Source organism: Pleurodeles waltl, chromosome 5, assembly GCF_031143425.1.
Source record: "Pleurodeles waltl isolate 20211129_DDA chromosome 5, aPleWal1.hap1.20221129, whole genome shotgun sequence".
Taxonomy (NCBI): domain Eukaryota; kingdom Metazoa; phylum Chordata; class Amphibia; order Caudata; family Salamandridae; genus Pleurodeles; species Pleurodeles waltl.
In genome coordinates, this window is record NC_090444.1 from 1193166795 (window position 1) to 1193743510 (window position 576716).

Genomic DNA, 576716 nt, shown 5'->3' on the forward strand with positions numbered 1-576716 from the left:
GCTGCCTGCAGGGGTTGGTCACAGGACCTTGATGCAGGCCAGGTCCTGCAACCAACCTCTCGCCACACATGGTCAAGGGCAATGCACAATGTAGGATTGGTTGCCTTTGAGTGGACGGCCAGAGGGTCTCGCCACAGGCCAGACCCTGTGGCCAAACTCTTGTTGCGCACAGCTGAAAGACATGTGCAATGTACCATTGACTGCCTCAAGGGGACTGGCCAAAGGTCCTGTGGCTAACCTCACAGTGCCGGGTTGGCTGGCTGCTGGGGGTAGGAAGAAGGGCCTGGCCACCTGCCAGGCCCTGCAACCAACCTTGGGCCGTGTCCACGGCTGGGTGTTGGCTTTATGTATGGTAGCAAACTATTATTTTATATTAAAAGCAACCCTAGAAATTCACTAAAAAAATAAAGGTTAAAGTAACATTATAATTCAGTGAAATGTTCAGTAACAACGTAACATTTGAAACTAAAAAAAACAGAAATTCATAATTTATAGTTATAGTTATCTCAAGTAACTATAACTTATGCCCTAAGGTAACTATAACCCATAAATCATGTCCTTGCCATGCACTGTTAGTTACCCTCATATTACATCACTCATGGCATCTTCAATGACATAATTGATAATATAACTGCAACATTTGCAATTATGTTCTTGATGAGAAAACTGTGCATGGCCGGGGTGCAGGCTATACCTTAGGGCATGAGTACTTTTATTTGATTTTGCAATTCCACTGGTAGTTGACTCAGGCACGTAGTTCATCAATAGCATTTATAAATTCCAACCGTTGCATGTTTTGAGACTGCATTTCTCTGCTTACAAAATCATATTATTTTTTATGAGCAGAGATATGACTTGCAAGCCCAGTGAAGTTTTACCCAGGTGCCGGATATAGAAACTGTACGCACATAGCTGCACAGCTCAGAGAGGGGGTAAATGTTAGAAAAGAACCCACCCAGTACAGGTAAACAATGCAATGGACTTGAAGGCAAACTTGGTGCTAATTGTAGCAAGTTTCAGCAAGCTACAGGCTGATAGTACATCGTCTGATTACGAAGAGGTGAAAACAGAGCATTGCAAAAAGGCACCAGCCTTCTTCAGTTGCTCATTAGGTTGCATGGCCATAAGCAGTGATGAAGCCTGATTATTTCAGGAGCAGCTATGAAACTTTGTCAGACAGGGATTATGTCTTGAGGAAACACAGCCTAGTATAAAGTCCTCTCAACAGGAGGCAGTGCTCAGAGCCAATTTCAAGGCTTGGGCACTTTCAGATTCTACATAGGGCAGATTCTGTGCCTAAAAAAAAAAGAACAGTAAATGCAGCCACTGAAAAAACTGGTGAGAAGGCTGGGTCCCCTATCACCTGTTGGTGCATTGCACTGGCGGCAAAAATTGTAGCTGTGCTAGCTAACATGGTACCTCAAATCAAATGACGCTATTATTTGAAGTTATGTGACCAAAAGATTCCCAACCGTCCAGATATCTATACATTTTGAACCTTTATTTCTCAAAAAACTAGTAAAAAGATGTACACCAAATCACACAAAGCACATTGAGTCTAGCTTTTTGCCAAATTTGGAGTCATTTTGTTCAGTCGTTTTACTTGATGCCCTTTTCAAAATTCCCTTTGGAATTTGCATGAAGAAACTGCATTTTGGGACCCCCTTTTTCTTCTCCCCTGCTTGACGAATAACCTTGAAATTCTCCAGGAAGGAGCTGAGGTAGATGAACTTTTTTGGAAAGTTCTGTGAAGATTCATCAAAAAGTGTCAAAGGTTATTAGGAAAACAAAAGATCCATTTCATATGGTGTCAAAATATATGTTAATATATCTATAATTTATTTTAAAAACCTGATGGTTACAGGGACGTTATAGTTAGGCTCACATTTCAAAAGTACTAAACAATAGAAATTCAGCAGTTAGAGTTATTTCAAGTAGCTATAACTCGTACTCTAAGCCCTATAACTCATGCCCATGCCATGCACCGTTTTCTCATCAAATTTTACTGTACATATTGCAGTGATATTATCAATGATTCATAGAAGATCTTATGAGTGATGTAATATATGGCGTAGTTGGCAGTGCATGGTGAGGGCTCAAGTTATAGTTAACTTAGAGCATGAGTTATAGTTTCTTGAAATAACTCTAAATATAACTGCTGAATTTCTATGGTTTTGTACATTTTAAATGTGAGCCTAACTTTTTAGTGAATGTCTATGTTTTTTTAATTCTATTCCTAACTATGTCCCTGTAACCTTTGCTTTTTTTCAGTGAATTCCTATGTTTTTTGTAACGTTAAATAATTGTAATTACTTCATGTTAATCTAACCACCCGCCACACATGGCCTTCAACTGCCCACCCAACCCATGACTACCCAACTCTGCACCCCACACACAGCCTTTGTTCATGTACGGCGGGGCTTGCCATCGTCTACCCCCTATAATCACTCAACCCCATACCACGCACAGCCTTGGGTCATGCACAATGGGGGTTGGCTGCAGGGCCTCGCCTGTGGCCATTACCTGCAGCTTGCCCCCTCTAACCACCCAATCTCACCCCACACACGGCCTTTGGCCGTGCATGGCAGGGATTAACCGCAGGGACTGGACTGTGGCCAGGTCCTGCAGCCTACCCCCCAGACCCACCCAACCCCATGCCACTCATGAAGTGCTTCTTTGCTTCTACTACACCACTATTATACATGGTTACCTTACTTGGACAGCAGGACCATACTCTATAGTAACCAGTTTCTGTGGACTGCTGTTGACATTCTGTGAAGGTTCTCATGGGTAAATCACATCTCTTCCTTGAGCTACTTTAACATTGTCATTACTTCACCATTATAGATTGTTTCCACTTTGAATGTTTTTACATCTCTACTACTACACTTTAGAATATTTATGCGAGCATTAGCCTCATAAATTTGTTTCGCTGGCCCTCACAGCAATGTTATCCCACCTTGTGGAGCCTAGCGAGGCTACAGCTTTAAGCCTTGCTCTTGCAGGGGGAGTTTGACTTCCAAAAATCTGAATAGATTCAAAGGCAAACTGGCAAGGCAACAAATCTATTCCACCCACAAAGCAACCTTAATAATAACAAAGTCCAGGTTTGTCCCACTCAGAGATTTTGGTGCCAAAACCAAAGGCTTAAGCTGGAGGTCGGTGATGACATTTGTCACTTTGAGGGACCCTTGCTGGTCACATTCTTGGACCTGGAAGATTTTCAATTCAAAACTACATCAGAAGGTAAACTTTTTTTGTGGGTTTACCTGCTTCATGTATCTGACATCTGCTTCATTTCAGTTGACCTCAAATTGCATCTAGGTCCAAATCAATCACAAACATTAACTTTTGATTGGCACTTTACTTTTTCCTGGTCCTTTTTACCTTCAAACTTTAATAATCCATATCTCCAGTTCCGCTTGTCATCATCATAACCTGATCATATTCCTATGTATCAAAAACGTGTCTCCAAAATGGGCAGGAAAAGGGCTCTGGTGCTCCTTTTAGTAAGCCTCAAGGCTCCTGTGGTCCCAGCCGGCTGCCCACCTCCTGTGGAAGCTGGTATTGCTCCCTCATGAGGGGAGCTGCTGGAAGTGCATCTCCCTGCATGGGGAAGCAATACTTTCATCTCTTTCCCTAACGGCATGTCTGTGGGCAGGGAAAGAGATGAAAACTCAGCTTCCAGCAAGCGGGAGCATTTTGACAGCTCACGCTTGCTGGAAGCAGAGTGCTTGTTTTTGCTTGGTGGGAGCTGTCACAAATCCTGCCAAGAAAAAGCAAACAGCTATATCCCAAGGGTGGGCACCTCGGGAGATAGCAGGAGCCAGTCCTGGGGGGTGGAAGTCTCCCAGGCCGCTAAATGGCTCCAGGAGGCGAGGGGAAGGGAGGGGAGGGGGGCCGTGTGGAGGCCCTCCTTTGTTATGCACAGGCCGGCCCCAGTGGCTGTATATGGCCTGGGAGTGGAGACACATCGACCCCCTACATTATGTTAAATTGTCAATGGCCCCGTGGAGGTAGTGGTCCACAGAGTGTGGGAGGTTAATGTGGCCCCCATGCATTTATTCTGCTTTTTGCCCTGGGAGGTGGTGGTCCCCGGGACTTCATACAACCCCAGGAGAGGGGACTGTGTGGCTCCAGTCCATTTTAATTAAGAAAAAGCCCAGGTGAGGTGGTGGTCCCTAGGGCTTTTAGGAGCACTAGAAAGGGGGACCCCATGTGTCCCTCCTGTCTTTTCACATGTACCATGCCCTGGGACCTGGCCCTTGCGTGGGCCAAATGAGCAACAAGTGCAGGAGACAGCGTTTTTTTTTTTCAGCCCATTCTTCGCAGATATTGCTGAGCATTCAACAAATGATTTTTAGCCTTGGCAGGGTCCCAGGAGGACCCCAGGACCAAGGCAAGGGGGTTAGTGTATCCCTAGCCTGCCCCCTTTTCTTTTTTTTTTACATTTTCTTTTGGACCTCGGCTGAAGCTGAGTCCCAAAACGGCTGCTAACATTTCATGGTTGAAGTGAATCAGATTGCAGCTAATCAGATCTCAGCACAAGATCTCTGGGACCTGTGAATTCTCCATGTCCGTAGATATCTATATTTCTAATTCCTTTATTATCTCTAAAACTATGAATGGATTTACACAAAATCACAGAAAGAACGCTTTCTAGACGATTCAGGCTGTAGTCATGTTCAAAATCCCTATGGGAAAATGCATTTTGGGACCTCCTTTTTCTCAGGCCCCACTCGACGGATCACCCCAAAACTTTCAAGACAGTAGTTGAACGAATTGTTGTATTAGTTTTTAAACTTTTGTGAAGGTTTGTCAAACAGCGCAAAAATTACTGGCAAAATAAAAAATGGTTTTCTTGTGGAAACTAGGTCCTAACCATAACTACCTACTGGCGACCACCAGAAGCAGCAGCTGAACCAACTGTTGTATTCGTTTTGAAAATTTCATGAAGATTTGTAAAACGTTGCCAAAGTTATTGGCAAAACAAAAAACTTTTTTTTTATGGAAACTAGGTCCTTACTATAACTACCCAGTGTGTGTCTCGTTGGGGCCTAGTTCCCATACGCACAGCTGAGTTAAGGGCGCTCGGGCAAAAGGATAACTTTTCAATTAATGCAAGTGCAGTGGATTTGAAATGTGAAATAAAGTGGGTTAGTTGGTTAAAAGAAATGAACGACCCGAGTTTACTGTTTTTGAAGAACTGTTTAAGATATTGTGAAACACATCCATGTGTAATGCACCCTCTGCAATATTAGACACATTTTAACACCACTATGTTAATAAGGTACACCGGAATATCGGGTTTCAAAAAGTGCTACAAAATATTCTGACCAGAACCTAGAAGCAATCAAGGAACGTAAATATGAAGCCAACAAGAATAAGTCAATATGTACCTGTATATATATATATATATATATATATATATTTAGTTTTGTAATATTTTGATAGTTGGCATAATTGATACCATATTTTAGCACAATATTTCTTTTCTTGATATTATGCCATAGAACCCTTGCGGGATAAGATGCCACCAGACCCCCTCAGTATTATTGTACAGCCTCAATGCCTCTTATGTGGGAAGTAAAATGCACCAACCGGTCTTGCTATGAGACTTCATTAAAACAAACAGCACACAAAAGGATTATTGAAGCCGCAAAAGAAATGATAAAACCCCAAAACACGACCCGGTTTACTGAGCTGGTTTGTTCCGCTATAAAATATCACCTTGCGGTCACTTGAGGCTGCTGCGCAAGAAAGCGATGTGTGGTGCACCATTTTGTTCCCTTTTTTGTTTAGTTTTCTGTGGTGCGGGTAACATCTACAAGGACGGTACAAGACTTTACATACAGTATTTGGAAAGTTGTATTTACTTTTTCACTATTAAAAATGGCCAAACAAGGGAAAAGAACACGCATGCGACATTTCGGCAAGTGGATGCAACGGGAAAAATCGGAAGATACGTAGTCCTGGATATAAGTGCAAGTCACTGTGCGTTATATACCCGAGGCAGCAGGTCTTTTCGGATGCTAGTAAAAAGCATCTTCCGCACAGCCGGGTGCCGAGCGAGGTTAAAAAAAACATGCCTTAGCAACCTCCTCAACAGCCACAGCAACCTGCGCCACCTCGCCGCCCCCACCGTGCCGGAGGGGCGGGCCTCACGGACGTCCAAAGCAGAGCTGCCCGCTGCTCGCAGCACACAAAGAGGCGGCCTCCTCGAGGCCCTCCCCAAACTCCCTGCTTCGATGCGTGCCGACAGCGAAGGCCGCACCGTTCTGGTCATAGCCGTGCGGTGGACAATTAATGACCTTACGTGCACAGCACTGCGGCCTCGGAGAACCCGGGAGCTGAGTTCGATACTGCGAATCGAAGCGCTATGTAAATTACCATGCATTACACTACAATGCGCGCAGTGAGACGGGCTGGATTTGAAACGACAGGTCGAATGAGAACATATTGGGCAATGGGCATGTGTATTATATGCCCGAGTGAGAGTGGGCCTATGTTAAAAAGGACATCGCATGGAGCTAGCCCGGCCACTGCGGTAGGTGGGCACAGCAGGTGATCTGGGACTGGAAAGTCGGAGTAGGGTTTCAGTCAGGTTCAAGAGGTAGTCAGGTTGGATGCGTTGCAATACAATACTTGAGCGGCAGTAGGGACACACAGGTATGAACACATGCAGGCAGCAATATATTAGGACAACTACACAGGGCCCTGCATTTTGGGCAGCACATGATGGGGCACCACTGGAGAAGAGAAAGACAGGGTGGGAACTGTAGTATTGTCGCAGCATTACAGGAACCACGTGCGTTACTCATTGCTGCAGCAGAGAAAATGAAAATGACAACAAGGCTTATAGGGTTGAAAGGTCCATTACACCCCAATTCTGTTTTTTTTTAACTACCCATTCTGAGGTGGGGTTTAATACAGGCCCCTGCAGCTTGTTGTGGGGGGGAGGCAAGCCACTCAGAGGGGCCTCATTCTGCCAAAGGCAAATGAATATCTAAGCGATATGGCAGATTCAGGAGCTCCTCGTCACAATCTGCAGGGGGCTCTATCATTTGTGTTACACCACTGACCTGAGAAGGGGGGTCACACTTTCCTTACTTGCTTCAGTACCCATAGCGCACGTGGTTCGCGTTCGCCCCTGCTAGATGACAATGCACGGGACTGAACTAAAGTGGGTTAGCTGCAAAAGGCAGAACACTTAATCATAAGAGCCTGTATGGCAGCACAGTGGTGCCAGAACATTGATGCCAGACGCCTATTGCAGAACATTAGCTGGAGGGCACTGACTTTAGTAAAACAGTCTGGCATACTGGGTACAGGTAAGTGCAGGGTCGCGTAATGAGTTATGTCACCGGAACAATAATTTTCCAGTTTAGGTTTTGGCTTCTAGTACAAATCACGTCTGTATAAGTCTATTTACTTTACTAGAAACGAACTAAGACACCCACAATACCCTGGTTGGCTGAATGAAAGCACAGGATAGACACAGTAGTGACCCTGTGACCTACATAGGCACCTGGCATCCCTTCTGAGGCGGACAGGCTAGTGTACACAGGGTCGGTGGGACACGCTGGGCTGCACATCAGGAGCAGGCACGTCGGCACACTGTGCTGGGCACAGCATGGGAACGAGGGGGAGTGTCGCGTGCAGCCGCGCGTCGAGCTGTCACCGTGAAGCAGTGGGCGGGGTCGTGTTGTTGTCAAAGTCTGGGGGCGGAGCCAGAACGCTCAGCCGAGGGAGGGGCGCCGAGGATTGGAGCCAGCTACGCAGCTCCTGCGCGAGGAGAGACGCCCTCCCATCTTTCGCCTCGGGAGGCGTGGCCTCCCCGCTCCTGCGCCCCGCCCACATGCTCTGGCCCCGCCCCTCCTCCCACCGCTCCGCACCAGGCGCCGCTCTCCAGCACACACGCAGCCGAGCATCTCACGCGAGCACCCGCCGGCCAGCTCCATGCAGACGCGCGCGGGCACAGAAGATGGCTGACTCGTCCGGGCACCGACGCCCTCCCGTGCTCGGCAGCCCGACCGCCCCCTCCCCGCCCGGCAGAGCCCGGGCCGACCTCCAGCCCTGAGGGAGCGCAGCGCCCCTCGTCGCCACCCTCCGCGCCCCCGGCCCCCCTCCGCACCCGCAGTCATTGCCTCCGCGCACGGCAGGCGAAAGATGGCAGAGATGGAGAAGGAAGGGAGACCCCCGGAACACAACAGCAAGAGGAGCAGAAAGCCGGCCCACCCGGTCAAGCGGGAGATCAACGAGGAGATGAAGGTGGGTCCTGGCCCTGGGGTGCTGATGATGGGGCAGCTGCGCCCGGGGGCCACGGGGCATTATTTGTGTTTCCATGCAGTGTGGAAATGCAAATCTCCACGCCCCCTCGCCCACACTCGCGCACAAAAAGAGAAGGAGGCGGCATGTCATTTTTAGGGGGGGATGCAAATGACCACGTCTCAGCTCCTCCCCCCGGCCTGGAGACAGAGGCCGATTCACACACGGGCATCGGGCAGTGGTTAGCCTAGCTTTTTTTGACGTACGTTGTGGGCAGCGACTGCTGTTCCTACAGATCCTTGTATTCAACATTACCATGCGCAGGTCTCACGGGCTTAGAAGTTGAGTTTGTTTTGGGGGTATTCTTGATTTCTCTTTACACCATGTCTTTTGAGTGCCAGTAACCCAGCAGCGAGTGTGTAAGTACACGGTAATAATGAAAACCTTTAGACGTGTTTTTCTGCGGTGTTTTTGTCTTGTGCTCCTTCAGGCGCTGTTTTTGTGCTTTCCTCTGTTTTCCTATTTACTCATCGCCCCGGTTAATAGAAGCAGCGCAGGGGCTGCTGAGGGAGAGCTGTCCAGGAGCTGCCTCTGGCTGGAGGGGTGTGTGTACCCTGCTCCCTGGGAGGTGCGTGCTGTAACTGATCCGGGAAGCTGGGCCCGTCCAGCTGTGCTGAAGGGGTGGGGTGGCTGGCAGGCCTGGAGAGACCTCTGCTCTTGGAGCGGTAGGCTGTAATCCAGTCCTCCTAGTCCATTTGCCATTGGTCCCGAGCAGGGTTCACATACTGCCGCAACAGGGAGCATTTAAGCCCGCAGGTACTTTTTATATTGGGGTATAGGTGTTGGGCTGCATGTGCTTGTGTTGAAGTTTAGGGACTATTGGTTAAAGTTTGCGCCTCATCCTACGCAGTTTCGGTGTGAATATATTGTAATAACTCATATATAGTTTCCAGTATGTACTGCTTCTATACCAAATGATGGATGACTTCCACACACGGTGGTATTGCATTTAAACAGGTGGGCCTTGTGCGAATTTATAGCTCACCTGTTACGCTGTCAAAGTTAATAACAGTACCCACTGGACAAGATCGTGTAACCTGCTTCCCAAGTACCCTGTGATGGTTGTAGTGTATTATGTCTACGTGTCGTACTATGTTTTTATTATATGGTGTGCCATGTGGATGTTGAATGTGTTTCAACCTATTTTGTTCTAGTATATTTTGTGTTGCATTATGTGCACAAAGTGTGTTTTGTGGTGTACTGTAATGAAGTGCGCGTGTTCTGTACTTCATGCGCGTCATGTAAGTGTCCTAGTACGTGCCCGTGGTGTATGCATGTGCATGCCTTGCTATAAATGTACGTAATGTTCTGTGTGCACGTGTATCGAGCACTGAACTTGGGCATGCGTTTTACTATGGCTACGTCGTGTACTTTGCGCTGCACGTCATGCATGTGCTGTAGTGTGAGTGCATGCTGCACTATGCGCTGTGCCACGTGTATTACTGTACTGTGTGGACACGCACTATGTGCTGCACTTAATGTGTGTTTCTACTATGGGCATCTTTACTATGTGCTGCACTTAATGCAAGCGCTCGCTGTACAATATACACGTGTGCAGGTCGGCTTAGAGCGCTTCCAACGTTTCCAACCATACATTTTAATTTGTAATCTTCCGCCTTGTTCTGTGGAGAGGGTCACCTCACGAATGACAAAGGAAGTGACAGCGACCAATGTCGCAAAGTGCCCCCTGTGTGCCACGGGGCCAGGCCTGGTCTGTGTGCGCCACCATGAATGCTTGAACTAGTGCCCGCAGCTGGGTCCGCCCTGGGGGACTTTAACCAGCGGGGACAGACTGTCGCCCCGCTGGGACCCCGAAGCCCCCGAGCCCAGCCAGCCCGGTCGCTAAATCATGGTCCGGTGCGCCCCGTACGGAGAGCTGCCTGGACGCCTCCTAGGCTCTAGGGTTACGAATTAGCTAATTATAATCAAAACACGCGGAATGCTACCCCGGCGCGGTATAAAGGCTGCCTGTGCAGGATCCCGAGGGCCCGGCATGTTGACTTTGGCTGCAGGCGCTCTCGGCGGTTCGGGAGATAGCTGTTCTTCTATAACAGATGTTTGTCTGAACTGGCGCGCAAGAAACAAAAACAACATTGTGTGAGGAGGAAAATTACACAATTTTTTCACTAATGCGTTTTTACGCCGGCTTTTAATATTGGCTCGGTTTTGTTTTTGGAAACTGGAGCACCAACGTTCTAGGAGAAATCTGAGTTCGCTGGGGAGCCTGCCTTGCACTAGGTAGGCCCTCGTATTTTGCCCCGGGATCCGGGCCCTCTGATTGACTTACATTTAGGTCTGTCTTCTTCATTGACTACTTTTACACGTGTGTATTGCCAAGCAAACGTCAAGAATGTAGGGGTGTGTATAGGCGCATTGTTTTATACATGTAAATGGTACCCCGACCGTGCCATTGGTTGAACGATGGCGCATGGTCCATGCATCTCAGAGGTAAAATGTAAACAAAGCAACTTTAAAACAGATGTGTGCATGCCTTTGTTTACGGTACTAACATGACACTAAATTGCACGTTTATCCGTTGTTGTCATAAAGGTATTTACAATTAATTGGAATAGTAACATTACACGTTACAGTTTACATGGCCTTCCCAAGACTACATGGTTACTCGGGTAACATGAACTTCAGGCAGTTGACTGCTCAGACCGTGAGCACAAACCGAGACGTAACTGTAAACATGGCAGAAAGTGCCCAAGTAAATGTCGGGTCAGGGGGTACACGGTGTGCTCTGGCGCATGCCTGCGGTGCCCAAAGGCCCCTGCGTCGAGCCGCTTTCATCTGGAGCCGTGTAAGGCGAGCCGCTGCCAGTAATCACAGCAGAGCGGAGGGGGAGGCCTGTGGGCGGCGGGAGACGGGCCGAGCTGTAAAAACCGTAACCCGAGCCCCGGCCTCGGATCGGGTGTCGGGCCCTTAAAGGTAGGGGAAACGAGAGATACGGGGGAGGAGGGCCGGGCGCGCGCAATGGAAAAGCGAGGAGGGCGACGAGGCCCCCTCCGGGAAATCTGGCGCAGGGATTAGGGAATTTTATCGTGGTGTACGGTGACCTACTCGGGTTTCGGCTCGGCCGGGATCCGGTTGCTCCTCTTTGCAGACAAGAGGGGAAAAAAGACTGACTTGCATGTGATTTTTTGTTCACTTTCCCTTTGGGGTAATGGAAAGGGCATTGCCTTTTGGATAGGTGGCCTGTTTCCAGTGTGACAGACGAAAAATAAAAAGGACCTCATGAATGAGCTGTTCAATTATCTCACAGCACGACATTCCTTTCATACCTTTCTGTTAATTAAGGCATATTTTGTTGGTTCCCTTCGTGCTTCTTACACAACCGTCGCACTTTGAGGTTGCCGTGTTTTTCCTTATTAGGCTGATTTAGATGCTGTTTTGATCTCACCAGAAGTTTCCATTATTTTCACCTCTAATTAAGGCCGGTGTTCGCTTCTTCTAGTTTAAAGCACTCCCACATTTGGCATACGAGGTACTTATATGTCCAGTGCGACAAAGGAATTTTCACAGGGTAACACAGTGTGTGTGGTCAAATGGAGAAGCTGGGAATAGAACCCAGATGTCCTGGTTTCAAGGTCGGTGGCGTAATGCAAGATGATGGGCACCACTCTGTAGCTCACATGCATTCATAGGATTTAGATTAAATGGGTTGGCCCCTGCCAGGGCCCCATCCTCGTCAGAGGCATCAGATTTGTAGCCATGCCATGTTTTCTGCTTCTTGCGCTGGGTGCTGTTTCGAAGAATCTGTAAAACTGCAAACAGGGAAAACTGATGAAATCTGCAAGTACATAATCTGTTTCCGGGTCACACCGGAGAAGCTGCTTCTTTGTTGAACGGTGTGCTAGTAGACACTTGATGGTATGAATCACAGATCAGTCAGTCCTAACTCAGAACAATTCTGTTGAAAATGGTTCTCACTGCCTGTCCTTTGTGGTGACAGTACTGAAAGCTGGCAACTACTGTGCAATTTCCTCCTTTGTCCAAATATTGCCCCACATTGGCATTGCCTCCAAGATCAGTTGACAAATGTATTTTCCTTCCATCTGTGTTCACTGGGACTGGCTATAAGAGAAGCTGTCCCTGCAGGCAAACACCTCTTGGCAGCAAAGATTGTATGTAGCAGCCGCTCTCTGTAGAAGCTGGATGGTCGAGCGTAACTTTTCTAAAAGGCTACCTGTATAAATTATCAAAACAAGCTATGCTTACAAGTGTGTGAATGGGTTTATGTTGGTTGTGATATTCGGAAGGTCCCTGCACAGCTTTCTAAGTACGAATAATCTTATATGCATCTGGGATAGAGGAAATTAGGCCTTTTGTGTGTTTGTGTATTTCCTTAGTCCTCACTTAATGCATGGTTTTAAGCGTTAAACTGGAAAACAATGTGACCATACTTCCATTCAAGATGGCCGCTGCTTATCCATGATGGACTTCCTGCTTGTATGATGCAGAAGGATCCCCTCCCTCCTTGGTTGTGTACAGGGATCTCATTCATATAATTACTAGAAGGTTTTTGCAGTGTGAGCCACATCAACCATAACTTTGAGCACATCACAACTAATGGAGTCAAAAGAGAGTAAATGGATATTTAAACCCTAGTTCAGATGCTTAAATCCGAAGAAAGCCACAGTCTTAAGAAATACTTAAGGAGAAAACCATTGTATGACTATACAATCTGATGGCTGAAAAGAGCACACATCCTTGAAGTCATATGCGCCCTTGGTAATTTTATGACTGGACTTGGAGCAAAGTTCATGAAAGAAGTATGTTAAAAACGAGGCATTAACTCTTGGAGGTTTACTCGTATGCTTGGAACGGGTTTCAGACGTTTATGGGATTCACAAAGAATGACAGGAGGACTCCTGGATATGTACATCAGTCATAGATTTCCAGGAGTACTACATTTTAAGAGATGCACTCATGCATCCTTTCAAGTGGGTAGAATAAATAAATCATACAGAATGGCGCACTAAATTTTTTTTCCAGAGGGAAAATAGTTTTCATCAGGAAGTGCAGTCACTCACGGTTTTCAATCTACTAAACCTATGTGCGTTTTCAGGATGAGTTTACCTTCTAATGGGATGCAAATACATACAAATGTAAAACATAGGGGCTTCTTCCCCTCATTCTGATGGTGGACCTGCCTTGTCATAACATTGCACAAATGTATATAAATGCTGGAAATTATGGAGTGCAGTACAAGCAACTGAGAGTTGTACAAGAGAGGGGAGATACAAGACACAACGCACATAGGGTGGGAAGTACCTCTTCACTTGCAGTCATCTAACTCATGAGAGTAGTTACTTGCAGACCGAGAGAAGGCCTATCTTCTTGTCCTCTAGTTTGTTCTTGGACTTTGTTTTATCTGCCTTGGAGATGTCAGTGCTGGGAGTGTTACAAAGATCTCTGGAGCTATTGAGCTTGAGTGTCAGGTGTGTTTACTACCTTGAATGTGATGCAGAAAACTTTGAAGATGATGTGGGCGTGTTGAGGGATACAGGGAGGTTCATTAAGCACTGGAATGATCTGGTAATACTTTAATTCCCTCAAGAGGACTGAAGTGCTTAATGAATAAAGCTGCTGAGGTCTGTTGCTCAGAGACAGTCCTGAGCTTATGCTTGCTTGCTGTCGCTGGCCAGCAGCACAAGCATGGGGGTTTAGCTTCAAATGTACTTTTGACATACAGACTTGGATGGGGAAGCGTCAGCCCTTTACATAGTGAGAGACCTTTCTGGCCCTGTGCACTATTTGTATTTTGATGGATTTTTACGTTTTTCAGCAAGTAATAATTATAGAGGTTCTGTGCAGAAATTTAAGATCCCTGGAGGTCTGATGGATCATTGATTTACGTCCATGTTCTAATCTGGATGCCTTCATAAGTATGCACAGAGAACAGTTTATCAGGTATGAGGTGAACCTTTCAAAGCAGTGATGTCAAAGGCTGTTTTTGGGATTTGGGTGTTGATCATAGCCTAATAGTTAATAACACTGAAGGTCGAGCAGGGTTAGAAGATGGGGGGTCTTCACTGCTGATCTATAAGGCATCATCAACCACTTGTTAATTTGCAGTGCCCATACTGCGTTGATGACTGAAACCAGATCAGTAGGCCCAAATCAGGGTATTGTGGTTGTTTTTCTCCTGGAGGAGCGTGGCACCATACTTTTAATAAATGTTGGCTGGAGGTGTAATTAGACTTTTTGATGAGACTTTCCAAGTCATGGTCCGCCTTTAGTGGTTGTAAGATATGACCAGTCTCGAGTGTAGTGATGATGTTGTCATAATAGAATGTGGCCTTGAGAATGTCTATAGTTTGTAAGGCCTTCAGTTTTGAGAATTTTGAAGTGTTGGTGTCTATGTGTTGTCGATATGTCTATTAATTTTGTTGATCTTTTCCTTGGAAAGTTGTCAACAGCGGTGCACTTTTCCATGAAACACTGGAAAGGTGGTCCTGGTGTTGGGCTGTATTATGTTCACTCGATTTGTTGAAGGGTCACCTTCTGTTGGTGGCTGCACTGGTGATGTTGCTGTACTATGATGCCTTGGTTTCAGTGATGAACACCTTCAAGATTGAGTGGAGGATCTATAGGGCCTATTCTGCCCGTCACAAGTTCTTTTTAGATCTTACTTACCAGACAGCTTTTAGCTGCCTAGTAGTGAAAGTCCTCTTGTGGACAATATGAAAAACGTGTAGTGGGCTTAGATCCCGCCCACTGCTTACCATTGGTAGACCTTATTGCTACTTTCTTCTGCTTGCTTTTTATTCAATGTCTTGCTTTCCTTTTCCTGTGCTTGTCCGTGCTGTGGAGCATAGCCTTTTTACTCTCTTTATGATTGGCTGACTTGTATCCTTCAATTACTCACATGTAGGGAACAGTTTTTTTTTTTTAAATTTCTAGATTTCTCTTATGTGTGCTGCTTCCAGCCTACAAACACCTGCATGCTCTGTGTTGCTCACTCACCCCTGAACAAGCTTGTCCATTGCTTCCCACAACCCTGCCTGCTTATTTACTTATTTTCTTTCTCAGCCCCAAGGCCTTTGTTGCTCCCTCGCTCCCCATGCCCACTACCCATTGCTTCTATCACCCACTCTTCCATTGATCCTCCTCCCTTCACAGTCTTAAAAATGATTTTTTGTTTTAATTATAAGTGTTTTGGGAAGCCTGGCAGCTGCCATTTGCTGCCAGCCTGCTCTGCATGTGAAAGTGCAATTTTGTATTTTTTTAATTTATTGCTTAAAGTTGTATCTGCCTTCTTGGATCAGTAAGTAAAAAAACAAAAGAAAATGGCACCCACATAAGTCATAAGGTGTGTGCATGTGTGGTGGCACATGCACAATACATGATTATGCATACGCATGCCTATGCTGTCATGTGGGAGCTAGTTGTGGTAACATCATCGGGCCTTTTTTCCTCAGTGCTGCACAGTTTCATTATATATGCGAGACATATTGACTCTGTCAATGCTTGCTCTGTATTTCGTGGCACGCTTGCAGTCAGTGTGGCCCTGTGTGCAATAGAAGAGGACCACTATGAAGATAGTTCTGATATTTTATGTGTTGGTTGTGTCGGTATGACTTTTGTATTATTTACTGCAAGTGAATGTTTGATAGTTATGCATTCTAGTCAGCATTGCGCGTTTTGTATTAGAGGTGACCCCAGGCATGTGGATGATGTTGTTTGCTTGGCTGCTTATCAGTGATGCTATTGGTTGTGGTGTTTGCGAGTTTGGGAAATGATGGAGATGGTATTTGGTGGTGTGAGTGTAATACAAATATTGTTTTACCTGGATAGACTGAAGGCTGGTCCCCAATGTGAATTGTGTGAATACAGTGGTCTGGCCCCAATAGGTCTAAAAAGGAGTTGCCCTTGTTTGTGTATGCTTTAGGCCGAGGATGCCTAGACGATGCACACCTTGAGTTATTAGAAAAGGATATGGATGATGGGAGAATGAGAAGTTGCTGTATCTTGATAGGAGGGGCAGTGGTTGGGTCACATGATCTTAACACTCTGCCTGGTGAGACTTCTGTAACTTTCTGGGGTGGGATTAGCTGCATCAAGTCAAATGGTGTATGGAAAAAATGCAGTTTCCTGTTTGGAGCGGTCACATGAGCTTCATTGCACTTCATGCTCGGGTGCTTTTGACCCCTCCTACATCCGGCTTGGTAAATCCTGATTCTGTAAACCAGAATAAGGAACTGGGCACTTGGATTATAAAACATCTGAAGCAAATTGGATTTGAAACGTTTCCTTTACATCACTGAAGCAGACACAGATAAGTGCGGCTTTGAATGACGTTGACACACAAAGTCCTATGTGAGTACCGAATTATATGATATTCTCGTACCCCATGTGTAAACATTTTTGTTTGGTGAGGACTGGTTTCGGTGGCACATTGCTGGCCATGCATTGCCACTGATAGACTCACTGGTCAATTTGGCCTTCCGTTCAGAAATGGTAGATAGCTCCATGATATACGCCACACCGACCAGGTCATTGCATTATTTTAATCTCAATTAAATGTTTCGTTAACGACTAGCAGACCAATTACAATATTATTCTGAAGATCAAAATTCGAAAAAGAGAGAAACAAGAATACACAAAACCCAAAGATTCACGGCTGTCATACTCAAGTGGGAGGAGTTACTGATATCAAAAGGAGTTGCAAGTGCTTAGACTGAAGTGTTCGTACACTGCTATATCGAACAACAGTATTTCTCTGCAAATGATTACCAGCTCTTATTCAATTGACCTCGTTTTCTTCTGATGGCAGAGGGAGTCTCCGTTGCTTTATAGTGACCAAGACTGTCCAACCAGCTGTCAGTGTTCACATGTTGACTGCCAATTTTTCAAGATCCTATTGGTAGCTACTTATTTTCTCCATGAAAACTTAGCCTCTCTAGCATGCAGGTGTAGGAACATTGACAAGGCACCAACCAGGATCAGGAAGTGGGCAGCGCGGTTTGAGTCTGGGTTGCAAATTCCAACCTGTGGAGGTTTTCTTCCCAATACTCATGCATCATATCAGCGGTTTCTGATTTATTATCCGTGCTTTATAATTACAACATTTTGTGATCACAAATTCTAGTCTTGACCTTCTTATCCGTAGCCATGCTTTATGATCTCGCTAAGCTGTGATCCATTGACAATTCCGAAAGGGACCGGATGATTGTTTTTCAGTTATGTTGTGATATCCCAGTTACCAGCACCTCTTACGAGTTACATTTTATTTAATCATGGGGTGTATTCTAGCAGTGGTGGTTACATTGCTGGTGAAAGTCTTCACCTGCTCTGAACAAAGCTATTGATTGAATAATTATTTGACTGGTTACATGTGCATGCCCTATTAATGCACTCAGTTGTTTCTAAGTGGCTGGTTATTATTTATATTTATCCCTATAAACATGAAATAATAGTAGAGCATTGAAAATACATTTTTTAATAGGGGACCTAAACAGGTACCATGGAGGCTCCTTGTGCATGGACAATTGGAGAACATTCAACAACCTTACAGTCTTCAGTGTGAAACGTGGATTGCCCACAGAGACCAGACGCAATGGTGATGGTACCAACAAGGTTTAGTCCATGGGTCATTATCTTAATGATCAGCTAACTTGTGAGAGGAGGTAGTTCAGCAGGTCTTCTTTTATACTGTTAACACCCTTCTGGATGGGGCCTGGGGAAATTGATTAGGATGGCGGCCCCCAGCTTCCAATAATGACATAGGGCCTGATTATGACTGTGGCTGATGGGATCTTCTGTCACAAACGTGACGGATATCCCCCCCCTGCCGTTTTACAAGTTCCATAGGATATAATGGAACTTATAATACGGCAGACAGGATGTCCGTCATGCTTGTGACGGAGTATCCCATCCGCTAAGGTCGTAATCAGGCCCTCAGTGTGTGTCCCCGGATCACAGTAATGACTCAGTGCGGGTCCACAGAAGTCCAATAGTTAAGAACCACTGGTCTAGAGTCTCCAAGATGGCTGCATCATTGTAACCATAAGATAATGGGGAACCATAATACCAAGCCAAGGTGTGCTAGGGCACCGTTTTGCACTTGCAATTATGTAACATTATTTCCTTATAACATTTCCATGCCCTCTGCACAGTTTCTGTCATAATAGTTTCTGTGAATGTTGGCAGTTTCTGTGACGGCTGTTGCAGGACTAGAAACAACATTCACTAGGGGCACAGGCATCGTCGCCTTGCAGATGTTTAGTAAAGATCATGGTGTAATTTTGATTGGCAGACACAAAGTAGGTGGCTAGACCCATGTCACGTGCAGTGACTTGGCTCCCAAACGGTTGTATGACGTTAAAACGCATGCCTTTGCCACGCATGCCCATACCACACATCATTGACAACACAAGCCTTTACCATGCATGCCTTTACCACAAATCCTTTACCATGCAATACCTTTACAACCCAAAGCCTTTACCCAGTCCGCATGCCTTTACCATGAATTTGCCTTCACCACAAAGGAGACACAGCCTGTACCAGCGTTGTAAAGGCCGTCTCCCTCCCGCCACCAGCAGCTTCCCTTTCACAGCCCAGCTGGAGGCTAATGCTCTCGCCGCTGCCTCACTCCAGCAAATATTAGGTTTCATTTTTGTTATCACTGCTCTAATGTACATGGCAGTTGTAACAATTTTAAATTTGATACAATACATCATTGTGTGCGAAAAGTACATGAGTCTGCATAGTTTTTGTATATTAAGTTTCAAAGAAAACACTTTCAAATAGAAATGTTTGCCTCGCTGTAACCTTCGCAGCCCTCTCCCTCCGCCCCGCCTCCATTCAGTTCACTTTTCAACGTCTCTTTACATTTCATGTTGTCTTTTGGCTCTCTTCTTCCAACCCAAATGTCTATTTCACAGTTTTCTCTTTCCTTTTTTGCCCTCATGTTTCAACGGCTACTTTTCACCCACATAACCCGTTTTTTCCTCACTCTGCCTTGCTTCACTCTTGATCTTTCCCCATCTCAGTGTCTCATTCTGAGTTTTTTCATCTGAATCTCTCTCTCTCTCTCTCTCTCTCTCTCCCTGTGTCTCTCTTTGTCTCTCATTTTTCACTTTCTTCATTACCTAGCCGGTAGTGAGATCGCAGGTTAAACAGCAATGTCCTTTGATCTCACTCTTAGTCGCAATTATTGTTCAGTGGGTCTTTTGCCTGATAGAGTTATTTGATTGGCCTACATGTCACAGCTTCGATTCCTGTCAGTGCCAACTCAGATCATCATCCTTCCGAGTTTGATAAAGACATTTCATTCAGTTGGGTCACAATGACATCTATTGTTCAGATGCCTCAAGGCCATTAATTTTGGAGTGTCTGCTATATAAACTGTACTCATACCTTCCCACCCTTTGCCAGCCACGCTCAAATATCTTTTCTCTCTAATTCCATTCAGTAAGGGCGAGGCGTGAGGTAAAAAGGGAGACCCCAGTGAAATCCATGCTTATATTTTCTCTCCACAACCTGCCCCTCTCAGACCTTCCGCTTCCACTCCATTCGATGTAACAGCTGGAGATGCCAATAGAGTTTGCTGTCTGCAAAATGGAGCAAGCATTGTCAAAACCAGTAGGCCTGAGTTTAACATACTAAAGCTTGGAAAAAGGAGCCATCAAGAATAGAGCAAAAGGCGAGAGAGAGGAAGCCAGCAGGAGCACACAGACAGAGCTGTAGCTGTAAAGAGTCCCTCAGAGTTCAGTGCAAGAACTGAGTTGGAGGGGATACACGTATCAGCCAATAGCAGTAGATGAGATATGAATGCTCCAGTGGACTGAACCAAGTTGTGATTGTGAAAGGCTTAAGCCAATGGATGAAAGAGCTTGGTCGAAGAAAGCCAATGGTTGAAAGTGGTGGATCTAAATTGCATTATGTGTATATTGTTAGCAATTGGTCTGTTGAGAGCTGCATTGTCAAAGCTTAGACCTATAAACATGTTAGTCTAGAACTGCAGCAATTTCATAACTAATAACGAGCACAATCAACCAACTGACAGCTAAAGATGAAAGAGTATTTAAAGTAAGAGAACAAGGATCTGAGTGGATAAATCACGTGCGCTAGAAAGATATGCACAATGGCTACAAGTAGCAGTATAAAATTAACAATTTTAACCTCAAGTGGTTTTATTCAGCAACGTACCGTATGCAGGTATAGTATCTATACATTGCACCCACCCTGTCTGTAAATGGGAGATTCAGGTTCCATTTACGCATACGGAAATATATACGGAAATATATACGTTGTTGAATTTATATAGTGCTAAGCTTGTTGAGGAACACTACATCAATAATATCTATTTTATTTCACAGGGACACTACAGTGTGCATATATCACAGTTTCATATGTGTTACACACAATTTTAAACACAAGAAGTGTTAGTGATTTCTCTAGTTACGCGAGTTAGAGTGAGGTACCAGAGCCTGGATTACACCCCAGCACCCAGATTTCAAGGAAGGCAGTTTAGGCACTAGACTGCATCTTGGGCAGTGGTCTGCGGGTTGGTCATCTCTTCACCTCTGATCTCCCAGCCTTTCTCTCGCTCACAGTTTACTTTCTCGTTTACAATCACCCCCCACCTTTGTTTTATTCACGCATGCCCAGTCCTTCTGATTTCTAAAGTGGCTCATAGCATCTGTTTTGGTGGCGTTCCCTTTTCTTTCAGTGCTCCTTGTGAAGGGTGTGCACTGTATGTCAGACAGCTGCAAGATACGCGTGTCCATGCTGCTAAGAGTGGCGATTCAGGACTCATCCAGTACTTCGTCTGAATAATCAATGTAAAGAACTGCAAAGACGTGATCCTTGGGTTGCTGATAAACATTTGCCCATGCCACCCTGCCAGCAGGCAGTAGCGCAGCCACAGATACCTAGACACTATTTTGAAATGGATATTTCTATTGCTTACGATATTGTTAAGTGGATCACGTTGGTTAGTCGAACTGTTGCTCAGGGTGCTTGTCGGCAGACACGGACGGATCAATTTGTTGACTAATTCAGTGACTGTGTCCATTGTTAATGGCTGAAGCGGAATATGAATCAATGTGCTGTGTAATAAAGGGCGCGCTAGAATTATATGCCCAGGAATATTTGGTAAAATGCCGTATGATGAATATTTGTCTATTATAACACATGAAGGCTCCCTTAGTAAGGATGAAAGGCCTGGTTCACAAAAATTAGGATTCTGATTCACATAGGTTCGGTTTTTTAATGATTAAAAAAATCCACAGAAGTGTATCATGAACTCTATGCTAGTTTATTTATTTCACGCTCTTGATATAGCACGTCACAACAGGCTAGGAGAAGCCCTTTACAGAGACCTGGCATAGAATAACAGTGAAACAAACGAACAAAATGCAGAAAACAGGAAACTCAGGTCTTAAAAAAGATGGTATTATTTTATAAGTGTATGACTTGAAAAGACCAAGGGGCTGATTACGAGTTTTGTGGTCAGAAAAACCCGACTGCCAAACTCCTGATGAGAGAGACCACCATCGGTGCTGGTGGTCTCCCCACCGGCGGCCCCATTACGAGTTTTCCCCTGGGCTGACCGGCGGCATCAATACCAAGAGGATGCGGGGACCTCATGCAGTACAGTCAAGGTTTCTGCTGGTCAGCCCAGTGGAAGACGTGTGGCGGCATTGGACTTGGCTCCACTTTGAGACGAGTCGAATGATGTCGCACAGGGAGGCTCCCTAGCACCCTCAGAATGTTCACTGTCTGCATAGCAGACAGTGCGCTTTCTGATGGTGCTGGGCAGGGGGGGCCCTGCACTGCCTATGCCACAGCATGGGCAGTGCAGGGGCCCACCTGTGCCCCCCAGCACTTGTTCTCCACCAGCCTTTTCATGGCGGTTAAACCGTCATGAAAATTCTGGCAGAGAACATGGTTGTTATCATCACGGTGGCACTAACTTCAGCGCCACCGTGGCTGATTACTACCATGACTGCCGTTATCCTGCAAGATCAAACATCCTGGCGGAGACGGCGGTCTTTTGGCAGTCGGACCGCCAGGGTTGTAATGTGGCAGTCGGACTGCACAGCCGCGGTGACCCGACCGCCACTGTGAGTCTTGCGGTCTTCTGACTGTCAGACTCCTAGTAGGGCCCCTAGTATAATACGTGATTATAGATTTCAAAATGTCTTTAAGGAAATACGGTATGGGGTCGCTTTTAAAAATGGAAATTGATGTGGCATTTCAGATGTGTGTCCACAAAAAATTCCAGATTCTTGGAGTATTTCCAGAAGGTGAAAATGTTTTGAATATGGGGTGTCCCGATTGTGCAGAGTATGGCTTCTTAAATTTCTATTTCCAGCAGAGAGATGGTGCTTTTGAGATAAATATTCTAGTTTATTCAAGTTGCTGATTTCCATGTGTATTTCTTCACCCTATTACATAGTCCTGTAGATTGTACTCAAAGTGGGCAACCCTAGGAACTAATGAAGAAAATCAATGTGGCAGTTGCGCTTTCATGTATTTTTTTATTAAAAGCAACTCCACATCTAAAATGATGTTCCATGTGGAAAACTTCATAACCGGTTGTTTTTATATCCCCTTATTTGCATATTTACTTCTGCTTTATTTGGAACAAATGGTAAGTGTGGAAACGGGGGGTGTAAAACTAATTAGAAGGGTTGAGAATAGCCAGAAAGTAATGAATTTTTGTGAGTTTAACGTAATCCATTGACTTCACTACACTTACTCACTTATCTCCTTCTTATAACTACAGAATATCTGCCTTTCTTCCAGATTTTAAAAACGTGGTAATTTCAATCTCATGTTTTATATGCTCATAGACCCTGGGTCAAGCGGGCAAATTGTATACATTTTTGTGTGCCATGTATAATTTGTGCAAGATCGATGTGTGGTGATAGTGTCATTGCTAATTTTTAAAAACAAAAATAAATTTTTTATTTTTTAATGGTGCACCGCATCAAGAAAAATTGTTTCGCTTTTCCGTAAAAATGCTGTACATTATCGCCAAACGGTATTGGCAAAGCTAACAGGTCCCAGAGCCAAGAACTATTGGGTTTGCCAATTCTTGTTGTAGTTGTTTCACTAAAAAGTTTTTCTAAAAAACTGCTAGTGTCCACCAGCGTAGTCTGTAACACCTATTGTAATGAAGATTGTTGTTAGTATCACTTGAGATGCGGATGTGTGTAAAGAGTATGGCTTGGATTTCTTTAGTACATGTAACTTTTCTATTATTTTTACCAAATTTCTGGATTGCCAATATAATTTGTAATGTTTTTTATTTACTATACAATTAATTATAATTTATTTACTAATTAGACAAGCTACAAATAGTCCAATATTCAGGATCCACACAGTACACTCGTGTAATAAAAATTATGCATGGACCTAGTCAAAGAGAACTTAGTGTGCGTGTAACCAAAACATATGTGCATAAAAATGTAAAGTCTCAAGACCATGAGTATTATTGAACAATTATTTTAGCTCTTACTGCTGTTACTGTTGTATTACAAACACAAATATTCTTAATTAAAAAAAGTCACATCATATTCACTGAAAGGAATTGCTGTCACTTCCCAGCATCACTTTTTCAAAAATCGTTTGGCTGTAGCATCCTTATGACATGGCACCATTTTCTTAAACAGACAGTAGTAAAACGTGTATCACTGTAAATGTTAGTGTGTGCAGTAGGTGGTTTTACCATACGGGCAAACAGTTACTAATACCTTTCTTTTATAAAGCACTTTATAACACAATTCTGCCATTTCTGAGGAGTGTTCTAAATAACACATTTAATTATTGGCCAGTTTATGGTAATCAGATTTTAATCCCCAGAAGGAAGAAGACTGAGATTCCTGTGCTAGGATTCAAACTCGTGGACTTCATATTGCTGCATTTCTCAGTGGCTGTTGTTAATTTCAATTAGCTATCTTAACGGCTACATTTGTAGTTAAAAGTAAAGCTCATAAACGCACTTTAGTTAATCGAGCCATTGGTTCCGACTAGATGTCTTTATGTTAAAACTGCATTTGTAGAAGAATGCTTTGCAGGCTCACTCGACAAAATGATTGTGGAAATGATAATGTAGGACCTGGACCGCAAATACATGTAATTTATGCACATAGTTATTATGGCCTACCAGTCTTTTCAAGACCTTCTTAGGAATGTTATTTTATTCCTTTGACTGACCCTGCTCTGAATTCAGTTTACACTTCATAATAGGCAGTGATTCATGGTCGGCTTGCTTGTATTCATAGCAGTTCACCAGCTGGAGTCATGTCATGTTAGGAAGCCTACACTGTTCACACTGTGCAGTCCAAGGCAAGAGACCCCATTAGGTCTAGCTTTTTAGGGCTTTCCTGGAGAAGAAGCATTGAAGAGAAGCTGGTCCACGTGTTTGTGGCTTTGATCTCAGATTGGATGTAATAGTGGCTTGTGAATCAGGATATTGTATTGGACATTGGAAGGTGGCAGGTTTAGGTTTTGGTTTGTTAAAAGGGCTAGGGTTTGGTTTTTAGGGTAGCTCAGATACCCATGACCCCCCTCATGTACTGAAGTTGATCACAATGTGTCCCAGTGTCACCATCTAGGGTACTTGTCAAATTAGGGCCTGATGTAGATACTGGTGGACCGGTTACTCTGTCACAACGGTGACAGATATCCCATCCTCCACACTATAAATCCCATTATTTCCAGTGCGATTTATATTTCAGCGCATGGGTTATCCATCACCGTTGGGACAGAGTAACCCGTCCACCAGTATCTAAATCAGGCCCTTAGTCTGCTGCATTGAAATGCTGGTTGTGGGAGGGATTACTTTTGTAACCCACTCCGATTCTGACTACGTAAGCCAGATGAGTGTTTCTGTTTACTTCTGAAGGAGGATCTAATGGTAAAGGTTTCTTTTAGAAGATGACATGTGCCATTGAACCTTAACCCTTTGTCATTCTTTGAAAGATACATTGCATTGACTCTGATTTAATTTTCGGAACCCTGCCGAGGGCTCATGTAGAGAGACAATGCCCTTTACTTCATCAAGAAGTGAGCTGAAGTTGTGTGTGATAAGCAGCTTGAGGGGCTTGCATGTTTGTGGCCATGCATTAAAAATCAATCAAGCAAGCTGTAGCCAAAGGTGAAGATGTAGAGCATGTTCTGTGTGCTGCCGGCCACTTGTTAGCCTAGAAACAAGGTCAGTTATTATTATTACTGGCCTTGATTATATATTAATATCTATAATATAATATGATATTTTGCCAGATAATGCCAATGCTTCTTTAGCGTTATTATAAATCATAAGCCAATCTTCTTTATCAGATATGGCACTAATTTCGTTCATTGAGGAGCATTAGGATTAGACCCCATTGGACCCTATGTGGGAATCATTTGTTTGCCCAGGTGTGAATAGTGCTGCCTGCCTTGCTTCTCAGGTTTGATGTTCACTTGGGATGTGAAAGGGAGGGATGATTTCCTAGTAGGTAGACGATGTTGGGCAGACTGTGGCATGAGATAACTGATTGTAAGACAGATACAGAACTGATCTAACTGAACCCATTGTGAAAGTAAACGAGTAGGGCAATACTCCAAGACAATAGATAATGCATTTTATTAATGGTACTGACTCTAGGAATAGTGTCATAGTGCCCTACTTTGAGGTGGGGTAGCATTAGGTTAGGATTCTGGGATCGTTGAGGCAGGTCCTCTCTAAGAGTGGTGCAAGGTCCCTTGATGGAAAGCACGTGGTGCCATTAAAAGTGGCGGAGGGCCATTGCAGGGCATCAGCAGCGTTTTAGGGCCAAAGAGGCATATGAGTATCCCAGGATCCATCAAACTGTGCATAATGTTTCAGTGGTGTAGCTCTTAGGAGAAATTCAGTGAAATCCCCATGGAAGAGCTAGATGAAGAGTGGGGGAGAAGCATGTTATTAGGTGAGTGGATTGTTGTCAGCTTCTATCATATAATTAGCTCAGCACAATAAGGACACTTAGCTGCCCCTGAAGAAACATATAAATGCATTCATGGATGAATGTGCCTATTTATTTATCCAGTTTCATAGAAGTGACCGAAGGAGGGCATTCGCCCGAGTAACAATAAAAGCAGTATAAATTAGGCTTAATTTAGAGCGAGCATAAAGAAAAGTCAGAAAGCAATAAGCTAATGGTAGAATTATAGTTAAATTAAATTAGGCAAAAAGAAATTGCGTAACTGGGAGGTGAAAAAGACCAGTTTAATAAAAAACATACAGAATAATTCCAAAAGCACAAGGTGGTATTTTAATGGTAATAAAGTCACAGCGATCAAGGGAAACAATGAGCTAAAGCGAGTAGTGAAATGTAACCACAAAGTTGGAAGAAATGAGAAGAGGATTTGGTGTTTGTTGGTAACTTTGCCGACTCTTGGCAGTTTGCACTCATCACATGAAGTGGGTGATGGAAATGTTGCACTGGTAAATATAGATGGAAAAATGTATGGTCCCACCAAGTGGATGTTAATGGTGGAACTGGATACTTGTGGCTCCTGAATTAAAAGCAGGTATCAGAATAATGCAAGATATGCTCTCTGGACCTCATAGTACTTCCCTACCTTAGGTCAATTTTATAATATTTAGCCCTTTAATGTTTACTCATGACCCTAAAAAAACAAGAGGATGGGATTGTTGGGACAGGAGGTTTCCCCTCTCCTGAGTGCCCGACTGCATGTGTTGGTATCCTGGTTTTTAATTTTGGCCTTAACCTCACACTTGTGTCCAAAGGTCCTGGAGTGAGGTCCTGGACAAGATCTGGAGGGGTGCGCCAGTGGACTACTGTCCCTGGCATGGGTTCAGCACATAGCATGGTACTGGAGGCATACTTTGTTTGTGACTCCATAGTTGTGACCTGACCTATTTTATCTGGGCCACTGGGGTGGCGGCCTACTGTTCCACTTGCGTAAAGTTCCACTTCCATTCAGCGTTGTGCGGCCCAGGGCTAGAGACTATGAGTGCTGTAAGGAACATCCTTCTGCACAACGGCTGTGCATGGAGAGCAGCCTAAAGAGACCCTTGAAAGGCGAAACAACCCAAACCAGTTCTCTATTTGCAGACAATGGACCCACATTGCTCGTCTGCTTTGACTGTAAAAAAGTGGGACCAATTGGCCCACTTATTGTTCCAGTCCCAAGTTCTATGTGACCAATGAAAGGTAACGTTCCGCAAATAACATAGAGGACTGCTGTGCATCCAGAGCTATTGTCTGCCTGATAGTCCAGTACTAGAGGTGTTGGACATCGGGTAAGTCCATATTTTCGGCAAGAGCTGACTACTTCCCTTGAAGTGCCTAGAAGGCATCCTGCCTGATGGTAAGTAAGGGAACAAGCCTGCATTCATGTAATAGGAGCAACTGTGTATGACTGTTGAGATTGCAGCGTGTCTTGTGCTGCTGCATGCCGAAATGTGAATCTATGACATTTCCCTAGCCTCTGCACCTGCCCGAGTCATTCTTGACCAGAGTTGGTGTGCACCAGAACAGTCGCATGCCTGAAACTATGGCCCACCATTGGGCCTGAGATGCCTGTACGAGGTCTCTAGGTCTCCTTGAGTTCTGTCTGTGTTAGTGTGCACTGATCTAGACCCTGGCAACAACAAGCACCTGCTGGACCGGCCTTGAAAACGATCCAGGTCTCCCATATAGAGCTCTGCCCTCCTGCACCCACATTGCCCAACGTGACTCCTGAATGAATCAGAGGAAGGCTTGCAGGCTTATGCTTAGCTGAGAAGTGGATGAGCAAGTGAGCCTCAGAGGTAGAAGGCAACTGTCAAAGAAGGATCAGCCCCATAATAAACTATGATAGAGTCGAGGGTGAGAAACAACACACATCTGTTTAAGACTGTGCACTTACATTAGCGAACGAAAGTAAGCTGCATCTGAGCTTAATCACATAATGTATCTGACGCAGGGCGGTAGCCACCTGGGCCACAAAGAGTGGAGAAAAGGGCCAGTAGAGTGAGGAGACACTAACTTGCTTTGTGTGCCTGGAAATTAACTTGCATCATGTATAGATCTTTATGGGTAGTAGTACGTTCTGCTGTGCTGTAAAAGTGCTTTACTTCAAAGTCAAGCACCGAGGAGGACAATCAGTTATATAGATGATCTTGAGTGTCCCTATACTACCTCCCTGAGAGGTTTGTGTCCGCTCTTCATCGCTACCACTGAGAGTCAAAAGCTGAAGGGGGTTGAACTTGGCTCATAGTAGGACGGACCCAGGGACATTATAGACGAACCAGAACTACCGAAAGCCTTACAGTTGAGGCCCAGCAGCCTCTGCTCGCACCGTGACTCTGAAACCGGGTCTGGCAGGCATATAATAAAGAATGATGATCTTGGATGCCGCAGTGGAAGATTGAACATTAGCACATGTTGCTTTCCGTAGCAGATTTGCGGGCAGGGCAAATTGATTGAGAATGTATCATACATTTCTTTATAATATTTGGCTGTAATTGCTTTTAACATAGTCACCAATGACCTTATGTTGATTTTAGATATTAGGATACACCAAAGTTGTTAGTGGTGTTAATTTCCTGACCACCTTCACTGAACGCATACCTGTAAAAGCAGTAACATCCACAAAGTTTGCAATCAGCAGAAAATACGCGACACACCTAGCATGTGAGGATGAATGGCACAACCTAAATATGTGATACCGCGAGTGATCCATGGTTCATGAAGTACAAGATGCAAGTTAGTTGTATTTGAATATATCTAGCCCATGCACAACTTTTGTTCATAAACGCTTGATTTTTGAATAAAGCTTTGCCTTAGCTGTGTACGCTACAACCTCGCTGCTGATGGGCATTACATTTTACTCATTCTCCACACTACAAAAATTAGGAGTGACAATTAGGTATTATAATATTTGCAATATTTGCTACTAACCTGTATTAAAACACTAACTATTTATGTACAGAAGGTGGACCAAACCATGACATTTACATCATTCAGATATACATTTCACAAAATGAGAAGCTCATTGAAATACTAATCACAACAACTTATTGAAGCAATTTCATTTACTGTGTGAATGCTTTCATACAGCACCTCTTCCAGATGTCTTTATGTTGGAGATGTTGCACTCCGACCCAAGCCTAGTGGAGGGGCTCACCGCCAGACAGTCATGAATGAAAATCCAAATCCCTAAATTTGTTCATTTGATAATTCAATAGGAAATCTGGTAACATTTCCTGGCAAAAAACTTCTTAAATAATTTTCGTAGATTTAAAAAACTCCCTGACACTGAAAATGTTCAAGTAAATTAGCATTTGAGCAAAGAAAACCTCAAAACAATGAACGAACAGATGGATAATAAGGCTAGTGGTTGAGACAGACTTGAAATGTGGCTAACGTCTGTACTGCACTTAGTGTATGGGAGGCTCAATGGTGGTTAAGAAAGAACCAATTTGACATCCTGTGCAGAGCTTATTCCTGAACTGAGGCCAAGGTTCACGGTCCTGATCAAAAGAATAGGCAATGTATTGTAACTTTTTAATATAAAATGTATACGTGCAAGGGGCCTTAAGAGCAGCATTTCTCTCTCACGGTCAGGTATTTATTGCTGGGTGTATTGTTCCGCTTCCTAGGGAGTACTTCCATTGTTATGAATGTGGTGCATTGTTTACATAGATAACAGTAGCTGATGGGGACTGTTGAATATGGAAGCCATTATAGAAAGAACTGTTCTCAATTAAAGGCAACACATCTTATGTGATTATCAAATGCATACTCAAAGTATGATGTAACTAAGGAGACGAACGCACTATAATATTTATCAGTGTTATTTTTCGAAACACGTATTTGCTTTTGCTGTGAAAACAATTTTCCTACAAAAAAGAAAACATAACATTTTATTTACAAATAAAACCTGGTTATTGTTGTAATGTGTTTATGTATTTAAATGGTTTGTGCTTCTCTCCTTAATAATAGGCACAAAGATCCTGTTTCTGTCCCCTTCTTTTGCAAAGTAGAGGTATTTCGCCACCCCAATGAGTAGCTTGTCACCAAGTTAAACTCTGACTATCAATCTATTCTGCAGCTGACAGTAATAAATTACTCCCATATTTGCTGCCCCTCTGCCCTGTCCATGAAGTCAGACTGCTGTTAGGTACACTTTCCAGCATTCCTGCTAAAGCCAAAGCTAGTGTGCTGTCTATACTGTGCGCTGCTTTGGAGGGCTGCCTGGGTCACATACATTAAGTATCAAGTCAACATGATCCAAAATAATTTCACAGCAAAGCACTGTGCAGTCGGTACGTTCCTACTGTCAAACGTGAACAGCTTTGATGTGCTTGTAATGATACCTGGAGTTTTCCAGGGAAGCTAATGAAGATCCCATTCTAAAATGGCTGCTGATATGGGAGATCTCTATGAGGTTATGCCCTTGGGAGGTGGGCAGCTCACATGCTTACCCGGGGTTGCCATGTTCCTGCTCATTGTGTGAGATGAATAAGCCCTTCTCCACTCTATGCAAAAATTTTAACGTGCAGTCCCTTGTGCGATAAGGGCATTCTTCACTTTTACCCGAACTATGTATTGCTCTGGAAGCTCTGCGGCTATAGTCACTGCTGTATTTTTTACTGAGAGTAAACATTTCCCAGCAGACAAGCCTCATTTCTTCACAGCCCAAAGCCCTCTTTGTTCCCAAGCATCCCTTTGCTCCTCCATTGTCCCCGCCATATCTCTGCCTCTTTTGTTTCTCTAGCGCCGTCCACATCTCGTGCATCATATAGCCCTAGGTGATAGCCGACGTCTGTGCCACCTGCTCGCTCACCAACAGCTATATCCTTCCTCGTGCAGCTGCACCCATCAGCATAGCCGTCCAAGAGGAGTGCGGGCCGGGACACCGATGAAGCCACTCGCATCGCCAGGTACACCCCCCAGCACAGCACTGGACACTGGGGGGGAGCACTGGAGCATGTCCAGTGCAGCACCGCTGTGTACCCGTCACAGAGTTTTTATTTTCTACACTCCTTCGCATCATCTTGAATTCCATATCAGTTTTTTTTATTTCTTTCAATGTATTGTAAGGGGCAATCATATCACCTGTTGGCTACTTCAAAGCATTTTAATCCACACTGTTTTGTGGATGTGGTTAATGTAGTAACTCGTGCTAACACAGGCATTCATAAATTCTTCATGTGTGCCTTATCACATTAACACCAGTCTTGTTGGCTTTGTCAATGATTGGTCACAGCTATCACCTCTATTCAGAAATATCTACCAACTCATAGTCAGGTATCGTGTAATGGAGGCGTCATTGATTTACTTTCAAATTTTCCTTTATTCATGCTAAGTAGTTTCAGTCTGTAGCCCCAAAGCACTGAAGAAGATTCAGAGTCCTCTCACCACACAATCTTCACAGGTTTCATCAAGAACAAAGCCAAACTCCGGACTAATTTAAGCAGATGGTTGGTCCTGAGAGCATCACCTTGGGAACATGATTGCACATCAGGGGAAGGAGATGTTAAAGCTACCGCTAGAACCAAAAATATTTCAACAGCAACTGTCCTTGTCGAACCCAGTGACTGTTTGCCTTAAATTAAAATGTAGCTAAGGCTCCGAAGATTTCCTATCCAGGCATGAGTGATATGATGATGGAAAGGAGTGAAAGGAGGATAGACAATACAAATACTTTTAGAAAGTCATCTTCATTAATGTCTGCTTAGTTTATGGGAGAGAAAATGATATTTCAATAAAACAGGTTGACCAAATTTCTTCTATTCATCAGCTGGTTTTCTGTATTTTGTTACTAGACTATCATTATAATGAATGCTTATTTATGTTAAGCATGATGAAGCTGAGGGCGAAGTGGAAAGTGGTCCTCAAAGACCTAAAAAAGTAGTGCGATCTAAGAGGATAAGTAATGATTACAAGAACTTAAATAGAAGAGGGGAATCTCCACAAGAACAGGACACTAATGGAGGAAGGGATGAAAAGGAAAGATAAGGCAAGATGTGAGATGGTTATAGGGATTGGTATAGCTATGAAAAGCTGGGTGCAGGGATGGGATGTTCAGGCAAAGAGAAACAATTTACAGGGAATCAGCACCCACAGAAATTATATTAACACAAGCCTTCATTAGGAAAATATGACATTAGGCTGAGTCATGAGTCCTTGTAAATCCGGTATTTTCAATAAAAGAGATACTCATTTGAAATGTACCAAAGGTGATGAAGCCTGATGGCTTCTTTGCCAGATTTTTGAGAGACTACGCTCTGTATATATTCATGTATGTATATGTTATTTACCTAGGTGCAGGTCATGAATTCTTTGTAAATCATGAAGCTGGTTTTGAAGATGTGCTAGCTTTCAAGGAGCAAAAATAATGTTCCATCAGGATGAAGGTGAGGTGATCATATTTCTTTAAGACCTGGATGAGACATGCTGTGGCATGTAGGATGCCCCTAATGGGTGCCAGTATGGACTCTGGCATCCCGTAGAGGAGGGACCTACTACCACCCAGATATGGGAGTACGAGTGGTGGAACAGCAGTCCTGAATTTGTGTTGTGTAAGACATGATTTGAGTTTGCTCAGAAGGGAAAGCTGGTACTAGACTGCCTTTGTGTTTTTAGGTTGAGCGCACAATTGCTCTGACCTGTTGTAATCAGTCTGTGGGCTTTTAACCATGCCCACCACATGCCCATCACTACCACTCGTTCATGGGCTTGCCTTTCAAAAATCCTTTTTTATCAGTGGTAAATGCTTTACTTTTGTCCCTCCTTTGGGGGCCGTTTGGTTACCACCTAGGACAACTACCCTATTACATGGATAATTTGTCTGCAAGCGGACTTCTTTTTTTTTTTTGTCTCGCTTCTTTGTGCTCATGCTAATGGCGGCCATGGTGCTTCGAATTGTCTTGCTTGTGTCAACTGTTTTATTTTTCATTTTCAATTTAATTGGCAAGAAAACTCCAGTTAGGAATTTACAACGTTAACAGCTCTAACTCGGGCAAATGTGAGACCCATTCCATTGCAAATACTTGTTTAACTTCTGTCTGGAGATGTTCAGTTATATCCTCTTGTTTTCAGGTGGTAGGGTGCAAACTGTAGTATATTGTTGAAAAAGGGGTAATCTAATTCCTGTGTGTTGAAGGGTGGTAGGGTTTTCCTGCTTCCAGTTAGTTGTTGGCACTGAGTGATCTACCTTGTAATGTGTTAAAATATCACACAACGATTTATGCAACCAAGTTTTTTTCTAGACATCCCAGACAACCCTAGCCACTAGAAAGGTTCCAAACCTAAGTAATCAAGCACTGTTCAAAATGCCCTCATCTTTGCCTTAATTGCTAGGACTGGAGTTTAAATATACATAATCATAAGGAGATACATTAACCATATTACCCAATACGTATGTTATATGTTACTTCTTCATTTTCAGGTAGGTAGCTTGAAAACAGTTTTTTTCAAACAGTGAAATGTTGATTGAACATAGCGAGTGAGCAACTTTCCATCAGTTTTTGGTAAATGTTATTGATGAACAAATAGTATATCTGAAATAAACCCAAAAAGGAAAAAATATAGGCTATTGTCTTGCAACTAATTTTTAGATTTCTACATCTTGGTGGGCATTAACGTTCCAGTAACTAAATATATGATTTTGGTGCTGCCTTCAGACTTGTTTGATTGTGAAATACTGGACGACCCTGTATGGCGATCTGCAGTAAAAGGCGAGAGCTAAACTAAATTACGTACCTAGGGGTGTCAAATTTAAGGAAAAAACATCCTTTATTTTGCTAAGACACATTCTCTCTGTATTGTGGAGAAATTGTCAAGCTGTTCAAGGTACACCTAAGAATCAGCACAGTTTGGAATTAAAATGTTTATGTTTTGTTTACCTTTCAGTAATTATTGAAAAATGGAGAATGGCCGGGGGAGTTATGGGATTCGATTCCATGGCTGTGGTATTTGCCCCATAATTATTGTTTTACCTCACGTGCAACATAATTTAAGGTTCCTGTTCAAATAGATCAAAATGGTACTTCCTGTGAATAAGCCATGTAATGCTGCATAATTTGTTCTTTCTTGCTGCATTATTTAAATAACCTACTACTTAATTTGTTCCTCAACTGATTTGTACTGCCGGTGGCTCTGACAATGTTAAAGCTCTGCAGAGTGGTTTGGAGGGAAGCTTACGTTATGATGATGCACCCCTGTCTATTGCTCAGGTTAATATATACAGACAATATTGCTCTTAGGGACCTCATGAGAGATAGGCTGCCAAGAGGGCTTCATAGGGTCATCCAATATCGGTGAAGTATGTTCTACAAATAAACTATGACAGTACCTAACCCGTGACATTTGCTAACAAGAAAGTGTAGGTAAACTGTTTAAAGATGGCTTCCCCATGAAAGAAGCAAGATACTAAAAATGTCCGTTGGACTATTTTATCTTCACTTGAAGTAGGGTTCTCTATTAGAAGCAACATTAAAATAACCATTTGATTCTGTGATCATCTTGAGAAAGAGATATATAATTAATGCAATTCGCCTAAATTGTCTGTGTATACTTGTCGTAATTAGCCAAGTCTCTTACAGTAATCGATGGTGCACCACTGTTCTTTCGGTTTGATGAGCATATCCTATAAATTGAGCTATTTGTATATGATTTGATTTCTTAGAGGTGATGCTAGATGGCTTTTTCAATAGCTCCGGCACCTTCTAAGTCAGTAGACATGCCTATTTCATAGTGGATGACTATAGTGGGAATGTATTATTCCTGAGTATGTGAGGTATGAGCTTTCTTAGATTTGTGTGTCTATACCGACTAATATTTCCCGGTGCTAGATGTACTGTCCAATGTGTTCTGGTTTATGTTTGTGCATAGCATTGATTGTTTATAGTATAGCTTCCTTAATGGATATCTGGTATCTCGTATGTATTGCAGAAGTTTTGTTGGACGTTTTTTTTTTATGTTTATGCTTTGTGTATCATGGTGTGGCGTCTTGCTAGCAGCAAGGTACTAGCTACGTATATATCATATATCTGGATAATTATGAGTGGAGTTTGTTGGTTTAAAAGTGCTTTTGGAGCTACAGGAAAGCTGCCAAATTGCATAGCTGGGCTCTATTGATTGCATAAGATGTGTTCTGACAAATGTGTTATGTTGAATAGTTATTAAAACCTTCATAAAAAATGGACAGACTTAATATGTGGGAAAAGCCTTAAGATTTTTTTCAGTAACAATGTGTCTTAACAACTTTGTTTTACCACCTGTTAATTTTTAAGGATTTTTCGAGGAGGCAGTGTAAGTGTGATTTGAAAGCATGAAATGTTCTACAGTTTCGTTTAAACCTTTTAATATGTAAAGTAGTTGAATGCAGAATATAATAGAAACGTAGAGATTGTGGAATCTGAATAAAATGAGATTTTCTCTCTCAGTGTCGAAATTGTAATTTTATTGTAAATACATTTATATTGCCTTTACTACCACTGTTAAGGGGTTGAAGTGCTTCATGGCGGGTAGCACTCTACTCCATAACCCAGAGTTAGTAGTTAATCCAGTAGGTATTAACTAGTATTGTAACTTTGTAGGTTATTGGTTTAGTCTGGTGCTCTGAGGAAACTGAAGCATTCCCCCGAGTTTCTAGTGAATAAATACGAGTTAGATGGAATTATTAGAGTGAGTTCATGCAAATTGTAAAAATGGGATAAGAAAATTGGGTGGAAGCGGTTACGTATTGTGAGATTGCCAGGAGTGATTGCACAGAAGGATACATTGCTATTTGTGGGGGTGGGATGAAAAATGTTAGGTAACGCAGAAATGATTACTCAAAAGGAAGTTAATGATTTGTAAGGAGGGGATATGGCGAGTGTACTTATGTATAGCAGAGAGTAAGGTGGCAGGCATGTGCTAGGGTAGGGTGCACGCAGAGGCACTAATGCGGGAAGAAGATGGAGTACAAGAAGAATATCATTTAAATAGAAAAGGCGGAGCAAAAATAATCCCTAACCATCAATCTGGTTAATTTTCATGGAGCGTTGTTTTTAATACTGAGATAGGATGCAGTCTGAAGAGGTAGAAAGAGTAGAAAGGAAAGGTGGAAAGGATTACCTGCGGGCAAGTGATACAAGTTGTCTCTTTAGTTTTTTCGTTTGGCTGTTGATTGTGTTTATTCAGTCTGTCCTTGTTACTTAGATATTGAAACTTTATTGAAATGTTGAAAATGTATTGAAAAAGTTTAACTTTGCACTTGTTTTTTTAAATATACAGTACTAAATAATGAGGTGTAGCCAGATAGTGGTTTGTTTAGGTTTGTCTCTTGCGATTTTGAGCAGCGGACAATCCTCGGAATATGTGAGGTTTTGGCAGAAGATTGTGCATTTTTGCACAATTGCTACCATCTCATATTCTTTCCTTCCACCACCCCCTCCTTTCCTGTGTGCTCCTCTTCATCTCCCTGCTCCACCCTCTTTTCCATGTCCATCTCTTTGCATGTGCTCCTTTTCACCCCGCCACCCTCTAGTGTTCTTCCTTCCCCATCCCTCTTTACCTCTGCCCCTCGTTGTTGACTGCAAGCCACCCTCTTGCATGCCTCCCGACCCCTCCTCTTTATTTTGTAAATGTTTCCTTCTCAATGGATCCTTATTAGAGTCAGCAGGACCTGTTTTTTTACTTTCAGATTTGCTTCCTGGAAACAAAAGGCAGTCTATCCTGAAAGTTCCATTGCTTTCAATTCAGTCCTCTTTTTGTTTCCATGAAAAAGGTGGGCTGACACTGGTGCATTTATTATAGGCGTTTTCCTTTATTGCTATCTCATAGAAACTAAGCAAGAACCATAATGAAGACTACCTTGCTATCTGACATTTATAGTACATAGAAACCAAAATAGGACGTATCAAAGGGGAGGAAACCTCCAATACAGTTCGCCTCTTCATTCCTCTAATGTGCTTATTCTGCATGCAGTTATTGTGCTAACACCTGACCTCTTGGCTTTCCAAACGCTTGTTCTGTTAAGAGGATACTGTTTCCTTATGATTGCTTCACATATATGGTGTAGCTAAGCTGTTAATTAGTGTATGTGAAAGTCTCGGTAATCTCATTGCATCATAAATCGAGACGCCAGTCAGAATTTCATAACCTAAATTATGAGCCCTGAAATGGACCTGACAAGTGATGTGTGACCCATGGGCTTGAGGTCAGTGTGTCAGTCACCTTCAGCGCTGGAAGGGTGAGATTCCCCTCTGCCCACCAGGCCCAAAAGAAGCATTGAGAGTGGCTCACCTTTTTCTTAGAAATACTTACATGATTTGGCTGCTGCAGAGAAAAAAATTCTCCTCAGCACTTGTGCCAGACACTAACATGTGGAATATTTTACGAATTTGTGTCAAATGTGCCTGCAAGATCTGTCATTCACCAGCATATGTTGAAACCATTGTTTAAGATCAGTCATTTAGATTCATGATGCAACACGCTTTGGAGGAGAGGTCCCACTCTTAGGCTCCTCTGTAGGATGGAGATGGTTGGGTTTATTGGTCTCACTTGGTGCCATATAGGGCTAGTGTGGCAACTCTTACCACAGCTGCTTTTAATTCCCTGTCCAGTCTTTTGTGATACTCATTGCCCCTATGGCGCATTGTGAGTCTTAGGTGGAAACACCAACGTTCCAGAATTGTATTTAAAGTTAACCTCAACATTTTGTTAACGTAATGTTTCACGTATTGATGACGTTGAGGTATGTTAACTGATACACGGTTTCTTAATCAAGTTTGCTCTGCCAGTGAATTATGGTAGGCCATCTGCTACTTGTACCGCATACAACTTCCACTAATGTGGCATTGCTTTATTTCCAGTCCAAAGTGGTTATGGGTGGACATTTGTGTTTAGCTGGAGATGTGTGGATGGAGTATGACTTAAGTGTCAAGTGTAAAGGCCTAACGTGTTGCTTCATATTGCGGCACACTTGGCGCTGTTAGTATATGCTTATGTTGTTTGGGTATGAGAGATGTGATAGGCCGAGCTTCATTCAGCTTTATTCAGGCATACCTAAATTGGGGAGCTCTTTCATGGAGGGTGGACTCTCCTGTCCTTTTTATCTCGAGACTCAGTTGTTCAGTGGTTGATGGTGTTCTCTTCACAGTTGATTAGGTTGGATTTTCCAATATAAACGCCTTTACATTTTTCATGGTATTTTGTTAGCAGTTCCATGGCTTAGTGTTTAGCTCAGGAGGCTGGGGTGTTATATGGAATATATGCATACCAAGCTGTGTATCCCAGCTGTATCCTGGGCCAGCTTGGCTGGTCCCCTGGCTGCAGTGGCAGGTCCATGTACGCTACGTCTGGGGGCTGTGCACCAGATGTGAATGATTGTGTCATCCAGGAAGAGCGAAGCTTGTTTGCAGCAGTGGCTGTACCCTCCCAGTGGGGTAGCTGTAAGTATGTGAGGTTGTACGTGGACCGCACTGAGCAGCGCAGCATGCTGGGATTCCACCCTTTCACTCAGCACCATATATGGGCTGCTCTTCTCTGTGACTGGAGAGCTCTTTTGTGTACCTTCATGATACTTTGTGAGGACCACAATAAGGTAAGGGTACGTGGCGTAACAAAACTTGAGGGGGGTGGGTTGCAAAGTACAGGGAGTCCCCAACCTCCCCCTAACCAGGCTGAAGTTCTTAGGCCAAGGGCCCGCCACCTGTGCACAGTGCAGCTCAGGGCCCCCCCTGCACCGCGGGGGATGCAGGGCTATTGTTACACCAGTTGTAAGGGTAAACACTTGTCTATATATATTACCTCACCTTTTTGTGTGACTGCTTTAACTCTGACTTAATATTGTTCATGGCGTATATACAACGTGCATATCATCAGTACTATAAGGCAGGGCACGCGGTTACAGATTTTGCCACACCTCAGTAGTTTGTTGACCCTGTGCTCAACGCCCAGAGACGGTGCTGGATTACTCGTTTTCCTTTTATACGCAAAGGGATTAACCTTAAAGTTTTACATAGTCGTTTTCACTTTGCTTGAGGTGAACAGGCAGCCTAGCAGAGATCATCGTAATGTAATCAACACACGGCTCTGTGATGCATTGCCCTTGTGAAAATCGGTTCTGTTTTATTCTCAGTTACGGCCACTCTGTTTTTAAATGGGCGTGCACTGCCAGGTCCCGAGCACCTGCACTTTTTAAATTTGAAAGGAAAGTACAAGCGCTGGTCAGCAGTGGTGCAACACTTTTAACGGGTGAGCACCAACACTTCTCAGCAGTTGTCCAGTACTGTTAATGGGAGAGTACCAGCACTTCTCAGAAGTGCTGAAATACTTTTATTGGGAGAGTTCTGGCATTTCTCAGCAGTGGTCCAGTACTGCAAATGGAAGAGTACTGGTACTTCTTAGCAATGGTGCAGTACTGTTAATCAGAGTGTACCGGTGCTTCTCAGGTGTGGTCCAATGCTAATAATGGGAGAGTACTGGCACTTCTCAGCAGTGGTGCAATACTGTTAATGGGAGAAAAACGGTGTTTCTCAGCAGTGGTGCAACAATGTCAGTGGGAGAGTACACACAGTAGCTTAACACACTCTGGAATAATGAGTACCTGCATTTATATAGTTTCATTTCACGCACTTCTCCCATCTGGTTCAGAAACAGACAGCAGTGTTTGGTTCAGAGAAAGGGCCCAGGGCAGGCGTGCGTGAAGATTATGATAGTGTGGCACACGGTGGAGATGAACCTGGTCCGCAAAGATGGAAGCCCCCAAGCCATAACTCTGCAGATATACAAGTTAGTGTTTGTTGCATTGAGCTGCAGTGACCCACTGTGCATTATCATGCTGGATGCAACAATATGTCCATCTGCAAAGGTGAATGTAAACCTGCATGCATTGTAAACCAATGTAAAAGTAAGTAATCGAGTATTAGCAACGTTCCACTTCAATAGCAAGATTCTCTTCAAGGTTTAGATAATATTTTAAATTGAAATCTCGTTAGTGTGAATGTAATATTTTTTCACCTGAAAGTAAGTGATTAAAAACTATAGTTCCGCTGTTTTCCCACAGGGCTTCCAATAATACCTCTGGTGAAGTTTATTAATTATTGTGATAGTAAAAGCCGAATAATTATTTGAATGGTGTGTCCTTGGAACATCGTGTCCCCAAAAGTAACTCTACCCAAGAGCTTATTTTATTGCTGGTCTGTCAGACATACATTCTGACGGAAACTAAAGACCAGGACAAAATGAAAGGAGAAAGTGGTTGTAACCTTGTTGTGAAATTAAAATGAGGCTTGGTTGGTTCGGAGCCCCACCTGAACTGGCTACACTGGGGTATACCAGAGCTGGGGCGTCTGTCACTCATTTGTTTGTGGGTCTCTAACTTTTGGTCACTCTTTCCAGAACGCTGGAACAACTACTGTGCTAAGAGAACTCCTCAGAATTGTGAAACAACCCACTGCTCCTCATCTTAGTCAGTGGCTTTTCTGTCTCTCACACTACACTTTTGCGACCTATTTTCTCATTGAAAATAATGTTAATGTAAGAAAAGCCATCAAACAAGAATTCAACTCACTTTCATTCTCCCATCTTGAATGTTTTTCTTATAGGGAGGGGCCTCCCAAGTTAGATGATGTTATTCTTTTTTCTTTCAAGGAAATCTCACTTTGGGGAGGTGCTTCCCAATGCTAAACCGTCTATCTTGTCCCCAGAGCCCTGTTCAGCCCACATTACTAAGCAACTTCCTCCATCATCGACAGCGGAAATAGCAGCCGTCTTCAATCTTTGAGACACGTAAACATCCTAGTGGAATGGAAAGCAGCAATGATCAAATAACGTTAAAAAAATCCTTGTCTCAGACAAACTCAAATAACTTTCAGGCAATTTAATTCCTTTCCCTTTCTATCATTACATTATCATGCACAGATTAAGAAATTTAGGCCACGACTTGTTAACAGTGTAATTGTCTGAATAATTCATTTCCACTCGCTGTGTCACTGGAACCAAGCTATACCTGGCTGATGAGCTTTAGTAATGTTGAAACAGTCCTCAGTTGCTTGTGTTCTGGTTCAGGGAGGACATGGCTTGGCATTCTGGTTGGGCTGTTCACACTGGAGCGGGGTCAAGACTGATTTGCATATGGTTGGGTCCAAACAGCACCTGTGTACCCTCATGGGCGACATGCAGGGCTCAACAAATCCCCTTCACTTGACATTATATGTACATTACAAACAGCTAGCATGGTGGACAAAAGAACAATAATTTGGAATGCTAACCCAAGCACTTGCCAATAGTTAGATTTATTGGAACTTTGTATGATAAGTTTTACACATGTTTGCTCAAAATAGGTGAAATGTAATTCTTCTCTCGTAGGATGTAAAATGTCTTTCCTAGGTGTGTGCGACATAGCAGTGATTAATTAGTATTCTATGGCTGAGAGACATGTAAGGTGCTTTGTAAAGCTGCAGTTTCAAAATTAAAGAAGAGACAATGTTTCCTTGGGCAAATGAAAGAATACAAGTTAGCACTGCTTTTGTCTTCATAGTTTGGTGACCAAGAAAATTATGTTTAAATAAATGTTCACTGTGGCTTCTGCTTATTATTTCATATTATCATATTGTTTTTCTTCTTTTCTTTATAAGTGCGTCTTCTTTTCTCTATTCTTAGTTAAAAACAATAAGTGCCGTATGCACAAGGACAATGCTATGTTGCTTCTTCCCATACTTTGCACACCAACATAAACTGCAAGCCATCATCTTACTTGTAATCTCCAAGCTAGACTATGTCAACAGCTTGTACCATGAGCACCCACATTCATTAAACTCAAAACACAACTCATCCAAAATGCAGTCGCAGTGCTTCTTCTCTGCATTCACTTAAGAGAACGCATGACTCTAGTCCTGCAGTTGCTCCACTACCTATAGCTATAAGGGCAATTTTCAAGGCACTCTGCATTGTCCACAGAGCCTCTGAAGGAAAAGGACTGCTATACCTACATGTTAAGTTCAAGCAGTGCAAACCTCCAAATGGAACACTGCACTCCAGGCTTTCAACACTCATCATACCACCTTACCAGAAGAAACCCATAGGAGGCAGTGCTTTCTTAGTACAAGCCACCAAGCTCCGGAGCTCACTACCAGCCAGCATTAGAAACATTAGCATTAGAAACAGCCAAGAGCATTTACACTTCTAAAGACAGCTGAAAACCAGTTGAAAACATGCCTGTTTCCTAAATAACTGCACCAACCACATCCCAGCAACAGAACCCAAAAAACAGTTGCACCTTCAAGCGCTGTCCTCAGCTTAATACAAACAAAGTGCAAACAACTCAACCAGCAGCCTGCTTTCCTTATACAGGTAAGCTAAGACGGTCCAATCTATGGTTTGCCTTGGCCAATATAGTTATGTGCTTTCATGTAACAGCTACGCCCCAGAATAATACTAAAATTATAACATGCTGCGGTCAGCAACACATTGTAACTTATACCTCTTAAATTCACAAGGCATATCTGCTATGAGGGTTGCCCATCACCAGCACTGTACAGCCCAAAAACAGCCATCACCAAATAAATGGAATAACTAAAGAGATTGGTCACATATTGCTGACAAATTTGTAGGGCTGTAATAAGGTCCACCACTGCAGGTTCTCAGATATCTGTACAATCTAACCCGCTTCATTACATCTCATAAAGTCAGACACAGGATGATAATAAAAATGCCCATCCAAACAGATCTCTCCATTTCTCTCTCCCCCCTCTTCTCTCTCCCTCCAACCATGCCAGCTCAGCACCACACATATACACAGAATCTCAGAATGGACAACACACCGCAGTAACCAGCTAAGCAGACTGTATCATATGAGCTGTTCAAACCTACCAGCATAATGAAAATCATAAAACTGGGTCTAAATGCAATTCATTGACCTTTTTTGAACACTCCCATTTTAAATGTACGAGTTCACCCAACATTCTACTTCACTTTTCTGTCATTAGTTTAGTCACTGGAAACATTTCTTCACCATTAGTTGTCTTGATAACCATTGTATTCACTAATCAAAACAAGAAAGATAACACAACAGACTGTGTATATATCTATATCTATATATATGTGTGTGTGTGTGTGTGTATATATATATATATATATAATTTATTTAGATAGGTATATCTATATCTCTCTCTCTCTCTCTCTATATATATGTATATATATATATATATTTATATATATATATATATATATATATATATATAGAGAGAGAGAGAGTGCGTGAGAGAGAGAGGGAAGAAGAATGTATACAGTTGGCTTCCAGGAGTATGAAAGTATTCTGGAAGCATGCAGAAGCCAGGAGATAGGAGCCCGAGGACCTCTTTATCTCTTGTGGCTGTCACAATTCAACTTTGAGCCTGAATATGGATATGGAGTTTTTCTGTAAACTGCTACTCCATCAGATTTTTTCCCCTATGCAATTTTCACTAGTTAAAATCTGGCAAGAATTGTAGAGGGAAAAATCTTCTTGGTCCAAAGTAGTAGGGGGAAATCTTAAGGTATTGACACATTACCTAGGAATTATTTGATAATACTGCGCCCGGTAAAAACTGAACCCCACGTTTTCGAAATTCTAGGTGCGCTATTACAGCATCATGTTATTACAGAAAAGAGAATGAGTCCCAAAATATTCTGATCTGGAAGGATCCCAAAATGTTATGTTATGTTATAAGATTTGTAGTGCGCATGGCTACCATAAGGCTTCCCAGCGCTAACAAACCAGGACCAGAGCTAATCAGGGGGGCGTCACCAGCATTAGAACAACCAAGTTTTTAGGTTTTAAGGCCTTTCGGAAATTATATGCATTGCCTATCAACCGAAGGCTAGTGGGGAGGGAGTTCCACAGTTTGGCCCCCAAAAATGCCAGAGTGGCACCCCCCACCTAGCTTTTTTTTACTCTGGGCAGGGTAGCCAAGGCTGCTGAGGCCGACCTAAGATCTCTATTTGGCTTATAAAAGGAGGCAAGGGTCTTCAATATCTGGGGACCCCTATTGTGCAATGACCTGTGGAGACAGCACAAAGCCTTGTATTTAATGCGCTGTTGCACAGGCAACCAATGTAGAGAGATTAGCCCTGCCTTTACCGAGAGGCATCTGGGGATGTCTAATAGCAGATGGGCTGCTGCATTTTGAACCCTGTGAATTTTCTTTTTAACATATAAGGGCGAGCCTTGGCCAGATTTACTTTGTACATTATGAAATAGATTTAGACATGTTTAGGTTTGGCGTTAGCTAAGACATTTTGATTTTAGTAGTCTTGTATGCATGTTATACTTATAGTTTAGTCAGTCCTTTTCAGCCATTGGTCTTTTATATTTTCATTCACATTTTCCTCCGCTAACTACAGCATACAACTTGGGGCAGTAGATCAGCCCACTTTAGCCATTAGTTGACTTCACTGTGAAGGACGGCGTTCAGCCCTTTTGCATGGAGCACGTCCCCTATTAAAGTAGTTCCCTTAAGTGCCAGAGATTACTGTGCAGTGAATGCTTTTTGGGTAGAAGAAATATTCTTTGACTTCAATGTTTTTTAGATTTCTGAGGGCCCCGCAGATTCCCCAAAAATTAAGGTGTGCCCAAATCATGACATTACAAAACAAGCATTTACAAAGTCAAAAGGCTGGAATTTGTCAGCTTCATACATTGGTATCTTTCACATATTTCGCCTTTCCCATCACACATAGCAGAAACAATGGCTCAGCGACTTCATCCATTGGCTAATGCCTCTGTAAATGATTGCAGTCTGGTATTTCACAAGGAGAACATCTGCATACAAAGCAGTCCCTATCAGTGTTGTGGACTGCTGTGGCACCGTGTTCCATTCGAGACCCAACAAAAATATTTTTGCTTTCGCAGTTATTTTTTTTTTTTTTTTAGTTGCAAGGACTCAGCAGCTCCTCTAGCAATAACGTTTAACAAAAGCCTTGCAGAAAGCAAGCACTGACAAAGCCAAAAGGCTGACACCCAACTTCAGATCTGTAGGCTTTTCCTGTGCTTATTTTGTGATATGTTTTATTTTTTCTTGTCGTATATAGTAACAAATAGAGCGTTAATATGAAGTTTATCTCCGTCTGTGCTTCAGCGTTAGCAGTCTTAATGGCAAATAACTATTTCGTTTGTGGTTTAATTAGCTATTTAAACGATTACTTGTCTTGCCTGGCTTATAAAGCAAAAGCATCGCACAAAAGCATATTCCTGTCATCTTGAAACATCAGTTTAATTGTCAGCTTCACATTTCACTAGGCTGGTGATGCACATTTCAATGGTTTGGAGACTCCTCTGATTCAGTAACTCAGTTTGCATTTTGATTGTGTGACTGGGGAGTTGAATGAAGGTAGATAGGTGCATGTGGTCAACTTCTGGTTCAGCAAAGTGTTTGGCACTGTTCAAAACAGAGAACAGAGATCCCTCAGTGCGGGTGACAGTGGTCACCTGGGATAGGGCCAGAGAAAGAGAGACCGATGACTAGTCTGCCTCTGGGCATCGGAGGACATTCAAAAGATGGAGAATGAAAGCTGAATGGATGGCAGAATTAGTCTCACTTGGCATGCCCCCTTTCCTTATGACGAAAAAGTGGACTTTTTACTGGCATCTGTTTTAATTGTAGTTCACTTCTAACCATTAGAAGGGGTTGTTAAACATGGCGAGCCCCGTGTCAACGAAAGCATCACTGCTGTGTAATTTTAGAAGTCAAAAGGACTACCTTATGAATTCTCAAAATCTCCCCCTCATGTAACCCTTTGTCATGAATACCCACCCAACAGTTTAGGCACAAGCATGCATTCTGTGAGAAATGTAATTTTTGCTTTATTTTTTGCAAGCAGTAGGTCAGAATTGTCTCATCACCACAGACAATGCTCCTTTAAATCTAGCTTTCTAACTCAAAGACACCACATACAGTTAAGGCATTAACACAAACCTATTGTTATACTGATCTTCAATGTTGAAAGTATGCTTTCTTACTTCAGTACCATCAGGCAGAAGTTCAAATCATAATGATCCAAGGCAGTGACACAATAAATGTGGCTGTGTAAAAGCGTCCTCCAAAGATAATTAATAATCACATATATGTTTTTTGCTACTTAAGTTTTGTCAGCTTGAAGCTGTTTGACACAAATGATAACTGTAATTTGCATTAGAAAAGAAACAATACTTTACAGGGAGTGCAGAATTATTAGGCAAGTTGTATTTTTGAGGATTAATTTTATTATTGAACAACAACCATGTTCTCAATGAACCCAAAAAACTCATTAATATCAAAGCTGAATATTTTTGGAAGTAGTTTTTAGTTTGTTTTTAGTTTTAGCTATGTTAGGGGGATATCTGTGTGTGCAGGTGACTATTACTGTGCATAATTATTAGGCTACTTAACAAAAAAAAATATATACCCATTTCAATTATTTATTATTACCAGTGAAACCAATATAACATCTCAACATTCACAAATATACATTTCTGACATTCAAAAACAAAACAAAAACAAATCAGTGACCATTATAGCCACCTTTCTTTGCAAGGACACTCAAAAGCCTGCCATCCATGAAATTCTGTCAGTGTTTTGATCTGTTCACCATCAACATTGCGTGCAGCAGCAACCACAGCCTCCCAGACACTGTTCAGAGAGGTGTACTGTTTTCCCTCCTTGTAAATCTCACATTTGATGATGGACCACAGGTTCTCAATGGGGTTCAGATCAGGTGAACAAGGAGGCCATGTCATTAGATTTCCTTCTTTTATACCCTTTCTTGCCAGCCACGCTGTGGAGTACTTGGACGCGTGTGATGGAGCATTGCCCTGCATGAAAATCATGTTTTTCTTGAAGGATGCAGACTTCTTCCTGTACCACTGCTTGAAGAAGGTGTCTTCCAGGAACTGGCAGTAGGACTGGGAGTTGAGCTTGACTCCATCCTCAACCCGAAAAGGCCCCACAAGCTCATCTTTGATGATACCAGCCCAAACCAGTACTCCACCTCCACCTTGCTGGCGTCTGAGTCGGACTGGAGCTCTCTGCCCTTTACCAATCCAGCCACGGGCCCATCCATCTGGCCCATCAAGACTCACTCTCATTTCATCAGTCCATAAAACCTTAGAAAAATCAGTCTTGAGATATTTCTTGGCCCAGTCTTGACGTTTCAGCTTGTGTGTCTTGTTCAGTGGTGGTCGTCTTTCAGCCTTTCTTACCTTGGCCATGTCTCTGAGTATTGCACACCTTGTGCTTTTGGGCACTCCAGTGATGTTGCAGCTCTGAAATATGGCCAAACTGGTGGCAAGTGGCATCGTGGCAGCTGCACGCTTGACTTTTCTCAGTTCATGGGCAGTTATTTTGCGCCTTGGTTTTTCCACACGCTTCTTGCGACCCTGTTGACTATTTTGAATGAAACGCTTGATTGTTCGATGATCACGATTCAGAAGCTTTGCAATTTTAGTGCTGCATCCCTCTGCAAGATATCTCACTATTTTTGACTTTTCTGAGCCTGTCAAGTCCTTCTTTTGACCCATTTTGCCAAAGGAAAGGAAGTTGCCTAATAATTATGCACACCTGATATAGGGTGTTGATGTCATTAGACCACACCCCTTCTCATTACAGAGATGCACATCACCTAATATGCTTAATTGGTAGTAGGCTTTCGAGCCTATACAGCTTGGAGTAGGACAACATGCATAAAGAGGATGATGTGGTCAAAATACTCATTTGCGTAATAATTCTGCACTCCCTGTATATATCTTGAGTTTCTGGTGGAAATCGCTTATTCAAGGCAACATGATGAAGTTAAATGTGTTAATTTGTAATGAGTTGCATGGTATTTATAGCCCATACGCAATAAGAAGCATGTTACGCACATTGGATGAATGAATCAGTCTACAGTGAGTGATTGATCTGTTTACAAAAATTCTGCTTTGGCATTGGTCGATGGAAAAAAAACAGGTCGTTTAAAGGTTTCACAGTAAACGTATTTACATCTTTAATACTGTGTCTAGCCAGTTTTCTTCTAACTGTAATTACACGAGATGCCTTTTTCACGCTGCTTTTAAACTCATTGAGTGAAGAGCAGGGTTGTGTCTCAGGTTCAGTGAGTTTCTGTGGTTGGGTCATAATGTAAAGAGATCAGAATCTGGGCGGGACACATGATGGTTCAGCTGTGAAAGGCAAGCTGTGGTTGGCAGATCCTAGGTTTCTCCTCTGCGTGCATCCAGCCAGAATGTTGGCAGGGTGGTAGACATTCTGGCTGGACGCACCAAGAGGAGAAACCTGTAGAGCGTTTTCAGTGCAATTCTGAACTTGTAGCAGGTCCTGTTTTTGACTGTGAGCTACCTTTGCGACAAAAGGAAGTTATTCTGGTACGTTGTTTATGGTTCCAATGACCAACGTAAGCCATCTCTCCACTGGGGGTGAGGAATGTTGAGTTAATGTCACAAGCAGGCTCTTGTACTAATCTAATTTACTAAGTACTAGAGAAATAAGTAGAGCCTTAGCAATGTGGAATGGAGACACAAGCAGATTTTCCTGATGATCATTGCTTGGTGTTGTGCCTCAGTGATGGTAGTAGTAATATGGTTTCATGTTCCTCATGTGTTGGAAAAATACCCATATATTTTTAGTTGAGGAGGAGAATGTCAAGCAGGACAAGTGGCTAGAATTAGATGGGTCTGTGGGCTCACAAGTGGAGGGAATGTGGAAGACCCCCGTTTTGGAATGGATCATAAGTCACAAAAGTTGCAGCGCCGCAGTCATAGATGTGTGATTGGAGGCAGGGTGAAAGTAGGAAAGAAGGAGATTTGGGTGTCATTGGAGTAGTGATGGTAGGAGAAGCCAAAGGAGGAGATGGTATCTGCAAGTGGGTGGTGAGGAGAGAGAGAGAGAGAGAGAGAGGGAGAAAGGAGAGAGAGAGAGAGGCGAGGATGAAGTCCATGCTGTAAGTCGGAGGGGCCAGTGTTTAAAAGAGAGATGTTTGACATGTCTTAAGTTAGTATAAGTTTCAAGGGTTTTCCCCTACGTATATGTAGGTGTGCAGTGAGTGTTAAGTACTAAGTGGACAAAAAGTAGTTTGGACAAGAGTGTTTTCTACAATTGGATGTTGAGGTTTAAATTGAAGCACAGGATGAGGAGGAGAAGGATATAATTAAGTCAATTATGGTATCAAGATCTTCAAAGAAATAACCAGTAGTACGGGTGGATGGTAGAGTGCTAGAATATTTGTTTTTAAGTGGGCAATTGTGGAGGTTGCCAGAAACTGGAAGGATGCAGGGGTTGTAATTGGTGTTGGGGCAAGAATGCAAGGAAGTCTATTGTTGAGCATGATTCCAACTCCACTGCCTTTGTGGTTGTTTCGTAGAGTGTAAGTAAAGGAGGCATAGCTGGTATGCAGGAATGTTGGTGTCACAGATGAGGTTATTTATACTTTGGCAGATGCAGGACTTCTGTTACAATGCCCTGTCCACCATTTTTACAGTGTATAGCTAAGTATACTCTCTTAATAAGGAGGATTGGATATTGGTCAGTTTTGGGGCTACCCTGCATCTGCCAAACTCTCATTAACTGCAAAGTCTTAAGGGTAACACCATTTCTCCGTGATGAAAGTGAAGGACAGTGTGGAACTGTGGGAGTCAAAAAGATCAGTGATTAATGTTTTTTCGCAAACAGACCATACGTCCCATAGTCAGAGGGATGCAGTCAGCTTTTTAGGGTTGAGGTCAAGCTATTCAGAGATCTGGTGGTCAGACTAGGGGAATAGCTAAAGTGAAGTTGTATGGTTTGGAAGGATGTCTACTTTTGTGAGAGGTATTGTGGGGTACACAGGTGAGACAGAGAGGCAACATGCAAGAGTGGGTGGTGCAAATGGCCAAATAGACGTCCAGCTTTAGGGTGAGCAAGGTAAAACAGGATAAAATAATAAAAGCATTTTGGAATGGAATATGGAATACACAATGGTTAACCTGTAGGTATGCTAACTGAGAGTGTACAAGGCAAGCAGTTTGTTATCTTACAGCAGGGAGGACAGTCAAAATAGAGGTCAAAGTAAGCACAGGGTTATAGGGCCTTTGGAGGCTCCAAATAACAGTGTAATGTGACACTGATTACAGTATTGAACACTTCACTTACACGACTTCGGGGAGTGTTTCTGTATTGCCAGATATGACTGTTGGTGACTGTCATTTTGTCTATTCGCCTTAACATTTAAGATGATTGTTATTGGACTGTCTTAGGCTACACTGGGAGAAAGCCAGTGGTAAATATTAACAACATAGGCATGCTCACGCTACTGCTTCGGTTTAGTTCAGTTTAATAGGAGGACATTGTGAAATCATTTGGCCCAATTTATAAACATTTCTATGTAGGCTCCACTTAGGTTCACGAAATCATATTCTGTGAGGAAAAAGTTCCAATATTGATTCATTGAATCAAGAAGGAGTAGTGAATTTTACTTCTGCAAATGGGATTTGTACACATGGAATTTCCATTCCATATCCACAATTTGATTGGTTGGGAATGGTTTGTAGGTCTTGTACAGTGGGTCTGCCTGTAAATCTGATGATGACCCAACATCATAAGTATCATTTCAATAGTCAATTGTTCGTAGCTCCTTGATCGTTAAATAAACTACTTTGGTGAAGGTTACCAGTGAATGGATCCAGAAAGGACATGTGGAGGAACAGTCTCAAAACTGTTGGTGTAGGCAGAGAAGAGGTTTCTGTATGGAAAAAATAGTAACTGATGAAGAGAAAACAGAAAATTGGTTTCAAATTCAGTAACACTTTTTTCACGAACACGGTTTTGTGAATTTCTTCCATTGTTTTGTGGTCATGTATTTTATTTATTTTATGTTTTTTGTATAACAAAAGCAAGATCCTGATGGCATTTAGGAGCACTGCAAGCATACAGAACAACAAAAAAACACAGAAGAATTAGAGTCATTTCATGGCCAGCCAGGGGAATAATGACGGTGTAGTCATATACCTTCTGAGTTTTGGGTAGATTCATAAAAAGTGAAATAAGTAGGCCACAGTGCCCTTCTCGCCTACCCAATTTAGTGATTAACAGGCCGTACCAACCTCCAGATTTACTCTGAGTCTCTACAACATGTTACTCCACCTTAGAAATTGTAGGCATTCTGAAATTCAGTTTCAGTGCTGCGGTCCGCTGTTAGGTATTCTTCATTCAACTTTCTGGATACTTGTCTTCTGCTCCTTAAAAGAGCGAGATCAGATACGAGTTTGGAAAGGTTTACTGGGCCACACTTTGCTCCTTCCAAACGATCCTGAAAGCCCCATTGCAGCAGGCTTAGATTTTCCAGTGGGAAGATGCCCTACTTACCTTCTACAAACTACTCATCTACTTGCTGGACTTCGCGACTTGTGAACATATTTAATCCTTGCTGATGCGAGATGCACTGGAGCGCACTCGCAACCAAGCGTTTCCTAAGCACGGGAACGTAATATTCGGTTTCTTGTAAAACGCTAGGAGGTAAGGACTGTTAAGATGTTACTTTGGACTTTGGGGTCGTGTTAATTAAGGATACTGACTACAAATTTGGTAATCCTATTTATCTTTTAGCCTTGAAATATACAGCTACCAAGTCATGAGCTTTAAGAACCAAGGATTTTGATGTAAGACTCACGCCTTTTTTTTTTTTTTTAATTAATTTGTGGTTTTAATTGGGTTAGTTGGACACGTATAGAATTATATTTGGTGTTATTCATTTAGGCAGGCTTTTCGATGTACTGCACAGTCATAATAAGGACACTGCTTAATTTTGAAGTAACTTGAAAATTGTATGAGAATGTAAGTATATGAGGTAGGATAAAATAAAAATAAAAATTATAAAAATAATATAATAACATATAAATATAAAAAATAATAATAAAATTGGATTTTGGTGTGGTTAACCAGGGAATGGTGATATTTGCATTTGGCTAACTATTTATATTTTTTGGTTCTTACTGGGTGATTGTTAACACTGAGACTATCTATATAGGTTAACTTGATTGATTGCTTATGAGGGTGTGCCTTAGTTGGTGTATTCTTAATTAGGAGTTGCACTATTCCTCTCACATCACTGGGTTCTTTCTGTTTTAATGCCGTTTATAGGGTACTTTTAGTTTTTTGCATTATATATCATTTAGTTTGAGCATTTTGGTTTCTAATACAAATTGTGTATTCACAATTTAGAGCCCTGAAGAAGTCGTTGGGGATCATTGGACTCTCCCCTGACGAAACACGTGTTGGCTCAAAGTGTATCCTCATGAAGCATGCTGATAATCTGAAGATGTGATCCAATAAATCTTGGATATGATGGGACTTTTTAAAAAAACTGGCGTGATATTTAAAATTGCGTTTATTTGAACTTTACTCACTTGAGATTTGACTCATTTATGAGAATAAGGGGGAGACCTCCCATTGTGTTATTCATTGTTAGGTTCCTTGATATGGAATGATATGATTTCACTCGCAAAGATTGACGTGATATTTAAGATTGCGTTTATTTGAACTTTACTCACTTGAGATTTGACTCATTTAATTTACAAATAGAAAAACTTTGGGAAAAAAACATCAAAAAAGGGAAAAAAAGGGAAAGGGGGGGCCTCACATTGTACTAAATACTTGCTGCCACCACCCCACTTCTTCCTTATGATTAGACTTTCCGCAGGACCCCACCCCTTCTTCATCAGCGTATAGTTCATGGTATTTGGCAGAGTTAGATTTGGTAAATGAGAATGCAATGAAAATGCATATGATTACCCTATCTAGGACCATGCCTGCTAAATAATAACTTGTTTATTTTGTGTAGCGCTTCATATGTCACTTCTGTCATTTTAAGCCCTGCCAGATTCACCGCAGGCTACCTGGGTAATTCATTTTAAGCTAGTATTGCACAGCGTTGTGGAATTCCGACTGGCTGACACCCAGGACATATGCCTTGAGGTCAAAGACGCCTGCTGTAGAGCCAAGATAACATAGGTGTAAGATGTTCCGAATGGCATATGTGGTTCATTAATGCAAAGCTTTTAGTGTTGGTGCGATTGCTCTGAGGAAAGATAAGCTTGCATACTGACCGTGGTTGCAACATAAAAATGTGCACATATGTTTGAATAATATAACAATTTGTGGCTATTCACAACGCTTCAGGAATGCTTATTATTTGTAGTGTGAATGGAAGCAAGATTGATGATTTTGTTTTCATAATGAAACATACACCCAAAAATTGAAATTTAGAAAAAATGAATAAAGTTGACGACAGTTTTGCTTAATAATTGTGCCATTAACATTGAAAATAAAGCATACCCCAAAATCATATACAACTTTGAAAAAGGCACACACAGTTTTGGCGAGCTTCGGTCTATTATCTTGCAAGTTTTAAGAGCAACTTTAAATACCACTTCAAAAGCATCATGTAATAAAACATGTTTGATGGCACCACTACAAAAGAGAGAAGCAGTGTAAAGGCGCAACATGTAAAATAATGAATGATGTACCCATTCTTAAGGAACGTCAAAAAAGTACGCCTGCGTGCCTGGGCCGGTTTCCAGATATTCTCCTAGCAAATGTTCATGAATTCTGTTATTGCTTGAGTAAATATACATCCATATATGCTGTGCAGGAGCTCCTCCACTTGTTAAAACTTTTTTCTTCATGGGGGTTATACTTTTCTCCATGGAGAAACCTTCCCTTGCGAATGTTTTACTCTTGCCTTTGTCAGGAGTACATTTTTAACCTTTTCCAGAGCAGAAAGGAGTTGGAGAGAAGTTGGTAAATACCCTTAACCATTTAAGATTATGGGTGTGCAGAAATTATCTGGGCATTCCCGCCTTGAAACTGCAACTTCCCATCTGCTTTCAGCCCCAGAGGAGATTTGCCCATGCATTAAACTTTGGGTGAAAAATCCTTTAAAAAATGCAAAACCAGCGTTTGCTCATGTAAACCAAACTTATAAGCGCAAATAGCTTTCAGAATAGGGCCTACAGCATTTTGACTGTAACAAGATCTTGCTGAGTTCATAAAGTTGTAAAATGTAAATGTATAATGGGCCTGGCAAACAGAGGAACTGGGGTACAATGGGATGACATGATTTGCCCAAGATTTACAAATTGTAGTCAAGTGGAGAAGGTCAGATTGTGAGTGGTCCTGATCCTTAGCTGGCAAGCTAGGTTCTGCACTGCAAGCATAATCAGTTTACTGAGTAATTGAATGAAATCTTCAAATTAAATTTGTCAAAGCAATTGACTAGACCCTTTCTCAGCAATGAAAGACCCAATGCAGATGTATGAATAGAACAAAGATATATCCTGAACTATGCTGTAATCTGAACTCCAGCCTAATGAAAGTGCTGTGAAGTTTAGGAACGTACCAAAGAGATCCCTGGTACATTCAGAGTCCAGTATAATCAGCAAGGTGGTATTATGCTATCCTGGCTAGAATCCAGACCTTGACCCTATAAATGTCCTGGCATAATCAGAGAAGCTTTCATTAAAGCTGTGATATCATGAAAATGCCAACTTAATTTGTTTCCCCACTGCATGATGCCAAATGAGACAAGTGCCTGTTTTTTCAGGCAAGTAGATTTCAGAAACATACAGTCCCTTGGACAAGTGCACATTATCAAAAAATTACACACCCTTGATTTCGTATGTATTTAGGTGTATGTGAGTGTAGAGACTGCTGACCATACAATCATCAACAGGTGGCTTTGTGTTGTTTCAGGTCAGCTGCGTCCTTGTTTCTGTCTTGTAACAACTTAAGGGTGTTATAAATTGACAGTCAACACTTAATAATTTGAAAAAGGAAATTCATTTAGAACTGAACACAGTACATTGCACAGCAGTAGGATAATCTCTAGTTACAGTCGCATAGCAATCCACTAACTGCTATTAAGCACCTTGTCAAAGGCAACTGCTATACAGGCTTGACACTAAAACACTTCCCTTATAGTAGGCCACCTTTCTCCATTGGTGCCAGGATCGAACTGGACTATAGGGCAGTCGGCCAGTGCTCAGTGGGTTGGTCAGTCTGTGTGCCGTTTTTTTTACTACTGTTGGCCTGTTTTATTGTCTGCTGGGCCGGTTTTTACTGTCAGTGTTTCTGGCATTAAAGCAAACATTGCATGAAGGAAGCTGAAATATATATGGTCTTACCCAGCATGTCTGTACAATTTCAAAACCGCCCCAATTCGCCACTTTCTCAGCTATCTTATTCACTAATGAGGACTACATTTATGTTGTTGCCCTGTCCTATTTTCTGTCCCTGTCTGTCCCCGAAATTGGGAGCAGCAACACAAGATGAGAGCATAACTGGTCATGTCGAACATTAAAACATTTCCCACTGAGCCCAGTCCAGAATGCCACTCTCTTCCACAGCCACAGAGTGGTATGCTTGCTTCAGCCCCTCATCGGGGTATGAAGCAATATAGAGAAGTAGTTACTGTGCACCACAATGTAATTCTAAGCATCTGTGGCTGAGCTCCAGTTTATGAACTCTTCACCTTACAGCGTAATAGTCCAATCCTACTTTGTATCCCCACATCAGAGCATGGCTAGTGACAAGATCAAATCCGGGGGTACAGGAAAGGCTGCACCGCTCACCTGGAAAGAAGATGGTTTGACCCTTAGCTTAAATGTTTCTTTTGTTGAAACATTTCAGTCTTTTTAAACAAATCTGCCTCGCTGAGGTGGTTTTTTGATTGCAGTATAGTGAACGCGTCCGTTTGTTAAGTAGAAGCCTAAAGACATCTGGGGACATTTTGAAAGCTTCTCTGGGAATGCATTCCATCCATTGCTTACCATTGGTTTTGTGGTTTGCAACTCACATTTGCTTGCTTTCTGTTTGCTGGCTTTATTTTAGGCTGGCCAGGTTGAGGTGGTCCCTCGAAGGAGCATACCCGGTTTACTATATTCTTCCACAATGCTCGCATTCTGGTGACAGGCCTATAAATCTTGTTCTTATCTTGTTACATACTATGTACATTGAAACACAGAGGTCAGATGTCAGGCTTTATCTTCCAAAGGAGCGTAGTGTTTACTTTTCTTTTTCAGACTTCAGTGCAAGAGGATTTATGTGGCAATCTTGCTGTAAAAGGAATGGCTGTTTTTAGCACACAACAAAATTAAAATGTCTGTATATGAAGTGTGCAGATATTTCAGAATATACCAAAATTAGGAAAGCACCAATGCAGCACATTTTTTGTGATCTTAGATTGTGGTAAAAACAAATATTTTAACACGATCAAAACAAATCAGTACACTTGGTGCTGACATTTCCACACATTATCTTTTGTGCGCTTTATACTTTTATCAATAAAGTTGTATGTCTATGCAACTGTAATGGTAATTTCAGTTGAAGATGTGTTGCCTGTAATGGTAGTACACTACCACACCATGCATACTCCACTTTACACCACTCCACTCTACCCTCCACCACTCCATGCATTGCACTATACTCTGCACCATTCCACGCCACTCCACTGCACGCCACTCTACACAAATATACTCTGCTACACTACACTCTACACTTCACTTCAGACTACATCTCTCTACCCTGCACCACTGTACTCTACACCACTCTTCTCTGCACCACTGTTCTATTTGCCACTGCACTCTACAGCACTCCAGTCTAGGCCACTCCACTCTACTCAGGCCCACTCCACTCTACATCACTGCATTCTAAGCCCTTGCACTCCATGACAATGCACTGTACCCTGTACCACTCCACTTTATGCCAATCCACTCTATTCCACTCTAATCTACACTATTGTACCCCTAAACTCTATACCACTCTATTCTACCCTCCCCCACTCCATACCACTTTACTCTACTCTGAAACAATCTGCTTTATGCCACTGCACTCTGTCACTCTACTCCACTCTGTGCCACTGCACCCTATGCTGAACCCCTCCACTACACTCTACACCACTGTACTGTACATTACTCTACTCATAAACAATGCACTCTATAAAAATCTACTCTGCACCACAGCACTCTTAAGTCACCATACTCTACTCTGCAGCACACCACTCTACGCAACTGCACTCTACTCCATTCTACTCTACACCATTTCATTTCACATTACTGGATTGTATGCCATTCTGTTCTATTCTGCACCACTGTACTCTATGCCACTATTCTCTACGCCACTGCACATTATGCCAATGCACTTTACATCACTCTACTCTACATTAGTGCACTCTACGACACTCTACTCTGCAATACTGCACTCTCTGCCACTGAACTCTATATCACTTGACTCTACAGCACTCACTCTGTCACTGAACTCTACTCTACACCACTCCACACCCCTCTACTGCACTCAACACCACTACACTTTACACTACTGACGTGCATCAATCCACTCTGCTACTGCTCCTCACACCTCTGCTGTCTACACCACTCTACTATACAGCACTCTACTCTGCTCCACTGCACTCTGCTGTATTCTGCATCACTCTACTCTGACACTGCACTATATGCCACACTGCTCTGCACCATTCCACATCACTGCACTCTGCCACTCTAACCTACTCTACACCTCTGCACTCAACTGCATTTTACAATGCTACATTCTATGCTGCTGCACTCTACGCCACTCTACTCTACACCACTCCACTCTACGCCAGTATGCTCTATGCCACTCTAATCTACAACACGGTACACCAATGCACTCTATGCCAGTCCACTCTACTCTATGCCATTCCACTGTACGCCACTCTATGGCACTCCATTCTGTGCCACTATACTAAATGACACTTTGTGCCACTCTACGCCACTTTACGTCACTCCATACAGTGCCACTCTCCTGTACTCCACTCTACTCCATGCCACTCCTATCAATGCCACTCCACTCTAGTCTATTGCACTCTACGCCACACCACTCTACACCTCCCTACTCTACACCACTCTGCAACACTGCACTCAACGCCACTGCTTTCTTTGCCACTGCACTCTATACCATTGCACTCTACACCATTACACTGTATTCCAATGCACTCTACTCTGTACCACTCCCTTCTAGGCCACTGCATTTGATGCTGCTCCATGCCACTCTAATCTACTCAGCACCACTACACCCAGTGCCACTGCACTCTATGCCACTCTACGCCACTGCACTCTCCCTAGTGCCACTGCACTCTCCACCACTGCACTCTATGCCTGTCTGCTCTACACCACTGCTTCTACACCACTCTACTCTGCACAACTTGACTGTACGCTACTGCATTCTGTTCTTCACCACTCCACTCTGCGCCATTCCACTCTACACCACTATAGGCTAGGCCATTATACTCTGCTGTGCACCACTCTACTCTACGCTGCTGCATTTTCTGCAACTGCATTCTACCCTGCTGCATTCTACTCCACTAAACTCTATGCCACTTAACTCTGCACCACTCCACTCTATGCCAATACATTCTGTGCCACTCTGCTCTGCACCACTCTACTCTACGCCACTGCATTGTATGCCAGTTTGCTCCACTGTATGTCACTCGACTCCACTCCATTGTAGGTCATTCTATGTGACTCCACTCCATGCCACTCCATGTCTTTCCTTGCAGTTCCACTCTGCGCCCCTCCACTCCATTTCCTCCATTCCTCCACTCCTCCACTCCTCCACTCCACACCGTGGCACTCTACCCTAGTTCCCTTCATTCCACACAATGCCACTGTGCTCTATGTCACTTAACTCCAACATGCCAATCCACTCCACTCTACGCTACTCAGCCCAACTGTACAGCACTCTTTGCCACTCTACTCTATACCAGTCCACTCTAATTCCCTCCACTGCACTCTACACCACTCCATTCCTCTGTACACCACTCCACTCAGGGGCACTCAATGCCTCTCTACTCTACGCCAGTCCACTCTAATCCACTCTACTCCATGCCACTCCACTGTACGCCACTCTATGCCACTTCACTGTGTACTCCAATCAGTAGCATTCCATTCTATGCTTCTCCACTCTATTACACTTTATTTCACTCTAAGCTACTTCCGCTACTCCACTGTATTCCACCATAGGCACTTCACCCTGTGGCACTCCACTCTACTCCACTCTGCGATCCTTTACTCCGCATGTGGCACTTTACTCCACTCTGTGCTATGCCACGCTACACCCCTCCATGTTACGCCACTCTAGCCTCTCCCCTCTACATCTTTCTACTTGATGACACTCTACTCCACTCTGAGCCACTCTGCTCTACTTCACTCTTTGCCACTCTACAATACTCCACTCCACAATCCACTATGATGCTCCACTCTATCACATACTACACCACTCGACAACTCTACAATGCTCCACTCCCCTATATGCCACTCCACTCTGACACTTCACTGTATGACACTCTATGCCACTCCATGACACTTTATTCCCCTCTATGCCCCTCTAATGTATTCCCCAGCACTCTGTGCTCCACCACCCCCTGCACCTCCTCTCTGCGCTACTCTCTGCCACTCCACTCTACACCAAACCACTCCCCACTAATCAGCAACACTCCACTCTACAACACTCCATGCCACTGTACAACACTCTATGACATCCTACACCACAAAACTCTGCACCACTCTCCTCTACGTCACAAGCATTTAGCAATGCTGAACAGCAGCCACGTTGGTGTACAGTACGGCTAAAACACGTTGGCAAAGCCAATAGCTCTTGAAAAGGCAAGACCTATTGGCATTCCCCAAATGTATTTACTTGCAACAGTGTTACTGTTGTCGAAAAACTCTCTGCTCACGTGCCTTTGGTAGAAGTTAGCTACTACTTTTGTCTATGAATCTCAAACAACATCAGCAGTGGTGACGAGATGATGATGAAAATGGTGATGATGATGATTATTATAATTTCATTTCAGTGCACTACTTGTACAGAGGAATGCATTGTGCATACAAGAATGGTTCTGTGTCTGAATATGTAGTTTGTCTCGTAGAAATATAATCATTTTATCTAGCAGATGGGTATTTATTCAACAGTTTCGAAATAAAGACACTACACATTATTTGCACACGATTAACACATATTGGTGCAGAGAAGAATTAAAGAGAGCATTTATAAGATCAGTAAACATGGAATAGAAGCAAAAGTCTATGACGAGTGTACGCTGAGAGTGAGAATTATGTTGGAACCAGTGGAAATCAAGATGGTGTGTCTGAGAAGACATTGCTAGTTTGAAATTACCACAAAAAAGAAAATTAGCAAAAACAGGGAGGTGCAAATATGGGAGAAGATTAATGTTGGGTCAGATGGTTGGCCTGGTAGGAAGGAAGCTTGGTACTAAAAAGAATACAAATAAGTACCTGTAGTTTAATAGTTCAAGAGTTCAAGATCAAGGTGCCTTTATGTTCTTACTTTTGTAATTTTATATCTATTTGAAGAGTTCAAAAGGTAACTTTGTTGGGAGATAGAAGAGAAATAAGAAATGTTGACAAAAGCAAGTGTGGAGATGGCCTTCAAAAATCAGGGAAATGAACTTCAGATTCCCCGACATTCACGCTGGCATGTAACGTTAAAATACACTGAAGGACAAGTAGGGCGCAAGAGAAGGCCTTCAGAGGCCGTGGATTTCGGATTGGTAGGAGTAAGAAGTGAGAGAAACACAATACTTTGTAAAATATGCAACATTTTTGGGCTTTCAAAACAGAGATCAGAGAGAGCGTGTGTGTTTTTGTCAGTGTGTGCATGCAAAAAATCCAAGGAGAAATCCGACAGACAGACACAACGCCATACCCGACTGAAAGAACCTGTTCCCAACTATTCACCAGAAAATACATTTATTAGGTGGTTGTAACACCCAAACACCTCCTCTGAAGCTACACCCCTGCGTATTTGGACCTACTTTAATAGGATGACACTTGTCTGAAATGCTCAGTGATAAGTTACACTGCGGAAACTGTGACTGAATTCCACAGTTTTTTTTTCTGAAAGTAGCTATAAATTTTGTAGATGGTACGCTGAGGAAGAGCAAACAGATGTAGTGAACCTGAAGGTGGACAAGGGGTAAAACTAAGTATATTTGTTGTACTCTAGAACTCGCGCAGTGGTGAAGGACAAATTATAGTCTGAAGAGGTGGAAAGCAGGAAATATGCTTTTTAAGACCCAATACAGGGACATTAATGAAAACAGAAAACAAATATTTGATTCAGAGGGTTGAACAAGAACCTGATAATATCTTGCGGTCCTTGGAAAATAATCAAAATGTGAGAAATCACTGGAATGACAGTGCGAGCCCAAGTGGCCAGGAAGGTGGACAGCGATTCCCTCAGAGCCACAGGCTGTCACAAGCCGTGGCACAAAGCCAGAAAGTGGCTTGAGTGTGGGGTCTGATGCAGCTGTTGTGAACGGTGCCGTGGTGCATTGATCAGTGAGTCTGTCCTGCAGTTCTACTTTGCAGGTTGGATAGCATGAGGGGAGGAGGACAGACAAGCTAGAGTTGTGGTACCCACTCACTCCTTGGTTGGGCTTTTGTTCCTCTTCTGTTTCCTACCCTGGTAACATTTATCTTGACCCATTACCTCTTCACATTTTGCTGGTTTTGTTTGCTATTGAACATGTGTGCAACCAATTCCCAGTTCTTCTTCCATATTGATAGGGATGCCTGCACTTAGCGGCTGTCAAATGAGTGGAAGTCACATGACTTAAACTACTTGCGTTCAAGAAGAGGGTGCGTTTAATGGGGGCACCTCAGGGTAGAAAATGTTGGCCTGTCCTCATGGAGTGATTGCCCTATCTATGCCTGAATGTTTAGGCCTGGCAGCTATATGCCACTTATCCGAGCTCTTCACAGTTTTTTTTTTAACTGACTTTTCATGTTAGGTTCACACATCTGCGTGTTCTCCTATGAGCCTACCAAGCGTTTGTGACTGCCCTGTGCCTGAATGCATACATGGCCATATGCTCTGACGTGTTCTTGGAGACGAGGGGCACAAACTGTTTTCAGCAGCTTCTGGTTCCTGTAGTTGTTTTGTTCATTACGTATCCGCTTGTGCATAAAGGTGTGCTCACTCTGAAAGGGCTGTCCCTTTTCACCTACGCTACCTGGGTAGAATGAGGTAGGTTGCACTGCCATCGCGGGCTCAGCCTCCATCATGCTTAGTCTGTCATCTTTCATGTGCACTGAAGCTCCAGCATATACAGGTAATTCTGCTGACAGTGTGACTTGAGATTAAAGTGTAATTATAGTACATTCTTCTGTGCTGTGTAGCAGTTACTACATGTATTCCTAACAGCTCTAATACTGAAATGATAAAAAAATATATATAATTATGTTTTCAAGCACCTCTACCCACTTGTCTACTGGCTACTTGATCAGCTGCATTGTCACCAATCGCTACTGCACCCTTAAAAGACTTTAGTGCCATGGTGGCACGTCACAGATCTAACAAGATGAAATCCTCCCAAAATGCTTCCACCAGGAGGTATAGGCTACCTGGTGATGTGCAATGAAATCCAAGAACAAAATATAAAAAAAATCTACGTCCTGTGCCCTAAAATCTGGAACCTTTCCCATGCTTCAAGAAAAGAGCTACTCGCATATACACACAGATATGCACATACACCTACCCACACAAATATAGGTCAAAAAGATCCGATATTGTGTTCCTTTTGTTAGAAGAGTGGCACGCCATCTGACCCTGAGTTGAACCTAAGGCCACTTCTGTGATATAGCCTCATATACCTCACTGTTGTAAGTGCTATACCTGCGAGTATAAGGAAGAAGAGTCTTCTCGTTTTATGACCCAGATCTAAGGCACCCTGACAATAAAATGGAGTACACCTCTATTAATCTCTTCCTAAACCAATCTTATTATCCTCACAGTGCCTTAGGGATCAAACAGGGCTCAGGAGTGGTATGTAGGCCGCTGGCTCCCTCTACATTCATGAATCCATCTGCCTGGCAAGTCCAGTGTTTGTTTCTGATGACCTTTGGACCCCGAGCACACGTTGGTCTCCTGTAGACCAGGGTATCTCTGGCTGGCAGTGTGTTTGGCAGGCAATAGAGATTAGCAGAACCCAACTGGAATTAACTGTGCTTAATTTGACAGCAAGTAATTATAGAACCATCTCGGGGATAGTTAAGTACAGATATGAACAATTATTCAGTTGTTATGAGTAAAGGATTAAAAGTAAATGGTTTCGAGCAGTTTCTTAATATTGCAATCATAGAAGAAGCCCTGCGGTGTTTAAAGACGCTTTCCGCAATTAATAAATATTACTCAGTTCAATAGTAGGGTGATTAGTTATGCTGCTGCCATCACCACCATTTCTTAGCCACCCTGCTTTAATGCTTTAAGTATCATAGGATATTGGTAGTAATCACTCACGCTGTTGACCTCTTGAAAATAAAGGCTATGAAGGAGACCGTATTTTTGTTTGTGTCTTGAATGCACACACTCCCTCACTGACAGCATAAAATTCCTCCAACCACACCTCACCCAACCACTACTCCTCATACTCCATACACTCTTTACTGTTCTGTATGTTAAAATGCTGCAGTTTTGTTAGAATTATTTTACGGCCTTCGCCTCACCTCTGCTGATCGATGGCAGGTCCTTGCATTCACCATCTTTTCCTGTTTGGTTTCTGAAGAGTTCGTTCAGGCTTAGCACATGACAACCCCCACTGAGACCTGGGTGCCCATTTTTCTGTTAGCGCCCTAACATTTCTTAACCTTTGAAGGTGGGGCCTGATGTTTATAAACAGTCTTCCAAGCAATAATCCACCTGTACCATGTTCTTCTGCCGCTCCAGTCTCATCTGTTACTCCCCAAGGCCTTGTCATGTGTGTTGGTCACTTTGCAGTCATCTGATCATATTGCCCCTCAAACCATGGTCCTGATTGGTGTCTTTGAATGCCACACTCCCATCTACTGTCCAGGGTGTAGTCCTCCACCCCACTACTTTTTTGTTGGCTGCACTAAATCACGTTTACATTTGCAGGAGTTAGGTCTTTGTGTATTATAATTGTCTGTAAGCTGATTTAACAGCTTCATTCATTGTTACCACACATTCACAGTCTGTCAGTGTAGGTCTGCTAATTAGAGTGTGCATGATTTGCCGTGCGTGGAGACTATTACGCTGATAAACAACAAACTGGTGCAGTCACAAGAGTGACGGCCTTAAGGAAATCACCTGCATTGTACCACATTGTCAGCGGCATGATTATGATAGTTCTCAAACATGCTACTGTAAAGGAACATTGAAAACCAGAGATCTTTTCTTACCAAATGCACTGCGGTGGGCCTGTGAGGGAGCTGTTATTTATGCTTGGATGCTCTATTAGTCTGCCAGGGGAAGGCTTTGGCTACATCTGAGTTGTAGCCCCTTGATGACTCTGCAAGAATTCCTCAGTTTGTCATGGCGTTTTCTGCCCCCAGTGGGCTCTCACCTCACTGGCTAGTATTGCCTGATTTTACCTTCAGGCAAGGAAGTTGGTAAAATGGCCACTAAAGACATTCAAAAGGCTAGCGGCCTGAGCTATTGCTAGTGGCCACCGCTCGTCACTCTTTTTCGAACATGCTGCTCTATTCGTGGACTGTCTCTTGTGACAGATTGTACCCCTTGAGTGTGAAGCCAAGCTCAGTGTTAGCCGCCCTAAAGATTCTAGTAGGCAGCACCAGGCCTTTCTCTTCATCACATATTCTCATCTCCCATTCTTCTGCGGTGCTGCCTTGACTTGATTGAGACGTGCTCACAGAGCTGGTACAGATAAAAGAGAGGCAGGCACAGATTCAACCCTTGAAGTTTATGGTTAATGAAGATTATCAGGGTGCTACCTAAGCAGTTTGTGCTGCTCTGTTTCTGTGTTTGTTTCGGAACTGTGATTTTTCAATCTTCCTTGGGAATTCAGTGGATTCTGGGGAACAAGACTAAAATCTTTCTGTCTATATTCGCTCACCTGTAAAATTCAGAACACCGGTTCTCTTTTTTTTAATAAAGACATTTTATTGATTTTGCAAAAGGAAAAAAAACGAGAAAAAAAAACCAAATAAAACAGTTATACATATTGATGAATTGGTGCCAACGGGCACTAAACAGTGCTCAATCCCAATGTCCCAGACAACCCCTAAGCGCTTAGATTGTACATCTCTACGATGGTGTATTTCGTAAGTAACTCGTCCCTCATAGGAGAGGGGGAAGGTGGTGTGTGTTCTGGCTCACCCTTTTGGTGTGTCATTCAGTTTGTGGGGGCAGGGTAATCTGTTGTGGCTTTCCACTTTCCCCATATCTTGTTATATTTTTCGGGGGAACCCCTAGCCTCGTATATTAGCTTTTCACATTGAGCACACCAGTCCACCCCCGTCTCCACTTCGCCAGAGCTGGTGCTTTATTGGCCTTCCAGTCCGCCATGATGTCTCTTTTGGCTACTAGGCATGCCAACCCTAGGAAGGTTCGTTCTGGTCTTCTCAGCCCAGAGTCCTCCATGATACCTAGTAGGAATGTCAATGGTGTCAACTCCGTATCTACCTGCAAGACCGTTAAGATCTCTCGCGATATAGCCCCCCAATATGTTTTAATCACTGGGCACACCATATGGAAAAAGTCGGCATCTGGACTCATACACCGGGGGCAGTCATCTGTGGGTCGGAGGCTCGCCTTGTATAATTTGGCGGGTGTAAGGTAAACTGCATGGAGATAGTAGGTCTGTATTAGTCGGAGACGAGTCGTCATCGTTAAGGTATGAGGAGCTGCCAGTGCTTCATTCCAGTCCATCTCCTCCAGAGGTCCCACCCATCCCTCCCATTTCCGACGCAGCCCCTCCAAGGAACATGCAGTGGCAGTAATCAATGTACGATATATCTGGGAGATGCCTCCCTTACCCAAGTTCCCCATCAATGCCCTTCTCTCCATAGGGCTACTCTCGGGAATGCTATCCCCTGTCTGTATCTGCGTCAGTAGGGCGTGACGGACCTGGAGATATTTATGGAATTGTGTCTTGTTTAGCGAATAGGTTGCCTGCAGGCTCTCAAAGGATCGCATGCATGAGCTCTCCCATACATCTCCCAGTGTGGAGATACCTATATTATCCCATTTCTGGAATCCCTCCAGGGCGGCTACCTCTCTTAAGTATGTCCCATGCCACAGTGGAGTCTGTTGGGTAAGTCGCCCCCACCATCCCGACACCTTCTGGGCCGTCCGCCATCCCTGTAGTACCACCCCGGTCACCTCCGGGACCCCTCGCGAAATCGGCCCACCGTACAGGGCATCAAAAATCCTAGTATAACTCAGTGTCTGGAGTTCCAGCCGGTATGCCGGATCTGTCCATCCCCCCCCCATCCAGTCATTAATCACTAACAGCTGCGCAGCCAGGTGGTAGTAGTGAATGTTGGACATTCCCAGACCCCCTTCATAGACATCTCTCTGGCAAGTTTTAAGCGCCAGACGGGGCCGGGCACCACTCCACAGGAACTGGCGAGCTAGCGAGTCCATATCTTTAAACCATTTCATGGGGATACGATGTGGGAAGTTCTGGAGGAGATAGAGGAGCCTGGGAAGGACCATCATTTTATAGAGAGCGATTCTACCAAGTATGTTGAGGGGGAGGTCCCTTCAACGTTGGAGATCGTTTTTGATTTTTTTGGTTAGTGGAGTAATATTGAGCTCCCACGTTAATTCAGGGAGCGTTGAAACATGTACCCCTAGGTATTTGAAGCTATTCCTCCGCACTGGTATGTTTTGCTGCCAGTCCACACAGTCGCGTGACTGATGGAGGGGAACCAGCAGGGATTTATTGGGGTTCTGAGTCAGTCCTGAAGCCTCCGAAAAAAGATTTAGAATTTGCAGAATGCGTGGGCCACTCTTGGCCGGGTTAGAGATGTATAACAGGACATCGTCCGCGTATAGCGCCACTCGGTCCTCTGGGCACATCGGCCACGGCCAGCCCTCTATCAGAGGGTCTTCTCGTAGCAGTTTTGCCAAGGGTTCTATCGTTAGCGCAAAGAGCAAGGGGGATAATGGACAGCCCTGTCTTGTGCCTCGGCTAATAGGGAATGTGTCTGAGACTACTCCATTTACCTGGACATGGGCCGTTGAGTTAGAGTAGAGTAGTCCCACCAGGCCCCGGAATCTGGGTCCAAATCCGTTTTTTTATTAACACTTGTTTAAGGTAGGACCAATCCACTGTATCAAATGCTTTTCCGAAGTCAAGTAAAAGCAACGCCAGTGGGGTGTGTATCAGGGTCCCTCGGTGTGCCAGAGCCAGATGTAACCGTCTAATGCAGTGCCTAGTGCTACGGGCAGGCATGAAGCCGCATTGATCAGGGTGTATCAGGGTGGGCATTGTGTCTTTTAGTCTAGAGGCTAGGATTGAGGCCAGTACTTTGATCTCAATATTAAGGAGTGAAATGGTCCGGTATGCCGAGCAGTTTTGTGACGGAGGTTGGGTTTTAGGGATCACTGCGATTGTCGCTAGGTCAATCCCGGGAGGGAAGTGACCCCTCTGCTCAGCATCCTCATACATCTTAAGTAGGTATGGAGCAAGAATATCGCTACATTTCTTGTATATTTCCACTGGGAATCCATCTGGCCCTGGAGTCTTGCCTGTGGCAAGGCTGGCGATCGCGTTAGTTATTTCTGTAATGCTGATTGCCTCATCCATCCTTGCCTTGGTCTTCTGGGAAACCCTGGTGAGAGTTATGTCATTCAGAAGGGGGGATTCTTTTTCCATAGTGGGCCGAGAGTGTTCTGTGTACAGGTGTGCATAGTAGGAAGCGAAGCTCTGGGCAATCTCAAAAGGTGTCTTAAAGAGGGTACCTGAGTCATCCCTGATTTCGGGAATTGTTCTGTTAACTAGGGTCCGGGTGGCCAGCCAATGGAGGAGCTTCCCATTTTTGTCTCCCCACCCGTATATTCGTGCGGATGATGCCCTCCACATGTGTTTTGCTGACTCTAGTACTAAGTGCTTGATTTCGTCCCGAACTCTGATCAGTTGTCTCATTGTAGAGGCCTCAGATGAGGTTGTTTGTTGGTGCTCCAGCTTTAGTGCTTCAGTTTCCAACTCGGTCACTCGTGAATCGCGAGCGCGCTCACGCGCCCGTATGAGGCATTTAGCTTGCCCTCTCAGGGTAGCCTTACAGGCGGCCCATAACCTGCCCGGGGACTGCACCGTTCCTTCTTTTAGTTCAAAATATTGTGTGAGGTGTTCCCTAATTTCAAGGGTATAATCATTGTCTTGCAAGAACCATGCGTTCAGACGCCACACTGGGCGCCTAGTGGGATCCACTCCGCCCAGCCGGATTCGTACCGGCGCGTGGTCCGACAACCCTCGGGCAGTATCTCTGCACCCGTGACGCCGGTGACGTCAAGGGCCGGCATGAATACCAGATCAATTCTAGAGTGTGCCCGGTGAGCGGCCAATGTGTGTGTATATTGACGTTCTCTGGGGTGCCAGGTTCTCCACACTTCACACAGGCCAAGGTTTTCAGCCCAGTCGTTAAGGTTCGTGGCTCGGGAGGACCTGCCCGCAGTAATGTCTCCGGATACATCTAGTCTGGGGTCTAGGACCACGTTAAAGTCTCCTCCTATCAACGTGGTTCCCTGGGGGAGTCTCGCTATTACCTGGCGGAGTGAGAGTAAAAAGGCGTTGAGTCCTGCTGGGGGGGCATATACGCATACGAGATTTAGGGGTGAGCCGCGAAGCAGCCCCGAGACAACTACAAATCTGCCCTGCGGGTCAGGCAACGTATATGTGATCACCATAGGCAGCGAGCGGTGGAGCAGGATGGCCACACCTCTGGAGCCTCTGGAGAAGCCTGCGTGGTAAACTCGATGGAATCCTCCTCGTGCAAGCATAGGGCATTTGGTTCCCAGAAGGTGGGTTTCTTGCAGTAGGACCACTGAGGGGGAGTACCTACGGAGAGTATTGATTACTGCGGATCTCTTGATCTTATCTAATAGACTGTTCACATTCCAGGAGATGATTTGTGTCAAGGAGGACCCTGCGTGGACTGTGCGGGAGTCTTACGTTGTCGGGTGTATGCCAGCGGACACAGGAATGACCATTCTAACTGTAACAGTGCACTACTAAAGTTGTGAAAACCAGTCAACAAACTGTAGCTATCTATTCCCAACTCAAACTTCTTACCCCCCAACCACCCCCCACCCCATACTCCCTCCCTGGAAGCATCTGTCGCCCTAGTCCCCAACCTGAACAAAACAGCCAATGAGGCTGTCATAGGAGTGGAGTGATGGACCCCTCCATTTAGTCGGATCTCTTACAATTGTTCACAAGAAGTCAGGCCAGATTTGGCAAACCTCAGAGAGGGGAGGAGTCGGATCACCGGAGGAGCCCCTCGAAGGGGGGGCCCCACGGGGCTACCCGGACCCTCTGGTTCTTCCCGGCACTTCCATCGGAGCTTCGCGCGCCATCTCAACCGAGCACCGGAGATAGGCTCAAGCGGTCATCGTCTCCAGCCCGCGCCCGGTCCCGTGACTCCAGGGGCTCGCCGGGTGTTCCTTCCCCTCGGGGGTCGGGCCCCCCAGCCGCTCCTTCTTTCACGGAGGCGTCTAGGTCATTTTTCCTTCCCTTCCGGGATCTAGTACGTTTACGGCTCCTCCGGGGCCCCCCGGTAGGCAGAGGATCGTCGTGGGAGGATACCCGCTCTCGTGTTGTAAGTCTCTTGCGGGCCCCTAATCCCTCCTCAGTGAGCCAGTCCCATGCCTCCTCCGGGGATTCGAAGAAGTGTGCCTTGCCCGCCATGATGACTTTGAGTTTCGCAGGGAATAAGAGCATGTATGAAAGTTGCATGGCTCTAAGTTTTTGTTTAACCTGTTCGCATGAGCGCCGACGGATCTGGACCTCCCGGGTGTAGTCTGGGAATATAAAAATTCTGTGATTTTCCCATTGAAGATCCCCCGAGCGTCTTGCTTCTTTGAGGGTGTTGTCCCGATCTCTGAAGTTGAGGATGCGTGCAATCATCGGGCGCCGGGGGGCGCCCGGTGGGGGACGCGGGGCCAGGGCTCTATGGGCGCGCTCCACCGCAAACCAGGGCGAAAGAGTTTGGTCTGGCATCCAGGTCCTAATCCAATGCTCCAAGAAGTCTGAAGCTTTATCTCCTTCTACTCCCTCAGGAAATCCGACAAGGCGTAGGTTGTTACGTCGCGATCGATTTTCTGCATCCTCCGTGCAGCGGTGTAGCTCGGATGTTCGTGTTTGTAGCTGGGCCACTTTGGTTCGAAGATCAGCTAATTCGTCTTCGGTTTGGGAAACTCGGCTCTCTACTTCAGTGATTCGACTCACCGCATCTCTGAGGTCTTGCCTGATGAGGCCCACATCCTCACGCACTTCCCCAATTTTGGTCTCCACGGCTGACTGCGATGATTGAATGGCTTGGAGAATAGCACTTACTCCATCTAGTGCTGGGCCTCCAGTGGCTGTCTCCCCTTCTCCCTTAGGGCCTGCTGGTGTTGTAAATTGGTCGATCTTTTGCTGCTGGGAGGGAGGGGGTTGTTTGTTCGTTCTGTCTTTCCCCATTTTGTCTCAGGGGGTTGGAGGCGGCCTCTCCGGCTTTTACCGCTGCCTCGTCTAGGTTCTGCACCCTTAGCGCATTCACAGGGGGTAGTCTCGGAGGGAGTTTGCGGGAATGATATTCTTTAGGTCATACGTGTGGTCTTCATCTCAGTTTCCTTCCCGGCTTCCTGCAGTCGTTAGCCCACTAACTCAGAACATGGAGTTTCTCTTAATTCTCCCTATGGTTGCTCCTGTCCCTCATCGGCCTGTCGCTTTGGCCAGGTTGGCTGGTGTATTAACGATAAGCTCAAGTATTCAGAGGAGTAATTCCCCAGCATTTAGCATTGACGTTCATGGGGTCCTTGCTTATTAAAATTTTGTGTGTGGTCTCTTTGACAGAGGGGGGACTGGAATCATCGCCTTGCCTACTGTTCCACCTGGGCCCGTCAATGATTTGTTTTGCTCAGTGGCCTCTCTTCCTGGGGGGGGGAGCTCCCTCAGCGCCGGGTCCCCGGGCCCGCCGGTCCACCGGGGGGGGCGCCGCCCGTTTCACCCCAAGCGCCTGCTCGCCTCCGCCGCAGTTCAAGCGAGGGAATCGCCACTGGAGCGGTGCGCTTCTCTCCCAGGCCCACGCCTACCTGACTCACGGGGCGTGGGGCGCCGGGAGGTTCCCGCTCGCCAGAGGTGTTGTTTTCGAGCCTGGGGGGCTCGGACGTCAGAGCCTGGCCCAGGCAGTCCTCACGGCATTTGTAGCTGCCCGGTTCACGGTGCTCCTCCACGTGGGGGGCTCAGTCCCGGCCCCAGCGCCCTCCGAGCCACACGCAGCGGCTCCGCCCGCGGCGGCCGCGCCGGCAAGCCAGTCCTCAGCCTCGGGCCCGGCAGGGCGCCGCGAGCCGATCCGCCATCTTGGTTTTCACTTTGTCTCTGTCGCTCCGGTCGCGTTCAGCGCCCGCGGCTCGGAGCGCACCGCCGCCGGCCCCAGAGGGTTGCCGAGAGTTCCGGAGCCCGTGGGAGCACCCAGGGTGATTTTTAGGGTGTTGTGGCAGTCGCTTCTTGAGGCGGATGACGGAGGGGTCCAGAGCACTCTCGGAGTGCGACCGCCATCTTGACGCCCAAAGCCACGCCCCCCCAGAACACCGGTTCTCATCTTAAAAAACGGCCTGTAGAATTTGGGGACCACAGTCTACGAATCATGCTCGAATTCTGTTGCATATTAGTTTTGTCTTATTTATTTTGTTATTCACATTGCCGTTTCTTTTTTTTTGTGCCAGGAGCAGCACTTTGCCTCTGCCTTTTATTTTTATTTTCAGTTAAAACGTTTGTCTTTTTCTCCCTTGCCCACATCCGGTACCTACTGCTAAGAGTGGTGGGATTCGTGAACGGATCTGCCACCACATCATAGTAGCAACATACTTGTAGCACTGTAGTATAACCAGTCACAGCTTGCCGGAGGGAGAAGGGGCGGGTGGTGTGAAGGGGGAGGGGCAGTGAAGGGGTTAGGGGTGGGCGGGTTGGGGAAAAGGGCAGAGCATGACCAAAAAACAAAAAACAAAAATACATATTTTTTTAAAGCACCTGTTTTGCCACGCCCCACCACCTCAAAACTGCTCCTCATCTGCAGGGACAGGCTCAGGCTTCCAGCTTGCCCTGCGTCCAGTCCTACCGCTGCTTTCATGCTGCTGGCAGCCTGAAAGCAGTGGTAGAATTGGACAGAGCACCCTGGCTGGGCTCTCTGAGGCAGGGTGGGAGCATCTGCCTGCTCTCTCTAATCCGGCACTGCGTTACCAGGTTTGACAGAGCCTACTGCGCATGTTTATTTGGCCGACCTGAGACGGCCGGCCAAACATACATGCACACTCCCCCTCTGTCCATGTCACACCCGTGACCCTGCTAGTTTATTATGTTTTTACTGTAAAAGTTTTGCAGCTGCTGCTCAGGCGAGGTTGACACTCCTCCACCATAGCGGAGGAGCCACCCCTCAGTAGAAATGTAAATTAATAGCACTAAGGACCCATGTGTACAAGAGCATTTTTCCATTTAGAAATGGCCTGATATGCAGAATTGGGTCATTACTGACTGCAAAAATGCTTTTCTGTAGGTACAGAGAACAAATTGCAATTTGATAACATCACCAAATTGCAATTTGTGTTTAGCAATTCAGTATTTGGAAGGGGCATGTTTTGGGCGTCCCTTCCTAATACCAAATTGCAGTTGTATGTATGAATGTTTCATGACCAAATAACAGTTGCAAAACATACATTTTTACCAACACCTCAAGGGTGGTGGTAATCTTTCGCAAATGTGAAGGGGTCCCCATGGGACCCCTTCGTCTTTGTGAATGTTGAAACAAATATTTTTTAAGAATAGGCAGTCATCCAAGAGCCCACTGCCTGGTCTTTAAAAAAATGAAACTTCAAAGTTAATTGTTTTTCATTTTAAAACTCCCTTTAAAAAAATGTTTATTTTATTAAAAAGCAATCACAGGCATGGTGGTCTGCTGACCCCGTCAGGCCACCATCCCTATGACGGCTATGATTCCTAATGGGTCACAAATTGCGAGCTACCTCATTAATATTAACAAGGTTGGTGGGTTTCATGCATTAGGAATTTCGATTTCCTAGTTGCGATTCACAAAAAACTCACAGTTAGGAAATCGCAGTCCCTAAAATTTGTACATATGGTCTGTAGTTCTCATCTCTAATGCTTACTGTAGACTGCAGCTGCCAACATTTTTCATCTTCAAAGATGCCCATGGAAAGTCTTTTATTTGAGTAGCAAATGATGTCTTAATTCAGACCGTGAATATTACCCTTATGTTTTCACTTGGTTTCTGATTTTCTGTTCAGTTGTATTGTCTTTGGCAGTTAAGTGGAATGTCCTTGAACTGCCCCTGATGGGACATTTGTTCCCAGGCCTCTGCTATCTTTGTTACTTCGGTGTGCTAGGCCAAACGATAGTAAAGGACTCACCCTTTTCTGAACATTATCTTACGATATGTTTGCAGATCATTGCACTCTTTAACAGCAATATTGCATGAAAAATGTACCCTTTCATGACTTGGAAAAAGACTGGCAGTGTGCCTTCCCCTGGCCCACACAAAACAAATCGTTGTGAACAGCTGAGTTGGCTTCCCAGTAAGTTAGAAAGACTGCAAATATGTTTTGTTAACTGGTCATACTTTCTACTAAATCCTGACAAAAGTGGCAACTTCACTGGTCTGCAGTGCAGTAACTTAATTATATACAACTTGCATCAATGACCTTTAAAAAAGTTTGTTTTTTAGGTCTCACCTACTAGACGGTGCATGCTCTGTCTGTTGCAAGCTGTATCGTCAGCGTACAGTGAGCGTAGACCAGCCTTCTCCAACCAGTAGCTCAAGAGCTACTGGTAGTTCTGCAGCTACCTGTAAGTAGCTCTCCTGTGTGTAGCCCAGCCTACTAAATTAGAAGCTTTTGCTTGACTGAATATATGTATACCAAAATTGAAAAATGTGTATCAGTGTCGGAAATGTGTGTATTTTCAGGATGTATAAGCTGGTGTTTGAAATCTATTTAAAGCTGATATTTGATAAAGTGTGTGTTGTTAGGGAAGTTTATTACTGATATTCCTACCTTGGTGCCAGACGCATTTAACCTGTGGCCGTTACGTATTACCTGTGTAAAGGCATTTCAAATTGAAAAAGCCCTTCTTGTTTTTTTACATTACTGCTGGCAGTCCTGTCTGATGCACTCAGGTGATTACTGCAAGTAATTTTACATAGGGTAGCAACTAGCATAATCTTCCCTGATGTGATCACTGTTACAGCACTAATGATGTTAGTAGTTTGGGATGATTTTTATTGAACATAAGTAGCTCCTATTACAGAAAAGTTGGAGACCCCTTGCGTAGAGCCACCTATTCCTTACCATTGGTTGCCTTTATTGTCAGTGTTATTTGCTTACTTCTTATTCATTAGCTTGCGTGGGCTTTATTTCCATTTCTTGTGCTGTTCCACTGCTTGCTTTTTAAGCACCACTTTTTTATTTTTGAATAAGCAGTCCATAGGAGTGCATTTGTTTTCCTTCTTCTCCTTTGGCTAATTCGGTCCCCCCCAAACTCCGTTTTGCCCTTTGTTGCCCACGTGCTTTTCCCCTTCTTCCCTCCATGATGCTCTAGACTGCATGTGCTTCTCCCCCGTTGCTTTCTCATCCTTGGGCCTCTCCCACTTCCAGCTCCACGGTGCTCTTATCTCTTGCCCATTAGCTTTTCTCCCCTCCCTGAGCTCCATGTTACTTTCTCTCCATGTGGATTGCTTCCCACACTTGCATCCTCCATGTTGCTTCCCCATGCGCCCTACATGTTGCTTCCGTTATCCCAGTTTTGCTTCTGTCTCTGTTGTTTCCACCATCCCTCGTTGTTTTCCTCACCATCCACTGTGAAAAAAAATAGGAAACACTTTTGTGCATTTTTTTTATTTATTTGCTAATCCAACTCGAATCGGGGAAGGGAAAAAAGTGCACGTCATTTTGTATGTGTTTTGCACGCATGGTGCATGCTCGTACAGATGTGGTTGGATGCGTCATAGCCATATTTCTTATTATTTAGCAATGCCAAACAGTATCGAGGATGTTGTACAGCATGGCTAAAATCCGTTGACAAAGCCAATAAGTTCCAAAGTCGAGACCTTTTGGCTTTTCCAGTGCTTGTTATTTTTCTGACTCCTCAATATTACATGATACATTTTCGGTATGGCTTGACAGCTAAGCAATTTGTTTGGCCTCGTGTTACCAAGTCTTTAAAATATACACAGAGTGGACTTTGACTCCTCACAAACAATGGTTTCACCTCATGGCACAGGCTGTTTGATGCATCATTTTGCTTCCTACGGCGTGTATGCCTTCCAGTAGATGAGGGGCTATTATATATTTCAAAACTACATAGATTCATCAAGCATTTTCTATCTCTTAGATAAATTGCATACAGAAATTTATTATTTTCGTTTTGTTTTTCACCGAAGCAGGCTTTTTTCAATGTTTTAGTTTGGCCTAATATGCCTGTTAGACCTATTGGCTTTGAGATTGATTGCTTCTGTACTAGGATTGTGTTTCTACTGCGTATTTCAGACTTCAAACTCTCCAGTATACATTGTTGTGGTGGGCCCCGCCTTTCTCAGTGTTGTTCTCATGAACTGATATTTTTATTTAATTGAGGAAATCAAGATACGTTTTTTCTACTGACAAGGCATATATAACAAACAACAGATGTGTGTTTGTTGGCATATCTCTTTGTTAATCAGGTGCTTCCAATCTTCTTGCCCTGTATGTGAGTTTAATGGCAAGTCCTGTTTGCAACGTGTTTGCGACCTGTGATGTCCTCACCAGGGTCTGCTTGGTATCTTGATGACATCACCGACATTAGAATGTATATCTGTTGACTGACCGAAAAGAGGCATGGGTTCTTCTGGTGCCCTCTTCCGTGTATTTTGGGGAAAGAACTCCTTGTTGGGAATTTTCTGTTTTTTAATCAGGGGTGTTCACAACAGTGCCAGTAGGGCTGGATCCAAATAAGATTTTCTGCATATTCACCTAAATACATTTACATTCAGCTAATTGAAATGGAAATCCTGGTTATCTAGAAAACCCGACACAGATCTGGCTCTCTTGCCTTTCTGCTGGATACACATTCGAACAAGCATTGGCAAAGCCAATAGGTCTCGCCTACAACCGAGCTATTAGTTTTGACAGTCAGGTGGGTAATGGGGAGTAGGTGGTTAATGTGACAGTTAAAAAAAATTGTTACGAAGTGCCCAGCGCCATCTGCTTCATAGCATTTACTTCTTTCAGTGGGAGGAAGGAAAGAAACACAGAGAGGAAGGGCTTTTTTAAGGGGGAGAAGCAACAGGGATGTGAGAGTGGGTGGAAGAGGGGAGAAAAAGAAGGATGGGGGTGGGTGGGGAAAGGTAAAAAAAAGTGCTATGATGTGGCTAACTTGGACCATGTCATAACGCTTTTAAAAAAAGAAACAGTACCTGAATCGCAGCGGATGGCCAGCAGAGTAGGGTAACCAGAATTTTGAAGCCAAAACACTGGGACGTTTCACAAAAACAGAAGAAGGACTACAATTTTACTTCAACTGAGTGCACAGAATGACAGCGCTCATCAGTGTAGACTTACAGAAGAGGCACTAAGAACATTGAGAACATAAATAAAATGCAATTTTTTATATCAGTATAATGCCTGTTAATTAAATTGCTTGCTTATAACAGATGCTAACTACACCTGCTTTGGAAAACAAAAAAAAGGACCTTCCGCTGTTTTCAATCGACCTGCTCTAAAAACCGGGAAATTAGCTAAATTTACCAAAATCTGCAAGGACAGCTGGTGAAAACCAGGACTGTCCCGGCAAATCGGGACACCTGGTAACCCTACAGCAGAGGGACACTAATTACATGTAATTAATCTGTACATGGTCCATGTGCCCCCAAAAGCATAGGAAGAGACCCATGGCAACTGCTGCCCAATTAGAAGGCAGCAAAGAAGAGTGACAACACTGCAAACCAATGGTAAGTATTGGGCATGTTCCAAGCCTATTATAGAACAGAAGATTCTCACACGTGAGAGCGCATGCTCACACAGGTAAGACTTAAAAATTTTGCCATGGACATTCTATCCATTCTGCCAAAAGACACAACCAATCTTAAAAGAATGTCTCTCCTCCACCAATACGTAGCATGCTAATTTCACAAACCTTAAATGTTTCTTCCAACTCACTGTTCTAACAAAGCATTTTTTCCTCAAATTGGACGGATGGCCAGGGATGATTGTCTGAGTATTTTTGTGTTTGCTATATTCTTTTGAGATTCAGCTTTTTAATTTCATTTTAAATATGGAAAAAGTAAAACTTTGAATAACAGCAGCAACTGTAAGAGGGCCTTGGTAGTTAGAAATGAAGCGGGTCTTGCTCAGCAGGGAATGTTTATGTATATTTTAATGAATCGGCCTGGTTGAATATAAGCAGACATTTCCTGCTTGTCCAAACCAAAATGAGGGGTTCTGGAGCAATGTGTTTTCCGAGATCTGGGTGGTTCATGTCTATTACAGATTGCAAAATACATATATTTATTTGTTATTTAATTTACAAATAGGCCCGAGGCATCATACTGTCAGCCGTTTTTCTGAAAAAGGGCGGGTGTACTTCTCTTTCCATCCTGCACACTTGGGTCTGGCACGCGCTTGTACTTGGCTGGAAACAGACCTGTACTGAAAAGGCTCATTGACTTCTTTTACTAGGGCGACAGTAATGGAGATCATTTCTCATGTCTTCATTGTCCTCTTATTACAAGCTTTCAGTGGTCTGCCATAATGCCCCCAAGCGACCTAAACGCCATCTATTTTGTCTATGTGACTGGAAAAATAGACTTCTTGTGTTGGGGGGGGGGGGGCAGTGGGGCAGAGTTAATAGCGCATGGTGCAAATGGAATTCAGCGTACATGCTCATCGGTTCACTCCAAACCATTATTGATCACCTAAGTAAGCTGGCAATCCTTCCCTTTCAGAACTTTGCCGAGAGCACCATGAACGAGCTGCTGGGCTGGTATGGCTACGATAAGGTGGAACTGAAGGACGGAGAAGATATCGAAATCAGGAACTACCCAGCCGACGGGGAGAGCAGACAGCATATTTCTGTCCTCAAAGGTAATGGGATTTAACGTTCCTTTGTCTACGCAGAGGCAAAAGTGCACTCTTCAGGAGTTATGGCTGACATGTGGAAAAGGTCTCCTTCAGTGACTTTGTGGAGGGCTTTAAATTAGCATATTTGACAACCAAACGCGTCCCAAGATACACAAAGAGAATCCGTCTTGGGAGGGTTGAAGCTACGTGACCATTCTTGAAACTGAACAGCTTTACTTTCCAGGTCAGGGATTTGCTTGAATAGAGGTGCCTAGAACTGTGCCAGTCACATCACCCATTTTTTTTACTTCAAAAGTGTCCCCTAGTCTCCTCGTCCGTATAGCGCCCTAATTGTGCATGTTATTTAGGCCTTCCCACTACTCTCATATAGAGCACATCTGAATTGTCATGTAGAATAGGGAGATGAGGAAGAATAAATTCTTATGTGAACAGTTCTGATGTCTGTCCACTATTCTGGAAGGCGTGATTTGATATAAAAAACAGTGTGTAATTTCATCAGTGTCCCTCGTGTCTCACTCTGTGAATTTCCCTCCCTGTCCCTCCTTTCCCTGTACACTCCTTGTTGTCTCCACCACTTACAGGTAGCTCCTGCCTGCTTATCTCACTTCATCTGTGTTTATCATTCTCCAAGTCACCATTATCTTTGATCTCTCTACCGACCCTCCCTCCATTGCCTTTACCTCCTCATGTTCCTCCTCTCCTCACCCTCTAGTACTTTGGCTGTCTACTTGTTTCTCCTTACTTGCCCTGCTCTTACATTCCAACTGTTTGCTCCTTCCTTCTCTTTTTCCGGACAGCTTCTTATAAGTGCAGGTGGAAAAGGAATCTCGGCTATCCGGAAGGCTTTCTTGCCTTCAACGTCAAGGCCTCTGGAGATATTCAGTTCTAGGCATTAACAGCTCATCCCATCCCGCCAAGGTGTTTGCATTGCATGCTGAATTCTGTAATAGTGTTCATCCCATTATAAAGCTAGGCCTACAAGTCCCAGAATGCAACGAAAAATCCTGGTCTGGACGAAGTATGAAACTGGTAAAGTAGGGGGCTCTTCTTTTCGTTTCTGTGTTCAGACAAGGCCATATGCAAAGGGGGCCGCCATTATAGTCTTTCTCTGTCATAGAAATGAAAGAAGAACTGCAAAGAAGGATACCTTGTCAACCAACCTTTATTGGAAAAGAAACAGAAAAGAACAGTGTTAAAGGCAAGGGTGCCTTTAATGAAGCCCACATTTACATTCTTGCCTGGCTTTAATTTGCCTACGTTGCTTGCATTAGCATATTAAAAGATACACTGCTGACTTTGCCGTTGCTTGTTTATACATTTCTTGCTGAGTAGAATAGTAGACAGTTCACATATTTTTATAGGAGAGTGGCTTAACTAAATTTCATTGAGCTGAATTGTAATCTTAGCTATCATCTTAACTTCACGAGTTAGCACATTTATCTGTTAACCTATGTGAAAACTTATTTGGAATCTGAAGCCTAGACGGTCCTATTTGGGACGCTTTTGATTAATTAGCAGGATATATTGTATTCTATTCCTAATTTAGTCCTATTTGCCCTGATGCTGGGCAGTTACAAAACTGGCTATCACATGTGCTCTAAGGAAGGACAATTCAGCCTCAAGTTTTTGGAAGGGGGTGGTGGTTGCCATCATCAGGCGGACTGCCTAATGCACATTGAGTGCTATTTTTAGTCAGGCTGGCTTTTTAACAGTACATAAACTGAACTCTAACTTCTTCACTTCTGGATCTTATATACTGTATTTTAGTTAGCCGCTATCCAGGCTTGTCCCATCAATGACTGTATAAAAGGTTAATAAATTAGGAGGCCTCTCCAGCACTGATCTTTCATTTGTGCTACATGGTAATAGTATAGCAAGGTGTGCTCTCCATTTTTTTGCACGTCCTTTGGGTAGTTCTAACCTGTGCTGGTCCCACAGCAAAGATCTACTATAGGCAATGTGGTGATAGTGTCCTGCCATGACTTCTGCCACGGGATACATGTGGGGCTCCCCACAAAACTCTTAAACATGAACTAAAAACTTAACCTTCCACCAATGTTTGATATGTGGCGCACAGACCACATCAGTGCAGCAAGGACAACTCTGTACTGGCTTCTGATCATAGAATGTACAGAATGGATCCCACTCTGCCTGCCCTGCAAGTCATTACACTGTTTCACCACAAGTGTCTCTCCTGAATGCTATCATACCAGCTGACAAGATGCCTAAGTCAGCCGCCACTCAGAATCTCCTGTTCTTCACAAATTAAAGTACAGGCATCAAGGGAGAGGTTATTTGCACATGTTACACTCCATATTCTGAACAGCCCTTGTGCTACTCATCACCTTGAATCCGATCACCCGAAGTTCAAAAGAGTGCCAAAAGTGTACCTGTTTTGCTCTGATGACAAATACATGGTCTCCTGGATGCCTATCTTATGTTTTTCCTGGTTGTCCTCCACCTTTTGCTCCAATTTTGATCATGAATGGCATCCCTTCCAATATCCATATATGACCTGACATTTGTGATTGTACACGAGCTAGATTTGTCTACTCAATGATTATGTACATTAATCATAAAACTCTGAGGTATCCCTGAGATTTTGCTCCATTATTCCAGAACGCTAAAACCGTAAACAACTTACAAATCCACTAGACCAATTAGAACACTTGTGGGTTAGTTTAGACTGAACAAGCTGTCCAACCCCTTTCAAAGTTACCAAAAGGATTCTCCTATGATGACAGGACTGAAAGGATTCTCCTATGATGACAGGACTGAGTAAACAAATATAAATACAATTCAACTACAATAAAAAAATAAGAGACGACATTTATTGACCAATTAAAATAATTTAATAGGGAAAATCAAGCAGCAGTGAAAAATGTATGCCTGTTTTATGAATTAGACAGGAAGTATGGAAGGCTTGTCAAAATATTAAAGAACTTGTAAAAGTTATCAGGTATTCAAATGTGCATAAACCTCAGATGTTCAAAATGTTCTCAAAAGTTCTAGATCATCCAGTGAGATTTTCTTGGTTTCCTGTGCATATGTCTCTGCTGGCTGATCTAGGAAAAGCTAAAACATGAGAGCACTAACATGTGCAATCATTTGCATTAAACTGTCAAATAATCCAGAGTGGAAATGACATTGCATTTTTACTGTTAACACCCAAGCAATTCAAGCGGTTATGTATTTCACCATGTGATCGAAGTCCTACTGCTGAAGCTGCACAGCTAATTCTTCAGGAGGAAGTCTTTGTAGTAGGAATGGAGATACTTGGCTAATCATTGATTGGCTTGATCCTAAAACAAATCCTTCAGATTATTTCTTGTTGTCATGCTTCAGAATCCTCAGAAAATTCTCTTGTGGTGAAAAACAAGCAGAAAATGCTTTGCATTACGTACGTTGAAGTTGTTCCCCGGTAGCAGATGGATGACCTAGAATAGATCTCTGAGCACCTCAAGTCACTGCTGGAATTAACTGTCTTGCGGGCCATGATTTGCCATGTTTCAAGTTATTGTCAGAAATTGGTGCAAAGCCTAGGACCCTAAAGCTGCTGTGGTTCACCTGTTTGGGTGAGTAGCAAGACTCCCTGGATGATTTTTCATGAGAAGCCCAGCTTCGTATTTCTATAATTTGAGCAAGACAATAGCTCAACTTCTTCATTAGACCATCATATGGCAGAAGTCCATCTTCCTTGAATCGGACATCAGTGTTTACAATTTTTTCAAGAATGGTTCCTTAAAAAGCAGAGTTAAGTCTTTTCCTGAGTCCTTGGAGAGACCGTGGTTAATGAACAGAATCTGTGCTGAGTTTAATCATTTACTGAGCCAGAAAGCCTAAGTTGTGTTATCCATTATAGAGTGGCAAGCTCTATATTCAATTGGAAGAAAGCCAAAGGAAGGGGTTGTCAATTGGAGAAAGTCTTTAGTGAAGGGAAAGATTGGTATTGGTAAATCACACAAAAACACACCTCTCATTGATATTCTTTGGACACACTGCCAGCCATCTTCAATTTGCAAGAAACACTGCTATATTGCATAGCTTCAGGTCCCATGGAGGGTCTTAATGCAGTCAACCACACATCCGGAGACTTTACCTAGACCCATTGGAGTTGAGGAGCGTCACCCCACTTAAATGTCCCCCAAAGCCCAGGAGATGAGAAATAAAAGGGTAATTCATTACCCCTTTATTTTTCATCATCCGGTCCTGAACTGAGTGTCAGGATGAGTTGGGGCCTACTGAGTGGCAGCAGGGAGGAAGGAGGAGTTGGGCATAGGGCTCCATGTGTACTGTTTAAAGTACGCATGTCTCTTTGGCCGGCCATCTTGCGCTGGCCAGCCTGACATGCGCACTTTAGGCCTCTCAATCCAGCTGTCAGAAGACAGCTGGGTGGAGAGCAAGTGCAGACCTCCAGTGCTCTGGGGAGTGCATAGAGAGGCCGCTCCCTCAAATCACAGTGCGGCTCACATGCTGGTTTATGGCATGTAAGCAGAGCCAGGATTGGTCAAGGGAGTTTGCTTTGGCCCGCACTCTACACTTCAGTCTCAGCAGAAGACGTCTGGCCGGAGGATGACTTGCGATTTAAGTGTTTTATTTATTTATTTTATTTGCGGGCACGTATCCACCCATTTGACTGCCAGCCCCACTCCTCTGTAGATGCCAGCCGTCACTGTGTGACAGAGGAATCCAAAAGCATACAGTGCCCCTACTGCAACTCTTACAGTGCAACGAGTTAAATTGCATTTTGACATATACCAGATATGGGCATAAGAATGACTTGCCCAGGGTGCAGGGCAGTCATTCTTATGAAGGTCGAAAACCAAATAAAAAGTGAAAAACATAAGGCAGATTCAGTTGTCAAACTATACATTCATGCTTCATATGCATAAACTAAGTATTTTTAGAATATTTTTCTCTGGCCTGTTAGTCCTTAATCTCAGGGTGTTTTGGAAATGGTTCTATAGTTTTCCATTTCTGTATTTTATAAGATGGAGGGTTAGGGTTGTTTTAGGAAATTTGTCTGTATATTCATCCTTTTGAAGTTCTTGTTGGAATGGTCGGATATTGATTTTTCCCGCTGTCATGTAGATTAGCATGCAAATGCATATAGTTTTTAGTAAGGATTATGACTGTTTTGAAAGTCAGTTGTCATTCTAGTTATAGCTAGCAAGACTTTTTAAACTGTAAGCTATTAGGTAAAATGGGAAACTCTACAATTTGTTTTGTTTATTCAACATTGTTTTTTGTGGAATATTGATTACTTGCTTTTTTAGTAGGCAGACGTTTAGTATGTTTCAGACCAGTAGGGTGTTCAGTGCCTCTTTGTACAGCAGTTGAACATTTTACCACTCAGGTTCTTATTAGGACTGGCTCATATATTCAGTTGGAACTAGTAATAGAGAGTTTCTGGGCACAATACAGTTATGATTACAGTGGAACCACTGCTGAAAGTAATTTCACCTGATTTAAGCAGGTATACTAGGGAACAACATGCAGAATTCAACACATTACCTCAAATGTTCTCATGTTATTAAACAAACTGCCAGTGATTACAGGCCATTCGTAATGAGGTCCTTTGTGTAATGTAGAAAACATTTGGTGATTGTAAGTTTTGAATACACCATAAGAATTTATGTTTTGTCATTGTTCAGGCTGAGACATTTTGCCTTTTGATGGTGAGATATGGTAATTCAATATGTTTGAGTTTTATGTTATGCTAGGCATAATCTTGAAATATAGCGGTGTGTACATTGTGTATGTGTTAAAATCCATGCTGATTGTCTGAAAGGTTTTGCACGTGTTAAACAACATGGAGATTCTGGTGGGGCTATGTATGTCTTGATCATAAAGGGGAATAATTCATTATTGTTTTAGTTTCCTGGATATGCTTACCAATATGTAGTTCGTCAGGCCTTTCATATGGAGATACCTTTATATTCCTTCTGTACCCCTAAGGGGCAGAAGTCACCTGAGCAGTGTTCTAAATTCATACCTTTGAAAACTTTAGTTGTTTCCATTGAGTTGGGATATGGGAAGTAATGTCAATATTTAGATTGTCATAGATCGAGGACCAAGAGATGGAATTGTTTACTTTCTGCTAAGGCAAGTGGCAGCTAGGTGGTTTACAACTGGCTAAAGAAGAGGTTGTGTCTTTTGGATTACTTCTAAGTTGGATGCAGTATTGTTTTGGGTTAGTATCCCTTTTGTGTGTTGGGGGCATCATTCACTTGATTAAGGTATATTATTTGTTAAATGATCTACTGAAGACAAGGCAAGTTTTTGGAGCAGTTCCTTCGGGTAAGGAGAGAGGTGGTATGTGGTAGTCTTTAAGTAAACAAATGATCAAGAAAACTGAAGAACTCTACAATTGCCAATGATTACGTTGTGCATGCTAAGTAAGTTTTACATTTCAATTTGAATGACACATATGTTGTAATTCCCATTTTATGAATGAGCCAAAAACCAAGGTAAAAAATCTTTTGCTTTCAAAGGAGTCATAACAGACTGTAAGTTTTATGCAGGAGACACGCTTCAAAATGCTGTTACAAATGTAGTATCAAGGTCTTATTGAATGTGAACAGTAGGTATGTTAGCTCGTTCACTCAATAGGCTTTGGTTTTTAGATTAACAGCTAAGACTCCTCTTTATCAATAGACTGGGCCTGGAGTGAGCATTTTGAATCTGCATGTTGCATATGTCCATGGTGGTCAGTGAGGATTCAGATGCCCAGTATGTGGGGTGGTCAGGGGGGTGTCTGTAATGTATGCTTGTACCACCCTGATACACCCTGTAAGAATCATTTGAGATTTTGTAATATATTATAAGGCCCAGTGATTCTCTTTTAAATGTATTATTCCGAGATTGGGAATATATCTTTATCTGTATAGCATTTCTATTCTTTTGTTATTGTTTTAATAACTACAACAAATAAAGTTTATGTTTTCATTTGTTTACTTGCTGTGGGAGTAGTACTGTCACTCTTACCGCTGGGATTTTGCCCCTGCACTCCATCCTATGTAATGGCTTAGACAACCTGTAAACCTCAGTGCAACATTTCCTCATACCGGAAGTGTTATGGGAGCGCCTGCATCAACGAATTTTAGGGTCAAGTTAACATTACTGACTAAAATAATATAATTGAGTTCCTTCTAACATAAAATATGTATGTCTTACTGTTAGAAATTGGATCTATAGTTGGCAGTAGTTTGCATCCTGTCCAAGTAGGGACCCTTACTCTAGTCAGGTTAAGGGAACCACACAGTTAAAATAATCCTTGCTGACCTCCTTTGTAGATTAGCACAAGCAGTCAGGCTTATCTCAGAGGCAATGTGTGAAGGATTTGTACACACACACACGCACACAGTAACACTGTGAAAACACTACAGAAGTGCTCCAGTTTAGAAAAATAGCCAGTATTTATCTGAGTTAAACAAGACCCAAATGACAAAATGCAACACACACAAGTAAAGATAATTTTTTTTAAAGATTAAATCTTAGTATAGCACTTAGACACCCTGGGGCTGTCACGACTTCTTGGCAGACTCCTTCCCAAGAGGCCAACACAACGCGTGAGGGAGTGCAGGCTGGTCACAGAGTCGCACGGGTCAAAGGTACCAAATCTTAGAAAACGAGTAAATAAAGATATTGCACAGAGTCGGTGAGGGAAGGCGTCGCTGGAGCCTGTACAGTGTCAATTTCTTCTTGCTATAGGGGAGGTGAGGCATTGGTTCCTTATTGCTAGAAAGGGGAGGTGAGGCTTCGGTTCCTTACGTTTGCAGGAGAGGTGATGCAGTGTGGGTGAAGAGGCGTTGGTTCCTTACGTTTCGGCAGGGGTTGATGAATCCAGCAGGCAAGATGTGAAGTGTCGACTTTGTGGTGTCTCGATCACACCACGGGGCCACAGTTGTTATGACAGAGTCGGAATTGGGTGTCACGGATGCCTGTGACATGGCACTCTGGACTCACGCTGTGGCGGGACTTCCGAGGCATTGTGGCAGCATCGGTCGTTGCACTCAGCAGGAGCATTCCTCCAGTGCAGGCAGCAGCATGGAGTCGGACAGCAGTGCTGGTTCCAAAGTCGCTCTGGAGTCGAGGTGCTTGTTTCTTCTTGGTTACACCAGAACTCACTCCCAAGGGCCCAGGAATTGGAGTTGGCACCACATGGCAAGTCAAGACTCTCAGCGAGAGAGCCTGGGTGCTGGCAGATGAAGTCTTTAAAGTCCCTGAAGGCAAGTTCAGGCCAAGCCCTTTGAAAACCTTTGGAAGCAGGATATAGAAAACAAAGTCCAGTCCTTTCACTCCCAGGACAGAAGTAGCAAGCAGCAGGCCAGAATGGTTAGACAAGAAAATGCCCACTTTCTGAAAGTGGCATGTTCATGCTTACAATTCAAAAACCGACTCCATCAAAAGCTGTATTTTTCAATTGTGATATTCAGAGACCCCAAACTCCATACCTCTATCTGCTCCCAAAGGAAAATTACACTTAAAAGATATTACAAGGCAATCCCCATGTTACCCGATGGAAGAGTTAGGTCTTCCAAAAGTGAAAACCGAAATTAGCAGTATTTCATTATTAGGACATGTAAAATACACCAGTACATGTCTTGCCTTTTAAATATCCTGTATCTTGCCCATGGGGCAACCTTGGCATACCCTAGGGGTAATTTACAGGTAATAAATGGGAAGGTTTGGGCCTGGCAATTGGTTGTACTTGCCAAGTGGATGTTAAAATTGCCCGCAGGCATGTTTGCAGAGCTACTCATGCGGGTGGCACAATCAGTACTGCAGGCTCACTAGTAGCATTTGATTTATAGGCCCTGGGCACACCTGGTGAACTATACTAGGGACTTACTAGTTCATCCATTATGCCAATCACGGAAAAAGTAATCAGCAGTATATTTTAGACAGAGAGCATATGTACATTAGCACTTGTTAGCAGTGGTAAAGTGCCCAGAGTCTTAAAGCCAACAAAAACAGGTAAGAAAAAACAGGGGAAGGAGGCAAAACATTTGGGGATAACACTGTAAAAAGGGCCAGGTCCAACACTTAATCTTGTGCGTATTATCAAGTTGCCTGAATATTTCATCTGGCAAGGGGATGCATCCAAAGTAAAAACTTAGAATATTTAATCTGACAAAGGTGTGCTTCCAGTATCCGTATGCATTCAAAGTAGAAACTTTATCTCATAAACATTTAACTTGATGAGACATCTTAAAACACTCTAACATGAGGATCACATGTTAAAATACCAGTGGAGACTCTTTACCTTCTTTATCACTTCATATTTATTTTTATAAACATGAGAGAAAGCTAATGTACATTCAGGGCTCAAGGATCCATTAGTATGACTTTCTAACAGAGTAGCCTGATGTTTTTGTGGTGCCAAAGTCTAATAATATTTTACAGTTGTTGTATCCTACATAAACTTGGCAGATGTTGAAGTGGGGTGATCAGCACATTGTGTTGTTAAATGATCTAGATTAGGTTCTTAACCTTTGGACTTCCGTGGACCCACACTGAATCTTTACTTGAATCTGGGATCCCCGCTGAGTAATTATTGGAAGCTGGAACCTCCATGCCTAAGAAGTTTCTATGATTTGAACCTTAAACCAGTACACAGAAATGCAAAACAAGTTACAACAAAGAGGTGCTTGAATATTGAAATAATTTGTTTAATTCACAATCAGATATAGATTTCACATTTCACTTTTGCTTCTTTATTTGTATATATTTTAATAATTTTAATGTATTAATGTTAATATTATTTAATTTTGTTGAACAGTTCTGGACCCCCTGACTAGGCTTTCCAGCCCCTGTGGTTCATCAGACCAGAAATTAGGAACCACTGATCTAGATTGCCTTTTTTTGCTGTCCCTCTTCTCTGCTTTTAGCTGCTCTTATTTGCCATTCCTTCCTGAATGGATTGTGAAGACCAATTGTTACATTAAATATTCTTCAGAAATTTGAGATGACTAAACATCACTCGCAACTTTTCCAACTTTCAGCTTAGCTTCTTGCTCCCACAAATCCAGACACTTCACTTTCCAATACTATTTCTGCTAATGACCTTTCCTCTTACTCCATTCTAGTGCCTATTTCTGTCTTGACAAACATGTCTAAAATCCTTGAATGGATTGTCCATAATCTTCTGTTGAAATATCCTTCCTTTCACAATTTTCTACCAAACCTGTAGCCTGGCTTTCAACCTGGCTGGTCCACTAAGGCTGATTTTCTTGCTTTGTCTAACTCTGTCCATCACACTCACCATAAATCATTTTCCTTTTTTATCTTGGCACTTTTGAACTGTTCTCCATTCTTCAAATATTCTGAGTCCTCATTCTTTCATGATTCTTTCCTGTCTTTATGGCTGCACCTTCCAATTGTCCTTGAAATGATTTATGACCTCATCTGTTGCACTGACATTTGGTGTATGGGTTGCCTTCTTTTTTCATATGCACTAAGTCTCTTACATCCTCTAAATGTTCTTTTTGTTTTCACACAAACTTCATGCAGATAACCATCAAATCTGTTTTAGTTTCCTACTTTTATTGACATAGCCAAACTAGTCTCTCTCTACTTGTCTGTGTGCTAATGATATTTGGATGGCTTCCAATTTCTTTCCTTCGTCTAAATCTAAGATTGAAATGTTCTTCTTTCTAGCTTCTGAGCTTTTTTCACTCCTTCTTTCATTTCTTTCCCTCTAGCAGATATCACTCCTTCCACTTCCACTAGCATTCTTGATATCTTCTTTGACTCGTTATTAGATTTTCGAAAGCAGATATCCTTGGTTACTTCCGGTTGCTTGCATTGGTTGTTTTCAATTGTATAACATCAAGAAGAGTCACTCCTTTTGCTCCTTATGTGCTTCTAAACTGCATATTTATTCACTTGTTCCATTTTGACTAAACTTCTACTGTTCCTTTTATGTTGGCATTCTCCTTCTATTTCATGCTATTGTTCAGTCTTCTGTTTGCATTTTATTTGGGCTCAACTTTGTCCATATAATTCCTTACCTACCTTGTCTTCTCTATTTGCCTGTTGTGTAGTGATATGAATGTAATTACTAATGTATCATTTTCAAAAGAAGCAATTCAGTTACTCCTCCATATTTTATAGATGTGGTCAGTCAGTCACTTTGTCACCTTCGTTCCTTGAGGAGATCTGAGTGGACCCGCTCCCTCCACATTGCCTTTGTGCATCCTTCAGTTTTCCGTCCCGGTCTCTTCTAGATCCTTATTTACAGAATCGGCTAACTCCTGCTATTTAGCTGTTCCCATGTTTTTTTTTTCTTTTACAAATGAAGAGTCATCTCCTAGTCTTTCATTTCCTTACTGATCCTTTTGTTTTGCATTTGTTCTGGTTTATGCTATCGTTCTTCTAAAACACAGTGTTCTTGGCATGCCCTTATTTTGTACTGAACTATGATGTTTTATAATTAACATTTTATAATCTCAGTAAATAAATAGGATGCCTTTACATATGGTTTGATGGTCTAAAGCTTGAATGAAATCGATAATGAAATAAAACACAGAAATTGCTTCCATTCTTTAGTTCGTGAAATGACCCCTGGACTTCTAGAAAGCTTTTTAATCGTTTGCAGATGTTGTTCGAGTAATTTGTGGTTTTATAGACCTTGTGTTAGTAATTACTGCTTCCGGTAGGTGTATCCACATTCTATTTTAAGGTGTTCATTGAAGAGAAGGGTGCTTTTATTTGTGGTTAAATAGCTGTGCTGCAAAACATTACAGCAGTGTCCTGTAAGTCATCCGTTTGTAATCGCTTTGTACTACACGGTAGCCATTTTCTGTAACGGCAATGCTGAATAATACGATCAGCACGCGAATGAAATTTAATATGGCCATTGCAGCCATTTTCACGTTGAAGGCTGAACAAAACAATACGATCCAACGGCTAATTAAACAACCTGGAAAGTCTTTAATAATCCCATTTATTCATACTTGACCGACACAGAAGAACTGGGACAATTGAGCAGTGTTTGGAGGTTGCTGGCATTAGGATCTAAATTACCACAAAGTTTAAGAGACTTGTTCTAATGAAGAAAACTCTGCCTGCTGAAAGCCTCTTTATCTGTACTGTTACAACGACTAGTACATATGCATACAAACCTTAGTCAGGTGGCAAGGAGAAGGATAGGAAACACTTGCCTTGTGTATCGTACAGTGGAAAAGATAATTTTCGCATTAACGTGTTTCAAAGGATTTCACCCCAGAAACAAAATATGAGCAGAAGCTACGTTTATGTAGTTGGTAATTTTGAGGATCCACTTCTTAGCATCTCTGATTACAAGAAAAAGCTCAAAAGAACATCTTGATTAATAGGCAGTGTGAGATTAAGGGCTGTCCTTATATATACCTTTTGTGGACGGGATACTCCACCAAAACGTGACGAATATCCTGTCCGTCATATTAAAAGTGGTATGGTCTATAATGCAGTTGTAATACAGTGGAAAGAACATCTTGCACGTTTGTGAAGTAGCATCCAGTTTGCAAAACTCGAAATAAGGCCCTTAGGGCCAGATGTAGCAAAGGGTTTTACCCATTCTGTGTCTATGAGAAAATGTGTTTGTACATATGGCCCCTAGTGTGGAAATTCATATATACTCACTTACACACCAACACAGACATACAGAGATAGAGCAAGACAATATGTACGAATTATTGTCAAGAGTAAGACAGATGTATGTTTACAAAGACAAGCAAAGAGAAGAGAATAAATATTCCGATTTATGGATAGGTAAAATAAATATTTGGCCTACACATAATTACATTGAAGTGAAGTCTGCCGAAGGCAGTGGTGTGTTCACCACCGTGCACCTCCCTGTGCTGTCACTTGCACTTCGGCTCCTCCCAGGCCACCCGTGGACCTCCGCCAGCCATTTCATATTACACCTTACACCTTGCCTGATCAAGCAGACCGTTTACATTTGCTAGTAGACAGAATGGCTGCCTTGTATGCCAGCTTGGCGATAGAGGCGACAACAGGAAATGTTCCAATAGCTGACTGATAAATGTATTGTGTCGGACTACTGTCTGTGCTAAGAGTCATTTGGATTGATCCTGATGTCTGTGCCAGTTTTTGATAATGCTCCAATGAATAATGTATTGCATTTGTTGTCGAATCATCATTTTCTTCTCATTTTAAAGGCATTGTGTAAGCTACATATTGTACCAGATGTGTGGTGGGGAGTTTGTAATTAATTTTAAATGAAGTGGTAGCATGAGACGGTGGTGATTTATGTTCTTTGTTCATTTCTATCATGATTTTTGTAGATAATTGTTTTTATATCCTTTTCTGAAATGTATATACAAATAGTCCCATACATGATTCTATTCTTTCATTTCTACCACCAGGTTCCTAGTCAATCTCGTAGAGAAGTGATCCCCAGATTTAGCCTGTTAAGCATTTGCTTGGTCATTGTTCCATATGTTCATTTCATCATTCATCCATTAATCACTTGCATCCTGGTACTCAGATAGACAGCTCATGTTGAGATGGGTTCCCTGGGAAGTCTAGTTGAAGCGTTTTTTCTTAAGCAATCTGGGTAACCACATAAAGGAGCCTCCGACACTGACATTATCTCCATCCCCCAGGCTAGTGTACCTAGCAGCCCTGTCTCCGTTGTTTGTTCTGTATTGCCAATCTAGATAACGTATCCACCAGCAGCACAACTTAGAGTTGATTAATTTGAATGTACAGACACTGGGTGAGAGGGGTTTTAAAGTAAGTAGATGGTGTGAATGCACAAGAACATTGTTTGGTAGAAGATCATATTCTTTGTGTTGAGGATGAATAACCTCCTCTCAAGCTTCAGTTGATGGTCACTGTGTGTTATTCCGTTGTCAAGTCGTCTTCAAGTTTGTTGTAGTGTACATTGACAAACCACACCTCAGTTTCCATTTGTGCATACGTAAGGACCAGTGTGTGTATCCCATTTCTGTTTTGTGGTAGCCCGCTTATGTTCCTTTCATCCACACATGCAATATACTTTTCTTGTGTATTGTGGTAAAATGTGGGTATCAGATAAAAAAGCCCAAGTGGTCTAGAGGTCCACATTGAGAACAGATAACTTCTCGATCTCCACATATCACACCATGTGAATACCTGTTCATTTGCATGCAGTTGTGCTAGCAGAGGCATGGATGCACTTGTTAAATGCTTCTCATCTATTCTAGTGAGGTGGGAGAGATTCATATTGTTCGGATATCCAAAGTTGTTACAGAAAAGTGCTGCACGGTTCAAAGTCGTACATTGTCCTCAATATGATAAGTAACATAAATAAATGATACACAGGCAAGTAAGGCCTAACAAGCCACGAAAATGTTAGAGATGGAATGCGTAAAACAGCACATAACAGCAAAGGGGAGGAGAAACTTAAGTCCACATACCACTTTGCTATTGATCGCATATGCTATTCTGCTGGTGTTTCAAGCATATGGTTTTGTTTTGAGGTCTATCCTGACATACACTGCTTACCTTCGAAATTGACACTTGTACTTTTCACTATAAAACATTGATTGGATTCATATAGGCTTAGCCTAAACTGTTTAATAGTAGATCTGATGCATGGAAGTAATGCCTATGCAAATGTAATGGAATCATCATTCCAAAGTAAAAACTCTAGGCTTGCAAGCTTCCTTGCTGTAGAATACCAAGAAAGGACAGTGGTCAATATAGTGGAAACTTCTATGCTTGGGAAAAGGCTTTTCAACCTTCCCCACACAGTGTGGCATCCTTCATTCTTGGGTGCACTCTTGTGTGGCAAAACAACATCTACTGGAGGTTTCTATACTGTGTGAGAAGAAATGTGGGGATAAGCTCCGGGGGCCATTGCTGCATAAATATTGTTCTGGTGTTCTGGCCTTTTCTTAATATTTCCATGTTAGATGGACTACTATTCCTAGCCACACTCATATTTTTACCTTGGGAATCTCCAAAATAAAATTGTTTCAAGTAGGGTTTTTGAGCTTTAATCTGACCTTCATCATAAATTTAAAACCCAGAGGTCATTAATTATGAACCTTTAACATCTAAATGAGTCAACATGGTACTGCATTTTGTAGTTCTATGAAGGCTCGAGCGCATTCCTCAGCCTGAAATCGAGGTAAAAGGTGATTGTCATCCATGTCTTATGTATAAGACACTTGATACAATGCTGTATCAAAAGGAAACTACTGTGTCTTTGTTCCCTGGCGTGCTTAAGATTAGTAAACAGAATAAGTGGTTTTCTAGTAACACCTGAAGCTATGTGGCTTTGTCCTATTGCCCCCCTTGTTGGGGGCGATCTTTAGAAACTCTACTTGGCTACCTAATAGGAGTATTTCTTATACCTTTATGTCAAGCTGTGGTATTTGTATCTCTGCAGTATGAATGCCAACAAATCCCAGTGACCCAGGCTGTGGTGCACAGTGGACTGTTTTGTGGGATTACTCAAGCACATACTGTCTGGAGCATGTGTAGTGGTAGGGCAATGAGGAAGCTTTTACAGGTCTACTCTTAAAGAACCTGCATAGTGCTTTAAAGCTATTGCAGGTAAGCAAGGTTTAGTCTTGTGTCGGATCCTTTTTCAACACATTTCCGTTGTTTGGTGTTTTACATCCACTCTTCTACTCTCTACATGCATTTTAATGCTACGCAACTTAGGGCACGTTATGCATCCTAGAGTATTCTCTTTCATTCATTCATTCATTCGTTTGTTCGTTCGTTCGTTTACTTACAGTATGTCATGTTGAACCATACCCACCATTTTTGTACCCCCATATTGCTTCCATTGTTCCACTCCATTCAACAACATGATGGGTTTTGAGCTGTAAAGTTCCATTCCCAAGCAACCCCTCAGCCCTGTCAGAATGATGGGCTGGTTGGCTCATTGGCCGAGTGAACCGTGGGAAGTAAGAGACCTGTAGGTCCCGCTCAGTCAGTCGAGAAATCAGTGGTGTAGGAAAGGTACTGAGGGCCCTAAAGCAAGCAAGAAAATGGGTGTACTTACCCCGCCTGTGTAGAAAAAGTCACAAGTGGGGTGCAGTTGGCCCATCACGCCCCTAGCCCCAATGGCTGCATTATTAATAGCTCCACCACTGTAAGGAATCGCCTTAGTCATTGTAAATTTCCAAGGAACAACCACCTTATTCATACCAGTCACATTGGTTGTAAAGTGTCAAGATTGGGGTGGTGGCCAGGCCATTGATAACAAAGACAACATCAATGCATGCTGTGCAAAAAATTCGGCTACTTTTACTACGCTGAATCATACATAGAACAACTATGGCTCACTTGGAGGTGTTAAAGCCTATTACATTTGGGAAAAGTGCTTAATATTTATTGCAGATTCTTGTGATGGAAGTTAATTGTCAAAGCACAAATGTTTAACTAAGAAACACTTTTGCTGTGTTGTATCTCTTTTTTCCAGAAAACTCTTTGCCAAAACCAAAATTACCTGAAGACAGTGTTATTTCGCCATACAATACAAACTTAAGCTATTCAGGTCTTGCCACGGGAAATGGACTTGCAGATTTACCAGCAGGTTCAAAGGAGCATGGGAATATCCCCATTGTTGTTCCCCTAATTCCGCCACCTTTCCTAAAACCGCCAGCAGGTATGATCGCAAACCTTTCTTTTTAAGTTTTGACTGAATATTCATGACTCGAAGGCAGATGTTCGTAGTGCGAATGGGCGAAATTGTGCATCTTCACTTCTTAAAATTCCACATAAATATCGGAAACGTTTTCACATTTCATCAAATGTAATGAAATGTGTGATTTTCGTTTTTAGTTGACCATGGGAGAAAAGTCTCCAAAAGAATGTTTGCAGAAACTTGAGTGTTTGCTGATTTTGTTCGAGCAAAACATCCGTTAATCGTTTTTCACTTGTGCTCCTGAAAAAGACACTTGCATACTGACCTTTTGTAGGTGAATTTTCCTGCAAAAATAGGGAAAAGTAGTCACTAGCGTAAGTGAAAAAAATAAAAAAATTGTTGTTTTATGAAATGTGAAACTTTGCCCAATTATGTCAGTGAATAATGGATTCATACACTCCTAGCTGTTAGGGTACTAATGCCTGGCCTTGATGACTTTTATTCTGTACTATTTCATGTGCTGCTTTCAGCTCCCTGGGACAAGCAGTGTTGACACCTTCTGCCGGAGAGCAAGTTATCACTTGTGATTTCTTGGTACGCCTTTATGCTAATTTGAACGTGCAAATTTTGTCTCATATTGATATCTCAGTAAACGGACTTTAGCATATGTTGTGAGAAAGACAGATTATTAGTAGGCTTGCATCAGATTTTTTATGTACAACCTTGTCTACTCAATACAGTGGAACTGAACAACTGTATATATTTCAGTGGTTTCTCCTGCCTTCTGGGGCTGTACAAACTCTTCCCCTATCCGTAGCCTTGTGATCAGTATGAAATTGTAGCGTGGTGGTCACTACTAGCTGCTTTGCTGATGTTACACATGTACGAGCCTCAGACGTCATCACATATTGCAGTGTGGGATTCACAATTCCTCATACCTTTGGTGTCCTTGGAGTTTTTTCTGAATGACACATATGAGCAGCGAAAGGCACTACTATGTGTTAAATGCTGTGTTCTACCAACATCGAGTTTTAAATATCCTTCTGCCAAAATATTGTTTCCAGAATATCAACCACCACAATATCGTCTACATATATGTACAGTAATCTACACTGCTATTAAATATATGCTTATCTAAATACTTTTCTCCAGTATAATATTGTAGTTGATATTTTGGAGACAGTATTATGACGAGATGATATTTGTCACTCCGCACTGTGATGTATTGAGGCTTGGCCATTTATATAACAAGGATATCTGTGATGGCAGTGCTAGTGATTTTGTTGTCACGGTAATTCCAAGCCAGTGTATTCAGTGTATGGGTCAGAACTCTGCAAGAGTAAAAGAGTCTTGACGTCCTGTGTATTTCGGCTGCATCCCTTGTCATGTTTCATCAATTTGACTTTGTGTCACCTGAGGTTCTCCAAAGCACTTTCAGAGGTGTACATTTTGGGCTAACTGCTCAGTGTCTTTGTGCGCCTCCTTTGGGAAATAGTTAACAATTTGTACTTGTCTGGCTCTATTTTCAAATTGCTATCATTATAGGGTCAGTGGGGCACCGTCTTTAGTAGTTTCATGCAACAAACATTTTTTAGCATCTGTGATAAAGGTATTAGTTTGAAGATGACCTGCATTGAGAAGAGCTTTGATTGCGGTCAGTTGTTGTCAGCCCACTTTCACTGTAAGAGCACCTTATTTCTGAAAATGTGACTGCTGTTTCAAGGCAAAGGACGAGTAGGATGTGTGCTAACTACATCCCTATAGAGATTGGAATATTTGTATAGAAAAAAACTTCTTTCAACCTTCTAAATAAAGAATATCCCCATTGGCTGTCTCAAACTGCAAATGATGTTGGACACATACACACACAGGTATCTGACTCTGAGATCCATACAGGAAGAACTTTCACAGACAGATGTTGTCAGTCGGAGGGCATACACCGGTGATCTACTAAGGAGATACAACCATTCAGCTCAGTCCAGTGTATCCGTGGTCAGAACTCTGGGGCGGAGGCCCGTAGGCTTTTTTGATAAGATTGTGGTTGTGTTCAGGCAGACCTGACTGGAAAAAAATAGTGTAAACTTTTATTTACGGAAGAGACGCTCCTCTGGGAATTTGATAAAGAACTGAAAACACGTGATAATCTCATAGATTTTCCCTTACATAATGTCAATATGAAGGTGGTGTATCCCAACTGGCTGAAAGGATTACCTACAGACCAGATAACTAAAACATTAAGTGTCTCTCTGGCCATTGTTTAGACATTTTCCAGTAGACTATGCACTGCCATTCCCTAAATTGCCAGGGCCTTAGTTGTTATGAAGGACTCAATATTAAGAACATACATTTGAATTAAGTTGTTTCTTATCTGGTTGTTCTGAGATTCATTACTTTCAGGATTCGTTATATACTGATGTCTTTTGTCAAAAAAGCTAAACATTCTTTGGGATCTAAGGTTTAAATTGCCCAGGACAAGCTTTTTCTGAACCTCTTCCCAATGTAGTGGACTGACCATCCACCTGTATCCTCCACTTTTGTCTGTGAGGGTAGGACTTGTGACACTCTACATTTCCAGCTGTCAGCGTAGTAAAAAACACTTATTTTGGATCAAATTTACAACTCACTGATCTGGTAATAAAATAATGTTAAGTAATTCTTGACTGAGTAGCTATCAGCCAATAATATTAGGCATATTGTTGCTGGACCTTTCAATATGACAGTGATGGTAGAGACTACACATCTGTGATTTCTAGGTTTAAACATATTAGCTGCTTTGCTAACTAGTAGGAGCTTTGGACTGCACAATGGATCAGAAAGCACTATATAAGTACAGTTCAACACAGTGCATAGCAAACTCTGTCTTTTGAAGCTGACAAGTGGCCACGTTTGAGAAGTGTCTGCTAAAATGCATGTACGTTTTACCTCATTCATGCTTTTGGGATGGGGAAGTTAAGTGAGTATTAGAATCTGTCTACCTCATCTTCTTAACGTTTGACTACAGACAGCTTACCTGTCGGTTTCGAGTGCACATGTGATCAGCACAAGACCAGAGTGTTTTATGGATTGTTACTCTATCCCATTGACTTTTCATTAAGGTTTGGTGATGTGGAATGTAGTCGTATACAGCAAATGCAGCCAGAGCAGATCTCTCAGCTGAACAGCGTCTTCACTGTAGGCGGGGTTTCACACCGGAGGCTTATTGCGGAACCAGCGGTACTTGCAAAGCCTTCACCTCTGGAAGGTGGTTCTTTCTTGTTAATTCTCTGCAGAGCTTTTCACACACTGCAAGAAGTATTAGCTTTTCCAGTGCTTGTTGTTTTGTAACATAGCCTCTTAATCTGAAATCAGGAGTCAGTGCTCTAGCCAGTGTTTCTTGTAGTTGCCTAGTTAACCGACACAGTGGGAATTACACTTAGAAGATGTAATCAGACTCAACAGCAAAGTTTGTCTTTCCTGAATCTGAAACAGCTACCATTCACTCAATGTACACCTCTGTATTTAAGTTGGCATGATTAAGCGATAAAAGGACCATTTTGCAAACTCTTCATCTGCAGTATTTAACATAGAGAGGTTTTTATTTGTCCAGACCCCCTGCAGTGTGTGCATCAGTCACTTCATCATCTTTATGATGTCAATTAACTAGCCTTTCTTATCCAAATTGGTACCTCTTGAAAGTGTTCTTGGATGATCACCTGATAAAGTTTGAGAAGCAAGTCGTGGAGACAGACTACACAAAAATAATGTTTTGCTTTTGTGAAGGTGTAAACATATGTACAAAACTTATGAAGTACTGTATTGAGAAGTTGTAAACAGTATGAGCTCATAGCAGTGTTTGAGGATTTAGTTGGGAATTACATTTTAGCATATTGCAGTTCACGCTATCAACTGACTGCTACAAATAATGAATGAATGAATGAAACAGATGCTCCCGAGAGTGTCCCCGCACTAAAAGGACCAACCAGTGGTCATTAAGGTTTTAACATGACTTTCATCCAACTTGGGTTGACCAACATTTCTGGCTTCACTGGATAATGGTACCACTGTTAGCCAATAATGACTCTAGGTTAGCTTTCATATCTCCATATGGTTTACAGGCTGATTGTAAATTATCATCATCTAGTGGTGGCACTTAATGGCCTCTGTGAAAACGATTTTGTTATGGTGCAAAGGGGAAAATTGATTTAGAACCATTTTACATGTATATTTTGGAACTTCGAAGTGAATCCAATTTACTAGACTGCTTCTTTATTATGTAGCAAAATTAAAGGTATATTAATTTACCACATTTACAACAGGGTAGGAAAAGGCCAGCCAATCACTGAAAAATCAAAAATCCCCATTAGTAGGCATGTTCAGATAATGAATGTGCCTAAAGCACATAGACTCCAGCAACCTTTCCAGTTCCTCCCTCTGTTTGATATTCAAGAGCTGTGTGTGCTAGTATGTCTGAAGCTGGGGCTCCTAGTAAATTGCACACTAGCTCTGTAGTCAAAATTCTATGACTCAATTTGCAATAGGCCCAAGAAATATTTAAATTTCTTTTATAAAAATGGTTATCCTAAATAAAACACTTTTGATGCAATCTGGAGAAACAGGCCTAAAATGGAAATGTGTCCTCACTCCAATCTTTGTAATCTTATGTAAAAGGGCAACAAAGGAAGCAGCTGAATTTTAGCAGGGAAGATCACACTTTTCTTCTTCCCTAAAAATGGATTGTAAGGTACAGCAGTACTACTCCATTAAATGATCGAGAGGGGGGCAAGGCTAGACAATTCCCCAGTATATGTTTGTACTTGGACATATCTAATAGAAAAAAGTGAGGCATGGCAATCAAACAATTACTCATTGCTACAGACAGAACTTATTTATGACATTTGTGAGTAAATGTATTTTATTGATGTGTGCATGGCTGGAAACAAGAATGTAAAAAAGATTTTGTATGTCTAGAAGTAGATTCCCTGACAGGTAATTAAATGAATACACATACGTAAGATAAGAATGATTAAGTATTGCATAGCTAACAGCAATACACATACAATTACCCCAAGCTGATTAGATTCCATTTTATTTAGAAAACTGTCCCTATCCATGGAATCTCAAAAGCTATAATTCAAAAAGCACATGTCCCTTTTTTTGGTCCCCCTTGCTAGGAACTGATTTTGTAACTGTAGATGTTATAGTTATTGAAACCTTACCTAGACAGTGTGAACTGTTGACAGATATTTGGCCTTCTTATAGAGGATCCAATGTGCACCCACTGAGTCAGGACTAGGAAAGAAGCATTTATCTTAGAAACAATGGAGCTGCAAGATTCTTTCATGAAATACTGTAAAAACCCTTTATATTTCAGAATTTTCAAAATTGCCAGAGGAGTTGGCTCTTTTTTTCAAAATGATGCCTGATTTGCCGCGCTTCCAGAGGAGATCTCAGGACATCCTAGAACAACCCATTTCTAAAGACGAATATAAAAATACTCCTAAACAAAACTATACAGGTAAATTGGTGGATCTGACTGGATGAAATGTGGAGTTTTGTAAATTCTTGTTTAGTCCAGACTGCCAGGTTTGCTATATTATTTTGTGATCCATATTCTTCTCATAGAAGTCTTTGGAGTCTTTTGACGAGAATCGTAACACTTTCCCACAAGGGACAGTCTTAATATGGCCTGCTGTGGATATGTTGTTAAAAGAGATCTTCTTAGTATAACCTTCTGTGGATATATCCACAGATCCTGGAATATTAGTATGGATGATATTTTTATGGTGCACATATGTGGTTAGGTTGGGCAAGTGACAAAGGCAGTTTCAATGAAGTGTAGAGTTCTAAGGCTGGATTGAAAGAGGTTACTGGGTGTGGGAAGGAAGAAATGTAGTGAGGAATTAAAAGAAGGTATTGCAAGATGTTCAAAAAATGAATATGTAAAACTGAATGAACATTTGCAGGTTTGGATGGATCAGCAGTAGATTTCTTAAGTAAGAGTATGACAATGGCTGATTAGAAGCATAAAGCTTAAGTTCTGGAAATGAGAGAATAGTTAAAGCTTGATGTCAGAAAGGATATTGTGCATGATGAGAAGGTTAGATGTTTGATAATTTGGAGAATAAACAAGTGAGTTTGTGTACAAGTAAAAGAGAGGCAGAAAGTCTTAAGAATAGGAATGAGCTGGGCTGTGGATGCTAAGGAGAAGGCAGTTAGTTTTGTAGCATTAATTGGAGTGGGCAGTGGGGATTAAGACTGCAGGGATGGAACTGCTGAGAGTAAGCTGAGAAATGTTTTGATGTCCATGTGGTTGGAGGAGAAATATGCTGTACAATCTGAGTTGAGAGTTGAGACTGAGTGAGTGACCAGAGAGAAGGGTGTTGATGGTGTGAAGAAGTGTCTGTAGGTGAGTGTTGTGGGAGGGTGAGGTATTTAAAATATGTAGATGAAGCAGTGTTTAATTTCAGAAACCACACACTGTTGTTGTCCTTCTCTGTACTGTAACATACTTCTCATGCTTCTTTAGAAGTGCAGAATGTACACAAGTAGAAATCAGTTCGGGAACATGGTGAATGAAGCATCTCACGCCTCTGCCACCACATTGCCTCTCTTCTTTGGTTCTGGCAAGACATTCCACGTAGAATGGATGTGTTGGAAATGCAACTGTGATCCACTACATTTAACTACTCTGTACATTACAATAGTTTTTCTATGACTGAGGCAGTCATTACAAGTGAGGACCTGATAATTGTGGATACAATTATTAACTCCTATTACCTATTGTGATAAAACTGCTTCCATGATAAAGTTTGGTTGGTCAAACCGGCCAGGATAAAAAGGAAGAAAGAGGTCTACAAAATACTGGAACTTGAAAATGTTGATGCAGTCAGAACTAAAATCTACACGTTATGCCCAGTTTTAGGGGAATAAATTGCAATAGGTGATATTAAGAACACATGATACATAACATACCACATGCTATGATTGTTTTTCAGATGCAACAGTAATGAACCTAACATCAGGCCATTCGTAACAAGGGTCTAAAGCTACTCTACCAAACATCACAGTATGAGCGAATATCATGCGCCTCTACTCCTTTTATTATACATTAGATTCTTAGAAAGAGTTTTGATTGCCCTGGAGCTTTTGTTGGTTCAATTAAGCACCAACTTATTTCCCCCTTTTGTGGCCTAATAATGAGCTCCGATTGTTTTTCGTTGACATGTGCGGGGGGCACATTTTTGTAACCCAGTGAGGCAGGATAACCTAATGGCCCAGGTTTCACTTTTTCTGGCAGTGGAGCCGTTTGCTGCCTTGGTATGAAATTGATATGGCCATCTCTACTTTCACCTTCGGGAGATTTGAGCACACTGTTTCATGCTGCACAGATGACATCTTGCTATTTTTAACAGACTATTGAAAAGTAGCTCTAGTTATGAATACTAGGCTGACTGCCTTTCAGCTATGGTTGGATTGTGGAATTCATCTGCAGAAGACGGGGGAAATGTTCCATAATCTACAAGTGAAATGTATTCTGACAGATGAACCCTTCCACCTCCCTTAAAACGGTGCGAAGCCGACCACAAGTTTGGGGTTCCACTCTATTCAAAAGCAGTCAATTTGCACACTGTCCTATTGGCCTGTGGGGGGGGGGGGTAACATTCATTTTAAAGTGAGTGACACAGAGAGCCTCTACCTGTGGAAATATTTACAAAGAGTGTAAGATCCTCACAGGCCCACGAGTCTGTGGCTGTAGCTAGGTCCTGCACAAATTCAGCTCAGCCTTGTGTTGATGTACCTACAACATGGCTAAACACTGATAATTTGTCTCATTGGATTGCACACACTGTCCATGGGTCTACAGAGACCTGTACTCTAGATGTTTATAAACCTCTGTCGTAAATTTGTACAGAACGTGTCACAGCCCTGGAATCTACTTGCTGCCTATAGACCTTCAAAGACGTTGTTTGCATTTTGTGATTGACATGGACAATTGTAGCATTTTGTGATTGACTTGGACTATTGTAGCGTCTCTCCATCCTCATCCTACATAGGCTGAACAAAGACCCTTGACACTTTAGTGCAGGTATAAGTATTATTTGAGCACGTTGGAAAAGTTCTTGGAACTTGAATGTGGATACACTTACCTTCTAATCAATTAAAATATTATGCAAACAAAATCAGTATTGTCTGGTGGTTTACATGAAGAGCAAATTAATTGCTATTCAACAAAGCCCCAAATCCCTGTTGTGTTGACATTAGGCAGAATTATTCAGAGTACTTAGGATATCAGTAAACACAGTGTGCTTAGTTAAAAATGTAATTGATACTATATAGTCTGTTTATTGGAAGATGCTTGTGTTCCGTACATTACAGTACGTACAGACACACGCATGCACTCACAAGCATATACACTGTTTGTACCTGTCAACCATAACTTTATTTTTACAGCCCTGAACCCATTTCTGTCTTAAGTTTAGCCAATTAGTTTCTACTTTCAAAAATGAAAAGTTGAACGTGTTATTTTAACACAGTGCAATAAAACACAAATCTCAGAAACCTGATCTATCATGTCAACCCCTTTCCTGAAAACTGTATGTAAATCCCTATGACCACTTCAAAGAGTTCGTGAGTAGTTCAACTGTAATTGATTTGAACTTTTTACAAGCTTGTGAAAGTAACACAAGTAAAAATCTCCCCTGTAGGATTAGAAAAAAAACAATTCCTTCTTCACCCAAAAAGGCACATGTTAAAAAATTAAATTTTTCACAAGGAGCAGGAAATGTTACCCATCACTAGTTGGTAGCCACTTACTTTCAAATTATGTTCCTTATTTTAGGAGACTGGAGTTTTAGGAGTCGAAAAGTTATTAATTTAATTCCAAAACATAGTAGGAATTTTTGTTCCGCATTTTATTTTTTTAGCAACATTTTATGCACCTCTTCAGGATTTCATGATCCTTATTAAGTATAAATGGTGATCTCTTATGACTTCACATGTTCCTCGTGTACAACCCATGCTGCATACGTTCAGATGCATTTATCCATGTTTAATAGCTTCCTCTTTTGAAAAAGATAATTTCCTGTGTAGCTTTTGAAATTTTAGAAAAATAACAAGTGGGCATGTTTAATCAAAATCCTCAAACAATCATTCTTTGATTCAAACGTGTGGGAATACACACTTTCCTACCTTCTGAGTTACCTCATAACAGTACATATTTATAGAAATTAACATATCTCCAAATGTAAGTTTTCTTAAATTTGCCACAAAGTGATTGCCAGCTACTAGGGCACTTAAGGAAAGTTAATCACAAATCACAGACAGAAGGGCATCGTTGTGGAGGCCAATTCCTAATGCTCAATTCTCTAGTCACATGAGAGAGACATCCCTGTTTCCTCTACCAGATAGATCTTAGCCCTTTTGTGTGGATATCCTTCCGACTTTTGAATCTTTTGGGTGTGTGCTTTGGAACAGAAGGTAATATTCATTAGCAAACATCAAAATAAGATAAGTGGGCTACGCAGTGACTTTCTCTTACTATACGCTATGGCCCATTGAAGGATTTATAGAATGTGCTAACCCAACATTGAACGATTGATCGGAGTTGGAAATGTCTTCTTCTAACCTGAATTGGTTGAATTTCAGTACCATGTGATTTCTTTTTGGTTCAGATTCATATACAGCCAGTAATCCCAACTGCATAATAGTTTCTCTTTCTTCTATGCAACACATATGTAGCTATGCAACAGAGGGAAGGAGAATTTAATGTAATTTGTATTCAAATACAACAGCAGAAGCTAAATAGTTGCCTATATTTCCTCGTCATTCTTTTGCACCCTCGGCCCATTCAGTTAAATGGTAAAGGAATAGATCATTAATGAACCAATTTAAGCATTTTCAGTTAATCAAGCATTTCAAGTCAACAATGTGCTCTGCTGTCATCGAGAGGTGGTGATATTGATGCAAAACACTGGTATTATAATTGGATTATAAAATCATATTATCATGGCATATCTTCATTAAATTAAATAAAGAATAAGTAATGTTTAATCAGTAGAGTTAACACGACATGTGATGATCTTCACATTTCATTTTTTTGTTTTAACACAGAAAACCAATATAATGCATTGTTAATGTATGAAGGTTCTACCAAAAAGGGTTACTCTTCTAAATATTGATCATTGTTGACTGGCGTTGGTGATACTATACTGACGTTCAGTTACTGCTCCCTCCACCCGCAGCGCCTTGAGACCCTAACAGGTGAATAGCCTCGCTTTACAAGTGTTTGATTGATTGATTGATATAAAAATAGTACAAAACATAAGCATTTTCTTTGGACAGTCTTTCAAAGATGATATTCCATATTTGATAAATATTCATTAACCTGGACACTTAAATGATGTATTAATCGATAACACAGGACTTGTCTTATTTCGTAAAGAGGGAGCTGTTTTGCTTAGTTTCAAAATTAATTTGTAAGATATCATTTTTAGTTGAACCTGCAATATCCTAATACAAAACTAACCTACTTGCGTATTTTTTGTGAACAAAAAGCCTTCCCTCCCCATTTCACACTCATCAGTTCCTACTAATAGGACAGATTACAACTAAGGGTCTCAAGTAAAGACCTGCAATAGCGCAGTGCCTCTAGAAGGCCACATAATGCCATCATTTTGCCTCATTACTAGTGGCACATTATCATGGGTAGATAACTGCACCTGGTAAATGATGCAGAAGGGGTAAGGTATTCACCAATTGCAGTAATACCTTCACATTCATTGGTCCCTGCTTTAAAAAGGTTGGTAATTCCTAGTTACTCATGTGGAAATATTAGTTTGCTGTCTGTTCTGAGCCACTTGTGAAAGCTCCATAAATGTAGTTACACCATCAGCAATACATTCTGACACATTTGAATTGAGATTACCAATATATTGCTAATCTGGCCGTGTGAGGTGAATATTTACGAAAGGTGACGTATGTAAATAATGCTGTTAGGTCCTAATTAATTTGGGCAGATTTTCGTCAGTTAAGTTTCGGCAAGTCAAACCTGCTGAAAAGTACTGGGCAAAAAATGGTGTGTAGGTATAGGGATATGCAGATTTTGGTGCAGAAAGCTCCCAAATCTGCATCTTGTGTCCTATGTTTAGGGCAAAGCTCGTATCATGTTATATTTAACTAGCTTGATAAATTTGGGACCTTGTGGTTTAGGATTTTATCGAGTACTATACATATCCTAGCATCCTTTGACTGATCGTAGTTGGGGTCTTAGGGTCTCATTTGAAGTCTTATAATAAAGTTTAAAAAATTGCTGTTTCCAGGACCTCTTACAGCCAAATGAAGTGTTTACCGAACTTGTTACTGCCAGCGAAATGCTTGTCGTAACAAGGTGGGGAGACAAGGTTTACTAAGTTGCAGTAGTTTTTACAGAAGTTTACTCATTTTTCCATTGCTAAACTCTGTTTTCTTCAGATTTAGTTGACGATTCTGAAAGAGCCCTAAAATAAAAGAAGGACATCGGAAGCCGCTGAGCATTCAGCTGTTAGGAGAAATTGTATCAATCCTTTAAGAGAGGCCAGATATGCTCTTTGTGGCAGTACCCAGATTCTAGCATGCCTTCTGCTCTGTCTGCCATACTAATAAGCACATTGAAATGTGAATAATGAGAACTACATATCTGCTGTAAGATGCTTTATGCCTTATATGCAGATGACAGAACACCAAGATGCACCTTGCTTTCGGACACATCCAGAAAAACGTGGTCACTGCTTTCAAATGGGCCCATGCTTTTCAGAATGCCAGCTACAAGCAGTTTGTCTTTGTACCTAAAAAAGCAGTATTTTCTGAATACCGCATATTTGTTAATAAAGAGACAGCAATAATGATTAATTGCCCCACAGAGAAGTTTATGCTGGAAAGAAACTCATTTCACCTTTCAAAGGTGCAGACTGTAGGCAGTGAAGGTTTTCTGAAACAACAAATGACCTATATAAACAGACATATTTTCCTCTGCAATTGATTACCCTCATTACCTTTATTTGCTATCATTTTTGTTATGTTGGCCCCCAAATCATCTGAAAGCTGTACAGCCAATGTTAGATGTGCGTCTGTGGGAGTTAATCACTCTCAATGTGAACGCAGTAATCGTGTCCTTTAGATCCAGTAGGAGCAATGTTCTCATCCTGCTCTCATCACATCCACCATGTATAACTATAGTATGTTGATCAGAAGTAGATTTTGGGAAAGGGGAAACTCAAATAGGATACAAGGGAAAACAGAGACTCTCAGTATCACCACACTGCTGAGAATTGACATCTGCAGGTCGAAGTGGATACCTAAAGATAAGATCAGATATCTTAATATGGGATTAAGATTGTGCATCTAACTTTAACTGTAGAAAGATATACCTTAGAGCATCTCTATAAATCAAAATCTGTGCTGGGATGAATAACTGGTGTTCAAGAAACTGAAGCATTAAGCAGTTTAATTAACTATATAATGACTAAACCTCCTTTTCTATTGATAATTTAACTGCCTTAAACTTTTAAGATACACGGTCTCTGGTTCTGCTCTCCGCTTCTAATAGGATTAGTTTTTTTGGTGTATCAAGCAATTAAGATTCTGCAGTTTTTGTTTGAGAAATAAATCACTTTCCTAAAACTACATTACTTTAAAAGCCTATATATACACACACACATACAAATCACATAATATCAACAGTATTTGATTAGAGGATCCTTCATATTTCCTCACAAGAAAGCTTGAAGCTCATATGGAAACTAATTTCTAAGTGTCAGAAATACTAAAGTCAGTGTTTAAATAGCTCATTTTACCAAATACATTTTAATTTTCAGAATATTTCCTTGAACGGTTCACCAGCAACCTCTCAAGTAAAAGAACAAACTGTTATCCAAACAATTCATGAATCCTAGTAGCAGGGTTCTGGCTGCAGCAACATAATATCATGACTGCCGAACAAGGACACAGTGGATCACGAGGAAAGTAGTACACAGTGATTCCAAATAGCCTCCACAATCTCCAAACATGAGAATTCAAGGATTCATGGGAAATGTAGATTTGTTGGTGCGTGCCTTTGCATAATGCATTCTCCAGAGACATGAAGCCTGTCTCCAGGCAGCACCAGCATTCTTTGGTCATCACCTGGGTTTACTTCCTGGAAATGAGCTTAGTGTGAGTGTGCTGAAGTACTTCACACACACACACACCCACCAACCCTACAATGTGAGCTGTGAATTCTGCAATTGTCTCTGCGGCCTCAAAGATGTTCACCTTGAGAGCCTCCTGGAGTGCCTGATGATTGCTCTCAGATAATGCAATGAGGTTCTGTTTATCGATGATTAGGATACAAAATGTGAGGGGTGATACCTCACAAGTTGAAGGTAACATTTGTAGACTGCAAAGCCTGACTTGATTTGCCACTGCTGACTATTTAATAACCATAGCCCTTCTTTGGTATTGTTCTGAATTCACTCACTGCTGCATTCTCTATTCTTGGAATTATTTTGACCTTTTTAGTTGCTTCTGGTCCTTTCATAGTTTGTATATCATAAGACCAGTTGAATGCTAATGAACAGGACATTACTAACAGACCCCTCTGGGAGCTGGATTCTTTACTATCCCTACTGCTAAGTTCTCATGCACCCTTCCTTTTCAACTCCTTCATACAATTTCCAGATCTCTTTCCTGAACTCTTCTTCTTAGCTCACACTGTTGCAAGCCACAGTGCTAAAAAACAGTCATTTCGCAGCCATTGCATTTTGTACAAACGATTTTCCTTTGTATCAATAAAAAAGTGTCTGGCACATAATCAGCCATTTTGCCACATGACTTTCCTATTTCGATGCTGTCCGAACTAGAATTGTATGTGTATATGTATGCTTGCTTAGTACAAACCTAATTTAAAGGCAACAAATTGCTGTACACAAAGGGGGAGTGAAGCACATGTATTTCCTGTTTGTTGTTTCATTGTACCTTCTCTCAATGAAATCCCTTTCAGACTATAAAGAAGCACCAATATGTTAACCACCGCTGTGGAGGGTCAAAGAGAAAGCTTATAATTTAGTTATAGGTAGTGTATATGGTTTGCTTTTTTGGGTCGAGCTTAACTGGCAGCATGTTTGCTGTCTGTTATGAGACACCCTGTGGCTTACCAAGAACATAGAGGAACTTGAAGCCTGTCCATTGCTTACCATTAGTTGTCTTTTCTGTCACTCTCATTTGCCTGTTTCTTATTCCCCTTCCAACTTGTCAATCCTTTGTTTGTCCCTCCCACAGAGCATAGGCTCTTTTCCATTGCTTTGATTGGCTGGCAGCTCTACTTCCACTGCTTACTTTTCAAGAACTACTGTTTTTTTGTCTTAAACTCTCCATGAAAATGCATGTATTTTCAAGCTGTCTCCCTCATGTACTTCTCTCTCCTTGCACTTAATGTTGCTGTCAGTCACCCATATGCTTTTCCCTTCCCCCTCCCTGCTGTGCCCATCCTTGTGCTTTTCCCCATGGCTTCCCTTCTCCCTCTGCCGCACCTCCAGTTGTGCCCTCTTTCTCGCACCCTATTATTGCTTCCCTCAACCACACCCTCCGTGTTGCTTTCTCAGGCCCGATTTTTGTGTCTGACACCCCTCCTACCCCCTCTGTTTCTTTGGTATATGCCCCCACCCTCCGTCTAATTACTTTGGCATCCTGTGTTGGTTTGGACCCCCTCCATCCTGTTTAAAGCCACGAATTCTTGTTATAAAGCTTTGTTGTGCTTAATTGGTATTTATAAGTGTAATCCTGTCTAACAATATTGTCAGTGTCAGCACCAGGAGTACTTTGTAGTCTGTCTGCAAACCTATTGTTACCGATACTTTAAAATATACCTTGAGCGGCCTTTGACTCTAACCAAAGGAGCATTGCTCTCTCACCTCATGTTGTTGGCTGTTTGGTGTATCATTCCACTTTCTAGGAAGTCATTCATTTGAAATGCATGAGGAACTATTTTATGTCCAAAAAGTACATTCAGCCATCATTCTGTTTACCAAATTCAATTCTTTGTCTCCTTTTCTGTTGTATACAGAAAGCCATCCTTTTTTTGCTATTTGTTACCGAGCTGTGGTAAAGCGAGAAGGGATGGCTTTAATATGATAAGAAAACATTTGTGGTGCAAAGCTCGTAAATAGTACGAGTTTCCAGGAGTTGAAACATTAAAGCCAGACACATTGGCTTTGCCAGTGGTGGTTTGGTGTGGAAGTGCTTAAGAAAAGCCATACATAAAATTCCATGTTGAAGTGATTTGTGTAACCATGCTATAGATGTCTGTCATGGCCTCCCCAGAAGGCCAGTCTGGTGTGGTAGACAAAATGATGGAAGCAGAGATCAGTCCTCTGTTAGGTCCATCCACCAAGGATGTACGTCAGGTAACTGACTAACTTTAAGAGGAGTAACACTGCTTTTGTGAGTTTCCTAAATTTAAGGTAATATGCTAACTCCTGGAGTGGCAGGTTGTTTCAAAGTCTGACTCCCTATCTTACTGGTTTCCCACCATCTATCCCATTAGAATATATTTATGTATTTTTTTTTATCTCTTGAAGGTCCTGTATAAACATATGTAAAATGTTACCCCAGCGAGTGAAGCGTTGTTTTGAAACCAAATTGGCATAAAGGAAAGAAATGCCATCAAAGGACAGGATTCACATGGCTATAAACAAATAATCACAATTAAAAATGATTTGGTAGTGTTTATTTGTTTTTCAAATTTAATTGATAAAAGTGTCAACTTTGCCCTGACAAGCTTCAGAGCAGTGTACAGATCGACGAAGCACCGGCTGGTGTGAGTACAATGTTAAACCTTGGATGCCTTAAGTGATTGCCCTCACTAAATGCCAGGTGTTTGTTGCCCCTCACTGTTAGACCAACCCTTGTATTATTTTTTAAGACTGCCTACCTAAGCCGTTGGACTAATTTCATTGTCACTGTGACACTTCCCTCTGTGCTGGAGAGCACATGCTTCGCAAAGTACCCTCCTGGTTAGCTATATTGGCACTGGTTCTCAACATGGATGTTTCCTGCCTTTTTTTGTTGTTGTTTTTTTTACTGCCAAAAAAGCTGCAGGTACCAGCTTCTCTGAAATTAATCTGCAACTCTAGAGTGAATCTGCAATTCTAGAGTGAATATACAACTCTAGAGTGAATCTGCAGCTCCGAAGAGGCTCTGCAGCCGATCAGATCAGAGAGGGTAGGGACCGAAGGAAAAAGAGTGCACTCCATGCCGTAGTCAAACAGTAGCAATCTAGATGTCTCGCAAATAGAGTTTATGCAAACATCAAATGTACCATATACACTAGTGAATCACTACAATAGAAGTAAGCGCTTTCAATACTGCCTTCTGAGAAGCCAAAGGATACATTTTCTGCTGCCTACATAGGAACGACTGAAGTGAATACGTTTTTTTCCTGCGTCTTCCGCATTCCACCAGCTCCTCATACAGGATTGTACTACACTTGTTTCTAGGCCTGCCCTATATAAATAGTCAACCCACATACTGATAAAAACTAAAAACAAAGCAGCAGGTCAAAGAAGAGAAGACAGCATCACACCGCTGACCGTTAACGTACATAGTGAGAAAGCGGAACGGACAAATGAGCTGGGTGCTCAGAAGGTATTACTGGAACAGGCTATCTTGAATGACAGAAATGAATAAGCCCCAACATGTATTCCCACACAAGTCATTTGAGCGATGGGAGATACCAGCGCTATCTTAATCCGTACTCCTCAACGCTTCATTCCGGCTCCGCTTCAACTCAGAGGCGGAACAAAACTTGAGAGAGCCCCTTGCAACGTATTTCGAGTGCCCCCAGCCCAGTCAGGAGTTCCCAGTCAGAGGCCCACCACCTGTGCACAGTATACTGTGTTGAGGGGGGTGCCCTGGAGCTTGGGCCCCCCTGCGCCATTGGGGCTGCGGGGCTGTTATTTTCCAGTGTTTCATTCTCCAAACCATCAACATCAGTGGATTCACTAACTTCGAAAACCTCCCACTCCCTCGAAAACCTTTCAAGCCTTTGAAAAATTGTTACTCTTCAAACATCTTTCAAGGCCATCGTCTTTTTCCTTGACAAGGGTGGTCCCAGCCAGAAGGCTTTCACTTGTACTCCTTATAATTGTTCAGGGCACAGTTGTGACGTGCGTCCTGGGCCGAACAGGCCTTTTATTATAGTGGTCATTTCGAGGATGAGCTGGAGCACTTGGATGCCGCGTTTGGAAGCCCCTGGAGGCTCCTGGTGCCTCCATCATCCCTGGCAGCAGACACAAGGAGGCTTCAAGAGAAAGAAAGGGAGTGAGGGGAAGGTAGGAAGAAAGTGATCAGAGCGGATAAGGAGAGAAAGAAGCGAGTGAGAGAATTGATGAATCAAAAGAAATTACGCAGAGGGACAAAGCAAGCGAGTCTGGTTTGACCATTCTTGCCAGGGCTACTTCTGTGTCCCCTCTCCAACCGTGCATTCTGCAAAGAAAGGCACAGCCTGCCTCTGAAATCAGAGCTCGAGCAACCATTTAAAGGTTGTGCAAGACTTCAGCCTCATACCGGGAAGACCGAGGTTCTTTTAGTATTACTAGCCAGCTGCACCTGACCCATATTCTATCTACGTGATATCGTCTGCACTTGATACTCAGGGATACATTACATGACCTTTACGGTTAAACAGGGTTTGGATCGAGTGCCATTGCGGTATCTGATTGTGCAAATACCAACATTCTTGCCTCTTTTTGATCACCTTAGAGTGCCTGGAAGCTCTACTTGGGAGCACGCAGGGCTGTTATACCCTTGTCAGAATTCTTGAACAGCCCTACGGTGGGAAAACAGAGTGTGCATGTATCGTTAAGAGTGGAAAAGGGTAACACACTATGTGCTGCATGCAGCACATTTGCTCCCAGATGTCCCCTCATTATGTTGATTCACGTCAGAGGGTGAGAGATCGGAGGTACATCTGATCTTTCCATTTCTCTACGTGTTGTGTAGCACGAGGATAACTTATCTGACCTTCAGCTACTTCTGACTTCCTACAATAACAATAGTTAAAAAACAACTCAGTTTCTCGATGTTGATCACGTATACATATGCCACAATTGATCACTCAATATTCGGGTTTTGTCTGTCTTGTGCCGTTTAATAAAGCACTTCATACCACGCTTCTCCATTTTGAAGCACTGTAAATGGCACTTGTCAATGTCACCCAATTAGGCGGTACTCCATATACTGACCTTTGAACACTGCAAGACTTTGTCTGCGTTGACAAGATTCCAATGTGAGACCTTAAGATCACTTCAGAGCACTAACTTGCTAACCCCCCTTGTCCTGCGTTTCTCACTTGTGTTGTGAAAATTAGGAATCCTAAATGTTATATATAATTTGCTCCAAAAAGCACACGCGACCTGGGTGGCAGAAACAAACATAACATGTGGAGCCTTTGTCCTGGTGCAGCGTGGGTTTTGGGGGAGGGTTCCTGAGTCACCTAAACTGTAACAGCTTACTTTGAACATTGAAGGTCTTCACCCCACTAGATGGCAGTAGTTTACAAAGTATGTGAATCTATAGCACTACAAGCTGCAAACTGTTTGTTACAGGTAGGTAACATTTTACTTTTTTTACATTTCAAATTAATATATCAGGGCTTCAGTGATAACGGAGAATGGAAAAATGGTCCTTTAAAGCAGCCCTGCAGCAGTTAGAATCTGGAGGGTTGTGCGCCACATTGCACCATGTCAGCCTCATGTTAGTAAAAAGAGCCAGGAAATCGTTTCCTCAGCCCACTTCCCTGCCCATCTTGGCACCCCAGAAACAGAAGAGGTTCAAGTTCCTACCTCAAGTGGACATAGCTGAATGGGTTCATTAGGAAAGGTCAACAAAGAGAGAGAGATACACCAAAAGCAGCAAAGTCTACATCTCAAAACCTGGACCGTCCCTCCTTAAGGGGAACAACTGTATGGTTGGGGGGAGCAGTCATTGCCAGGGACGGACTAACCATGGATCTGTTCAGCTGGAATGCTTTTAAACTTTATGGGGTTGCTGCCTGGCTGGTTCTGGACCGCTTCACTGAAGGTGCCCATTTTCCTCTTTATTAACATTTCTCTGAGTAACAAACATTGGAAAAGCCAATATAGCTGGCTTTGCCGTGCCACTCTGTGTAAACACAGGCATTCACAAATGATGTTTATATTGTTACCTGCACACTTGCAATTTATCACATTAAAGAGTGCCCTATTGGCTTTGCCTATTCTGAGAGAAAAAGGCAAAATAGCATTGCCTTCTGTACAGAATGAATATCGTAGATAGAGAATTGAATGTGACAAGCAGCTCAATGATTGAGTGTACTTTTTTGATGTAAAATAGTCCAAATTGCTTTCCAATAGAAACACTTCATAGAAGGCAGAATGATACAAGTGGCCAATAACATGAGGTGAGCGAGTAATAATCTGGGCGGAGCCAAAGCCCACTATGTTTATTTTAAAGAATTGGCAACAATATGCCCTGCAGACAGCTGCGCTGTAAAGCCCAAAGCTGTGTTTAGCACAACACCTGTGTGTGCTATAGTTTCTGCCTCACATATACCTGGTATATAAATGCTGTCAGCCCACAGGTAATGCCACACCACCCATGTATGTTCACGGTGTGCAGGGCTGTCAAAGAGACAGGCAGCCAGGCTGGTCGATGCTTCTCAGTGCGATCATGGTCAATGCTCTCTTTATCGTTGAGTCCTTGTGCAAGCGCATGTTGTTTATGTGCTGGACTGAAACATCCTCTGCAAGGTACTTGCTGCCACAGCATCTAAGGAGCAACATTCTGAAAACCCACAGTTTGGTCTCTCTGGCCTGGTTTCCCTCCTCTCAGGTTTGCTCTGCTTGGTTTGTCCTTTACGTTAACTGTAAACGAGTCCTTTTGAAGCCGCTGCAACATGATTATTTAATAACAAGTGAATCTAAGGTGCTCCTGCTTACCCTCACTCTAGCATCACGTAATTACAGTGCAAAAGAATACCATAAAACAAAAAACAGCACAAGCAGTGATGTATAGGTGCTCGTAACCTGGAAATCTGCAAGGTATAATCTCTCATTCCATATATTTTGTGTAGTAATGAGAAACGATTCCAGTCACATCAAACCACAGTATTGTCTTTCTTTAGCTTTCTGGATTAATTCACCTAAAACCCTCTTTTTTCTTCTCTTCTGAAAGGATTGCCTGCATAATTATTTGTTTTTAGACATTGCCCCAATTAGTTGCGATAAAGTTGGCCTGACATCAATGGTAACCATTCACCATGCTTTCCCGCTAGTTAGGATTCTGTGTGCAGTGCCATGGAAAGCTCATGATTTAAACTTTGTACAGGCCAACAAGGTCAGACATAGGTCTTGACACTTCATGAGATAAAATGGAGATTTATCAATTTTATCCTAATACTATATAGAAATGTGTTAAAAGCCAGTTGCCCTCTAACCACCTACAGCTTCTAAGCACTTCTAGTGTAAAGTCTGGAGGAGGTGAAAGAAGATGAAAGGAGCAGTCAGAATGTTTGGAAAACTAGGTTGCATGATCCCTACGATTACAGACTGCACATCATGTGCCTTGAAAGCACAGACCACGGTTCAAGCCCAACTTACTAGTTACAAGCTGATGGTGCGCCTCCATTACACTAGCTCCCGAACACTGACTAAAACGCCCTGACCAAGAGATTTACCAAGACCATTACTTTGACTTATCACAAGAAGCTCGTTTTCAAACTACTAGGTCGGGACTTTGGCTAGCAATTCTTTATTGGTATTTGTCAGAATTCTATATCACATAACACATCACATAACATGCATAGTTATTCCAAGCATAAGAGAGCTAAACTGTCTGAGCCCTTATTAATTTGCCCGTCTACCAAGCATTGACAAAAAGACAAAAATGAGGTTGTCAATCAAATATATGCTATACATATATAAACGCTATATATCACCATCTAGTACATATTGTAACGGAACATTGTAAATAAACACCCCATCACAGACATTCCCATGGCTCTTATAACCCTGGAACATCTCCCCATATCCCAGTATAGTGTGGTAACTCCCCATGGCCCAGGAGTAATTACAGTGGGAAAGAGAATCGCATATTGTTTATTTTTGTCTCCCCCCCCTACTGAGAATCCCCCAAGAGTCTGAGACTTAAGAACCTCCCAGTTGAACCTCGCTGGGGCAATTCACCTCTGCTTTAGTATGTGTCATTCCCTCCCTCACTCACTAAGGCAAGAGATTGTGGAGGGAGTTTATAAATAAGATGGTAAGATTTCAACCAGTAGAATGTACCGAACCTGTAAACTTTATTTCTCAAACAGTGCCCTTTCATTTTGTCAACTAATACTGCCCTACAACCCCATGCACGCGCAAAGCACCTCAATACGTTCAGTACGGATGCCTCAAAGCAATCACAAGCAAATCAGAAGATTGGATCGTTTTTTTTTCTTACAGTTACTCACGGCCTAGAAAAAAAAATTAATTGCATCAGAGAAAATATTCCTATTCTGTTTTGCGCTTTATTTGATGTCACTGCTAGCATGGAACTATTATTTAACGTTTCTGTGCTTTTAGATTTTAAAAGAACTGCAGCTGGCAAGAGACATTACACTATTAAATGGCATGGTACCACCTTTATTTGTTTATTCAAACCACTTATTTTGTCAGCTATAATTTAGTTTCTCATGTGATATTGCATTCACTAAAATGCAATCTATTTCTGTATTTAATAGTATCTCATATTCACATCTCTTCATAACAAGCGTGTAAAATTTGCTGAAGCCTTTCCAAGTCCTCATAGAATAAAAGTTCTCAGTTCTTGAACAGCAGCCTTTCAGAGCATTCTGTTGGTTGTGCAGATTTTCTACCCCTTCTTTTTAGGGTCAAGCCTGAGTGCATGCGCTTGACCATGCGTCGTATGCGAGATGCTGTTGTAAAAGGCTTGGAGCCCGCCTGTCGCTCACCATATGTTGTTTTGTGTGGCACTCTTCTTTACAGCCTCATCATTTCCATTCCTCTGTGTGGTCAGGCATCAAGCACTAATTTATTTCAACCTAATTAGTGCCCGTCCGCTGCTCCAGACGTGATCGAAGTACTATTTTGTTCTAACTTCCAGTGCCCCGCAAACAGAAGCCTTGTGACTGGCGAAGCGTGCCAGCAGGACAAACAAAATTGCAAAGTTTTATTTTTTGACTCTAACTTTATTTTATTTTGTTAAGTCGTCTTTTCTCAGTCTCCACTCATGTTTTTGTTTGTTTTTGCTCGTGGGCAGTGTTGTCAAAAGATGATAATTAACTTGTTTAACTATGTGATTATCTATTCTTCAATAACATAATGGCCAGTTGTCTCTCGTCATATCCCACCTTTCATTCCGGCCCCCAGTTGGGTCAGTGCTGTATATTTTAACACCCGTCCCATCCTTCCTCCCTTCACGCGTATTTCAGTGATTGGCCCAGAACCTCTAGTTACGTTTCTTCAGTGTGGAGAAGGATTCCTTCTCTCCCCTTCAGTCAACTATTGTTAATTTACATGTTTGGACCTGCTCTGGTATTTGCTAGCGGAATATTGTCCAGTGCTTAGATTTCAACTGCGTCAGTTAAATTCCAAGATGCATCCTACATCTTTATCAATTTATGCAACTGCCTTTGTGGCTGCATCAATCAACAGAGCAATCCCTGCCAATTCATGATGTCTAAATCTCCTACAGAGTCTGGTACCCTTAGAAGACATCCTCTGTCCTCCACTGTTGAGAGACTTCTCAGCATCCACAGTATTCCACAAATATGCAGATTGCATTGGCTGTCGCATATGTTGTCCAACATTTATAACCTCTTAGATTCCATAAGAATCGTTTATCATCTGTTGGCCTTTGTACATTTTTCCTAGCAGAACAGTGAAACAGAATCGGTGTTGATAGTAGGATTAGGAAAAGTCAGGTTTATGGATAAGGACAAATGGTCAAGCTATTTCCACAGGAAAATGAGAAAGTTCCTAGTTACAAAGATGATGGGTTCTAGGAAATTATGCTCACCTGGTGAATTGCTCTTGTAGTAAAGATATTTGTTAGTGTGTAAACCTTGCTCTAATTCGCATCAAACACAAAATTGCCATGAGCTGTATGTCATCCTGAGTGCCATCAACGTTGCAGTAGCGATCCAATGTGATAGGACAATTGATCAGTATGATGAAAAAGGTCACCCTTTACTCAGGCTTTACCGTAAGAAAGCACAAGGACAGGAGCGGATACGGTGTTATGGCCAGAGCTACGACACTGGAGTTGGGGAACCATGTTCGAGTTTCGGCATCGGCTCAACATCCTGTGATTCTGGGCAAATCACTTGATCTCAAGTGACTAAAAAAGCAAAAGAAAAGGAATGTGACTTTGTGTAATGTAACTAGTGCTCAAGTAAAACCTTTGGGTCGAGTTTGCGCTATATACGACTTCAAAACAAAATAAATTTAAAAAAATAAGCCTATAGTAAAACCTGATAGACGTATTGGACTACTAGATAATAACTGCCCTCTTTATATAGATTAGGACTGAATGGATGATACCATAAATGAGAAAGGCATCACAGACGATCCAATACTTGTTTACGCCTGTTTGTTGATATGTCTATGAGTATATAATTTATGAATATGGATAGCTGTAATCTTGTGCATGAAAGACTGTCTTTCGTTCAAACAAGGAAACCTTACCACCTTTGCAGATGATCCCGACTGCACACTAAAGATGTGCATCTATGGTAAAAGTCAGAGAAGTTCAGTGGCAAACCAGAGTGGCTTAATCTCGGTGACATCCACACAAGCACATTCATCTGCACAGCCAAATGTATGTCCAGGATACACTGACCTAGATATTAGCATTGTAATGCTTCCTTTGCACTTGAGCTAGTACTCAATGGCACATTTTGGATGAAAATAAAATCGGAAATACCCCCTCTGATTGTTTGTTTTTTTAGAAGAAACAGTGGTACATTTACAACCTTAATAGTGTTTTAAATAGTGGTAGAACGGTTTTGTACCTCAACGAATCAACCTAGTCAAGTGACAGGATAAACTGTAACTACACATATTATTGCTGTCATGGGACATTTTCCAGCTTGGCTGCACTGTCCCAGTTTGCAGCGGGTGCACTATCATAGATTCCGTGCGATACACTGTCCCTGTTAATGCTGCAGCACACACTTACTATGACACCTGGTGCAGATCGGGGTAGTGCGTCCGATTACTATATTAAGTGCATTGTCTTCAGTGCAAGCACCAACTCTGACAGTTCCTGCCGTGTTTAGGAGAGTGCATTAGTGAAAGACAGGGCTGTGGCTCCTCGGCCACGTCAATCACTAGAGTTGACTTGTCTTCACTTGATAGGGAGCAGGGGTCCCCATCGGTGAGTGTAGTGTGTTACTGCACCCGCCTGTGGTGGGATGCCTAAGGGAACCTTGAGACAATTGTGAAACCCCTCCCACAAGCCACCTTTTTAGGGGTGGGGATGGGGGGGGAGTAAGAGGCACACTGAATGTGTGCCACCTCTATGTGGCACACATCATTGCACCTCCTGAAAGCTTCTTTGCTCCTGTTGCACCTGTGTCTACCATAGGCAGGCTCAAGGGCAAAGAGTTTCCTCATTTGCATGGACCACACCCTCCATATAAATGAGGAACATCCCTTTGCGATAATTCCGGTTCAAGATGTGTGCCTGCAAGATGCATATGATGGAAGGATCTGCACAAGCATCTGTGACTCCTTATATAATTTAAAAAAAAAAGTGCCACTGGGGCACAAAAAATGGACTCAAGCGCCTACTGCACCTCTAGGGATCTTTAGATAATAAGGAATTTTCAGGAAGCTGCAATGTGGGGTTGCACATTGTCAAGAGGGATTCTGGGGGGGAAGGCAGCAGGAGGGGGAAGTAGTAGTACATGTTCATTCGTTAGTGACTGTGAGCCAATTAGTACGATCTCTCAGTAAGAGCCCAGCTATTAGACCTGAGGCGCAGCTTTTTGTCCTTTTACTGTTTGTGTTTTATGAACATGCCTTTTCATTCCTTTTTAGAGGATGATGTGTCAAACGTGCAAATAATGTGTGCCTGGTGCCAGAAAGTGGGACTCAAGCGCTACTCCCTAAGCATGGGAAGTGAAGTGAAGAGCTTCTGCAGTGAAAAGTGCTTCGCGGCCTGTCGGAGAGCGTACTTCAAGCGAAACAAGGTAAGAGTGGGCCTAGAGACATAGACAGCAAGAAAGGTGCAGAAAGGGAGAGGCTTACACAAACTTACAAGGGTGTGCTTTCCATTGGGTCAATAGGGGCAATCTGGAGGTCTTTTGTTGCTTACCCTGCTATACTTGTTTCCTACCCGTGACTTTGGCATAGTACTAGACGTGTGCAAAACACATGCAAACTCCACGTGTTGGTCATTTCTAAGTCTAAATACGGGCTCAACTTGAAGGTAGCCCAAAGGTAAGACTTGCAACCAGGGGCGACATGTGGTTTGCTAGTAGTCTAAGGAATGGACTGAGTCCCCTGAAACGACATTCTCTCTTTAATCGAACATTTTTTTATCCTATCCTTACTTTGGTAAAAGGGTATATGATCAGTATTGCAGTCTACAATATCTGTTCTGTTGATGTATTCATTTGCAAGAGGACAAACTCTTTTGTTTATTAATTTGTTAGCAGCTACATAGCTGAGCATGGTGTGGCACGTCCGTGTGGCATCCACTTTTTCATGTTTTTAAAGTTTGCCTAGAGGAACAAACTTGCATAAGGTTTAAAGCCTGCGTTCTTATGGCTGAGCCTGTTTATTACTGCCAACAGCCACATGGACCAACTTAGCAGTTTTAGCATGACAGGTGCTGCTAAGAAAAATAGTTCTTCATCGAATGTTTTGTGCAGTACAGCCCACAACCTGTTTCACAGACGAACGAGTATAGAATTTGTGCAATTTGCTTTTTTTCAAACCGTTGTCAAAACGTTCTCGTTTTTCATGTGCAATTGCTTTTTGTAAGGGTTGTTTGTCATGAAGTAGATGCAAAAGCCTAAATTGTATGCAAATTATATATAACATATATAATGATAAAATATATTTAAAAGCTATGATTAGTTTAATAGCATATTATTATAAATTAATAAAATATATTTAAAAAGTTACAATTAGGTTATTTTAAAAAAGTGTAACGGTTATTAAATTTATTTTTAGCATTAGTTTATTATAGTCAAATGAACTGTAAAAGGTAAAGGTAAATTAGTGTCATAATATCAGGCTTGAAGTGATGAATAAATTATGCAAATAAGAGTAGGCAACAATGGGTGGTTCCCAGGTTTTAGGTAGAAAGCAACTCCTTTAAATGGAGTACTCTGTAACACTGCAGACACTATATAAATCTGCTCAACACAAACATATGTTTTTCTAGCAGAGCTTTCACACATAGGATTACCACAGTGCCACCCATGACAAGCCACACCTTTTATATTATTATTATATATATATATAGTTTACATTTACAGATAGGGCTAGATTATTTAAAATGATAAGTATAATGTAATGAATTGCTGTTAAAAGTTAGAGTTAGAGGTTTTAATTCATTTAATTATAAATGAATGTATTATATCTAAAGATTAAAAATATTTAAGATAAAAGTTATATTAAAACGTTGATGTAGTCAATAGTGTATGCCTTGAATTGAAGCATTTATATAGTGCTTACTAACCCTATGTGGGGTGCTGAAGAGCTTGCTCATATGGATATCATGCTACAACGTGTAAGGGGTGTAGCTTGAAGGACGTTGTTCTAAGTGAGAAGTGTTTCCATGCTGTGCGTGATGGTGTGGTTATTGTCTTATCGGGCACAGCATGTAGGACTGTGGTGAATGATGAAGGGTAGCTATGAACAGCTCTGCAAGTCTCTTTATATTATTTCATATGATCATAATCCGCCTAGCTGGTTACTACCCTCGGTTGTCCAGTCTGAGATTTTGTATATAGTTGTGATCCTGAGCTGGCCTGGTTGGAGGGAGAGAGAAATGGCTTTGGGATGGACATTGTTATTATCACTCCACACCGGAGTGTCATTGTGAGATGTAGTAGTGGTCAAGGTAGTGGTAAAATGAAAGAAAAACTTGTGTTGATGCTGTGGTGGTAGTAGATGTAGTGACTGAGATATATTCATCCATAGCATAGCGGAGATCAATATAAGATACAGAATTGTCATCATTGAGCTTCCTCCTACAATTTATTGACTACGGCTCTAGAGCACCTTAAATTGTTCTAAGTAAGTTGCCAGAGTTGGAATGTTCTTCCACTCAATACCGGTATTAGTATTAACTACATGTAGGTCCTGTGCCAGCTCCCCCTGCTGCCTGGTGCCTCTGTCAGCCTCTACCCACTCTGCTGATTAGGTGCAGGGTGCTGCAGGGCATTTTTGCTGCTCCCTGCCACTCTTTTTGGCCTCTTTATGGCCTGATCCCCCTGACCCCTGCCATTTTGTTCTGGTGCTTCACGACCTGCTCTCCTCCCATCGCACCCCTCCCACCCCATGAGCTGCTTAATGGGGGTCACACGCAGCGGGCGTGCTGCCGAAATGCCAAAGGCATGCCGAAGGCAAGCCCATCTGCACCTGTCCGCATCTGACTGCATCCAGCACCAGGAACCCTGGCTTTCCCACCATCTGCAGATACTCTGACTCTGAACTTCAGGTCCTGGCCACCTGGAACTTCGCCTGCAACACCGAGACCTTCACCACTCCTGCATCGTTAACCTCCAAGCCCACGAAACAACTCCAATGACTACTGGTCAGTGCATGATCCCTCTGCAAACAAAGCATGGAAATCTGGGACACTGTGTCTACACTCAGACTGGACCTGATGTTCATCACAGAGACCTGGCTCATGCCCTCCTAGGCCCCCAACATCACCTGCGCCACCCTGCAAAGATAAAAACTGATCCACAAAGACCGCCACACCAAGCACGGAGGAGGCATCACAATCATGATTGAAGACAACCTCTTGTGCACCACCTTCGAAGAAGAGGCATTCCACCTCATGGAACACCTAAGCTTCTTAATCCAAACCAACGCCTGAACAATCATCAGGGGAACTTTGGCTTAAAGACCCCCAGGACCCCACCCTGCATTCTGCAAGGCCATCGCTGACCTCATCGCCCCTAGCCATTGACTTGACAGACTACTTATTCCTAGGAGACCTGAATTTCCATCTAGACATCCCCAGCGACTACAATACCACCAATCTCTTGGACAACCTAAGCAACATCGGACTCAAACAACTAGTCACCAGCCACACACACACACACACACCGGGCCCTTCAACACCCTCTCCCCCTTCCCTTCCGCAGATGGGGAAAAGTCACAAGGTCCCAATGGACTACTGCCCTCCAGTCTAGCAAGCCCATCCTCTCCAGCAACCCCGAACTAGATGCCAGCAATCACTCTGAATGGATCCTCAGTGGTGCCAACAAAGTCGCTCGCGCAAGGAGAGTCACCTCCAGAGTCTGTGTGTGTAGTTCACCCCCGAACTACACACACACACAAGAGAGAATGCAGAAGGCTAGAAAGACGGTGGCATTGTAGCAGGGACCCTGCAGACCGCGCTGAACAAATATCATCTCCACCTCAGAGAAGCAAAAAAGGTCGCCCTACTCAGATGCATCAAGGAGAGCACCAGCCACCCGAAGAGACTTTTCAAGATTACCAGAGTTCTCCTGCCCAGCAGCCACTGAAAACACAATCCAACCCACCCAGACCCTCTGCGATTCACTAGCCAACTACTTCCACGACAAAATCAGAGCCATCTACAGAAACTTTCACACCCAACCCACCCCGAATGAACACCTACTGACCTCATCTAAGGACTCCCCCAGCCACCTCATCACGGACTGGAAGCCACTATCCATTCAGGAAACAGCCACCCTCATAACTTCAACTCACTCCGGCTCACCCAATCACCCATGCCCACATTACATCTTCAACCGGGGCCAGAAGGAAATCAGCAGCACCCTCTATCCCATTTTCAACACCTCCATCAGGACTGCCGCCATCTCCGAAGCATGAAGACAAGCAGAGGTCAAGCCACTCCTGAAGAAACCTTCTGCCGACCCCAGTGAACGAAAAAAGTATTGCCCCAACTCTTTGATCCCCTTCCCAGCCAACATCCAACCTACTCGAATCTTCCCAATGTTGTTTCTGCTCCAACCATACCACTGAGTCTGCCCTTGTCACTGTAACGGATTACATCAGGTCCCTCCTTGACCACAGAGAGAGAGAGAAAGTAACTCTGATCCTCCCAGACCTCTCTGCTGCGTTCAACACCATCTCCCACTTCAACCTCACCGACATACTCTGGCGATCTGATCTGATGTAGCGCCCTCAAATGGATCCATGTCTTCATCGCTGGCCACACTCAGAGGGTTCACTTCCCACCATTCCCCTCAGAACCTAAGAGTAATATATGCGGTGTCCCTCAGGGATCCTCTCTCAGTCCCACTCTTTTCAATGTCTGTGTCATGACGTTGTCCGAGATTGTTGGTTCCAATGGACTCAAAATCATCTCCTACACCGACAACACTCAACTCATACTCTTCCTTTCCGAAGACCACGGCACCCCCTGAGACAACTTCAGCAATGCCATGACACTCATCCCCAAATGGATGAAATCCATCTGCTTGAAACTGAATGCGGACAAGACAGAGGTGATCATCTTTGGAAGCAACCCTTCCCCTTGGGAGGACTCCTGGTGGCCCTGCACGCTTGGACAACCTCTGACACGACTGACCACACTCGCAACCTCGGCATCATCAGACAGCAAAATAACCTTCAAACAGCAAATAAACGCAGTGGCCTCCTGCAGCATCCACAACCTCTGCATGCTATGGAAGATATTCAAATGGATCGACATAAAAACCAGAAAGACAATCACCCAAGCCATCATCACCAGTAGACTAGACTACAGAAACACTCTCAACTTCGGAGTCCCCACCCAGCTCCTCCACCACCTCCAGAAGACAGTTGTTAAATTTACCTTCATATTGATTTGAAAATGGCATTTCATATGGTTTGAAGGAACTGGAAAGGAAGTGAGTAACGAGAGTGCATGGGTGTTGCCTTTTTTAAAAATGTAAATAATAAGTCTTGCCTATTTACATTATTGTTAGTATTGTTATTATTATTACATAACAATAATAATATGAATGGTTGTCATACTAATATTGGAAGTAGTGGTATTTACATCAATAGTTCTAGCATCATTATTACTAATATGTTATTGTCAGTTTGACCCTTCTAAAACGAAGAATTAAAACTAGTTTGTGGTTTCCCTTACTTTCAAAGTCACTGACCAAACCTAATTTGGCAGGGTATTTTGATCCGAACTTCATTGTATTTTGAAATTAAGAAGTTATGGGACAGCACAAAGAGCATACAGTAATGAAAAGGTGCCCGTCTTCATGTAAAATGTAAAAAATGTCAGCCGGTGGGAGTGAGAGGCTGATAACTCCACCTGCATATAGTGTTTGAATGCCCTTGTCTTTGGATTAGACAATGGTTTTTTTTGGAAAGAAATCAGTGAGCATTGAATTAATGATTCTCTGTTTGGTGGTTGCATTACTTCCTGTCGAGTGGTGTTTCACTGTTCTCAATTCCAGTTGCTTATTCTTTTGCTGATAACAAGGCAGTGAATTCATTCGAGAAAAAAAACCAGTTGCTACATAATGTTAGCATGACAACTGAATAAACATAATTCCAATTGTGCACCCCTGGTTGTAACTCAAATGTTCATGATTGTTGTGAACAGCAAAGGCAAGAATGCTCTATTAACATATTGCCTCTGTTTAGCACGTACCATAACGTTGTCGTAACTTTAATATTCATTAAAAACATTTGGCTTGATTTCCAAAGCCTTTGGATTGGAGGTCAGAAATCTGTTCTCACAAGGCCAGTCTTATGCTTGTAGTAGATTTACAATGTTTTAGATCACACAGTATCCTAGACCGAGTTCATCAAACTTACGAGTCATACATTTCCTGGGGTAATCTAGTGCATGCACAATCAACATGAGCACAGATTTTTCACTTGGTGGAAAGTTTTGTGTGCAAAATAAGTTTTTTCCAGCTATAAGCACCTGTAACCTTTTTATGTCTTCATGGTAAATATGTTTCCAGCTGAAAAATTCCTTCAACTACTGACCTCTGTGTCACCCACTAGTAAGACATTTACTCCTGCGTTTGACACAACCAGTGCTTCATTATTAGTTTGTAGGATGGAAGAAGTATGTGAAAACCCATAAACAACCCTACAAGCGTCCGGGTGGTGGTCTACCTTTGAACAGTGTTCACATGAAATGCCTACAATGCCAAGACCAAACAATATATTTACGAAGTTGGCAATACCACCATTCTGGAGGGTTTTTTAAATTTGGGGAATGCACCTTCTGAACATAAAATTCGGTGGAATGTACGTTTTGTAAAGTGATGTTTTTGCACACTCCTGTTAGACTTAAATGAGCAAAAGCCTTTGTGAATCAGATCGTGTTTGGTGAAATTCTACTGGATTCTGGTTCACCAAATACTACTAAGCTGAAAAGCAAATTTGTATTAGAAATGGGCCCTAAAATGGTGCACATAAAATGAAGCAGTTGACAGTTGCAAAAAAATCAGCCCAAGATTTGCTATGGAGAAGTGATAACCTCTTGAGCACTCTCTAAGGAAAATAAACAGGTTCAAGACCTTAACCCAGTGTTCCAGGGCTTCTAAACTGATGGAGTGTGTTATAGGCTTTATAGTATACAGTTTGTAGTGATTATTTATTTAAATTGTCTCCAGGCAAACTAGGATGCTCTCCAAATTATGTCAAAAAAGGAGGCAAAGATTGTATGTCCATTTAACCTCTCCACTGCCAGGGCGGCAGTGTCCGTGTGTTAGTGTTATGTCCTAAGAGCAAGAAAGAGATGTAATCCACTTAAAGTACTTGCAGGCCAAGTACTTCAAGAGATTACAGTACTGGATCACTAAATAATTTCACCCAGCCTCCTGGTGAGGCTGGTGTGGTGTTTTGTGTCATGAGGGTGCTTTATGGTCTTGCAACATTTTAGAAGACTCTGAGAGAAGATGTGGAATTGTGCATGATAACTGCAACAGAGCTGGGACCCAAACATAAGAAGGTGAACAAAGTATTAAGAGGTGCTTTGAACAACAACTTTGGAAAAGTTGTGAAGGGGGATGCCTATATGTGGGGCAAAGCCCTCGAAAAAAGTTTCTAACACACAGGTTTTCAGAACCGCACCCTTGCTGATGAAATTATTTAGCTATCTGTTAAGCTGTAAGGTAAATGGACCATATCAGCAGGAGCTATAATATTTCCAGTTGCCAATGGAATTTGTAAAACGTAGTATGATTATTTCCAGGTTTCTTCTCAGCCAGTGGTTGTGTTCACCAGATCTGCAAGTTTCTTAGACCTGGCTACCCCTGCCTCATTCACATAACATTTTATATTCAATTATTAGCTGCTTATCAGTATAATTTTCTGGCTACTTGCCTCCAACTAAGATCCAGATAATGTTCATCCCAGGCAGGGCTGATTCTCATCTGACTCGGTCCTTTTAAAATTGCTTCAGTATTGCATGCTTCCATATGTAGAAGCTAGCAGTCTTGTTCTGACAGGCTTAATAAAGGTTAAGTTAAAAGGAGCATCTCCTTGTTCTGACAGACTTAATAAAGGTTAAGTTAAAAAGGTGCAGCTCCTCCTTAATTGAAAGGTCTTTAACCTTTAAAGTAATTACCATTGTGTTGGTCATGGAAGATGGGTTAGATAGTGGAAGCCTTTAGGCATCTACTCCTGGGCATAGAGTTCTGTGAAAAAGGAACCTTTAAGTGTTGCATGTACTGTATTTGATTTATTTTGCTTGGATCATTTCCAAGAGTAGTTATTATGGACAAGGTCTTCTATTTTTCATAAAACTGAGAAAGCCTGTTCTTTAGGAGGACTCACCTCTGCTTCTCGGAGTTGGAAAAACTCTAGATTGTGAAAAACTGTTGTCTACATAAACTGGATGCTAATTCCTTGCCCAGGGGAGACAATGACTGGCTGCAAAATATTAGTGAAACACCAGGAAAGTTGAACCAGGAGGCACTAAGATGCAAGATTTGACCCTTCAAGTCAAACTTGAGAAGCTTTTGATATAGATGGAATATTGAAATTGAAGAATGGCCACCTTTGGTGTCGAGTCTATGTTCTGGGCAGTTTGTCAATCTCTGAGTAGATTAAAGGCCTTCACTTTAAAATGTTGGTACACAACGAAACCATTCACGGAGCAAAGATCTGTCACTTCTTCCATATTCTGCAACTTTCCTATCTGTTAAGAAATTCTTTCCAGAGGAAATAAACAAAAGGAAGTAGGGCCTACCTGTTGAGAAGGAACTACTGGAAAGTCTGTAAACTATTCTTGCACCATCACAAGAGGCCAACTAATTCTCTTTCCACTGACTGATGAAGTTCTAAACTCTCTATCCCACCGTCACTAGTGTAAAATTGAGAGAAAGAGGCTCTGCCGTTGTATAAATGTATATGTAACGAAGCCCAACACCAGCTCACCCATAATGTTAAATTGACTTTTCATTTTGCAATATGTTAAAAAATCCAGATGCAGTAATCGACAATCTTGCTACTATCGTAATTCAGTCAGGGAAATTTGGGTGTGTCTAATGTGGTCAGTATTGGGTATAGATTTTACCTGGCAAAGTGAAAATGTGAAAATAGTTTTAGGTACAAGTTTGTACTCACACTGCATCCAAAAACTGTTGTATCAGTTTCCCACAAGATTTGAGTAGCTATTTGAAACCAATGTAAGATGCTCTTTTCCAAACTGTGTAAATAATCCGTATTATAGTTTTTGAACACAATAGCGTGTGTATGTGTATTTGCTTAGATTGCTAAAAAAAAATATTTGGGCAACTACATTTTTCTTACATGAGGCTGCTTACAAAAAAGTGATAGAATTGGTAATTTAATTATCAGGTTTGCCTGCATATGTACGTGCACTGAGCCATAGAAATGCAAACTTAAGCTTAGAGGTTATGTGTCATCACTCAGTATTTCAAAAGTATGGACGTAACTGTTAAGATAAAAGATGGCTCAAAGACTGTGGCTATACTAAAGTACTGTAGATCAAACAGGGACAGTTCCTCCTAAAGGGCAGAGGAGTGTTGCCCCACCTGCTGCGAGCGCAGCAAGCAAACACAAATAATTAAAATGCCTTAATAATGCCATTATATTTTGCCACCAGCTTGCATTGTGTACAGGAGGGGAGGGGGCGGGCTGAATCCTGCAGTTGCGGGAAGACTGCTTCCCCTTTCAGTGTGCATGTCGGGTTGGCCAGCTGCTTGCTACGGCCAGCCTGACATGCGCACTGAAGACCCAGCAATCCCAGGGCTGTCAAACAGCCGGGGAATTGTTGGCACAGGCCCCCAGCATCAAAATGAGCGCTGGGTTAGCCTGCTCCCACCAATCCTAGAGACAGCCTAAGAGCAGCTCTAGAATTGGCTGGATTTGTGTTTCACTGAGCTGGAAGGAATTCCTTCCATTCCACCTCGTGGATGTGGGAGCTCCGGGGGGAGCTGCGAATATGGTGAATTTAGGGCCTTTGCCCCCCACCTTGTTTTAGTCCTGCAAGCCACCACTGAGATCAAAAGTGCCATTTAGGAACTTGCACAAAAATCACTTAAGGAATGTGTGTCCAAAATAAAATTCTTAATTGGGTGCTGATTATGCACCTGACATGCAGATAGCTCATGTTTCTAGTTTGTCTCCTGGAACGAATATGGAAAGCATCCACTCTCAGGCTCGAAATTTGGAAGGATGGGCAAAGTGCCCAACCAGTAGAATGTGTGCTCACTGATGAAAAATTGATTATGCCCATCCGCACTACTCACAGCAAATGGCGCAAACTGATAAGTGGGCATATAAATCACTAAAACACAGCTGCAGCTTAGGATCCTGAAGTGCGCAAACCCCATTATGTACAGGCACACATTAATAATGATGCTGCCCCTGTAATCCAATTTACCAATTAAAAGGGAGTTTGAATTATTGCTAAGTTTTGGAAACTAGCAGTCCATTTTAGTAGCCTAAAATCGTTTTCATTTGGCCAACTACAGCTTAATAGCATACCCACTTTAATGCTAATTAATGCTGTGCCTCGGTTCCAAAGCCCGTTGCCATGTTGGAGATTAAGACCAGGTTGTCTATCATTTCGTTAACGGTAACCCATCACCACTGTACATAGTGCTGACAGTCTTTGCATTCATGTGAAAGCATGTGTGTAATTATGTTTTCAGAGGGTTTTGCTGCGTCTGCACCATGTCACTTTTCAAAAAGAGATGTCCATTTGGCACACTTCACCTGCCCAGACGTGTTTTAAAGCAGGGCACATCAGCAATAGTACTGGATTAATGGAAATTGTGTGTTTTATTATAAGAATGCCTGTAGGTATATAAAGTGCTCTAGAGTCTGCCTATTAATGCAAATGGCAAATCAAGATCAGAACAGGTTTAGGACAGCGGTACAAGTCAACATTATGAACCTTATGAAGCACTGAAAAACATCAAAGTAATATTATTGCCTTGGTATACTTGGTTCTTGTAAGGTCTTATTCAAGTTACTCTTGTTATAAAAAGAGATTTACAATCACACAAGTGAAGCAGTATCAGAAACTGTATATATTGTTTTTTTTATTTGATACCCTTGCAGAAGATGTCTTTTTTCTCTCTAGTGTTTTTACGGTTTGGTGTAGTGGTGTTTTTTCACCTCTAGGCAGAAACTAGTGGATGGTATCGTTCATGAGATGGGCTAGTTGGAAGTCAGTAGTTGGTAGAGTCATCAAATCTTTTTACTTTGTCGAGGGTGCACTGTGTTGCCCATTGCTTCAGTATTGTGGATTGATAGAGCGTATGCAAAATAAACCTTCACTGAGTAGCATGAGGGAAACGAAGCCACAAAAAACTCCCACTTTACTGTGTTTAGTGTGAACAGACGTTCAAAATAAGGTTTGCTGTAATTTCCTCATCCAGTCAGTGGTCAGACTGCAATGACATCATCACAGAAACGCTGATAGCACTGGCTAGGACTGAGGTGGTCGGATGAGCATGCTGAATTACATCAAGGAGATTGGTGCTCATCAATGGCCTCTTCAGAAAAGCTTCATCATCCTGACTCTGCTTGTCCTCATAGCACCGTCCGTGTTACAGTCTGGTGTCACAGTCCTCTGCATCTCCAGTGTGAGTTCTCTATGCTGCTTGAGAGCACCCTTTATGTCCACAGCAGACAAGCTTCCATAATTTGCTCCCACTTGAGTTGCCCTCACATCGCGCTGCCACTCTGGGCAGCTGTGAAGGTGGTGACACTCTTTCCTCGTCTTAGACTTGTGTACTAGGGACACTCCAGGAGCACAGACGCCACCTACTCCCCTGAATTCCATACAAACCCTCTAAGTAACTACATAATAGTGGTTGTTGAGATCTCCTGCTCATGTTGCTGACCCACACTCCCATGTTGCAGTCTCAGTCTCGTGTTGCTCAGCATGTTACTTAGGCCACTGAGCCTAACGCTGATGAAGTTGAGCTTCACTTTGAAGCCGTTGAGCTTTCTCATGCTGCTGCGTTTTACTTCAGTCTTACTGAGACCACTCTCATATAATTAGATTTTTCTGCCCACTAATATCCTTGTGACTCGCTACGCTGGGTGTTCCGCCTTTCCCTGCTCCATTTATTATATCAAGCAAGACTTAGCAACATCTACGCTATATTGATGGGGCCTAATTGGATGTTGTATCCCATGTGTCAGGTCGTGTGATTACAAAACCTGCTCAACAGGGCATGCATAGCACAGCTGCTTATTTGGTGTGTCAAGGTGATGTGTGAGGATGATTGTTTTTATTTGTTTTTTTTAAACGTAGTCATCACCTGGACCTAAAGGAAGGCTTGTTGCATGAGACACCATTACATTCGTCAAATTAAATGTTCACATATGGGGACCCGAACCCTCAAAATGAGTGACACCTCAGTGGAAGATAAAAAAATGTATCCCACTTTGACACCTGTAAATAAACATCACAAATGTATTAACTCGTGCACTGCCCAAGCTGCTGATTTTACAACTTGATGCTTGTATAGCATTTGGCTGTTTACACACATCAGCATGACATTACATTTCAGATGTTCACAATTCTGTTAGATTTCACCCATATCAACAATTTTAAAACAGAGCGAGATTTAGTAATTTGCCCAGAATCACTTGACTTGCTGTCAGGTACCAGGGTCAGGATTAGAATCCAGGCCCTCAGGTGTCGATGTTGATAATTTAGCCATCTGAGTACATCAAAGAAGCTCATGTAGGCTGAGCAAATCCATTTGTGCCTGTGTACGTGCCACTTTCTATGCAGACAGTTGTTTGTCCTCTACACTCCTCGCAGTTGGCTCTCCTTCAGTGAGGAACCACTGACTAAGATTCTCCATGAACCCTAAGAAGCAAGAATCCCAAATTGGGCGACCAGCTCCACTAACCCCAAACACCACTGTCCAAGCCATTCCCACCTTCTTTTGCAGGCTGCCAGGTATACTGTATGTCATTTGACAATACTTTTGGCTTGTTCTGTATTGTTTTATATATTCATGAGATACGTTTGCAAACATAATGACGTGTAACAAAATAACTCCATATTGGTGCAAGATTTGTGAACCCTTCATTGTATTGTTTGCGAACTTTCATTAAGTGGTTCTCTGCGTGCATTATTGTGATACTGTACTTTTCGTTTCAGGATTGTGACTAAGTCCGGTCTATGATCATATAGTGAAAGCAGTATATAGTTTGCATAGGCAGGGACCCTACTTATACCTCCAAACAGTATCATGATCATTATTCATTCATATTGTGAATTGTATTTTGTACTTTCTAGCTTTTAAATACAATCTGGGCTTAGTATATTTATATGTTCCGAGTCTTGATTACAGAGTTGGGTATTGTGGCTGGATATTGACATTTCTATTGCAGTTGTGATAATTGTGCCCATATACATGTAACTGAAATGTTAAGAAGGCTCGGGGGTGGTTAACTTTCTGTCTAAGATCTGATCACCTAGTCACCTAGTTAATGGATACCCCTAGCATTCTTACTTTTGGAGAGCTTGGTGGTTTTTGCAGCTGCGTGCCAGAGAAAAAGCCTTGTATTAGGCATTCCGATTCTTTGTCCCCAGAACTTTCCTACAGTGTTAGAGCTCACAAACGTCTAGGATAGAACCTCAACTGGCTACGTATCCTCTACTTAGAAGTAGTGTTTCTGAATGTGTAGATTTTCGGCATGTCAGGCCTATGACTTCTCCTCTCAAAGTAATAATCTCTGGAATATTTAGTAAAGAAACAATTGACTATTGAAAGGGTGCAGATTTGGTGAGTGGTTCAAGGATAAATTGTTGGATCCAGTGTTACACCTTGCTGGAAGGAATCTTGACATTTTTGCCTAGATGACTGTGGCTTTTGCATTTTTTGTGTCGGGTTATGCTTTTGCTGAGTCAGTAACTGGTATGCTGGTCAGGTCATTCTTTTGCTGTAACCAACATGACTGCTCAAAGAGTTTATGTGCTTAAAGTTTCTTTTTCGTAGTCCACCTAAAGCATCTGCTCTTAGGTAGTATGCATATAGGGTTTTCTCATACAGCAGTTAGAATGGTTATGTAAGTTCCAGGCTTTTAGTTTTGTCTTTGTGAAGTTACTAATTTCTTTGGATTCACATCCAAATTTATGAATACTGGAAATGCATGTTCACATGTCTAATCCAAAATAGGAGTGTTTGTCTTCAGGTGATAAATATGCTGGTTTATAGTTAATTTCAGGGTGAAATCAACCTTACTTTTTTCTTCATTACAATTTTCCTATGTGGATAAATACTTTTCATAGTACGCCATGAAATGTAGATATGCCAGAGTTTCTTTTAAAGCCACTGTACGCACTTTCACAAGTCTTTGTTGACACGAACATTAGGCTTGTAAATTGGGTGCAAAAACCATAGAAAATGTTTTTAAATGCCCAACCTTTGCTACGCCAACGTTAACACTGCTTTCCCTACTTGTAACATCTTAATGGTAGCGCAAAGTTGAAATTTTTAATCTACATAATTTGCAATGCCCGATTCTGTGGTTCGGGGTTTAAACACATATCGTCTTTGGTGCGCCTACATAGAACATAGGTGTGCTAAAAACATTTTAAAGTATGTTCATTGTATTTTACCGTGGTCACTTTAAAATTTACACTCCTGTCCTATTGCGTCCTAGGGAAGGTGTCATGGTGCTGCCGTATTCCGCAGGGACGTATTCACAATTTTTCACACATGCATTCTTTTTGAGCCACCACAACTGCCAATAAAAAGAGCATTGATAAAGTATCCATCCATTCCCAATAATTAGTAGTTCATTAAAAGGATCAAAGAATAACCTTAATGGTTATATGATCAGATCATCAAAAGGCAAACTTGTCTTATTGCAGTTGTGCATTTGTAGCTACAATACGGAATGTGAGGCCTTGGCCTCCAATTCACCATATCTCAGCCTCTCAACCCCTAAAGGAACGTTTGTAGCTTTACATTGTTTTTTCACAGAATAATGATTTCACTCCGACCCTTATCCACTCATTAATGATGGGCCTAGTTGGACACTGTATGCCACGTGGCCAGAATATATGACTACAAAACCTACTCAACAGGGCTTGCACACCACCAATGCTCATTTACAGGGAGTGCAGAATTATTAGGCAAATGAGTATTTTGACCACATCATCCTCTTTATGCATGTTGTCTTACTCCAAGCTGTATAGGCTCGAAAGCCTACTACCAATTAAGCATATTAGGTGATGTGCATCTCTGTAATGAGAAGGGGTGTGGTCTAATGACATCAACACCCTATGTCAGGTGTGCATAATTATTAGGCAACTTCCTTTCCTTTGGCAAAATGGGTCAAAAGAAGGACTTGACAGGCTCAGAAAAGTCAAAAATAGTGAGATATCTTGCAGAGGGATGCAGCACTCTTAAAATTGCAAAGCTTCTGAAGCGTGATCATCGAACAATCAAGCGTTTCATTCAAAATAGTCAACAGGGTCGCAAGAAGCGTGTGGAAAAACCAAGGCGCAAAATAACTGCCCATGAACTGAGAAAAGTCAAGCGTGCAGCTGCCACGATGCCACTTGCCACCAGTTTGGCCATATTTCAGAGCTGCAACATCACTGGAGTGCCCAAAAGCACAAGGTGTGCAATACTCAGAGACATGGCCAAGGTAAGAAAGGCTGAAAGACGACCACCACTGAACAAGACACACAAGCTGAAACGTCAAGACTGGGCCAAGAAATATCTCAAGACTGATTTTTCTAAGGTTTTATGGACTGATGAAATGAGAGTGAGTCTTGATGGGCCAGATGGATGGGCCCGTGGCTGGATTGGTAAAGGGCAGAGAGCTCCAGTCCGACTCAGACGCCAGCAAGGTGGAGGTGGAGTACTGGTTTGGGCTGGTATCATCAAAGATGAGCTTGTGGGGCCTTTTCGGGTTGAGGATGGGGTCAAGCTCAACTCCCAGTCCTACTGCCAGTTCCTGGAAGACACCTTCTTCAAGCAGTGGTACAGGAAGAAGTCTGCATCCTTCAAGAAAAACATGATTTTCATGCAGGACAATGCTCCATCACACGCGTCCAAGTACTCCACAGCGTGGCTGGCAAGAAAGGGTATAAAAGAAGGAGATCTAATGACATGGCCTCCTTGTTCACCTGATCTGAACCCCATTGAGAACCTGTGGTCCATCATCAAATGTGAGATTTACAAGGAGGGAAAACAGTACACCTCTCTGAACAGTGTCTGGGAGGCTGTGGTTGCTGCTGCACGCAATGTTGATGGTGAACAGATCAAAACACTGACAGAATCCATGGATGGCAGGCTTTTGAGTGTCCTTGCAAAGAAAGGTGGCTATATTGGTCACTGATTTGTTTTTGTTTTGTTTTTGAATGTCAGAAATGTATATTTGTGAATGTTGAGATGTTATATTGGTTTCACTGGTAATAATAAATAATTGAAATGGGTATATATTTGTTTTTTGTTAAGTTGCCTAATAATTATGCACAGTAATAGTCACCTGCACACACAGATATCCCCCTAACATAGCTAAAACTAAAAACAAACTAAAAACTACTTCCAAAAATATTCAGCTTTGATATTAATGAGTTTTTTGGGTTCATTGAGAACATGGTTGTTGTTCAATAATAAAATTAATCCTCAAAAATACAACTTGCCTAATAATTCTGCACTCCCTGTAGTGTTGCAAGATGGTTTGTGAGGTTGATTGTTTTTTTAATTCGTTTTCAAAGACATGTCACGTAGCCCTAAAGAAAGACCTGCTGCATGAAGCGCCATTGCATTGGTCAAATTAGACTTTCCCTGGAGAACCCACCACCCACGTGATGGATCACTCTTTGATAGATAAAAAATGACTGCCACTTTGACACCGATCTGTGGAACACAAGTACACAAAAATCACAACTGCACCAGATTTTCATTTTACAATCTTGGTGTAGGTCTGCATAGCAGTTTAGACTTTTTTGTAATTGAAACTGGGGAAATACAAATCCTCTGTTGATAAAACTTAAAGCTCATAAAGAATGACTCAGAACGGATATCCAGAAAGGGAAGTGTATCTCTCTTTGCGACATAGTACCCTAATCTTGGGGCTGCTGTAAGCTGCTGCAACAGTATGCTTTTGCATTTATGTGTTGTTCTTGATTGAATTATTAATAACTTCTACTAAAAAATTAAAGAGTCCTACTGGAGTTAATTTACCCTAATTCAAAGAAAGAATAAAAATTCAATGCCGAACATGCTTCTTTCTGTACTGCCAAAAGAGTTGGTTAAAAGCAAACAAGTAAATGTTGAGAATGCAACTCTTATTATTGTGGTTACGAATATGGACAAGAAACAGACTGTTTTTAAAAGGTCCATCCTCACTGACTGCCTGCATCTGGACCACCACTTGAAGATTCTTTGGATAAAGTATATCCACAACACTGCGTGCGACCTGGGGCTCGATGGGCTCTTTAGTGTTCCTGATAGCTTTAAAGCTATCTTTGCTGCTAAACTGAAGAGTACATTTTTAGCTTACTACATGGACCTAAGACTGTGGGGAGAGTCTTCCAAGTATAGTGTTCAAGCATATGACGAGATCCCACCCATCTCTGGCCCGGCACCATACTGAATGTGGGTGAGGAACCAGCGCCATAGGTTCTTGTTAGCCAGGTTGAGGCTAGGCACTGTTCATTTTTTGGCAGCCTTTCCAATCCAGGGTCCCTAGTTCAAGAATGTGCCTGCTTGTCCCTGTGATGGTTGTTCTGTACAGAGCAGTCTGCACTTTGTTTTTTGTAAATTTTATGTGGCTTTGAGAAGATATTATCTTTTACATTTGTTATCGCTTTGCACTGCAGTTTTCATTCAAAGGGCCATCGGGTTAAGATCTAGTATTGCTCAAATATGAAATTTGCGTTTTCCGATTTGCATCTTGCAATGCCAGTACATTTAAGTAATTCAGTTTTATGATCAGCTGTTCTTATATCTGTACGTTTTTATTTGAACAGTTGTTTCTTTTAGGATCATGAATTTGGTCGGCTAAAGATTGAATTGAGTGTTGTGCCTAGGTATTGTACACTAACAAACTCACAAAGATAGTGGCACATTTAGCCAAATTGTTAATTTGGAGAGCAGGTACTGCTTCAACGTTTCCTATTCTAAAGAAAGATAATTGGGTTCTAATGATGAAGCCAGTTTTCACCCTGTGAAGTGGATGGGGTCAGTGAGGATGGGCAGTTGCCAGCTTTGAGGGCATCCCCAGTGGTAGTCAAGTGAAAACACACCAGGCTTCACGGCACATTTGGTTGAAGTGTTTTGCAGTTGCCATTTCACTGTTATTCTTTTTCCTGTTGCTTTATGTTCAAAATGAAGGACTGAGTGGGAATAGTGGTGAGGAGAACACCAAGACAATGGCATATTAAGAGCGCCCCGGCTCTCACACCTCTTGGCCCTTGTGCCTCTGTATCTACTGCAACATTGCTAGCTACACGCCTGTAAAAAAGAATGAAAAGTACTTTGCTGGGCAATTCAGAAGCTTTTAGAAGAACAGACTTTGAGGAGCTAACAGGATATACATCCATCTTGTACCAAATAAGACACATTTCAAGATCTCCAACTAAAGCAAATGCAGACACATTATTTTCTTTCAATCAGTCATGAGAAAAATTGTGCCTTACTTGGAACGTTCCCTGATGTAGTTGACCTGGGACAACCTGACAACCTTACAAGGATGGACGCTGCTACCTAAAATCTGATTCCTTAGTCTCTCAATGTAATTGAAAGAAAACCCAGTGCAATGCGCACTAGTCAACAACATGAGCAGCTGCAACAACACTCTGCAAACTTCAGCACCAGGAAGTAGCCACGTATGACCTAGTAAGAACACATCCTACAGACACTGATCCTAGAAAACCACACAAGAGCGTGCAGTTTTCAGTCACAGCCATGCAGCAGCTTCAAATAGACACACACACTACACTGCTGGCTAAGTACTGGCATCCCTGCTTGAAAAACCTGCATTGCAAGGTGTATTCCCTCTCTTCACCTTCATTCAGCCTCTCCACTTCTTGTCCTTGATTCTGTGTTTCAGGCAATTCCATCCGGGATAGACCATGCTCAGCCTGGTGCTCAAAATATGCAACCGACTTTCGCTTAATCTTCGTGCCATCTCGGACCATAGTTTGTTCTGCCATTATCGTCATACTTTTCTAGCCATAACAATCACCTATTCAGACTTGGCACAAAGAGGCCTTTAAGGGAATAAGTGCATACAAATACCTTATTCATTCATCCAGCTTAATTACTTGAAATGCCCACCACACATACAAAATTGTAGTTGCTCCCAAGTCCCCCTTCTCCCCTCCCGGGCCCACTCTTTTCCATAGGAGGGACACATACTGCCTTAAACTAATCTCGCCTCTCTCGGCTCACAAAAGGGACTTATGAAACAATAGTCAAGGCCAATTCAAATTCTTCCTGGAAATTTGAGTAGGTATTATGGCAAACCGTTTGAATGTAGCAACAAATTTTACAATTAGAAGAGAGTAATGAATATCTAAATCAAACATGTTTTTGAGGCACCACAATTAAAAGAGAAAGATTGAATATTTTGTATTTCTCAATAGTTTTTATTTTATTTCTCTTAAGAAAAAGGAGAGAGTAACCTTCGGTGGAGGCAGCCACCAGTCAGGCCTTTCCCACAAAGCCCCCTGAGTCACCCCTCCTCACATCAGATCATCCCCCCACATAAAAAAACATTCATAGGTTATCAGTCTTCCAAGGAAGCATATAGAGGAGCCAGTTCAAGGGATCAATGAGGAATCAGTTAATCCCAGGATTCGCAGCACTTGAGGACAAGTCCTGCCTCTAAAATCCTTGTTTAGGTAGGAGATAACTGGGTTCCTCAGTTTAAAAAACAGAGGCAAGAGTTGTGGGTTATGTCATAGCCCAGGAGATACCATAGTTTACGTAGCCAAAGAACATAAATTTGGTTAACGGTCAATGCCCAAAGGGAGAGAATAGTTTGCTTAGCGGCCAATAGTAGATAAGAGATTCTTTTGTCTGCAGTAGAGTGACGTGGGTAGATTCTCTCCGATGATCAATCTATTAGGGCATGCTCAGGAAGTTTATCAATATCTTGATCCTGTATCTGTTTCCCTGCACCCATGCCAGCCTGTACTGGAACAAGTGGGTTAAATTGCATGAAGTCAGGTGGGATTGAGTTGCTAGCAAAATATTGTTTTATACAAGATCTCTCTACCCTGGGCATGGAGAGAAAATTTAGTAGTGTGAAGAAAGGTCTCATGCCATTGATTGGAGTCAAGTGTAATTTAAAAGTTGTTCTCCCTTTGGGTTTTGAAAGGTGCTTTGCATGTAGTTATTGGGGAGTTTGAGTTTAGGATGTTATAAATTTCTGAGACCGGGTGTTTAGTTCACGTGAGACGCTGAAGGAAACAATTGTTTCTTGACAGATTCTCAGTTACTCATAAAGGTAGAAGTAAAATTTTATTTCTTGTCATTATGTCTGACTATGTTTCCATTTGCCAAATCAGGCTTCTTTGCGATTAAATATGGTTCCTTTTTGTAGAATTTTGCTCAGATATTACAGAATGGTCTCTATTGTAATGAATATTACCACACATAAAAAAAAAGATTTTTATAGATTCTATATAGTTCAATCATAAGAAACAACAAGTTAAATTGTGTATAAGATTTCAGTTGACTCATGTTTCACGTCGTTTTTTTTTTTTTTGAAGGCTTAAGGTTAGTTGAGATTGCCATAAATTCCTATACTCTAAACTGACTCTAGCTGGTGTTCAGTTTAATAATTAGAGAAAGAAGAAACGTTTCGAACTGTATGTGATACCTTGCATCTCTTTCACCAAATTAACACAATTCAGGTCCTGAGATGGTATTTGGTCAAAATGTAGGCTTCTGATGATCAGTACTGAGCACAAATAGCTTATTCAATCATGGAGTTGAGGCAATATATTTGGTTCCTTTCAGGAAAAACTGAAAATCCCTGATACTGTCCCCAAGCACAGACTTCTGACATAATAAGGAATACCATTTAATTTCTACCTTGATGAGTTACTGGGAACCTGTCCATAAACACACTTTCTCTTTCAAATTGTTACTGTCTCAGTAAAAGTTTTTAATTTTAACCTAAAAGCCCCAAGCGCTGAGCCCTTAATCTCCCTGATTGCCTTGAACTATTTAGATTCCAGAATATCTAAACCTTTCATTACAAAGATAGTAAGAAGTTGAATGGGCAGCAGTGCTATAACAGGTACAGTGTGGACTGTATATTTCCAGCAGATCGCATAACAAGGGACATTGTGTGGTTAACACAGGTGGAGCCTTTGTAATAGAGGAGGGGGTAGTGCAAAAGATTTGTCGCAATTAAAAAAGTCTTAGGATAAGTGAATCGTATTCTGCACCATAACTGGCAATAACTGCTCCACACAGATTTGGTGCAGACACATCTACACCGCACAGTTCTTCCTGAGTAAGGAGTGTGATTACCTGGACCTGTGATCATCTGTGGTCTGAAATCCGTGTTGTTAAACATAAAACATTGAAATAAGATCTTGGCATTCCATTCATGGGATACATTACAGAAGCTGAACTAACCATTTCTGTTGACGGCATGATTGTAAAATGTACTTTACAGTAGCAATAAAACTCCAAATTAAGTGACGATGTGGCTGAGTATTTGCAGGGTGTTATCGACAAATTTAGTTGAGGCGAGAGGGTGCAACTGACATATCTGGAACTGAGTTGCTCTGTACGACAAGCCCACCACTGTCACTCCTGTTTTGGGAAGGTACAATTCAGTGAGCATCTCCTCCAACACAAGACTTAGAAACTTCCACCTCACCCAGTATTGTGGAACCAAACGTAAAGAAAGTACTACACCCCCAAGCATGCAATCTGGAATTCTCCTACATGCTCTACCCTTGAGTCATTCTCTATCACACATGTGGAAAGCTCCCCTTTGCACCGTAGAGCAGTTTTGTCTTTCTGGGTACTAATGCCAGTTGGAAATTCAATACTAAAGGCAGACGAGTACACAAAAAGAAGAGGAAATGTCTGGAAATAGAAAAGTAAGACCTCCTGCTTCTAGTGGTATTTAATACACAAAAATAAGATAAAATGTCTGAAAGGAGAAAAGTGAAATATCCTGCACTTTGTTGTGTTTTCTTGGAAAAATAAGGCCTTGGAGAAAACAAAACACAAATACCAACCTCTGAGTTGCATATTACAGGGTGGAACTGCCTGTTTACACTGCACAAAGTATGGTGCAAAAAATTGATTTGCAACTTAAAAGATTATCTTGGAAAAAGTCCAGAATAGAACCTTTGAAAAAAGGTAAGATTAGGCTGGAGTATCACATTGTACTTGCAGAAAACCTGCTGTTTCTCTATCTGCAGAATACCTGCTGTTTCTATTCAATGTGTATCTTTTGAAAGAGAAATATATTTAAGTGACTTTGAAGGAAAACGGGTATTACTGATCTTCTTTGCCCTCTTTTTGTCCTGCCTGCCTCATGAGTTTACACAGAACAATTGATAGGTGTTGTTCTTGTTGATTCCAGTTAGAAGGGAAAAAGATGCCCATGTCCTGTTTCATTGAGAAGATTTAAGGAATTGAGTGATGTGACACATTTATGGCTTACATGCCCGAACTACTAATAATATAAATGATATTTAGTATCATTTCTATTATTATCCGTTACGACTTCTTCCACAGGCATTATTACCATGTGCACATCAAGATTTAAGAAAGGGCACTGTACATGAAAACAGTGTGTATTAACTTGCTTTCATCACTGATATCATATATTTTCAGTGCCATATCACCCTGCCCAACAATTCATCATCCAGCTGAGAGACCAAGGAAAATCTCTGGGATGCTCCCTCAACACAGACCTCTCTATCAAGCCCCTCACCATCAAGAGGACCAAGAGAGCTAGGTTCCAGCTCTGCCTCTTTAAGAAACTGGCAGGGCACTCCGAGGCAGACTCAAAGTCTCTGCCTGCTGTCTCCAACCTAGCAATGCAGTGCCTGTGTTGCTGGGTTGGAGAGAGCCCAGTGCGTATGTGTGTTTGGCCGGCCCAAGACAGCTCGCCAAACATACATGCGCACTGAGGGGGTAGTGCAGTGCTCTCCCCCTCCATGTTCGTCACAGCCCGTGGCCCTGCCCCTTTTACAAGAAAACGATAATAAACACTGTTTATTATTGTTTTCTTGTAAAAGTTTTGCTGCTCCTGCTTCTGGTGGGGGTGGGGCGCTCATCCACCATAGTGGAGGAGCCGCCCCTGCATATTTAAGTCCTTTTATCTCTCCTTATAAAATTGCTGATGCGGACCATGCCTTTGGTTCTCTGCTCTCTACTCAACTGACCTTTATCATTTTGGTACCCATGACGCTTACCAATGACTTATGCAATGTTAACATAAATTACTTTTTCTCCTGCCGATTGTTCACCCTATCTATTGTAATGTTACCCTGACTTGTCACATTCCTTTGAGACAGTGTTAAAAAGTGTCCAATCGTATGCTGTGTGAAGATCATCTGTCCCTTTTTGTTGTGCTCCTCTGGGGCTCTGACCCCCAAATTCAAGGCCTTGTATTTAGTTGCAGTGAATCTTAGCAACCACTTATCTGACCAGTTTTTTATAAGACTCCTCTCCAAATTAACCCGTGTGTGGCTGATCATAACAATATCTAAAATCTTTAGAACCTTTACTTCCTCTTATAAAGGCTTTGAAGTAGATTGGTAGTAGTCCTGTTCTTGTATCACCCCGTTGCCCACTATTTTCCGCAGTGCCCACAGCATTTACCTGTCTACTGGTGATTGGCCGTTGTGGAAGCCACACCAAGGTCATTTAATGTGTCCATGGGTGATATTTTCAGAAAACTGTGAAGGACTATGGTTCAGTCCAAGTAGGCAACATTCAGCACTCTTCCCTGAGCCGAGAAGCATATTATATTTTAATCCATAAAGCATGGGCTGAAAATTGTGCCACAATTGGAATATGTCCAGGATGCTGTCAAATGGTGGTCAGCATTTTTACAGTTTCAAATCTGATTAACACACAATTGAAGTAGTAGTGCTTTCCACCACTGACTGAGTAGGGCCAGAAAGGCCTTTTATTTCACCAGGCATTGCCCTGGAGACATTGGAGGCGGGTTTTTAATGCCAAAAGCAGCTGCTGGTGCCCTTGTCAGTTAATTACACCAGACATGGGAGGCTTCAAGAGAGAGAGAGAGAAAGAGAGGGGGAAGGGGCAGGTAGAGATAAAGGGCCATATGTACGAACACATTTTCCGATAGACACAGAATAGATCAAACCCCTTGCTACATCTGGCCCAATGTGATTAGAAAGGGGGAAGCAAGAGTGGACAGAAGGACAGAGAGAATGGATGTATAGAAAGAGCAGTAGCACGAGGAGACAAGGAGAGTGGGCTGGTTTCAGCATTTGTGCCAGGGCTGCTTTTGGTTTCCCAACCAGGCCCTGTGAGTGACTTACCATAAACAGTTGTCAGCTAATACAAATGTGTTATGTTTCCATCCGGTAAAAAGGCAGGCCAAGAACCTGCAAAGATTCCCCCGATCCTGGCAAACCACCTTGTAAAAGCAGTCCCCAATTATAATAAACACATAGGTCCATCTAATAGGACTAACGGATTTGAAAGACTTCTGCTTGATAAATCTGCTGCCTGTGGTACCTGATGACATTTGAAAGTGGTGGGTGGGGCATAAACGTTATGGATGTTTGGGAGAGGGAGGCGGCCAGAGCAAGGAACAGCAGCCAAAAGGGCAGAGGAGCACCCAAGGAAGTCTGACCGGAAACCATCCCTGCTGTAACTAGAGGCTCATCTCTGCCTCTCCGACAAGCATGGTGTACAGAGCGCGGCGCTTGTAAACGTTTAGCCGAAGTTAGAGCTGCGCTTACTGGCTGAACATCAAACAGAGGCGGCTCGAAGTTCAGTGGCATGAGAGTGAAGTCATGACTGAGGCTGGACCCTCGCTCTTATCCCCTGGAGACTGCAGCCTGAGGTCAGGAAAATGGAAACGAGCCCCTCCTCCCACCAATCCACCAGTTGCTTCAGGCAAATTATCTCCAGGTTCGGCGCAAACGTGACAGTGGGGACACCTTCAGTGAACCTCTCCTGACACCACCGCAGGCTCAAAGGGGTGAAGTGCGTGTGACACGCCCGGAAATATTGACTCACTGAGAAGAAGCGTGCCGACTCCTAGTAAATACTTTACTAAGTTACAGAATAGTACATATTTTGATACATCGCACCTTAAAGTTTGGTGCTTGACTTCCCACACCGACCTTCCCTCCACATTCACACATGCTGATTTCACCTGGAAATGCTGTGTTTTCTTGTTTTAACTTGTTCACTCCGCTGGTGATAGGAGCATGGTGCCAGTCTGCCTTGTAAGAGGTTATTTGACCTTGTTGCTCCTCTTTGCCCTTTCCCAGAATCAAAGGCCAGCTGTAGCAAAGGGTTTACCCCTTCTGTGTCCTTGGGGAAATGTGGTCGTACATATGGCCCCAGATTCTTAGTGTTTTCCATAACCGTACACTTAACCCTGATTTCTACGAAAGTAAAAGAAAAAACAATACAGTAAAAAAAACCAAAAAGAGCGCCTGTCATCCTGCCAAGAGGGGAACATAAAAGATAGTGCAATACTCTCTCTGACTTGGATAGTGTTGCTGAGAACATTTCTATGGATCAGTGGCAGTGATGGCGAGGAAACCTGACTACGGAGGATCAGATGCAACCAAATAACCGGCCTCTCCTTTCCGGCCCGGAGGGCTCTCAGGCGCCCAGGAGACACCATAGGCAGGCTTCTCTTACAAGTGTGGCACCGTCCCCGGCATATCCCTGACCTTCTCCTAACCTGCACGAGTGTGGGAGGAGCTACCCAGGGCACAAACTCCTTCAGAACGGAAAGAAATCTTACTTCACCATTTGCCGCTTTTTGACCCACAAGCTGCTGGACTGCTGCAAAGAGGAATCATTACTATTTTTTAAAATAGCTCTTTAGATGGTCAGGAAGTTTAGTGAGCTAATCCAAGGTGTGCGAAATTTGAGATTTTTTTCCCGCAAAGTGCGCAGTATCGGAAGCAACTTTCCTCAGTCATGTTACGCTTCACGACAAGAACGTGATTTGAGATATGCACAGGAGACAAGTTCGATGAGAGAAAGTCCCGTTTGAGGGGTCTCTCCCTGAGACATTTTCTACTCGAACCAGTCTAATATGGGCACACATCACGTGACATTTCGCTTTATGTGAAACGGATAACATTTCGCACATTCTGCAAAATTGGGGGTTATGTGAAATTACGCCGGCATAACAAAAATTCCACGCAGGCCTAGTTGTGGCCTGTATGTTCGAATCTTCACAGAGCCACGTCAGTCTTTCATACTTTTGAGCTCGATAAATCTGTTACCGTTACATTTCATTATAATAACACCCCTACATTTTAGTTGTTAGAAACTGGGTTCAAGAGCTGTATGAAAAATGTATTATTACTAGTTATCCTTAACATAAATAAAAGGGAGAACCACAACTTCACAAAAGGCACTGTTCCCTACAGATATGTAAAAATACTAAATTCAAATAGATGAGGTGTGGTAAATTGAAAAAAAAATCTAGGCGACATAGCATACACAAGTAGTGCGATAATTAAAAGGTAGTGTAGAAGCATTTATATGAAGTGCCGTGCATGATTCGCACTAGTTACGTTTTGCTCTTTTTGTGTAAGCACGGTAACTCCAAAGTATACCATAGTGACAAACATCACAGTTGTATTTCTACATTGTATTCCGAAACCTGCCTGGCATATAGACGCCTTGCCCAGAACAGCATTTCGCTGGCAAATTGCACAGAAACATACCTTAATCTGGTTGAATAGCCGAGATTAAAGAATATGTAAAACTCTATATATATGCATCCAACCAATTAACCAAAAAATGATTCAAAGTATAAAACGGACCTATTGTACCTTTTTAGAATTCGGGCCACCTGCAAAATCTAACAATCGTACAATCTCAAATGTTGGTCAACTAATTTGCATCTTTAATTTCTGCTCGTTGCAAACCCTACTTTTTAAATTCACTTTAAGGATGAAAGCACACGGCGCAGCAGAGTGTGGTGATTACCTTTAACTCTCCGTTTTGGCTGATTTGAGAACCCGGATTGCCTGTGGGAAACTGCAAATGGACGAAGTGTTTCTGCATTACTTGTAATCGCGATACACCGGCTAACTTGCATTTCTGGTCCACTGCAGATTACGAGTAATTCGTAAGGAGGAACTAAGTCTGTTGGTGACACATCCCTCTATTTTTTACATTGGGTTAATCTGTCAGAAACCTGCAACCACCCTATTTCACCCCTCTTTAATTTGTCTGTAAATTTCAGTCTATCTTTTGTCTAATTGTTAATCTCTCTGTGAGGCATTATTTAAATTGATCTACTCTTTTCTAAAGCATTCAGGCTTCCCGTCAATGCAGGTGCATTACAGACAAGCTAAAACTAAGAAAGTAAACACACATTGGCATAGCCAATAGGTCTCACATTTTGGATGTGAATGCACGATTTTTGCGTTACTATTGTGTTATTGTTTAGCATCTCGCATTACCACTACGCGCAAAAAAACATCTCTAGATATATGTGTGACGCTGTACTCACACTCATCGAAAATATTAAAGGCCGGTTGGGGGCTGTGTTCAGAGCAATAACCAGCTCCTTGTCTTAGACTACTGATAAGGTTTGTGATTGAGATACAACCATCCGCTCAGCATCAATAAGCCGGGCGGGGGGGTAGTGTAGGGAGGTAAAGGTGTTGTAGTAGAGAGATAGAGGGGTAGAGACATAGGTAGAGGTGTAGAGAGATAGAGGTGGTAAGAGAGGTAGAGGTATGTAGAGGTATAGGTAGGTAAAGGGGTAAGTAGAGGGAGGTAGAAAGATAGAGAGGTATAGGTAGAGGGATGTTGTGTAGTGAGGTAGAGGTAGAGAGAGGGTAGAGAGAGAGGTAGAGAGAGAGAGGGTTAGAGGGAGAGAGGGGTAGAGAGAGGAGGAAGAGAGAGGAGAGAAAGAGGGGTAGAGGTAGAGAGAGTGGTAGAGATAGAGAGAGATAGAGAGGTAGAGAGAGATATCCAAGAAAAAAGCAGCATCACAAACGAAACCTGACGCCTTCGGTGCATTTCTAAACACAGTGTTTTCACTGGTGTGGTGTGAACACATTGCCTTGGACAACCAAAAAAGAACAGCAGAGCAGCAATGCCCAGACTGGAGGAGGGGCCATCAGACACTGTAATAGGAGGAAGCGTGAACGTTGTGTGATTGCCAACAAAAATGTTCACTTAATGAAATCGCCTGGGAGGGAACTAAGCACACAAAGGAGGAACATTTAGAAACATGCACCAATAAAAAGGAAGCTTTTAAGACAAGCACAACAAAGAATGAATGACAAAAGTGGGCGTGGTTAAAGCCCATAGTCTGAATACAGCATGTCCTGCAGACAGCGCATGCCTGCTGCCTAGGCTCGACCTAAAAAGGACTATTGAGTTTAGCACTGGAAACATATAAGGCTGGGTATTGCTAGTATTGTAATATTTATTTTCCAAATTTTATAGCGATTTGCACCACTTACAAAAATGTATTTCAATTTCTGACCTGCCAGTAATGTTAACAATCAATGGCTGTTATCTTGCACCACCAGACCTCTTCTCTTTCTTTTTCAATTAGCGCACACCACCAGACTTTATTAGTTTCTATGAGTGGTATAGCACACTATCAGACCTCTACGGTTTCCATCACAGTTATTTTGTAATTTTTCTGTTTTCATGGCTGCTATTGTTCACTACAAAACCTCTTCTGTTTCCAGGCCAGATCGCAAACACCCTAGACCTCTTCTGCTTAATGTTCACCACCATGCTTTATCTCTTACCTTGGCTGTTATTGTGTACCTCCTGTGGCTGTCTGGTGTTTGGCACCATCAGACAGCTTGTGTATTTGTCTCTGTTAGTGTGCAGCACCAAATGTCTTATTTTTCTCGAGCAGATGCAGTATGTTACCAGATGTCTTCTACTTCATTGACAAATAGCATGTACAATCAGACTGCTCTGTCGTTGTTTTCCTGCACCACCAGACCTCTTCTGGTTCACTGTCTTTTTATTGTACAACACCATCCCACTGCTGTGGCTGTTATGACTTTAAAGTATTCAACATGTTGGCAGTCACACCACCTATTTTCCAAGGCCATGTTTTTTTCCAATATTCTTTGAGGTACTGGGATTTGTGGTAGAACTTTTTTGCTCCAAGGCTTGCCTTCTTTAGTTTCCACTTCGTAGTTTTTTTTAGCAATTTTGCATGCGGTGAGCCACACAGCATGCCCATTTCAAAGTGCATCCTGGCTCTGCTTATTTCTTAGGCCATACACTCATTACAGCTGATTTCATACTTTCAGCTTCTCAATTATGGGCCTAATTTAGAGCTTGGCAGATGGTATACTCCATTACAGATGTGACAGATATCCCATCCACTGTATTACAGTGCATTCTATACTATAGCACTTTAATAGGGACGGCAGACGGGACATCCGCCAAACTCTAAATCAGGCCCCAAGTCTTGAGATTTGTAATCCTTACCGCAGTAATTCTTTTGTTGCAGTAGCTCAAGCGGCCAGTTTTTCTCTAGGATTGTTCATGCATAGTTTATCTTGCTTGCCTGCAGTATCCTTTGCGTATGCTCCTTTATTGGCAGCCCGGCTTTGATATGCCTTTCAGCATAGTAAGGTGTAGGATGGTGAGCAGGGCTCCTAGTGCTGGATTCCTGGTTGAGGGGAATCAATGAACGGTTTGCAGGTTTACGGGTGGAGAAAAAGGGTGCAGGATAACTCCATATGTAATATAAATATTATTTGGCAATATACAATACCGTTGTAAGAAATTCTTTATTTTCTATGTTGGAGCATCATGAAGTGAAAAAATGCAACTTAAAATCTGGTAAGAGTACTGAGTTGTGTGTATGTTTAACAAAAGGTTATTTGCCTTAAAAAAAGTATTTTACAATTATACATGTTTTAACTGGTAAAGGTTTAGCTGCATAAACACATTGCCATTTTCAGTACAACCAGATAGCCTGTTGTGTAAACCTGCAAATTTTAACTATTTGGAATACAGTGTGCCCAATCCCTGGTCATGCAGACCGGGCAGCCATGGTTACCTCAGCCGGCTAGTTGTTTGGATTTCAGCTAGATATACTACATTGGCAGAAAAGGGGACGTCCACTGTATTACAGGGGGGTTTAGGGCTGCTTCAGGGAAGCTGTCGCGGAATGTTGGCAAGGGAGGCATTTAATGTTAAAGTGAAACTGATTGCAATAGGGAAGTCGTGTGGGAATCTGCATTCTTTCTCCTTTCAGACAGGCGATCCCTAAATGAAATGTGAAGGTTGTAAGCCTCAAACCTGTCCCCTCTAAATCCTGCTGTGTTTTACCGGCCTTCACTGCTAGATACAAGTAAGAAAAGGCTTTCTATTAAGCTGTTAAATATTTTCTCCAGCGTATATCAGCCAATTTACACCTTCCAATATGGCCACTGTACTGAGAGCAATCAGAAGACGGATACGGACACTTCATAAAGTGCCTTTGTAAAGCTTTATGGATCACCTGCTGTTGCACAGTCCCACATCTGTCAAATGTCACTCATGCCTGTCAAAAGGAATGTTTACTGGTAACTAAAGGTGGGTCATTGCATGTGGTATAGCAGTAATGGGGATTATTACGGTTGAGCTCGTTTGTATCTTCATGTGGGTGCAGTCTATAGGCCCTACAATTCTACATCCCAGGTGCAAAAGTAATGCTGTGTTTTCCTTTCAGTCAGCTGAAGACAGTTCTGAAAAACACACATATTGGCCCTGAGTATGACTAGGGGGTAAATTCCTATCCATGAGCAAACAGAAGTTTGTGCAGAGATCAGAATTCCAAGTTGTGTGATAATTAATGCTCCCCGTTCTGTGGCCCTGATTTCACCAGATAAAGCATGACGAAATGTATGGCCGGTTAGGGGTGGGGGAGAAATAAGGGGGTTGCTGTAGTGTGGTGAGGGTGGTGGGAAGGGAAAAGCTCAGGTAAAATGGCAAAACATGCAAATTTTCAAGTGATAAATACAAAATCCGTGCGAGAGGGGGTATTTGTTGCCCTCTGTATATATCTCTCCTCACGGTCTCAGTATTTACCAGGTGCAGTAAAAACCATCACTTACTCCATACACCTCTTAATCAGGGCCATAGCTGTTCTACATCTTTACAAATTTCGACTGTGGTGTTTACAGAGCTTTACTGATTGCTACAGATGAGCATTTTTTGCATTGTAGTAAGATTTTCCAGTAACAGATATCCTTAGTTCTGCGTAGGCGTTTAGGACATGAAACATGCCATAAGTTTTTCTTTCAGTTTCCTAATAATTTCAGATTGCTTAATCCCTTGTGGGTGTTTTGTAGAGGGCTCCATAACACCAGGAATGCACCTCCCATGTATAGTCTTCATTATCTATGTTCTCCTCAACCACATGAGCTGTGTACCCACTTTTAATGTAGAATTCCTGAGATTTGATACCAAAGCAAACACTAGCCTGCATCAGTGTTACGGTACAACCCGGAGTGGCCTATGGCAGTCCTTGCACATTTCGTTCAGACCTACTGCTGATGACTCCTGCACTCACCAAATATATATGTACACAAAGTGCCAGAAGAGATGCAAAACAAAAGAGGCCGCGGAAGTCCTCTGGCCTACAAATTCACCTAAATAACAAAAGAACTCTCCCGACCAGGATTATAGTTGGTAACTAAATGTAAAGAGCAAGACTATATTCCAATTTGAGCATGAACAACTGAAAACATCTGCAAGTTACATAGCTTATATGAAAGGAGTGGCACTTATAACAAACCTAAATGTATAGAAGAGACAAAAACAATAGGACTTGTGAATGGTCATAAGTGGAAGCTGCTTCTGCAACAGCATCAGGTACTGGAATTTGTATAGTATTTCATCTCACCTTCGGTCCCAAAAGGTACATCTTTTCTCTCTGTGAGCAGCCAGCCAATAAAGACCTATATCACAATACTCGTCCTCTAGTTTACCCTCTATTTTAGATATTTATGCTTACTGGGGATTCTGCATCAACAAGTCAGAGCTATCCCTACATCTCTAGTACATACTCGTCTTTACTGGTGAATTCCTGTGCATCATTTTTAGCATGGTGACTGCCGCATGTGCAAGAAAACATCACATCAGTGGTACAAGACAATGTTCATTCCAAAGGCCGCATGCAGCCTTATAGTAGAGCAAGGCTTATTGAATGATGGAGATCAGGCCTACTGCATGGAGATTTGCCTTCATAGGAAAGTAAAATATTTCTGCTCCTCTCTCATTACACCTAAACCTTTGGTGTATTTTGGTCAATCTGAATTCACCCCTGTTGGTGGCACCCCAGTCATTTTCCTAGTCTTCCCTTGCCCTAGCGTCTACCATGTAGAAAACACGTGCAACTCTCATCTAGTAAGGTTAAAAAAACATGAGACCTACCGCAAAGAGCAGTACGCATGCTCATTTTTTTATCCTAGTGCGGTATGAAAGGGTCATGAGAAGAGTTTTATCAAGGAGTCTGCTTCCAGTTGTTGCAAATCTAACTGTAGAAAATAAACTTAGTTTGTAAAAGAGGTACAAGAACAACTGAAATAGATCCAGTCGTAACCTCATACTTGTAAAGTTGGATCCTACAGCAAAGCCTGGGTATTATTGTATAGAGGTGAGAGAAGTATACAAGCAGGGTAAGCTATATTCAGAGTAAATGACACTACTGATTTTTATTACAATGTAGGTAACGTGAACATTTAACCCCTGAATATACTCGCAGAGTGATTGTAGGCAAGGGGTGAAGCAGAGAAGCCACATACGTTCAAGAACTATGCCTAGTCATACCCCATACAGGAAGGGTCAATTCTTACCCCAACATAGTAGAATGCAGGCAGTTTTCCCTCATGATGGCAAAACGTAAAAGCATAAATAACACAATGACTTATCCCCATTCAGTGGTGAACTTGCATACAGTCAGCAGAGAACACTAAGTGAAGGCCCCAGCCTATGAGATGATTGGTTGCCACACTCTACTGTGTTTAGATTTCTGACATACTGTTTCCAACCCACATCACAAAGGGCATTGCAGTATTTGCTTGATTCATGACAGTAAGCAATCAACAGAGCCATGAAGACTGGATATATCAGGATGGATGTTGTTTGGTGTATAAGCCTGAATCATTTTTGTTAGAACACCGTTATTCTAACCTAAAATTGTCTTTTCTGCGTCCTAATATGGTCTTCCCTGCTTCTTTGAAGTACGATGGATCATGTTCTATCCAAACAGTCTGGAGACAACTCTCTCCCATCACTTCTGCCTACCAGTCTTGAAAATGGGCCAAGACAGTGATGTGTCACCTGTCACTGTACAGTTAGTGGAACAGATGACCGTAACTGGAGCCAAACAGCCCTCAGGAGATACCAGCTTGCCACACAGAAATCAAACTAGAACTACACAGAGTCCACTTGCCAACAGTATGCATTCTGATCAACATTGCTTGGCTTGCACTGAGGAAACTGCCATCTTTGGGTAGATCCGAGAATTCCACTGCAAAGATCTTCCACAGTTAACTATCCACAAAATAATTCAGAAATTATTGATGCAATTTCCTCCAAACTCTCATTTTTTGGTGCCTGCGCCTGCTAATTATTATTAGCATTGTTCCGTAGAAGAACCATTTGCCTTCTTGGTAATGCTTTGTAGTTTCCTTTTGTTTGACTTGGATAGGTATACATGTTGAGTGAGCTAGAAGAACTTCTTACACATGTTTTCCTTGTCTAGAAGTGTCTGGTGTGGTGGAACATGCATATATTTCCCTGCTGAGGAAACCTTTTTCTAATTTTAACTTGCTGCCTTGCTAATTGCTTCAGTTTTAATCTCCATCTTCAAGAGCTACAAGATTGGCAATATGTTTTTTACCCTTTGTTTCTGCTATCTGGGTCTCTCGAAGAGTCACTCGACACTTTTAATGTGCACTATCCTGTGCAGAGTTTCCCAGTGCTACTAGGGGGAGTTTCCCTTTCCTCAGGCAATCAAAAAGGGGACTCAAAACTCCTTTGCGATGTAAAATCTTTGACATACAGTTACATGCCAGTGGATTTGCTTCAGGAGTACAGGAGGCAAATGGGTGTAAAAAAGCAGAGTGATACTAACTAAGAAGCCAAGAGGGCTTTTGTGGACAAAGATTATGTTGTCTTAACTTCACCAGGTGTACTGTTCCACAGATTCAATACATGAACATCTATCCAAGTACGTTCTTAATAAATCCTCAGTAAACCTTTCCTTGCAACCAAACATGAGACGTCACCTCTCACTGGCAGATGAAAACAGTGGTCACTCTCCTCCTTAATGTTTGAGGTATTCTCTGTACTAACATTGGTACTTGCAGGTTCCGCGGTGAGACCAGAGAGGATCTGAGTTACACCAGTAGAAATAGGCCTCCGATGAGTTGGTTGTCCTCAGGGTAGAAAGTGTCTCCAGCCCAGGCCTTCTGACGCAGTCAACATTCCCTCTAGCTGGTCCAGAAGATTCAGTCATTCGAAAGGGAATGTGAGCTCTCCTCCAGGATCTTAGTAGCTCAGACTACTGATGGGCCGGCTACATGGACCACAGCAGGACTGTACTAGCTGCATTTGTCAGACACCATCATAGTTCAGAATGACACCATGTGCTCATGCCAAGGCCGCTCATGCTATCCTATGAAGTATTGGACTATTCATTGGGCACAATGAGAACTTGGAAACTGTGCTTACTTAACAGGTTGCCGAAAGTGGAGCAGTAGCATTAAAAAATCAGAGAAAATGGTATCTCACATTAGAAAATTGAGCAGTGCATGCTAACTGGTGTAGCTAGTGGGATCATGGTACTTGTGATAATATACTGGGGACCAATGGTATAGAAAATTAGAGAGAGTTTTGAAGAGGCGCCTTGTAGAAATTTGAAAAGCTATGTTAACGTGGCCATGTGAAACAGAAAATGTGATAAGCATGTTGATTGGGGCACTACAGAGGATTAGGAAGTGTGCCAACTGCAAAAGGGAGTATTAAAGAAAAACAAAAAGTGTTTAACTGAGATATAAAATGAAAGTTGTAGAGTTTGTTAAGCAGGCTTCATGGAAAATTGTAAAAATGTGGCGGCTAAGGATATGCAGTGTTGTTTATTGTGACAAAGGGCACGGTTAATGGGGAATCATAGACATGTGTGTGCATGCTGAGAAAGCATAGAAACGTGCGCACTGCACCTACTCTGGAGTTATTACCGGCCTACTATATTGCCCTACATGGACCATTTGACGTAACATTTTTCAAATGATTGTTAACTTCCATACTTCCATATAAATTGTTTTCTTCAATCTTACCAAGATTTGACCAATGTGACTGGCTTAATTTGCTCTGAAATTCATAATTTGCTGCTAAATATCTCAGTATTGACCTGGAACAAAATCCTGATTCATTCTCGATAGAGGAGGGGACCCTGCTGTGGAAAAACAAGGTGAGAGCCAGTCCTTGCTCAGTGCATAGCTGTCAGCTCCTCTGACACTGCAGCTGTCACCTGCTATCAGGGGTGCTTAACCACTACAACTGCAGATTTGCCCATTTTATCTAGAGTTTACACCGATTACCCAGGCATTTGGGCCCGCATTTACTATTCCTTTGTGTCTGTGCTCACGTGCATGCAAAGCAGCATTACATGATGCAAAGCAGCAGCCACGTCAGTCAGGTTTTACATGCAAAGTTTTTTTGTGTTGAAATGATCATGCAAGCACACAGAAAAAAAGTCTTAGCACTGTGCAGCACCAAATCCCTTGTGATATATTCTGAAGAGGCGTAACTGGTTAGGAACAGCGCAAACACCATTAGGGTTCTATGCAAAGCGGCAAAGCCAGATGACTCATTTAGCGGCAAATGGACTTACACAAAATCCTAATGCTAAATAGAGACCGGTCAAGACATGCACAAAAGGAAATTCATGATTTTCCTACGTGTAATATGTGTGATATCTGCGAATGCAGATCGCACACATTACATGATTTACCCTTGGGCAGTTGTCTGCCGGTAGAAACTTTGTACTGGTGGATGTCCCTCGCGTACAAATCTCATGTAAGACACTAACTCGCTTCCCTACCTGTCGTGGCTCAATGCTTATCTTCATGCAAAGACAGCTTTTATTGCCTCACTGATGACACCGTTGGTGAGTGACTTTGTAAATACAGTGCTGCACAGTTTTTACCCTTTCTTCAGTGTAAGCGTGTATGTTAGCAAATTAGGCCTTAGTGTCTACTTATAGATACTTCTGGCAGAGGCTGAGACAATGGATGGTGGGAGGAGAGAAGTACTTTGGAAGTGGGAAAGAAAAGTTGGGCTGACGAAGGTAGAGGTAAGTTTGTGAGGGGAAGACAAGATTTGAGGTGGAGAGAAGAGCTTGAGTGAAGGGAGGTGAGGAAAGCAAAAGTTGAGCTTGGGAAGGTAATAGCAAGCTGAGCTAATTAATGAGGAGAGGAAATAAAGTGAAGGAGGGAAGCTGTGCTCAGAGGAGTCAAGGAAGAGCTTGACGAACAGAGGGGAGCTTCTAGGGGTGGAGGAAGGCTACAGCAAAGATGGGAAAAGGGAAATGAGGTAGGTGGCAAGAAAGAAGAGCTGGGGAGAAGGAATAAAGCTGGAGTGAAGGATTGCAAATGGAATGAAAAAGGAACCTTTTTCCTATTGTGGCTCTTCCAGAAACAGAGAAAGGACATCTTATTGCAGCGAAAGGAGAGGTGAGTTGGGGTGACTTGGAAGAGTTGAGTTGGGTGTCACAGCGTTCTACTCCGGTAGAGACCATGCGCCCTCAGCCCCACACTGATTGGTAGGAAGTGTAAGCATGGCCACTAACCCTCTCGGTGTCTGTGGGTTTGGTTCTTGGGGGTGGTGTCTGTGTACTCATCTCAGCTGTAATCATGCTGAGAGTAATGAAAGTAACAGACATGGAAAGGGGAGAGGAGAAGGTTTTGATCTATGTTGTCAACTTTGTAAACTTGCCTCAAGTGTGCTGTGGTTTTGTAATCTCTATTTTACATGGTCAAAGTCTCAACTTGTAAAGAACAGTTACAAAACTCTTGAAATGCCCAGTCAATGCTCACACTAGGCGCTTCCCTGTTTAAACACACAGTCCTTTTATGCTACAATGTCCTTAAGACAACGCAATGCTCAGTTGATGTTTAAGCAGCCCTCTCGCCTTTTGGGCTTTAGGCTTTGTAGAAAATGAAAGCAGAAGGGCACTTACAAAAACAATGTGCTTTAAAACAACTTTTACCATGTAACACACCAAATATTCTTTTGGAGGACAACATTAATACTATGCTCTGCGCATTGTGACCTTGCCAGTCAGTGTTCGAATTCTCATTTTCCAAAAAGTCCTTGGATAAGGCTCCCCAGGTCCCCACCTGAAGTGGTCTAGAAGCTATATTCTTTTTCTGACCAGTGTTATGGGCATTGTGTGCTAGAGATCGAATAATCTCCCACAGAAGGTTCACCGACATAATACTGAAACCACCAATATCGTGCTACGAAAATATTGTGTAAAAAATATTGATCACAAAAATATTGTGTTCGATGGCATCTGTCGCTGTAGATACGCATGTTTTGCAATAGCTCGCCATCTGGTGTTGGGCCGGAGTGTTACAAGTTGTTTTTCTTCGAAGAAGTCTTTCGAGTCACGGGACCGAGTGACTCCTCCTTTTGTCTCCATTGCGCATGGGCGTCGACTCCATCTTCGATTGTTTTTTTTCCGCCATCGGGTTCGGACGTGTTCCTGTCGCTCCGAGTTTCGGAACGGAAAGATAGCTAATTTCGGAAGATTTTCGTCGGTATTGTTGCGTTCGGGATCGGCGTAGTTAGATACAACACCGCATCGAAGATCGAAGAGCTCCGGTGCCCTTCGGGGTAGTTTTTCGATCCCCCGTCGGGGCCTGGTCGGCCCGACCGCGTGCTGAAGAACACCGATGGAACGGACCCCGTTCCGTTTCTGCCCCAAATGCCACAATAAATACCCCTATACAGACCAACACTTGGTCTGTAACCTGTGCCTGTCACCTGAGCACAGTGAAGACACCTGCGAGGCCTGTCGTGCGTTCCGGTCCCGAAAAACACTCCGAGACCGTCGAGCCAGAAGACTTCAGATGGCGTCCGCGCCGACAGCCCACCGAGAGTTCGAGGAACAAGAAGAGGAAGGTACCTTCTCGATCCAAGAATCGGACTCCGAAGGATTCGACGAGACACAAACCGTGAGTAAGACGTCGAAAACCACACAGAGGAAGATTTACAAGGCCCAGGGGACGCCACTGCCATCAGGCCATGGCTCCACCCATAAATTCGGTGACCGACCGTCGGCACCGAAAAAGGCCCAAACAGTGCCGAGATCGTCCGACTCCGGTCGAGACACCGGCACGCAGCCTTCTCGGGACCGAGAAAGTGCTGGAGACAAGCCTCGACACTGAGATGCCGGTGTGGACACGGCTCGACGCCGAGACAGCGGCACCGAAGAAGATCGACGCCGAGAGGTTTCGGCCCCGAAAAAGAAAAAAGTCACCTCAGAGCCGAAAAAACACGCAGACAGGGTTTCGGTGCCGAAACAAACTGCAAGCGACCCAGCTTCAGGCTCTTATACAGAAGAGCACTCGCTAACCTCCCAAATGCAAAAGCATAGGTTTGAGGAAGAGCTACAATCAACTGATGTGGACCATACGCAAAAGCGTATTTTCATACAGCAAGGGACAGGAAAAATAAGCACCCTTCCCCCCATTAGAAGAAAGAGAAGGTTGGAGTTCCAAACTGAACAGACACCACAACCAAAAGTGGTGAAAAGAGTTACCCCACCACCCTCTCCTCCGCCCGTGATTAACGTCTCACCAGCACAAACTCCATCACACTCCCCAGCTCACACCACCATAAGCCAGGGTGACCAAGATCAAGACGCATGGGACCTATACGACACCCCAGTGTCAGATAACAGTCCGGAGGCATACCCTACGAAGCCATCTCCACCAGAGGACAGCACCGCGTATTCTCAAGTAGTGGCTATAGCAGCACAATTTCACAACGTAAGCCTCCACTCAGAACAGGTCGAGGATGTTTTTTATTCAACACACTCTCCTCCACCCACAGCTCATACCAAAGCCTGCCTATGCTACCTGGTATGCTCCGGCACGCAAAATAAATCTTTAAGGAGCCGGTCAAAAGTAGGGCTATCACACCAAGGGTGGAAAAAAAGTATAAGGCGCCTCCTACAGACCCGGTTTTCATCACTTCACAGCTGCCACCATACTCTGTCGTTGTAGGAGCAGCTAGGAAAAGGGCCAACTCCCACACATCTGGAGATGCACCACCCCCAGATAAAGAAAGCCGCAAGTTCGATGCAGCTGGTAAGAGAGTCGCAGCACAAGCTGCAAACCAGTGGCGCATCGCGAACTCCCAGGCACTACTTGCGCGCTATGACAGAGCCCACTGGGACGAGATGCAACATCTCATTGAACATCTGCCCAAGGACTTACAAAATAGGGCAAAACAAGTGGTTGAGGAGGGACAGACCATTTCCAACAACCAGATCCGCTCCTCCATGGACGCTGCAGATACAGCTGCACGGACAATTAATACATCTGTAACTATCAGAAGGCATGCATGGCTCCGAACGTCTGGATTTAAACCAGAGATTCAACAAGCAGTTCTCAATATGCCTTTTAACGAAAAAGAACTGTTCGGTCCAGAAGTGGACACAGCGATTGAGAAACTCAAAAAAGATACGGACACTGCCAAAGCCATGGGCGCACTCTACTCCCCGCAGAGCAGAGGCAATTACAGCACATTCCGTAAAACACCCTTTCGAGGGGGGTTTCGGGGTCAGAGCACACAAGCCAGCACCTCACAAGCAACACCGTCCAGTTACCAGGGACAGTATAGAGGAGGTTTTCGGGGACAATATAGAGGAGGGCAATTCCCTAGGAATAGAGGAAGATTTCAGAGCCCCAAAACCCCTACTACTAAACAGTGACTCACATGTCACTCACCCCCTCCACACAACACCAGTGGGGGGAAGAATAAGTCATTATTACAAAGCATGGGAGGAAATCACTACAGACACTTGGGTTCTAGCAATTATCCAACATGGTTATTGCATAGAATTTCTACAATTCCCTCCAAACATACCACCAAAAGCACAAAATTTGACAACACACCATTCCAATCTCCTGGAGATAGAAGTGCAGGCACTATTGCAAAAGAATGCAATCGAATTAGTGCCAAACACACAAATAAACACAGGAGTTTACTCACTGTACTTTCTGATACCAAAGAAGGACAAAACGCTGAGACCAATCCTAGACCTCAGAGTAGTGAACACTTTCATCAAATCAGACCACTTTCACATGGTCACACTACAAGAAGTATTGCCATTGCTAAAACTACACGACTACATGGCAACTTTAGACCTCAAGGATGCTTATTTCCATATACCAATACACCCATCGCACAGGAAATACCTAAGGTTTGTATTCAAAGGAATACATTACCAATTCAAGGTACTGCCTTTCGGATTAACAACCGCACCAAGAGTCTTTACCAAATGTCTAGCGGTGGTCGCTGCACACATAAGAAGGCAGCAAATACATGTGTTCCCATATCTAGACGACTGGCTAATCAAAGCCCATTCGTTAATAGAGTGCTCAAATCACACAAATCATATCATACAAACCCTCTTCAAACTAGGGTTCACCGTCAATTTCACAAAATCCAAAATTCTGCCGCGCAAGGTACAACAATACCTGGGAGCCATAATAGACACATCAAAAGGAGTAGCCACTCCAAGTCCACAAAGAATTCAAAATTTCAACACCATCATACAACGCATGTATCCAACACAAAGGATACAAGCAAGGATGATACTACAACTCCTAGGCATGATGTCTTCATGCATAGCCATTGTCCCAAACGCAAGACTGCACATGAGGCCCTTACAACAGTGCCTAGCATCACAATGGTCACAAGCACAGGGTCACCTTCTAGATCTGGTGTTAATAGACCGCCAAACTTACCTCTCGCTTCTGTGGTGGAACAACATAAATTTAAACAAAGGGCGGCCTTTCCAAGACCCAGTGCCACAATACGTAATAACAACAGATGCTTCCATGACAGGGTGGGGAGCACACCTCGATCAACACAGCATACAAGGACAATGGAACGTACATCAAACAAAACTGCATATAAATCACCTAGAACTTCTAGCAGTTTTTCAAGCACTAAAAGCTTTCCAACCAATAATAGTTCACAAATACATTCTCGTCAAAACAGACAACATGACAACAATGTATTATCTAAACAAGCAAGGGGGGACGCACTCCACGCAGTTAAGCCTGCTAGCACAAAAGATTTGGCGTTGGGCAATTCACAACCAAATTCGCCTAATAGCACAATTTATACCAGGGATCCAAAATCAACTCGCAGACAATCTCTCTCGAGATCACCAACAGGTCCACGAATGGGAAATTCACCCCCAAATTCTGAAAACTTATTTCAAACTCTGGGGAACATCTCAGACAGACTTGTTTGCGACAAAGGAGAACGCAAAATGCCAAAACTTCGCATCCAGATACCCACACAAACAGTCCCAAGGCAATGCCCTATGGATGAACTGGTCAGGGGTATTTGCTTACGCTTTTCCTCCTCTCCCTCTCCTTCCTTACCTGGTAAACAAACTCAGTCAAAACAAACTCAAACTCATATTAATAGCACCAACTTGGGCAAGGCAACCCTGGTACACAACGCTGCTAGACCTATCAGTAGTACCCTGCATCAAATTGCCCAACAGGCCAGATCTGTTGACACAGCACAACCAAAAGATCAGACACCCAGACCCAGCATCGCTGAATCTAGCAATCTGGCTCCTGAAATCCTAGAATTCGGGCACTTACAACTTACCCAAGAATGTATGGAAGTCATAAAACAAGCCAGAAGGCCATCCACCAGGCACTGCTATGCAAGTAAATGGAAGAGGTTTGTTTGCTACTGCCATATTAATCAAATACAACCATTACACACAACTCCAGAACATGTAGTGGGTTACTTGCTTCACTTACAAAAATCTAACCTGGCTTTCTCTTCCATTAAAATACACCTTGCAGCAATATCTGCATACCTGCAGACTACCTATTCAACTTCCCTTTATAAAATACCAGTCATTAAAGCATTCATGGAGGGCCTTAGGAGAATTATACCACCAAGAACACCACCTGTTCCTTCATGGAACCTAAATGTTGTCCTAACTAGACTTATGGGTCCACCTTTTGAACCCATGCACTCCTGCGAAATACAGTTCCTAACCTGGAAGGTGGCATTTCTCATCGCCATTACTTCCCTAAGAAGAGTAAGCGAGATTCAGGCGTTTACAGTACAGGAACCTTTTATACAACTACACAAGAATAAGGTCGTCCTAAGGACCAATCCTAAATTTTTGCCAAAGGTTATTTCACCGTTCCATCTAAATCAAACAGTGGAACTTCCAGTGTTCTTTCCACAGCCAGATACCGTAGCTGAAAGGGCACTACATACATTAGATGTCAAAAGAGCATTGATGTATTACATTGACAGAACAAAAAACATCAGAAAGACTAAACAACTATTTATTGCATTTCAAAAACCTCATGCAGGAAACCCAATATCAAAACAAGGTATAGCCAGATGGATAGTTAAATGCATCCAAATCTGCTACCTTAAAGCTAAACGACAGCTGCCCATTACACCAAGGGCACACTCAACCAGAAAGAAAGGTGCTACCATGGCCTTTCTAGGAAACATCCCAATGCAAGAAATATGTAAGGCAGCCACATGGTCTACGCCTCACACATTCACCAAGCACTACTGTGTAGACGTGTTATCCGCACAACAAGCCACAGTAGGTCAAGCTGTATTAAGAACATTATTTCAGACTACTTCCACTCCTACAGGCTGATCCACCGCTTTTGGGGAGATAACTGCTTACTAGTCTATGCAAAACATGCGTATCTACAGCGACAGATGCCATCGAACTGAAAATGTCACTTACCCAGTGTACATCTGTTCGTGGCATCAGTCGCAGTAGATTCGCATGTGCCCACCCGCCTCCCCGGGAGCCTGTAGCAGTTTGGAAGTTACCTTCAACTATTTATATATGTATCATCTCAACCTTAAATACGTGCATACTTCGTCACTCCATTGCATGGGCACTATTACTACAATTCAACTCCTACCTCACCCTCTGCGGGGAAAAACAATCGAAGATGGAGTCGACGCCCATGCGCAATGGAGACAAAAGGAGGAGTCACTCGGTCCCGTGACTCGAAAGACTTCTTCGAAGAAAAACAACTTGTAACACTCCGGCCCAACACCAGATGGCGAGCTATTGCAAAACATGCGAATCTACTGCGACTGATGCCACGAACAGATGTACACTGGGTAAGTGACATTTTCATTACTATGCATATAATGGTAAGTGCAAAAATACTGAAAAAGTATATATAGTTTTACACTAATATTGAAAGAATATATTCAAAATATCTCAATCCTGTGTGAAGATATATATATATATATGTTCGATGGCATGTGTAGCTGCAGATACACATGCTGTGCACTGTTCCTGCCATCTAGTGTTGGGCTCGGAGTGTTACAAGTTGTTTTTCTTCGAAGAAGTCTTTTTGAGTCACGGGACCGAGTGACTCCTCCCTTTCGGCTCCATTGCGCATGGGCGTCGACTCCATCTTAGATTGTTTTCTGTCCGCCATGGGGTTCGGATGTGTTCCTCTTTGCTCCGTAATTCGAATCGGGAAAACTCAGAAAATCATTGAAATCCGTCTGTATTGTTTGCGTTCGGGACCGGGTTAGTACAAACACATCGGCACCGACAACAAGACCGCTTCGGCGGCCCTTTGGGGCTTCCGCATTTAACCAAGGCCTGGTCGGCCCGACCACATCCGTCGTCGAAGACTCATGGACCGGACCCCCTTCTGTTTCTGTCCGACATGTCACGCCAAGTATCCTTACACAGACCAGCATCAGGTCTGTAACCTGTGTTTGTCGCCCGAACACAGAAAGGATACTTGTGAAGCCTGCAAAGCTTTTCGATCCAAGAAGACCCTAAGAGATCGATGCGCAAGACGTCTGCAGATGGCGTCGAAGCGGACACAACACCTCGACGTCAAGGAGGAAGAAACGAGAATTTCCATCCAAGGTTCGGACTCGGATGACTCCGACGGGGATCGGCCACCGACGGCGGCGCAAAAAGTGAGTACACCAGCCCCGTCCCAGACCCAAGGTCACATAAAGAAACAGAAGGCCTCAGGGACACCACAAACGTCCCCACTTCACTCGCCGCAACTGTCACCAGTGGGTACACCAATGGTACAGTCACCCACACATACTGGGATGACGCAGGACGATGCGGACCCCTGGGATCTATACGACCCACCAGTTTCGGACAACAGTCCGGAGTATTATCCTTCAAAACCTTCACCTCCAGAGGATAGCACGTCCTACACGCAGGTACTGGCCAGAGCAGCAACATTTCACAATGTTACAATGCATTCAGAACCAGTGGAGGATGACTTTCTGTTTAACACTCTAGCATCCACGCATGCTTCATAACAAAGCCTGCCAATGTTACCGGGCATGCTTAAACATGCACAACAGGTTTTCCAAGAACCAGTAAAAGGGAGAGCCATCATGCCAAGAGTCGAGAAAAAATATAAACCGCCCCCGTCAGACCCTGTGTTTATTACACAACAGCGCCCTCCGGACTCAGTTGTAGTGGGGGCTGCAAGAAAGCAGGCAAATTCACAGTCATTAGGGGATGCGCCACCCCCTGGTAAAGAAAGCCGTAAGTTTGACGTGGCAGGGAAAAGACTGGCATCGCAAGCGGCCAATCAGTGGCGTATTGCCAACTCACAAGCCCTCCTTGTCCGCTACGACAGAGCACATTGGGGACGAGATGCAGGATATTATCCAACATCTACCAAAAGAGCATCAAAAACGTGCCCAACAAGTGGTGGAGGAGGGACAGGCCATCTCCAATAACCAGATCCGCTCTGCACTAGACTCTGCTGATACAGCGGCACGGACTGTCAATACAGCAGTCACCATTAGAAGGCATGCATGGCTGCGAAGTTCTGGTTTTAAGCCAGAGATACAGCAAGCGGTATTGAATATGACATTCAATCAACACCAGCTATTCGGGCCGGAGGTGGATACCGCAATAGAAAAAATGAAAAAGGACACGGCCAAAGCCATGGGTGCGCTCTATTCCTCTCACTATAGGGGAACATTTAGGAAACCACAGTTTAGGGGAGGGTTTAGACACCAATCCTCAGAACCATCAACCTCCCAAACAAAACCCACTTACCAGTCTCAGAACCAGAGAGGGGGGTTTCGTGGTTCCTACAGAGGACAGTTCCTAAGAGGAAGAGGGAAATTCCAACCTGCCAAGCAGACCCCTGGTAGCAAGCATTGACTTCAATGTCACACTTCCTCAACACACATCACCAGTGGGGGGGAGATTAACAAAATACCACAACAATTGGGAACACATTACCACAGACACATGGGTTCTATCAATTATCCAACATGGTTACTACATAGAGTTCACAAAATTCCCTCCAGATGTTCCCCCAAGAACGCACAAGATGTCAATACAACACTTAGACCTATTACAAATAGAGGTCCAAGCATTACTAGCAAAACAAGCCATAGAACTAGTACCTTATCACCAGAAAGGAACAGGGGTTTACTCCCTATATTTCCTTATTCCAAAAAAAGACAAAACGTTAAGGCCTATTCTAGATCTCAGAACGTTAAGGCCCTCATTCTGACCTTGGCGGGCGGCGGAGGCCGCCCGCCAAAGTCCCGCCGTCAGGTTACCGTTCCGCGGTCGAAAGACCGCGGCGGTAATTCTGACTTTCCCGCTGGGCTGGCGGGCGGTCGCCTTCAGACCGCCAGCCAGCCCAGCGGGAAAGAGGCTTCCACGATGAAGCCGGCTCGGAATCGAGCCGGCGGAGTGGAAGCTGTGCGACGGGTGCAGTTGCACCCGTCGCGTATTTCACTGTCTGCGCAGCAGACAGTGAAATACATGTAGGGGCCCTCTTACGGGGGCCCCTGCAATGCCCATGCCAGTGGCATGGGCACTGCAGGGGCCCCCAGGGGCCCCGCGACCCCCCCCTACCGCCATCCGGATCTCGGCAGTCCGACCGCCGGGATCTGGATGGCGGTAGGGGGGGTCGGAATCCCCGCGGCGGTGCAGCAAGCTGCGCCGCCGCGGAGGATTCAATGGGGCCGCGGTACACTGGCGGGACCCCGCCAGTGGTGCCGGTCCGACCGCGGCTTTACCGCCGCGGTCGGAATCCCCATTGGAGCACCGCCGGCCTGTCGGCGGTGCTCCCGCGGTCCTCCGCCCTGGCGGTCAAAGACCGCCAGGGTCAGAATGACCACCTAAATCTCTTCATCAAATCAGATAATTTCCACCTGGTAACACTACAGGACGTAGTTCCCTTACTAAAACAAGGGGAATACATGGCAACACTGGATCTAAAAGATGCGTATTTTCACATACCTATTCATCCATCTCACAGAAAATACCTCAGGTTTGTAATACAAGGCAAACATTACCAATTCAAAGTGTTGCCCTTCAGCATAACAACAGCACCCAGGGTATTTACAAAATGCCTAGCCGTAGTAGCAGCTCATATAAGGAGACATCACATGCACGTATTCCCGTATCTAGACGATTGGCTAATAAAAGCCAACACTCAACACCAATGTCAAATTCACACGCAATATGTAATAGATACTCTCCACAAACTAAGGTTTTCTATAAATTACCAAAAATCTCATTTACAACCATACCAAATACAGCAATACTTGGGAGCCACACTCAACACACAAAAAGCAATTGCCACTCCAAGTCCACAGAGAGTTCAATTGTTTCAAAATATAAGATCAAGAATACAGCCAAACCAACAACACATGGTCAGGTTTGTGATGAAACTACTAGGCATGATGTCCTCATGCATAGCTATTGTCCCAAACGCAAGACTACACATGCGGCCCTTACAACAGTGCCTAGCAAGACAATGGACGCAGGCACAGGGTCAACTCCAAGATCTAGTGTTGATAGACCGCCAAACACACTCTTCGCTTCAATGGTGGAACCCTGTAAATTTAAACAAAGGGCGGCCTTTTCAAGACCCAGTGCCTCACGCCATTATCACAACAGACGCCTCCATGATTGGGTGGGGAGCACACCTCAACAATCACAGCATACAAGGTCAGTGGGACAGTCAACAAAAACAACTTCACATAAATCTCTTAGAACTGCTAGCAGTCTTTCTAGCACTAAAAGCTTTTCAGCCCCTTCTAGTCCATAAACACATTCTTGTCAAAACAGACAATATGACAACAATGTATTATCTAAACAAACAGGGGGGGGGGGACACTCGTCGCAACTGTGTCTCCTAGCACAAAAAATTTGGCATTGGGCAATTCACAACAACATTCGCCTGATAGCACAATATATACCAGGCATTCACAATCAGTTAGCCGACAATCTCAGTCGAGATCACCAGCAAACTCACGAGTGGGAAATACATCCCCAGATTCTACAAGATTATTTCTACCGATGGGGAACACCAAACATAGATCTGTTTGCAACAAAACAAAACGCAAAATGCCAAAACTTCGCATCCAGGTACCCACACCCTCAGTCCAAGGGCAATCTTCTATGGATCAGCTGGTCAGGGATATTTGCTTACGCTTTTCCCCCTCTCCCGCTCATTCCTTTCCTGGTCAACAAATGGAGTCAAAACAAATTCAAACTAATACTCATAGCACCAACGTGGGCTCGCCAACCGTGGTATACCACACTGTTGGACCTCTCGGTAGTCAAGAATATAGAGAGGGGACCCTCCTATGACCAATATACCGGGGGGAACAGGGTACCGTAGCACAATAAAATCAGGAAAAAAGTCCCCCACGGGAAAACCAAACCAATCACACCTCACTCATACAAGCAATGAATCTCTCTATTGATCAGTTAAAGTCAATGGAATCAAGGATGAATTTTTAATATAATTCCAAGTAAAAACCCAAGTCATACAAAAACAAAACAACCACATAAATACTAAAACATCGATAACACAAGACAAATATCAAGTAAAATTCAATAAAAGGGAGATAAACACAAGACATATACAATAGTCTATAAAATCGAACTGTCCCAATATTGATAGGAATAGGCTTATCGATAATTATCAACACTCTTTATTCGATAAGATCCTCCTTCTGTGGGTCCAGTAAAGGTGGCTTCCAAATCTTTTTCACCACCGTCTTCAGGACTATATATTGTACTCCCCAAGATGGTTCGATAAAACCTACATATAACAGCACAATAGACTAAATATATATACTGTTCACATTTCATACCCCCAAATGCCCCATTTTATCCCCCATAACAACTAATTCATTCTCCAAATTCCAACCAGATTCCTTGATATTTATCATCCCAAATAGAGATTCCATTGAGCCCCTTCCACATCAAACCCTAAACACACATACACCGACATGCATGTATATATACATGAATGTCAGTGCATAATAATTCAAAATATGTGTATATGTCTCCACACTTACTACTTCCAAAGTATACACCCAATCTACATTAAAAATATTTATAAAAAAGATTATTTCTTTTTTTTTAATAAAGTTTTTTTTGTTTTTATATTTATAAAAAACTATGTAAGTAGTCCCCATCACTCACCTCCATAAAGGTCAATTCAAACCATCAACACTGATACAAATAAATACTTTCCTTCACATCCACAGTCTTTGTGAAGTATATTTCTATATAAATAGAATAAAAAAGCCATAAATCCACTGTTCAACATTAGAGAAAGGCCCAAACACCATGTTGTGTACCTCTTGGTAGTACCGCACATCAAACTACAAAACAGACCACATCTGTTAACACAACACAAACAACAGATCAGACATTCCAATCCAGCATTGTCCAACCTAGCAATCTGGCTCCTGAAGTCTTAGAATTTGGCTATCTAAACCTTTCAATTGAGTGTATGGAGGCCATTAAACAAGCAAGGAAACCGACAACAAGGCATTGTTATTCTAATAAATGGAAAAGGTTTGTTTTCTACTGCCAGGCAAATCAAATCATACCGCTATAGGCCTCCATACAAGATATTGTGAGTTATTTACTACACTTACAAAAAGCAAATCTCGCTTTTTCTTCCATAAAAATTCATCTCACTGCAATATCTGCTTATCTGCAGATTAAACATACAAAGTCGCTTTTTAGAAACCCAGTTATTAAAGCCTTTATGGAAGGGCTAAAAAGAATCATACCTCCAAGAACCCCACCAGTACCTTTGTGGAATCTTAATATTGTACTTACACGACTCATGGGTCAACCATTTGAACCCATGCATTCTTGTCAAATACAATTCTTGACTTGGAAAGTAGCATTTCAAATAGCCATCACTTCACCACGGAGAGTTAGCGAAATACAGGCGTTTACTATCCAAGAACCCTTTATACAAATACACAAACATAAAGTGGTTCTCCATACAAATCCAAAATGTTTACCAAAAGTCATATCACCGTTTCATCTAAACCAAACAGTTGAACTTCCAGTCTTCTTTCCACAACCAGACTCAGTAGCAGAAAGAGCACTACATACATTAGACATAAAAAGAGCGCTAATGTATTACATAGACAGAACAAAAGCATTTCGTAAAACTGAACAATTGTTCATAGCTTTCCAAAAAACCCATGCGGTAACCCTATATCCAAACAGGGCATAGCCAGATGGATAGTCAAATGTATTCAGACCTGTTACCTCAAAGCTAAAAGAGAATTACCCATTACACCAAGGGCACATTCCACTAGAAAGAAAGGTGCCACAATGGCTTTTCCAGGTAATATACCAATGACAGAGATTTGCAAGGCAGCCACTTGGTCTACACACCATACATTTACTAAGCATTACTGTGTAGATGTGTTAGCAACACAACAAGCCACAGTAGGACAGACTGTATGAAGAACATTATTTCAAACAACTTCAACTCCTACAGGCTGACCACCGCTTTTGGGAGGAATACTGCTTTGTACTCTATGGTCAGCATGTGTATCTGCAGCTACACATGCCATAGAACGGAAAATGTCACTTACCCAGTGTACATCTGTTCGTGGCATGTTGCGCTGCAGATTCACATGCGCCCTCCCACCTCCCCGGGAGCCTGTATCCGTTTTAGTTGCATGTAAATTGTGTATATATGTAAATAAATATTTATTTACTACAAACTATGTACATACATATCTACTCCATTGCATGGGCATCTTTAGTATCCTTATTCTACCAACTCATACCTCACCCTATGCGGGGAAAACAATCTAAGATGGAGTCGACGCCCATGCGCAATGGAGCCGAAAGGGAGGAGTCACTCGGTCCCGTGACTCGAAAAGACTTCTTCGAAGAAAAACAACTTGTAACACTCCGAGCCCAACACTAGATGGCAGGAACAGTGCACAGCATGTGAATCTGCAGCGCAACATGCCACGAACAGATGTACACTGGGTAAGTGACATTTTCCAAATACAGTTATAATTAGTAAATATTTTAACTTATAACATTAATATAATGGTATTTAAATGTTTAAATAATATTTAAAGATGTATATATATATATATATATATATATAAAAACATACTTATTTGAACACATATATAGGTATGTGTGTATGTTTATGTACACATATATAATGTAACCTGTAATTAATAATATTCATTTTAATTTATATTATCATTTTCTATTTTTTTTAATTTACTAATATGACAAGTACATATATATATATATATACATACATCTAAAAAAATAAAATTTAAAACATCTTTAACAACATTGGCAATTTAATATACAGAAAAAGTAAATAATAAAAAATATCTTAAAAGTAACATATATTTCCATACATAAAAAATATAAAATTAAATACACAAATACATAATACTAATATATAGATATGTAAACAATATTAACAAAACTATTACATTTTTTAAATGATAAATGTACTATTTCCACTGCAGTCGGTGCAACAATAGGGAAAACATTGGACTGAGGAGGGATAAAATTTACTATTCCAACTCCAGTCGGTGCAACACTAGGGAAAACATTGGACTCAGGAGGGATAAAATTTACTATTCACACTCCAGTCGATGCAACAATAGGGAAGGGGTTGGACTCAAAAGAGGTGAAATGTCCTATACCCACGCCAGTCAGTGCAACTGTAGGGAAAGCGTTGGACTCAGGAGGGGAAAAATTTACTATTCCCACTACAGTCAGTGCATTTCAAACACATACCATATTTTAATACATGTATTAATTTGATAATAACATGTAAACTAGTAATATAAAAATGATATATCAATACATTTTAAAAACAAATAACATACATAAATATACATTTAATTAATATCAATTAAAAAAATGCAAGTAATTAATTATATTCGCACACTGTACCTATCAGCCTAAATTTAAATTATAATTTAAAAAAAATAGCACAATTAACATTGAGTAGTAAAAAATACATGAATAATTGATTGTTAATTATTACTTAACTTCAAACCATATTCCCCAAAACACAACACACACCTATTATATACCATAACATAAATTGTTGTTGTTAAATAATTGGCATAATGATAACTACATTACATATTTTAATCAAAATTAATAATTAATTAAAATGTAATATTTAGTTAACTTCCCTCCCTATTTCCCTACAAACAACTCACACCTAGAACAGAACTTAAAAAATATAATTACACAATTTACTTAATTATCAATTAAATAATTAATAAATAATGATTATTCAATTATTACTTAACTTCCACCCTATACCCTAACAACCAACACCTAAACTATAACTTAAAAAAAAAAAATACACAATTTACATAATTTATCAGTGAAATAATTATCAATTAAATAATAATTATTGATACATTTTCCCTAATTAACTTCCCACCCTGTGCCCCTAGAAACCCTACAACCTGCACCTAAAATATAACTTCAAAAAGTACGCAATTTACATAATCAATTGAATAATTAGTATTAAAGAAAATTATTAATTAATTATACTCAATTAACTTCTCACCCTGTACCCATACAAACCTCACAAACTGCTACAACACTATAAATTACTATTAGCAATTAAAATGATAAATAACTTAAGAATACAAACTATGTTTTAATACATTAACAACAATGATACAAACAATATATAACATATATAATTAAAATACTGTTTAAAAACCTAAAGATAATCAAAAAATGATCTTTTTTCCATAACTATATATCCTAAAAAATATTAACAACAAAGATATTCTTGAAAACAATATTACTGACCTTAAAAAAATGATATGTTTGTCAACGATACTCCTGCATCATGATACTTCTGTGACAATATTCAAAACTCAGTATTAGTGTCACTCAATATTTATGACTTGATATTTTGTCAAAATACCAAACAACGTTTACAAAATCTTCCTTGGGAGACAAGGGCCAGTGCCCCCTCTATAAAGTGTCATTTAAACCTAGCCAGTTATAGCTCTTGCCACTGCATTAAAGTGCACCAAGTCTCAAATTACCCATAAATTTGACTGGCAGTTGATCTGTAAACCATATTAGTTCTATCCAGTTTTACTGTCCTGATGAGCTCTAGAAAGCAGTAATTCCCAACAATTTACAAAAACCATGGGCAACCTCTTTCTTTTCCCCTGTCAAAGCTGCCGCCAAGTCACAGCAAACAGCTATGTCCCGGGGGTGGGCACACCAGGACATAGCAGGAGCCGACCCTGAGGGGGTGGCGGTCCCCAGGGCCATCAATGACTCCTCGAGGGGGGGCCTCCTCCTACTAAAATAGCCCAGAGAAGGTGGTGGTCCTCGGGGCTGTGGGTGTGTGGAACAGACCCATTTTTCATTTTTTTATATTTTCCCCTCTAGGGCTGCGGGGAAAAAAACGCTTTTTCTATGGGAACATGGTCCAAACTATAACTATCCAAGAGACCGCCAGTAGGTAATTTTATATATCGCCCTCACCGAATATTCGGTCATTGGGGGCTGGGAATGATGCTGTCAAATTTCCTAGTCTCATTTATCGCAGAGTCGTGGAGCACTGCCTGCTGCAATGCAGACAGAACAACTGCAAATTTCACATAAAGTTAAGATCGTCGAAGCAGGAAATTCTGCCAGCCTGTACCAATGCTGAAGTAGCTGGTTTCTAACGCTTCACTAATGACCTCAGATTAGCTCAAAAACATGCTTGCTGAAACAAAAACTTACTACTGGAACCGCCCCTTCGAACTATTGTCCTGCCTGCCTCCTTTCATTCTTCCTCAGTGCCCTTAACTGAACTGTTTTCAACTGACTTTATGGTTACTTTTCTTCAAATAGTTTGGGAAACTCCTTCCCATCGTGATACCACGGGCCCTAAAACACCTGTTTTCCATCTCATACCTGTCATATAATCACAGTGTCCCACTTCCAGCCTGTTTCTTGGTACACTATTTTGTTTACAATACTGTTCTCAGGTTTCATCCTTACAAATGTCATAGTGGTTACCAAAAAGTTCTAAAAATCTGTATAATTTCCCCATCCCATCTTTCACTTTTCAACCGCCTACTCTCCAGTCTTCCTCCTTTGTCTGCTGTTAAATATCTGTGTTCAAGCAGGTGCTAGTCCTTCCACACTGTTCATGCCTGCATCTGTATCTAGCCCTTCTTCACTCTGTGTGTACATTATATGTTCCAATTACTGTATACGATAACAAGCATTGGCAAAGCCAATAGGTCTCGCCTCTGAAAATCCGAGAGCTATTGGCATTGTCAATGTCAAAGTTATGGCTCTATGTTGGCCTCCCTCTGTCAGTGACTGCCCTTGATTAGGCAGTGGCCAATGGTGCAGTTGACATGATGGAGGTGGCTGATTTACAAGCCGATCACATGACCTCCTTGACTTAGTGGCGGCACAGTTTAGGCACATTTAGGGATGTGGGAGAAGGAAACCAGTGAGAGATACTGGATGGGATACATTGAGAGGGAACAAATAAGAGGCACTATGATGTGTGCCTGTGCTTGTGCATGTGCGCATTGAGAGAAAGATGCTATAGTGAGGGCAAGAATATCATATTTAGCTCTGCAGTGGTAATGGGGGTGTTGAGAGACAGGGGGAGGGCGGGCGGGAGCTGAGACAGGCAACACACTGTAAATCACCCATAGCGCGGAACTGGAGAGTAAGGATTACCGCTTCTCCCTCTGATGTGTAAACCCCATTCCATACCCGCAGCAGCCACCAGTGCTATGTGCTCGCATGTGCGATGGCAGCAAGCTCCACCCAGACTTACTGAATGAAGTCAATGAAAAGTTTGCTTGTCTTCTTTATTTGAACATATGGAACAACTACAAACGAGGCACCACAAAACAAACTAGTACAGCAATGTATTGTCTGGTGCAGGATCCTGTCACAGCTCCAACCCTGTGTGGAACTGTAACGGAACTGCACCACTCTGCTTGGGGAAAGGCGTGCGGCCGCCATGCTTAAAGGTAAAGCACAACGTTCATTAAGAGTGCACTGCGCATTAGGGAAACGGAAAACATGACAAATTAGAGAAATATATACTGATGTTGGGAGGCTAATGAAAGAAGCAGCTCTGTGACCTTTGAATACGCGTTCAGACAAGAGTGAAGCTTCCACTGCAAACCCACGTCCCTACAGGAACTAAAACAAGCATTCGCAAAGCAATAGGTCTCACCTATACAAGAGCTATTGGCTTTGGCAATGTGTTTTGCCATGTTGTACACCAGTGTAGCTCCTGTTCAGCATGGCTAAAAGTTAGTGGCGTGGAGTGCGGGAGTAGTGTCTTAGAGTGGATTTGTTTGAATGTTGTAGAGTGGAGTAGGAGGATTAATGTCAGAGTTGAGTAGAGGGGAGTATGGTTGAGTGGCAGAGAGTGCTGTACAGTGGAGTGGAATATGGTGGAGTGGGTTGGAGTGCATTAAAGTAGTGGGGTGGATGGATTGGATTGCAGTGGAATAGGGTGGATTCGATTAGGGTACAGTAGGGTGAAGTATGTGAATTGCAGTGGGGTAGATTGAAATAAGGTGGATGGGATTGGGGTGATTCAAGTGGGATGGATTAGATTGGATTGCATGGATGGTTTGGATTGGAGTGATAGGGCCGGAGTGGATAAGATTGGAGTGATTGGAATGGAGTGAGCTCGGGTGGATTAGACTCGATTGGAGTGGGGTGGATTAGATTGGAATGGAATGAAGTGTATTCAGTTGGACACGAGTGGGGTGGATTGGGGTTTAGTGGATGGATTAGATTTGAGTGGGTAGTGCTGGATTGGATTAGGGTGGCCTGGATGGATTGGAGTGGGGCAGACTGAACTGGGGTGGGGCAGGGTGGATTGGATTGGGATAGAGTGGGTAGACTGGAGCGTAGTGGTGGATTGGAGTGAGTGGGTGGATTGGAGTGGGGTGGATTGGAGTGGGGTTGGGTGGATAGGGGTGGAGGGTTGGATTGGATTGGATTGCAGTGAATTGGACTGGGGTCAATTGGAGTGGTGTGGATTGCAGGGAGGTGGGGTGGATTGAAGTGTGGTGGGGTGGATGGATTGGATTGGATTGGTGTGGAATAGGCTGGATGGATTGGCTTGGAGTGGAGTGGGGTAGACTGAACTGGGATGGGGTGGACTGGAATGGTGTGGAGTGGATTGGATTGGGATAGAGTGAGTGGACTGGAGCGTAGTGGTGGATTGGAGTGAGTGGGTGGATTGGAGTGGGGTGGCTTAGAGAGGGATGGAGTGAGGTTGGGTGGATTGGGGAGGGTGTGTTGGATTGGATTGCATTGAATTGGACTGGGGTCAATTGGAGTAGTGTGGATTGCAGGGGGTGGGGCGAATTGAAGTGCGGTGGGGTGGATGGATTGGATTGGAATGGGGTGGGGTGAACTGAACTGGGATGGGGTGGGGTGATTGAATTGGGCTGGGGTGGATTGGAGTGGAGGGGAATGTATTTGAGTAGAGTGGATTGGTGTGAAGTAGGCTGGATGGATTGGATTAGAGTAGAGTGGGGTGGACTGAACTGGGATGGGGTGGATTGGAATGGTGTGGAGAGGATTGAAATGGGGTGGGGTGGATTGGGTGGGGGAACTGGAGGAGGTGGATTGGATTATGGTGTGTTGAGTTGGATTGGACTGGGTGGATTGACTGCAGTGGGGTGGACTGGAGTGGGGGGTGTATCAGATTGGGTGTATCAGATTGGGCTAGAGTGGAGTGTGGTGTATTGGATTGAATGGGGTGGATTAGATTGCGTAGGGTGGATTAGGGTGTGGGGTGGATTGGATTGAGTGTGGTGGATTGGATAGGGGTGGATTGTGGTGGACTGGACTGTAGTGGACTGGGGTGGATTGGATAGGGGTGGACTGGGGTGGATTGGATAGGGTTAGCGTGGATTGAACTGGAGATAATTGCTGTGGGTTGGATTAGAGTGGGGCAGATTGGAGTGGGGCAGATTATTTTGGATTGGAATGGGAAAGAGTGGAGTGGGACCGATTGTTTTGGATTGGAGTGGGGCAGATTGTTTTTGGTTGAAGTGCAGCATTTTGCAGTGGGACAGCATGTTTTAGATCGGGGCAGATTGTTTTGGATTGAGTAGGACAGATTGTTTTGGATTTGAGAGGACAAATTGCTTTTGATTAGAGTTGGGCAAATTAGATTGGGATGGATTGTAGTGGGGCGGATTGGAGTGAGGTGAATGGGGTGCACTGCATGATTATGTGTTAAAGCATTGTTTCAGAAGTTACACATAATAAAGATACATTGTTGCTTTGTAATATTTCAAATAAGTTAATTGTCATCTTTTGAGAAGAGTGTCCATGAGCAAAAACAATAGAAAGCATGAGTGGAAAGTGAGTAAAGATGGTTTGGCAAAAATAAGAGAAAGTCACCTTTAAAAAATATAACTTTGCAATTTTGTTTATCCTGCTGGGCATGTTTTTGCAGTCACAAACCTTCTGTTTGAGGGGCACGAGAAGTTAAAAAGAACAAAATAGTACCTTGATCACGTCAGGAACAGAGGACAAGCACAAATTACGTTGAAGGAATCAGTGCTTCATCCCTGCTCCACACAGAGGAACGGAAATGATGCCAGGCGTGCCTTGACTATATAGGAGGCTATAAAGAAGAGTACCATGCGCACCAACGAAATGGTGAGCGACAGGCGTGCCCCAAGCCCTTTAATGCACACAGCAACGTCTTGCAAGCAAGATGCATGCGCTAGTGCATGCACTCGCAGACACGAACCGAATAAAAATAGTGCTTAAAAGTGCTTAATTTGTAGGATAATAAATTCTGGTGCCCAAAGCGCAGCCCAGACGCCCGCTGCCATCGCTATTAAATGTCAGCACGCTGAATACCAAGGCTGCATATTCCTGAATCCAGCTCAGGTCTCTTTAATCCTCTACCAGGCACTCCTTGTCCCTTTATCTCGCTGTTGCAGGTTTCTGATTTCTCCCTTGGTAACGGATTTTCGGTTTTCTCTTCCTCCTTCTTCCCCCTTTGTGTGTTGTTCTTTCTCTTGAGAAATGCCTAATGAGGCAAAATAGGCGCCGGTCCCAAAAACGAGTTCTGGTGGTCCCCACCAGCAACCCCTGGCTAAAATTAAGCACTGTCCGTGCTCCTGCATGATGGGCGCATCAGCCAACTAGGAGCCTGCTATACTCCATATTCATCACAATTCATCATTCTCCTAATTTCCTTGGAATTGCTGTCATTCGCTGATTTTATTTGTCCGTTGCTGCCGGCCATTGCACATTTCCGCTATGGCTGTAGCCTTGCTCACTTAATCAGAGTCAGACACCATTTTGTTTGTTTCACTTTTAATACTAACACCACGTGTTAAAGACATAGTAAAAATACTCCGTTTCTTCTTTTAGTCAAATTGACAAGAAAAACTGCACTTGTGCTTTATTTAACTGATCTATATATAAAGGAATTAGCCTTTCATGTTTTAAAAACAAGACGTTCACGTGCTTTTGAGTTGCGAGTTTTGAAGGAATTCATCTGTTCATAATAAACTTTGTCAGCACATTTCACCATTTAAAGATAGCCCGTAACATGCTCTTACATGCTTCGAGTTTCCACACAGAAAACTCGAACAAAGCATTCCTTATAGGGAGATCCTTGGATTGAATCGAAATGGTAGTAAGGGAAGCGATTTCAGAAGGGCGGAAGGTGAGATGGTAGATAGATTTCTGCAGGGAGGTTTTATACCAGTGCAGCCCTCAAAAAGCAGAACAGAAAAGTAAGGAAATGCGCTTTCCACAGAGAACAAAAGCCAAAAAGAGAATAGTAAAGAGAATAATCATAAGTATAGATTCCTACCTATAGCTGTGAGGAAGAAGCGTTAAGACCTATATTACAAAAGCATTGGTATCTAATAAGGAATGATCCAGTGTTATCAAAAGAGACACCTAACAAGCTCTTTTTAACCCCTTAGCTGCTGGGCCTTCTCCCCCCTCCACTGCTGAGCCCTTTTTTGGCAATTTAGGGTAGTTTGCGCTTAGGCCTTCATACATTTTTATCCACAAAAGCAATCCATGCCAAATTTAAGTCCTTTTTTTCCAACATTCTAGGGATTCTAAAGTTACCCAGAGTTTGTGGGTTCCCGTGGAGGAGACCAAGAAATTAGCCAAAATACAGTGAAAAATTCGTTTTTTTCCCCTAAAAATGGGAAACAAGGGCTGCAGAAGAAAGCATGTGTTTTTTTCCCTGAAAATGGCATCAACAAAGGGTTTGCAGTGCTAAAATCACCATCTCCCCAGCTTTCAGGAACAGGCAGACTTGAATCAGAAAACCATATTTTTCAACACAATGTTGGCATTTTACTGGGACATACCCCATTTTTACTATTTTTTATGCCTTCAGCCTCCTTCCAGTTAGTGACAGAAATGGGTGTGAAACCGATCCTGCATCCCGGACAGCTAAACATTTCTGAAAAGTAGCCAAAATTCTAAATTCAGGAAGGGATCATTTGTGTAGATTCTTGAAGGTTTTCCTACAGAAAGTAACAACTAAAATAAAAATATATTGAAATTGAGCTAAAAAACAGCCATTTTTCTCCACGTTTTACTCTGTAACTTTTTCCTGCGATGTCAAAATTTCAAAAGCAATATACCATTATGTCTGCTGGACTCTTCTGGTTGTGGGGATATATAGGGCTTGTAGGTTCATTAAGTACCCTACGTACCCAGAGCCAATAAATGAGCTGCACCTTGATATGGGTTTTCATTGTATACCGGGTATACAGCAATTCATTTGGTGAAATATAAAGACTGAAAAATAGGTATCAAGGAAACCTTTGTATTTCCAAAATGGGCACAAGACAAGGTGTTGAGAAGCAGTGGTTATTTGCACATCTCTGAATTCCGGGGTGCCCATACTAGCATGTGAATTACAGGGCATTTCTCAAATAGACTTGTTTTTTTACACACTGTCTTTCATTTGGAAGAACAAAATGTAGAGAAAGACAAGGAGCAATAACACTTGTTGTGCTATTCTGTGTTCCCCCAAGTCTCCCGATAAAAATGGGGTAGGCCTACTGCTCGCGACAGGAAACGCAACATGGACACATCACATTTTTACATTGAAATCTGACTTGTTTTTTGGGAAGTGCCTAGCTGTGGTCTTTGGCCTCTCGCTAAGCCGGCACCTAGGGAAACCTACCAAACCTGTGCATTTTTTAAAAACTAGACACCCAGGGGAATCCAGGATTTGGTGACTTGTGGGGCTCTCACCAGGTTCTGTTACCCAGAATCCTTTGCAAACCTCAAAATGTGGCAAATAAAACACCTTTCTCTCACTTTTCGGTGCTGCAAAGTTCTGAAATCTGAGAGGAGCCACAAACTTCCTTCCACCCAGCGTTCCCCCAAATCTCCCGATAAAAATGGTACCTCACTTGTATGGGTAAGCCTAGTGCCCGCAACAGGAAATGCCCTAAACCACAATGTGGACACATCACATTTTTCCAATGGTAACGGACATGTTTTTGCACAGTGCCTAGCTGTGGATTTTGGCCACCAGCTCAGCCGGTACCTAGGGAAACCTAGCAAACCTATATATTTTTGGAAACTAGACACCTAGGGGAATTCAGAATGGGGTGATTTGTGGGACTCTCACCAGGTTCCATTACCAAGAATCTACTGCAAACCTCAAAATTTGGCAAACAAAACACCTTTCCCTCAGATTTCAGTGCTGCAAAGTTCTGGAATCAGAGAGGAGCCACAAACTTCCTTCCACCCAGCTTTCCCCCAGGTCTCCCGATAAAAATGTTATCTCACTTCTGTGGGTAGGCCTAGTGCCCATGTCAAGAATAGATCACACAATGGTCAATGTCGGTCCTTACACGAGGGCAACTGTTGACCCTGGGGTGACCCATTCCTAACGCAGGCATCAGGTACAAGCACTCAAGTGGGGTAGCATTTTTATCAGGACAGGTGGGGAAACACTGGGTGGTAGGAATTTCGTGGATCCCAGCATATTCCTGTAGTTTGTGTGACAGAAATGCAAGAAAAAAATGAGTTTTTATTCAACATTTCATCTTTGCAGAGTGTTCTGGGGAATCCACACAAGTCACACCTCTGTGAACTCCCCCGGTTGTGTAGTTTCCAGAAATGTCTGGGTTTAGTATGTTTCCCTATATGGCCGCCGAGCCCAGGACCAAAAACGCAGGTGACTGCACCTTACAAAACCAGGTTGTTTTGTGATAGATAATTTTGATGTCTCCACAATACGATTTGGGCGGTGGAATTTGGGGCTGAACTAAATTGGGGATCTCCCAAGAGAGCACTCTCTCTGTGCTTGCCGCCGCATGCATCTGCTGTCTGGGTTGGGCTAACCTGCTATTGTCCTGCTGCACAGACTGTGCTTGCGAAGGGACAGCAGGACTGTCCTCATCACCTCCCTCATAATCACTGGAAGAGGAGTTATTGAATGGGACTCCTCCGACTGAAAAATCACTCTAGAGTCTGCGCCATTGCCCTATCCCTCAGATGCTGTCTCAGTCTCTGATGCCTCAGTCTCTGATCCTATGTCAGAGCTTTCCTCTATAACCAGAGTTAGGGCTTGAGCAGCAGTCATCCAACGAGATGCTATCTCTGCTGCTGGTTAAACTGTTGATGTAAAACACTAGCCTATGTAGGCAGTCACAAAATTGCTGGTGGGTGTGTGTGATACCTGCAACAGTAGAGGCCACCTTACCTGCGCTTCTTCCCTCAATCAACACGTTCTCTCAAGGCACTCAAAAAATAAAGACACACAATTACTTCACCTTGTCACATACCAATTGTCACAGTCTTTAGCACCTCTAGCGCCCAGTCCAACAATCATTATTGGTTCTCCCACTCCCATTACCTCCTCCTCCGATTCCCTCACTACCACCCAGAAAAAGTGCATTTCATCTCTCCATAGCCCCCCTTGCACGTACATTTCATTTGTATTATAGCGCAGGTAATGACTGGCTTTAATAATCCACTCAGTTATTCACATATAATACAGTTTTGATCCATGCAGTAGGCATACAAACCTCCTGCGCTACTTTATGGCAAAAAAACTGCCAATAGACAAAAGTCAGATCCTTTTCTAGCAGAAACATAATCACAAGAGTTAGTTGACTTATTTATTGCTGCCTAAAAGCTACAGTCGAAACGCGTCTGGTGAAGTATGTGCATTGCTTTGAAGACACAAGCTACAACTGCAAGAGAACTGGTGGAGAATATATATGTAAAGAGATCACTTTTATATGTGGGTGTGGTTCAGCCCCCAGGGAAAACACACACGTTGACAAAAGTGATCGCTATATATATATATATGTTCGATGGCATGTGTAGCTGCAGATACACATGCTGTGCACATCCCGCCATCTGGTGTTGGGCTCGGAGTGTTACAAGTTGTTTTTCTTCGAAGAAGTCTTTTCGAGTCACGAGACCGAGGGACTCCTCCCATTTAGACTCCATTGCGCATGGGCGTCGACTCCATCTTAGATTGTTTTTTTTCCGCCATCGGGTTCGGACGTGTTCCTTTTCGCTCCGTGTTTCGGGTCGGAAAGTTAGTTAGAATCTCGGAAAAAACGTCGGTATTGTTTGCGTTCGGTATCGGGTTAGTTACAACAGATCGACACTGAATTTAGAAGTGGCCCTTCAGGGTTTTTTCGATCCCCCGATGGGGCCTGGTCGGCCCAGCCACGTGTGAATTCAAGGCTGATGGAACGGACCCCATTCCGCTTCTGTCCAAAATGCCATAACAAGTATCCGTATACGGATCAGCATCTGGTCTGTAACTTGGTCCTGTCCCCAGAGCACAAGGAAGATACTTGTGAGGCCTGTCGAGCGTTTCGGTCCAGAAAGACGTTAAGAGACCGAAGAGCCAGAAGACTGCAGATGGCGTCGACGCCGACAGAACAAGAGCGTTTCGAGGAAGAAGAGGAAGCTTTCTCTATCCACGAATCGGACTCGGAAGAGCTCGAGGCCGAAGAAACGCCAAAAACCGTGAGTAAGACGTCGAAACATAAGACTCACGAGAAGTCAACAAGAGCCCAGGGGACGCCACCGCCAACAGGCCATGGCTTAACCCAAAAAAGCGGTGACCGAGCCAAGGCACCGAAAAAGGGTACGCTGGTGTCGAAGTCATCCGACTCCGGTCGAGATACCGCCACACAGCAATCTCGGACCCGAGACATCGGCTCTGAGAAATTTCGGCACCGTGACAGCGGCACCGAACAAATTCGGCACCGAGACACCACCACGCCGAAAATTACAAAGGTTTCTTCGGAGCCTAAAAAGACCTCCGAAAAAGTTTCGGTTCCGAAACATCCAGCCTCGGAGCCGAGAACAGGTTCCTATACAGAGGAACAAGGATTAGCCTCACAAATGAAAAAACTAAGATTTGGAGAGGAACTTCAAGCTGTAGAGCCAGACTATACTCAAAGGAGGCTCCACATTCATCAAGACACAGGGAAGATAACCACTCTTCCTCCAATTAAAACAAAAAGAAAACTTGCCTTTCACGAAAAGGACAAGGAGCCACAGGCAAAGGTGGCAAAGAAAACAACTCCACCACCTTCTCCACCACAATCAGTGCACACATCACCAGTAGCAACTCCTCCACTGATGCACTCCCCGACTCATACTGCCATGAGTCAAGATGATCCCGATGCATGGGACCTTTACGATGCTCCAGTATCGGACAACAGCCCAGACTCGTACCCTACCAGGCCGTCCCCTCCTGAGGACAGTACATCTTACACACAGGTGATCGCAAAGGCAGATGCTTTCCATAACGTCACCTTGCATTCAGAACCAATTGAGGATGACTTCTTGTTTAACACGCTAACCTCCACTCATAGCCAGTACCAAAGACTACCTATGCTCCCAGGAATGCTAAAACATTCAAAACAAATCTTTCAGGATCCTGTTAAAGGCCGAGCCATAACTCCAAGGGTGGAGAAAAAGTACAAGCCACCGCCAACAGATCCTGTTTATATTACAACGCAGTTAACTCCAGACTCAGTAGTTGTCGGGCAGCTCGTAAGAGAGCAAACTCTCATACCTCGGGAGACGCACCACCTCCAGACAAAGAGAGTCGCAAATTTGATGCTGCGGGCAAAAGGGTTGCAGCACAAGCAGCAAACCAATGGCGCATTGCCAATTCACAAGCGCTTTTGGCAAGATATGACAGAGCTCACTGGGATGAGATGCAACATTTGATAGAACACTTACCCAAGGAGTTCCAAAAAAGAGCACAACAAGTGGTGGAAGAAGGACAAAGTATCTCTAATAATCAGATACGGTCTTCAATGGATGCAGCAGATACGGCTGCAAGGACAGTAAATACTGCAATAACAATAAGAAGGCACGCATGGCTCCGCACGTCAGGTTTCAAGCCGGAAATTCAACAAGCCGTGCAAAATATGCCATTTAATGAACAGCAGTTGTTTGGGCCGGAAGTCAACACTGCTATTGAGAAACTCAAAAAAGACAATGATACGGCAAAAGCCATGGGCGCACTCTACTCCCCGCAGAGCAGAGGCACCTTTCGCAAAACACCTTTTAGGGGAGGGTTTCGAGGACAACCTACAGAAACCACAACATCACAAACAAGGCCCACTTACCAAAGCCAATATCAGCGGGGAAGTTTTCGGGGGCAATATAGAGGGGGACAATTCCAAAGAAGTAGAGGAAAATTCCAAAGCCCCAAAAGTCCTCAAAATAAGCAGTGACTCACAAGTCACACATCCCCATCACATAACACCTGTGGGGGGAAGATTAAGCCAATTTTACAAACATTGGGAGGAGATAACAACAGATACTTGGGTACTAGCAATTATCCAGCATGGTTATTGCATAGAATTTCGCGAATTCCCTCCAACAGTCCCACCGAAAACACACAGTATGTCGAAACAACTTTTAAATCTTCTAGGATTAGAAGTTCAAGCATTGCTCCAAAAAGAAGCAATAGAATTAGTACCAAAACAAGAACTAAACACAGGAGTTTACTCACTGTACTTTCTGATACCCAAAAAAGACAAAACTCTAAGACCTATACTAGATCTCAGAATATTAAATACATACATCAAATCAGACCATTTTCACATGGTTACATTACAAGAAGTAATCCCACTGCTCAAACAACAAGACTACATGACAACACTGGATCTAAAGGATGCATATTTCCATATACCAATACATCCTTCACACAGGAAGTACCTAAGGTTTGTATTCCAAGGGATATATTACCAATTCAAAGTGTTGCCATTCGGAATAACAACTGCGCCAAGAGTTTTTACAAAATGTCTAGCAGTAGTACATATCAGAAGGCAGCAAATACATGTGTTCCCGTACCTAGACGATTGGTTAATCAAAACCAACACGCAAAAACAGTGTTCACAACACACAAATTACGTCATAGAAACCCTACACAAACTAGGTTTCTCAATCAATTACTCAAAGTCACACCTTCTGCCGTGTCAAACACAGCAATACCTAGGAGCAACAATCAACACAGTAAAAGGAATTGCCACTCCAAGTCCACAAAGAGTCCAAACATTCCAAAATGTCATACAAGCCATGTATCCAAACCAAAAGATACAGGTCAAATTAGTAATGAAACTCCTAGGCATGATGTCCTCATGCATAGCCATTGTCCCAAACGCAAGGTTGCACATGCGGCCCTTACAACAGTGCCTAGCATCACAGTGGTCACAGGCACAGGGTCAACTTCTAGATCTGGTGTTGATAGACCGCCAAACATACATCTCGCTTCAATGGTGGAACAGTATAAATTTAAACCAAGGGCGGCCTTTTCAAGACCCAGTGCCACAATACGTAATAACGACAGATGCATCCATGACAGGGTGGGGAGCACACCTCAATCAGCACAGCATCCAAGGACAATGGGACATTCAGCAAAAACAGTTTCATATAAACCACTTAGAACTGTTAGCGGTATTTCTAGCTCTGAAAGCATTTCAACCCATAATAACCCACAAATACACTCTTGTCAAAACAGACAACATGACAACAATGTATTACCTAAACAAACAGGGAGGAACACACTCGACACAGTTGTGTCTCCTAACACAAAATATATGGCATTGGGCGATTCACAACCACATTCGCCTAATAGCACAATTTATTCCAGGGATTCAGAATCAGTTAGCAGACAATCTCTCTCGGGATCACCAACAGATCCACGAATAGGAAATTCACCCCCAAATACTGAACACTTACTTCAGAATGTGGGGAACGCCACAAATAGATCTATTTGCAACAAAAGAAAACTCAAAATGCCAAAACTTCGCATCCAGGTAACCACAACATCAGTCTCAGGGCAATGCACTATGGATGAACTGGTCAGGGATATTTGCGTACGCTTTTCCCCCTCTCCCACTTCTTCCATATCTAGTAAACAAGTTGAGTCAAAACAAACTCAAACTCATACTAAAGCACCAACATGGGCAAGGCAGCCTTGGTACACAACACTACTAGACCTTTCAGTAGTACCTCATATCAAACTGCCAAAAAGACCAGATCTGTTAAAACAACACAAACAACAGATCAGACATCCAAATCCAGCATCGCTGAATCTAGCAATTTGGCTCCTGAAATCCTAGAATTCGGGCACTTAGACCTCACACAGGAATGTATGGAGGTCATAAAACAGGCTAGAAAACCTACCACTAGACACTGTTATGCAAATAAGTGGAAAAGATTTGTTTATTACTGCCATAATAATCAAATTCAACCTTTACACGCATCTGCAAAAGAGATAGTAGGATACTTACTACATTTGCAGAAATCTAAACTAGCTTTCTCTTCCATTAAAATACATCTTACGGCAATTTCAGCTTACCTGCAAATTACGCACTCAACTTCATTATTTAGGATACCAGTCATAAAAGCGTTTATGGAAGGCCTAAAGAGAATTATACCACCAAGAACACCACCGGTTCCTTCATGGAACCTCAACATTGTCTTAACACGACTCATGGGTCCACCTTTTGAGCCCATGCACTCTTGTGAAATGCAATACTTAACGTGGAAAGTTGCATTTTTAATTGCCATCACATCTCTAAGAAGAGGGAGTGAAATTCAAGCATTTACCATTCAAGAACCATTTATTCAAATACACAAAAATAAAGTTGTTTTACGGACCAATCCAAAATTTTTACCAAAAGTAATCTCACCGTTCCACTTGAATCAAACGGTAGAATTACCAGTGTTCTTCCCACAGCCAGATTCTGTAGCTGAAAGAGCACTACATACATTAGACATCAAAAGAGCACTAATGTACTACATTGACAGAACAAAACTAATTCGAAAGACAAAACAACTATTTATCGCCTTTCAAAAACCTCACACAGGAAATCCAATTTCAAAACAAGGCATTGCTAGATGGATAGTTAAGTGCATTCAAACATGCTATCTTAAAGCTAAAAGAGAACTGCCTATTACACCAAAGGCACACTCAACCAGAAAGAAAGGTGCTACCATGGCCTTTCTAGGAAATATTCCAATGAACGAAATATGTAAGGCAGCAACATGGTCTACGCCTCATACATTTACCAAGCACTACTGTGTAGATGTGTTAACTGCACAACAAGCAACAGTAGGTCAAGCTGTACTAAGAACATTATTTCAAACTACTTCAACTCCTACAGGCTGAACCACCGCTTTTGGGGAGATAACTGCTTATTAGTCTATGCACAGCATGTGTATCTGCAGCTACACATGCCATCGAACGGAAAATGTCACTTACCCAGTGTACATCTGTTCGTGGCATTAGTCGCTGCAGATTCACATGCGCCCACCCGCCTCCCCGGGAGCCTGTAGCCGTTCAGAAGTAGATCTTAAACATTTGTACATTTGTAAATATATTACTTTAAACTTCATTATGTACAGACGCATTCACTCCATTGCATGGGCACTATTACTAGCATACACAACTCCTACCTCACCCTCTGCGGGGAAAACAATCTAAGATGGAGTCGACGCCCATGCGCAATGGAGTCTAAATGGGAGGAGTCCCTCGGTCTCGTGACTCGAAAAGACTTCTTCGAAGAAAAACAACTTGTAACACTCCGAGCCCAACACCAGATGGCGGGATGTGCACAGCATGTGAATCTGCAGCGACTAATGCCACGAACAGATGTACACTGGGTAAGTGACATTTTCCATATAGATCGATCTATAGACATATCTATATATAAATATATCTATCTATATAGATCTATATATCTATATATCTATCTATATATATATATATATATATAGATAGATATATATATATATTTTTAAACAGCTGTATGGCTTCCTTTGGCAAATATCTATATATATATATATATATATATTTTTTTTTTTTAAACAGCTGTATGGCTTCCTTGGGGGCCATAGTAGCCCCCAGGGAAACCATACAGCTGTTAAAAAAGTTATTGCCCCACAGGGGGTCGCCCTGCTCATGGGCGACCCCCTGTCAATTTCATTTTGTTTTTACATTTTTGTTTTTTTAAAGCATTTTTTACACCCCTGGGGGGTGCGATCGGGCCTCCCCCAGGGGTAAACCCACATTTAGGAAAATAAATTGCCCCTGGGGGGTGGCCCGTTTGCCGATGGGGCCGACCCCCTCAAGTGAAATCCCTGGTGTCTAGTGGGGGTTTCCTGGTCCAACAGCGATTGAGGGCCAGGAAACCCATTCAGGAAGGCCTCTTTGAAAGGGGAGATCTTCCATGTCTCCCAGGGGTTTTTTAATTTAAAAAAAAATCCTCCAATGCAACGCATCAGAGGATTTTTTTTAAACCCCTCCCTTGTGTCGGCCACTGGTCATGACCCTCACCAGGAGGGTAGTGAAGGCATCGGCTAGAGGTTAACACTTAGCAAACATGTGTTTGCTCTATTCCCAAGTAATCAATCAGCAAACATGATGCAAACGTGGTTGAACTTTCTGTAATATGATCTGGTTGATAGGGACGTTGGGGAGGCAAGAAAGCAGAGAGCAGTTTACGTGCAGCAGAGTTGTACTCTGAATATTTTGAATAGCTGTATTTTTAATAGTTGCTAGGATTTTTGAAGAATACATTAACCACTTTTCCCTCTGAACTGTCTGCAGTAAAACAAGTTAATTGCTAAATTGAGGCTGTGGCAGGTTCAATGCCCAGAAATGCTCAACAACCTCATTTTCTGATCCGTCCGATGCAGTGGCACCCCAACCCTTTTTTATTCACCATCAAATTCAGATGTTCAATATTACCTATCTGTCTGCCTTTTAAACCATACCCACCACATCACTCAGCCAAATCCTAAATGTTGTGAGCACGTCTGTGATTCTTGACCCTTTTTGGAGATAAGTCTGTTTTTGGGTGTCGTGGCCATATTTGAAGCACCTCTGTCTTTAGAGTCATTCTTGATTTTGAACTTTCTCTTTTGAGCTTTGTAGACTTGCATCTGGGGTGAAGGTTCTCTCTAAGTGGCTGCGTTTGAATGTGTGCGATGTAGTTCATAATGTAAACAATATTGATGCAGTTCCATTTTCTCCCATTTTTATTTTATTTCAGTTTCTGCGGAATTGGTGGTAGATATTAGTGAAATCAGCCAGTTGTTGCAGTTCTATAGTTTGTGGCCCAATTATGTCTTTTGCAAATTATTTTAAATACAGTGCACACAAGGTATGTGAGGTGTGCCTCACTTAGAACTCAGACAGTTATTTAAGTAAAATATGCTTCCCAGGGTCGGAAGGTTTCTCAGGTGACATGTAAGGTACATCTGAGGAGTTTCTAAAATGAGGGAATGATTTCTGTAAATGGAAAGGAACAGTAGCAGTAGGTGTATTTCTTTACCACGCTCTCCTTTATTTGCAAACAACAAAGGTATTCAATAGGTTTTATGTTGTACTAAAATATTAATCTTGTAATACAAGCTGTAAATATTTGAAAACTAAACGTAAATTGTACGTAGTTCAAAAACAGTATTTAAATGGTGGTAACCCAATTTAAGGCTGACATTGTAAAAGAATATCCTGCAATAAGACTAAGTATAGTATGTTGTATAGAAAATACATGCTGTTGTGTCCTCGACCTTCCCAGCTCTTACATTTTCCCAACACAGTGTAAAGTTCCTTAAAGCAGTGAATTCTCAAAATAGTGTCCAGTTAGTTATGTTTGCTAGGTTCTCTGATTGTGTGTATGAGAGTTTGTCAAAGAGATTAGTGTAAAATTGTAAAGAGGCCCCATTCAAAGTAAGGCAGTCCTTATAGAGCTCGCACTGCCCCATATCCTCGTTCCGTTTACTCTTTTGTATGGGTCTGTCCACAAAAGCATTCCAATGTGTATTCAAAAACACAGTGCTGAACTCAATCATTCGACAGGCTCTTGCTGGGAGCCTCAGGTGCCTTCATGCTGAAAATGTGGAACACGCACAAGTGTGCCTTATGTTCACAAAGGGGTGTGAGAATAAAGAGTTTTCTCATGGAAAACGAAAAAAGAAAGAGGAAATAAGATGTCTTCAATAATTGCATGAAGAATGTCCATTGTATGAAACTCCATCTATACAATGTTAGGGAAAATTGGTCTATGCCAAAACTGTATGTACATTTTATACATTTTTTTCAATCAATCAATCAGGATTTATAAAGCTCGGCTAATCACCCAATAGGGCCATTCGGAATTCTGGAAGTGGGGTGATGGTCTGGAGGTGCGTGGGGAGGCTGTTCCAGGTTTCTGCTGCGATGTGAGAGAAGGAGCATCTTCCACTTCTGCTTCAGTAGATGTGGGGAGTATGGGCAAGTGAAAGGGAAGCAGAGCGTAGTCTTCTCGATGGCTGGTGGAAGTTCAGGCAGTGATTAATGTACATGAGTCCTTGGTTGTGTAGAGCCTTGTGTGCGTGGGTCAGCAGCTTGAATTGGCATCTCTTCAGTACAGGGAGCTAGTGGAGTTGTCGAAAGTGGGGTGTGATGTGGGTTCATCTGGGAAGGCTGAGGATGAGTCTAGCTTGCGCGTTCTGTATGGTCCGAGTTCTCTGTAGGAGGTGTGCTGCGATTCCTAATATAGGGTGTTGCCGTAGTCCAGTCAGCTGGTGATGAGGGCCTGTGTCATGAGGCGTCTCGTGTGTATGGGTAGCCACGCAAAGTGAGAAAGCAGGCACAGGAGACGCTGTAGATCTGTGATTTCATGGCAAGCTTGTTGTCAGTGATGATTCCGAAGTTTCTGGTGTGGTCCTAGGGAGTGGGTGCGGGTCCTCGGTCTGATAACCACCAAGAGTTGTTCCATGTGTTGCTGCTTTTGCCAAAGATCAGTACTTCCGTCTTGTCTGTGTTGAGCTGCAGACAGTTGTTCTTCATCCAGTCAGCGACACTTGTCATGCATCTGTGGAAGATGGTTCTGGTGGTAGAGGGGTCATCGGTGAGTGAGAGGATGAGTTGGGTGTTGTCTGCTTAGAAAATTATGTTGAGATCGTGGAATCTGACGATGTTGACCAGCAGGTTCATACATGTGTTGAAGAGCGTGGAGCGAGGGATGAGCCTGGGGGCACCACAGGTGATCTCCTTGGGTTCAAAGGTGAAAGGTGGATCCTCTCGGTTCTTAGTGTGAGGAAGGAGGTTCTTCCTTACCGCACTTTCCAAACCTAGTAGGTTACTTAACCATAGCAAGCAGCTATAAATCTTCTGATCAGGTTCTACATTTTATCCTCACTTGCCCTTACATTCAAATGTAGCTTAGGTAGCCCTCACTCTCTCAGATCATGACGCATCACGTCACCCTGATATCTGATTTTCCACCCGATACGGGCGCATCTCCTCCCTCCAGCAGGGGTGATGAGGCATTTCATTTCATCTCAGGTTGAGGCCTAAAACGTAGTGGTGCAACACATGCTAGATTATTTCAGCTGCTGTAAGGGACTTAAGTCAAGGGGGTTGACCAATTGCATTGGTGATCTTTGAGCTAGCTAATCGGGAAAATGTTTGTTGTACCTGACTGTGCTGCGTGTGACTGGGGTCTTGCCCCTAACTTGAGGATATGTGTTCCTAATCCTGTTCTCTCACCCACTGCTTAGTAGTGCTTTTTAACCTGACTTGTGTTGCCCACTCTCTGCTTCATTTGGAGTCCAGTGGAACCCAGTTCCAGTCGGTTTCTCTTCAATCTCCAGGGCTAGCTGTCGATTTAGAGAGGAGTTGGAACAGGAGAGGCCTGTTAAATATGTCTGCTAGCAGCGATGGACAAGCCAAGTCTGATCTGTCCAGCCCTTGGCTCCCCTAGCCTAGGATGCGTCTGTCAGGTTTCCCTGCACCATGCAGGACTGTAAACCAACACTCATCACTGCTATGTGTGGACATCTCATTGCAGACAACACAAGATATCCCCAGAATCACTTGCAACATTTGTATTTCACATAGACCTAGCCATGCAGTTGCTCAGCCAATCAGTTGCCCACATTCTGTTTCACACATGAGGTTGCAAATTGCCAGCAGTGCCTCCTGGCTGCCCTCCCAGGAACCTGCACTCAAGCTCCATACATGCACTGCATAAAACTAGAGCTCCAGCCAGTACACAAACACATCAGTAGGAATGCCATGGTCCGAAGACATGATGTCAAACACATGAGGCAAGCTTACAGGAAATGGTGAAAAATAGGACTTGGGTCACCTGTCGTTCATGCCACTTATTTCCCCCATACGCCTCTCTCAGCTTGAAGACATGATTCCTGTTTGTCCTTTCCACAAGGGGTTATGGGTTGTACAAGCCTCTGCCAAAAAGGAATCTCTAACACAAGGAGCTCATGTTGGCTTTTCTGAATTACTCAACCTTGCATTGGATTTTCACTACTTTAGCATAGGATCCCTATTATAGTGCCAAGTTGGGGACCCATTCACACCTCAGTGCACTTTAGTGCTTTTGTGTCAAGCCCAAAATACATATTAGCCTTAGTCTTTAATTCAGTGCACTGCTTGAACTTTGACAGAGCAACCTTACAGAGCATTAAAATTTGAATTCACCTTGCTGACAGGAAGATTGCAATGCCATGCAGCTAAAATGCCTATGGTAGCCGGCGTGACATCACACACCTGCTAACTCTTGATGACATCATACTGTTGACGTCTTGACTCAACCTTCTCCCTCAATTGCTTCGTATTGTCTTCTGAGGAACAAGAGTGAGAGCAAGGAGTAGAAATACCAGAAAGCAAGCAGATCTGTAGAAACTTACCTACTGCTGCCTCCAAAATCCTTGGCACCAGGGGTGGCAAGGATAGGACCAGGCGTACAAGACGGCAAGACAGGAGCAAATTCTCCCCCCCACCCACTCGCTACCTCTAATGGGCAGTAAAGATTTCAGCATTCCTATGTTTACTCAGAATTCATTATTCCTCCTATCTGTCCTAGCAACGTATTCGGGTGACAAAATACAGCTATGCAAGAGCTCAGCACTGCAGGCCACTTTAATATTTGGTGAATATTTCACACACTTGTGTTTTCATTGATCTCAGTGTGGCCTCCTGCCTGGAACACTAAACCATACTAAAGTAGGCTGCAGCATATTTGAATATGGTTAGCACTTTTAATTAAATTGTCTGCATGAGACCACTAATGAGCGCAGGTGCTAGCCTTCAAGCTCTTGCATTACCTGCATGCACCCCCTATATGCGCACAGCATGATGGGACCTATAGAGCTTCAACTACAGTAAACAGAAAGGTAAAATGCCTTTTCATAGGAAATGCTGCCATGTATCCATGTTGGCTATGTAGGCCAATAAGCATATAGGCCCTCATTCTGACCTTGGCGGGCGGCGGAGGCCGCCCGCCAAAGTCCCGCCGTCAGCTTACCGTTCCGCGGTCGAAAGACCGCGGCGGTAATTCTGACTTTCCCGCTGGGCTGGCGGGCGGTCGCCTTCAGGCCGCCCGCCAGCCCAGCGGGAAAGAGGCTTCCACGATGAAGCCGGCTCGGAATCGAGCCGGCGGAGTGGAAGCTGTGCGACGGGTGCAGTTGCACCCGTCGCGTATTTCACTGTCTGCGCAGCAGACAGTGAAATACATTTAGGGGCCCTCTTACGGGGGCCCCTGCAATGCCCATGCCAGTGGCATGGGCACTGCAGGGGCCCCCAGGGGCCCCGCGACCCCCCCTACCGCCATCCGGATCCCGGCGGTCGGACCGCCGGGATCTGGATGGCGGTAGGGGGGGTCGGAATCCCCTCGGCGGCGCAGCAAGCTGCGCCGCCGTGGAGGATTCAATGGGGCGGCGGTACACTGGCGGGAGCCCGCCAGTGGTGCCGGTCCGACCGCGGCTTTACCGCCGCGGTCGGAATCCCCATTGGAGCACCGCCGGCCTGTCGGCGGTGCTCCCGCGGTCCTCCGCCCTGGCGGTCTTTGACCGCCAGGGTCAGAATGACCGCCATAGTCTCTTTGTTGAAGTTAACTAGAAAAAGGCATTCCTTCAAATTCCTTTTGGCCCTTTTTCTTTTTATATATGCTTAGCCCGCTGCATAATGTTGTTTTTATAGTGCTGATCTCAGAAATAATTAATATAGGAATGCATACATTTCGTTTTACCCTTAAAAATACAGGCCAAAACTTTAAATGTGCAGAATTATAATTGTTAAACAGGGCTGGTTGAAAGTGACTATTTTGACATGGAGTCATTAGGCAGCTATCATAACGTAAACTAACTGCCACTGTTTGTTCCAAGACCCAGTGCTTTATTAAAGGGACTACAAACAACTGCCTTACAGCACCACCACAAAAACCCACAAGAGGGCAGCAGACTGTAACAAATTACATCTAAAACTTCCTTATTTCTAAGGGGAGGGCAAGGCTGAAAGATAAAAATATTGCCCAAAACTTAGGGCTGTCTCCTTAAGGAACTTCGTGATTATTTTCATACGCGCCATAATTTACTTACCATCAAATAGGTAGTATTGACCAGACCACTTGGACAGGTTTTGGTTTAGTTGATTATAACCTTCTGCTGACCTGCAGGTTTCCCAGCGTGAAATTGGTGTCAAGCTATAGTGTCCGCTGATAGCCAGGAAAACAGCTGAGCCTGCAATTTAGCTATCCCTAGAGCAGGCTGATTTCTGGCAGATCATGAAAGCGTCAGAACTATCCCCTGTTCTGGACTACATTAAGCCAAAAATGTTCCAGCTGCCAGACTGAGTACAGCACAGGGAGTGTTCTCCATATTCCCCAACCATATGCACGCTAATTTCATGGTGGGCCCTGTCCTACTGTCTTCCCTGGAGTGTTTGAACACAAGTCTATTGGGGCTTAGATTGCTGGCAGTTTATTTATTAGGTTTAACTATTTCATTTTAGGTCTGGAGTTAGCCAATGCCTGCCTTTTGATTTTACTAAAATGATATATATCAGATATCTATCAGTCGTCCACTCCAGCACGTATTTTTGGAGACTGGCACATTTTGTTTCCACATTAGGCATATACTGAGAGCAAGGAGGAAAGAGAAAAAATGGCATGATGGAAATCCACGAAAGTGGAGAGAAAGCAATGACCAGCAACAGGGTGATAAAGAGTCATGGGTGTCTGATAGTGGGTCAAAGAGGTATGAGGTGGATTTAGGTCTACGCAGACGTAATTTTCAGACCCTTACATTTAGTTACACTGCTGCGGGATTCTGAGCAGAGCTTCGAGCACTGGCACTTTTTCTTTTACAAATTTGGCACTGTATATAATATAGTTATGCAGCTCTCAGTCAGCCCTTTTCTTCCATTGGTCCGTTGTTGTGTCATTCACATTCTTGTTCTGCCCACTAAAGCATACACATGGAGCCATTGACAAACTTTAGTGTGAGTGACCTCATTCTTTTCTTTCACGAGGAACACACCCGCACATAACAAGTCCCCTTCTGTGCCTGAGAATACTATGGAAAGGTGTGCTTTTCAAAACCAGAAAAATATTTTTGCTTTTAACCCAAGGGTCCTTTTCTGCTGGTAGCCGAAGCTACCTCAACAAGAAAGTTTTACAAAAATCATGGCAAAACAAGCATTCACAAAGCCAAAAATGCTGGCAGTCAACACCAGATCTATTTACTGTGCCAATACTTGTTTCATATAGTACTTACAAACGACATATGTCAATATGAATGGTACACACAGGACCTTTATTAGCGTTATAGCTAGCACTAGCCTCGGAATCAATGAATCCAAAGGTTAGTCTGGCATGAAATTCTTTATATTATTGTCCATCACTAAAATACACCACAATCTTCTGTTAATTTAACTTTTTGTACTAGAGAAGCCCTGCAGTAACCATCGTGTGGATTACCACTGCTTAATTTGTACCAGTTGTTGCATGTGGTGGGCACTTGAATCATTTTTTAGGATAATTACCTATTATTCACGGTAAGGTTTTGACACAGAGAAGAGAAGAAAAGGCATTAAAGGGAGAAACAAGAGGAAGAGAAAGAAGAAAACATTGACAAAGAGAGAAGGGATGAAAAGAACCGTCAAGAAGTGTGGTGCAAGAACGAGGCGCGAGATGAAATCAAGCCATTGTATTTAGCAACCCTAGCATTCAGCAGAACCCGTGGCAGGCTCATTAGCAGAACCTTTGGGTCTTGCACTTATTTATGTATTTACTAATTAAGCATCAATAGTGTCAGCGGTTTACTGATAAGTGTATGATGTATTGACTATGTAGATACTTCAATGGAACTTCTGATAAAATAGTTCATATTTACATAGGCCACAGTACAACTGAATTAACTTCGAAGAGCTTATAATAATAGGGGTTGATATTACCAAACTGGATGCCACCCATTTTATATGACCTCGAATGGATGTGAGGTTGGATCAGCTGGGTCCAGATTCAAGCATGTGGACTGTGGGTGTCTGGGTACATTTACCAGAAAATCACATGCAAATGAAGGTTGTGTGTTGGTGCATGGAGCCTGGCTCACAGGGAGATAACTTCAGTGTTAAGCATGTAAGTGCAAGGATGATAGGCCTGGCACCAACAGTGATGTAGTGTAACATGAGTGTGTTTAACATTACGTTATGTCTGTTTGTCGCTACATTTCTTTTATTTGAAGGCACTACCTCTTTGTGCCATTGTTTAAGAAAGGGTCATGGGGCAGGCCAAGAACAATTTGTGGTGTGCTTGTTCAATAAAAACACCATTTGATACAGTGCAGTTATAAAGCCATCGCAATTTTCTTGACATTTCACAAGCCCCACCCAGGCGCGGAAGCCTCCCCTAATAAGCCTGTGGTCATTACACTATGTCTGAAGTTACAGAAAGAATGCATGGCATTCTGGGTATAGAAAAGATAAGTACGGAACCATGTAGGAGACAAATCCATTCATAACTCGGTTGATTGGTTGAGGGATCTGTTGCATCTATACCGTATACCAGTGTTGCAATGTTTTATTTGGAAAACAAAAACACATGAGTTAGCACTACAGAACTGAAAATACTAAGGTGACCCGTCCAACTTAAAGAACAAGCAAGTTCGTTTTACACATAAAAAACAATGTTTGTGAGAATAGTTTTCATAGATTTGCCAAACAATGACTTTTGTTGCTTTACTAGGTTTTGGAACCTTGTATTTAAACAATTTTGGATAAACTACATTAATGTGTGAGCACTACCTCGTGCTTGCCGGAGATCTCTGGAAGGAAGGATGCAAGAATTATATTGTCAATAGTATGTATTCTGCTTTATTCCCCGGGATTCTTTTTCTTGGGAAACATTTAAAATGTCTTTGTACCTTTGGTGCACAGTGATATGATAACATAAAAGATATGGTGGCAGTAGTGAAGATGTGAAATGTTTCACTGTGATTGAGGACAAAAATCTTTGGGCCTCATGTAGTGATTTGAGGAAACTAAAAATCCTCCAGTTTTTAGAGGAAACTATAAATACTGAGAATCTACTTATTGAATTTCCTCCACATAATATCTCTATAGTGGAGTAAATTTGGATGGTGAATTCGACTCCTTATTTACAATTTCTTCCAGACTTTGGAGAATGTTCAGTTCCCTCCAAGTTCTTCATGGGGCCGGGCCCCTTGCCTAGTAATACCACATGCTGTATTGCCATTAATGTGGCCTGATAGCGCTATGGGTGTTAGGATACCCTAGTCTTGAGGATGATGTCACAGACTAGAGTCTGTAGCAACCCTTTATAAATCCTTACATTTTGCAAAGCAACACATGATCTTCAATTGGTGTTAAGAATGTCAAAGACTCTTTGCATTAAGCTGATGTGAAATGTACACCTCTCACGAGTTAGTAGAACCTAGGGCCTTGGTGGAATGGCAACAGAAGAAGTGGGTCTGGTGGTGTTAGCATAAAAATCCAGCCCCTCTGCCATTAACTAGTCCACCACCACCCCCTCTCACCTCCACACAGCAGGAAATTACTGTTATTACCGGAGCTTACAAACTATCTAGGTCCATGCGTGACGATCTCGTTCAGTCCACTTTTTTTTCATTACATTCTGGAAGTTAAATTTACAATGGGATCAACATGATTGCACCTCTCAGAGTGTAGTGAAAAACACCTAGACTGCTTAAACTACTTGCACGTGGAGCTCTGTCTTAACTCCAACCCTAAAATATTTGTAGGCCAAGCGCATGATTAGTCGAATTTCTAGGGAGATTTTTATATAAGGTCTGGGCTTTTGGTAGTCTGGTCTGGAAGACGGTTTTCAGTGCATATGTTGTTCCAAACAGAGAATTTTTTTTTAAAGAACACCAGGAGTGTTTAATGCCGGTCCCAGTAACCTGTAGCAATTTGCCAACCTTTTCCTGCTTTTAGCATTTCTGTAGAAGGCACTTGCAGTGACTACTCGGTGAACGTTTACGATAAACCACAAAAACATTTTGTTTTAATTCAGCCAGCAAATAGGCAGCAGCAGGCTTGCGCGTTTTGCAACGTTTTGAACGCTCGTGAGACGGGAAGGGGTTTTGTGGGCCACCTGCCTGGATACTTTGTTGTTAAGACCTGATATAACATTCCAACGAGTCCCGCGTGACCGAGTCTGTCGCGCGCACAAACCAGCATTCGACGTGAAAGCTCTCATCCCTTCTGCACTATCTCCTTTTTGTAACTACTGCCGGCTTTGTTCTTCCTCGTGTGTGGGAAAGCTGGGATGCCTGTTTTTTTCCCTTTCTTCTAGCACAGGTGCAGAGATGACTTGCATAAATACAAAAAGATAGCGCATGAGGGATTTGGAACGAATTCCCCTTCCATCTGTTAGGTGCAGACTGCGTTCTAAAGCTGGCTGACCACCCACCCGCTCACCCACACATCCACTCGCCGACAATAAAAAAAAAAGGAAGAGACTGCCACAGAATAGGAAAAAATGGCATCCATTAAAAGAAATTGCTTATTACTATAAATTGGCAAGCGCCGAGCAAAGCAGAAAGAGGAGAGAGAGCGCGAGCTTGTGTTTTCAGATGAGCAAAATCTCTGTAATATATTTCTGGCGTATAGTTATAAAACATTTATGTTGGACGTGAGATATGCTTATTTAGTAGTGCTACCAGGTGGTTTTATGTCACCGGGATACACGATGTTTCCAGAACGGGTATTTTATTTTACTTCCTAATGCATTCTTCGACTTGTGGTCTTAGCCCTCGTTCATGTTATTTGAGCCAAACTGATATTTGTTGTGCACTTGCCTTGTTAAAGCCTATGTGTGACCTTCTAAAAAAAGGTTTTATGAGGATTACATGAGGACTCCATATCAATGGGAAACTACCTCCTCAACCTTATCTTGCTGCAGAAAACAAAGAAAAGCAATGCCGTGGAATTACCTACTCAGCACTGACCATGTAAACTTGAACGCTCTTTGCTCTACATTTTCAGTACTGACCTTTGTTTAAGAAATTTCTAGTCAGGTCAATTAAACAAAATGGACCTCATAGAAATGAATTGATAAAGGGAAGTTTAGGGCCATGTAATTGTGTCTCAGTGACAGTACTCCATATGGTAACCTTAGAAATTATGGAGTGCATGCGTGAGTAGCTCATCCACTGCCGGTGTTTTGCTTTGCATTTTTCGCAGTACTAGACCTGTTTAGAGATGAGAACTGTGGACTACAAGTCCCAGAATGCAAATTAAAATATAGGCTGGCTGCGCTCTTCACACATTGATTTAGGGAAAAATTAGAGCTATGAAACTGATAAATTATGTTAATTATTTATATAAAAAAGTCTAGGAATCGCGATTAGTCAAAAATGTTGGGTTGATGTGCCCAAGTTTAGTGGGTGTTTTTGCATCCACGCAGTGATGGGAATGTACCTTGCGCGCATATCCGAGTACACGAGGATAATGTCATACGCATCACTCTGCAGACCACGAGTTAGTTATGATGTTGTAGAGCGCCCACCTCAGTATTAATGGAAAGAGCGAGAAACGACATCAACCAACAAAAAGTTGGCCCTGGGTACCGTGCAGCCGAGAGGCCATGAACAGCTGTACACATTCTGCTGTTGGGTAATCAGAGGCCCAGCAGGGCACCGTGTCGAGCACAGCTGCCTGGGCCCCTCCTCGCGCTGGAAATCACGGTGCCCCGCGTGCCGCTCCCAAGCTACATTTAACACGAATGCCCGGCAGCTCTTGGGAAGCAGTTACCACAGAAACCCAGCAGAGACCAATTAGTCACATGATTACATTAATTAACATCGCCCAGGGTATGTGCCATCTTGCTTGGCCTTTCTCTGCCACAGACAGCCAGAAGCGCAGTTGGAATCAGGGACATTGCGGGGCAGAGGCGAGATGCTTCGCGTCTGACGCTCTCGCCTTGTTACGTCGCCATTGCTTCAGCGTGACGTTTAGTAATCAACGTCGGTCCGACATTACGGAAGCCTCATGACTGCTTTGAGTGGACAACTGTAACACTAGCTACTGAAATGTTTCAGCACCCCGTAGGGATAGTAAATGCTATGTAATAGAAGGGATGAGTATCGTCCTATACCTTGGCAATGGAAGTGGGGATGAGAATTCAAGATGTCGCATGAAGCCACGAGTAGGCCTTCAGTCCGGTTTTATTGCTCTGTTGCATGCTGGACTTCTAGTTCTGCATTTTTAATGGAAAACCTAAACTACAAGTACAAAATGCAAGAGCAGAATAAGAAAAAAGCAGACCAGGATCAGGTTTTCATGCAAGACATAGGAAAACCCAGGACTTAATGTGAAATGGGTCCCATACCTGCCAGTAATTAAAAACTTTCAATTAAAAATACATTGAAATGGGTCCTTGTCGGGCTCTGTATCCATGTCCTCAACTGGACAGGTAAAATTGCTTATTGATTTCTGCATAGTGACTGTATAAACACCATTTAGCCAAACCATGCAGCCATGCAGTCCTTGTTAATAACGGGGCGCTGTAGAAAGCCCAGCAACTGAGGCTAAAAGAGCTGTCAGTTTCTCAGAGTGACGGTCACTGGGTCATAAAGGTGTTCAGAAAACAGTCATCCAATTATTGCTCTCTCTGCAGATCGTATAGAGCAACGGTCACGTGGCAGGTGTAAGAGTGATTCTAAGCGAAAGTGTTCGAAGGACGCTCACAGCTGTCGAGCTATTGACATGGAAAAAAAGAAAAGAAAACGAGATGCTTACAGTTGTTGTGTGAGATGCTGAAGTGAAGGCAGTGGTGTGGTTAAACTTGAAAGTTCTGTGCAGTATGTGAACAAAACAGCGGTCTGTTTTCCAGATCCCTTATTATTTTAATTGTTTCTTAAAGGACGTGTCACTTGAAGTGATGAGTTGAGATGCAACAGGTAAGGGGAAGACATAATACATCTAGATACAGAGGGTTGTCACTTTCATAAAGCGATAGAGGGAGGCCATTACTACTAGGTTGAACCAAATTACAGCAAGAGGCTGAACAATGGCATTTTTGTTAGCATCGGAGGAGCGCTTCAAAGGTAAAATAAAGTTTTGCTCGTGCCTCTAAAAATTCTAGCACAGTGAAAGTCAGTAGATCTAGCCATGGAGGAAAACACGTGCTGATATATGGCCAGCCAAGGCAAAGGTGAAGTGGTGGGTAAGTGCAAGAATACAAAGAGAAAAGCAGATTGTGCACTTAAAAATGGTAGGGGTGTCCTTAAAGCCTAACTATATTATGGTTTGCAGGTCTTATGGCAACAAGAGTGGATTCCCAAGGTAGTGTGTGTAGCCTTTTGGAGACTTTTCAAGAGTAAGAAAGGAGGGACTTCGGAAATGAACAGAGATTCAGCCCATTGCATTTCTGTTGTGAAAAGGGTTGCCTCAGTCACGACAGCCCATTATAAGTGGGTTACTGCATCATGCTTCCTACATGGCTATAAAGGATACATGGATATATATATCGGATGAAGTACTACCCCTTGTCATACATTATAAGGCTATTGTAAGTCACCAAGGAGTTCTATGACTATATAGAGCAGTGATACTCAAAGTACAGTCTGGAGGCCCCATGTGGCCCTCCTGACATTTACATGCGGCCCCCAAGTCATCAGCAGCACTAGCACTAAAAACTCTTAAATAAACGGGCAAGCATTTATTTGGAGGCTAATTGAAAAGGGAGTAACTAGGGTGTCCTGGAACTCAACTTTAGAAACACCTTCATTATTAATGACATCTTGCAGCAATAAAATAAATGTATGATCTGTTTGAAATTCAAAAAGTGCATTTCATTAATCTGCAGAACCGTTTCACCTTAGTAGACACGATTATTTCACTACATTAAGAAGTATTTTTTAAAGTGATATTTTTTAAACATAAATTTACAAACTTTCACCCCCCTTAATCCCCTGCACCCTGACAACAATGTGAGCTGTGAACTAAGAGGCAAGTCAGTTGTTATATGACCTCTTTGGGAGGGCTGGTTTTCTATTATACATGAACAATATTATAGTTTCTTAAATCAGACCCAGAAGGTTTTATACAGCACACATCCTGAAGACGTATTTCAAAGTTCTTATATGTGACTCTGAAGAAAAAGGAGGTAAAGTGAAATAAAACATTTGCCTAGGATCACACAGTTTGGTTAAGTGGAGAAGCTGGGATTTATACCCAAGTTTCTGGTTTCACATTGCGCAATTCAGACACTAGTTGTATACGCTTCATTTCCCCTACAATCACTTTACCACTACCCCTCCCCACCCCTCTGACTGCCACCTTGCTGACATCAGTGCAGTCCTCTGTCACGTCGTAGACCAAACAGCGTGGCCCCTGGGAAAATGTTTGTGAGTACCCATGATATAGAGGAACAACGCTGAAGGCCAAGTTTCTTTATAAGCTTATGGAATTCTGAGATGACTTGCAATATCCCTGTCATGTACTCTGGGGGCGGGGGTACCTTATTCCATATAATACATAATCACAACATCAACTTTCTCCCAAACCACTTAATTCCTTGGTGCATATCTCTTTCCTATGAAAAATAGAGCATGCTTGCAAACATGAAGAATGAAGAATAAAAATAGAATCTTGAGTGCACAATTAACCACATCAAAAAGCTGTTGAATATTTGTTGCACAAATATATTAGAATCAGTTTACTGCAAGTCAGTTTTTTTTTTTTTAAAAGGTGCAGTAGCTCGGAATGTGTAGAAACATGCAAAAAGATTCTGATTTGTCTATAATTACCATAGGAGTGGAAAAATAACCATGTTGCCATCAATTTCTCCATTCTACTTGTCATTGCAGAGTTAGAGCTGCAAAGCAGAAGAAAGAAAATCCCCTTCATTCTTTAAACTGCTTCTTTAAACTCTGACTTGCATTTCTGTGAGGTTAGAACTCAACTGTGGTATATTATTACAGTTGAGTTATGTCGTCATTTCTTTATAATCAGCGACTGGAATGCGTCACTGGTCAACAAATGTAAAGAAATTAGAGGCAGAATTGTGCATGTTGGCATAGGGATTTTTTAAAGTTTAAAATGTACCTGTTTCCTGTTGTTTTTGTGCAAAATATTCGTTTGGTCCAGTGTTTTTCAATGGAAAGTCAAAGGTGGCCAGCATTTACCTGGTAAGGCACCCTCTCTACCACTGCGATTGGCTGACGCTGTGATTGGATTCCATTGTGTTAATTGATCAGCTAAGTCTTTGACAGCAGGCTACCGTCTCTGCTGCTGAATGGGCAAGCGCAGATAAACATTCAGGAGCCAAGAGCATGGTTTTGGGAAGAAGCAGACTGCATTGCCATGTGTTCAGAGTTTTCAGAATTCAATACATGTTTTTACACATTTTTGTTGTTTTGGTGTATGATTCAAAGCTCATGTCTTTTATGGAGATAATCACCATTTCATCCGGGTCTTTTTAAAGTGGTGTTTTGGAGTCTTCTTTTGGTTGCCAAAGCTCAGGACTCTTCAGGTTGTTCAGTGAGTGAATGTATCTGAAGACATTTCTATGGTTGTCATTATGGCTGAGGTTTAAATGGTGAATTGTCTGTGTACTTCAATAGCAAACTGGTGGATATGTCTCCTGTTGGTGTGATCATCTCTTTTTTAACAACCTTATAGTTAGGTAGCCTATGGCATTTTTAGGGTGTGGAGGATTCTGTTTCTTAGTATCACATTTGCTGTTGAGCTGTATTTTGCTACACCAGCCTGCTGTTAATGTTGTGTCTTTGGGTGAACATTTTTTTATTTGAAACACAATTCTCAGAATCCTGGTGTAGCAGGTGTTTTTACTACTTTATGCTTACTGACCCTGAATAGGAGACACTGCTCTCTTATTGGGTGTTGCCAAAAAGAATTAGGAGACTTAAGTCCAGCACCTGGGCATGGAAAATGAATGGTGAGAATGGGTCCCTAGCCTAGCAAATGAAACCATCTATGAGAGTGTCTGACCTCCACAGATAGGTTGACCTGAGTCCAGATCGGCAAACCTAGGTGGCTGTGAGCCTTGCCTAAGCAACTTAATTTGTTCATATGCAGAAATGTCTTCTATGCTGACTCCCTTTATCCACTATCATCTGGACCTGGTAATCGTGTGCCTTACAAAATTCATAAATAAATGAAACAATTTCAGAAACACATGGTCCTCATATGCAATACAAAATATGAACACAAGCAATTCACTAATAACTGAGCATGGACAGATATTCTATTTTTGGTATAGTGTACTGTGCTTTGTGTACACATAGTTGGCACATTTTGGGGCTTTTTGCATTTGTGTTTGCTGAACCTTTAATAACGTTTTTTTTCCTGTGAATTTCTAGTTTTTTTATGATGTAATTGTAATTGTAATACTATTTATATAGCGCTTACTACCCGTGACGAGGTGTCAAACCGCTTTTTGGCGAGCAGCACACTACTCCGGAACCCAAAAGGAATTAGTGGTAGATTAGTATATGGAAATATGAGTACAGTTTTAGTATTATTATGAGTTAATTTGAGGCGCGGGTATGTGAGTTCGTTAGTTGGGTTGACTGGAGTAATGGAGGGATGGAGGAGGGAAGAATCCTGAAGAGTTAATTGGGAGTTTATGATAATAGGATTTAGGCTTGGGATGAGTAAAGGGGGGATGGAGGAGGGAAGAGTCTGTGGAAAGGGTTAGGGAGATCATAGTAGCAGGGTGAGATAAATGATGGAGAATTTAGTAGGGTTGTTTGGGAGATCATGATAATAAAGTGAGTTTTGGGTGAGTTAGGTGTGGAAGAGGAGGAAAGAGCCTAGGCAGGGTTATTTAGGAGATGAAAGTAGTAGAATGGATTTGGGATGAGTCAGAGTGGGAATGGAGGATAGATTGATAGAGACATGACAGATGGTGAGGGGTAGACACAGTGTGATATAAAATGAGAGCAGGGATTCATAAGTATCTAGTATAACAACTTATCTAGGAGTTATGCAATGACCTATGAACATGTTAAACATAGAATAACATACACACATATATATGTGTATATATATATATATATATATATATATATATATATATATATATATATATATATATATATATATATATATATATATGTTCGATGGCATGTGTAGCTGCAGATACACATGCTGTGCACATCCCACCATCTGGTGTTGGGCTCGGAGTGTTACAAGTTGTTTTTCTTCGAAGAAGTCTTTTCGAGTCACGAGACCGAGGGACTCCTCCCATTTCGGCTCCATTGCGCATGGGCGTCGACTCCATCTTAGATTGTTTTTTTTCCGCCATCGGGTTCGGACGTGTTCCTTTTCGCTCCGTTTTTTCGGATCAGAAAGTTAGTTAGAATCTCGGAAAAATCGTCGGTATTGTTTGCGTTCGGTATCGGGTTAGTTACAACAGATCGACACCGACTTTTGAAGAGCTCCGGTGGCCCTTCAGGGTTTTTTCAATCCCCCGTCGGGGCCTGGTCGGCCCGGCCACGTGTCTCTTCAAGACTGATGGAACGGACCCCATTCCGCTTCTGCCCAAAATGCCATAACAAGTATCCATATACAGATCAGCATCTGGTCTGTAACTTGTGTTTGTCGCCGGAACACAAGGAAGATACTTGTGAATCCTGTCGAGCGTTTCGGTCCAGGAAGACACTAAGTGACCGAAGAGCAAGGAGACTGCAAATGGCGTCAGCGCCGACAGGACAAGAGCGTTTCGAGGAGGAGGAAGAAACATTCTCCATCCAGGAATCGGACTCGGATGAGATCGATTCCCGAAGAAACGCCGAAAACCGTGAGTAAGACGTCGAAACACAAAACTCACGAAAAAACCACTAAAGCCCAGGGGACGCCACCGCCAACAGGCCATGGCTTAACCCAAAAAATAGGTGACCGATCATCGGCACCGAAAAAGGGCACGCTGGGGGCGAAGTCATCCGACTCCGGTCGAGATACCGCCACACAGCAATCTCGGGCTCGAGATAGTGGCTCCGAGCAGGTTCGGCACCGAGATAGCGGCACCGAAATGGGTTGGCACCGAGAGAGCACGACGCCGAAAGTAAAGAAGGTTTCGTTGGAACCGAAAAAAGCAGCTGAAAAGGTTTCGATACCGAAACATCTGGCCTCGGAACCGAAACCAAGTTCCTACACTGAGTAACAATGACTGTCCACACAAATGAAGACACATAGATTTGTCAATAACGAAAAGTACACTGTTCCTAACTCTAGGGTGAACAGTTAAAGTTTAGGAGCTAAAACCCTCACACACCCGAAAGGGTGTCATGCTTCATCATCGGGAAGCTCCTCGTCAGACCGGCTGGTGCAATGTCTGACTGGCTCCCCTTTCGGGGGCTCTTTGCCGGAGATCTTTTTGATATGGGGTGGCTGCCGTTGAATTATGAAGGTCAGACACTCTGAATGGCAGGAGAGTGATAAAATTAAGATTGATTAGAAACCCCTGAACATGTTTTAATTTAATATCTATCTAGAGGGGTTACGATCAAGATTATAAACATAATTAAGTGGGAAATGAGAATGATGCTCAACCACTTTAGAAAGCCTGGAGTACTGGGAAATTGTCACCTGCCCCCTAGGGTCTGGTCAACATGTTTCGCGTAATATTGGTCGTGAAAGATCCTCTAACGCCTCTGTCTACAGGGCGAGCACGACCGTGGGTAGGTGTCTCGAATTGAGGACGCCTATAGAAAAAAGCTATAGGCTGGATCGTGCTACTCCCTAAGGGGCCCCCCAAACGCAGAGGGCGGGGCGACCTTTTTTTGTTTCAGACTATTGACGAGACAGTTCACGTAAATGCTGTAAGTGTCTGCAATTTACCTCTCATACATGTAATTAGATAGTGTTTTCTTGTGTATACAGCCAGGAGAAGTCTAGTTTGTTACAGGTCCTGATGAAGCGTTAGAGGATCTTTCACGACCAATATTACGCGAAACATGTTGACCAGACCCTAGGGGGATCTTGATCGTAACCCCTCTGGATAGATATTAAATTAAAACATGTTCAGGGGTTTCTAATCAATCTTAATTTTATCACTCTCCTGCCATTCAGAGTGTCTGACCTTCATAATTCAACGGCAGCCACCCCATATCAAAAAGATCTCCGGCAAAGAGCCCCCGAAAGGGGAGCCCGTCAGACATTGCACCAGCCGGTCTGACGAGGAGCTTCCCGATGATGAAGCATGACACCCTTTCGGGTGTGTGAGGGTTTTAGCTCCTAAACTTTAACTGTTCACCCTAGAGTTAGGAACAGTGTACTTTTTGTTATTGATTACACGTATTGGGAGTATGTACACTGGACCTTTAATCCTCCCGATCCCTTTTTGTTGAGACACATAGATTTGGACAGGAATTGGAAACAATAGAGCCAGACTATACACAAAGAAGGCTCCATATCCAAAAAGAAACAGGGAAGATCAGTACTCTCCCTCCGATTAAAATGAAACGCAAACTTGCCTTTCAGGAAAAAGACAAGCAGCCACAGGCAAAGGTGGCTAAACAAGTAACCCCGCCACCATCTCCACAATGCTCGCCGCAACCATCACCGGTAGCCACTCCACCAATGATGCAATCCCCAACTCATACAGGAATGAGTCAAGATGACCCTGACGCATGGGACCTTTATGACGCACCAGTGTCAGATAATAGTCCTGAATGTTATCCAGCTAGACCATCGCCACTAGAGGATAGTACAGCCTACGCACAGGTGGTGTCGAGAGCAGCGGCATTTCATAATGTCAGCCTGCATGCTGAGCCCATTGAAGACGACTTTCTTTTTAACACACTGTCGTCCACACACAGCCAGTATCAAAGTCTTCCTATGCTACCCGGAATGTTAAAACACTCCAAACAAGTGTTTGAAGAGCCTGTAAAAGGAAGGGCCATTACTACAAGAGTGGAGAAAAAATATAAACCGCCACCAACAGACCCCGTGTACATCACACAACAGCTAACACCGGACTCAGTTGTAGTAGGGGCAGCGCGCAAAAGAGTGAACTCACATACTTCAGGAGATGCACCACCTCCAGATAAAGAAAGTAGAAAATTCGACGCAGCAGGCAAAAGGGTGGCGGCACAGGCAGCAAACCAGTGGCGTATTGCCAATTCACAGGCTTTGTTGGCCAGATACGATAGGGCCCATTGGGACGAAATGCAACACTTTATAGAACATTTGCCCAAGGAGTTCCAAAAGAGCGCGCAGCAGGTAGTAGAAGAAGGACAGAGTATCTCCAACAATCAGATACGGTCAGCAATGGATGCTGCAGACACAGCTGCTAGAACTGTCAACACAGCAGTAACAATAAGGAGACATGCATGGCTGCGTACATCAGGATTTAAACCAGAAATACAGCAAGCTGTGCTGAATATGCCATTCAACGGACAGCAGTTGTTTGGGCCGGAGGTGGACACTGCGATCGAAAAACTTAAAAAAGACACTGACACGGCCAAAGCCATGGGCGCACTCTACTCCCCACAGGGCAGAGGCACATTTCGAAAAACACAGTTTAGAGGGGGGTTTCGAGGACAAAGCACAGAACCCACAACCTCACAAACAAGACCCACTTACCAGAGCCAGTATCAGCGGGGAAGTTTTCGGGGACAATATAGAGGGGGACAATTCCAAAAGAATAGAGGAAAGTTCCAAAGTCCCAAAACTCCTCAAAACAAGCAGTGACTTCCAAGTCACACATCCCCAACACATAACATCTGTGGGGGGGAGACTAACCAAATTTTACAAACATTGGGAGGAAATAACAACAGACACTTGGGTCCTAGCAATTATCCAGCATGGTTATTGCATAGAATTTCTCAAATTCCCTCCAAACGTCCCACCGAAAACACACAATATGTCAAAACAACATATAGATCTTCTAGGACTAGAAGTTCAGGCATTGCTACTAAAAGAAGCAATAGAATTAGTACCAAAACACCAGAAAGGAACAGGAGTTTACTCTCTGTACTTTCTCATACCCAAAAAAGACAAGAGTCTGAGACCTATATTAGATCTCCGAACATTAAATACCTACATCAAATCAGATCACTTTCACATGGTGACATTACAAGACGTAATCCCACTACTCAAACAACAAGACTACATGACAACACTAGACCTAAAGGATGCATATTTCCATATACCGATACATCCTTCACACAGAAAGTACTTAAGGTTTGTATTCCAAGGGATACATTACCAATTCAAGGTGTTGCCATTCGGAATAACAACTGCGCCAAGAGTTTTTACAAAGTGCCTGGCAGTCGTAGCTGCACATATCAGAAGGCAGCAAATACATGTGTTCCCGTACCTAGACGATTGGTTAATCAAAACCAACACGCTAGAAAAGTGTTCACAACACACAAAGTATGTCATAGAAACCCTCCACAAACTAGGTTTCTCAATCAACTACACAAAGTCACACCTTATACCGTGTCAAACACAGCAATACTTAAGGGCGACAATCAACACATCAAAAAGGATTGCCACTCCAAGTCCACAAAGGGTTCAGGCATTTCACAATGTAATACAGGCCATGTATCCAAAACAAAAAATACAAGTCAAAATGGTGATGAAACTCCTAGGCATGATGTCCTCATGCATAGCCATTGTCCCAAACGCAAGGTTGCACATGCAGCCCTTACAACAGTGCCTAGCATCACAGTGGTCACAGGCACAGGGTCAACTTCTAGATCTGGTGTTGGTAGACCTCCAAACATACACCTCGCTTCAATGGTGGAACAGTATAAATTTAAACAAAGGGCGGCCTTTCCAAGACCCAGTGCCACAATATGTAATAACGACAGATGCCTCCATGATAGGGTGGGGAGCACACCTCAATCAGTACAGCATCCAAGGACAATGGGACAGTCACCAAAAACAGTTTCACATAAATCACTTAGAACTATTGGCAGTATTTCTAGCGCTGAAAGCATTTCAACCCATAATAAGCCACAAACACATTCTTGTCAAAACGGACAACATGACAACGATGTATTACCTAAACAAACAGGGAGGGACACACTCAACACAGTTGTGTCTCCTGGCACAAAGAATATGGCATTGGGCGATTCACAACCACATTCGCCTAATAGCACAATTTATTCCAGGAATTCAGAATCAGTTAGCAGACAATCTCTCTCGGGATCACCAACAGATCCACGAATGGGAGATTCACCCCCAAATACTGAATACTTACTTCCAAAGTTGGGGAACACCACAAATAGATCTATTTGCAACAAAGGAAAACGCAAAATGCCAAAACTTCGCATCCAGGTACCCACAAGATCAGTCTCAGGGCAATGCGTTATGGATGAGTTGGTCAGGGATATTTGCTTACGCTTTTCCCCCTCTCCCACTCCTTCCATATCTAGTAAACAAGTTGAGTCAAAACAAACTCAAACTCATACTAATAGCGCCAAATGGGCAAGTCAACCTTGGTACACAACACTACTAGACCTTTCAGTAGTGCCTCATGTCAAACTACCAAACATACCAGATCTGTTAACGCAACACAAACAACAGATCAGACACCCAAATCCAGCATCGCTGAATCTAGCAATCTGGCTCCTGAAGTCCTAGAGTTCGGACACTTAGGGGGTTATTCCAACTTTGGAGGAAGTGGTAATCCGTCCCAAAAGTGACGGTAAAGTGACGGATATACCACCAGCCGTATTACGAGTCCATTATATCCTATGGAACTCGTAATACGGCTGGTGGTAAATCTGTCACATTTGGGACGGATTACCACCTCCTACAAAGTTGGAATAACCCCCTTAGACCTTACACATGAATGTATGGAGGTCATAAAACAAGCTAGGAAACCTACCACTAGACATTGCTATGCAAATAAGTGGAAAAGATTTGTTTATTACTGCCATAATAATCAAATTCAACCCTTACACGCATCTGCCAAAGACATCGTAGGATACTTACTACATTTGCAAAAGTCAAAGCTAGCTTTTTCTTCCATTAAGATACATCTTACAGCAATTTCAGCTTACCTGCAAATTACGCACTCAACTTCTCTATTTAGGATACCAGTCATAAAAGCATTTATGGAAGGTCTAAACAGAATTATACCACCAAGAACACCACCAGTTCCTTCATGGAACCTCAACATTGTCTTAACACGACTCATGGGTCCACCTTTTGAGCCCATGCACTCTTGTGAAATGCAATACTTAACATGGAAAGTTGCATTTTTAATTGCCATCACATCTTTAAGAAGAGTAAGTGAGATTCAAGCATTTACCATACAAGAACCATTTATTCAAATACACAAGCATAAAGTAGTTCTACGGACAAATCCTACATTTTTACAAAAAGTCATATCACCGTTCCACTTAAATCAAACAGTAGAATTACCAGTGTTCTTCCCACAGCCAGACTCTGTAGCTGAAAGAGCACTACATACATTAGACATCAAAAGAGCGAAATCCAATTTCTAAACAAGGCATTGCTAGATGGATAGTTAAGTGCATTCAAACCTGTTATCTTAAAGCAAAAAGAGAACTGCCTATTACACCAAAGGCACACTCAACTAGAAAGAAAGGTGCTACCATGGCCTTTCTAGGAAATATTCCAATGACCGAAATATGTAAGGCAGCTACATGGTCTACGCCTCATACATTTACCAAGCACTACTGTGTAGATGTGCTAACGGCACAACAAGCCACAGTAGGCCAAGCAGTACTACGAACATTGTTTCAAACAACTTCAACTCCTACAGGCTGAACCACCGCTTTTGGGGAGATAACTGCTTACTAGTCTATGCACAGCATGTGTATCTGCAGCTACACATGCCATTGAACGGAAAATGTCACTTACCCAGTGTACATCTGTTCGTGGCATTAGTCGCTGCAGATTCACATGCGCCCACCCGCCTCCCCGGGAGCCTGTAGCCGTTTAGAAGTTGATCTTGAACATCTGTATATTTGTAAATATATTACTTTAAACTACATTATGTGCATTACTCCATTGCATGGGCACTATTACTAGCATACACAACTCCTACCTCACCCTCTGGGGGGGAAAACAATCTAAGATGGAGTAGACGTCCATGCGCAATGGAGCCGAAATGGGAGGAGTCCCTCGGTCTCGTGACTCGAAAAGACTTCTTCGAAGAAAAACAACTTGTAACACTCCGAGCCCAACACCAGATGGCGGGATGTGCACAGCATGTGAATCTGCAGCGACTAATGCCACGAACAGATGTGCACTGGGTAAGTGACATTTTTCCATATACACACACACACACACACATGAATACACACATATATGCACACATATATGTACATACATATTTAAACCATAAGTAAATATACATTAGTTAAACTGGTTTAAAGAGTATGTGTGTCGTTTATTGTTATAACATAGTGGCGATACATATTTTCTAAAGAACTATATATAACTAGAATATACACATAATCAGATAAAAAATATTTATCAACATAGGCATATGCAGTCCATAGCTGTTTGAATATGGTGGTTATGAAGGAAAGAGCCAACTCTTGAGTAATTTTCTGAAGACAAGATAGTTATCTGTGGCTCTTATAGTTGGGGGTAATGAATTCCATAGTTTGGCTGCTTGAACGGAGAAGGACGTACCACCTATAGTCTTTTTCTTGTATGGTGGTGTTCTAAGGCTGGGTGCAATCTTGAGCGGAGGTTTCTTTGTTGAATGTATTTGGTTATTTTGTTTCTGATAAAATGTGGTCCTGCTCCATGTATAGCTTTGTGGGTGATACAAAGCAGCTTGGATGTGCATCTTCTGACAACGAGTAACCAGTGTAGTGCTCTCAAGGCAGGGGAGATGTGAGCTTATGGCTTTACATGTAATAGTAGCCTGGCTGCGGAATTCTGGATACGTTGTAGTTTTTTCATAATAAATAGAGATGATCCATGGTAGAGGCCATTGGCATAATCCAGTTTGGTTAGTACAAGTGAGATAGTAGTTTGCACCTTTTGTGGAAATCCGAGGTGGGGGACGATGCGTCGTAGAGTCTTCAAGGTAATGAAGCTTGTTCGTGGTAATTTGTCCACTTGGGCATTCATAGTTAACTTGATGTGCTGCATTAAACTTGATATACCAAGCCCTGCTGCGCACAGCCTTCAGGCAATTCACCCACACATAGCCTTGGTTATTTTTTGCTTATTCTAAAACTTGAAAAACAAAATTTTTATGAAAATCATAATTTTTGGGGCCTGTTTCTGAAAACAAAATGGTGGCATGATGCTTGAGCAGAGCGGTTGGGCACCGGCATGTAGGTACTCCCACCCGGTATGACCCAGACCTGAGGCTAATCGCCCCTATTTCTAGGACCTACCCAAATAATGAACCAGCTGTTCAGGTAGGCCTTCATACCTCCTTTATTTCACTTAGTGAGCACACCCATTAGCAGCTGTGCTCTGGGGATCCTAGACCCTGACGAATGCCCCTGACCTTCCAGCACATAGAGAGGGCAGAAACATATTGGTCATTATTATTTTTCAGACTCTAAGAGACATAGGCGGTCATTCTGACCGCAGCGGTCGGCAGTCGACGCCCGCCAAGCGGTTCCCTCCGAAAGACCGCTCCGCGGTCAAAAGACCGCGGCGGCCATTCCGGCTTTCCCGCGGGGCTGGCGGGCGACCGCCAGAAGACCGCCGGCCGGCCCAGCGGAACAGCCCCTTCAACAATGAAGCCGGCTCGGAATGGAGCCGGCGGAGTTGAAGGGGTGCAACGGGTGCAGTGGCACCCGTCGCGATTTTTACTGTCTGCTGGACCACCTAGTCCGTAAAAGGAACTCCCCTTTGCTGAATACAACCACCCTGATAGAGACACTCATCACACATTTCCCACAGCACGAACACCCACCTAGCCGGTATCAACAATTGAGGGCATACTGATCAAGTTCCACCCTCTACCTTTACCACCCCACACCTTCAGTGGTTGACGGGCATGATGCTTGAGACTTTCCACAGAAATGTGATTTTACAGTGACAAAATTGTTATTCTTTAAGGATTGTGCTCCTGTTTTCCACACATCTGATGCCTCACAACATGCCCTTGGGTCAGGCACTCTCATTGTCAGTGCAGTGTAGTTTTCTCACAACGTTAAAATCACTATTTCAAACAAAATTGCATTTTCAAGCTGGCAGAAGACATTTTTTTATCCTGTTCATCAACCAGACACATTCCTTGAAAAATTCAAATGTTATTAACATAAGTTATGAACACAATTTTAAATGGCCAGCGATTTCTGCTCTAGTGCTGAGCAGAAGTATGTGTTAAAATCGGAAACATCTTTTTGGATCCACTGTTACTTTGTTTACCGTGGACTGAAAATGGACATGATTTGAAAATGCCAGACATTAGCTGCTTATGCTAATTGAGTACCAGATTTGGTGCTGATCGTCCCATGTGGACCAAAGCTATATGGAAATTAAAAAATGGCCTTGTTAAGGGAAACTGCGTCTCAACCATAAGTTCCTGGTTTGTATTCGCTGAACCATAACTACCTCTTAACTGTGTTTTTAGTGATTAAATATGTATGATGTGCAGAGCGTTATTACCATTGTTGATTGTGAGTAGGAGCCAAAGCTCACAAATGGTGAAACCTCGAGTGTTTTGTGTTGCCTCTCTTCTCTCTCAACAATGGTAGTAATGGCATATCACACTTTAAATTCCTGTGTATGTGGTTCTTTCTTGTGCCTTTGTTATAGAAATCAGAAATTTAAGCAGGCACAGAGTGCAGTCTTATTGCACAAGCGCATAGCTTAAAGTATTGAAAATCAAAAGAATGAGGATCCATAAGAATCTGCCTTGTACTGTGGTAATAACATGGAATTTGACCTTTGCATTGTAGTTATAGTGAATCCTTTAATTTGCATTTATTACTATACTTGCTTCAAATAATGTTGTTTTGGGGCCGCATTTATCTTTATTGGTTTGGTATAAGTAGTATATATTCAGATGTACAGAGGGTAATATGTTATTTATTATGACCATTGTTAGGTTTCATGTGATATCAATAACTGTCAGGAGTGATGTAATCTGTGAGGCCATAAGCATAATTTGAAATGTGGTTTTATGAAGTTTTAAGACTAAGATCTAAATAAACAGAAACTTGACTGACTGACATAAGCAGTACATGGCAGGGCACAAGTTATAGTTAGGTCAGTAGGGTATATTTAGTGAATGTTATTACTTTTTAGTTTTTAAATGTTCTTTTATTATTACAATACCTCACTTTACGCTTTGTTTTGTTTCCGGTGAATTTCTAGAGTTTTTGTTAATGTAAGCTAAAATTTGAATACCTTACCTAACAATAGCTTCACTTTACCCCCTAGGTTTTTTCAGTGAATGTCTGAGGTTTAAAAAAAAACATAAAGTAAGATCTTATCACCATTGCAATCATAATGTCACTTTAACCTTTTTTTCCAATGTGCATTTCTGTGTTTTTTGTATCATATTCACCTCACTGGCATAAAAAAGCCCCCCGCAGTCCCCATGGTGCATGGGGACATCCCCTAGCTTCAAGGGGCCCCCTAAGCACAGTACACTGTGTTTCATCCCCCCCCCCCCCCCACAGGCAGCTAACTCTGTACTGTACGTGGCCAACCCCTTCAGCCGTGCATGACATGGGGTTGGCCACAAGGCCTAGAATGTGTCCAGGTGTGTGTGTCCAGTCCCTGCACCTCCCCTCTGAATAACCAGCCCTTCCAGGTTGCCAAAACCCTCAGCGGGCAGCCAACACATGGCTGTGTGCAGGGTGGGGTTGGATGTAGAACTTAGCCTACCACCAGACCCTGCACACAGTCCCTCGCAGGTGGACAGTTCCCAAGGACCCCCACCCCAGATTTTTCATATTTTATTATACTTTTTTTTTTTTTTGCAGTTTTATGGAACTCCCGACGTACCTCTGCATAAGCAGCACTCCAAGGTACAGCGAGCAGTGCAAGCTTTACTTTCTAATGCCTGCACCGTCTGATGGTACCCTGTGGTACTCCTGTGGGACACACAGGAGGGCTGCTCTGGGTCACGTGGGAGTGCCGGAGGGCCCATGGCACACCTTTTCTTTTAGCCCTACGTGGGGGGTCACTCTAGCACCCCCTACAAGGGCCACACACACATACACACCCCGTGTCAGCACAAGGCTATAGTGTTTTACATATCACTGGAACCTAACACAGTAGGCCACACTCTCACTAACAAAGATAAAAAGGTCCGTTCAACACTATAAGATCATAAAACACGAAATGATGCCACCACTGTCTTGTGTGCTAAGACCAGGAATGGGAGAGTAGTCCCCTGTCCGCTTTGAGGGTACGCATAGAGCATCCCTCCAGGTCACAGCTTTCTGCACAAACATTAGTGTGATGTGAAGGCCAAAAATAAAAGTCAGGCTACCAGGTAGAAACACAGTCGGGCACTAGGGGAATGGCTTGTATCCTTAAAGTTCTTATGTTCAGAAAACGAATTTTACCTTTTTTATTCAGCACTCGATGAGAGTGCGTGTATTTTCCTGTTCTCTTGTGTCCTAATTCCCCCTTCAGTTTCCCACCCTCAGAGCACTCACTATTGTGCACTCCTCCCAACTAAGTCATCAGGTGCTTTCTCCACCCATTTGTGTTCGGTTTTTTAAGACTGCTCAGTTGCTCTACATCCCCGGTTCCTCACTGTGTCCCCCCTATTCCACATCCACTCCGCCGCTCCTCACCATCACTTTCTTTGGAGGGTATGACAAATGCAATTTGCTGATGGCTCCTACTTTACTTAAAAAAAAGCGTACTATGATGCATGTTTAATGTTTTTAATACTCCCGAAAGTGTAACGATAAATTAAAACAAAAAAAACGAAATGGCCGCACATCATTACACAGACCCTCACGAGATGATGCTGAGAATGCCATAGCATTGTGAGGTATGTACACGCATGAGTGATGACACATGCATTGGTAATACAGCAATAAACGCTTTTAATGTTTTTGTCAAAGTTGAACAGCATTGACAAAAAGCATTGCCAAGACCATAGATCTACATTAGCAAGATGGTTCTATCGCCCTTTGCAGTGATTGTTATTACCAGGACTAATTTCTGAGTACTTTACAGAAAGATGCATCTCTTACTCAATTGACATGCTTTCAAAAAAGTAAATCTGTCATCATCCTGGTCCTCTCAAAACTTCTGGGTGAGCTACAGACTATAAGGAGCAAGGAGACTAGAGTAGTCACCCCACACTAAGCCTCTTGTGAATCACAAAGATGGATGGTGATGCCCATATGGGAATCCAGCAAACATCCCTCAAGTAAACATTTTAGAACTCTGTCCTTGAGCATGAAATCCTCCTTCAATAACAAGCCTGGATAAGCAGAGGCAAACCAACTAGTTCCTATGCAAACGGTTAAGAAATGGCCGTCAAAAATGCATCTGCTAAGTCTATGACATAACATTTCCTACTCCTGTGACTAAGGGCTACAGTCCCAAAGCAAGATTCAGACTTCTGAAGCAGATCAATTTGTTGTAGACACAGAGAGGGCAGCCTACATCCAAATGATAGTGAAACACTTCCTCTGGTGAGGAAAATGATGAAACAAAATACAGTACAGCACTAAACAAAAACGGAAAAGGCCCTTGGGGCTTACAGTATGCATGTAGCACATGTGTAGTAACATGAACTGTCTGTGTACGATTCTGAGTACTGAAACGATGGGGATCCAATTTAGATGCGTCTGGCTTACTATGCCACAAGGATAAGGACAGCTTCCCCTGACTGGCGAGATATTGCCTGCATTCTTGGGGCTGGAGGATTATGATCACGACACTGAAGTGAGAAGAAGGGTTACAGACCTATCTTAAGCAATTTCATTAAGACTTTGTTAGCAAGTGCTGCTGATTATTTCTTCCTGAGCACTGGCATTTGGGTGATGGTAGGGTTAATAAGTGGACAGCATTTTCTGTTGTGAGGTGAGAACGTTTCTGGGTCAGGCCATCCTTTTTGTCTATCCCTTATTGCTACTTCATAGAGGCTGGTGATAGCCAGGTGCAGAACTGCACAATTCATTCTGCCCACGTGTGGGTGCTCCAGTTTGGAGTCCGCCCCAGTGCCACCTGCTGTGAGATGCATTAATTTGCAAAAAGGTTCCTGCAGAGCAGCCTGAGAATTATATTTGAAAGAGAACCACCCCTCACCAGTTCTGAACATTGAGACAGTGAAAGCCACTTTGTTCCATTTTGAAGTTCTTCATGACCAAGGAAAGAAGTGCTCTACAGATTACTATAGGTCCTGCTGTATGTGCAGGGTGTCTGCCTGGCACCCAGCCGCACAGAGGTGATGGGACACCACCTGAAGTCTACTCTTTTTTCTTGAAGAATCAATAATCTACATCATACTTAGAAGCTTGCCTGTCTGCTGAGGAAGGGAAGTTGTCTTCCTGGCCCTGCAGGAGCAGAGACTGTGCAGTAAGAGAAGGCTAGCGTTGTGCTGGCCTAAGGAGCAAAAAAGAGATAGCATGCTGCCAGAAAGAGCGGAGCCAAGAGTGACCCATGCTGAAGAGTGTTCCCCAGTCTGTCTATAATTCCTGGGTAGAACCGCAGAAGTCAACATACAGCTGTACACTGACCCTAGGGGTGCTGTATCAACCTTGCCGTGTGTAATCCCCAAGTCATGCTGCAGCTGCCTGACTGCATACATGCCAGCCTAGGGTGAGCAGCAACTGCCCTGACATACTCATCTGCAAGGTTCAGGGCAGCAGCTGCTGGGACAAGCCTCTGAATCAACCCAGAAGTGGACTGTGACTGCCAGTAGTGCCCATTCAGTGTTGCCAGGGTCCGCCAAATGATGCCATACCATCCAGGATGGCCACACTCTAGGAAGATATGAGGCACATCCGACTGTATTGGCAGCTGCATGCAACCACAGGGGGCCCCTGCCTACAGTGTCTGTATGATTCTGTGTACACTGAATTCACCTGGAAGAAGCACTAAAGACTGAGAACCTACCCATTATGATATTGTAAGAACCTAAGTAAACAATTACTGATGGCACATTTGACTTGTAGCGTAACATAACCTGCACCTGAGCCGTACTCATGCTTCTCCCATAGTTTTGCTGAGGAACAGACCCACCTTGATCACCCTGGTGGGGAAAAGCACAGAAACAGAGCCAAGGGGTGTTGCACTAATGAAAGAATCTTAATCAGCGATACCACCTTGCATGCTGGATTCTATTGTGTAGCATGGAGTACTGCTGTGTAATTGAAAAGTTCTTTATTTTTCCAGAAAGCCAATCACTGGACTGGAATTTATTTTTTATGTCTATTGATTATAGAGTTCTGAGTTTACACCCCCTCACTACCTCCCTGAGAATCCTGTGACCTCCCCTTCTATGCCCTCACCTCTGAGTATGAAAAGGGGTGTACTTGGCCCAGCTTGCACAGAGATACTAGGATGGACCCGAGGCAAACAACCTCCTCAAGCAGGGTTGGAGCCTAGTAGCCCCTTTCTGCCCTGTGCTCCCCCTGAACTGGATCCGACAGGATGGTAAAGAAGCAGTGCTCCAGAGGAGGGAAAAACAGAAGAGGAGGAAGGAATGTAATTGAATAAAGAGTAAGCAAGTGAGATTGTTGAGAAAGCCAGGCAGAGATATGCAATAGGCTGACCTAGGGCGTACTGAAGGTATTGGTATTGTCCAAAATAGGTCTTCTAGAACAGATGGCAAAAACGGAACAGACCTAAAAAAGTGACAAAGAGGTAGAAGAAGTTGGGAAGAAGAGAGAGAGTGATAGAGTTTATGAGATGAAAAGAAAGAGGAAGGTGACAAGGCAAGTAAAATCAAGGGTGAGATGACTGGAGAGACATCAAGGAGGACTGGACCAACAAGGACCATTTTGGAGATCGATTATGTGGAAAGGGCCAGACTGCCTGAGGGTGAGGCTGGCAGAGTGCAAGGTTGGCAGAGAGGGATAATGTTAGAGAGCGATGAAGAGAGGGAGACTGACTAGGAGAGTAGAAGATTGGAAGACGGGCAGACTGAGCAGGGCACACAATGGGAGAGAAGAGAGTGGAATAAAAATAAAGAGTGAAAAAGAAAAAGCAGAAAAACGGACGTAGGCAGAGGAATCAGATGCACTGAGAGGAAAGGAATACATATGGATGTACGGTGGAGCCATCCCTGTGCTGATGAAGAAAAGACTAACAGAGAAAATAATCACAAAAAAGGGAATTGAAAGTTAAAATATAACCTGACATGCAAAAAGCCTGTGCAACAACTAGGTGGATCCCACTTTAATAAAGGGCTAGATGGTTTCTCACATCCAAGCTTGAGCGAATCACGTACCCTGTTTAGTATTCTAGCACTGTATCACAAGCAAAGTATTGACCTACAAAATATCGATGTAGTGGTAGGCAATTTAATAAATGTAATATTTTTGTAAGTATTTTCACTGCAAAATAGATATCTACCGCCTGTAGAATGAGTCTGCCATAGACCGTAGGTATCCTCCAAATTGTGAGCCCTTTTTAGATTCTTCCACTAATTTTTCTTCTTCTTTCTAGCACATAATTTCCTTAGGACTGTGTTTGTATCCCACTGCTAACTGGAGCTTATTGCTAGTGGCCATACTCCTATCATTCTTTTCTTGCTCAGACACCATTTAGAGAGGTAAAAATGTGAAATCATATAACCTTGCTAATATTTGAAAAATAATATATCACTATATTAATAGTAGGTGGGGCAGGATGTGAATCTAACCTTCATTTCCATGGTTTGCGTGCTGCTGTCCGTGCTGCTCAGTATATCATCACTACATTTCATGTGTTTTATCACATGATATAATTTTGCCATCACCCAGACAATTGCATCACAGGGTCCAAGATACCGATGTAAAAACAGTATTTATATACATACTTTCACTATGTAGTATTAGTAAGGTATTGGATGCAATAGTTTTGTAAATTGATATTATCAATCTTGATACATTGCCCTATAACTCTGCTGTACTAACTCTTGACCCTTGGAAATTCTTTCTCCAAGAACAACCTTTTCTGGTTAGCATTGGCCATCCTGTTGCAGTCCCTTGTCGCTACTCTGATTCAGCTATCAAGAATTGAGCAGCTCCGACTTATTTATTTGCAGCCAGTCCTCTGTGATTGAGGGGAACCCGAAGGCAGATATTAGCACAAATTTCTCGGAAATGCACATACTGCATCGACACACCAAACACTAACCAGATGTGAAGACTGTTTCCAGTGCTGTACGCTTCAGTCATTTGGATTACTGCAAACACATTTTGTAAGCTAGAACCGGCTTCAAAACTGTATTTTATCATTCTAGACTAAAACAAGCATTGGCAAAGCGGATAGGTCTTGCCTATACAAGAGCTATTGGCTTTAGTAATCGGTTTTGTCATGTTGTGCACCAGTGTGACTGGTGTCCAGAATAGCTAAAGGTTAGTGGCTTGGAGTGAGGGAGTAGAGTGTCGTAGAGTGGATTTGTTTGAGTGTTGTAGAGTGGACTAGGGGGAATAGAGTGTCGTAGAGTTGAGCATAGGGTAGTAAAGGCCAGTGGTTCAATGGCAGAGAGTGCCGGAGAGTGGAGTCGGGTGGAATAGAGTAGAGAGGATTGGAGAGGATTGAGCTAATGGTGTGGATTGGATTGAAGTAGAGAGGGGTGGATTGAATTGGGATAGAGTGGGGTGGATTGAGTGGAATGGGTTGGATTGGTATGGGGTGGATTGGATTGGTTTGGGGTGGATTGAAATGGGTTGAGGTTCATTAGTTTGGGGTAAAATAGAGTGAAGTGGATTAGATTGGATTGGGGGTAGTTTGGAATGGAGTGATAGGCGTGGGGTGGAGTGGAGTGGATTGGAGTGGGCTAGATTGTACTGGATAGGAGTGGGGTGGGGTGAGGTGGATTAGATTGGAATGGAGTGGGGTGGATTAGATTGAAGTGCAGTGGATTGGATTCACTGGATTGGAGTGGGTGGATTAGACTGGAGTGGGGTGGAGTTAATGGATTGGATTGGAATGGGGTGGACCGGGATGGGTGGGGTGGATTGGATGGGGATAGAGTGGTGGATTGGAGTGAGTAGGGCGGGTTGGATTGGAGTGGGTGGATTGGATTGGAGTTGGGTGTGTTGAATTGGATTGAGGTGGATTGGGGTGGGGGCACTGTATTGAGGTGGGGTGGGTTAACTGGATTGAGTTGAAGTGGGGTTGACTGAATTTAGATGGGGTGGATTGGATTGGGGTGGATTAGCGTGGAGTAGGCTGGATGGATTGGAGTGCGGTGGACTGAACTGTGATGAGGTGGGTTGGATTGAATTGGGGTAGAGTGGGGTGGATTGGAGTGGATTGAAATGGGTGGATTGGGGTGGTACTAGAGGAGGTGGATTGAAGTGGGGTGGGTTAGGGTGAAATGGGGTGGATTGGATTTGTGTGTGGTGGGGTCGATTGGATTGGGGTGAATTGGAGTAGAGTGGGTGGACAGCAGTGGGATGAACTGAAGTGGGGTGGACTGCAGTGGAGTGGATTGGATTTGGGTGGATAGGATTGGGAGGATCAGATTGGGGTGGATCCAAATGGAGAGGGATGGACTGGAGTGAGGCGGATTGGATTGTGTGGGTCGGATTGGATTGAGTGAGGTGGATTAGGGTGGGGTGGATTGGATTGAGGGTGGTGGGCTGGCTTGAGTGTGGCGGATTGGGATGGATTGGATAGGGGTGGGTTGGATTAGGGTCGAGTGGATTGCATCGGGTGGGTGGATTTGAGCATGGTGGGGTGAATTGGAAAGGAGTGAGGTGGATTGGAGTGGAATGGATTGAGTATTGAACTGGAGTGGATTGGGGTGGGTTGAATTGGAGTGGGGTGGATTGCATTGGAGTGTGGTGGATTGGATTGGAGTGGGGTGTGTTACGTGGAAAAGGGTGGAATGGCTTAGAGTGGGGTAGCTTGAGGTAGTTTGGAGTGAGGAGGATTGGACTAGAATAGGGTGGATTAATGTGGACTGGGATGGACTAGAGTTGGGTGGATTAAAGTGGATGTATTGGAGTGGGATGTATTGGGTTGCTGTGATTGGACTGGGGTGAAATGGATTGGATAGCAGTGGACTTAATTGGAGTGGGGTGGATTGGGGTGGGTCAGTGGTTTGGATGGATTGGGTTGGAGTTGTGTGGGTTGTATTGGAGTAGGGTGAGATGGATTGGAGTGGGGTGAGATGGATTGGAGTGGGGTTGGTTGGATTGGACTGGAGTGGATTGGGGTGGGGTGGGGGTTGATTCGATTTGGGTGAGGTGATGGACTGGATTGGGGTGGGGTGTATTGGGTTGGAGTGGGGTAGATTGGATTGGGCTGGATGCAGTGGTTTGAATGGGTGTGGTGTGGATTGTGTGAGGTGGACAGGATTGTAGTGGGTGGATTGTGATGGATTGGAGTGGAGTGAATTGGGATGGAGTGGGGTGGACTGGATTACAGTGGGCAGATTGTTTTGGATTGGAGTGGGTCAGGGTGGAGTGGGGCAGATTAAAGCGTGTCAGTTTTGGATGAAAGTGGTGCAGATAGAAATGGAGTGGAGTGGGGAAAATTGGATTGGGACAGTTTGGAGTGGGACAGATTATTTTGAGTTGAAATGGGGCGGATTGTTTTGGATTGGAGTGTGGCAGATTGTATTAGGGTGGATTGGAGTGGGATGGAGTGGATCTGGCCGGGTGGACTGGATTGGGTTGGGTTGGAGTGGGGTGGATTGGATATAAATGGGGTGAATTGGAGTGGGGTGAATTGGGATAGAGTGGGGTGGAATGGATTAGGGGTGAGGAGGATTGAATTGGAGTGGAGTGTATTGTTTTGAATTGGGGCAGATTGGAGTGGGGTAGATTGGAATGTGTCAGATCATTTTGGATTGGAGTGGGGCAGACTGGAGTTGGTTGGATTGGAGTGAGGCAGATTGTTTTAGATTGGAGTGGGACAGGTTGGAGTGGATTTGAGTGGGGCAGATTAATCTGGATTGCAGTGTGGTGGACTTGAGTGGGGCAGATTGTTTTGGGTTTAAAGTGAGGAAGATTGGGGTGAGGTGGACTGGAGTGGGGTAGATTGATTTGGATTGGAGTGCAGCAGATTGCAGTGGGGCAGATTGTTTGGGATTGGGCAGATTGGAGTGGGGCAGATTGTTTTGGATTAGAGTGTGGCAAAGTGGTGTGGGTGGTTTAGAGTGGGACAGATTGTTTTGGATTGGGGTGGGGCAGATTGTATTATGCTGGATTGGAGTGGGGTGGATTGGATTGGATTGGGTTGGAGTGGGGTGGATTGGATAGAAGTGTGGTGAACTGGAGTTAGGTGAATTGAGATAGAGTGGGTTGGAATTGATTGGTGTGAGGTAGATTGAATTTGAGTGGGGTGTATTGTTTGGGATTGGGGCAGATTGGAGTGGGACAGATTATTTTGGATTGGAATGGGTCAGACTGGAGTGGGGTAGATTTGAGTGGGGCAGGTTGATGGATTAGGGGTGAGGAGGATTGAATTGGAGTGGAGTGTATTGTTTTGAATTGGGGCAGATTGGAGTGGGGTAGATTGGAATGTGTCAGATCATTTTGGATTGGAGTGGGGCAGGCTGGAGTTGGTTGGATTGGAGTGAGGCAGATTGTTTTAGATTGGAGTGGGGCAGGTTGGAGTGGATTTGAGTGGGGCAGATTAATCTGGATTGCAGTGTGGTGGACTTGAGTGGGGCAGATTGTTTTGGGTTTAAAGTGAGGCAGATTGGGGTGAGGTGGACTGGAGTGGGGTAGATTGATTTGGATTGGAGTGCAGCAGATTGCAGTGGGGCGGATTGTTTGGGATTGGGCAGATTGGAGTGGGGCAGATTGTTTTGGATTAGAGTGTGGCAAAGTGGTGTGGGTGGTTTAGAGTGGGACAGATTGTTTTGGATTGGGGTGGGGCAGATTGTATTATGCTGGATTGGAGTGGGGTGGATTGGATTGGATTGGGTTGGAGTGGGGTGGATTGGATAGAAGTGTGGTGAACTGGAGTTAGGTGAATTGGGAGAGAGTGGGTTGGAATTGATTGGTGTGAGGTAGATTGAATTTGAGTGGGGTGTATTGTTTGGGATGGGGCAGATTGGAGTGGGACAGATTATTTTGGATTGGAATGGGTCAGACTGGAGTGGGGTGGATTTGAGTGGGGCAGGTTGATTTGGATTGGAATTCAGCAGATTGCACTGGGGCAGATTGCTATGGATTGGGCAGAATAGAGTGGGGCAGATTGTTATGGATTGGAGTGGGCATATTGAAGTGGGGTAGATGGGAGTGGGGCATATTGTTATGGATTGGAGTGAGGCATATTGTTTTGGGTTGGAATGGGGAGATTGGAGTAGGGCAGATTGTGTTGGGGTGGTGTAGATTGTTTCGGATTGGAGTGGGGCAGATTAGTTTGGGGTGTGTTGGGAGGATTGGAGTGTGGTGTGCTGCACGATTATGTGTTAAAGCAGTGGTTCCCAACCTGTGGCCCTAGGACCCAAAGGGGTCCACAAAGACTCCTCAGGGGGCCCACGACTTCTTAGAAAATTAAATAGTATTAACAGATTTGGTCCTCAGCTTTAAGTAATGACTCAGTGGGGGTCCCTGGATTCCATAATGATTCAGTGGGGGTCCCTGGATTCCAGTAATGATAAAGTGGGGGTCCACAGAAGTCAAAAGGTTGGGAACCACTGTGTTAAAGCATCATTTCAGAAATTACACATAATAAAGAAACAATGTTGCTTTACAATATTTAGAACAAGAAAATCGTCATCTTTTGATAACAGCGCCCATGAGCAGAAACAAAAGAAAACATGAGTGCAAAGTGAGAAAATATAGCTTGGTAAAAATAAAAGAAAGCTATAAAAAATAAAACTTTGCAATTTTGTTTGTCCTGGTGGGCTCATTTTTGAAAGTCACACAGCTTCTGTTTGCAGGGAACTGGAAGTTGAAAATAACAAAATAGTACCTCAATCATGTCGGGACAGTGGACGGACACTGATTAAGTTAAATCAATCACTGCTTGGTCCCTGCTCCACACAGAGGCATGGAGATGATGCCAGGCCTGCAGTGATGAAATAGGAGGCTGTAAGGCAGAGTGCCACACAAGCTAACAAATGGTAAACGACAGGCGGGCTCCAATCCCTTTACTGTACACAACAGTCTTGCAAGCGAGACACATGCTCTAGTGCATGCACTTGCAGCCTTGATCCTGAAAACCTACGTTTACGCTCACTCCAATGCAGAAGGAGAATGAGGAATGGCTCAATGCCAGGGACCTGGGTACCTTCATGATGATGAAAGGCAATCACATCTGTCCATTTGCAGGCCTTTCCTTCTTGCTCTTGCCCCCCTAACTGCTGCAAACTTCTACATATGAACCACTTTTGGTTGTCACATTGTATCTCTAAATATTCACACATTGGGGGTTATTCTAACTTTGGAGGAGTGTTAATCCGTCCCAAAAGTGACGGTAAAGTGACAGATATACCACCAGCCGTATTACGAGTTCCATAGGATATAATGGACTCGTAATACGGCTGGTGGTAAATCCGTCACTTTTCCGTCACTTTTGGGACGGATTAACACCTCCTCCAAAGTTAGAATAATCCCCATAATGTTTTATTTGGAGCGAAATCACCAGCTCATACATCCAAAACCTTAGTGCTTTGTCAACAAAGCCCTAAGCATATATCACATTACATATTACCTGCATGCTTACAAAATTGCATTCCATTGTAGGGCATCCCTTCTGCACAGTTTGTTGTCTTGCAAAGTGTCATTATATCCTGTATCCAGAAGATCTTTCGTAGATGGGAGGACATTGCTGAAGTTAGCCATTACTAGACCACAGACAGCAGAGAGTGCTGTCTTTTGTTTAGTTGAAAGCAGGCATTCATTATCAATTTTTCCCCCTTAATAGCCATGCAACTACCCCAATCAAGCCCTGCAATCAAATTTATTTTCTATGGCTTACTTCTGAAAAGTACAAAGATAGAATGGGTGATTCCAGTCTGATACCGTTGGCAATACATAGGAATTGCTGTCTTTAAATCCTGAATATCTGTTATCTTGGATGCATTTCAATAAATGATTGGAACTTATTTTGACCACAAGTGTCTCTCTTACCAAATATGTAAGGTGAATAGACCTGATTATATACATTTCTGTCTGCGTCTGAGCTTCCAGCACTTCTCCTTCTGGATCTATTTTAGACGCCTATTGTGCCCTCCTGAAAACATCTGTTATAAAATGATAATCATGTGTAAGCCAAATGAACATACTTAAATCCTTTGACTTCCGCCTGCCTCCATTGCTTTTAATTCTTTGTCCACAAGGTAGATTTTAACTATTTCATCTGGCTCAAGCATTTCTGGGAATCTATTTACATATTGTGTCAACAAGCTACTTATGTATAAGGCAGCAAGTGTTATCTTGGCGGTTAGCACTCTTATATTTTACAGTGTTTTGGTTTTACAGTATGCAGGTTACAAAAGTATTACCTTGTGGCAATTCTAAAGTACAGAGTACGAGGCACGTTGTCTTGAACAGCTTCTGGCAAACTGTGTATGTGTGTGTTTCTTTGCTCCCATATCCTCCCAATTCCTATTTGTACCATGTTTTACATCCTTCCATAGTTGGTCCATCCATTGCCTAAGAGGGGGTGTGGTGTTGCTCCTTCATGTCACCCCCATGTCATCCACTCGTCTTTAGTGAGGGCTTTCTGCTGGATCCTTCACAGCATTGTCAATGTGTGCCTCACCAAACCTTCCCTCCCAGATGCTCTCATGACAGGAAACCATATAGAAACCAAATCTTTAAATTACTATCTGATCTGCCATATGCCATTTCTGGGGACATGAATCTCGACTTCAAAGCCTTATCTAGCTACCCTGCTGATCCCTGATGGACTGCCGTGCTACAATCCAAGACCTGCTTCATTCTGTTTGTACCACGACTGAGATCTCCCTGACTTCTCCAGAGAGCATCGTTCACGCAGCTAAAATGCATTGTCAAGGTCTCCAAAGGCATGAAAGTGTCACATTGACCCTCAGGAAACCTCACAGGCTCACACAGCCCGTCTGCATCACAATTAAGGCATAGTGCACCATATAAGAAGGCTGTCAGCTCTGGTGACCAAGATTAAGACCTGCGGTGGAGCTGGTAGAACAGGCAACACCAGCATTACAAGACTGGAAATCAGGAAATGAAGAAAGCAGAACATGAGATTCCATGCATTCTCCTGCTATGGTCAAACAATCGGGAATGCATCCCTTCCTCAAACGTTTCATGGCCACCCTTCTCCAGTTCTTCAGAGACCAGAGTCGTAGCTCTTCAAGCAACACCTCACCATAGGATAACTACAGAAATATCAGACCAGCACAGAAGAGTTCCCACCCCTAGCCCATTCTCCCACCTTCTGGTCTGCCCCCTTCCTCCCTCTGAAGCCTCAACACTTAATGCAAGCCGCTCCCCAGCTCCCTTCTCTCTACCGTATCTCTTCCTCCGTGGTGCATTATACCCACTCGCCCTCTATTTCTGCACTACACGCTGTAAAACCGCCTTGTGTGTAGCATTTTGTGTTTTTTTGGCCAGATTTCCCCTGTGCAAATTGACATTTCCATCTACTATGCACTAGTTTTCTTCTGGCATCCAGAGCAATTGTTAGGAGTTCCATCCGTATTGCGTGGCCTTCTTTGTATTTGTACAGACGTTTTTAGTTAGCATGTGCAGAAACATGCAGCTGAATTTATGGTTTTCTTGTTTTCCTTTTTCATATTTTATTGTGAATTACGTAAAAATGCCTTCAAACCGCAGGTGGGCTGGAGACAGTTCAGATGTAAACTACAAGCTAGGTGAGAGCGTAGTCATGAATTAGAGGACCTGGGAGTGAACTGAATGCAAGTGTCACTCATCGGACAGGGGCAGTGAGTGTGCTGGTGATTCAGCTACTTCACCTACCGCGCCTTGTCTTATGCAGCACTGAGTCATCCATAATTTTAAAAGTAAACAAAGAGAACCGGCGAGGTTACTGTATCTTTTCAAATAGATGTTTTCATAGCTACTGATTTAGATCAGAATATCCTGCTCAGTTCTCCTCCTCTTTTTGAAAGAATGTTTTATTGTGCATTTATTCGACAGATTATTTTTCTTGTTAGTCGTGATCCCCTCCGACTCAAACTGATCCAGCATCTGTAAGTGGCCACTGCATTGGCTACAAATACCAGTTAGGATTCTGTTCAGTCGATGGAGATATCATTAGGGAGTCACTACGTTGGAGACGGATATCTGCGATGAGCCAGTATGGTTGTTACAAATAACATTAGGGAGTCAGTACAGTGGAAATAAACATCTGCAAGGAGCCAGTGCACTAGATAGTCTTTGAGGAGTCAAAACATTGGAAATAGACATCAGCATTGAGCGAGTACGCTAACAACAAATCTCAGCTTGTCAATACAATAGCTGTAAATATCTGGAAGGAGGCAGCAAACGAGATACAGATATTTTTAAGAAGTCAGTACAGTGGGAACTGATATCTTCAGGTAGTCAGGATACAGATGTGTTTAAGGAGTTAGTATATAGACACTGATATCTTCAAAGGACTTAGTTCGCTGGATACAGAGATATTTAAGGAGTCAGTATTTTGCTGTAGATCTCGTCAAGGATTCAGTATGCTGGACAGAACATTTTTTAAGTGAGTGATTATATATAGATACCAGTATCTTCAAGGCCTTAATATGCCGGATACAGATATATTGAGGCGGTCAGTACATTGGAGACAGATGTCTGCAAAGAGGGCTCTCCAAAGATATAAAGGAGTCAATGAGTTGAAGACAGATATCTGCAAAAGTCAGCATATGGGTGCATATATCTGTAAACCATCAGTCTGTCGGATGCAATGTATGATAACACAAGTAACTGCCATGTGTGGCTTGTATCAGAGGATTCCACTCCACACCTCTGCTAAAGGTGAATGAAGCATACAAGCAATCTTACATTCTATTCTCTTCTGTTTTTACATCCTGGCAGACATTCTTCCACCTTGCAGCCGAACCTAAATTGTTCCTTAGTTGAAAATGTGTGAGTCAGTAATCATAAGGTGCATCCCTTCCACAGATCGCTGTTCACTCACACCTTCTCCCTCACATTGTACTTATCTGCTGACTAGTTAGAAGTAGAAACTGTGATACAGTTTATGTTGAGAGGGTTTGTTCAAGTGTTTTTCTTCCCCACTGGCTTACTGTTCCTACCATTCACCTCTTGTTGAAGCTATGCACATCTTGGACGTCAAATGGACTACTTCTGTTAGGAATGTTCATATTGGTACTTTTAGACTAATAGTTGTTACCTAATATATGTAAGTTTCTGAGGAATTGTCTCCAGTGTACATGATATACCTTAGTAGAGATTCAAAAAGGGATCATGCATTGGTCTCTCTATATTGCCAGACCTTTTCAATCCAGCTACACCTTTAGTTTTAGTGGCAAATCAGCTTCACAGAGAAGGCTGCAATCCTTGACTTACAGCTTAACCACGTTTGTCTCTCAAATGGAAGGTCAGTTTTGCCCTTGCTTATATATTTTCAGTGTTTAGAGCTCTGGGCGTGGCAAAGTGTATGCCAGACTTCATTTAGGATTTATTTACTGAGGCAAGGAGGAAGGGTGGAATAATTCTCCCCCTGCTTCTTTCTGTGATGTATACCACCTTCACTGTGATGAACAAATGGTCCATTTCCTAGCATCAGCTCCTCGAAAGTGATTGGCACACTTGGTACAGTGGAGAAGCAGGCACACCATGCAGTGCTTCATCAGGATGCAGACTCAGACATCCTTAGCCTGCAAAGTGTTTCTTTATTCTGTCAGGTATGTTATGGTGGTATGTGTGCCACTAACCAGTGAACAGTAAGCCCTTTGAGTTCTTCTTTTCCCTTACTTTGTGTTGCATTTTTGTGGTACTATGCGCCCCCCTTTCTGCATCCTAGATCAGCCTCACTCTAGTGCAAGTCTCCTGTCTAAGAGACATCTGTATCTTAAAGTGCACCTAGGCAGAAGTGTTGAGGCTCACATCTTCAAGCTGAACTACTTTTTCTTTACTTGTAAAGTGTATTTTATTACTAATCAAATGTCAGGCTCATTGTGGTTCTCTACAGAGACCTGGGGTTAAACTTCACCCATCCGTTCTTAATTTGGAAAGTGACTTCAAACTTCCACATTAACCAGCAGGTTTTTCTTCTTGTCTTCTTTCCTAAATCTAAAACCTTTTATGCTGATGGGAATTAATCAAAACTGCAATTTGTGCACAGAGTCAATCCTTTGTTCTAGCTACCCGAGGTTATATGAAGGCAACTGGTGAAATGCCTTACAGGAACAATCCTACTGAAAGTCACACTTGCACGGAGTGACCGAAAGGAGATTTTATGGCTTTGCTCTGACATGTGATAGCATCTTATATATGATCGGTGGCCACCTTGGTTACACAATGTATATTTAATAAACAAGGCATCTCTTTTGAGACCTGTTCATCCAGTGGTTTCCCTAGCTGGTGCTGCAATCGGCCCATATTCTGTACTTACCAAACTTTATCTAGAAGAGCGGAAATGGGTTGGGTTGAAGAGTAACAACATAATAATTGTCTGTTATTTATGCAGCATTTTTATCCAAAGAGCTTTGCCTAGAACATTTTATGTAAAATTATTATTACCGAGTCAAAATTGGTATTAAGTATTGAGTGTATTGCATAGTTAATTAAAACCAGTGCATAATAAATCAGCAATAGATAAGCAATGCATTTCTCTAAGACCATAGCAATACTTTAAAAATTATAACACTGACAGTAGTTGCCTCTCTGGGCCTAGATTATCGAAACTATAAACGTTTTTTTAATCACAGTGGGGCAAACAGTTATTTTACTTTCATAGACACAAGTACGTTTAATCCATCAGTGTCGGTCTTCGTGCCACTACCTCCTTAAACTTGATGAACCATACTGCAACCTGAAAGTGCTCCCCCGTTAAGTAGAGAACAGGAGCCTGACAATGACTGTGGATATTAAACTGAATAAATAATTAGCAGAGCCCTTTCCTTCCCTCATTCAGCAAAACAAAACATCTGCATAAAATATGAGCAAGTGATTTTGCCCTGTAGTCGTAAAGCATGCATCTCACCAAATTACGAGAGTGCTTCCTTTCTGGGAGGAAAAAACAGGATTGAGATAAGTGCAAACCAGAGATTTAGTAATAACAGGAAATTAATCATGCATGTGTAACTACTTATATTTCAGTTTACATGTGCTAATTCCTGACCATGCATGTCTGCGTTCTTGATGTCCCTTTAGTTCGCCTTAAAGCAGATTACTTCGAGCTGTGTATTTACTTTAGAATTTTATAGCATCAGTGATGGACTCACGTTCCAAAGGACAATGTGGTGAGGGTGGACATCAAGTATTGTTACTCTTTCCCTCAAAAGCTGCCTACTTATTTAACCGACCTTTGAAAGATGAGTTACTAAATCAGCCTACAAGCGATAAGAATCTGCGTCCCGCACTTTGCACACAGATCTTAACAACGAGCACTCACCTCGCTGTGCTAATTTAAAAGCATGTTACTTGCCAAATGGTCATTCTTTAAATATGTTGTGATTAAGCTGTCTCCCATTCTCAACTCTTATCCTTATCAGAGGCTCAACTAGGACGTCCCAAACAAATTCTTTAAAAAGCACCTTCAAAGATATTTTCGAAACTCCGGGTAATCCCTGGTACAACCTTCGAAGAGCTGCGATTTCGATTCTGGGCATAGAAAAAGCGGCCCTTTTTAACAGTGTTATCCTATACTCAGCTTGGAAGAGGGCAGTGAATAAGCAAGTGAAAACCGTCTCCTGGGAGTAAGACCTACAAAAGGGAGACAACTCGACACTGCTCCAGCCGTTGAATGACTCTTATCTTTTTGGGGAAACCACAGCCCTGTTTTATGGAAACTATAAATGTCAAATTGTGAAGGTAGATCCTCTACATGAGACTACTAGTCCTCCAGATAAAAAGATTTTAACCCAGCCTGGGAAGGCCCAGGCGTCAACAGATGTAGGCTATGCAACTATAAATACGAATTATGGGTGCATCTGTTATGTTCTTGCCCTTTCCTTCACTATCGGAGTAGACCCTTGCTTAAACCGCTTTTCCTGGCCTCCGGGGCATGTATCTTCCTGGAAGCATCTGCCATTTGCTTCAAGCCTATGGCTCCCTGGGCATTGGCGAAGTGTGCTAAATTTGTTAAAATAATAAGACAGCTGCTTAATCAATCCACGGCAGCAGCACCCAGTCCTTGATTACAAAGTTTGTTATTTAGTATAGGGGACCTTTTCTCCATGGCCTTCCTACTATGGCTTGCACTTCCACAGTTTGGAACAACCTTCAGTTAGTATATCCTATAATGGAAGATAACCACCATAATTATTGATCCTTTATCTGTTAATTGTATTTTTGTGTATGCTTTTTTGCTGCCCATCTAGGGACACTGAACTGCTCAACGTGTGTTTCAGTTGGACTGGGAGTGTAGTCGTGGATATGTTTTAATTAATGGAATCCACCCATTAGTATTTCTTGTTTTTTATTCCGTGTGCTTTTTTTAAGGGACTTATAGCCTGTTAGGTTCTGTAGACCCTATTTGGCATTCTAGGCATGACAGGATTTTGCTTAACAGTAGTTTTTAAACTAGGCTTTGTATGTGAACTGTGCTTGTTGAACATTGCACTTTGATCATTGATTTCATTCAGACGTTTGCCATTTGTAATAGCTTTCAGTAACTACACAATACATCTTCAGAACTAAACTAAAAAGAGGCTAAACTATTGGCATGATGTAACACTTGTCCAGTAGATTAACTTTAAGTGTAGGGTGTAGTTCAACGAGGACACGACGTGTGGTCAAACATGTGCAGAAAAAATGCTGAAGTGCAGTTTCCTGGTTCTGCCACACGGTGGCACTGGAGTCCTTAATGGAGTTGCTAGTGGGTAAGTAACCTTTTATATTTGGTCAGTGTTCAAAAGGAAAGAAAGAAACAGGCTTCTGAAAAGTTGATTCCAGTTTGAAAATATCAATAAAGTGAATATCTTGGCCAAACAAATTAAGAAACGCTCCAGCACCAAACCTCGAAGTCCACAACTGTGCCAGATTTTCAGAATTGACTCACTGATTCAAATAAATAAATACAATTAGATTCATCACAAGTAAGTGTATCTGAGATGGATATTCTGAAAGTGTGACACAGCTCCCCCCATCGAGGACTGGAGCTCTAAGTCTCCCTAATAGAGAGAATTGTGGTTTGTAAACATAACTGTAAGAGATATCAAGTGGGAGATAATGACGGAGATTGTTATGTTTGGTGGTTGCACGCTGTTTTCAATCCTACACCACATTGTAAATGTAATTATTGTCTTAGGCCTACAAAACAAAAAGCCTCCCAGCTACCATTATCTGAACAATGTATTGCGTCTTAATTTTTTTTAATGTTTTGTTTTACATTTCTGAGCTGTTTTGCATTCCGTTTTTTATTTTTTTCCATTATTTCTAAGTCCCTAAATAGGCCATTATATTTCCCTTCAGGCTAGAGATGAAGATGGACATGGTGAACATTTTCCACAGCAGCACTATGCTAAGGAAACTCCAAGGCTTGCCTTCAAGAATAACTGCGAACTACTTGTAAGACTAATATTAATAATCATACTTACAACAAGTCTACATTGTTACTTTAGCACAGTGAATGCTTGTATTACAACGCTTTGTAAGGATTTTGTTCATACATTCCTTATTAATCTAACATATGTGCATACAATTTGTTTTTTTAAGTTAACATGTTTAGTCTAGAACATTTCATAAATCACAAGATACTTATGTCGGCTGTTTGCCATCATTTATTTCCAATTCTACAACGTTAACTCCCTTTGTCTCATTTCACTTCTTTTCTGTTTTCTAAATGTTCAAGGAAACGTGTGGTATCGCAGAGAAAAAAAATATGTCAAGGTCTCCCTCAAATGAAACAATGTCACTTTGTCATGGAAACATTTTGGAAATATTTTGCCTTGTTTGAAGTTGCAAAACAGATGACATGCTTTTGGAACTGAAATATTTCCCCGCGTTTGATCGTAAAAATAACCCAACGCTGACTTGATTCTTTGCAGTGCTAAAAGCAAACAAAACCATGGTAAGGTTTTTACAAACGCAATAGGCTACGGTAGGGCCCAAATTGGCTAAGAGAAAGTTCAGTCCTAATGCATGACGAAGGTGGCGGACATTTTAGATTCCAACTGTAAATGAAAGTTGTTGACATTTTTGTTGTGACGGAAAGGATAGTATGATGGTGCCATCACTGTGCTGCATGTGCCACATCATTACAGACTTGTAAGGCCCTCTTTTTGATGGCGAAAGTCCTACTTGAACAAGTGGGCATTCTTATTTATTAAAGGGAAGGATCTAAGTGCGTGTCTACTGACCATATAGACAATTGTTAAGTAGCAGGTGGCAATGCAAGCAGCTGGAGACTTCCCAAGAGAAGACCTTGATCCATTGAATTGCTTGAGGTGATCCAAGACATAGCTTCAACAGAACCCCTGCTTTTTTAATATATATATATATATATATATATATATATATATATATTTATAAGAGAAGGTGATACTCAGCAACAATAACAATCCATTTTACAAAAGAGATCAAATCGAATCAATGGAAGCATGTATCAAAATTAATCAAATAAATAACTCCCCTCCCTGGTAAAAACCATCCCTAAAAACGTATGCCCCATCCCCCTCGCTAACCCTCCTTTACCCCCTAAAACTATGGCCCTTCACCACAATGTCTGCACCACCTGGAGAGAAAAAAAGTTTCTCCTCCCCCCAAAAAACAGACACTCTCACACCTCCAACATCGCCTTGCCTCCTACTCTCCCCCCTAAAGTGACTGTGCTAACTTAATGTGTCACTTATCAGGAGGCGCCCGTAGTCCAGCTGGTCCAACCCTAATTATCACAGGGTAGTGCACCTTTTTGCCTCCTGCACCACTATCCACCCTTTTCTCCTATACATTGCTTGCCCAGTCTCTCCAGTTTCTTTATAAATACTTACTCTGTCCATTCTTGCATAGTACTAGACTTCTCGTTAACTGACTCCTCATTTTTGTCTCCCACTGCTCGAAACTGGGCCCTACCAATTACTACCAATGAGTAGTGATCAATGATCGCACCATCAGTGCTTCTATAAAAATGTATTTCAAGGCTTTCGGTATTTTGAGAAAATGGTGTTCTCCCAGGACCAAAACGGCCACTCATTGTCAGGGTAGAAGATTTTCTTGAATGGAGCAGCTTACCACATTAAATACCCTCACACAAAAAAAGTTTAAGAACGTTACAGGCCCAAAACGTAGAGCCAGCCTCCGTCGGAAGTACATCTTGGGCACCTTTTAGCAGTTGATGGAAAGATCTTGTTCAGAGCGCATGGCGTTTGGATAAAGCCTTCACCCATTGAAGAAAGCCCTGCGCTGGAAATTTACACCCCTGAGACAGGTGAAACTCTGACCAAACTACCTCTCTCATTGCCGATTGCCGATGTCAGTCCCTGAATGATGCTTCCATTTACTTCTTACTATTTCTGTTACCGGAACAGAGTCTGGGGTTAGAGCCTGATGCCAAAACCTAATCAAGAGGTTCACTCGAGGTTTTAACCTTGGGCTCTCAAAGATGTCCCCCACCTTAGTTTCCCTATAGTTTCCTTACTTAATCCAGTCTACAGAGAGCTGCAAAACCCTAACCGTGTCTCAACATTAATATTAGGAATTCCTGGCACCGAGAAAATCTCCTTCCTGCATTGCCACAACTGGAAAACCGCTTTATATCTGACTTTCTTCTGGCATTTAGGGGATTTCATACACCAGGAAGGGTTAGGAATGTTCAAGGCTGTCAGCATTTGGAGGAGAACAGTTGTATCAATGCTAGTTGATTCCACTGACAGATGGAGTACCTGTAATGCAAGGGAAGCCATATAATAATTCTGTAAACCTGGGAGTTCTAACCAACCCTTATTCTTGGGCAATTGCCAGAACACTAATTTTAACTCTGGAATGCTTTTGATTCCATACAGGTGAGCGTACGGACTGATCCAAATTAGAAAAGAAAAAGTTATCTTATTTGTATGTAACAGCCAAAAAAAAGGAATACAAATAAAGGGAGTATCATTATTTTACTTAGGGCGATTTTACCAATAGTTGAGAGTGGGACTTGCCTTCAGGTTAACAGTGAACATTCAACTTAGTACAGGGTAATAATTATCGTGAAAAAAATCCTCTTGCTCTTCAGAAAAGTATATGCCTCAATATCTCTTAGGGCCCGGTTTGTAGTTTGTACTCAAAATGGGCTAGAGACTTTCTGGGGAAGAATTAAAGAGTAGACATTCTGTCTTAGATTCATTGATCTTATAGCCTCCTATACCTGTAAAGGTCTTGATTACATGTAATGCCCTCTTTATATTGTCCACTGTGGGTGTTAAATACAGTGCTGCACCAAACTATCATGATGCAGGACCTAGGCTAGGGGCTCGATGAACAGGGTAAATAACAATGGGGAGACATGGCAACCCAGGCTTGCCCCCTGGTCCACCAACACGTTCCCTGCCTGCTTGTTACTGATAATCAGTTGAGCTCTATCTCTCTGATATAAGGCCTGTATCGAGCTTGTGAGTTGGAGTGGAAATCCAAACTTACCCAAGAAGTAAAAAGACATTTCCAATCACAAGGTTGAATACCTTCTCTGCGTCTAGTAAAATAATGAGCGCTGGCACAGTTTGTTAAAAGCAGATTGATGAAATCAGCCATATGATGGGTATTCCTTAACAGGGTACGACCTCTGATAAATCCTGTTTGATCAGGAGAAGCCAAATCTGGAGCCACCAACCCAATCTGGTTAGCTAAAATCTTTGTGTATAGCTTATGATCAGCATTTGGAAAGGTTATCGGTTGGTACGACCTTAGGTCCATTGCTAGTTTTCTTTTTTATGGATATTAATCAGAACCACCTCCAAAAAGGAGTTTGGTACCCCAACCTCCCCAGGACGTAATCAAACAGTCCAGAAAGAGGTCCTAGAAGGCAGCGTGAATACACTTCGTAGAACTCCGGACCAAGGCCATCTTCCTTTGGTGTCCTATGATTTGCCATCTGTCCAGTTACCTTCCCGACCTCTCTCTGTGTGATTAGAATAATTAATATTGCAGAGGCCTCCAGTGTCTGACATGGCAGGTTCAGATCTGCCAGAAAGTCCTCTAATTTGTGCTTTGTGGCCACCTCTACCCCTCCCATCCTATCCCCTGATAAAGGGTTGAGTAATATTGATGGAAAATTCGCTAGATATCCTCAGCCCTGTCTGTTAGCTGACCAATGCTTGAGTCTTTGATCTGCTGTATCAGATTCCGATTTTTCTTCTCTTTAGCCCACCATGCTAAAAAAATAGCCTACGTATTCTCCTTCTTCGTACACCTGACACTGAAAGGTCTGATTAATTATCAGCTCTTTTTGGAGATGAAAGTCTCTGATCCTCTCCTTTGCCTTCAGCCATCTGTCTTGCAGAGAGTTATTGGAACTGTATAGTGCAACTTAATACATTTTGTCCACATCCAGTTGCAGAGAAGAAATTATTTCCCTATCCTTTTTTTAGCTCTAAACACTGCCCGTGATAATGAAGACCTCCCCCCACGCCATTGATGCATTTAAATGCCTCCTTGACTACCGATGATTGACCGACACGTCATTTGCTAGAAAAAAACATGTGGGTCTCCAGATTCACCTGTACCAAACACTCCTGCCTCGCGGTGGCGGTCTTACTGCTGTGGTCCAGGCAGTAAAGACCGCTGCATTACGAGTTTGGTGGTTTGGCCGAAGCCAAACTGCCACAACGCCGCCAGTCCCGCTGGTGTGTTCGGACCGGCGTGGCAGGCAGTGAACTCCTCCAGGCCGGCAGCATGCCTAAGACTGCCGGCCATATTACGAGGCAGCAAACCGTCAGGCTTTTCATGGTAGTCGCCCCACTAGGAAAACCCTGGCGGTAACACACCCGGTGACAAGAATCTCAATTCCTGTCACCAGCACACATCCACACACTTGCAGACACCCCCACCCAACCACACATTTGCAGACCCCCCCCCAACTGCATGCATACATACAGACACCCCAACCAAACCGCATGCCTACATCCATACACCACCACCCAACTGCATGCATACATCCAAACACCCCCACCCAACCGAGCACCAACAGACACGCACCCCCACTCACTTGCACACAGACATTCACCCCCACTTGCTCGCACACATAAGCACCCCCCTCTGCATAGATACACACACACACCTCCTCCGCATACATTTACACACATGCCAATCCGCAAACATTCACACAAACACACCCCCTTCGCATACATTCACACACACACCACCAGGCACGCATACAGTCACACACACACACGCGCGCACACCCAGTCCAAAACACACATACATGCTTGCACACATGCACCTACCACACACACACACACTCCCTCTTCCGGTCAGTCCGCCTACCTGTCTGGGCCGCACACCATCCCACATCAAGATGGTTGTCCAAGAGGAGGTGGATGTCACCGTTTCCACCACCAATGCTGCACTGCCGTGCAAGGACCGCTGTGTGATATTACTGCTCATAATATGGCGGGCAGAGTACTTCCGGCGTGGCGGTGCTGGCATTGGAACCGCCTCTCACCGCCATTGGTTAGGCTGATGGTGTCGGGTTTCCGCCCATAAATTGACGGTAATCCGATGGTAAGTCGTAACATAGCGGTCTTTGGACCACCAACACTGGCGATCTTTTGGTGCCCGTGACCACGGCGATCTTGCGAAGTCGTAATAGGGGACTCTGTCTCTAAGAGCATGGTCTTTTCCATTACCTATCTTGGCCTCGCCACTTGCAATGGAACTAAACAGCTATACACCACAACTGAGTGGTTAGAAAGGCCACTGACATGTTAGAATACATCTATTATGTCCAGGGAAAATGATGCCAAAAACAGATCAATCCACGAAGCGGAGTGAAAACATTTGGAATAGCAGGTGAAAGATTTCAACCATGCATTTTTAGAGCACCAGACATCTTGTAAACCTAAATGAGTACACAAGTCTCTAAAGGCTCTCTCTGTTTGTCTTTTGTGCTGGGTGCATGCAACATTAGAGGTATCCAAAGCTGGGTCTGACAAAAAATGTAAATCCCCATCCAGGATAACTTCCCCAGTAAGGGGACACAGGAACCATGTCAAGCTCTGAAGATGACTAGGATAATCACTTACTGAACCATAATAGCTTCCTGTTATAATCCTGTGAACTCCCTCCTTCTATGGGAAGTATGGCCCAGTACCCCACATGATCCTTGATAACCTTATTTTACTTTGCTTGTAGATCTTTCATAACAAAGATAGCCACTCCCATCTGTGCCATGTTTGCCAAAAGAGAAGAATACATCCTATGCACCCGACTACCTCACTTTCTCCTTTTCCCTTCCTGACATCCAGTGAGTCTCCTGTATCAAAACAATACTAGGTTTATGTTGTTTTAACCAACCCTCTTAACCCTGTTTTTCAAACTGTTAACATTAAAGCCAAGCAATGTTAGATTGGCCATCACCCTGGCCATTTTGTATCCCTTCTAAAGAACCTGTTAACTGCACCTGCTTCTCTGAAAAAGAAGCTTGTTCGAAACACAGAGCTAAAGCAAAAACAGTTCCTTGTCCTATACTCTGCTCCCTCTTGTCTCTTCTTCCCTTGACTTTTTCTTCTGCCTCCCATTGCCAACCCCCTCACCCCCCCCCCCCCCCCCCCTCCTTCCCACTCCAATTTTTTTTGTCTGACCGGCTGCCGGGCAGATCCTCCCAGCCCGCCCACATGGTTGCGATGTGTACCATCCTTATCCAAACATGGGTGGTACCCCCCACCAATACCTATGTGAAAAAGAAGAGAAAAACGAAAAAAAGAAAAACGAAAAGAAAGAAAAAAGAAGGAAGAAAAGAAAGGCCCAAAACTAAAAAAAGCATTTATTATGTAACTATATCCAACTAGCTAGGTCACCATGGTGTGAACATCCAGCAATCAACCAATCCCCTACCAGCCGTGTAAATGCAAATATTCTGATCATTCCTAAGGTATATTAACTAAGGCTTCTAATCCATTCTGTACAATTCAGGGTCCCTCTCTTCCTGACAAAGATGTTTTACGAGCAGGGAGAAAGGCTCAAGCCCTCATTAGAGTCCATAAAGTCCTGGAAATTCTCTTTCTAATCAATCATTAAAGTTGCTCCGCTCTGCCTTCTTGTAGTCTCCCCAGCTAAATCAAGAATGATTGAGAAAGTGAAGCCTCTTTCCAAAGAAATGTTCTTTCTTGCCCTAGCAACAAGCAGAACTGACTCCTTTGTCCAATAGTCTTTGAAACAAGCAATAATTGTCCGCGACTTTGTGCTTGCCAGCACCCAATGGGCCCTTGCTATTGACAAATCATGAGCCGACAGTTCTGCGATCTCTGAATCTAGTGACTCCCTTGATAGCTGCCCCAGGCATTTTTCCATACGTGGCTGCGATGACTCTGAAGCCTCAGGGATCCCCACCACCTGTACATTTGACCAGCGGGACCAGTTCTCCGGGTCCTTACACTTTCTCACCAAGGATCTGATTTGTTGGCTGATGCTGTAGCTTTGGTAACATTCGATTTTACTTGCTTCTCCAGACTCAACAGACACTTTTCCATCTCTTGCCTCTTGATCGAAAAGGAAGTTGTTTTTGTGTTTAGAGTCTCCACCTTTTCTGTTAGCTTCAATTAGTCAGGAGTTTGTTCCCTTTGGGTCTTCTTTAGTGTCCTAATTTCTGACAAGATAGACTTGAACATCCTTCTAGAAGACCGACCAAAAGAGAGGAAGCTATTGAGCTTTCTCAGTCGGCAGACTTCAGACTCATCCCCCCCCTACGCTTGTGGTCAGTGGGGTCCTCTTGTTTCTATCTGACCTTCCTGCCACTCAGGTGGCTGTCTCTTCGGGTTCTGGGCCTCTGCTGGCTTCTGTCAGCATTGTCAGAACTACAAACCTATTAGCGAAAGGGGCCTGCACACAGAACCTCTGTTTGTATTACAAAGTAGTGCATTGGAAAGCAGAGGACAGCTGCCTGTGTAGAGCCCATTTCTAAAAGGCAAGATTGACGTTTCCATAATGCAGTGTAAGGGAACACAATAAAAGGCGTGAAAATGACCACCTTATTGGTGTGTGGAAGGCACTCCAGAGGCAAATTGCTATTTTGCCTAGAGTGCCAAACATCATCACATAGTTTAGCAACACATTCTATAGCTGGAAAAAAAGAAATGCATAAATCTTGGATGTTCCCCTTCAAGTCAGATTCAAATCCAATAAGACTTTATCTGTTCTTCATCCTTCTAGATGCATAAAGTAAGTACCAGTGTGCTGACTGGCAGATGTATCTATTGTTCCAGTGTTATTAAGATGGATTAAATCAGCATAAGGGTATTGTGAAAAAAAAGACGTTTTTATGATGTACTCTTTGGGACTGTTTCACAAACTGCACTTTGTAGTACATTTTGTACTACTACAAAAACAGACTACAAATTGAAATTCACAAACTGTGTAGTTTTACACCGCCGCATTACCTATATTTATGTATGTAAGGTTCTCTACCCAAACTGCAGGGTTTCCGTGCACTTAAGTATACGTGTTAGTAGTAAATGTGGGAGGGTCTGGAGGGAGGAAGTGGGTGAGAAAGGGGAAGACTTCCCTCTAAAGGGGGTGGGATAAGGGAGAGGTAAGTCACCTTTTTTTGTGAAAGTCAAAGTCTCTTTTTAAAAAGCATGGTGCTATGCCTTCTCTGCAGAAAATAGGTTTTTAAAGCACAGTTTTCAAGAATTTTCCATCAATTTACTCCCAAGTTGGAAACGATTGCGTGCGCTGAATATAAGATGCTTCTCCAAATTTGTAGTTTGTATCAATTACTTATTTACAAAATATGTGCTTCGTTGGGGTAATTTACCTTTTGATTAAGGTTATTTGGAGCCATTTTTCCATTTGTGTATAATTGGGAACAATAGCACGAGCTCTCGGTAATTTGGTGAGACCGACAGACATGAACAGCATACTTTATTACCCGTACATCGGTGTTTCCTACATTTCGAAAGCTGAGTGAATGTATTAAACCTCAATTAGAAGCAAAGCCGGGGAAATATAATGTGTTTACCGCAGCGGGAATGTATCTGCCAATTTACAGTGCAGGCGAAAAACTGCGGAAAGTTAGGGCTTTAAATGGAAAATAAATCGAAACTTGTTTATTCCTCGGAGAGCGAGGAAATCCTTGGGGTTTTCTTAGTGCAATTTTCGCGGACGTTTCATAATAGCCTGTCAGTTGGAAGAGGACGCTGAGACTCCGAAGTGCTTTCTTAGCTTCAGGGCGCAGCTGCCACTCTCCGGTAGTCTGCAGCTGCAGGCGCGACGCCTTCCATGCTGAAAAGGCTCGCGCTCGGAGGGCGCTTCCGGGGTTGTTCCGGGGCACGAGCTGCTGATGGCTTCCGCCTCCCAGGGCCCCAACAGAAGGACAAGAGTACATGGCTGGGTTCTTGGAACTTTGGGTAACTCTTTTAGACTCTGTAAGAAAACACAATGAAAGACATTAGCTAAAATAATCATGTACCTTGTCCACCCTTGTACTGTGCTTTTAGCAGTAGCCTGAGATGATTTAAACGTAAAAGGAGGCATTTCACTGGCAAAGCCAAAAGGCCTGGGTCTGGCGAGATGGTTTAGTGGCTTTTTTCGTTGAAAGAATTTGAAATGAAAAATAGAAAAACAAAAAAATTGCAGCTGTCTTTATCTGGCAGCCACAGGCTTGCCAGAAAAATGTTGTTTCTTTAAAAAAAAAACTTGCAAGCAAATAGTATAAAAGAACGAGTGCTTCCTAACAGTCAGATATGCTTAGAATAGGTATGGACAATAGAAGGCCTTTTAATTGTAACGCACATCACAGGAACATATGATTCTTATTGGCTCAAAGAGAGGTACTGTTGGCTTCTATTACTTTAACCTAAAGTCAAAGTTCAAAGACAGAAAAATAACTAAAAAATGATAAAAATGGATAATAACAGCATAGCAAATTATGAGTCTAATAAGCTTGGGACTGTAGCTCACGCGCTTATTTTTAGGCAGATGTGCAAGTGTAGTCCAGCAAAAAGCTGTTTCTCACAGTGACAGACAGCGAAAGGGTGGAATGGCAACCCCATTGTCCCTTGTTGTTTCTATGAATGACAGCTGAGCAGACAAATGGATGAAGAGCACTGAGCCAGTGTCCACTAAGCATGTAATTATGTAGGTTATGTTGATTACATGTGGCTGTCAAAACAGTTAAAGCTGTCTCTAGTTCAGACCTAAAAATTGAACAGTAATATAATACCCTTCACGTGCATGGTTATGGGAAAATTGCACATAGTGATAGTTAAGACTGGCCTGGATTAAACTCTCCGTGTTGCATATAGCAGAATTGTTTGGCACTCAGTGCTCAGTCCAAATCCCGTGTATTTTGTGTGCTTTCCCATCGTTTGTAGAACAGAGGGAACTGATATTCATTTAGAGTTGAAGCTAGCTTGGTAAACCAGGGTTTTAGGCCACAATGTATCAAACTGATTTTTGGATGTTACCTTTTATAGATTAGCTTTGAGAGCAGGGAAAAATCATTTTCTCTGTTGATGTGAGCCCACGTTTGCTTAACTAATTGTCTATACGCATGTTTATCCTCATGCGTTTAAATGTCTGTATTTCATGTATTGTGGTATACTGCCAAGGTGCTGTTACATGATTGCTTTAGAGCAATTTGATGCACTGTTGAAAATTATATAGCCTTTTCACAAAAATAGAAACCGTGGATTTGTGGTTGCTTAATAATAATGCTTTAGTTTCTGCTGAATTTCACAACCAAAAGATCCTTTTGTCTATCTGATTTTGAACTTTTACCAGTTATACCTGCCTTCTATTTTTCAACTATTTTCAATAACTGAACCACAAAAAGAGCAAAAGAGCAGTCTGCAAATCCATTGCAGCTACTGGACAAGGGGACAAGGCGGTAGCTCGCTGGCCCCGGAGACAGGTGCAGGCCGAATCGGACCGGTCAGGGACAGTGGGCTAACAAACAGTGGCCCTAGCTTGAATTTAGGCAGTCACCCAGGGTCAGCAACCATTGGTTGTTAGGTGATTGGCGGGGGCGCCTGGGCAGGCATCTTCGGCAGCCACACCAGTTAAATAACAAGCAGGGCTACTTGATCGCTCTCTTTTTCACTCCTGGCTGCCCCTGGAGACTGCGGACGTGCCCCTTCCCCTTCTTCAGACCAGATTTCTTCTTTTCCCACCCTCCCATCCCTTTATTAAATCCAATGGGGGCGGAGGAGGAGTCATGTTTGGCCACAAAAAACAGGTAGGCAACCTTGGCATCAAGGATATAAGTGCAGGCGAATTCAGGATGGAATCAGTTTTAAGCCTTTAACTGAATCCGGGTCAGGGGTACTGCTGTCTTTATTGAAAGGCTGAGGACGTCCGCTACCGCGATTGTCCATAGCTGGCCAGGGTAATCCATTTCACGGCCCTGGGGATACTGGGGGATGGTGGGCTGCGCCAGGGGGACCGAGGTATGGCCCGGTTGACAAGGCCCATCTCCCAATGGGTGCCAGGGGGAGTCCTATGTATTGGGTTGCCCTGGCATGGTTGTTTGGGGGACCAGCTGTCATGCTGGCTCAAGCTCTCTCTGTCTTGAGGGGACAAGTGAGTTTGCTTTGTAAAGGACAGCTTATTGAAGGACCAGCAGGGTTTCATCCCAGGTCCAAGTCAATACAATCAGTCAATGCCACAAGTGGCCTGGGGAGTGGTCAACCATGACTCCTCATGTATTGGGTATTTGCTGGAAATTCTTCATATATTGGTATTGAATATTTGCTAGGAATTTCATGTATTAGTTATGTACATGTGATAATTACAATGTTAATCTGTACATATTGTAACAACATGAGAAAGAAAATTTGTCGTGTTTATGAGATGTAATAAATACTGCCGGAGAATGTTTTATTCTCTAATGCAATAATGGCATCTTGTATTGTGTCCTTGCAGAATCAGTCATGGATGTGTAGATGTATAATGTTTGAGTGGTTGAGATATGACCGGTCTCGCTGCGGTCCCCCACCTGTAGTAAAAGGGTTTCTTTTTTGTGGTGGAGAGTAAGGGGATAGCCGGATTTTGCTTTGCAACATTGCTGCCGTAAGAAAATTGAGCACTGCTTTGCATGTCCTCTGATGTAATTTCCAGATTGCATGGTTGAAGGGAAGTTTCAAAATAGAGATCAGCTCACTCATGAAAAGTTCTTTATCAAATAAGTTAATAGATCCTGAAAAAAACAATGATATGTTTGCTTTCCAATGCTGACAAAAGCGACAATAAATGTCTGCTTCAGCACTGCAAAACAAGTAAAAGATAGCTTTGTGTGTACAGTGCATGGTAGAGGTAAAGAATGAAACGTTCGGTGACAGAGTGTACTTTTCAGATATGAAATGGGCGCTTGAGTGCCCTCACTGGCTCCGTGTATATATATATATATATATATATATATATATATATATATATATATATATATATTATCAAAGAGGAAAGAAAGTTCCACTGGCACTGCACAACAACCAAAGTCTTTAATATAGGCTTTCAAATAATATTAGATGGTTCACAGACAAAAGCTTGCTTTAACAGCTACGCGTTTCGACCATTGCGGTCTTCTTCATTAGCATCAAACTTTTGTCTGTGAACCATCTAATATTATTATCTATTAAAGACTTTGGTTGTTGTGGAGTGCCAGCGGAACTTTCTTACCTCTTTGATAATTCAAATTACGGGTCCTGCGCCCGTAGCAGTGCACCGACCTCGCTGGGCCGGGTCAGGAAGAACAGCAGGATATATTTGTTTGAAGTGAATATATATATATGTTTCTATATGTACATATATTTAAGTTTTTAATGTTTAGCTTTGTTTAGATATTGAATTAGAAAAATGTAGGAGTAATTGTGTGCCACTGTTTCCCACCATATTGTGCTATGCATAGGAGCACTTAAGTGCTAATCCTCCATTAGCGATCCCTGCATCTATTACAGCCTTCTTGGAAAATCCATAACAACTGCCGGCAACACAAACCCACAGATATGACCTTACTGCTCATCCTCTTTTTCCTTCACAGACCATTCCTTGACGGTAACAGTCGTAGAATAAGCAAGAGGCTTTTTGGTGTGTGCAGTGTGATCATTGCGGCACGTTTGCCTTTTTGATGACACCTTGTATGATGCCTGGCCCCTACTTCTGGTGACATATGGGCGAAGTTTATTCTTCAGGTTTCCACGTTGAGCCGATATAATCTCTGATGGAAGCATCCGTCCTTTTCATTGACATTTTTTGAGCCCTAGGCAGGTGCTGGTTTTTTAAGGCCTACATCCCTCGGTATCCCTGGGTATAAGGCCTTGGCAAAATATCCTTATTACACTCCAAACCCCACAGCTTTCTTCTATTGAATGATACAGTGCAATTTGCACTATCTCTTGTTAAGGTGCAAAACTCTCTTTTACTCATTTGTGGTAAAACAATAGTGTGATCGGGATAGCATAGAAAAATACTTTGCAAAATAAAGCACCAAGTTCCACAAGCATGCAAAATATTAACTGAATTCATCTCAGTTTCATTCAGAATTGTTCCTTTGGTTCTATGTCTTTCGAGGGGCATTCAGCGTCAAGCCACATAGTCAGATTTTTAGGATATTCATATGAGACTAAATTTATGTACCAGGAAACTTGACTCGTTTACATAGTCAGGGTAGCTAGAAAACTGAGTATGTCCGAGACTATTGTGGGCTAATGTTGGACCCCACTGTATTGAAAATTTCACAAAGGGGACACTGCTCACTTACCTCACTCCTTTTTCACATTTTTCTCCATCACTTTCTGTGTTGCCTCCTCTCTCCCACTCCCTCTGTCTCTCTCTCTGTTTCCCTTGCCTGACCTTTCCCTCATTTTCCTTCCTGTAGCTTAGACGCTTCAGATACAAAAGTGGATCCTTCTTTGTTTTAAGGGAGCTGGAGATTGCGTGTTCATATATATGCAACATTGGAAGCATCCCACACATCAAGCATCCACACATCCACCCAGCCACATCCCCTGCTTACCCATACTAATCCCTGGAGTGTATCCATAGTAGACATGCCTATGTGCTCTCAGCTCGAAAACAGAAATACATAGAATGGTAGTTTCCTTATTAGGTCGTTACACACAGAAATCGAAGAAAGACTACAGAGACAGCTATCAAGCAGCTCTCAGCTATAGAAATAAAACTTAGGCAATAATGCAGAACTCGATTGAAAGAAGCAAGCACTAAACAGGATATAGGTATGATCTTCGGCATTGCTTCACTAGTGCATCTCTTTAAGTATTTTAATTTTAGCCCAAAGACACAGGGAAATAAAAACGTAAAAGCGAAGACTTACATTATTGTAGCCTCTAAATTAAAAAACGGTGTAGCTATATCTTTCTGCTTCCTTTTAGTGGTGTCCATGGAGAAAACTCTGATTTCTACCTCTTGAGAAGTACCAATCCCTCTACCCAGGGAATGAACACATCTAATTATGATGACGTTACTTTTTCTATACTTCCTCCCAGAGAACAGGTTACTCTTAGTCCAGAATTTTCAAGCTTTGATATTTTCATTAGTCCAGAATCGCACAGTTCTCTGACCGGCCCGATGTTATCCATGTTCCCAAATGCTGGTACTACTTAAAAGAGGGCCCGTTCTGTTTTGTGGGAATGGGTCCCTAAGGTTAAAATCTTGAGGTGCAAAACTACAGTAGAGCTTCCTTTCAAGAATTTTCTCTCTTCATTGTGCTGATAGTGGAAGATTCATGTAATTCAGTGCTTTTGCAATCTATATACAGTAATTATAATTTTCCCACTAAAGGGGAATGGAATATTGGTGAACAACTGTTTTAACAGTATGGTGCCTGGATATAGTGGGCTAAATAGGGTTTGAGAGTAATGTTATGTCTTGAACATCGTTTTTAAAACTATTGCCCCACTCGAATTAATAATTTAAGTCTGTAGCTGATAGAGATGTTTAGGTCATGATATGTATGTCAAGCAAAATGTTTGTTACTGGTATTCTTACATACCATCGTTTTAGGTTTACACATCCAGAAACGCTTTTCATGACCACTAGAATCTGAAACTTGTCATGTATATAGTCCTACATAAAATTCATTGTGATGAAGACAAAAATATTGTCTTGAGATTTCTTGTGGGAAGGCGAATTCCATAGCTGGTAACAAAAGTTTATGATCGTAATTTTGCATTCTCCATGGTAAAAATCTTAAAATTCCACAAGATGTACAACATCTTAACTGTTTTCTTGTTTGCACCTATGTATAGTGTATTGTGCACTGCATAGTGACATCATGCATGCAAATAATAACCCAATAGCAAGTGTGTATAATAATATAGAGTTCGGGGCACATATATGCATAATAATTACAGTAATAGACTCACCTCTAACACCCGTGTGATTTATAAAGGTGCTTGAAACAGTCATCAACCACCTACTGCCCCCAACTTGAGGAAAAAGGCCTCTTGAGTAGCTTTCAACCAGGAGTAACACTACTGGGGCATTGAGAACGCTGGTGTAAACCTTGTGATTGGAACTTCTCTACTGTCATGATTTGTGCTATTCGTACAAAACCGTTCCTGTCAAGTTAAACTTTAGCTATTTCTCTCAAGAGTAGCCAACATTGAATGTGGCTTTTTCCAGGGATCTGTCTTACCACCAGTGCTGCTGAACACTTGCCCCCCCTCCACCCCACACTGTCATCTTAGATTCCAACAAGACAGAAAGACTCACGGTTCCACCTCTAACTTGATGATGAAACTAGAAAAGCACATAACTGTCTCACTACCTTTTCCACATTCACCACTATATACAGAATAACTGGCTTAGCCTCTACATTGATAAAACTGAAATCCTCTTCCTGGGTCTTGAGGTCCCCACAACTTCCCTTTATCTTGGCTAATGGTTTGGGCTTGCGTTCTACCTTATGGATGAAGCTTGTAATGTGGGAGTACTCCCTGCTAGTGAGCTACCATTTATTCCCCAACTAAATGTGGTATGTATAACAATATTCCACCATCTTCGTCTGCTAAAAGGGGTTCTCCTATTGCTCCACTTCCAAACAATTTTATCAATCCTCATCTCAGTTGTACCCCACGTGGATTACTGTAAAAGCTTATATATGAACCTCTTTCATGCATCTAGCTCTTAAAATATCAATAGAGCTCAAAGCCATCTGTTTTTTGGTTTCAAACGATATGACCACATCACTGCATCGTTGAAATTAATCCAGTGGCTGCCTGTAAAATATAGAGTGGTCTTCAGGGCACCCTGTAAAGTACATAAGGTGCTCCAGGGGTGATCCCCCAACCACCTCAACCCAACCACCTCACAAAACTGATTTTTATCTTCTGACCAGAAACCTTATGTCCACTTATAGAGATCTTCTGAGCACCAGACCTACTAGAGACAATAGATTTTAGTGCGAGAGGGGCGGGGGAGGTTGAACATTTCATGTTCTGGGCTCCTCTCTGTGCAACATCCTACCACTACATCTGAGGCCTGAAGATGACTTTAACGTGTGCAGCACATTCTTAAAGACTCCCGTATTAGATAATTCACTTCTCATCACATCATGCCTCCTCAGTTGGTTCTCGTGGTCTGGCTGGTCAGACATCAAAGGCAAATGTACTTTCCTCACCATTGGCTTCAAGCTTCAAATTCTTTTACGGCTTTGTCATGTTTTTGGGCATTTTTGTTGGCGGTGTCCATGGTGCACTCCACCACTATACTCTTTATCACATATCATTATATGCACCCATTTCACAGCGCTCTACTGCCCCGTCTGAGTGGGTTATTGCTCTTTATTAAAACCCCTAAATGAAATAAGGTAAATAAAAATGTGTGCGCCTCTCAAAGCTGAGCACAGAATCGGCCATGCTTGAGGGGGTATAAAGAATTAATAACCCACATGGGTAAATAGGCACAGGTCAGTGACATGTCAGCTGTACATGCAGAGGAGTGTGAAAGATTATTGTGATGGACTTTGAAGTTCAGGTATTGCATAGAATGGAGCATTTTAATGCTGCATTATGACATCTTTTTACCAGAACTATCATATAACATTGTTGAATGTTTTTTGGGGTCCCCTGAATGAAACATGCATGCCTAATTTATAAAACCTTATGTGCATTCGCAACCAAGTATAGTTCTTTGACATCCTATCGCTTTAACAGTGAGTTGTCCTTAGGAATTCAAAGGCATTTAGGCCCATATTTATACTTTTTTGCGCCGCATTTGCACGGCATTTTGACGCAAAGGCGGCGCAAACTTACAAACCAGTTCTAGTGGAACAAGACACTAAGAGGTAAAAACAAAGCCTCAACGTAAGGAAAGACAAGTAGATACTCATTTACTGGCTGATTTGTACAGAGTGAAACAAGAAAACCTGGATAAATTGTGGCTTCCCTGCTTAAAATGTGTGATCTTAGGCAAATATTTTAGTTCACCAAAACTCTTATATCTTCATTATCGCGTACGAAAGCACTTCTGAAAACACAAGTTTATTCTACCAGTTGTACAAAATTATCGCTTTTCTAAGTTCTTCTCAGTGAAGTGCTCAAATGTCAAAGCTTCCACATATTCAAGAAATACACTTTTTTACCTTTGAAGAGACTTTATCATAATTTATGTGGTTCGTTGTATGATTTACATAACACATATTCTCAAGGTTCCGCGTGTGCATGGGCTCTAAAATTCCAGCCAGACCATTGACTCAGCTCTCCCTGTTAATTTGTTGGCTCGGCCTCCTCCATTAAGGGTGTTTGTAGTTGGCAGGCTTGAAAGTTATTAGAGACTGTGGTAGGCTTGCAAGAAAAACAGGGTTTGAGTTTTCGTTTTGAAGTTGGGTGGTTGTGGGTAATGGTGAGCGAAAATTTGACTTTGAATGCAAAAGAGGTGGAATTTGCCCATTTCAGCATTCCAGTGGTGCTCAGAATGCAAATGTTTTCTACACTTGCATTCTTTACCATGCAGGGGCTCCCAGTCAGCTTTTAAGTGACAACGGAAGAAGTGTCCATACATGTCTCTCTACATCATCATATGTATATTAAAGATGCTTGTCACTTTTTTGTGGAGAGGTTCTAAAGTTTCTTGTCTTAATGACTATCATAGGTGTTTTCAGTAGAAACGGGAACGCTCCCCTGATTTCACCTTCAAAACAAAGAGCAAATGCTAAAGTTACCAGGTGCACCTTGGACACCATGCGTGGCTCCTGGACTTTTGTTTTCAAAATCATTGGATCAGGTTTGTTAGTCCAGTACAGGCTTCTCCGATGAATAGGTTGTGAGCTATAATAGGTAGCTCTCCTGCTGCCTGTAAGTACCTCTCTTGTGTACAGCCCAGCCTACTAAATTAGAAGTTTCTTCTTGGTTGAATTAATATATGTGTACCAAAATTGAAAAGTGTGTATTCCCGCAAGTTGATATTTGGAGAAATATGATTGAATTTCAAAATATATTAAAGCTGCTATTTATGTGATTCCTCATGCAGCACTGGGGAGATGTATTAATAATATTAACTTGGTGCCAGGAGCATTGCAGCTATGGCTGTTGTGCATTATGCATGTAGAGGCATTTTACACTGACACTCCATTTTTTACATCACTGTTGGCAGCCTGCACGGTGCACTGTGGAGAGCACTGCTGACAATCTTGCATGAATGGTCACTATGTAATCTTGTCTGATGTGGTACAATAAAGCACATAAGACAGAATAGCTGGAGCCAAGGTAGGGGGTGTTGCTGTTTGCAGGGCTTTTATGCAGACAGTTCTTATCGCTCCTCTAGAGATTGGGACCCTGGGCCTGGGCTAGCTCGCCCTAAAGCCGACCCTGCTGCTGACCCTAGGATGGCTCTCACTTATTTTTAGGTGCAGCAAAGAGGACTTGTACAAATGATTAGTACCTCATTATATTTGCTTCAAACTCTATATTCAAACTCTAATAAGATTAGTAGCTTGGGATGGTTTTCATTGAGCACTAGTAGCCCCAATTTCAGAGAAAGTTGGAGACTCCTGGCCCAGAAGCTACGGTTTGACTCAGGAGTACCGCCCCAGAATGCAACAGCCCAAAACTGGGAAATGATATACCGAATTGGTAATATTACCAAATGCACATACAGTCAGTGGCGGAGGGGAGTGACCTACCCACATTTGAATTGTTTCTAAATGTCCCTACTTGTGTTGGTTAAGGGGGTTTGTGCCGCTAGAAGATAACGTGATTTGCTGAGGATAACACAGCATGAAACTTCGTGTAAAACATAATTCAAACTTTGACTTCCTTATTACACAGTCAACAAGTTTGACAACCACTGCACCACCAGACCGCTGACAGTGATTTAATCGTATTACCTGTAAAACCATTCATGCCTGCTGGAGAAAAGTGAGACGCCGTCCATGTTTTATTATCTGTACACTTAATGAATTCTGTGCAGTGACTTAATTGCTTTGGAGTGCTTCGATTAGTGTATTATGGAGCGGCAAGGACATGTTCAGTTAATGAGTGGCGGGGGCCTTGGCCTGGCATCTACCTGCCTTCGCTTTTCAATTAATCAATTATACTTCGATGGCGTGTAATTACACATTACCGAAGTTATTGGATGTCTCATGGTGGCTGTCCCTGAGGCCTCATGAATACGCTAATATAACACACCTGTAACGACCCGCTCCCAGAGCTGCAAATTGCTCCCATTTTTCTTCCTGCTAAATGACGGTGAGCGCAATTACTATTAACTTGTCTTGAGTCACCTCTTGTCACTGAGAGAGGGGGAGCTGGACAAGGGAGAGGGAAGGAAAGAATTAGGGAGAGAAAGACAGACAGGGAGCAAGGGGGGGGGGAGAAACAGCAAGAGGGAAAGACAGTGGAATAAAGAGACACATAGCGAGAGAGAAAAAAATAGAAAGAGAGAGAGAGGGGCATAGAAAGAGAGGAAATGCACCTGTCTTTGAGTGGAGGGCCCACTGTGACAGTATCGGGCACCAGGACACTATTTCCTTGTTTCACAGAGACAGCGGGAATGTCAATGTCCAGCTCATTAACACTTACAGCGCATCAGGGGTGGCTTGTGTGAGATCAGACTGCTGCGCACACATATTAGGTCCAGCCATCACTCACTCCGAGATTCAGAGACATAGTGGTGCCACAGTGCTCATCCTCACCAGGAAGGAGCCATGACCATAGAAGAGGGAGCTGCAGTAGGGGCCTCTGTATGTGAGCACTGCGTGGGCATTGGAGCACCCGCGTCAGCCAGAACCGCACCTTCAAACAGAAAGTAGTGTATGTAGAATCCTAATGGTTGTTTGGCAAAAGATTGTCCACTAGATAAAAAGTGGGCAAAGCTTGATTAGATAGGTGAGGGAGGGGAAAACTGGGGGATTGGTTAGATGGGGAAAGGGAAGAGGGACATGCAGTATTGGCAAGTGGAAGCAGAGGGTAGAACCGGTGATGTGGGTTCTTGGCTCCTGCTGCATATCCCCCCTCTCCTTGACCTGGCTTAAAGGTCATATGAATTCTCCCCCACCCCACCCTTAGGACACAGATTACATGCTAGCCTGATCAAAGAACAACCATATTTACAAGCACCATGGCATACTACCCAGTCGCTGATGCCGTTGTGTCAGGCCATCGTGAACAATTGAGCCTGCTTGGTAACCAATTCAAATACCCGCACCTGCAAATGCAACTAGAGTGAATCCATGATTGATAAACATTCCTTTCTGACCAACGAAAAACCCTACTCAGAAGAAGTTTCCAGCTAAGTTAAGATATTGGCCATTCCTCTCCATTGTGTTGAAGGTGAAACACCACTTCGACTTGCAGGTTATCCATCCTCCTGCTGAACGAAAGGCGTGGCTTGATGGAAAGAACAGAACTGGTTCACGGCACATGGCCTCTCTGCGGCAATGATAGATGGATGCAGTTGCCTCATTAGTCAGTGCTTTCTGGGTTCCTTTTTGCTGGGCCAGGGCTGTTAAGGAATAGTGAGGAGGTTGCGTATAGGTGGGAGCAAAGACAGTAGCCCCCATTCCTGCAGCAGCCTAGGTATAAAGAAATGTGCCACCCTCGCTGCTGGTAAATTTAAAAAAGATGAGGAAGCAGTCCCTTTTTACAGGGCAGTCCCTGGCTGGCTTCTTCAAAGCAGTGAATTGCCTTTGAATAAACATCTCCGCACCTCCCGTACTTCACCTAAATCATCTGAGCTCCAAGTTGTTCGTTGAGGAGGGGAGGGGGTCTTGCTGTGCGGAGGTGAGAGGTAGATGGGAGGGCAAGGTATGGGGCTGAATGGGTCCTTCAAACAGCTGCTATAGCAGGTTACAAACCATTATTAGCACATAAAACGGAATAACTGGAGCCAAGGTAGAGGGTGTTGCGGTTTGCAGGGCTTTTATGCAAACAGTTCTTATCGCTTCTCTGGAGATTGGCACCCTGGGCCTGGGTAGCTCGTCCATGCCTAAAGCCGGCCCTGCTGCTGACCCTAGGATGGCTGTCACTTATTTCTATGTGCAGCAAAGAGGACTTGTACGAATGATTAGTACCTCATTGTATTGCTGCCGTAATTATACCATAGTAGACACGAACAAGTCATTTTTGTCCATATTCGTTGTGTGTTCGGCAAAGCTGAATGTCACTTTTATGTTGTCAGTCCTGATCTTTACTCAGGTGAAGGAGGCTGTTTTCTCCAACGTTTTATGTATGCATGTGGTATTTTTAAAGCACAAACCTATCCAAAAGGCTAAGCTATGGTAGTGTTTCGGGGTTTTCCACTCTCTGTGGTGACAAGACTTCTTCACTGTGGAATCCTGTGTTTACCCCACAGCCCTGGTTGGCTTCTGTCCACTGGAAGACTCTGCTGTTTGGCACTTCTTGGCTACTTTCAGGTCTTTAGGTATTTAACCAACTGAGAAGTACCTGTTTATCTTATATAATAATGGAGGCCATATTCTGTTGCTCCTCAATTTATCTCGATCTGTTGCTTCCTGGTTCCTGGTAGTGTCTGCACTTATTATGCTATATGACAGGTGGGAAACATATGATTGCACTTGGTATTTAGATCTGATTTCCATGTGCTCTCTCAAGCCCATTGAAGCCCATGGACAAACTCCGATTTATAATTTCAGTTATGGAAATTCCATTTCTTCTGCCTTTATTTTTCCAGTCCTGGCACACGCTATTCTCCGATGAATTGGGTTGCCAGGTTGCTCCACGTCAGCAGGACACCATGCTGCAGTTCTCTGTTTTGCTCAGTGTTCGCTCTAGCTGAACCAATGGGGCTCAGGCACCTGATTATCAAATAAATCATTTTATTTATAACAGTAGAGCTCGGATCTGAAAACGCGCTGTCCTGCCAATATTGAGCCATCTGGCAACCCTACTGGTGAGGCATAATTTAGGAGAATAATTTTAGGAACTAAAGTAGTCAGCCAGTAGTCTTTGATTTTCATTCGAAGCAGGTCCTCATTTAGCCTGTAAACCTAAAAAAGGAAAACTGCTCAATCTTGGTTCCTTTTGTCTGCGGAGTTTTCATCTCACAAACGCCATAGGTGTCAAATCTCTCAGGAGCCACTGGATTGGGCTGCGCACTTAATGTGACAAATCCATAAACCTATGGGGTAGGTTGATGGAGGTGTGGTGGGTTGTGTGGGACATCTCACTTCAAGAAATCTGCGAGAAATGTTGGTATGTCACGCGTGGTAATGACTGTCATAAACCGATAAGATTGCACAGTGGGGTAATGCATCTGCTGCAGTGATCCTAAGGGCGATCACTTATCTCTTAATGCTTCCAAGGTCTCCAAAATGAGTCCCAGGCCTTATTTATCTAGGGACTGTACGCATGTTACTGATCTTATCTATGGCTCCCTGAGCAGTGACTGCTGTTATGTATACGCATTGTGAGGCCTTGCACGCACATTCAGTATAACGTCAATGGGCCTTTTACTCACCCCCCATTGGGGTCTGTGCTTAGCAATGGGCAGTTGAAGTTCGGTCGGAAGGGGCTGTACCGAGAGCTAGAGAATGCCTCTAACACACGGAAAATACCGAGTAAAGGGGGTAAACGTCACAGTGCAACCCAAACGCTAAATACGAATGCAGGATATAGGGACTAAAATACCTTGTTACAGTGCTTTAACTTGAAAAGTAGAAGAGCAGTTACTCACTGATAGGAGTACCTGTTTGCTCCTGAGAAGTGCCGGTAGTTTTCCTTTAAATGTACTTTAGCAGTGCTGGGAAGTGCAGGTACTCTGCCTTTCAAATTAAAGAAATGCAGCGAGCAGTGCCTCCCCATTTAAAGCATGGCCTTGTATGAAAAACAACCTAAAGAAATGATTGACAGCTCTTCTTGGTCCTAGTGCGCGACGTCCTGCAGGAGATGTTGGTGCGACACCCGGTTGACGAACGTACGGGACGCGTTTGTTTATGGGCTTTCAAGCGCGGTTTGTGTTCCCTGTAGTCTATGACGTGGCACAAAATGATGCAACCCCCTGCACATTGGGAAGTGGGGACCCAGAGTCTCCCTATTGTCACAGATCTTCATTGGCCTGGGCTGAGAGGGGGGCCCTTGCAAGATTGGGGCGGGGTGAAGGGTTGGGGTCCCCTCTGCGTCACAGGGACAGCTGGGGCCTGCATTACCATCCTTCCTATAAACCAGCATACGGAGAGGAGAGGGGTTTCATGACCCTATGGAAATGAAATGCGTCACGTTACTATTTAGCAGATGAGGTGATTTGTGCGGGTGACAAGGTGCGTTACAGAATAATAGAGAGTAGGCGGTTTCCTATTTATTAACTCTGTAAGGATGGCGGTTCGATCATTGTCACAGAAAGTGAATATGCATATCCCTTTGTTGAATATGCATGTGCTCCTCACTGTGCAAACATGTCTCTTCATCAGAACACTCGCTTCACTTGTTTATTCTTAGAATGGAGTTGTTCAGTGCGAATCTGGTCTCCTCAGGGAGATGCACTGCCTGTAGGAGCTGCAACCTAGATTTTTTTTTTCGAAGTTTTGTTTGCTAAAAAGTACCTGGGTGCATGGGGTTTGATGTAGTTAACATATAGTGTGCGTACAACATGCAACTCGCCCCCCACCAGGAAAAAATACCAGACAGCTCAAAGTATGTGGAATGCCCACACGTAGCCCTTTTATTACAGTAATGCACGTTAACCATTATATAGCATTTACCACATGTAAACCATCAACCTCAAGAAAACCCAGGTGACAGCAGAATTCAACAGACAAATACTTAAGAGACATCAAAGATATGAAGGATATGGCTTCAAGCATTTAAAGGTTCTTTACAAGGACAGCAGCCAGGCGATTGGTTACAGCACTTGTGGAGAAAGTCTCTTGGCCACTAGGGCTGCAGCTGCATTGTGCCAGTAGGCCCCAACCGCACTGCCACCCGGGCTTTTATAACAGTCATCAGAGGACATCACCATAACGCCTTTGGCAGAACAACTTTGTATCTCTTTCCTCCACAAGGGTGGTCTCAGCAAATCCCAGGGGACCTTATAGCACATCAGCCTCGCCGGGGTACCTGAACACAGGCGTAGCCCCCAAAGTTCCAACCAGGCAACCATGGCAGGGAACACAGTCCACGGCCACTGGCAGGTAAACTGTCCTCTCGCGCCACCCAGTGCTCACAAAATCGCACCCCGCTCAGGCGTCAGTCCAGCCAATTGTCCATACTCTGAGTATTCCCTGCTATTTCCTCCCCTGAGGGATGGGTGAATGGGATCCAATCTTCAGAGGGCGCGACAATGCCTTGAACACTTTCCGGGGATCAGCGGGCAAGGAGGGCAAGGGTCCCGACCATTTAAACACCCTCTCTACTAGGGTCCCCTGTGCCTCCTGATGATGTGCTTCCTGGACGACGTTGGCCCTGCGTTGGACCCGACGCCTCAGCCATGGGGGGGAGGGGTCCTTCCCGTGATACAACTAAGGGTGCCCCTCCCCGAGGCTCTAATGGGGCGCCTGGGTAGGAACATATGATGCCTCCTGGCCATCATTTCAAGATTGAAACTGGTTCTTAGCATGGTTATATGTACTTACTTAATTTACAGTGGAATGCTATAAATTGAAAGTTTTTTTACAAGTGGAAAGTAGGAAATGTATACATCGCAATGTTGGATTTTGAACTACTAGCATTCAAGTAGGGAGATGTGACCGAAGGGTGGTGCATTGCTCAGCCAGCCCATAACAAAGTTGCCGCTGGTTCATTGCAATGTCCTCAGTGTTGTGACCGAGTTATAACGCTTTGAAGCCGATTGTAGGTTCGATGAGCTCTATATAAACAAACTGTATACAACGTGCTATCATTTTTTTGGGAAAGAGTAATGCTGTGTGTGGTATGCCAGGCAGAATGCAGGTTTTGGCAGGTTTGCAATCTGATGTCAAACAGTGATCCTAATGTATGATGAAACTTATATTATTTTGGGAGCAGTGCTCCTACCTTCCATTGAAGCATTGGAATTTTCCATTTTCTTTGCACAAAGATTATGCACCTGCGTGGGATGCTTTTGAGGTGGGATTGGTTTACTGGAAATGGCCGCTGTGTGCCTAATTGTGTATTTGGAATGGGAGTGTCGCCACTTTAAGGCGTTTCTTTGCTGAATAAATTACAGTTTTTATTTTCAGTAGCTGTTTCCTGCCTTTTTAGTTGGAGGTGGCAGTGATATTCCTTTCCCCATATTTCTGGATTCAAATCTGTTCTGTGAGCAGAAAGAAATACGTACAAACGCTGCACTGTGCCCTTCTGCAGATTTTCACGTCTGCTTCTGTGTTCCTTGGCTTCCAGAGAGGGTTTCACCTGCTTTTGGAGTTTCTCAAACCATGACACTTACTTCATTCCATAGCCAGAGTGCCAGAAATAACTATTCATCCTCCACATGGTATAATTTGCAGACTTACTTTATAACGCTTTTTTCGGCCTCTTCCTTCTTCATCCATGTATCATGGTTTCCCGCTTTCACCCTGACATAACTGTTCCTCAGTGGGAGAGAACAAAATGTCTACCACAGTGGAAATGTTCATGTCAGTCTATCAGGATGTATAAAGCGCAGCTAATCACCCGATAGGGTATCCAGGCGCTTGCAGGTCCCGGAGGCTTATTCGAACAGCCAGGTCTTCAGGGCCATTCGGAATTCCGGAAGTAAGGTGATGATCGGGCGGTGCGTGTGAAGGCTGTTCCAGGTTTTTGCTTCAATGTGAGAGAAGGAGCATCCCCCATTCTGTTTTGGTAGATGGGGGAGTATGGGCAAGTGAAAGGGAGGCAGAGCTTAGTCTCACGACAGTTGGTGGAAGTTCAGGCGGTGGGTAATGTACACGGGTCCTTGGTTGTGTAGGGCTTTGTGTATGTAGGTCAGCAGCTTAAATAGCCATCTCTTCTGTACGGGGAGGTAGTGGAGTTGCCTGAGGTGAGGTGTGGTGTGGGTTTGTTGGGGAAGGCAGAGGATGAGTCTGGCTGCGGTGTTCTGTATGGTGTGAAGTCTCTGTAGGAGGTGTGCACCAATTCCTACGTAGAGGGCGTATCTTTAGTCCGGTTGGCTGGTGATGAGGGCCTGTGTAACAATGGATCTCATGTGTAGGGGTAGCCACTTGAAGATCTTACATAGCATGCACACAGGGAGGAAGCTGGTGGAGACGGTGTTGATCTGTGATTTTATGATGAGCTTTTTGTCAGTGATGATTCCAAGGTTTCTGGGATGGTCAGAGGGAGTGAGTGCGGGTCCTAGGTCTGATGGCCACCAGGAGTTGTTTCAGGTGTTGCTGCTGTTGCCAAAGAACAGTACATCCATCTTATGTGTGTTCAGCTGCAGACAGTTGTTCTTCATCCAGTCAGCGACGCTTGTCATGCATCTGTGGAAGTTGATTCTGATGGTGGAGGGTCGTTGCTGAGTGAGAGGATGAGTTGGCTGTCATCTATGTAGGAAATTATGTTGAGACTGTGTGAATCCTGTAACAAATTCTAAGTACCATAGCATGGCATGATAGCTCAGTCGGTCAACCTGAGACACAGGCAGCTTGTATTTCCTCTATTTTCTGTCTTTTCGATGAAGTGCCATTAATTTGGATAATTGTGTGCGCCTGTTATTTGTTATGCTTAAAAAGAGCAAATCCTGTCACATGAGGAACAATATATAAAACACTTTATCTTATGTTTTTTATGAAACTCCAAGCCTGGTTGCATCGCCTCTGTGCCACATCGACAAGTCCTGGGATTGTTAACAGGGCATACTTGTTTGGTCCGGGTACCCCAATGTTGACTTGGCATTTTATTGCTTCAGATAAGGCTGTTGTTGCAGCAGGTAGTTGCAGTTGGGTGGCAGCCATGGTTATATATGTATATTATTTGTTTTACACATCCTCTGTGGTTATTGTGCCAGAAGGTAACACCTGATGCATAATTTATGCCATTGGTGGGGGGCAGTTTTTGGTGACTGGGACTTATTTTTATACCATCAGGCTGTGATACAATAGGGGAAAAGAAAGAGGGAGAACAAGGATGTTCTGAAAACTGACAAAGAGAAAAAATGGATAAAAAGAACTTGCATGTGTGAGATAAGGAGACAGGAAGTGTAAGATGTTGGAAGAAAGAGGCATGAGATGACATCAAAGCTAGTCAGTCTAGGTATTGGGAAACCCTATCATCCTCCCCTTACCTTTTGCTTTGAACAAATTAAGTACTGGTAACATTACCGCTGTGGTCTGACGTGACCTGAACAGGATGTGTGGAAAGGATGGGATGTTATTGAGTCCACTGTTAAAAAAGGCCTTAAGAGCAATCCATCTGTTGGTGGAGAAGGGAATGAGGGAGTGTGAGAAAGGAGACAGGACAAGCGCATTGTACATCAATTCGAGAGAGTCACCTACTGACCAGGCCCATATTGAAGTGAACGTGCGACCACCCTTTTGTTGAGGCATGCGCTGCTTTAGAGCATGTGATCAATGAATGGGAGCACGGCTGGAACCTTCTTGTGCAAGCTCGCTTTAGTTTGGTTTTCAAAAAGGACACACATGCTGCTGGAGGGCGCCCTGCCGCTGCCTTGGTGATGGCTTTCAATAGGGCCTGTTTTAAAAGGATGTACTGGGTCCCCACAGAGAGTATGCAAAGCAATCACATGTTGGATTACTGCCTCACTTTCAGTGCATGACAATCCAGCACACATGCCAATGCAAACTAGTCAAACCAGCATTGCACTACAAGATGGTCCACTGGCCACACGTCCAGGACATGTTTACTTCTATTCAGTGTGCTGCGAGAAAGTACAACAGTAGCTTTTTGAGTGTTGCGCTAACACTAGCTGTTCACTGTAGTATTTCCACTCTCGTTTTTCTTTTGTATTTTTTACATCTAAAAACCTTTTACTTGGTCTATTCCCTTTGACACCAATAGACACATATGGTATGGTAGGAATGCTTGCAATTTTTCTAACCACTGGCAATCACTATGGGTAGCATTTCAACCCACCATGCTACCTCAGATTAGACCCAGCCAAATGCAAATCAGTTTTGGTCCTGCTCCAACAGGAACAGTCCAGCCCAAACTGCGAAGCCAGTCCTTCTGTGAACAGGAACACAGCCAGCCCTGTTTTAACCTGATTGACCTTTTCAGTTGGGTGCAGCTTGGTTCCAGTGGTACGGTGAGCAAGGGGCCGAGGCTTGGGTATACCCTTGGGCACCTAGGGTGTTACTCCCCAGGGTATGGTTGTCAGAACTCTGGTCTTATAAGTACCCTACTTCCAAAAGTCAGAAATTGAATTCCAAGGTTTTCTGTTACATTTGAAAGGCATTTTTGACTTCTTGAGCAACGATAACGAATTCTAGCAGTATGTCAGGACATTGCAATAGTTGTAGGTTTCTAGGAGTATGTTTACTTCCCAAGATGTCCTCTTATTTTTGCCTAGGTAGAAAATTTGCATGAGTAAATCATGTGGAAACAGGCTTTTTGCAAAGTTTCTTAAAACAACGTCTCCATGGGGAAAATATTTTCTCTCTCTAGCAATGCCTAATTTGTAAAATATAGGTATCAGGGCCCAAGGTATTTTGCAGGAGTCCATTGCAGCTAGCACCGCCTGCATCTCCTGCTGTTGCTCCTGATTAGCAGTGGCAACATTAGCTTTCTAACCACTACACTCTTACAAGTGTGACATTTTGGAGTAGTATGGAGCAGCTCTATTAGTATGGATGGCCTGCATATGCTCTGTCTGTCACATTTTTAAAAGTATGTTGATCTCCTTAATTGCTTCTAATGTGCTCTGTTAAAAAAATAGGTGTGCAGCGCCACCATGTTGTAGACTGATTAATTAGTGCAGGTGTGTAGAAATAGGAAGTAGAGCCGGAGCACCGGTAAAGACCGGCACAAACTACGCATGGCTCTATCGAAAACTCTTCCACTACATTGTCGTGAAATCTGTATTTTTTTTTTTACCTTTCCAACCCTGAGAAATCATTTATGCAAGAATATTTACCATATTTTTACGGTGGGCATCTAGCCTCAACATGTTTGCAAATATCCACCAGCTGAAAGGTTTGTGAATGTTGACTGAACTTTCCATGGATGCAAACCTGTTATGGTGCTTTTCTTGTTCCTAAAGTGCACTTCGGCATAGTTCTAAATGTATCTAACATTGACTTTATGTTTCTGTAAGTTAATTTTGAAACGCATATAGTTTTTGTTTGTGGCACACTTAACTCATGCCCAGGTGAGCAATAGTCTTTGTGATTATCCACCCCCACTCCCTCCCCCGTGCAGACTGACAAACAAGGCAGTAACCAACCTAAGTCGTTTGTCACTTTGGAGGACAAAAATCAAGGACAACAAAAATAAAATGGATAAGAACTTTCATCCTGTGCGGCAGCATTTATGGTTTTACATGAACCATTTTTGTACTATATTTATATTTTAGCAAGTAAATTGGTGCTCAGTTTATATGTTTGCAGAAATAATGTCCCGCTCACTTTCGAAATATCAAAGCAAATCACTTTATTTTATTAATGTCTTTATTGACTTTTTTTTTTAGAAATATCAAATGAAAGTATGAGATGGACCAATGATTGGCATTTTTTGAAGTACAGTTTGTCTTTTTACGGAGTAACTGTGAGAAGAATTATTTAAATTGATTCAACTTTGATGCATATTGATGTCCACAAGCTGCAGAATGTCTCATCTGGACCCTTTTCTGCAATTAGAAGTGAGTTGTTGTTTTACAAATTGGCAATATCTTGCCAGTGCTGGATTAAACCATGTGGAGGCCCCTAGGCAGTCAAAATTTCGCTCCCCTAGCAAATTATCTTCTAATACGTTTTTAATTTTACCAGCCAACAATTTTAATAAACCAATTTTGTTACACAAAACTAAACATAACACGTACATAGTTTGCACTAATTGTTTTTACAAACTGAGAGAAGGTGAGTTTTTAAGAGTCAAACTGTTCTGTGAATCTGATGTCTATGGTTTATGTATGTTAAGTTGTGTTTGGGTACATTACATTAATACATTATTTTTTCTATAGAGTCTTTTATGTAAACCTTTCACTTCTTTGAGTTGGTTAATTTTTTCTATCTTTTGGAAACAATTTAAGAAAGCATGGTTGTAATTTTCTTTCAAGATCAAATCAATATATTTTGATCTGTTGTCGCGGGGCCCCTAAAAGGAGTGGGGCCCATAGACCGGTGGTTACTTTGCTTATTTGGTAATCTGGCACTGTATATTGCACACTTTGGTCAAACCTTTTCATATAATCACATGTGCACGCCTGAATACAGTCCAATGTACACATATATTTAGGCACACTCATAAATTTATATACATTTTTGTTCCCCTTTCTGTTGACCTTATGCAAGTTAATTCAGACTTCTCCGGATCATTGATGGATGACTAGACTGCCCCAAATGCGTTTGTAGCAGCATCACAGTGTATTCCATCCTAGGGTGAACAATTAATAGGCCGACATTGATTACGTGTGGGCTACATAATCTTCAGTCTAGCTCATGCCTCTTTCTTCCACCACTCCTCACTTTCTGTCACTTTATCTCTCTCTCTCTCCTATGGATTCTTTTTCCTCTCTACTTTCTCTCTCAGTACCGTTTTACCATTCTCTTTCTCCTTTGCCCGTCTTCCACTGTTCTCTCTCTTGCTTTGGGTCAAAGTCTGATGATGAAAAATAAGCTCTGGCCCACAAAAATTAGTGCCTTTGTTCCTCACCTGCAACCACTGGCACAATATAGGCACTAAACAGAGTAAAATATTTGAAATGACCTGCTTGCTTTGTTTATTAACTTTCAGTTTTTTTTATACTGTTATTCTTTCTATATGTATAGCGCTCTCATCACCCGTGAGGGTATCCAGATGCTTTCGCAGGTGGGTTGGCGGCTGCCTCCCAGAAGAGATTAGTGCTATAAAGTGCTGCATGCCTCTTTCCATCACTTCACTCTTCATCCAAGGAGTGTATTAGAATTGACAAGGAGAGTAAAGCGATGCTGTTGATGTTGAGGTTCACTATGCACTACTCTTGTTGCATTGTATGTGCCGAGTTTGATTTCAGGTAAAATGCTGTCTAGAACATTTCTCTTGATAAAGTATAGGGGCTACTGTGGGGGCTGCCTCTGAACTGGGCCATGTCAAACAGTAGGAATAGAATGATCCCATGACTCTTTGCCCAGCTGTTTGGACTATTTGAAACTTTCAATGTTTCTTTACTAATTGGAGATAATAAGGATCCTGTAAAAAGTCTCTTGGAGAGACAAGTTTCGTAACTAATGGCAGAGATTTGAAACCATTTTGCAGAGATGAATAGACATGTTTTTTTGAAGCACTCTTTACTAGGGCCAGCTTTAGGACTGGTGGCGCCCTGTGCGACAGTTTATTGTGGCGCCCCCACATCCCATGACCTCCTCGGTTTCACTCACTACAACCTGGCATCTGTGCCCTTCATTTCTCCATTGCTCCCTTTTCACATACATTCATGTGTTTTACAGCACTTGTAAAGGCTGGCTTTACAAATCCACTCAGCTAGCCACATAAAATATAAGGGCATATTTAAGAGCCCCTAGCGCCATTCTAACGCCACATTAATGTCATTTTTTAATGCTAATTTGGCGTTAGAGGGCCAAAAACGCAGTGCCATATTTACAAAGTGGCTCAGTGCATGCATTGCGCCACTTTGTGTCTCTTTGCGCTACATTATGCCTGCGCCTGGCATAATATATGCAAAGGTGGCATTCCCCCGTTAGGGGGGCCCAAACAAATGTCGCAAGAAATCTGACAGATTTCTTTGCGTCGTTTTTTTCCGGCACTTTTAACGTGTGCTCAGAGCAGGCGTTAAAAGGAGGCTTCTGTTGGTTACAATGGGCCTCTGGGTGCTTTGTCGGATTAGCATCAAACATTTTTACGCTAATCCTGCAAAGCGCCGGACAAGCGTCAAAAGTTCTGACTCTAGTCCCCTAACTACCGCTATGTTGCACCGTATTTTAAATACAGTGCATGGTGGCGTTAGCGAGGTGCTAGTGGGGAAAGAAAAGTGGTGCAGCACTGTGTGCAGCGCCACTTTTTTCAAATATGCCCCACAGGGCAGTGCTTAGTTTGTAAATAAAAAGGTGCCGGTGCCCAAAGGCCTCCTCTTAAACCCCCGGCGACTGCAATTAAATGTGTGAACACGGAATTCAGAGGCAGCCTAATCCTGAAGCCACCTTAACTATCTTCAATCCATTTACAGGCACTCCCTGACCCTTCAACTCACTCTTGCGGATTTCTGCTTTTTTCCCATTGTGACGCTTTTTCGTTTTCCTCTTCCTCCGTCTTTGCCATATGTGTCTTTTTTCTCAGTAAATGATTGAGGCAGAAAAATAAGCGCCGGCCCTCAAAAATAAGTGCCGGTGCTCTGTACCGGAAACAACAAGCAAAAATTAAGGACTGCCATAGGGGCATATTTAAGAGCCCCTTGTGCCATTCTAACATCACATTAATGTCATTTTTTTACACTAATGTGGCGTTAAATGGCTAAAAAAGCTGTACCATATTAACAAAGAGGCGCAATGCATGCATTGCGACACTTTGTAACCCTTTGCGCTACATTATGCCTGCGCCAGGCATAATGTATGCAAAGGGGGCACCCCCCCATCAGGGGGGCCCAAAAAAATGACGCAAAGAAATCTGTCAGATTTCTTTGCGTCATTTTTTCCTGCACTTTTAACGCTTTGCAAGATTAGTGTCATATTCCTGCAAAGCACCGAACTAGCGTAAAAAATTCTGACGCTAGTCCCCTAACTACCACCATGGTGCGCTGTATTTTAAATATGACGCACACATGGTGGCGTTAGGGGGCGCTAAGGGGTGCTAGAAAAGTGGCGCTGCACTATGTGCAGCGCCACTTTTCTTTAATATGCCCCATAGTTATGTTTTTTGCAGCAGGCATATTAACCCTCTATGCTACTTTATGGTGAGTCAAAGCTGCCACTAGGCAAAACTTCCATCTCTCTCTCTAGCAGGAACATTAATCACAAGAGGCATCTTGACATTTTAATTGTCGCACAAGGAACTTTTCAGCAGGTGCTTTTAAATTGCAAGTTTTGGAAGTTATTGCTAAACACAGCGCCCCCCCCCTGAGGTCAGCGCCCAAATGCTGGCCCTGCTCCTTACCATCCACCAATAGCTACAGATTGCTTAGCGGAGAGAGCACTTATAACAAGCAATGGCAAAGCTTATAGGTCTCAGTTTCAGAAACTATTGGAGTTGTCAATTTGTGTTTTTTAGGCGAGGCTGTTGTATAACATGGCTGAATGTTAAAAAAACTAAAAACACTATGCCATATTATAGTACTTTAAAAAAAATGTTCAGTAGTGTTGGGCAGCAGCCGCGCTGCTGTACAGCCTGGCTAAAATAACATTGACAAAATCAAGAACTGACTATGCCACTGCTTGCTGAGATTTGTAGGTGAAAACGTGTGAAGGTAATACATCACTGCTAAGGAAACTGGTCCCAGCTTTTAAGCGACTGTGTAACAGTGGTGCTGCAACAAATTTTCAGAAAAGGGGTGCTGTCGTCAGTGTTACATCACCAAAGCCATAGTGATTGTGAAAAATCCAAGCATCACTCAAAGAACAATTATAGCAAATGAGCCATGCCCATTGAGCAGGAAAGTGAAAAAAGCATGGTATGTAGCCGGTGGTGCATTTTATAGCACAATGGCACAAACGCATTACTAAAGCATGGTAGGGTATTCCACTGTCATTTACAAACTGCAAATTTTCAGTAAAATGGCCTCTAAATTAGCACAAACCTGCAGTTTTACTGATGAAACTATAAAGCATCAAAACGACAATGTGCGGAAATGGAGTTTCAGCGAATAATTTTCATTTGCACATCACAGTGTTGATTTGCTTTGATCCTATTACAAATGTTTGTTTCCATAAAACTTAAGAATTACAAAATGTACTTCATTTGTGCTTGCTTTCTTAACTGCTGATTTATTTTTATATATTCTTACAGTCCATTTATAGGTATTTAAATTTTAAAACATTAGAAAAAACAAATGACATTGTACAGCATTTCCTTTCACGCCTATTCCAGAAAGATTGTCAAATAGTTGACTTTACAAAATGTTCTCACTTTGTACTAAGTGAATAAACAGTAGACACCTATGTCTGTGTTAACACTGTCTGAAATTTGACCTCTGTCTTTGAACACACATTAAATGTGATAAGATTAAGACAACACTTAAAAGCATCTTTATTGCTTATTCACCTTCGGCATTATACTTTCTGGGGGTGCTGCAGTATCCCCCCCCGCACCACCACCCCAAACACACCCGTACATCCAACACCTATGCTGTTTATGGTTCTTTTCATTGGTGAAAGCAGATTGAGATGTAGTGGTGCTAACAATAGAGTAGAAAACCTTGAATCTGCATCAACCTGCATGGGGTGAAATATTAAACATTGCTTTTTTTAGCCATGTGCTTTTGTTTAGCAAAACAGCAGTCTGATGCCCAAGGCATTTGAGACAAGATAAACCATGCATTTTTTATTGAGTAGTTTTATACAGGGCTGTGATTCGCCTTTGAGTTACTATGAGTTTCTTCAGAGTGCTACTCGAGGAAAAAGAGTCTGAACATGGGACTGCTATAATCACATTAGTCTTTGGGGGTGGGAGGTGTATTCTTCATTGCAGTGATCAAGTACAAGGCGTTGTGTTGAAATGTGAGGGCCAGTCCAGTTTTTAGTAGCTTCCTGAAACACGTGGATAAGCTCTGTCTTTAGACTTCAGCTCAGGGTGTCTCATTATCTAGGGCCCTGAAATCTAAGGGTTATGACTCTAGTGTTGAACTGGTGGAAAGATGTTTGGGTAATTGGATGTATAGATCCAGCTAACTGGGTATTGTTACTTGTGTAGTTGGTTGTTCGTAGGTGTTGTAGTCCTGCACTCTTATCAGGCATGTGGACAGTGCAAAGTCCACACTAGAATGTGTTGGCATGTATTTGGTAATAAACAAAGATCACACAAGGTGCTGCCACTTGTTCTAGAGTTCATTAGGGTAATATGTGTGTTTTCAACAGTTCTAGTGTAAATGAGGATTAGACAACATGTCAACAATGATTCTGGAGTGAGGATCACACAATGTGTCAGCTCTGACTTGGGAATAAGTAACAATCACACACTGTGTCAGCCCCGATTCTGCATTTGGAAGAGAGCATGGAGGTTGGGGACTTGAAGGCTGGGGGAGTAGAGAAGCACACACAGAAGAGAGATGGAACACATACACTCTCATGGAGTGATTCAACAAAAAGGAAAAAGTAGCTCTCAAAATGCAAGCAGTGGAAGAATACAGGAGGGCCAAACACAAGAAGAGGAAGTGAAGCCCACACGCGCTAATGAACGAGCAGCAAGCAAATGAGAGTGACAAAGAAGCTAACCAATGGTAATCAGTAGGATGACTCTAAGCCCACTGTAAGCTAACAAAATGTTTTGCAAGCAACAGCGTATGTGTTGTCTGAGGTGAGACCTAAAATGTACTTGTTGCTGGAATATTCACACAATATGGTGACTGAGAACCACAAACCATCTGTTAAGTTTGGGGTTCTCCGAGATCATCCACTGTCAAATATATCCCAAATGTAACAAAGTCTTTGAGATGAAAGATAGTCCTGAAATACTTAAATGCATTTGGTTATAACAATATTAGTACGCCTTACTCAAATGTTAGTGCACTTAGTGAACATGCACATCTATACTATGTATGCATGGACGTTTTGATTATATAGTCAAACCTAGCAGGGGACCAACAGTAAGCTTTAAAATTATTGAGGGGGTCTACAATATCATATACATCAACAGGGGAATTACATCTCTGAATTGCACATACTAAAATAGTGAGTTTCATATGTTCGATGGCATGTGTAGCTGCAGATACACATGCTGTGCATAGTCCACCATCTGGTGTTGGGGTCAGAGTGTTACAAGTTGTTTTTCTTCAAAAAAGCTTTTTCGAGTCACAAGTTCAAGTGACTCCTCTTCTCGGTGTTAGTGCGCATGGGCATCCTTTATTAGATTGTTTTCTTTCTGCCGTCGGGTTTAGAAGTGTTTCTCTTGATCCGGTGAATCTTGATTCCGAAATTCAAAATGTATTCTAATCGTTCTGTAATATCGTCGGTATTGTTTTCGATCATGTTTCCAACAATACTCGATCCGATTTAGACTGTTGGGGTAGTTTCTTTCTTGCTCTTATAGGACAACACCCTTTAAGGGCCTGCTTCCACGTGAGTCTGATGGAACAAACTCTGTTTCAATTCTGTCCTCGGTGTCACGTGACATTTCCGTACACCAAACAGCACTCAGAGTGCAGTCCTTGTCTATCTCCAGACCACCAAGAAGACAATTGCGACGCGATCTAAGAAGACTCTTCGGGACCGTAGAGCTCGTCATCTTGAGATGGCGGCGAAACCAGCAGAAGACACACTGGACATCTTCGGTGAAGAACATGCCCAAGCGGAGGTTCGACATGGGGCAGTCTTTTCTGTCCAGGACTCCGACTCTGAAGAACGTTCAGATGAGGACAGCCACTATGTGCCTGCGGCGCAGTACGTGAGTACAACTGCCCCATCACACCACACAAAAAAGACTCCAGCACTGGTTGTCGATCCTTCTCTGTTGTCAGCCCATGGTCGGATTCGAAAACAAAGTCCGGAAGACCAACCTTTGGGTTCGGCACTGAGATTTAAGACTAAGGTGCACTCGGCTTCGACCAAACAGACTCCCACACCAATTTCGCAGTCGAGACAAAAATCCGAAAAACCAATTTCGGAGCCAAAAAGATCAGCACCACCTTCGGAGCCGAAAATAATTACACCACCTTCGGAGCCAACACTCTTGGTTCGACCAAAACAAAAGATTTCAGAGTTGAAAGCTAGGGGTAGTGAAGAAACTACTTCTGCCCAGGAGGTCATATACATTCAACCTATTCTAGATGTGATGAACGCCAAACAAAGGAAAATGCTTATTCAGAAGGACACAGGAAGAATAATTGCCTCCCCTCCAATGTCCTTTAAAAGGGAACTCACTATTAGAGGCACTTCAAAAGATTCACCTCCATCAAAGAAGGTTTTTTAAGCTCAAACAACAGGGAGAGGCTTCAGTGCAGAAACAGCCTTCTCCACCACTTTCTCCTGTTCCTCCTTCCACACCACCTCCACCACCATCACCCACATATGAGGCACAGTTAACACCACATACATCCTCAATTTCACCACTTGGGGATAATTTTAGTGATGATCAACAGGACATAGATCCATGGGACGCATATGTCTCTGATCCCATATTACCTAATTACCCTCAGTTACATCCTGCCAGACCCTCACCACCAGAGGACACTACAGCATATAATCAAGTAGTGGCTACAGCTGCAGCATACCATAATGTGCAAATGCACACTGACCACATAGAGCAGGATTTTCTGTTTGACACACTAGCATCAACACATAAGCAATTTGAGTGTCTTCTGATGCTCCCAGGCATGCTCAGACATGCTTCTGATATCTTTCAAGAGCCCGTTAAAGCTAAGATTATCACTCCTACAGTGGTTGTGAAATATAAACCAGCACCATCAGACCCTGTGTTTATAAGAACTCAACTACCTCCTGATTCCATTGTAGTGGTGCAGCGAGAAAAAGGCCCAACAGCCAGTCCTCAAAAAAGATTCAGAAACAGCTAAGGCCATGGGGGCTTTGTATACCACACCCACCAGGGGGAATTTTCATAGACCACAATTTAGAGGGGGGTTCAAACCTTTGCCCACGGAAACACCATCCACCTATCAAAAACAATTCTCACAATTCTACGCTAGAGGATCATTTAGAGGCTCCTGTAGAGGATCTAACAGTGAAGGTAGAGGAAAACCTCTGCATCCAGAGGTTCCTCACAATCTAACAAACAGTGAGTTTCTCACCATCCCCACAGAGCACACATCTCCTGTGGGAGGAAGACTGGTAAATTACTATCCACAATGGCACAACATCACTACAGATCAGTGGGTTCTGTCAATTATCAAACATGGTTACTGCCTAGAGCTCACTTCCACTCTACCAGACATTCCACCTCGTTCACACAAATTAAATCAAGAGCATCTCATTCTATTAAAACAAGAAGTACAATCACTTCTACTCAAAGGTGCAATAGAAGTGGTACCTATAGCTCACTAAGGGAATGGAGTATATTCTCTATATTTCCTTACACCAAAAAAGGTTGGTACTCTCTGACCAATTTTAGATCTCAGACCTCTTAATCAGCACATCCTCTCAGAGCATTTCCACATGGTTACTCTTCAGGATGTCATTCCCTTATTACAAAAACAGGATTACATGACAGTATTAGATCTAAAAGATGCTTACTTCCACATTTCCATACATCCAGCACATCTCAAATACCTAAGATTTGTGATAGCGGGCAAGCATTACCAGTTCAAAGTGCTACCTTCTGGAGTAACAACAGCTCCAAGGGTATTCACCAAATGCGTTGCAGTGGTTGCAGCATACCTCAGAAGGCAACATATACATGTCTTTCCCTATCTGGGCGACTGGCTCATAAAAGCCAGCACCATTCAAATCTCTCAACAATACACAACCAATATCTTACACATTCTAGGGTTCACAATCAATTACCAAAAATCTCATCCCCCCCAGCGCAAATACAACAGTATCTAGGAGCAATTCTGAACACTCAATCAGGATTAGCGTACCCAAACCCACAAAGAATTGAAGCTTTCCACAATCTCATATCACAACTACAATGCAATCAAATTTACACACTAAGATTTATCATGACACTGTTGGGAATAATGGCATTGTGCATAGCAATAGTTCCCCATGCACGTCTAAACATGAGACCTACTGCAACAGTGTCTTTCACAACAATGGTCTCAGGCACAGGGTCAAATTCACGATCTAGTGTTGTTGGACCACCATACTTACAACTCTCTGCAATGGTGGAATCACACCAACTTATTAAAAGGGTGGCCATTTCAGGACCCTGTGCCACAGACCATAATCACCACAGATGCCTCAATGACAGGTTGCAGAGCTCATCTCAACAATCTTGCGATACAAGGAGAATGGGACTCAGTCCAGCAAACCTACCACATAAACCACTTGGAATTGCTGGCAGTGTTCTTAGCACTCAAAGCATTCCAGCCATAGATCACAAACAAAATAGTGTTAATAAGGAAAGACAACATGACAACAATGTATTATCTGCAGAAACAGGGGGGTACACACTCATCTCATTTGTCCCTTCTAGCACAAACAATTTGGAAGTGGGCAATTCACAATCGCGTTCACCTATTAGCAGAGTATATCACAGGGATACACAACTAACTAGTGGACCTCTTAAGCAGGACGCAGCAGCAAGTAATTCAACAGTACTTTCATATGGGAGGAACACCAAACACAGACCTTTTTACAACAAGCGAAAGCGCAAAATGCCCAAACTTCGCATCCAGGTACCCACACCCTCGATCCAAGGGCAATGCTCTATGGATCAATCGGTCAGGGATATATGCTTACGCTTTTCCCCTCTCCCACTAATTCCGTTTCTGGTCAACAAGATCTGTCACACTTCCCTCACTACGATACGCATAGCTCCCACGTGGGCACGTCAACACTGGTACACAACACTATTGGATCTATCTCTAGTACCACATCACAAGCTTCCAAACAGACCAGACCTATTGGCTCAAAACAAAGGTCAAATCAGGCATCCCAATCCCAGTATGCTCAACCTGGCGATTTGGCTCCTGAAGTCATAGAGTTTGGATATCTTCAGCTTCCATCAGAATGTATGGACATTCTAAAGGAAGCACGTAAACCTACAACACGGCAGTGCTATGCAGCTAAATGGAAAAGTTTTGTGTATTACTGTCAACCCAAAAACATTGATCCACTTAAAGCATTGGTACAGGATATTGTATGTTATTTGCTTTACTTACAAAAAGCAAATCTTGCATATTCATCAATTAACATTTATTTAACAGAAATATCAGCTTACCTCCAAAACAGACAGCATACCTCTCTGTTTAGAATTCCTGTCATAAAAGCTTTTATGGAAGGCCTTAAAGAGTTATTCCACCTAGTGTTCCAGCAGCACCTGCCTGGAATCTTAACATTGTGCTCACAAGGCTTGTCTTGCGCTCTTCATTTTCTCTCATGGAAAGTTGCTTTCCTGGTAGCAATCACTTCCTTGAGGAGAGTAAATGAAATTCAAGCATTCACTTTAGAAGAACCCTTCTTCCAAATTTACAAACACAAAATAGTACTTAGGACAAATCCAAAACTTCTACCCACAGTGGTTTCACCATTTCACATCAATCATTCAGTGGAATTGCCAGTCTTCTTTCCACAACCAGAGTCAGTGGCTAAAAGAGCTCTCCACACTCTTGATCTCAAAAGAGTTCTCATGTATTATATAGACAGAACAAAAGATTTTAGAAAACCTAAACAACTTTTTGTGGCTTTTCAACAGCCTCATTAAGATAATCCTATTTCAATACAAGGATTGGCCAGATGGATAGTAAAGTATATTCAAACTTGCTACGTAAGAGCTAAAAGGCAACTATCAGTACTCCTAAAACACATTCTGCTAGAAAGAAAGGAGTTTCAATGGCATTCTTAGTAAATATACCAATGGCAAACATATGTAAAGCAGCCACATGGTCCACACCACACACATTTACTAAACACTTCTGTGTGGATGTGTTATCTAGCCATCAAGCAAATGTTGGTCTAGCAGTGCTGAAAACACTATTTCAAACTACTCCAACTCCTACAGGCTGGTCACCGCTTACTTAGGAGAGGACTGCTTTTCAGTCTATGCAAAGCATGTGTATATTCAGCTACACATGCCTTTGAACGGAAAATGTCACTTACCTAGTGTACATCTGTTGGTGGCATGTAGTGCTGCAGATTCACATGCGCCCTCCCTCCTCCCCGGAAGTCTGTAGCCTTTGTGGTATTTTCTTATGTAAATATGTGTATACATTGCATGGACATCGTCTTTACTTACTATATATGTGTACATATACAATTCTTCACTCCACCCTCCTGCGGGAAAACAATCTAACAAAGGACTCGATGCCCATGCGCACTATCACCGAGAGGAGGAGTCACTCGATCTCGTGACTGGAAAAGCTTCTCCAAAGAAAAACAACTTTCTAACACTCCGAGCCCAACACTAGATGGCAGACTATGCAAAGCATGTGAATCTGCAGCACTACAAGTGACATTTTCCAGTCAAGATTTTTTGGCTGGCACTGGGCAATTAAGCAATTTGCCAAGATTCATGTGATTGTTAGTCAAGTGCCGAGACCAGAATTAAAATCCTGATATCCAGTTCCTAAGTGCTTTGTGTCTGGTCTCCAAGCATTCACTTTTTCAGTGAAGTCCGCAGTTTGTACTGTGCGTTTTACTCCACTTTTTGGTATGTGCACATTTATCAGTTTGCATAGCGACACTAGTAACACAGATTTTGAACTAGTCATGAGCCAAAGCGGCACCTTTCTAACATCAGTCTGCATCCATACCAGCTGTTTACTGTAAAGAGTGAAACTCAGCTTGTGATGTTTCAGTTTCTTCAAACAAACCCTCCGTATTACAGAGCCATTCATAGTGGTTCATTCACTCATGTTAGTTCTTTCACTGAAGCAGTCTCAGTATTTTTGTTAGGTTACAGATATGTGCATATAGAAACAGCGCAGCTGGTTTTTGATTAGATTCGACACAGTGCTGGTAAAGATTAGAAAACATCTTGCCTTGTTTAGTTGCTTGAAACCTTTGTTCTTGGACTGTATTCTGTTTTGTGGCAGCTATTCCAATGACATGATTCTACCTGCGCCGCTGAAAACGGTCATCTGGGTAAAGGGCACTGAGAGGGCAAATTGGGGGCTGTGGTTAACGAGAGTGGGCGACGTCGATCCACTATTCTTAGAAAGATGACGTTGCCCCTTTAAGGTAAGGAAACGATCCCTTTTCTAGGGACACATAGGGACTGGGTTAAGCCTACTGAGGATAACAGAAAACAGCTGTCTGCAAGTTGCTAGCCATAGCGGGCAACATGTTGCCAATGCGAGCTGAAAAATATATCTCCCACCTACATTGCAAGAATTCCCCACGTGGCATGCTTGCACTGTTCATCCTTCGCAGGCAGATGCACTGTGAGGGGATGCAAAGTTCCGTTAGGTCCGTTTCCCATTTCCTTCCTCCATCCCCTCCCCTGCCTCTCTTGCTTAGCCCCTTCTATTCCCCTTTTCACAGGCTTCCACTTTCGGGTGTACCGTCAGAGAGCTCCATAGTCCAGGAGAGGAGAGAAGAGGCAGACCCATTTCCTGCATTGTGAATGCTGACCCGTCACTATTCATTTCCCTCTCCTTTTATCAGTGTCAATTTATTTTCATTTGTTTGCTATGGCATCCTGATCAAGACCCCTGTTTATGTAAAACATGACAGAAACCATGTTGTAGAAATTCTTGGTCAAAAATGTACATCTGAGCATAGGCCATTGGTTTTTTCTTCATACTGTGATATTACTAGGACATTAAATATGCAGCACAGTTTTACAGATGAACATGTATGTGTGGTGGTTACTCACAAAGTGTGAACATGCATGTTACCAGGAAGTGTAACTTAGAGGGTTGCTCAGTTGTATGTGTGACTGGTATTTAACCCACGGATAGGCAATATGATTTTAAATTGAACACTTTAAATTATTTTGTTTTTGATTTAGTTTTTACCCTCAAATTGAATTATTTAGTGTGGTTGTGGTTTCTGAGCCCGCACACATTATTGGTGGTAGTGTAAGTACAGTAAGTTAACTTGAAGTCTACTACGTTTTTGTTGCTGTTCGTTATTTCCTGATTTTCTAATGGATTATTAGAAAACACACACACACACAGATACATGAATAGCTAGATAGATGCACAGAGATATGTTATTTATGTGTGGGGCGGGGCCATGGCTCAGGAGAAGCTAAGCATCAAGTGGGTCATGATGGCCTTTCTGTGCCTCAACATTGGTAATAAACACTGTATGCTGCACATCTACATATATGGCTTATGGTTTGCATTTTACTCACATGCATCTGTTTTAACAAAAGCTATTTAACCAAAATTAGGATGCAAAGGGTAATTTTGTGCAGTAAGGTAAAATCGCATTGAAGATCCCTCCCGAATATTAGGAAAGTTGTTCACCAGTGTAAAATAATTTGTTGCATGCAATATATGAGGCAGTAAACACTGTTTTTCCCATGTCAGTTTTACTTTACTGAGGTAATAAACGTTGCTTTGAAGTAATAAATGTGTGAATGTGTATTTTAGTCCAATTAACAGTTAATCTAAATAAAGGAGTTATTGCGGGCCCCAATTGTTTTCATTTCAGTGGCTAGATAGGTGTATATATATATATATATATATATATATATATATATATATATATATATATATATATATTTATAGGGACCCTTACTTATACAGAATCCCCTTGTCATAGCCCAGGCAAGGAAGGGCAGTCACATAAAGAGAAGGTGCTCAGCAGTGTCTATGAATTTTCCACGCAAGATGCTATATATATATTTTTTTTTCTTCATATTTTCTTCCCCCTCGGAAGCCTCTCACCTTTCCAAACTTCGTTGTAGGTCTCCAAACGGAACAGAGAAATATATATAAATATATATATATATATAACTTGTGCCCTAAAGTAACTACAACTAGCACTGTCGCATGCACAGTGTTGCCATCAGTAATGTCATTTTAGATGTTGCAGTGGTTAGCACTGGTGTCATAGACCACGTAATGAGTGATGTCGTTTTGGAGGTAATTAGCAGTGCAGTAATTTACAGTTACTAATGCTGGAGCCCTCTAGGAGCAGTTAAAAAAAGTTGTAGTAAGTCTCCTGGGTCATTGAATACATGACCCCAGGACAGCTTACAATATTTTTTAAAGCACTCTGACCTGGAGCCATATGCTTGTCAGCCGGAGTGCAGGGAGCCCTTGTGGTTTGTTCTAAGGTTATTTATGTTATTTTATATTATGTTAACAAAATTTGTAAAGCACATAGCTGCTCCAGCAATGGGGTTTCCCAGCACTAAGCCTGGCACGTGAGTCGAACCTGCTGCTGCTCAAAGTAAACAAAAATAAAGAGAGAGTACCCTATATCATTCTAAAGAGAAAAAAGCCAGGTGTTCAAGATCTTCCTAAAGTGTGGGTGGCTCTCTGTTTTCCTAATGTGGAAGGGTAGCGAATTCCAAGCAGCAGAGGCCTTGACTGTTAAAGATCAACCTCCGGCTCTTACTTGCTTGTAGCGGTGTACCTCAGCCAGAAAAAGATCCGCGGATCGTAAAATGGGGGTGGACCGGTAGGGGGGAACCTGTTTGAACAAGATAGGGGCCCCTGTGAATACAGAAATTTATGTGCCACACACAAGGTCTTGAAATGCATGCACTTCTCCACCTTGAGCTAGTGTAACTTGTGCCAACCATTGGACATATACATTAAACAAGGTAGGGCTTAGTGAAGGCCATGCTATAAAATATGTGTATTAGAGTTATAAGGAGGGGAAACAACCCGATCAGATAGGAAGGAGGTAAACCAAGACAGTGCCATCCTGCCTATACCGATGCTCTGTAAATGCTGTATCAGAATCTTGTGAGATACCGTGTCAAAAGCGGCTCTCAAATCAAGCAAAATCAAAACAGATGGCCTGGCACTGTGGAGTTGCTCTGTGACCGCAAGTAAAGCAGATTCTGTGCTGTGCCTGGGCCTGAAGCCATTCTGAGAGACATCTAAAATATGATAATGTGGTGATCGCATCGTAGATGTATGGAACACTGTGACATCATGCGTGCATGATGTCAGAGTGTTCCATGTTCATGATGTTCGGATGTTCTGTGAGGCCGTTACTCTATCTGCCCCTGTTTCTTATGGACGTGTCTTTTTGTGGCTACGGAATAAACGTTTGAAGTTCAAGCTACGTTTGGTGTATCCTTTCAAGTGGCGACAAGGGTGAAACGGAAGCTTTGGTGAGCTTATTTCACTATTATATATTTTTTCAAACGCTGAAGTTAAAGGATTTACAGGCATAGTACGACAACGACATGTGTTCACCACGTTTGTGCCTTGTTTGGCCACCATACGCTTTCACGAGTTACTGCGGACGCTTATAAAAGCGTATATTTGCATCGGCTATTTTGGTAGGGCACAGAGGAATTACATGGGCACCGGCTGAAAGGCGGTTGAGTAGCGCGCTGGCTTTCATGAGCGCTGGCTGAAAAGCAGTTGAATAACGCGCGCTGGATTTGTGACTACAGCGGCAGCGCAGTGTGAGACAATTGCGAGTTGTTGTAAACTTCAACAGACGATAGCAGCAATTTTTGCCATTCAAAAGGCTTCCTCGAAGCATTATTCCTTGGACAGTCACCTGCTGTGACACGGTGTGAAGCTGAAGGCGTCAATTGTAATCGCTTTGTTCTCCTTTACAAAGCGCAACGACATAAAAGAAGGACTTCGGATCTTGATTCTCACTTCAACCATCTTGGTTTGGGACTGTTTTTGAAATACATATAAATGCTTATGGCAATTTTTGTTTTTTATGTATAAGGACAAGACAGTTAATTGCTCAAAGCAGTTTTATTTAATATCAGTTTTTTTTTATTTTTTCTTCTTGTTCTTCTGGTATTTTACCAGTGTTTCTGTTATATAAGTTATCATATTTTTTTTTTAAGAATGCAAAACGTAGTACCTCCAGTACCATTTTTTACAAGGTCCAGGGGACACACCCCTTGAATGGAAACTATGGCTACGATCTTTTAAGGCATATTTAGGTGCTATTGATGGACATAAATTCAGACCGGAGAGGAAGAAAAGTTTAATGTATTATCATTTGGGAGTTGAGGGCCAGAACATATTTGATCATCTCCTAGCTTATGAATTGGGTGAAGAAGAAGAATTAGATGAGTTTGAAATGGCCATTGCACAATTAGACAAATACTTCATAAAAAAAAAACATTGTAGTACATTGTTACAAATTCTTTACTAGGTCACAAAGTCCAAGTGAGAGTATTGATACTTTTATAACAGCATTAAAGGTTCTAGCAGCTAAGTGTGAATTTGAGAATTTTACTTCTCAACTTATTAGAGATCAACTAGTTGCCAGGTGTTATTAAAAAAGAATTAGCATTAGATCCACCTACACAGAGTCAATTTTGTATGGCACAACCAATCAAGAAGGTCAGAAAGAGTGAGGTTGTTGTACCAGATGTTAGTGATAAGCACAAATTTAGAACAAGCACAAGAATTTGTCAAAAGCCAAAGAAGTTTCAAGATTTTATTTTGTCATAAACATGTGTAAATGTTTTTTTTTTTTTAACTTTCGGTTTTTGATATGCATTGTAGAAGCTCTTGTTTGACTTTGTAGCATTTATACTATTAAAAAAAGGGGGGGGAAGAAATGTGGTGATCGCATCGTAGATGTATGGAACACCGTGACATCATGCGTGCATGATGTAGGGTGTTCCATGTTCATGATGTTCGGATGTTCTATGAGGCCGTTACTCTCTGTGCCCCTGTTTCTTATAGAGGTGTCTTTTTGTGGCTACGGATTAAACGTTTGAAATTCAATCTACATTTGGAGTATCCTTTCAGATTGCCATCCAGATATTTTGCCAGTATACTGTTGACATGCTTCTCTGTATACTGTTGACATGCTTCTCAGTAGTTAGATGGCCCGGAGAGTGTAGAAAAGAAGCCTCAATATGTTTATGGTTGTTTTGAATGAAAAATCTTTATTTAAAATATTTTTGAAACAATAATAATTATCAATCATTGTTATATATATGTACATGGAAATACATTGGATTACAGTTACTGATAAATGCTTGTGGTGTTTTATTGACAAATCCACTTGGTCTACCTACTTGAAATCACTTTATACTGTTACTTTACAGTAAAACAAACTCAAAAGAAAAAAACACAAAGATTAAAGAGATGTTATAGTTAGGTCTGGTAATAATATCTTAATTTACATTAGAAACAAGCATTTGCAATGCAACGGGTCTCGCATTTCTCCGAGTTAGAGCTATTAGCAGTTGTAAACTCCCAACCGGACTTTTCTTGCCACATTAAATGGAAAAGAAGAGCACAATCGCGCTGCTACAGTTCACTCGTAGTGAAACCTATCGGCAAAAGTGCAATTATCTACGTAACCGGCAAAAGTGAAATTAACTATGTAGCAGGGTCGATGTCATGCAAAGCGCTCGCCTTCTGCCAAGCAAGATCGTGCTGTGAAAAAAGATAAAAAGTAGTCCACAAACCAGATGGAAAACAGCGAGCCTCGCATGTTTTCAGTACTTGGTCACTGCGCTCGAGGAGGGCTAACCACCGGAAAAGGCATGACGTATGCATGCATTCCACTAATGAAAGCAAGCAGATTTTAAAAGGCAAGCCCACAAACCAATTAAAGACGCTGACTTGACGTGGACGGGGCTCCAAGCCCTTTTCTAACTACTAAAGCGTCTCGCAAGTGATACTTATGCGTAAGCGCATGCGACGCCGGCTCGACCTTAAAAAACCTCAGGAATACTCATGAAAAACAAAAGTTAAAGAGACGTTATAGGAAAGTGTAACACTGTAAACTAAAAAAACACTGACATTCATGAGTTATAGTTTAATTGAAATAGCTATAACTTGTGTCCATGATTCTGCATAGCACTTCACTTAATTATTGTATAGTGGGGCAAAGGGAGTTCTTTGTCTTTGTAGCTCGCCCTCTGGGTAGCAGGTGTATTCTAAATCTTAAGGTGAAACAACAACACAATTAATCCCAGGCCGCCTAATATTCACAACATTACAGGTTAAACACACCCTTGAATGCTTTTCGACATCCATGTGCCCACTTTCGTAATCTCCTCCCCATTTTGTGCAGTTATGTGAAAGATTATGGAAGTTCCAACTAGTACTGATTGGTCTTTTGAAAGGCTGAAGCAGAGACAAGATTTAATGAGACCGAGGAAGTACCCTCCAGTGCTAACCAGTGTTTTATGTTCTTTACCTATACGAGAGAGACACACAGTAGCACGTTGAAGTGGTTGTGGGCTTCAATTTAACGTTAATTTGTAGGCGATACAGTGTTTTTTATGCTTGATATTGTTAGCAGGTTTACTGTTGGTCTGTATTTGCTAAGATTTGTGTTTTGTATTGGGTTTTATGAGAAGGGGTGAATGGATTGTGTTTTGGATTGAGATGGGTCTGGGACGGTTCCTTTTGCACTCATTATTTATGAAGCAGGTGGTGGGAGGATCTGAGATGAGTGGACTTTATTTGTGGCATTCGGTGGACTGAGAGATCACTTCGGTTACAGGCCACCTAAATAGGAGCTGGAAAGTGATGACTGCTTTTAGGCACTAATGATTTGGCATTGATTTGATCCAGTCATCTAGAGTCATCTAGAGTGTCTGCACACACCGGGATGTGGTATTAAGAACCCAAAATATTCCAAAATCATAATCACAATCTGATAATCCACAGCCCTCCTTGAGTCTTCCAGTTCCTGTATCGCATCACAAGACATTTTAATAAGTTAGAGACCCCTGTTGTTTTTTTCTTCTTTTTTGCATGTACATTTTGATATCATTGCACACCTGTAATAAGAAAATTGTCACTATACTCTTGTAATACATTATTACAAGCAAGTATTCATTTCATTGTTCTGGTCCTGGGTTTGAGAGCTCTCCTTATTTCCCTCTTGGATCCTTCCTCATTGCGTCCCCTTTTGCATCTTCTTGTGGCACTGTCCCCATATGTGATAATGTCACTGGTCGAGCATATGGCCACCCTCTGATACCTCTTCAGCAAGCTGCTGCTTTATACAAAGTTGCTTCCACTGTTGATGAAAGTCCAGAAATCACCAACATACCAGGGGCCTTCAAAAGTAAAAGCATCAGCAGAGAAACAGTATCTACCAGCTAGGTCTTGCATGCGCCTGCATTGTTTATTATTGGCAGTACCACTTGATTCAGGTGCAACATCCTTGCTTGATGTTGCTGCCCACTCAGTCTGAGGTTGTAGGTTGGCATCAATAAAAATGAGGATAGGGGTTTGAAAGGTGTCACTAGTGCATCCGAGTCTGCTGTTTACATTGAGTTCTAGGAGTCGTATTTCTGTGATTTTCAATCGTTTTTATTAAAGAAATGAACTACAATTACCAAACACCCAAAAAGTAAAACTGTCCTGGATGTTTTACTCACACCTTACTTGGAACAGGTAGCTATCTGGGGAAGGGGAAGGGTTGTTGTAGGAATCCCATTATTATAAGGAATAATATACCCACAGGTGCATATTAAAAAAGGATATCGTCAACACTGTGACTTGCAGAATCCGTACTTCACTAAATTTGGGAGTGAAGTATCCCATAAATTCTGCTGTGCCATCCACAGGAACATAATCACAGGGTGAGAACAATGCAGTGGAGCCCTGATTGTGCAGCATTCGGCTGGGGAAGTCCTGATTCGCCTACAGAGAAAACAAGCATTTGCAATGCAGTGGGTCTCGCGTTTGCTTAAGTTAGAGCTATTAGCGTAGTAAATTCCTAACTGGGCTGTTCTTTCCACATAAATTGAAAATGAAAAGTAAAACAGTTGACATAAGCTAGCTGATTCAAAGCACCATGGCCTCCATGAGCATGAGCCCGAAGGAGAGACACAAAAGGAAAAAGAAGTTCACTCGCAGTCAAACGTATCGGCAAAAGTGCAATTATCCATGTACCAGGGTCGACGGCCAAGGAGGTAACAAAACTGCCCCAAGGAGGGACAAACATAAAGCATTTACGCATGATGTCAAAGGATTTTTGAAAGGCAAGCCCACTAATGAGTGATAGTGATGGGCATGCTGTGGGTGTGGTTAAAAGCCCACAGATAGATTACAACAGGCCTGGAGCAAGCACAGTTGACCTTAAGAAAGACGAAGCCAAGAAAAGTCAAATGTTCTTGTAGATGTTGGAGTTAGAAAGGAGTCTGCGGTAATGACATTTTCAGTGGTAGGTGCACAAGTGTAAACAGTATTAACACCAAAGGACTGCTGTCAGAAATAAGTCTGCCTTTGAACGAGATCCATATTTAAAAATATCAGCGTTGTAAATTAAGAGGGAACAAGCTTCGCATTTTCAGAGCAAGCAAGTCGACCACGTAAACTGCTTTCTTCCTTCTGGGCTCCTCTCCCACCGGGAAGTCTGGGGTCACATGAAAGATCCCCTTTAATCTAAAGTGCAGCGGAAGCAGAACAGCATCATTAAATGTGTACAGGTTTCCACTTGGCGCTGGTTTCTTTCGCTGTCGACTGGAAGTATGATTCTGCCAGGGAGGAAGTGGCAAACATGCAGAGACGTTTTAAAGGCGTTGGCAAAGTGGGCATTTGCCCAGGTGCCCCACTTTCCAAAGGCCCCCTGAGAAAGGGAACTTTTCTCTTCTGTGCTGTGTATTTCTTTATCTTAACCTTTAAAGAATAATTCAATATTGTTAAGTAACATAAGGCTTTAATAAGCAAAAAATGGACAATACAATTCGAAGGTGGTCCAAATTGGGACCCAGGAAATATTTCTTGGCCGGGGCCCCCAAAATCCTTAAAATGACACTGCAAAAATGTTCTGCCCTGGATGTTTAAAACAGAGCGTTTGCTGCACCATGCACCCCCCTGTGCATGTTTTGCTGTTGCATGTTAGAGTGGACGGTCTGCACTTAAGCGTAAAAAGTGTTGGATTTGAATGATGAAACACACCAAGTTTACAATCAACAAAACCTCTTCGCCTTATAAATTAAAAGTGATTTACTCCATGTTATGTTACAGGGCTGGACAGGCTTTGTATTCCATTGGGCATTTCCCAGGTGGTCTTGGCACTTGGAGCCCTGTTTTGAAGGTTTTGAAGGTCCAGGGCCGCTCCTGGTGCTGCTGTCATTTTCCACAGTTCCGTGACGAGGAGCGCAGCAGGCACAGAGAGGCTCTAAAGGAGAGATAAAGAGAGGGAGAGACGGGAGGAAGCAAAGAGAAAGCAATCAGAGAGAGGAGAGAGAGAGGAGGGAAGGAGAAAGAGTGGACAGACGGAAAGCGAGAGAGAGTGCGTGAGAAAATGAAGGGTGCAGGGACTGGTTTGGGCATTTTCCCTAGGGCTGCTTTTGGTTCCACAGTCTGGCCCTGTTTTGATACATAACTCCAGCACTCTCCTGCCCCTTACTGACGCCACCCACCCTAGATTGGTTTTATGTTTGTAATATCCAATTTCCAGCCCTCACATCTGTGAGCCTCGGTTGGGAATAGCGCACTACTCGAGGGCGTGCAGTATAAATGAAACTTCGCACATGGGGGTATCATCTCCATACAGGGGCTCATGCACACCCAAATCCCATCTATTTACTCCCTCAGGCAGACACAAGGTCACTGTGACATTAGCACCTGCATCTAGCCATAGATGCTGGTGTGAGTACAGGACATAACATCATTGTTGTCTGCCTTCTGTTATTAGCTTCACATCCCTTGGACCTCATGGTTCAAGTGAAGGTTTTTTTAACCTAAAATTCCTCATCTAGTCTCAGAGCCATCTTCGATTTCTAAGGATTGTGGAGTCCTGTTCATTTCAAATACGCCCACCAAAAGACACATGTCTTACCCTGGGCCATTCCCTTTAATTTTGACTATTCAACACAATAAAGGACCCTATGTAGATGGTGTTACTTTTTAATTCAACGTTGCTATCCTTACTCTTTCAAAACCTATACAGCTGTATATATTTTTCCAGATCCATTATTGAAACACACAATAGATAATGTTGGGGATTCACCAGGTCATACCTAATATTCATGCCTCATCTTTAAGTTTATCATATCAACAATTCTGTCTAACATGGATCTCCAGTATCTGATCATCTATTGGCATTCCAGTAGTGTAGGGTAGAAGGTGGCTCCATGTCCACACTTAGGGTACCCATCACTTTTATAAGTATTCTTTCTGTGCATATTAAACTACGACAAGTAAAACCTGGCATTGCTAGATGTTGCCATGATAAATGTAATGCTTTAGTCCACTTCTCATTTAATATTTCGTCACCACAATCTGTTTTTGTGTATCTATCCTAAGTTCCTTTATATAGTCACGTTATCATTTTTTCACATGTTCCTCAGTTTATCATTGCGGTTTATGTAGGCAAAATTATTAGCATCTCAGGAAACAAAGTCATCCCATCATTCGCTGCCCTCCCATATTGTAAACATTGTGTGGGTGCTACACCGTAAATATCCCCAACTTCCCTAAATGATATGACCATACTAAAGATGTCAATCTAATACACATGCCGAAGATGCATACTGGACCATGCACATATATTAGACTCCTGTACAATCTACAAATATACAGCACCAAATGCGCACAGTCTTGCACTCGATTCACATGATTTGTATTTATACAACAGAAGTACACTCTAAAGTGCATAAACTCTTATTATACTTCTTTCATGTACATTATGGTCATACATATTCCCGTCAAGCAGTTTTCTCCAATACACAGTACACTCTTTGATAGAATCTTTGTGTAAACTTTTTCCCCAAAGCAATCTGTACTTCGGTCAAATTCAATTCAGTGTGTGAATGTGGCCTCTGACATATAATGTGATTTGAAATTGAGGTGATGAACTGTAGCATACATACACATGGGTAATGCACTTGCCTGTACCCTGTCATTAGCGAATTAGGAGAGCTGTCCAGTAGACAGTGATTATCAATTTCAAATTCTTTTTTGCCATGACCAGAAACATGATTCAAACTGGTTTCGACATATGTCTGTATAGTAGTGTTTTTATTACCCTAAAACAATGTCGGTTTCAAAGCCTTGAATATAGGTTCAGGGTAGTCTTCATAGGGCCAATGACATTTTCTTAATTGACTGTTTCTTTTTAATTCTGACATATCACAGGGTTTCCAACCAAATATGGAGTTTCTAAAATATTAAATGTGCTTTGAGCAAGGTAGTTTTTCAAGTACTGACCCTAATTAAGTAATTGAAATGTTACAGATTGAAAATACATCCAACTCCTGGCTTGAGGATTGTATCTTTTTCTTCTGAAATCCATGATTGCACTCTACCTAGTTTACCAAGGATAGACTCATTTATCCATTTCAGTTGATTGTCTGAGTAGGCGATTTCCAGCCTTTGCTATTACACTACTTCAGCATGTGAAGAATATACACAGCTTTGAGGTATGTTTTTACTACCAATATAAGGTGCCATTTAGACATGACAGTCTTACGTCTGGGTAAATAGCCTTACTTTACATTTTATCCCGTAGGTGTTTTGCTAGACAACATATTCTGTCATGAAGAGACTAACTAGAATTAGAGTGTGGGTCGAAACGTCGTCACTTGATTGGGGATCGCGCAGTGTTTATGTAATTTAATAAAGAGAACAGAATTTGTACTGAACTGTGCATATTTACGAAGTCAGGGGCATCCCTTCTGTATTCATTCATATCGTATTTTACTGTTCACATATGTTCATGGTTTCAAAACAAGCATATAGTACCACAAGGGTTCATAAAATGAATAACTGCATGCCGATTCTTGAATGAGACCTACGGAACCATTGTGTTTAGTTAGGGGGTTGCTCATAAGCATGAATTGTTGCAGAAAAGTATTTGGGAAGATGAAGTTGTGCATCCAGTTACCTAACATCTTTTCTTTTTTGAATGGTGTGTGTCATACACTTATGCAACTGTTTTTTTAGGCGTATGCACCTGGACCATATGGACCATATGGCATTAGGACACTTCTAATGAAACTTATAGATACTTAGAGAATGAATAAAAGAGGTTATACAGTTAACAGTTCTAAACCAGAACCACCTGAGCAGTCTTAAGGGGGCATTGGCAACAAGAAGTATACAAATAAGATCGTGAGTTAGCTTAGGAATCTGTTTTTTTTATTTTTATTGAGCAGATATAACCATAATAATTAGCCAGACAGAGCATTGAAAAAGACTTGACAATGTCGTGTAAGTGAAGCAGACATACATCTATAAAAAGATGAAATCATAGAATGCATGGAGCCCAATCAACGCAGTATAGCAGACTACAAGCTGAAACAAAGCCTTAATATACAAAAATAAAATAGCAAATACATTTAAGATGGATTAACAGGACAGACATCTTATCTTGGCGGTATCAATTTCATGCTCCATGATTACTTTGGAAATGGAGCCAGACAAAGAAGTTACTCAAGTGGAAAAAAAAAAACCACCTGAGAGTAACCCCTCTAACGTCCTATGGTACAATATTATTATGTGAGTGAGTCGGGAGTTGATCCCCATATACCCTTGAACGTTCATACTGCACCCATACATTGAGCATATAGTTTTTCCTTGAAATGAACAGCTTTCAAGCCACATAAGATGGTGGAAGAGGCGACTTCCAAGCTTGTAAAATTAGTGATTTGGCAATCAGCGAGGCTATAAATAAAATCTGTTTTTGCCCGTATTGTTAGCTCAGGGTGTCTGGAGATACCAAAAAAAGCTCCCATAGTGTCTGGGATAAGTACAAGCCAAACCTCCAAACTAATCCACTTGAATATTCTATCCCAGTAGTCTGCAAGCTTGGGACAAGTAAAACATATATGGAGCCAGTCACCAATAAATTTGGGAAGTTTAGGCTGGTTACCTTGACACTTTAAATGTGTCTCCTGCAAAATAAAATCTGGGATTGCGATGCCCTTAGTCAATTAAGTATAGCAGAAAACTTTACTGGATTATTGGCCCCATTTATATTACGTGAGATAACCTTTAGCTTACTCCCTGATCCTTTTCTACCAGGCTGTATCATCTCAAGACAAAATGAATAACCTAAGCCAACCGAATTCTCTGTGCTTCTTTTTTTCTCCTGCTTTTTCCCCCACCCTAGTGAAATACCCAGGAGGGGAATGACTCCCCCCTCACCAAAAGGGCCCGACCCGTCATGACTCCAACCCCACCACCCTCTGTTGCCCTACCTTCCCATATATCCCTCCCCCCAAACCCTTAAATTGAGTGCATTGACATGGCACTCCAAGAGCTTAAGCCTCTGGAAGGCAGTAGATACATATTAAAAAAAAAAATACAAACATCATCTCTTCATACACTGCCATTCCTGTCTTAGCGATTCCAAAAAATCCTTTGCATGCTGCACACCCTGAAAAACATGAGCCTGACCCGTATGAAACACTGTAAGTTTGGCCAATTGCACAATGCCCGCAGGGGCTCCATGCTTCTTAAAATCATCAATGTGTCCGCCGTCTCGCCGCCGTGTGGCAGCAATAGATAGACATGTCGGAAAAGACACAAAAACTGAAATTATCAACAGAGTTACAGTTTTTCGTTCTTATGGATTGGGACAGAATTTGCTCCTTTAACCTGCAGTCCCCAAAGTTAACCAGTATGGTACGTGGATACTTAGAATTTGCGGCGCGCATTGGAGGGACCATATGTGCATGTATGATGGAGAGATCATCCTTGGCCATGGCATTGTCAGGAAGGATACATTTGTAGATGAGGTCAGAGATCACTTTAGTCACTGATGATGATGCTTCTACCTCTGCAGGAACCCATATAAACCTCAAATTCAACCTTTGATATCCATGTTCCACCTCATCAAGTTTGAACTGTAGTTCCTCGAGTTGTGACTGAAACTGTGAAGTTGCTGACTCCTGTCAATTTTTTGCGTCCTCCAAGACTGAAACCCTTAGTTTTGCTTAGAGACACATGTGGAAAGATGGATTAAATTGGCATTTAACTGACTCAACTGTTCATTGGTTTCCTTATACTCTTCCTTCTGAGATATTTGTATTGCATGTAGCTCCTCCAAAATCTGCCCAAGCATAATCTTAATTGATGACACAATAGTTAACGTTCTTCGAGGCTTTTATTGGATCAGGAATGGGTGGAGGGAGATGAAGAGTCTGAATGGAGGTAGTTTTGCCAATAGATATCGGGTTAGACAGAGTACGGCACGGGCCGTCAATTAGCATGGTGGGGGGCATTTGCCTGTTATGTGAGTCCTCCTTAGTCATATTTAACGCTCTCTCCTTCTCATTCTCTTTTACTGACATTTGTGCTACCAGCAGAAAAGAGGGGATAGGAGGGCTTATCCTTGTACTGTTCCATACTGGAAGGTAGAGCAAGAAGTGAAGTACTGACTGCATTTGTACCTGGAAGGCTTGCCTGAGTATTATTGATTGAGCAACCCATAGCAGAGATGGAAGGTAGAGAAAGAGACTTGACGTTCTGAGATGGCTGCAGCATCACTATTTCTTGACCATTTGTTGGGCTAGATCCGGAAAGAGCCGAAGGAGTAGTTACCATACCTTGGAGCCCCTCAGAGTCTCTTGAGGATCCATCTAAGTGTGTTGGAGCCATGCCTTTGACTTCTCATGGCTTAAGTCAAAGAATAATTTTTTTTAGTGGTTCTACTGACTGTGCGTGGCTTGGAGACTATGTCGTGTGTCATGCCCTTCATTGCGGGTTGAAGAAATCTCTTGACGGGTAAAAATAATGAGGGAGACACCAAAAGGGGGCTAGAGAGTAGCAAGCCTCACCTGCACTACCGCAGACCGCTTCCACCACACCTCTAAGCTCCTCGTTCAACCCGCGGAGCAGCCTAATGCTGCTTGAACAGGTTACCTCAACCCCAGCAAGCACCAGTCTATAGTACATTTAGAAAAATGATTCCACAGTTAATATCCCCCTTCACCCACCATGCTAGGGCATAGAGGGACACTTGGTCCACACAGCCACAAGTCAATAGAAGAGCCTTCCCGCCCTACAATCCCAGTATCTTTTTTTACTTATCTTGAGTCTCCGTGATTTACGGGTGTAGTGGAGTGAGAAAACTTGTTGAGTGCCTCATACCATGTCCCGTTAATTCGGGATGCAAGAAGAAACGGCAGCCCGAGACTCACACCGTTTGGCAGGGTGTGTCATGCCGTTTGCTCGACCATCTGTCACGGCACAGCCCCATGGGCCAAGTCAGGCCAAAATCCAAAGAGGCATGAATCCTCATAGCATTTCCTAGGGAATTCGGACTGGGTCTGATACCAAGCAGTTATTGGAATACGCTTGTCCTCGAACGTGCACAGCCCTGCCATCTTGCTGCCTCAGAGAAGGCTCAGTCTCAGTCAAGAAGCATGACGGGAGCTCCACGTGACATCCCCCTTCCAAAGCTTAGCTTGTGAATGTTCGAAAAAGCTCCCTGAATAAGATGGTCACGGCTATTTGGACTAAGAAAGAGAATTTGCAAATGTGTGATTTTTTTTAATGGCGAGCTGGTCAAGAGATGGTCCAACCAGAAGCGTAGATGTCTGGTTTGGCAGTGGATGTGATGCTTACATTGAAGGATAAGTGTTCCAGTTCCATGGATGACTCGATATATGAAAAACATTGCTTTAAAGGCGATGTGCGTAGTCAAAGGCAGCCAGTGTAGATTTAAGGACAAATGAGATGTAAGTCAAAATACATAGATTAAGAAGTGTTCTGGATGCAGTGACCTGGATTCTGTATATTTCATGAAGCATATAGATAGAGGCTGTGAGATACACCATTGGCAAAGTTTAGTTGGGAAAGCACCAAGGCAATCTTGTACTCTATGAGAGAAACCAAGTTATGAGAACATTCAGTCTAAGGATACCATAATGTAGAAATACCCATTGATACTTTCATTACCTTGGCCACAAGTGAAAGATTGCAGTCCATAGTCACCCCAAAAGTCCATACTTGTGTTGAAGGATTTGGTGGTAGGCCAAATAAAGCTGAGCCTAATGGAGGTAGGTTGGTTTTCTGTACCATGCCCACATGTGAGTATCTTCACTTTTTTGTGTGTTTAACTTGAAATAGTTAGCATCTGTCAGTAAACAGCCTGAAGACATTAGCCTATGACAAAGGAATCCATTTAGAATTGAGGGCCTCAGCAGTTAGAGTTATTACTCTGAACAACAGAAAGGTCATTAACTTAGAACAGTGAAAATTAAGCACAAAAGAAACAAGGACGTAGCACCTTCTGGAGCCAGAACATGGCCTAAATGTATCAAGTGTTTTATGAGATCTCGACCTTTTGACTAGCATATAGGAGAGAGCTGCTTAGTGAATTTGAGCTCAGGCAGTTGGGAAATTGCAAAAACTGCAAAACCACAGCAGACATAAAGAGTTGGTGTTGCATTTCACAAAATGAGAGATTTCTGGTTGAGAAATAATAGTAGGTTGAAAGTCAAAGATCCAGTCCTTCATGAACTAAGCCACTGGGGATATGTGGTCCACTGGCAGGGAGGCCCTGGTTACAGTTGATGACGGGAGACCAATTGCAGTCCCATATTTTCTTTAATGTCACTATCCCAACAAGGGTTCCACTTTTCAGTGCTAATGTGGACGCCTGGCACAAGTGAAGGTAGGAGACCTTTTGCAGTCATAGCTAGTCTCTAAAGGCAGGTTTCCAACATGAAGGTTACTGATTTTTCCAGTGGATTTAGCAGGAAAAGTAGGTGCTGAACTTTAGTAGCCCAGATCTCAAAAAACACTGATGACAGGACACTCACTTGAGCCCCTGGTTTTTACATGTATCTGGGGACATGGGGAATAGGCTTCTGGCACCACCTCAACATTATAAAAATACGTTCCAGAGTAATGGTTCAAACAGGGACCTAGAATGAAAGGTAAAAACACAATTATGTCCATCTTGGGCCAATAATAGGATATTACTGGGTACCACAATGTCAAAGGGGTCAAGAAGCAGTGTAGCCATGCGACCAAGAGAAGTTTTTTAATGTTCCAAACACTTCCTCAGTCCGCAGATGATGGATATTGTCACAAAAATGACTTGGACCAGTTGGACTGTAAAGACCTCCTGACTTCAGGGTAGGCTGTTATACTCAAGACTTCTCCATCAAGCTTCAGAACTTTGGCTCCTTCTGTTTTCTCTTGGAATACGGCAGCCTCCATTCACTCCTGGTCAGTAAAGCTCTATTTTTCCCAACTAGACACAACAACAGAACTTTAAAAGGACCTCGGCTTAGCTCTAAGCTTTTGGTGGGTGAAGGAGGAAATAACAATACAGACATTTGCACAACCAACCAGGTCCCAAAGAAGTCCTCAGCCTTGCATCAGAATGGCTCAACCATGACATTTAGAAGTCTTACACATATTGCACTAATTTGTCTACTATTTTAGGGAAGGGTAAAACGACTCACAATACATTCAAAGACCTTCAAAATCATCTGCCACAAACCTGGTTTGATTAATGCTCACTGTGGATATATTGGTCACAAATTTAAATCATAATTTAGAGTTTTTGCAAAACTGGATGAGCCTCTCATACTTACACTATATGAAAACACCTTATCATTATTTCACTGTGATAGCATACCTCTTCCTGGGAGGCCCTTTCCTTGAAATTAATTCAGTAATACGAACAGCAGAACCCCCCCCATAAATTAGCATTCATGCGTTCATGATATTTGCCTGTTTTAGTGAATTAGAACTCATCAGTTGTGCTTCATACTGATGAGAAGGCATGTATTCACAATTGGCCTGATATCCTCTCTCCCCGATGTGGGAGTTATTGCATTTCCTAGGTCTGACATAGCTGGAGTGTGTGTTGGTGAAACTGGCGTTCTCGCAGTGGTGCTTGCCTCAAGCTGTGCCTACAGCTAAAACATTCTCTGCAGCTAGTTGCCATGACTGGCCTTCTAATCATGAATGCAATTAAAATGCTGTCTACCTTCTCCTGGGCCACAACACTGAAACTCTCCTGATGGACTGGGAGATAGCTGGAGGGGACATTCTACTTTTAGGTGCAAGTATAAAAACTGTAAGTCGTCATAGAACTGGAAGAGCAATTTTATTTGAATATTCAGTTTTTAGCTCCCGATCCAAAGCTGTGTCCTATCTGATTGGCAAGGCTGTTAGGAAGTATATCACGTGATAGCAATGAGGAACATGACAGTTTATTAATTGCTTCACTATACAGGCTTCAAATATAGTATATATATTACCCTATCATAATAAGTGGGGTAAAGGTTACAAAATAAAACCATTGGCTAGGGTGGCATTAAAATCAAAAACAACTGTTACCCTTTTAGTGTTCTACTTCTGAAGATTAAACTGATGTATTCTGCTGAAATATTACAGGATGGGCAAGGAAGGGGAAAAATGAACAAAATAGTAGAGTTTTGTGGAAAGTCACACACTGACTGACAAGCATTAGCAAACCCGATATATCTCACCTTTAGTATTAGCCAAAGTTTGGCTTTGTCAGTGCTGAAACACAACAAAAACACCTCCCCATGCACCTCCAGTGACTGTCCCTTGCATGGTCATCTAAATGTATGCATGTGTCATCTTGCATGTGCATGTATACCTCATATTACTGCTGAAGCATGCTTTTTAGGTCGAGCGCACAAGCGCTCTGGCCTGTTATAATCTATCTGTGGGCTTTTAACCACGCCCACCGTACGCCCATCACTGTCACTCGTTCATGGGCTTGCCTTTCAAAAATCATTTGTTATCATTGGTAAATGCTTTAAGTTTGTCCCTCCATGGGGCAGTTTTGTTGCCCCCTTGTACATCAACTGTTACAGGGATATTTGCACGTTTGCCGATATGTTTGACTGCAAACAGACTTCTTTTTCCTTTTGTGTCTCTCCTTCATACTCATGTTCATGGCAACCAGGGCGCTTTGAATCAGCTTGCTTATGTCAACTGTTTCACTTTTCATTTTCAGTTTATGTGGCAAGAAAAGTCCAGTTAGGAATTTACAACGCTAATAGCTCTAACTCGAGAAAACGCGAGACCCATTGCATTTCAAATGCTTGTTTTAATTTGTTACCATTCCAAGGCTTCAGACACCCTTCTTGTAGAGGTACATTAAAAACTAGAACATGTAGTGATCAAAAGTCCATTATTGACAAAGGAGAGGCTCAGTAGTAAATTGCATCTGCCGGCGTATTATCAGTCTCGCATTGTTATGCACATTAGCAGTTGAAGACTGGTTCATTGAATTTATGACCCGTCCTTTTGATCGTATCTTGTATTAGAACTGATATATTTGTTGTCTCCAGTTTATTGGTATTCAAGAAGCAGAGGGTCCTCGAAAACTTGTTGAGTGTATAAACATAACCTATGCTCTTTTTCTTGACTTGCTTGATATCACAGAGCAGATTCTTGTGGATATTATTATTATAGACGTTTCTTAAAATATAATATTAGGCAAAACACAAACATTGATTTTTGCTGCTGTGAAGTACCACTAACCACTGTTCCTCGAATTACAGGATGTTTCCATCATCAGTCTGAACCTCTGTAGAGCACACTTAATCAACATATGTATGTTCTTACATTACAGTAATATTCTGCAAAGCTATTTCAGGGCAGTAGTCCAAAATGTTACTGCTGTTTTGCAAAAGGCTTGTAACATAGAGATGCTTGCCTCTCTACCTATACCTCTGTTGAGGCCCGGATGCAGTGCGCGTACCTTATAATGTCTCATTGTGAAGTCTTTGAATGAAGTCTATGATTGATTCCTTTCGGTAGACATTTTATTGGCAAGAAAGCACAATGCTCCAAGGTAGTGAGTGCCACCATAAAGATGTCACAAGCAGCTGTAGGAAACAACCTCCTAGCCGTAAAAACCTCTGACAAACTGATGAGTAGATGCCATTTTAGAAGCAAAAAACTGATGCGACTCAGAAAGCTAGACAACTATGAGAGGAACCGGCTGCATTGTTAGCAAGAACTACACAGGCAGAATCAACAATATCACTATATACAAGAAATATTCATATCCAAATGCTTGAATCACCTTCTGCTATTTTCATCTCAGTTTCATCTTCAAGACTTACAAATGTTTTTAAATTTTAATTCTTCGGAATGGTGTTATCATAAATATATTTGTAAGCAATCCAGAGAATAAAAGGTAGTTGAGCATCAAGAATTGCCTTTCTAACAATATTTTGGATTTCAAATCAGCCGGCAAAGAGCCGTCAATTCCATTGGAGAAAGACAAACTGAAGTGGCAAAAATTACTCAACAAGTGTACGTCAAACCAATCTGCAAAATAATTTGTAGGCATTGCAATGCAATACCTTCAAAAATTGGTGATCTGTCATACCTTTCTAAATCAGGAAGGAAAACAAAGCGATACCAGGAAATACAAACTACAATCTTAGTTTGAAGTGCAGGCATTGGAAACTAGAAATAAGTCTCCCTTTTAGTTTGGGTGGAAACCTCACTGACTCAGGACTTTCTACAAAAGGGAGGACAACTATGAACAAGGCATAGAGGAGCTCAAGGTCTGTGATCTGGGTCACCATCCAAGTTCTTCAGGAAGACCATGCAGCAGTAGCTGTTTCCCCGTGAATGTAAAGATATTGCATGTGTTCTTCTAAGGAGGGTGGAAGAATAGTAGACTTGTTTACTTCTTATCATAGTCTAGCAGCGTTTTCCAACAAGAAGGTTGTTAGAGGGGGTTCATTGCTCATGGCCACAGAAAGGATGAGTGCCAGTGCGCTAAACACCTTGGCACAACTCCCCGATGAAATACCATGTGTAACAAACACAGATATAATACAGTTTAGGTGTATTTGGAGTTTTACCTCAGTTTACGGTGTTTTAAAAAATGTGCATTTCGTTTGAAATGTATGGTTGTGTGTACTTAGCAGACAGGGTGGAATTGGCAGCTAATTAGTGGAGGGTATTAGCTCACACAAAGACACTTTTCTGCAGAAAGCTATTTTCAGATAGCTTCCTAGCACTGACTGTGTACCACTTCTCAGACATTTAAACCCCAAGAATATTTACACATTTTCACTTTGATTTTATATTTCATTTCCACCTAGGGGTGATTTTGGTGAGCTTCTTTGCAGGAGGAGTGTTTTTTCCCCAAGTAAATGACTTCTGTTATCCGCCATTTTGATAACACACACACTGAGAACAAGTGAAAATCATCAGCCATTTTGATATCGCTCTCACACACATACATACACCCCCACCCCCTCCTCCCAAAGGGGGTGGCAGTTAAGTATTTACTTTATTACTTTTGGCTGGAATTATTATTTGCCTTGTAATTACAGGAGGGTCAATGCAAATGTTTTTGCTCAGTATGAAAAAAGATTTTAGAAAACGTATTTGTCCATTAAATAATGTCGTCCAGTACTTTAGGACTCAGAGGGCGTTTATAAGAGTAGGTAATGGATGAACCTCATCCCGCAACTTGACAGATTGATTACTGTGTTTGTTGTGTTGCATCCGCAGTCGCCCAGAATTCCGTTCAGGTGTTCTCTGAGCTCCAAGAGTGCGCCTAAGTGGGTAATCTCATGGCAAGCCTTCCGACTCACTGGGCAGTTATGTCAAAATAAAGTCTTGTCTGCCAACATGAGCTGCTGTACTCGAGGAGAACAAGGATGAAAAGAGTTACACAATCACACAGGCCTGGTGTTGGATTTGCCCATATCAAGAGGGGAGAGTCGTGTTTCTGCTGAGGCAGCGTCTTCCGAGTGGTCTGGTGGTGTACTATGCTACAGAATTCACAGGAAACCTGAAGAATGATATCAGGCCATTGAGCTCATAAGTAGTACGTTGGCTCAAGGCCACCAACATATAAATACTCTTAAATGTACTGAGGAAGTGTTCATTCTGTTCTTTGGGGTTGGACAGGGCCCAGGAAGGTAAACTGAATCTTCTTGCAAGCTGCTGGCATAATATTGTAGGGGAATATGAATTGTTTTTTTATCCTTTTTCTGGTTCGAGCAAAACATGTAAGAGATTGCGTTTAATGATGCTCCCGGCCGCCCTACCAAGCACAGCTGTAGTCGTGTGTAACGCAATCCCGCCAACTAAGATATTTTTGTCTAGCAATATTTATAGCTAGGTCTATCGACTGAACCATGCTAGTTGCCGAACAAGCTAAGACATTAAAAATGTTATTGTTCTAACAGCTTCCTTTAAAGTATTAAATTCATCATTTTATAGCACTCACTGCCCTTGCATTAGTCAGTGCCAGCTTGTCTGCCAATAATCCCTTTCATCCTAGAGGTCAGCATACAGTTCTGGACCGTTCCATTATAGCCTTAGAACCAGCCGTAGCGGGCTCTAATGGCTAATAAAGGCCCGCTCCCGCGTTAAATGCCCGAGCCAAAGGCGAGGGCATTTAACAAGGGAAAGGGCCTTTAATAGCCGGTAGAGCCCACTACGGCGGGTTCTAAGGCTATTAGAACATTCTGCCACTCAGGGCAGAATGTTCTATTAAAAAAACAAATTGCTCACGGAGCCCGAAGGGATTAAAATCCCCTTGGGCTCCGTGAGGCTTTGTTCACAGCTGTTGCTGTGAACAAAGCGAACATTGGAATGTTGGCGCTGCGGGCTTTTACCGGCCAGTAAAAGTCTGCAGCACTCCATTGTTTTCAATGGAGCTGCCAACGTTTGAATGTTCTAATACATGTTTTAGCACCCTCTGGAGATGGAAAAGAAGCCAAGAGCCCCTGGATGCAAAGGGTTAAGAATATTTGACTATGTACTTGGGTTCCAGGAGTGGGAGCAACTATCTATTCCATTTTTCCTACTGCCACCTCCAAGAGACAACTGCAAACCAGAATTAAAGAGGTGGAACATAATCTAGAGAAGCCAGTTGGTCTGGTGTTGGCTTACTGCCATTTGGCTTTGTTAATGCTTTGTTGGTTCATGGTTTTTGCAAAACATTATTGCTGGGAAGCTGCCTGGCCTTCCTTAATCAAAAAAACAATGGTTGAAAGCAAAAAATATTTTTGGTTGCAAAAAAGCACACATTGCCAATTTGCCATAGTCCCTGGCGCTGATGGAAACTACTTTGTGTATGTGTGCGTTCCATTTGAAAAAGCAGAACGTCATCAATGCCAGCGAAGTTATCCAGTGGCTGAAGTGGGATGACCCAGTGCCCTATGCTATAGACTGTAGGGGTGGAAGAAAAATGCAAATTACACTATAACCGACCAATGGATGAAGAGGGTTGGCTGACAGACCATATAAGTTTACATACAATGGGGTAGTTTATGACATCAGAAAAATCATTTCAGACCGGAGTAATGGATCTAAAATTGCAGTTTCCTAAAATGGCCCCGAAAATTCCACAACTCTTAAAACCTGTTGATGAATGACCTATGGGTTTTTTTACACACAAAAGGAGATTTTTATAACACAGGTTGAGTTCCTCAATGCGCAGTATCTTTTTCCGGGAAACGTCCTTAACAACGCGTCCCTAAGGACATTTCCCACGCAAGTGTAACCACGCTTTCCTGAACAACGCATGGCTCATTATACTTGTATCTTGCAGACCTCTGACTACTGTGATGGCTACTGAAGTCTGGGGCAATTGTTCTATCAGATGGTGGCAGAGGAAGTAAATTACAATTCAGAGAAAAGCTGGGGCAGCGGAAAAGAGAGTGATGACATGGTGGGATGGGTTTTTCTATATTTAATGTGTTATACTTTCTCTTGGAGGTGGAGTGGGGAGAGGCAAAAGAAGAGGTGGCCAGGTGAAAGTGTGAGGGGTAAAGTGGGGAGGGTACATAGGTGTTTATCATAGTACACTGCCATCAGTAAAAAGGAGGAGCTTGTAGTGTGAAAATAATTCCAAAACTGATAAGCTCAGATTGAGACTGATACGATCAACAACCTCCATAGGAACATAAGATGCAGATAAGCTGAAACTCTACAAATAGGTCTGTCTTTTAGGATTCTCTACGTGATTATGGTACTGTGTATCTTTTTTGGTACGATGCTTTTACCGATTATGATGAAATTAACTTCTTAAAATGTTTACAAGCTTGCTGTTTTAACTCTTGTGTATTGTGTTTGTCTATTTATATCTGCATTCGTACATCCCATGAACATATTTATTGGATTAATGCCCAAATAAACATTATTTAACACTACTTTACATCCTCACTTAAACAGCTACTTTGCTAACAGATGTTGTCCTCAACACCAGGTGCCAGCCATTAGAGGGGCAATATGCTGGGTGGTGAGCACAGGTTGTCCTGTATATGAAAGAGCATTCATCGAAACCCAAACTTTCACAAGTAGCCAATACAGATGAGAATACTTCACTGTAATAAGACCCTCCAAGTCGGACCTTCACCGGTCCGATTTCTTGAGCTTCCTGCAGATTAAGTTTCAAAATGAGGGACAAGTAGACTAACATTGGATCCTCTGGTCACATTTTGATAGGACCACAGGTAGGAAATTGCAGAGCAGGATACAGAAGTCTCTTTAAAGCGTTTAAAGCATTGTGATGTGTACATATGTTTTGCAGGTGAAATCTGTCCAAATAAGGGACACAATTCCTACGAGAGAGTTTGCTCCATTACCAAACTATTGTCTGCCGGCAAAGCTTTGGGTAAATTTTGCATTTTGCTCTGCTGCATCATGGTTGAAGTTATTTGTCTTGACAAATATGCATTTCCTCTGCTGAAAAGATTGGACAGTTTTACTCTTGGCCACTGCTTTGTGTCAGATGGAGTTTAAGGGAAAACCCTCTGTTTTGTTGACAGAGTGCTAGGTGTGAGGGCGGTGCACCACCGGGTTATAAACTCTCCTGGGGTTGTGTGATGGAGGACACTCCACTGTTGGATTCCCTTCCGAGTTTACATTTTGCTCTAGAATTCATGGGACTTTCCATTACCACCCTGTCCTATACTAGTCTGTTGCATAAATATTGTCTCAGGGGACCTTCACAAGCCTGCCTGCCTGCCCGCCCTAGGGCAACACCTCACTGGGTACAAGAAGTTTCAGTCACCTCTTGCCTTAGCGACTCTGCCAGATCTGTGATCCTTAGTGGGCTGAGGTGGTTTGTGCTCTTTGCACAGTAAATTCAGGGAGCACCACTGACGTGGGTGGTATCGGCATTTGTTATTTAATGGGCTACACAGTGACAAAGCTGTTACAGCATTCTGTAAATGAAAATCATTACAATATATTTTTATTTGAATGGCACGAATGAAGAAGCAGTATTCGAGTTAATACAGACTAATGATGACCTATTTTTGTCACTCCTAATGTTTTTATTCCCTTTTTCTATGAAAATAATTGCAAACACATTTTGTATGCAAATCTTTTTAGATGCGACCTCTTTGGGGAAAATTGAATTACTGTTTTTTAATATTCCTTTTTTCTGCAGTACACCATGCTGAGTGCTGCAATTGATCAAACCCCCAGTGCCTTTTGCACTGTACAATTAGGACCTTCTGGGGCAAGCAAAAAAAAAAAAATCTTAACCACATTTCCTGGTGTAAATGTTTAATCGAAGCAGAAAATACTGAAAACAGATTGTGCTCCAGAATTCGTTGCATTGTCTGCCTTCAACAACTGAAGGAGACCTGTGGCACGACTGCAAAAGTAGAAACTTATTAAACATATATATGTATGCATCTTTTTTGTATATAAGCTGAACCCAGCCGAAAAGCATCAGAGCCCTCTATGTAGTCAAAGGCAGATGCACAATCAGCAACTGACTGGAGAGGTAGCACGTGTTCACGCATCATGGTGTAGTGTTCTTTAAAGAGATGCATCTTTAGCTGTTTCCTAAAATTGAACAAAGGTTGGGGTGGACTTGATGGATACGGAGATCCTAGCTCTCTAGATGGGAACCCTACAAATGGTGAGTAAGTGAAAGTCTTTTTCTTCATTATGTATGGTACCTCACATAGGTAGAGAGGTCTGGAGCTACAGTTCAGTCATGAGGGTAGCCCATATTTTTTACTTGTGCTGAATGTTTCTTCTTACGGATGTAGGCCCTCATAGCCGCCCGCCAAGATCTGACCGCGGGGGCGGGCGCCAATGCGGCCGCACTCCCGCCGCAGTCATTATGAGATCCCCGCTGGACCGGCGGGCGGAAACCAGGTTTCCACCCGCCGGCCCAGCGGGGATCTCGGCCGCAACACAGAAGCCAGCTCCAAATGGAGCCAGATGTGTTGCGGCCGTGCGACGGGTGCAGTTGCACCTGTCGCGCTTTTCACTGTCTGCATAGCAGACAGTAAAAAGCTGCATGGGGCCCTGTCAGGGGCCCCGCGACTCCCCGTACCGCCAGCCCTTTCCTGGCGGTTCAAATCGCCAGGAAAAGGCTGTCGGTCGGGGACTCGTAATCCCCTGGGCAGCGCTGCAAGCAGTCCTGCCCAGGTGGATTATCACCGCTGGGGCAAATGTGGCGGGAAACCGCCGGCCCCGGCGGTGCAACCGCGGCGCTTCCGCCACGGTCAAAATAGCCAAGATTGCACCACCAGCCTCTTGGCGGTGCAATCGCCAAAACAGCCCTGGCGGTCTTTGACCGCCAGGGTTGTAATGACCCCCGTAGTGTCTCAAGGCTGTGAGCATTAGGACCCTGCAGCCCAGGGCAGACTCAATAAAGGGATTACGCAGTCATTCTGAGAGTTGTTAACATGTGGTCTTTAACAGTTATGAGGGAATGAGAAGCCAGTTGAATTGATGATTAAAGACGTTAACTACGAGCTCCATGAGTGTGTGTTCTTGTGCATGATTCTGGTCTGTGGAGGATTCAAAAACGGATTCCTTCCGTAGCCCTTCTGTGCTCATATCTTCCTTCAATATAACCTTCCCTTTCTTGGTGCCTACATTTCTAGTATTCATTATTGGCCTTCTTTTGTTTGCACAGATAGGAAATAGATCTCCTTTAAATAAAATGCTACGTCTGTTCAATATAGTGCAATATAGATGACTGGAAATGCAGAGAGAAGATAATAGGGCTGATAAGGTAAAGGAACGACTCCTACCAGGTAAGATCGGGGACTGTAACACTGTCAGTAGTAGGTAGATTCACTTCAGACAATAAATATGGAACTTTTATTCTACTTATGAGTAGTTCTCTATTTATTTGACTTCCTTTAGCCACTGTAAGAAGGAAGGTGCCTCGAGGTTGTCGATCTCCCGTCTGCACTTAAAAAAAATCTCATGAGGAAATTGCGTGGTCTGTCATGTTATAAAAGAGGCAAAATTCTATTGCCAAAAAACCTATTTGACATTCCTGCTTAAAAATGCTTTATTTTCTCAAAATTATTTGCATAACTACTGCTGTGATACGATTGCACCCATAGCCTTGATGATCACCCTCATCAAATCCTTCCTTGTGAGGGCCCCAGCACAAGGTCACTGATCTGAGACGCCATACCTATCAAATCAATGCAGGCCACGGACGACTGGGCGAGGAAAGTTGCTTTTCTAATAAATATATGTCATTAGGCAGGTGGTATGAAGGAGCCAAGGCCTCCTTCACATAACATTGTGGTACCCTTTAATTTGATGAAACTGGTGCACTAAGGTGCATTTCTGGGCCAAATACAAGCACACCAAGGCCTCCCATCAGCAGCCTAATCCAGGTGGTGCCTCCTCGTGTGGGCTCTGAGGCAGGCACTGCATACCTTTTACAATTGACAGAAGCGGCAAAGAGTGTGAAGAGGCGGAGGATAATCACACCTAAGAGCCATTCGTCCCACAGACCTTTTCCATAACCTTTACTGGTGCAGGTGGGAGAGTGTACCCCTCTTGTCTTTGCTCTTGGCAAGCCTCTACAGCCGCATGGTCCCCATCCGGGTCCGCTGTACTGGGGGGAGGTTATGATATGTGAGTATGCGGACGAGGGTTATACTTTTGAGATGTTTGAGCTAGAAAGAGCTTACTCACTACAAAGCTGGCAAAGCACCAGAAACAAGATATCTGGTATGAGTCGAGAACGAGGAACAGTAAATAAGATTTGTTATATGTGTACTTAACCAGATGAATAACCCAGCAGGCCGAGTGACCTCCCTAAACAGCATTGTGTTACTAAAATTACACTAGAGGGCGATTTCTGCTGAAGATTTACATGCAAAGCCCATTGTGCAGCTTCACTATGGCAAGTTGTGGTTTGCACATATTTAAAGGGAAGAGTCCAATAGTAGTAAAGTTTTAATGATTTGGGGCCAGATGTAGCAACTTCCACATTTGCGATTCGGAAATTGCGAGTCTGTGCGACTCGCAATTTCCGAATCGCAAATGCGGATGCAGAACGGTGTCTCAGACACCGTCTGCGACTCGCTATGGGGTGACAAAGACCCACCTCATAAATATTAATGAGGTGGGTCGCATTTTGCGGCCCCATAGCGAGCCCCTGCACTCACAGGGATGGTGGCCTGCTGAAGTCAGCAGACCTCCATCTCTGAGACTGCTTTTTAAATAAAGCAGTTTTTTATTTTTTTATTTTGCAGCCCGTTTTCCTTAAAGGAAAACGAGTTGCAAAATAAAAAAAATAACGAAACCATTTGGTTTCGTTTTTTCAGAGCAGGCAGTGGTCCCTTGGACCACTGCCTGCTCTGAAAAAACCTTTTGGGCAACAATGCCTGCTCTGAAAAAACCTTTTGGGCAACATTCACAAAGGGGAAGGGGTCCCCTGGGGACCCCTTCCCTTTTGCGAATGAGTTATCACCAGTGTGACACTGGTGGTAACTGCGAATTGCTTTGCGACCGCATTCACGGTCACAAAGCAATTCAGCATTGCGATGCGAGTCGCAAATAGGAAGGGAACACCCCTTCCTATTTGCGAGTCGCATTCACAATTGTGAATGTGCATCGCAGAAGGCTGTTTGCATGGCGCAATCTGCGATTTTCGCAGTTTGCACCATGCAAACAGCTTACTACATCTGGCCCTTAGATCCTGGCAGAATATGTGGTGAGGCAACAGCAGCAATCTTGTCGCGGTTTTAAGAATATTTAGCATTTTTGTTATTTATTACGTGGACCCACACCACTGTTTCCCTGCAGGAAAAAAGCTGGTTAGAATAAAGACTAGAGACATCTGTGTGCAAAATATGGATTATAGTTGGAGAGCAGGAACAGGAAAAGGGTCTTAAACTGAACTGATATATAAGGAATACAACAAAAATATATATAAATCAATAGCTGCACCAGGTCCTTTTTTCTGCGCACTCCCATGTGTTCGTGAAGCCCTTTGCAGGGCAGGATATTTTTACTATCACCAGTTTGCCACAGCAAATGCTCTAGCTGACCACTGGGGTAGCTGTCCACGTGCCAGTGAAACCCACAAAACCCGAAATCGCGAAGCAAGTTACTTAGTTTTCCTGTAGAAGGTGGACACGTTTTCTCAGAACTACTAGAGGCTTATGCTGCACGTCTGTTTGTCCTTCTCCCTATGAGTTATGATGAAATTGTTGGTGATTTAAAAACTTGGAGATGGTTGTCCCTAGATATGTATGATTCAAAAAACAAGTGACATCTTCTGATCCTTTCAAGGCTAAAACTCCACCTTTCGGAAAACTTTATCATTACACATCACTATAACACAAATACATTTTTCATGCTCGTAGAAGACTCTCATCTTGTAAAAAAAAAAAGGTAGGGGTGGGGATAAATAGCGTAATGTGCTCTAGCGTAGCACACAAAATTACAGCAAAATTATGCGAGATTACAAGGGATTATGTGAGGAGCACAACCCAGCATTAAGTGTATTTTCTTAGCACAAAATGCACCTTTGCATCCAAAATGGACCCGAGGATGTATTTTTGTCGTGAAAGAAATAGAACTAAGTGCTACAGAACATGAACAGCCGGAGCCATCAGCTGCTCGCGTTTGCTTAGTTCATTATTCCTGTGCTCTTGCATCAAGATTTTTTGGCAAACTATTTAGTTACGTAAATGAGCATAATTGTGTAATTTACGGTAATTTTGCATGAAAAGAGCAACATGAAATTACGCCAGTTATTCAGGAGTATTCTAAATTTCACCCAAGCCTAAAAACATGTATATGAGTCCCGCTTTGGTATCTCTAGGCCATGTTTTTATTGTATTTTTTAAGTTTATTAGGCTATTTGCCAGAGCATAAATATATCACAAAAAGGGAAACCGTACCAGTGTGCAATGATGTTAAATAAGACATTAGAGAAAACCTCCAGTTTATTCAACATCTGAATTTAAGTAAAAGCAAACAGAATACCTACAAACTGAACAAAGATACTTACTGTAAACGTGTTATATTATGAGCTGACACCAGCTCATTAACTATAGGATGATAACCCTTGAAGCAGGCATTTTAGATGTCATTACATTTCCGAAATACTGTGCCAGTCATTAAGACAGAGGACATATCTGATATTATGCATATTTCTGTTCTTGTATCGAGATTTTGTGTTTTTTAGCATTGTGAATCTTGTCAGTGACAACTACCAATGCAGTTGTCCCTCACTTGACCTTCTTTTAGTCTTTGGTCTCAGCTGGAAAATAGTTTCAATCCTTGAAATTCTTCTTAAACCTTTTACAGATAAAACTATTCAATTTTTATATCCTAATGTTTGATGATTGCTAACGCTTTGCTTGACTAATGCCAGTATATAATGCATTTTCTGGGTTAATGCTATGATGGTCTTTGCTATTGAACCATTCCAGCTAGGGTTTTTTTTTTATAGAAAACGAAAATGCTGCAAGTGACTGTTGAAAACTAATTCACATTATCTTTTGACATGTTTTGATTTGTGCCTTTTACTTAGAACACATAGAATCTAGGCATAGTTGAATATTATAACTTGTAATATAGAAAAAGTATTTTCTTGTTTTTTTGTAACCATGGACAGACCTCTGTTGACAGATACACTTGCTCGGTCTACTTGTTCCTTGTTCTTTGAAGAACACTATCTTGTATGATTTTTCTACATATATCGTATGCTTTAAGTTAAAGTTATATTCTTAATATAGTAGTTATTGTAACTGTAGTCTCTTAATCTAGGCAAAACCTACACATGGTATAAGAAGTTTGAGTTCGATTTCCGACACTCACACTTATTTACTTAGAAGTCCTCTCTTATAGTATATCACCAAACACTTGTTAATGTTTTGATTGGAGAGATGTGCCATGGTGATACTTGTGAAATCTGATGGTTGGTAGAGAGCAAATGGATTCTAGAGAATGCTATTATCAAATATACATTTTCAGGACTTTTCAGACTCAGCTCTGTTGATGCATGTATAACTAGATATTGTATTAAATGTATTCAGATGATAAAAGGCTTTTGCACTGGGTATGATGCTGGTGTGTGGCATTTCAGCCTCAGTGTTGCTAGCACTGTGTTAAGTCTCATTATTGAGGCTTATCAAATCAGGGTGGTTTCTGCTTTGCTGTATGGTCACTTGAGATGCTCAAAGAATTAAGGATGACTGGAGGTCTCCTGCTTGATTATTATTTGGGACTGATTAGGTCTATGGCCCTCATTACAACCCTGGAGGTCGGTGTTAAAGCAGCGGTAATACCGCCAACAGGCCGGCGGAAAAAAAATGGAATCACGACCATGGCTGAAACTGCCAACATGGACAGCCACTTTAACACTCCGACCGCCACAGCAGTAGAAACAAACACCGCGGCGGTAACTGCCAACAGACAGGCGGAACACAAGGTTCCGCCCCCTGTATTACAACACGCCTATCTGCCACCTTTTCCGGGGTGGTACCAACGCTATCAAAAGCACGGTGGAAACAGGACTTGGAACGGAAAACACTCCACACTCAAGGAACAACCAGGACGCCATGGAGCCCGAACTACAGGTCCTGCCCATGTTGGTCTACCTCCTCTTGTATCAGGAGCAGGAAAGATGCCGGCGACAACCACGGTGAGTACTGCACCTAGCACACAGGAGAGGGGGGTAGGGAAAAGAGAGTGACACACGCACACACACACAACATGCAACACCCCCACCCTCACCCACAACACCATACACACAAATACATGCAGCAACATTACATATACACCCCGTCACCCCCTGGAAGAACGTAAGGACAAAAGGAAATGATTGTAACAAGTGTAATCTATTAAATATCAGATAGGCCAAATTCAATAATTAGTACATACATATATGTACACCAACTGCACAAGTCATTCTAGTGGGTGATTTGCCCACTGCTTTATCCTGGGGAGTGCAAAGGCACAGTCTCACAAGTCTTTCCAGTGGGTGGTTTGCCCACTGCTTTATCCTGGAGAGTGAAAAGCCACAGTCTCTCAAGTGGATAACAGTCTCCACTGGTTCTGGAGGGGGCATTGTGCCCAGAGTGCTTCATCCTGCCAAGGGCTGAGGTAGTGGATGTGATTCTCCACTGGTTCTGGAGGGGTCTTTGTGCCCAGAGTGCTTCATCCTGCCAAGGACTGAGGTAGTGGATGTGATTCTTCACTGGTTCTGGAGGGGGATTTGTGCCCAGAGTGCTTCACATGCAGTGTGGCAGGTCCCATTCCCTCACCTGGGTGTGTGTGCTACGAGATTGCCTGGGAACAGGTAGCATGATACTCCATGGAGGCAGAGACACACTCCACCGTGCTGCGACTTCGCCTGCCACCTGCAGGTACAAACAGTGCTGGGATTCATGCCTCATGTACGCTGGGCAGGGTCCAGGACGTCTCCTGCAGCCTTGGATGGCTGCTCACTGGGGATGATTGCCATGTCAGCGGTGATGGCACTGTGTGAGCAAGTCACGGGGCTGGTGGCGGGGCTTGCGGCGGTGTCTGTGGCAGAGGTGCTAGCGGTGGTGCATGTATCTGCACCTGTTGAGGGACACAGCAGGACGTCTCCTGCAGCCTCGGATGGCTGCCCACTGGGGTTGATGCTGGGGACTGTTGCTGAGGCAGCAGACATGCAGGTGGCAGTGCAGGTGGCGGTGCTGGTGGCGGTACAGGTGGTGGTGTCCGCCACCGTACAGGTTGATGTTGTGGTTGTCAGAAGGGGTGACTCTGGTCCCTCACCCTGTCCTAACCTGCTCTTCGGCTTATGTCCCTTCCCCACCTTTGATGTCGCTGCTGGTGCCTTGCCACTCTCCACTTTTGGCTTGGAGGAGCCCTTGCTTGCTGGTAGGTGCGGCTTCTCCCTCCGGCATGTGGGCACCTTCTTCACCTTGGCAGGTGGCGGAATGGCCTGCTGCTTGGCCTCGCTAGGTGGCACACTGGCAGCCCTGATGGGTGGCGCCCGCAATGAGACCGGAGTTGCTGGGACCACTGTGCTGGAGGATTTGGTGGCTGAGGTGCTGGGCTGGGACCTGGACAGCCTGGCCCTAGGGGAAGGACAGGGGGGGGAGGTGTAGGGAAGAGGTCAAAGTTTGCGAGGAAGAGTTTCTTAGACACACTGGGACGGGAAGATGGAGGGGGTTTGGGAGTGGAGGAAGAGGTAGTGGTTGTAGGAGGTGTACGTTTGCTGAATTTGGGTGAAGGTGCATGGGCCGGAGGCTGTTGTGAGGTGGATGGCTGTTGGGTGGGTGTTTGCCTGCGTTTGTGTAGTTTGGGAGAAGGGCTCACAGACACACTGGGAGAGGACACAGGGGATGTGTGAATGGTAGTGGGGGTGGTGACTGCACGTGAGCGGTGTGTGGTGATGAGCGTGCTTGGGATGGAGGTAGTGGCTGAGGATGTAGTGCATGCAGGTGTGAGTGGAGATGAGACAGGGAGGGAGGAGGAGGACGTGGAGGGGGGGACACAGTGGAGGCAGTGGATGTTAGTGTGTCTGCATGGGGATGGTGCTTGTGTGAGTGCTGGTGGGATGTGTGGTGCTTATGTTTGCCATTTCCACTCTTGTGTGTTGATGAGTGTGCATGCTGGTTGATGGTGTGCTTGGTATAGGCTGAGGTACGGGGGATTCGGTCTGGGTGGAGAAAGTTGGAGGGTGGAGGCTGGACACAGGGACAATGGCTGCCATCAGTGCTGAAGCCAGAGCCTAAAATGCTCTCTGTTGGGCCGCCTGTCCAGAATGAATGCCCTCCTGGTATGCATTTGTTTGCTGCAAATGCCTCTCAACACCCTGGATGGCATTCAAAATGGTAGATTGCCCAACAGTGAGGGATCTCAGGAGGTCAATAGCCTCCTCACTGAGGGCAGCAGGGCTAACTGGGGCTGGGCCTGAGGTGCCTGGGGCGAAGGAGATGCCCACCCTCCTGGGTGAGCGGGCACGGGAAACTCGATGAGGGGCTGCTGGGAGGGCGGGCCTGGTGGGGGGGTGGCGGCTGTACCTGTTGATGCGGTGGGCACAGAGGTGCCGGCCACCGCAAGAGAGCTCCCATCAGAGGAGGAGTCGCTGTCGCTGGTGTCTGCTCCTGTCCCCGTTGTGGAGCTCCACTCACCCTCCGTCCCAATGGTGCCTTCTGACTCCGTTACTGCACCCTCCAGGGCCATGTGGGATGCAGCTCCCTCCTGCTCCGGTGCCACTGCTCCTCCACCAGATTATGCTAATGCACACAAGGACAGGGTGACAAAACAAAAGGGGAAGGGGGGGACAGAGTGGGCACATGATCAGTGCATGCAACACCACTACCGTTGGCGGACACAACACACAGGGAGCAGCCCTATGCACTAAGACATGCACTGACAGGGCAGGGGAAAAGCACATGCCCAAGGGGCACTCTGTCTAGACCTATTTCATGCACAGCAAGAACCCATGGGAGCCTGACTAGATGTAGAGGGCAAATACCACTTTTGGGGTTCGAGTGGGAATGAGCCTGCAAATCAATGGATCTACCTTTGTGCGTCTGCCCTGGCCTAGGGGAACCCACAGCCCACCTCCCCCACCCAGACACCTCATCAAGCGTGCAGAGTCAGCTGAATGAGAGTATACTCACCCCCTTGTGGCTGCTGTGATGCCCTCAAGCGCCCATCCAACTCAGGATATGCCACCGCCAGGATCCGGTACACCAGGGGGGTCATGGTGCGATGGGCACCCCTTCCACGCTGGGCGGGCATCCCCAGCTGGGCCTCCGCCGTCTTCTTGCTCCAGCAGCGCAGGTCCTCCCATCTTTTACGGCAGTGGGTGCTCTGTCTATAGTAGACCCCCAGGGTCCCACTCCCTTGGCGATGGCACACCAAATACCCTTCTTCTGGGGGGCACTGACCTAGAGGAAAAGTGAAGTTATAATGGATGTTACTCTCCCGTACAGTTCTTCTCACACATCGCCCACAAACCTCCCACCCTGGCTCAGACATACATACACATACCATCCTCACATGCTGGCCTGTCCCCCCCTCTCTCCCATCCATGACACTCCATAAAATCATGTGCCAACCACCATGCACACAGTTAACTCACCTGTTTGTCTGGAGGACCGTACAGTTGCGTGTACAGGAGGAGGACCCCATCCACCAGTTTCTCCAATTCCTCCGCAGCGAAGGCAGGGGCCCTTTCCCCAGACACTGTAGCCATTGTCGCTTCCAGACACAGGTCACAGCAGCACTTGCAGTGTAGGTCCTCTCCTGTAGAAGGTCAGGTATCAAGTGAGGGAACTGATAGAAAATGGAGGTCACGTCCGCGGCTCCTGGAACCCATAGGACCCAATGTTAACCAATGCTGAATTGCGCTGCGGTCTTCGACCGCCTACCGCGACGGTGTACAACTTCAGCTCAGTTACCTAATTTCCCCTTGTCCCACCTTACAGGTCAGGCAGCCGCCATTTCAAGGGGCAACATGGCAGGCCAAATAACTGCGTCACACCTATTTAGGCCAGGAATACAGACAGACAAAGGCACATAGAGACAATTTAACGTTTGTGCTAAACAGCCTTGTGAAACCTAAGTGTTGTGTGACCCTCTGCTCACTGTTCTCCTCCGTAGGGCACGTCCGCTGGGGCTGGTGATGAGATGGCAGCATCCTCCGGTGTACAGACCCCTGGTGGACCTGTCGACAATGGAAGACAGACACATCATTATCACTTACAGACTTGATCGTGCAACAATCCACGAACTGTGTGCCCTGTTGGAGCCTGACCTGATGTCAGCTATCCTCCATCCCACAGGAATCCTCCCTCTAGTGCATGTCCTGTCTGTACTCCATTTTCTGGCCAGTGGGTCTTTTCAAACAACAGTTGCCATGGCATCAGGGATGTCGGAGCCAATGTTCTCTAACGTGTTGTCCAGAGTGTTATCTGCCCTGCTGAAACACATGCGCAGCTACATCGTTTTCCCTCAGGTGGAGGATTTGCCCACAATGAAAGGTGACTTTTATGCCCTGGGACATATCCCCAACATCATTGGTGCCATTGATGGTACACATGTGGCATTTGCGCCCCCCCACAGGAATGAACAGGTGTACAGAAACCGGAAAAGCTACCATTCTATGAATGTGCAGATGGTGTGTTTGGCAGACCAGTACATCTCCTATGTGAATGCCAAGTATCCTGGCTCAGTGCATGATGCATACATTTTGAGGACTAGCTGCATCCCTTTTGTGATGGGGCAACTCCAGAGGCACCGTGTGTGGCTAATAGGTGAGCCTAAAGTCCCCTCACAGTTTCATTAGATGTCTGGGTATGGGAGATTCCCTAATGTTTGGAGGATGTCTAACAGTTGTCCCTCGATATTTGCAGGTGGCTCTGGTTGCCCCAACATGTCATTGCTACTGACCCCAGTGAGGAATCCCAGGACAAAGGCAGAGGAACGCTACAATGAGGCACATGGGCGAACTAGGACGATAATAGAGCGCACTTTCAGCCTCCTGAAGGCCAGATTCTGGTGCCTCCATCTGACAGGTGGATCCCTATACTACTCACCGAAGAAGGTGTGCCAGATCATCGTGGCCTGCTGTATGTTGCACAACCTGGCTTAGCGACGCCAGGTGCCTTTTCTGCAGGAGGATGGGCCTGATGTTGGTCTTGTGGCAGCTGTGGAGCCTGCGGACAGTGAAGAAGAGGCAGAAGAAGAAGATGTAGACAACCGAAACAACATCATCATGCAATACTTCCAGTGAGAGACAGGTAAGAGGATGGAACTGCTTCCCACATCTCATACTATTGTAGGACCTAGCATAAGTCTGCCTTTTGAACTCTGTGTGTGGACCCTGGCTTGTCACTTTGGCTTTCCATTTCACAGATGTGGGTCACAAGTACATTGACATTGCTATATTTCATAGATTTTGCAATTACACATTTGTGAAAGCACAGACTGACTCCAGATTGATTTGTGATGCAAGCGTGTTTATTTCTGTACTAATAAGTGGAGGGGGTGTGCAATCGGCTGGGGTATTGGTGGAGGAATGTCCATGGCAGAGCCCAGTCTCTTGGTCTCACAGGGGCATTGTCCAGTGGGGCATAGGAAGTGGAGCAATGGCAGGTTAAGGTAGACAGGGTGACAAAGTGGGACAGAAGGGTGACATCCAGGAGGGTCTTGTTTCCGGGCGGGGTCTTGGCAATGTTCTCTGTCTTGTTCCTGGATCTCAGGGACCCTTTGCGTGGTGGTTCTCTTCTGCAGGGGGTGGGTGCTGGTGGCCTGTTGGTACTGTGGCGGTGCCTCCTGTCCACTAGCGCCGGCGGAGGTGGAGGGCTGTTCATCGTCCAGGCTAGTGTCAGGGGCCCATTTGTGTCCCACTGTGTCCCTCATGGTGTTGACAAGGTCTGCCAGCACCCCTGCAGTGGTGACCAGGGTGGTGTTAATGGACTTCAAGTCCTCCCTGATCCCCAGATCGTGTTCCACCGGCAGACGCTGGGTCTCCTGAAACCTGGCCATTACCGTGCCCATGGTCTTCTGGGAATGGTGGTAAGCTCCCATGATGTTGGAGAGTGCCTCGTGGAGTGTTGGTTCCCTGGGCCTGTACTCCCCCTGTCGCACAGCAGTCCTCCCAGCTTCCCTGTTATCCTGTGCCTCTGTCCCCTGAACCGTGTGCTCACTGCCACTGACCCCAGGTTCCTCATTGTCTTGGGTTGGTGGTTTTGCCTGGGTTCCCTGTAGTGGTGGACACACTGCTGATTGACGTGTCCTGGGGACAGAGGGATGGGTGGGTGCTGTGCTGGTGTTTCCTGAGGGGGATGCTCTATGGTGGCTAGTGACAGTGGCAGGGGAACTGACTGTCCAGAGGTCCCTGATGGGCTGGTCATCTTGATCCAGGCATGCAGAGCTGCTGTCATCACTGTGGGCCTCTTCTGTGGAGGGACTAAATATGTCTGGCACCTCCTGTCCAGTGACGTTGGGTAGGGGTCTTGTTGGGGTGTAAATGCACAGTGTTAGTATCTGTGTGTGCCATCTTGTGCATTGGGTGAGGTACCCTCTACTCCTGTGCTTGCATCATTGTGTTTGCCCTTTTGTGGTAGTTGGTTTGGGGTCTGTGTGGGTATCTGTACTGGACATGCTTTGGTGACGGTGGTCCATGCATAGGTGTTGCATGCAGGGCCTTGGTATTGAGATGTGTGAGTTGTGATAGTGGGACATATGTGAGATGATGGAGTGATGGGAGTGAGGATAAGGGTGAGGGTATGTAATGGCATGCAGGTGGGGTGTGGGGGATATGGTAGTAAAGATATGACTTACCAGAGTCCAGTCCTCCTGCTACTCCTGCGAGGCCCTCAGAATTCAGTATTGCCAAGACTTGCTCCTCCCATGTTGTTAGTTGTGGGGGGAGGAAGTGGGGGTCCATCGCCAGTCCTCTGTACAGCAATCTGGTGTCTTGAAACCAAGGAACGCACCTTCCCCCGTAGGTCGTTCCACCTCTTCCTGATGTCATCCCGTGTTCTTGGATGCTGTCCCACTGCGTTGACCCTGTCGACGATTCTCTGCCATAGCTCCATCTTCCTCGCAATGGAGGTGTGCTGCACCTGTGATCTGAAAAGCTGTGGCTCTACCCGGATGATTTCCTCCACCATGACCCTGAGCTCCTCCTCTGAAAACCTGGGGTGTCTGAGGTGCCATGATGTGGTGTGGGTGATGTGTGAGGTGCTGTCTGTTGTGATGTGTGGGGGGATGTGTTTGTGTGTGTTGTTTGAGGGGCGTGGATGTTGTATGGGTGATGGTGTTGTGTGTCTGTGGATGCTGGTGTTGTGTTTGCTAATCTCTCTCTGTGCTTCTTCCAAACTTTTCATTGTAAGGGTTTGTGGGTAATGTGGGTGGGTGTTTTATAGTGTTGTGGGTGTGTGGGTGTGGTGTGTGTATGTGTATTTCGAATTGTCCAACGTGGTTGTGTTTTGTAAATGTATGTGTATTTGGAGCGCGGCGTTGTGTACCGCCAATGGATTATTGCGGTTGAAAGACCGCCACGTTGATTCGTGGCTTGTGATAGTGTGGGTGTATTTTTGTTGGCGTGACGGTGTAGGTTTTGGCATCGCCAGTTTATCACTGACCTTTGGTGTGGCAGGCTTCTGTGGGTGTCTGTATTGTGGCTGATTCCGAGATGTGGGTTGTAATACCTGTAGCGGAATTCCGCCGCTGCAACGGTATGTTGGCGGTCTTCAGCACGGCAGTAAGTGGGATTTACCGCCAGGGTTGTAATGAGGGCCTATGTCTCTAAAATCGATACAGCTTGAAATTAAGTTAAAACTGGTTTGGGGGTGTCTGGTAAACCGTGATAAATGATCCTCTTAACACATTGCTGGTCATGATTTAAGACAGCAGTTTCCAACAATGGATTACTCTTGAAGTCTCCGTAGGAACAAAGCCAATAACTTTATAATAATATGGTTCAAAGCTAGCATTATCACATATTTAATTTGTCCTAATATTCAATTCAATCCAAAAATTCTTTATTTCGGCTTTTCACTATAAGATATGAATAGTTAAAATTGAAGTAATATCACAGTACGAAATGTTTTAAAACACAATAAAAAAGCAATTTAATAAAATATTCTAGTTGAAAATCGGTTCCATGCCATCGGAGTCCAGCCCGGCACGCCCAACAATTACACGACATATACATTACAAAATCAAAACTCATGGGGTAGCAGCACTTCAGTTTTTCCAATATTCACCAGTTGGTGTTCAAATTGTTCACTGTAGAGGTATCATGCTCTTGGTACTTGAAGTACGCATTATCAATTTATTTCCTGTGGTATATTAATTTGTCTTCTTCTTGGAGTACTTTCTTGCATATGAAGTCAGTTAACTACCTGTATTATTGGGCCAATGACTCAGATGTTATTCTCAAATTTGTGGGAATTTGTAGGCACTGTGGTAAAGAACTCAAGTGAGCAGATCACCGACGGGAATAGTGAAAGCATTTTTTATTGATAAACTGATATTTTTAGTCAGGTATTGCTGGTCCAAAACGGGTCTTAATATTTGGTTATTTTAACAAAGCAAGTATGTTTTTATAAAATCCTAAATAACTTTACTGTATCATTTATTTTGTAATGTACTCAATTCATCTCAATAAAGACTGCCATTTTGGGTTTCTCCTGGGCCATAAAGGTAATTTACTATGAGACACACGTTGTGCACTAATTGACGTATTGTAATGCACAAACAGCCTGGCCCTGTTATAGCTCTGCATTGTGTTTGTAAAGAGCAGTACTGTAAAAATCAGTTGTGCGTTGACCATCGTTTTATTCAGGCCTAGGTGAATGGGCCTGTGTGCAGTGATATGCACACAACTCACCTCATGAATGAGACTTTGCAACACATTGTGTAAGGTTGCAAAGTAAGGATGGTGGGCTGCAAGGGACTGCAGACCTCCCAGCTTGTAGTTTTCCTGTGTGCTGACACTATATTCACGGGCCTTTAAAGTGGCAGGGAAACAAATACCCTGGTAAGAGTTGACATTGTATCCAGATAGATGTTCAATTATAGTGTTTCCTTAAAAGCAGTAGAGATGTTGCATCCGTAGGGGTCACTCCAAAAGAGTAGGTTACTTAGGGGGTCATTAGGATTTGGAGGTGGATTGTGAAGCCATCTGAAGTGACGAAGGCCCTGTCTGCCCTACAGATATAAGACTACTGCTTAAATTAGGGGATCCCTACCTGCTTCAACAGAAGTGCTGTTACCAATGCACTGGCAGTACTATTGGAAAAAAGTAATGACGTCCAGCATTGATTTTTTTTTGTACATCATAAACACACACCAAAACATGGGGATAATTTTTGGAATCCAAAAAAAAAATCAGTTGTCTTGATATGCGGGGAGTCATTGATGATTTTTCTCGCCTGGGATCACCATTGGTGATCGCTGGCAGGGAGTATATGCATCAGAAAGCTCTTACTCCATTGGGTTGGTCTTCTGATACCTTAACTTCAGCACATCTGTGGCAGCTGGACCACCAGGAGGGTTTTTCCAACAGATGGACAGGCTGAGGCTCTTCCATTAGGCACCTGGGAGTTTCTCATCTCTCAATGAGAAGGGGGAACTGTATGTTTAATGGGTGGGTGAACTGCCAATTTACAGCTGCTCTGCCAGTCCGCAAACTGTCAATGACCTCCTTACTACCTCCTTATTACTGAGCATCTATACATTTATTATAACGTCAAAATATATTTGTACTGAACTGGTATCTTAAAGTCTGATCTATAATTGTGACATTTATTTGACGGTTAAGAGTAAATCATGCAAAATTAATGTTTTGTTGGTATTTAGAGACGTAAAGATTTATCTGAGCACAATTATCCTCCGCCACTATTGTACAACTATTTATCAGTTATAGGAGCATAAAAGTCTTGAGTCGATGTTGTTGGGATTTGAATAGGATAGATGCAGAATTATTTAGCAAATGCACCACCCTGGTCGCCTATTATAAACTAAAAAGGAGTGCTTTGCAAACATTTCTCAGCCATGCTTTCTGAGAGATGTAATTGTGAATGGTAATTTGGTTTACCCTTATAGATATGTTTTAGTGAGATAATTTATTAATTCTTGGGACATTTTTCAAAGATAGTGCTGCTGGTAGGAGCGCTGGTAAGAGCACACTGACACGTTAGTGCCCACAGTTTCCTCCACTCCTGCTATTTCCTCACTGGTCTTGGAATATATTTCATGACCGTGGAGGAAATAACGGGCTTGAACTGTGAAAATTCTTTGGCTCATCATGTATTCAAGCACTGCTCTCGGGATGGTAAACTCAGGAAATCCCTTGCAGTGTGGGTAATAGTTTCTTCCATGCAAAAACAACACCTGTAGAATGTAATGAGGACATCGAGCGACATTAGTCACACACATAATTTCATAGCCATGCAAATTTCCATTTATGGAGATGAAGATGTCCTTTTATGGAGATGAAGTGCCTGCATGGCTGGATCACTCCAGAACCACGTCTAAAGCAATCAACTTAAACCATAATTACAGGGACAGTGCGGCTAGTTAGATGAAGAATGAATTATGCTCTCTGAATTTATTACATTCAGCAAAATTGCCGGTTGTATCATAAATTCATTGATCTCATCTTAAATGATCAATCCTTTAGACAGATATGAATCATTAAGTCTTAAGTACTAATTTGTTTCTTGGCTTACCGAGTCCCTTTTTTGTAAAAGACACCCCCAACACATATTTTTGATATATTACAGTAGTGGGATATAAATCCCGCTAAAAACAGTTAAGAAAACCAAAGATCCCTTTCTCAGAGACTATAGGAAAAATATTTTGAAATGCAGCCGAAAATCCTTAAATACAGCAGGTTTATTCCAAGCCTGATTCTCCCTGGGCTGGCTTTGTTGTGTTAAATTTAAACTTCTTTATCGCAGATCTGCGGTTCATTGATGGAAATGTTCTTTGTGCAGACATGGATCAATAATGATACAGAAGCACATTAGTGTGGGCATTTTTGTGCAGGTAACTTAATGCATTATTGAAAACGTGAGCAAACTGGAGAATTTCGAAGCAGGTTCTGTAAATGTATTTAGAGGGAGTGAAAATATTTATAAAGCTGCAGGTGACAGCTGGAAGAGGCAAATAGATCAATACCTCAATACTACGAGAATTTCAGTGAAGCTACAGTCCGATATCCAATGGAGATGAGAGGAAGGGCACCGGGACCTTGCAGGAGCACTATTTGATTTTGTTTGGTTTGGCAGTGACAGGTGCAAGTGGCCAAGTTGGCTGACTTTTGTGAGGGGTCAAAAATAGCAATACAGGAAAATGGTTCCAAAATGGCAGGTTCTAGGAGAGGAATGAAAGGTGTTGGAGGTCCAATCACTGGACTGAATGCCACCTGGACTTTTATGTCATCACAACCTGGAACCCAGCCTGGTTCCAGAAAGCCCTACGTCTTAAACCATGACAATCACTAGTTCAGTGATCAGGTCTTTTTTAATGTTTTTGGCTAGAAAAAAAGTGGTCTCAGGGCGGGCTGGGCACAGTGGAGACTCCAGCTTAAAGATAATCATTTTGAGTGGAAGTATTCCTTTTATCCCCCAGGGAAAAAACAGTCCTGAGTCTGAAATTATTAGTTTAAAACCCATTCGTAAGAGGAAAAGAAACAGGAAAAATACAGAACTGATCAAGACAGCAAGTACAAGAACTTCACTTTGTACCAAGGAAATGGCTATGGTATGTAAACTTTCTTTTATTTTAGAAAGTGGTATGTCCAATTATCGAGACGTGAAGTTCATGGAAATTTAGGGTGATTGGGTGGGAGATCCTGCATTAGGGGTGCTTGTAGAATAAACCAGTGATTGCCAAATGTATCATTTCAAGTATTGCCCTGAATAAAATATCTGAATGTGCAAGGGTAGGAGATGGGAAAAGGGCGTTAGTAGGCTAGGCCCGTAGATCTACAGGTGAGTCAAGTGAGACTACAGTAGAAGAAACAGACAAACTGGTAAGGAACGTAAGGGGAGACAGAAAAAGTGGCCTCAGTCATAAACACCCTCCCCTTTCTCCCTTTATGACTGTGTTGATGTCTTCTCATGGTCTGCTTCTTATCTCGCCATTGCTGTTTCTCAGTCACGTCAGCTATTCTTTTCTCTCCATCTTTTGAGCTTCATTATGGGGTTCTTGTATTCTGTCCCCATCCCTGTATTTCTCTGCCTATAGTTTGTACATATTTCATCCTTCTGTATCATTTTCTGTGTCGGAATGTGTCAACACAATGCAGATGTTTTTCCTTCTCGCCATTTTTTCCTCACACTCACTAACAATCTCTTAGTGCCTGGCAGTTATCAACTCTTGGGTATCTGGTCACCAGCGACTATTCAACTTCTCTGAACTCCACTTCTTCCTTCGCCTTCCCACATGAAGCATGGGAGTGCATTGCAAGGAGAAGCGAAAACCAACCAAATTCTTCCACATCCAATCTCGATCTGTTTTCAACTGGCGTCATTGGCATCTGTTTATATTCCTCCACTCCTACTTAATATTTCCTTGCTTTGCATTTCCTGCTAGCTCCTGGGTTCTAGGTTCTCAAAAAATTCTGTCCATAATCATTCATGCTGCTGAAGGCCCCATTTTGAACTTCCTATTATCCCTCTGTGACTTCCTTCATTTTAGGGCTCACAGTGTATCCTCTCACCCTCTTTGTCAATCATTAATTTGTATTTCTTTCAACTTTTCAAGTTTCCCTTCTTGTCTCATATCACCCATCCCTTGAATTCATTGTGTTGGGTCCCATTCCATCTTTGTCAGCAATTCTGATATTTCTGCTTTGAATTTAAATGTAAAATTTTCGAACTGTATTTTTGTGTCTCTTCCAACCAACATCTTTTTTCCTTAGCTTTCCGTGCAACGTTTGGCCTGTAAGATAACCCAAAGCTTCTTTCTTTGACTGTGCTGTAATTGAATAAGGTTTAAAACTCCAGTTTATTTTGTACCAAGTATATGTTGCTGTGTATCGCACTTAACCACAGGCCTTTTATAAATTCATTGAAATAAATAATAGTGTTTTGCTTCACAACCCTGTTGTATGTCTGGCAGCCCACACAGAATCCCTCCTGAATCACGAAAGATATAGACATGCTGGCTCCTAGCAATAATAGTTCTTGTGACAACATATTTCATAATCAGTGGAGTCCCTAAACGAAACCTAACTCTGGCGGAAAGGAAGTATCTAAAAACAGTCCTGTTTCTAACCTTCTCTTCATCATCAAACTAATGAAGAATCAGGCCACTCATTAACTGCAACAACTCTGATGTGTATCCCAGTAAATATAATAGGATGTCAGTTAGGAGACAACGCCAGATTGAAAAATCTAGTAGACTTGTTTGTGTTCCCATGGTAGAGTGGCTCACTTTCATGAGAACTTTCCTTCCAGCCCTGGAACAGCTAGTGGTTACTAAGCTTTTCTCTTTTTTAGCCTCAGGTTTCTTTAAAAGCAAGGTAGCATTGCCAGTGGTCAGATAATCCATCAGACAATGGACTCCTTCCTATCCTCCATCCTTCATTAATCCTACCAAGTGAAGTCAATTGGTTGCCACTCCTCCTCTTTCTCACGTTCCAACTCCCATAAGAGAAATAGAAAACAAAAATAATTGTGAGCTCTTTATCCTTGCTTATAATGCTTAAGCGTTATTAATTATAGCGCTTAAACATTGTTAATTTATGGGGGCACTGCCTTTGTCTAATGTATGTACTGCCAAGGCACCTAGAACTATTTAAAAACAATACTGTTTTATTAGACCATCAGTGGTCCTTGTATTTGTCCATTAGGATAATGATATTGGGATGATATTTGCTCTAAGGTGCACTTGCAAAGGTCACCAAACCACCAAAGCTGTATTTTCTTTTTTAATTTGCAAAATGTAAGCACCGTACAAATCATCAGTCTTCATTTCTTTCCTTCTGATATGTATTACATTGAAGTGACTAGAGTACCGTCAACAGTACTGCCAACATTTGTTTGTTAGATATTAAAATATGTTGTGTTCTGAAAGGGTCGCAGTAGTTTGGAGGTATTGCTCCATACTCAATATTCATTGTTTTTTCAGAAATTCTGTATCAAAATCACATCTTGAAGAATCCTGCCCGGATATGTGGCCATCCTGCAAAGCTCAGCTCTGCAAAACTCAGCCTGGTGTTTCTTTTTTGTCAACATTTTTGTCAACATTTTTATCCACCTTAGATAACGCGTGTTTTCTTTCCAGTGTTACAGTAATTACAAATCTTTAGGAATCTGCAAGGGCTTTACGTTTGGCAAACGTGTGTGTTATCTGCTGCCTGCCTTCTACATCTTTCCTGCTGATGTGCGCAGAGCCAGAAAGATTTGCCCAGCCTGGATAAAAAAAAAACTTCTGGAATGTGTACGCCCTTATTGCAGGCCATTTGTTTTTCACCCTCCCTAGTCCCATTGGCCAAAGCATAACAATATGTCCTTTATATCAGCTGGAAAGCCAATATTAATTTCAGAGGTGGCAACCAATGACACCTCCCAACACCAATCCTACAGGTTTGGATAGAGATTGTCAACCAGGCCAGTATTAAGAAAAAGGTCTCTGAACACTATAGTACTGAGCAAGGTACTGACTGTTTCAGGTTCCTCTATCACTGTGACCCTCAAGACCACAAAAAAGCCTACAACTTTGGAGGTGCCACTGCTGATATACCCCAGAAGGGAAAAGGTGAGGTGGGCAGCCCTATTTGGCCACAACTTGGGCCTTACTTTCTCGACCAGACCTGCGACTAGCTGTTAGAGAACCTGGAAGTTTCACCATTTTCTCCCTTGTTTCTTTTCATGGTGTAATAGAGTGAATGAAATGTGCCTTCCTGTGCTGTGTATGAATAATAATAAATGATGCATACCAACACCACGCAAAAAGCCTTTTGTAGCTACAAGGGACAGTACTACCCCTGTAATTGTAGCCTATATTTTGAAAGTCTTGGAAAATTCTTATGTACTACCCTCGACATCTTTTTCCACAAATATGCAGAAGACACACAGATGTACTTAAGGATTAATAGCAGCACCTTTGCCAATTACCTAAAGGAATGACTCTCTTAAATAGCCAAATGGCCATAGGGAAACTGAAACTGATTTAAAACAAAACTAGATCCCTGCTAATCAGCGTCAGCCACAAAAAAAATACTACGAAAGACTGATTTCACACCTAAAAAAGTGGGTTTTTGATCGAACTCCAAAACTTGGGCTTCATACTAAATTGCGACTAAACATAGACACACAAATAAAATCAATGAAGCCTCCAGATTACAGGGCTCATTTCCAAAGAAGATATTAAAAAGGTCCTACAGGCACTGGTAATCTCAAGACTGGGATATGGTTTCACCATCCTCACTGGACTCTCTGATATCTGAGTAGCCCCACCGTAGCCCTTCATACATCTGTGTTACTGGTCAGAGATACACGGACACTGGGCCACATCACACCTGCACTCGCTGTTCTCAAGAGGCTCGCTGCTGAAGCCCAATGTACTTGCAAATCTGCCTGCGTTATGTTCAAAACTCTGAAACAGAACATCCACTAATAACAGAAAAGTATGCAGAGCTTGCTTTAACCGATTTGTCTAGCTCGTTTTCACGCTGAGTCAAGGAAGACCAATGATGGGTCAAACTTGTGGTTGAAGATGGTATTTTCGCTCTTAATAGGGAGCTCAGATCTGTTTTACCAGTCGTGGGTGGAGCATGAGGCTGAGCTCAGACTGACAAGGCTCATAGAAATGGGAGTGCATCTTGGATTGGTTTGTATGTCACCTAACTTTAAGAGTATTCTGATTTCCGACTTGAAGATTGTCCACTTGAGCCACTTCATTTCCGCACAAAAAGTAGTTCCTAACACCATGCCCTTTGCCCTTTGTGCTGGAGAACAATGAATTGCCTCTTTTTACCCGATTGGGGAGACATAACACTCTAACCATCCCTGAGCCTGCAGTTTACAGGTAGTTTGGGCATTTTATGGTATTAACAAGATTGTTCTTTTAAGGTAAATTAACTGATGTGAGAGTAAAAAGGGGGCGGGGCCTTGCTATTTCTATATTGCGATTTTTCTAAGAAGAAATACCAAAAACATCAAAAACAGTTTTTGTTTTCAAAGAATGGGCTGTCCCCAAAGTATAACACTGTCTTTCAAGATTTGAAAGATCTGTACATGTTTAATTATTGCAAGTGCTAAACAGTTGTTATTATTATGCTGCCTTCCTGCAGATAAGTACTGTTCCTGTCCCAGTGAGTGATTGGAAGTCCATCTTAAAGTGCTGGACTGCCCACTGAAAGTGTTGTAGCCCCGCTGAGATGTAATTCACTGTGATTAATAGATAGGCAACACTGCTGAGAAGTGCTGCTAGTGTCGCTCATCTGTATAATAGACCTACTGAAAAGTCTTGGTACTGTTTATCATAAGCATAGCAATTTTGCTGTGAAGTGCTTTACCGTCCTGTTGTAAAAGTATTAGCCTCGCTGAGATGTAATTCAGTATCTAGTAACAGATTGACTGCACTGTTGAAAAGTGCTGCTAGTGTCCATTATATGTATTGTAGACCTATTTAGAAGTGTTGTTACTGTTTTGTCTAAGCATAGCAATTTTGCTGTGACGTGTTGCTACTGTCCAACTAAAGGTCTAGTAGCTCTGCTCTGTGGAAAAGTAATAATACTATTACCTACATAGCAGCTGTGCTGAGAAATGCTAGTAGTCTGCCTCAGTGTATAGCAGACGTACTACTATTAGTAAATAAATACATTAGCCCCATTAGAGGTAATGATAATGAGTATTAAACCTGAAGCATTCCTGCTGTGGAGTGCTAGTACTGTCCACTGTATGTATGAATGACCTGCTGAGAAGTGCTGCTAGTGCCTATGTGCCTATTTTAAGTATAGCAGTGCTACTGGGAGCGGCTGTCACTCTTCATTGGAGGGTTACCAGCCTAATGAAGAATTATTGGTAATGGTTATTAAAAATTATTTAATCGATATAAAAATAACAATATTTATTATGGTTAGGTTTAGGGTTAGGCAATAGTATGGTGGCTCAGTGAACTAACGCGTCCTCTCCAGAAATTTGTGTTTGACCTCAAGGTCACAGATTCGAATCCCAGCGGCCTCTCCTCCCAAGGTTAATACAATGAGTACCAATGAGTTAGGTTACAGTAACCATCCGCTGTCCAAGATACCCCAAGAGATGAACCTGCACCTTACAAATACATATGTTAGGCAAAGTTTAACACACAATTGTGTTGAGTTAAAAGCATTTATAATGTTCAAGAAGAAAGAAGAGGCAGTAGAGGGAGAGTTGAAAGTGCAAAAGTGACTTTAGAAAAGTTAATGGTATGGGTGCTAGTGTTCGTAGAGGTAAGGCAGTACTGTTGTGTCTTGCGGAGAAGAGCTGGTGCTATCCACTACACGCAGAGAAGCCCTTTAATTAAATGGCCCTGTGTTTGATAAGTATAGGAGCTTGGCTGAGAACCCTCCCTCTGAAGGTCCTGAGCCTCTGGTGGAAAGTACTGGTACTGAAGAAGCGCAGTAACAATAAGAGTATGGCACGTGGTCAGAGTGGCCAGTACTACTGTGCCTCAGGTACATTCCATGTAGTCCCTGTCGCCATTGTGTATTAACCATGTATCTAGGGTGACCAGCCACCCCAAGGTTCCGATATCCGTCCCGATAACTATCAGTAAATAAAATGCATGTCCTGGTTGGGAGCGGGAGCTGAGAACACATCGGCAGTATCAAGAAACGGTGCTTGTCCACGGCATCCCCTCTCTCTCAAAACCAGCACAGGCACTGAACTGTTATAAAATTGTTCTACCTCTAAATGCATTATACAATAATTGCCCTTGTTCTTTGTCAAACAAACTCTAACAGGTTCAGATCACTGCTACTGATGTGTGTGGTTTTCAAGGCGCCATTACCATTTGTCTTCCAAGGTTATCCTTGGGGGCGGACTACAAGTCAAGGGAACTTAAATGCTATTATATTTTAAGCAGCGTTGCTGGCCCAGTATGATTGAAATGCACAATGTATAGCTTTTCCTAGATATAGACGGGCCAAGCCACTGCCAGGATTAACTATGTATTGCTTTATGTTTTTATCAATATTACTTGTTCAAACCATTTTAACAAGCTAATTTACCATTCACGTTCCCAAAAGTCTCCAACGAGAATTCCTAACCCATTGTATTTTTTATCATCAACTTTAGACCAGTAACTGTACCAACTATTAATTGCAGCATTTACTACAGATATCCAAAACCATTTTCAGAGAGTACAACGAGGGTCCTAGCGTTCGTTTTTACCCATGTCTCACAAATCTCCCTGATGAGGCTGAAGCGGATAGGTGTGAATTAAGCATGGGCGGAAGCTGATGTTGACATACCAGCCCCCTTCCATATTTGTACAGCAGGGTGACCTGTGACAGTCTGCTGCAACGGAACAGAGAGAATGGGAGAGCCCATTAGAAGGTAGTTGAGATTCAAAGCCAGTAAAATGATAGAAACAACCCGAAAATAAAGTTTCCACTCAAAAAAAATAAAAATGTGTCTACATTCATAACGTCAGTTAATGTGATAAAAACACATCACTGCACTAAGGTGTTCCTGAAGATGAAGTGGTATATTACTGTTCGTTATGAATTACTACACAACTTTGTCTGATGATGTGTTTTTCAATTAAACTAAACTGGTGTATATGAGTACCTTTGGCACATGCGTTTTTTTCTGTTTATCCGCTGTATCCTGCTTCCAGTAAAAACTTTGTATAAAGTGAATAACTTACTAAGTAGAGCTTTTTAGCGCACAGAACTGAGTTTGTCAAGTCAAAATATGTTTCTTTTCCTTTTTAAGGTTGAGCGCAAAGCGCTCCGTCCCCTGTAGTAATTTCTCTTTGGGCTTCCAACCACACCCATTTCACATCAGAAACTTTCATTGGTTCGTGGGCTTGCCTTTTAAAATCCGCTTCCTTTCATTTGTGATCGGCATGCATACGTCATGCCTTTTCCGGTGTTTAGCCCACCTACACAGCACCAGTAAACTACTAAAAACATACGAGGCTCGATGTTTTCAGCATGGTTTCCGGACTACTTTATCTGTTTATTTTCCATGCAGCGCGATCGCGCTAAGGTTTACATAGCGCGATTGCTCTCGGTTTTTCAGTTTATAATTTCAGCATGATCGCGCTGCATTTTACATAGTGCGATCGCACTGCGTTTTGTTTTTTCTTTTAATTTGTGTGGCAAGAAAAGTCTGGTTAGGAGTTTACAACGCTAATAGCTCTAACTCGAGCAAATGCGAGACCCGTTGCATTGAAAATGCTTGTTCATTTAGTAGTGCTTCACAAATATTTACTACACCCGCCTCCATCTCCAAGCTTTACAAAGTGGGAAGCTGGCATGATTTTTTAAAATAAAACAGCTAAAATGGGACACATATGGCAGAGGCGTGCTATCACAGTGCGACACAGCCTGAAGGATACAGTGAGCCAGCCATGTCTTACTAGTTCTGACAAACCCACATATATCCCTTCTCATGACAGAAGATCAGAGCATGAAAGGGGCAGACAGTCCTGAGTGAAGCAGAGACACCAGTTGCTGCAGGTGGTGGGCCTGCTGGATTTCCTGCAGGAAATACAGGGGTGATACAAAACTATGTTGGTAAAGTTCATAATTCGCATATTTTGTATTGCTTCGTCGGGTTCTCCTCATACGATAATAAACCAAGAGCAAGTGTGGATTATAAATGTCTCTATAACTAAAGAACATGTTTGCTCTTATCTTTTATTCTGCTTGTTTATGAATCAGAAAAATGTTTATTGAAAACGGGACTTCATGACAACTGGCATGCGTGGTAGAGTACTGTAATAATTTATAGCTTTATCACTTGTTGAAATCTGTAATTGACAGAGGTGATTTAACTTCTGTGAAATATTGAATAAAAATTCATAGGGGAGACAACATTTCTGTGAAACAATAATTGTGAAAGCACTGCTGAAAAGACATTATAATTGTGATCCTAAACCTAAGAAATCTCTGATTGTCACAATCTGTGGTTAACTACAATACAATAATACTGCCCGAATTCACATCTTGTGCACCTGTCTGTTGTAATTGCGGGCACTGAGGGCAGTTACCCTGCTGCCAGTACTCGTTGAGCAACGATGTCAGCTAGGAACATGGGGCACTGGGCAAGGGAATGATCTGCACCAGAGCTGTTGGATTACAACCACTGCTTTGTGTAGTCATTGGGCACAGACTATGGCTAGTGGTCATATCCACTAAACCCAACATAACTAATGATGCAAATTTCAACCTGTCAAAATGTGGCATATGTTGTCAGTGTCTAAAATAGAGTCTAATATGATGTGAGATTCCACTGCCTACCAAGCTCTCAAGCGCCTGGATACTCTGTTTGGTGAATTAGTGTGCTATATAAATCAACATAACACAACATCACTGCTTCTTTCTAGCCCTCCCACAGTCAGTATACTGGATCTTGGCCTGGTTGGAATCCATAAACACAGCGGCTGGGCTACCCCATTTTCACTCCACTGGTCCTTGCTGTAGCTAACAACATGTGGTCTTTGGTGTTTGGATCAGGTTTCGGAAAGAACTCTAGTCTCCCTGCGGGATTGCAGAGCGCCACCTAGTAATCAGTTTAGGTTGCACATTTAATAATGCACTGTGCTTGCCAAGTATGCATACATTTTTTGGTGCCACAGTATCAAAAAATGCCGATCTTGAGACCACTGACTAATCATAGAGGCGACCTCTTGTCTCTGATTAAGTGGAGTACAACCTCAGTGTCGTCTTAGGCATTTTTGAGGCCTTGGGCAAGAAGTATTTTGGGGCCGCTTGTTGGTCAAAACTTTGAATTTTATCATCTACTTTTGGGCTACTGGTTATCTGCATGATGCCAAACAAATTTCCAGAAACTGGTTTCACATACAGTTGAAATATGTCTTTCCACGGATCTCAAAATTCCTTAAGATGGCTGCGGGCAAGAGATAATAGAGGTGCAGGCTGGGGAGAGAAGGGGGTGATGTTTAGATATATAAATAGACAGAAGCAAGTTAGAGAGACAATTATAACCTTCCCAGGAAGCCCCTTGGTATGTGGGGGCACTTGGCAATTGCCCACTTTCCCTCCGCTTTAAAACATCTCTGTTCGACTTCAGTGTTTGAAAAAATATCCCAGTTTTTTTATTTAAAAAACCGTCACCTACACGCACCTCTTCCTACAACACGCCCTTTGTCACTTCACCCCACAGAGTGCGCGCTTAGAGTCTGTCTTTCATTTCTTTCCCTGGTACCTGAATTAGACTGCACTTTATTGCCTGGAGTACGGCACAAAGAAAGAGTGGCAGAAATACTCGCTGCGAGGTATTTATTTGCAGCCAGAATTCTCTGCTTCACAGCCATGGCACGATCCCCGTCATTAGTTCTTGCTGAAAATGCCATATGAGAGAGCGCCTTTTGTGCAAACACGAGGCCTATCTGAAATGTAAATCGCGCCCTCGCCATCTGCGCAAGCTGCTGGTGTTGCGAAATTAATGTGCTAATGAAATCACAATAATTTCTCTGAAGTGGTGAATGCTGCAGCCGAGAAGGACTCGTTTGAACTTTGGTGTCTCGTGAAATATAATTAGTGGGATTTTTTGTGCGCACTTCATTAGCTTGGCAGCTCCGTTTAACACAAAAAAGAATCAATGCCCGTGCCAGCGAGGCGACAGTAGTAACAGAGCGGGAGCGCCACAGACGAAACGAACATCGATCCGGAGAAGCCAACAAAAATAAAATGGTGTCGAGGTGTCACCTTCTGCCTTAAAACTAAAAAGCACGCAGAAAAAGTTAGAATGTGAGTGCAAGGAAAGGGAAGTGTGCGATTATAATTTTGTTTTTAGAACAGCACAATTTTACGCTATAATATTTGCGAAAAATAAATTGAATTTTGATCGCCCTGCAAGGATTCATTCATTCTATTTTCTTGTCTGCTGGTTTATTGTTCGCTCCATCTTTCTATTTCCTTTCTTGAGTTGTCTGTTCTTTTTAAGCACCCAGTTACAGTAGGACAGTTTAGTGTCACCTACCTACTGCATTCTGCACGTCACTGTCTCTCTATGTAGATGACTGTCTTAACTCCCCTCTCTGTTTCTTTGTCTGCATCCGACCATGTTTGCCTTCTTTCCTGTCAGTCCTTGTTGCTGCTGTTTTACCTTCGTTATCTATCTATCTATCTATCTATCTATCTATCTATCTATCTATCTATCTATCTATCTATCTATCAATCTGTCTATCTAGCTATCAGTCTGCCTGCTTGCAGGCCGTCCTCGTTGCCTGTATACTAACTAACTAACTATCTATCTATCTATCTATCTATCTATCTATCTATCTATCTATCTATCTATCTATCTATCTATCGATCTATCTATCGATCTGTCTATCTAGCTATCAGTCTGCCTGCTTGCAGGCCGTCCTCGTTGCCTGTATACTAACTAACTAACTATCTATCTATCTATCTATCTATCTATCTATCTATCTATCTATCTATCTATCTATCTATCAATCTGTCTATCTAGCTATCAGTCTGCCTGCTTGCAGGCCGTCCTCGTTGCCTGTGTATATACCTGCCTCTTTACACCTCTAGTTCGCCATTTCCATGTTTGGCTGGCTGTTACAGTCAGCCGACCTCGCCGCTTGTCTGCATATCTATCGCTGTATCCATCCCCATCTATCCAGTTCTCTATCAATGTTTCCATCTATCTCCCCGCCTGTCGGCATGCCTGTCGTCCTATCTAATGTTTTCGTATGATTGCCTGCCTTCTTCCGCTTCTGTTAATACTCATGATCCATCTAGCTACCTTTCTATTATCTCTCTTTCTCTGGAAATTTGTGTTCCATACTTTAATTTCGTACAACAGAAAAATCATGCTGTTATATAACTAATGAGAAGCTTTAAATGTATTCTGCCTTTTGATGTAAGGAACTGCTTTAATGATTGCTTGTCCCGCTCATTCTGTTTTTGTTGCTGTGTTATAGGTGTGTGACTGGTGCAAGCACATAAGACACACAAAAGAATATCTGGACTTTGGCGATGGTGAGCGACGGCTTCAGTTCTGTAGTGCAAAGTGTCTCAATCAATACAAAATGGACATTTTCTACAAAGAGGCACAAGCCAACCTTCCAGCTGCACTCTGTGGCCCGGTCCATCCTCCAGTGGAAAATAAAGCAGAAGGCACCGGGCTGCAGCTGCTCACGCCAGACTCTTGGAACATACCGCTGGCAGATGCTCGGCGGAAGGTTCCGTCCCCGCTGTCTGCAGCTGGCCAGAACTATGGCCCAGGATTATCAATGTCTACCAACGCCTCGCCGTCCGACACTGCCAACAGTTCTGTTACAAAAATCCCCACACCAGTCCCCAAGTCCATTCCCATTAATGACAGTCCAAATGTTCCACCACCTGCCAGCATTGTGCCTCCCATGGGTGTCCCTCCTCGAAGTCCACCCATGGTGATGACAAATCGAGGGCCAGTTCCGCTACCGTTTTTCATGGAACAACAAATAATGCAACAAATCCGACCACCGTTTATGCGTGGGCCCCATTGCTCTAATCCCAATAGCCCTTTACCCAACTCGATGATTCCTGGGATTGGTCCGCCACCGGGTGGGCCCAGAGGTATGGGGCCTGCCTCCAGCCCTATGCACCGGTCAATGCTGTCACCTCATATTCATCCGCCAACAACTCCTACCATGCCTGGGAACCACCCGGGATTGCTTCAGCATCCTCCGGGTCCTCCTTTACATAGTCTTCCCTTCCCTCCAATAGGCATGATGCCAAACGGCCCGATGCATATGCCACAGATGATGAACTTCGGATTGGCGTCTCTTGCCCCACTGGTGCCACCCCCAACCCTTTTAGTGCCATATCCTGTCATTGTTCCCCTCCCTGTACCAATCCCTATTCCCATTCCAATACCTCACCTTTTTGATTCCAAACCCCCCAATGGTTTCTCCAGCAACGGTGACAGCATCATTCCAAGCACATCCAGCGATACAGCTGGGCCAAAGCCATCTCATAATTCTGTGCCCCTCAGAGATTCAAAGCAAGAGTCTTTGAAGCCTTCTGAGTCTCCAGCCAGCTGCCCTGGACCCTCAACAGACCCTCCACCAACACTTCGAGAAGAAAGCAAAAGCGAAGTTGTTGATTTAACAACCAGACCATGCACACCAATGAACAGAACTTTAATCATCCCTAGCATAATGCAGGCTCCGCAGGAAGGTGTAATAGACCTTACTATGAGTCACAGGTCTCGGTCACATAATGTTATCCATCGGGCTGGGCACGCTCAGGTTAAAATTGAATGTGAACCAAGCAGTGTTGTAAATTTGGCTTTTAACAGCACAGAAAAAAGAAACTGTAGTGATTGCAGGGACAATTGCAGCCCACCAGAAACAACAACATTACCTTGTAGCGAGCCAGGCAATTGTGTTCCTGTCTCACTTGTCTGCAGCACTAAAAGTCTTGAAACCAGCTCAGCAGTTTGCAACGTGATAGTGAACGGCATGAAGAGCACAGAGAGTTCTAAGAACTCAGAACAGTCCTACGAGCAAAACAATCCTCAATTGCAAGAGGAACCAGTGGTCAGTGAGCTGGAATCAGTAAAAGAAAATACCTGTACAACAAACTGCCACCTTGAGGTGGATGCCAGCAAGACGACTAATGGGGAGGAATCTCTAATTGATGGAGACTTACAAGACCCCAACCTTAACAACCCTGCAGATGAGGACCATGCGTATGCTTTGCGGATGTTACCCAAGACGGGCTGCGTGATCCAGCCTGTGCCAAAACCAGTAGAAAAGACTGCTATCACGCCGTGCATAGTCCCCACGCCAATTCTGAGTCCAGGGCCAGAGGAGTTGGATCCCCCGTTGAAAAGACGGTGCCTCAGAATCAGAAATCAGAATAAGTAAAGGTTTGTGCAAATACTGCTACTATATCTGTCAGTCAAGTATTTGCCTGTGTACGATTGTCACACATGTGAAATCTTGTTGATTACTCACAATAGATTAACTTTCTGTATACACCAAAAGCATGTACATTGTTTAGATTATATATTTCATGTTTATCAAGATGTTTTAAATTGTTTCTTTATGTTCTATGGCATGTGTAGCTGCAGATACACATGCTTTGCATAAGTTTGCCATCTAGTGTTGGGCTTGGAGTGTTATAAGTTGTTTTTCTTCAAAGAAGCTTTTTCGAGTCACGCGATCGAGTGACTCCTCCTCTCCGTGATAGTGGCATGGACATCAAGTCATTTGTTAGATTGTTTTCTTTCCGCCATCGGGTCCGGACATGTTTCCTCTCGATCTGGTGAAGCTTGATTCAGTAATTCAAAACTTAGGGGCATATTTATACTCTGCGCCGGATTTGCATAATTTTTTTTACGCAAATCAGGTGCAAACCTAACTAAATTTTTATACTTTGGTGCTAGACCCGTCTAGCGTCAAAGTTATGGAGTTAGTGTCATATTTTGCTTGCGGAAAACTGCCTTGCGTCAATGAGATGCAAGGTAGGCGTTCCCGGGCAAGAAATGACTCTTTAAGGCCTTTGCGCCTTATTTATCCTCCCGTGCAAAAATGACGCACGGGAGGAGGAGGGCCTTAAATAATGGCACTAAGCCTGTTTAGCGCCATTATTTAACGCCTGGGTCACAGCAGGAGTTAGGGGACCTGTGGGCCCATTCCTATGGTCAGAGACCACAGAAGCAGTCCACATGTGTCCTTCCCTGCACCCAGGGACACCCCCACCCACACCTGGAGACACCTAAGGATGGGGGGACCCATCCAAGGTAAGTCCAGGTAAGTTTCTATTTTTCTTTTTCTAAGTGCCATGGGGGGGCGGTAACTTGGGCCCCCCTACATGGCACTGTGCCCAATGGCCATTGGGCTGGGGGGCATGACTCCTGTCTTTGCTAAGACAAGAGTCATGTCCATGGGGTTTGTGCTTCCAAAAATGACGCTAGTCAGGTTAGAGTCAATATTTTTGACGCTAACCTGACTAGCGCCATTCTTTGACGCACAACCTCCAGTCTCCCCTACGCCTCCCTTACCCGGTTAGCATAATTTATTTTGACGCTAACCGGGCCTTACCGCCGGCTAGCGCCATTCCTTAAATATGATGCCTGGCAGGCATCTAGGAATGGTGGTAGCCGGCGGTAAACTTTTTGACGCAAACCTGCGCTAGCACAGGTTTGCGTCAAAAAGTATAAATCAGGGACTTATTCTACTCTTTCTGTAATATTGTCGGTATTGTTTTCGATCGTGTTTCCATGTATACTCGATCCGATTTAGACCATCAGGGTCGGTTTTCTCGTCCTTACAAGGCCTTCGCCCTTCAAGGGCCTACTTGTGAGTCTGATGGAATGAACTCCGTTACGATTCTGTCCTCGTGTCACGCTAAATTTCCATATACCTATCAGCATTCTGTGTGTAGTCTTTCTCTATCTCCAGATAATCAAGAAAACAATTGCGATGCTGTAGATCTTTTTGATCTAAGAAGACTCTTCGGGACTTTAGAACTCATCGACTTGAGATGGCGTTGAAATCAACAGACGACCCACAGGGCATCTTCGGTGAAGAACATGCCCAAGAAGAAGTTCAGCAAGGGGCAGTCTTTTCCGTCCAAGACTCCGACTCCGAAGAACATTCACATGATGACAGCCACTACATGCCTGCAGCGCAGTACGTGAGTACAACTGCCCCATCACACACACAAAAATGACTAAAAAGACTCCAGCACTGGTCGTCAATCCTCCACTGCCTTCAGGCCAGGGTCGGATTAAAAAAGAAAGTCTGGATGACCAACCTTCAGGTTCAGCAATGAGATTTAAGACTAAGGTGCATTCGGCTTCAACTAAACAGACTCCTACACCAATCTCGGAGTTGAGCCAAAAATCCAAAAGCACGTCTTCGGAGCCAAAAAGATAGCACCATCTTCGGAGGCGAAAAGGATTACACCATCTTCGGAGCCGGCACTTTCGGTTCGACCAAAACATAACATTTCGGAGTTGAAAGCCATGGGTAATAAAGAAACTACTTCTACCCAGGAGTCCATAGAGATTCAACCTATTTTAGAGGTGATGGATGCCAAACAAAGAAAGATACTTATTCAGAAGGACACAGGAAGAATAATTGTCTACCCTCCAAGGTCCTTTAAAAGGAAATTGACTTTTAGAGACACTTCAAAAGATGCACCTCCATCAAAGAAGGTCTTCAAGCACAAACAACAAGGAGAGACTTCAAACAGCCTTCCCCACCACATTCTCCTGTTCATCCTTCCACACCACCTCCACCACCAACACCCACAGATGAGGTACAAATATCGCCACATACAACCTCAATTTCACCACATGAGATCATTTTAGTGATGATCAACAGGACCCAGACCCATGGGAACATATGACTCTGATCCCATGTTACCAATGACCCTCAGTTATATCCTAACAGACCTTCACCACCAGAAGACACTATGGCATATAATCAAGCAGTGGCTAGAGCTGCAGCATACCATAATGTGCAAATGCACACTGACCACATAGAGCAGGGTTTTCTGTTTGATACACTGGCAGCAACACATAAGCAATGTGAATCTCTTCCTGTGCTCCCAGGCATGCTCAGACAAGCTTCTGATATCTTTCAAGAGCCTGTTAGAGTGGACCAAAAATATAAATCAGCACCCTCAGACCCTGTGTTTATAAGAGTTCAACTACCTCCTGATTCAATTGTAGCTGGTGCAGCGAGGAAAAGGGCTAACAATCAGTCTACAGGAGATGCCCCTCCTCCTGATAAGGAAAGCAGGAAAATAGATGCAGTTCGGAAAATGGTGGCCTCACATGCTGCAAATCACTGGAGGATAGCAAATTCACAAGTTCTTTTGGCTAGATATAATAGAGCGCACAATGGGACAAAATGGAAGAGCTGTTACCATACCTCCCTCCAGAACACCAAAAAAGGGGATAGCAAATAGTTAATAAAGGGCAGGCAATATCTAACAATGCTAATAGATCTGCTATGGATGCAGCTGATACAGCAGCTAGACCAGTTAACACCAGTGTGCTTATTAGAAGACATGCCTGATTAAGATGTTAAGGTTCCAAACCTGAGATACAGCAGGCAGTTTTAAACATGCCCTTTGATAAGCAGCAATTATTTGGCCCTGAGGTGGACACAATAATATATAAAATTAAAAAAGATTTGGAAACAGCTAAGGCCATGAGGGCTGTATATCACACCCACCAGGAGTAATTTGCGTAGACCACAATTTAAAGGGGATTTCAAACCATCGGCTACGGAAACAGGAACCACCCATCAAAAACAATCATCACAATTTTACACTGAAGGCTCATATAGAGGATCCAATAGTAGAGGAAGAGGTAAACCCTCCACATCCAGAGGTTCTTCATAATCAAACAAATAGTGACTTTCTCACCATCCCCACAGAGCACACATCTCCTGTGGGGGGAAGACTAGTAAATTTCTATCCACAATGGCACAACATCACTACAGATCAGTGGGTTCTGTCAATTATCCAACATGGTTACTGTCTAGAACTCATTTCCACTCCACCAAACATTCCACCTTATTCATACAAACAAACTCAGGAGCATCTCATTCTATTAAAACAAGAAGTACAATCACTTCTACTCAAGAATGCAATAGAGGTGGTACATTTAGCTCAACAAGGGAAAGGAGAATATTCTCCATACTTCCTTATACCAAAAAAGATGGTACTCTCAGACCAAACCTGGATCTCAGACCTCTCAATCAGTACATCCTCTCAGAGCATTTTCACATGGTCACTCTTCAGGATGTCATTCCCCTACTACAGAAACAGGACTACACAACAGCATTAGATTTAAAAGATGCTTATTTCCTTATTCCCATACATCCAGCACATCGCAAATATCTAAGATTTGTGATAGCGGGCAAGCATTACCAGTTCAAAGTGCTACCCTTTGGAGTAACAGCCGCACCAACAGTATTCACCAAATGCCTTGCAGTGGTTGCAGCATGTTTCAGAAGGAAAAATATAAATGTCTTTCCCTATCTGGACGACTGGCTCATAAAAGCCGTCACCATTCAAACCTGTCAACAGCATACACAATACACAATCAATACCCTACACAGTTTAGGGTTCACAGTCAATTATCAAAAATCTCATCTCCAACCAGCGCAAATACAACCGTATCTGAGAGAAATTCTGAACACTCAGTCAGCATTAGCGTACCCAAACCCACAGACAATTCAAGCTTTCCACAATCTCATATCACACCTACAATACAATTAAACTTACACTGTAAGGTTTATCATGAAGTTATTGGAAATTATGATATCGTTCATAGCAATAGTACCCAATGCACGTCTAAATATGAGACCCCTGTAACAGTGTCCCTTGCAATAATGGTTTCAGGCACAGGGTCAACTTCACAATCTAGTGTTGTTGGACCGCCAGACTGACAACTCTCTGCAATGGTGGAATCACACCAACTTATCAAAAGGGCGGCCATTTCAGGACCCTGTGCCACAGACCATAATCACCACAGATGCATCAATGACAGTTTGGGGAGCCCATCTCAACAATCTTACTATACAGAGAGAATGGAACTCAGTCCAGCAAACTTACTGCATAAACCACATGGAATTGTTAGCAGTGTTCCTAGCACTCAGAGCATTTCAACCACAGATCACGCACAAGACAGTGTTACTAAGGACAGACAACATGACAACAATGTATTATCTGCAAAAACATGGGGGGACACACTCATCCCAATTTTCCCTTCTAGCACAGACATTTGGAAATGGGCAATTCACAATTGCATTCAACTACTAGCAGAGTATATCCGAGGGATACACAACCAACTAGCGGACCTCTTAAGCAGGACGCAGCAACACATACACAAATGGGAGATTCACCCACAAGTAATTCAGCAGTACTTTCAAATGTGGGGAACACCAGACATAGACCTGTTCGCAACAAGCGAAAACGCAAAATGCCCATACTTCGCATCCAGGTACTCACACCCTTATTCCAAGGGCAATGCTCTATGGATCAATTGGTCAGGGATATTTGCTTATGCTTTTCCCCCTCTCCCACTAATTCCAATTCTGGTCAACAAAATCTGTCACACCTCCCTCACTATCATACTCATAGCTCCCACGTGGGCACGTCAACACTGGTACACAACACTGTTGGATCTGTCTGTCGTAGCACACCACAAAGGTCCAAACAGACCAGGCCTATTAACTCAAAACAAAGGTCAAATCAGACATCCCAATCCTAGTGAGCTCAACCTTGCGATTTGACTCCTGAGCTCATAGAATTTGGATTCTACAGCTTCCATCAGAATGTATGAACATTCTAAAAGAAGCATGCAAACCTACAACCAGACAGTGCTATGCAGCCAAATGAAAACGTTTTGTATACTACTGTCAACCTAAAAACATTGATCCACTTAAAGCATCAGTACAGGATATTGTTTGTTATTTGCTTTACTTACAGAAAGCAAATCTTGCATATTCATCTTATTAAAATTCATCTAAGAGCAATATCAGCCTACCTCCAAAACAGACAGCATACCTCTCTGTTTAGAATTCCTGTCATAAAAGCTTTTATGGACGGCATTACAAGAATTATTCGACCTAGAGCTTCACCAGCTCCTGCCTGGAATCTTAACATTGTGCTCACAAGGCTTATGGGTCCACCATTTGAACCCATGCATTCTTGCGCTCTTCAATTTCTCTCATGGAAAGTTGTTTTCCTGGTAGCAATTACTTCCTTGAGGAGAGTTAGTGAAATTTGAGCATTCACTTTAGAAGAACCTTTCTTCCAAATTCACAAACACAAAATAGTACTTAGGACAAATCCAAAATTCCTACCCAAAGTGGTTTTACCATTTCACATCAATCAGTCAGTGAAATTGCCAGTCTTCCTTCCACAGCCAGATTCAGATGCTGAAAGAGTTCTCCACACTCTTGATCTCAAAAGAGCTCGCATGTATTAAATAGACAGAACAAAAGATTTTAGAAAATCTAAACAACTTTTTGTGGCTTTTCAACAGCCTCATAAGGGTAATGCTATTTCAAAACAAGGATTGTCCAGATGGATAGTAAAGTGTATTCAAACTTGCTATATTAAAGCTAAAAGGCAGCTATTAGTAACTCCTAAAGCACATTCTACTAGAAGGAAAGGAGCTTTAATGACATTCTTAGGAAATATACCAATGACAGACATATGCAAAGCTGCCTCATGGTCCACACCACACAAATTTACTAAACACTACAGTGCTATCTCGCCAACAAGCAAATGTTGGTCAAGCAGTACTTAAAACACTATTTTAAAACTACTCCAACTCCTACAGGCAAGCCACTGCTTATTTTATGAGGGGACTGCTTTTCAGTCTATGCAAAGCATGTGTATCTGCAGCTACACATGCCATGGAGTGGAAAATGTCACTTACCCAGAGTACATCTGTTTGTGGCATGTAGTGCTGCAGATTCACACGTGCCCTCCCTCCTCCCCGTAAGCATGTAGCCGTTGTGTTATTTTCTTATGTAGATATGTATATACATTGCATGGACATCTTCTTTACTTACTATATATATGTACATATACAATTATTCACTCCTTACTTCACCCTTCTGCGGAAAAACAGTCTAACAAAGGATTTGATGTGGATGCACACTATCACCGATAGGAGGAGTCACTTGATCTCATGACTCGAAAAAGCTTCTTCGAAGAAAAACAACTTGTAACACTCCGAGCCCAACACTAGATGACAAACGTATGCAAAGCATGTGAATCTGCACCACTACATGCCACTGGGATGCTTGAACTACAATATACAGAGAGATATTAAAAAAATTCTGCATGTCTTAATCCCCACTTTGCCTGAACCCATGACCTTCTCCAACTTGCAACTGGTCATGTCCCTACCGCCAAAACTTGTGAGTAAGGGCTATGGGTCTTAACAATACATTTACTTTCAGTGTCATTTATCACCTACAGATTCTGAAGACTTTACCTTGCTAATAATTGAATGGAATGTCCTCACATACCCAATACGCCACATAGGACCCAAGACTGCTGTAGCCCAATGGGATCCACATTAGCAACATGGTACAGGACAGACTGACTATGAACTCGACACCCTAAACTCAAATCACATGTGTACCACAAACAAAGTTAGCGCACTCTCGCCACGAAACAAACACCCTTGCTACAAAGCAACATTCTTTTCAGTGCATGCTATGAAATTCAAATCAGCACTTAGACAACATACACAATCTTATCATAGACAACCTCATTCTCATAGAGACCTGGCTAATAGACCTATCCACCCCAGCCTTTAAACACATTTTACCATATACAACATCATCACACACCCTAAAAGGAGGAGAGACTACAATACTACACAGAAGTGTCCTGTCACAACAAGAACATCCCTCCAACATTGCACCACTTCTGAAAACACATATTCCCTCTCCTACCCCAACATCATCTACAAAGTACTTATACTATCCCACCCTTTTTTCACCATCTTGTTAGAAGGCAATATTTTTACAAGAACTTCTAGTCATGCCATATCCTGAAACTCGAAGTCTTCTCAATACACCCAAGTTATACTACAACATGGGCTAAAAGTGACAAATAAATGAACTTGCCAAAATATGCCAGTCTTATAATCTGGCAGTGAGACCATCGTTTTCACTAACATACTCCCCCCCTGAGTATGACAATAGGAAAATCCATGCCACCCCTACCATGGTGCATTCCAGATTGAATATGGTATTTGACAACATTAAAACTCACGAGCTGAAACCCTTTCACTGGTTGACCTCAACTCACACCGTGCCCCACCTGAGGTCAATGTTTCCATATCATAATGCAGAAGGAAACAGGCCCAAATGAATACTATATTTCACAGAAAACCGAATTAAGCTCAAAAGATGAAGCAGGGTATAAGCAACGACTGGACGGAAATCACCATTGTGACAATCAGAATTGGACTACAAATACGCCAGAACAATACAGTAGCAATCATTTTTTATGCCAAAAAACACTTCTTAAAAAATTCTTGAGACCATTCAAATTAGTTAAAAATAACTTGGAAGCCAAATGCACCACAGTAGCCATTCCCCTGGACCAAAAACATCAAAACTCACTAAGCTGTAGCTTTACAGTGAAAGAAAAAAAATAATCAAGGAGTCACTGTTCTCAAGAGACCAAAACCATCAGAGAGCCTTCTATCCCAGAAACGTTATGTATGTCAAAGTAAATTAAAAAAAATCAATATGCAAGGATATTCTGGCCACAACGTTGACAACCTTATTATCTTGAATGAAAGTATATATTGATATGCTTAGATTGACTTCTGTTAACTCCACATCTACATACCTTCAAGATACATCATTGGCGTAAATATATGTATAGAGAAGTATTGTAAACATATATATATATTTATATATATATACTTATGTTCATGATATTCAAATTGTCAATGACTTGGTCAAAATATTTTTTTTATATTTAAAACTCGAAATGCTAGTACTGTTCCCCAGAAACCGATATCCACAGTCAACTTGACCTTTTCCAGAGCAGAAACCTGAAGAAATTCTTTCCCTACTGAGAATCCCTGAACTGGCAAAAACTCTGTAGATCCCTGCTCTGGCTTACACCCATGCTTTCTATGCCAGCAGATACACTGGTAAGACCATTTGCCTCTTTCATCTCCCTTCGAAGTGGGGAGGTCCTTGCCCCATTGAAACACTTCCTTTTTACCTCTTTACTAAAAACAAAAACAGTCCAATATCTAGAAGCCCATCACAGACCCAATGCGTAGCTGCATGAGTACATTTTGTTTCGAAGGAGTACTCCAGGAATTGTGTGGCTGTTGGAAATTTTTAAGAGTATACATGGCATGATTTATGAGTCCACAAAAAGTAAGAATTTTACTGCAAACGTGAGTACTAAAACTATACAAGTAGATTTCCCATACTTCTAAAGCTCTGGATTTTTAGTTTTTGCACTCTCTACTTAGTGATAGTCCTCGATTTTCTAAAATGACAATTGAGTGCGAGGATTGCATCTGCTTGGTGTAAAAATTATGCTTTTGCATACTTTAACAGCTGACCTGAGCACCCCACTGTGGGAATCTACTCAGAACGTTTCGTCAGCTGGTTCAAGATACGTTTGAGTAAGAATACAGTGCATAACACAATCTTTTAGGCGCACATCTACTTTGACCTCTGTGTAGTTAGTCTCCCAGCATGACTTCAATGCATTTGTGGTAAACCTTGGATAACTATGTAAGCACCTATGCTCCAATTAACCACAGATATGCAAGCAGACACCTTCGGCGCTCTGGTACTCCAAAGGGCATGCCAATAAAAAATGCTCCATCTGAGACTAGGGGGTGAATGGACGAAAAATAGAATCCCAATGACTGTGCTACTAAGTCTCACAGTAAAATATGCAAGCAAATATTATACAACGCAACATCACAAAACAAAATAAAATGATGGACGGAGTGTTGAAACTTTACAAACACTCACCACCAATCACAGATCTAGGTTTAATCCATCGTTATTTTGCTCGCCAAGGCACCCCAGTTTGGACCCAGCCATATGCAAATCAGTTTTGACCCTGTTCCCCATGGGAACAATCCAGCCCAGCCCGAACTGCTAGGCCAGGTTCTCCCTGGACAGGAAACAAGCATCCTGTGACCGGTTTCAGGATATCACCCTTCATCAGCCAGGCTAGCTTGAATCCAGTCGCGCAGCGAGCAAGAGACCCACGTCTGGGCGTACCCCTGCCACTTAGGGCGCACAAAGCAACATCACAAAACAAAATAAAATGATGGACGGAGTGTTGATACTTTTCAAACACTCACCCCCAGTCACAGATCTGGGTTTAATCCATCGTTATTTTGCTCTCCACGTCACCCCAGTTTGGACCCAGCCATATGCAAGTCAGTCTTGACCCTGTTCCCCACGGGAACAGTCCAGCCTGAACTGCTAGGACCTGGCTTAGAAGTTGGGGCTGGACTGTTCCCATGAGGAACAGGGTCAAGGCTGATTTGCATATGGCTGGGTCCAACCTGGGGTGGCATGGTGAGCAAAAGAACGATGGATTAAACCCAGATCTGTGACTGAGGGTGAATGTTTGCATTGTTCAGCACGCTGTCCATCATACGTTTGTGATGCTAAAGTTGCCGTAAGTGGGAAGGTTATGCCCAGACGTGGGTCCCTTGCTCAGTGTGCCACTGGATTTAAGCTAGCCTGGCTGATGAAGGATGATACTCTGAAACCGGTCCCAGGATGCCTGTTTCTGGGCCGGTAGGATATGGCTTAGCAGTTTGGGCTGGACTGTTCCTATGAGGACCAGGGTCATGACTGATTTGCATATGGCTGGGTCAAACCTGGGGTGGCATGGTGAGCCAAAGAATGATGGATTGAACCCAGATCTGTGTCTGGGTGTGAGTGTTTGCATTGTTCAGCACTCCGTTCATCATCCTTTTGTGTTGCTAAATATTATACAACCTCATCAATGAATATGCCAACAGAAACAGCCACTCTAAAACAATCAAGCCCTGTATGAGTTCCCTACTTAACCCTTCTATGCCACACTCCATTGAAAAGTGCAGTGCTGCTAGCAGCCTCTTTAAAGAAAAGTACCATAGATGCAACAGCACATCTACAACACCAAACCTGCTTTTCCTCTGGCATCCACTCCTCACTGCTGCATCCCATAACTCTCATCCTTTCTATCTCTTTCCTTCTAAGACCTGGCAGACATCCTCAACTTTCTCAAAGTCCTTACCTATGAAGATGATGACCTATGGCTATAGAGAGAGAATTTCTCTCACCATCGCCAAATTGTCCCTCATTCAAGGCCGTCCTCGTATAGGGGCTTCTCTAAAGCCCTAAAGACAGGGCCAGTTCCTTTCACTCTTTTGATTTTTTTTTACACTAGATCCATACAATCTTGCCAATTACAGGCCCATCACCCACCTACCCCATTGGGAAGATCACCGAAAAAGCATTCCATGCACAAAAAAGATCACATCAGCTCAAACGACCTCTTGCACTACTGTTGATTCATCTTCAAAGCACGCTGTAGCATGGAGACAACTCCCTTCAAAATCCTAAATGATGCTCTCCTGACCACAGATAAAGAGGATGCGTGCTCCCTGGTATTAGTGGACTTGTTTGCCACCTTGGACACTATCCACCACTTCACCCTCGTCCTTAAATCTCAAATGGGCTTCACTGGAAACACATTTCACTGGATCTTCTCCTACCTATCCAACCAACACTGGATTGTTCACAGTGGCACCTCCGCGTAACAGAAGATCCTGATCATCTGTGGTGTTTATCAGGAATCCATCTTGTTCCCTGTCATCAACCTCTACACAGAGCCCCCCCGTGGATCTACTTATTGATAATTACATCAGAACTCACCAACAGGTCCATAACATACAACTGGTTTTGAAGGTTTCCTCTGTGCCAGACATTCAATGCCTCAGACACTGCTTGCTCCTGATGCCATTCTGGATTTCCAGCCCTTAGCTGAAGCTCAGCCCAGCCAAAACAGAATTCCTGCTGCTTGCACTGCTGTTTGCCAAAAGTCCTAACCTAGCTCAAAGGCATACATCTGAATGGCTGGGATTCACCCTGGACATTGATCTCACCTTCACTGAACACATCACCAAGAAAACAAATAGAGTCTGATACCAGCTCTCTCTACGGAAGAAAGTGAACCATTCCTCTTAGAAAGCGATTCCAGAACTGCAGTTGAAATCCTTGTACTCTTACTTCAGCCCATTGACAATGCTTTGCTCCATGATCTCCCAGACTGCACACTAGTCACCTGAATAGTATCCTACATGCAGCAACGTGTCTTATCAAGGGCCTGAAGAAATATGACTGCATCACTCTCATGCTGATGGGACACCACTGGCTGCCCTTGCCAAGCTGCACCATCTTCAGGACCAGTTGTATCATCTACAAAACCATCAGGACCGGCACACTTGCCTATGTAGCTGACATGCTCACCATCTAATGTGGCACATGTGGGAAGGATACCATTGGACTGGAGATGAAGAAGTGGAAAGCTTTATAAACAAGGCCACAGGCCTTCTTCATCTATGCACCCAGGATCTGGAACCACATGAATGTATCCACCAGGAATGCTCCAACCCTGCTTCAGTAGCCGATTTTTACTCTTGAAACTGGCTACCCATCCGATCACATTTTAACTGTATCTCTACCTTTCAGCCTGTACAGAGCTCAGCTATTTTCACACTGTATAAATACCATTTTCATACATATATACAAGCATCCAGGTTTGCCCACTGCCATCTCCAGCATTTTTTTCGTGGAGGTCGTTCACATGTATTATTTTAACCTGCATTTTGGGGCAGAAATAACGTTTTTTTTCTCTGTGTTTGTTATTCTCTAGATGTGCACAGAGGTAGGTGGCTTTCGAGTTCACTGAAGCCAAATGATTAAAACAAGTTTGATATAATTTCCTCACTGATCACAGAGGAAAAAGTTCAGACTAATTTGGAAAGACCCATTGCTGTTCTTGACAGCAGTATTATACTTCAACAAAAGGTGACTAGTGTACTGGTGTGCCTTGCCAGGGATAATTCCTAGGGAACTCTTGTGCATCCTACTAGTCGCCTGAATAACTGCAATAGGCACACCACACCCTCTTCTTGCCCTCTTGTCTGTGCAGAGATGATCTTAGCCCTAGTCACATCTTAAATAGCATATTCCAACGTACTGTGTTTCTACCTTCATACAAAAATGCGTGGGGTCCATACAAATCATAACATTAGAGGCAGATATTGAAGACGCCACGGAAGTATCTTAGAAAAAAATTCTCTGATGACCCAATTTGTATGAGTTGTAGTTCATGGATCCTAATCAAAATAAGTCACCCTCCTTTCGACGTTCGACGTAAAAACATCCTGCTTGTCACCTAAATTCTTTAGCTGCAAATAGACTGGAAATTACAACGCCTGTGGATCCCATGAGAGATGGGGTAATTTTCCTGTGTACCAAAGGTATTTGAACAACTTTTTGTAGAAATGCACCGAAAAAAAACCTGGATCCAGAGAGTTTCTTAAATTCTTAAAGACACGTTTATTCTCATACTGGGCCATTGCTAGCCTCCCAGGCATTATGAGGATATTTTATTTTGCCAATGGCCTCATAATGGGGACCATTTGAGAATTAAACGGCAGAAGTCTTGAAAAAGCTCACACAAGTGGGAAGCATGTCCCAGAGATAATCCTTATCTAGCATCAAGAAAAAAACCTCAAGGAAATGAACACATCGTGTGACCTTATCTTGACTATATACCATGTGTTTCCAAAATATGTCTTGACCTTGCTGCCCTTACAGTGCAGTACATCCACGGTTTGTTCTTTACAATTTTCTCATTCTCGTATTCGTTCTCTTGAACGTTTGGGTCGTCTCTAAAAACGTTTACATTTTGCGTTCTTCTGTTCTGCACTTCTTCAGCATATTGTCGAGTTCGATCGAAGGAGCACGACACCCATCTCAGCATTGCAGTGACTGACACATTTCTAAACAAAGAACAAAAAATTGACTTCTGTATCACTTAATTTGTAAATATCATGCAACTTATTAGGGCAATATTTATACAAAGTGTGCTAAAAAAAAACAACATGAAATGGCCTTCTTGCCTGAGTGGAGGGGGCAAAATGGGTAGGAAAATTCTGAAAGCAAGATGGCGGAGTAAGGCTTTCATGAACGAAAAACATTGCTGGACATTTATAGAATTATTTGGGCCGAACAAGTAATTTTACGGGCACAAGCAACATAGCACAAAAAACTCAGCTTGCTTTTGTGCCTTGTTGTTCTGGTCTTTTCGCACCAGATTTAAGAATGGGGGAAATGGGGAATAACTTGGTCAGTTTGTGCATGCGCCTCTTTTGTATGCATTTTTAGCCATAGCGCGTAGGTTTGCACATGCACGTTTGGCCTGGTTTACTGACCTATTCAAACATAACAATGAGAGCAATTATTTTGCTTCAATTCCAGGAAGGCACTAACGTTAAAATGGGTGAAAATATATTGGAACCTGTTTCAGCACAAGCACATCAGTCTTTTAAGTAGCGTTTACACCGTTGCAGAAGAGAAGAATAGGGATAGTGACTGACAATGGCTATATACAGGTCCAGGTGCTCAAAAACCTCTAGCGAGGAACTTCCTGAGTTGCTTGGACGTGTGAATGCATTCACAGTTCTGTAGCTCGGGTGTAGACAATCTGTTAGTTTGTGAATGAGTGTTGTGTAAGGAGATGAACACAGCGTAAGTGAATCCCGCTTCTTTAAGCTAAAATTCTGGTTCGTTTTTGAAGAACACAACACCTGGGGCATGGGGAGGGACAGACTCTTGTTCAGCAATTTTTAAAGTAATACCACTACATTTCTATGTAAAGCATGCCTAACTAAGCTGAAACTAAAGGACAACGGGGGTTATTCTAACTTTGGAGGAGGTGGTAATCCGTCCCAAATGTGACGGATTTACCACCAGCCGTATTACGAGTTCCATAGGATATAATGGACTCGTAATACGGCTGGTGGTATATCCGTCACTTTACCGTCACTTTTGGGACGGATTACCACTTCCTCCAAAGTTAGAATAACCCCCAACCTGTCTCCAGGTTAAGTAAACATTTACTGCAAACCATCAGTATGCAACAGCCCAGAGAGCACACAGCTATCCAACTCTCAAAAAATGTGAGGACCTCTGCAGCGTGAAAATGAACTTTTCATTCATACCATTACTGAAAAAAATAGTAACAAAGCATAATTTATTTCTTAGCACAGCTGCACTAAGAATCGTTTCGTGCCACTGAACGTAGAATCTGCACCAAACTCCGTATCGTTCATCATTAGAGAGGTCTTAAATCCAGGCACCAAGACTGAAAATGTAAAAAAACACAAATGGCATGATTCACAAAGGTAACTTACACTTTTGAGTAATTTACACATTCAAGTAGGTCTTCTACTTCATATTCACAAAATCCGACTGTGATTTTGCTTGAAAAGTGTTACTTGACTCCAACAACTTGAAGAGCTGTTGGGGCTAAATACTTTTACATAATTTACACTTCTGAGTACGTTTACTACTTATAGGCTGTTCACAAAATCCAATCATAAATTACATGTTTGGAGTAAATTAACACTTGAATTTTGTGAATAGCCAACATGTAATAAACTTACTCAAAAGTGAAAATTGCTCAAAGTGTAAGTTACCTTTGTGAATCAGGCCCTAAATAAGCCCCAACATGTGTTAGCATTTAAAAGATATATAAATAAATCTGTTTTAAGGGGGTACTGTCCAGCATGAGCTATCTATCTAATTTAACAATTATCCTGAAATCTCATTCTTCAGTTTTTTTCTGATGTGATGATTTAAGCATTGGGTCCCTGCGAAACAGAGGGTCACTTTCAAGGTGCTGTATTTGTTGTTTCAATCTCTCCAGAAGCTAAGTTTTCAGCATTACACAGAAATAATTCATCCCTGTAACTATGACCTTTCACTCGCTGGTTTTTCACACTCCAAAATCAGGAGGTGGCCCAGATTCTATAGTGCTCGGTCCCACGGTGTTGAACTCATTGCATATTGACCTGTGTCAAATGCCCAGCCTTACCCGCTTCTGGAGTACTGTAAGGTACTTCTTGTTGAATAGCCTCTCTTCTGTTTCAGGTCATAACCTGTGCCTGTTACAGTGCATTACCAGTTGAGATTAACGTGGCTCTTTTTTGGGTCCAGTGGAATAAGGCAACGTCCAGGGCATGAGTGCCAGTCTTAGCTTCTTCCTACCTGAAAAATAGAAAAACATATGTAGTCTCCAACGTCTCACTTATTGGTTGAAAAGCTAATTCTTGCATCGTTTACTAGAGCTTTACTGACTTTCTGTGACTAGAATTTACAAAGGTGGCCAGTTTCATAGAATCCATATCGGCTATGCACACAGAAACCCATTTTTTAATCTTAGAGTTGAAAGGATTCTGTAGAACAGATAGGCAGCAGATCACAAATTATACCTAAAAATATATTGATATAGTGTTATTCTGATGAATTTGGGCCTTAACCAACATGCCTGTCATAGTGAAAGGAGTTGAGAACCCACCAACGACAGGTTTCACTTACTATTTTTTTATTGTTTATTATTTATGATGTCAGGTTTCTAGACAACAGTCTAGGGCTGATGGTACAATCAGGAGCTGGTTTTCCGTCAGTCGTGGCCTTTGTCTCTTTCTTGGCTTCTAGGAACTTCGCCCATGTGTCCAGGGCCGTCCAGCAATACAAATGCCCTAAAAAAAAAGGAAACCCAAACAAAGGATCAGTTTAACCACAACTGTAGATCACCAAACCACCGGTGCCTCCTCCATCAGGGAGACATGTTTCTCTGCACACACCCGGGTATATCTCTTCTCACTGGTGCAACCACAAGCCCCCTTGTCTGCCTATTGGGGCTTTTGAGTGCCCCACCACCCCAGGCACTTGCCTCTGGCCATGACCTGTCTCCTGGGCTGTGGCGTTGGGTCCTGGAGGGTCCGTCTCGCTCCTCTGGCTGCCGGATGCAATGGCTGTGTTTTCGAACACTGGAGCTCCTGGGATCCCTGCACCTGCCCCCTTGGGTTGGAAGCCAGCTTCTTCCTATGACTGGTTTCCTCCGCTGGCGCCCTCTGTTCATCCTGTGAGGCCGACTGCCTTACTTCCTCTCCACGCCTCATGTTTCTTACTGGCGTCTCTTCCTCCTGCCTCGAAGCCATGTTGCAATCTCACTTCTCATGGTGTCCTCTCTCTCTCGTCTCTGTTCCTCTGGTTGTGCTCCAGGTCTGCATATTCCTATCCTCCTGCGCTTGTATAGCACATACCTGTCGTCCTCACTGCCATTGTTTTGAATATCAGGAGGGCGTGGCCACTCACCTGTCTCCACCTCCAAAAGCACTGGAGCGTGGAATGTCTTGTTGCTTGGTCCTATGTTGGAGTCCATTCCGGAGCCCCGTCTCTCCTCACAGTACCCATATTAGTCCCTTTCTTGTTCCGCTTCATTAGGTTCTGGTCCACAAACGCAGTGTTTTTAAAATGGTTTGCTTTTGTTACGCGGCCATCTATGATGACTCTACAACATCTACATGTCCTTTCTTTTAACCAAGTATAATCTATATAGAACTTGATGCTCTGACTCTCTTCTACTAAAGAGTGCCCAGGTTTAGGACAGCCAGACTTGGTGATGGTTCCTTTGTAGTGGTAGAGACCACTACATGGAACACCCTTCCTCTTATGGTACTTGCAAAACAGTGTTTAGCTAAATTTATGAAATTGTTAAAAACCCACCTGTTTACCGTGTCCATCTAGTTATTTCTGCTAAGACCAATCATTTCTGCTTAGTGCCAGGGTGCCCCCTTTTCTGTAACCAATATGCTTTACAAATGTTATTAATCTGTGATAATCTGTGATCTGTGATTTTGCTCCTGGATAGGCTCTCTTGTGTAATGCAAAGGCAGTAGAAACCCTTTCCATTGTGCTTCTACAGCTTTGAGACAGGAGATGTGACGTTGCACACATGACAGTGCTTTTTGCACCTTCTGTAACTTTCTGATTAGCATGAGGGAATCCCTGGTCAGTGTTCTGCATAATCTAAAGATGTTACTAAACTTTTTATGGCCCATATTGTATATATGAGGAGCATCAAGCACTTGGAGTTTTATCTTCAAACTTTAAATTGGAAAAAGCATTCCTGAAGAAAAAGTAGTAGCTGTGCTACAAATTAAAATTTACAGTGGAGAAACACGCCATGAGCTTCACTACATGAACAGGAGATGAAATTGATCTCATTTACTGAGGTGGGCTATCAATATAACAGGGATCCGTCATCGTTCTTTTATTATTATTTTAGGATTGCTGTGTTATATCATCAACTGAAGACCTGCCCACAAACAAGAATTTAATTGGAGGAGGATCTGGGAATCATTAGAGGACATGTGCAGACGAGTCATAATAGTGTTTTGGACGCACCAAAGCTTACAATATAATTTAGGTAATAATGCAGCTGGTGGACTATCGGGACAATATAAGTAGATGGCATTTTTCAATGTAATGTTAATTGCTGCTTAGGTTCTCATGATATTCTGGCTAGACTTTGAACAAGCTTCAGGTAACGTGCAGTCTAATACCATATGCTGGACCATTATTATAACTGGTATTATGAGCTATGCTATCACCTTTGGAGGAGAACTGATTTACCTGTAAAGGGTGCGGCAGAATTATCTTGAAGTGCCTCACAATCATTTCTGTGGCTTTTGTTAATCAGGTGATTTTTGATTTGAACAATTCAGATCTTTCAGAAATATGGAAAATCATATTTGAAAGCTGATGTAAACTACATTCATCAGAGCCTACTTGGAATCAGATAAAATATAAGAGCAACATACATTTATGCACTGCCGATATAAAGTGGATCTACTGCTATATTCAGGCCTAGATAGCCCACAACTTAGCAGCTATTGCAATCCCTTCTCCCCTGTATGTGATCAGGCGGACAAGATAAATGCTGGCAAAGAGATCCACAGGGAACAGGGTACTCAGCCTTGCCCGTTCAATGAAGAAGCACAGTCAGAGTTGAGAAATATTTACCAGGGAAGCCAATCTTGATTAGGCTCTATATCTGGTGATAGGTAATAATAAAATAGCACACAGGTTAGGAAATGTTAATTTGGAAAGTGCATTTTCTGTTGTAATTTATTGCATTGTGGAAATATGTGAGATCTTAGCCCACTATAAATCCATTAACAGAGTGTCAAGTGTCATTGATGTATGAGCCAAAGTAAAACAAGGCATGAATACGTGCAGGGTAATCAAAGACCCCATTGAGGAGCTAACTGAAAATAACTGACTGCATGTGCACACTACCTCTGAAATCTCTTGTAATGGGAAATCAATCCCGTTAGTGGATCATAATTTCTTTCATACCCCAGTACCATGTAGAACTGGTGCGGCTCCCTGACTTTGACTGTAGTCTTGGTCTAGCTAAAGGCTTCCAGTGTACAACTTCTGGAATGTACAAAGGGTATAAGAACCAATGATGCATTTGTTAATTATTTTCACTCCAGCATAGATCAGGACCCTCAGTCTAGACATCTTCAGTGTTTTAAGTCCCATTTGTTATCTTCCATTAGTCACAAAAAAATTACATATCCCAGTGGCCAACACTCTGGTGCTGAGGCATGCTGTTAAATTGATAGACAATATTGAAGCCCTCCACCCAGGTCAAGGAGCGGCATACACACTTTTCACTTCTTCAACCAAGCATATCAAAACTGTGTCTGTGCTGTAACAGAGTTTTGAAAAACAGGTTGCACACATATAAGAGAGTCTGGCGAAAGAGACGGGGGTTTGTGTGATTGTTTTAACACTAGATACACCCTCTTGAGGAATATAGGGGCATTCAAGCTCCTTGAGATGTTCCAGACTCTTGAGCTGCAAAAGGGAAAACTTGACTTGCCTCATTTTGGGAATTACAACTGGAGGTGTTTGAGCTCTCAGTAATGTCTAATTTATTTATCAGAGGGTGAGGATTTTCATTCAGTGCTATCAAGGGTGCTAGTCAACTCATTGAGGCTCAGGCTTTCCAAATTATCCTCCTGCATATGGCATATTTGACACCATTGAGACTATAGCATGCGGGCAGACAAGCGGCACGGATCCGCGGGTCCATTTTCTCCATATGGTGTGGGAATGGCCTTATATAGCTCTATAGTGGCGGTGGTGTTTGCCGTCCTTTCCAGAATGCTGGGGTGGCACATGGACCAAACCCGGGGGTAGCCCTCCTAGGGGCATTGGACAGGGTGGGAGGATACACCTGGAGACGAAACTATAGTGGGGATAGGAAGTATTCTATCCAAGAGAGACAGTTCAAAATTTTTGGGACTGTACATTCCACCCCCCCTCCCCCCCCCTACTCCTCTGGGAGCGGGCAATAGACTGGTGTGACAAACAAGAGAGACCAATTTACATGTAATGGGGTTGCCCCAAGAAACATGGATGGTATGGAGGAAGTGGCTGGTATACCCTGAACTGATCGGAAATATAGCTTTCCAACTGTGTATGATGCACTGCCTATGTTCATTGCTTGTTGTACTTAGAAACAGTGCTGTGTAATGTCGTATTCATGGTTTTAAAACAATAAAATTAAGTTTATAAAAAAGTATGATATCCTGTGGGTTACAAGACCCTTTGGATGCAATGCCTGCAATCACGGTAATCAGTGGCCATCAGCAGCAGAACCTGTTTAAGCCTGTGCCCAAAGGGATGTTCATTAAGCTGGAGGGCAGATTTGTCTTATATTTCAACGTCCCGGCATTTGGGTAGCAGCATACAGTCACTCAGCGTCTGTGCATTGCTCAAAGTTAGAAACCCAAGCAACGCGGTTAGAGCAGAGATCCCCTCCCCTCCCCATGGTGGCTTCTCGGAAGGGCACCCTTTGCCTTCTTCCTAGAATGCATTGTGGTCACTGATCACAACTTTCGAGATATACACTTGGGAAAATGATTTGACTTTTTACTGCATTGGCATTGCTACAATAATCAGTTAAACGCACAATACAGTTTCATGTTGGAGAAATGCAATGCCGCTGTGCAAAAGCACATTTTTTCTGTTTTTCCCATCTCAGAAAATGTTTTTCCCCATGGAGAAACTCCTTTCCTTTCACTTCATGAAGCACTGACCTGGTCTTCTCCCATGACCATTTCAAAGGTAGGAAAGGATCGGTCAGGAGTTTGTGATTCTCAACAAGTAGCATATTAATGGACATCCACAAACTTAAAGGCAAAATACACTTTGATCCGTCTACCCCTTGTGTGGAGTTTATTCCTACATATAATTTCACAACCATGGGGTAACATTATCCTTGATGTACCAGATCAGTGGCTACAAGCTCGCCCTTCTTGGACGCTTTGCACTTAAATGCCTTCTACTTTTGAAAATGGCCAGTGGACTTGAGCCCATTGGGTCTACAAAATAATCGTTTGTATAAAAGTGCTTCAACATTCAACATCCCTAAGTTATAGTGTTCTCCTTTACAGGTAAATAATTATATAAAAAATAACAAACTAAAACACCTTACTGTGACCAGCACAGTTTGGGAAATTGTTTTTTACCCAGCGTTTCTTGCCTGCTCTTGAGAAGTGGTCACAGGATCACAGCGGCTCCAGGACTCGCTCCAGTGACGCCATAATCCTGATGTTTCGTTGAACATCCCAGGCTTCCCAAGTCAGAACATGTGAAGGCAGGTGATTAATCTGCAACATTTTCTGAAATTCTGTTTCCCGAGAAACTGCTGTAATTACAGGAAATGAAGAGCTTGGTCCACCCATCTTGGTGTATCAGAAGGCGAAACTGCAACTAATACTCACAAGGAAATCAATACAAGTTTGCCTTTTTTGGGCGGTAGGCCAGATTCTTGATTATTTAATGCACCAATTACTTGATTGTTGGAAATTCTAATTTGCAACATAAGCCTCTATGGTAAGGTATGAGCCCTCCATCAGGATGTGGGCTGTTAACCGGTCTGCCTTGATGCAGTTAATACATCAGGAAGGAATGTAATCATATCAGGTTTTTAGTAGGGTGCAGACCTGAAATGCTAGCATCTGACATCTTTTACTTGGTGCCATTGTTTCAAGTCTGGAACCGGGAAGCCCTTCTCAAATTAGTCCTATTAAATTTTGGCTTACAAAGCAGCATACAGTGTTACGGGTGCAGGCCTTGTTCACTCCAACCCTGTAATTTCATTGCCTGTGGTTTCAGGCTAAGCAACTTAGAATACTGCAAACCAGCTGCCCTTCAAATATTGTTTACATCAGTCAAACTAAAGCAGAAAACTGAACGTAACATGCCATTAAACTAAACATGAAATTGAAACAGGAAAAGTGTGCTGCCTTTTCCCCGGTTTCTTGCTTCGCAAATTAAGGGGCACCGCATCTTTCTCATAGCACCTCATGTTGTGACTGCTGCGTCTCCCTAAACAAACTTAATTGTTTGTGATTGGGACATAAATTGTTTATGATTGTGGTTTGTTTGTTTACAACGCAGCAGCATATGGTGTAGCACTGTGCCACATGGAGATACAAATATGTTAGTAAAATTATGTGCTGACTATAATATATTGCAAAAGCCTAGATTTATGGGGATACATGCAATCATGACACAAGTACGCTTCCTAGATTCTCTAATAGGACGTGCGTTTTGTAATAGCATATCTCTTGCACTCCTGGGCACATAATAGACCAGGTACAAGCCCAGCTGCTGGCTATTCATGAAGGGGCGGGCACCAGTACGGGAACAGGGGTCATGACCTGCAGGAGAAAATTTACAGATGGCTGAAATTTACTGAAACGTTCCATCCATCCTTCTTTTTTCCTCCACACCCTAAGTGTGCCAGATATGCCTAGATGTGTGTTACTTAGCTTGTTGTGCCAGAGAGCTCAAGCTGCACCTTAGTGTTGAGGCCCAACGAGTCTGGGCGTGCCTGGAGCTTGTTGTGTTCCCGTGCAGAAGGGGGCATGCCCTGGCAATTCGGAGTTGGCGGTGCATATTGGGTCTGGACAAATCTAATGTGTATATGGTTAATTTCATTCTGTAGCAGCAAAGTGGGCAAATGATAGACTGGAGGCCTTAGGACCATGAGTAGCTGAATAGTTAACATTAACTCGAGCATTTTTTTCAATCTTTGTTTTTTTTTTCTGCGCTGGGGAAAGCAGCCTTCCATGGAGGTTGAAATCATGAGGGTGTGGCTAATGGGTCCCACATCTATGATCTAAGGAGTATGTTTGCCTTTTTCTTTTAACGAGAAACAAATAAGTAGAGCTCAAGTTGGAACAGTACTCTCTTAAGCATAGTTACTATGGGAATTGAGAAAATATAGTTAATTTTGACATCTATGTGATGCACCCAATTCATTTACACAATCTATAGATTAGCATAAATGAATTGAGAATATGGTGGTGTGTGTTTGCAGACTTTAAAATTTGCAAACCTATAACATGCTTCCATTGTACTAGATCATATATACATATGGTTAGGTGTGGCACATGGACAGCATCAACTGTCTTGTCAGCCATATGTTTTCAATAAAATTCATAATAACAATACACAAGTATATCTACTGGGTTCTTTGGCATCACTTTTCATCCATTGGTCTACTAAATTAACATTCACAATTTGCTTCTGCCTATCAGAACATAGGGCAACTGGTCAGCCCACTTCAGTCATTCCCTTTCTTCTCTGTGAGTGATGGCATTTTGCTTGTGGGCAGCCATCTCAAAAGTAGCCCACTTTACTGCCAGTGCACTCAGCTTTCATTTTTGTTTCCATTTCCTGTTTCTTTTAATATATTTTTGCGATGAGTCATTTTTACATATTTTTTGCAAACATATCCAAGCCACAGTCAGAAGGCATCTTTTCCACTTTTTGTTACTTTTAATGTGCACTGCATATGTTTGCAACCAGAGAGAAAACTTAAAAAATATCAGAGCTTGCCAGCACCTGACATGCTGGCTATTCTAAGGCATATTTTCTATTGCAGGCTTTGTCTGGGTAAAGAGAGATGCAAGCTTGGCATGAACTAAATGTTTGTTGAGATTCAGAAATTTGAGATATAGCGCTGATGTAAAAAAATGAAGGTGTGTAACCAATATGCTTCTAGTATGAAATGTCAACATTGTTTTGCGCATGGTTCCGAAGACGATGTTGCTATTAAGCCCTAATCAACCAGACTTTTCGGCAAGTAGCCTGCTACTCTGGAACCCAAACGGATTAGTGGTGGATTAGTATAGGGAAATATAAGTATAGTATTAGTATAGGGAAATCTGAGTTGATTTGAGTGGAGGACATGTGAGTCTGTTAGTTGGATTGAATAGAACAATGGAGGGATAGAGGAGGGAAGAATTCAGAAGTGTTAATTGGGAGATCATAATAGTATAATGAGGTTTGGGGTGATAAAAGGAGAGCTACATGAGGGAAAATGTAGTAGGCAGTGCACTGCTATTTGAGTATGGTGGTTATGTAGGAAAGAGCCAACTCTTGAGTAGCCTTCTGAAGATAAGATAGTTATCTGGGGATCATATATTTGGGGGTAATGAATTCCAAAGTTTAGCCTCTTGAACAGAGGAAGATGTACCGACTATTGTCTTATTCTTGTGTGGTAGAGTTTTGAGGCAAGGTGCCAATCTTGAGCGAAGTTTCCTTTGTTGAATATTTATTTGGTGATTTTATTCTTGATGAAAAGCGGCCCTGTTCCATGTATTGCTTTATGGGTGGATCTTCTGGCAACCAGTGACCAATGTAGTGCCCTAAAGCAGGGTAAATGTGGGTTTGGGGCTTTACATGTAGGAGTAGTCTAGCAGCAGAGTTCTAAATCTGTTGTAGTCTTTTCATAGTAGATAGAGATGATCCACGGTAAAGGCCATTGGCATAACCCAGTTTAGACAGTACAAGCACAATAGTAGCCTGCACCTTGTGTGGAAATCACAGGTGGGGGAAGGTGCGTTGCATAGTTTTCATGGTGATGAAGTTTGATCTTACTAATGTGTCCACGGGGACATTCATTGTTAACTTGGAGTCCATGGTAATTCCAAGGTTTCTTACTTCCTTAGATACTTTAAGAGGTGGTCCCAGATCATCAGGCCAGGCGCAGAGTGGGTCATAATTTTTCCAATCGCCACATGTGAGTATTTCCTTTTTTGGAAGAATTCAGTTTGAGATGGCTCCATCTCATCCACTGATCAACGGCTCTGAGGCAACTTTATGAAGATGGAGGGTGGATCTAGGAAAATGCAAATATCGAGGAGAACGTTAAGGCATGGAAACAGGTTTATTGCCAAAAATACACTCATTGCAAGTTAAGCGGACTAGAGTAATGTATTTACCACACCTGGAAAAATACGATTACCACTTCTGATAAATACCTCCTGTTCCAAATTTTTAACTTGCAAATGAGGTATAACTTGCAGAATAGATATTTAACACTTTACATTCTGCCTTTTTTCCTTTTTTGTTGGCCTTTTCCTAAGATACATTTAGAAAGGTTTCCTCCCTAGAATCTATCAGGGGAAAACTACATGAGTGGAAAAAATATCACACACCTCATAATTCTGATCCATGTGCGAATGCGGTTTGGAATTTAGCCATGAGCTTGTAACAAAAGCCTTATTAAAGATGTTTAATGCGGCTGCATATACTACTGTTAAAAAGTACAATGTGAGTTCAGCTCATAGAGCAGAGCACTGTCCCAGTGTAGCACCTAACTAAACTCTAATATTGGTGTTTTATTGTGTTAAGGTTTGGGAATGATAATTACAGCAAAGATTGGCACAGAACACACAGTACTGTGCAAATGTGATGAGTATTTTATGTAACATTTCAAGGTCTACGGAAATTTTTGCAGTTTTGAAAAGTTTTTACTTTTCCACTTGCATGGGGAAAATTTGACAGTTAAAACAGTTTATGGCGCACCCATCCTTATTTAACAATAAAAAAGTTCACAATAAAAAAAGTCTACTTAAGAAATAATTCGTTTAAATCAAGCAAGCCCTAATTGCAAATGTCCCTTAAAGATTCATGTTATTCCCCTCGATTCACTTTTAGCAGTTGTCCCAATAACTTTTTAAGGAAAAAATAAAGCGAATTATAATATTTTGGGGATTAATGTGGAAATCACACTTATTGTGCTGATTTCAACTTGTTTTTTCCCAGCATTCCACCAAGAAATATTGCCTGCTTGTAGCAGGCGGTCTCTGGCTGCAATCCACTAAACAGTGGTGTTTCCACTGAATACATAACACAATTCCAATGGACCCGATGACCCGCACCACTAGGCCCATCGGAACTGACAGGTCACTCATGATGAGTGCCCTAATATTCTACCTTACAGTGCAATAGTGCATATCTTACTATGCAATTGAAATTATTTTGCAGCGTTAAAAAATCTCCTCTGGAACTCAAGAAAAGAGTCAGAATTAGATACGAGCAAAAGCTGTGAGCTTCACAAAAGTTCATTAATAAAAACAAGCATTTGCAATGCAGTGGGTCTCGTGTTTGCTCGAGTTAAAGCTATTAGCGTTGTAAACTCCTAACCAGACTTTTCTTGCCACATAAAGCGAAAATGAAAAGTAAAACATTTTCACATAAGCAAGCCAACGGCACCATGAGCGCAAAGCAGACGACAAAAGGAAACATAAGTTCGCTCACAGTGAAACGTATCGGCAAAAGTGCAATAGTGTAGTAAGTAGTTAAAATGACACTATTGCAGTGAGACATTTGGCCACACAGTGTTAACAAGTGCAAAAAAACAAAATAATTAATTAATACAGCCAAAAACGGCTGAATTACACTGCACAATTAGCCTTTTCTTGCCTCATAACGTAGTCAAACCTGCAGCATAATATTGTTCTCTCCTGCCGTATAATTTCAGTGGCTTTGGTCTAAGATTGCTCTTTGAAGGATAGCTAAGGTGCTTGATGATCAATGTAGAAAATTATGTGAAATAACTGTGCTGCCAAGGATCAGATATTAGATCTTTTACCACAGCACTTTCCCTTGAAGTGGCGCTTAGCAGACACCTCCTATAAGAAGGGTTCCTAACGGTGATTTTGTCACTTCAGACCTGCTCAGCCCTTTATAATGATCCTGTGCACTGCTAGTGGTTGTGTGACCACCGGGCAGACCAGAATGCATTAAAGCAGCAGCTTCTAAGTGTGGAACATCACTGACAGAAGTTACAGCTCAATGCTGAGTGTGCGCCAGTGAATGCTCGGCCAGCACAGCCTTTCAGAGAACACATATTAGTGCTGGAATTGGATCACACTGCACTGGTACTGTCATCAGAATCCTTGGGCATTCACGGTCACCTCTGCCAGTAAGTACAGCTGAGAGTGGAATTCATTCTCCAGCTAGATGATCAAAGCGAATAAAGACCCATTGGTCCTTCTAGCCCAGCTCTTGTCCCTCGGGACATTTCATTGTCCTTCGATCTGACCGAGTTCAATCTGTCACTGAGATGAAGCAGGAACTAATCAATCAGGCCAATCCACACAAGCTGATTCTATTGGAGACTCACACGCATCTCCTAAAAAGGAGCTGTGTTAGTGGCTTTTTCAGAAATCGAAACTGGGTGATGATCTTGATGGAAATCTTCACCATCCAAGTAGGATCTTCTTCTGAAGTTTATAGTTTCCCTGACATTATGAAATGTAGGTTTGTGTTCTGTGTGGCTGTGAGATGCCTCTAACTCCCTGGACACTATGACACACTGAGTGCTGTCATGAATGGCACTGATTTACAGGAATGACACTCTGCAAGGAGGAATGCAGGTTGCTGTGGCAATTTGCCCCTGGCAGTAATTATTAGAACTTGGCCTCTTCAGGTTGTGCAACACTGAACATCCCATATTGACGTGTCTTGTGTATAGGTCTGTCTGCAGGTCAGAATGCAACCACCCTTTTGAGTTTACAACTCGCCGTGAGGATCACCTCACTCGTGCTCTTTAGTGAAGACCCCTTAGCACCAGAATACAATTCAAAATCTTATATCTTACTTTTGGGTCTACGAAGAACAATGTATCATATTACGGTGTCAGTTAGCAATTCTCGCTATGTCCTTGGTTTGCCCTCAGCCCTTAAAGGTTATAAAGTTGTGTTGTCAACAATAGCATCAGGTGTAGAGCCTTGGCTCATAGTTTACCACCTCAAAATAATAGTGCTCAAAGTGATCACGGAGAAGTAGTGCACTGAGCTGTGACAGATACATTCGCAGAAGTAAAGGTAAGTACCTTTTTATCTATTCTCCTATCAAGGAGCCTTCCTTTGAGATTCATTTGTTGTTCTCCTTTCCTGAAGTTTACAGAAAGTTTCTGAAGAGTCTCTTGTTTCAGACAGTCCCACTACCCCCTCATCAAATACTTTGTCAAGGATAGTGTGTGTGTGCCACAGCTGTAGTCACTCAGTCATATGTGCTTATATTCTTTCTCGAGAAACTGCTTTCAGATGCACCTGTGCCTGTGAACTCAGTATCCCTGCAGAAGGTGCCTTTGAGATTAATCTTGTTGTGTGCAATGTGTATTATTTTATTTAGGCAGTGGCCTATATTATATGTAAACTGTAATCTTGCACTCTGTGTAGGGTCTTGATTGTTTGTAAGATAGCTGTCCGCCTCCTTGGCCGTTAGTTCGCTAATAGGATGCAAGGACAGCAGAACTACAGTATTTAGGGAAAGTAGAAAATAATATAAGAGGAATGTAGCAATGCTATAGTACAGGCATGAGATACCTGCAAATAAATGTGTGGGAAGTGCTTTGTAGGATAATGTTCTTCAGTCAAGCAAGTTGTGCAGAAATCAATATAATGGATTATCAGTAATATCTGGTTCTATCCTTGTCTGGCACCATAAAACTGTAGAGGTCTGCGGTACTTGAGCCTGGAGCACATTATTCTGGATCCTTCTGAACAGAAGGGGCTTGGGTATCTGGGGGAAGGAAGGTGGGGGTAAGTGTTTGACCAGCGCAGGTAGGAACCTCTAGGTGGTGGAGTTAATGTGCAAGTCAACACTCCTGAATGGCCTGAGTTCAGGTATGTCAGGCTAGTCCCTCAGAGCCACAGATTGGCCAGATCATGCTGCCTTTTCAGAATAATCACTCTCTGGGTAAATAACTTACCTTGGGATTCATCCTTGGAAATTCTGGCATGAATCTGCCCTCATGAAATTGTGTTGACGCCCGTACTCCACACAGCTCTGTGAGAGGATGGGGTGAGGGACGGGACAAAAGTTAGGATCTTATAGAGAGATTGGCAGATGCTCAATCTTCACCAAAAGTGGCACATATCATGTCTGCACTAAAAACTGTGTAGAAGCTCTATGCACTCTAAATAGGGCAATTGGGAGGCAGACGAGTATAGGGTAATACGTGAGCACGTCCATAACTATATTGTTAACAGTATTGATTAGTTATTTATTAATGGTTAGTTAAGGAGTCTTATATAGTAAGTAAAAGGACGGTATATTTTAAACCGTAAGGAGAAACGCAGCAACTGGTTCATGTTTTGAATTTTGATAATGCATGCTTCCTGCTTAACTGATAGCATTGTAATTGAAAACAGTGAACTGTTCATTTGATAAGTGAAGGTCTTAAGTAATTCTGTAATTAGTAACCTGTTTCTCATTTAAATATAATTTTCACTTAATGCTCAGGCAGCATTTTTGTTTAAAATTCCACTCACTTTCTGATAAGCGCAAATGTAGAATAATTTGACATCTATTTTGTGCAGTCTGTTAGAATTAATCTAACCGTTTTGAATACATTTCTGGTGGTCTAATAGGACAAAGTCAGAAACACTGAATGAATGTGTGAACTGCTTTCTTACATACGTGTAATCACTGTCAATGTGTTTCTCAAGACATAGCAGTGCCCTAAATAATTCCAGAAGAGGGCGAGAGTCGTAGATTTCTTAAGGAAGTTTTTAAAGATTTTGTTTTGCATCACAGTTTTCAATGTTGTCAGCCTACTTGAATAATCACGGAAAGGTCTGATGCAGAAGCACAAACAAAAAAAGTAACCAGAATAATGGGGTGGGGAAGAGTCCATGAGTGACTGGCTGATGTAGCAAAGGCATTCCCAAGGTCCACTAAGGGCATCTCATGGGTTACAAGTGGGGCTTCAGTTATCCTTGTAAATAGAGTAGCCAGATTTTGAGAAGCAAAAACCGGGACAGGCCAGGCATAAAAGTAGGACTAAAGTAAAGCCTTTAGCGTTACTTTTATGTCTGGCCTGTCCCAGTTTTTGTGTAGCCTTGTTAAAAAAATAAACTATTAATGTATATATATATATATATATATATATATATATATATATATATAGCGAGAGAGAGAGATGTACATCTACATATATCGATGCATATATATATATATATATATATATATATATCGTTGTGTGTATGTATGTATATACATATATATATATATATATACATAGATATATAGATATTTATTTATCTGCTGGGGGCATGCAGCGTACCTCCTCCTGGTCTATCGGATAATTGCTTAAATTATTTTATACTTAAGAAGAGCGTGGAAAAGAGAGCATAGTTTTAAGTGTGCATTACAGGATGACTTGAGCTGTGTCCCAAAAACCGAGACATGTATTTGAAAACTAAGAAAAGTGTCGGAGAGTTACCTCAAAGCTAGGAGTATCCAGGGAAATCGGGGACGTTTGGCCACCCTTCTTGTAATTGACTTCTGAGCACAGAAGTAGAGTTAAGGTGCTGTCTGTGCCTAATCTTCACGAGACTGAATTAATGAGGAGCCCATTGTGCTTGAGAGATAAGAAGATCTGTGAAAAGCCACAAGGACGAAAGAAGTAACCTGGAATGATGGTCATAACTTTTCTGAAATTCCTGAGAGTGCAAGGGTGTACAAGGTCAATGCAGAAGGCTTCAGAAGGTTTCAGAAAGTTAAAGTGTCAATTGATTTTAATTTGAAGACTTGTTTTTTAGTAAGGATGTATTTGAAACGATGTAAGTGTAGCAAGGTGAAGGTATTATATGGTATGACTAGGTAGTCTTACGATGGAATACCAATACAGTATTAAATAGTGGACCTCGGATTCACTCTCAGCAAACGTAAGCTCAGTCCTGGCAGTCAAGCTACTTAAAGGAACATGTATAAAGCATTTCACCCTACCAGCAGGGTCGATAAGTAAATTACATGACTCAACAGAAATACAACACTGATTTAGAAAAATAGATTTGATTGTAATCTTAATTTAGACACCAAAATTTACTTTGTAGCTTTTATACAACCAGAGTTGTGAATTTTTAAGTCTGTAGAAAGTACAATACTTTGTAGACTTAAAGGGCTTCCATTGAAATCAGTGGGGAAAATAGCAGTGGGCACTGAGGCACTTGTAGGGTGAGTTCTGACAACCCCACGGGAACTTAAGGTTTTGCAGGGACCCTGACCAGGATTCAACAGTCAGACTTTTGTTACCTTGCCCTGAGAGTCTGATTGCAGAGGTAACTTGGCTGTCCTTGTTGCTGAACTGTCCGCAGTGGCTGGTGCATTTTGCACTCCATTGCAAAACTGGACATTGTGGGTAGACTCACACTCTATGCTTCGGATTTTGAGGTCTTTGGAGGGCCAGGACCAGTAATCGATAGTTGGACCTTCACCACCTTGTACAGAGACTCCAGTTGCAAAGGTTGTCAGTCACCAGGCTGGTTGTGCCAAAGATGCTTTGCTGCTCCAGTCGAAGTCACTTCCTTCAGGCTGCAAACCCACAGGAGCGGGTTTGCTGGTGATGTGGGTCTCTGTGCTGAGTGAGTGCCTTGGAATGAGTGAACGTTGTGTGGACGTCAGTTTCTGGGTAGGTGACAGACAAAGCTTGGTAGCTGCAAGGGTGGTCCACTTGCTTTCTGGCGGCTGGAGGTCATTTGGCAGGGAGTAGAGGCTTGAAACTTGAAATAAGCCTCATGCCCACTCTTTAGATGCTCGACACTGAGTGTCTTTAGGCTCAGACTTGCAGAGCCTTTTGGGTCACAGTTCTTCGATCTCAGCCAACCTTTACTTCTGCAGTTTACAGGGGACTGGTACCACCAGTCAGGGTGTCTTCCTTGGAATATCGGTGTCCACTGGGGTCCTTCTTGCTAGGGCCAATGAGTCTTCATCATGGGCAGATGTCGGAGGCTCGGTTCCAGTACTGGTTTCCTTATGTCACTCTATGTCCTCTTTCTGTGCTGGGGCTGGAGTCCAGGTTCTGTTGTTGGTGCAGACATCTCTTTGTGCTTCTTTCTTCTTTTTCTAGGTAAGATCTAAGTTCTGATGCCAGTGGAGCACCTTAAATCTTGGCTTAGGAGGCGTTTAAGGGTGTGAGGGTCAGTGGCCATTGGGGTTCTAATCCCTGCAGCTAATCTGCCCTTGAAGTGATGACATAAAGTAATGAAGTACATCACTTTTCTACCCAGAACCCACTATTCTTGGGGTCATCCAAGGTAGCAGAACCCTCCCTCGGCTGGGTAGACCTACGAGCCCACCCTCAAGATGTGGCAAGTCCTATGGGGGTGCATGCCTCCTGCATAGCTAATTTCCTGTCTGCTTCACCAGACAGGGTGGGAAGGGCATTGTCCTCCACTGGAGGGACAGCTACTTACACATCAAAGGCTGGAGAATCCTTTGAGGCTCACCGCTGTGATGCTTATCTCACTAGCCAGCCTGGGTGGTAAGAAGTGTGAGGGGTACCATCCAAAAAGAGGCACTTAACAACATGACCCCCTGGCCCCCAGGCGAAAGAGGATGAGCAATAACCTCCCTTCTGGTAGTCCTCATTCTAAGTGGAAGAACCTGGAAAGGCCATCTGAATTGGCATGGTCAGTCCCTGGCCTGTGTTCCACTAGGGAGTCTGTTCCCTATATGGAAATGGACAACCTCAAAAATTTGGGATTCTCTCCTCTCCTCTGCATTTACCACCTGAGTGGCCTGTGGTTGGTTTGAGTCTTGAAATGAGTCTCAAGCAAGTATGGTCTCATCTTCTTTAGGACCACACCACAGCAAAGGATTCCCTCTCAGTGGCCCTCCAACGCTGCTCTCTGGGAAGGAGTCTCCTGCTAATAAAAGCAACTGGCTGATCCTTACCCTCATCGCTGGTGTGTGACAACACTACCTCAATCCCTAGTTCAGAAGCGTCTGTCTGTAGAATGAACTGTTTCCCATAATCAGGTGCTTGTAGGACAGGTGCTGAACACATGGATGCATTCAATGTATCAAAGGCATTTTGACAGGCTGCTGTCCAAATGACCTTTCTAGGTTGTTTCTTAGAGGTTAACACAGTGAGAGGGGCCACAACGGTTCCATATCTTTTTGCAAACCTCCTACAGTACCTGTCTGGCCTAAGAAGTCTCTGACCTGGGTCTGGATTTTGGGAGGCTGCCAGACCAGAATGGTCTGGATCTTGGCTTGGGGAGGTCAAGCTTGGCCTCCACCTACCAGGTGGCCCAAGTAGACAACAGAACTCTGTCCTATCTGGCACTTACTGGCCTTGATAGTCAGGCATTCCTGCTGTAAAACTTCTCTGAGGTGGACCAGGTGATCTTCCCTTGTGGAGCTAAAGACAGCTATGTCATCTAAGTAAGCTGCCCGTCTTCCAAACCTGTGAGCACTCAATTCACCAACCTCTGAAAAATAGCAGGTGCATTCTTCAAGCCAAAGGACATCACTTTCAACTGAAAGTGCCCCTCAGGAGTGGAGAATGCTGATCGCTCCCTGGGTCAGTCCAATTTGCCAGTATCCTGAGGTTAAGTCAAAAGTACTTAGGAATTTGGCTGTTTGGCTGGGAATGGGGTGTGCATCAGTTTTAGTGACTGCATTCAACCCCATATAATCCACATCAAAACTTCATCTCGGGTTGCCCACTTCTTGAGTGAGGCTTGGGGAAAAGTACCACTGGGCTAGCGCAGGGACTGTCAGAGGGTTCACTCTCCCCTAGTTCTTGTATCTTCCTGACATCTGTCTTGATGCAATCTTAACTTGGTCAGACAGTATGTACAACTTGTTCTTTACAGGGAGGCTGTCACCGGTGTCCACCTCATGGGTACACCATGTTGTCTGTCCAGGGGATAAGGGAAAGGGCACTGCAAACTGACTGAAAACCTGCCTGCAGTCAGCCTGCTGCTGTGCAGTGAGGGTAGCTGACAGCTTAACACTCTCCACTGTACCATCTTGGGGATTGAATGACAGGAGGTCAGGGAGTGGCTCAATTTCCTCCTTCTGCTCTCAATCTGTGACCAACAGCATGGTCATGTCAGCCCGGTACTGGTGTGGTTTTAGGCAATTGCCGTGAATCACTATGTGAGGATTCCTGGTGTGCCTAAGCCAGCCAAGTAGGTGACTTCCCCCCTTCTCTGTACAGTGGGATAGGGCCCAGGCAACTTGTCCTGGAGGGCCCTGGCAAACACAGGCTCTAATCCCCACACCAGCTTGCCAGCCTGATACTCAACCAGGGCTGCCTTCTGATCATACCAGTGCTTATAAGCTCTTAGCTGGCCTGAAGATTCTTGTTTGCCTTTTTCATGTACTCTGCCATGCGAGAACACAGGCCTAATACATAGTCCACTGTGTCTTGCTTAGGCTGCTTGAGAGGCTTTTCCCATCCCTCCTTCACAAGACTCAGAGAGCCTCTTCCAGGGTGTCCAAACACAAGTTGAAATGGGCTGAATCCAACCTCCTTCTAAGGAACCTCCCTGTATGCAAACAGGAGGCAAGGCAAGAGGACAGCCCACCTCCTTCTGAGTTTTCCTGGGAATCCCATTATCATGCCCTTAATGGTCTTGTTGAACCTCTCAACTAAACCATTTGTCTGGGGGTGATAGGAGGTGGTGAACTTATAAGTCAATCCCTACCCTCTCAATGGGGGTCCCAACCACAGGTAGTTTAATTAAGGGAGCCTTTGGCTGTGAGCCTGTCTTGCCACTGGCTTGGCAGGTCACACAGACCTTTGAGGACAGTAAAAAAGGGCCACTAACCAGTCCCAAGTCTTGAACTGTCCTAGATGTCCAGCCAGTGGAATATCATGAATATCACTTTTGAGGATGAAGTCTCTGTTCACTTGGGGGATCACCACTCTCCTGGCTGCTGCTAGTTTGGGGTCCCTGGCTTCAGTGAACAGTAGGCAATCGTCCCAATTGAATCTGTGGCTACCACTAGCGTCTCCTTGTTCTTGCCTGGTAACTTGCTGCCTGAGGCTTTCAAGGGTAGGGCAACGTCTTTGCTCCTTGCAAAGCTCTTCCCTGGAGAGTCCCCTTCACTGAGTAGCTCTGCCTGATCAGGCGAGACTTTCTCGGTTGCAGTTCCCTTCTCAGGCATCAGGGCCTCACTCTGGGGTGAGTTTTCCCCCTGATTCTGTGTGGAAGTAGAGGCTGGATCACCATTCCTCTTGCCCTTCCTCTTTCGCTTAAGGTGCTGGGGCATAGTTTCAGACTCCAGTTCCTTATCTTTGCCCTGACATGTGGTGGCCCGTGCCCTTGTAGTCAGACCAACCACCTAGGGAGACCCAGCATTTCTGCATGGACACTCTTCTCAACCTCTGCCCAAGCAGAAGTTTACAAATCATTTCCCAACAGACACTCTACTGGGATGGCAGGGGACACAGCCATCTTCTTTGGGCCAGTTACTCCTCCCCACCAAAGACATTGGGCGTGGCCTATTCTCATTATGAGCATTGGTAATAAGGTGATTCTCACCAGGGATCATCTGGTCTAGGGAAACCAGTTTGGCTGTCACCACAGTGACACTAGTGCCTGTATCCATCAGAGCCTCTACCTCAGTCCCATTGATTCTTTGCCATTGTCTGTACTTTTCCAAGTTGGAACGTAAGACAGGCAAAGGTTGTTCAATGTCCATCCCACTCAGGGAAACCAAGGTAGCCTCAGTGTAACCTTTGGCCTCTCAAAGTACACTGCTACTCTCAACCCAACACTAACAATGCCCTTGGACTGCCCCTCAATGGGTGACTTCTTGGTACAAACTGAATCACCTCTCTTATGCCCTGGCTGACCACAGTCAAAGCATATCCCAGCCTTCTTGGGATTCCAGTTCTTACCCTAATACCCCTTGCCTTTGGTCTGGGAAGAGTCTTGGGTTCCACCCTCCCTGGAGTTCTTTTGGGGGCCTGGTGAGGACTCTTGTCTTTTTACACTTGTCAGTGCTATTCCGTTTCCCCTGCTGAGAAGTTTGTGCATCCGTCTTGGGGTCACCTCCACCTTGGGATTTGGTCTGGGTTAACCAGGACCTAACCCAGTTGTCAGATATCTTCCCCAGGTCTCTGGGAGAAGACAACTCAGAATCCACCAGATGCAGTTGCAATTTCTCTGTATAACAATTAGTCAGGATATGCTGTTTCATTAAAATATTATATAGCCCTTCCTGAGTGTCAACTTTATTGTCCTTTATCCAGTCCTCTAGTGCTTTGATTGAGGAGTCTACAAAGTCTACCCAAGTCTGGTATTGGCCCTTTCGGGTGTCCCTAAACCAGACTCTGTACTCCTTTGTGGTGAGCCCAAACCCTTTCATGAGGGTCTCTTTCATATGGGGATAGGACTCAGCCACTTCTTCAGGTAGGGTCAGAAGCCTTTCTCTGCCCTTAGCTGGGAATAACTCACAAATTAGAGAGCCCATGTTATGGACAACGGGCCAGATGTAGCAACCCTTTTGCGAGTCGCAAACGGCGAAAATCGCCGTTTGCGACTCGCAAACGTGGGTTTGCAATTCACAAATGCATATTGCGAGTCGTTACCGACTCGCAATATGCATTTGCGACTCTCAAATAGGAAGGGGTGTTCCCTTCCTATTTGCGAGTCGGAGTGGTATGCAACTCCATTTGCGACCGCGTACGCGGTCGCAAATGGAGTCGCAGTTACCATCCACTTGAAGTGGATGGTAACCCACTCGCAAACGGGAAGGGGTCCCCATGGGACCCCTTCCCCTTTGTGACTGGACCCCATATTATTTTTTCAGGGCAGGGAGTGGTCCAGGGGACCACTCCCTGCCCTGAAAAATCCGAAACTAAAGGTTTCGGTTTTTTTTTGTAGTGCAGCTCGTTTTCCCTTAGGGAAAACAGGCTACACTTCAAAAAAAAAAACCTGCTTTATTGAACAGCAGGTCGCTAACATGGAGGCCTGCTGACGTCAGCAGGCCTCCATGTTAGCGAGTGCCTATACTCGCAATGGGGCCGCAATTTGCGACCCACCTCATGAATATTCATGAGGTGGGTCATTGCGACCCCATTGCGAGTTGCAGTCGGTGTCTGAGACACCGTACTGCATAGCAATTTGCGACTTGCAAATTGCGAGTCGCAGGGACTCGCAATTTGCAAGTCGCAAATTGCATTTTTGCTACATCTGGCCCAACCTTCCTTATTCTGCAACATCTCTCAAATGCTGCAAACCATTTGTCTGTGTTGCACTCTGCACTGTACGCTGGGACAATCCCTTTGGGGACCTTAGGATAAAAAGAACCCTCACTTTCCTTGCTTTCTTTGCTGCCACCATCTCTGGGAATTAGTCCCAATCTAGCCCTCTTCTCTTCTAAGTTCAAGCCTTATCTCCAGGGAGAGTTGCTGAAGCCTATCATTAAGGATCCTAGTCCTTCTACCAGTGGTTTGGGGGGGGGTGCTTTTCTTGAGTTACTTAGGACACTTCCCACCGGAGAGGGAGGTCTGGGAAAGGATAGAGGGTCAAGGCTCTCTCCCCCTCCCCCTTACTTACTGGGACTAAGGGCTCCTCCTCCTCTCTCACAGACTCAGGTTCTGAGGAAGCTGCCTCTTCTCTATTTCTTTCCTCAGAGAGCAGCCAGGCTACTTAAAGAAACGTGTAGAGCATTTCACATTACCAACATGGACGATAAGTAAATGACATGACTCAACAGAAATCCGACACCAATTTAGAAAAATAGATTAGATCTTAATCTTAATTTAGACACCAAAATGAACTTTGTAGCTTTTGCACTACTGTAGTTGTGAATTTTTAGGTCTGTAGAAAATACAGTACTTTGTAGGTTTAAAGGGCCTTCACTGAAGTCAATGGGGAAAATAGCAGTGTGCATTCTGGCACCTGTAGGGTGAGTTCCAACTAACCCACAGGAACGTAAGGTTCTGCTTTCACCTAGACCAGGATTCAACAGTCAGACTTTTGTCACCTTGCCCAGGGAGTCAGGTTGCAGAGGTTACCTGGCTGTCCTTGGTGCTGAAGGGTCTGCAGTACTCAGATGTCATCCCATGTTATCCAATGGACCCTTATTACTCAGGCCAGCATTGCATTTGAAATACCGGCACAGGGGCATATGTGCTCCTGCACATATATCCGCACTCATGGGACAGTGCACCCTGCCTCCCGGGCTAGAGGGGGCCTACCGTAGGGGCGACTGACCTATCTATGGGCAGTAACAGGGGCTGTACCTGCACTTGGTGTGGACAGCAGGCTGCTTGTGCAGGCTGACATGGCAGCTCTGCAGTCTCTATTTTACTGGGGTTACTCAAGATGGCACAATCAGTACTGCAGCTCTGGTAACCCCCTTTACCATCCCTGCCCTGGGTATCATTTACTGGGGACTTACAGGGGTGTTAAGGTCCCTGCCAATTGACCATTGCAATTCGACATACCATTTATGGGAAAGAGCATTGGTACTGGGGCCGGGTTAGCATGCGTCAGTACACTGACATGTCAAAACCATCAGCATCTGACAGCAAAAAGTGGTGGGGGTGAACATCCAAAAAGGGGCACTTTACCACACTAAGGGCCATATGTACGAACACATTTTTCCATAGACATAGAATGGGTAAAAACCTTTCATACATCTGGCCTCAAACCTCTGGGAGGATTGGAATTTAAGTGTGGTTTAGAATAGTGGAAGAGCCAAATTTCCTTTGTCGTTTGCTGAGAGCAGACTCTGCTGAGATATATCCCTTAGACTTGAATTCTCATGTGACTTTATGCCACTGCACCTCTCTTAATGGAAACATCTACAGAAATTCTGTTTGCTGATCCTGTTCTCTGAAACCTTTAGAATAAGAATAGTTAGGAACTTAGATTCAGTGGTTAGGCAGGAGAATTTGATTTTAGAATTGAAACATCAGTCTTTGTTTCTGATTTTCTGCATTATTGCTATTGAGATACTTGTCCTTCATATGCTTGTAAAGCTTAATATTGACCGACACTTTAACTCACCTTTGGTGATTTTGTACATCTGTACCGTGGTCTTGAGACTAATGTAAGTTTGACTTTGAATCTGCATTAAAGCCCTTTAAAACTTTAAGATGGTTTCTGTGACTTAGTATGTGGCTCACTGAGCTACACTGTAATTGCTCTGAATAATTTGATGCATGTTCTCCTCATCCCTCGGAAATGTGCCAAAAAGATTAATCTGACCCCAAATTTAATGATAGGGCCCATTGCTGGATCACATTGATTAGCATTTGTTTGGCTTCAAATTTTTATTACAATCATATCGCTATCATATTTAGGCTGCAGTGTGTTTTCTTTTCTTTTCTAATTTTTATTGTTGTTTCTTATGCTTGCAAAAAAAAAAAGTACGATTTTACCCATTGCATGAGCTTGGCCAGGGACTGCTTGACATTGCTAAAGCTTGTCTGGGCAGAGAGAAATGACTTCATGTCACAGCCCTCTATGCAGGCATGTCCCCTGGCAGGTGGTAAATGTTACAGAACGAGGATCAGTATGTCCAGGAACATTTCATTTAAATATAGGATGAACAAATGTAGGTTTGCCCTGTATGCTGTAAGAAGTGCACCTAGTTTACTTCTTCCACACATCCTAATTCTCGTAATGCCATGATATATAATTACATCACTAAAAGTAAATCAAACACGTATACATCAATACTTTGGCCCGACGTCTGAGGTGTAGGATGTAACAATTGCAAAATGTGAGGCATGGACATAAAATGTACAAGCAACAGCCTCAATGCACAGCACAGGTTGAGAACAGGGCACCACTGCCCTGGTTTGTGCTGCTAAGTGTCACACCGTGGCGGTGACAAAGCAGCGCAAGGTGCCCTCTAATGTGATAAACCTAACGGTTCTCCTTAGATTACAGTTGTCAGAATAATGACGGGATAACATGTCACCTCACATTATCATACATATCACTACAACCCCAGTGCTCCACCAGTTGTAAAATTCCACCAGTGAAGCCCTCCGCCGGTCTTTCTTCAACGTAGGTGAACCTGATTGCATGTGGCCATAACCCATACAAATGAGCCTGATGGTAGGATACCGGCCTTTGCTGGTTTTCTTCTTAACAGTGTTATCTAACCTGTTGCAGCAAACATACATCTCTAAAAAATACATGAAAATCACTCCCCCATGCAACCCCCCCCAAAAAAAAATACTATTCCAGTCTGGCCTGCTAGGCAGTGTCCCCTCTGCAAGGCAAAATAGGGAACTCCAGTATATGTTTTGGTTCAACCATTTCTATTCATCAGTTTTGGTTGCACGTGCAAAATGAGGGCAGAAAAACACTAGCAAGCACATCTTCCATTCCCCTTTGCATTTATTTATTTCACACAGTACTTCATTATCGAATGGCTTCAAGATACTTTCTTTTGAGTCACCTCAAAGTCTCCATTGAGAACATAGAGGGAATGGTGCTCAGTATAAAAGATTAGACTAACACACATGCTGCAGTTCGAAAATATTTCTATTGTTACCGGGATATGCAGTTGTTTTAATGGGAGATGCTTTTCAAAAATGTGTTTGGCAGGCTTTGTTATCAGGCCAAAATGCTAATTTATCCAAATGTCCTGCTAAAACTGGTATTACTTGTAATGTCCACAATATTAACCAGCCAAAATTGTAATATAGATTAATCTGTGATTTTGTGCATCCATTTATTTAATTTAGAACAAATGCCTAGATTTTAATGACATCTTATGTGATACAAATAGAGTTATAAAGTTAATGTTGCATTGATATAACATATCTCTCAAATGCTTTCCACTTCTGACATACTTTAACTCTGTCCTTTTGTGTAATTGACAGGAAAGATGACTGACAGGGTACCCTGGACAGGAAAGGGAGCAGCGCAAATCATATCACTTCTCCAGATTGCACCATCTGACTGACTCCTCTGTATCTCCTACTAGGCCAAGGTGTGAAGGACCTGCTCAATCTTCCATGTTGTCTTTCCTTTAAGGAAGTGACAGGCCTATCAAAGGCCTCTTTTTGCCAGTGGAAGAATTCATTTCCTCCAGCCTTTGCTCTTTGACTCCTCTCCTCGGAAGGAATCCGTCTGTTGCTCTCTCTTTTTCCTTTCCCTTGTTCTTACCAACATACGGACCAACGTTGATGCAATTCCGCTGTGTCTTCATGGTTTAGAAGTTTATGACTTGACAAGATTGTGGATTTCCTTTGTTTTTTTAAGATACAGCTGCGGTTTTGCTGCTACACTACGAATCGGCATTGTGAGGTTTTAGACCTGTACAGATGTTAAAGGTGGGAACGGGGGGTATACTGGAGTAATACTACTTCAGATCATCTCTTGCTCTCTTACCCAGGATGCACTTTTAAACAAAACGTTTTCAATATTTTATTGGCAAATTTACATTTTTTTTTACTAAGGCCACCTTTTACCCTAATGCCATATTTTCAGTGTTAAGGTCTTATGGATTTGACTTTTTTCTGGTTCGTCTGATGCAAGAAGCAGCATGAATAGTTTATACTGTGGTTTTGTAAAGACTGTATGCCAAGAGAACACAGTAAATGTTTATCCTTCTCGGCTTTCATTTCAAACATCTCCTCTTCCCCCACGTAGAAAGGCTCCCCATCCGTGAACAGAGCTACGAGTGTTTAACTGAAGACCAAAAGTCCCGTAAGGTGTGTAAGAGTCCAAGGAGGAGAGACTTGCAAGGCGTCACAAGAGACGCGGATGAAATTTCACACCATGATGGATTTCACTGATCCAGGAAGTCAGTGAGGCAATCTTTCCATGTGCAGCTCCCTTTCGGGATAATTCGAGTGGTGTAGAGGAGCCATTGAAAACTGTGTGCCAAGGGGAGGGGCAACGTGAGAAACGACCTCCCCTCCACTGAGATCTAGGCTCACTGTTTGCTTTCTCCTGTCATGGTTAAGAGACATGTGCAATTCGATCCTCGGTCACTGGGCGGAGGATAACAGGGTAGAACTTAATTGTGTGCACTTGTATAGGTGTAGCCAGGAGTCCGAAAGAACACCAGAGCACATACGTGCAGCAGCTGAACCAAGAAGCCAGAATTATGTGGTGTATCCTATTTGAACAAATACAAAGAAAACGTAGCCATTTAGCACTCCACCTGAAGCTACCTTCTGGTTCCATGCTCCTGGTTCCAGATGAAGCCATGATTCAATCGAAAATATGCAGAATGTGTCCTTTCTGCAAGGCTTCTGTTTTTAAGAATCACAGTGAAATCTATTGAAAGAGGTGACTACGACTGGCCCACACGTGGTGGTGAGCAGGTTATAGCAGAGGTTCACCAGAGTATTTTAGCGATGGAGCACTTTGAGTACTGTGTATATACTGTATTTCTACCGTTTCTTTGTAAAAATTCACTTAACAATACAAGCGACTGTTTTACAAAGTTCTCCTTATTTATTAATCTGGACTTGGCAATGAGTCGATGGCTTGGTATTATTGATTTAAGTTTTGTCAATTTTCCAAAGTTGTTAGCAAATATGTTGACTCTTCGTGGAAACAGCAGCTAAATCCTTTTGTTTCCAAGATTAAAAAGAAAGATTCTCTTTGGAAATTATGATGGCTGTCTTCATCTTTTTTTAAATGTTCCTTGAGAATCAGAATGCTTCAAGAAAGGACTGACACAAGTAAGACTCAATATTTTCTCAGTTTTGGTGTGATTTAATAGAAACAGATGTGTAAATTTACGGTGTTTATCTCAATTCAGCTAGCAACTGATGTGAAAAGTTGTGAAGTGTTGTGGTATGGAATAAGGTCATACCAGATTTAGGACAGTGACAAGGCTAAGAGATGGGTTTTGGGTTAGTTTAAGGTTAGTAAGGGATAAGGAATGGGTTTCAAGTTAGTTTTGATGCACGAGTTAAGTTTTAATGTTGGGATCAGATTAAGAAACATTTAAATTAGAGTAGGATAATGGTGAGGGATAGGTTTGTGGCAGGGTGATACAGGTAAAGGGTTAGGAAGAAGTAGTTAAGAGGTAGTGTTGGGGCAAAGTTTAGGGCCGGGATAGGTGTTTCGTAAAAGGAGAACAGAGGTTAGCACAAAAAAGTTTGGGGTTAATCTAAGAGTAAAGGAAAGGTTTGGAGTTCAGGTAAAACATAGGGCTGAAGTAAGAGACAGAGTAAATAGAACTAGACGTGTTAAAGGTACGAGGTCCTGGTGTTAAGATAATTGGGAAATAAATAACAATATGCGGATGAGACAGGGCTAGATTAGATGATTCTGACGAGGTGGGCCAGGCAAGGTGATGGTTGGCAAGGTGGTACATAGTTGATGTATTGACAGAATTAACGCATGCATAAAAAACAGCATAAGCAACTGTATTTCATGTGTACAAGGACATTTTAACCAATGAAAGGTTGCATGTTGCAACGCAGAGACATTTTAGGCATCATATCTGCCTCACGATTTGAACTCTAGTAGTTATGATGTAATTAGTTAGATTTGATTTTTTTAAATGGCACTACATTTAAAGTTCAGAAGAAATGTCAGCAGAACATTCTCAAAAAGTGAATTAATGTTACGAAAGCAAATAAGCCAAGCTGCTTATATTGCTTTCAAAAGGCAGGCTATTGACCATTACTGCATGCTGATGAACATGTCCTAAGCATAATTATCCTTCATTCATTATTTTGTCAAACAAGAATACGATAAGTGTGTGTTATCGTTTTCCAGTCCATTAAAAACATTGTAATGGATTGAAACAGTGCACCAATACAGTACGGGTCCAGTACAGGTCCCGTAGATGTGCAATTTTATTTTACCTGTCCTCTTCAGATGTAGCTAGTTGAGATAGAGAGTGGACTTTTGCTTTCAGTACTCCCAGTCACAACTCAGGCACCATTGGGATGTCCCTAGTCACTGGAACAGCAACCGTATCACTGGTATGCTGCATCACATGTGCTCAGTCTACTCAGGGTCGGAGGACATTTGACTCAGTGGGCCCCGTAGTGAATAGGGCCCTAGACTGCAAGTGGTTGGCTTAATGAGGGTACTCCGCCTCAGAATTGGTCACCTTGAAGATTTAGACAACTCCCCACCCAGCTCTATATACCAGGAACCCATCCATATTCATTTGTTCCTCTTTCCATTTGCAGCAAGGTTTGGAGAGAACCAGGGTAGTTTCAGAGTGAAGGACCCCATTGCATGTTTTCCCTCACTGATATAAATACGCTGCTCCCCCTGCAGTCTTGGTAGAATATTTCACTGTGAGGAGTGTAGATACATCAGACACATGGTTCCATAGATGTCCAACTCCATCTGCCGTTTATTACCCATCATTAAACTAGAGCCATTGCAAGGAGACTTAAGGCAAATATTGATGATGCCTAATGTTACATTAAAAGCTAACGCTGGAAACTATACAGAGGTAAAACCAGTGGAGTAGGTAATTTATCATCCATATGAACTCTGATCTTAACAGGCACATGGGTCTGAATAGCCCAGATATTAGACTATACACAACTTCACTCACAAACACACATACACAAATCCCCAAACATGCAAATCCCTTATTACTGCCAAAGTTCATACTGACAGAGTAATATGAGAAACTAAGGGGCATACTTATACTTGTTTTGCTCCGAATTTGCGTCATTTTTTTAAAACGCAAATTGGGTGCAAAACCAACTCCATATTTATACTTTGGCGCTAGACCCGTCTAGCGGCAAATTTATGGAGTTAAAGTCTTTTTTTGGACATGGAAAGCTACTTTGCGTCAATGAGATGCAAAGTAGGTGTTCCCGTGCAAAAAATGACTATGGCCTTAGCATCATATTTATCTCCAGTGCTAAAATCACGCATGGAAGGGAGGAGGGGTCAACAAATGGTGCAAAGCTTGCTTTGCACCATTTTTTAACGCCTGGGTCAGGGCAGGCATTAGGGGACCTGTGGGCCTATTTCCATGGTGGAACACCATGGAATAAGCCCACAGGTGCCCTCCCCAGGCCCCAGGGACACCCCAACCACACCAGAGGGACAGTGGAGGATGGGGGACCCATCCCAGGTAAGTATACGTAAGCACAGGTAAATATATATATATTTTTAAAGTGCCATTGGGGGCCCTGAAAAGGGCCCCGCTACATGGCCTCAGGTGCAATGGCCATGCCCAGGGGACTTTGGTCCCCTGTGCTGGCCATTGGGGTGGTGGGCATGACTCCTGTCTTTTCTAAGACTAGAGTCATGTGGAATGGATGGTTTTGCGTCAGAAGATGACTCTAGGCAGGTTAGAGTCTTTTTTTTTACTCTAACCTGCTTAACGTCAATTTTTGGTGCAGAACCCCCTTCTTCCATACTGTCGGCCCCACCCGACTAACGTCATTTTTTTTTTTACGCTAGCCTACCCTTTGCACCGGCTTGCACCATTCCATAATTATGGTGCCCAGCTGGTGCACAGAAATGTTACAAGCCGGTGCAAAAGTGCTTTAGTGCAGTTTTGCACCAAAAAGTATAAATCAGGGCCTAAGTGACAGATAAACAATGGTACTTTAACTCAAAGAGCTTTACCCTCTCCATTAGACTGAGCTGATTCTACAACAGAAAATCATATAATGCTTATTGTAGATAAACCCTCGCCCACTAGGATTGCCCCTTGGTGCCATGCTTTATCACATGCACACAACACCAAACATGCACTCGCTGAATGGAATGGGACAAATATGAAATATGAGAAGCTAACTAACAGATACACAGTGGTACTTTTACTCAAAGAGCCTTACCCTCTCCATTAGACTGAGCAGGCATTCTACAACAGAAAAGCATATCATGCTTATTGTAGATAAACCCTCACCCATCAGGGTTGCCCTTTGGGGCATTCTTCAGACTCTAACTCAAGGGGCCTTACTCTCTCCATTAAACTGAACAGGCATTCTACAACAGAAAAGCATATCATGTTTATTGTAGATAAACCCTCACCCACCAGGGTTACCCCTTGGTGGCATGCTTCCTCACTGGTTTCCTTCCTGTTCTACTGCAGAACAGGGCGTGCTGCTACTTGTGAACTACACAGGAGACTAAATGATGTTCAACCAATGTGTGCGATATAATAGGAGGTGGAGGGGTTGTGTTGTGGGTTGACATGCCTAGCTAGTGGTAGTTGAGTACTTTATTACGTACCTTAGATGGTATGTTTAAAATCCAGGAAAGAGGTTTGGAAGCTAAAAAGGTCCAATGTCTGTGCTTCCTTTTAGGTCTACCTACATGTTTTGCAAATCTTCTTTGTGTTATCGTCAGGACCATATCATATACTTCCTAAGGCCACTCCTTAAATAAGTGTACATTGCTAGCTTATCATGCACTTTGCATAACACAATGAAAATAATGCACCTACTTAGCGTCTGTTCCACTGTTTCTGTCAAAAGACATAGGGGGTCATTCTGACCCCGGCGGGCGGCGGGAGCCGCCCGCCTGGAGGGAACCGCCAGAAGACCGTACCGCGGTCAAAAGACTGCGGCGGTCATTCTGGGTTTCCCACTGGGCTGGCGGGCGACCGCCAAAAGGCCGCCCGCCAGCCCAGTGGGAAACAGCCCTCCATGAGGATGCCGGCTCCGAATGGAGCCGGCGGAGTGGAGGATGTGCGACGGGTGCAGTGGCACCCGTCGCGTATTTCAGTGTCTGCAATGCAGACACTGAAATACAAAGTGGGGCCCTCTTACGGGGGCCCCTGCAGTGCCCATGCCATTGGCATGGGCACTGCAGGGGCCCCACGACACCCCTCACCGCCATCCTGTTCCTGGCGGGCGGAACCGCCAGGAACAGGATGGCGGTGAGGGGGTCGGAATCCCCCATGGCGGCGCAGCAAGCTGCGCCGCCATGGGGGATTCCCAGGGCAGCGGAAAACCGGCGGGAGACCGCCGGTTTTCCTGTTCTGACCGCGGCCGAACCGCCGCGGTCAGAATGCCCAAGGGAGCACCGCCAGCCTGTTGGCGGTGCTCCCGCGGTCCCCGGCCCTGGCGGTATTTACCGCCAGGGTCGGAATGACCCCCATAGAGTTAGCCCGGACAGTCGTAGGACACTACCACTTGCATGCCCAACATGATTAAAACAAATTGCATTCCAGATACTAATGTTTAATAGTTAGCATTACTATTATACTGTGAAATGCTCTGTGAAAAGCTACGCATCAATGGTGGGAACATGTCCAGAAAAGGGAATGACTAGTCAAAGATAGTGAGAACTTCTCATACACACAATATGGGGCATTTCACAGCATGATAGCCCCTCCCCTACATTCCTCTCCCCCCAGCCCCCATTTTGGCATATTCACAATAGAATCTTTATTTCTTGCCCCCTGAAATCTGGACCAATCTGAGTATTTGTTAATTCCTGTATTGTAAATTACACCTCTTTTTATCTGTAAAACCATGACAACTGCATACAGTCATCACACTTCCACTCTATGTCAACCTGCTCTGCCTCACTGCCACCCTCATTTTTTCCTATGCACTCTGCCAGTCTCTTCCCTCCACACGTATTCCAGACCTATTTGCTCCTCTGATAACTCATTTACCCCAACAGAAAACTAGCAAACCATTCCATAATACCATATGTTTGAAGATGAACAATGAAAGCCTTATTCATCTATAAAGTACCTTTTTCTAGGATGGAGGACCGTCATATATGTATGATAGAATGCTTCATCATAGATTCCACTTTTAATTTAAAATATGTAGCAGTCTGTATGAATATGCTTCTGGTGGAAGGCATTACTAAAGAGATTTTGTATTGAATAAAAAAGTACTGTTTAAAGAAGATGGGATCCTAGCTCCTATATAACTAAAATGATCTGGTAGTCCACAATAGAATTTTATTATGGTTTCCGTGGTAAAGTTAAAACTACAAAGAAAATGGTTGAATGAGTTCAGTTATTCCCAACATCCCCTGGTCAACATATTTCTGACAAACTCAAAAGCCCTATCTGCGTCTGTGGCCTTATCACCTAAGGATCCTTAATACTGTCCCTACCCTACCTGGAATACTTACGGTGTAATGTGTAGGGTCTTATTTGGAGAAAGTAACAATATTAGTGATTCAGTTTAACCCATCTGCAGTAGTAATTTTATACTAACTGGGATATAGGACCTTTTAAAAACACCCTTCTGTCTGGCATACACTTTCCATATTTCATAATTGCTTTCATCTTAACACTCTTAAAAAAAAAACTGCCATAATCCCCTTCTCCACCTCCAAAAATGTCCTTGCCTCACAGCTTCCAGTTTTGTTCAGAAGCCAGGAGTGTATAGTGTTTCACTGCCTCACATCTTGTCAGTTGACGCTCAAGTTAATCCTCTCCATTCTGGCTGTTGATCCTTTCATTCCTTGCCCTTTCTCATGCCCCCTTTGTCATGTGACAGCATATCGTAACTGGCCATCCTCAATATGTTTTCTCCTTGACTTCTTAAGTGATGTGTGATGCAGTCAGTCACTTCATACTCCTCCCATTACTTACTACCTATGGCATCTCTAGTGTGGCACTGAATTGAGTCTGGTACTCCTCTAACTTTCGACCAACTCCCCTTCCTTTTTTCTGTCTCCAAGGTGAAGTAAGTCTTCAAGGCTCAGTCCTGGGCACCATTCTCATCTCCCTTGCTGTACTTGCTTAAAAAATAGCACACTTTTCTCATTCTGCTCATCCATCTTAAGGGTATTGGATTTTTTCTGCATTTGATCCTTCTCTGTGATCAGGCTTATAGTTTTGCATCCCCAACAGTTGTCTCACCGGACAGCTCTGCTGCACTCCTCAAAGACTTACATTTTTACTTCCCTTTATCTTTTGCATTACTCACCATCTCAGACCACATACTCTTCCTACCAGGTCCAACCTTTCCCTGTAGCAAGCAACCTTGGTGTACTCTTCAACTCCACCACTCTGTGAAACTAACATAGTAGTTGTTGAATATATGAAAGATCCACTCTAACGTCTTTTCAACATAGGTCATGACTTCATTCATGCTTGTAAAAAATAAACTTGCATATTGAACCCATCTTCTGGACAGCCTACCCCAATATGCATTTGCATCCATAGATATGGGCATTCATTTGAAAAGGCATATGGGTTGTCATAATGACAGTGCTGTTGCAGCAGCCCAGTGTTGGTGATAGAGTGCTCACCAGCTTCAATTGGCTGACCCCCACTCTACATGTAATACTTGGGCCATAGAGTCAATGTATAATGTGTCACACAAGGAATAGAAGTGAATACTTGCGCATTAAATGTTCCTTTTCTCTGTTGAAGAAAAATATGCTGTTACACCTACTTGAAGCCTATGCACATTTACTAAAAACAAAAATCAGTGGTCCGTGAAGCACAGAAACTGGTAACAATGAGCATAAATGCTAATGATCAAATGTAGATAGAACAAATTTATTGGATTTTCATTCGCAACCAATCAAGAAAATTGCATGGCTAAAATCAAAACAATTAAAACATTGCAGGTGCAGACAGAACCAGTGGGACAGAGCTCATTTGATCTTCAAACAGAAACAAAAATGTAAACTTTCCAATGCCTAGGAAGTTACTTGAGAATTCTCTCTTAGCATGTTAAAAAATGAAAATTAGGCTTTTTAATCCAAATCAGCATAGCTTCGTACTAAGGGCAATATAGAAAAAAAGGTGCAGTGACAGCAGTAGCGCGAAGCAAATTGAAAAAAATCCACCATCCCTTCATTTTGCACAATCTTGTGCAACCCTCAGATCAAATCAATTGGCATGTGTATGGTTACTTTATGGGCCGTTTCATCTTCAAGATACATTAATAACAGTGCCATCGTACTCCGGTAAAGTAATGGAAAAGGAGGGTGATGAACCTTTGTTCTTGGTGTGTCAATAAAGGGTGTACATCCTGATTTAGAGTTTGGCAGATGGGGTTACTCCGTCACAAACTGATGGATATCCTGTCTGCCGTATTGAGATTCTATTATATCCTATTGACACTGTAATACAGTAAACTGGTTATCCGTCACATTTGTGATGGAGTTACACATCCACCAAACTCTAAATCAGGCCTGAAATACCTCCCCATCATTAATTTTATGTACCACTTGTCTACGCATATGATCAATCTGGTCATATATACTCAATGAGACATTTGGTATGAATGAGCATTCTGAACTCACAATAGCACAGACTTTACCTTTTGCAGCCAGGATGAACTCAAGAACAGTCCTATTCTATAAAATTACAATCCTGTGAGCATCTAAATGATCAGAGATTAACCCTAAAGTACCTCCTTTAAAACTGTGGCAAGAGATTGAACTTGATGGATAGTTAGTCTCTTCCCTTTCATGGGGAACAGGATGATAAAGAAGCATACAGTCTTCGATAGGTCTCTGGGCAGTCTTTTTTGATGTATGAGTCTGGTATGGTAGATGACTCAAACAAAATAAGCGGGTAGCAATGTCCTGACCAGTCTTTTGGCAGCTATGCATATGCTCTGTTACTGCAAGCAAACTAGGTGCCTGGTTGTTCTAGAGGTTGGATGCAGGAGTACAGGACTCCTGACTGTAACTGAAAGTAGTAGGGACTGAGTTCAGGATCTTGCCTGGTGAGGAGAGAGAAATCACATTCACTATGCCCCAAAGTTGTTCCCATTTTGACTTTCCCAGGCCATCCTATGAGCAGTGCTGGCAGGATAAATGAAAGCAGGCTGGACAAGTTGGTCCGGGATACAGAAAAGTAAAGTATTTGGTGCACAATAACTGTAATCTTGTCACATTCACCATGGTGGTGCCCATGTAAGCACAGATCAAGGCACTGTTCTTTATTGTCAGTGGGGATACGGACCATGTGCACACTTCCTTGCACACCAGTGGGAATGAGAGCACAAATTCAACCTGTAGAAAGAATTTGATTTTCTCAGTACTGCTCCATCAAATGCAGATAGGTATATTCTCTATATAACAAACATAGAACCAGAAGGTGGGCAGTGGACAATGTGCAGTTGGTCTCATTGCACCCACCACTTGATCCTTTGAGGCAGTATCACACATTGAGCCTGAAAACAAGGGTTGTGTGCATGTATGTATGTGGTATCCCATAGCAGGAATCTAGCCAAAAGACAGCAAAGTGCTGTACAGGGTCAAAGGCAAGCATAAAGTAAATTACTGATACGACTATTAAATCATTGTGTTCTTTAGATGGGTGCACTGAACGTTCTTACCTACATTGGAGCAATTTAGGCAGTCTTGATGGATACAGGGATATTGTGCCAAATTCAGGGTGCATAGATGGAAAAGGCCTGCTGCCTTGTTTTTTTTAAAACACTTCTTAGTCCGGAGTCTGATGGTGTCCTGACTGCTGGAGTGTTGGGAACCAATAGAGATGGTGAGTTTGTCTGCAATATAAGTGGGAGATGGTGGTTGTGATGCAGCAAAAAGAGTAGGCCAGACCCACAGCAGGATCCAATAATTTGGATGTCTGCTAACTATTGCATCCAGTAGTAGTATTGGAGGGAAGGTGGGGGCTGCATTTCAGAGAGGGCGTAGCTGAGAGGGAGCAGCTGCAACCTCTTCCTTCAGCTGTTGAAGCTTGAGTCACAGATGCCTGAGCATTTTCATCCTTCGCAGAAATCAAAGCTCATCATCATCAAGGCCAATGGATCTTTGGACCCTGCATAGGATGTGGTAGAACCAAACAACAAATTTTCAATACAAACCAGTTAAGTTACATAGTATGACCAATGTGGCCATACAAGGAAATCTCCAATCAGGAATAAAGTTAAGGGGTTTATTGCAAACGTAAGCTCAGAATCATGTAAAGGATTCACAAGACAAAGTTAGAAAGATACAAAATCATCAAGGGTTGACCAAGGGGACGAAATAAGTTCAAGCGGACTAATATTAGGAGAAATAAACATTCGACAAAGACAATAGAAAACATCAAAAACATAATTTGATGTAGAGAAAACAAGCGTTGCTCAGTTTTAATAAGCATCAAGGCAGTTCAAACATCAAAGTTCAATTAGGCTGGGCAAGGGGAAAACCCCACAGTCTAGCCAATTGAAGAATATTGTGCAGGGCTAAACACATGCAGGCAAAAGGCAAAAAGGACAAAAGAATTTGGAATAAAGGTTATCTCGGGCAATAGGTTAATAATTAAGGTGGGCAAAAAATTAAGTAAAAAGGGAAAGCGTGAGCATATCAGAAGCTCAGGAGTTTTCTGTAAGGATTATGGGGAAAATCTCTAATTCTCAACAAGGCATTTCAAAGGGGCAGGGGCAGAGAGGAAGCTACCTCTCTAAGGGGCTCAGCATGTGGGGCAAAATGATTCTTCCTGGAGCTTCAGGGTCTCTTCTGACCATAGTCTAGCTGTGTATTGACTTATTAAAGTTCATACTGCAAGTGATTCATTATTGCAACAGTTCATTTGACGTTAAAGGGGCAACATTCAATAGAAATAAGTCATACGACTCCAACTTGAAACATCTTCATGCTTTACCAGGTTTGTCATGAGAACAGTGTTAATCCATGCACTTCTATGTAAGATTAAAGCAAATGTTTAAATTGCTAGTCCACATTCCAGGATGTTCTTCATCCAAGGTTAGTTTCTCACAACTTTTTATGTGTGAATCAATAGACATCTATTGCCAACTATTTTTCTCATGGGTATGAAGTCTGAAAGAAAGACACACGTCACCAAGATGACTTGACATTTCTGTACATTCATGAATACAGGGACTAGCAGGCCTTACTTAGGCTAATGCAAACTAATTAAACAGCACACTATTACGATCAAATAAAACACATTTTAATACGCAAACTATAAATTCTGCGTTAAATCATCATTAGCATTCATGTTACCTTAACCCTGAACAAAATAACTCAGTTAATACAGGGAGTGCAGAATTATTAGGCAAGTTGTATATTTGAGGATTAATTTTATTATTGAACAACAACCATGTTCTCAATGAACCCAAAAAACTCATTAATATCAAATCTGAATATTTTTGGAAGTAGTTTTTAGTTTGTTTTTAGTTTTAGCTATGTTAGGGGGATATCTGTGTGTGCAGGTGACTATTACTGTGCATAATTATTAGGCAACTTAACAAAAAACAAATATATACCCATTTCAATTATTTATTATTACCAGTGAAACCAATATAACATCTCAACATTCACAAATATACATTTCTGACATTCAAAAACAAAACAAAAACAAATCAGTGACCAATATAGCCACCTTTCTTTGCAAGGACACTCAAAAGCCTGCCATCCATGGATTCTGTCAGTGTTTTGATCTGTTCACCATCAACATTGCGTGCAGCAGCAACCACAGCCTCCCAGACACTGTTCAGAGAGGTGTACTGTTTTCCCTCCTTGTAAATCTCACATTTGATGATGGACCACAGGTTCTCAATGGGGTTCAGATCAGGTGAACAAGGAGGCCATGTCATTAGATTTCCTTCTTTTATACCCTTTCTTGCCAGCCACGCTGTGGAGTACTTGGACGCGTGTGATGGAGCATTGTCCTGCATGAAAATCATGTTTTTCTTGAAGGATGCAGACTTCTTCCTGTACCACTGCTTGAAGAAGGTGTCTACCAGGAACTGGCAGTAGGACTGGGAGTTGAGCTTGACTCCATCCTCAACCCGAAAAGGCCCCACAAGCTCATCTTTGATGATACCAGCCCAAACCAGTACTCCACCTCCACCTTGCTGGCGTCTGAGTCGGACTGGAGCTCTCTGCCCTTTACCAATCCAGCCACGGGCCCATCCATCTGGCCCATCAAGACTCACTCTCATTTCATCAGTCCATAAAACCTTAGAAAATCAGTCTTGAGATATTTCTTGGCCCAGTCTTGACGTTTCAGCTTGTGTGTCTTGTTCAGTGGTGGTCGTCTTTCAGCCTTTCTTACCTTGGCCATGTCTCTGAGTATTGCACACCTTGTGCTTTTGGGCACTCCAGTGATGTTGCAGCTCTGAAATATGGCCAAACTGGTGGCAAGTGACATTGTGGCAGCTGCACACTTGACTTTTCTCAGTTCATGGGCAGTTATTTTGCGCCTTGGTTTTTCCACACGCTTCTTGCGACCCTCTTGACTATTTTGAATGAAACGCTTGATTGTTCGATGATCACGCTTCAGAAGCTTTGCAATTTTAAGAGTGCTGCATCCCTCTGCAAGATATCTCACTATTTTTGACTTTTCTGAGCCTGTCAAGTCCTTCTTTTGACCCATTTTGCCAAAGGAAAGGAAGTTGCCTAATATTTATGCACACCTGATATAGGGTGTTGATGTCATTAGACCACACCCCTTCTCATTACAGAGATGCACATCACCTAATATGCTTAATTGGTAGTAGGCTTTCGAGCCTATACAGCTTGTAGTAAGACAACATGCATAAAGAGGATGATGTGGTCAAAATACTCATTTGCCTAATAATTCTGCACTCCCTGTACATTCCAGTCAATATGATGCAGATCTGCATTTCTGTATTAATGCACATATATTTTAAAACATTTACCATAAAAAATTCAATATCCTTTCAATACAGACTATTAGTTTAGACTCTAAACTATAACATAACAACAGCTTAATTCTTCAAACGTGTAATCTCATCTCAATATCACCTATGTTTCAATCATTAGTCTATACAAATGAGCACTAAAATGGCTTTCCATTGCATCACTTTATGGTCAAACTATTAGTACTTCAATTAACATAATGCATAAACTGTCATGCACAGATGGTCACTGTGACATGAGGGACAGTACTAAGGCTTCTGCTACACCAGTCCCCCCTCTTATGGCAAATCAAGCCATCACAAAATACTCCTCTTATTTCCAATGAGACAGCTCAAAAGTTCAGAGGCTTATTCAGGTAAGGTCTTCTGAAGTCCTCCAACTGCTTTATGTTACCTCATTAAACTCTCCTTCTAGTCTCCATTTCAATCTCCCCCTTTCTGTGTTTACTCTTGGCTCTTTTCTCTTTCAGCTTCTTGAATAATTTGTGAAGACGGACTACAACCAGGGCACACAAAACCATAATCAATAGGGGGTCTCAAATTGGTTCCAAAATTTACTCTCCCCAGGCTTCCAAACCACTTTCCAGTCACTGAAAAAAACCACTATGTAATGCTTCCCATGCACCTGTCGGTGTCAGCTCTTTTAGGTCCTGTTTCAAGTCTGTCATGTTTGCAATGTATTTCCTTATCTCCTTACTATTATCAGGAATGTAAGTGCAACACTATTGGGCTTGCAACATTTTGCAAGAAGAATGTCTAACTCAAGGCGATTTTGTAAAACCATCAATCCTACAGCAACCATTTCTGTGCCCATTTATATTATGGCATCTGCAGTGTCTGTAGATAACTTATCTACAATTGTTGCCAACTTCCTTATCTTGAGATCATTCAAGTTAACACCCACTGATGGAATTAAGGCACCAAAAATATCTCCTACAATTTCCGAAGCAATAGAACCTCTCTTGACTCTGGTGTTTGATTTCCTGTCACAGACTTGATCAAAATGACCCACATGATATATCTTTGGAAAAACTACTCCCAGGTAACGTACCATGCCAGCCTTTCGGCAGCTTGTAATATGCATTATTTCCACGTATGAAATAAACACCTGGTGTCTTGTCCATTCAACATATAGGTCCACAAACTCTTAAACAGAAACACATTTCTACATTCACTAGTCCCTACAAAATGAATGCCGGTCTCTGATCTAGATCTATAAACACAAAACTGCCCTACATGTTGCCAATCTGAAGCTAGGAATCCTTGATTTCCAGCTACTGAATGTGTTTAATCTTTTCCCCAACTGTGTAAAACTACTCCCCTTTCTATTTTAGTCTTCATACCTCTTTTCCTCTCCTCAACTTATCCAATGAACTCCTTCTCTATTGGGGTAAGAGTACAGGTCAGATTGTTCTTGTGGGCATAAACTGTACCAAAGGTCAATGTAGACTCAATGAAACCTCCCACTGTGTCAATGTTTTTTGTCTTTGCAGTGTTGCTCAAAGATTTCATGATTAGGACAATTGAAAACATTTGGTCATAATTTAAATAATAATATTGATAATATTCCTGCTGATACAAAAGTGTTAGTAACAGGCTACAGTAAATTCCATGGGTTAGGGGCAAACTATGGATTGTGATTCTCTAATGGAGGCAATTGTGTGCACACATAGCAGTTTCTAGCTTCCACAGTACCTAAATATTCGTACAGCAACTTTTGATATACATTTGTGGATAAATCACCTCTAGAATCATCAGTGTCTAAGTATTTCTCATAATTGTAAAGTGGATTTTAATCTTCAATGGGATTTGCTAAACGCGGGGCATTTGTGTGTGTCACGTTCTCTGAATCACTTGTTATGGGCAGACTCAATCCAATGAGCAATAATATGATCATAATAACTATCACTACAAGTAAACCGATGCATATGTAGTTGCTTTTATTACTTCTATTTCTATTCGACACCATGAGTTCTCCAATTTCAGACCAAAAGTTCAAATTCAAAATCAAAAATGCAAATCAGTTTTAATGTCTCTTTTCAGTCCTTTTTATTTGTGAGCAAAGCAAAAATCAAAAATAGTCTCTTCAAAAATTCAAATTAAGCACAGAAGTTTCTTTTTCTTCTAGAAAGTTATCAAGAGTTTTCTCTACTTGCAAATGTTCAAAAGCTTCTACTAAAAGTTCAAATTTTTCATATAAAGGGACAGCTCGTAATCACTAATAATCACTTCAAGCATGTAATGTCTTGTTTCATCAAGCGGCAATGAGATTTCAAAGTTCAGCTCCATCGCAATCTCAAACTCTAAATTACTGAACCGGATTCAAATTGTTAAATCTAAGGTAAAGGAAGTACAGCTTAGGGCATAATATCTTGCAAACTCATCAACATAAGTATTACCTAAAGTTACATAATCAGTTGATTTCTTATGGGCGGCACACTTTACATCAACAATTTTTACAGACAGGTGTAATGCATTCAACAGATTATAAATCTTATCAGTGTTGCGGATAGGTTATCCAGAGGAGGTCATGAACACTCTCTGGGTCCATAACTGTCTAAAATCTTGAGTGACACCAAAAGCACACAGTATAGAGAATAAAAACATTCAGAGGGTGCCCCATACCAATGCCTTTGCACTGTTCAATACTAATGCTCAAAGCAGCAACTCCATTAAACAACCAGGCAGTGCTGAAGCCATAGGATCAAGTGTGGCAGTAAATAGGCAACAGGCTAGTTTGTATTTCCATGTAGCTGTGTCAAAACTGAAAGATCACATCCATTTCACAGCAAAATGAATAAAAGCATTTGTTATAATCAGGCATTCCCAGAGCTGGGACTTGGCACAGGCTTTTTCTCAGTACTGTAAAGGCATGTATGCAGTTGTCATCCAATGGTACTGGATCAGACACATCCTTGTGTGTCAGCCTCTGTAAAGGCTTGGGCAAAAGAGAAAGGTTTGGAATCTACTGGTGACAGTAGCCAACCATTCCCAGGAACATTCAGACTTCTTTCTGTGTGACAGGGGGATTCATTTTCATGACTGCTGAGATTCTTTCTTGTGACACTTTTCGCACACCTTTCTCAGTCTGGTGACCTAACTACAGGACTTCTCTCTTGCAATATTATAATGTGGCTGGGGAAACTTTCTATCCATTCTCTCCTAAATGATTCAAGAGAACAATTTTGCCTCTCCTCTATGCCTCTCAAGTGTTTGATGCAACAAGTATGCCATCTATATATTGCACTAAGACTGAGTGGTAGGGCATTTTAAGTGCTTCCAGATTATCTTTCAAGATTTGGCTGAAAATCGAAGGACTCTCAGTGTACCCTTGTGGAACTAGGCACCATGCCAAAACATGACTGCTAAATTTGAACGCAAAGAGGAAATGACTTTCCTCATGCAATGGTATGGAGAAAAAGGCTTGGCATAAATCAATCACAGTAAACCATTCTGCTTCACATGGAATTTGAAGTAAAATAACTGAAGGATTTGGTACCACGGGACACCATGGAACAACAATCTCATTGTTTTTTCTCAGGTCTTGGACTATGCACTACCTTCCGTTGAGCTTCCGCAGTCCTAAAATGGGAGAGTTACATGGACTTACCATAATCTCCTTCAGAATACCCCGCTCAATTAAACAATTGATCAGGGGATTGATTCCTGCAATTGGCTGGGATGACATGATATATGGGGGAGTTTTGGGATATGCTGCATTTGGCTTCACTGTTATTTTTATATTCTCTATTCCTTTGATAAGTCCTATTTCCTCTCCTGAAAAATCCCAAACTGCAGGTGTCACTGTGTCTTTTAAATCTTCATGCAATTCATTACATGTTAGCATAGGGTACCATGTGACAGTCGGGTCCTTCTTCACAATTTTACAGGGCACACCTTCCTCATTTGTTTGGATTGTGTTTCCTCGAGGTGTGCAGCTAATTGAACAATTTAGCGTACACAAGAGGTTGCGTCCAATCAGTCTTACACAAATTGGTGCTTATCTTCAAATGAACCTACTTTTCACAGGGACATATTACTTTACAAGGTTGGGCAACTGTTTAATTGCTACGCCTACAACCTGGATTATTTTTCCAGAAAGGGGCAAGTTTGGCACTTCTGCTGCTCTGACATTGGAACATGTAGCTCCAGTGTCAACCAGGAATGGCATATCATGACCTATAGCGTTAGCATTTTCCATAGGGACCACACTGATCTAATTCTTAGGATGCACCAAACATGCAATCCTCATCCTCCAAGCTATCTGCTTGAAGAATTTCCAAACATTCCTCATCACTCAAATCCATTGAGGGAAAATGTGATGGTATCTGATTCACATTTACATTTGCTATTTGATTTAAACTCTATTGAGGAACAACCATTTGCTATTGAGTCATTGGGGCTTGTGTTACCTGCATCAGCTGCCCTGAGGACACATTTACATTTTCCACATGAGGTCTTTGAACTGTTTAGATTGCAACCTGATTACTGCTTTGTATTTGAGCAACTCCAGTGTTCCCTACCTGACTATTCACATTATTAAAGGGACACTTCCTTTGCCAGTGACCCAAATTTCCTCACGCATGACACGGATTAGTTCTCTTCAAAACCTGGATATCAACAACACCTCCACTTTGATTTACCTGAAAACTGCGTCGCCTACCTCTTGGCTGAACATATGTTACCTGCTGTGGCGCTCCTTGCATACTACCAGTGTTCACCATCATCTGCGGGCTTTGACTAAACTTCTGTGCAGTCTAAGTTGCATGAAGCTACTGGATTTGGGAGACAGGAGATAGATTATGGCTACTAGGTAGAACTCCACACCATGTGACATCTGTCGGCCGTATCTGGGTTCTCCGGCTAATTAGCAGCGCCTCATCTCTGCCCGAGATGATTGTGGTAACCGGGCACATGACAAAGCAGACTCCTCAGGGGAATCGTGGTCAATCAGATGCCCTCCTTTTCTCTCAGTTACCAAACAGTCTCATACAGTAAAAGACAACAGAGGCAGAATATAGTTCAATAAAGATTTATTGAAGTAACTGCATCTTAGATAAAAAGGCATGTATTGCAATAACTAGGATGATAAAACACAATAAAAGCAAACAGATGACTAAAAGAGTAAAACACAAAAATAGTCCTAGTGATGCATATATTTCTACTACCTAAAGTATGTCTGAGCACAGCTTGATAAGCCTAATCTGCCTTTCGGGTTTTCCCCCTGGGGGTACACCATCCCTCATACCTGGAGTGAGAAGCTTATGGTCTAGAGAGACACCACCCCCATATGGATCAGGGGTCCAGACATCTAGGCAAGTAGCTGCAGCGAATCGGTCAGCAATCAGCATGCAGTCATGGTCATAAGGCTGGAATCTCCCTCTACCATGTCTTGGACAAAGGGGTATTTTTATAATAAAACAGCTAACATTCTAAGAAAAGGTCCCTATGTATGAGTGTGTGCTTTCTGTGAATGTTGGAGACACAGCATACCATGTTTGTCAGCAAACCTATCTGACTGTAGCCGTGGAGAAAGCACAAAGTGAAATAAATGTCCTACTAAGAACGTGATGCTTTCCCACGCGAAAGTACAATGAGATAAAGAAAATAAAACAGCACCACAAATGTTGCTATTGCTAGAAAAACAAAACAATGCTGAATAAAATGTAACAGGGTTGAAGTGCACAGCGGCAGGCATAGTTCGCTTAAGACAATGTATCTAAAACATGGCTAAAATTAGCTATACAACACCCTCCCCTTGCCGGTCAAAGGTGGTTTAAAAAGCTTAAGATAAAAGAAATCTAATAACTTACGCTAGAAAAAAAAAATATATATATATATATATGTTAATAGAGACAAGTTAAGAGACACAGAGGCAGAAAAAGGACAATTAAGTGGGCAGAATTCAAGAGTCGGTGTCACTTTGGAAATCGCCAATTACATCCGGGACAATTGAAGCCAGGAGACATTCTACTTCGGCAGGTGGTAAAACATCCAAATCATATCCAAGGAAAGCCACAGATCCCTCGTGTTCCAAAGCCTGAGCTCCAGCTGAGGCAGCAGCATTCTTTGTCATGCCCTCCATAGAGTTCAGAGTCACGGTATCCATTAAAGGCAACTCATAAATGGCTTCCCGTAGCAGACGCAATGCAAGGAAATGCCTCCATGGCATGGTTACAACCTGACTTTTTGCCTTTGCTGATGCCAAGTTATGATTTGAAAGTGTGCTGAGGCCTGCTAACCAGACCCCAGCACCAGTGTTCTTTCCCTAACCTGTACCTTTGTCTTCACAATTGGCACACCCTGGCATCCAGGTAAGTCCCTTGTAACTAGTACCCCTGGTACCAAGGGCCCTGATGCCAGGGAAGGTCTCTAAGGGCTGCAGCATGTCTTATGCCACCCTGGGGACCCCTCACTCAGCACAGACACACTGCTTGCCAGCTTGTGTGTGCTGGTGGGGAGAAAATGACTAAGTCGACATGGCACTCCCCTCAGGGTGCCATGCCAACCTCACACTGCCTATGGCATAGATAAGTCACCCCTCTAGCAGGCCTTCCAGCCCTAAGGCAGGGTGCACTATACCATAGGTGAGGGCATAGGTGCATGAGCACTATGCCCCTACAGTGTCTAAGCAAAACCTTAGACATTTTAAGTGCAGGGTAGCCATAAGAGTATATGGTCTGGAAGTCTGTCAAACACGAACTCCACAGCACCATAATGGCTACACTGAAAACTGGGAAGTTTGGTATCAAACTTCTCAGCACAATAAATGCACACTGATGCCAGTGTACATTTTATTGTGAAATACACCCAGAGGGCATCTTAGAGGTGCCCCCTGAAAACATACCCGACTTCCAGTGTGGGCTGACTAGTTTTACCAGCCTGCCACACACCAGACATGTTGCTGGCCACATGGGGAGAGTGCCTTTGTCACTCTGTGGCCAGGAACAAAGCCTGTACCTGGTGGAGGTGCTTCTCACCTCCCCCTGTAGGAACTGTAACACCTGGCGGTGAGCCTCAAGGAGTCACCCCCTTTGTTACAGCACCACAAGCCATCCCAGCTAGTGGAGATGGCCGCCCCCTCCGGCCACGGCCCCACTTTTGGCGGCAAGGCCGGAGGAGATAATAAGAAAAACAAGGAGGAGTCACTGGCCAGTCACGACAACCCCTAAGGTGTCCTGAGCTGAGGTGACTCTGACTTCTAGAAATCCTCCATCTTACAGATGGAGGATTCCCCCAATAGGATTATGGATGTGCCCCCCTTCCCTCTGGGAGGAGGCACAAAGAGGGTGTAGCCACCCTCAGGGCTAGTAGCCATTGGCTACTAACCCCCCAGACCTAAACACACCCCTAAAATGAGTATTTAGGGGCCCCCAGAACCAAGCAAGATAGATTCCTGCAACCTGAAGACGAAGAAGGACTGCTGACCTGAAGCCCTGCAGAGAAGACGGAGACACCAACTGCTTTGGCACCAGCCCTACCGGCCTATCTCCCCACTTCGAGAAAAACTGCAACAGCGACGCGTCCCCCAGGGTCCAGCGACCTCTGAAGCCTCAGAGGACTACCCTGCATCTAAAAGGACCAAGAACTCCCGAGGACAGCGGCCCTGTTCCACAAAGACTGCAACTTAGGAACAAAGAAGCAATTTTTAAAGACCACACGTTTCCCGCCGGAAGCGTGAGACTTTCCACTCTGCACCCGATGCCCCCGGCTCGACCTGCGGAGAACCAACACTACAGGGAGGACTCCCCAGCGACTACGACCCTGTGAGTAGCCAGAGTTGACCCCCCTGACCCCACAGCGATGCCTGCAGAGGGAATCCAGAGGCTCCCCCTGACCGCGACTGCCTGCTTCAAAGAACCCGACGCCTGGGAAACACACTGCACCCGCAGCCCCTAGGACCTCAAGGATCCGACCTCCAATGCAGTAGCGACCCCCAGGTGACCCTCTCCCTTGCCCAGGTAGTGGCTACCCCGAGGAGCCCCCCCCTTGCCTGTCTGCATCGCTGAAGAGACCCCTGGGTCTCCCATTGAAACTTATTGCAAACCCGACACCTGTTTGCACTCTGCACCCTGCCGCCCCTGTGCTGCTGAGGGTGTACTTTTTGTGCTGACTTGTGTCCCCCCTGGTGCCCTACAAAACCCCCCTGGTCTGCCCTCCGAAGTCACGGGTACTTACCTGCTGGCAGACTGGAACCGGAGCACCCCTTCTCCATTGAAGCCCATGCGTTTTGGGCATCACTTTGACCTCTGCACCTGACCGGCCCTGAGCTGCTGATGTGGTAACTTTGGGGTTGCCCTGAACCACCAACGGTGGGCTACCTTGGACCCAACTTTGAACCCTGTAAGTGCTTTACTTACCTGAACAACTAACAAATACTTACCTCCCCCAGGAACTGTTGAATTTTGCACTGTCTAGTTTTAAAATAGCTTATTGCAATTTTTGCCAAAACTGTACATGCTATTGTGTTGATTCAAAGACCCTAAGATACCTGAGTGAAATACCTTTCATTAAAGTATTGTGTGTAAATCTTGAACCTGTGGTTCTTAAAATAAACTAAGAAAATATATTTTTCTATACAAAAACCTATTGGCCTGGAATTGTCTTTGAGTGTGTGTTCCTCATTTATTGCCTGTGTGTATGTACAACAAATGCTTAACACTACCCTCTGATAAGCCTACTGCTTGATCACACTACCACCACAAAATAGAGCATTAGAATTATCTCTTTTTGCCACTATCTTACCTCTAAGGGGAACCCTTGGACTCTGTGCGTGCCATTTCTTACTTTGAAATAGTACATACAGAGCCAGCTTCCTACATTGGTGGATCAGCGGTGGGGTACAAGACTTTGCATTTGCTGGACTACTCAGCCAATACCTGATCACACGACTAAATTCCAAAAATTGTCATTAGAAACTGATGTTTGAAATTTGAGCTATTTTTCTAAATTTTTAAAAGTCCTGCTAGGGCCTTGTGTTAGTCCCTGTTAGCATTTCTTTTAGAGTTTAAAAGTTTTGTAAAAGTTTGAATTAAGTTCTAGGGATAGTTTTAGATTCTTAAAAAGTATTCCAACTTTGACTGTGATGGAACTCAACCTCACCCCTTACCTGCATCTTAGGATGTCAGAGTTAAGGTCTCTCTGTAAAATCAAAAAGATAAAGACTGGTTCAAACCCTACCAAAGTACAGCTCCAGGAGCTCTTGGCAGAGTTTGCTAAAAACAACCCCTCTGATGATGCCCTCACAGAGGGGAATGCTAGTGATCTGGAGGAACTCCCACCTCCAGTCCTAGATAGGGAGACCAGGATTCCTCCAACCCTGACTCCACAATTGATAGTCAGAGATGCTGCTTCTCTCACAGGAGAGTCCAGCAACTCTGGAAGCATTGAGGACAGCCTCAATGAAGATGACCTCCTGTTAGCCAGGATGGCCAGAAGATTGGCTTTGGAAAAACAGATCCTAGCCATAGAAAGGGAAAGACAAGAGATGGGCTTAGGACCCATCAATGGTGGCAGCAATTTAACTAGGGTCAGAGATTCTCCTGACATGCTAAAAATCCCCAAAGGGATTGTAACTAAATATGAAGATGGTGATGACATCACCAAATGGTTCACAGCTTTTGAGAGGGCTTGTGCAACCAGAAAAGTAAACCAATCTCACTGGGGTGCTCTCCTTTGGGAAATGTTCACTGGAAAGTGTAGGGATAGACTCCTCACACTCTCTGGAAAAGATGCAGAATCCTATGACCTCATGAAGGCTACCTTGATTGAGGGCTTTGGATTCTCAACTGAGGAGTACAGGATTAGGTTCAGGGGGGCTCAAAAATCATCGAGCCAGACCTGGGTTGATTTTGTTGACTTCTCAGTCAAAACACTGGATGATTGGATTCATGGCAGTGGTGTAAATGATTATGATGGGCTGTACAATCTGTTTGTGAAAGAACACCTTTTAAGTAATTGTTTCAATGATAAATGGCATCAGCATCTGGTAGGCCTAGGACCAATTTCTCCCCAAGAATTGGGAAAGAAGGCGGACCATTGGGTCAAGACTAGGGTGACCAAGACTTCCACAGTGGGTGACCAAAAGAAAGGGATCACAAAGACTCCCCAGGGGAAGAGTGTTGAGACATCCAAGGGTAAAAGTAAAGAGTCTTCAACAGGGCCCCAAAAACCTGCTCAGGAGGGAGGGTCCAAAACCTCTTCACAACCCAATTTTGGGTTCAAGGGTAAAAATGTGGATCCAAAAGGCCTGGTGTCGTAGCTGTAATCAGCAGGGACACCAAACTGGAGACAAGGCCTGTCCCAAGAAAGGTTCCACTTCAAACTCTACTCCAGTTAGCACTGGAATAGCCAGTCTCCAGGTGGGATCAACAGTGTGCCCAGAGCAAATCAGGGTTCACACTGAAGCTACATTAGTTTCTGAGGGTGGGGTGGACTTAGCCACACTGGCTGCCTGGCCCCCTAATATGCAAAAATACAGGCAGCAACTCTTAATTAATGGGACTAGTGTAGAAGGCCTGAGGGATACAGGCGCCAGTGTCACCATGGTGACAGAGAAACTGGTTTCCCCAGGACAATACCTGACTGGACAAACTTATCCAGTCACCAACGCTGACAATCAACCAATGGCTATGGTAACTTTAGAATGGGGAGGGGTCAATGGCCTGAAACAGGTAGTGGTCTCCTCAAATATCCCTGTAGACTGTTTGCTTGGAAATGATCTGGAGTCCTCAGCATGGGCTGAGGTAGAACCCAAAACCCATGCAGCCATGCTGGGTATCCCTGAACTGGTGTGTGTCAAGACAAGGGCACAGTGCAAGGCTCAGGGTGAAAAAGTGGTGTTGGAGCCTGGAATAATGGCCCAACCCTCCAAGAGGAAAGGAAAGAAGGCTGGGGACAACAAAAGAAAGGGAACCTCTCTTCCCAGGAAGAAGTTCTGCCCTCTGAGGGAACTGAGCCAATGGAGTTAGAACCTTATCAGGTTCAGCTCTTAGGCCCAGGGGGACCCACAAGGGAACAGTTGTGTAAGGGGCAAGAAACATGTCCCTCTCTTGAAGGCCTTAGGCAGCAAGCTGCTGAAGAGACCAAAGGAAAAATCACTGGAACACATAGAGTGTATTGGGAAGATGGACTCCTCTACACTAAGGCAAGAGATCCCAAACCTGGTGCCACTAGGAGAGTGGTAGTGCCTCAGGAGTTTAGGAAGTTCATTCTGACCTTAGCTCATGATATTCCACTTGCTGGGCATTTGGGACAAACCAAGTCCTGGGAGAGGTTAGTCAACCATTTCTATTGGCCCAACATGTCCCAGAAAGTAAAGGAGTTTTGTGTCTCCTGTGCCACCTGTCAAGCCAGTGGTAAGACAGGTGGACACCCAAAGGCCCCCCTCATTCCGCTTCCAGTGGTGGAGGTCCCCTTTGAAAGAGTGGGTGTGGACATAGTGGGTCCACTTAAACCTCCCACAGCCTTAGGGAACCAATACATACTAGTAGTAGTGGATCATGCTACTAGATACCCTGAAGCAATTCCCCTAAGGTCCACTACTGCCCCTGCAGTAGCCAAAGCACTCATAGCTATCTTTACCAGAGTGGGATTTCCTAAGTAGGTTCTCTCTGACAGGGGTACCAACTTCATGTCAGCATACCTGAAGCACATGTGGAATGAGTATGGGGTGACTTACAAATTCACCACACCATACCATCCACAAACCAATGGTCTTGTAGAAAGGTTTAACAAGACATTGAAGGGCATGATCATGGGGCTCTCTGAAAAACTCAAACGGAGATGGGATGTCCTCTTGCCATGTCTGCTTTTCGCCTACAGAGAGGTGCCTCTGAAGGGAGTAGGGTTTTCCCCCTTTGAACTTCTGTTTGGCCATCCTGTAAGGAGACCACTAGCTCTTGTAAAAGAAGGCTGGGAGAGACCTCTTCATGAGCCTAAACAATATATAATGGACTATGTACTAGGCCTACATTCCAGGATGGCAGAGTACATGGAAAAGGCGAGCAAAAACCTTGAGGCCAGCCAACAACTCCAGAAGATGTGGTATGATCAAAAGGCTGCTATGGTTGAGTTTCAGCCAGGGCAGAAAGTCTGGGTTCTGGAGCCTGTGGCTCCCAGAGCACTTCAGACAGATGGAGTGGCCCTTACCCAGTGCTAGAGAGAAAGAGTCAGGTCACCTACCTGGTAGACCTAGGCACTAGCAGGACCCCCAAAAGGGTGATCAATGTGAACCGCCTCAAACTCTTTTATGACAGGGCAGATGTGAATCTGTTGATGGTGACAGATGAGGACCAGGAAGCTGAGAGTGAACCTCTCCCTGATCTCCTCTCCACTGACCGTAAAGATGGCTCAGTAGATGGAGTGATCTATTCAGACACCCTCTCTGGCCAACAGTAATCTGACTGTAGGAAAGTCTTACAACAGTTTGCTGAGCTCTTTTCCCTAACCCCTGGTCAGACACACCTGTGTACCCATGATGTGGACACAGGAGACAGCATGCCTGTCAAAAACAAAATATTCAGACAGTCTGACCAAGTTAACGAAAGCATCAAAGTGGAAGTCCACAAGATGCTGGAATTGGGAGTCATTGAGCACTCTAACAGCCCCTGGGCTAGCCCTGTGGTCTTAGTCCCCAAACCTCACACAAAAGATGGTAAGAGAGAGATGAGGTTTTGTGTGGACTACAGAGGACTTAATTCTGTCACCAAGACAGATGCCCATCCCATTCCAAGGGCAGATGAATTAATTGACAAACTAGGTGCTGCCATATACCTAAGTACCTTTGACTTGACAGCAGGGTACTGGCAAATCAAAATGGCACCAGGAGCAAAAGAAAATACAGCATTCTCCACACCTGATGGGCATTATCAGTTTACTGTAATGCCCTTTGGCTTAAAGAATGCCCCTCCCACCTTCCAAAGGTTGGTGAATCAAGTCCTTGCTGGCTTGGTGTCCTTTAGTGCAGCTTATCTTGACGATATTGCTGTCTTTAGCTCCAGCTGGCAGGATCACCTGGTCCACCTGAAGAAGGTTTTGAAGGCCCTGCAAGCAGCAGGCCTCTCTATCAAGGCATTAAAAATGTCAGATAGGGCAGGGAACTGTGGTTTACTTGGGACACCCTGTAGCTGGAGGCCAAGTTCAGCCACTCCAACCCAAGATCCAGACTATTTTGGACTGGGTAGCTCCAAAAACCCAGAATCAAGTCAGGGCATTCCTTGGCTTGACTGGCTACTACAGGAGGTTTGTGAAGGGATATGTATCAATAGTGATACCCCTCACAGAACTTACCTCCAAGAAAATGCCTAAGAAGGTAAACTGGACTATAGAATGCCAACAGGCCTTTGACACCCTAAAAACAAGCTATGTGCACAGCACCAGTTCTAAAAGCTCCAGATTACTCCAAGCAGTTCATTGTGCGGACTGATGCCTCTGAACATGGGATAGGGGCAGTTTTGTCCCAAACAAATGATGATGGCCTTGACCAGCCTGTTGCTTTCATTAGCAGGAGGTTACTCCCCAGGGAGCAGCGTTGGAGTGCCATTGAGAGGGAGGCCTTTGCTGTGGTTTGGTCCCTGAAGAAGCTGAGACCATACCTCTTTGGTACTTACTTTGTAGTTCAAACTGACCACAGACCTCTCAGATGGCTAATGCAAATGAAAGGTGAAAATCCAAAACTGTTGAGGTGGTCCATCTCCCTACAGGGAATGGACATTATAGTTGAACACAGACCTGGGACTGCCCATGCCAATGCAGATGGCCTTTCCAGGTTCTTCTACTTAGAAAATGAAGACTCTCTTGGGAAAGGTTAGTCTCATCCTCTTTCGTTTGGGGGGGGCGGGAGGGGGATTGTGTAAGGAAATGCCTCCTTGGCATGGTTACCCCCTGACTTTTTGCCTTTGCTGATGCCAAGTTATGATTTGAAAGTGTGCTGAGGCCTGCTAACCAGGCCCCAGCATCAGTGTTCTTTCCCTAACATTTGTCTCCACAATTGGCACACCTTGGCATCCAGGTAAGTCCCTTGTAACTGGTACCCCTTTGTACCAAGGTCCCTGATGCCAGGGAAGGTCTCTAAGGGCTGCAGCATGTCTTATGCCACCCTGGGGACCCCTCACTCAGCACAGACACACTGCTTGCCAGCTTGTGTGTGCTGGTGGGGAGAAAATGACTAAGTCGACATGGCACTCCCCTCAGGGTGCCATGCCAACCTCACACTGCCTATGGCATAGATAAGTCACCCCTCTAGCAGGCCTTACAGCCCTAAGGTAGGGTGCACTATACCATAGGTGAGGGCATAGGTGCATGAGCACTATGACCCTACAGTGTCTAAGCAAAACCTTAGACATTGTAAGTGCAGGGTAGCCATAAGAGTATGTGGTCTGGGAGTCTGTTAAACACGAACTCCACAGCACCATAATGGCTACACTGAAAACTGGGAAGTTTGGTATCAAACCTCTCAGCACAATAAATGCACACTGATGCCAGTGTACATTTTATTGAGAAATAAACCTAGAGGGCATCTTAGAGGTGCCCCCTGAAAACAGACCCGACTTCCAGTGTGGGCTGACTAGTTTTACCAGCCTGCCACACACCAGACATGTTGCTGGCCACATGGGGAGAGTGCCTTTGTCACTCTGTGGCCAGGAACAAAGCCTGTACCTGGTGGAGGTGCTTCTCACCTCCCCCTGCAGGAACTGTAACACCTGGCGGTGAGCCTCAAAGGCTCACCCCCTTTGTTACAGCACCACAGGGCATCCCAGCTAGTGGAGATGCCCGCCCCCTCCGGCCACGGCCCCACTTTTGGCGGCAAGGCCGGAGGAGATAATAAGAAAAACAAGGAAGAGTCACTGGCCAGTCAGGACAACCCCTAAGGTGTCCTGAGCTGAGGTGACTCTGACTTCTAGAAATCCTCCATCTTACAGATGGAGGATTCCCCCAATAGGATTAGGGATGTGCCCCCCTCCCCTCAGGGAGGAGGCACAAAGAGCCACAGGGCTCGTAGCCATTGGCTACTAACCCCCCAGACCTAAACACACCCCTAAATTGAGTATTTAGGGGCCCCCAGAACCAAACAAGATAGATTCCTGCAACCTGAAGACGAAGAAGGACTGCTGACCTGAAGCCCTGCAGAGAAGACGGAGACACCAACTGCTTTGGCCCCAGCCCTACCGGCCTGTCTCCCCACTTCGAGAAAAACTGCAACAGTGACGCGTCCCCCAGGGTCCAGCGACCTCTGAAGCCTCAGAGGACTACCCTGCATCCTAAAGGACCAAGAACTCCCGAGGACAGCGGCCCTGTTCCACAAAGACTGCAACTTTAGAACAAAGAAGCAACTTTTAAAGACCACACATTTCCCGCCGGAAGCGTGAGACTTTCCACTCTGCACCCGATGCCCCAGGCTCGACCTGCGGAGAACCAACACTACAGGGAGGACTCCCCAGCGACTACGACCCTGTGAGTATCCAGAGTTGACCCCCCTGACCCCCCCCAGCGACGCCTGCAGAGGGAATCCTGAGGCTCCCCCTGACCGCGACAGCCTGCTTCAAAGAACCCGACGCCTGGGAAACACACTGCACCCACAGCCCCCAGGACCTGAAGGATCCGACCTCCAGTGCAGTAGTGACCCTCTCCCTTGCCCAGGTGGTGGCTACCCAGAGGAGCCCCCCCTTGCCTGCCTGCATCGCTGAACAGACCCCTGGGTCTCCCATTGAAACTTATTGCAAACCCGACACCTGTTTGCACTCTGCACCCTACAGCCCCTGTGCCGCTGAGGGTGTACTTTTTGTGCTGACTTGTGTCCCCCCTGGTGCCCTACAAAACCCCCCTGGTCTGCCCTCCGAAGTCGCAGGTACTTACCTGCTGGCAGACTGGAACCGGGGCACCCCCTTCTCCATTGAAGCCTATGCGTTTTGTGCACCACTTTGACCTCTGCACCTTACCGGCCCTGAGCTGCTGATGTGGTAACTTTGGGGTTGCCCTGAACCCCCAACGGTGGGCTACCTTGGACCCAACTTTGAACCCTGTAAATGCTTTACTTACCTGAACAACTAACAAATACTTACCTCCCCCAGGCACTGTTAAATTTTGCACTGTCTAGTTTTAAAATAGCTTATTGCCATTTTTGCCAAAACTGTACATGCTATTGTGTTGATTCAAAGTTCCTAAGATACCTGAGCGAAATACCTTTCATTAAAGTATTGTGTGTAAATCTTGAACCTGTGGTTCTTAAAATAAACTAAGAAAATATATTTTTCTATACAAAAACCTATTGGCCTGGAATTGTCTTTGAGTGTGTGTTCCTCATTTATTGCCTGTGTGTATGTACAACAAATGCTTAACATTCCCCTCTGATAAGCCTACTGCTCGACCACACTACCACCACAAAATAGAGCATTAGAATGATCTCTTTTTGCCACTATCTTACCTCTAATGGGAACCCTTGGACTATGTGCGTGCCATTTCTTACTTTGAAATAGTACATACAGAGCCAACTTCCTACACTGGTGGATCAGCGGTGGGGTACAAGACTTTGCATTTGCTGGACTACTCAGCCATTACCTGATCACACGACTACATTTCAAAAATTGTCATTAGAAACTGATTTTTGAAATTTGAGCTATTTTTCTAAATTTTTAATAGTCCTGATAGGGGCATGTGTTAGTCCCTGTTAGAATTTCTTTTAGAGTTTAAAAGTTTTGTAAAAGTCTGAATTAAGTTCTAGAGATAGTTTTAGATTCTTAAAAAGTATTCCAACTTTGACTGTGATGGAACTCAACCTCCCCCCTTACCTGCATCTTAGGATGTCAGAGTTAAGGTCTCTCTGTAAAATCAAAAAGATAAAGACTGGTTCAAACCCTACCAAAGTACAGCTCCAGGAGCTCTTGGCAGAGTTTGCTAAAAACAACCCCTCTGATGATGCCCTCACAGAGGGGAATGCTAGTGATTTGGAGGAACTCCCACCTCCAGTCCTAGATAGGGAGACCAGGATTCCTCCAACCCTGACTCCACAAGTGATAGTCAGAGATGCTGCTTTTCTCACAGGAGAGTCCAGCAACTCTGGAAGCATGGAGGACAGCCTCAATGAAGATGACCTCCTGTTAGCCAGGATGGCCAGAAGATTGGCTTTGGAAAAACAGACCCTAGCCATAGAAAGGGAAAGACAAGAGATGGGCTTAGGACCCATCAATGGTGGCAGCAATTTAACTAGGGTCAGAGATTCTCCTGACATGCTAAAAATCCCCAAAGGGATTGTAACTAAATATGAAGATGGTGATTACATCACCAAATGGTTCACAGCTTTTGAGAGGGCTTGTGCAACCCGAAAATTAAACCAATCTCACTGGGGTGCTCTCCTTTGGGAAATGTTCACTGGAAAGTGTAGGGATAGACTCCTCACACTCTCTGGAAAAGATGCAGAATCCTATGACCTCATGAAGGCTACCCTGATTGAGGGCTTTGGATTCTCAACTGAGGAGTACAGGATTAGGTTCAGGGGGGCTCAAAAATCCTTGAGCCAGACCTGGGTTGATTTTGTTGACTTCTCAGTCAAAACACTGGATTGTTGGATTCATGGCAGTGGTGTAAATGATTATGATGGGCTGTACAATCTGTTTGTGAAAGAACACCTTTTAAGTAATTGTTTCAATGATAAACTGCATCAGCATCTGGTAGACCTAGGACCAATTTCTCCCCAAGAATTAGGAAGGAAGGTGGACCATTGGGTCAAGACTAGGGTGACCAAGACTTCCACAGGGGGTGACCAAAAGAAAGGGGTCACAAAGACTCTCCAGGGGAAGAGTGTTGAGACATCCAAGGGTAAAAGTAAAAAGTCTTCTACAGGGCCCCAAAAACCTGCTCAGGAGGGAGGGTCCAAAACTTCTTCACAACCCAATTTTGGGTACAAGGGTAAAACCTTTGATCCCAAAAAGGCCTGGTGTCGTAGCTGTAATCAGCAGGGACACCAAACTGGAGACAATGCCTGTCCCAAGAAAGGTTCCACTTCAAACTCTACTCCAGTTAGCACTGGAATAGCCACTCTCCAGGTGGGATCAACAGTGTGCCCAGAGCAAATCAGGGTTCACACTGAAGCTACATTAGTTTCTGAGGGTGGGGTGGACTTAGCCACACTGGCTGCCTTGCCCCCTAATATGCAAAAATACAGGCAGCAACTCTTAATTAACCCCTTCGCTGCCAGGCCTTTTCCGCCTCCTGTGCCAGGCCTTTTTTTGCCTATTTGGGGCAGTTCGCGCTTAGGCCCTCATAACTTTTTGTCCACATAAGCTAACCAAGCCAAATTTGCGTCCTATTTTTCCAACATCCTAGGGATTCTAGAGGTACCCATACTTTGTGGGTTCCCTTGAAGGAGGCCAAGAAATTGGCCAAAATACAGTGAAAAGTTCGTTTTTTTCAAAAAAATTGGAAAAAGTGGCTGCAGAAGAAGGCTTGTGATTTTTCCCCTGAAAATGGCATCAACAAAGGGTTTGCGGTGCTAAACTCAGCAGTTTCCCAGCTTTCAGGAACAGGCAGACTTGAATCAGAAAACCCAATTTTTCAACACAATTTTGGCATTTTACTGGGACATACCCCATTTTTGCAATTTTTTGTGCTTTCAGCCTCCTTCCAGTCAGTGACAGAAATTGGCATGAAACCAATGCTGGATCCCAGAAACCTAAACATTTCTGAAAAGTAGACAAAATTCTGAATTCAGCAAGGGGTCATTTGTGTAGATCCTACAAGGGTTTTCTACAGAAAATAACAACTAAAAAAAAAAAATATTGAAATTGAGGTGAAAAAAACATAAATGTTTCTCTACGTTTTACTCTGTAACTTTTCCCTGCAATGTCAGATTATCGAAAGCAATATACCGTTACGTCTGCTGGACTCCTCTGGTTGCGGGGATATATAGGGCTTGTAGGTTCATCAAGAACCCAAGGAACCCAGAGCCAATAAATGAGCTGCACCCTGACGTGCGTTTTCATTCTATACCGGGTATACAGCAATTCATTTGCTGAAATATAAAGAGTAAAAAATTGCTATCAAGAAAACCTTTGTATTTCCAAAAAGGGCACAAGATAAGGTGTTGAGGAGCAGTGGTTATTTGCACATATCTGAATTCCGGGGTGACCAAACTAGCATGTGAATTACAGGGCATTTCTCAAATAGATGTCTTTTTTACACACTCTCCTATATTTGGAAGGAAAAAATGTAGAGAAAGACAAGGGGCAATAACACTTGTTTTGCTAATCTATGTTCCCCCAAGTCTCCCGATAAAATAGATACCTCACTTGTGTGGGTAGGCCTAGCGCCCGCGACAGGAAACGCCCCAAAGCGCAACGTGGACACATCCAAATTTTTGGAAGAAAACAGAGGTGTTTTTTGTGAAGTGCCTACCTGTAGATTTTGGCCTCTAGCTCAGCCGGCACCTAGGGAAACCTACCAAACCTGTGCATTTCTGAAAACTAGAGACCTAGGGGAATCCAAGGAGGGGTGACTTGCGGGGCACGGACCAGGTTCTGTTACCCAGAATCCTTTGCAAACCTCAAAATTTGGCAAAAAAAACACATGTTCCTCACATTTCTGTGGCAGAAAGTTCTGGAATCTGAGAGGAGCCACAAATTTCCTTCCACCCAGCGTTCCCCCAAGTCTCCCGATAAAAATGATACCTCACTTGTGTGGGTAGGCCTAGCGCCCGCGACAGGAAACACCCCAAAGCGCAACGTGGACACATCCAAAATTTTGGAAGAAAACAGAGGTGTTTTTTGTGAAGTGCCTACCTATAGATTTTGGCCTCTAGCTCAGCCGGCACCTAGGGAAACCTACCAAACCTGTGCATTTCTGAAAACTAGAGACCTAGGGGAATCCAAGGAGGGGTGACTTGCGGGGCTCGGACCAGGTTCTGTTACCCAGAATCCTTTGCAAACCTCAAAATCTGGCTAAAAAAACACATGTTCCTCACATTTCTGTGGCAGAAAGTTCTGGAATCTGAGAGGAGCCACAAATTTCCTTCCACCCAGCGTTCCCCCAAGTCTCCCGATAAAAATGATACCTCACTTGCGTGGGTAGGCCTAGCGCCAGCGACAGGAAACGCCCCAAAGCGCAACGTGGACACATCCAAAATTTTGGAAGAAAACAGAGGTGTTTTTTGCGAAATGCCTACCTGTAGATTTTGGCCTCTAGCTCAGCCGGCACCTAGGGAAACCTACCAAACCTGTGCATTTCTGAAAACTAGAGACCTAGGGGAATCCAAGGAGGGGTGACTTGTGGGGCTCGGACCAGGTTCTGTTACCCAGAATCCTTTGCAAACCTCAAAATTTGGCTAAAAAAACACATGTTCCTCACATTTCTGTGGCAGAAAGTTCTGGAATCTGAGAGGAGCCACAAATTTCCTTCCACCCAGCGTTCCCCCAAGGCTCCCGATAAAAATGATACCTCACTTGCGTGGGTAGGCCTAGCGCCGGCGACAGGAAACACCCCAAAGCGCAACGTGGACACGTCCAAAATTTTGGAAGAAAACAGAGGTGTTTTTTGCGAAGTGCCTACCTGTAGATTTTGGCCTCTAGCTCAGCCGGCACCTAGGGAAACCTACCAAACCTGTGCATTTCTGAAAACTAGAGACCTAGGGGAATCCAAGATGGGGTGACTTGCGGGGCTCGGACCAGGTTCTATTACCCAGAATCCTTTGCAAACCTCAACATTTGGCTAAAAAAACACATGTTCCTCACATTTCTGTGGCAGAAAGTTCTGGAATCTGAGAGGAGCCACAAATGTCCTTCCACCCAGCGTTCCCCCAAGTCTCCCGATAAAAATGATACCTCACTTGCGTGGGTAGGCCTAGCGCCGGCGACAGGAAACACCCCAAAGCGCAACGTGGACACGTCCAAAATTTTGGAAGAAAACAGAGGTGTTTTTTGCGAAGTGCCTACCTGTAGATTTTGGCCTCTAGCTCAGCCGGCACCTAGGGAAACCCACCAAACCTGTGCATTTCTGAAAACTAGAGACCTAGGGGAATCCAAGATGGGGTGACTTGCGGGGCTCGGACCAGGTTCTGTTACCCAGAATCCTTTGCAAACCTCAAAATTTGGCTAAAAAAACACATGTTCCTCACATTTCTGTGGCAGAAAGTTCTGGAATCTGAGAGGAGCAACAAATTTCCTTACACCCAGCGTTCCCCCAAGTCTCCCGATAAAAATGATACCTCACTTGCGTGGGTAGGCCTAGCGCCAGCGACAGGAAACGCCCCAAAGCGCAACGTGGACACATCCAAAATTTTGGAAGAAAACAGAGGTGTTTTTTGCGAAGTGCCTACCTGTCGATTTTGGCCTCTAGCTCAGCCGGCACCTAGGGAAACCTACCAAACCTGTGCATTTCTGAAAACTAGAGACCTAGGGGAATCCAAGGAGGGGTGACTTGCGGGGCTCGGACCAGGTTCTGTTACCCAGAATCCTTTGCAAACCTCAAAATGTGGCTAAAAAAAACACATGTTCCTCACATTTCTGTGGCAGAAGGTTCTGGAATCGGAGAGGAGCCACAAATTTCCTTCCACCCAGCGTTCCCCCAAGTCTCCTGATAAAAATGATACCTCACTTGCGTGGGTAGGCCTAGCGCCGGCGACAGGAAACACCCCAAAGCGCAACGTGGACACGTCCAAAATTTTGGAAGAAAACAGAGGTGTTTTTTGCGAAGTGCCTACCTGTAGATTTTGGCCTCTAGCTCAGCCGGCACCTAGGGAAACCCACCAAACCTGTGCATTTCTGAAAACTAGAGACCTAGGGGAATCCAAGATGGGGTGACTTGCGGGGCTCGGACCAGGTTCTGTTACCCAGAATCCTTTGCAAACCTCAAAATTTGGCTAAAAAAACACATGTTCCTCACATTTCTGTGGCAGAAAGTTCTGAAATCTGAGAGGAGCCACAAATTTCCTTCCACCCAGCGTTCCCCCAAGTCTCCCGATAAAAATGATACCTCACTTGCGTGGGTAGGCCTAGCGCCGGCGACAGGAAACACCCCAAAGCGCAACGTGGACACATCCAAAATTTAGGAAGAAAACAGAGGTGTTTTTTGCGAAGTGCCTACCTGTAGATTTTGGCCTCTAGCTCAGCCGGCACCTAGGGAAACCTACCAAACCTGTGCATTTCTGAAAACTAGAGACCTAGGGGAATCCAAGGAGGGGTGACTTGCGGGGCTCGGACCAGGTTCTGTTACCCAGAATCCTTTGCAAACCTCAAAATTGGGCTAAAAAAACACATGTTCCTCACATTTCTGTGGCAGAAAGTTCTGGAATCTGAGAGGAGCCACAAATTTCCTTCCACCCAGCATTCCCCCAAGTCTCCCGATAAAAATGATACCTCACTTGTGTGGGTAGGCCTAGCGCCCGCGACAGGAAACGCCCCAAAGCGCAACGTGGACACATCCCATTTTTTGAAAGAAAACAGAGGTGTTTTTTGCGAAGTGCCTACCTGTAGATTTTGGCCTCTAGCTCAGCCGGCACCTAGGGAAACCCACCAAACCTGTGCATTTCTGAAAACTAGAGACCTAGGGGAATCCAAGATGGGGTGACTTGCGGGGCTCGGACCAGGTTCTGTTACCCAGAATCCTTTGCAAACCTCAAAATTTGGCTAAAAAAACACATGTTCCTCACATTTCTGTGGCAGAAAGTTCTGAAATCTGAGAGGAGCCACAAATTTCCTTCCACCCAGCGTTCCCCCAAGTCTCCCGATAAAAATGATACCTCACTTGCGTGGGTAGGCCTAGCGCCGGCGACAGGAAACACCCCAAAGCGCAACGTGGACACATCCAAAATTTAGGAAGAAAACAGAGGTGTTTTTTGCGAAGTGCCTACCTGTAGATTTTGGCCTCTAGCTCAGCCGGCACCTAGGGAAACCTACCAAACCTGTGCATTTCTGAAAACTAGAGACCTAGGGGAATCCAAGGAGGGGTGACTTGCGGGGCTCGGACCAGGTTCTGTTACCCAGAATCCTTTGCAAACCTCAAAATTGGGCTAAAAAAACACATGTTCCTCACATTTCTGTGGCAGAAAGTTCTGGAATCTGAGAGGAGCCACAAATTTCCTTCCACCCAGCATTCCCCCAAGTCTCCCGATAAAAATGATACCTCACTTGTGTGGGTAGGCCTAGCGCCCGCGACAGGAAACGCCCCAAAGCGCAACGTGGACACATCCCATTTTTTGAAAGAAAACAGTGCCTACCTGTGGATTTTGGCCTGTAGCTCAGCCGGCACCTAGGGAAACCTACCAAACCTGTGCATTTCTGAAAACTAGAGGCCTAGGGGAATCCAAGGAGGGGTGACTTGCGGGGCTCGGACCAGGTTCTGTTACCCAGAATCCTTTGCAAACCTCAAAATGTGGCTAAAAAAACACATGTTCCTCACATTTCAGTGGCAGAAAGTTCTGGAATCTGAGAGGAGCCACAAATTTCCTTCCACCCAGCGTTCCCCTAAGTCTCTCAATAAAAATGGTACCTCACTTCTGTGGGTAGGCCTAGCGCCCACGAAAGGAAATGGCCCAAAACACAACGTGGACAGAACATATTTTTTCACAGAAAACAGAGGTGTTTTTTGCAAAGTCCCTACCTGTGGAGTTTGGCCTCTAGCTCAGCCGGCCCCGGGAGGGGGGGGGGCAGAAATGCCCTAAAATAAATTTGCCCCCCCCAGCCCCCACCCCCCCTGAGAGCGACCCTTGGCTACGGGGTCGCTCCCCCTGCGTGACATTGGCGCCAAAAAACAAATCCCAGGTGCCTAGTGGTTTCTGCCCCCTTGGTGGGCAGATTGACCTAAAACCTCATTGATGAGATTGGCCTCATCAAAATAGGCCAATCTGCCACCAAGGGGGGCAGAAATGGCCTAAATATAATTTTCCCCCAAGGGGAGCGACCCTTGCCTAAGGGGTCGCTCCCCACCTAAAAAAAAAAAAATGAAACATAAAAAAAAAACAAAAAAAAAAAAAAATGGTCCCTGGTGCCTAGAGGTTTCTGCCCCCCCTGGGGGCAGATCGGCCTAATAATAGGCCGATCTGCCCCCAGGGGGGGCAGAAAAGGCCTTCCTGAAAAAATACCCCCCATGGGAGCGACCCTTGCCCAAGGGGTCGCTCCCTTATGTGAAGATTAGTAAAAAAAAAAAAATCCCTGTTGTCTAGTGGGGTTTCAAAAGCCGGATTGCAAGCAATCCGGCTTTTGAAACCCTCGGAGAGACTTCAAAGGGAAGGAAATACTTTTCCTTCCCTTTGAAGCCCCTCCGGGCCTCCCAAGTGATTGAAAGAGAAATGCTTTTTCATTTCTTTTTCAATCGCGCTGGAAGCAGAGCTTCCAGCGCGACGAGGGAGGCCCCTGTGACTAATCAGCGCGCGCGCGCGCGCGCTGACGTCATAGGTGGGGGTGGGGGGGGGTGGAAGGGGAAGGTCTTCCCCTTCCATCCCCGACATGGGGGGGAGGGGGGGTGCACGGGGGGCACGCTAGCGCGCCCCCAAGTTCCCTTGTGCCATGGACGAGATGATCTCGTCCAAGGCACAGGGGAACTGTAGCCTTGGACGAGATCATCTCGTCCAAGGCACAGAAGTGGTTAATGGGACTAGTGTAGAAGGCCTGAGGGATACAGGTGCCAGTGTCACCATGGTGACAGAGAAACTGGTTTCCCCAGGACAATACCTGACTGGAAAAACGTATCCAGTCACCAACGCTGACAATCAGACTAAAGTACATCCCATGGCTATGGTAACTTTAGAATGGGGAGAGGTCAATGGCCCGAAACAGGCAGTGGTCTCCTCAAATATCCCTGTAGACTGTTTGCTTGGAAATGACCTGGAGTCCTCAGCATGGGCTGAGGTAGAACTCAAAACCCATGCAGCCATGCTGGGTATCCCTGAACTGGTGTGTGTCAAGACAAGGGCACAGTGCAAGGCTCAGGGTGAAAAAGTAGAGTTGGAGCCTGGAATAATGGCCCAACCCTCCAAGAGGAGAGGAAAGAAGGCTGGGGAACCAGCTTCAACACAACAAAAGAAAGGGAACCTCTCTTCCCAGGAAGAAGTTCTGCTCTCTGAGGGAACGGAGCCCATGGAGTTAGAACCTCATCAGGTTGAGCTCCTAGGCCCATGGGGACCCACAAGGGAACAGTTGTGTAAGGGGCAAGAAACATGTCCCTCTCTTGAAGGCCTTAGGCAGCAAGCTGCTGAAGAGACCAAAGGAAAAATCACTGGAACACATAGAGTCTATTGGGAAGATGGACTCCCCTACACTGAGGCATGAGATCCCAAACCTGGTGCCACTAGGAGAGTGGTAGTGCCTCAGGAGTTTAGGGAGTTCATTCTGACCTTAGCTCATGATATTCCACTTGCTGGGCATTTGGGACAAACCAAGACCTGGGAGAGGTTAGTCAACCATTTCTATTGGCCCAACATGTCCCAGAAAGTAAAGGAGTTTTGTGGCTCCTGTGCCACCTGTCAAGCCAGTGGTAAGACAGGTGGACACCCAAAGGACCCCCTCATTCCACTTCCAGTGGTGGGGGTCCCCTTTGAAAGAGTGGGTATGGACATAGTGGGTCCACTTGAACCTCCCACAGCCTCAGGGAACCAATACATACTAGTAGTAGTGGATCATGCTACTAGATACCCTGAAGCAATTCCCCTTAGGTCCACTACTGCCCCTGCAGTAGCTAAAGCACTCATAGGTATCTTTTCCAGAGTGGGATTTCCTAAGGAGATGGTGTCTGACAGGGGTAACAACTTAATGTCAGCATACCTGAAGCACATGTGGAATGAGTGTGGGGTGACATACAAATTCACCACACCATACCATCCACAAACCAATGGTCTTGTAGAAAGGTTTAACTAGACATTGAAGGGCATGATCATGGGGCTCCCTGAAAAACTCAAAAGGAGATGGGATGTCCTCTTGCCATGTCTGCTTTTCGCCTACAGAGAGGTGCCTCAGAAGGGAGTAGGGTTTTCCCCCTTTGAACTTCTGTTTGGACATCCTGTAAGGGGACCACTAGCTCTTGTAAAAGAAGGCTGGGAGAGACCTCTTCATGAGCCTAAACAAGATATAATGGACTATGTAGAAGGCCTACGTTCCAGGATGGCAGAGTACATGGAAAAGGCAAGCAAAAACCTTGAGGCCAGCCAACAACTCCAGAAGATGTGGTATGACCAAAAGGCTGCTATGGTTGAGTTTCAGCCAGGGCAGAAAGTCTGGGTTCTGGAGCCTGTGGCTCCCAGGGCACTTCAGGACAGATGGAGTGGCCCTTACCCAGTGCTAGAGAGAAAGAGTCAGGTCACCTACCTGGAAGACCTAGGCACTAGCAGGACCCCCAAAAGGGTGATCCATGTGAACCGACTCAAACTCTTTCATGACAGGGCAGATGTGAATCTGTTGATGGTGACAGATGAGGACCAGGAAGCTGAGAGTGAACCTCTCCCTGATCTCCTATCCACTGACCCTAAAGATGGCTCAGTAGATGGAGTGATCTATTCAGACTCCCTCTCTGGCCAACGGCAATCTGACTGTAGGAAAGTCTTACAACAGTTTGCTGAGCTCTTTTCCCTAACCCCTGGTCAGACACACCTGTGTACCCATGATGTGAACACAGGAGACAGCATACCTGTCAAAAACAAAATATTCAGACAGTCTGACCAAGTTAAGGAAAGCATCAAAGTGGAAGTCCACAAGATGCTGGAATTGGGAGTCATTGAGGACGCTGACAGCCCCTGGGCTAGCCCAGTGGTCTTAGTCCCCAAACCTAACACAAAAGATGGTTTTGTTTGGACTACAGAGGACTTTATTCTGTCACCAAGACAGATGCCCATCCCATTCCAAGGGCAGATGAATTAATTGACAAACTAGGTGCTGCCAAATACTCAAGGGCCAGATGTAGCAACAAACGTGTGTTTGCTTTGCAGAAATGCATTATGCGAGTCGGAACCGACTTGCAAAATGCATTTCCGACTCGCAAATAGGAAGTGGTGTTCCCTCCCTATTTGCGACTCGCAGTGGTATGCAATTCCATTTGCGACCGCGTACGCGGTCGCAAATGGCGTCGCAGTTACCATCCACTTGAAGTGGATGGTAACACACTCGCAAACTGGAAGGGGTCCCCATGGGACCCCTTCCCCTTTGTGAGTGGACCCAAAAATATTTTTTCAGAGCAGGCAGTGGTCCAAGGGACCACTACCTGCCCTGAAAAAATCCGAAACTAAACGTTTCGTTTTTTTTTTCTAAGTGCAGCTCGTTTTCCTTTAAGGAACACGGGCTACACTTTGAAAAAAAAAAACTGCTTTATTTAAAAGCAGTCACGGACATGGAGGTCTGCTGTTCCCAGCAGGCCTCCATCCCCGTGAGTGCCCATAGTCGCTATGGGGGCGCAAATTGCGACCCACCTCATTAATATTAATGAGGTGGGTCTTTGCGACCCCATAACAACTCTCAGACGGTGTCTGAGACACCGTTCTGCATAGCAAATTGCGAGTTGCAATTTGCGAGTCGCTCGGATTCGCAAATTGCAAGTCGCAATTTGCCGTCTTCCTACATCTGGCCCTAAGTACCTTTGACTTGACAGCAGGGTACTGGCAAATCAAAATGGCACCAGGAGCAAAAGAAAAGACAGCATTCTCACACCTGATGGGCATTATCAGTTTACTGTAATGCCCTTTGGCTTAAAGAATGCCCCTCCCACCTTCCAAAGGTTGGTGAATCAAGTCCTTGCTGGCTTGGAGTCCTTTAGTGCAGCTTATCTTGACGATATTGCTGTCTTTAGCTCCGACTGGCAGGATCACCTGGTCCACCTGAAGAAGGTTTTGAAGGACCTGCAAGCAGCAGGCCTCTCTATCAAGGCATCCAAATGTCAGATAGGGCAGGGAACTGTGGTTTACTTGGGACACCTTGTAGGTGGAGGCCAAGTTCAGCCACTCCAACCCAAGATCCAGACTATTCTGGACTGGGTAGCTCCAAAAACCCAGACTCAAGTCAGGGCATTCCTTGGCTTGACTGGCTACTACAGGAGGTTTGTGAAGGGATATGGATCAATAGTGACACCCCTCACAGAACCTACCTCCAAGAAAATGCCTAGGAAGGTAAACTGGACTATAGAATGCCAAAAGGCCTTTGACACCCTGAAACAAGCTATGTGCACAGCACCAGTTCTAAAAGCTCCAGATTACTCCAAGCAGTTCATTGTGCAGACTGATGCCTCTGAACATGGGATAGGGGCAGTTTTGTCCCAAACAAATGATGATGGCCTTGACCAGCCTGTTGCTTTCATTAGCAGGAGGTTACTCCTCAGGGAGCAGTGTTGGAGTGCCATTGAGAGGGAGGCCTTTGCTGTGGTTTGGTCCCTGAAGAAGCTGAGACCATACCTCTTTGGTACTTACTTTGTAGTTCAAACTGACCACAGACCTCAGATGGCTAATGCAAATGAAAGGTGAAAATCCAAAACTGTTGAGGTGGTCCACCTCCCTACATGGAATAGACTTTATAGTGGAACACAGACCTGGGACTGCCCATGCCAATGCAGATGGCCTTTCCAGGTTCTTCCACTTAGAAAATGAAGACTCTCTTGGGAAATGTTAGTCTCATCCTCTTTCGTTTGGTGGGCGGGGGGGGGTGGTTTAAGGAAATGCCTCCTTGGCATGGTTAGCCCCTGACTTTTTGCCTTTGCTGATGCCAAGTTATGATTTGAAAGTGTGCTGAGGCCTGCTAACCAGGCCCCAGCACCAGTGTTCTTTCCCTAACCTGTACCTTTGTCTCCACAATTGGCACACCCTGGGATCCTGGTAAGTCCCTTGTAACTGGTACCCCTGGTACCAAGGGCCCTGATGCCAGGGAAGGTCTCTAAGGGCTGCAGCATGTCTTATGCCACCCTGGGGACCCCTCACTCAGCACAGACACACTGCTTGCCAGCTTGTGTGTGCTGGTGGGGAGAAAATGACTAAGTCGACATGGCACTCCCCTCAGGGTGCCATGCCAACCTCACACTGCCTATGGCATAGATAAGTCACCCCTCTAGCAGGCCTTCCAGCCCTAAGGCAGGGTGCACTATACCATAGGTGAGGGTATAGGTGCATGAGCACTATGCCCCTACAGTGTCTAAGCAAAACCTTAGACATTGTAAGTGCAGGGTAGCCATAAGAGTATATGGTCTGGGAGTCTGTTAAACACGAACTCCACAGCACCATAATCGCTACACTGAAAACTGGGAAGTTTTTGTTACAGCGCCACAGGGCATCCCAGCTAGTGGAGATGCCCGCCCCCTCTGGCCACGGCCCCACTTTTGGCGGCAAGGCCGGAGGAGATAATAGGAAAAACAAGGAGGAGTCACTGGCCAGTCATGACAACCCCTAGGGTGTCCTGAGTTGAGGTGACTCTGACTTCTAGAAATCCTCCATCTTACAGATGGAGGATTTCCCCAATAGGATTAGGGATGTGCCCCCCTCCCCTCAGGGAGGAGGCACAAAGAGGGTGTAGCCACCCTCATGGCTAGTAGCCATTGGCTACTAACCCCCCAGACCTAAACACCCCCCTAAATTGAGTATTTAGGGGCCCCCAGAACCAAGCAAGATAGATTCCTGCAACCTGAAAACGAAGAAGGACTGCTGACCTGAATCCCTGCAGAGAAGACGGAGACACCAACTGCTTTGGCCCCAGCCCTACCGGCCTGTCTCCCCACTTCGAGAAAAACTGCAACAGCAACGCGTCCCCCAGGGTCCAGCGACCTCTGAAGCCTCAGAGGACTACCCTGCATCCTAAAGGACCAAGAACTCCCGAGGACAGCGGCCCTGTTCCACAAAGACTGCAACTTTGGAACAAAGAAGCAACTTTTAAAGACCACACGTTTCCCGCCGGAAGCGTGAGACTTTCCACTCTGCACCCGATGCCCCCGGCTCGACCTGCAGAGAACCAACACTACAGGGAGGAATCCCCAGCGACTACGACCCTGTGAGTAGCCAGAGTTGATCCCCCTGACCCCCCCCCCCCCAGCGATGCCTGCAGAGGGAATCCAGAGGCTCCCCCTGACCGCGACTGCCTGCTTCAAAGAACCCGACGCCTGGGAAACACACTGCACCCGCAGCCCCCAGGACCTGAAGGATCCGACCTCCAGTGCAGTAGCGACCCCCAGGTGGCCCTCTCCCTTGCCCAGGTGGTGGCTACCCCGAGGATCCCCCCCTTGCCTGCCTGCATCGCTGAAGAGACCCCTGGGTCTCCCATTGAAACTTTTTGCAAACCCGACACCTGTTTGCACTCTGCACCCTGCCGCCCTTGTGCCGCTGAGGGTGTACTTTTTGTGCCGACTTGTGTCCCCCCTGGTGCCCTACAAAACCCCCATGGTCTGCCCTCCGAAGTCGCGGGTACTTACCTGCTGGCAGACTGGAACCGGGGCACTCCCTTCTCCATTGAAGCCTATGCGTTTTGGGCACCACTTTGACCTCTGAACCTGACCGGCCCTGAGCTGCTGATGTGGTAACTTTGGGGTTGCCCTGAACCCCTAACGGTGGGCTACCTTGGACCCAACTTTGAACCCTGTAAGTGCTTTACTTACCTGAACAACTAACAAATACTTACCTCCCCCAGGAACTGTTGAATTTTGCACTGTCTAGTTTTAAAATAGCTTATTTCCATTTTTGCCAAAACTGTACGTGCTATTGTGTTGATTCAAAGTTCCTAAGATACCTGAGTGAAATACCTTTCATTAAAGTATTGTGTGTAAATCTTGAACCTGTGGTTCTTAAAATAAACTAAGAAAATATATTTTTCTATACAAAAACCTATTGGCCTGGAATTGTCTTTGAGTGTGTGTTCCTCATTTATTGCCTGTGTGTATGTACAACAAATGCTTAACACTACCCTCTGATAAGCCTACTGCTCGACCACACTACCACCACAAAATAGAGCATTAGAATTATCTCTTTTTGCCACTATCTTACCTCTAATGGGAACCCTTGGACTCTGTGCGTGCCATTTCTTACTTTGAAATAGTACATACAGAGCCAACTTCCTACATTGGTGGATCAGCGGTGGGGTACAAGACTTTGCATTTGCTGGACTACTCAGCCAATACCTGATCACACAACTAAATTAAAAAAATTGTCATTAGAAACTGCTTTTGAAATTTTAGCTATTTTTCTAAATTGTTACAAGTCCTGCTAGGGCCTTGTGTTAGTCCCTGTTAGAATTTCTTTTAGAGTTTAAAAGTTTTGTAAAAGTTTGAATTAAGATCTAGAGATAGTTTTAGATTCTTAAAAAGTATTCCAACTTTGACTGTGATGGAACTCAACCTCACCCCTTACCTGCATCTTAGGATGTCAGAGTTAAGGTCTCTCTGTAAAATCAAAAAGATAAAGACTGGTTCAAACCCTACCAAAGTACAGCTCCAGGAGCTCTTGGCAGAGTTTGCTAAAAACAACCCCTCTGGTGATGCCCTCACAGAGGGGAATGCTAGTGATTTGGAGGAACTCCCACCTCCAGTCCTAGATAGGGAGACCAGGATTCCTCCAACCCTGACTCCACAAGTGATAGTCAGAGATGCTGCTTCTCTCACAGGAGAGTCCAGCAACTCTGGAAGCATTGAGGACAGCCACAATGAAGATGACCTCCTGTTAGCCAGGATGGCCAGAAGATTGGCTTTGGAAAAACAGATCCTAGCCATAGATAGGGAAAGACAAGAGATGGGCTTAGGACCCATCAATGGTGGCAGCAATTTAACTAGGGTCAGAGATTCTCCTGACATGCTGAAAATCCCCAAAGGGATTGTAACTAAATATGAAGATGGTGATGACATCACCAAATGGTTCACAGCTTTTGAGAGGGCTTGTGCAACCAGAAAAGTAAACCAATCTCATGGGGGTGCTCTCCTTTGGAAAATGTTCACTGGAAAGTGTAGGGATAGACTCCTCACACTCTCTGGAAAAGATGCAGAATCCTATGACCTCATGAAGGCTACCCTGATTGAGGGCTTTGGATTCTCAACTGAGGAGTACAGGATTAGGTTCAGGTGGGGCTCAAAAATCCTTGAGCCAGACCTGGGTTGATTTTGTTGACTTCTCAGTCAAAACACTGGATGGTTGGATTCATGGCAGTGGTGTAAATGATTATGATGGGCTGTACAATCTGTTTGTGAAAGAACACCTTTTAAGTAATTGTTTCAATGATAAACTGCATCAGCATCTGGTAGACCTAGGACCAATTTCTTCCGAAGAATTGGGAAAGAAGGCGGACCATTGGGTCAAGACTAGGGTGACCAAGACTTCCACAGGGGGTGACCAAAAGAAAGGGGTCACAAAGACTCCCCAGGGGAAGAGTGTTGAGACATCCAAGTGTAAAAGTAAAGAATCTTCTACAGGGCCCCAAAAACCTGCTCAGGAAGGAGGGTCCAAAACTTCTTCACAACCCAATTTTGGGTACAAGGGTAAAAACTTTGATCCCAAAAAGGCCTGGTGTCGTAGCTGTAATCAGCAGGGACACCAAACTGGAGACAAGGCCTGTCCCAAGAAAGGTTCCACTTCAAACTCTACTCCAGTTAGCACTGGAATAGCCACTCTCCAGGTGGGATCAACAGTGTGCCCAGAGCAAATCAGGGTTCACACTGAAGCTACATTAGTTTCTGAGGGTGGGGTGGACTTAGCCACACTGGCTACCTGGCCCCCTAATATGCAAAAATACAGGCAGCAACTCTTAATTAATGAGACTAGTGTAGAAGGCCTGAGGGATACAGGTGCCAGTGTCACCATGGTGACAGAGAAACTGGTTTCCCCAGGACAATACCTGACTGGAAAAACGTATCCAGTCACCAACGCTGACAATCAGACTAAAGTACATCCCATGGCTATGGTAACTTTAGAATGGGGAGGGGTCAATGGCCTGAAACAGGTAGTGGTCTCCTCAAATATCCCTGTAGACTGTTTGCTTGGAAATGACCTGGAGTCCTCAGCATGGGCTGAGGTAGAACTCAAAACCCATGCAGCCATGCTGGGTATTACTGAACTGGTGTGTGTCAAGACAAGGGCACAGTGCAAGGCTCAGGGTGAAAAAGTGGAGTTGGAGCCTGGAATAATGGCCCAACCCTCCAAGAGGAAAGGAAAGAAGGCTGGGGAACCAGCTTCAACACAACAAAAGAAAGGGAACCTCTCTTCCCAGGAAGAAGTTCTGCTCTCTGAGGGAACGGAGCCCATGGAGTTAGAATCTCATCAGGTTGAGCTCCTAGGCCCAGGGGGACCCACAAGGGAACAGTTGTGTAAGGGGCAAGAAACATGTCCCTCTCTTGACGGCCTTAGGCAGCAAGCTGCTGAAGAGACAAAAGGAAAAATCACTGGAACACATAGAGCCTATAGGGAAGATGGACTCCCCTACACTGAGGCATGAGATCCCAAACCTGGTGCCACTAGGAGAGTGGTAGTGCCTCAGGAGTTTAGGAAGTTCATTCTGACCTTAGCTCATGATATTCCACTTGCTGGGCATTTGGGACAAACCAAGACCTGGGAGAGGTTAGTCAACCATTTCTATTGGCCCAAGATGTCCCAGAAAGTAAAGGAGTTTTGTGTCTCCTGTGCCACCTGTCAAGCCAGTTGTAAGACAGGTGGACACCCAAAGGACCCCCTCATTCCACTTCCAGTGGTGGGGGTCCCCTTTGAAAGAGTGGGTGTGGACATAGTGGGTCCACTTGAACCTCCCACAGCCTCAGGGAACCAATACATACTAGTAGTAGTGGATCATGCTACTAGATACCCTGAAGCAATTCCCCTTAGGTCCACTACTGCCCCTGCAGTAGCTAAAGGATTCATAGGTATTTTTTCCAGAGTGGGATTTCCTAAGGAGGTGGTGTCTGACAGGGGTAACAACTTAATGTCAGCATACCTGAAGCACATGTGGAATGAGTGTGGGGTGACTTACAAATTCACCACACCGTACCATCCACAAACCAATGGTCTTGTAGAAAGGTTTAACAAGACATTGAAGGGCATGATCATGGGGCTCCCTCAAAAACTCAAAAGGAGATGGGATGTCCTCTTGCCATGTCTGCTTTTCGCCTACAGAGAGGTGCCTCAGAAGGGAATAGGGTTTTCCCCCTTTGAACTTCTGTTTGGCCATCCTGTAAGGGGACCACTAGCTCTTGTAAAAGAAGCCTGGGAGAGACCTCTTCATGAGCCTAAACAAGATATAATGGACTATGTAGAAGGCCTACGTTCCAGGATGGCAGAGTACATGGAAAAGGCAAGCAAAAACCTTGAGGCCAGCCAACAACTCCAGAAGATGTGGTATGACCAAAAGGCTGCTATGGTTGAGTTTCAGCCAGGGCAGAAAGTCTGGGTTCTGGAGCCTGTGGCTCCCAGGGCACTTCAGGACAGATGGAGTGGCCCTTACCCAGTGCTAGAGAGAAAGAGTCAGGTCACCTACCTGGTAGACCTAGGCACTAGCAGGACCCCCAAAAGGGTGATCCATGTGAACCGACTCAAACTCTTTCATGACAGGGCAGATGTGAATCTGTTGATGGTGACAGATGAGGACCAGGAAGCTGAGAGTGAACCTCTCCCTGTTCTCCTCTCCACTGACCCTAAAGATGGCTCAGTAGATGGAGTGATCTATTCAGACACCCTCTCTGGCCAACGGCAATCTGACTGTAGGAAAGTCTTACAACAGTTTGCTGAGCTCTTTTCCCTAACCCCTGGTCAGACACATCTGTGTACCCATGATATGGACACAGGAGACAGCATGCCTGTCAAAAACAAAATATTCAGACAGTCTGACCAAGTTAAGGAAAGCATCAAAATGGAAGTCCACAAGATGCTGGAATTGGGAGTCATTGAGCACTCTGACAGCTCCTGGGCTAGCCCAGTGGTCTTAGTCCCCAAACCTCACACAAAAGATGGTAAGAGAGAGATGAGGTTTTATGTGGACTACAGACGACTTAATTCAGTCACCAAGACAGATGCCCATCCCATTTCAAGGGCAGATGAATTAATTGACAAACTAGGTGCTGCAATATACCTAAGTACCTTTGACTTGACAGCAGGGTACTGGCAAATCAAAATGGCACCAGGAGCAAAAGAAAAGACAGCATTCTCCACACCTGATGAGCATTATCAGTTTACTGTAATGCCCTTTGGCTTAAAGAATGCCCCTCCCACCTTCCAAAGGTTGGTGAATCAAGTCCTTGCTGGCTTGGAGTCCTTTAGTGCAGCTTATCTTGACGATATTGCTGTCTTTAGCTCCAGCTGGCAGGATCACCTGGTCCACCTGAAGAAGGTTACGAAGGACCTGAAAGCAGCAGGCCTCTCTATCAAGGCATCCAAATGTCAGATAGGGCAGGGGACTGTGGTTTACTTGGGACACCTTGTAGGTGGAGGCCAAGTTCAGCCACTCCAACCCAAGATCTAGACTATTCTGGACTGGGTAGCTCCAAAACCCCAGACTCAAGTCAGGGCATTCCTTGGCTTGACTGGCTACTACAGGAGGTTTGTGAAAGGATATGGATCAATAGTGACACCCCTCACAGAACTTACCTCCAAGAAAATGCCTAGGAAGGTAAACTGGACTATAGAATGCCAAAAGGCGTTTGACATCCTGAAACAAGCTATGTGCACATCACCAGTTCTAAAAGCTCCAGATTACTCCAAGCAGTTCATTGTGCAGACTGATGCCTCTGAACATGGGATAGGGGCAGTTTTGTCCCAAAGAAATGATGATGGCCTTGACCAGCCTGTTGCTTTCATTAGCAGGAGGTTACTCCTCAGGGAGCAGCGTTGGAGTGCCATTGAGAGGGAGGCCTTTGCTGTGGTTTGGTCCCTGAAGAAGCTGAGACCATACCTCTTTGGTACTTACTTTGTAGTTCAAACTGACCACAGACCTCTCAGATGGCTAATGCAAATGAAAGGTGAAAATCCAAAACTGTTGAGGTGGTCCACCTCCCTACATGGAATGGACTTTATAGTGGAACACAGATCTGGGACTGCCCATGCCAATGCAGATGGCCTTTCCAGGTTCTTCCACTTAGAAAATGAAGACTCTCTTGGGAAAGGTTAGTCTCATCCTCTTTCATTTGGGGGGGGGGGGTTGTGTAAGGAAACGCCTCCTTGGCATGGTTACCCCCTGACTTTTTGCCTTTGCTGATGCCAAGTTATGATTTGAAAGTGTGCTGAGGCCTGCTAACCAGGCCCCAGCACCAGTGTTCTTTCCCTAACCTGTACCTTTGTCTCCACAATTGGCACACCCTGGCATCCTGGTAAGTCCCTTGTAACTGGTACCCCTGGTACCAAGGGCCCTGATGCCAGGGAAGGTCTCTAAGGGCTGCAGCATGTCTTAGGCCACCCTGGGGACCCCTCACTCAGCACAGACACACTGCTTGCCAGCTTGTGTGTGCTGGTGGGGAGAAAATGACTAAGTCAACATGGCACTCCCCCATGCCAACCTCACACTGCCTATGGCATAGATAAGTCACCCTTCTAGCAGGCCTTCCAGCCCCAAGGCAGGGTGCACTATACCATAGGTGAGGGCATAGGTGCATGAGCACTATGCCCCTACAGTGTCTAAGCAAAACCTTAGACATTGTAAGTGCAGGGTAGCCATAAGAGTATATGGTCTGGGAGTCTGTTAAACACGAAATCCACAGCACCATAATGGCTACACTGAAAACTGGGAAGTTTGGTATCAAACTTCTCAGCACAATAAATGCACACTGATGCCAGTGTACATTTTATTGTGAATTACACCCAGAGGGCATCTTAGAGGTGCCCCTGAAAACAGACCCGACTTCCAGTGTGGGCTGACTAGTTTTACCAGCCTGCCACACACCAGACATGTTGCTGGCCACATGGGGAGAGTGTCTTTGTCACTCTGTGGCCAGGAACAAAGCCTGTACTGGGTGGAGGTGCTTCTCACCTCCCCCTGAAGGAACTGTAACACCTGGCGGTGAGCCTCAAAGGCTCACCCCTTTGTTACAGCGCCACAGGGCATCCCAGCTAGTGGAGATGCCCGCCCCCTCCGGCCACGGCCCCACTTTTGGTGGCAAGGCCGGAGGAGATAATAAGAAAAACAAGGAGGAGTCACTGGCCAGTCAGGACAACCCCTAAGGTGTCCTGAGCTGAGGTGACTCTGACTTCTAGAAATCCTCCATCTTGCAGATGGAGGATTCCCCCAATAGGATTAGGGATGTGCCCCCCTCCCCTCAGGGAGGAGGCACAAAGAGGGTGTAGCCACCCTCAGGGCTAGTAGCCATTGGCTACTAACCCCCCAGACCTAAACACCCCCCTAAATTGAGTATTTAGGGGCCCCCAGAACCAAGCAAGATAGATTCCTGCAACCTGAAGACGAAGAAGGACTGCTGACCTGAAGCCCTGCAGAGAAGACGGAGACACCAACTGCTTTGGCCCCAGCCTGTCTCCCCACTTCGAGAAAAACTGCAACAGCGACGCGTCCCCCAGGGTCCAGCGACCTCTGAAGCCTCAGAGGACTACCCTGCATGTAAAAGGACCAAGAACTCCCGAGGACAGTGGCCCTGTTCCACAAAGACTGCAGCTTTGCAACAAAGAAGCAACTTTTAAAGACCACACGTTTCCCGCCGGAAGCGTGAGACTTTCCACTCTGCACCCGACGTCCCCGGCTCGACCTGCGGAGAACCAACACTACAGGGAGGACTCCCCGGCGACTACGACCCTGTGATTAGCCAGAGTTGACCCCCCAGCGACGCCTGCAGAGGGAATCCAGAGGCTCCCCCTGACCGCGACTGCCTGCTTCAAAGAACCCGATGCCTGGGAAACACACTGTACCCGCAGCCCGCAGCCCCCAGGACCTGAAGGATCCGACCTCCAGTGCAGTAGCGACCCCCAGGTGGCCCTCTCCCTTGCCCAGGTGGTGGCTACCCCGAGGAGCCCCCCCCCTTGCCTGCCTGCATCACTGAAGAGACCCCTGGGTCTCCCATTTAAACCTATTGGAAACCCGACGTCTGTTTGCACTCTTCACCCGGCCGCCCCTGTGCCGCTGAGGGTGTACTTTTTGTGCTGACTTGTGTCCCCCCGGTGCCCTACAAAACTCCCCTGGTCTGCCCTCCGAAGTTGCTGGTACTTACCTGCTGGCAGACTGGAACAGGGGCACCCCCATCTCCATTGAAGCCTATGCGTTTTGGGCACCACTTTGACCTCTGCACCTGACCGGCCCTGAGCTGCTGATGTGGTAACTTTGGGGTTGCCCTGAACCCCCAACAGTGGGCTACCTAGGACCCAACTTTGAACCCTGTGAGTGCTTTACTTACCTGAACAACTAACAAATACTTACCTCCCCCAGGAACTGTTGAATTTTGCACTGTCTAGTTTTAAAATAGCTTATTGCCATTTTTGCCAAAACTGTACATGCTATTGTGTTGATTCAAAGTTCCTAAGATACCTGAGTGAAATACCTTTCATTTAACGTATTGTGTGTAAATCTTGAACCTGTGGTTCTTAAAATAAACTAAGAAAATATATTTTTCTATACAAAAACCTATTGGCCTGGAATCGTCTTTGAGTGTGTGTACCTCATTTATTGCCTGTGTGTATGTACAACAAATGCTTAACACTACCCTCTGATAAGCCTACTGCTCGACCACACTACCACAAAATAGAGCATTAGAATTATCTCTTTTTGCCACTATCTTACCTCTAAGGGGAACCGTTGGACTCTGTGCATGCCATTTCTTACTTTCAAATAGTACATACAGAGCCAACTTCCTACACGCACCCTCAACGAGCATATCTGATAATGAGCCCTCATCAAGAATATCAACAGATCAGCGTCCATTGAAAGTAAGAGCTTCGTAGAAAGACAAACATTAAGTACACCTTCAAAGAGGCACCAGAGGCATCGAAACACGGGCTGCACACAATCCAAAACCGGTCGGAATGACAAAGACCAGTCACATTCCAGTTGTTCCAGGAGTGGTGCTCCGAAATACTGCATCATGCGCTCATGACACAGTTGTGCTGGCGGTAGCGCTTTTAGTACTCCTTGCTATGACGGGAAAGCCATTGTGCAGAAAAGCTGCAACAGCAAAGTGCCACCTATTATAGCTAAAATAATCGGAAATCCCCAAAAAATATAGAATGTATGGCTGATGGTACTAAACCGAATATTGAGGAGAAGGTGTGAACAAAACCAGAACCAACAGCCTTCAAAAAGTGGGCGATTCCAGTAGTACTGGAAGCATTCAATATTCGTCCCACAAGTTCACCAAAGTGTCTCGGAAAGTTTGTAGTTAAAAGGGATTGAATCTCCACCGATGACCTCGCAACCTGAAGTGCATAGGTCTCACGTGCAGATGTAAGCGGCACATGTTTTTGAAACAATAAAGCCTTTTGTCTGCTCAACTTGTCAAAATTCACATCAGGAGTAGCAATATGAGGCCAAACGTCTGCTACTCCTTGAAACTGCATGGGGGAAAAGGACATTCTCGCAGCACGTAACAATTTGGGAGACCGAAACAACGTAAGCTATTCCGGCTCACATCCTACAGCAGCTCTCACTGTTAAGGAGCACATAGCTGCCATTGGAGAGCACCTGGAACACATATCTAATCAAGGGGACTGAGACTCCCTTCAGATAACAAGCCAAATTTGCCGCAGAGGCATTACATGCCATGTGCAAGGACAACTGTTTACAAACCATTGAATGGCTCACAGAAGTTTTGTATTCAATACTACTAAGAAAGACCTCTTTCATGCCATTGAAACATCTGTATGAGAAGGGAAGCTCCCACACTTTGTGTATGTAACTATCTCCCAGCCTTTGATATCTGGCCACTGGAGCGTGTTTCAAACAGGATGTAAATTTAAGTGTTGAAATGGGCTGGTTTATAACCCCATGTATTAGCCATTCAGCAGATGGTATTTCAGCCACTGTAAAAGGCAATTTTTCAAACTTTTCAATATTCAACATGACATATGTTGCTTCTTTCTTAGCCATTATTTGTTGTTGTTGCGTTAAATTAGTTGTAGAAAAAATCTCCCTTGAGCTCACGTGTTGTCAGGGAACCCGACCTGCTTTCAATGTTTGTAGTGTTCAACCTAACTGCATAATGGATCTTAGCTGACTTTGTCCATATTTCAAAAATGATACATCACTCTGTACTATATCTATTGCAGAGGATACAATGTTATTTAAGGTGTACATTTGGTCGGACAAGGTTTTAATCCCATTATCTACAACGGCTAATGCTTTCTGTAAGTTTTCCTGATCTATTTGCTTTATCCAGGCAGCCGCCTCTTGTTGGGAAAGCTTCCATATTTCATTATATGCAGCATATAAGAAGAATTTTTTGCATTATCTTCTGGGGCCTAACAGGAAATACTGTAAATCTGTGTCATTGGAAAAGAGACTTAGATGTTCTTTGACAGCATCTAGTGAGGAGACCTTCATCCACTGCTGGCATAGTTTCCCTACACTATATGTTGTCACTATACCCGAGTGCTCTGAGGACACATAGTGAGGGTCTAGCATATTCATTCTAAAACCGCCAAAGGAGTTAACAAAACGCAAATGGCACCCATTGGTGCCTACAGGCCACAATAACCACCCACCAGGTCATGAAAATGATGCGTTAAATGTACCATTCTGGACCCATTCATTTAGCTGATCTTCGGACGCATTTACATATTTTTGCCATTTGTAAAAACTTTCAGGAGGGGGAATTCTGGGCAAATTCAGTTCCTTAATATTTGCTAAGCCTAAACAGCTTGTTTGTTGTCCTGTTTCGTTTAAAAATATCATTTGAACAGATATCATACATGCTCTAAATAAAGCTTCTCTTTCTCTTATTTGCCAATTTTTTGTTCCCCTCACACTTTTTAAGTCAATTGACTTCAGCCAGTACTCATAGCCTTCTATAGCCAATCGGGAAACAAAGGAATCAGAGTAAATACATTTTGTACCTGTCAATAAAACATTTTGACTTTCCATTTCTAGCAATTTAAAATAATATGACTTGGCACTCTTGACATATGCACATTTTCAGTATACGTTTTAGAACTGCCAACTGGTGGAGTCGGGCAGTGTTCCCATTGTGTATATTTAAAAATAGTCTTTGTGGTACTTACTCTGTGAATGAAATAATGTCTATAGTAATAATAATATAACATATCACCATAATTTCCTTTAAACTTGTACACATCTTCATTTTCAAATACTGTATAGTGCTTTAGATCAGACATCATAGCATCAACAGTTTTCACATCCCAATCATCAGAAACCTCTCCGGGTGTGATCACATCTGTCATAGAAAGTTTAAAGACACATGGTATTTGAATGACCTCAGTAGGCCCATATATATTGAATTATAGTTTGTCCCTAACAATCCCATTGGGAATTGGTGTGGCTGTAATGTTCACTAGCGACAAGTCTCTGCGAATTTTGTGTGATGAAAAATGTGGTTTTAGGATCTCATGCATCAGTTCAACTGTAGAGAGTTCAGGAAGAAAATAACTATACATAAGGAGAAAGAAGACAATAACAAAACCAATCCATAGGAAAAAGGCAAGTACGGTCAATAAAAGCCATAGATAAATCCATGGCCGAGTGAAATATTTAATTTTAAGCCAATGTATCAACTTACGTGCTCTTGACTGCTTTGTTGCAGTAAAGGCAGATGAGTCTGAAGAAAAGTTGTCAGTATCGACAGAATAACCATCATCTGTATAAACAAATCCTGGAGGTGTATTTTGAAGAGGAGAAGCTGCTAAAGATTCCCTTGGCGGTGTATAATAAGTTACTACATCCGTTTGTGTAGAATTTGTAGAATATTGCTCCGTATTAGCAATAATCAATGTAGAAGTAGTTGTCAATAGAGCCAATGAAAGCTAATTTTCCACCCTCCCCAAGCTTGAAGAGGTTGCTGTTGAAGACTTGTGGGGGAACATCCTGATCTGTAGTGGGAGGGATATGGCACTACTCAGGAGTCCTCTAGGCCTGCTGTGCAGGATCGGCCACATGGTGTAGCTTGACATTGTCGACAGAGACAAAGTGATTTTCTTTAGAGCCAGGCAGCGGTTGTAGAATCACAGTTCTGGTACCATGTATTCCCTGAACTGGAACCAGTGCACGATAAGAAGGACCAAATTCCTTTTTCACAGCAATCTTTTCACACACTAGATCCTCAAGTTTAGGAATCCAGCCGGTAGATGTTACTGGCACATCCCTGATTTCAAAGGAGGCCGCACTGGCAGATGCCTTGTCATCACTGAACTGTTGTAAGTCCTGCAAGAGAGTGACACGTTCATTTATGTCAAAGGGTGTATCCGCAGCCTCCATGCCATGACCATCAAGATCTGGAACATACATTTCTGTTCCAAAAAGGCATTCGTATGATATACGCCCCGCCAGAGACCTTCTAAGCAGATTATTAATTGCTCTCTGGACTCCATAGCCGTGTGTAAGCCAACTACGACCCATGCCTAATACGCTTACTGTTAAGGATTGCTTTAAATCTCGGTTTCGGCGCTCCATGACACTATTTCCTTCTGGATGAAATACAAACGAGTAATGCAGTTGGACCCCTAATGAAGCCATGGTGTCCCTGTAAGTCCTTGAGGCAAAAGCAGGGCCCTGGTCCAAGTGGAAAGCCACAACAGCACATATACCAATAAAAACTCACAAATCTTTAATTTGCGCATCACTCAATCATTGTGGCCAAACCCACAGAAATCTGGAGCATGAGTAGACAGCAACTGTGATGTATTTGTATCTAGTATCTGGTGTCAGGGGACCACAGTGGCACATTGTAATGGTTTGTTGGGAATTAAGAGTGGTGTCTGCGGGCGGTGGGTGTTTCACGGTAGACCCTTATTTGCTTATTTGCTGGCAGATGTCACAAAAAGGACGTACTGCTTGGTCAGTTTGTACAGACCTGGGCACCAATATCGTGATTGTAAAATTGAAATTGTAGTCGCCACACCAGCATGGGCAGAATCAACTCCCTCATGCGCTGCTTTTACTAACATAGGTCTTAGGGCCAGATGTAGCAAAAAAATATTTTGCGAGTTGCAAATTGCGAGTCACAGCGACTCGCAATTTGCAACTCGCAAAATATTATGCAGAAAGGTGTCTCAGACACCTTCTGCGACTCGCTATGGGGTTGCAAAGACCCACCTCATGAATATTTATGAGGTGGGTCGCAGTTTGCGACCCCATAGCGAGTCAAAGCACTCACAGGGATGGTGGCCTGCTGGAGACAGCAGACCACCATGTCTGTGACTGCTTTTAAATAAAGCAGTTTTTTTTTCTTTTTGCAGCCCGTTTCCCTTAAAGGAAAATGAGCTGCAAAACGAAAAACTTCCGAAACCATTTAGTTTCGTTTTTTTCAGAGTAGGCAGTGGTCCATAGGACCACTGCCTGCTCTGAAAAAAAAAAAATGTATGCATTCACAAAGGGGAAGGGGTCCCATAGGGACCCCTTCCCTTTTGCGAATGTGTTACCATCCACTTCAAGTGGATGGTAACTGCGAGTTGGTTTGCGACCGCATTCGCGGTCACAAACCAACTCAGCATGGCGATGCGGTCGCAAATAGGAAGGTAACACCCCTTCCTATTTGCGAGTCGCAGCCTCAAATTGCGAGTCGGTACCGACTCGCAATTTGAGGTTGTGCATCGCGTTTAGCCTTTTGCGCCTCGCAATCTGCGTTTTTCGCAGTTTGCGAGGCGCAAAAGGCTTCCTACATCTGGCCCTTAGTTCTTTATTGGGAATTATCCAAACTCCCACACCTGGTATTGTTACTTGTGCATCAATCAAGCCTGCAATTCTGTAGGAATATTTAGCAGGATATGCTTTAGGAAAAGGTGTGCCATCAGCCAAAGCTGCCATGGCTGCCAGTGTTTCATCATCCCCTTTTATCCTAGAATGGGTTCCTGCAACAACAAAAACCATAGCTACTGCTGATTTGGCTGCTTCATCAGCCAGAGTGTTGCCTTCAACGTGTATTCCAATGCGCTGATGTCCTAGTGTATGTACAACATGGACATTAGGTAGCGTTTCTTTCAACTCTGCTACTTTTCCCCACAGAAGTCTGTGTTTAACGGTGTTGCCTTTTGAATCTCTGAACCCATTTTGGCCCCAGTAATGCAGATATTCATTAAAGGACAGGCCACAATAGTACGAATCACAGACAATCAGCGTCATCTGCTCAGGGTCTGTATGTTCCAGTGCCATCACCAGAGCCGTGAGCTCTGCAAGTTGTGTAATGCAATCTCCTAGAGTCTGTGTATAAGTAGTTTGTGGATGGAACTTGCCATCCTTCATATAGCCACTCACGACTGCGCAATCAGCGGAGTATTGATGTTTTGTTCCTATCGCTGGTTGGGCTGAACCATCAGTGTACAAGATTTTATGATATTGTTCGATAGGCAATGTATTTGCTGGACCTGGGTACTCAAGTTCATATTGTAAGAATTCTCTGGTTTGTACTTTGGAGTCAAAAGCATAATCAACATCAGTGGCTGTCAGAGACGTTGCCTATTGTATCCAACGTGGATGTAGTGCTTTGGCGTTTAGAACGCTTGCTTTTGTAACAGCCTCAGGGACTGGAATTGGGGATACAACAATAATACGCTTCCCCTGGGCAAGAGGTCTCTCTTCAAGTCTTTAAGGACCGCCATCTGAACAGCAGTGAGAATTTTCTCTGTGGGAGCAAACCGTTGTTCAGCTGTGGAATATAAGTGTGCTCTATATGCAATTGGGACAGTTTCACCCTCATTAAATGTCACATAGGTAAAAACCAGTGGCACCAGCAATTACTCTAATGACCAAATGTTTTTTATTGTCTCTTCTATGCAAGTGTTTTGCTTCAAGCATGTCTTTTTGCAGAGCTTTGAAAATGCGCGTGTGTTCGACTCTCCAAAATTTATCAGTAAAATCCAGACGTGTTAAGTCGTACAATGGTTTAATGCGTTCTGCATAATCTGGAATGTATGTTCTGCCCATGTTTAAAAAGCCCAACACTGACTGGAGCTTCTTTATTGTGTTTGGAGATTGTAGTTGTGTGCATTTTTCTACAAATTGGGGTGCCAGGCTCCTTCCCTCTTCCGACAATTCGTATCCCAGCAACAGGACACTAAGGAAGGCTATATATATATTTTTTTAATTGAATTTGTAGCCGATTTCGGCAAATCCTACAACAATGCGGGCTATCCGTCTTAATTATTGCATGAGGTCGTCATCTGTGAGATAAATGTTATCCACATATGACAACGCCTCAGGGTCAATGTCGTGTAAGATTGATGTTACACGAGCTGACAACAGTCCTGGACTGTTCTTGTACCCCTGTGGGAGTTGGCAGAATTTTTTCTGAGAGCCAAGGGTGCTAAAACTTTATAGGGCCCTACTTCCAGACGTTATGTTTTGGCAGAAGAACCCGTTGGATAGGTCCAGGGTCGACCTGTATTTTCTATATTGTTCATAAGTGCTGTGTGCATTTTGTATAGCAAATGTTTTTGTGTGACTATTTAAATGTCTATAGTCTAAGACTGATCTATATGAATGGTCGGGTTTAGCGACTGGAAATAATGGATTATTCATGGATGAGTCTGAGGGGGTTCAATAACACCCTGGTACTCCAATTGATTGAGGATTTCACTCACAGGTGCTTTAGCATCATATTTTATAGGGTATTGAGGTTGCGGTTGGGGTTGAGATTTTATTGGTATTACATGGTAGGGGGATTCTTTGTCCCATCCTATGTGGTTGGCCAGTGCCAATCCCCAGTCAATGGCATGCATCTCAGTGAGCTTTCTGGGAACAAGGGGCAAGAAGGATTTTTCAATCACATCCTCTCCATAAGAGAGATTGCGGAAGAATTCTGCCGGCCAATCTTTTTCAGCCAGAACAATATCATAAATAGCGACAATGCGGTCCCAAAAGATAGCATCAATTATTTGTTCAATGTCCTCTTCTAACTGAATAGTTACTCTATACACCCTATCGGGTGCGGAGACACTCATGCCCGCAGTCTCAACTTGTAAGAAGTCATCAGTTGCATTCACCTCCAAATGCTCTTGAAGATCCTGGCGAACTATTGTGACCTCTGCTGCACTGTCGAGCAGTGCCAGTGCCCACTTCTTGTTCTTCAGTAAAGCTCTCTTCTTCAGTGGCATGTCGATTTGTAACTGCTGCCACCTTTTTCTTTTTAAACTGGGGTTTTTGTTGGGGAAGTTTCTCTTCTTTTTTAACTGAAACTTCAGATGAACGTTGTAGGAAGCTGACTCTGTATATACTACACCAAAATGAGATATAGTGTGCACAGAGTCCAGGGGTTCCCCAAGAGGCAATAATAGATAATACTAATGCCCTATTTGTGGTAGTGTGGTCGAGCAGTTAGGCTTATCAGAGGGTAGTGTTAAGCATTTGTTGTACACACACAAGCAATAAGTGAAAACACACACTCAGGGCCTGATTCCGACTTTGGCGGGCGGCGGAGGCTGCCCGCCAAAGTCCCGCCGACAAATGACCGCACTGCGGTCAAAAGACCGCGGCGGCCATTCTTACATTTCCGCTGGGCCGGCGGGCGCTCTCCAAAAGAGCGCCCGCCGGCCCAGCGGAAATGCCCCTGCAACGAGGATGCCGGCTCCGAATGGAGCCGGCGGAGTTGCAGGGGTGCGACGGGTGCAGTTGCACCCGTCGCGTATTTCAGTGTCTGCTTTGCAGACACTGAAATACTTTGTGGGGCCCTCTTATGGGGGCCCCTGCAGTGCCCATGCCATTGGCATGGGCACTGCAGGGGCCCCCAGGGGCCCCGCGGCACCCCCTACCGCCATCCTGTTCCTGGCGGGAGACCCGCCAGGAACAGGATGGCGGTAGGGGGTGTCAGAATCCCCATGGCGGCGGAGCGCGCTCCGCCGCCATGGAGGATTCTGTAGGGCAGTGGTAAACCGGCGGGAGACCGCCGGTTTACCCTTTCTTGCCGCGGCTGAACCGCTGCGGTCAGAATGCCCTTGGGAGCACCGCCAGCCTGTTGGCGGTGCTCCCGTGGTCGGTGACCCTGGCGGTCACCGGCCGCCAGGGTCAGAATGACCCCCTCAATGACTTAACTCCAGACCAATAAGTTTTTATATAGAAAATTATATTTTGTTAATTTATTTCTAGAACCACTAGATTCAATTTGCAGGTAAGTACATTAAATGAAAGGTACTTTGCATAGGTAAGTTTAGTACTTTGAATCGAATCGACATTACATACAGTTTTCTTTAAAATGGCAAAAAGCTATTTTAAAATTGGACACAGTGCAATTTTCAACAGTTCCTTGGGGAGGAAAATCCAGTACAGATTTGGAGGTAAGTAATTGACTTACAGATTCAGGTGGTCATTTTGACATTGGCGATGACTGTTAAAGTGGCGGTAATACCGCCAACAGGCTGGCAGTAATTACCACCAAATTAAGACCATGGCGGTGATAACTCCCATAGACAGCCAATGTACAACACCATCCCCCGGGGCGTTAACACCACTCACCACGGCAGTAGCCATCAACAGCCAGGCGGAAGACAAGGTACCGCCCACCATATCATGACCCAGCAAACCGCCACAATTTCCGGGGCGGTACCAATGCCATTAAAAGCCTGGCGGAAACACAACACAGAAGACCAAAGACTCACGTTCAGGGACACAGAGAAGATCAACGCCGCCATGGAAACAAAACTGCAAGTCTTCCCGATGCTTTTCTATGCCATGCTCCACCTGGAACACCAACGCTTACGAAGACTGTGAGAACAGCCGCTTAGCACAGAAGGGAGGGAGGGAGTAAAAGGAGAGTGACACACATGCGCACAACAAACACACACACACACCATACACACAACCAGCTGCAGACAAAAAACAATGTCATAGAACACACCTCATAATATTGCAAGGACAACAGTAAGACAGAATTGAAAATGTATTCTCGTGCCAACAACCACCATAAGTACAGAAGTGACAAAAAATATCCATGAACAATTGTCCAGAAAGGGCCAATGCCCAGTCCAAAGTACAAAAGGCCCACATGGCCAGAGGGCAATGTACAAGCCCCAACTTGATCCTGACATTCTCTGCACCAAACCGTGCAGGGGCAACATGTTGGAAGTGGGCAGGCACCTCAGCTGGAGAAGGGGAATGGGGGGCACCTCAGCTGAAGTGGGGAACTCGCCCACTGGTTCTGGAGGGCACTCCATGCCCATTTCCCAATGCTGGGGAGTGCAAGGTCACAGTCTCTGAGGTGGGAAACTCGGCCACTGCTTCTGGAGGGGGCTCCATGCCCATTTCCCAATGCTGGGGAGTGCAAGGTCACAGTCTCTGAGGTGGGAAACTCGGCCACTGCTTCTGGAGGGGGCTCCTTGTACAACAGTCCCCAGAGGGTGGCCTACATGCCCTCTGCTGGAGGTGAGGGCTGCATTGTCTCTGCTGGGGGAGGTGTTCCCTGGGCAGCCCATGCTGGAAGTGAGGGCTGTATTGTTTCTACTGGGGGAGGTGTCACCTGGGTAGCCTCTGCTGGAGGTGAGGACTGCTGTGTCACAGCTGGAGGTGAGGGCTTCTTGCATTTTATTGGTGGTTGAGTGGGAACCGCTCCTGTCATTGGTAGTTGAGTGGGAACCTCTCCTGTCATTGGTGGTTTAGTGGGAACCGATCCTGTCATTGGTGGTAAAGTGGGATCCTTCCCTTTCCTGGATGGTGGAGTGGGAGTCTTCCCTTTCCTGGCTGGTGGAGTGGGATCTTCCCCTTTCCTGGCTGGTGGAATGGGAACCTTCCCTTTCCTGGCTGGTGGAGTGGGATCCTTCACTTTCTGGCCTCCACGACTAGGAGGTGCCTCCACTGTCCCCGTGGACTGTTTGGCTGAGTTGCTGGAGTGGGTCATTGGGACCCTGCTCTTACGGGCAGGAAAGGAGTGGAGGGGGTAGGGAAGAGGTCAAGTTGGGCAAAGAAAAGCTTCTTAGGGACAGTGGGGTGGGATGATGGAGGAGGGATGGAAGTGGAGGTTGAGGGAGTGGTTGTTGGAGGTGTATGCCTGCTGGACGTGGGTGCAGGTGCAGAGTGCTGATGTGAGGTGGATGGCTGTTGGGTGTCTGAGTGCGTGCGTTTGTGTCCCTTAGAAGGGGGTGACAGACAGGGTGGGAGAAGTCACAGGGGTCGCGTGGATGGATGTTGTGGAGGTGTCTGCTAGTGAGGTGTGGATGCTGCTTCGTGTGGTGATGGTGGTGCTGGCTGTTGAAGCAGTGCATGCAGATGTGAGTGCAGATGTGACTGTGAGGGAGGAGGAGGGGGAGACAGTGGAGGCAGTGGATGTTGTTTTGTGTGCAACTGTCTGTTGTTTGTGGGAGTGCTTGTGGTCTGAAGTGTGCTGGCTGTGTTTGTCTGTGCCACTCTTGTGTGATGTTTTGTGTGCATGCTTGTCTGTATGTGTGCATGGGATGGGGTTAAGGGGACTGGGAAGTGGTAGTTGGAGGGGGGACGGTAGGAACAGGGACAATGGCTGCCATCAGAATGGAGGCCAGAGCCTGAAACAATCTCTGTTGGGCCGCCAATTCACTGTGGATGCCTTCCAGGAATGCATTGCATTGCTGCATCTGGGATGCCAGCCCCTGGATGGCATTCACTCTGGTTGACTGCCCTACAGACATGGTTCTCCGGAGGTCAATAGCCTCCTCACTCAGGGCAGCAGGGCTCACTGGGGCAGGGCCTGAGGTGCCTGGGGCAAAGGAGATGCCCACCCTCCTGGATGAGCGGGCACAGGCAACTCAGTGAGGGGGCAACTGGGAGGGCAGTGCTGGTACAGGGGAGTGGCGGATGGAGCTGGGGTGGTCCCAGAGGTGTCCACCACCACCAGGGAGTTCCCATCGGAAGAGGAATCAGAGTCAGAGTTGTCACCTCCTGTCTCTGCCGTGGTGCTCCCCTCGCCCTCCGTCCCACTGGTTCCCTCGGCGTCGGTGGACTCTGCCTCCTGGGTCCTGTGGGATGCAGCTTCCTCTGTCACCGGTGCCCCTGGTCCTCCGCCAGATGATGCTAATGCACACATGGACAGGATGACAGAAGAAAAAACGGGGGGAGAAAGGAAACACTGGGTCAATTACAGTACCAACACCACAGTTGGCATACACATTACTATCACACACAGAGTTCAGGATTGAGCACTATGCACCACACTGGCAATTGGCTAGGTGCCACAGCAAGATGAGGGCCAAACACCGCCAACTGCAGCCCTCCTGGGACCCACTAAGCCCTGTCTGACATGGAATACAACCTAGCTAGTTAACCTGAATTTGCTATACACCCATTACCCTTGAGCTAGGTCACGCTGCAATGTCTGACCTAGCATTAAGGGGTACCCATTGACTCACATCCACCACCGGCATCCCATGCCACCTACCAATGATTGTAGTTACGCCCGCTGTACTCACCCCCTTGTGGCTGCTGTGATGCCGTCAAGCACCCATCCATATCTGGGTAGGCCACCCCCAGTATAATTTTTTTTTCTGTGTGCCTTTAATCGCTTCTTTTCTTGAACGTTTCCCGTCCGTTTTCAGCTTTTTCAGCTGCTCCTTCCCACTGCTCAGTCCCTGCGGCCTGCCCCCCTCACACCCCAGTCACTCCCCTTTGCTCCTGCCTCCCAGCTGCTCCTCCCTCCCACCTCCCCTTCTTAATGGCGGCCGCTGCGTGGTGCTCTGAGTTACCCCTGACCTGCCTTTAAGGCCAGGAGCTCGCTCTATATGCCACGCAGCTCCACCTGACTGTGCCCGTGCCCTTCACCACGCCCTCGCAACTGCCGCGAGTTCGAGGCCCTCCACCACCCGCAGGCACCTGCCTGCGCCTCCTCCCTGGTGTCTAGTGGGTTTCCGTGAGTATTGTGTGTTTGTTGCTGTCTCTGTTTTTGTGCCTTTTGCTCTTGGTTGTGCCATTTCTGTGCTTTTGTGCTTCTGTGCAATTTTTTTCTGTGTGCCTTTAATCGCCGCTTTTCTCGAGGGTTTCCCGCCCGTTTTCGGCTTTTTCAGACACTCCTTCCTGCCACTGCATCCCAGTGGCCACGCCCCCTCGCACCCCCAGTCGCTCCCATTCGCTCCCCGCTCCCATTTCCCAGCTGCTCCTCCCTCCCATCTCCCCTTCTTAATGGTGGATGCACCGGAGGCGCACCAGAGGAAGCCCGTCTGCGCCCGTACGTGCCTGAATTGCACCCAGCGCCAGACCCCCTGGCCCGCACACACCCCACGCCATCTATCGCTGCTACAGTGCCAACAAACTCTATGCCCTGAACCCAGGCCGCTCCACCGCCTGCGTCCAAGCCACCCCGAGGCACACCCACGGACCCTTCTCTTGTCGTTCCTGCAACTTCACCTGCCCCCAAGCCGCCAAACACCACGGTAGAACCACACACAACCACCTCAGCTGCATCCTCCTCAACACCCGCTCCGTCCACAAGCACGCCGTCGAACTCTGGGACCTACTCACCTCATCATCCCTGGACATCGCCTTCCTCACCGAAACCTGGATGAACCCCTCCTTGGATCCAGACATCGCCATAGCCATCCCCAAAGGTTATAAGATCACCCGCAGAGACCGCACCAACAGACCAGGAGGAGGGATCGCCATAGTCCACAGGAACACCATCAGAGTCTCAACTAACACCTATGACACCCTCGACACTGCCGAACACGTACACTTCCAGATTCACATCAACGCCAACACCACCCTCAGAGGAACCCTCGTCTACAGGCCCCCAGGCCCCCCTCCACAGTTCAGTGACTCCATCGCCAACATAATCAGCACCCAGGCCCTTACCCCCACAGACTACATCCTCCTCGGCGACTTGAATTTTCACCTTGAGAACGCCAACAACAGCAACTCCACGCCCTGATCGCCAACCTCGGCCTCAAACAACTGGGCATGACACCCACCCACTCCGCCGGCCACACGCTAGACCCCGTCTTCTCTGCCAGCAACCACGTCACCTTCAGTCATACCACCGAACTTCACTGGACCGACCACCGCTGCATCCATTTCACCTTCCAGAAACCCACCGCTCACCACCGCCACAACAGATCCCCCACCCCAGCTGGAACAAGATCTCGGAAGACCAACTGATCTCCACCCTCGCCCGGGCCCCACCACCTAGCACCACCAACCCCAACACAGCCGCCCTCAACCTCAGACAATGGTTAGACGAATGCACCAGCACCCTGGCTCCGCTCAGAAAATCCCCTAACAACCACACCAGCACCAAGGTTATCTGGTTCACCGCCGACCTTCAGTTCTCCAAGCGAGAATGCCGGAAAATCGAGAAGAAGTGGCGCCACGATCCAACAGAGAGCAACCATGCCGCCCTCAAGACAGCCATCCGCAAACACGACCAGCTCATCCGGACCACCAAAAGATCCTTCTACAAAGACCGCATCGACAACAATGCTCACAACAGCAAAGAGCTCTTCAGCATCGTCAGAGAACTCACCAACCCCAGGCCATACTCCATCGACCCTCCTCCTTCGCAAGACCTCTGCGACTCCCTTGCCACCTTTTTTCATTGCAAGATCACGGAAATCCATGACAGCTTCAACTCTTCACCCCCAATCTCCACCACGGCCGCCACCAACCCTGACGGACCCAGCCACACCAACCTCTTGCTCTCCTGGACCCACATCAATGCTGAGGACACAATCAAAACCATGAGCACCATCCAATCCGGCTCTCCCTCCGACCCCTGCCCCCACCATATCTTCAACAAAGTGAGCCCCATCATCGCCTCCCAACTCCGTAGGATCATCAATAGCTCCTTCAAGACCTCAAGAATTACCGACTCATCTCCCTCCTCCCCTTCCCAGCAAAGGTCATCTAGAAGATCGTCAACGGACAACTGACCCGCTTCCTGGAAGACAACAACACGCTGGACATCTCCCAATCAGGATTCCATAGGAACCACAGCACGAGACCGCCCTCATCGCCGCAACCAACGACATCAGGACCATGCTCGACAAAGGCGAAACCGCGGCCCACATCCTCTTGGACCTCTTGGCTGCTTTTGACACCGTCTGCCACCACACCCTCTGCACTCACCTCTACGATGCAGGGATCCGCCACAGAGCTCTTGACTGGATCACATCCTTCCTCTCCGGCCGAACGCAGAGAGTCCACCTTCCTCCCTTCCTGTCCGGGCCACCAAAACCACCTGCTGCATACCCCAAGGATCTTCTCTCAGCCCAACTCTTTTTAACATCTACATGACATCGCTCGCCAACATTGTCCGATCCCACAACCTCAACATTGTCTCCTAAGCCGACAATACCCAGCTGATCCTCTCACTCACCAAGGACCCCGCCACTACCAAAACCAACCTCCACGATGGACTGCACGCCATTGCCACCTGGATGGAGAAGAGCCGCCTCAAACTTAACCCGGACAAGACAGAGATCCTCATCCTCGGCTCCAACCGCTCTGCATGGGACGACTCTTGGTGGCCAGCCACCCTAGGAACCGCACCAACACCCACCACCCACGCATGCAATTTAGGCTTCATCCTAGGCTCATCGCTCACCATGTCTAGCCGTCCCATCCTCCTGCTTTAACACCCTCTGCATGCTTCGCAAGATCTTCAGATGGATCCCCACCGAAACAAGGACAGTCACCCACGTTCTCGTCAGCAGCAGACTGGACTACGGCAACGCGCTCTATGCAGGAACCACAGCCAAGCTCCAGAAGAAACTACAACATATACAGAATGACTCCGCACGCCTCATCCTCAACACCCTCGCTGCGACCAAATCTCAGCCCACCTCAGAGACCTGCACTGGCTCCCTGTCACCAAGAGGATCACCTTCAAACTCCTCATCCACGCTCACAAAGCTCTATACAACACAGGCCCGGCCTACCTCAACAAGCGACTCACCTTCCACACTCCCACCCGCCAGCTCCGCTCCGCCGTCACCCGCATCCATCGAACTACATCCTTCTCCTACCTCGCCGCCAAGACCTGGAACATCCTCCTCACCCACCTTCGACAGACCAAGGACCACCTGACCTTCAGGAAACGTCTCAAGACCTGGTTATTCGAGCAGTAGCAGTCCTTCCCTGCCCCCCTCCCTCAGCGCCTTGAGACCCTAGCGGGTGAGTAGGGCGCTTTACAAATGTTTGATTGATTGATTGAGTATGGGGGCCATATGGAGGGTCAGGTTCCGACGGCACCCCTTCCTCGTTGGGAGGCCAACCCCAGCTGGGCCTCCGCGGTCTTCCGTGCCCAGCATCTCAGGTCCTCCCACCTTTTCTTACAGTGGGTGCTCCGCCTGCTGTAGACCCCCAGAGTCTGCACATCCTTGGCGATGGCACGCCACAATCCCTTCTTCTGATGGGCTCTGACCTGCAGAGGTAATACAGACAGGAGGACACCATTACACTTACAATCAAGCCTGTCACATATATGGCCCACAAATCCCATTTCCATCTCACACAACACCCGGGGCCCACCATGTACACTACCAAAAGACATACCACCCCTCAAATGATACGATATTGCACACACACATCTCCATTCAACCTTGCCACATGCATTGTGCCCAAGGTGTACTCACCAGTTGGTCTGGAGGCCCATACAGCAGTCAATACTGGGATAGGACCCCTTCCACCAAACGCTCCCACTCCTTTGAAGTGAAGGCAGGGGCCCTCTCCCTGGTCACACGGGCCATGATTCCAGACACAGGTCACAGCAGCACATGCAGTGTAGGTGTTGTCCTGTGGAAAGTCAGGAATCAAGTGAGAATTTAGATAGAAAATGGCGGTCACGTCCGTGGCAGTGTACACCGTCACCGCCGCCGCATATCCCCATTGGCCACTGTACTCCATAGAGCACCATATTCAATCAATCAATCAATCAAAATATTTGTAAGCGCGCTACTCACCCGTGAGGGTCTCAAGGCGCTGGGGGGGGGGGAGGGAATCAAAGAGGGGGGGATAGGTAGGGTCACTGATCGAACAACCATGTCTTGAGGTTCTTTGTGAAGAGCAGGAGGTCTTTGGTTTTGCGAAGGTTGGTGGGGAGGGAGTTCCAGGTTTTGGCAGCGAGGTAGGTGAAGGACCTGCCTCCTGTGGTGGTGCGATGGATGCGGGGGACTGTGGCTAGGGCGAGGTCGGCTGATCGGAGGTTGCGTGTGGGAGTGTGGAAGTTCACTCTTTCGTTGAGGTATGTTGGGCCGGTGTTGTGGAGGGATTTGTGTGCGTGGATGAGGATCTTGAATGTGATTCTCTTGTCTATGGGGAGCCAGTGAAGGGATTTGAGGTGTGGTGAGATTCGTTCGTTGCGGGGGAGTCCAAGGATGAGGCGTGCGATTGGGTTTCTGGATTCACTGGAGTTTGCGTTTGAGTTCGAGTGTGGTGCCGGCGTAGAGGGCGTTACAGTAGTCCAGTCTGCTGCTGATGAGTGCGTGGGTGACTGTCTTCCTGGTCTCTGGGGGAATCCATTTGAAGGATTTTTTTAGAGTGCGGAGTGTGTGGAAGCAGGAGGAGGTTAGAGCATTGATTTGCTGTGTCATGGAGAGGGAGGGGTCCAGGATGATGCAGCGGTTGCGTGCGTGGTTTGCGGGGGTGGGCCTAGGGTGGTGGGCCACCAGGAGTCGTCCCATGTGGTTTTGTTGGGGCCGAAGATGATGATCTCGGTTTTGTTGGGGTTGAGCTTGAGGTGGTTAGTGGTCATCCAGTTGGTGGTGTCGAGGAGAGCAGCGTGTAGGTTGGTTTTGGCGGTGGTGGGGTTGCGGGTGAGGGAGAGGATGAGTTGGGTGTCATCTGCATAGGAGAGGATAGTGACTCCGTGAGCTTGGAGGATGTTGGCTAGGGGGCTCATGTAGATGTTGAAGAGTGTGGGGCTGAGGGAGGACCCCTGGGGGACTCTGCAGGTGATCTCGGTAGTGTTGAAGTGGAAGGGCGGAAGGCGGACTTTCTGGGTCCGGTCGGTGAGGAAGGAGGTGAGCCAGTCTAAGGCTTTGTGGTGAATTCCTATGTTGTGGACCCGTGTGTGGATTGTGTGGTGGCAGATGGTGTCAAAGGCTGCAGAGAGGTCTAGGAGGATGAGTGTGACGGTCTCGCCTTTGTCGACTTTGGTCCTGATGTCGTCAGTGCATGCGATGAGGGCGGTTTCTGTGCTGTGGTTCTTGCTGAACCCGGATTGTGAGGGGTCAATAGTGTTGTTTGCTTCAACGAAGTGGGATTGGCGGGCGTTGACTAGTTTCTCTGCAACCTTGGCGGGGAAAGGGAGGATGGGGCGGTAGTTGGAGAGGATCTCCGGGTCGGCTTTGGGTTTTTTAAGGAGAGCAGTGATTTCCGCGTGCTTCCAGGTGTCTGGGTAGGTGGCGTTGTCGAAGGAGGAGTTGATTATGTTGCAGAGTATGAGGCGATGGTTGGGCTGGCTTTGTTGTAGATGCGATGTGGGTAGGGGTCGGAGGGGGATCTGGAGTGTATGGAGTTCATGGTTTTTTCGGTTTCTTCGTGTGTGGTGGGGGTCCAGGTGGAGAGTGTGGTGGGGGGTCAAGAGTGGGGGTAGGGTTGGGTGAGTGAGGGGTGTGTGTGGTGGGTGTGTGTGGTATGAAGCTGTTGTGGATGTCCAGGATTTTGTGGAGGAAGTGGTTGGAAAGGGCGTCACATAGGGGCTGTGTGTGTGAGGGGTCTATGTTGCTGGCTTTGGGTTTGGCAAGTTCATTAATGATGGTGAAGAGTTCTTTGCTGTTTTGAAAGTTGTTGTCAAGGCGTGTCTTGTAGTGGTCTCTTTTGGCGGTGCGTATGAGTTGGTGATGGGTGCGAATGGTGGTTTTGAGGGTGGAGAAGTTGGTTGTAGAGGGTTCTAGTCGCCATATTTTCTCAGCTTGGTGGCATTTGAGTTTGGAGTCTTGGAGTTCAGGGGTGAACCATGGGGCGTTCTTGATGTTGCAGTGGCGATGTGTTTTCTGAGGGGGGCTAGTGTGTCTGTGCAGGTGGTAATCCATTTGAAGAGGTTGTGTGCTCCTGTGTTGGGGTCGTTGGCGTGGGGGGTTGTGGGTCAGTTGGGAGTTTAGCCATCTGTGGGGATCTTGTCCCACATGCGGTAGGGTGTGGTGTGTTGACGGTAGTGTGTGGGGGTTTGGTGAAAGAGAAGTGGACGCAGTGATGGTCAGTCCAGAGGTGTTCGGTGGTGTGGGCTATGTGTTGGCTTGCGGTAAAAATTGCGTAGAGCATGTGACCTGCTGAGTGGGTGGGTGCGGTGACCAGTTGTTTGAGTCCGAGATTGGTGAGGTTGTCTATGAGGTAGGTAGAGTTGCGGTCTTGTAGGTTTTCTAAGTGAAAGTTGAAATCACTGAGGAGGATGTAGTCTGTGGAGGTGAGGGTGTGCGAGCTGATGGTGTCGGCGATGGTGTCGCGGAAGGCGGTGCGTGGTCCTGGTGGTCTGTAGATTAATGTACCTCTGAGGGTGGAGTTGTTGTTGATGTGGATCAGGAAGTGCATGTGTTCTGTGTTGTCGATATTGTCTTGGGAGCTGGTGGTGACTTTGATGGTGTCCCTGTGTAGGATGGCGATGCCACCACCTGGCCTGTTGAGGCGGTCTTTGCGTTTGTATATTAGCCAATGAGGAATTGTACGGCCGTGCGAGACCGCCTTCCGCCACGACGCCAAACATCTGCAGACTTACCTCACTTCCACCTGTCCCTAGATACAGGACAGACAGTCACCATTTAATGGTGGTGGACAACTTTCAGATAATCCATAACTGATTCATTGCTAAAGATTGCACGTACATTGCCATTCCCACTGTCCCATCACATTAAAGCTCTATGTACACTGAGGTGATAGTTCCATTGTTCAAATTGTGACAGACTACTCACTCTTGTGTCCCTTAGATACCTACCACTGCGGAGGAATAGGAGGAGGAGACAAGCCCCCCGTGTACAGACGCCTTGTGGACTTGGCTACACTGGAGGACAGGCACATAATACTCACCTATAGACTGGACAGGGCCACAATCACAGAGCTCAATTGGAGCCTGATCTGATATCTGCTATCCGTCATCCCACTGAGATCCCCCCTCTTGTGCAAGTTCTATCAGTGCTCCATTTCCTGGCAACTGGTTCTTTCCAAGTAACAGTGGGCTTGGCAGCAGGAATGTCACAGCCAATGTTCTCAATTGTGTTGGCAAGGGTTCTGTCTGCCTCGGTCAAAAACATGTGCAGCCACATTGCTTTTCCCCAGGTGAATGATTTGGCCACTGTGAAGGCAGGATTCTATGAAATGGGACATATACCCAATATTATTGGGCCTATTGACAGAACACATATTGCGTTGGCCCCCCCCCCTGCCAGAATGAACAGGTGTTCAGGAATCGGAGGAGTTTCCACTCACTCAGTGTGCAAATGGTATGCCTGGTGGGCCAGTACATCTCTCATGTCACTGCCAAGTATCCTAGGTCTGTGCATGACACCTTTGTTCTGAGGAATAGCAGCATCCCAAATGTGATGGCACAACTACAGAGGCACAGAGTGTGCCTAATAGGTGAGCCTGAGTGCCCACCCAATGTATATCAGTGTATGCCTTCTGGTGTTAACCCCATACCGTTGTGCAAGGCTAATGTTTGTCCCTCAGTACTTGCAGGTGACTCAGGCTACCCAAACCTATTGTGACTCCTGGCCCTGTGAGGAATGCCAGGACAGGGGCTGAGAATCGTTACAATGATGCACATGGGTGAACCAGGAAGATTATCGAAAGGACCTTCTGCCTCCTGAAGGCCAGGTTCAGATGCCTGTATCTGACAGGTGGATCCCTGTGCTACTCACCCGAGAAGGTTTGCCAGATAGTAGTGGCATGCTGCATGTTGCACAACCTGGCCCTCAGACCTTATCTGCAGGAGGAGGAGACTGGAAATGCCCCTGTGGCAGCAGTGGACCCTGAGAACACTGAGGATGAGGAGGCAGAGGATGTGGACAACAGAACATTAGTTATGTCAATACTTCCAATGACACACAGGTGAGACAGTGTAACTGAACATTCCTCTGACTATTGTTTTATCTGTGTGGCTGTGGCAAGATGACATTCACTTCCTTTGCATCTCAACTTACTGTCACCTATGGCTTCTCATTTTGTAAATGTTGGTGATTTTACAACAGTGTACTGATGTGATGACTACAGACAGCTACAGGTGGAGACAGCTACAGGTCATTAATTGTATGCTATTACAGTTTTCAGATCATTGGCACATGATGTGACTGGTTCCATAAATGCACATTTTCATCACATAAAACACTATCGGTCAAGTTGTGTTCAAGGGTGTTTATTGTATTGCAAATAATTGACGGAAAAGTGCAATGGAATGGGGTGATGGTAGAGGAAAGTCAAGGGTACTGTTCCATTCTGTTTGTAGCACAGGTCCAGTGTCCAAGGGGCCATAGGAAGGGGAGCAAAGGCAGTTCAAAGTGGACAAGGTGACAGGGTGGGACACAAGGGTAACATTCAGGAGGGTCTTATTTCCTGGCGGTGGTCTTGGTCTTGGGAAGTGTCTCTGGCTTCTGTCTGGGTCGCAGGGAATGTTTGCGGGTGGTTCACCGTCTGCAGGGGGAGGGGTGCTGGTGGCCTGTGGGTCCTGTGGCAGGGCCTCCTGCCCAGTAGCTGCAGCAGAAGTGGAGGGCTGGTCAGTAGGCTGGCTAGTGATAGGGGCCCGCTGGTGTGCTGTCCATTCCCTTATGATGTTGGCCATGTCTGCCAGCACCACTGCTATGGAGATCATGGTGGTGTTGAGTGCCTGCAAATCCTTCCTGATCTCCTGATGGTGTTCCTCCTGCATCCGCTGGTTCTCCTGCATGTTGGTAAGGATCTGGCCCATCGTGTCCTGGGATTGTTGGTAAACCCCCCAGGACATTGGTGAGTGCCTCCTAGAGAGTTGGTTCCCTGGGACTGTCCTTCCCCTGGCGCACAGTGGTCCTCCCAGTGTCCCTGTTCCCCTGTGCCTGTTTCTCCTGAACGTTGTGCCCACTGCCACTGACCCCAGGTCCCTGATTGTCTTGGAAGTGAGTTGTGGACTGGGGTCCCTGTACAGGTGGGCACACTGCTGATTGACGTGTCCTGGGGATACAGGTGTGGGGACGTTGGGTGGGTGCTGTGGTGTTGGATACTGATGGGGAGGCTCTGTGGTGGACTGTGAGTGGGCTGGGGCGGCTGACTGACCAGTGGTACCCGATTAGCCAGGTAGTTCATCCAGATCCAGAAGTCCAGAGTTACTGTCATCACTGGGGACATCTTCAGTTGGGGGACTGGTTAGACGTGGCATCTCCCCTCTGCTGAGATTGGCTGGGGCACCTGTGGGGATGTAAGTGATATATTATGCTAAATGTCTGTGATAAATTGTACATCCCTAGCTTCTCCTCTGTTGTTGCTGTAGCCCTGCCACCTTTGTGTGTGTATGGTGATGTATTGTGGGATTGTTCTCCATGCTGCGCATGCTTTTGTGATGAATGTACATGCAGCGCTGGGAGGTCTGTCCATGCATTGGTATTACATGCAGGGCTAGGCATTGGGGTTAGTGATATGTGTAGGTGCAGTGTATTGGATGGAGTGGAGTGATGGGAGTGAGGGTGAGGGGGTGTGATGGCATGCAGGTATGGGGGGTGATAATTAGTAAATATTGACTCACCAGTGTCCAGTCCTCAGGCTACTCCTGTGAGTCCCTCAGGATGTTGTACTGCCAAGACTGCTCCTCCCATGTTGTGAGCTGTAGGGTAGGAGGTGGGGGTTCACCGCCAGTCCTCTGGATGGCAAGCTGGTGCCTTGCTGCCACGGAACGTACCTTCCCACGAAGGTCATTCCACCTCTTCCTGATGTTGTCCCTTGTTCTTGGATGCTGTTCCACGGCGTTCACCCTGTCCACGATTCTCTGCCATTGCTCCATCTTCCTGCAATGTATATTTGCTGTACCTGTGTTCCAAACAGCTGTGGCTCTACCCTGACTATTTCCTCCACCATGACCCGCAACTCCTCATCAGTGAAACAGGGGTGCCTTAGTGGGGAGATGGGTTTTGTGTGTTGTGTGTTCGTGGGAGGGTGTTGAGTAATGTGGTGGGGTGTGGGATGTGGGGTGCGTGACGGATGTATGGGTGTTTGTGGTGTGTGTCTACAAGTAGTTGTCTCAGTGGTCTTGGTTTCAGTCTGGTGTCAATAATTGTTGTTCGTAAAGGGTTGTGGGTTATGTGGGTGTGTGTTTTGTAGTGCTGTGGATGGGTGTGTGTGGTGTGTGTATCAGTGTCAGGTGTGTGGTTTTGGCCAATGTAGTGTTGTTTTGTATTTGGGTGTCTATTCTGAGCGCGCCTGTGTGCACCGCCAATGGTTTACCACCATTAAATGTTCCCTGTGGTGATTCGTTGGTCATAATGAGGTGGGCGTTGTATTGTTGGCGTAATGGTATGGGTGTTAACACTGACCTTTGGGCTGGTGGATTTGTGTATGTGGTAGTATTCTGTCTGATTGGTGTGTGTGTGTCATAATATGGCGAACGGATATCTGCCACCGCGGCGGTATGTTGGCGGCTGTCACCGCGGTGGTAAGAGGGATTTACCGCCAATGTCATAATGAGGGCCTCAGTCTCCGGGGAATAGGTGGCCCACTGTTGGATGTTCAAGATAACCCCAAACACCCAGCACCAGCAATACAGGGCCGGTTAGGTGCAGAGGTCAAACAGGGGCCAAAATAACATGGACGTGTATGGAGACAGGGGGTACTGCAGTTCCGGCCTGCTTGCATGTAAGTACCAGCATTGTTGGAGGGCAGACCAGGGGGGTTTAGAGGAGCACTGAGAAGGCCCCAAGTAGGCACCAAACACGCACCCTCAGCCTCATGGGGGCGGCTGGGTGCAGGGTGAAAACAGGGCGTTGGGTTCCCAATGGAACTCGAAGGGTGGACCTCAGGGGTTACTTAGGCGATGCAGGCGAGGCACAGGAGGGCTTCTTGGACAAGCCACCGACTGGACAGGGACTAAGGCCGTCTGCTGGTCACTGCTGCACCAGTGGGTGGTCTCTCTGAGTCTGGGGGCTGTGGGTGCGGTGCTTCTCCAAGTGTTGGAAATCTTTGTCCTGGGTAGTCATGGTCAGGGGGATCCTCGGGATTCCCTCTGCAGAATTTGTTGTGGAGGGGTGGATAGGTCATCCCAGGGTGGACACTTGGTTGGAATCACCTGGGGGTCCTCTCTGGCTGGTTGGTTCCTCTGGACACATGCCAAGGGCGTTGGATGCAGAGTAGTTTTGGACTCCCACTTCTGGAGTGAGGTGGGAGTCCCTTTAAAGATGGTTGCTTTTTCTTCTTGTTGGACAGGTCCGCTGTCCACAGGAGTTTCTTGGTCCTTGGTGATGCAAGCAGTCCCCTGGAGGCTTTTCAGGGGTCACTGGTCCTGTAAAATGCATTGCTTCTTCTTTTGTAGCTTTTTGAAGCAGGAGACGGGCCGGTAGGGCTGGGGCTGAGTCAGTTGTTGTCTCCTTCTCTTCTCTGTGGGGTTGTCGGCTCAGCAGTCCTTCTTTTCATAAAGACATCAGGAATCTAAAGCTCTTGGTTCAGGGAGCCCTTAAATACAAGATTTAGGGACGTTTTTAGAGTTAGAGTGCAGTAGCCAATGGCTACTGGCCCTGAGGGTGGCTACACCCTCCTTGTGCCCACTCCCTTTGGGGAGGGGGGCACATTCCTATCCCTATTGGTCCTAATCCTCCAAAGCAAAATGGAGGATTTCTCCAGGAGGGGGTCACTTCACCTCTGGACACCTTAGGGGTTTTTCTGGCTGAGGGGGTGACTCCTCCTTGTTTTTCCTCATTATCCCTCTGGACTTGTTGCCAAAAGTGGGGGCTTGTCCAGGGGGCAAGCATCTCCACTAGCTGGAGTGCCCTGGGGCACTGTAACATGAGGCCTGAGCCTTTGACCGTCACCGCCAGGTGTTAGTTCCTGCAGGGGGAGGTGTTAAGCACCTCCACCCAGGACGGACTTTGTTTCTGACCACAGAGTGCACAAAGGCACTCACCCCATAGGGTCAGAAACTCATCTGGAAGTGGCAGGCTGGCATAGACCGGTCAGTCTTACACTGCCAGGCTGGCTGACATACAGGGGGCATCTCTAAGAAGCCCTCTGTGTGCATTTTTCAATAAATCCCACACTGGCATCAGTGTGGGTTTATTGTGCTGCGAAGTTTCATACCAAACTTCCCAGTATTCAGTGTAGCCATTATGGTGCTGTGGAGTTCGTAATTATGAACTCCCAGACCATATACTCAGTATGGCTACCCTACACTTACAATGTCTAAGAATTGACTTAGACACTGTAGAAGCATATTGCTCATGCAGCTATGCCCTCACCTGTGGTATAATGCACCCTGCCTTAGGGCTGTAAGGCCTGCTAGAGGGGTGACTTACCTATGCCACAGGCAGTGGTTTGTGGGCATGGCACTCTGAGGGGAGTGCCATGTCGACTTTGTCTTTTCTCCCCACCAGCACACACAAGCTGCAAGGCAGTGTGGATTTACTGTGTGAGTGGTCCCTTAGGGTGACATAATACATGCTGCAGCCCTTAGGGACCTTCCCTGGCCACGGGACCTTTGGTACCAGGGGTACCTTTTACAAGGGACTTGACTTGTGCCAGATCTGTGCCAATTGGGTAACAAAGGTACAGTTTTTGGGAAAGAACACTGATGCTGGTGCCTGGTTAGCAGGGTCCCAGCCCACTTTCAATCAAAGTTGGCATCAACACTAGGCAAAAACTGGTGGGTAACCATGCCAATAGTGGCATTTTCCCTCACAACCCTCCCCCAAACGAAAGAGGATGAGACTAACCTTTTTGAAGAGAGTCTTCATTTTCTACGTGGAAGAACCTGGAAAGGCCATCTGCATTGGCATGGGCAGTCCCAGGTATGTGTTCCATTACAAAGTCCATACCCTGTAGGGATATGGACCACCTCAAAAGTTTAGGGTTCTCACTTTTCATTTGCATTAGCCATCTGAGAGGTCTGTGGTCAGTTTTAACAAAAAAGTGAGTACCAAACAAGTATGGTCTCAACTTTTTCAGGGACCAAACCACAGCAAAGGCCACCCTCTGAATGGCACTCCAATGCTGCTCTCTGGGGAGTAACCTCCTTCTAATGAAAGCAACAGGCTGGTCAAGGCCATCATCATTGTTTTGGGACAGAATTTCTCCTATCTCATGTTCGGAGGCATCTGTCTGCACAATGAATTGTTTAGAATATTCTGGAGCTTTTAGAACTGGTGCTGAGCACATTGCTTCTTTTAGGGTGTCAAAGGCCTTTTAACAGTCCAGTGTCCAGTTTACCTTCGTGGGCATCTTCTTGGAGGTCAATTCAGTGAGGGGAGTCACAATGGGCCCATGTCTCTTCACAAACCTCCTGTAGTACCCAGTCAGGTCAAGGAATGCCCTGATTTGAGTCTGGGTTTTTGGAGCTTCCCAGTCCAGAATTTTCTGGATCTTAGGTTGTAAAGGTTGCACTTGGTCTCCACCTACAAGGTGGCCCAAGTAAACCACTGTGCCCTGCCATAGCTGGCATTGAGATGCTTTGATAGAGAGGCCTACTGCTTGCAGGGCCTGCAAAACCTTCCCCAGGTGGACCAGGTGATCCTGCCAGCTGGAACTAAATACAGCAAAATCATCTAGATATGCTGCACCAAAGGGCTCCAGGCCAGCAAAGACTTGATTCAGCAACCTTTGGAAGGTGGCAGGGGCATTCTTTAAGCCAAAGGGCATAACAGTGAACTGATAATGCCCATCAGGTGTTGAGAGTGCTGTTTTCTCTTTTGCTCACGTGCCATCCTAATTTGCCAGTACCCTGCAGTTAAGTCAAAGTACTCAAACATTTGGCTGCCCCTAAATTATCAGTTAATTCATCAGCTCTGGGTATGGGGTGAGCATCTGTCTTGGTGACAGAATTGAGTCCCCTGTAGTCCACACAGAACCTAATTTCTCTCTTTCCATCTTTGGTATGAGGTTTGGTGACCACTTAGCTAGCACAGGGACTGTCAGAGTGCTCTATTACCCCTGACTCCAGCATCTTGTGGACTTCCACCTTGATGCTCTCTTTGACTTGGTCAGACTGCCTGTATATTTTGTTTTTGACAAGCAAGCTGTCTCCTCTGTCCACATCATGGGTGCAAAGGTGTGTCTGACGAGGGGTCAAGGAGAAGAGATTAGCATACTGCTGGAGGACTTGCCTGCAGTCAGTTTGCTGTTGGGCATAGAGAGGGTCTGAATAGACAACTCCATCTACTGATCCATCTTTAGGGTCAGTTGAGAGGAGGTCAGGGAGAGGTTCACTCTCTGCTTCCTGATCCTCATCAGTAACCATCAGCATGGTTATGTTTCCCCTATCGTTGTAGAATTTCAGGCGGTTAACATGGATTACCCTCTTAGGAGTCATGCTAGTGCCTAGGTCCACTAAGTCACCTGACTCTTTTTCTCAAGAACTGGGTAAGGGCCACTCCATCTGTCCTGAAGTTCCCTGAGAGCCACAGGCTCCAGAACCCAGACATTCTGCCCTGGCTGGAATTCAACCATTGCAGCCTTTTGGTCATACCACAACTTCTGGAGTTGTTGGCTGGCCTCAAGGTTTTTGGATGCTTTTTCAATGTACTCAGCCATCCTTGAGCAGAAGCCAAACACATAGTCCACCACATCTTGTTTAGGCTCATGGAGAGGTCTCTCCCAGCCTTCTCTAACAAGTGCCAGTGGTCCCCATACAGGGTGGCCAAACAGCTCAAAAGGGGAAAACCCTACTCCCTTCTGTGGCACCTCTCTGTAGGCGAAAGCATGGCAGGAGGACATCCCATTTACTTTTGAGTTTTTCAGGGAGCCCTGTGATCATGCCCTTTAATATCTTGTTAAACCTTTCAACAAGACCATTGGTTTGTAAATGATATGGTGTGGTGAACTTATAAGTCACCCCACACTCATTCCATGTGTTTGAGGTAAGCTGACATGAAGTTTGTACCTCTGTCAGAAACCACCTCCTTAGGGAAACCCACTCTGGTAAAAAATACAAATGAGGGCCTTGGCTACTGCAGGGGCAGTAGTAGACCTAAGGGGAATTGCTTCAGGGTATCTGGTAGCATGATCCACAACTAACAGTATGTATTGGTTCCCTGAGGCTGTGGGAGGTTCAAGTGGACCCACAATGTCCACACCAACGCTTTCAAAGGGGACCCCCACCACTGGAAGTGGAATGAGGGGGGTCTTTGTTTTGGATGGCCACCTGTCTTGCCACTGGCTTGACAGGTGACACAAGAGCTGAAACACTCCCTTACTTTCTGGGACATGTGGGTCGATAGAAATGGTTCACTAATCCATCCCATGTCTTGGTTTGTCCCCAGTGCCCAGCTAGTGGGATGTCATGGGCCAATGTGAGGATGAACTCTCTAAACCCTTGAGGCACTACCACTCCCCTAGTGGCACCAGGTTTGGGATCTCTTGCCTCAGTGAAAAGGAGTCCATCCTCCCTATAGACCCTGTGGGAGCCACTGACATCTCCCTGCTTCTGTTCAGCAGCTTGCTGTCTCAGGCCTTCAAGAGTGGGACAAATCTTTTGTCCCTGGCACAGCTGTACCCTTGAGGGTCCCCCTGGGCCCAAGAGCTCCACCTAGTAAGGTTCCAGCTCCATGAACTCAGTTCCCTCAGGGGATAGGACATCTTCCTGGGAAGAGAGGTCCTGTTTCTTGTGCTGTATAGAGGCTGGTCCCCCAGTCCTCTTACCTTTTCTCTTAGAAGGTTAAGCCATTATTCCAGGTTCCAACACTTCTTTTTCACCCTGTACTCTGCTCTGTGCTCTTGTTCTTACACACTCCAGTTCAGGGATACCCAGCATGGCTGCATGGGTTTTAAGTTCTACCTCAGCCCATGCTGAGGACTCCATATCATACCCTAGGAAACATTCTACTGGGATTGCAGAAGAGATCACTACCTGTTTCAGGCCAGTAACCCCTTCCCATTCTAAAGTCACCATAGCCATGGGATGGACTTTAGTCACATTATCAGCATTGGTAACTGGATATGTTTAACCAGCCAAATACTGTCCTGGGGAAACCAGTTTCTCCGTCACCATGGTGACACTGGCAACTGTATCCCTCAGGGCTTCTACTTTTGTCCCATTTATCAAGCGCCGCTGCCTGTATTTTTTGCATGTTAGGCGGCCAGGCAGCTAGTGTGGCTATATCCACCCCACCCTCAGAGACTAAAGTAGCCTCAGTGTGAACCCTTATTTGCTCTGGACACACTGTTGATCCCACCCGGAGACTGGCTATTCCAGTGCTAACTGGAGAAGTGCTAGTGGGATTTTTCGTAGGACAGGCTTTGTCTCCAGTTAGGTGTCCATGCTGTTTCAAGTTGTGACACCAGACCTTCTTGGGATCAAAGTTTTTACCCTTGTACCCATTTGTGGACTGTATAGAGGCTTGGGCCCACCCACCTGAGCAGATTTTTGGGGCCCTTGAGAAGACTCTTCATTTTTGTCTTTGGATGTCTCACCACCCTTCCCCTGGGGAGGCTTTGTGACCCCTTTCTTTTTATTATCCCCTGTGGAAGTCTTGTTCACCCTTGTCTTGACCCAGCGGTCTGCCTTCTTTCCCAATTCTTGGGGAGAAAGTGGACCTAGGTCTACCAGATGTTGATGCAACTTGTCATTGAAGCAATTATTTAACAGATGTTCTTTCATAAATAAATTATACAGCCATCATAGTCATGTACTCCACTGCCAGTTATCCAACCATCTAGTGTTTTCACTGAGTAGTCAACAAAATCAACCCAGGATTGGCTCAAGGTTTTGTGAGCCCCCTAAACCTAATTCTATACTCCTCAGTGGAGAATCCAAAGCCCTCAATCAGGGAAGCCTTCATTTGGTCATAGGATTCTGCATCTTTACCAGAGAGTGTGAGGAGTCTATTTCTACACTTACCAGTGAACGGTTCCTAAAGGAGAGCTACCCAGTGAGATCTGTTTAACTTTCTGGTTGCACAAGCCCTCTCAAAAGCTGTGAACCACTTGGTGAAATCATCACCTTCTTCATATTTTGAAACAATCCCTTTGGGGATTTTTAGGATGTCAGTATTCTCTCTGACCCTATTTATGTTGCTGCCACCATGTATGGGTGCTAAACACATTTCTGCTCTGTCCCTTTCTGTAGCCAGGAGCTGTTTCTCCAACGCTAATCTTTTGGCCATCCTTGCTAAAAGGATGTCCTCTTCATTGAGGCTGCCCTTGATGTTCTCATAGGAGCTGGACTGCCCTGTGGAAGAGCCAGATCCTGTGAGTACTATCTTTGGAGACAGGGATCTTGGAACCCTGGTCTCCCTAGTTAGATTAGGAGGGGGGAGTTCTACCTCCTGATCCCTAACGTCTTTCCCATCTGAGGGGAGGTCTTCCTCCTACGTAGGGTGGTCCCTAGTATACTCTGCCAAGAGCTCCTGGAGCTTGGCTTTGGTAGGGTTGGAACCAGTTCTAATTTTTGTTAGCTTACAGAGGGACTTTAGCTCTGCCATCCCTAGGTGGAGGTGTGGAGTGAGGTTGAGTTCCATCACTATTTCCTCTGAGTTGCTCATTCTGCCACCAAAGCGGGGATTACTTTTTAGGCACTAAAAACGACTTCTTTTAACTAAATCCTGACTTTTACAAATCTTTTAAACTTAAAAAAGAGATGCTAAAGGGACTTAATAAAGGCCCTAGCAGGACTTTTAAAAATGTAGAAAAATAGTCCAAATTCAAAAATCAGTTTACTAAAGGCAGTTTTGGAATTTAGTCGTGTGCAAATGCAAAGCCGTAGACCCCACCGCTGATCCACCAATGTAGGAAGCTGGCTCTGCATATACTATATCAAAATGAGATATAGGCCCTCATTATGACCCTGGCGGTTGGTGGAGAAGTGGCGGTTTTACCGCCAACAGGCTGGCGGTAAAAATCTTTGAATTATGACCATCTGCCACTTCTCCGATCTGACCGCCAGGGCGGAGACGACCGCTGGGCTGGAGACTTGGGTCTCCAGCCCGGCGGCTGTCACAATACTGCTGGCGGTATCATGACCCGGCTCACCGCCATGGATTTCATGGGATTGTGAACCGCCATGAAATCCATGGCAGTGAGCACTATCATTTCCAGGGACTTCCCCGCCGACCGCCAATATGGCTGCTGGCGGCTCTCCGTCCTGAAAAGGACGGAGGGCTGCCAGCAGTCATAATGCGGCGAGCGGAAAACCGCCTGCACTGGCGGTCTTCAGCACGGCGGTCTCTCAGCGGTCTTGTAAAAAGACCGCTGAGGTTGTAATGACCCCCATAGTGTCCACAGAGTCCAGGGTTTCCCCAAGAGGCTTGACAGAGGCAATAATAGATAATATTAATGCTCTATTTGTGGTAGTGTGGTCGAACAGTTAGGCTTATCAGAGGGTGGTGTTAAGCATTAGTTGTACACACACAAGCAATAAGTGAAAACACACACTCAATGACTTAACTCCAGACCGTTTTTATATAGAAAAATATCTCTTGTTAATTTATTTCTAGAACCACAAGATTGAGTTTGTAGGTAAGTACATTAAATGAAAGGTACTTTGCATAGGTAAGTTTAATACTTTGAATAAAATCGACATTACCTACGGTTTTCTTTAAAATGGCAAAAAGCTATTCACTGGACACTGCAATTTTCAACAGTTCCTGGGGGAGGAAAATACAGTACAGATTTGGAGGTAAGTAATCGACTTACAGACTCAGTCTCCGGGGCATAGGTAGCCCACCACTGGGGGTTCAAGATAACCCCAAACACCCAGCACCAGCAACACAGGGCCGGTTAGGTGCAGAGATCGAACAGGGGCCAAAATAACATGGGTGTTTATGGAGACGGGGTACTCTGGTTCCAGTCTGCTTGCAGGTATGTACCCAGGGCAGACAAGGGGGTTTAGAGGAGCACTGGGGGAGCCCCAAGTAGCCACCAAATACACACCCTCAGCGGCACAGAGCAGCCGGGTACAGGGTGCAACAGGGTGTTGGGTTCCATTTGGAACTCAATGGGTGGACCCCGAGGGTCACTTAGGTGCTGCAGGAGAAGCACAGGAGGGCTTCTCGGGCAGGCCACCGACTGGATAGGGAGGAGGGCTGCCTGCTGGGCACTGCTGCACCGGTGATCTGTCTCTCTCGAGTCTGGGGGCTGTGGGTGCAGTGCTTCTCCAGGTGTCAGAAATCTTCGTCCTGGGCAGTGGCTGTCAAAGGGGTCCTCAGGATTCCCTCTGCAGGCGTTGTCGTGGAGGGGTGGAGAGGTCAGCTCAGGGTGGACACTTGGTCAGAATCGCCTGGGGGTCCTCTCTGGCTGGTTAGTTCCTCTGGACACAGGCCACGGGCGACGGGTGCAGAGTCGTTTTGGACTCACCCTTCTGGAGTGAGGTGGGAGTCCCTTTAAAGATGGTTGCTTTTTTTCCTTGTTGGACAGATCCGCTGTCCATGGGAGTTTCTTGCTCCTCATGATGGAGGCAGTCCCTTGGAGGCTTTTCAGGGGTCGCTGGTCCTGTAGAGCGCGTTACTTCTTCTTTTGTAGCTTTTTGAAGCAGGAGATGGGCCGGTAGGGCTGAGGCCGAGTTAGTTGTTGTCTCCTTCTCCTCTGCGGGGTTGTCAGCTCTGTCAGCAGTCCTTCTTCTTTTCATGAGGTCGTCAGAAATCTAAATCTCTTGGTTCAGGGAGCCCTTAAATACAAGATTTAGGGGTGTTTTTAGGGTTAGAGTGCAGTAGCTAATGGCTACTGGCCTGGAGGGTGGCTACACTCTCCTTGTAGCCCACTCCCTTTGGGGATGGGGGCACGTTCCTATCCCTATTGGTCCTAATACTCCAAAGGAAGATGGAGGATTTTTCCAGGAGGGGGTCACTTCAGCTCTGGACACCTTAGGGGTTGTCCTGGCTGAGGGGGGTGACTCCTCCTTGTTTTTCCTCATTATCCCTCTGGACTTACCGCCAAAAGTGGGGGCTTGTCCGGGGCGCGGGCATCTCCACTAGCTGGAGTGCCCTGGGGCACTGTAACACAAGACCTGAGCCTTTGAGGCTCACCGCAAGGTGTTACAGTTCCTGCAGGGGGAGGTGTTAAGCACCTCCACCCAGGACAGGCTTTGTTTCTGACCACAGAGTGCACAAAGTCACTCACCGCATGTGGTCAGAAACTCATCTGAAAGTGGCAGGCTGGCATAGACCGGTCAGTCCTACACTACCAGGCTGGCTGACATACAGGGGGTATCTCTAAGATGCCCTCTGTATCAATTTTTCAATAAATCCCACACTGGCATCAGTGTGGGTTTATTGGGCTGAGAAGTTTGATACCAAGCCTCCCAGTATTCAGTGTAGCCATTATGGTGCTGTGGAGTTCGTAATAACGAACTCCAAGACCATATACTCAGAATGGCTACCCTGCACTTACAATGTCTAGGAATTGACTTAGACACTGTAGGGGCATATTGCTCATGCAGCTATGCCCTTACCTGTGGTATAGTGCACCCTGCCTTAGGGCTGCAAGACCTGCTAGAGGGGTCACTTACCTATGCCACAGGCAGTGGTTTGTGGGCATAGCACTCTGAGGGGAGTGCCATGTCGACTTTGTCTTCTCTCCCCACAGCACACACAGCCTGCAAGGCAGTGTGTATGTACTGTGTGAGGGGTCCCTTAGGGTGGCATAATACATGCTGCAGCCCTTAGGGACCTTTCCTGGCCACAGGGCCCTTGGTACCAGGGGTCCTTTGATAAGGGTCTTAACTGTGTGCCAGGGCTGTGCCAATTGGGTAGCAAAGGTACAGTTTTTGGGAAAGAACACTGGTACTAAGGGCCTGGTTAGCAGGACCCCAGCACACTTTCAATCAAAGTTGGCATCAACACCATGCCAACAGTGACCTTTTCCTACACGTGTTGTGAGTCCTTTCTCGGTTTCATGTGCTCAGTTCGCCACTCTGACCACCCACCTCTCTCACTCCATGTTTCTGCTGAGTTCTGAAAGGAACGAGATTGGTGTGTATCAGTATATTGATATCTGTCAGGTATTTTTTATATTATCCCTATTTCTAAGGTTGTACCTATTTTGAGGGGTCTCTGCATGCGGAGATTCTCCCCTTTCTTTTTTAGGCGTTTGTTATTTTTTATCACAGTTTTTTTGGAACCTTCACAAGCTTGCTTGTTTAGTAGATCTGCCTTGAAATTGTGGTTTAATCGGTCAGGCCCACAGACTATCTCGACCAATACTAGAATAAGTCTCTGCGATAACCTTAGGGAGTTCCTATTCTTGATCCTGTGGAGGAACATCACAGAGCTGCATGCACACCGTTAGTGCAACTGCTTCCCCTTTAAGATTACTTAATGTAATTGAAGATACTGTGGCAAAATTGGCCATTAATTGGATCCCCAAATCCAGGGCCGGGGCAGCCCTGTATTAATCTTGAATTTGTTTTAACACCTCCGGAAGATTGGGAAGTGTTGGTGTACCGTGTGCGGTAGTATAGAGCGTGGCAAATACCGTGCCCCATGTATTGCAGTTATCAACTGTGGAAACCATCCCGAATGGCAAGCACATAGTGAGAATTCTATGTTTATCCTAAGTTCCTGTATGAGGAAAAACTGCTTCCACTACATTTATTTTTTGAGCTAACCAAAACGGAATTTCCTCCCGCTTGGTGGGTACCTTACCCATGATCGAATGTACAGCTGCAGGGTTAATACCTGGTGTGACTGCATGTTGTTGCACTGGGGCAGCACGTGCTGAGTTAGTATTTAATATTTGCATGACAAACTGTACTAATAATCTGTATATTGTTGTGAGCTCTAAATATAGGCGGCGAACCTCAGCTACCTCTAAGGTTGCTGCATCAGGGTGCGGTCTATTTGTAGCCAATAAAGGCCAAGTCAGATCATCGTTACTCAAAGGACCTAACCTAACGTGTAATATTGTATGTGGTAAGGCGCCATCAAGCCAGTTATTATGGTCTTGATAAGATGAAGGTATTTCTAAATATGCATAAGCTCTGCATTGTGCAGGTATGTTTGCAGGTGTATATTGGTGAAATGTATATGTGTTCCCATCTACTCCTGGAAAGGTGACCCAAGAATAAAATATTTCCGTTCTATAGGCTGGATGTGCCTCAACAACAAATGTAACTGGACCCCCCTGGGCCGTTAGGCCATTTACCTATAAATGTGCAGTAAGGGGTGGTTGCATATTTACTGCAATTGCCACCCGTTGTGGATTCACCATTTTAATGGTAGATGTATGTTTATAGGTAAGGACACCTAGTGGGGATTGGTCCTTTTAAGGTTCAAACTTGAACAATCTACAGCTCAAGATAGGTGCTACCTATTTAGCTGAGGAGGAAATCCTCAATACCATGGATGTCTCCGTATATAGTATCGAGGTGTCTTTAGCCTTAAAATGAGACACAGATACTTAGAAGGATCCGAATATTAGTGCCTAACCAAACGTTGATGGCGCCATTTTGCGTAGGTTCTCATGATGATAATGAAGCTACTGGATTTGGGAGACTGGTTCACATGGATTATGGCTACTAGGTAGAACTCCACACCATGTGACGCCTGTTGGCCGTATCCGAGTTCTCCGGCTAACTAGCAGCACCTCATCTCTGGCCGAGATTATTGTGGCAACCGGATGCATGACAAAGCAGACTTCTTAGGGGAATCGTGGTCAATCAGATTCCCTCCCTTTCTCTCAGTTACCAAAAAGTCTCATACAGGAAAATAAAACAGAGGGAGAATATAGTTTGATAAAGATTTATTGAAGTAACTACATCTTAGATAAAAAGGCATGTATTGCAATAACTAGGATGATAAAACACAATAAAAGCAAACAGGTGACTAACAGAGTAAACACAAAAATAGTCCTACCATACTGTCACTAGGAGTGATGCATATATTTCTCCTACCTAAACTATGGCCATGATTCTGACCTTGGCGGACGGCGGAGGCCGTCCGCCAAGGTACCGCCGCCAAATGACCGCACCGCGGTCAAAAGACCGCGGCGGCCATTCAAACATTTCCTCTGGGCCGGCGGGCGCTCTCCAAAAGAGCGCCCGCCGGCCCAGAGGAAATGCCCCTGCAACGAGGACGCCGGCTCAGAATTGAGCCGGCGTAGTTGCAGGGGTGCGACGGGTGCAGTTGCACCCGTCGCGTATTTCAGTGTCTGCAAAGCAGACACTGAAATACTTTGCGGGGCCCTCTTACGGGGGCCCCTGCAGTGGCCATGCCATTGGCATGGGCACTGCAGGGGCCCCCAGGGGCCTGCGGCACCCCCTACCGCCATCCTGTTCATGGCGGGTTTCCCGCCATGAACAGGATGGCGGTAGGGGGTGTCAGAATCCCCATGGCGGCGGAGCGCGCTCTGCCGCCATGGAGGATTCCCCCGAGCAGCGGAAAGTCGTCGGGGGACCGCCGACTTTCCGCTTCTGACCGCGGCTGAACCGCCGCAGTCAGAATGCTCGTGGGAGCACCGCCAGCCTGTTGGCGGTGCTCCCGTGGTCGGTGGCCCTGGCGGCCACCGGCCGCCAGGGTCAGAATGACCCCCTATGTCTGGACACAGCGTGATAAGCCCAATCTGCCCTTTGGGTTTTCTCCCTGGGGGTACACCATCCCTCATACCTGGAGTGAGAAGCCTGTGGTCTAGAGAGGCACCCTCCCCATGTGGTTCAGGGGTCTGGCTGTCTAGGCAAGTAGCTGCAGCGAAGCGGTCAGCAATCAGCATGCAGTCGTGGTCATCTGGCTGGAATCTCCCTCTACCGCGTCTGGGACAAAGGGATGTTTTTATAATAAAACAGCTAACATTCTTAGAAAAGGTCCCCATGTATGAGTGTGTGTTTTCTGTGAATGTTGGAGACACAGCATACCACGTTTGTCGGCAACCCTATCTGACTGTAGACTTGGAGAAACCAGAAAGTGAAATAAATGTTCTACTAAGAACATGATCCTTTCCTAGGCGAAAGTTAAATGAGATAAAGAAAATAAAACAGCACCGCAAATGTTGCTATTGCTAGAAAAACAAAGCAATGCTGAATAAAATGTAACATGGTTAAAGTGCACAGGGGCAAGCCTAGTCAGCTTAAGACTACGTGTCTAAAACACAGCTAAAATAGCTATACAACAGTCTGGTTAACATTAGAATTGGGCACAACCCGATTCACAGCAGGACTTGGCACAGGCTGAACTGTTTTAAAGCTCTGAACTAGTTGATACACTTCAGGAATTTGTGTCACTGAACTCGCAGGTGTATCTGTTACTGTCTGATTTGGGGTCTGTGCAACTGGAGCACTAGGTACAGTCAAGGTTATATTTGGGACAGCCCCACTTCTTGTTCCTACCTCACCTGAATGGTACAGAGGGAGACGATTTAACAAGATCTGATTTATAAATGTTTCATACAAATCACTCTCACATGTCACCGTCTTTTTATCCTCATTATCTGCTGTGTGCTCAGCCTTTCCTGTCTTTTTCTTATTATTGGGTTTAGTACTTTCTACATCTTCATTAGAAATAGCTGGATACATTTTGAATCCCTCAATTATGTCTTCTCTCCAAAATTTCTGTTCTGCATCTCATTTAGCATCGGCAAATGTCTTGTTTACTTTTTGCATCCTATTCTCATATTTGGTTGTAATTTTCTGGCATGCTATCATTTCCCAAATACTTAGGGCTTCAAATTGTGCAGGTTTTGGGGGTGGTTTCATCTCATAAAGCACCTGCCTTAAATTGTGTAGATTTCTCAGATTAAAGTTTCCTAAGGCAACTTCTTTTTCAGTAATCTTGCACCATTGTTCAAGCCACAATCATGCATGAAATTCTTTAAACATAATGACCTGGTGTACCTTTGGGTGGGGTCTCTATACCTCCTCTGACGGGAATAAATACATCTCTTCTTCAACAAGCACCACAATTAAATCAGTACGACGACTCTGCAAAATACTTCACAACATCACACTTTTCCACAGTCATCAGACCAAAAATAACGCAAGTGCAAAACCCTATTAATACTCTCAAATCCGTCTCTTGCAAGAACAACTCTGGAACTTCATCAGTCTTTAAAACAGACCATGGGACAACACACGGGGTGGCCAAAATTTGGAGTGGGATTTCACATGGGACCAATCCTATTTCCCTAACACTGTACTTGAATGATTCTCCCTACTTGTTGGAATAACCATCCTCTCCTACCAGATCTGCTGAAGCATTTTCATCCTTCGCAAAAATCAATGCTCATTGAGGTCAACAAATCTTTGGACCCTGCATAGGATGTGATAGAACCAAACAACTAATTTCCAATACAAACCAGTTAAATTACATAGTGGTGGTCATTACAACCCTGGCAGTCGGTGTTAAAGCGCGGTAAGGCCGCCAACTGGCCGGCGGTAAATAAAATGGAATTACGACCGTGGTGGAAACCGCCAACATAGACAGCCACTTTAACACTCCGACAGCCACGGCAGTACAAACAGCGCAGCGGTCACCGCCAACAGACAGGCGGAAGACAATGTACCGCCCACAGTATCACAACCTACCAATCCGCCACCTTTTCCGGGGCGGATTCACCGTGAACAAAAACACGGCGGAAACAGGACTTCGAAGGGAAAACGCTCACCTCTACACACCCCACGAGGAACCAGGACGCCATGGAAGCAGAGCCTCACATTTTCTTAGCTTTCATCTTCTTGCTCCTCTACCAGAAGCACGAACGCCGGCGGCAAAGACCGCGGTGAGTACTGCACCTACGACACAGGGGAGGGGGAGGGAAAAAACAGGGACACACACATGCAACACGCAACACCCCCACCCCCATCCTCACCCACGACAACACACACACTAATACATATTGATACATCACAGTTACACCCCCCAACCCCCCCAGAAGAATGCAAAGACAAAAGGAAATGAGTGTAACCATTGTAATCTATTAAAATCCAGTACGCAAAAATATATATACACTATTAACAAATATATACACAAAGAATAGAAGTCCAGGTATTGCTCCATTTAAGTCCGAGGAACACTGGGCCCACACTGCATGGGCGAGGCCCACACAAGGTACCCGTCCATGACGGAGAGAACACTGCAGGGGCATCAGATAGAAATAAAACAGGCACCTCAGGGGGAAGGGAAAGGGGGGGTCACCTCAGCCAGATGAGTGCACAACGCCAAATCCACGAGGGGGCCAAATGCCCACTGTTCAATCCTGGGGAGTGAAAAGCCACAGTCTCTCAAGTCTCTACAGTAGGTGGTTTGCCCACTGCTATATCCTGGGGTGTGCAAAGCCACAGTCTCTCAAGTCTCTACAGTGGGTGGGTTGCCCACTATTCAATCCTGGGGAGTGCAAAGCCACAGTCTCTCAAGTCTCTACAGTGGGTGGTTTGCCCACTGGTCAATCCTGGGGAGTGCAAAGCCACAGTCTCTCAAGTGGATAACAGTCTCCACTGGTTTTGGATGGGGCTTTGTGCCCAGAGTGCTTCATCCTGCCAAGGACAGAGGTAGTGGATGGATTTCTCCACTGGTTCTGGAGGGGGGTTTGTGCCCAGACTGCTTCATCCTGCCAAGGACTGAGGTAGTGGATGTAAACCTCCACTGGTTCTGGAGGGGGCTTTGTGCCCAGAGTGCTTCATCCTGCCAAGGATAGAGGTAGTGGATGTAAATCTCCACTGGTTCTGGAGGGGGCTTTGTGCCCAGAGTGCTTCATCCTGCTAATGGCGGACTCAGTAGCGTCAGTGCTCTTGGCGCTCATGGGCCAGCGGTGCTTGTGGCGGTGGTGTCCTTGGCAGCGGTGCTTGTGGTGGCGGTGTCCATTGCAGCGGTGCTTGTGGCGGCGGTGTCCATTGCAGCGGTGCTTGTGGCGGCAGTGTCCTTGGCAGTGACTCAGTTGCCGGCGGTCCTGTCTGGGCCAGCGGGGCTGCTGCTGGTGGGCCTGTCTGGGCCTGCCGGGCTGCTGCTGGCGGTCCTGTCTGGGCAAGCGGGGCTGCTGCTGGCGGTCCTGTCTGGGCCTGCGGGGCTGCTGCTGACGGTCCTGTCTGGGCCAGCGGGGCTGCTGCTGGCGGTCCTGTCTGGGCCTGCAGGGCTGGTGCTGGCGGTCCTGTCTGGGCCAGCGGGGCTGGTGCTGGTGGTCGCCTCCTGAGCAACGGGGCTGGTGCTGGCGGTCGCCTCCTGGGCAGCGGGGCTGGTGCTGGCGGTCGCCTCCTGGGCAGCGGGGCTGATGGCAGTCGGCTCCCGGGCAGCGGGGCTGATGGCGGTCGCCTCCTGGGCAGCGGGGCTGGTGCTGGCGGTCGCCTCCTGGGCAGCGGGGCTGATGGCGGTCACCTCCTGGGCAGCGGGCTGATGGCGGTCGCCTCCTGGGCAGCAGGACTGGTGCTGGCGGTCGCCTCCTGGGTAGCAGGGCTGATGGCGGTCGCCTCCTGGGCAGCAGGGCTGATGGCAGTCTTCTCTGCTGTGCCGATCTTCCCAGACTTGCCGGGTTTCTTGTGCCCCTTCCCCACCTTGGAAGGTGTCGCAGCTGACTCCACACTCCCACCTGAACCCCTGGGAGCGGCTTTGGTGGCTGGTGTCTTTCACCTCTCCTGCCGGGCACTGGCCAACTTGTGATGCTTGACAGGTGGGGGACTGTCCGTGCTGTGGCTCCATGCCACACTGGCTGCCTTGCTGCCTGGTGCCCTCCAGAATCCGGTGACTACTGGCACCACTGATCCCGCCGATGTCGTGGCTGAGGTGCTAGGTTGGGACCTGGAGAGTCGGGCCCTAGGAGACTGACGGGGTTGGGGAGGTGAGGGAAAGAGGTCAAGGGTGGACAGGAAAAGTTTCTTGGGAACACTGGGACGGGTAGCTGGAGGGGGTTTGGGAGGTGGAGGAAGAGGTTGTGGTTGTAGGAGGTGTACGTTTGGTGACTTTGGGTGAAGGTGTATGTGCTGGAGGCTGTCGTGAGGTGGATGGCTGTTGGGTGGGTGTGTGCCTGCGTTTGTGTACCTTGGGAGGTGGCGTCACAGACACACTGGGAGAGGACACAGGGGATGTGTGAATTGTAGTGGGGGTGGTGACTGCACGTGAGCGGGGTGTGGTGGTGATGGAAGTAGTGGCTGTAGATGTAGTGCATGCAGGTGTGAGTGGAGACGAGACTGGGAGGGAGGAGGGAGACGAGGAGGAGGGGGACACAGTGGAGGCAGTGGATGTTGCTATGTCTGCATGTGTGTGATGTTTGCGTGAGTGCCTGTGGGATGTGTGGTGCTTATGTTTGCCTGAGCTTCCTTTGTATGTTGGGGTGTGTGCATGCTGGTCTGATGGTGTGCTTGGGGTAGGCTGAGGTACAGGGGTGTGGGTCTGGGTAGAGGAAGTTGGAGTGGGGAGGCTAGAGACAGGGACAATGGCTGCCATCAGTGTTGAGGCCAGAGTCTAAAAAGCTCGCTGAAGGGCTGCCTGACCAGAATGGATGCCCTCCAGGAATGCATTAGTCTGTTGTAACTGCCTCTCTACACCCTGGATGGCATTCAAAATGGTAGACTGCCCAACAGTGAGGGACCTGAGGAGGTCAATGGCCTCCTCACTGAGGGCAGCAGGGGTGACTCGGGCAGGGCCTGAGGTGCCTGGGGCGAAGGTGATGCCCACCCTCCTGGGTGAGCGGGCACGGGGCAAAGGCTGAGGGGCTGCTGGGAGGGCAGTGCTGGAAGGGGGGGTGGCGGCTGTACCTGTAGATGGGGGGCACAGATGGGCCCGCCTCCACAAGGGAGCTCCCATCAGAGGACGAGTCCGTATCACTGGTCTCAGCTCCTGTCCCCGCCGTGGACCTCCCCTCGCCCTCCGTCCCACTGGTGAAATCCGACTCCGTAGTGTCGCCCTCCAGGGCCATGTGGGATGCAGCTCCCTCCTGCTCCGGTGCCATTGCTCCTCCGCCTGATGATGCTAATGCACACAGGAACAGGGAGAACACAAAAAGGGGGGGGAACGACAGAAGAAAGACATGATGAGTGCATGCATTACCGCTACCGTTGGCGGACACAACAGACACAGAAGCCCCCTGCACTACGCCACGCACTTGGGGTCCACTATTCAATCCCTGGAACATGGCCTACAAGGCTATGGGCGACATCTGCACACATGGATGTCACAGGAGCCTGACTACGTGTAGTTGGCACTGTACCCAGGTTAGGAGACCTAACTAGTACACTCGCCCTGGACTAGGGGAACCCACAGCCCACCTACCCCACCCAGACACTTCCACTGAGCGCTGAATCAGCAGAATGAGAGTGTACTCACCCCCGTGTTGCTGCTGTGATGCCCTCAAGCGCCCATCCAACTCCGGGTACCCCACCGCCAGGATCCTGAACATCAGGGGGGTAATGGTGCGACGGGCACCCCTCCCATGTTGGGAAGCCATCCCCAGCTGGGCCTCCGCCGTCTTCTTGCTCCAGCGGCGAAGGTCCTCCCATCTCTTACGGCAGTGGGTGCTCCGTCTGTGATAGCCCCCCAGGGTCCGTACATCCTTGGCAATGGCACGCCAAATATCCTTATTCTGGTGGGCGCTGGCCTACAGGAATTATACAGGGGAAAAAGAGAAGTTATTTCCAACTGCACCGTCACAATCATTGGCCCGCATCCCTACCCTTGCCATGTGGCACATGCACTCACCATTGTTTCATGCACGCCTCATTCTCCACCCCCCTATCTTTCATCCACCCCACTCCACACAGGCATAGCCCATAGAGCATGGTCCCAGTGTACTTACCTGTTTGTCTGGAGGACCGTAGAGTAGCGTGTACTGGGGGAGGACACCATCCACGAGTTTCTCCAACTCCTCCAATGTGAAGGCAGTGGCCCTTTCCCCAGACGCACGAGCCATTGTCTCTTCCAGACTGAGGTCACAGCAGCACTTGCAGTGTAGGTCCTCTCCAGTCGAAGATCAGGTATCGAGTGATTGAACAGATAGAAAATGGCGGTCACGTCCGCGGCGGTGCGTACCGTCACCGCCGGCGTACATCGTCATTGGCTCCTGGGACCCATAGGGTCCAATGTTAACCAATGCAGAATTGCGCCGCAGTCTTCGACCGCCTACCACGACGGTGTACAACGCCAGTGCAGTTACCTCATATCCCATTGTCCCACTTTACAGGTCAGGCAGCTGCCATTTCAGGGGCCCACATGGCTCTATTTTTAACTGCGTCACACATAACTAGGCCTTGCCTCAACACTCATACATGCTTATTTCGGATTATGAATTGTGTTCTGTGTAACCTGTGTGTACGTACCTCTGAGTTGGTTGACTCTGTGCTCGCTGTTGTCCTTCATAGGCACCGTCCGCTGGGACATGTGAGGAGATGGCGGCATCCTCCGGTGTACAGACCGCTGGTGGACCTGTCGACAATGGAGGAAAGACATGTAATCATCACATACAGGCTAGATCGTGCCACAATCCTGGAACTGTGTGCCCAGTTGGAGCCAGACCTGATGTCAGCAATCCGCCATCCCACAGGAATCCCCCCTCAAGCGCAGGTGCTGTCAGTACTCCATTTCCTTGCAAGTGGGTCATTTCAAACAACAGTGGCCATAGCATCAGGGATGTCGCAGCCTATGTTTTCCAACGTGTTGTCCAGAGTGTTGTCTGCCCTGCTGAAACACATGCGGAGCTACATCGTTTTCCCTCAGGTGGAGGATTTGCCTACAGTGAAAGGTGACTTCTATGCCCTGGGACATATCCCCAACATCATAGGTGCCATTGATGGGACACATGTGGCCTTGGTCCCCACCTGCAGGACTGAACAGGTGTACAGAAACCGGAAGAGTTATCATTCGATGAATGAGCAGATGGTGTGTTTGGCCGACCAGTACATCTCCCATGTGAATGCCAAATTCCCTGGCTCAGTGCATGACGTTTACATCCTGCGGAATAGCAGCATCCCTTATGTGATGGGGCAACTCCAGAGGCACCGGGTGTGGCTATTAGGTGAGCACATGGAACCAAATCAGTGGGAATAGTTGTCTGGGTCTGGGGATATCCCTACAGGTTAGTGTGTGTCTAACAGTTGTCCCTTGCCTTTTTCAGGTGACTCTGGTTACCCCAACCTGTCATGGCTACTGACCCCAGTGAGGAATCCCAGGACAAGAGCAGAGGAACGCTACAATAAGGCACATGGGCGAACTAGGAGGATTATAGAGCAGACCTTCGGCCTCCTGAAGGCCAGGTTCAGGTGCCTCCATATGACAGGTGGTTCCCTATTCTACTCACCAAAGAAGGTGTGCCAGATCATCGTGGCCTGCTGTATGCTTCACAACTTAGCTTTGCGATGACAGGTGCCTTTTCTGCAGGAGGATGGTCCAGATGGAGGTGTTGTGGCAGCTGTGGAGCCTGTGGACAGTGAAGACGAGGAAGCAGAAGAAGAGGACATCGACAACAGGAACTCGGTTATCCTGCAATACTTCCAGTGAGGCACAGGTAAGAAGACAAACCTGCCTACTACATGTAATGTAACACCACTACCAATCTACTGTCTGTCCTTTTCACCCAGTGTATGGTCACTGAGTTTTCACTTTCCCTTACGATTTCACAGATATGGGTCCCACTGTGTGACATCTGCTTTGTTTTCTCATGGACTAGAGCTGTGTGACATAGGTATGTTGACATTACAATTGTAAGAGCATTTTGTCGCTGTAATTGCTAATACACTATTTCGAAATCACAGACAGACTCCGGATTGTTTTGTGCCTTAAGGGTGTTTATTAAAGTGCTCAATATTGGAGGGTGCTGTAAAATGGGGAGGGGTGATGGTGGAGGAATGTCCTTGGCAGAGTCCAGTCTATCAGTCTCACAGGTGCATTGTCCAAAGGGGCATAGGAAGTGGAGCTGGGGCAGTTTGAGGATGGACAGGGTGACAAGGTGGGACAAAAGGATGACATTCAGGGCGGTCTCATTTCTTGGCGGGGGTCTTGGGATCGTTCTCTATATTTGTCCTGGATCTCAGGGACTGTTTGCAGGGTGGTTCTCCATCTGCAGGGGGTGGGGTGCTGGTGTGGTGGTCCTGTGGCGGTGCCTTCTGTCCACTAGCGCCGGCGGAGGTGGTGGGCAGTTCATCGTCCAGGCTAGTGTCAGGGGCCCCTTGTTGTGCCACAGTGTCCCTCCTGGTGTTGAGGACTTCCTTCAGCCCTCCTAAGATGGTGCCCGGGGTGGAGTTGATGGATCTGAGTTCCTCCCTGAAGCCCAAATACTGTTCCTCCTGCAGCCGCTGGGTCTCCTGAAACTTGGCCAGTAGCGTTGCCATCGTCTCCTGGGAATGATGGTACGCTCCCATGATGTTGGAGAGGGCCTTGTGGAGAGTGGGTTCCCTGGGCCTGTCCTCCCCCTGTCGCACAGCAGCCCTCCCAGTTCCCCTGTTTCCCTGGGCCTCTGTCCCCTGAACGGTGTGCCCACTGCCCCCAGGTCCCTGTTGTTGGTGGGTTAGCCTGGGTTCCCTGTAGTGGTGGACACACTGCTGATTGACGTGTCCTGGGGACAGAGGTATGGGTCTGCTGGGTGGGTGCTGTGCTGGTGTTTCCAGAGGGGGGGAAGCTCTGTGGTAGCCTGTGACTGTGTGAGGGGAACCGACTGTCCCGAGGTCCCAGAATGGCCGGGCTGGTCGTCTAGATCCAGTTGGACAGAGCTGCTGTCATCACTGTGGGCCTCTTCTGTTGGTGGTGTGGACATGTGTGGACCCTCCTGTGCGGTGACGTTGGGTAGGGGTCCTGCAAGGGTGTAAAAGCATGAGTATTGCATCTGTGTGTACCATGGTGTGCAATGGGTGGGTGACCGTGTACCCCAGTGCTTGCATTCCTGTGTGGGACCTTGTGTGATGATGGTTTAGGGGGTGTATGGGTATGTGCAGTGGCCATGCATTGGTGATGGGTGTCCATGCTTTGGTGTTGCATGCAGGGCTTGGTGTTGGGATGTGTGGTTTGTGATAGTGGGACATGTGTGAGGAGTTCGAGTGATGGGGTGAGGGCGAGGGTGGGGGTATGTGATGGCATGCAGATAGGGTGGGGGTTGTAATAGTTAAGGTTTGACTTACCAGAGTCCATTCCTCCAGCTACTCCTTCAAGGCCCTCAGGATGCAGAATCGCCAAAACTTGCTCCTCCCATGTTAGAACCTGGGGTGTCTTTGCCATGCCATGGGGTGGTTTGGGTGATGTGTGGGGTGGTGTGTGTTATGATATGTGGGGTGATATTTAGTGGTGTGTTGTGTGGGGTGCGTGGATGTTATGTGGGTGATGGTGTTGTGTGCCTGCGGATGCCTGGTTATAGATTGTGGTGTCTCTCTCTGGCCTTCTATCGCAATTGTGGTCGTAAGGGTTTGTGGGTGATGTGGGTGTGTGTTTTATATTGTATTGGGTGTGTGGGAGTGGTGTGTGTATGTGTATCAGGTGTGTGTATTTCGAATTGTCCAATGTGGTAGTGTTTTGTAAGAGTGTGTGTATTTTGAGCGCAGCAGTGTGTACCGCCAATGGAATACCGCGGTTGAAAGACTGCCGCGTGGATTCGTGGGTCGTGATAGTGTGGGCGTATTTCTGTTGGCGTGACGGTGGAGGTTTTGTTTTCGCCAGTTTATCACTGACCTTTGGTGTGGCAGACTTGTGTGGGTGTCTGAATTTTGGTGGATTCCGAGCTTTGGGTCATAATAGCTGTGGCAGATTTCCGCGGCCGGGGCGGTGTGTTGGCGGTTTTCTGCACGGTGGTAAGCGGCTTTTACCACCAATGTTGTAATGACCCCCGGTATGACCAGTTAGGGGGTTTATTATAAACTTAGGCCCATATTTATACTTTTTTTTAGCGCCGCATTTGCGTCATTTTTGTGACGCAAAATCGGTGCAAACTTACAAAATACAATTTTGCAATAGTGACACACTCACCAAGCTCTATCGAGAGGGACACGTAGCATCTATCTCGATGATCGGGTACGGTCCAAGGAAACTGACAAAGAGGAACTTTCCAGGGACATAATATGGAGGAAGGCAAATCTATGCTGCAGCATTCCTGGGGGGAACAACAGTGACACAATAAAAGGGTAAGATGTAAAGTTGACAGCAAGTTAGTTAAAGGTGGAGAATATCTTCTCAGAAGGAAGAAATCAGTGCACCGCAGACCCTATGAAAATATTGAGCTTGTCATTCAGTTTATAAGTAGTGTGCTGATGTAACACCACCCTGTGTGACTTTATAAGCCACTCCTGCAGAGTGGGGGGTCATGGGCTGCCACCAATGACAGAGTATGCACATCATGACGACTAACTAGGTGGCCAACCAGCAGTGAGTGTGGGAATGCAAGTCTGGAATATGAGTTATGTCATAAATGAGAGTGATAAAAGGGGAGAGGATAAATGTGAAGGGACTTTAATTACGCATTTGGGTCCAACCCTCCATCCAATAGGGTTGCAAAGTCGGACAGGACCATAGAAAATGACTTGGGGGTTAGAGATGCAACTGCTACAACGTTCTGTGTGTCCAATACCAGTCATGAAGGATCAAAAAGAATACAAACTTCAACCTTGATTCCTGTGCGTCCCTGTCATGGTCGGAAATCAGTAATGTCTTGAATTCGGGGGAATAATTCTTCCTCTAAAGAGGCTGCCAATGGTAGTAAGAGAGGGGCCCTATTTCAAGGATTTTAGCAGAACCCCACAAAGCTTCTGAAATTACTCCAAGTCCTCAAATTGTGTTGATTAGGGTGCGTGGGAAGATCCACCAGTAGATGGCCCTAAATGGCCCAAATGCAGTAGGTCAGCTGGTGGTTCTCCCAGTGATCTACAGTGATCTACAGCAAGCAGAACAAATTCCTCTTGAAGCACCTGGTAGGATTTGAGGAGACCACCCTGGTATATCTGGTCTATGTATCACACTCCTTTATTAAACCAAAATGCCTAGTAAAAGGATTTATTGGCCATGCAGAGGTAGCATGGCCAATACATCCTGTGGCAGCTGCTTCCAGAAGTCCCAGGATATCCTATCCTGGTGGTTGGCCTCTTGGACCACAGCCATGTGTGATTAGACCTTGGTGTATGCCTAGTGGCTCCTTCACAAGTCAGATGGACCATAAAGATATTTGCATATAAGCAGCACAAGATGGGGGATCAGCTGCAATTCCATATCAGCTCTTACATCTGTCTTTTCAGATGTATTTTGGAGAACTAAATAGGGAGGAGACAGGGCAGTAGGGGGTGCTGGCCCAAACTCTGCCTTTAAATGGGAGACTTTAAACTTGAATCCTCCTGGGACTCTTCCATCCCTCGCACCTGAGACTCATGTTTATGTTTGTTACCTTCCACTACCAATTTAGGAAGGCTGGACAATGTTCTCCATCAAACTTATTCTTGGTATCTTTTTGTCTTTTTTCTTAGATTATTCCCACACTCTAGATCAAAGGGGTCTTCCTCCAGAGGGGATTTATTCCATCCTTGTTAGTGAGTACGACCCTCTGTTTTATATTTCTGCCCATCCGTTTTCCATACTGGCAATCCATCATATGCACAGCGGTCCTTTTGAGGGGGTAGCTCCTGTTTGCCTCCATGCTATTACTGAATCTTCGTTCACAACGAGGAAACATCATAGTGTCTGTGGGCCTTGTACTACAGCTCATCCGTTGGGGGCGTGGAAGGGAAACGTGTGTGGGTGGTACTAACAGTTAATTTGAACTATTCTTACAGAAGGAGGCAGGGCAGGTTCTTTCATGCTTGTCCGCTGAACCCCTTACTTTCAGATTTCTCCAGCCAAAGCGAGAGGGGGCTCACAGAGGTTCCACTTCAGCTGGATCAGCGACTCTGTTTGATTCAAACACTCGTCTGTGCTTAGGTCCTGGCACTCCTGCCTGTCTTCCCCTTCCTGCACTCTTCTACAGCCATCTGTTCTGCACTGCTGATTTCATCCATACTTCAACCTCCTCATATCCTGAGAATACCCTGTACCTTCCCTAACAGGTTTGCCCTGTCATCACCTACCCAGATGACAATTTCAAATTAATTAAAAAAGTACTACAACAAACAGGTATCGCACAGTTCATAAGGATTTCAATGTGTTAATGCTGTCTGATTGACGTGTTGAGTGCTGGACTTTTCTCCAACCCAGTCCTATTTGGAGAATTTTTCTTCACCTTCAGTGGCTGGGGTTGTCAGCCCCCAGTTCTGACATCAGGTGAGCGTAGGCACTTCCCGGCTGATGAACCAATCTGTGGAAGAAAAAAATACTACTATGCCTACTTGAAGCCTGATCATGTGTATTTACATAAAAACAAAAATCACCGGCCTGTGAATCACAGAATCGGGTAACAAGAAGTCCCCTGCACCTGATGAGCATAATGCTAATGCACACTTGTACATACCACAAATGCATAGGTTTTCATGCATAAACATCATCGGAAATCATATGGCTTAAGGTGAAACAATGAGAACATTGCAGGTGCAGATGGAACCGGTGAGATAGGGCCCATTCGACTTTCATAAGATACAAAAAAATGTGACCTTTCTGATGCCGAGCAGGCTATTTGAAAATTCTGACTTACAATTTCCAATCATGAAAGCGAGTCTTTATATGTCAGAAGTGGCACAGCTTTGCACTACTGTTAATACAGACAAACAAAATGGCGTCTCTGATCACAGCATTACTAAGGCAAATAAAAAAAAATCATACTCACTGCCTGCTTTATTGCGAACAGCAGTGTAGCGCAACATCTCCTGGGTTGTGAATTTTCCTGCGGAACAACTATCATTTCACTTCCCTAATTCCCATTCCTCTTCTGTAGACCAATAAGTCATTCTCACCCGGTGATTAACTTTGCTACAGGGTACGTTGGATAGAACTAAAAGGGAAAACATCGTGAACTTGCTACATTCAGCTACTGTTTCATTTTGGCTCTCTGGCCTGTAATCACCAGACGGAGAAGTACCCAGTGAAAATATCACATGCTTTCCAACTTTGGGAACTACCACTGAGCAGAAGCTATCAATTAGCATCTTCTGTGGTTTCTCCACTTTAATGCCTTAAGCTCACAACAATCCATCCAGGCATCTACTACCTATTGTAATGGGCCACCTATATCTTAATTAAACTCCATTAAACATAGGTCATAGTTTCATATGTCTATATACTGGAACATGTTGTGTACTTTTTTTTATTTCAAGAGTGGTTTATTGGGATTTTATACAATAGGAAAATCAAATAGCATGAATGAAAAGAAACAATACATTGTATTGTACCATCAAATCAAGTGGCAACAGCAATTTAGGGTATAGCATAAGGAGTTGGTCCACATTTATAAAAGTAGAGGGTAGAGATAAGTGTATTTGCAATGGTGAGGTTAATCAGTGTATCTATTGTGACAGAGCCTTTTATGATGTTATGGTGAATGATTAAGGTACCTCAGTTGTAGATGAATATGTCAGAGTAAAAGAGCAGAGATGAGAGAAGAGAAGTAGAAAGTGATAGGAGGTGAAAAGTGGGGAGTACACGGGGAAGGGGGTGGGTAATGAGAGGAGGAGGTGGGAGAGTGGGGAGAGGAAGGGGAGGCAGGGAGAGGAGGGGAGGGTGGGAGGAGTGAGTGAATGCATGAATGATCGAGTGATCAGATGATCGTGGTTACATAGACAAGTGAGACAAAAAGTTGTCTACTTTGCATAAGATTTTACCATTCTTCATTGGTGTTGTCATCAATCATAGGTTTAGTGAATTACAGGCAGTTCTGGTGAATTAGACCCATGAATGATCGAGTGATTAGATGGTCGTGGTTACATAGACGAGTGAGACAAAAATGTGTCTAGTTTGCACAAGAGTTTACTATTCTTCATTGGTGTTGTCATCAAGTATACGTTTAGTGAATTACAGGCAGTTCTGGTGAATTGACCCACCATGTGTGTGCGTGTGGGGGGTTAGTTTGGATAAGTCTTTCCATTCATTGAGGATAACTTTAAGGCCAGTTGTGACTGGAATGTCCGTAGGAGACGGTCCTTTTTGTTTAATACCTGTTTAATGTCAGTGGGGAGGATGCCCAGTGTAATAGAAGCTAAAGTAGGAATCCATTTTGTATGAAGTATTTCAGTATTTCAGATATTATATTACTGATGTCCTGCCAGAACTTTTTGGTGGAGGTGCACTCCATTAGCATGTGTTTTAAGTCTCCTCTTTCCTTCTCACAACTCCAGCATGTGTCGGAGGATCGGAGGGCTAGTTTATAAAGTTTGGCCGGAGTCCAGTGGGCCATATTGGCAATCCAATATCTGTTCTGTTCTAGTGATGGAGTTATTATGTTGGAAGTGAGGTTGCTCCAAGTAGATGGCCAGTCTGGTGAGACCTTTGGAATGTTGTTGGGGTCTGATGGTAGAGTTTCCTACTTGTTTTGTGTTGGTTTCTTTAGTGAGGTTTTTGTGGGGGATAGGAGGGAGTACATTTTGGAAGCTAAGTGACGGCATTTTGTAAATTGTTCTAATGGGTTGGGTAGGTCACGGGGGTGGAGGTTTATGTTTGGCTATAATTGATTTTATTTTAAGGAAATGGTATAAGTCTAGGTTGTTTAAATCAAATATGTCTTTAATTTGAGATAATGGTATGATTTCTCAGGGGGTGCCGATATTTCTCACCAGGAGAATATCTTTTTCTGCCATTTCTCTACATACATCGTTCTCCCTTCTAGTTTTAAGTTTTCACTGTGCCATAGCGAGGCTAGACATGAGTGTTTAATTTTGCTGGGTAATTTGTTGTTAATTTTTCAGAGTGCCTGTGCTGTTCCGGATAGAATGTTTATATAGTGGTGTGTTTTAATTTTTTTTATGGTTAGAAGTGAAGTGAGGGATAAGGATTTAGCGAGGTTGATTTAATTAGCGAGCCATGTCGGCAAGGGGTTGGTGGTGGTTAGGAGCCAATGGCTCCCCTGTTTCGCTAGGAAGGCATGTTGGTATCTCCGGTAGTCGGGTAAGTTTAGGCCACCAAGTTTTTTTAGCAAGTCTCAGTTTTTTTAAGGTACTTCTGTGCTTTTTAGACTTCCAGAGGAATTTGGTAAGTAACATGTCTATTTTAGTTAAACAAGGTGTCTGAGAGGTAAATGGGGGACATGCTGATTAAAAAGTTAATGAAGGGGTAATCATCATTTTGATAGATTCTATTCTACCCCACCAAGTAATGAAGCTGGTTGACCATTTGTCTAAGCTATATTTGATGTTATCTTGTGTCTTTTTCTCGTTGAGATCAATAAAACCTCTAAGGTTAGGGGTGAACCATATACCTATCTGGGGCCCATTTGAGTCCATAGGGGATAGTCTGTACACTGTTGCAGTACACATTAAAAGGAAGAACCTCTGTCATTTTCTTTGTTGAGGCAGAAGCCTGACATCTTAGAGTAGCGTTGATGATGGATATGATGTGTCGCAAGGCTGAGTCTGCCTGGGTGGTAAAAAGGAGAATGTCATCCACGTAGGTGGCTAGGTTTTGTGAGAAAGGGATACCGGGGATGAATGGATTTTCTCCCCGGTATTCCGGCGTCCTAGCATTAGTAGAAATAGTTGTGGGGAAGAGGGCATCCTTGTCTCGTTCCTTGTTGAAGGTAAAGGGATTAGACAACTTTACATTAATGTTTATTCTAGCTTTCGGTTATTTGTATAGAGCAAGGATCATTTTTGAGAGAGCAAGGCCAAAGTTGAAGGAGGTGAGTGAGGCTTGGAGGAAGGTCTACAATACCTTATCAAAGGCCTTTTCTGCATCTAGTGCTATTGTGCAGGTTGGTTGGTGCAGGAGTTTGCCTGTTTCAAACGCATGACTAAAAAGTCTAATATTATCCGCGCTGAATCTCCCTTTGATAAATTCCGATTGAGAGGGATGAATTATGTTTTTGGGAATGGTCTCTATTCTGAGGGCCTTGATCTTTGCGTATATTCTGTGTTTATGAGAGATATGGGTTAGTAGTTCTTGGGATTGGATGTGTCTTTCTCTTCTAAGGGTATAAAAATTATGGTTGCCTCTGCGGCACAGCCCTCAACGGTGCCAGTGGAGGAGAAGTGAGTGAATAAGTCTTCTTAGGGAGTGATTAGGGAGGTACCCCAATGGGATGTGAGTTTCGTCAATTAAGATATAATTGATGCAAGAGAGTGTATTGTGCTGATGGGTGAAAAATTAGTAATCTTTCCCTGTCGGATTGAATAGTCTACATAAGTCTTTAAATTTAAGAGAATTGCACGTTTAGCATTTGTTTATGGGATTTGTTGGGTTTAAATTGACATGCAGAATTTTTGTCAAGGGTGGCGTCCCAGGATAAATTGAAATCTCCTAGAACCATTCTGCAATTGGGAGGTAAAGTGTAGTTTTTTATTGAGATTAATCCGAAAGGTAGGGTTGTCGTTCGAGGCATAGACATTCATGACCATGATTTTAATGTTGTCCCTCTGTAGTTTAGTAAGAAGCCATCTGTCTTCGGTGCCTGCTTCTGAGGACAGGATATTGAAGACCAGAGGCCTTTGAGATAAGGGTGATCAGCCCATTATTTTTGTTCATGGCGGGGGCGCATGATAAGCCACCAACACATACTTTTTTTAGAAGCATTATCTCTTTCATGGCCACTTTGGTTTCTTGAAGGAGAATGTGGTCTCCCTTAAGTTTATGTGTATAGTCTAGGATTTTCTGTCATTTGGTTGGGTGATTCAGACCGTTGACATTAAGGGAGGGTATTTTTATGATCTGCATGTTTGTGGGAGGGGATGTTTCTTGTTGATGTAACCAACTAAATGCTAGTTATTGTTTACCAGTGAGTTTGAGGTAGGAGGGGGGTGGGTGGGTGGGGTTCAAGGGATGGCATTAGTGAGGGGAAACCGAATGAGTGAGAGAACAAGGGTAGGGGGTAGGGAAGAGAGTTTAGGAGATAGTAAACTAGCACAGTACAGGAGGAAAGGTAAGAAAGGTAAAAAGAAAATGGACTAGAAAATGCTAATATAGTGATTGATTAAATATTTGAGAAGAGAATCTAGATGCCATGGAGAGGTATCCAACAAAATATAACTGAGTAGAGGCGATGGAAGCCATTAGTGGTCAAGTCTATTACCGGAGTGCAGTCTTGCCATGCCCTGTATAGAATAAGTTGTGTATTAAGAGTCACGGCAGTGTCTAAATATGGTATGTTTACCTATATTGTATGGTGGCTAGAGTGCCTGGCGTTGTTTCCATAGTGGTGCCTAGAAAGTTAGTTGCCATTTAGTGGGAGCAGATATTAATTTTTATTCTGTTGTTTATATTAATGTATTTTTAGGTATAGCAGTTGTAGTATATAGAGAAAGTATAATATTTGTAGTGAGCAAGGTGGCTATTTGTTGAGTGGGTGTCAGTTGGTGACACGTGTCATTATTTCTGCTGAGTTAAGTTTTTATGTCAATAGTTAGGGTTGGGAAAAATGGTACCTGATGTGTTTCATAATTATGGAGTACAATGTACAGTTTGCAGTAAATTCCCACTTACTGTCATTATAGTGCTAACATAATATCAACATAGTGTCATCGTAGAGCTAACAGAGTTTCAATGAGTTATCAGTAAGATGTCTACCTTGCACCAACATATTATTAACCTAGTACCAGCATAATGTTCACATAGTGCCAGCATTTTCTCAACATAGATTCAACACATATCGAAGTGAGTCGGTCAAGTGACCCCATGTTACTGTATTGCAGGTAGTGTGGGCAAATGTTAGTGATTTTTGTATTGTCCAACCAGTGGGTCAAAATGCAGTTTCAATAGCAACTGGACAATAGCTAAGTACCCATTGGATGGCATTAGATTTATATGATATTATTATCAATGTGAGGCTGATATCAATATTAATTAATGTCAATGTGAGATTTGATAAATCTAAATTATGTTGAAAGTGAGAAGATGAAACATTGCAATAAGTCTGTCATCGGGTTGAAGGCAATTATAAAAACATCCGATTCAACCAGTGCAGTTTGAAGGTTGCTATAGAGATATAGTACCAGTCATTGAAGAAGAGAAAATAAATTTTACCATTGGTTAGGGTTAACAATAGGTTGTTAGGTTTATTGTTAGGTTATTAGTAGGCTAGTAGGTGCTAGTTAGTTAGTTTAATTAATGTTTTGTAGGTTGCCGACCACTTTATCTATTCTGTCTCAGTTTAAAGAAATGGAAGCAACTCAAGCAAGTATTTCGGCCTTATTTCAGTTGCTTCCATGGACGTACAAGCTATTATGGAAGAATGAACTTGTACTCCCATGTGTGGATCTCATGGGTAGATCAGAGTTCTGCAGCGTTATAGGAAGAACATGAACTGGGTTTTGTTTAGGCGGTTTGTGGGCAGCCTTGATTATCTTATGTTACTGAGTAGAAAGTTTGTGAAAGTTAGTAGGAAGGATTCGTGTTAAGTGTTAGCCATTCCTTCCGAGTTTTTAAAAAGTCATTTTCAGGTCCTGCATTTCCACAACGTAAGAGGCCAGTTCTTTAGGATCTTCAAAAATGATGGTTTTGCCGTTGTAAGTTGTTTTTATTCATGCAGGACCAATTAACGAAAATTGTATTGATAGATCAATCAGAGTTTTCCTTTGGGAAATGAATGCCTTTTGTTTCTTGACAGTGTCTTTGGAGTAATCTTGAGAGATCATAATAGAGGCACCTTGCCACTTAATTCTCTGTATTTTCTTCATCTGTGTGAGGATGGCTTCAGTATGAGAGTAGCAGAGGGATATGAAAATGAGGGCTCTTGGAGCTTTGCTGTTTGCGGGCTTTTATGTGAGAACTCTGTGCGATCGTGTTATATCAACGTCCTTGTCTAAGTTTATAATGAGTACTTGGGGGATCCATTTTTCAATGAAGGTTGCAAAGGAAGGAGCTTGGTTTTCGCTAACTTCAGCAAGTCCAAAAATGCACAAGTTGCCCCTTCTATTTCTATCTTTAAGCTCAGTGATATTCCTTTCCAGTCAAGCCAGTCATGCGGTGGTAGTTGATAAAGTTTTAGAAGAGTTGAGTTTGTGGTCTTCCAGGAGGGTACTCCATGATTCTATTTCAGAGATTCTGCCACCCACTTGTATCAGTTCTTGTTTCAAAGATGCAAGGTCACTCTGGACAGTTTCTGTGGAGGAATTTGTCAATTAAGCAAGCACATGTAGTATGTCGAGTTTCTGTATAATTAGGCCTAGAGTTGCGGGGTTCTCAGATTTAGATTTTATAAGGGAGTCTGGGCCCGGGTGTCCAGCTTGTGTCTCTTTTGTGCTGGTTTGGTGTCTTTCAGACATCCCCTCGCTTCTTTGGGGTCGTGCAGTTTGGAGTCTGCCATTTTGAGAGTGGACCTTACTGCATACTTCGCTTTGGCTGCACCTACTGGGGTTTCGGTAGTGTTAGCGTGTCTGACCTTATTTGGTTTCTTATCTTTAATTTAAAAGGAGACGTGTTAGAGGTTCGATTTTGACTGCGCTTAGAGAAATTCCCTCCATAAATCCCAATACAACACAAATTGCCAATAAATAGCAGTAAATCTTTCTAACTTCACATAAAGGTGTGGTTATTCATGACCAAATGGGTCATGGTGCATGAAGATTACTGACTCCAAAGGTATTCTTTGGAGTCAGTAATCTCCATGCACCATGACCCATTTGGTCATGAATAACCACACCTTTATGTGAAGTTAGAAAGTTTATTTCCCTAGATTAACAATTCTAATATTACGTAAATTAGTCTCAAAACCATCTGGTACACATATAAGAACAACACTGGTTGATCAAACCTTCTAAAGAATCTCAATTTAATTAATGCATTGATCACTAGACCTTCTAATGTCACAGTACAAATTAGCAATAGAAGTAACTGCACAAGGGAAATAGCATACATCTAGGTTCAGCAACCGAGCAACATCAAGGGGGTCATTCCAACCCTGGCGGTATGTGTTAAAGCGGCGGTCAAACCGCCAACAGGCTGGCGGTAAAAAAAATGCAATTCCGACTCTGGCGGAAACCGCCAACAGAGACCGCCACTTTAACACACCGCCCGCTACGGCGGGACAAACAAACAGCGCGGCGGTCACCGCCAACAGACAGGCGGGAGACAATGTACCGCCCACCCTATCACAACCCACCAATCCGCCACCTTTTCCGGGGCAGTAGCCCCGCCGATAAAAACACGGCGGAAACAGCCATTTCAAACGGAAAACGCTCACCTCCATACACCCCACGAGGAATCTGGACAGCATGGAACCCGAACTACACATCCTACCAGCCATTGTCTTCCTGCTCCTCTACCAGGAGCACGAACGCCGGCGCAGAAGACAACGGTGAATACTGCACCTACGACACAGGGGAGGGGGAGGCAAAAAATTACGGGGACACACATATGCGACACACCCACCCTCACCCTCAACCACTACAACACACACATCAATGCATAGCAACACATCACAGTTACACCCCCAAACCCCCCGGAAGAATGCAAAGGCAAAAGGAAATGATTATAAATATAGAATTATATTGTAAGACTGAGTATAAAATATATCACACATCTCTAACTTTATATACATAAATTGTCCAGTCCGATATGCCTATCAGCCATTGTTTGTGGGCCCCTGGGCCAAAACACATGGGCAAAGCCCACACAGGATACCTGCCTCCAACGGAGAGAACACTGCAGGGGCATCAGATAGGAAAACTACAGGCACCTCAGGGGGAAGGGAAGGGGAGGCACCTCAGCCAGATTAGTCCACGACGCCAGATCCACGAGGGGCCTCCATGGCCACTCTGCCATCCTGGGGAGTGCAAAGCCACAGTCTCACAAGTCTCTACAGTGGGTGGGTTGCCCACTGTGCCATCCTGGGGAGTGCAAAGCCACAGTCTCTCAAGTCTCTACAGTGGGTGGGGTGCCCACTGTACCATCCTGGGGAGTGCAAAGCCACAGTCTCTCAAGTCTCTACAGTGGGTGGCTTGCCCACTGCCATATCCTGGGGAGTGCAAAGCCACAGTCTCTCAAGTCTCTACAGTGGGTGGGTTGCCTACTGTGCCATCCTGGGGAGTGCAAAGCCATAGTCTCTCAAGTGGATAACAGTCTCCACTGGTACTGGAGGGGGACTAGTGCCCAGAGTGCTTCGTGCAGCCCTGCCCGACACAGATGCGGGCCTGCCCCTTCCGCCAATGGGCCAGCGGTGCTTGAGATGAAGGGCCCAGTTCAGCGGTGCTTGAGACGGCAGTGCCCAGCGGAGCAGTGCTTGAGATGAAGGGCCCAGCGGAGCGGTGCTTGAGATGAAGGGCCCTGTTCAGCGGTGCTTGAGACGGCGGTGCCCTGTTCAGCGGTGCTTGAGATGAAGGGCCCTGTTCAGCGGTGCTTGAGACTGCGGTGCCCTGTTCAGCGGTGCTTGAGATGAAGGGCCCAGTTCAGCGGTGCTTGAGACGGCGGTGCCCAGCGGAGCGGTGCTTGAGACGGCAGTGCCCTGTTCAGCGGTGCTTGAGACGGCGGTGCCCTGTTCAGCGGTGCTTGAGACGGCGGTGCCCTGTTCAGTGGTGCTTGAGATGAAGGGCCCTGTTCAGCGGTGCTTGAGACGGTGGTGCCCTGTTCAGCAGTGCTTGAGACGGCGGTGCCCAATTCAGCGGTGCTTGAGATGAAGGGCCCAGTTTAGCGGTTCTTGAGACGGCGGTGCCCAGCGGAGCGGTGCTTGAGATGAAGGGCCCTGTTCAGCGGTGCTTGAGACGGCGGTGCCCAGCAGAGCGGTTCTTGAGATGAGTGTCCTGGTCAGCGGATCCGGCCCAGGCATGGATGTCACTCGCCACCTGACATGTGGCTGGCGGGGCCTTCCTGCCCATCTGTCTGGTGGCTTGCGGGGCCCTCCTGGGCTGCAGTTCTCGGCCTGTGGGTGTCCTCCTGCCCACCTGGGACGTGGCTTGCGGGCCCTCCTGGGCTGCAGTACCGGGCCTGTGTGTGTCCTCCTGCACACCTGGGATGGGGCTGGTGGGGCCCTCCTGGCTAGCTGGCCTGCTGCCGGACTTGTCGGGCGTGCTGCCCTTCCCACCCTTCCCTGCACGCTTGTGGCCCTTTCCCACCTTTGGCGGTGTGCCAGGTGGCACCCGACTTCCTGCCGGAGCCAATGTAGGGATTTTTGTCCCTGGGGTCTTTGGTCGCTCGCGCCGGGCACTGGCAATCTTAGGATGCTTTTCCGGTGGTGGGCTGGCCGTGCCTTGGCTCCTAGCTGAACTGGATGCCCTTGAGGGTGGGGGACTCCACAGTCCATGGACAACAGTCTTCACAGGTCCCGGTTTTGTGGTGGCTGAGGTGCTGATTGGAGTCTTATGAGATGGACGGGGTGGGGGAGTTGTTGGAAAGAGGTTAAGGTTGGCAAGGAAAAGCAATTTGGAAAGAGAGGGGCGGGTAGGTGTAGTGAGTATGGGAGTGGAGGAAGAGGATGTGGTTGTAGGAGTGTGAAGTCTGGTGTCTTTGGGTGCAGGTGCTTGGGCTGGAGGCTGTCGTGAGGTGGATGGCTGTTGGGTGGGTGGCTGCCTGCGTTTGTGTAGTTTGGAAGAGGGGGTGACAGACACACTGGGAGAGGACACAGGGGACGTGTAAATGGTAGTGGGGGTGGTGACTGCATGTGTGCGGAGTGTTCTGGTGGGTGTGCTGGTGATGGACGAAGTGGCTGAAGATGTTGTGCATGCAAGTGTGAGTGGAGACGTGACAGGGAGGGAGGAGGGAGACGAGGAGGAGGGGGACACAGTGGAGGCAGTGGCTGTTGGTATGTCTGCGTGTGGATGTTGCTTGTGTGAATGCTTGTGTGATGTGTGGTGCTTATGTCTGGATGAGCTTCCCTTGGGTGTTGAGGTGTGTGCAGGCTGGTCTGATGGTGTGTCTGGGATAGGCAGAGGTACAGGGGATTGGGTCTGGGTGGAGGGAGTTGGAGGGGGGAGGCTAGAGACAGGGACAATTGCTGCCGTCAGTGCTGAGGCCAGAGCGTTGAACGATCGCTGATGGGCAGCCTGACCCGAATGAATGCCCTCCAGGTATGCATAACTCTGGTGCACCTCCCTTTGTACACCCTGGATGGCATTCAAAAGGGTAGACTGCCCAACAATGATGGTCCTCAGGAGGTCAATGACCTCCACACTGAGGGCAGCAGGGGCGACAGGGGCAGGGCCTGAGGTGCCTGGGGCGAAGGAGATGCCCACCTTCCTGGGTGAGCGGGCACGGGGCAAACGCTGAGGGGCTGCTGGGAGGGCGGTGCTGGTGCGCTGGGTGGCGGCTGTACCTGTTGTTGCGGGGGGCACGGATGTTGCCGCCACCACAAGGGAGCTCCCTTCAGAGGACGAGTCGCTGTCACTGACATCAGCACGAGTCCCCGCTGTGGAGCTCCCCTCGCCCTCCGTCTCACTGGTGAAATCCGAGTCAGTTGCATGGCCCGCCATGGCCATGTGAGATGCAGCTCCCTTGTGCTCCGATGCCACTTCTCCTCCGCCTGATGATGCTAATGCACACATGAACAGGAAGACCACAAAAAAGGGGGGGAGAAGAAATAAAGACATGTTGAGTGCATGGATTACCGCTACCATTGGCGGACAAGACAGACAAAGAAGCCCCCTGCACTACGCCGCGCACTTGGGGTCCACTACGCAATCCGTGGGACATGGCCTACAAGCCTATGGACGACAACTGCACACATAGATGACACAGGGCCATAGATACCTGTAGTTGGCACCCTACAGAGGTGGGGGGCGGGGGCACAGGGCCATGCCTTACGGAGGGGCCTATCCTACAGAAATCGCCCTGGCCTAGGGATACCCACAGCCCTCCTCCCCCAAGCAGACACCTCCACTGCACGCAAAGTCAGCAGAATGTATTTGTACTCACCCCCTTGTGTCTGCTGTGATGTCCTCACGCGCCCATCCAAATCGGGGTAGGCCACCGCCAGGATCCGGGATATCAGGGGGGTCAAATGACGACTGGCACCCCTCCTACGTTGGGAGGCCATCCCCAGCTGAGCCTCCGCCGTCTTCCTGCTCCAGCGTCGGATGTCCTCCCACCTCTTCGGCAGTGGGTGCCCCGTCTGTTGTGGACCCCCAGGGTCCGGACGTCCTTGGCGATGGCACGCCAAATCGCGACTTTCTGGTGGGCGCTGACCTATGTGACATGTACAGGGAGAGAAAAATTGTCATCACCTTCTGCATGCTCGATGTGAGTGGCCCCCCATCCCCACCCTTGCCGTGTGGCACATGCTCTCATCTGTCGTTTGATGCATGCCTCAATCGCTCCCCTCCCCACCATCTTTCATCCACCCCACTCAACCCAGGCATTGCCCACTAAGCATGGTCCCAGTGTACTTACCTGTTGGTCTGGAGGACCGTAGAGTAGCGCATACTGGGGGAGGACCCCATCCACAAGTTTCTCCAACTCCTCCGCAGTGAAGGCAGGGGCCCTTTCCCCAGTCGCATGAGCCATTGTCTCTTCCAGACCGAGGTCACAGCAGCACTTGCAGTGTAGGTCCTCTCCTGTCGAAGATCAGGTATCGAGTGATTAAGCAGATGGAAAATGGCGGTCACGCCCGCGGCGGTGCGTACCGCGGCGGTGCTTACCGCGAACGCCGGCGCACATCGTCATTGGCTCCTGAAACCCATAGGGTTGAATGTTAACCAATGCGGCTTAGCGCCGGGGTCTTCGACCGCCTACCGCCACGGTGTGCCACGCCAGCGCATTGACCTCACATCCCACTGTCGCACTTCACAGGTCAGGCAGCCGCCATTTCAAGGGCCCACATGGCCTAATTACCAACTGCATCACACATACCTAGGCCATGCACCAACACTCATACAAGCCATTCAATGCATTGGGAATCGTGTTATGTGCAAGCTGTGGTTACGTACCTGTGGGTAGCTTGACTCTGTGCTCGCTGTTGTCCTTCATAGGCACCGTCCCCTGGGACATGCGAGGAGATGGAGGAATCTTCCCGTGTACAGACCGCTGGTGGACCTGTCGACAATGGAGGAACGACATGTCATACTGACATACAGGCTTGACCGAGCCACTATACAGGAACTGTGTGCCCAGCTGGAGCCAGACCTGATGTCACCCATCCGCCAACCCACAGGGATCCCCTCTCTAGTGCAGGTGCTGTCAGTACTCCATTTCTTAGCAAGTGGGTCATTTCAAACAACAGTGGCCATATCATCAGGGATGTCCCAGCCTATGTTTTCCAAGGTGTTGTCCAGAGTGTTGTCTGCCCTGCTGAAACACATGCGGAGCTACATCGTTTTCCCTGAGGTGGGGGATTTGCCTACAGTGAAGGGTGATTTCTATGCTTTTGGACATATCCCCAACATCATAGGTGCCATTGATGGGACAAATGTTGCTTTGGTCCCCCCCAGCAGGAGTGAACAGGTGTACAGGAACCGGAAGAGTTATCATTCCATGAATGTACAGATGGTGTGTTTGGCTGACCAGTACATCTCCCATGTTAATGCCAAGTTCCCTGGGTCAGTGCATGACGCCTACATCCTGCGGAATAGCAGCATCCCGTATATGATGGGTCAACTCCAGAGGCGACCGCCGGCGCACATCGTCATTGGCTCCTGAAACCCATAGGGTTGAATGTTAACCAATGCGGCTTAGCGCCGGGGTCTTCGACCGCCTACCGCCGCGGTGTGCCACGCCAGCGCATTGACCTCACATCCCACTGTCGCACTTCACAGGTCAGGCAGCCGCCATTTCAAGGGCCCACATGGCCTAATTACCAACTGCATCACACATACCTAGGCCATGCACCAACACTCATACAAGCCATTCAATGCATTGGGAATCGTGTTATGTGCAAGCTGTGGTTACGTACCTGTGGGTTGCTTGACTCTGTGCTCGCTGTTGTCCTTCATAGGCACCGTCCGCTGGGACATGCGAGGAGATGGAGGAATCTTCCAGTGTACAGACCGCTGGTGGACCTGTCGACAATGGAGGAACGACATGTCATACTGACATACAGGCTTGACCGAGCCACTATACAGGAACTGTGTGCCCAGCTGGAGCCAGACCTGATGTCACCCATCCGCCAACCCACAGGGATCCCCCCTCTAGTGCAGGTGCTGTCAGTACTCCATTTCTTAGCAAGTGGGTCATTTCAAACAACAGTGGCCATATCATCAGGGATGTCCCAGCCTATGTTTTCCAAGGTGTTGTCCAGAGTGTTGTCTGCCCTGCTGAAACACATGCGGAGCTACATCGTTTTCCCTGAGGTGGGGGATTTGCCTACAGTGAAGGGTGATTTCTATGCCCTTGGACATAACCCCAACATCATAGGTGCCATTGATGGGACAAATGTTGCTTTGGTCCCCCCCAGCAGGAGTGAACAGGTGTACAGGAACCGGAAGAGTTATCATTCCATGAATGTACAGATGGTGTGTTTGGCTGACCAGTACATCTCCCATGTTAATGCCAAGTTCCCTGGGTCAGTGCATGACGCCTACATCCTGCGGAATAGCAGCATCCCGTATATGATGGGTCAACTCCAGAGGCACCGGGTGTGGCTATTAGGGGACTCTGGTTACCCCAACCTGTCCTGGCTACTGACCCCAGTGAGGAATCCCAGGACAAGGGCAGAGGAACGGTACAATGAGGCCCATGGGGGGACTAGGAGGGTGATCGAGCGAACCTTTGGCCTCCTGAAGGCCAGTTTCAGGTGCCTCCATATGACAGGTGGATCCCTAATGTACTCACCAAAGAAGGTGTGCCAGATCATCGTGGCCTGCTGTATGCTTCACAACCTGGCTTTGCGCAGCCATGTGCCTTTTCTGCAGGAGGATGGTCCAGATGGTGGTGTTGTAGCAGCTGTGGAGCCTGTGGAGAGTGAAGAGGAGGAAGCCGAAGAGGACGACATAGAGAACAGGAACACAGTAATACAGCAGTATTTTCAGTGACACACAGGTAAGAGTAGACACCGGCATATTACATTTACTTAATGACTCCTACATCTCTACTGTCTGACTTTTTCCCCCAGTGTATGGTAACTGTGTTGTGACTTTCCCTTCCGTTTTCAGAGATGTGGGCCCCACTGCGTGACATCTGCTTTGTTTCCCCATGGACTACAGCTGTGTGACAGCGGTTTGTTAGCATCACAATGTGAATGAACATTTTGGCACGGTCATGTCTAATACATTTGTTCTAAATCACAGCCAGGCTCCAGATTGTTTTGTGCAATGTGTTTTTATTCAAGTGCTCTAAATTGGATGGGTGGTTGCAAATCGGTGAGGGGTGATGGTGGAGGATTGTCCATGGCAGAGTCCAGACTATCAGTTTCACAGGTGCATTGTCCAAATGCCTGTGGGAAGTGGAGCAGGGGCAGTTTAAGGTTGGACAGGGTGACAATGTGGGACAGTGGGATGACAATCAGGGCGGTATCCTTTGCTGGCGGGGGTCTTGACATCTTACTCTGTCTTCTTCCTGGATCTCAGGGGCCGCTTGCGGGGTGGTTCTCCTTCTGCAGGGGGTAGGGTTCTGGTGGCCTGTTGGTCTTGTGTCGGGGCCTCCAGTCCACTAGCGCCGGCGGAGGTGGTAGGCAGTTCTTGGTGCATGCTAGTGTCAGGGGCCCTTTGAGGTGCCACAGTGTCCCGCAATGTCGTGACTACCTCATTCAGGGCCACTACGATGGTACCCATGGCGGAACTGATGTTTATTAGTTCCTCCCTGAACCCCATATACTGTTGCTCCTGCAGAAGCTGGATCTCCTGAAACCCAGGACCGTCGCCATCGTCTCCTGGGAGCGGTGGTATGCTCCCATGATGGAGGAGAAGGCCTCGTGGAGAGTTGGGTTCCCTGGGACTGTCCCCCCCCTGTCGCACAGCAGCCCTCCCAGTTCCCCTGTTTCCCTGGGCCTCTGTCCCCTGGACCGTGTGCCCACTACCACTGCCCCCAGGTCCCTGTTGTTGTTGGGGTGGTGGGTTAGCCTGGGTTCCCTGTAGTGGTGGACACACCGCTGATTGACGTGTCCTGGGGACAGAGGTATGGGCCCGCTGGGTGGTTGCTGTGCTGGTGTTCCCAGAGGGGGGAAGGTCTACTGTGGCCTGTGGCTGTGTGAGGGGAACCGACTGTCCCGAGGTCCCCAATGGACCGGGCTGGTCATCTAGATCCAGGGAGACAGAGCTGCTGTCCTCACTGTGGGCCTCTTCTGGGGGTGGAGTGGACATTTGTGGACCCACCTGCGCGGTGACGTGGCGTTCGGGTCCTGCAGGGGTATAAAAGTATGGTTATTGCTTCTGTGTGTGTCATAGCGTGCAATGGGTGGGTGCCCGTGTACCCCAGTGCTGGCATTCCTTTGTGGGGGCTGTTGTGACGGTGGTTGGGGGGGTTGTATGTGTATGTGCAGTGGGCATGCTTAGGTGATGGGTGTCCATGCTTTGTGGACGCATGCAGGGCTAGGTGTTGGGATGGGTGGGTTGTGATGGTGAGACAGTTGCAAGGAGTAGGATGTGATGGGGGTGAGGGTGAGGGTGGGGGTATGAGTTGGCATGCAGGTGGGGTGGGGGGAAGAAGTAGTTAAGATTTGCCTTACCAGAGTCCATTCCTCCGCCTACTCCTGCGAGGCCCTCAGGATGCAGGATGTTCAAGACTTGCTCCTCCCATGTTGTAAATTCTGAGGGAGGAGGTGGGGGTCAGCCGCCAGTCTTCTGCACCGCGATGTTGTGCCTGGATACCATGGAACGCACCTTCCCCCGTAGGTCGTTCCACCTCTTCCTGATGTCGTCCCGATTTCTTGGGTGCTGTCCCACAGCGTTGACCCTGTCCACTATTCTGCTCCATAGCTCCATCTTCCTGGCAATGGTGGTGTGCTGCACCTGTGCCCCGAACAGCTGTGGCTCTACTCGTACAATTTCCTCCACCATGACCCTGAGTTCATTATCAGAGAACCTGGGGTGTCTTTGCGGTGCCATGGGGTGGTGTGGGTGATGTGTAGGGTGGATTGTGTGGTGCTAAGTGTGGTGATGTGTTGTGTGAAGTGCGTGCAGATATTGCTGGGTGACAGTGAATTGGGCGTCTGGGTGCTCGGATGTCTTTTCTCAGTGCGTGTTCACAAATCTCTAGGAGTGGAGGTTTGTGGGTGATGTGGGCGTGTATTTTATATTTAATTGGGTGTGTGGGAGTGGTGTGTGTATGTGTCTCAGGTGTGTGTATTTTGAATTGTCCAATGTGGTTGTATTTTGTAAGTGTGTGTGTATATTGACCGCGGCGGTGTGTACCGCCAATGGAATACCGCGGTTGAAAGACCGCCGCGTGGATTCGTGTGTCGTGATAGTGTGGGTGTATTTCTGTTGGCGTGACGGTGGAGGTTTGGTCATCGCCAGTTTCTCGCTGCCCTTTGGTGTGGCGGACTTTTGTGGATGTCTGTATTTTGGCGGTTTGCCTGTTGTGGGTCAGAATGACCGTGGCGGTTTACCGCGGCCGCGGTGGTGTTATGGCGGTCTTCTGAACGGCGGTAAGCGCCTTTTACCACCGAGGTTGGAATGACCACCCAAGTAATTAATTATTAGCAAGGGTTAATTTATCAGGGTTTCCCTAAACAACCTTCGGATTAGGATACTATGTTTGGACTTCATGCAAAACAATTAAGTCAACATAAATTGGGAAAAACATCTAACTATGGCTCTATCAAAATAGCGATGGTACCTAGAAGCAAAAGACAAAATTTGCAACAAGAACATTAGAATTAGTTATACCTCTCCTCATATGGATCAGCAAGCTGCAATTATCTTCGTCAGTTGGATATCAGTTCAGTCAGCATCAGCAACGGACCATGAAAGGGAATGGTTTAGAAATGGGGACTCTAAGTTATCTGAACCATCAGAAAACAATATCTAAGGGGTCAGCATTAAGGAGCAGAAGTTTAAGCAATAACGTTCAGTAGAATCCTCTCAGGAGGAATCAAAGTAGGAATGAGCATACCTCTACAGAGGTACAATAGGAATTACATGTTTCCTCTTTGTGCAATCAGGTTAAGTTACAATCGTCTAAAGAACTTCCCACATTGGCATTGGTCAATCAAATCAAATCAAACAAATTTCTTAAGCGCACTACTCACCCAGTAGGGTCTCAAGACGCTGGGGGGGAGGGGTGGAGGAGAGAATCATATCTTTTCAATTAGTACAATAAAAATAAAAGTTTAAATCTAAGATATAACTAAACTGTCATTTCACATGTTGATGATTGTCTCCTCTTCTCCTGTTCCCGCTGTCAGGCTCATCAGGTAACATTTTTGTATCCATCCATACTCCAGTCAGTGCATCCATTGTTAGCTCCTGGGAACATCGTTGTCTCACACATTAAACTATACAATGTTTCATCTACTAGTGCAAAACATTCTAGCTAGCAGTTCCTATGAGAAAGTTAAAGACATCTGCTAACGTTTGGTCAACTCAGCGGAAAACAGTGCATGTATTATTTTCTTCAGGCGTACATTGCTCACGATATTATTTAAACAGTGCAACTTAACATGAGGCTGTGCAAAACTAGGCCCAAGCCTCGCTAACTTAAGGCCTACAATTAAAAAAGCAAGTACATAATGCAGAATCATTAACATAGTCTACTACTGTATTTTCTTTGAATAGATACTTCAATTAATATTAATAAGCCTCTAATAAAGACACTTCGTGATTAATGGCGGCGACTCAAGTGGGCACATTTTCCAATATTGCACATTATCTTTCTATGTTAAGTCAAATTCTATGCAGATTCATAATCAAAGTACATGAATATTTATTAGTAAAATTCTGCGTTCACAGTAGTCCTTGAGATGTTTGATGGAGGCCCCAAATGTTGGGAGGTAGGGTGAGGTGCAGAAGTCGATATCCTTCCTCGGTTAGTAACACTTAAATAATGTTATATGGTGCCGCAATGCAGATTGTTGAATAGCAAGGTACATCACTTTGGAGTGTAAGGGATTATTCTCAGCCCCCTCCTGTCTGCAATTTGGGTTGTTGTTGAGATGGAGAAATTCAATTCAGGATATCAATGTTTATAGTGTAGAAGTAAGAAACCTCTGGTGCCTGGTTTAGAGAGAGCTGTGTTAAATGGAGGTGGCCATCTTAGGGTCAGGTATAGGATGGCAGGGCCCATGCCATATTTGCTCTGGTTGACAGGTTAGTTTTATATATTATAGGTTCCTACCCTTAAAAAGCATTGTAGAGTAGTGCTACTAAGTGCTCACCTCTAAGGGTAGGATATTCAGAGTGATGCTGGGATAGCTGAGTAGAGATTCATCCATGCGGAGTCCTGGTGTTGGCCATTTTATGGTCAGACGTTGTGAGGCAGCTTCTGGAGCACTTGGTTATAAGAGTTTTTTCTCTCAAAATTTGCCAAAAGTGGGTCGCTGAAAGCACCACACCTTCCTATATGCTGGGCACTGTTTAAAGTGTCCGTGGAGGCAGTGTATCAGGAGAGCGGGCTGTTTTTGTTCCTCGGCATGGCAGAGCTCTCCAATTAGGCGGTCATTTTTCTCGAGCAGTAGTCACGCCCCGCTGTGTACTTCTTTATATCAGTTAGGCAGACTTCCTGGGGGTTGCATGTCAAAATAGTGGTTACAAAAATATCATGCTACAAGAATGGAATATTAAAAATATTGATAACCGAATATTTCTCTGTAGAAAGTTCCTATTGGTAAGTATAGATTTGCTCTTCACATCTTACATCAATATTTTCTTCACTTTGTAAAGGACCATAACAAAATGTGCTTGATTTGCACTGAAAAGAGCATTCCATTATGACTTGCAAATGGGCTAGCTGGTAGTATTTTATGATATCGGGACATGCTAAGCCCCACTTTCCTTCAGTGCTATCAGTAACCAAGTCTTTTTGAGGTCATTATTTTATTCTGTAAATCTTCCAATTTCACTGCCAGGAAGGGCACCAAGATGTCCTGAACTAGATAATGTGATTTAGGTAGTATACTCATTTTTATCACACCGATCCAGCCTCGTCAAGAAATATACAATGGAAACCTCCTTCCAGATCCTCAAGTATTGGTGTCCATAAATCAGGATAGTAAGCCCTCTAATAGTCCTTCAGAGAGCTAGTGAGGTTTATGCATAGATATGTCATTGCCTTCCTTGCCCACTTGATGGGTCCAAGTAATCACAATGTGGAAACTGTCTCTCCTTAAATAGTTAATTTCAAAATCTCCAAATTTTGCCTTTTAGTTTTGAAGTGTAGGACCATTTGCAAATGTGTCTGTACTGAATAGTGGCTATTGAGTCTGTTAGTGCAAGTAGAATACCACCAGTGAATACAATAAGCATATTTTATGGTTGTAATCTCTAAAAGGTATCACTTTAATTCTGGTTTTGTTGATGGCTAGTGATTTGACCACCAATGCAAAGAGTAGGGATGATAGAGGGTATGTCTGGCTTGTTATTCCTAGAAGTTGAAAGTTTGGTGCACCTATCGCATTTAACCTAGTCCTTGTCTCTAGGGCTTTACAGGATGCCATCATCCATCCCTGCATTCTGGGTCTCAGGTTAATAGTTTCAAGCTGCTCTAAGAATCTCCCACCTAACAGTTAAATGTCTTTTCTGCATCTAGGCTAATCACTATGACCTGGATTTTCTTTCTATTGACTTTCTCCATCAAGTGTACCACCTTTCTAATACTTTCATGCTTATGTCTGTTCCTCAAGAAACCCACTTGATCTGCATGAATCAATCAATCATCTGTTTGCTAGTACCTTAGATTTGCTTCTGTATTTAGCAGTGCCGTTGGCCTGTACGATGGACATTTCTCTGAGGTTTCCCTTAGTTTGTGTATTATAGAAATATCTACCTCCCTCACTGATTACATCACTCCCATTACTCTGATTAAAGTATTACCACTGTCAGAGGTGTCTCCAGTTGCTGGAGAACGATTTTGTAGAACAAACCTATGAAGCCATCTGCTTCACACGTTTTGTTAGAGCTCATCTCTTTCAATGCTTTTCAGACTTTCGCCCTTTTCATTGCTCTTACTTTCCTTTAAGTACATCTCAATTAACTCAGGTGGTCATTACGGTCGCACCGCAGCAGGACCGCAAGGGACGGCGGTAGGCATCTCCAGGCCGGCAGGGAGCATGTTTCTGCCAACCATATTAGGAGGTTGCACACCGCCAGGATTTCCAACACAGTTGCACCGCCACAAAAAGCCTGGCAGAGTGAACTACATAAAAGGGAACACTCACCTTCAGGAACAGAGGCACGTCTGCAGCCGCCATGGAACCAGAACTGGAAGTTTTCCCACTACTCCTGCTGGCCATACCACTCCAGAACCAGCGACGCCGGTGAAGACAACCGTAAGTACACCCACCTAGCACACACTGGAGGGAAGAACATTACTACACACCCACACACAACACACAACCCTGCCACGGCTAGCCACGGTCACACGCACATGCAAACATACATCCGTACCAACACACACACACATACACTCACTCAAACACAAAGCATACACCAAATCACACACATACAACACATACATGTGGAAGAAAAGCCAGGACAAGTTTGGTACCATCAACACCAATGGGTCTCTGGTGCAGATATATTAAATAGAAAGTTCAAAACTTTGTACAATATAGGCCTACTGGCCAGTCCAAGTCAACATGTTGCCCCAGGCACACAGGGCAATGTCTTTGGCCCCAACTTGACCCCTGATTGCAAAGTGGCCTCCACATGGCAGGGACATCAACGGGGCATGCAGGCACCTCAGGGGTGATGGGGGGACCGAGGTGGGCGTTTGGGTTTGGGAGGGGGTCCTCAGGTTTAGGTTTGGAGGGGGGATCCTTTGGTTTGGGTTAGGGGGGTTTTAAGTTTGGACTTTGCTTTTTGGTTAGGGGGCTTGGGCTTGAAAGGGGTAAGCTTGGGCTTTGTGGGGGTAGAAGTCTTAGGTGGGGGAGGGGCGTAGCTTGTACCAGGTAGACCATGGGAGGACTGGAAGGTGGAAGCCAGGGGTATGGGGAAGGTAACAGGGCACTTGGGTGGAACAGGGACTGGGACAGTAGGAGGGAACAGGCAAAATTGTTGCAGGAAACGACTTTTAGGGACACAAGGTTGGTCATGGGAAAAACCTCTGGGAGTGGAGGGAGAGGGAGTGTTCGAGAGGTGTGTACATGTAGGTGCCTTGGGTGCAGGTGTGAGCGTGGATGCCATGTGTGTGCTGTGTGACTGTTGGGTGGGTGAGTGTGGGTGTTTAGATGTAGTGGGAGGAGGAAGGAGGAGATGCAGGAAGATGGCAGGGTGGATGTGTGAGTGTATGTATGTTGTGGTGTGTGCAGGTAGGGTGGATGTGCTGCATGTGGGGGTGTTGATAATTGTGCTGTGTGCACATGTGTATGCAGCACATGTATGGGGGTCTGCTTTTGTGGTGACGTGGGAATGAGGGCACTTGTGGCAGGATCTGGAAGTGATGATGTGGTGACTGAAAGTTTGAGTGGTGTAATGTCTGTGAAAGGGGAGGTGGTGGGCAAGTCCTGTAGGGAGTGGATGTTGTTGTGTCTGCATGTGTCTGTTGTGTGTGTGCATTGCAGTGGTGGCTTTTTTGGTGCTTGTGTTTGTCTTGGTCAACCGTGTCTGTTGATGTGGATGCATGTTGGTCTGAAAGCATGTTTTGGATGGGTGTGGGGAGAGGGGTGTGGGATTGGGAACAGGTAGCTGGGGGTACAGAAGAAGAAGGAGCACTTGCCTGCCATCAATGAGGAGCCCATAGCCTGAAAGGATCTCTGCAGGGCAGCCAGGGCGTTGTGGATGCCTTCCAAGTAGGCACTGGACTGCTGCATCTGTGTTGTCAGTCCCTGGATGGCATTCACGATGGTTGACTGCCCCACAGAATGGACTCCCCTCGCCCTCTCTCCCACTGGTCCCCTCGGCTCCTCTGGTATCAGCCTCCTGGGTCCCGTGGGCTGCAGCTCCCCCACTCACCAGTACCCCTTCTCCTTCACCTGATGATGCTGATGCACATACAGAGAGAGAGAGAGTAGGAGAGGGAGGGTGGCAGAGAAATACAGGGTGCAATGGGTCTCTACCAACCCAACATTCACACAGAGTAACAACATCATTATCTGCTGCTATGCCATGGCAGGCCATGCCTTCACATATACATACAAAAACAGTAGGAAACCAGGGGAAACCTACAGCAATGCTGATGTAAACTGCTGATGTGGGAACATTTGCACTCATGTACTTGATGAGGGTCATACTAGTCACACCTGCCCAGTACTTTCACATTCTCTTGGTCGGTTATATTGACATATCCTGTACTCCTTACTAAACGGAATCCTGCATGGGTAGTCAGTACAAGGCAGCTGATTGAGGACTCACTAGTTACCTCTTTCACAGTGGTAGACTGATACTGATGGCAATGCCCTGACACCTCAGGTATACTGATGCTGATGGTAGGAGCTGGGCTCTCAGACTTTGTTAAGGGTGACCACACAAGTCCCAGATTGGTAGTAAATGCCCTCATAAGTTACAGTCTGCATGGTACAGGCACAATCTTTGATACCTATCCTGCCAGGGTGGCTGATACCCATAGTCGACGTGCATCTACCAATGATGTACACAACATCTTCCCACTAGTAGGTAACCCAAAGCCATACAGGCATTACATTATTGAGTTGCTGCCCTCAAGTGCCCATCCACCTCAAGGTAGGCCACCGCCAAAATGCGTGCCATTAGAGGGTCAGGGTCGGACGGGCACCCCTCCCTTGCTGGGAGGATGTCCCCAGCTGGGCCTCTGCGGTCTTACGTGCCCAGCGGCTCAAGTCCTTCCACCGCAATCTGCAGTGGGTGCTCCGCCGGCTATGGACCCCCAGGGTCGTTACTTGCTTGGCAATGGCACGCCAAATCCCCTTCTTCTGATAGGCACTGACCTGCATGGGTGTCACAGACAGAAGGACAAAGTCATGTAGAGTGGCATCACAGGGACAGCAGTGGACATCACACATCAGACACATCTCATGGCCACACTAACGTGCCTTCATGCGACTAACTCTCCAACCCCTCACCCATCTCCATGCATCCACTCCTTCTGCCTCGTCCCAACACCTTTCAACCTCACACATATCACTATCAGCCAGGGCAGTGACATAAGACTCACCTGCTGCTCTGATGTCTCATACAGCTGTCCATACAGGGGTAGGACCCCGTCCACAAGCTTCTCCAGCTCCTCCTGGGTGAAGGCTTGGGCCCTATCTCCTGCAGGACGTGGCATTCTGGCCCCAGAGAGAGTACACAGCAGCTCACACAGTGGAGATCTTGCTTGTGCGAGTGTCAGGAGTCAAGTTAGGTATGCTACAGAAAATGGCGGTCACGTCCGCCGCGTACATGACCGTCACCGCCGGCGGTGATCACCATTGACCCCAGTCTCCCATGGGCAAAAATGTTATCCAATGAGGAATTGCACGGCAGCTGAGATCGCCTACCGCTATGACGACTAACACCAGCAGAATGAGGTCACTTCCATCTGTCCTGTGTCATGGATTAAATATAGTGACTACTGCATAGATTGACTATGTCCACACATTCAAGACATCAACTTTTGACTAATCCTCTCTCCTATTCATAGATAGCGTGCAATGGTGAGAATGAGACATGCCCCTGTGTACTGGTCCATAGTCGTATATTGTCTGAACCGTCAGACCATCGTGGAGCTGTGTACCCAGTTGAAGCCTGATCTGTTGCCTGCCATACGCCATCCCCATGCTATCCCTCCCACAGTACACGTGTTGTCAGTGCTCCACTTCCTTGTCTCAAGGTTGTTCCATGTGACAGTGGGCTTGGCAGCAGGGATGTCACAGCTGATGTTCAGTCTTGTGTTGAAGGATGTACTGTGTGCTTTACTCAAACAGTCCAAACACCTGCCCAGCTACATCAGGTTCCCCAGCATGCAGATTTGGCCACTGTTAAAGCTGACTTCTATGATATGGCACATATCCCTCATGTGATAGCGGCCACAGATGGCATCCACATTGCCTTGGTTCCACCCAGGAGAAATGAACAAGTGTACAAGAACTGGAAAAACTTTTACTCCATTAATGTCCAGCTGGTGTGTCTCACTGACCAATATACCTCCTGAGTTACTGCAAAGTTCCCTGGTTCTGTGCATGACTCCTACATTCTGAGGGATAGCAACACCCCACACATGATGGCACAACTACAGAGGGACAGGGCCTGGCTCATCGTTATGTATCTGTTAACGTGTCCGTTTATGACTAATTTACTCACTTTGGGACTCGTTTTAGGCCAATGAATCTTTTGACCTTGATTGAAGACACCTTAGGACGAGATAGCTAATCAACATGTCAATCAATATGTCAATAATGTCATCAAAGTTCACAGTAATACAACAATTCAAATTAATCAAAGACATTTAATAAACTCGAAAACCACCATGACCTTTCAGTCATGAATAACCACGCAAGTTTTAGTATGATTTTGTGAAGTTTATTCCCTATTGATTACAATTCTACTAGCAAGTTTATTAGCCTCAAAACCAAGAAACATATTAGCGTAGTCACAATATGTCAACTCTGATAAGATTTCATCAAAGCAAGAATCATAAACATTAGAATATAACACAGTGTCAGCATAGGTTTTCTTTAGAAGAGTGTCATCATCACGTTATTAAACAAAGCATAGATTCAGTCATTTGTCTATTTGCGTCAATCTAGTGAATCCCTCTCCTATCCTCAAATTAGCATTGGCATGTTGGGCTTCATGCAAAACAATTTAATAACACCAATTTAGAAAACATCTAGCTATGGTCTCTGTCAAAAGAAGCAGCTGGTACCTAGAAAGAAAAAGCAAACAGACAATTACAATTTCATTGTCATATAGTTACCCTCCGTATTTGGGTCAGCACTCAGGTTCGGTCTTCGTCCTCAGGACATCAGTTGGTTCACCATCAGGAATTCAGCAATCGGGGAAAAGGGGCACTTCCCTCATAAGGAGGTAAAGTGTAAAACGGGCAATATAAGGTAGGATTGGTTTTAAGAACCAAACAGCAAAGTCTCTATGCAGAGTGACAAAGTGCCTGGGTCATAGCAAAACGCATCAGCATCTCCCTAACTCTCCTAGTCTCCTGTTCTCTCCTATTCTCCAGTCTCTCCTATTCTCCAGTCTAATTAACCTCCCGGTGTCAAGGGTTTCTATCCCATTTTCGTTGTACATGCCCCTAAATTTTGGTTGGACAAGGGGTTGCACCCCACTATCTTTATCCAATTGTCTTCAAATTAGCTCATCAAATTTGTCACCCCATAACAGTTCTCACATATTTTATTGGTCCTTATGATTGACGTCTTCAGCGAGTGGAATGTCCAGTATGATTTCATACTCTCGTGGTCCTTTGCACATCTTCAGTCAGTGGCTCCATTGTCTGTACCGGTTCAGGCGACCTTGTACCTGCTACTAATCTACACTGTTGCATTCAACTAAAATGTTTCTACAAGCAAGTCGAATTTCATGAGAACGGATCTACTACAGTTGCATTCAGCTTCTAGTCTAGAAGAAAACAAGAGTTCATGTCCTTCAGCAAGTCAGCACACTGCACGTCAGAAAACACATTTAACATGAGAGTCCGGCAGCTAGGTCTCGACTCATGCTAACTAAGGCCTAATAATTTATTAGCAAAAGCCTTTACTTATACCTATTATTAATATTATAAAATCATATCCTAATATAGCATTTCAACATTATTAGTCAGTTTCATTAGTCCCCTTATATGTTGGCGGGCACTCCCCGTGGGCACATTTCAAGCTCACGTTTAGTAAAATACATTAATACATTTTTTATGCAGCGTTATTACACATTAGTTCATAAACATTTCATGTTAATATTGATTATATAAGCTACGCTCTCTCAGTGCCTCCTCTGATGACACTTGTCATCACACAAACCTTTCCCTTCTTAACCTTTCACTTTCCGCATTATGCACATTTCAACATCTTGTCCTTTGTATGAACTTTCCCAAATTTCATTAAACATTTTCTCCCTTTCATTTTCTTCATTTCTTTTGTTTCGTTTTGTCAGATTTCTTTTAATTCTTTCATTAACTTTACATGATAACCATAATCCCAATAAACAAATCAGAATAATTAATAAACCCCCTAATATTTGTGCAAGAACCCCATTCCAAATATTACTAAACCAATTCCCTACTCTGGTAATTCCTCTCCCAACTTTCTCCCAAACTCCGGGTTCCTTCAGCTCCTTCAAATCTGCACTATCTCTTGTTAGGTTAGTAAGCATACCTCTAATCTTTTTGCTGTTATCTGGTATGAACGCACAACAATGGCGCTCATTAAGCATTTTACAGACTCCGCCACTCTTTGCTAAAAGAATGTCTAAAGCAAGCCGGTTTTGAAGAGTCATAGCTCTTTCCGCAGCAACTTCAGTATTCATCAGGAGTATAGGCCCTGTGAAGTTTGTCAGCATGTTATCCACAATAGTAGACAACTTTCGAATCTTTATGGAGTTTAAGATAACCCCAACTGAAGGAATTATGGCTCCAAATATGTCACCAACGACAGCAGCCGCTGTCTCTCTCTTTTGTCTAGTGTGTTGTAATTCAGACATTTTAGGAATTTGTTTTAAGTCATCAATCTGGTAAATCTTTAGGAAGACTATTCCCAAATAACATGTCCCATACCATCCCTTTGGAAGACGGTAATAAGCATTAAGTCCACATATATAATAGATCCCAGGGATCGCTGGATCCTGTCCATTTAACATGAATGTCCATTTACGCTGAAACAAAAACACATGCCTGCACTCACTCGTTCCCACAAATAAAGTGTCATGCTTAGATTTCGGCCTATATATATAAAGCCTACCTACATGTAGTGCGTCTATAGCTAATTTGCCCTGTGTCTTTATTGCAGTGTAAGCATAATCATTTGAAAGTGTGCGTTTTTCTAATCCCTTTTCTAGCCTTTCCTTTAATGCTTTTCGTCTATCATCAGTGTGATATAAGAAGCTCTTCTCTACAGGCGTTAGTAAGCAGGTTAGATTATTGCGGTGCGCATAAGCTGTTCCAAATGGCAGTGTCGGCTCAAAGAAACCCCAAACTATTTTTATGCTGTGTTCTTTAGCTAATTTATTTAGAAACTCAATCACGGGCACAAAGGAAAAGACTACATCTGAGTTAGAGTAGAAGTATTGCACATGTTCTTGATCATAGAATCTTGTTAACAGCAAACTACAGCTTATCCCGTAGGTTAGTGGCAGACTATAAGTAACTCCTTCTTGTTCTGATGAAGGAATCTTTGTGCACACATAACAATTCTTTGCATCCATTGTGTCAACATACTCATTCAACAAGCGATAGAAGACATTAGTAGATAGTTCCCCTTTTGAGTTAGTTCCCTCATGCAAATATTTTGCATCCTGCACAAATTTCTCCCATGGTGTTAATGTAGCAGTTTCAGGATTTGAAGCATTGTTAGTCACTTTCTTATCTATCCATGGCATTCCCACAATCACACCTATAATTATTATTGCACATACAATACCTAGAATGGCACTCAACCAACCACACATCCTACCCTTTTTACTATTACCTTTAGTGTAACTCATGATCTGTAAAGAATCAGATAGCAGAATAATATGAAACAAACAATCAACTTGAGGATGATATAAAGCTCCTATTTTTTTCTTTTTCTTCAGTGCAAAAAGTCTCTCTCTCTGCGAATATTTACAGCGTTTCACTCACTCGAGGACCCCTTTGTCAAATCAGATTAGCAGCTTGTCATAAACGTTTTTTTCAAAATCAATTCAGGTTATCAGTGTCACATCCGGTAATATATCAGTCTATTTTCTCAGCTTCTCAGCTTTCGATTTTAATTTCAATATTTTAACACAGTCTCTTTCTAGAGTTGAATTCAGGTGCCGTAGTATTGACCTGGTACCTCTCGATCAAAACAGAACGCCAAGAATTCTTGTTGCCATTCAGCTGTTGTTGCATACCCCCATTCAGGACCTGCGTACCTTCTGTTTGCAATTCTCTTTCTTTTCAATTTACATTCACTTTGCAACTCTCCTTCACTGAGATCCTCTTGTCTAGTTGTGTCAACTTCTTCCTCTATTGTTTCACTAGGGATCACTTTCTCTCCTGCAGCTTGTGGCTTTGGCCAGTTATCTCCTTTATGTGTTTTCTTCCTGCTTGGCCTTTCAGAACGTTGAACAGCGCCCTCCTCTTGTGCTATGGTGCTTTCTCTTGATGGACCTGCAAGCGGCTCAGGAGGAGTCAGTGCAGTTTGACATCCCTCTGCTTCTGCCCCTTGACCTTCAGGGTCTGTTACAGGCTCAACTTCAAATCCGTATCCGTCTGCTTCTGGGAGAACCGCTCTTTGCGTTGGTTCCCCTGTTACCTCAGCTGAGATAGGCTCACTGTCACCCCTCTGGAACTCACTTTGAGTGACTAAGCCGTCCTCAGTGGGCTCCCCTTCAGTCTCAGTTCTCCTTTGAATACTCTCCGGCCCTGAGACTTCCTTTTCTGCAGCTGTTGTTTTGGACACTTCAAGTTCCTCATCAGTCAGACACGTCACCTTCTTTGTGTGACTGGCATGTATCCAATTTGGAAGACCTGCACATTTCACAGCAGTGGTAGTTGTCAGTATTACTTGATATGGCCCCTTCCAACGTGGCTCCAAACACGATTTCCACACGTGCTTCTTGACAACAACCTAGTCACCGGCTTTTATGTGAGCTGGATCACTGATCGGTGGCAATGTAGTAACCGCTACCTGGTGAGAAAAAGAGCGGACCACATCAGCCAGACCCTTGCAGTAGTCCAACACCATATCATCTGTGATATTCACAAGAGCATTTGCAGGTACTGCGGGTAATCGCATAGCTCGACCCATCACAATCTCATGAGGAGATAGTCCTGTTTTCTTGTCAGGTGTGTTTCTCATTGACATCAGTACTAAGGGCAATGCATCTGGCCATTTCAGATTGGTAGCTGCGCACATTTTTGCCATTCTCGACTTCAAGGTACCATTCATCTGTTCCACTAATCCTGATGCTTCAGGGCGATAGCTACAATGCAGCTTCTGCTCAATGTTCAATGCAGCACACAAGAGCTTAATCACCTCATTGTTGAAGTGTCTGCCCCTATCTGATTCTAAAAAGATCAGGAATCTGAAACGTGGTATTAACTCCCTAAGCAGCAGCTTTGCTACTGTGAGACTGTCATTCCTACGTGTAGGGCAAGCTTTAATCCAGTGACTGAAAATGCACACAATCACCAACAAGTACTCCAAGCCTCCACACACAGGCAATTCAATGAAGACCATCTGCATCCTGCTGAATGGACCGCCAGCTCTCCCAACGTGGCTCATATTCACCACCGTCCCTTTTCCTGCATTCATCTGCTGACAGATGATGCACCTGTGACAGATAACCTCTGCAGCTTGTCTGAATTTTGGATTGAACCAATCGATTTTGAACAATCTGATCATTGCGTCTCTCCCTATATGGGCTTGGCCATGATAGAACCTCGCAAACTGTGACAGAAGACTGTTTGGCAAAACCATTTTCCCCTCCTCTGAGACCCATAAGTCATCAGCTCTTTGTACACAGTGCATTCTCTGCCAGGAGCGTTTCTCTTCTTTGCCAGCACGTCCCTGCAGTGATTTTAGCTTATCTAATGTGTCAACCACCATTAATGCAAAATTTAAACATGTTTAATTCTCAGTTTCAGGTAACAATTCCCACTGATCTCGGAATGATATACAGTTCAATGTGCAAAACCTTGCGACTTGATCTGCATATCCATTTCCCATTGATACAAAGTCTTGTGACTTAACATGAGCATTGCATTTCACCACGGCAATTTCAAGAGGTAACTGAATCGCATGCAATAAATCCTTAATCTTTTTGCCATTTTTCACTGGTGAACCAGAAGAGGTCATGAAACCCCTCTGTGACCATAGTTGTCCAAAATCATGTACAATTCCAAATCTGTATCTGCTGTCAGTATAGATAGTGACTTTCAGGTTTTCAGCTGCGTGGCATGCCTTAGTAAGGGCAATTAATTCAGCCACTTGTGCAGAGTACACTCCTTCAAGCCAAGATGCTTCTAAAATACCGGTGATTGTACACACGGCATATCCAGCTCTCAGTACTCCTACTGAGTCTCTCAAGCATGAACCATCAACAAACATAATATAGTAATTTTCTTCTAATTGGGTATCTTTGATGTCAGGTCTTGGTTTGGTGCATAGTTCTGTTACCTCAAGACAATCATGTTCTACTTCCTCAGCATCATCAATGTCTGCATTATCAATAGAAAGTAAAGTTGCCGGGTTCAATACAGTACATCTCTTAAGGGAAACATTCGGAGACCCCAGTATAACTGTCTCGTACTTTGTAAGGCGGGCATTTGTCATGTGCTGTGTCTTAGTTCGGGTTAACAGAATTTCAACTGAATGGGCGATCATTACTGTTAAAGGATGTCCCATCACTATGCCTTCACATTGAGTGAGGCTTTGACCAACTGCTGCAACTGCACGCAAACAACCCGGTAAGGCTGCTGCGACTGGGTCCAAAGTAGCTGAAAAATATGCTACTGGGCGGTTTGCACCTCCATGGACCTGTGTTAAAACAGACAAAGAACAAGCATCATGTTCATGACAAAACAGTATGAAAGGCTTCGTGTAATCGGGCATACCTAAAGCTGGTGCCCTGCACATACATTCTCTTAATTCCATGAATGCCTTCATCTCTTTCTCTGACAAAATTATGGTACCCGGGTCATCCTGAACTTCCTTAACTGTCAATTTCACCAATGGTGTAGAGATAATTGAGACGTTGGGAATCCACTGACGACAGTAGCCCACCATTCCCAGAAACATTCTGACATCTCTCTTGGTTGTCGTGGGATTCATCTGCAATATGGCTGTCACTTGTTCTTTAGATATTTTTCTTGACCCTTTCTCAATCAGGTGACCTAAATACTTCACTTTTCTCTGACAGTATTGCAGCTTCTTTGGGGACACTTTATGTCCGTTCTTTCCCGAATGGTTCAGTAAGGCAATTGTGTCATACCTGCAGTCGTCTTTTGTTCTGGATGCAAATAACAAATCATCAATATACTGCACTAGAGTTGAATATCTGATTGAAGATGGATGGTGACTCAGAAAACCCTTGGGGAATTCTGCACCAACTGTACACCTTATCCAGGAATTTGAAACTGAAGAGAAATTGGCTATCCTCATGAAGAGGCACCGAAAAGAATGCTTGGGACAAGTCCACAACTGTGAACCACTCTGCATCACATGGAACCTGAAACATGATCACTGCTGGATTTGGCACTATGGGGCAGCATTTTACCACAATCTCATTTATTTTCCTCAAGTCCTGCACAATCTGGACCTTCCCACAAGGCTTTTTCAAACCCATTATTGGTGAATTACACGGGCTACTCAGCACTTCTTTCAGAACCCCTTGCTTCACAAAGTCCGCAATTATCTGCGCTACTTGAATGAGGACATCTAGTGCCATGTGGTACTGCGGTACCTGGGGAAACACCGCATTCGGCTTTACCTGTACCTTGACCGGTTCTACTCCTTTTATTAGTCCCACTTCCTTTCCTGTCAGGTCCCACACTTTCTCTGTCACTGTTCCCTGCAACTCAGGTGGCAAGTCTGTTACTGTAAGCAGTGGGAATAAGGTTATCAAAGGGAATTCCTCATTTGCAGTCTCCGTCTCTAATTCCAGGAACCAGCCATCGTCCCCTTCATCATCACTATTTGTCTGCACTTCAATCCCTTCATTGGAGCAGGTAATCGAACACCTCGTTTTGCACAATAAGGGCCTGTTTCTAATGTTGGCGGGCGGCGGGAGCCGCCCGCCAAGCTACCGCCGCTGAATGACCGCACCGCGGTCAAAAGACCGCGGCGGCCATTTAGACATTTCCTCTGGGCCGGCGGGCGCTCTCCAAAAGAGCGCCCGCCGGCCCAGAGGAAATGCCCCTGCAACGAGGACGCCGGCTCAGAATTGAGCCGGCGGAGTTGCAGGGGTGCGACGGGTGCAGTTTGCACCCGTCGCGTATTTCAGTGTCTGCTTAGCAGACACTGAAATACTTTGTGGGGCCCTCTTACGGGGGCCCCTGCCATGCCCATGCCATTGGCATGGGCTCGGCAGGGGCCCCCAGGGGCCCCGCGGCACCCCCTACCGCCATCCTGTTCCTGGCGGGCGAACCGCCAGGAACAGGATGGCGGTAGGGGGTGTCAGAATCCCCCATGGGGGATTCAAAGGGCAGCGGTAAACCGGCGGGAGACCGCCGGTTTGCCTCTTCTGACCGCGGCTGAAGCGCCGCGGTCAGAATGCCCTGCAGGGCACCGCCGGCCTGTCGGCGGTGCTCCCGCCGACCCTGGCCCCGGCGGTCTTAGACCGCCGGGGTCAGAATGACCCCCTAAGTCTCTTCCCAGTAGGGATACTGGACTCGAGTCACAAACTACAAATTTGTGCAATCCCTGGAAGTTGCCAATCTCAACTTGGACCGGGTCTGTAATTGGATTTGTCAGGAACTGGTTTGCTACTCGTACCACCCTTATGGTACGCCCCGAAAGTGGTAATTTCTGAACTTCTGCACTTCTGACTGTAGAGCGTGTAGCTCCTGTATCAACTAGGAACTAAACCTTATGACCCATCACCTTCCCCTCTACATAGGGACCCCTCTGATCTACCTCTAAGGACGCTGCAAGCCTGCACTCCTCACTGTCTGAACAATCATCCGACCATTCATCATTTATTCCATCCTCACCACGCAATGGGAACTGTTGTACTGTGTTATTTTGACTCATCATTTGGCCTGTGACCTGTTGAGGAAGCATCACCTGTTGCTGTCCCATAGGAGCTAATGGTATCTGCATTTGCTGTCTAGGTACCATGGGAACCTGCTGTTGTACCTGCTGCATTTGTGCTGGTTGAACATGCGGCATTTGCATTTTCTGCACAGGCTGTAACCCCTGCATTTGTTCCATGTTATTCTGAAAGTTTTGATTTTGGCCCCTCATCTTTGGACCCCTCACATTTTGGAATGTACTGACATCATTGCTTTGTTGAACAATACCATCCTGCACCACCATTGGGCATTCCCGCTTCCAATGCCCCACGCCCCCGCACGTGTGATATGGTGACACCTTTTTCATCCCCTGCACATCATTCTGAACCACAACAGTATTCAGGTCTGGACAACGGTTCACAAAACCTCGACCTCGTCCTCTCGGTTGTGCCTGAAACATGCCATTCCCTTGCGGTTGCTGTTGCACCACCTGTTGTATTCCGTTCCCCTGCATCCCCATCACCTTCTCTTTCAACTTTCTTTGCTTCAACTCAATCTCGTTACTACAGTATTTCGCATACTGCAACACCTCATCAATCGGCTTTGCTTGCCAACAGATCAAATGATTCTTAATCATCTGACTAATCTCTGGTCTCAGTCCTTCAACAAACCTGAACACAAGATGATTCATGTCTTTCGGCTCAATAACCTCAGTGCCACTATAATGTCTGAATGCAATTAACAATCTCTCATAGTAGGCATGAGTCGATTCTTTGGCCTCCTGTGAGGTTTGGTCGATTTTCTGCCAATCAGTTACTTTCGGCTACACTTTCTGCTTCAAAAACTCAATCACTTTATGATAATACTTCATCACCTCCTCTGATGGTGCTCCAGTCACCTTATCCCTTGCCTGTTCCTGTGTCGGCCAGTCCACACCTCTCTTGCACTTAAGCCATAAGTCAGGTGGAACTATAATCTCAAACAGGGTATTCAAGTCCTCCCAGAGACATTTTGCCAGCTTCACAAATCTGTCCGTCTGTTGGTACCATTCTATTGGCTTCTCCCTCAGCCTGGGATAATCATTTGTGAATGACAAGATGTCTCCCCTAGACCACGGTACATGGACTAGAACCCCTCCGGCTGTTTCCCTCATTGGGAACATTTTTATTGTCCCCATGTCTGTTGCGGCTTTAGCCTGCTTTGGTTCCGAACCTTCGCCCTTCTCTTTATCTCTTTTCTTTGCCCATCTGCCTTCCCATTTCTTTAAGGCTCCCCAAATTTGAGCACTTTGTAGTATTTCTTTAAGATGTGCTTTCATTCCGGTAGACCTCATGTGATCAAAATCTTTAGAATCAAAGTCTAATCTGTAGCTTCTTTTCAAATGTTTAGTATTCTCAATATCTATGCCGTATTTGTCTGCCAGGTTTGCCAACCTCTGATGCACCTTTCTCACTTCTCTAGTGATTTTGGGGCACAAATACCTCAATTCTGCTTCCGTGTATGACTCTAATCTGTTCACTCCCATTGTTCCTTCCACTAGTTCCATGGCTTCTACACCCAGTCTCACAAAATTCAGGTATTCTTCCCTTTCTGACTTCTCTGCAGTCGCTGCAGTAGTTTGTGAAGCGTTGAGCTTTTCTAACCACTCATTCAACTGTTGCGCGGAAAAGCCTTGCAACGAAATGTTCCCTGACTGCATCAATGGTGTCTGTAACGTATTTGGACTCATTATCTGTGGGGTTAACACACCTAACCCTGCTTGCCTCATTGTCTCCAAAGGAGCCCCAATCGGACTAAGGTCTAACAGAGACCTGAGTCCTTCTGCTGTCTGTTCTCTTGGTGCCATTACTTGGGGAGTTCCTGTGAACCCTCCTCTTATTGCCTCTTGGGTCATTACTCCCTGATCACACATGCCAGGCTTACCCTGCGCATACAGCGGTACTGGTGGACCGACAGTAATTGACAACGATATAGCAGCTGGTGACTGTCCACGTCCCAAACCCTGTGGAGCATTAACTCCCATAGCTCGATTCATCATAGGTACTGTAGTTACTGATTGCGGTCCTGCAACTGCATTGTAACTAGGAACCAGCTGTTGCTGTGGTTGAGGCAGCAATTGCGGAGTTGGCTCAATCTGCACTAGCTTTGATCTCGTGTATATCGGATCAGGCGGCACCATCAGACTCGTATTTGTCTCTAGTACTGGGACAACTGGATAAATCCTTTGAATCTGTGGTGGCTGCAACTGTATCTGTGTCTCTGGCGCAGTGGGTACACTGACACCATTCTGTATCAAAACTGTATCACTTGTCTGCGCTGTATTTGAGACGCCCTTACTCTGGGCTGGTTCTTCAGAGCTCACACTAGTGCGCTGTGCATTATCATTTATGGCATATGGTGGCGGGCGATCATGTAACAACTGATTAAGAAATTCTTCGTCGTCTGAATCATCTTCATCTACCCAAGACCTCTGAGTCTCTTTTGACTTGTTAGAGCCCTTGTCTGTCTTACAGGTGGCTTTCTTTCCCTGTGTCTCATCTTCATGCGTTATTGCCGGAAACAATTTAAGTCCGTCAACTATTCCTCTTCTCCATATCCTGCTCTCATTGTCCCATCTATCCTCCGCTAAAGTCTTTTCTGCCCTTTTCATTCTTCTTTCAAATTTTTACTGTCTTTGTCATATGCCCAATAAATCCCAGACTGCTAATGCCTCATACTGAGCTGGTCTCGGAGGCGGCTTTTGCACACTTAACATCCACCTTAAGTTTTCTAAAATTCTTGTATTGAACGTTCCGTGTTCCGGAAACGCTAAACATCCCTCCTTCTCTGTTAATTTGCGCCACTGCTTCATCCAAAGACATGGTGCGACTCCCTTTTCCTCCATTACAATATAAGCTGGAGTACCCTCAGGCGGTGTAGGCTCCCCTTCACTCGCCATAATATATGTCTCTCCCTTCCAAGCACTCTTTAGAGCCTTGAAACACTTCATTTTCGTGTCTTTTATTTTGTTTAAAATCTAATCAGAAAGTGACTTTAATTCCCAGAACACTCTTCACCCACCTTTCTCGACCTATTGCCTCTCACGGACGGCTGCCAATCCATGCGGGACCCCTCTCAGCAACTGACCTATCGCAGCGCGGCACCACTGACGTCACACTCACACACACTGCAGCTGACAAAGTCTTGCGGCTTGTCCTCCTCACACAAAACTAATGCAATATATTGCAAGCACCTTTAACAAAAAAAAAAACTAATTTGCCGGTTTACTACAGGAAGGGTAACACTATTGCTTCAGAACTTTACAGAGTTTTCACTTGAAGCCTCGGCCGCTACTCTCTCCTTCTCAGCTCCTGCACTCGCAAGCAGAATTCGACCCGCAAATCCTACTCTCGACTTGTCAATGGTTTGTTCTAGTTCACTTTAGAACTTGCTAAATCTCCATCGAAGGTTTCACTCACACAATTTGACTCAAACTCGACTTGTCAACCACGCCCGATTGACCTACTAAACCGCCCAAATTACAACATAAACCCAAGTGTCTCCTACACTTGTCAATATACTCCGGAGTCTTAGACCACGACGGGTCCGTACATCACCAACAACCAAGTGGATAATTTTTTAGCACAAACCGCCACATTCACATGAAGTTCGCCGACTTCCCTACTCTTATACTGCAGAGTACGCCCACTCCTACTAAAACAATATTACCTGGCCTAAATTCACACAAACTTCACAAAACACCTGCAATATGCATAATCTGAGCAGGCAATTTCTATACCACACATGCTAAAACGCCGAGAACATTCCCAACTCACTTAGGCGAGCTCCGATATTCCGGTAAAGTCATGGGGAATTTAGAAACACATCATACCTCCAATTTGCATTATCTCGAAAAACATTTAAACAATAGTCCTCTGTCCTAGGGCCCCAAAGGGCCTAAACCGTTGCACTGCTACCAGAACTGTTAACGCGTCCCTTTATGACTAATTTACTCACTTTGGGACTCGTTTTAGGCCAATGAATCTTTTGACCCTGATTGAAGACACCTTAGGACGAGATAGCTAATCAACATGTCAATCAATATGTCAATAATGTCATCAAAGTTCACAGTAATACGACAATTCAAATTAATCAAAGACATTTAATAAACTTGAAAACCACCATGATCTTTCAGGCAGGAATAACCACGCAAGTTTTAGTATGATTTTGTGAAGTTTATTCCCTATTGATTACAATTCTACTAGCAAGTCTCAAAACCAAGAAACATATTATCATAGTCACAATATGGCAACTCTGATAAGATTTCATCAAAGCAAGAATCATAAACATTAGAATATAACACAGTGTCAGCATAGGTTATCTTTAGCAGAGTATCATCATCACGTTATTCAACAAAGCATAGATTCAGTCATTTGTCTATTTGCGTTAATCTAGTGAATCCCTCTCCTATCCTCAAATTAGCATTGGCATGTTGGGCTTCATGCAAAACAATTTAATAACGCCAATTTAGAAAACATCTTGCTATGGTCTCTGTCAAAAGAAGCAGTTGGTACCTAGAAAGAAAAAGCAAACAGACAATTACAATTTCATTGTCATATAGTTACCCTCCGTATTTGGGTCAGCACTCAGGTTCGGTCTTCGTCCTCAGGACATCAGTTGGTTCACCATCAGGAATTCAGCAATCGGGGAAAAGGGGCACTTCCCTCATAAGGAGGTAAACTGTAAAATGGGCAATATAAGGTAGGATTGGTTTTAAGAACTAAACAGCAAAGTCTCTATGCAGAGTGACAAAGTGTCTGGGTCATAGCAAAACGCATCAGCATCTACCCAACTCTCCTAGTCTCCTATTCTCTCCTATTCTCCAGTCTCTCCCATTCGCCAGTCTAATTTACTTCCTGGTGTCAAGGGTATTTATCCCATTTTCGTTGTACATTCCCCTAAATTTTGGTTGGACAAGGGGTTGCACCTCACTATCTTTATCCAATTGTCTTCAAATTAGCTCATCGAATTTGTCACCCCATAACAGTTCTCACGTATTTTATTGGTCCTTATGATTGATGTCTTCAGCGAGTGGAATGTCCGGTATGATTTCATACTCTTGTGGTCCTTTGCACATCTTCAGTCAGTGGCTCCATTGTCTGTACCGGTTCAGGCGACCTTGTACCTGCTACTGATCTACACTGTTGCATTCAACTAAAATGTTTCTACAAGCAAGTCGAATTTCATGAGAACGGATCTACTACAGTTACATTCAGCTTCTAGTCTACAGATGGTGAAAAACATTTCAATGAGGCCCACAGAAGGACAAGGTGTGCCATTGAGATGACGTTTGGCTACTGAAGGCCAGGATCCAGTGTCTACACGTCTCCAGAGGAGCCATGCTCTACAGACCACTAAAAGTCTGCCAGATCATTGTTACCTGCTGCATGCTACACAATCTGGCCCTGAGACATCACATCCCATTACTGGATGTAGAGAAGGTGGCAGCTGGACCAGTCACTGATGATGGTGACATAGAAAATGATGAGGAGGCAGATGGTGAGGATGCAGTTGACTCTAGAGCATAGAGCAGAGTTGATCCCCCAATACTTCCAATGACAAATGGGTATGTGTAAATGGTTTTGTATGTGACCTGTACTCCCTGTCTGCCTTGTGACATAGCTACGTATGCTGTGGGTCATCAGTGGAAGTGTTGAGTGCAGCTATTCCTCTGGGTGGGTGTGGGGAGTACATATTGTCCATCAGGGGAAGTGTTAGTGTTCAAATGTCAGTACTATTTTCACTCTGCTGTTGTGTAGCATCACATCTGCAAAGTATTGTCCATGTTGTATGTTCCCTGTACTGCTATGTCAACTGCAATTGAAGTGCCAAACATAGTGGTGTCATCAGTATTGCTACTTATCCTGACAGTCCACAATGGGAGAATGTGTAACCTAACTTTTACTGACTGTGGAGCATGCCTTTAGTTAAGTTTTGTCAGCTGGGAGGGAAGGACCATTGGGTATCGATGTCCAGGAAATGTGGATCTGTCATGGAAATATGGTTTGAGATTCCTCTTGCCAAATCACACTAGGGAGCTCAACATTGTACTGCAGGTGTGTGGAGTGGTCAACATTGACTCCTATCGTGATGGTTGTCCCTGTATTGGTATATTTGCAGGCCATTTGTGTGGTGCAACTCTGGTTCCTGCCTTGCATGGTGGATCCCTTGACACATGTATCCAGAAGATGTCTGCCATACTATCATCCTTGCTGCATATTGCTCCCACTTCTGTGAATCTCGCAGATTTATGCAGGACAATGGGTTGACTGTTATGACATGTACAACAGAAAATCATACTTGTTACAATAAAGACATGTAGGCAGTAGCTGTGCTCAAAGGTGTTTAATGTGATTTACAAGTGCAATGGGTGATGAGTGGGGTCATGGTGGGTGAAATCATCAGAGTAGTTGTCCCAGCTGTAGGTAGTCCAGGTCCAGTATCCAAGGGGCCATGGGAAAATGGAGGCATGACAGTGGACAATCAACAGGGTGTGTCAGTGGCACACAATGGAGAATGTTCAAAAGAGGGTCACTTCCTGCAGTGGTTTTGGTCTTGGCATAAGGTCCTGCAGGATGTTTGGATGGTCGACCTCGCTTGCATGTGGGTTCCTCAGCTACACAGGAAGGGGCTCTGGTGGTCTGTGGGTCCTCTAACAGGGCCTCCATCCCACTAGCTGGTGCAGACATCAAGGGCTTGGTTGGAATGTGGCTAGTGGAAGGGGCCTTCTGGTGGGTGGACACACGCAGGATGGTGGTGAGTTCCTTGAGCACCCCAGCAAAGGAGGCCATGGTGGCATTGAGGGTCTGCCACTGCTGCATGGCCTCCTGTTTCTCCTGCAAGTTAGCGAGGATCTGGCCCTTCTTGTCTTGAAACTGGTGGTATTCTCCCAGGACTTGGGAGATGGTCCCCTGGTCAGTGATTTCCCTTGGGTGCCCCACACCTTGGGCCACAGGTGCCCTCCCACTGCCCCTGGCCCCCTGTATGCCCACTCCCAGTTACACTAGGGCCTTCATTGTCTTGGGTATGTGGGCTTGACTCTGGTTCCTGTAATGTGGGGCACACTGCTGATTGAACAGTCCTTGGGACACAAGTTTGGGGAGGAAGGGTTGGCTGTGGTGTTGTAGCCACTGCGGTGGGGGACTCCTATGTGTCCAGGATGGGTCTGGTGGTAGTGGACTGACCAGTTGTCCCAGATGGGCCAGGCAAGTCGTCAATATCCAAACATCCACTTGGACCTTCATCCTGGGGAGGGCTGTATGTCTCTGGCATCCTCTGCAGGGTGGCAGTGGCAGGGGTACCTATGGATGGAAAGGGAGAGAGTTACATTGTGGAGATGTACTTGTTTGTATCATCGTCTGATGCATGGAGCAGCTTGACTTGCCTCTCAGTGATGGCAATGACATATGCAGCACTGCAGACATTGTTTGCAGGTGACGGATTGTGACATTGTTTCCATGTTCCATTGAGGGTTGAGGATAGTGGATAGCATTGTTGTCATTGCCATGTAGTAAACGCAGTTGAAGCATCCAGTTGGTGTTGCACGTGCTATGGTTTTCTGTGCAGGTGTTCCACTGTGAAGTGGGACTGTCATCTTTTGATGTGTAGGGAGTAATGCATTGTGGGAGTTGTGGTGCTTGACATTGTGATTGGTATCCGTGCACTAGGGACTGTGTGGGGATAGTGGGAGTCAGGTTGTGTGGCATGCAGGGGAAGGGTGTGTGGTGATTGGGGCGGTGCAGAAGTGCGAGATGGGGTGGATTGGGGAGTGATAGGGTGGTGAGAACGCATCCTATCCAGGAGTGGTTGGTGGCTGGGGAGTGTTGTTTACTTACCAGAGTTGAGTCCTCTGATGATTCCAGTCAGGCCCTCAGGATGCAGTATGTCCAAGACCTTCTCCTCCCACAATGTGAACTCAGGGGGAGGAGATAAGGGCCCACTGCCAGTCTTGTTGATGGCAATCTGATGAAGTGATGCCATGGAAAGCAACTTCCCCCTAAGGTCGTTCCACGTCTTCCTTATGTCCTCACTTGTGCATGGATGGGTGCCCACTAAGTTGACCCTGTAAACGATCCTCCACCATAACTCAATTTTCCTGGCAATGGATGTTTGCTGGACCTGTGCTCCAAAAAGTTGTAGCTCTACCCTGACGATTTCATCAACCATGAACCCTCAACTCTTCATCCGTGAAGCGTGGGTGCTTTTGTGGGGACATGGTGGTGGTGTAGTGGTTGGGGAGATGTTGTGCACAAGGGTGTGGTGTTTGTGGATTGATGGTGGGTGTGGGCGATTATTTAGGGGTGCAGGTGTGTTGTGGTGTTTGTGTGCATTTGTGATGTGTGTGTTGTGTATTGCGTGAGATCTGTATGTGTGCCTATAGTGTGAATGTGATACATATGTGTATTTGCGTGCTGTCTGTATCTCTGTGTGTGGTAGTAGTTGCAAAGGAATGTGGGTTGTGTGGGTGTGTGTTTTATAGTGGTGGATGTGTGTAGTGTAGGTATCTGTGTCAGGTGTGGGGTGTTCATACTGTCCAATGTGGTGTTGGGTTATGGTGGTGGTGATCTTTTGTGTGCGGTGGTTCGCCCTGCCAATGGTTTTCCACCGTGCAATGATCGATTTGTGAGTCGTAATATGGAGGGTGGGATATTGTTGGTGTGGCGGAGCTAGTGGGGGGACCATCTCACTCCCACCCTTCAGCAGCCTGCTGTGTCAGATTTGTGGCTGTATTTGGGCGTTCTTCAGTTTGTGACTCATAATACGGCAGTTAAGGTACCGCCATCACTGGCGGTCTTTTGACAACCACCAGCGCAGCGGTCTTGCCAAGAGACCCCCAAACCCGTAATGAGGGTCTCAGTGTGTTTTCTTCCCCCTTCTGATATAGTTCCTGAAAAATGTCTGCTTCTTGATTTTCCCATTCCTTTGTTATGCATGCGCTTTTCAAGTGTACTAGTACAGGTTATGTGTTTTTGGCCACTTGCAACCTTAGTTGCTTGGCTAGTACAGGGCTGGACTGATAGCCAAAAGCAGCCCTGGCAAATTTTGTAGGACCAGTTCTCTCACTGCATAGTCAGTCTCAGGCAGCTCCATTCAGCTGGGCGGAGGCTTGTATTTTCATTGCCCTTGGCTGCTGGAATTACTTTGTCCCATCCAAGCCTTTAGTGAGAATGGGCCCGAGAAGTGAAAATCTGTCCCCTTAGGTGAAAATCAACCCCCTTGCCTCCAGCCCACCAGGGATATGCCCGAAATGGCCAGTCAGGCCCTTGCTAGTAGCAAGCCTACTTTGTCTTCTTTTTCATAAACCCATTGTTCTAATTTCAAAAAAGTAAACTCAGCTTTATTTGTCCACAGGACATTAAGAGGTCCTGTGACCAAGGTGGTCTTGTGCTAGTTTGTGCAAGTGCACACCTGCTGGCCTAGCTGTTTGAGGTGTTTCAGCTTCTTTAATAGTTTATCTGCCAGCAACCCATTCCCTCTGAGTCATTGTGGACAGTTAAAATGTAGATTTAGAAGAATCACTATTTGTTGCAAGGAGGTATCTGAGTCTATGTTAAGTTGAAGATACTAAGATCTGGCGTTTGTAGCGTACAAACGCCTGATCGCTATACATTGGAAGGCGCCCCAAACTCCTCCTTACATAACCTGGCTGCGCAACCTATATAACCGTACACAAGCAGAAGCCCATACACTGAAACAAGTACAACAGACGGGCCAGCCACAGGAAGGAATCGAAATATGGGACAGCTTTGTGGTTAAAATAGAAACTAGAGATGACATGTTCCCCCCATGACTCCCTACATTTCCTTCACTAATAAGCACCCACAATAGAACATTCAATGGTCACATAACCTAAAGAACTAGCTAGATTCATCAAGACAACATGGCCATAAACTCCCCCAAACGAACATGCATATGCCATGCCCACGCAAGAACATGCACCTTTATTTAAAACCTGTACCCACATCAACTGTGCACCTTCACCCCCCAGGCAACCCAACGACAATCCTAATGTTCAAACGCCATCATGCACACATGCAAAAAGATATAACCAGAGTGATCACAGTTATATAATGTATAGTTCCTTTTTTATTTTTTTTCTTCTCTTCTTGTCTCTTCTTGGTTACTTTTTTGCTCTCTTTTTTTACTTGATGCACATTATTAAAAGCTTCTTATTGTATGAGCTAAGAAGCAGCATACTCCTTTGAAACAGCTGTATTGCATTGACAGTTTCTATATTTTGTTTAATAAACAGATTTGAAAAAAAAAAAAAAAGTTGAAGATACTAGGATACCTCCTGAGTCATTTCCACTCTGAGTGGGTCCCTAAATAGGCCTGGACTCATGATCCAAAATGGATATGTCTAAGTAACTATTATGAACGGTAGACTGAAAGGAAATGTCTTTAACTTCAGGGTGCAGCAGGCCCAATGTATCTTCCAAATCCTATTTAGCAAATTTGCTTAACAATTATTTGGATATTCCACTATTTCCTTCATCCATATTCCTGTCCATCTGTTCATCCAGAGGTGCCATGACCCCCCCCCCGCCGCTTTACAAGCTTAATGGGGGTGGTTATGGGCCTCTTATCTGCAACTTGGCAGATAGAAGCTTATAATTATCGCTAAAAGGAAGAAAGAAAGACAGGCTGATAGAAAAGGGAATGGAGAATGAACGAATGGATGCATGAGTAAGTGAAAGGATGAATAAGTAGATAAAAGGGTAGGTGGATGAAATAATGAATAGATGAGTGGGTGAAAGGATGTGTGGATGATGGATGAGTGGTTGAAATGATGGGTGGATGAAATGTTGAAAGGGTGAGTGGGTGAAAGATTGGGTGGATGAAATGATGAATCGATGAGTGTGTGGAAGGATTGGTGGATAAAAAGATGGATGTGTGGGTAAACGGATGGATGGAATGGTGGGTGAAAAGATGGGTGGGTGAAAGGTTTGATGGATGAATGGGTGAAAGGATGTGTGGGTGAAAGGATAGATTGGTGGGTGAAAGGATGGATGGATTAGTGGGTAAAAGGATGGGTGGATGAGTGGGTAAGATGATGGCGAGTTAGGTGGATGAAAGGATGTCAGAGTAAATTGAAATCTGAGGGATGGATGGCTGAATGGATGGATGAGTAAATTGAAATCTGGAATGGGTGGGTGTTGGTTGGATTGAAAGGATTGCACAGTAAATGGTGGTCTGAGAGAATGGATGGCATAGTAAATAGAAGTGATGGATAGGTGGATGAACGGATGGCCGAGCAAATGGTAATTTAAGAGGATGGACGGATGGCATAATAAATGGAAACCTGAGAGTATGGATAGCAAAGTAATTGGAGAGGATGGGTGATTAATGGATGGATGAGCAAAAAATCAATTTATAGATGAAAGGCTTTATTGATGGATGGGTAAGTCAAATGATGGATGTATAGGTGGAGGGATATATAGATGGGTGAAAGTGTAGATGGTGCCTGTCTGTCTGGATGGATGGATGGTTGGTTGAATAGATGGATGGAATGACCATGGATGGATGGAATGGTGAAAGATTGAATGATGGATGAGAAAAGGAATGGGTGAGAGAATGTAAAGGTGACATGGTGGATATAAGTGGCTGGATATAAGGGTGAAAGAATGAATAGTCGATTATTGCATGGAAGAGACAAGGGAGCTCTTCCAGGGAGGTCCAGTTTCACATGCCTCACTTGCTTGGTGTCATCAGATCTTGGGTTAAAAGTGGGGTGTATATTAATTTTCTGCTACTCCATCCAAAGCTAGGTTCAGAGCATCTTCCACAATCTCCTCCCCACTGAACACCTACTTTCTCCACAATTGATACTTGAGATGTGTTTGAGGCGTATACATTTATAAGCATGGTCGGTCTATGATAAATTGTCAGTTGAACTTTGAAGGGCATGCCCTCTCTAGTCTCTTTGGGCCTTTGCTCCCTCCCCCTCCAGTATGTGATTTTCATTGCGTAGCAACCCCAGCAGATTTACTAATAACTCTACACATACATACCATCTATCTATCTACCTGTCTATCTATCTATCTATCTATCTATCTATCTATCTATCTATCTATCTATCTATCTATCTATCTATCTATCTATCTATCTATCTATCGCCAAGGCAAGGAATAGTAAACACCTATACTAACCTATAAATACTTACCTCGTTGATATTTTGGTTGTTGAATTTTTTGTTACAATACGTTTTGAGGCACGAAATGTAAATCTCTATATTCTGATACCATACCCTGCCTCGTCTTTCGATGCAACATCTGACACAGTTTTAACATCTTACATGCAGCGTAACATCTTTGAGATGGAAGACAGTGTTAGCTTTTAAAATAGTTTTTTTTTGTAAATGCTATCTCTTGTCTACTTTGCAGAAATTAAATCCCCAATCTCCTATTGGTGTTGTTGCCAGAAAACATAGGCCCTTATTATAAAATTGGCAATGAGTGATAAAGTGGTGGAAATACCGCCAACCGGCTGGCGGTAATTACAGCTAAATTATTACCATGGCGGTGAGAACTTCCATAGACAGCCAATGTACCACACCATCCGCCAGGGCGTTAACACCACGTACCATGGCGGTCGACATCAACAGCCAGGCGGAAGACAAAGCACCGCCCACCATATTATGACACAGCACACAGCCACGATTTCCGGGGCGGTGCCAACGCCATTAAAAGCCTGGCGGAAAGCGAACACAGAAAAAAAAGACTCACCAACAAGTACACAGAGGACTCCGCCGCCACCATGGAACCGGAACTGCAAGTCTTCTCTACGCCATGCTCCACCTGTAACATCAACGCCAACGAAGACGACGACAGTGAGTACAGCCGCCTAGCACACAAGGGAGGGAGGGAGGAAAATGAGAGTGACACACACACACACACAGCACACACCAGACACACACACACACACACCATACACAAAACCAGCTGCACACGTAAACCAATCGCACACGACACATGGCACAATAAAACATGGACCAGATTACGCAAGCACTGAAAATGTATTAGCAAGGGAAAAGCCACAACATGAACATGATATGTACAATTGCCCACAAAGGGCCAGTGCCCATTCCAAAGTACAAAGGGCCCACATAGCCACGGGGCACAGTCCAAGGCCCAACTTGTCTCCTGACATCAACTGCACAGAACTCTGCAGGGATAGCATGTGGTAAGTGGGCAGGCACCTCAGGGGGAAGAGGGGTGGGGGCCACCTGAGCTGAGTTGGGGCACTTGCCTACTGGTTCTGGATGGGGCTCCATGCCCATTTCACTGTGCTGGGGAGTGCAAGGCCACAGTCTCTCATGTGGATGACTTTCCCACTGGTTCTGGTGGGGGCTCCATGCCCATGTCTCTGTGCTGGGGAGTGCAAGGCCACAGACTCTCAGGTGGGTGACTTTCCCACTGGTTCTGGAGGGGGCTCGTTATACAGCATTCACAGGAGTGTAGCCTACATGCCCTCTGCTGGAGGTGAGAGCTGCACTGTTTCATCTGGAGGTGAGGGCTGAACTGTGTCAGCAGTTGAAAGTGCCTCCTGGGCAGCGTCTGCTGGAGGTGAGGGCTGTACTGTCTCATCTGGAGGTGAGGGCTGCACTGTCTCAGTGGGTGAAGGTGCAGCCTCTGCAGGAGGAGTGGGCTACACTGCCTCAGCTGGAGGTTAGGGCTCCATGACCATTGGTGGTGGTGGTGGTGTCATCCTGCCAGCCACTGCTGGAGGTGAGGGCAGCACTGTGTCAGCAGGTGAAGGTGCCTCCTGAGCAGCCTCTGCTGGAGGTGAGGGCTGCACTGTCTCAGCGGGTGAAGGTGCAGCCTCTGCAGGAGGAGTGGGCTGCACTGCCTCAGCTGGAGGTGAGGGCTCTGTCACCACTGGTGGTGGTGATGGTGGTGTCACCCCAGCAGCCTCTGCTGGAGTCGAGGGCTTCTTCCCCCTTATGGCAGACGTCGAGGGCTTCTTCACCTTCATGGCAGGAGGTGCGGCCTTCTTCCCCTTCATGGCAGGATTCGAGGGCTTCTTCTCCTTAATGGCAGTGGCTCTGGGATCCTTACCCTTCCTGGCTGGTGGAGTGGGAACCATCACTGTCTTGCTTCCACGACTTGGAGGTGCCTCCACTGTCTGCGTGGATTGTTTGGCTGAGGCGCTGGCTGGGTCATTGGGACCCTGCTCTTACTGGCAGGACGGGGGGGAGGGACAGGGAAGAGGTCAAGTTGGGCAAGGAAAAGCTTTTTAGGGATGGTGGGGCGGGAAGAGGGATGAGGGATGGAAGTGGAAGTTGAGGGTGTGGTTGTTGGAGGACTACGTCTGCTGGACTTGGGTGCAGGTGCACAGGGAGTGTGCTGATGTGAGGTGGATGGCTGTTGGGTGTCTGAGTGCCTGTGTTTGTGTCCTGTAGGGGGGGGACTGACAGGGTGGGAGACGGCACGTTCATGGATGTTGTGAAGGTGACTGCCAGTGAGGTGTGTGAGCTGCTTGGTGTGGTGATGGTGATGGTGGCTGTTGAAGCAGTGCATGCAGGTCTGAGTGTGGACGAGACTGTGAGGGAGGTGGAGGAGGGTTAGGAGGGGGAGACAATGGAGGCAGTGGATGTGGTTGTGTCTGCAAATTTCTGGTGTTTGGGTTAGTGCTTGTGCGATGAAGTGTGGTGCCTGTGTTTGACTGTGCTACTCTTGTGCGTTGTCTTGTGTGCATGCTCATCTGTATGTGTGCATGGGATGGGTTGGGGTTGAGGAGACTGGGACTGGGAAGTGGTAGTTGGAGGGGGGCAGTAGGGACAGGGACAATGGCTGCAATCAGAGAGGAGGCTAGAGCCTGAATCGATCTCTGTTGGGCTGCCAATCCACTGTGGATGCCCTCTAGGAATGCATTGCATTGCTGCATCTGGGATGCCAGCCCGTGGATGGCATTCACAATGGTTGACTGCCCTATAGAGATGGATCTCAGGAGGTCAATAGCCTCCTCACTCAGGGCAAAAGGGTTCACTGGGGCAGGGCCCGAGGTGCCTGGGGTGAAGGAGATGCCCACCGTCCTGGGTGAGCGGGCTCGGGCAACTCACTGAGGGGCTACTGGGAGGGCGGTGCTGGTATGGGGATGGTGGCTCTACCTGCAGCTGGGGTGGTCACAGAGGTGTCCGCCACCACCAGGAAGCTTCCATCGGAGGAGGTATCTGAGTCAGTGTTGTCACCTCCTGTCTCCCCCGTGGTGCTCCCCTCGCCTCCTGTCTCACTGGTTCCCTCGGCGTCGGTGGACTCTGCCTCCTGGGTCCTGTGGGATGCATCTTCCTTTGTCACCGGTGCCCCAGCTCCTCTGCTAATTCACACATGGACAGGATGACAGAAGATAAAGGGGGGGAGACAGAAAGAGAACACAGGGTGAATTATGCACCAACACCACTGTTGGCATTCACAGCACCGTCACACACAGGGATCAGGATTGAGCACTATGCATTGCACTGGCATTGATTTGGCTAGATGCCGAATCAAGATGAGGGCCAAACACCGATAACTGCATGCCTCCTGGGACCCACTAAGCCCTGTCTGACATGGAATGCAACCTAGCTAAGTTACCTTTTTTTCCCTTTCAACCATTACCCTTCAGCTGGATCACGCTGCAATGCCTGGCCTGGCATTAAGGGGCACCCACTAACTGACACCCACCACCCGGATCCCAGGCCACCTACCAATTATTGTAGTAATGCCCACTGTACTCACCCCCTTGTGGCTGCTTTGATGCCCTCAAGCGCCCATCCAGCTCTGAGTAGGCCACCACCAGTATGCAGGCCATCAGGGGGGTCAGGTTCTGATGGGCACCCCCTCCTCGTTGAGAGGCCTTCCCCAGCAGGGCCTCCGCGATCTTCCGTGCCCAGCGTCTGAGGTCCTCCCACCATTTCTGACAGTGGGTGCTCTGCCTGCCATAGACCCCCAGGGAGCGCACGTTCTTGGTGATGGCACGCCATAATCCCTTCTTTTGATGGGCGCTGACCTGCAGAGGCCATACAGATGGGAGGGCACCATTACACATACAATCCAGCCTGTCACACATATGGCCCACCAATCCCATTTCTGTCACCATTGGCACACACATGCGGGCCATCAGGGGGGTCAGGTTCTGATGGGCACCCCCTCCTCATTGAGAGGCCATCCCCAGCTGGGCCTCCGCGGTCTTCTGTGCCCAGTGTCTCAGGTCCTCCCACCATTTCTGACAGAGGGTGCTCTGCCTGCCATAGACCCCCAGGGTCCGCACGTTCTTGGTGATGGCACGCCCTTCTTTTGATGGGCGCTGACCTGCAGAGGCGATACAGATGGGAGGACACCATTACACATACAATCCAGCCTGTCACACATATGGCCCACCAATCCCATTTCCGTCACCATTGGCACACACATTGTCCGGCACACACCATGTACACCACCACATTACATCCCCCCAAACACACGATGCTTGCACACATATCTCCATGCATCCTTCCCACATGCATCGTGCCCAAGGTTTACTCACCTGTTGGGCTGGAGGCCAATACAGCAGAAGGTACTGGGGTGGGACCCCATCCACCAATTGCTCCAACTCCTCCGAAGTGAAGGCAGGGGCCCTTTCCCCGATCACACAGGCCATGGTAAGTTCCAGACACAGCTCACAGCAGCACACGCAATGTAGGTGTTCTCCTGTTGAAGGTCAGGAAACAAGTGAGGAATCAGATAGAAAATGGCTGTCACTCCGCGGCGGTGTACACTGTCACTGCCGGCACTCATCACCATTGGCCACTGTACTCCATAGAGCCCCGTATTATCCAATGAGGAATTGCACTGTGGTGCAAGACCGCCTTCCGTCACAATGCCCAATGTCGATGGAGTTACCTCACTTCCACCTGTCCCTACATACAGGACAGGGGGAAGCCATGTCATGGAGATGCACAACCATCAGATTAACCTTTACTGTGTCACTGCCTAGATTTGCATATGCCTGTCATTCCCACTGTCACATCACATAAATGCAACATGTACACTGAGGTTGTGGTTCCATTGTTCAAATTGTGACAGCCTACTCACTCTTGTGACCCTTAGATACCTACTGCTGCGGATGAATGGGGGGAGAAGAAGAATCCCTGTGTGCAGACCCCTTGTGGACTTTGCTACACTGGAGGACAGGCAAATTATATTCACCTATAGAGTGGACAGGGCCACAATCACAGAGCTGTGTGCCCAATTGGAGCCTGACAGATATCAGCTTTCCGTCATCCCAATGGGATCCCCCCTCTTGTGCAAGTGCTATCAATGCTCCATTTCCTGGCAACTGGTTCTTTCCAAGTGACAGTGGGCTTGGCAGCTGGAATGTCACAGTCAATGTTTTCTATTGTGCTGGAAAGGGTCTTGTCTGCCCTGGTGAAACACATGTGCAGCTACATTGCTTTCCCCCAGGTGGAAGATTTGGCCACTGTGAAGGCAGGATTCTATGCAATGGGCCATATCCCCAATATAATTAGTGTGATTGACGGTTTACATATTGCGTTAGTTCCCCCTGACAGAATGAACAGGTGTCAGGAATCGGAAGAGTTTCCACTCACTGAATGTGCAAATGGTTTGCCTGGCGGACCAGTACATCTCCCACGTCACTGCCAAGTATCCTGGGTAAGTGCATGACGCCTTTGTCCTGAGGAATAGCAGCATCTCAAATGTGATGGACCAACTACAGAGGCACAGAGTGTGGCTAATAGGTGAGCCAGATCCCCCAATTACTGTATGTCAGTGTATGCCTTGAGGTGTTCTCCCCATAGGACTGTGTAAGGCTAAATGTAGTCCCTCAGTACTTGCAGGTGACTCTGGCTACCCAAACCTATCATGGCTGCTGACCCCTGTGAGTTATGCCAGGTCAGGGGCTGAGTAACATTATAATGAGGCACATGGGCGAACCAGGAGGATTATAGAAAGGACCTTCGGCCTCCTGACTGCCAGGTTCAGGTGCCTCCATCTGAAAGGTGGATCCCTGCGCTACTCACCCGGAAAGGTCTGCCAGATAGTAGTGGCATGCTGCATGTTGCACAACCTGGCCCTCAGGTGACATGTGCCATTTCTGCAGGAGGTGGGGACTGGAGATGACCCTGTGGCAGTAGTGGACCCTGGGGACAGTGAGGATGAGGATGCAGAGGATGAGGATGTGGACAACAGAACATCATTTTTACGACTATACTTCCAATGACAAACTGGTGAGACAGTAGTACTGACCTTTACTCTGACTATTGATTTATCTGTGTTCCTGATGGCATTCACTTCCTTTGCATCTCAACTTACTGTCACCTATGGCTTCCTATTTTCCAGATGTGGGTGATATAAAAACATTGTCCTGATGTGATCGCCTACAGACTGTTCCAGGTGATTATTTGTCAGCTATCACAGTGTTCAGATCATTTGCACTCAGTGTGATTTTTCCCACAAATGCACATTAAGGACACATAAAACAGTATTACTCAAATTGTGTTCAAGGGTGTTTATTGTAGTGCTTTATAATTGAGGGTTGTAAGGAAATGCCTCCTTGGCATGGTTACCCCCTGACTTTTTGCCTTTGCTGATGCCAAGTTATGATTTAAAAGTGTGCCTAGGCCTGCTAACCAGGCCCCAGCACCAGTGTTCTTTCCCTAACCTGTACCTTTGTTTCCACAATTGGCACACCCTGGCATCCAGGTAAGTTCCTTGTAACTGGTACCCCTGGTACCAAGGGCCCTGATGCCAGGGAAGGTCTCTAAGAGCTACAGCATGTCTTATGCCACCCTGGGGACCCCTCGCCAGCTTGAGTGTGCTGGTGGGGAGAAAATGACTAAGTCGACATGGCACTCCCCTCAGGGTGCCATGCCAACCTCACACTGCCTATAGGTATAGATGAGTCACCCCTCTAGCAGGCCTTACAGCCCTAAGGCAGGGTGCACTATACCATAGGTGAGGGCATAAGTGCATGAGCACTATGCCCCTACAGTGTCTAAGCCAAACCTAAGACATTGTAAGTGCAGGGTAGCCATAAGAGTATATGGTCTGGGAGTCTGTCATGCACGAACTCCACAGCACCATAATGGCTACACTGAAAACTGGGAAGTTTGGTATCAAACTTCTCAGCACAATAAATGCACACTGATGCCAGTGTACATTTTATTGGGAAATACACCCCAGAGGGCATCTTAGAGATGCCCCCTGAAACCATACCCAACTACCAGTGTGGGCTGACTAGTTTTAGCAGCCTGCCACACACCAGACATGTTGCTGGCCACATGGGGAGAATGCCTTTGTCACTCTGTGGCTAGTAACATAGCCTGTACTGGGTGGAAGTGCCTCTCACCTCCCCCTGTAGGAACTGTAACACCTGGCGGTGAGCCTCAAAGGCTCACCCCCTTTGTTACAGCACCACAGAGCACTCCAGCTAGTGGAGTTGCCCGCCCCCTCCGGCCACGGCCCCACTTTTGGCGGCAAGGCCGGAGGAGATAATGAGAAAAACAAGGAGGAGTCACTGGCCCGCCAGGACAGCCCCTAAGGTGTCCTGAGCTGAGGTGACTCAGACTTTTAGAAATCCTCCATCTTGCAGATGGAGGATTCCCCCAATAGGATTAGGGATGTGCCCCCCTCCCCTCAGGGAGGAGACACAAAGAGGGTGTAGCCACCCTCAGGGCTAGTAGCCATTGGCTACTAACTCCCCAGACCTAAACACACCCCTAAATCGAGTATTTAGGGGCTCCCAGAACCTAGGTAACTAGATTCCTGCAAACTAAGACGAAGAAGGACTGCTGAGCTGAAAAACCTGCAGAGAAGACGGAGAAACCAACTGCTTTGGCCCCAGCTCTACCGGCCTGTCTCCCCACTTCAAAAGAACTGCTACAGCGACGCGTTCCACAGGGTCCAGCGACCTCTGAAGCCTCAGAGGACTACCCTGCATCTAAAAGGACTAACAACTCCCGAGGACAGCGGCTCTGATCCAAGGAAGAAGCATCTTTGCAACAAAGAAGCAACTTTTAAAGAACACACGTTTCCCGCCGGAAGCGTGAGACTTTGCACTCTCGCCCAACGCCCCCGGCTCGACTTGTGGAGAAACAGCACTACAGGGAGGACTCCCCAGTGACTGCGAGCCCGTGAGTAGCCAGAGTTGACCCCCCACAGCGACGCCTGCAGAGGGAATCCAGAGGCTCTCCCTGACTTCGACTGCCTGCTTCAAAGAACCCGACGCCTGGTAAAGACACTGCACCCGCAGCCCCCAGGACCTGAAGGATCCGACCTCCAGTGCAGGAGCGACCCCCAGGTGGCCCTCTCCCTTGCCCAGGTGGTGGCTTCCCCGAGGACCCCCCCCCCCTGCTTCGCTGAAGAGACCCCTGGGTCTCCCATAGAAACCTATTGCAAACCCGACGCCTGTTTGCACTCTGCATCCGGCCGTCCCCGTGCCGCTGAGGGTGTACTTTTTGTGCTGACTTGTGTCCTCCCCGGTGCCCTACAAAACCCCCCTGGTCTGCCCTCCGAAGACGCGAGTACTTACCTGCTGGCAGACTGGAACCGGGGCACCCCTTCTCCATTGAAGCCTATGCGTTTTGGGCACCACTGTGACCTCTGCACCTGACCGGCCCTGAGCTGCTGGTGTGGTAACTTTGGGGTTGCCCTGAACCCCCAACGGTGGGCTAACTTGGACCCAACTTTGAACCCTGTAGGTGGTTTACTTACCTGCAAAACTAACAAACACTTACCTCCCCCAGGAACTGTTGAAAATTGCAGTGTCCAGTTTTAAAATAGCTTATTGCCATTTGTGTGAAAACTGTATATGCTATTTTGCTAATTCAAAGTTCCTAAAGTTCCTAAGTGAAATACCTTTCATTTAAAGTATTGTTTGTAAATCTTGAACCTGTGGTTCTTAAAATAAACTAAGAAAAGATTTTTCTATTTAAAAACCTATTGGCCTGGAATTGTCTTTGAGTGTGTGTTCCTCATTTATTGCCTGTATGTATGTACAACAAATGCTTAACACTGCCCTCTGATAAGCCTACTGCTCGACCACACTACCACAAAATAGAGCATTAGAATTATCTCTTTTTGCCACTATCTTACCTCTAAGGGGAACCCTTGGACTCTGTGCATGCTATTTCTTACTTTGAAATAGTACGTACAGAGCCAACTTCCTACATTGGTGGCAGCGTGGGATACAAGACTTTGTATTTGCTGGACTACTCAGCCAATACCTGATCACACAACTAAATTCCAAAAATTGTCATTAGAAACTGATTTTTGAAATTTTAGCTATTTTTCAAAAAATTTAAAAGTCCTGCTAGGGCCTTGTGTTAGTCCCTGTTAGCATTTCTTTTAGAGTTTAAAAGTTTTGTAAACGTTTGAATTAAGTTCTAGAGATAGTTTTAGATTCTTAAAAAGTATTCCAACTTTTAGAAACATAGGGGGTGATTATGACCTTGGCGGACGGCAGAGGCCGTCCGCCAAGGTACCGCCGCCAAATGACCGCACCGCGGTCAAAAGACCGCGGCGGCCATTCAGACATTTCCTCTGGGCCGGCGGACGCTCTCCAAAAGAGCGCCCGCCGGCCCAGAGGAAATGCCCCTGCAACGAGGACGCCGGCTCAGAATTGAGCCATCGTAGTTGCAGGGGTGCGACGGGTGCAGTTTGCACCCGTCGCGTATTTCAGTGTCTGCATTGCAGACACTGAAATACACAGTGGGGCCCTCTTACGGGGGCCCCTGCAGTGCCCATGCCATTGGCATGGGCACTGCAGGGGCCTCCAGGGGCCCCGCGGCACCCCCTACCGCCATCCTGTTCCTGGCGGGAGACCCGCCAGGAACAGGATGGCGGTAGGGGGTGTCAGAATCCCCATGGCGGCGGCAGAGGATTCCCCCGAGCAGCGGGAAGTCGGCGGGAGACCGCCGACTTTCCGCTTCTGACCGCGGCTGAACCGCCGCGGTCAGAATGCTCGTGGGAGCACCGCCAGCCTGTTGGCGGTGCTCCCGTGGTCGGTGGATGACCCCCATAATGTCTGCTGCAGAAGAGATTGTGATGGAACTCAACCTCACCCCTTACCTGCATCTTAGGATGTCAGAGTTAAGGTCTCTCTGCAAAATCAAAAAGATTAAAACTGGTTCAAACCCTACCAAAGTACAGGTCCAGGAGCTTTTGGCAGAGTTTGCTAAGAACAACCCGTCTGAGGATACCTTCCCAGAGGGGGAAGCTAGTGATGTGGCGGATTTCCCACCCCCACTCCTAGTTAGGGAGAACAGGGTCCCTCAAACCCTGTCTCCACAAGTGATAGTCAGAGATGCTGCTTCTCTCACAGGAGAGTCCAGCAACTCTGGAAGCATTGAGGGCAGCCTCAATAAAGATGACCTCCAGTTAGCCAGGATGGTCAAAAGATTGGCTTTGGAAAGACAGATCCTAGCCATAGAAAAGGAAAGACAAGAGATGGGCCTAGGTCCCATCAATGGTGGCAGCAACATAAATAGGGTCAGAGATTCTCCTGACATGTTGAAAATCCCAAAAGGGATTGTAACTAAATATGAAGATGGTGATGACATCACCAAATGGTTCACAGCTTTTGAGAGGGCTTGTGCAACCAGAAAAGTAAACAGATCTCACTGGGGTGCTCTCCTTTGGGAAATGTTCACTGGAAAGTGTAGGGATAGACTTCTCACACTCTCTGGAAAAGATGCAGAATCCTATGACCTCATGAAGGCTACCCTGATTGAGGGCTTTGGATTCTCCACTGAGGAGTATAGAATTAGGTTCAGGGGGGCTCAAAAATCCTCGAGCCAGACCTGGGTTGATTTTGTAGACTACTCAGTGAAAACACTGGATGGTTGGATTCATGGCAGTGGTGTAAATGATTATGATGGGCTGTACAATTTATTTGTGAAAGAACACCTGTTAAGTAATTGTTTCAATGATAAACTGCATCAGCATATGGTAGACCTAGGACCAATTTCTCCCCAAGAATTGGGAAAGAAGGCGGACCATTGGGTCAAGACTAGGGTGACCAAGACTTCCACAGGGGGTGACCAAAAGAAAGGGGTCACAAAGACTCCCCAGGGGAAGAGTGTTGAGACATCCAAAGGGAAAAGTAAAGAGTCTTCTATAGGGCCCCAAAAACCTGCTCAGGAGGGAGGGTCCAGAGCCTCTTCACAATCCAATTTTGGGTACAAGGGTAAAAACGTTGATCCCAAAAAGGCCTGGTGTCGTAGCTGTAATCAGCAAGGACACCAAACTGGAGACAAGGCCTGTCCCAAGAAAGGTTCCACTTCTAACTCTAATCCAGCTAACACTGGAATGGCCAGTCTCCAAGTGGTATCAACAGTGTGCCCAGAGCAAATCAGGGTTCACACTGAAGCTACATTAGTCTCTGAGGGTGGGGTGGATTTAGCCACACTGGCTGCCTGGCCCCCTAATATGCAAAAATACAGGCAGCAACTCTTAATTAATGGGACAAGTGTAGAAGGCCTGAGGGATACAGGTGCCAGTGTCACCATGGTGACAGAGAAACTGGTTTCCCCTGGTCAATACCTGGCTGGACAAACTTATCCAGTCACCAACGCTGACAATCAGACTAAAGTACATCCCATGGCTATGGTAACTTTAGAGTGGGGAGGGGTCAATGGCCTGAAACAGGTGGTGGTCTCCTCAAATATCCTTGTAGACTGTTTGCTTGGAAATGACCTGGAGTCCTCAGCATGGGCTGAGGTAGAACTCAAAACCCATGCAGCCATGCTGGGTATCCCTGAACTGGTGTGTGTCAAGACAAGGGCACAGTGCAAAGCTCAGGGTGAAAAAGTGGTGTTGGAGCCTGGAAAAAGGGCCCAACCCTCCAAGAGAAAAGGAAAGAAGACTGGGGAACCAGCTTCAACACAACAAGAGAAAGAGAACCTCTCTTCCCAGGAAGAAGTTCTGCCCTCTGAGGGAACTGAGCACATGGAGTTAGAACCTTATCAGGTTGAGCTCCTAGGCCCAGGGGGACCCTCAAGGGAACAGTTGTGTAAGGGGCAAGAAACCTGTCCCTCTCTTGAAGGCCTTAGGCAGCAAGCTGCTGAAGAGTCCAAAGGAAAAATAACAGGAACACATAGAGTGGAAGATGGACTCCTTTACACTAAGGCCAGAGATCCCAAACCTGGTGCCACTAGGAGAGTGGTAGTGCCTCAGGAGTTTAGGGAGTTCATTCTGACCTTAGCTCATGATATTCCTCTTGCTGGGCATTTGGGACAGACCAAGACGTGGGAGAGATTAGTCAACCACTTCTATTGGCCCAACATGTCCCAGAAGGTCAAGGAGTTTTGTGTCTCCTGTGCCACCTGTCAAGCCAGTGGTAAGACAGGTGGACACCCAAAGGCCCCCCTCATTCCACTTCCAGTGGTGGGGGTCCCCTTTGAAAGAGTGGGTGTGGACATAGTGGGTCCACTTGAACCTCCCACAGCCTCAGTAGTGGATCATGCTACTAGATACCCTGAAGCAATTCCCCTTAGGTCGACTACTGCCCCTGCAGTAGCCAAAGCACTCATTGGTATTTTTACCAGAGTAGGATTTCCTAAGGAGGTGGTGTCTGACAGAGGTACCAACTTCATGTCAGCATACCTGAAACATATGTGGAATGAGTGTGGGGTGACTTACAAATTCACCACACCATACCATCCACAAACCAATGGTCTTGTAGAAAGATTCAACAAGACATTGAAAGGCATGATCATGGGGCTCCCGGAAAAACTCAAAAGGAGATGGGATGTCCTCTTGCCATGTCTGCTTTTTGCCTACAGAGAGGTGCCTCAGAAGGGAGTAGGGTTTTCCCCCTTTGAACTTCTGTTTGGCCATCCTGTAAGAGGACCACTAGCTCTTGTAAAAGAAGGCTGGGAGGGACCTCTTCATGAGCCTAAACAAGATATAGTGGACTATGTACTAGGCCTACGTTCAAGGATGGCAGAGTACATGGAAAAGGCAAGTAAAAACCTTGAGGCCAGCCAGCAACTCCAGAAGATGTGGCATGACCAAAAGGCTGCTATGGTTGAGTGTCAGCCAGGGCAGAAAGTCTGGGTTCTGGAGCCTCTGGCTCCCAGGGCACTTCAGGACAGATGGAGTGGCCATTACCCAGTGCTAGAGAGGAAGAGTCAGGTCACCTACCTGGTAGACCTAGGTACTTGCAGGACCCCCAAAAGGGTGATCCATGTGAACCGCCTCAAACTCTTCCATGACAGGGCAGATGTGAATGTGTTGATGGTAACAGATGAGGACCAGGAAGCTGAGAGTGAACCTCTCCCTGATCTCCTCTCCACAGACCCAAAAGATGGTTCAGTAGATGGAGTGATCTATTCAGACACACTCTCTGGCCAACAGCAATCTGACTGTAGGAAGGTCCTGCAACAGTTTGCTGAGCTCTTTTCCCTAACCCCTGGTCAGACACACCTGTGTACCCATGATGTGGACAGAGAAGACAGCATGCCTGTCAAAAACAAACTTTTCAGACAGTCTGACCAAGTTAAGAAAAGCATCAAGGTGGAAATCCACAAGATGCTGGATTTGGGAGTCATTGAGCATTCTGGCAGCCCCTGGGCTAGCCCAGTGGTCTTAGTCCCCAAACCTCACACCAAAGATGGAAAGAGAGAGATGAGGTTCTGTGTGGACTACAGATGCCCATCCCATTCCAAGGGCAGATGAATTGATATACAAACTAGGTGCTGCCAGATACTTAAGTACTTTTGACTTGACAGCAGGGTACTGGCAAATCAAAATGGCACCAGGAGCAAAAGAAAAGATAGCATTCTCCACACCTGATGGGCATTATCAGTTTACTGTTATGCCCTTTGGTTTAAAGAATGCCACTGCCACCTTCCAAAGGTTGGTGAATCAAGTCCTTGCTGGCTTGGAGTCCTTTAGTGCAGCTTATCTTGACGATATTGCTGTCTTTAGCTCCAGCTGGCAGGATCACCTGGTCCACCTGAAGAAGGTTTTGAAGGCCCTGCAAGCAGCAGGCCTCTCCATCAAGGCATCCAAATGCCAGATAGGGCAGGGAACTGTGGTTTACTTGGGACACCTTGTAGGTGGAGGCCAAGTTCAGCCACTCCAGCCCAAGATCCAGATTATTCTGGACTGGGCAGCTCCAAAAACCCAGACTCAAGTTAGGGCATTCCTTGGCTTGACTGGGGTTTGTGAAGGGATATGGATCTATAGTGACACCCCTCACAGAACTTACCTCCAAGAAAATGCCCAAGAAGGTAACTGGACTGTAGAATGCCAACAGGCCTTTGACACCCTGAAACAAGCAATGTGCACAGCACCAGTTCTCAAAGCTCCAGATTACTCCAAGCAGTTCATTGTGCAGACTGATGCCTCTGAACATGGGATAGGGGCAGTTTTGTCCCAAACAAATGATGATGGCCTTGACCAGCCTGTTGCTTTCATTAGCAGGAGGTTACTCCCCAGGGAGCAGCGTTGGAGTGCCATTGAGAAGGAGGCCTTTGCTGTGGTTTGGTCCCTGAAGAAGCTGAGACAATACCTCTTTGGTACTCACTTTGTAGTTCAGACTGATCACAGACCTCTCAGATGGCTAATGCAAATGAAAGGTGAAAATCCAAAACTGTTGAGGTGGTCCATCTCCCTACAGGGAATGGACTTTATAGTGGAACACAGACCTGGGACTGCCCATGCCAATGCAGATGGCCTTTCCAGGTTCTTCCACTTAGAAAATGAAGACTCTCTTGGGAAAGGTTAGTCTCATCCTCTTTCGTTTGGGGGGGGTGGTTGTGTAAGGAAATGCCTCCTTGGCATGGTTACCCCCTGACTTTGTGCCTTTGCTGATGCCAAGTTATGATTTGAAAGTGTGCTGAGGCCTGCTAACCAGGCCCAAGCACCAGTGTTCTTTCCCTAACCTGTACCTTTGTTTCCACAATTGGCACACCCTGGCATCCAGGTAAGTCCTTTGTAACTGATACCCCTGGTACCAAGGGCCCTGATGCCAGGGAGGGTCTCCAAGGGCTGCAGCATGTCTTATGCCACCCTGGGGACCCCTCACTCAGCACAGACACACTGCTTGCCAGCTTGTGTGTGCTGGTGGGGAGAAAATGACTAAGTCGACATGGCACTCCCCTCAGGGTGCCATGCCAACCTCACACTGCCTATGGCATAGATAAGTCACCCCTCTAGCAGGCCTTACAGCCCTAAGGCAGGGTGCACTATACCATAGGTGAGGGCATAAGTGCATGAGCACTATGCCCCTACAGTGTCTAAGCCAAACCTTAGACATTGTAAGTGCAGGGTAGCCATAAGAGCATATGGTCTGGGAGTCTGTCATGCATGAACTCCACAGCACCATAATGGCTACACTGAAAACTGGGAAGTTTGGTATCAAACTTCTCAGCACAATAAATGCACACTGATGCCAGTGTACATTTTATTGTGAAATACACCCCAGAGGGCATCTTAGAGATGCCCCCTGAAACCATACTCGACTACCAGTGTGGGCTGACTAGTTTAAGCAGCCTGCCACACACCAGACATGTTGCTGGCCACATGGGGAGAGTGCCTTTGTCACTCTGTGGCTAGTAACAAAGCCTGTACTGGGTGGAGGTGCCTCTCACCTCCCCCCGCAGGAACTGTAACACCTGGCGGTGAGCCTCAAAGGCTCACCCCCTTTGTTACACCACCCCAGGGCACTCCAGCTAGTGGAGTTGCCCGCCCCCTCCGGCCACGGCCCCACTTTTGGCGGCAAGGCCGGAGGAGATAATGAGGAAAACAAGGAGGAGTCACTGGCCAGTCAGGACAGCCCCTAAGGTGTCCTGAGCTGAGGTGACTCTGACTTTTAGAAATCCTCCATCTTGCAGTTGGAGGATTCCCCCAATAGGATTAGGAGTGTGCCCCCCTCCCCTCAGGGAGGAGACACAAAGAGGGTGTAGCCACCCTCAGGGCTAGTAGCCATTGGCTATTAACCCCCCAGACCTAAACACACCCCTAAATCGAGTATTTAGGGGCTCTCAGAACCTAGGTAACTAGATTCCTGCAACCTAAGACGAAGAAGGACTGCTGAGCTGAAAAACCTGCAGAGAAGACGGAGAGACCAACTGCTTTGGCCCCAGCTCTACCGGCCTGTCTCCCCACTTTAAAAGAACTGCTACAGCGACGCGTTCCACAGGGTCCAGCGGCCTCTGAAGCCTCAGAGGACTACCCTGCATCTAAAAGGACCAAGAACTCCAGAGGACAGCGGCTCTGCTCCAAGGAAGAAGCATCTTTGCAACAAAGAAGCAACTTTGAAAGAACACACGTTTCTCGCCGGAAGCGTGAGACTTTGCACTCTGCACCCGACACCCCCGGCTCGACTTGTGGAGAAACAACATTACAGGGAGGACTCCCCAGCGACTGCGAGCCCGTGAGTAGCCAGAGTTGACCCCCCTGAGCCCCCACAGCGACGCCTGCAGAGGGAATCCACAGGCTTCCCCTGACTTCGACTGCCTGCTTCAAAGAACCCGACGCCTGGTAAAGACACTGCACCCGCAGCCCCCAGGACCTGAAGGATCCGACCTCCAGTGCAGGAGTGACCCCCAGGTGGCCCTCTCCCTTGCCCAGGTGGTGGCTTCCCCGAGGACCCCCCCCCCTGCTTCGCTGAAGAGACCCCTGGGTCTCCCATAGAAACCTATTGCAAACCCGACGCCTGTTTGCACTCTGCATCCGGCCGTCCCCGTGCCGCTGAGGGTGTACTTTTTATGCTGACTTGTGTCCTCCCCGGTGCCCTACAAAACCCCCCTGGTCTGCCCTCCGAAGACGCGAGTACTTACCTGCTGGCAGACTGGAACCGGGGCACCCCTTCTCCATTGAAGCCTATGCGTTTTGGGCACCACTGTGACCTCTGCACCTGACCGGCCCTGAGCTGCTGGTGTGGTAACTTTGGGGTTGCCCTGAACCCCCAACGGTGGGCTAACTTGGACCCAACTTTGAACCCTGTAGGTGGTTTACTTACCTGCAAAACTAACAAACACTTACCTCCCCCAGGAACTGTTGAAAATTGCAGTGTCCAGTTTTAAAATAGCTTATTGCCATTTGTGTGAAAACTGTATATGCTATTTTGCTAATTCAAAGTTCCTAAAGTTCCTAAGTGAAATACCTTTCATTTAAAGTATTGTTTGTGAATCTTGAACCTGTGGTTCTTAAAATAAACTAAGAAAATAAATTTTTCCATATAAAATCCTATTGGCCTGGAATTGTCTTTGAGTGTGTGTTCCTCATTTATTGCCTGTGTGTATGTACAACAAATGCTTAACACTACCCTCTGATAAGCCTACTGCTCGACCACACTACCACAAAATAGAGCATTAGAATTATCTCTTTTTGCCACTATCTTACCTCTAAGGGGAACCCTTGGACTCGGTGCATGCTATTTCTTACTTTGAAATAGTACATACAGAGCCAACTTCCTACATTGGTGGCAGCGGTGGGATACAAGACTTTGCATTTGCTGGACTACTCAGCCAATACCTGATCATACGACTAAATTCCAAAAATTGTCATTAGAAACTGATTTTTGAAATTTGAGCTACTTTTCTAAAAATTTAAAAGTCCTGCTAGGGCCTTGTGTTAGTCCCTGTTAGCATTTCTTTTAGAGTTTAAAAGTTTTGTAAAAGTTTGAATTAAGTTCTAGAGATAGTTTTAGATTCTTAAAAAGTATTCCAACTTTTAGAAACATAGGAGGTCATTCTGACCGCGGCGGTCGGCGGTCGCCGCCCGCCAAGCGGTTTCCGCCGAAAGACCGCTCTGCGGTCAAAAGACCGCGCCGGCCATTTTGGCTTTCCCGCGGGGCCGGCGGGCGACCGCCAGAAGACCGCCGGCCGGCCCAGCGGGAAAGCCCCTTCAACAATGAAGCCGGCTCGGAATGGAGCCGATGGAGTTGCAGGGGTGCGATGGGTGCAGTGGCACCCGTCGCGATTTTCACTGTCTGCAGAGCAGACAGTGAAAATCTTTGTGGGGCCCTGTTAGGGGGCCCCTGGGGCCCCCAGGGGCCCCACGGCACCCGTTCCCGCCATCCTGGTTCTGACGGTGGACACCGCCAAAAACAGGCTGGCGGGAAGGCGGTCGGAATCCCCATGGGGGTGCTGCAAGCAGCGCTGCCATGGCGGATACCCTGGGCCAGCGGGAAACCGGCGGGAAACCGCCGGCTCCCCTTTTCTGACAGCGGCTTTACCGCCGCGGTCGGAATCGCCCTGGAAGCACCGCCAGCCTGTTGGCGGTGCTTCCGCCGCCCTCCGCCATGGCGGTCATGGACCGCCGGGTCAGAATGACCCCCATAATGTCTGCTGCAGAAGAGATTGTGATGGAACTCAACCTCACCCCTTACCTGCATCTTAGGATGTCAGAGTTAAGGTCTCTCTGCAAAATCAAAAAGATTAAAACAGGTTCAAACCCTACCAAAGTACAGGTCCAGGAATTTTTGGCAGAGTTTGCTAAGAACAACCCCTCCGAGGATACCTTCCCAGAGGGGGAAGCTAGTGATGTGGAGGATTTCCCACCCCCACTCCTAGTTAGGGAGAACAGGGTCCCTCAAACCCTGTCTCCACAAGTGATAGTCAGAGATGCTGCTTCTCTCACAGGAGAGTCCAGCACCTCTGGAAGCATTGAGGGCAGCCTCAATGAAGATGACCTCCAGTTAGCCAGGATGGTCAAAAGATTGGCTTTGGAAAGACAGATCCTAGCAAAAGAAAAGGAAAGACAAGAGATGGGCCTAGGTCCCATCAATGGTGGCAGCAACATAAATAGGGTCAGAGATTCTCATGACATGTTGAAATTCCCAAAAGGGATTGTAACTAAATATGAAGATGGTGATGACATCACCAAATGGTTCACAGCTTTTGAGAGGGCTTGTGCAACCAGAAAAGTAAACAGATCTCACTGGGGTGCTATCCTTTGGGAAATGTTCACTGGAAAGTGTAGGGATAGACTCCTCACACTCTCTGGAAAAGATGCAGAATCCTATGAGCTCATGAAGGCTACCCTGATTGAGGGCTTTGGATTCTCCACTGAGGAGTATAGAATTATGTTTAGGGGGGCTCAAAAATCCTCGAGCCAGACCTGGGTTGATTTTGTAGACTACTCAGTGAAAACACTGGATGGTTGGATTCATGGCAGTGGTGTAAATGATTATGATGGGCTGTACAATTTATTTGTGAAAGAACACCTGTTAAGTAATTGTTTCAATGATAAACTGCATCAGCATCTGGTAGACCTAGGACCAATTTCTCCCCAAGAATTGGGAAAGAAGGCGGACCATTGGGTCAAGACTAGGGTGACTAAGACTTCCACAGGGGGTGACCAAAAGAAAGGGGTCACAAAGTATCCCCAGGGAAAGAGTGTTGAGACATCCAAAGGGAAAAGTAAAGAGTCTTCTATAGGGCCCCAAAAACCTGCTCAGGAGGGAGGGTCCAGAGCCTCTTCACAATCTAATTTTGGGTACAAGGGTAAAAACTTTGATCCCAAAAAGGCCTGGTGTCGTAGCTGTAATCAGCAAGGACACCAAACTGGAGACAAGGCCTGTCCCAAGAAAGGTTCCACTTCTAACTCTACTCCAGCTAACACTGGAATGGCCAGTCTCCAAGTGGTATCAACAGTGTGCCCAGAGCAAATCAGGGTTTACACTGAAGCTACATTAGTCTCTGAGGGTGGGGTGGATTTAGCCACACTGGCTGGTTGGCCCCCTAATATGCAAAAATACAGGCAGCAACTCTTAATTAATGGGACAAGTGTAGAAGGCCTGAGGGATACAGGTGCCAGTGTCACCATGGTGACAGAGAAACTGGTTTCCCCTGGTCAATACCTGGCTGGACAAACTTATCCAGTCACCAACGCTGACAATCAGACTAAAGTACATCCCATGGCTATGGTAACTTTAGAGTGGGGAGGGGTCAATGGCCTGAAACAGGTGGTGGTCTCCTCAAATATCCTTGTAGATTGTTTGCTTGGAAATGACCTGGAGTCCTCAGCATGGGCTGAGGTAGAACTCAAAACCCATGCAGCCATGCTGGGTATCCCTGAACTGGTGTGTGTCAAGACAAGGGCACAGTGCAAAGCTCAGGGTGAAAAAGTGGTGTTGGAGCCTGGAAAAAGGGCCCAACCCTCCAAGAGAAAATGAAAGAAGACTGGGGAACCAGCTTCAACACAACAAGAAAAAGAGAACCTCTCTTCCCAGGAAGAAGTTCTGCCCTCTGAGAAAACTGAGCCCATGGAGTTAGAACCTTATCAGGTTGAGCTCCTAGGCCCAGGGGGACCCTCAAGGGAACAGTTGTGTAAGGGGCAAGAAACCTGTCCCTATCTTGAAGGCCTTAGGCAGCAAGCTGCTGAAGAGTCCAAAGGAAAAATAACAGGAATACATAGTCTATTGGGAAGATGGACTCCTTTACACTGAGGCCAGATATCCCAAACCTGGTGCCACTAGGAGAGTGGTAGTGCCTCAGGAGTTTAGGGAGTTCATTCTGACCTTAGCTCATGATATTTCTCTTGCTGGGCATTTGGGACAGACCAAGACGTGGGAGAGATTAGTCAACCACTTCTATTGGCCCAACATGTCCCAGAAGGTCAAGGAGTTTTGTGTCTCCTGTGCCACCTGTCAAGCCAGTGGTAAGACAGGTGGACACCCAAAGGCCCCCCTCATTCCACTTCCAGTGGTGGGGGTCCCCTTTCAAAGAGTGGGTGTGGACATAGTGGGTCCACTTGAACCTCCCAGAGCCTCAGGGAACCAATACATACTAGTAGTAGTGGATCATGCTACTAGATACCCTGAAGCAATTCCCCTTAGGTCGACTACTGCCCCTGCAGTAGCCAAAGCACTCATTGGTATTTTTACCAGAGTAGGATTTCCGAAGGAGGTGGTGTCTGACAGAGGTACCAACTTCATGTCAGCATACCTGAAACATATGTGGAATGAGTGTGGGGTGACTTACAAATTCACAAAAACCATACCATCCACAAACCAATGGTCTTGTAGAAAGATTCAACAAGACATTGAAAGGCATGATCATGGGGCTCCCTGAAAAACTCAAAAGGAGATGGGATGTCCTCTTGCCATGTCTGCTTTTCGCCTACAGAGAGGTGCATCAGAAGGGAGTAGGGTTTTCCCCCTTTGAACTTCGGTTTGGCCATCCTGTAAGGGGACCACTAGCTCTTGTAAAAGAAGGCTGGGAGAGACCTCTTCATGCGCCTAAACAAGATATAGTGGACTATGTACTAGGCCTACTATCAAGGATGGCAGCGTACATGGAAAAGGCAAGTACAAACTTGAGGCCAGCCAACAACTCCAGAAGATGTGGTATAACCAAAAGGCTACTGTGGTTGAGTTTCAGCCAGGGCAGAAAGTCTGGGTTCTGGAGCCTGTGGCTCCCAGGGCACTTCAGGACAGATGGAGTGGCCCTTACCCAGTGCTAGAGAGGAAGAGTCAGGTCACCTACCTGGTAGACCTAGGCACTCGCAGGACCCCCAAAAGGGTGATCCATGTGAACCGCCTCAAACTCTTCCATGACAGGGCAGATGTGAATCTGTTGATGGTAACAGATGAGGACCAAGAATCTGAGAGTGAACCTCTCCCTGATCTCCTCTCCACAGACCCAAAAGATGGTTCAGTAGATGGAGTGATCTATTCAGACACCCTCTCTGGCCAACAGCAATCTGACTGTAGGAAGGTCCTGCAATAGTTTGCTGAGCTCTTTTCCCTAACCCCTGGTCAGACACACCTGTGTACCCATGATGTGCACACAGGAGATAGCATGCCTGTCAAAAACAACATTTTCAGACAGTCTGACCAAGTTAAGGAAAGCATCAAAGTGGAAGTCCACAAGATGCTGGAATTGGGAGTCATTGAGCACTCTGACAGCCCCTGGGCTAGCCCAGTGGTCTTAGTCCCCAAACCTCACACCAAAGATGGAAAGAGAGAGATGAGGTTCTGTGTGGACTACAGAGGACTTAATTCTCTCACCAAGACAGATGCCCATCCCATTCCAAGGGCAGATGAATTGATAGACAAACTAGGTGCTGCCAGATACTTAAGTACCTTTGACTTGACAGCAGGGTACTGGCAAATCAAAATGGCACCAGGAGCAAAAGAAAAGATAGCATTCTCCACACCTGATGGGCATTATCAGTTTACTGTTATGCCCTTTGGTTTAAAGAATGCCCCTGCCACCTTCCAAAGGTTGGTGAATCAAGTCCTTGCTGGCTTGGAGTCCTTTAGTGCAGCTTATCTTGACGATATTTATGTCTTTAGCTCCAGCTGGCAGGATCACCTGGTCCACCTGAAGAAGGTTTTGAAGGCCCTGCAAGCAGCAGGCCTCTCTATCAAGGCATCCAAATGCCAGATAGGGCAGGGAAGGAACTGTGGTTTACTTGGGACACCTTGTAGGTGGAGGCCAAGTTCAGCCACTCCAGCCCAAGATCCAGACTATTCTGGACTGGGCAGCTCCAAAAACCTAGACTCCAGTCAGGGCATTCCTTGGCTTGACTGAGTACTACAGGAGGTTTGTGAAGGGATATGGATCTATAGTGACACCCCTCACAGAACTTACCTCCAAGAAAATGCCAAAGACGGTAAACTGGACTGTAGAATGCCAACAGGCCTTTGCACCCTGAAACAAGCAATGTGCACAGCACCAATTCTCAAAGCTCCAGATTACTCCAAGCAGTTCATTGTGCAGACTGATGCCTCTGAACATGGGATAGGGGCAGTTTTGTCCCAAACAAATGATGGTGGCCTTGACCAGCCTGTTGCTTTCATTAGCAGGAGGTTACTCCCCAGGGAGCAGCGTTGGAGTGCTATTGAGAGGGAGGCCTTTGCTGTGGTTTGGTCCCTGAAGAAGCCGAGACCATACCTCTTTGGTACTCAGTTTGTAGTTCAGACTGACCACAGACCTCTCAGATGGCTAATGCAAATGAAAGGTGAAAATCCAAAACTGTTGAGGTGGTCCATCTCCCTACAGGGAATGGACTTTATAGTGGAACACAGACCTGGGACTGCCCATGCCAATGCAGATGGCCTTTCCAGGTTCTTCCACTTAGAAAATGAAGACTCTCTTGGGAAAGGTTAGTCTCATCCTCTTTCGTTTGGGGGGTGGGTGGTTGTGTAAGGAAATGCCTCCTTGGCATGGTTACCCCCTGACTTTTTGCCTTTGCTGATGCCAAGTTATGATCTGAAAGTGTGCTGAGGCCTGCTAACCAGGCCCCAGCACCAGTGTTCTCTCCCTAACCTGTACCTTTGTTTCCACAATTGGCACACCCTGGCATCCAGGTAAGTCTCTTGTAACTGGTACCCCTGGTACCAAGGGCCCTGATGCCAGGGAAGGTCTCCAAGGGCTGCAGCATGTCTTATGCCACCCTGGGGACCCCTCACTCAGCACAGACACATGGCTTGCCAGCTTGTGTATGCTGGTGGGGAGAAAATAACTAAGTCAACATGGCACTCCCCTCAGGGTGCCATGCCAAACTCACACTGTCTATAGGTATATATAAGTCACCCTTCTAGCAGGCCTTACAGCCCTAAGGCAGGGTGCACTATACCATAGGTGAGGGCATAAGTGCATGAGCACTATGCCCCTACAGTGTCTAAGCCAAACCTTAGACATTGTAAGTGCAGGGTAGCCATAAGAGTATATGGTCTGGGAGTCTGTTAAACACGAACTCCACAGCACCATAATGGCTACACTGAAAACTGGGAAGTTTGGTATCAAACTTCTTAGCACAATAAATGCACACTGATGCCAGTGTACATTTTATTGTGAAATACACCCCAGAGGGCATCTTAGAGATGCCCCCTGAAACCATACTCGACTACCAGTGTGGGCTGACTAGTTTTAGCAGCCTGCCACACACCAGACATGTTGCTGGCCACATGGGGAGAGTGCCTTTGTCACTCTGTGGCTAGTAACAAAGCCTGTACTGGGTGGAGGTGTCTCTCACCTCCCCCTGCAGGAACTGTAACACCTGGCGGTGAGCCTCAAAGGCTCACCCCCTTTGTTACATCACCCCGGGGCACTCCAGCTAGTGGAGTTGCCCGCCCCCTCCGGCCACGGCCCCACTTTTGGCAGCAAGGCCGGAGGAGATAATGAGAAAAACAAGGTGTCCTGAGCTGATAGCCCCTAAGGTGTCCTGAGCTGAGGTGACTCTGACTTTTAGAAATCCTCCATCTTGCAGATGGAGGATTCCCCCAATAGGATTAGGGATGTGCCCCCCTCCCCTCAGGGAGGAGACACAAAGAGGGTGTAGCCACCCTCAGGGCTAGTAGCCATTGGGTACTAACCCCCCAGACGTAAACACACCCCTAAATCGAGTATTTAGGGGCTCCCAGAACCTAGGTAACTAGATTCCTGCAACCTAAGACGAAGAAGGACTGCTGAGCTGAAAAACCTGCAGAGAAGATGGAGACACCAACTGCTTTGGCCCCAGCTCTACCGGCCTGTCTCCCCACTTCAAAAGAACTGCTACAGCGACGCGTTCCACAGGGTCCAGCGACCTCTGAAGCCTCAGAGGACTACCCTGCATCTAAAAGGACTAAGAACTCCAGAGGACAGCGGCTCTGCTCCAAGGAAGAAGCATCTTTGCAACAAAGAGGCAACTTTCAAAGAACACACGTTTCCCGCCGGAAGTGTGAGACTTTGCACTCTGCACCCAACGCCCCCGGCTCGGCTTGTGGGGAAACAACACTACAGGGAGGACTCCCCGGCGACTGCGAGCCCGTGAGTAGCCAGAGTTGACCCCCCTGAGCTCCCACAGCGACGCCTGCAGAGGGAATCCAGAGGCTCCCCCTGACCGCGACTGCCTGCTTCAAAGAACCCGACGCCTGGTAAAGACACTGCACCCGCAGCCCCCAGGACCTGAGGTATCCGACCTCCAGTGCAGGAGCGACCCCCAGGTAGCCCTCTCCCTTGCCCAGGTGGTGGCTTCCCCGAGGAGCCCCCCCCCTTGCCTGCCTGCTTTGCTGAAGAGACTCCTGGGTCTCCCATAGAAACCTATTGCAAACCCGACGCCTGTTTGCACTCTGCACCCGGCCGCCCCCGTGCCGCTGAGGGTGTACTTTTTGTGTTGACTTGTGTCCCCCCCGGTGCCCTAAAAAAAAACCCTGGTCTGCCCTCCGAAGACGCAGGTACTTACCTGCTGACAGACTGGAACCGGGGCACCCCCTTCTCCATTGAAGCCTATGCGTTTTGGGCACCACTTTGACCTCTGCACCTGACCGGCCCTGAGCTGCTGGTGTGGTAACTTTGAGGTTACCCTGAACCCCCAACGGTGGGCTACCTTGGACCCAACTTTGAACCCTGTAGGTGGTTTACTTACCTGCAAAACTAACAAACACTTACCCCCCCCCCAGGAACTGTTGAAAATTCCAGTGTCCAGTTTTAAAATAGCTTATTGCCATTTTTGTGAAAACTGTATATGCTATTTTGCTAATTCAAAGTTCCTAAAGTTCCTAAGTGAAATACCTTTCATTTAAAGTATTGTTTGTAAATCTTGAACCTGCGGTTCTTAAAATAAACTAAGAAAATATATTTTTCTATTTAAAAACCTATTGGCCTGGAATTGTCTTTGAGTTTGTGTTCCTCATTTATTGCCTGTGTATATGTACAACAAATGCTTAACACTACCCTCTGATAAGCCTACTGGTCGACCACACTACCACAAAATAGAGCATTAGAATTATCTCTTTTTGCCACTATCTTACCTCTAAGGGGAACCCTTGGACTCTGTGCATGCTATTTCTTACTTTGAAATAGTACATACAGGGCCAACTTCCTACAAGGGTAAAGTGCAATGGAATGGGGTGATGATGGAGGAAAGTCCAGGGTATTGTTCCAGTCAGTTTGTAGCATAGGTCCAGTGTCTAAGGGGCCATAGGAAGGGGAGCAATGGCAGTTCAAAGTGGACAAGGTGACAGGGTGGGACACAAGGGGGACAATCAGAAGAGTTTCATTTCCTGGCGGTGGTCTTGGTCTTGTCAAGTGTCTCTGGCTTCTGTCTGGTTCGCAGGGAACATTTGCAGGGTGGCTCACTTTCTGCAGGGGGAGGGTGCTGGTGGCCTGTGGGTCCTGTGGCAGGGCCTCCTGCCCACTAACTCCAGCGGAAGTGGAGGGCTGGTCAATAGACTGGCTAGTGGTAGCGGGCCGCTGGTGTGCTGTCCATTCCCTTGTGATGTTGGCCATGTCTGTCAGCACCCCTGCTATAGAAATCATGGTGATGTTGAGTGCCTGCAAGTCCTCCCTGATCTGCTGATGGTGTTCCTCCTGCAGCCGCTTGTTCTCCTGCATGTTGTTCAGGATCTGGCCCATCGTGTCCTGGGATTGTTGGTGGGCACCTAGGACATTGGTGAGTGCCTCGTGGAGAGTCGTTTCTCTGGGCCTGTCCTCCCCCTAGCGCACACTGGTCCTCCCAGTGTCCCTGTTGCCCTGTGCCCCTGTCCCCTGAATGGTGTGCCCACTGCCTGACTGTCTTGGGTATGAGGTGTGGAATGGGGTCCCTCTACAGGTGGGCACACTGCTGATTGGTGTGTCCTGGGGACAGAGGTGTGGGGATGCTGGGTGGGTGCTGTTGTGTTGTGTTGGATACTGATGGGGGAGTCTGTGGTTAACTGGGAGTTGGCTGGGGTGACCGACTGACCAGTGGTCCCTGATGGACCAGGTAGTTCATCCAGATCCTGAAGGGGCATCTTCTGTTGGAGGACTGGATAGTCGTGGCACCTCCTCTCCACTGAGGTTGGCTGGGCACTTTTGGGTATGTAAGAGATGTATTATGCTTCATGCCTGTGACATGTTGTACATCCCTATACTCCCCTCTATGGTTGCTTTTGCCCTGCCACCTTTGATTGTGTGTGGTGATGTATTGTGGGATTCTTAGTTCTCCTATGCTGTGCATACTTTGGTGATAGGTGTCCATGCAGGGCTGGGAGGGCTGTCCATGCATTGGTATGGCATGCAGGGCTTGGCATTGGTGTTAGTCATCTGCGTTGGAGCAGTGTGTGGGATGGAGTGGAGTGATGGGAGTGTGGGTGAGGGTGTGAGTTGGCCTGCAGGTATGGGGGGTGATACGTGGTAAATGTTGACTTACCAGTGTCCAGTCCTCCGACTACTCCATCGAGTCCCTCAGGATGCAGTGATGCCAAGACTTACTCCTCCCATGCTGTGAGCTGTAGGGGAGGAGGTGGGGGTCCACTGCCAGTCCTCAGTATGGCGAGCTGGTGCCTTGCTGCCATGGAACGAACCTTCCCCCGTAGGCCGTTTCACCTCTTCCTGATGTCGTCCGTTATTCTTGGATGCTGTCCCAAACGTACACCCTGTCCACGATTCTCCGCCATAGCTTCAACTTTCCTGCAATGGATATCTGTTAGACCTGTGGTCCAAACAGCTGTGGCTCTAACCTGACTATTTCCTCCACCATGACCCTCAACTTTTCTTCTGTGAAACGGGGGTGCCGTTGTGTGGACTTGGGTGTTATGTGATGTGTGTGAGTGTGTGGGTGTTGGGTGGTGTGATTAGGTGTGCGTAGTGGAGTGCGTGAGGGAGGTATGGGTGTGTGTGTATTTGTCGCAATGGTCTTGATGTCTGTCTGGAGGCAAGGATTTGTATACGTAAAGGGTTGTGGGTAATGTGGGTGTGTGTTTTATAGTGGTGTGAGTGGGTGTGTGTAGTGTGTGTATGGGGGTCAGGTGTGTTATGTTTAAATTGGCCAATGTTGTGTAGTTTAGTTTTTGGGTGTCCATTCTGAGCACGGCGGTGTGTACCGCCAATGGTTTACCGCTGCTGAATGCCCGCCGTGGTGATTCGTGGGTCATGATGTGGTGGGCATTGTTCTGTTGGCGTAACGGTATGGGTGTTGGGACCGCCACTTTATCACTGACCTTTGGGCTGGCGGATTTGTGTATATGGCTGAATTCTGTCGGATTGGTGTGTGTGTCGTAATATGCAGAATGGTTATCCGCCACCGTGGTGGTATGTTTGCGGCCGTCAAAGTGGCGGTATGTTTGCGGCCGTCAGAGTGGCGGTAAGCGGGATTTACCGCCAATGTCATGATCAGGGCCATAATGTACACAAATGGAAAAAAGGCTAAAATTTGAGGAATGTGAAAGAGGACAACATGAAAGAGAGTAATGCAAAAAGGGCAGTTATTCCACACTAGAATAACTGCCCCTTGTGGTATTCTTTTGAATCTGGCATCTGAAGTTTTGGATATGTAAGTAAAAATGCAGACATTAAATTCCAATAGCGCAAAAGATGAGCAGACCCTTTGTGCGTCTCACAGTTGACACAATGCTGCTTGAGATACAGGCTGTGGAATCTGAGGGGAAGGGAAACCGGATGGTTATTTTTTTTTCTGCCACATGAACTGTGATGGGCAATGAACTCACACAGTGACAGCGATATGAATTATATCTCCTGTCAGGTACATTATCCAGAAGTGGTGTCATTTCTCCTGGTTGGTGATTTATGAACGTCATTTTTTATTCCTTTGTGGTATGTCTTATGACATATAGTATTACACACTGGTTCTCTTGTCAGGTACTAATATTTGTCTATAATGTCTGCCAGTCATTGCTTCTGTGGGGCGCAAAATGTTCAGATGAACACATATATGATTTACTAGTGCAATTTTGATTTGTAGCATTTGTGTAGTGCCCTTCTGACTATCAGTGACATGATGCCTTTTCAGAAACAGTTTCAGGCAAGGGCCTGCATGAGTGAGTGGTGGGTGTAAGTGGAGGGTGGTACCCTGTGTGGAAAGTCCTGGATGTGGCATGTGAACGCACAGAATGTCTCTTTGACTTGTCGCAACAGCAATGTGTGATTCTAGTATACAGGTACTTTTTTCGTGTGTGTGGTCATAGGAGAGAAGGTTGAGGTGGTTAGTGAGGTCTATGTGTGTAGTTTTACTGTTTGGGGATATGGGCATGATACGCGATGGCCAGAGTTGTGCTATTACTGTTGCAGTGGGTGCAGCATGGCAACGTGGCACAGAGGTTTAGATGAAATAGAGCGTGATTTCCATTATGGTATTGCATCAATGCTTCCCCCGTCGCTGGTCCTTAATTGGAAGTGATTCAGAGTGGCCACATTTCAAATGCCAAATTCACTTAGAGATAAATTTGGTGCTATCACACTGGATGAATCTCGATTTGACCACCTTCACAGCTGTGTCATGAGAGTGTATCCTGTAACAGAAGCTATATACTCATGTATGTATTTAAGGCTGTTGTAAAGCCCTAAACTTGTTGTCTTGTGATCACATTAAGATATAGGTAATAACTTATATCTACCTCTATTTTAACACTATCAGCAGCTATACATAAAATAATTAACCAATGTGACTGCTGATCTTTTCAAAATAAGCTTCTAGCTCTCTTGCTCGCTCTAGTAGCTGTGGTGTTAGTTCTACTACCAATCATAGTGCTGCCTCGAGTTTTCAATAAAATAAAGTGCTGAAAAGAAAGTAAATGTCATATCACTAGGGCCAAAGTAAGTGTGACGTTACTTCCTGTGATGTCACCAACGTGTGTATGATGTCCTTTCCCCTATCTTTATTAGCTGCAGCCCTGAAGCCGCATTTATTAACATTTCATACAACTAACTGAACATTAAGGATTTTTACCACTTTATTGCTTGAAGGGGAACAATATTCTCCTGTGTATCAAATAGGAGGTAAATACTTTCCTCGATCGTACAGAACATTTTCTGGGATAGGAGGCTTTCCTGTGCTATGTCACAAACACAACATCAGCAGGAATGTAACCGAACTCAGGAGCTGTGATCAGTACCTAAATTGTTCACTGTAAAACTAATTCCCATGAGACAGTTTATGACTTCAAATACAGATCCCCCACTACAACAAATAAATCCATGAAAAAAACAGACTTATCTGCCACAATTATCAATCTTCAGTTATCTCTGGTATTTAGTGCTATAAGAATACACAAGCTGTAGCATCTAGGATCGATTTGGAGGAGGATGACAGAAGACAATCTGATAATAAATGGCAGATTCTGTGCAGTATAACCACTCTACGTAGGTTATCTCAGATGACAGTCCTAATGCCAGTGGCGACTCCTCTCAATTCTATAAGGGATAGCCCATGCTTACTGTCAACGCTACCATATATGATGGCTCATCATCGATTAACTCTATGAAATTCCACCATGGAGATGTTGGTGGACCTTTGTGAAAAGTTAAGTATGGTGCTCCTTACAATCAGAGCAAACACCAACAGGTTGTGAGGCAGATCATAGGTGTAGGTACTGACAAAATATCACCCTTTTAAGGGTACATTTCCAGTGTCCACATTTCGTGTGGGACATTCTTCTGCCTGAGATTTACACTGGTGAATTTTCCACTAGAGCGTTTTTCCCCAAGGTGACTCTCCTCCTAAGGTGGATCCAGTAATTGTAGTGGGGAAACCTCAAACAGTTATAATAGAACACAGTCGGTACAACAGATTTTCCACCGCTGCCCTTACGTAGTTAATATTTCCCAGCCTGGTGCATGAAGAGTACACAAGCCAAACTTTATAACAGACCCTAAGTATTCAAGCCTTTGATTCTAACATTATTACATCAGATCAAGTTGAATAATCTATCAAAGTAGGTCATAGATGTGATTTCTCTTGTTAATCTGTCTGCATCATAAATAGGATAATATGTTTGCGCAGACAAGATATAATTTCTTTCTATCTTAGGACGATTACCACCACAGTTAATCAATCAATCATTGCATTTGTAGAGCGTGCTACTCACCCGTGAGGGTCTCAAGGCGCTTGAGGAGGGGGGGGGGACCTGCTACTGCTCAAACAGCCAGGTCTTGAGGAGTCTCCTGAAGGTCAGTAGGTCTTTGGTCTGCCGTAGGTGGATGGAGAGGGTGTTCCAGGTCTTGGCCGCGAGGTAGGAGAAAGATCTGCCGCTGGTTGTGTCCTGTGGATGTGTGGGACGGTGGCGAGGGCGAGGTTGGCGGAGGGGAGCCGACGGTTCCGGGTGTAGAAGGTGAGACGATCATTGAGGTATGCTGGTCCGGCGTTGTGGAGTGCTTTGTGGACGTGGGTTAGGAGTTTGAATATGATCCTTTTGTTGACGGGAAGCCAGTGTAGGTCTCTCAGGTGGGCTGTGGTGTGGCTGTGGAGGGGGATGTTGAGGATGAGGCGTGCGGAGGCGTTCTGTATCCGTTGCAGTCTTTTCTGGAGAGCCGCCGTGGTTCCCGCGTAGAGAGCGTTGCCGTAGTGCAGTCTGCTGCTGACGAGGGCCTGGGTAACTGTCCTTCTGGTTTCGGTAGGGATCCACCTGTAGATTTTGCGGGGCATGTGGAGGGTGTTGAAGCAGGAGGATGAGACGGTGTTGACTTGTTGGGTCATGGAAAGCGATGAGTCAAGGATGAAACCCAGGTTGCGGGAGTGGTTGGTGGGCGTTGGTGCGGCTCCCAGCGTGGGCAGCCACCAGGAGGCGTCCCAAGTGGAGGGGGTGGGGCCGATGATAAGGACCTCTGTCTTATCTGAGTTTAGTTTTAGTCGACTGTTCTTCATCCAGTTGGCGATGGACTTCATACCCTTGTGGAGGTTGGTTTTGGTGGTGGTGGGGTCCTTGGTGAGGGAGAGGATCAGCTGGGTGTCGTCGGCGTAAGAGACGTTGTTGAGGTTATGAGATAGGACGATTTTGGTGAGCGGTGCCATGTAGACGTTGAAGGGTGTCAGGCTGAGGGAGGAGCCCTGTGGTACGCCGCAATGGTCTTGGTGGCTTCAGACAGGAATGGAGGGAGGCGGACTCTGTGTTCTGTCGGAGAAGAAGGAGGTGATCCAGTCCAGGTCCTTGTCACGGATCCCTGCATCATGGAGGCGAGTGCGCAGGGTGTGGTGGCAGAATTTGTCAAAGGCGGCCGAGAGGTCAAGGAGGATGATGGCTGCGGTTTCACCATTGTCCAGGAGGGTGCTGTTGTCGTCAGTGGCAGCGATGAGGGAGGTCTCAGTGCTGTGATTGCTGTGAAAACCAGATTGGGACGGGTCCAGAGTGTTGGACGGAGAGCCGGCATAAATGGTGTTCATTACTTTGGTGGTGTCAGCGTTGTTAACGTGTGTTCAGGAGAGCAGGAGGTTGGTGTGGTTGGGGGGCGATGAGTCAAAGGTGTTGGTAGCTGCTGGTGGAGTCTTGTTGTTGAAGTTGTCGTGGATGTCTATGATCTTGCAGTGAAAGAAGGAGGCGAAGGAGTCGTAGAGGTCTTGCGAAGGTGGGATGGAGAGTTCCTTCACTATCTTGAAGAGCTCTTTGCTGTTCTGCGTGTTGTTGTCGATACGTTCCTTGAAGGAGGATCTCTTGGTGGTCCGGATGAGCTGGTGGTGTTTGCGGATGGCGTTCTTCAGGGCTGTGTGTCTAATACCGCGCCTCGACGCGGCATCTCTTTTTGCCTCCGGGGTAGGAACACGCTGCCGACTCTTGGATCGCCGTTCCCCGCGTTTTTTGGTCACTTTGGCAACGCGTCCTGGGAAGCGTGTATTGCGCTCCCGGTTGCGTTGCCCTTACCTACTGTAAGGCATTTTTCTTCTCCCTTGTCGGTGGTGGCCTTCTTCTGGTCTTTTTCTTTTTCCTTGCCTCAGTATTCTGCCTTTTTCATGTTCATGTTGTGTCCATCTTGTCTTCTTCCTGTTTGTATTTCCCAGCATGCTCTCTTTCTTATATACTGCCTTCTTTTTCCTATTCTTGTCTATGGGCTTTTTCCGAATTCAAGATGCTGTTCTTTTCATTTCCTGTGATGTTACTTCCCCTAAGTCAGTATATAAGCCATTCAGTCTTGCTCTATCTTGCGTTGTAAACACTTCCCTTTGTTTGTTATCTTCGCTCCTGTTCATCGTTCCTGCTTATTGCCTTGGAGTATTTTTGTCTTGTTTTTTCCTGTTTTCAAGTCCTGTTTTTCTTCCTCTTTTTTTTAGGAGTTCCTGTTTGAGGTTTTTCCCCAGTTCTTGGATTTGTTTTCCTCTGGGACTCCTTCTGGAGAATACGGTCTACTTTGGTGTTTCCTGTCAAGCAGCACCGTGGCTACTAGAAAGGGTCGCCCCTATCTGGGATTATCCAGAACCTGTAGAAGACCGGGTATGTTCTCCAATCTTGCATCCAGAGGTGAGAAGTCAAGTGCAGTTCGTGACAGATTGCAACGCCAAAAGATTCCGCGTTGCGAGGCCGCCATGGAAGATCCACAGGGAGAGGCGGCAGAAAATGCTCAAGCCATGCTGCAGACAGTCCAACAACAAGCCCAAGAGTTACAACAATTACGGGCTGAAAACACTGCACTACGACAGGTCCTGTCATCCCGGTCAATGGATATACCACCCGTATCTGCCACTGCTCCTCGATATTCAGGAGATCCTCTGAAGATAGAGGAGTTTTTGGTTGCCCTAACGGTTTTCTTTGCCTTTCGTCCACTCCAATTTTCCTCTGATAAGGCTAAGGTGGGCTATCTGATCAGCGCCTTGTCTGGTCCTGCGCTTGCTTGGGCGACTCCTCTGGTCTCTGCAGAAGATCCAGTCCTGGCTAATTATCCTGCTTTCCTGACTCTTTTCAAACAGATGTTTGAGAGGCCTGGGGTAGAAGCAGCAGCTGAGGAGGCCTTATGTGATATTCAGCAGGGCAATCAGGATGTTCTGCAATATATAACTCGTTTCAAACAGCTTGCAGCTGAAACCTCTTGGGTGGAACGCACCTTTATAACCTTATTCCGCCAAGGCCTGCGTGAAGAAATTAAAGATGAACTTGTACATTCTCCTCCAGCTTGTTCCTTGAAGGAATTGATGGATCAAGTCATGAATATTGAATATAGACTACGAGAGCCAAGATAGAGAGACATAGAACGCGAGTCCCATACCAGTCTGGTAATTTTCGTACCAGTAGTCGGCGAACGGACGAAGTTCCATCTGAAGCCTCTCCATCCCCTCCTGAAGAACCTATGCATATTGATCTTTTCCGTGGTCCATTAACTAAATCAGAAAGGGAGAATAGAAGACGAAAGGGACTTTGTCTGTATTGTGGTAAGGCTGGCCATCTGATTCGTAGTTGCCCGGTAAGTCCCTCAAAACCTGCGGGAAACACCAACTCCCGTCCCCTGTAAGGAGGAAGGAGACGGGAGGAGCTGAAGTACCATCAATATGTTCCTCCAGAGAAAGTATGTCCACCCTGTTTATCCTCTCGGTCAAGTTACAAAGTTCACAGGATCAAGAAGAACATCTCCTGGCGCTCATAGATTGTGGAGCCAGTGGAATCTATTTGGATGAGACCTGGGCCATGAATAAAGGAATTCCCCGTATTCCTAAAGAAACTCCTGAGCAGGTACACACGGTTGATGGCTCTCCTTTAACCTCAGGTCCTGTGGTGGCCTCAACTCCTACACTTTGTCTGACATTTGGGGGGCATCAAGAACATGTTGCCTTTGATCTTATAGCCTCACCAAATCACACCATGATTTTAGGAATGCCCTGGTTAACTCGACACAACCCCTATATCAATTGGGAAACGAGAACAATATCTCTAACATCTGTTTTGTCAGCAGAACTGGTATTCCAGTAACTCCTATTGGTCTCCTAAAAGGTCCTGTCAGTCAACTAAGGATAATACTAACTCTATAAAAATGATTCAGGGAGTTCCAGATTGTTATCAGGAATATATTGGGACTTTTCAGAAACCCAGTAATCCCATTCTACCTCCTCATCGAATCTATGACTGTGCTATTCCATTAGTTCCTGAGGAAGTCATACCCTTTAGTCGAATGTATTCTTTGACAGACCAAGAAAAGAAGGTGCTCAAGGAATACCTAGATGATAACTTACAGAACGGATTAATTGCTCCTTCCACGTCTCCTGCTGGGGCTCCTCTTTTCTTCGTCCCCAAGAAGACGAAAGATCTGCGTCCATGTGTCGACTTTCGCGAACTCAACAGAATTACAATTAAGGATCGTTACCCGTTACCTAAATTAGGGATATATTGGATGCCATTCAAGGAGCCAAGATGTTCACCAAATTAGATTTAAGGGGTGCCTATCATCTTCTACAGATCAAAGAAGGAGATGAATAGAAGACAGCTTTCCGTACTCCTTTCGGGCACTATGAGTACCGTGTCATGCCTTTCGGATTGACCAAGGCACCTTCTGTATTCCAACGATTCATGGACTCAATGTTCTCTGATTTATTAAACCAATATGTAGTAATCTATCTGGATGATATCTTGATATATTCCTGTGATCCTGAGCAACATACGGAACATGTACTGCAGGTCTTGGAAAGACCTAAGAAGAACCAGTTATTTTGTAAACCAGAGAAGTGTGAATTCCATAAGACCGAAGTGAAGTATTTGGGGTTCAGTATCAATCAACATGGAATATCCATGGACCCTGACAAGGTCAGCGACATCTTAGATTGTCCTTCTCCAACGTCAATAAAGGAAACGCAATGTTTCCTTGGTCTATCAAACTTCTATCGTCAGTTTATCCAGAACTTTGCCCACCTACAAAGTTTCATTACACAAACAATTAAGAAAGAGAATCTGACGAAGGGTTTCGTCTTGACCGAGAATGCTGAACGTGCTTTTCAAGAATTAAAGAAGGCCTTTACCCAAGCACCCATTTTGCGACACCCTGACATTACCAAAACATTTATTGTTGTGTCTGATGCCTCAGACAGAGCCATTGGGGCAGTTCTGCTGCAGAAGCAAGACAACAATGGATTAGAAGATCCTATCTTTTATCTTTCTCATATCTTATCAGAAGCAGAACGCAATTATTCAGTACTGGAACGAGAATTACTTGCTCTCAAAGTAGCATGTAAGGAATGGAGGCATTTCTTGATGGGATCCAGAGAGCCTTTTGAAGCCAGGACTGACCATCGCAATTTACAATGTCTTCGGAGTTTCCAGTGTCGCAACAGTCGTTAGGCAAGATGGGCTTTCTTCTTTAGCCAGTACGATTTTGTGATCACGTACATACCTGGCTCCCAGAATTCAGTGGCAGATGCTTTATCCCGTAGATATCCTGACGTCGCTAAGAACTCTTCTCTACACACTATTGAGTCTAGTAGAATCATTGGAGCTACTAATCTTTTCAAGAAGGTGTTAAATCAGAGTACCAGTTTCTTTCTACTTCAGAATGGAATAGAGTGACTCCTTTTTTGCAGAAGAAGGACGACTACTTCTATCATCAGCAAGTTCTTTTCTTACCTACCAAGAAAGTTCACACAGAAGCATTACAAATGTGTCATGATTCCCCGATAGCCGGGCATCGAGGAATCAAGAAGACCCAGGAGTTGCTACAACGATCATTTTGGTGGCCTTCGCTTAAGACAGATACAGAAACCTATGTTTCAGCATGCCCAGTATGTGCTCAGACCAAGACACCCCAAACTAAGTCAGCAGGCTTATTAAGGCCTTTACCGGTTCACTCAGCTCCTTGGTGTACACTATCCACGGATTTCATATGTTCTTTATCTAGCTCTTCTGGTAACCATGTAATCATGGTAACAGTAGATTCATTCACCAAGATGGCACATTTCACAGCCTTAAAAAAATTACCGACAGCCCCAGAAATGAATCGCATCTTCATGTGGGATATTTTTCGCCTCCATGGTCTCCCGCAAGAGGTCATTTCGGACAGAGGGCCACAATGTGCCATGTTTCTGGAGACCCTTTTGTGCCTCATTAAACATTGAGGTCTCCTTGTCCTCTGGTTTCCATCCACAAACGAATGGTCAAACTGAAAGAGTGAATCAGGAACTCCAACAGTATCTGAAATGTTACTGTAATGCCACACAAAGTAATTGGTCAGAGTTTCTTGCTCTTGCCGAGTTCTCCTATAATAACACAGTGCATAGTGCGACCAAGGCCACACCTTTTTATTGCACCTATGGATTTCATCATAGGACCATATCTACTGTTTCCACTACATCCTCTTTTGTTCCTGCAGTCACTTCTTTTGGACATCGGATCCGCCAAATCCAGGGCCTACTTCATACAACTCTCTTAGCTTCGAAACAAGCAATGAAACGAAAAGCGGATCGTTTTCGACAAACGGCACCTTCGTATCAAGTAGGCCACAAGGTGTGGCTTTCCTCCAGATTTTACCTTCCCGATTTTCTGTCAATAAATTCAAACAACGTTTTTATGGACCCTTTCAGATTTTGCAAATCTTGAATCCTGTTGTTGTGCGACTGCGCTTTCTTCATACCTGGAGGGTTCATCCAGTTTTTCATGTGTCCCAATTAAAGCCCTTTGTTCCTCACCAGCGTTCTCCTCCTCTTTCCGTTGACGGACAGCCTGAATATGAAGTCCAGGAAATTTGTGATTCATGATTTTTTCGGTGCAGACTGCAATTTTTTGTTCACTGGAAGGACTACCCTCTCAGTGACTGTTCTTGGGAGGATGCTTCCTCCGTCCATGCTCCCCGTTTGGTTCGCCTGTTTTTTTACCGTCACCCTGACAAACCTGGGGCCTCAGGGAGGGCACCTACTGTAACGCTGCACCTCAACGTCTCTTTTTGCCTCCGCGGTAGGAACACGCGGCCGATTCTCGGAGCACCGTTCCACGTGTTTTTTGGTCACTTTGGCAACGTGTCCTGGGAAGCCTGTATTGCGCTCCCGGTCGCGTTGCCCTTACCTACTGTAAGGCATTTTTCTTCTCCCCTGTCGGTGGTGGCCTTCTTCTGGTCTTTTTCTTTTTCCTTGCATCAGTATTCTGCCTTTTTCATGTTCATGTTGTGTCCATCTTGCCTTCTTCCTGTTTGTATTTCCCAACATGCTCTCTTTCTTAAATACTGCTTTCTTTTTCCTTTTCTTGTCTATGGGCTTTTTCCCAATTCAAGATGCTGTTCTTTTCATTTCCTGTGATGTCACTTCCCCTTTTTCAGTATATAAGCCATTCAGTCTTGCTCTATCTTGAGTTGCAAACACTTCCCTTTGGTTATGCTCTTTGCTCCTGTTCATCGTTCCTGCTTTTTGCCTTGGAGTATTTTTGCCTTGTTTTTTCCTGTTTTCAAGTCCTGTTTTTCTTCTTTTTTTTAGGAGTTCCTGTTTGAGGTTTTTCCCCAGTTCTTGGTTTTTTTTCCTCTGGGACTCCTTCTGGAGCGTACGGTCTGCTTTGGTGTTTCCTGTCAAGTGGAACCATGGCTACTAGTGAGGGTCACCCCTATCTGGGATTATCCAGAACCTGTAGAAGACCGGGTGTGTTCTCCAATCTTACATCCAGAGGTGAGAAGTCAAGTGCAGTTCGTGACAGTGTGGGTGGCAGGTGTCTGTTCCTGGCGCCTCTCCCTCTCGAGTTTTCGGCAGGCCTGTTTGGAGGTCCGGAGGTCAGTGGCGAACCAGGTGACCTTTCTGATGGTGCTGTTGTGAGAGGGTTTCTTGAACGGGGCGAGAATGTTGGCGCAGTCGTCAATCCATTGCCTGAGGTTGCGGGCGGCTGTGTCGGCGTCGGTGGTGTCAGCTGGTGTGGCTCGGGGGAGGGCGGAGATCAGCCGGTCATTGGTGCTCTTGTTCCAGCTGCGGCGGGGGATCGGTTGCGGGTGGTAGTGGGTGTTGGGTTGAATGTATGTCGGAACAACGCATGCTAAAACAACGCATGCCTGAACAACGAGGTCAGAACAACGACTGCATTGTTACCACTAATGCCTTTACCACGAATGCCTTAACAACGATTTTTCATTGTAAATGCATCCTTGGTAAAGGCATTAGTGAACGGCAAGCATGGTTCCAGCATGTGTTCCCCCTTGCCCCCACCCCTAAAAATTACTGTGACCCCCTAACCCACCCCTAAAACAACACCAACCGCCCACCCCTGCCCCTAAAACTACCCCAACCCCCCACCTCGCCCCGAAAAGTACCACAACCCCCACCCTGACTCTAAAACCTAAAACCACCCCAACCCCCCACCCTGCCCCTAAAACAACCCCAAACCCCCACCCCGTCCCTAAAAATTAAACAACCCCAACCCCTACCCACCTCTAAAATTACCCCAACCCCCACCCCTAAAACCTAAAACCACCCCAACACCCCTGCCCCTAAAACTACCCCGAGCCCCCCACCCCGCCCCTAAAACCTAAAACCACCCCAACCCCCCACCTCGCCCCTAAAATTACCTGACCCCGCCCCTAAAACTTAAAACCACCCCAACCCCCACCCCTGAAATTACCACAACCCCTCAACGCGCCCCTAAAACCTAAAACCACCCTAACCCCCACCCCATAACTTAAACCACCCCAACCCCCACCCCCAAATAGTAAAAATACCTGACCCCTCCACCCCCGCCCCTAAAGCTAAAAATACCCCAACCTCCCACCCCGCCCCTAAAACTAAAAATGCCCCGACTCCCCGCCCCACCCCTAAAACAAAAAATACCTCAACCCCGCCCCTAAAACTAAAAATACCCCTCCCACCAAACCTAAACCACCCTGACCCCCACCCATAAAACTAAAAATACCTTAACCGCACACCCCCACCCCTAAAACTAAAGATACCCCCACTCCCCCGCTCCTAAACCTAAACCACCCCTAAAACAAAAAATAACCCGACCCCTCCTCCCCTAAACCACCCCGACCCCCCAAAACTAAAAATACCCCGACCCCCCGCCCCTAAAAAAGCCCCACTTACCTGACTGATCACTTCGTCCTCCTCAGCCGACTCCCTTCTTCTGTGCCTTAACCACACATGTGCGTGGTTCAGCGCATGCGTGGTTAAGGCACCAAACAACAAAGTCATGGTTAATGAAAGCGTTGTTCCACTTTCATTGTCCGCAACTTTGTTGTTACGGAGTCGTGGTTAAGGCCGCTTCCCGGTGGGTTTATTGAAGGTGAAGTGGACGCAGCGGTGGTCGGTCCAGTGGAGTTCGGTGGTGTGGCTGAAGGCGATGTGGCTGCTGGCGGAGAAGATGGGTTTGAGTGTGTGTCCGGCGGAGTGGGTGGGAGATGTGACGAGTTGATTGAGTCCGAGGTTGGCGAGGTTGTCAAGCAGGGCGATGGAGTTGCTCTCATTGGTGTTTTCGAATTGGAAGTTCAGGTCTCCGAGGAGGATGTAGTCTGTAGATGCAAGGGCTTGAGTGCTGATGACGTCGGCGATGGAGTTATTGAACCGAGGTGGAGGTCCGGGGGGGTCTGTAGATGAAGGTATCCCTGAGGGTGGTCTTGGGATCGATGTGGATTTGGAAGTGCATGTGTTCGGCGGTGCTGAGGGTGTCTTCGGTGTTGGTTGAGATTCTGATGGTGTTCCTGTGGACGATGGCGATCCCTCCTCCCAGTCTGTTGGTGTGGTCTCTGCAGATGATCTTGTAACCGTCTGGGATGGCTATGGCGATGTCGGGAGCTGAGAATGGGTTCATCCAGGTCTCTGTCAGGAAGGCGATGTCCGGGGAGGAGGAGACGAGAAGGTCCCAGAGCTTTATGGCGTGCTTGTGGACGGAGCGGGTGTTAAGAAGGATGCATCTGAGGAGGTTGCGTCCGGTTCTGGCGGGTGAGGTGGTGGCTCGGAGGGTGGAGAAGTTGCAGCTCTGGCAGGAGAAGGGTTTGTGGATGAGCTTTGGTGAGGCCTGGAAGCAGGAGGTAGAACAGCCGGTGTTGAGGGTGTTGGCGTCGTAGTGGCGTCTGGTACCGGGGGGATCTTGGAGGCCAGGGGGACTGGTGCTGTGCGTGGTCCAGGCGTGAATGGGTGCAGACAGGCTTGCCTCCGGCGTGCCCGCTGTGCGGTCGCACAGTGGACGCCATTAAGAGGGGAAGGCGGGAGCGAAGCGCGAATGGGCACGCAAGGGGGGCGGGCCGCGGGGGATGCAACGGCAGGAAAACCACGGGGGGAGAAGCTGAGAAAAGCAGCAAAATAAGGCACAAAAAGAGAAACAGCACACACAGCACACCTTTCTGCTGACATTCACCTTCCTGACATCTGCAGTCCCTGTCTTGGAACTCAGTGCATACTTTCTGAGATGACTGTTAGATGTGGATGCCAGCATGCTGTCATATTTTCCCAGATTGTGCTGATAAGCCTATTTGCCCAGTAGTAAAGGAGTTTGCCACTTATTTGAAATTGGTGACAGAGATTTGAAATCTGCTGGTGACAACATTGATACTATTATGTTACTTTGCTGGGCACTCAGCCCTCCTCTGATTTTCCCACTTCTTTATGACTTTCATCTGCACAATCCAATCGGTCACATCAAGATACCCACTGCTATAGCTTCTTGATTTGAATTTACCATTATACAACAAGGAAGGCTATCTTCTCAACAGAACACAAGAAATATAAATAAAGAATTCTTCCAAAGAAATGGCCCTGTATGTAGAACAGAAATCAAACCAGACGTTCGTATAATTCCTTTTACAATGCTGATTGGATGCAAAGTGTCCCACTTGTTGCTTCACACTAAAAATAATGATGCATTAAGTAGTGGCTTTTATAGGATGTATGACAAGTACCTTTACCAATAAGATATCTTCCACATGCAAATGGGAGCATTTTTACCTTAATAAACTAAGAAACTTCAGCAATTGATGGCATTACTTTAACCCATGTGTTCGGAGTGGACAGCAGAAAATGGGACTGAAATGCTTGAGAATTATCTTTTTGCAAGTGACTGACTGACAAGAAAATGTGTCAACTATTTTGAGAGACACCTGCGAATTGGGACATCGCCTCAATTGGGAGTAATAGAACGACAGCCTCGACCTGGCCCTAACCAACAGGACTTTTTTTAAAGCCTAGGAAAATAGGTCTGATTAGGCCTCCAATGCGTTCCTTATCCAGCTACTTGATTTTTTACCCAGTTCTAGTCACCGACTCCGCCACTGCCAAAAGCCACAGGCACATAAATTCTGATGGAGTATATTTATTTATTGGGGAGTTTTCAGTTACTTTAGAATGATGGAGGTCTTGAACAAAAAGTATGTGCTGGTGTTTCATGTGGGGGATTCCAGTGTGATTTTACCACTTGGTCCCTTTCCTGCCTAGAGATCAGTTAGAAGCGATTTGCAAAGTTCAGTTTTCATTTGTTCAATAAACGGCACATAGTTTGATTCAGCTCTCAGGATTGTATTCAAAGCATTCCACATCTTGGGAGTCTTCACAACAGTGAAGGACTGAGAGAGTGCTTCATAGAGGACGTAATACACCCTACCCAGTCAACACTAAAAATATAGCTGATATTGCTTCCTCTTTTATCACTCTATTAAGAGGCCTTCCTTAGGTGCCTCAGCTGAGTTAAGAACATGTAATGGTGTGCTGTGAAAAATTAAGCGTTAAGGTGACTAGGCTTAGGGCTTAAGCTCCACAGTTGAACAAGAATCCATACTAGTGTGGTGTGAAAAATCTAGGTGCCACAGTTCTGAGTTAAGAACATGTAATGGTGTGGTGTGGTGTGAAAAATCAAATAGTTGTGGTCAACCAGAATTTTCACACCACACCAGTATGGATTCTTGTTCAACTCTGGAGCCTAAGCCCTTAGCCTAGTGACGTAGTGAGGAAAGAGCTAATGGAATCAGTGTTCTGCTTATTTCAAAATTAGCAGCCTATACTTCCAATGATCTGCCACAATAAAAGCAGATGGAACCCAGCATGAGCATTTCCCATGCTGCAACTGAAATGGATCTGACAAAGTACATGTAATACAACAAAGCCCTGCTCCAACCATCATCCAACAAGTGCAATAGTTCCCATACTTTGCTAATGGTTACTCTCAATTTATTAATGATTTGCCTGAGATGATGTAACCTACTGTGTCAGTAACTTGAAAAGGCTGCACTTTTGTGTGGGGTCCAACACAACAAAAAGCCTTTGGCAGTCTGAGAACATCCTTTACATTAGCTCTAATCCTGCGACAGCTTGAGCTTTCTTTACCATTCATTATAGAGACAAATATCTCGGATGGAGTCATTGGAGACCTACTATCATAAAGAGACTTTAATCCTCAAAAGTTGCATTCGATTGCCTGTTATTTATGAACTTTATCCACAGCTGAGCAGCAGTATTCAATTTACAACCAAGAATTACGTGCTGTTAGAGATCCATTCGCACATTTGTGATATTGTTTGATCGGATTGACTGAACACAAGAATTTTGCATTCTTATGATACTACTGATGTGAAAACCACCATTATGCAAGTTCTAAGCTTTGCGTTTCATGCTTCAGTTTTTTCATTCATTACTTCCAGCTCTACAATCACATAGACTAAAGATCTTGTTGGCCGGTGGGCATGGAGGCCTCAGCGGCACGATGTTATTCAACCTGTACTCTGTGCAGTTTCTTGATAAACCAAACCTGTTCACATCAGGTCTGCTGGTCTTCTGCTGCTCCATACTCCCACTGAACCCTGGATGTCTATTTCTATAAACTTTATAGAGGGCTTACACAAGACGGATGAAAACTGAGTAATTTTGCTGGTGGTAGAATATTTTTCTAAGTTGAGTAGCTTCATACTTTTGCCTAATTTGCCAATTGCTTCTAGTTGGTTAGTATCTTTTTAAAACAGTAAGGTGGTAAGTGGGTCGTCCTTTATTGTTACAGATAGAGGACCCCAATTTACCTTTCGATTTTGGTCTGCTCTTGTTTATGGGTTTATGGGTAACAAGTCAACCACTTACTATCCTCAATCAGATGGGCAAACAAGAGGGCTAATAATACCTTAAATGTTTTTTAACCCATACCTCCGGATTGGGGCTACTGGCTGTTTGTGGCAGAATTCATGTACAACAATTCACTACCCAGCTCCTTGCGACTGTCTCCATGTTACTGGTCTTATGTTTTTCATCATGCATGTTTTCTGTAGATATCCCTACTTCCTCTGTACCACCTGTTTCTTTCCTCATTTCTTCTCTCTAGTCTATCATTAAGGACCCAATTTCGCACATCATGCACGCCAAAACTATGTGTAAATAATTTGCAGAAAATTGTTGCATTCCTCCTCTTGCCTATTTACATTAAGATTTTGAATAGCTGTCTAGTTTTGTTCTTTGTATTCCTGGTGTTCATTCAAAGTTCCATACACAGTTTTAAGGGCCTTTTCTCTGTATCCACCGTCAGCAATTTGGAGATGTGTGGTTAAGATTGCCGTTACATTGGCATATACATCCTGTGTTCTATGTTTCCTTGGTCCATCCATCCCATCCTGTGCCTTTACGTTCTATCTCATCCCCTTCTCCAGCACATTTTGATGAAACATCAGTATGAGGGTTATGTAATTCATGACTCTTGTATATATTGGGGTCAGTCACTGTGTCTGATTGATTAGAATGATTGTGATCCCTCTGATTGTTCCTAGGATCTACCTTCTTTTGTGTATGCTACTCAGCTGGTTTGCACCATGGATCACAAGTTCCGTTCCAAACAGCGGTGAGGTGTTCCTAATTAACTTTTTAGGGAGCTCCTCAGGATACAAGGTTTGTCAGAATGTGGTAGCCTACTACTCCATCTTCAACATAATGTATTGGGAGTCTCATGTTGGAGATTACCTCAGTGCTCTCCAGGGCAGTGATGGAAATTGTTTGCCCATTGTGTTTACTGCATTGTGCAAGTAGAGTTCTGCCTGATTCAAAATGGCCACTGCCTTTCTATGATCTCTGTTTTCTTAATGCCAGATTTCCCAATCCAAGAGGGACATCCTTGCCTTCTAGGTTGATGATCCTTCAATTCCAGGTTTAAAAAAGGTACTGTCAGCATATAAACTGGCTCAGCCTTCTAGTCCATGTGGCAATGTCTTTAATTGATAAATTCAACTGATAACTAGTTCACTCCATGGCCCCCTTCCTTCAAATGCACATTTTTTTAATTTCGGGGTCCCTCTTTTTGCAAATTCATCCTACTTAGCTCCCTCCAAGTATTCTTGCACCTGTATAAATAGGTGCCGGTCTCCAGCTTCCATGTGATTGAAGTTTCACTCAGGGCTTATTGTGGTATGTATATCTGTTTATGGGTTACCTTGAATGATGTTATGTGTTTATTGTGATATTAATGAATTCCTTATTGTTGGACCTGGCCCTCTCTGCAGAGTCACTCTCAAACTTTTTGCCTTCACAGCTCCTGTTTCTGAACCCATTTGTGTTGGCTTCTAGGACTCTGTGCACTTTACTATTGCTAACCAATGCTAAAGTGATTATGCTGTTTCCTTTAAACATGATACATTTGGCTACACCATACTTGCACATTTAATTTACTTGTACGTCACTAGTAAAGAGGTACTATTACTAGTGGGCCTGCAGCACTTATTGTGCTTACCACTTATGTAGCCTTTTCAAACCTGTCTCAGGCCTACCACTGCAGTCTGTGTGTGAAGTTATAAACTACCATTTCGACCTGTCAAAACAAACCTTTTGCCAGGCCCCAACCTTTGTTTTTAATACATTTAAATCACCCGTAGAGTTGGCCCTAAACAGCACAAAGGGCAGGGTGTGTTGTATTTAAGAAGATGGGCATGTCCTTTTAAGTTGTACATATCCTGATAGTGAAAAACTCTCATATTTGTTTTTACTATTGCAAGGCCTACCTTTTCCATAGAATAACACTGGGTTACCTTAAAACATTTAATATTTATTAAGTGATAACTTTTTCTTGGGCAAAATGGGAGCAGATGGGAATATCATGTTTGGTGTCTGGGGAATTGTAATGTAAAACCCTCTTTAATGGTAAAGTTGGATCTTAAGTCACAATTCTGAAAATGCCACTTTTAGAAAGTTGCAATTTTTTGTCCTAACCATTTGGTGCCTGTGTTCTGGGTCACATAACTAGTTGTAGTTGGCTTTTGTGTATTCCTCCCAGACAGATTCACAATAGAGTGTCTAGGTGTTGGCAGGATGGGCCATCCAGGCTTGATAGGGGTGGATCTGTCACCTACCACATTTACACTTCAAAGGCATTGGCGCACTCAGAAAAGACTTCACATTAGCCTATTGCGCCCATAGAAAGACAGAGACCATAACAGGGAGACAGGACATTCCAGACACATCTGTATGGGGTAAAACTCCAAAAGCTTCTCCTACTTCAAAGGGAGAACATTATAAAATTTAAAAATGAGACCCTCAGACCCACTCTTCAGTACACTCATGGACGTGTGGATACTACAGAAGAAAGACTGCCTTGCTGCCAAAGGGCTACCCTGCTGCTTGAGGCTTGCTCATCTGTCTGAGAGGGAAGACTGGATCTGCACCCTTCATCCCAGGCTGAAATTACTCCAAGGGTCAGCTGACTGACCTCCTGTTCTGAGCTACAAAACACAAGCTCCAGAGGACTCACTGCAACTGCCCAGCTGACCTGCTGCAACTGGACCTGCCTGGACTTGCAACTGGACCTCCATGAGCCCTGCTGGCATCTGCTGGAGTGAGTTTTTGATCCACAAGAGGTGCCTCCCAGATCCTGGACCCTTGGTGTGGCATCAGTTGAGGTCCTCTTTGAAGAAAAGGAGTAATCCAAAGTTTTGGGCTCTTTGCGACTGCAAGCAGGCCAGTTCACACCACGATCTTGCTGTCCATGCTGACTGCCAGCAACAAACTCCGGTAAGGATGACTCTTCGATGTACTGCAACCACCAGCAATGACCTGTAATGAAAGATCTGCACTTCTTGCTACAGCATTGACAGTCCGGGTTGACCGTCTACATGAAGCTCCAGCACCGACTGTCTGCAGTGCCTGACAGGATCTTAGTGCTACGGCAAGGACCATGATGCCTGGCCTGCTCTTCGTTCTACAGCGATGACCATCCGTAACTCTTTCCCTGCTCCATGTGGCCTCCTCCACCACAAACAGAATTTGTTGCGTTGGACTTTAGAAGGCAAGTTTTTCAGCAGGATTAACCAGGTCTCTGTATCTGTGACTTTCACCCAGTCTCACATGATCAAATAATTGTGAGTCACACTTTGTGCTTTTAGGCACTATACTTACCATATTTTTTTGGAATTAGATATCTCTTTTTCTACTAATTGGATTTTTGTCATTTGGGTGTCAAATAGTTTATTAAATTTTACTATATTTTTCTAAATTGTTGTGTGATTTTCTTGTGCTGTGTTTTAACTTTATTACTGTTGGAGTGCTGCATAAATACTTTACACATTGCCTTTAAGTTAAGCCTGAATGCTTTTGTGCCAAGATACTAGAGGGTTAAACACAGATTAATTTAGTAACTTTTATTGTTCACCCTGACAAGGACTGTGGCTGTTGCTTGTGAAGGGTTCACACCCCCCTCAACCAGCAACCTAATTGCTCACACTTACTTTATAGGAAGTGGTACGATTCTAACTTACTTAGCCACATTGCTGGACCAACACTAATTTCTCGACCTTCCCAACCCTTTTTCCCCTGTTTCCCCAGAAACTACATCAATGAATTATGCACTACAAACACAGTTGGAAGCATTAGGAAATTGTGAGGCTCTATGCAGTCCTTTCCTCTTGTCATGACAAGAGATCACAGACAAAAAACGCAAGTTACATCCATCAATTTGACGAGATGCTGGAATTAACTGTCTCTCTTTTCAGATGTTCGACCTCTAGAACAATCTAGGCAGGAACTCAGCCAGTCACTATGTTGTTGTTAGGAAGTAAGTACTCCACAACCAGTCCCAAGTTCCATCAACACCCCACACTCGGCCTTACATAGCCTCCCTTTACCTTTGCCTCAAAGATATTTAAATTACAAATGTATGTATTCCCTAAACTATGTAAACATATTTGTGAATACTATGTATTGGTGCATGCCAGGCAAATATCACACGGTTACTACACCCAGCATTTTGCTGATATTCAGATTCACATATGTGCTATCAAAATACTCACAATAAACAAATTATATAATAAGGCCAACAAATCATCTTTTAAAGCCTTATACGAGTAAAACTTAATATGTGCATATGTTATTTTATTTTCAATGCTGAATAGCACATCAATAAAAAGTAAATTGAAACTAGTTATCTATTGGCATAATGCTGCATTTTTAATATAATTCCCAAAACTTGCATTTCTAATCACTCCTAATTTTGGCAGGTAGGTAAAATAGAGCACCAAGACATAAAGGGGGTCATCATGAGTTTGGTTGTCGGAAAAGGCTGGCCGCCAAACTCCCACAGTCAGGTTACCACCAGCACAGTCCCATTCCTGCGGGCCCCATTACGAGTTTCCTGCTGGATCAGCGGGAAACAGCCCTCAACATTTACGCCATTGAGCCAGCGGCAATGCTGGGGTGCGTAGGGTGCACCAGCACCTGTCACGCTTTTCACTGTCTGCAAGCAAACAGTAAAAAGCGCAAAGTGGCTGGCCATGGGGACCCCTGCACTGCCCATTCCAAGTACATGGGCAGTGCAGGGGGCTGGCCATGGGGACCCATGCGCTCCATCTCCGTCAGCCTTTACATGGCGGGGCTATTGCCATGTAATCGCCGGCAGAGAAGGGACTCGTAATGCCCAGGACAGCGCTGCCCTGGCGGATTAGGACCGCCGGCACCTCCAGTGGAGGAGAAGAGGCGGTGCTGGCAGTCTGACCGTGGCGCAACTGCCACAATCGTAATATGGATGTCGGACCGCCACCAATGGGGCCCTGGCGGCCGTAATGAGGCCCAAACTATTTTAGACAGCATCTTCTACCTCAGCTTTGCAGTTTAATAGCTTTGAAGGTATTAGATGTTTATATTACTATGAGGAAGCTGCAATAACAATGCAGGGCTCCTGATTTCATTGAGAGCAAGTGTAGTAGAACAGTGCTTCTTGACATACGGTCCATAGGTTCCTGGGGTCTGCAATGCCTACTCAGGATGTCTATTGTTATTAAGAAATTTAAATATTATGTGGAGGATTATACAGTATACATACAAGTGGTGGCTGCCGCTCAAGGGGGTTGACAGGGCGAGGGGGGAACGGGCGGGCGGAAAGGGGAACGGGGTGAATTGTTTTTTTTTTTAATATTACCTGTGGGGGAGATGCGTTTGTCTCCCCTCCGTCCTCATCCTCTTCGTGTTCCCAGGCTTCCAGCCAATCACAATGCTGCTGTCACCAGCAACAGCAGGGTTGTGATTGGTCTGAGCTGCCTGTTTCGTCATTCATACTGGGAGTAGGAGCCTGGGCATCTTCTCCACTCGGCTGTGCAATACAGCCGGGCAGAGAACATGCAAAGTGTGCATGTCTCTTTGGTTGGCCCAAAACGGCCGGCCAAACAGACATTCGCACTTTGTGTGCACATAACCCTCCTCCGGCTCCCTCCCTCCAGCCCAGCCCCGCTATGCCCCTTCTCCCAGGAAAAATAAAATGATAATAACATATTGTTATTATCATTTTATTTTTCCTTTTTCCACAATCCAGTGCGGTGGCGCTCCTCCGCCTTAGCGGAAAGTCCGCCCCTGATCCATACATAAAACGCAGATTGAAGATTGAAGATTTTTAAACACTTAGGGCCTGATTTAGATTTTGGTGGAGAGGTTACTCCCTCACAATGGTGCTGAATATCCTCACCGCTAAAATCTAAATCCCATTGTTTCCTGTGGGATTTAGATTTCAGGGCAGTAGATAGCCTTCACCGTTGTGCCGGAGTAACCCCTCTCCCCAAATCGAAATCTGGCCCTTAGCTTCATTGGTGAGGAAAGTTGAAGTACAACAAACGGAATCCAGAGTGAATTATTGGTGGCCTCAACTGAAGCACTAGTCTCCACTAACAAAAAGAAAATACAAAATAAAAGTGAAATGCTAGAGTCCAGCATATTGCTTCATCGTTTAGACATAAAACTAAATATTGAAAAGCACCAACCTTCCTATTAAAATTACATTTCGATTTTTGTATATTTTTTATTTGTGAATTTAAAAAAAATCATAATTTGTGCATATGTTAGACGTATACTTGCTTTTGTATGTGTGTGTGTATATTGTTTTGAGGTTCAAATCATAGAAATTGCTTAGGAAGGGACCAGACTTTGCACAGATGTAAAAAATGTAACAATCGTTATGCTATAACAGTGAAACTCAAAGTACGGCCCGGGGGCCGCATGCGGCCCTCCTGACCTTTATATGCTGCCCCCTAGTCAACAGAAGCACTGGGCTGTTGTTAACTGGACTCAGCACTAACTTTAAAATATGTTAAAGGGACAAGCATTTATTTAAAGGTTAATTGCAGTTTAAGAAAATAAAGCCCTCATAACAACCCTGGCAGTAAACGCCGCTTACCGCCGTGCTGAGGGCAGCCAACATACTGTGACTGCGGCGGTAATCCACCACGGGTATTATGACCCACACATAGAAATCCGCCACTATACAGACACCCACACAAGTCCGCCAGACCGAAGGTCAGTGATAAACTGGCGATAGCAAAACCCACACTGTTACGCCAACAGTAATACGCTCACAGTATCAGGACCCACAAATCAATGCGGCGGTCTTTCGACCGCGGTAAACCATTGGGGGTACACACCGCCGCGCTCACAATACACACACACTTACAAAACGACACCACATTGGACAATTCAAACTACACACACCTGACACACATACACACATCACACACACCCAATCCAATATAAAACACACATCCACATTACCCACAACCCCTTACGAGAAAAAAAAGATTGCGAACAGAGAGAGACACAAGCCAGGAGCACCCACTCAATCTGAGCCACAGAACACCATCACCCATACACCACAACACAGCACCCCACACCTCACCCCACACATCCCCACCCATATCACTCACACCACATCCATGGCACCCCAAAGACACCCCAGGATTTCAGAGGAGGAACTAAGGGTCATGGTGGAGGAAATCATCCGGGTAGAGCCACAGCTATTCGGATCACAGGTGCAGCAGACATCCATGCAAGGAAGATGGAGCTATGGCAGAGAATCGTGGACAGGGTCAACGCCGTGGGACAGCATCCATGAACAAGGGATGACATCAAGAAGAGATGGAACGACCTACGGGGGAAAGTGCGTTCCGTGGTTTCAAGACACCAGATTGCTGTACAGAGGACTGGTGGTGAACCTCCACCTCCTCCCCCACAACTAACAACATGGGAGGAGCAAGTCTTGGCGATCATGCATCCTGAGGGCCTCGCAGGAGTAGCAGGAGGACTGGACTCTGGTAAGTCAAAGCTTTACTACTATATCCCCCCTACTTGCATGCCATCACAAACTCGTACCCCCAGCCCCATCACTCCAGCAACTCACATATACCCCACTAACACAACCCAGCCATCCCAATAGCAAGCCCTGCATGCACCCCAATGCATTGACACCCATCACAGACCTGCATGGGCACCCATCACCCCAGCATGCCCAATAGAGAGACTCACCCACCACTCACACAAGGCCAAGCCGACAGGGAAATCACATTCATAGAGGGAAACACAGCCATGCACAAGATGGCACACGCAGATACATTGACAATGCATTTTCCACCCAACAGGACCTCTACCCAACGTCACCGGAGAGGAGGTGCCAGCCACATCCAGCCCCCCACCAGAAGAGGCCCACAGTGATGACAGCAGCTCTGCACACAAGGATCACGATGACCAACCTGGCCCATCAGGAACCTCTGGACAGTCTGTTACCCTGCCACAGTCCCAAACCACCACTGAGCCTCCCCCCTCAGGAAACACCAGCACAGCACCCACCCAGCGGGCCCATGCCACTGTCCCCAGGACACGTCAATCAGCAGAGTGTCCACCACTACAGGGACCCCAGGCAACCCCACAAACACAGGACTATCATGGACCTGGGGTCAGTGGCAGTGGGCACACGGTTCAGGGGACAGAGGCACAGGACAACAGGGAAGCTTGGAGGACTGCTGTGCGACAGGGGGAGGACAGGCCCAGGGAACCGACTCTCCACGAGGCACTCTCAAACATCATGGGAGCGTACCACCATTCCCAGGAGACCATGGGCCAGGTACTGGCCAAGTTACAGGAGACCCAGCGGCTGCAGGAGGGACAGTACCTGGGGATCAGGGAGGACCTAACAAAAATATGCACCATCCTGGTCACCATTGCAGGGGAGCTGGCTGACATGGGCAAGACCATGAGGGAGGCAGTGGCACAAGAATGGACGCCTGACACTAGCCAAACCGAGGAACAGCCTTCCACATCCGCCGGCGCTAGTGGACAGGAGGCCCCACCACAGGACCAACAGGCCACCAGCACACCACCCCCTGCAGAAGGAGAACCACCCTGAAAACAGTCCCTGCGTTCCAGGCAGAAGACAGAGAACATTGCCAAGACCCCCACCAGGAATAAGAGCCTCCTGATTGTCACCCTTCTGTCCCACTATGTCACCCTGTCCACCTTGAACTGCCATTGCTCCACTTCCTATGTCCCCTTGGACAATGCACCTGTGATACCAATAGACTGGACTCTAACTGGACATACCTCCACCATCACCCCAGCCCCTTGCACATACTTCCATACTTATTGGCACAAAAATAAACAGCCCTTGAAACAAGTAGCATATTGGAGTCAGTGTCATGAATCGAGAATTGTATTAGTACAACATTATCAAAGAATTGCAATGTATATGTACAGGGAAATGTACTACAGCATGACCTTTGGTGTGCAGCAGTACATATAGCAGGAGCCAGAATGGGGCACACAGATCTGAGAATAGAGAATCCAAAGGGTACAGTCAGTGTCCATAGACAGAGGGTAAGAGGCTGCCATGCACAATGTCCAAAAGATTACTGAAAAGTAAAGTTGAGTTACAGTCTCATACCTGTGTGTCACTGGAAGTACTGCAGTATAATGTTTGTTCTGTTGTCCACATCTTCTTCATCTGCCTCCTCTTCCTCACTGTCCACGGGCTCCACCACTGCCACAAGACCATCTGCAGGCTCATCCTCCTGCAGAAAAGGCACCTGACGTCTCAAGGCCAGGTTGTGCAACATACAGCATGCCACGATGATCTGGCACACCTTCTTCAGTGAGTAGTACAGGGATCCACCTGTCAGATGGAGGCACCGGAACCTGGCCTTCAGGAGGACGAAGGTTCTCTCAATAATCCTCCTTGTACGCCCATGTGCCTCATTGTAACATTCCTCTGCCCTTGTCTTGGCATTCCTCACTGGCATTCCTCACTGGGGTCAGTAGCCATGAGAGGTTGGGGTAACCAGAGTCACCTGTAAATATCGAGGGACAACTGTTAGACACACATTAACCCTTATGGACTACCCCGTACCAAGACACCTACTTATAGTGGGTGGGGACCTTGGGCTCACCTATTAGCCACACCTGGTGCCTCTGGAGTTGGCCCATCACCTAAGGGATGCTGCTATTCCTCAAGATATAGGCGTCATGCACAGAGCCAGGATATTTGGCATTCACATGGGAGATGTACTGGTGCACCAAACACACCATCTTCACATTCGAGTGATAGCTTTTCCTATTCCTGTAAACCTTTTCATTTCCCCGGGGGGGGGAACAAATGCCACATGTGTACCATCAATGGCACCAATGATGTTGGGGATATGTCCCAGGGCATAGAAGTCAGCTTTCACTGTGGCCAAATCATCCACCTGGGGGAACACGATGTAGCTGCGCATGTGTTTCAGCAGGGCAGACAACACTCTGGACAACACTGGCTGAGACATTCCTGATGCCATGGCCACTGTAGTTTGAAAGGAACCACTTGCCAGGAAATGCAGCACTGACAGAACCTGCACTAGAGGGGGTATTCCGATGGGCTGGCGGATAGCTGACATCAGGTCTGGCTCCAATTGGGCACACAGTTCTTGAATTGTGGCACGATCAAGTCTGTATGTGATGATGATGTGTCTGTCCTCCATTTTCGCTAGGTCCACCAGGGGTCTGTACACCGGAGGATGCTGCCATCTCATCATCTGCCTCAGCGGTTGTAGCCTATGGAGGAGAACGGTGAGCAGAAGGTCATATTTCCACAACTGTTGCAGAATTTAGGTCACACAAGCAGTATGTGAAGTCGAGAGTCAGTTGATGGGCCAATGTCTGCTGTGATGCAGTTAGGTGCCATTCCATGTGCCCCCCTGAAATGGCGGCAGCCTGACCTGTGAGGAGGGACAAGTGAAATTGGGGTAAGTGCGCTGGCATAGTGCGCCGTCGCGGAAGGCGGTCGATGACTGCTGCTCAACTTTGCATTGGTTATCATTGGGCCCTATGGGTTCCAGGAGCCAATGGCGATGTATGCCGGCGGTGACGGTACGCACCGCCGCGGACGTCACTGCCATTTTCTAACTATTCACTCACTTGCTACCTGACCATCAACAGGAGAGGGCAAGTGCTGCTGTGATCTGAGTCTGGAAACGACAATGGCTACAGTGTCTGGGGAATGGGCCCCTGCCTTCATTGCGGAGGAGTTGGAAAAACTGGTGGATGGGGCCCTACCCCACTACACGTTACTCTACGATCTTCCAGACAAGCAGGTGAGTACACTGTAAGCGTGATGTGTGGGCAATGCATGTTTGGAGTGGTGTGGATGTAAGCCACATGTTGGGGGGTGCTGATCAGTGCTTAATTTGTAAATAGAAAAGTGACGGTGCTCAGAGCTCTCTTCTGAAACACGCGGCTGCTGCAGTTAAATGTGTGAACACGGAATACTGAGGCAGCGTAATCCGGAAGCCATCTCGGGCCTCTTTAATCCATTTAAACCACTCCCAGTGCTTCAGCTCACTCTTGCAGCTTTCTGCTTTCTCCCATTGTGACGCTTTTTGGTTTTTCTCTTCCTCTGTCTTTCCCATATGTGTTTTTTGCTCGCAGCAAATGCTTGAGGCAGAAGACTAAGCCCCAGCCCTCAAAAATAAGTGCTGGTGCTCAGCACCAGAAACAACAAGCACAAATTAAGCACTGGTGCTGATGCGTCCTGGCCTGAGTGCTGCATGAGAGGTGGTCAGTGTATGTGCGTCAGGGCATGGGTGGGAACTAGGGGGCAATGAGTATGCCGGTCAGGACGAGTGAGTAATTTCCTTTTCTGTTGTCTTTTCCCTCTAGGTCAGCGTCCACCAGAAAAATGGTACTTGGCGTGCCATCGCCAAGGAGGTGCGGACTCTGGGGGTCTATCACAGGCGGAGCACCCACTGCCGCAAGAGATGGGAGAACCTGCGCCGCTGGACCAAGAAAATGGCGGAGGCCCAGCTGGGGCTGGCTTCCCAACGTGGAAGGGGTGCCCGTCGCGCCATGACCCCAATGATGTTCCACATCCTGGCGTTGGCCTATCCGGAGTTGGATGGGCGCTTGAGGGCATCACAACAGCCACAAGGGGGTGAGTACAGATTCTGAATCCTGGCTTTGCACGCTTTAGTATCTAGCTGGGTGGAGGATGTGGGCTATGGGTGCCCCTAGGCCAGGGCGATCATGGCAGGGTAGGTCCCTTGTGTGCAGGCTCTGAAGCACTCCAAACCCAATGGTGTAAGGGGACATATACTACTGGGCAGGGTCCTGTGGGTGTCAGGTGTGCAGATGCTGGCATTAGGCATTGTACACCATGGGATTGTGACTACCTTAGTGACTGGTTGGGCATGGCCTAGTGCATAGGGCGGCTCCCTGTGTGTTGTGTACGCCAACGGTAGCGTTGTTGCTGGCATTGACCAAGTGTATCCTCTGTCTCTCCCCCCTTTTTGTTTTGTCACCCTGTCCTTGTTTGCATTAGCATCATCTGGCGGAGGAGCAGAGGCACCGGCGACGGAGGGACCTGCATCCCACATGGCCCATGAGGCCGAATCCACAGAGGGTGAAGGCACCAGTGGGACGGAGGGCAAGGGGAGCACCACAACGGGGACAGGAGGGGAGACCAGTGACAGCGACTCCTCCTCCGATGGAAGCTCCCTGGCGGTGACGGACACCTCTGTGCCCACCCCAACAACAGGTACAGCTGCCACCCCCCCTACCAGCACTGCCCTCCCAGCAGCCCCTCAGCGTGTTTCCTGTGCCCACTCACCCAGGAGGGTGGGCATCTCCTTCGCCCCAGGCACCTCAGGCCCTTCCCCAGTCAGCCCTGCTGCCCTCAGTGAGGAGGCTATTGACCTCCTGAGATCCCTCACTGTTGGGCAGTCAACCATTCTGAATGCCATCCAGGCTGTCGAGAGGCATTTGCAACAAACAAATGCATACCTGGAGGGCATTCATTCTGGCGTGGCAGCCCAACAGAGA

At 44.7% G+C, this 576716-nt stretch overlaps 1 protein-coding gene across 6 annotated transcripts; it reads left to right on the forward strand.

The window, feature by feature from the left end:
• The first annotated feature begins 7917 nt into the window (after positions 1-7917).
• SOBP (sine oculis binding protein homolog) lies at positions 7918-376054 on the forward strand. Of its 6 annotated transcripts, XM_069235440.1 has the most exons (9): positions 7918-8271; positions 78250-78388; positions 94815-95000; positions 100330-100473; positions 120056-120207; positions 234854-234949; positions 320162-320293; positions 331649-333582; positions 374310-376054. In XM_069235440.1, the coding sequence occupies exons 1-8, from the start codon at positions 8170-8172 to the stop codon at positions 333578-333580; spliced, it is 2883 nt and encodes a 960-aa protein (XP_069091541.1). In that variant the 5' UTR covers positions 7918-8169; the 3' UTR covers positions 333581-333582; positions 374310-376054. The 6 variants fall into 6 exon arrangements, with proteins under 6 accessions (XP_069091541.1, XP_069091542.1, XP_069091543.1 ...); XM_069235441.1 differs by lacking the exon at positions 320162-320293; XM_069235442.1 differs by lacking the exon at positions 100330-100473.
• Positions 376055-576716: the final 200662 nt, after the last annotated feature.

Excerpts from the sequence above, each read along its gene's own strand:
- SOBP (XM_069235440.1), top strand. The coding sequence starts at position 8,170 with ATGGCAGAGATGGAGAAGGAAGGGAGACCCCCGGAACACAACAGCAAG. Across the intron at positions 8,272-78,249 it reads AGATCAACGAGGAGATGAAG|AACTTTGCCGAGAGCACCAT; the intron begins GTGGGTCCTGGC and ends CTTCCCTTTCAG. Across the intron at positions 78,389-94,814 it reads GCATATTTCTGTCCTCAAAG|AAAACTCTTTGCCAAAACCA; the intron begins GTAATGGGATTT and ends TCTTTTTTCCAG.